Raw genomic sequence first — 576,716 nt, 5'->3', positions numbered from 1 at the left:
AGAAGTTGAAAGATACCAAGCCAGTGCAGAAATACTGAACACATGGTTCCCAACCAGTGCGCAGCCTCAACAAAAGTTGTTCCCTAGAGCCCCTATTTCCAGATGGGCTAGTCCACAGGATAAAAGGTCCAGCCAGCAAGAATCCCCAGTCGAAAGCACATTGTATAAACTGAGAACTTGTTACAAGTGTGGGGAAAGTAAGATACATTTCATGGCAATGCAATCAGACAGATGAGCCTATGCCGACGGCTGAGTCTTCAAGTGGCTTGAAAATAACCCTTTTGCTGCCTTATTGGGAAACTCTGTGTTCCAAGCTATGACATGCCCTCTATCAGTCAATAGTCAAGATGTAGAGGCATTACAAGTCCTTGGTCAACCCAAAGCAAATCTCACTAGAAAACCCAGTTCTACCAGAAAGACGCAGGAGGCAAAATAATGTAACAAGTATGCATTTATTAACAGTCCAGCAAGCAAGTATTATGATATAAAGTTCTTTGGCGTAGGTCCCGTCCGTAGCTCGCAATCCGAGGGTACGGAATCTGCATTTCCTGCCTGAAGACGAAGGCAGGGGCGCAGCCGACCCCCTGGGAGGTATGGGAAGGGACCATCCTGGTGGTGGTGGGGAGGATGGAGGGGAAGGGACCATCCTGGTGGTGGTAGGGAGGATGGAGGTGAATGTAGGCGTCAGCATCTGCGAACTCAGACATGTGTAAGTACCGATCTTTTATACTACAAGTATTAGAACACGATTGGATAGATGAGAAGGTAATAAGTGACGTAACAATTGAGTCTTCCCGGCAGAACTTACACTAAAGCTTTCATTTCCAGTTTCGTGTTTGCATGGTGACACCTGTACATACCCCACATCTGCAGTAACACTAGTCACGACTAGAGGGAAGTATGAAATTCAAGCTGGGGTGGTGGGATCCCTGCCGGTACAGGTATTAATTGGCGAGATTGTCCTGTGTTTCATATGTTGTGGCAATACGTACAAGCAAGGAGAAAAAGAGAACCACAGCGGCCCAAGGGTAAAATCAGACAAGTCAAAATGTCCAAAGTCTAACACACCATTGCCTTCCAGTGCAAACACGGATGGATGGAGGAGACAACCTGGAAGGGATAGAGTCGGCCTTAGAACAAGCAGATGAGCCACCCCTACAGCCCATCACTCAAATGAGGGTACATATACAGATGGAACCCAAGGAGCTGGGGTCAACCCAAGTTGTGATAGCGGTCCAGAGGTGCCAGTGCATCAGATGTTAACAGGCCAGTATGGAACAGCCCAAATGAATAAACCTACACTCATTAATGCTTTGAAAAATGTTAAAGTTGTGGAAGGGGTAGATACCAGTAATCTTCCAATAGTGTACCCATATTTTGCAATCAAGAATGGGTTGCTCTACCAAATAAAGAAGGGGAGGAGACTATAGAGCAGCTGCTTGTGCCTCAAACCCATAGGGCCACAGTACTGCAACTAGCCCACACTCATCTGCTTGGGGCACACTCTAATAGTGGGTGTGAGAAACATGGGGAAAGGACATATACTGTACCTCTGTGAAACAAAGAAGATTAAGTTGTCTTGAGCTGAAGAGATTTAAGTTGTAAACCTTTTTGTTTTATTATTAAACACACCTGCATACTGAAGAGACTGCTGAAGCGGTGTTTACTGGGAACTTGCACAAACTAAAGATCCTGAACCTCTCATGCTGTCACAATGTGTATTGCAATTAAAAGCTGTGAAATTAATAATGTGTCATTCCACTAGTCCAGGGGTCTCCAACTTGCATTAAAGTCTTATCCATAAACTCTCTCTCTCCCTTGCATTATTATCAACATACACAGCCAATTACACAAAAACACTTGTTACAACTAACAGTAAACGCATATACAGACCTTTTCAGTGGGTGCTTGATAAACTGGTAAACTTTATATCCGTCAAACAACTCTGAACTGTAATAAAGTGCGTCCTGTCCCTTTCATTACTGCCGTGACCAGTATCGCTCCGGAGACTGTAAGCTGGATCACGAACCCAACAGTTGGTACAGATCCATCCTCGAGTAACAACTTTTTAGCAAAGCCTGCCTTGTACAGACCCTCGTTCATAAAGCAGTCTGGTATAAAATGATTTGCGCAAACATAAACGCATTTAGGTAGATTGGTATGGAATGCATTTTCTGCCAAATTTAAATAAATAAATTAAATGATTAAAATGAAAATTAAAACCAGATTAACGATTTCATTACAGAAAACAGTACGCAAAATATGTGACAAAATTGAGAATGAAATTAAATGATTTCATTTTCACATCATTATCCCTGTCAAATTGAAAAATAAAATGCAATTGGTGATTTCACATTTCATTTTCACTACAGTCTCGAGGCAAGACTGCCAATATTAAAATGAAAAGCCAAACGTGAAAAAGAAACTACAAATACAGTTTTTACAATGCTCTTTAGTAACGCTCACGCAATAATAGTGACACAATTCAAATACAAATGTAAATTTTCGTTTTCATTTTAATTCCTCTTTTATTTCACAGTTTTCATTTTCGTTTTCATTTTCAAAGACAACCTGCATGCAAATTCTATGTTAATGAGTGGGTGTGGCTTATTCCAGTAACGGCGCTAGAGACACGCCTTCTGTAAAGCGAAGTCGTCGACGTCCCGTTTGCATGAGTTGAATGTGTGAAACGAAATTATTTAAATGTGATTATATTGTAATCGAGACGACGAGAAATGGCGAAATCTGTTAGTGAGCTTTTGCGGGAAGCTGCCGCAACATTAGAACATGGACACAACCAGCCTGACCATGTTAGTTATGATGTTAGACTCAGACTAGACCATAATCGATGAGGTTCATTCATGTATTAGGCTGTTTTGGAAATTCAACTATTTGGGTGTACAGAAGTCTTAGTAACACAATTTCTACAACAATTATAGCCAGACATTAATACCCACTAGCTTTAACCGAGAACCTCGGACAATGTTTCATATTCGCGTCGTGCCTAACGCCTTTCAGCCGTGACTTATTCAGATACAGCACTAGCCTACCTTATTGATTTTATAAAACGGTTACCACGCAATACAAATATTAATCCCGAAACATATGTATCTATGCAACTATCATGAAGTAAAATGAATCACTAAAAGCCAATTCCTTCCGCTGGAAAAAAAAAAATAGTCCCTGACCATAAAGCAACAGAAGAAGTTACATTATTTCTCCATTAGATGGAGACAAAGACTGTCTTAATGAGTGAGTCAGTCAGTCAGTAGAGAAGACTTTTGAAATGACTCAAACTTGTGATCACGGAGAAGAAAGACGCAACTGACATGACTATAGGCACGGACAACCCCTATTAACTGTTAAAAGTACAAGATATCACACCGGACATTCAAACGGATTTTTTATTATGAATATAGATTATGAATTATATATGCTGACCTGAAGGAAAATGCTATATCTAGCCTACTGTAAATGCAGGTACACTCGCTTTCTCGATCTCATCCAGAAGTTGTTACTGGAAATGAAAATCAGCATTGCGATTCTTTTTGTACACAAACTTAAAATAACCAAAAGACACGTAACAGTTAAACAGTGGACAGATACAGGCTAGTGCTGTATCTGAATAAGTCACGGCTGAAAGGCGTTGTTAGGCACGACGCGAATATGAAACATTGGCCGAGGTCCTCAGTTAAAGCTAGCGGGTATTAATGTCTGGCTATAATTGTTGTAGAAATTGTGTTACTAAGACTTCTGTACACCCAAATAGTTGAATTTCCAAAACAGCCTAATACATGAATGAACCTCATCGTCGATTATGGTCTAGTCTGAGTCTAACATCATAACTAACATGGTCAGTGTTATATATGTAGCTATGTTGTGCTATATGAAGGTGACCACTAGGTCGCAGTAGTGTTCTGTAATTGACGGAGTTCTCGGTTGTAATAAAAACAGTTCAGAAGAAGTGTGAGTGAACCAGCCAAACGTGTATGAGTGTTTTCCTCTATGTGCAAATATCGAATTGTCTATATAAATACATTAGGAGGAAACATAATATAAATTGGCGACGAGTTGTGTAGTCTTGAAGACTTTTCATGGCATCGGCGAATGAACAGCCGGTGTTTGTCAAGTTTGGACGTAAAAGAACAACCACGCTGAAAATATCTAGCTAGTGAGCTAGTGTAGTGATGAGTCGGTCTGCTTCCGAAGAGTCTAACGTTATAGTGCAAGCCACCAGAAGCAGACACATCATGGCTGGAATAATCGGACATATGGATCCCTTTGAGGAGACCGGTGAGCAATGGGCAACGTATATTGAACGTTTCGAACATTACATCCTGGCCAAAGAGATTAGTGACACAAAGAAAGTGCCGGTGCTGCTTAGTGTGCTAGGATCAAAAACATATGGACTACTAAGAAGTCTGGTTGCTCCTGACAAGCCTGGAGATATGGATTATGATGATATTGTGAGAGCGTTGCAGGCTCATTTTTCTCCAAAGCCGCTCGTGATCGCGGAGAGATTCCGATTTCACAAGAGAAATCAGGGGGAAGGGGAAACAGTTGCACAGTATGTTGCGGTACTAAAAAAACTTTCGGAACATTGCGAGTTTGGTGCTTACTTGGAAGACGCACTTAGGGACAGATTTGTTTGTGGACTTAAAAGTGAAACTGTGCAGAAGCGCCTGTTAACGGAGAAAGATCTCACATTTCAGAAAGCAGTCGATTACGCTGTATCTGCAGAGACGGCAGCGCGCGACGTGCAGCAGTTAAGTGGCTCGCTCAAAGTGAACGCGGTGTTTTCCCATAAATGCCGCCGTTGCGGGAAAATAAATCATACTGATGAGGACTGCTGGTACAAAGAGCGTGATTGTCACCAGTGTGGAAAAAAAGGCCACACAAAGCACATGTGTAAGAGCAAAGCCAAAAGCAGCCATGGCAGAGAATGGAAACAGAAAGTGGAAAAACCTGAACAGAAAGGTAATGCATTCAAGCGCAATGTAAAAGATAGAAACAAGAGAATTTCTCATGTTGATGCAAGAGGAGATGAAAATGAAAGTGAGGAAAATAAATCTGACACTGACTGTGAGTTGGGACTGTATTCCATGTCGCAAAAAGGGAAATATTCACGAATCTCAGTGCTGCCTGTAGTAAATGGAAAGAAAATGGAGATGGAATTGGATACTGGGGCTGCTGTGTCGTTGATTCCTTGGGAACAGTACAAAAGCACGCTGGGTCAACTGCCATTGCAACCTACTGATGTTATGCTCAAGACATATACTGGTGAGCCTTTGGCGCCAGAAGGGGTCATTAAGGTGCAAGTAAAGTTAAATAAGCAATGTGCTGATTTGCCCTTGTATGTAGTTAAAGTGGATGCACCCGCACTCTTTGGTAGAGAGTGGCTGAGAGTGATTAAACTGAACTGGAAAGACTTAAAGACTGTGCATGCAATTGAGCAAAGTGAGAAAGATAACTTGGAGGCAGTGTTAAAAAGACACTCAGCTGTGTTCTCTGAAAATCTAGGCACAATGAAGTCAATTAAGGCCACATTGACTATTAAACCTAACAGTGTACCCAAATTCTGTCCACCACGTAATGTGCCATATGCTCTTAGACCTCGAGTTGAGGCTGAACTAAAACGACTGACTGAGCTTGGGGTGATCTCACCAGTGGAGCATAGTGACTGGGCCACGCCCGTGGTGCCTGTCAGCAAAAAGGATGGCACTGTGAGACTTTGTGGAGATTTCAAGGTCACTCTCAACCCAGCTCTGTGCGTGGATAAGTATCCAATTCCACGTATTGAGGACCTTTTTGCCTCTCTAGCAGGAGGCCAACGCTTTAGTAAACTAGACTTATCAAACGCCTATCTACAGATGGAGGTAGAAGAGAAGTCTAGGGAGCTGTTGACTATCTCCACACAAAAAGGGCTGTTTCGTTTCAACCGGTTACCATTTGGAGTAGCCTCATCACCTGCCTTATTTCAGAAGGCAATGGACCAAGTGCTTCTCGGACTGCCGTACACGCACTGTTATCTGGATGACATCCTTATCAGTGGTCCTGACGAACAGACTCACCTAAAAACTCTGGATGCAGTTCTGGGCAGGCTAGAGGAACAAGGCCTGCATCTCAAGTCGGAGAAGTGTCTGTTTTTCCAGGAGTCTGTGGAATACTTGGGCCATATCATTGACGCAGCTGGACTCCACAAGTCACCAGAGAAGGTGCGTGCTATTGTGGACGCACCAGCGCCAGGCGATGTCAGTCAGCTACGTTCGTTCCTTGGAATGCTAAACTATTACGGACGTTTCATTCCCGACTTAGCCACTGTCATGAAACCACTGAATGAACTGCTAAATAAAGGGAAGAAATGGCAGTGGACGTCAGCCTGTGAGTCAGCGTTCCAGACATCTAAAGCGCTACTAGTATCGCAGGAAGTATTGACCCATTACAACCCTAAGCTGCCCCTCCGCCTCGCTTGTGATGCGTCGCCGTATGGGGTCGGAGCTGTGCTCTCGCACGTCATGCCTGATGGTGAGGAAAGACCAATAGCCTATGCATCTCGAACTCTCAGCAAGGCGGAACAAAACTACGCTCAGATCGAGAAGGAGGCGCTAGCGATAGTTTTCGGAGTACGCAAGTTCCACCAGTACCTCTATGGTAATAAGTTCACCTTACTCACTGACCATCGTCCACTGACCTCCATTCTGAGCCCATTGAAAAGTACCCCGTCAATGGCTGCAGCCCGAATGCAGCGTTGGTCGCTCCTTTTGTCAGCGCATGATTACACCATTCAATACCGGAAAGGTGCATTACACGCAAATGCTGATGGACTTTCACGTTTACCACTCTCCTACACTCATAAAGAGAAGTTGGGCGCAGTAGAGGTATTCTACACATCGCAGTTGGACACATTACCAGTCAGTAGCACCGAGATCAGACGGGACACCTTGTCTGACCCCACTTTGTCACGTGTCTTAGAGATGGTCTCAACTGGTCGGTTTCCAGCTGCGCAGGGCGCAGGTGAAGAACTGTCACCCTACCTGCTGCGTAAGCTTGATCTCACAATACAGCAGGGATGCCTCATGTGGGGTGTGAGAGTGGTCGTGCCACCAAAACTGCGCCCCCGAGTTCTGGAAGAGCTTCACTCCGCACATCCAGGCGTAGTGAGGATGAAGAGCTTGGCCCGTAGTTATGTTTGGTGGCCCGGCATAGACTCTCAAGTTGAGCTCCAAGCTAAATCTTGCCACTCCTGTCAGAATGTACAAAAAGAGCCTGGGCTAGCACCTCTACACCCTTGGATGTGGCCCTCTAGTCCATGGGAAAGGATACATGTGGACTTTGCGGGTCCATTTGAAGGACATATGTACCTGGTCGTTGTGGATGCACATTCTAAGTGGCCGGAGGTGCATATTATGGACAGCACAACGGCCAGCATGACCATTCAAGTGCTCAGGGGCCTTTTTAGTCACTATGGCGTTCCACATATCCTTGTGAGCGACAATGGACCGCAATTCTGTGCTGAAGAATTCAGTGCATTTCTGAAGGCCAATGGAGTCAAACACATCCGCTCAGCGCCATACCATCCTGCCACCAATGGCTTGGCCGAACGGTTTGTGCAGACGTTCAAGCATGCCTTAAAAGCGTCCAAAGGCACGGCACGTGTGCGTCAGAGACTTGATGCGTTTCTTCTGACATACCGAAACACCCCTCATGCAACAACGAAAGAAACGCCGGCTATGTTGTTCCTCGGACGCAGACTGCGCTCTCGATTGGATTGTCTGAAACCCAGTGTTGCTGGAGCAGTACACCAGTCACAGGATGCCCAACAACAGCGACGCCAACGCCACTCTAGGGCCAGACAGTTTGATGTTGGGGAGTCAGTTCTGGTGCGTGATTATAGGAAAGGGGAGGAAAAGTGGGCACAAGGTGTTGTTATGGAAAAGACAGGACCGGTGTCGTACAAGGTAAAGGTGGGATCACCAGGGGTTTGGAAACGCCATGTGGACCAGATGCTGACACGGCCAGATTCAGAGCCTCAGCAGATTGAAGTGAACCTTCCTGTAAGTCCGCAGGTGGTACTACCTCATAGTGATAGTTGCACCACACTGCACCTTAATACACCGCCACATGGAAAGAATGATAATCAAATTCCTGAGATTTCCGAATCATCAAAAACACACCCGTCCATTGAACTACCCCCTACGGAATATGCACAGGCAACAGAGACTGTGAAACGTTATCCTGAGAGATTCAGAAAACCACCAGTACGTTTCCGTGATGAGTAAACAGTGATTAGTTCACAGAATGTGGTAGTACAGTCTGAGTTGTGGGTCATATTGTTTTCAACATGCAAGTATACAGAAATAGATAACTCCTGAGTTTTATTTTGATGTAAAAAAAAAAAAAAAACTGTACAAATGTATCTATATTGTTGTGCACGGAAAAATTTGTAATTTAAGTTGTGTTAAAGAATATATATATATATATATTGTGTTAAAGGCACATTCTATCTTAGTGGGGAGGAAATGTTATATATGTAGCTATGTTGTGCTATATGAAGGTGACCACTAGGTCGCAGTAGTGTTCTGTAATTGACGGAGTTCTCGGTTGTAATAAAAACAGTTCAGAAGAAGTGTGAGTGAACCAGCCAAACGTGTATGAGTGTTTTCCTCTATGTGCAAATATCGAATTGTCTATATAAATACATTAGGAGGAAACATAATAGTCAGGCTGGTTGTTTCCCTGTTCTAATGCTGCGGCAGCTTCCCGCAAAAGCTCACTAACAGATTTCGCCATATCTCGTCGTCTCGATTACAATATAATCACATTTAAATAATTTCGTTTCACACATTCAACTCATGCAAACGGGACGTCGACGACTTCGCTTTACAGAAGGCGTGTCTCTAGCGCCGTTACTGGAATAAGCCACACCCACTCATTAACATAGAATTTGCATGCAGGTTGTCTTTGAAAATGAAAACGAAAATGAAAACTGTGAAATAAAAGAGGAATTAAAATGAAAACGAAAATTTACATTTGTATTTGAATTGTGTCACTATTATTGCGTGAGCGTTATTAAAGAGCATTGTAAAAACTGTATTTGTAGTTTCTTTTTCACGTTTGGCTTTTCATTTTAATATTGGCAGTCTTGCCTCGAGACTGTAGTGAAAATGAAATGTGAAATCACCAATTGCATTTTATTTTTCAATTTGACAGGGATAATGATGTGAAAATGAAATCATTTAATTTCATTCTCAATTTTGTCACATATTTTGCGTACTGTTTTCTGTAATGAAATTGTTAATCTGGTTTTAATTTTAATTTTAATCATTTAATTAATTTATTTAAATTTGGCAGAAAATGCCTTCCATAGATTGGGGGCGCATTCCCTTCATAAACAAAAGTAATCCACTGCGTCTTCAGCGGCTCAGATTTGTACGTCAGTAAAGATCAGTAAATGACGACTGCTGTGTTCATTCTTACATCCAACAACAAAACACCTAAATCACTTAGAAGACATTCTTGTCTACAACTGCTCCAGCATCGAAACAATGGTGGACTGTGTACAGCTCACTCAGGGCGGGTCTATGCTAATACGGCAGTGTTAGTCAAAAGTCATGGGCTTGTGCAAATCTACGTCACTTTGCCCAGAATCTTAGCCTGGGAAAACCCAGACAACTTCCGGCAAATTTAGATTTGCTCTGCAAGTAGTCTGGCAAAGAGCCCATTCAAGCCCATTTCTAATCCGTCGAAATCGCGGCACCAAGCAGAAACGTTGGGGCGGGCTTTACACAATGACGATCGCTCTGATTGGTTTTAGGTCTATCCAATTGTGCCCAGAGGCATTTGAGCGACGTCCGTTGGTGAAGCGCAGCAACATTTAAATGCATTATTATATTAAAATTGCAAACACATGAGGACAGTCTCCACGAAAGACCCACTGGCAGATGAACGTGCTACTATATTTCTCTCCAAAACGGTAGGAAATGAAATTAGATTTAATAGAGGATTTTAACTGTGACAAGATGATTGACAGGGCAGTTTAAGTGACAGGATGCACGCGACAGATCCGTCCGATAAAGATGACGAAGTAGTATGTCCCAAAGCTTGCCTACTTTTTTGCTACACATTCAAAAGTAAATACCTTTTCTTCACAAAAAGAGTACATACTTTTATGGCGTAGTGTAACTTAGGCGAATTGGGACGCAGCATATGGCTTTACACGATGACGATCGCGATCGCTCTGATTGGTTTTAGGTCTATCCAATTGTGCCCAGAGGCATTTGAGCGACGTCCGTTGGTGACGCCCCTTTGGAAATTAGTTATTAATGGAGCTTTGCCAGACCATAACTCAGTTACTACTGAGAATGGTCTGGTTTTAACCAGGCTACCAGAATCTGAAAACGGCGTGTTCTGAGACACTGCTTATGATTCATGGGGATTTTTTTTTAAAAAGCACTGGGTGGATTTTTATCATTATAGTGTGGTTGTGTACACACACTGCCAACACACATTTATGTTCAAACACCATGCAAAAGTGAATTTATAGGTGCCCTTTAAATAACAGTGTGATCATAATGCTTACCAAATAAAGAGGGAAAAACAGAAAGTGAAAAAAATGCTGCATTAATTGTGTTTCTTTTTAACATATTATACAGCCTTATTTTAACAACTTCATAATAACTTTATAAAGGACATATTATAAATTATTTATCTATTATAAATATTTATCCTATATACACACACTAAGTTCATCATGAAGGGCCACCAACAAATTTGTCTTATATATCACTTGCTGTTGTGTTTTCTGCCCCACTACTAGTTTCAGTAAAGCAACATTACTATAATCTATCAAACCTCTCTGTCTCCAATACTCCACACGAGAGTGGGTGGTTGTTTCCCACTCCTATCTGTTTGTCCTTTCCCTTGGGGCCACTTTGGCATTTGTGTCACTGGAGTCACTCCATCACTCTATAGTGATGTGCATGGCACATCTGTCCAGACTGCAGGGGAACAATATATACAGATGAGCAACTGAAGAGCGCTTTGTGCTTCACAATGTTCTTTTTCTAGAAACTAAGGTTAAATGCAAGCATATGAAAAACAAACACTGAAATACTTTGCACTTAATAACACAGAGGTCTTGCCTCCATTGTGAGTGCGGTTTGTTTGGGAAGAGCATAACGTGCATTATGCATTGCGGAATTGGATTGACTTTGCCTTTACAGTGAGAATGAATAGACGAAAGTCAACATGAGTGCTAGTCACAATAGCCATGACTCACTAAAATGAATAAGCCACTCAGCGTGTCTTTATTGCAAAGCTACAAAAGCTGGCAACATTGTGCAAACAAGGTGTGTGACCTTAGAGTTAAGCCACTCCAGGACTGTGTGTTCAGGAAAAAAAAAATGTGTAACTCTTTAGAACAGTGGTTTTATGAATATATGTAAAAATGTAGAATTAAATATAATAATTCAATATATAATGAAATAACGAAGAAAAAAATTAACTGTCTGTTACTGTATTCCCTATTAAAGCTCACTGGTTGGTTGTGTGAAGAATAAACCAAAAATTCATCTACTTTTGCTGCATACAGTTACTTTAGGCTACAACAGATTTAAACATGGATAACTGGTTATCAACATGGTCGCTAAAAAGGACAAATGCAGATGTTTCTTTATCTACCAGTAAGGATAAATCTTCAGCAAAGCATGAAATCAATTAGACTAAAAATAAAACTAAACAAAGAAAATACAGTATTGACTACCTTTATCGCTAGTCTACACATGTGTGGGAGGGGAGAACAAGAAGCTATGTTCTGTGTTGCTGAGATGAAGCTTTACATTTCTTAGCTTATTTTAGCTTTACTTTACATTATTCAGCTTTACACATCATTTTGCTGGAATAAGTTTCACGTCAAGCCTGATCTTCGATTGCAACTTTCTTCTCTTCAGCCCGACATACAGTGCTTAGTAAATGTTAAACAACACCAACCTTTGCATTATTAGGTGAGTCACAAAGATTTTAGTTTATAAGGTCTAATTGTCTAATTGTTATGCGTCACAGTCTCTTCAGGCTTGGTCAGGCCCAGGCAAAAGAGCACCCTCACTATAATAGGATATAATAGGCGAAACACTATAATAGGCGAAACAGATTTGGCAAACTGCACACTGGGGAGTGTCAAATTATTCTATTTACAACTTGCTTTTGCAGTGTTGAGCAATGTAATCACTGTGATAACTATCTCCATTTCAAAGTCCTTGTTAACCAAATTTTTGCAGTGGGCTGCGGAAACAAATGTGTTTGGTTGTGTGGGCTGCGAGTTGGAAAAGGTTGGGATCCACTGCTTTCATTCAACTGAGCACTATTACTTAATAATTTATTAATCAGAGTTTCTTGTTAGTTAATAGCAGTTACTAAAATGTTGATATTATGTTACTCATTTGTTCCTATGTAGTTATTCATTAATGACGGAACAGTATTCTGAAGTGTTACCTTTTTAAGTACACATTTACATGCTGTTCCAGATTTTAATGTGACCCTACAATGGCTGTTGTCTCTTGTACAATCTTGTATTAAACTCATGTCTAGAAAAGGTCACATTTCATGGACAGGAAATGTGCAAACGACTGTTGATTCAGACAATTGATCTTCCTGTGCCAACTGGAAAGAGGGTACGCTGTTTGTCCGATAACTGCGAGACTAGCCATTGGGCATTTAAAAGAGAACTTCACAACTGTTCAGGTGGAAAATTACATGTTGAAAGAACAAACATTTATGGGAAAGGCTATCGATCATCGTTTCAGTGCAATAAAGTTTTGTTTCTTCTCATAATTAGTGATCAATATTCATCAGCTCCTATTTTGTGGATTGAGATCATTTTTTTAATGATTGTTCTATATAGCAAATGTTACCGTTTAATGCGTTTCATTTTCTTCTTTTGGTGCATAGCAGAGAGTGAAAGATAGAAAGAATGAAAGAAAGGATGGAGAAAATGCCCTGGAGCCAATCAGTTGGGTCCTCAAAGGTGTTACTGTGTGAATTGTGGACAGTCCAGCCTGCTAAATTGTGTCCCTTCTGCCATGAAAAACTGTTCAGAAACACTCACAGGGAACCCATTTATTGTAGCTGAGAATGGGATTACAGTACAACAAATATTTGAGCCCCAAGCCAAAAAGTATGAGATGTATAATTTCCTTCAGAAGTAATACATTTGGATTAGATTTTTGGATTCAGCTTAACCAGAATCACATTATTGCTCATGAGAAAGCCAAAGTGTTTACAAATGTTCTCTTAAATTAAAATTAGACGTCATCCAAAAAGTAAAGAGTTGTCCCTGTCTCTAGCTTTGCCTGCACTCATGGTTTATTTTACTTATTCTTCCAGTCCGTCCGCCCAACTGTCTGTCTGTCTGTCTATCTATCTATCTATCTATCTATCTATCTATCTATCTATCTATCTATCTATCTATCTATCTATCTATCTATCTATCTATCTATCTATCTATCTATCTATCTATCTATCTATCTATCTATCTATCTATCTATCTATCTTTATTGAAGAATGGTAGGGGTCCACCACAACATATTAATCCTCTCTTAAATGGAACAACAACACACCATATACTATCCAGATGTCCAAAAGCTTGTGTTCCGATTCAGATTTTTCAGCACATAAGGGAAAGGATGTCAAAAGTTGAACAGAAAGACAAGGGAAGAGAGTGCAAGATAGATGTCTTCATCCACAAAGAATGGGATTAGACAGATTGCAAAATGTCAGAGGAAGCTGAAATTTCCCTTTTGGTCCTGTTTTGATGTGGATTATATATCCTCTGACTATATCCTCTTTTTTCATTCCACATTATGGAATGCTAATGGAGAAAAATAGCTACGTGCAACATTAACACAAGACAGATTGAAATTTAAGCCTTTATTCATTGTTAAATGCTTACACAGAAAACATCAAATATGGATCTAAAAAAAATCTCTAAAACCTCACTGGTTCTCACATCCAATGTGGCCAAATGTCATGATGTTGGGAGAACCACGTACTGTATGTTTTGTGTTCATGGGTGTTTCTCGATCAGCTCTTTAGTTCAGTAGTCATGGCACTGATAAGGCAGTCGGCCGATTTAAGAGCTGTCTCAATCGTGTAATGAAGTGTTCACTCCCTAAAAAGTCCCACAATGCAATGTGAAAATCTGGGAGTATCGTTGCTCACAATGTTCCCTTAACGGCAGTTCTGAAGCACAAAATATAAATCACGTTATAATGATATGTGATAGATGTTTCATAAAAACAAATGGTTATTTAGTGATATATATTTCAGCAAAACATACAGTACATCTAGACAGGTACTGAACATAATCTGGCTAACTTTTATAATTTTATTTATGGCTGAAATGTTGCAGGTATACAAGTACTAATCAAAGTATTTATCGTAATATACTTTAAAGGTGCATTGTGTAATATTTAGGAGGATCTGTTGACAAAAATGTAATATCTTATACATAACTATGTTTTGAGTGGTGTATAAAGACCTTACATAATGAACCATTATGTTTTTATTTCCTTAGAACAAGCCATTTCTATCCCCCTTACATTTTGCGCTGACACGTTTCTACAGTAGCCCTAAACGGACAAACTACTACAGAGCGCGTTTCGTCACTATGTTGTTCTTCGTGCAAAGAAGCTAGCTAAAGTCAGCGAATAAAACACTGACACAATGATGAACAAATAACAATAATATTCGCAATAACATTTGCGAATGTCGGCCACCATAACTTCTGTTGATTGCAATTCGTAACCTCATCACTAGATGCCGCTAAAAATCACACACTGCACCAAACAACATTAAAAAATATGTATTTCTGTTGTTGTTTATAAATACCAGTAGTGACGTTGTATGCAGCGAGGACATTGTCATATCACAATCAGTGTCCCAATTTGTATAGTGAGTCAGGTTCCTGCAGTCCTTACCAATGCCCGAATTTTTTAACATGATATACTGATTCACAACTTAGAGTTCTAGGGATTTGATTTAGACACACCCCATGTCTCTATAGCTGATGTATGTGTGTGTTTTGATTTTGTTTTAAGCTCAATTAGGCTTTTAGGCTTAATATTTGATCTGTTCATCATACAAAATGATTGTGTTGTTTCAGAAGAATATAGCAGTCATGTCGCACTGATTAATTTCACACTACCTTTATGTTCTTGAAAGTTTTGGGCAACACTGACTTCAATATGAAAAAGGACAACTGAAACATTTATTCAAATTATCTTATTTTTTGTTCTGCAGAAGCAAAAAAAAAAGAAGCCAATTGAAACTGAAACAACAGGGTGAATAAATGATGACAAAAATTCTATTTTTAACTATCATGGAACAGATCAACATCATGAATGTTTTGCCATTTTTGCTTGAATCAACCCGAACATACTGAATTTGAAAACAAGTTGTAGGTATTACAATTTCAAGGATATAATTTCAGGGGGTTGTAAAAGAGACCCGGTGCTCTCACGGTGAGATCGATACAGTGTTTCTGCACTTTTAGCATCATCTCGGGCTGATAATAACTGCAACTCATGCTTCCTGTTGCTTCAGCAGCTTCTACTGTCTTCATTTGCTTAACATTGTTAGACTCATTGTTGTCCATTCCCAGAAACATTACAGAAGCCACAACAGTAATGCATTCTATTCACAGTAATTCTATTCATGTGCTGTTATGTGTCTAATGGCTGTTTGTGTGTTACAAAATCAATGTCATAGAAGCAATTACTTGCAACTGCAAGTGTAACTTCACAGATTTTGTGTCGTGAATGAATTACGTGACACAAAATATAGTATTTTACTACACCTGAATATATTTCTTACACAGAAAGACAAACAGCAACTGCATTTTGTCAACTGAAAAGTTAAATGTAATGTTTATGTCAGCACTTCATTTACACACCAGCTCATTCCATTTTGTTCACATAAAGGGAAATGTACTTTATTATTTTTGGGATGACACACTGTTCATAGACAAAATGCACTCAGCATGCCACAACTGCATTTCATCTGCAAAATGCTCACTTTTTGAATTACATATCCATTTCATCCACAGAGGGGGCTGTGTTTTGTCAAGATGTTTATTGTCCATTTAATTTAGTTATTCAGAATTTCATAAAATGTATTTTTTTCCGCAAAAGTCATTTTGTAAGATTCTGAATCCACCTTTTTTGTCAATGTGGAGGTAAGCTGTTTCCTGTGAATGTGACTTCCAATTAATTTGCAACTAGAAAAATAACAATGTACAATGTGATGGTGAGTGGCAAGAATCACTCACAATTTGGTTGCAACTTATATAAATTTTAGAGTATATAGAATCAATTAACTGCTTTCTAAGAACAAATTTATGATATTCTTAAAGGATTAGTTCACTTCAGAATTAAAATTTCCTGATAATTTACTCATCCCCACATCATCCAAGATGTTATAACTAAATATAAATATTATAATAACTATATTAGCGCCAAATATATAACTATATTAACAACAAACGATAACGTTCAGTTTATTATAAGCATGCGCTGCAGTAATATCATCTGCCACTTTAAATGCTTGAGCTCTTTAAAGCAATATGGATTTTGTTTGCCTGTCAATGATTGTATCGTTCATTAAAAAAAACTTTTTGAAAGCGATTCCAACAATATTGTTCCCCTGTGTAGTTATCATTATAGTTTTTGTGGACTTAATTTATCTTATAGAATTAGAAAAGGCATTTAGAATTATATTGTGGTAATTTTTTTTAGCATTCTGACTGTTCCGACAATCATCTGCTAGTCTTGTTTACACTGTTGATTAATCAGTCATGTCCTCACTATCATCATTAGAACCTTCTGGTGTCCTTCCATGGCCATGAAGATCTAGTCTTCCTGATAGCCCTCATACTTTGCCCATTGACATGCACCCAGAAGCCTCTGAGGGATCCCTGTGGCAAGAGGGCGGGTGGTGACAATGAGGCCGCAGTTTCTCTGACTCACACACTCAAAGTAATTGCTACTCTCACACGCCAGCGTCCTCATACCCACTCCAAATGATGGACTCTGCCACTGGATTATTTAATGAATCATGTTGCCCTGTTTTCGCGGAGATTGTTTTGGAGTGTTGAACGCTGGTTGCTCTGTAGGACTGAAGCTCATTGCTATTCATTATGCAGTTGTTGTTCTGTTGAAAAGCTGAGAGGAGATGCTTTAGAGGCCTGCAACCTTGACCACAGGTTAACCAAAGCCAAGAGGCAATTATCAGAAAGACAATAGCTCTTTTGCACTGTGTGAGAAGTGTGTGAATCATTTTATGAAGAAAACTTATTTAGTATTTAGAGGTTAAAGGTTTGGAACAAAGTTATATAAATGTGTAATATAAATATAATAGACAGTATAACACTCTGTCAATTTAAATCTAGATTAAAATCTTATCTCTTTACACATAACAATCTAGGGCAATTCCTCGCAAAACTGTCACATCCATAACGCCAACTAAATACCATGGCATTGTGTTTGCGTTATGGATGTGACAGTTTTCCGTGGAATTGTCCTCTATCACATTTCAATAATTCAGATCTCTTAAAGGATTGTTAAGCTGTATAAATTAGGTCAACCGGAACCTGGGAACACTTCCCATAACATCCGATGTACTTGATACAACGTAAGAGGAATGGCATCAACATTCTTATCCTGAGGTTACCGTAGGCAGCCGAATCTGGTCCATATCCACACCAGATTGGACATGGAGATGACCACAACAGCGCAGAATGTCAGCGCCGGAGAACATGACGAGCCCTAGAGACAGATCCCCTGTGAAGACCTCTTCAAGTAGACAGCCATCAGCACAGATCCTCAGTGAAGACCACGAGAACCAGACAAGTCCTCTGCACACCTAATGGCCAGCTTCAACTTCCCTCCCACCAAATGTTGCCGTAATATATCCCGATCATCAAGCAGAAGGAACTAGATGAAATATTCTGAATTATATCAATCCACAATCTGACTTGTGATGCAGCCTGGAATTAAACCACACCATGTTCATTTGTCTGGCCAGAAAAGACCTGTACCCCCTGACTTGCCTGGTTTCTCCCAAGGTTTTTTACTCCATTTCTGTCACAGATGGAGTTTGGGATCTTTGCCACTGTCGCCTTTTGGTTTGATTATTGGGGACACTTACTATTCGACAATATTATTGATTTGCCTGCTCTGACACTATTGGATGAGAACTGAACTGAGCTGGATGATGACATCACTGTTTTCTCCAGAGCAGCTTTATAGACGAATTGAAATCATTCCATAATTGATTAACTTTATAGTCATGGAACCGAACTGAATCAACACTGAACTGATTTCAACTGAATAATGACTGTTTACTATTGTCTTTTTAGAGCTGCTTCACAGCAGAATTTAATTCTGTTTGCATCACTGAATGATTTATTTTCTGTTTATCACTGTAAAGCTGTTTTTAAACAATCTGTATTGTACAAAGCGCTAAATAAATAAAGGTGACTTGACTATATGGCTAATGATAGTAGAAAATTATTATTATAACTATAATGTCAGTTATCTTGTGCATTTGGTGTCAGGTTATGGAGATGATCCTAACTACACATACACATAATTTCAGGGTATAGGAAACAATACAATAGCCTTTAAAGCTGATCGTTTTAAATGGAACGTGTTGAAAAACTGCAATAAAAGTATACAACAATCAATAGTAAATTAATAAACCACATTGTGCAAAAGATTTTCTGAGAGTTTATTTCTTCCCAGACAGCATGTGTACAGCTGTGAGAATAAGACTGTGTAAATGTCAATCAATGATTTAAATACGATTTTCTTTTTCATTCCTACAGACAAATTAAAACATTAACAGTGAATGTTGGAAGTTATTCTGATGCTCAGCGCAGTTTGCCTGACATCTGGGCTGCAGAATGTTTGTTCTTTGCAGAAGATGGCTTCAGTGCGAACATTATTGGATCAGAAAATTAATTCAGTGTTGTACCCACCTGGAAGATTTAAAACACACCAACCATCTATCTCTGAACCAACTCTCAGTGAATTGTAAGATATATTTTAGACATGAGTCCAGTTTCCTTGGTATTAGTACTAAAATCAACTTGTAATTTAAATCCACCCATAACTTCAAAAAGAATAGTCTGTTATGATGTTATACATTTGTTCTAATAATCCCTCAAGAGAAAACCATTATAACTGATCATTATAAATCATTGTTCATTTGCTTTGTAGAGTCTAGACTCTCAAACACAAGTGGATGTTTATATACACACCATTTTGAGGAGTAGGTAATCAAGTCCCCATCAAACCACGATGAAAACACACAGAACTGCACTTTAAAAAGAGACACACAGCCTCATTGAGACTTGAAACGTAGCATCCTTTCCATTTTATGACTCACGATTACATGCGTCATTCACTGACAATAAATAGGTTAACCAAATATTTCTGAGCAAAGTATCAGACGTGGAGTTTGTAGCTAATAAAACTAAATGCTAATATTTTGAAATACTGAAAACAAAACGGTAACACTTTATAATAAGTATAGAGTAATAAAGTACTTACAAATAATTTGCAAACTATTAGTTTATAGTTAATTAATAGTTTATAAACCTTAGTTGATACATTAATAGACTACAAATAGTGAGTTTTTTTTTTTTTGCCTAATACATTGCTAAGTTGAAATATATATATAAAGTGAGTATAAACTATTTGGACTGTGATATTATTATTACTCAACCAGTTGAAATAGCGCTGTTAAACATCTGTCAGGCAGAAGTAATTCCTAAGCTCACAGAAGATATAAGCTTGAGCCTGAACCAGGCTATACTGCATTTACCTGCATCCCCACGATGGAGTCAGTCCTCTCGAAGACAGACTGAGTGGTTGCCTGAAGTCTTGTGGAGAATTGTGCCTTATTTTCTCATAGCCGGGTGTTCAGTGGGTGTTCTGCATTCAAAGAGCAAAGGATCGGCAGAGTCGGACAAATTCCATAAACTTAACAACTACCTTACTAACTATTAATAAGCAGTAATTACGTGTTATTTGAGGCAAAATTCTTGGTTAATAGTTAGTTAATAGTGAGAATTGGACCCTAATCTAAAGTGTGACCAAATATTTTTGGTAACACTAGTTTAGGGTCCAGTTCTCACTATTATCCATTTGCTTATTGTGCATTTTATGATACTGGCTGTTTCAGTACTTATAAAGCACATATTAATACCTCATTCTGCATGTCCATATTATACATCCCTTAATCCTACAGAATACCTATAGCAACTACCCATTAATAATCAGTAATTAAGAGTTTAAAGAGGCAAAAGTCAGTTAGTGAGATTTGGACACTAAACCAAAGTGTGACCATCAAATAATTGATTCATTATGATTTATTAATTTAAGGCCTTTTTGTTTGCCTTTGTATGATAAAGATTGTTTGTACTGTGATGGGTTTTCACTTGCATGTCCTATTTAAAATCTGGTTACTGAGGTAAAAATAGCTAAGAGTCACTGGAATAAGTGTCAAACACAGTGCAGTGCACAATAAAGACATCAGTATCCATAACATCAAAATGTGCATCCTATGGTCCATGGTCAAAGAGGGATGGACTCTAATGGGTATAGGGAGGAGGAAACTCAGTTGTTCTGGAGGTGTATGCATATGTGTAATTAGGATGGTGACCTCTGGAGATCCCTCGGTCCCCTTGAGTGACAATGTCACAATCTGTATCCTGTGAGAATACCTTGTTGCTCTCGGATCTGCGTCAAGCTTGCGCAAATACACAACCTCATTCATATACACAGACAGCGGGATTGCGCCTGTCACTACGTGGGTCAAACAGAGCCAGCCCACTCAGAGCGCTATTTAAGGGCCTCTCTTGCACAGTGCAGCGAAGTTGTGCAAGCACACTTGTTCTGCAGTCAGCGTGTGTTCTCCATCTCTCTCTCTCTCCTCCTCCTCTCTGCCAGAGTTTCACCTGAAGGTACAATCTCAGTTTTTTTTCTTAGTTTTGAATGTAAAGTGTTGCATGCTTACACCAGCTGTTGCATTTATCGTGTGAAATCATTTCTTTTTTTTTTTATACGTCATTGTGTGAAATATATTGTGAAATATTTCAAATGTGTGCTCATGTGGCATGTCCTAAAATTTTGACATTTAATTTGTAGATTTTAATGAAAACTAAGAAGATGTGAAGTGAGTGAATGAGATTCACTAGTGATGCAGTTTCTATCTTGTTATAATAATTGAGAAATTGGATCCATTTAAAATTCCTATTGCTGTTACATCTTGGCTTGAATCCAGTTAGGTTAATTTTTTCCTCAACCACAATTTTTCCAGTCTGAACCACTTCATCGTTTGACAATGATGGATGAAAAAAAAAATGTGGTTAAGTAAAATTGTGCATCCCAGAAAGCAAATAAGACGGACATCTTGGGGAAATGGGTTTTATTCGAACCACATGTACTAAACAGAAAAACAAAGAGTTTAGATCTACCCCGATTACAAATTGCATTTAGTCCATCTATCAGATGTTTAATACAAATGTATTTACTTTTGTTTGGTCCATAAATGTGTTGGATTTAGTATTTTGGGGTTGAGGCAGGAATTTTATTTTAGCAATCATTACTAATTAGTTTAGTGGTGGATTTTAATGTTTGATTTTTTGATCATTTAAAAAGCAGCTCACTCGCCTTAACATAAAAATGTATAGATTTAAAAAGCAATATCAAAGCTCTAACATGTGCGTGTGTGTTTCAGCTATGAACACTGGAATCTGTGTGTGCGTGCTGCTGGCTGCCCTCTCCACCAGCAGTTGCCTTTCTCTCCCGACACATTCAGAAGATGGACTTCAGTCTGATCTGGGTACCATAGCGAAACACACACGCCACACCCGTGCAGCGCCGTCCAGTGGACAACTGAGCTTTCTGTCGAAACAAGAGGATGATGAAGAACCCCGCAGCAGCTTGACTGACTTACTGGCCAGAATCATCTCCACCAAAGGTAGAACTTTTTTTATCAATCGTGTTTCCTGCATATTATGTTATACTGTATAAACAATGATCGTGCGAACCCACACGCATAAATTATAGTCATTCATATTGTCCTTTTCCTTCCATGCAGGTACATACCGCAGAAGTCCCTCTCCGAATAGCAGGTCCATGGGCTCCACTCACAGAATAAAGGACAGAGATTACCTGGGATGGATGGATTTTGGCCGACGGAGCGCAGAAGAGTACGAATACTCCTCATAAGACCCATTCAACCACTGACATGAATCAACCTGATTAGCCAGTCATCTGTACAGAGTCACTCAATGTCAATCAATCACAGTCTGAGCTCGGTCTGATGTAAATTTGTTTGTACAATGGAGATGATGCAATATATCAATACGCGTGTCCATCTATATCCATTTATTTTGCAGAAAAAAAACAGAGTGAGAATGTAGTCTCTACTGCTTTTATTCTCATAACTCATGTATATATGATTTTGTCCTCAGACATATCACAGATGTCTATGAATAAATCATTGCCTTAACTCACTCATCCGAACTCTCACGGCTCTTGTAATTTATTGTGTGGTGTAAACAATTAAAATGCAGATTTATTTTCTTTAAAAAATTTTGAGGCAGAGAAATTGCATTAAAAATGCATTTTTGGAATATTAAACAACAGCAACATAAAAATACAGAAAAACAACAAGAAAATTGTTGGGTAAAGAAATACTAAATCAGCAGCTGAGGCCATTTGTCCATTGAAATGTTTCTTGATCCAGTAAAGAATCAGTGTATCACTACATCCATATTAGCTTTTATTAGTATGTAGCTTTGAATCACCATCTCAGCTGAATCCACAACAGCTCAGTGAAGCCATTTGTGTGGTGTTGAGGGACCAAGCTAACGGATTACTGTTAATGATCTTATTATGAAAGCTTTCTCTTATTTGAAAGCTGAATGGCTATTGCATTACATCACTAGTGCCACAAGTAACCTTCAAATCCAATTCTCTTCCCATTGCTCGAGGGACAGATTAGAGTTCAGGCAATAATACCCGATTCTGCTGTAGAAGAGAACAGGGTGAGAAATGGAGAGAAAAACATGCAAGATGGGGATACAACGCTCCATGGTTTATTGCGCAAAACACTTGAGTTAGCACATAATGGATGAATCGTAGGCTGATGATTGCGAGCAAATGAAGAGCTACACCAAACAAAAAGAGCCATTATGCCACAGGTGTGCCTTAGTGAAAGAGATTTCATTCTGTTAGACAATATAAAGTGAACCAATAAATGCTCGCTTACACACACAGTGCCAAACATGAAAAGGTTTGCAACCAGGGCAATTAAATGTGTTCTGGCAATGCAGATACATTGTCTGAGCCAACTAGCCAATTCTCTTATTTTCCTCTCGCTCATACATAGACATTTGCATCTTTGAAGTCTTTTCACTGACTGAACTAGTATCAGCTGAGTGATACTAAAGAGTTTGGCTTTGCCTTATTGATCACAGGTAAGGTAACCGGAAAATTATCTTGGTGAATAAAACAAGGCCTGAACAGTATATGCTTAGCAATTAGACTGGTACTGAAATGGCACTTACTGTATCTGCTATGTCTTGTCCATCATCTTCAAAATTCCTTTATAATATAACAGCATATTAGATATAACTAAGGAAAGACCTTATGTAATTAACTTACAATTCACTTACTCTTTTGACCCAATGACTTAATTTAGTTTAATAAATTACCATGTATGATGTATTATGATGACTGAATGCAACAAATTGACAGATTATTCGGCAGAAATTATGACGTATGAGTTGTACACTGAGATTTAGTTCTTAGGGTTCTGGGGTATGTTCAAATCCCTAATCCAAAGTATGAGTATATGTTTTTGAGTAATTGTTGTCAATATGTCCATTTCGTATGTTTCAGTGCCTATCCAAACACACAAATATGGAAAATCTGTGGCATTAATTTACTGTCTAATTTTGCACATTATTCATTGGCTAAATAAAATATATGTAAACATGTTGTGAAATATCCAGATGATCCTTAATTACTTATTTTTGGTGTTCCTACCATGGAAATTTGGAAACCAGTTCTTTAGTTTCTCATGAAACAGAGAACAACTGCTTTCAACGTCCCTTCCAATGTTATCCATCGCTTGATCAGTTGGGGTAATAAAAACCACTATTAATGTATTTGACTTTATCCTCAAATATCAACTCTATAGCAATTTTCTTTTAGCTTTCAATCAACTCCTAACACGCTACACAGAATAACAGTTTTCCACCACTTTTATACAAAGTTGTGCTACAATTACATCATAATGTCTATGAACATTCCACAGAATCCTGCCACAAGGCATAGGTGCCACCATTTCTCACAAACCTTTATGCACATTTACATAATTCAAAGCGTAGGCTACATAACTTGTCAACCAATATCAAACTATCTAGTGCCCCCCACCTCCACATACTCTATATAATAATAATAATAATAATTCATTACATTTTATATAGCGCTTTTCTCGGCACTCAAAGCGCTTTACATAGAAGGGGGGAATCTCCTCAACCACCACCAATGTGCAGCATCCACTTGGATGATGCGACGGCAGCCATATTGCGCCAGAACGCCCACCACACACCAGCTTACTGGTGGAGAGGAGACAGAGTGATGAAGTCAATCAGTATATGAGGATGATTAGGAGGCCATGATGGACAGAGGCCACTGGGCAAATGTGGCCAGGATGCCGGGGTTACACCCCTACTCTTTCGAAAGACATCCTGGGATTTTGAGTTTAGCCACAGAGAGTCAGGACCTCGGTTTTACGTCTCATCCGAAGGACGGTATATATACAAGGGACAGAGACCTTCCATTGACTTCTTCTTCTGTCCCATAAACCTAACCCCCTAAAAAAGTTAACTTAGACAACTCTATGAGGAATACGTGCATTTTGCATAGGACTGGAAGGAGAGAGTTAGGCTGAATCCGAAATCGACCCCTTATACCCTCAAATAGGGCATTACTTGAGGGGACAGCAATTTGTAGTGGTGTCCGAAACCATAGTGGGACGTTATTGAGTGCACTCATTCAATCCCACATTGCATCGCAATAACGAGTGTACAACTGATGTACGCTCAACTGCTGTCCGAATTCGCTTACTTGTTTTCATTCACTCCTGCAAGTGAACTGTAATACTGGACAAACGTAGGGAATTGTGATTGAGGGTTTAGGGGCCATTTTGGATTCAGCCTTAATCTTGAGTGGTCTGCTATGTGGATGGGTGGTTGTTATCAGACCACTAAAGTATTCTAGAGAGCTGTGTAATATATGCTGTAGGATGCAGGTGGTATTTTAATTTAGTGGATAATCATCCATTTCCATCTCAACCAATTTACAATTGGAAAACTGAACAAAACGTGCAGTAGAACAGCCAAAAACTCATGCTTGTTTATTTCACTCACTCAGCAACGGTGAATATTTTTATAATGTAGGCGGTGCTTTCAGATTTTAAAGAGAAATTGCACTGAAAATTAAGTACGGTTTCTTTGCAGAAAAGGGCATTTTCCTTTCAGTGGGCAACAATTATATAAATAAAAATAAATTAAGTTGAAATGATGCAGACTGATGGCTTCAGCATAAACATATACCATCCTTGGAGCTAACAGTAGGTCTGTGATTTCAAATTAATGTTTGTAAAAAAACAGTTCCTCCATGGAAAAAAATGAGATATGTATGCGTCTGAATGTGCACCTTCACGGAGTGGATCAATATACAATTTTTAACAACTTAAAATTCCACTTATGTTCTAACTACAAAAATATCAATGTACTTTTATTTGCCTGTTAAAGTTTTTACCGTTGAAAATTGGTTAGGTTTGGTGTTTGGATTAAGAGGTCTGAATTTAAATAGTAAAAATGTAACTATACTATGAATATATAAAGAATGTATACATTTTACATTTCTACAGCTGTGCAATACAGCTCCATAATATCAAATTGTATCTTAAGTTTATGAAGAAAAATATTAGGCCACTCAGAACAATCTTGCAAGAACAGTCTTGAATTTGTGAGTTCACAATAACTTGCAGTGTTTCTATGGAAACCCTCTTCAGCTGGAGAATGTCATCTGAATATCATCACATTGTTAGTAAATAGCCGGTGCTCTTCAACACTAAGTGGCCTGTTGATCAGTCAGCTGTGGTCTGGTCACAAGCATCTACTCCATGCAAATTTGCAAGACAAGGGCCCTAAAGGGTTTCGGTCAGCACAAGATCAAACAATGACAAATTTAGAAACATGAACTGGCATATTTTGGACTTTGGACCTACACAATATGGATATGTTTGCAGGGACTAGTATTTATAACTGAATCAGCTATGCTACTGAATCCAGGTGATAGGGACAATTTAATTGATTTGGTGTTGCAAACACAAATGTAGAGCTGTTCTGCATGCTCAATGTTGGTGAAACACTCCCTCTTGTGCTCAACAAGGCTAGTGCATCTCATGCTTTCTAAAGAATGTTTAGAATGGATATTTGTGGATATACTTGAACAAAGACCTGATAGCATCAAAATAAGACAACCGACACAAAATTATCGCAACTGGTTTTATTGTTCCTGCAAAAGGGAGCTTCTAAAATTCATGAACAAAAACTCCACTTTTCACCAGTGTCAAGTTGTCATTGCTTTTCCATTTTCCATTTTTTTTCCCCTTCAAGTTTAGTTTTTTTTGTGGCTTTTTTATATATAAAAAGTTAGCATGTTTAAATTCTTTGCATATTTACCATTTACAATATACAAATAAAATATCCTTTCTAATGAAATAAACACCATTGAAATCAATGATCAGTCATGGCAGATACCTCTGAAACACATTCAACAAAGGTCATGCTATGATTAAATGCGCACACACAAATACGCACACATTTTCACCTAACAAATTTGATTTGCCCGAACTAAAAGAAAAATACCTTTTCTTTAGACCGACTCATGCACTTTCAACTGTATATGCATCCTCGACAATGCATCAAATATAATATATCTTTCAAAAATCTGCATTGTCAGGTAAAAACAACTGTTAAATCAATACATCACACATAGTTACAGTATTTATGCCAGTGCATACTGTGGCAGGTGAAGCCATTATGATTCAGTCTGTCAAAAAAAAAAAAAAAAAAAAAAAAAAAAAAAATCAGGCACTATGAATGACTTCCTATTGCACCCTTGAAATCTTTAAAGCTCACAATACATACTTCACTTGCTTTACATACGACACATATTAGTCAGTAGGTTCCAAAACCACAGCAGATGTACAGTATTTTTTTTCTTCGGTTTAACATGACATCCTTTTGACCAATGAAATGTTTTGTGCAATTTTCCCATCAAGTCTTCGATACTGTAATTCCACACGCCATGTACATCCATACACATACACTTATAAATAATATTGGTCTTCAACAAAAGGACATTAAAAGATGACAACATGAACATGATTGTGTTTCAAGTTTGAACCTGCTGCAATTTCTTTATGCAGCCCCTTCACAGCCCTGTGGTCTCGGTTTCTCTCTGAAGTATTTCAGTCAGTCAACTCTTGAGGATGTATAAAGCAGAGAGTTTGTGCTAATGTGCAAATTATCACCAATTCATGCCAACAGCGCCCTCTACCAAGAGTCGTATTACTGAACTGTGTTATTACACTGTAATTACTATAATATTATGCATTAATAAGCCATTTTAGACAATGAACATTACGCTGTAGTTATTTAATTGCCTGGAATAGATGGAAAGGCTTCTGTGAAGGTATTTGTACTTGGTAAAAGCAGATTTTCGGCACACTATAGGGGCTTGATAAAAAGCTGTATGTCATGGCCATTAAAAAGTGCCAAATCAGACCAAATAAGAAATAAGAAATTACAATACTTCATTGATCACCAATGTCTGGGTTACCATTAGCATTAAGGTGCTATCAGTGCTCTTGCTAGCATCACAAAACTAACAAATCTTGAAATGTCACAAGGGAAGACCAGATTCAGAAAAAAAATAAATAAATAAAAAATAATAATAGAGTAGTTTTTAAATTCAAACTGGAAATCATTTTGGGGCATGATTTTTCTGCTCTGTTTGTATGCTACATTTTCTCACAGCCAGCAAATTGCAAATTGTCACACGACGACAAAAGCTTGGAATATGCCAAGCTATGTGACAATGCTGAATGAATTGTATTGTATATGTTGGTCAGACGGAGAGAAGTAGACAAAAAAGAGTTTGTTATATCAACTGTTATAACAAAATAATCTATACAAATATCATCTTAATAACAGGCACTCGAGTTGTCGCAAGGATGATATAATGTATCAATGCAAATTTAAACAAATAAAAGGCAAAAGGGGACGACAGAGAGGCAACATTCACTTTTCATTGAGGCTAGTTTGTCTTGGCGGTCCATGGGCCAATAGCAGGTCCTCACTGGGAGGCCCTGCGCCCTTCATAGCCATACTAGCCCCAACCATAGCTGGGTAACTGCGGTTTCTTCTCATCCCTGAGTTCAGCACTGGTAGTCCCCCGATAGGGGAGGTCACAACAGCGTGGGCTCCGAATGGCGGTCCTGGGGCCAATGTTCTAGGAGCCAGGCTAAACTTCTTAACCTTGTCCACAAGTCTCAGGTTCTGCACACTGACTTCAGTCTGACACTGCGTATCTGTTTGAGCCCTTTCGTCCGCCTCCCGCACTTCCTTTAGAATCGAGCTGGCTGGCCGTGAAGCCAGGAAGGTTTCGTAGGGGGGGTCTGAGGGGCTGTAGTCCACAGGGAGCACAGGTCTGGTGGGTTTGGACTTGCTGGGGGAGTTTGGAGGGGTGGAAGGGAGCGTGTCTGGACAGGTGTGTAAGGGGTGGGCAGTGTGTGATGAGTAGGGGTCTGGTGGAGGGGCTCGATCCGCCCGGTCCCAACTGAGAGGGTTATAGACAGCAGCAGATATACCTCTCTCCTGCAGGAGGCGCACAAGGCCCAAAGAAGTACTGGTGGTCTTGGTTGAGTCGCGGAGGTTGGTGAAACTCTCCGCCAGGCTGAGGCGACGAGGCGTGCAGGGGGTGGACACAGGGGTTGAGCGCAGACTGCTGCTGGACATCACGCAGGTAGTCAGTGATGGACCAGACACAAGACTGAGAAAGAAACACTCGGTTAGTTTGCATTATCTGGCTATATAAGCCACAAGCCAAACCATGCAATGGTAACTCTGTGAACACGATTAATCAAACTGAAATATTCAAACCAATTCAGGAACATTTTACTCACAAGAAAAAATTGGTTAGTGTTTGCAACATAACTGGGACATATACGTTTTGGATTGTGAGAGTTTAGATTTTCTTTTGTATAGAATACAGTAATGTGGCCCCAAAACTAAAAGCCACAATACTAAATTAATTAAGGCTGCATGATTTAGGCAGGATTTCATTAAAGCAGAATTTCCTACGAATCGAGCCGAGCAGCTCATGTGTAAGAACACCATGTCGTGCTTCACTTTGAAACATGCAGTGCATACATTTACTTGATTAAATTGTGGTCTTTGCGGTTTGATTTTTGCACGAAGCCATATCACGATTTGAGTTTTATTTTAAATAATTATGCAGCCCCAATATGAATTTCAGTGCATAAAAGGACTTTACAATAATATTAAACCAATTGGCATCTTCAAATAAATTATGCCTTGTTTCAGAAAGCAACTTATCCAAAGCAACTTGCATTACTTCCAAAGTATACATTTTTATCAGTTCTTGCATTCCCTGAAAATGGAACCCATGAACTTGGCATTAAAGGGATAGTTCACCCAAAAATGAAAATTCTGTCATCATTTACTCACCCTCAAGTTGTTTCAAACCTGTATGAATTTCTTTTTTCTGCTGAACACAAAAGAAGATATTTTGAAAAATGTCGGTAACCAAACAGTTGATGGACCCCATTGACTTCCATAGTATTTTAAAGAAATTCATACAGGTTTGAAACAACTTGAGGGTGAGTAAATGATGACAGAATTTTCATTTTTGGGTGAACTATCCCTTTAATAGCACCTTGTTCTACTCTTTGAGCTACAGGAACGCCATTGATTTATTTTAATATCTAATGCAATGGCATTCAGACATTATAATTTTGAAGGCTAATTCTTTTGATTATAGATTAACATCAAGTTAACATTTTGTCCTCTCATGCACTCTGTACTTTACCATTGATTTACAGTACACACACACACATAGATACAACCATAGATTTATACACAGTCTGTATTATCGGTCACGTCATACTGCATTTAGTCTCCCACAAAAAAGGTTCAGGTGTTAGTTGAGAAACATTCTATAGGTCAGTTTAGGACATTAGATTGGTTTGTGTTTGGTTAGAGAACAGCATACTCCCATGACATAAGTTTTAATTAGGACTAGGCAGGTCATGCTATTCATCCTCACCCCCAGGGGGTGCTGCTCAGTGAGTGTGCTCTAAGCCCGTCACCAGAACAACATGAAAGAGAGCCGCCTCATCATCCTCGTCATATGACCTGCAGTAGAAGCCAATCACACAGCTGTACAGTATGGCTGCTATAGAGACAAGCTATTTGTCAGGTGCCTTTTCTCTGGCACCCTCAATACAGATTGCAGGTTACACTGTTGAAGATTTTGTATGCTGGATTTATACTGAATCTTTTATGGAAAACCTGAATGATTTCAACAAATTTAAACTTAATTGACACAAGTCCCAAATTTTATTAAAAGAGTTGCAATTAGGGGTGGGTATTGACACAAATTTCACAATTAGATTTGATTTGATCCGAATTCGATTCACAAGTGATTGATTTGATTCGATTATTATCCCCAACTGGTTTGATCCCACATCGATTCATTTGTGTATGTATATCAGGTACAGTACATGACAATTTTTTGTCATGTAAAAAAAACTAAACAAAAAAAACCCACTAAAGCTGTAAACTATACAGGGAATCCTGTCAGTTGGTACATTACTATAATATTAAAGGTTAAAATTAACAACAACATGTAAAAGGTTTTAAAGATCAAAGTGTACGACAAATAAAGTTTTTGTCTCCTAAAACAAAAAATCGAATCTGAACTGCCGAAACATCAGCAAATCCAGTCTCACTTCCTGTTACATTCCTACATAGGTTTGTAACAAATTTGCATAATGGCAGCCTATGGTCTTCATTGGATGCTCGTGAACAACATCTACTTTGACACTCAAACACTGTAGTTTTAAATGAGACCTGGAAGAGTTTGGTTTGTGTTGTCGACATGTCGAGAATTTCAGTGCTGCGAATCCACTTTGAATGCAATTCCAAAGGATGAGGACTCGGGCTGGAATTGATACAGTAAAACCTACGTTTGCGCCGCAGTTCAGAGAATCGGATCTGTCGGCTTTACAACACGCAAATTCATCCACTTCCGAAATACATAAAAGTAAGTGGCCGGTGAAGTGGAAGAAGAACAGAGTAAACGTTATAGTTACCTACACAATGTGCATCTGATATGAATAAAACAGTGTAAATTTATAATTAAATGTATTGTTATTATTACCGCTTCCATATACATCAGTGTATATTTTACAAACTATAAATGTATTGTTTTGCAAGTACTTTTGTGTATTTAAATGTCTGAAACCTAAATTAAACCTTATGTAGTTGAAAACACAGAATAGTTGAATAGAGCGTCCGTCTCCGGCTAAGCGCCAGCCAATCACATGATGCACTGACCGTTCTAATCACACCGGTGTGATCGTACGCTCCAGGGACCAGCCTAGACTGATCGCACCAGTGTGATTGTACACAATGACTAGTCGATTTTTAACTTCACATAAATGTTGACTTAAAAAAATCTGAAATCGTTCAACCCCTATTGTGTATAAAAGTGCTAAGGAATCTCTGGAGCTGAAATTCAATTATGGTAATAGACGCTTCGACACGCGCTGCAAGCGGTCGACCAATTACAACAGGCTGGGCCATCTGACCAATCAGAGCAGAGTAGGCTCACGGAAAGGAGGGGTTTAGAGAGACTGGATCCTCAAACGAACCGTTTTCAGACTCTTTGAGGAACTGAGGTGATGTGGAATGTATATTATGAGAAAATTGGATGCATGTACACCTATTGTAGGAGACCTCCAAAACAAAATCAGGAACCTTTAAAATAGCATAATAGGGGCACATTAAGGGTACTGCCCAGTGACACGCTGTTGTAACCCAAAAGGTAAAAATTTTGCACATATTTATGGCAGTGTATTTGTTAAAAGTGTCTGATATTATCTATGAACCAATAGTTGCTAGGAGGGTATTATGAAAAGACCACACTATATTTACCTGGCTGTGACTCTGGTGAGTTCATCTGAAGGGTGCAGAATCCTGCAGGTGGTGAAGGTGTACGTGGAGCTGGTGTTTGACATACATTTACCAGGAAAATGCACTGGGGAGAGCAAGAGAGGAGAGACAAACATCAGTACACAACACCACAAACAAACACAGAGATGGAATTAAAACTGCTTCAGGATCTGAGGAGACCTAACGCAATCTAATGTGGTATACTGCAAAAATGTGACAGCAGAATTTGATTTGTTAAATTTTCTTACAAATCATCAGTTTGTGGTGGTATGATTCATCCTGATGCAGTTTTAAATAGATTCACACAGCAGGAGAGAAAAGTGGGAAAGAGGAACAATCAAATGGTGAAGTCCATTATTATCAGCTGGCATTATGTTTCAATGATTCTCTGCAGAAAGAAACATTAATTGTCATTAAAGGGAAAGTTCACCCTAAATAAAAAAACAAAAACAAAACTAAATCACAAAACAAAACAAAACAAAACCAATATGCACAGCATGTATGTATGTGAGCACAGTGTATAATTATCCAGATAAACTGGGACGTATGTGTGTGTGCGTCTGACAAGCTTGACTCTGAAAGCATGTGGAGTGTGTTTGTGTAGCTACATGTGGTGTCAATGTGACCTCTGTCCAGTGTCCAGAGTCTGTTCACTCACATGACTGCGACTCACACCTCCCCGTTTTTAATAGAACTCTGTAACATTATCCTTTAAAAGACACTCAGAACTCTAGCTGGATGTTACATGCTGGGGCTCCTGTTGGGACTGTGTGATGTGTGCTAAAGGCATGTGTATGTGTTCTGCAGTTAAGTATTAAACATCACACTCTGTGCCCTCGGGCTGGACGCCTGCCTAAATCTCACATACAGGTTTACTAGGGGACAAGTGGACTTGCATGTGTGTGTGTGTGTGGAGAGAGTGAATAAATAAATGTTGTTTGCCCAACACCAGGCATTCAACTTTGACACAGCGTTCTGGTAATGCAGGTTAGAAAAGAGATTTAGCTGAGAAGAGTTTTTAAGATACTGGAAATTTAACGAGTGCTGAAAATGAGAATCAAGTCTAGAAGCACACACTTATCACTTATTATTAGACTCATATTCAGAAGTAGACCTATTCTTTTTTATTAATTTTAATAATTAGGGCTGTCAAATCTATTACAAAAAGTTTGCATATATATATATATATATATATATATAAAAAATATATATGTATATATTACACATACACATATTTACAAACTTCTATGTTAGATGCGATTAATCACGATAAGTCAATTTGACAGCACTAATACTACTGATAATAATAATTATAATAGTGTCTAGACAGGATGAGAATCTAATGAGAATCACTCTTTGAACAATGAGCATTTCAAACTTAAATATTGACATTACTATTAATACTATTATTATTATTACATTACAGTAATAATAATGGGGGTAGGGATATTTTAATAGTAATCAAATGTCACAATAATAAAAAAAGGTTCTAAAATGTTTTCACTTTTGAATTAGGGGTAAATATGACCCACACAGAAAGGTAACCCCTGGCATGCAGGTGATAAAGAAATTTGGTACTGCTGGTGGTACTTTATTATTTATCATAGATACTTTAATATTTAAAGTATTTCAACTAATACTTGAAGTATTCCAGAGTTTCCATAGACTGATTTCTCATTTTTCAGCGCAAGGATCAAGAGAGATGACAGGCAGAACGATAGTAAAATGTTTTAAAAAATTGACTATACTCAAAAGAACATGGCAGCTGTCTTCATGGGTGAGGTAGTGGTTGGTGTGCAGTGGGTGTGTGGAGAGAACCAGCTCATCCTATAGACCCTCACAGGCAAAATACAACTGGGGCTTATGGGTACTCCACTGGGGCTTCGGTCTGTTTTATAGAGATCTTTTTGATCCCACCCCCCTAAGCCTGTCCGGAGGGTTAGTGAGGTTATGAGTGTCCCTCACCAGATGAGACCTCTTCCTCTCCAGCCTCCATTCGGTCTTGCCCCACTCCAGGGGTCCCTCCATTTTCTCTGAGCAGCTCTTCTTGGTTGTCAGGATTGTTGGCACGAGGTCGTCGCAAAGCAGGCGAGCAAGGCATAGAGCCCAGGCAAGAGGTAGAGACGGCGGATTGGGAATGCTGTCCTGACTCATCTTCCTCCAGGTCGGTGAATTGGTACACCTCCTCCAGGTCCAGCTCCAGCGTTCGGAAGCCCTTGGTCACGACGCCGGGCCGTGTGTCCAGGATGCCGCCCAGGTGTGGCTGCGCGAGCTGCTGCCATGCGTGCAGAGTGGCCGAACCTGAGGAACGGAGGAAACAAGAGCACAGATCAGAGACTAATTACAACAAATGCCACATAACACACAAAATATATATTGAGATCATGAACGCAAGGTGACATTCATGAAGTGTGACATGAGATACATAAGAGCGATTGGACAATAATTTCAGATCGGTCTGATTGATTTAAAATTAGCATCCATTGTAGTCCAAGAGACAAGAGGCAGCATGAGATTGCTTGCCTCAGGAATGCATAACGAAATAAGAAAGTAAAATTGGATGATCATTGAGCATGTGTCATATATAAATAAGCTGATTAAATGGCAAGTCCAAGAAAGTTTTAAGCAAACCTCTGTGATACCAAGTGTGAAACCCAATTGGTTTCAATGCTGAGAACTAATCTGTTCATTTTTATGTAGAATTTGTCTGTGTTCCAATACATTTTAAAATGGATATATTGTAGAGGCAACCAGATGTGGAGATATACTGTATATTTAACAGCAGTCGTGATCACAGTTATATATTCTTTCATAAGTTTTAATTGTTGAGTAATTTTAATTACTTTCTGATTATAGTTACTCGTATTAAGTTACACTACATATGCTATTTCTTTACTCAATTTAATATGTGTCCTGTAAAACAGCTCTTAAGGTTTACACAGAGCTACATTTCATGACATGCTAACTATGGACAGCCTAAAGCAAGAAAAGAAAGAGAAAAAGAAGGAGGGGGAAATTAAAGTTGTGTTTATTGGAAAGGTATAAACACATTAAAAGACAAAAAGGTAAGAAAAGGAATTCAAACATCCAAACTGAAAACTGACAAGAGACAGTAGGGGTAAACAATGGTGAACACAATGGGGAAAACAGGGGCTCAAGTCAAATAATATTCCTCAGGAGCTAATCTGTCAGTTTGCTTGTTAGTACCTTTGAAACATGTTTAAATATGTTAAGCAAATCAGAGGAATCACTCAAGAAAATGCTTTAGAGTTTTCTGTAATTCCTAAGCTTTACTTTTGGGCAGGCAATGTCAGACGGCTTAGCTCTATTATCTATAACCAGCAGGGGGCGCTAGAGATGTCATTATAAGATCACCACAGTAGCTGTAATCATGCTGTGATTAAGTTTAAATAACATGACAAACTACAATCAGCTGTAGATCTGTTATATACAACTAAATGAATTCAATCCCCTCTTTGTTGGCATAAAACTGAAAAGATCCACAGAAAACGAGAAGGGAAAGATATACAATCAACTTTGTTTTTGGCTTTCTTTGTAAACGAGCAACACCAATTTAAAATGTGTCTCTTAAAATATGTACCATAAAGTGCATTGTGGGTAGTTTTTCAGTTTGCTGACTCAGTATTCACTCTCTCTATATAATGGTAAGTGGGATGTGTCTAAGGCCTTGACACGCTGGCTCAGGAGTGACAACTGCATTTACAAACGGGAGCAAATCTATTTTTTACAGTCTATGAAGCAAATCCTCTAATTGATCCATGTGTGTACTGAACACGACTCCCTCCCGAAATTGCAATGATTGACACCGCGGTAACCATAGCAACGCATTCGGCATCAACGTTATTATGTTCTACAAGTGTTGACATGTCCACTTATTATAAGCGTTTTGGGGCTTGGCTCATAAAGCTATCAAATTTATGGATTTATTAAACTGGGAAGGTGCAAAATGAATGGTTAATTATATTTTCAATTTGAAGGATTTTGATTTATTTTGGCTTACAATGTGCTTGTTCTTGTTTGCTGTTATTTCTAACAAGATCTGGCAACACAAATTAGTTATGGCTCATACCTATTTTCCTGGTTTTTTGTTGTTGTTTTTTGCTCCATACATGCAGAAGAGAGTCTTACGTGCGTTTAAATACATCATTAACAACTAGTTGTTCAGTTCAGCATAATGCATAGCATTTTAGTAAGTGGGTCATTCCTACAGTGGATTTTGGACTGAGCAGGTTTGTTGAAAACATTTTTAATATTCAATTATTTTTCAGTCTTGTCAGAGGGAGAAAATGTCTGTCTATCATTAAAAAAAAACGCACTGGGGTCAATCTTAGGCTAGTATAACCTAATAACCCAGATCAAATATTTACGTTTCACATTCTATGGAACTTGTTCAGCCCGTTACATTACATATTTACAACACAATGTGTAACAGGGTGGACGTTTTAAGCTAATAAAGGCCATTACTCGCCAAGAAAGAGCATGCAAGCAGAAGATATTTATAATATAATATAATATAATATAATATAAATCTATTAAAAAAAAGTGTTTCATGTCCAGTATAAATTGACACAGAGTGGACATGCTATGTTTTATGCTATTAGATAAGTCAGCTAAGAATTAGGAAAAAAGTGAAAAGTTTATGACCGATTCGTACTTTTTCTTGGAGTTGCTTTCCCTCCAAGTAATGATGTCACTTCTAGCAACAGAGCTTAAAGATATGCATCACAATAAATTATATTGTATGTCAAAGAGTATAAGTGCACAAAAAGTTGAGAAAACATGTTTGGGGAGATGGGAATGCAGTATATAAAATTATTTGAATTATTCTTTGGTACTAATCATTATGAAGTTGTGTTAATTGGGGTACATCTATGCATGAAAAACCATGTGGTGTTTAAGTTAATTAATATTTTGTGTAAAATATGCCGTATTGTTTCATGGGAACATAAAATCCACCAAACTGTAGGAATGACCCAAATTGTAACAACTTGTAGACATTCTTGCTTGCCACTCCCATAAATGACTGAACTCAGAACAATACAGAACAGGATAAAGCACTAAAAGGTGAACTGACAACCAAATTGAACTGTAGTGTGTGCGTGGCCTATATCTCAAACCAGCAGCGGGGCTGTGTGTGTCTGAAAAAGAAGGAGTGTTGTGTAGACAGATCCTCAGCACTGTGGTGCATTAATGCCCACAGAGCATCAAACAGTGAGAGGGTGAAAGGCCTGGATTTGGCTCGGTCACCTTCCAGAGGCTTGACGATCTGGAGTTTCTCGGGCAGGTAGGATCGGGCGCTGTAGATGGAGTAAACCGAGTGCAGGGTGCCCAGAGACATGATGCTTTCTGCAGGAGTAAGAGGACCGCCGTCTTCACTGCCACTACCAACATCTCTGTCCTCGTACAATTCGCTTTTCTCTACTGCCAGGGCGTTGAGTTTACGCTCTCGCTCCTCCTCAAAGAAACGCCGCTCGCTAAGGTAGTTGTCCCGTCGAAGGGAAAGGCGACGCAGTGCCGCCTCCAGGTCCTGGGAGCCGGGTGTGCCAGGCGTGCCAGGCTTTCTGTTGGAGTCATTAGAGCTGGAACAAATATTACAGGAAAAATAACCTCAATACAATGTGGTCCAATGTCAACTAATCTCATAAAAAAATAAAGGTTCCAAAGGTTGTTTTTTTTGTGGTTTTAGCCATAGAAGAATCATTTTGGTATCCCCTAATGAACCTTTTTTCCCACACTTAAAAACCTTTTGTGCAATGAAAATATTCGATAAATGTTAAAAGTTCTTCATGGAACCATAGAAGCCAATAAGGAACCTTTATTTTTAAGAGTGTAATGAAAAACCTCCACACACACATTATTATTTACCTAAATGTAACAACTTCTATTGTTTTAATATAAATAGAATCAATCTTTTTAAAAAAATTTTTTTATCAACACAGCCGATAATTATTTTCAAGTTACAGTATAATGGCAATGTATAATGTAAATTACATTTATAATTTAATATAATTATATTTTGACACTATTTAATACTTTTTTTAAATAGGAAACTTAAGTTACACTAAAGTCAACTTTTAAGTGCTAAAAGTGAATTTTGGGGTCACAATATTATAACCTACAGTATATAAAAAAATATATTTATTTTAAGATTTACAAAAAATTACATTGAACAGTGTTATTCAATTATTAGTGTTTTCAAAGATGAATCAATAACCAACATATTAGTTATAGTTACTAGAGACACCCATAGACTAACCTAAACCTTAAATTAAAAGTAACTTATGAAAACAACAAAATACAGTAAAAACAGTAAAAATTTTGAAATATTATCAGCATCATTTCTCCAGTCTTTAGTGTAACATGATCCTTCAGAAATCAATCTAATCTGCTGATCTGGTGCTCAGTTATTATCAATTATTAAATCTGAACTATTCCAAACTTTACAGGTATTGTATATACTCAACAAAATGTCAAAAGTTTGGGGTCAGTACGTTTTTGTTTTTTTTTAGGAAGTTAATATTTTTATTTATCAAGGACGCAGTAAATTGATAAAAAGGACTTCTAAGATTTTATTTCACATACATTAAATGCTGTTCTTACATTTGTAATATTTCTCAATATTTCTGCTTTTACTATATTTTCGATCAAATAAATGCAGCACTGATGAGCATAAGACACTTCTTTTTAATCTTACTGACAGATTTTGCTAGATTTCGCTCACATATGGGGACAAATTTGTCCCCAAACTATAGTTAAGTAAACATGCACAACACATTTCTATCATATGCTTCAAAAACGTATGGTGGAAAATCGTGTTTGATGCTCTTACCCATCTTGAGGTGAGTGGGTTTCCAGAAGCATACTGTTAGTGCGGTTGTCCATTTCAACCCCGTCCCCTCCGTACATGCTCGATCGGGGCGTGCTCAGACAACTAGAACGCCTGGAGTTTATACAGGACGTCATATTGGACCCTGGGATGTTCATAGGGGACGGGCCCATGGAGCGTTGCCGAACCGTCTGGTTGATGTTACGCACCGTCTCGAAGACACGTTTTGGGTGCAACCTGAAAAAAAGTGAAGACAATCACTTTTTCCCATTTAAGCAGATTAGACGGATTACAATGTCACCCTTGGAGGACTTGAAACTACAAACTAAGCTGATGAAAATGTTACAGGAAAACATTTTAAACATGCAGTACTATGATTTGTATTTTAAATATACACATATATATATTATATTAATCTAAATTTGACTCTGCATGCAAATTCATAACTTAATATGAGACATACAGGCAGGACACAGGAAATGACACAAACATACCTTTGTTCCTCTACGTCTGGATCAGACATCTCAATCTCTTTCCTCATGGTGCCTTCAATTTCAGCAGCTAAAGAGTCCTGTTACACACAGCACAAACACACCGTTAGCCAGGGGAATAAAAGTGATAGTGTATGTATTTATCTATCATTATTTGTGTATTTATTTTTTAGAATGTTCACATATTTGTAGTCAGACAAAGACTCACAAACGCATACTAGTGTCCTGCTTACTGTGTAGGACACACTGTATACTGACAACTATTTCATGAAAACTATTTTCATTCGGGGATGTAACATGACCTAATCTTGGAAATAAAAATGATTATTTGTATTTTTATGTGTATTTTTATGTGTATATATATATATATATATATAGTAAGCAGGACACTAGTATGCGTTTGTGAGTCTTTGTCTGACTACAATTAGGTGAATATACATATATATATTATATATATATATATAATGGCTGTCAATAGGTTAAATTGTTTAATAAATGGTTTATGCTTAATTTCATGATAAGTGTGCAACACGTTTAAAACATTTATTTTGTCATAATTTGTTATATCCAGCAAAGTGAACCAGGTGATTCTCACAAAACAATTTTTTGCAAGCCTTTCAAGGTAAATTTAGGTCTTTTTAAAAATGGATATATAAGGATTCCATATAATTTACAAATTTGCGCACACCAAAGCACCCATAAAAAAAACCTTACTGGTAAAAACGTTTTAGAATTCACACTGTATAGTATGTGTACAGTGCAACAGCAAAGAGCCTCTTTATAGTTTAGACAAGTCAAGCTGCAATCCCGAACCAGCTGCAAACCTAAACCAACTGCCTTGATATGTCTGGATCCACTAAGAATTACTAAACAAAGCGACATACACATGACGAATCAAAACATTATCCTGAATGTGTGTGGAAACAAAGTTAATGTATTGAAATGTGTCTGTGCATAAATACAATGTTCGATCAGTGCGTCGAGAGAGCACATACACGGTTTGTTTACGCATCAATATAATGGACTCACACGTGCTTACTGTACAAGTCCTGTACGTCAACGCAATCATCTTTACCTTAATTACAATCCTCATCCATCAAAACTTTACTAGCGAGACGCTGGTTTGCTTTATCCAGCCGAGAAACGAAGTTTGCCTATCATCTGGCCATGCAGGGATGTTTTGACGTTCCGTTCAGTCTGTATTTCACACAGTGTGATGCGTGAGGACTCGCGCTTCAGAAACAATCACAGAATATGACAGAGCTCGGGTTAAAGGGTTAGAATAGAAATTTCCACCAATCAGGGTTACAGGTGCTTGAGCCACTGTAGATGCTCAGTGTGATAAACTCCTGACTTCTAAGATCATCTAACTGCGTGACGTAAATGACGTTAATGATGCAATTTCACATGCTTCAGTAATTTATTTGCGTTAAATTATTTTAACGCGTTAAGGATTTTGAATGAATTGCATCCGTTAACGTTGACACATAAATATGTGAGCAGCAGTAGATTAGGCTGCTGTCACTTTAAGACCTGACGTGAGGATTCATTATACTGTTACACATGCGTCTTTCTCAACTGTATACATTCACTTAAAACATATCTGACTGTGTTTACGTGAATACTCGCCAAGACCGGCATTTTGACATTTTATTTTGTGTGTGTTTAATAATAATAATAATAATAATAATTCGTTACATTTATATAGCGTAGCTATTTGGTATATTTGCTGGCTGTTTGACTGTTTAAGCGAAATAAGCAGCGAAATAAGCAGCGAAAAAGAACTCAAGGCAACTTTAACCGAGCACAAAATCAGCAGGAAAATTATGCACAATACGTGGAATCCCAAGCCGAAATTCAAGCTCTGTAACACCAACGAAGTGTAACACAAACGAGTGAGTGAGGGGAGGTGGGTTTGTGCATGATCAACTCGCTGTCAGAGAGATGGGAGAGCGAGAAAGCGCAGCTGGTATCGTGTATCTATTCTGCGAGAAACGAGTATTGGAAGCGTTTCAGGTATTTCAGTATCGATATGTTTCGAAAAATCGATATACGAAAGAATACAAATTTTAATAAAATAACAATGTTCTTTTTTCTTGTTTTCTGTTTCTCACCATGGGGAACAGGCCGAGTGAGTGGAATCGTCGCGGTGTACTGAGAGGCAGCGTTTTATTTCTGAAGTTCTTCAGTTCCTCCTGAGCTTCATGAAGCATCTCCATACACTCAGCATACTTATCCTCCAGCTCCCTCAGCTAGAGAAAGAAACCGATAAAGACTGAGATAAAGAGACTTATAGCAGGTAAAAATAGCAGTAAAAATAATTTAATCAGTCATATATCATGGATTCAATTCAAATAAAATAATTCACATCTATTTTTTTTTATTATTATTAATTGTTAAATGGTACTGTTTAAGTTGAATTACAGTTTGCGAATATGCTGGTAGAGATGTGGTACATTGGTACACATTGTGTGTGTGCATGTTACCTCTGCTGTTAGTGCTCTTTGGGCGTCTTTAGCAGCTCCCAGGTGCTGTGTGAGCTCTTCATTTTCTACTGCATACTGAAAAATAACCAACATTTCACATGAATAAGTGTGCTGCTTATAACTGACAGTACAAGCTAAATGAAATGAGATCCAATTAGAAAACTTTTATAGAAAACAAGATTGCATTTCATGAACACATTTCATATTATGTATAAACACAGAACACAACAGCTTTAATTCAGCTTATTTTTAAAATAATTGTGTTTAACATTGAAATTTCTGGTGAAAAACTACATTACCCATGATGCTGTTGGTGCAGAAAATTACACTAATCAGAAAGTAAAAAAAAAAAAAACCAAGCTCTAAAATAGCTCTTTAGCTCTGCCCACTCCTAAGAAGCACTGTGAATGATGTAATCGAGTTGATCTGATTATATATGAAGAGTTCAGATGCAAAAACCTCTGAGTCCGTCTGACATGTTTTCTTTTAAATGAGCATTTTATCAGGCTCCTAGGTTTAGTAATTTCACTTTAATGGCAATGAAAATGTTATTAGTCAGTTATTAAAATGCCTTTAATCAAATTAATTATGCAAGGGGATTTACCAAGGTTTGCTCTAGTCAATTTACTGGTATTTGCGCCATTATTTACGCCTAAAAAAAAAGTCTTAAAACCATGGTCATATGGAAATATCCAGCTGTGTCTGTGGTCTTTAATTTGCGGGTCGTCAGTAGATCATGAACAGAACTTTCTGTGCTTTTTTGGAATTGTGCTCTCACGCTAATTTGCCCTGTCCTGTTTGCCCTTTTTGCCCTTAAAACCATTAAGAATACAGTCTTGTACCTTTGTCTTTTTCTTGTTTTTAAAAACATTTTTGCTTCAATTCAAAGTTTGTAGTGTCGTGATCCACCTCCTAGACTATTTTTAAATCCCTATGGGAAAGATTTATGAAAAAAAAAAACTTCGGGAACCAGCGCCGCTGAAAAAGGGGGAGGGCACTGTTGCATTCTATAGAACTTTACCATGCTGTATAGTTGACCACTGTGTTCCTAATCTAGAAATGTGAAAAGGGTGCCTGCAGGATGCAGCAACTGAACAATCAGAAGCAAGTATTCCAGGAAACCATGTATTAATCATGTATACTGGCTATAGTGAGGAGAACTCACAGATTTGGCCTTTTTCTGCAGGTCCACGATCTGAGAGAGGAGGTGTGTGATTTCCTCTTGCTGGCGAGAGGCATCCTCTGTTTTCTTAGCCAGCTCTTCCGCAATGCTGGAGAGCTGTATGTTAGCATCTCCTAAGGGTGAAGAGATACACTTCATGTGTAAGACGCCACATTCAAATACACCTTTGGTAAACACAAAACGTCCCTAATCCCCATTAAAGGCAAGTTATACAGTAGACTAACCCAATGGTATCTGCAGTCCATGATTTTAATAACCGCACTGTGATACTACAAGAGTGGAACAATAAGGTAATGTATAGCATACATGAATTTAACTAGTACAGGATGGGTTGTAATATCAGTTTACACTGGTAGGGAATGTGATCTTTGATGGTGTAACAGATGGATCTACTCACTGAGCTCTTTAACACAATCATTTACAAGCTGTTGTTCTTTTTCTTCATACGAGATGGTCTCTGTCTCCAAGTGATTTGCCTATAAACAAACACACAATAAACAACGATCTGAATAAACAATGGAGGTATCATTTTACATGGCTGCTCTTTTGTTTTAAGGTACTTGTCAGAGGAACAGGTCTTAAGTGCCCATATTGTAGATACAATCTAGGAAGAATATAATCTACAGCAACAGGCAAAGCTATGGAGTTGCCATCTAACTCTGTTACACAAGCTTTTTGTTTTCATGTCACGGTCCAGTTTAATGGGGATCACATACACTGCGAAATGTTATACAGTGATGTCTTCAGATTTGGGTTCACTTTCTAAAATGTTTGGGTGTGAATAGGTCTTGTGTGGGTGTGGATGTAGATTTCATAGTCAGTGAGGCGTGGAATTCCACCTGTCTACTGGGGTCAGATGCCCGACACACGTCACTGCAGATATACAGTTACAGTGAGGGGGGGAATACAGTGAGAAAGAGCTACAAGGTGGGTGATAAAAGGTGATACGACCAAAATTTTATTTCAAGATAACGACATGCTGCGTATTATGATATAGTACTGCATTTATACTATATATGATAATTTTTTTGAATATACACTACACGGCCCCAAAAAAAGTTGATGTTTGGATTTATTGCATTGATTATTATTTTTCTAGCATGCAATTCGTTTGGCAACGGTTCTTCTAACCCTAATTGATGCAGTGTGTGAATTTCGTTTGAATTTACTTTATAATTCTATAATCTAAAGCTGTTTTTTAATATAATTATTATACAATTATTATGACCACATATTAACTGAAAGACAAGACAGCATGAAATATTTTCCTTTTAAATATATATATATATATATATTAAAGATGTACTTTTCCTTTCCCTTTCTCACATATCTAAGTGGATGTTAGTATAGAGTTTATTATAAAGGTATTGCAGTTCTTATTTTACTAAAGCACACAGATAACACTCAAATGTCTTTATCTGAGAATGAAGTTGGGTACATACAGTATTGTGTTTGTCTTGGAAATGTGATATGCCTAGAACCCTGAAAAGTTTGATTGGAGGCTGTTTTTAATAATATAATGCAAAACACTGATATGAGCGGTGCAAGAATGTGAATACTGAGGTCACTCTCTCACCTCTGATCGCAGGCTGATGTTCTCTTCCTCCAGGTCCTTGAGTTTCTTCTGCAGTGAATCCAGAGGGAGGTAATCTGGGAGCGTGAAAGACGAGTCATTTCTGCGAATACTGCAAAGAAAAACCACAGACTGATGTGCCTCCTTCAGTACACAGAAATATCCTCACTGACAAAAATATACTTAGCTAGATTTGTACATTTGTCAGGCAAAAATAGAAAATAATAGTATCCATATAATTTGAGGTATCAATCATACCCATGGCACAAGTATCAAGTTAATAGGTTGTCTAATATATGGACTCACGGTGTGGTAGAAGCAGACTCTCCATCACTCTCCTCAGCAGCATTTGTGTAGAACTGCAGGAGTTCATCCTTCATTGAGAGATCATGACGCAGCTGAGACACCTGCATGCACACATACAAACTCGCTGTATGCTCGCAACAACAACTGTGGACTCAAATCAAGTCTGTCATTTTGTTCTGCAGTATAAGATGTTTTAGATCAAATACATTTTATACAGCACTATTAAAAAAAGATGGTCTTTAAAAGGTTCTTTGCACATAGTAACAGTTCTCTTTCAAAAACTTTTATCTTGAAGAACCATTTTATGTTGACATGATTTGTGTTACACTGTGTCCTAACCAGACGCGATGCGATAAGATTCCAGCGACAAGCAATTTGTCCGTCCAGACCAGATGCGACATGACTACGAGACACTACAAAATCAATCAATCACAGCCAGTAAGAAAAGAGAGTAGGCGGGCTCTCTCTGCAAGCGCACTGCACTCGAAACAAATGAGTAAGTACATAATCAAATTCATAAATAGTACACCCTTTTAACATTAAAAATAGGTACTGAGTGGCTGAAACAATTTCTGACATGGGTTACACTTGTTTGTTCACACTGGGTCCACAGTTTGAACATTTTTGCTTCCTTTAAAGGGTTAGTTCACCCAAAAATGAAAATTCTGTCAGTAATTACTCACCCTCAAGTTGTTCCAACCCCGTAAGACTTTCGTTCATCTTCAGAACACAAATTAAGATATTTTGGATTAAATCTGAGAGCTGTCTCACTCCTTAATAGGCTGCAAGGTAATTGCATCTGCCGGCCCAGAAAAGTTAGTAAAGACATCGTTAAAATAGTCCAAGTGACTACAGTGACTACGTTTACAAGCTGTCAATATTCGGGTTATGGTCGGGTTAAGGTCACTATTTGGGTTTCTGAAACATTCGGAATAACCCGTTTACATGCGTGAGCAGAGAGAGTTACTCCTGTATACATGGAATTTGTAATCAATTGGCAATATCCCGATGTAAACGGCGATGCACGGTTAGCGTCTGGACGTACGGACAACCTTAAGACGCAATATGCGTCATTTCCGATTCTTCTTCCTGTATCCAGAGACAACAACAACAGCAGCAGCAGCACGCGGATAATGAATAGTTCGGGGCAGATAGCGATCGCCTTTGTTTGCGCTTTCCTCCTCGCTCCAAAAGTGTGGTGCTGTGCTGCGTCTCGCCATGTTTATTTCTACTTCTTGTTTACTTCCGGTATACTGCACGTGGGTTTTTGTATGCGCCGTCTCTACTCAAAAGACCAAGATTCCTTGCGAATAGAACATGCGCAGAACACAAATCAATGTTCCTTTTGATGGGGATATGCCGATATGCGTTTACATGACCAAATATTCGGGTTAGAAAAGGGGTACCCCAGGGATCATATTCGGTAGGGGTGCACGATTCAGAAAATTTCACGATTCGATACCGATTTTTAGTCTCAAGATTCGATTCAAAAACGATTTTCGATTCAAAAACGATTCTCGATTCAAAAAACGATTCACAGTATGTAAATGTAGTTGACTTTTTCCTTTGTGATTGCAGTAGACATACAATTTAAAAGAAAATAAATAACAAATTAAATGAAGTTTGAACTTTGTCTTCATAAAAACTTTGCAACTAAACAGTGCAAAGTGCCAAGCTTTGGCCAGCTTTCGAATACATTTAATTCAAGTTTAAATTAAAACTTTTTTTTTTTTTTTTTTACATTTAGCTTTAAAGTGCTGTAGTCAGATCAAACAAAAAATACTGCTAAATGTAGTTTAAGGAGTAAGCTATTGACGGCAAAATAGGCTACAGAATTATTTCGTTCTGTATTGACAGGTGCCATTTTTGAAAATCGATAAAAAAATACAATAAGCCTACATTATATCTGCATTTATGTCAAAACCTAGACTTTCAAACATCAAAATGTCATTTATTAATATTAATATGAATATTCGTGTCAGCTAAATGTAAATGTAATTGTCAAAATGACATATAAACATTCTATTTTTTCTGAAAACGCTTCCAACACGCTTGTGTGTCGCGAGAAAAATTAGCGTCGGTTCTATTCTAGCATGCACGCGTTTTCCGCACGACTCGGGCCACACCTGAGACACGCGTGTCACGCAGGCTGTGTGCAAGCTCTAACCTGTTAACATGGGAGCCGAAATAAAAACAGACACGCCACACAGCCAGCCAGCCAGCCAGCCAGCCAGCCAGCCAGCCAGCCAGACTTCCTTCTGCTCCGCTTCTGCTCATAGACAGTATAAGAAAGAAGCTTCTGCTGCACTTCTTCTTTTGGCTATGACAAGAGTGTGCAGGCGTAAGTGTGAATTCGATGCAGCGCCATCTATGGGAATGGCAAGCTAAACTCATTTCAGGACAATACAAAAAAATATATATTTAAAAAAATAAAAATAAAAAAAATAAAAAAACAAGAATCGATTTTTGGAATTCTATGAATCGATTTTGAATCGCGATTCATATGTGAATCGATTTTTTTGCCCACCCCTAATATTCGGGTTTTTAAAAACCGGGATATGAGCATATTCGGGTTTTTGCCGGTGTTTACATGGCCATGCGCGACCGGGTTATTGCTAATATTCCGGTTTTGAACGGGTTATTGGCTGCATGTAAACGTAGTCAGTGGCCATAAGTTTAAGCGATGAGAATACTTTTTGTGTGCAAAAAAAGCTAAAATAACGACTTTATTGAACTATTTATTTTCTTCTGTGGGCCTGAGTGAATTCACGTAGTGTAACAGCGCAGCGCTTCTGTGTTGTACGTCACCCGGTAGGCTCACGCATCACACACGACCAGCGTCGGCCAATAGTGAGCCTACATGGTGACATACAATACAGAAGCGCTGCGCTGTTACTAGGGATGGGAACGACACGGGATTTGGGAAATCGACTGTCGAGGCCCATGTGTCGACTTTTTGTCGGATTGTCTGCCTTTTTTTTCTTTCTTTTTTTAAAGAGCAGCAGCAATGCGGAGGGTGGAAAATATTCTACATTGTTGTACTAGTTTATTCTAGTCTCAAAAACATGGCTCTAGTGTCAAATTTTGACCATTGAAGCGGTAATAATAAAAACGAGAGAGAGAGTAGGCTAATTTAAAATGTTTATTCAACAGCCTTACAAACACATAAGACGTAGGCTACTTTTTGCCGTTCGGAATTTACAGAAATAAAACGGCCTGTCCATTAGTTAATTAGCTCTGTGCATGATGTAGCCTAAACAAGATAGTTTTCCGAATGAAAAAAATAACACTCTATATTATCATTATATAACATTAACATGCTTATCAAACGTGAAAATAAGCAACAATTAAAATTGAAAACAGCGTGCCCATTTTTTTTTAAACCACAGAAAAGGAGGCAGCATAATAGGGGTGCACGATTCAGAAAATTTCACGATTCGATTCGATACCGATTTTTAGTCTCAAGATTCGATTCAAAATCGATTTTCGATTCAAAAACGATTCTCGATTCAAAAAACGATTCACAGTATGTAAATGTAGTTGACTTTTTCCTGTGTGATTGCAGTAGACATACAATTTAAAAGAAAATAAATAACAAATTAAATGAAGTTTGATATTACTTTGTCTTCATAAAAACTTTTGCAACTAAACAGTGCAAAGTGCCAAGCTTTCGAATACATTTAATTCAAGTTTAAATTAAAACTTAAATTTTTTTTTTTTTTTTTTTTACATTTAGCTTTAAAGTGCTGTAGTCAGATTAAACAAACAACACTGCTAAATGTAGTTTAAGGAGTAGGCTATTGACGGCAAAATAGGCTACAGAATATTTCGTTCTGTATTGACAGGTGCAATTTAAAAAAAAAAAAAAAAAAAAAAAATACAATAAGCCTACATTATATCTGCATTTATGTCAAAACCTAGACTTTCAAACATCAAAATGTCATTTATTAATATGAATATTCGTGTCAAAATGACATATAAACATTCTATTTTGCCTGGAAACGCTTCCAACACGCTTGCGTGTCGCGAGAAAAATAGGCGTTGGTTCTATTTCTAGCATGTACACGTTTTCCGCACGACTCGGGCCACACCTGAGACGCGCGTGTCACGCAGGCTGTGTGCAAGCTCTAACCTGTTAACATGGGAGCCGAAATAAAAACAGACACGCCACAAAGCCAGCCAGCCAGCCTTCCTTCTGCTCCGCTTCGCTTCTGCTGCACTTCTTCTTTTGGCTATGACAAGAGTGTGCAGGCGTAAGTGTGAATTCGATGCAGCGCCATCTATGGGAATGGCAAGCTAAACTCATTTCAGGACAATACCAAAAAATGTATATTTAAAAAAAAAAAAAAAAAAAAAAAAAAAAAAAAACAAGAATCGATTTTTGGAATTCTATGAATCGATTTTAAATCGGTAACGTTTGAATCGCGATTCATATGTGAATCGATTTTTTTGCCCACCCCTACAGCATAATACCATCAACTCCACATAACAAATCAGCAGTGAAAATAAAATATACCAATAGGTATCTTACCATTTAGGCCTAATTTTTGTTTAAGAACAGAAGCATATCCACATGTTTGGGTAGAAGGCGACTGCGGAGTCTACTCACGACCAGTCCCGCGGCTGAAAACACTCTTTCCGCTGGCATCCCTGACGTGGATGTGTGGAACGCATAATCTTTGCCGCACAATTTGCACCTCACTATCTTATCATTAATTTTGCTAAAACTCCCCCACACCTTGCTCCTGTTATTTGCCGCTGCCGCCATGTAGACTCTGTCGCCTGTCACTCTCACACACACACACACACACACACACACACACACACACACACACACACACACACACACACACACACACACACACACACACACACACACACACACACACACACACACACACACACACACACACACACACACGGTCAACGGTCAAGTGGCGATCCCATTTCGAAAAAAATGTATTGTTTTATTTAAAATGTTTTATTTCATTATGGGAAAAGTGGCACTTTATGATGTGTATTTGAATAGGAAATGTAATAAATTAAAAGCCAAAAAAAAAAAAAATGTAATTTGGAAATCCCATAAGCCCCGCCCCCTCGACATGTCGACACTCTATTTTTTTTGTCGAGTGGAGCATGTGTCGAATGTCGGTCGTTTTGTCGAGAAAAAGTCCCATCCCTAGCTGTTACACTACGTAAATTCTATTTTAACGATGTCTTTACTAACTTTTCTGGGCCGGCAAGTTTCGATCCCATAGAAGCCTATGAGGAGAGATCCAGCTCTCAGATTTCATCAAAAATATCTTAATTTGTGTTCTGAAGATGAACGAAAGTCTTACGGGGTTGGAACAACATGAGGGTGAGTAATTACTGACAGAATTTTCATTTTTGGGTGAACTAACCCTTTAATTTATTTTCAAGATCTGAGGTGAATTAGGATTGTAGGGCAGTCATGGCCTAATGGTTAGAGAGTCGAGAGTTGCAGGAATAGAAACAGTTTCTAAAATAGAGTCCGCTGTCACTCTCCACGTATCGTCATAGCGGCTAGTTAGGAAAAAACTCTGATTAACATGAAAAAGATACCTTTTATCACATGACATTGTGTCTGGTTAGGACAGTTCTTTTTTAGGACAATGTTTTTAGGTGAAATCTATTTTAGACTGCACTATTAAAGAAGATGGTAATTTAAATATTTATATATATATATATATATATATATATATATAATATTTACATTAAAGACATTAAACCATTATTTAACAGTTTTTTATAACACCATTAACGTTTTATAAAGCATTTTCAAAGCATGATTCTTTATGGAACCTTTTAAAAATTGTTCTATTTAACACCACAAAGGGTTCTGCTATTAGCTGAAAACCCCTAATCTGGTACTGATGGAACAATTTTTCTTGTGTAATTTCTGCACCACAAGTGGCACTAAATTTCCATAGTTCAGATAGGATGAAGCATTTTAACAACGAGACAATACACACATTCGTTTTAAATTCATGGTTATGTTCATTTAAAACAGGTGCAGTCATCTTCAAACAGCAAAAACAAACAAAGAAAAAAAAAAGGTTGACATTAGCCAGCAGGCTTGTTTCACCTTTCCATTTTCTCATCTTACCTCTTCTCGTATGTGATCCACCTGCTCCTCCAGAAAGGTATTCCTCTCACTGAGGGTTTTGTTCTTTTTCAGCAGAGACTGTCCAATACGTGCCGCCAACTCCAAATCACGCTCTTTCTGAAATGACATATAGAGTGATGGCATAAGTTTCTGTTTAATTCACATTCACTTTACACTATTAAACGCTTTCCTAATGTGCAGTCACATTAGCAAAATGTATGCAACATTTTGCAGGCAAAATACGTCCACTGTCAAAAGTGTAGCGATGTATGGATTAAAATATAGTTCCTTAATATCCCATATATTACATCTAGCTCACAATAATTATAATGTCACAAAAACATATGGAAATGTCACCCAGTGCAGGAACGCAAGATTTGCATCATACTTATGTAATCATTGACTATTTTGGTACATTGTAAGACCTACATCACATGTGAGACATGCTTTTTAAAAAAACTCTCCACCCTATTTAAAAAAAAATATGTTTACTCCCACTTCACACAGCTTACCTCCTCCAGGAGACGTGTAACAGCATCTATGTCATTATATGTCTTAGTCATCTGGCCCACTCGATCAGCACATAGAACTGTGGAAACAGAGAAATGAAAAATGACAAACTCAAAGTAAACATTTCTAAGTTAAAGCTACATTGTATTTAAAACACAAAAGTATCATTATGTAACATACGAGGTGCCTACATGCTTTTTACATACATGCTCCCTTGTGAAAAAGTATACTTGAGCATACTTAGAAAAAAATGGGGGCTCGTCCGGCATCATAATAGAGCCCTGTATTTATTTTGATATTTTGTGTGTGTGTGTGTGTGTGTGTGTGTGTGTAAGTTAGACAACACATCAAAATAAGTGTACTTCTTTGAAGTTCAATAAAATATTAATACATTATTTAAAATGTACTTAATAAAAATATTGATTTGACATTTTTGCTGAACAGTTTTTTAAAAGTGTACTTAAATGTGTTAAGAAACAGTCATGGAATATACTTAAAGTACACTTAAGTGGCCTTTTATTTCATTCATGTTTTCTGCAAGTACACTACAAGTGCACATTCAATACAATTAAGTACACTTCTTTTACACAGTGGATGACACACGATTCTGATTCTCTTTGCATTGATTCCAAAATCAGTGATATAAAAAAGTGATATAAAATGATAAAATAATGGTTTATAATTTGATGTACCTCAATATGCTCTGAGACTAACATTAAACAGATGTTTTTGTTCTTTTACAGTTCATATAGTTTACATGGTCTAACTAATTTTCTTCCAGAATCAAATTTTTGCTGCAATAGATCTCTTCTCCAGGAAAACATCTCCAATCCCAGATAAAACACAACTATTATCACCATCATATTTTCTCACTATCAACAGGTCAGCATATTTCAGCTTATAAATAAGCTCAGTGGATTTATTGTAGTCACATCCAGCAGATCCTCTCTGCCTGTCTGTTTGAAGCAAAGCATAATTACCACAATATAATATTCTTACACCCTATTAAATCTTATCATGCAATATATACAGTGTATCAGGTCCAATGACGAAATAACCAATTTTACAGATAACACTGAGCAATATAAATCGTTTTAAAACAAATATATGCGTAATGGAACCATAGTTTTTTTTCATTATATCAACATTTTAAAGCTGCAGTGTCTCATTTCTGTTCCACTATAACAAAAATAAATAAATAATAATTATAATAATAATAAAAAAATTATTATAAAAAATGTATCCACAAACAGTGTGTCTAAACTCTAAACTCACGCAAATGGATGGGGAAAAAAGGCCACAGAGTTTACACTTTTAGGGGAATGGCTGAATTTATAGTATATTAATCATTTATAATATTTAAGCTGTAATAGAAGAAGGTTTTTAACAATGAAACACTTTCATTAGCACGATAAACACTACATTTCCATAATTGCTGTACTGCTGGTGGGAAGGCCATCTATGGCACTAGAAGAAGGTTTTTAACAATGAAACACTTTCATTAGCACGATAAACACTACATTTCCATAATTGCTGTACTGCTGGTGGGAAGGCCATCTATGGCACTAGACAGCATGATAATGCTTCCAACGGTTCAGAAGCGACACAACTACTCTTCGAGTTAAGTGTGATGTTAAAGAATCAAATGCAAAGCAGACATTTCCATCTGCGTCACACACAGCAGAGAGAGAGCACAGACTCTACCAGCAGCTGTATCCAACACACAGATATTGACCTGCCAGCAACACCTAGCTATAAAACCACAGAAACATTCAAATATATCAGCTCTGTACTGTTTTTCTTCTCCTGAAACAATCAACTCTATATAACAGAGAACATTCAGTGTCATTATTTGATCATGGTTAACAATATTTATTTAGGACCTACACAAGCTTTCAGTACTGTAGGTTAAACTTAGAACTGTGAGTCACACGACAACAATGGCTAATAGGATACGGCCCAATGGTAAACCTAACAAACCCACCCAATCTTGTTGCTGGAGTGATATTATTCTCAGATTAACTTGAGAACCACTGTTGTCCTGGTCACAAATAATACAGAACAAAGTCCTAAACAGATCGGCATTTAATAAATGTTCAACCACCAAAATCAATAATAAAAAAACCTAACGTTAAAAATCATTCATCTATCTTCCTTAACAGAAGCTTTAACTGCATTAAATACCAGATAAGAAGGAAGAACAATGGATTTTTATACCCTACCACTTAAAAGTTGACAAGTTGGACTAAATTTGTGTTTTTTTCTGATTTTAGATACCTTTTGATCTAAAGGTTTTAAGCTTAAATGTTTGGAAGTAGTTAAATAAAACATAAATGTTAGCAATAAAATATACACTACACACAAAATTTGTTAATAAGATTTTTTTTTGTCAGAAGTAAAAATACAGTGCTGCTGTAATAAATTACATTTTAAAGTAACTCTTAAAGTTTTAAAATGTAATTTATTCCTGTGATGGCAAAACTGAATTTTCAGCTGCTAATTTGGTGCTCATTAAACGTGTATTTTTAATATTAATGTTCAAAACAGTTGTGCGGCATAACACATAAAAAAATTGTTCGACAATTTAAACGCCAATGAATTTCTTTACAAAAATTATATTTATTTTCATCAATACTTTTTAAATGTTGGCTTTTTTGAAGAAAGCGATGTAATAAAAAATAACCATAGTCTAAATTATGCAAAATTAGTCATAATTAAGAATGAGCAGGGGTGTTCAATCTTTTGACTGACAATGTATATGGGCTATGGCATGTTGTTGTTATTACTAAAAAGTTATACATCTCAACACCTCACTGAACAAAATATATAGCCTAAATAATATAATTACATAATAATAGATCCCATATATCTCACGCAACATTTGAAGGAGATCACATTATGTACCTTTCACGGTTCAATGGTCATCACAAGGAATGAATCTGCTTAGCAAGGTTTATTTACACTCATCTAAGATCAAGTTAGACTATTCACAGTGCTGGTCTAAGCTCCCAGGACAGTGTGTTTCAAACTAATTTTTCCATTCACCAGCATGTAGAGATTTACTTCAATTACCCCGGTACCATGACGCTCAACACCAGACAGAACAACAAACTCAGACCAACCGTACACAATGACCTGCCATCAGATCAACTCCCAATGCACAGAGACAATTATTCCCATAGTGTAAACTGGACACAAAGAACACAGCCAGGCATTAAAATCTCCTGAACATCTTGTTTAGTGTGTTAATAAAAGGTGACTTTCTTTGTCCTGAAATAACCTCCAATAAAAGTCAGTTTGCACTCGTGAACATACAGAAATATAATTTTATTTTTAATTGCAACTGTATATATAATGCATTATAAATGTAGTGTTAGTTAGAGAGTTATAAATGCATTTGCTTTTCCTGTGTGTGTGTGTGTGTGTGTGTGTGTGTGTGTGTGTGTGTGTGTGTATGTATGTATGTGTGCATGCATGTATGCATGTATGTATGCATGTATGCATGCATGCATACAAGAATTCAATTATTGTAATTATTATTAGGGTGTCTGTGTACAGTACACCAGCCTCAGGTTGATCTGGGGTGACTGTAAAATGTAACACTGCCTATAATTACATGTATAGATACATATAAATAAAATAGAAAAAAATTACTGACAAAATAGCAATAAAATAGCAGAATAACATAGGAATTCCTGAAATTTTAAAATGTCAAGTCTTTCATAAATAAATGTATTATTTATAAATAGTACATTTATTTACACTTACTACAATTCAGATTGTGCTATTGATATTTATTACTATTGTCAATTACAAATAATCATAATAATTATCATTACCATTATTATTATTTTCAACACCAAAGTAAATTTTCATGACATAAACAGATCAGTTTATGTAGCACAGTAGTACAGTGACAAACAATAAACATACCCTTACACAAGTGTGAGGGAAAAAAAAATTAATATTGACATTTCAAAATCTGAATAAAATGTTGTCTAATGATATTAAAAGCAGGGCAGTCTTAAAGCAAAAAAGTGAAAATGTCAATCATTACAATAGTTATATAATGGCATACAGTACGTGCAGTGCATGCTGGCATGCATGTTGTACCACTATGAGGACAGTCTGTGCAGAGTTGACATGATCAACCTTATGAAAAGCTCTGAGACAGTGCACTTTTATAATAAACCCAAGCAGCATATAACCTTAATTAGTCATAATAAAAGCTTAATCACATTTGAATACTTCTTCCTGAGACTTTATGATTAATACAATGAAGCTACAGTACATGATTCAAACTGAGTAACTCACTGATTTCCTTACAGCACTGACACTAACAAAGATGTTCTAACACAAATGACAGGCTGTGTGTTTACGCTCATGTCAAATAACATGAAATAGGCAACAAATAGTGATTATATCTGGGCAGAGAAAAGAAGAAACCCAATAAGAAGGGGAATCTGATGTGTACATTTTAAAAGTCCTAACTAAGTATGTCATCACCAACCAAGGATGGAAAAACCTGTTTAGATTGTCTTATTCTGAGATCCAAACATTCTTGAAAGCCATTGAGTTACTCTGACAGTCCGTCTCTTTAATAGCACACTGACGTTTAACATTTACAAGGATCAAACTGTCAAAGGGCACAGGTACTGTACCTTGCTCCAGAGTATACGGCTCTGCATCTTCACCACCATCATCATCCTCATCATCAGTAGCAGCCCTGTTTGAGTTTAAGTAAGATGAGGTAGATATTTCCAGTATCTCTGAAGAGGAGTCAAACTCAAAGTACTCCTCATTAGAGCAATCAAAAGGCAATGCCATGCTGTCACTGGGCTAGTTACGCCCAGACTGGCCCAGTCGTCTCAGGTACACAGCCATGAGTGAGACTGGGATGTTGGGCTGGACATATGACCTCAAAGATCAGATACATGGTCTCTGACTGACACACACCTGATACAGGAGACTCAATGCTCGGCGCTACCATTCAGATAAGAAACAGCAGGTGAGGTGTCACTAAAGTAGGAAGAAAAGAACGACTACATTTTTGCAGATCTGCATGCATTCATGTATAGGATTGAAAGGCTTATGAATGAAAACAATTAACAGATTGCATAAGGTTTTATGTCAAGATTATTCAAACTTGAAAGGAAATGCGACTCCCGCCCTCCTTCTGCATAGGACTGAATGGTACTTTCCACTGACGCACCTTCGCAACTTATCAAGGCGTGACTGAGTTGTGTTTGACTACACCTGTTGTGTGGGCGGGGCCTGTTCATATTCCCTGATGAAAAGATTTCACATCGCCATAGAGAAGGCAAACAGGACATTTGACACAACAGGAAACAAAGTAAAAACACCAGGGACAAAATGACACACCTGTTACTAATATTATATATATATACACACACACACACACACACACACACACACACACACACACACACACACACACACACACACACACACACACACACACACACACACACACACACACACACACACACACACACACACACACACACACACACACACACACACACACACACACACACACACACACACACACACACACACACACACACACACACACACACACACACACACACACACAAATTTCTTTCTTTTGAATTTGGTATAAATTGTGACCATGTTTTGTTAGATTTACTCAATTACCAATCCTACAACTATTTAAATGTAAATCTCACTCATGAGTATTCATAAGTATTTTATGTAAACTGTGATTCTGCCACACTTACATTGACTTTCTTTGTATAGACACTAAAATGTGCAATACTGATGTATAGGCATCTTCTAAAACTAAAACCATTTACATACAGTATGAACAACTTAACAGACGCACAAGTGTTTATGAATCCTTATTCATTACATGAATCTTTAATATACAATACTTATGTATAAACACAGACCAAGCTGATTATTCTTAGTTAATTTGCCTCATAAAACTAAGCTAAATAACATTTCTTAGGAACGTGCTAAATCATTTTAGTTCATGATAGCGTTATATGGTGATAGACTTTAAACTCCAACAACTGGAGTGTGAAGACATGAGATGTTTGATAGCAGCTGCACTTCTACACTTGTGCAACTCCACCTAGTCTAGCAATGCCACATGAATCACACAATAATAATTCAGTATGCCTTGGTGTGTTGTGTTATCACAAATTTTTCTTGTTACATTGACAGAATGCAAATTGCTTATAATTGCAATACAATCTCTGCTAGAAATTCCTGCAAATGTGGGCCTTCTGACGGACTTCATTCCAATGGAAACACAATAGCGTGACAGGAATTGTGTGATGGTACAATGGCTGTGGCCGTGAAGGAGGCGGGTTTCTCTTTAGAGTGAACTTAAGCCTTTGTGCTTCAACTCCTCTGAAGGGGAAAATGGAAAAGCAAGAAAAGAGCCAGAAAATGGTGAAGGGGTGGGAAAACTTTAGAGGGGAGGTGAAAGAGAGAATGGGACTGGGTGGGAAATGCAAAGGAGGTCAGACGGGAATGAAAAAGAATGTGTGCGTGTGTGTGTGTGACAGTGTGTGTGTATGTGTGAATTCTGCTCCCCCTGCTAAAGTAATCAATATGCTGTGCGAGAGTGATAGAGAACCAAATGTGGGTCAACAAAAAGTAAAGTCCTGAGTATACTGTATCACCAGCTGTACATTTTAAACACAAACATATCATATCATCACATACACTGAGAATTACATACAAACAAAGCTTATATTCTACATATTCTTTCAAGCCACACATATTTCCACAAAACAAACTGCAAGATCCGGGCACTTGTGATCCACACTCAACAACCGCTGCAGTTTTTATATTAGTAAAAACAGCAGAGCATTCTGAAGCACTTATGATAAACGCTTAAACTGGCTTAATGTACATAAGAGACCGTGATATTAAAAGATCAAATTCAGTATACACATTATTGATGATTCATATTATAAATACAAGCAGATGAACACAGAAAATGATCGCAACATGCTAAATTTCACATTAAGTGTTATCTATCTGGGTGGTGGTGGCGCAATGGATAAGACACATGCCTTTGGTGTGAGAGACCCGGGTTCAAATCCACTGTGAGACACCAATGTGTCCCTGAGCAAGACACTTAACCCCTAGTTGCTCCAGAGGCGTGCGACCTCTGACATATATAGCAATTGTAAGTCGCTTTGGATAAAAGCGTCAGCTAAATGAATAAATGTAAATGTAAATCTTATAATGGTTTTCAATGGGAAAATGCTTAACGTGAAACTTTTGTGCATTTCGTTAATTTGCTTGCCTGTATATGGTATGTTTTATTAAATTCATCTTTCTTGTAGCTTAAAGGGACAATGTGTAGCTTTTTAGGTATTTTATTATCTAAAATCTATATTTTTATTCATAAATATGCCCTCAATGGTGTACAAATACCTATGCCAATGTTCAGACTAATCCTCGTAAACGAAGAATTTATTATCTTTATATACATGGGACGGGTAAGTCCACGGAGGCTTCCATGTAGTTCCGCCATCTTGAAAAACTATAATAGCAGAGAGGGACAAAAAGTACTAGGCCAACGCGTTTCCACAACGCGTTTCGTTCAGAGCCAGCGTCACGTGACTGAAGCCAGCAGAAGCGGAGGAGCAGAGCAGTGAGAGGCGCTTGTCACTGCCGCGGCAAGTTTAAAAGGCTGCACTGCACAGTTATTTATACACCGTTCATTCATACATACATATGAGTCACAGGATAAGGAGTCCTCGTCGTCGAAAAAGTCCAAAATAGATCGTAAAAGGAAACGTGACCGGAGATTACAAAAACAAGGGTTACTGTCAGGATAGCTAATGCAGGAGAAAGCTTTCAAAAGAGACCCTGAAGTTGCCTGCTTTCTTCTCGACAGGTAAGTCAATGTTACAGTCTTAATTACAAGCTTTTTTTTCATTGCTTGGTTGTGTACTTTATTATATAGACAGTCGAACATTTATAGTTAAAAGTTAAACAGGCTCTTTGATGAATAGCAGCTATTGAGTAAAGTAACGTTAGAGAAGGCTCTGATGATGATGATGATATCTAACAATGCACATACTTCAAAAAATATAACGAGTAAAGAAGGCATTACTACTAATTACCATAGTTAATGTTTTTGACAGTCAGTAGTTCATACTGTAACATTCTTTTTTTCGTTGTTTCAAGTTTCAGTTTGTTTTAAATAACAAACATGTTCACCCGAAGAAAAACTCGAAGTGCTATTATAAGACATCCTGTCATAGCTTTTAGGTACATAACGGCTACCGTAGATGCAACGCGCATTTGAAAAAGTGAGGCGCTGGAGAGCATTATTCATTTGAATGCAAAATACAATTTCACCACTAGATGGGAGAAATTCCTACACAATGTCCCTTTAAACAGCATGGCGTAGTAACGGCACAGTCATGGGTTTGATTCCCAGGGAAAGAAAGAACTGTTAAAAAAATAAGGTGAATACTGAATTTGGGGTAGCACTTTATTTTACAGTCCTGTTCCCCATGTACATACTATGTACTTATTATAGTAGTTACAATAACTGGGTAATAAATAGGTACTAACCCTGAACCTACCCCTAACCCAACCTTAACCCATGTAGTTACCTTATATTAACCAGTACTTTCTTAGTATTAAAGGGATAGTTCACCCAAAAATGAAAATTTGCTGTTAATTTACTCACCCTCAGGTCATCCAAGATGTAGGTGTCTTTTTTTCTTCAGTTTGCCGGAAAAGAAGATTTTTAGCTGAAACCTTGGAGCTTGGTGATTTGTATAATGCAAGTCAATGGCTACCGTCACTACTTGGAGAGTAAAAAAAACTAACTTTGATGAACAATAAAACATGCAAGTCTCTGTTGTAAACAAAGCGTCAGCTCACGTATGAGTTTGCTCCTGCACATATGTCCAGACTGCCATGAACGCACTTAACACCGCTTGCCAAGGCTGTGGATTACAGGTAATAATGTTGTAAATAATATTCAGTTTCTTGCACAGACTGATTGTTTTGCTTCATAAGACCTCAATGAATCGTCAGGAGCCATGGGTATTAATTCTGTCAACCCACAGGCCTATATGTTGTTTTGACTCTCAAAGTGACAGTAGCCATTCACTTGCATTATAATAAATCACCAAGGACCAGGGTTTCAGCTAAAAATCCTCTTTACTGGTCAACTGAAGAAAAAAAGACTCCTACATCTTGGATGGCCTGAGGGCTTAACTATCCTTTTATATCACATTAAACGTTTTAGAAGTTCAAAACCCGCTTGGAGTGCTCTTTTGGTCTTTTAATATCACTGTCTTAGTGCCTACAACAGTCAGTGTGTTTGAAAACACGTACACATCCATCTAGCACTTCTGGACTGTTTATCACTGTCTTTACACTAGATTAAAGGGATCCATCTCTGTGGTTGGTTGATGGCAATGTGTTAAAATCAAGACTGAAAGCTATCCATAAAATCCATCACAGACCAGAAAACCAAATAAACTGCATATATGCACAACTTGACACCAGAACTTGCATAATACGCTGCATGGAGACACAACATAACAGTAAATGTCTGGGATCAAAACAGAGCAGTTTTATGCACAGGATTACGTAACCATTCCAATTCTAAGGAGAAGTATTATAAGGAAGGAAGGATAAGGCGGCCATCAGTCAACAGAGACCAATAAAACATGCAGAAAATCTAGATCAGAGTGCAGTGCTGTGATATAACCAGCTGCTTGTGAAACAGACTTCATAATGTCAACGCATCATCGATGGCTGATCTCAGATTAGCGAGAGACAGTGTTGATTAAAAAGAGCAGAGCATGACTAAATGTCTGTGTGAAAAGAATCATTTCCCTGCTTGGAAATAAGGTGCACAGTGATATTAAAAAGGGTTTTGAAAGAACAACAGACAAATGAGATATGATGTCTATGAATATTCAGATATAACTGACTAGGGTGTGAATGTGGTTTAAACCTGAATACAGACAGTCATAAACTTATGTGTTTCTGCTTTCAGACTGAGACAAGTGAATAAATGTTATTGGCCAGTTCTGCTGAAAAGAAACACTTTTCAATAAACTTTGTGGGTAAAACTTGGACGGACGGACAGACGGACGAACGAACGGATGGATGGACAAGTGGATGGATGGACGGACGGACGGACGGACGGACGGACGGATAAACTGATGGATGGATGGACGGTCACGTGGCTAAACAAATGGATGGATGGATGGACAAATGGCTAAAATGGATGGATGGATGGAAAATGGCTAAACAAATGGATGGAACTGGGTTGATGAATGGAACTGGGTGGATGGATGGATGGAACTGGATGGGTGGCTGGAACTGGGTGGATGGATGGAACTGGATGGATGGAACTGGATGGATGGAACTGGATGGATGGATGGATGGAACTGGGTGGATGGATGGATGGATGGAACTGGATGGATGGCTGGAACTGGGTGGATGGCTGGAACTGGATGGATGGAACTGGGTGGATGGAACTGGGTGGATGGATGGAACTGGGTGGATGGATGGATGGAACTGGGTGGATGATGGAACTGGGTGGATGGATGGAACTGATGGATGGATGGGTGGATGGATATACAGATAGCTAACTGAATTGATAGATAACGGATGTATTGATTTGATGTCTTGCTGTTTTTATTTATCCATCTTTATGGATGGATGAATGGATGGATGTATCATATGCATCTATGGTTGGAAGAAACTGGATGGATGAGTGGGTGGATGGATGGATTGATGTGTGAGTAGATAGGTAGATAAGATGCTATTTTGGATCTTTCTCAGAAAAATATTGCTGGATAACATTCATCAGGTGGAACACATTTGTGAATTTCATGTCCGCTTGAGTGGTGCTGTCTTTCAAGCAAAAGATATTTTGTTCATTTTTCAAATAAACTTTTCACTCAAATTGAAACAACAACAACAACAAAAATCGGACTTGAACCCCACTGTATAAACTTTTTTAGTCATTGCATATGCACTTATCTTTTCAGCATTATATAAAGATTGTGACTTATTCATGCAAGTCATTTTAAAGCTTTACCCAGGTGCTGAGTCTGATGCAACACAGGAGCTGAGAGGCCAGCTATACTTAGTCACCCTCAATGTTTCCTCCACCATTCTTACAGTACGTCTCAGGCCAAATCGGATTTCCATATTCTTTCACAGTCTCGTCCATGGCACACCATGTTACCAACCAACTTTTCTGAAAGTGTTTAATTCACATGGGTGATTCTCCCCACCCCTTTCTCCCCCTCAGTGGCAGCGGACATCTTACCGTCAGCGCACTCTTCATAATACCAGTCCAGCTCGTAGTAATCCGCCTCCACAAACCTCTGCATGCTCAGTCTCCTTCAGTCGCGAGCTGGAGCCTCTCATGTCCGGAGTCTGAGGTCACACACACATACATGTACCCACGGCCGCCCATTCTCCCAACAGCTCGGTAGCCAGATCCACCACTAACTAATCACAATGCGTTCCACACACACACACACACACACACACACACACACAAGGTCAGAGAACAAGAGATGATGGAGAGAAAAATGCAGTGCCCCTAAAAGCCAGCAGTGTTGCACAAGAAACTGCACTGCTATAGTCAAGGTTGTATCACACTCCAGAGGGCGGGGCTTACCCAAAGCCAGCCAATCAGAGCACACTTCATCAGAGCTGCTCTCATCATCTCTAAGCATTCGTCACAGCCCAACCCCGTCTCCTCATCTCTCTAGTTTCCAAGGCGCCTCCCTTTGGAGAGGTTGCCATGGCAACTGGCTCTGACTCCAGGCTGTGTTGGTGTCTGCACGTGCTCTGTTGCTTAACTTTCCCTTTGTTTTTTCCTCCTGCACTCTTCCATTGCTCTTTTCTGCCACACATATAGCAGCAGTAGTGCTGCATGCATGGGATATTTCATTTTGCTGCTCAGCTCAAGTGTAAGTGGCTGGTACAGTGATGGCAGGCTTCTGCTGTCTGCTTGCCAAAAGAAGCAGCTGACTCTCTACCACTCACTGTGCCAAGAACCGATACAAATAGGCTGGTAAAAAAAAAAAAAAAAAACGGGAAAAAAAGCCTTGGTTATTTATTCTTTACAAAGGTTTATTCTTTGCTAAACTAAACACTATTGATTTAATTTGATACCATTGGTTGTTTGACTCTTCTGAACACCACAAACTATTCCTGAACGGTATGAATCATCCAATCACAAGCTTGCGTTCAGCTGTGATGTCATTTTCCTGTGCCGTGGACCTGCTATTGATGACTTTCCAGTTGCCACCTCATCGGCTGATACCAGCAGCAGGCTCATACCGATGACATCATGCTGGTTGGATAATGGATTTATGGAGTTGTATGATATGAGGAATGATTGGATGAGGATGACAAAGGTGAAAATCATGTCTATAATTACCATGGGTGACCTCTGATTTAATTTTATAAATCGATTTATTTTTTTCAGGACTATGAAAATTGTTCATAGTTGTTCAAAATTGCAAAAAAAAAATTGCAGCAATTTAGTCGTTTTTAACGATGCAGCAATAAAAAATAAAAAAAATCAGCAATTTAGCAAAAAACACCAGCAATTTAAGAATAAATCCAAATCAGTATCTTACAAATGTATTTTACATTTGAAATAAAACAAATAAAAATAAAATAATTTGCATTAACGAGACATTTTTTCATATTATGTAAAGATACAGATAAATGGGAGGTACGTGCCAAATCATCATGGAAATAATGTCAAAATGCAAAATAGGAGCTAAAAATATGCTTTATTCAATCTGTATACAAATATTATTTTTTTATTTAGTGAGTACATCGCTGCGAGATCTAGTGAGAAACATGCACATTTCTCTGTTATTAACGGATCAAACAACGCTGACGTGGAAACCAGGAAGAAACATCGTGCCATGAATGAACTGGCCGGTGTCCACAGATCAGCAACATTCACCGTGGAATGGATTTGCTGTAGTAACACTAACTGCAAGGTATGGAAGTTTGTCAGGAATAGTGGGCTATAATGCTTTCAAGTAACATTACGTCTGTTTTATTTTGACATTATGAATACAATTGCTGCCCTCAAATGTTAATCTGAACTAAAATAAACCTTTGTTTATAACTAGCCTACTACTACAATATTACATTTCATTTTGTCCAAGGAGCTGTTTTGTTTTATATGCTCATAAGAAGAGTCAAGTATAGCTCCATTATTGCTCAGTAAAAAAAGCAACACATTTTTTTTTTATTAAAAAAACAAACTTTATGATGTTAGTTTCATTAAATAAAATAATAATAATAAAAAAATTAATTCAAGGAAATTTCTCTGGCATTTATTTATTTTTGCTGTTGCCTATGGAACACGTACCGAACCGAACCGTACCGAACCGTGACACAAGTGTATCGTATCGAACCGAACCGTGAATTTTGTGAACCGTTACACCCCTAATATATATATATATATATATATATATATATATATATATATGATGAATCGTATGACCTGTCTATACCTGTCACTTTATTTGTCAAATTAAATGGTGGGATAATGTAGCACAGCTTTACGTGAGTCTTTTTGCTTAAAACAAAGTTCCAAACAAACCCACAATCAACTATTGTGTTAGCCTGATGTCGTCATACTCAGATTCAAGTCAGAATATGAGTCTGATACTGCTCCATTGGGCTGTGATTAAGGGGCGTGTTTCAACCGAACCAGGAAAGAAAATGCCTCTGCACTCAATTGGATAGACCTACAACCAATCAGAGCAACGGAGTAAGTGACGTATGTTCTTCATTCATCTTTCCGATCGACAAATGCCTTGATCGCGGTTCTCTGTTCCTCTTTTAAATTAATGCGCTGTCGATATCTTCTATAACAGACGCGATGGCAGAATCTACACATGATGTTTCATAAACAAAGTTCGAGAGGAGCACGTTCAAATAATCAATCCAATCAACTTGTCATCAAACAATTACCATGTCTACCCTATCAGCATGAGAGGAAACATATATTCACTCTGTCAACTCACCTAACATTCCTTGACAGTTTTCAGCATCCCTCCACTCACTCTCGGCTTGTTCTTCCACAGCATGGAATACGGGGGGAATACTTTGGGTTCGGGCCGAATACCGATCCCGGAGCCTCTCCTCGGACAGCACGCCAAATATGCATTTATTCTATCTGACTTATTTGTAAGTGTGAACTCGTGAAATCTCAATTCTCCAGCGGCAGTCATCTTTGTTGTAAACGAATTCAACCCAAGCGCTCTTTGGTGACATGGATGATTACGTTACTGTTGATCATCTGTCCATCATCATATAAAGCCCGCCCTGACAATCTGATTGGTCCGAACAGCTCTGGTTCGAGCATAATTGCTCCACAACGGATCAAGTCCAGATCGAACTTCCCGACCTAAAAATGTTGTGGGCGGGGCTAAGTTCAGCTGGCATCCAGGCAACTATTGTGCATCTCTAAGCAACAAACAGTAGTGGCGTCCGTTTCTGAATGAGTTGGTTTTTAACAAAAAATAACTTTTGCATATATTACATAACATGCACTGAGAAAAAATTGGTTAAAATCATGTTAGCCACAGTCCCTCTCCAACTCAGAGTTGGGCCTCAGTTTGAGCTATTTTTAGCTAATATGTGAAAGAGCTGTATGACAGCTCATAAGATCCAGGGCATCAAATCCAGGGCATCAGCTCCTAATGAACCAGTGTTGATCTGTGATCTACAATGTCTGATTGTACACTGTACACTGAAGGACAATAATCAAAACCAGTATTTTTAATGTCTGAAGGCATTTCTCCACTCTACTTAAAGCACTGGGCATTTTGGAACACATTTACATAGGCCTATCCATGTAAAACAATTTTCCAGGGAAGCTAAAAACTCTACATTGTTGGCTGCAATTATTTTACTATTTCAACACAGTGGTTAAAAAGATTGAGAATGTAAGGTCGACTGCAAATCTTCCTGTTAAACACTGAATATTTTTTTTTTTGCATGTGGTCAAATGGTAATGACCCAAGTGTTCAATCTCAAACTCAAGGACAGATCATGGCAAAGGAACTGATCTCATAGAGCTATCAGACCTATAAACACTGGTGCTGTGTGAGTGACAGCCGACTCAGCCAATGACCAGCAGTGTAGGGCAGTTGCCAAGCAATGAGACCCAGTGTTGTGGCAACCAAAAACAGCTGTCACATGGCAACAATTGCACATGTATTAGCCAAGTTATATCTCAAGTATCTCAAGTTTTCACGTAATGAAGCATTTAAAATCTTTCAGCCATACTATCATGAAGATTTGAATGGTTCTATACTTTATTCTAGACTTGTTGAAATAAATTAGGCAACAATAAAAAAATTGTTTCAACTTCAACTTCAAATAGTAAGTATTCATACTACCTTAAAAGTTTAGTAAACTTAAAATGTGAAGTTGTACTAAGTGACAACTTGGATATTTCAGTTGACTAAACTTTGTCAGCACAAAGACTAACTTTTTTGTTTTTGTTTTAAGTTGAAACAACAATTTTACAGTGAAATGCTCACTGGTAACCCTTATGTAAAAGCATTGTTAAAGTATGAATGGTGGAAAGCATGCATGTATGTGTGTCAGTGCATGTGTGAGATATTTGTTGTTACTATTTTGAGTAAAACAGTGTCAATGGAAAAAGACAACTTCATCATGGGTGACAGAGAAAGAGACAGGAAAAACAGTGGATGTAAGAGAGAAAAATAGAGGAACCGGATGAGAGAGTGATTCTGTGCTTACGGAAATATTTGAGGGTCTCCTCGATCTGTTCTGTGGTCAGGTCGAGGTTGACGTCGGGTGAGATGAGCGGAGTGTGGAGCCAGTCGTCGTGGTCATAGCCGTATATCGTGTCAGCTCTCAGCTTATAATGAGGCAACTGCTCCTCAAGCAAACTGATGATTTCCACCTCAGGAAGATCAGTGCTGTTACACACATCTGACAAGGAGAGAGAGAGAGAGAGAAAGATGAGAACAATCAGGTGCCAGGGAATGGAGACATTTGCTCAATGAATCTGACTAGAAGAAGAAGAAAAAAAACTATGCTAAAAATAACCATGTTTTACATGGTACAACCATGTTTTCTGGTACTATGGTAGTCTTTGAAGTCAGTGCATTTGCGACAACATGTGACAGTTTATTTTCATTTTTTTCCCCCCACATAATTGAAATAAAATTAGGTTTTAAATTATATAACAACAAATAAATTGTTCAAAATGAAGTCAAAAATACAAACACTGTTTGGTAGTTAAATATGGGTGGTGGTTACTCTTCTAAGATATCTGTGTGAACAATAACACTTTACAATAAGGTTAATTTGTTAAAATTAGTTAATGCATTAACAATACATTTGTTACAGTATTTATTAATCTTTGTTAATGTTATTTAAAAATTTTATTTAATAAAAATACTGTCGTTCATTGTTTGTTCACAGTGCATTGACTAATCAAATACAACATTTGATTTTAATAACGTATAAGTAAATGTTGAAATTAATATTAACTAAGATTAATAAATGCTGTAGAAGTGTTGTTCATTCTTAGTTCATGTTAACTAATGTAGTTAACTAATGTTAGCTTATGAAACCGTATTGTAAAGTGTTACTGTGTGAACTTCATACAGTCACTTAGATATACAGAAAAGACTTCACTAAACAAAAAATACATTCACTAAAAACAAGCTTGGGGTGGACAGCGTTCAATTTATTGCAAAAATAGCCCAGAAACACCCATACACAGTGCATAAAGTATTCAAATACATTTTGGGCTCGAAATATATAAAAAGTATTGTGTGATAAGAGTGTAAAAACACAACAACAATTTACTAGATATGACATCAAAGACACATGCTTGGGGTCAAACTAAATGCGTATACATGAAAATACATTAAGTGTGAGTCTAGGCTGACCTCTAGTGGTCTGATGAAGAACTATACAACTAAGTTTACATTTTCCTGACAAAACCTTTTGAGTTTCTCATGAACACGCATATAAATGGAAATACTTTTAAAACGACAAGCCAGATCAATAGATAAAACAATGATAAAACCCACAGATGGTGAAAAAATACTGAAGTTCAACTTTTTGTTTAAGCACAGCAAATCTCATTTGAATTCATAAGCACACAAACATTACGTCATTACATTACTGCTAATTATCAAGCGGCCACAGTCTCAACAGAATATTTTATTCTGCCCATCCTCCCTTCAGACAACATGCTGTTGTTCAACACTGCAGCCTCTCCTCCGTCAGACAACCAGCCCTTATTCCATTATAACTCTCTTCTGTGTAGGAACGACTAAATTGCTGCAAGCAGAAATGTAGGACTGAAATATATGTGGCAAATAAGAGACTCAACCTACATGTGATGGAGGCCGCATGCTTGTGTTTAACCAAGCACAGGGGTTTAAATCTCTAGAATGGGACAGGCCTTGTGGCTACATTACTGAGAGCACACAGAAACAATGCAAACCCGTTACACCGGTAATGCCAAAGAGATAAACCACTGTCGGTCAGCCGAGAGAGAGAGAGCGAGTGAGAGAGCGAGAGAGAGAGAGAGCGCGAGTGAGTGAGTGAGTGAGTGAGTGAGTGAGAGAGAGAGAGAGAGAGAGAGACTGGCATGTAGCACAGTGCTGACTCCTTGACCCAAGATAAAAGCAGTGTTCACCTTTAGACAAGGTCACCAGGTTTGTGCCACAAATATAATGCAACCTGACAATGAACTTTGCATGATTTTAAAGCTGCTGTTTGTAATTTTCCATTAAAATACTACTTTAAAGAGAGGAAACATTTGGTACAGCAGTAGAAAGCGTTTGTCAGTCTTTCATTTAAGTGCTTATTACAGGTATGCTCACACATAGTTCCAAAACAGGTTAACTGGAAAAATGTGCCAACCTACATTTATGCAAAACTAAAAACACAAACAAAAATTGTGCTTTTTATTGTTTTTGAAAGTCGCATAACATGTTCACCAAGGCTGCATTTATTTGTAACAGTAAAAACAGTAATATGGTGAATTATTATTACAATGTAATGGCTTGTCATTTTATTACACTGTAAAAAATTTCTAGCCCTCCCAAATCAAAAATTTCAAGTGACCGATAACATCTAAATTTTTCAATTGGCCCAAGTGAAATTCTTGTTGCAATAGTCTGTTAACATTGGCTCAATGAGAAATAATACGTCAGACTAACTGAAAAATGTAGATGTTATCGGTCACTTGAAATTTTTGACTTGGGGATGTAATTTTTTTTTACAGTGAATGTTGAAAACAATGTTGTTTTGCTGCTTAATATATATATATATATATATATATATATATATATATATATATATATATATATATATATATATATATATATATATATAAAAAAGCCATGATACAATATCTCAAGGATTCTCTGATGCATAGAATGTTCAAAAGAACAGCATATTTTTTTATTTTATTTTGTAACATTATAAATGTCTGTATTTTTACGTCAATTTAATGCATCCTTGCTGAACAATGGTGTTAATTTGTATTTTTTCTCCTTTTGTGCCGTGATACATACAACAACCAATGCAATAAAACGCTCCCAGATTCATGTTCATCTGTTTCAGAGAAAATTCGAAATGCTTTTAGCACCACTCACTGAACATTTCACTTGGAAAATGTCAAAATGTGCAAGAAGCGATGTAATATTTTGCAGAAATCCAACAGACAGACTGGGTAGCATTGTTCAGAACTGAACTTACTCATGCACATTTTCAGGACTAACACCAGCATTTTCGGCGATTCCCTATGAGAATGGAACTATTCTGGAAAGGTTTCACTGTTCTGGATGTCATCATCATCGATTTGTACTTTAGTCACTGACCCTTTTGGATACCCACAGCAAATAAAAAGGGGATTGACTTTGGTTAATTCATGCAGCAAAGATGTTGTTTGAACAGGACAGTTTGAGATTCAGATTATAAAACATGGTCAACAATCCCACTGACTGTGTAAATGTAGCCAACTGTTCAAGAAACAGTAATTATTTAAGCATTATCTCAGCATAATAAAAAAATAGGGGGAAAAACCAAACATAATAGGGTTTAACCTCCCTCCTGTTCTGTAGCGCTGTGCTGAGATAGAACTGTATGGTTCAGACAGTCTCTGGAAAGCATGGGGCCCATGAGAGGGAAACTTACTCTGTATTGCACAGAACACATATCTGCCATATAAACAGACTGAGAATGGAAATAACATCTGTACAAGTGCAATGAAAACATGGATTTTTTTTCCAGATTGATGAAAAGAAAATCTGTGCACAGGATGAAGGTTTCGTTCTGTTAAAATCAGACTAAAGAGTAGTCTTTTTGTTTATAAAGCCAACTGTCAAAAAAACTAAACAAAACCAAAACCTGTCAAGACTTTGCTGAAATGAGAAAAAAATAAAGAGCAGCACACACTCTAGCATTACCGTACATGGATCACAACATTAAACTAATAAACAGACCTAAATTCTAAGATTTATGACAACAATCAACAGCCTATAATGGTTTACTGGAGACAGATGTGTGTTGAAATATAGTGTCCTTTTGCCATGGAAAGCGAAGCATGTTTGAGTGTGTGTGCTGGATGTGGATGACCAGTGATTATTTCAGGCTTGTATTTTTACAGCAACAGCACTAGTGAAAGCATGCTGTCCTTCCAGTCTCCTTCACCATTGAAGAACATTACCTACAGGCATTTACGGTAAGGTCCAATTTGTAAATTATCGATTTTATCATCAATTTTATAAGGATAGAATATGTTATCAAAACACTTTCAGCGACAAGTTGAAATTATATATATAGTTGTACCAAATACTATGAAATTCTCGCACACATCAGCACATTTGGTTTGTAAAGCTGCAAGCTGTTTCAAAAAGGCATGAACTCTACAAGTTTGTGTAAAACCTTTTAATAATATTATTCAACATGATTCGAAACATATCCAGATCTTGTGCTTCAATGGAAACATGAACGTTTGACCTTTTGCACAAAGTACGCAACATTGTCAACATTGCTTATTTCAGAAATACTGCCCAGAACATACAATGTCCTTATCTATATTTTACATCATTTTTATGGTTGTTAAATTCCAGGGTTTAATGTAGATTTAGATTTTAAATCACAGATTTTCAATGTGAAGCCAGACTTTTAAATCCCACTTTATGTGTATTACAGACAGATAGATAGACAGATAGATAGATAGACAGATAGACGGATAGACGGACAGATAGATAGACAGATAGATAGATGGATAGACAGACAGATAGAGACATATAGACATATAGATAGACTGATAGTTAGAAAGATAGACAGATAAATAGATAGATATACAGATAGATAAAATAAAAATAATTAAAAACTACACTAAAATCCCTAAAAGTAACACAAAGAATCTGACAGAAAATTTCCAATCCAAGATTTCTGTTTGAAGGCATAGTACAAACTGCCAACTTACAAAGTCACAGTTCAACGAACCCTAAAGACCAACAACTTGGCCTTAACCCTGAATCAAAGAAAGAAATCTACACAAAATCTGTCTACAGTGAGACACCAGAGACAAATGTGGCAGAGCAAAAGTCCAGTGAGAGGAGAAGCAGTAACGTTACTCACTCATGGTGCTGCAGCCACGGGCACTCCGTTCACTAGCCCAAACTTACATTTTCCACTCCTTCAAGATCGGACACAGCGTCGAGAGAACGAGTGATTATGAGAGGAAGAGAGGGAGAGTGGAAAGACGAGGGAGGAGGCAGTGAGCAAACGCGGACACAGCCCAGCCATGTCTGGCATGCTGATGACACCAGTCACATGGCCCTCACTAAACATAGACTGAAGCGCTCTCGGGCCAGTTGACTTCAGCGCTCATTGTTCCTGTCCTCCTGACCCTGGATCAGTTTTCTCTTTTCGTGAAAAAACACGTGTGACTTACAGTTCTTTGCGCTGAACGGGCTGCAGATCAGGGGGTTTTGGGGGCGTGTGTTAGGCAGGAAGTTAGACAGCCACAGGGGAACTGCCTCAGAGATAAATCTAGTAGTTTAACAGCTGTTCAGTGTGTTAGTAAGTATAAGGGGTAAAGAAAGAGAAGAAACCTCAACAAAACATAGTACATGCATGAATACACACAACAGTTAACAGAACAATAAATACATTGGGGTCCACAATGGAAGCCTAGGATTCAAAATGAAATTTAAAACTAAAATCTAAAATAAATTGAATATATAATACCTTGATAATAATAATAAACAATTTAAACAGAAAAATAAATAAATAAATAGCATACATACAATTATGCAGACTCGCAGAATATATAAATAATATTTAAACTAATATTTAAACATGGAAATTATTATAATTTTTAAATTCATCATTTCTACTCATTGTCATGCTGATAATATAAATGCAAATATTATTATTAATTATAAAAAAGCAAAACAGCTTTTTAAAAAAAATGATTATATGAAATAAACACACACACACACACACACACACACACGCACGTTTACTTAGCTATCTAAATGGGGACATTCCACATACGTAATGGTTTTTATACTTTTAAAACCTTACTATTTTTCATACCAGATTTACAAATGAGGATGTCCCCAATGTGAGGTTTTTGGAGATTTTGTTCACTTCTGGGTACAAATTTGTCCTCAAAATATACTTAAGTAGGTAGGTACACACAGACACACAAAGTTGGATTTTCATGTTGAATGGGGACATTCCATAGACATAATGGTTTTTATACTGTACAAACTGTCAATTGTATCCCCTTACACTAACCCAACCCATCACAGAAAACTTTCTGCATTTTAGTATTTTCAAAAAACATCACTTAGTATGATTAAGAAGCTGTTTTCCTCATGGGGACCAAAACATTTCCACCAGGACGGACACACACACACAAAATGATGATCTGTGACAAAGTCTTACAGCAATAACTTACTGTAACTAGAATGTCTCTCTCTCTCTGTACAAGCACAAGTCAAACAGAGAATGTCAAGGTGGTTTAATGTCACAGACTGCTACTTTAGTTTGACATGAGCTGGAGTTCAGAACAGGGTGAAACTTTTGGCCACATGCTGCAGACTACTCTATAAAACACACACACACACACACACACACACACACACACACACACACACACACACACACACACACACACACACACACACACACACACACACACACACACACACACACACACACACACACACACACACACACACACACACACACACACACACACACACACACACACACACACACACACACACACACACACACACACACACACACTTTATAGTAAAAGTACAGAATTTAGTAGACACTCTTATCCAGTGTGACTTCAAAAGTGCTTTAGTTTCACACGTGACACTGATATGGTTAACAGATGGTAAACACACAATACAGAGAGTTATCTGATACAAAACACTACTCATTAAGCGAAAGGAATTACGTTACTACCTTATTACCTGCACACCTAAAGCTCTAACTCCAAAGAAAGGACAGCATTTACAAACTAATATAGATGAACAAAGTCAAAACAGGATTTTAATACAGCATATCAATTATATTGACTATTATAGACTGTATTAAAAATCCTGTTATTACTAAGTCTATTAAAAGTGGTGATTCCACACCTGGTTATTAAAGCCTAATGCGTTCTCTATTTATTTAAGAACACAAAAGGTTTTCATGACTCCGCAGTAAGAACATGAGAGGACATGTGGGAAACGCAAACGTGCATCGCAACACATCCAGACGACTGCCATAAGGAGATGAATGGGAATCTTTGGGAAAGAGCCAATCAGATGTAAAGGCATCTTACTCTAAGTCTCTAATACATTTGAAAGATTTGCCAGTAAAATGGCCAGTTACTATCAGAGTCGTGGCACAAAAGTATTTGCTCTCAACAGATGAGCTGTCAAATTTCTCATTCCCACTCTTTCCTCTCTATATCTGTAAATTAAGGCTAAAAAGCAGAATAATATAAAATAGAAAAAAAAAAACAATACAATAAAAAATTATATAATAATATAATATAATATAATAATACAAATAAATAAATAAGACAGACAACCAATATGATATATTGAGCTTACTTATAATATTTGACCAGCCTGGCCAAACCACACATTAGTGGTACATTACCACGGCAACGGCAGTCAAACAGTATTTCTGTTTTGGGAATTCTGACATAATCTTTGCTGTGACTCAGGACAGGCAGTGTGACCTTGGCAACTGTGCCAAAACAATACTAAAACCCTTAAACACATGTGTACACAACCTTGACCCTGAATGAGTGTGAGTGTTGACTTGACCAGTTTCTGAAGACAATAGAATTCAGAGCCTAATGTAATTTAACAAGTAAACAAGCTAAATGAAAATAAGAATGTGGCCAGAGGAAGAATAAGTGGTGTCTGACATGTAACGTGTTTAATTGCAACACTAATGATGGTGTTACTAGAGCAAAGTACAGACAGCTTGACAGGTTCATTTGATATCGCAACATCTTTTTGTACATCATGTGACACAAACTTCACGCATGATTTTTAAACACTGCATGTTGATTTTTGCTACCATGAAAAGGGTACAAAACAGACGCGAAAACTCTAACAAACGTTTACTTTTACTTTACCAACCAAATAATTATATAGTATTTTATTGTGTAGGCTATTGTTTCAACTGGTAATCAACCATTTGAATTTCCATTAAGTTACTCAGTTTTTTGTAATATCCATTTAAATAGCAAAAGCCATATATATATATATATATATATATATATATATATATATATATATATATATATAATATAATATAATATTATATTATATTAATATATATATATATATATATATATATATACAATTTTTTCTTTTCTTTTCTTTCTAATTCATGTTGATTGGGAAACTTTTTGCCTGAGATGAAAAAAGTGTCCCCACTAAACCTAAATTCACCAACACACATAAATAATGATTTATTATATAAACATATGATTGATACATTATGAAAAATATATGATGTAATCCAAATTTCAAAAGATGGTTAAAAATACAAAAACTGAAAGTTGAAGCTAACACATCACTCTCAAATCCTTCACTTTATCCATTTATGTTCAGTCCTGTTAGGCATCCTGTTAAATAATCAAGCTTTAATTAATAACGTTTAAATGTCTGAGCTTCCCAGAGCATATTTCTGCAAATCTGACACATTCACATTACAACACAAGCATATTGTTTACAGGCATTTGATGCAAATGCAATTTTATGTCAAAGTCCGTAGCAAATGGACTGAATTAAAAAAAGACAAAACATGTAACAGAACTATTTAAACTCATTTAATGCATATGGGTCAAAGGTCAAAGATGAAAGCCAGCTCAGAGATAATATACGCGTCTGCTCTTCAGACAAGTTTGACTGCGGCATCTCAAACCCTCATTAAACAGAACAAGTAAACATAGGTTATACTGCTCGGCTCAAAGCCGTTTGACCTGCTGTAAAAAACAAAACAAAAAAACACTTGAAAGTGGGACATAACGGCCGTCACATTAACCCTGGACATCCACTAGATGGCAGTGTGCCGTGATATTGTGTCCAGAGTAAAGAAAAGTAGGTTAAATGACCTAAAGCTTTCCATATGCTAATGAGCTGCCTGTGGCTTTACAACACTCTAACCAACGTATCTTATCACAAACTAAAGCCAAACACTGAAAACACAATGCCGTGAGCGGGGTGGAGCGATGATCTCACTCATTCACCGTCTGTCCTGTCCTTCAGTGGAGGAAGGGCTGGTCACAAAACCCAACCACATTTCCTTTAAGCAATGTATCAAGCTGACTGAAGACATTATTACCTATGGAGTACAGAGAGCCCTAACCTGGGATCAGGGTTATTGCCGTTAACTAAAATTAAAACCATGATAATGTATTATTTTTCATTACTTGAAATAAAATAAGCATTAACTAAAATATTTTTTTTTTTTTTTTTTTTTTAAGAATTATATTTCATCTAGTTGCCAAGGAAACATTTCTCACTTTTGTTTAGTTTAAAGGCACAATATGTAAGATTTTTGGGTTTAAAATATCCAAAAACCACTCAAAACAATGTTATATATTTTGTTGACTTGTGTACTTGCATTATCCCAAATTTTTCCAACAATGTTTAAATCCAGAGAAATCCGTAATTTTAACCAGTGTAACGGCCCGTGTATCAGTGCTTCGCCTGCCAATGACGTCATGTCCCCGTTACCCTCGATTTCCTGTTTTACTTCCGTAGAAACCATAGAAAACATCAAAGACAATTTAATACATTATGTGTCTTATTAGACAGGTATGCAACTGTTTGGATACCTTTATCAACAGAAAACAAGTCATTGTTATATAGCTCAACACGGTTAGTCTTATTGTTTGAATATCTTGTTTTCTTGATTAACAAGTGGCTAACATAGAAAAATCTGACTTTATTTGTAGTAACAATACACAATTTTCTCCACCATACACTACATTTTAAAATAAACTGCATACCATTTAGCAACACAAGTCATCCAGCTTTTATTAATATGATATTCACCGAGTAACGTTATTACAACTTTCAACACACTCAAACATATTTTAGAATGCACCCATATTAGGAACTTCAAAGAATGTCAAAATCTAGCTATGATTCCTGTAGTAACAGTACTATAGACTATAAAAATAAATTTTTTACTTGTCAGGAGCAGGAGGAAATGGCAGCACAGAATTTGCATTATTCAAATTCAGCCAACTGAGAATCTGTGATATTAGCAGAAGAAATCTCACAAAGGGTCTTGAATGGATTATATCATAGTCAGTGATTCCCGTTAAAGTATTCACCCTAGACAAAACCAATCCATCACCCTCAATTCATTTAATACCCACAATCAATTATTTATTTTCCCTCAAGTTATTCTAGGTGTATATGACCTTCATCTTTCAGCCGACCACAAACAAAATTAAAATAAAAAATATCCTGTCTTTTTCCAGCTTAGTAATGGCATTGCATAGAGTTTTTTAAGCTCCAAAAAGCGCATCCAGCATCATAAAAGTAATCCATACGACTCCAGTGGGTTAATAAATGCCTTCTGAAGCGGAACGATGGTTTTTGAAAGTTTAAAACTTTAGAAACTATAATCACTGGCCTCCGGTAACAGCTGTACACACTTTCACAAGAGAGTCGAGATCCGGCGGAAGGGTGACCTCTGACCTATGACGTAGCTCCTCTTCTTTTATAGGGGTGAATTCAGGGTGATTGGGACACTTTTTGCCATTGAGATGACTTGGAAAAAGTGTCACAATCAACCTGAATTCCCTATCGAAATCCAAATTTTTCTTTAAAACTTCTCGTTTTAGACTTCTAATTCGTGACCGGCGTTTTGTTTTGCTCTATCCTCTGCGCTTCCATGCGTAAATTCTCACCTTAGCTTACGCTACATCTATGTCATACGTCCTACATCGCACATCGCATCAGAGGTCACCCTTCCGCCAGCATATACATATACGACATATACGTCATATAAGTCATATACACCTGGGATGGCTCGAGTAAATTATGGGATAATTTTCACTTTTGGCTCAACTATTCCTTTAAAATTAAGGCTGATACTGATAAGCTGATAATTATTTTACTTTACTAGCAAATGGCCAGCATTACATTTTGTGTCTAAATAAATAAATAAATACATTTAATCCAAACTCATTTTAAATGCTATAAGTGAATTTAGGCATCAAAACATTTTATTTATATATATATATATATATATATATATATATACAAATACATATATATATATATATATACACACTATATGTATATATATATATATATATATATATATATATATATATATATATATATATGACTGGTTACAACCATGACAAAAAATAGTCGAGTAAAAAAAAGAAAGAAAGAAGCTCATCCGAGATCTCTTTCCCATCCTCCCCTTTTCTCTGGGGACATTGTAAGGAAGTGACCAAAAACGTTCATCTTCAGTTTGAATTCTAATCACACATAAACATAATAGGGTTACACAACTACAGACCCTTAAAGACGAGCAGAGAAAATTCATGAGAGCCTTTTTGTCAAAGCCTCACACAATGTGTCTCCAGGAGACAACAGGAAAAACTACGACAGCCAAAAACTGGTGCCAAAAATTCAGTTACACTTGCCAGTTACGTTAATTTGGTGTAAGGCATTTATATCCAATGAATGGAATGAAAGCATTTGAATGTGCAGTCCTATTCAAACACACTGCTATCCACAATATCTCTCTCTCACACACACACACACACACACACACACACACACACACACACACACACACACACACACACACACACACACACACACACACACACACACACACACACACACACACACACACACACACACACACACACGAAGACATTCAACAGGCGTAATGGTTTTTATACTGTACAAACTGTGTATTCCATCCCCTACCCATCAAAGAAAACTTCTGTTACAATATTTTTTTTAAAACATTTTTAATGTTTAGTATGGCCCTGTCCCAAATGGCACCCTAAGCACTTGCGGTCTACCTACGAGTTCGCACTTTCGTGACGTAATGCCTCTTTGTCGGGAAGAAGTCTGCTGTGGAGCTTACATCAGTGCGGGCTTGGCAAAAGTGCACATATCAACCGCAAAGGGGGCGCTCGCTAGCACCCTTCTGAAACCTAAAATGACAAATGGGACACCTTATGATCTCACGGACTTAACGGACACGCGGCGGCCGCAACACCCGAAAGTGTGCCATTTGGGACAGGGCCTATGTTTTTAAGCCATTTTAATTATGAGGACTCAGGAAATGTCCTAATAAACCACATTCATGTTGTAATACCAGTGTAATTCCCATGCCATTATAAAAAAAAATGATATCCTCATAAATCATATAAAACACACACACACACACACACACACACACACACACACACACACACACACACACACACACACACACACACACACACACACACACACACACACACACACACACACACACACACACACACACACACACACACACACACACACACACACACACACACACACACACACACACACACACACACACACACACACACACACACAGGAATGAGATGCTTTTACCTGATGAAAATGTATTCTTCTATAATGAAAATGAATGAGTACTCCATAATGCAAACCAGACAGTGAACACTGAGCAGTCCATGCTAGTCATTAACGTTGATGCATGATGAGATCTTTGAACTTCAAAAGCTTGGATCAGGCCAGATTAGATTAGACCACCAGTGGAGGGACTTTCCTTTCAAAACCATAATACAAACTCAGCTCAGACACTAAAAGCAAATCCAACATGATTAATTAATTGCAGGTCACGTTTTTTAATACACTATAAATGTCCCTAGAATTTGACAGATATGACACATGAGCACTGGCTCAACCAATGACATGAATCTGGGGCACCTGCATTAGTGTTGTCAAAATACCAACATTTCTGTAGTTGGTATACCAACACCAAGCTGGGTTGACAATGCTGATTAATCCATTTTAATCGATCTTCATTTTATTTGACCTGATAGTGATTCTTAAATCTCAGATCACTCTTTTAGTCTAGGCTGTTTTCAGTTAATGCTTGAACAAAACTTCACTAAACATTATTTGTAGCATGTTTCTGAACCAACAATCGCAATAAGATTTGTGCTTTGTTACTTTTGAAATGAAACAATGTCTCAGCTTTCAAACTCTGTCAGCTTTGATACAGCCGCCATAGTTCAAGCCAAAGCGTTACCCGATCATTATTTCCTCTTTACTAGTTATAGTCCCTGAGTTTGCACTAAAAAAGTGGCCGTTTTAAGCAGTATTTAATTAATTCTTCTGACTAATTTAAAAACCTCAGATTGGCCACTGCATTCATGCACTCAATCGGCTAGAATACTCAATGCTTCAGAAAATACTTTGTAAAGAGAAACCTTTGACGCTTTTAACACAGCATACATACAAATACGCACGAGAATGCGTGAAAGTAGCCGCCTAGCGGGTACCAGACTGATTCTGTACTATACTCTTACTGCTAAAAAAAGCTGGTATTGTAAAAATTATTTTATTTTAGTACAAACTTGGTACCAAAGTACAAGTACTTTTGACAACACAAGAACTTATTTATACCCCAGATGTCTGCATATCATCACTGAAGTCTAAATACTAGACCTGAGCACCTCTACAACACTGGAACAAAGAGCCACAATACCAGCTAGACAACAGCTATTTTTAACACTATGAGTGGAAAGAGAGAGAGAGCGAGAGAGATAGATAGAGAGTGTGAGAGAGAGAGAGTGGGTCAGCTCTTTCCCAACGTATTACCAAGAGGAAAAATGGTTTGTTTCAGTCTTAAGAGAAATTATTTACAAGTCTTTTACTGCTGACCCAAGATCAGTTGAATGTGTGACATAATAATAATAATAACAATCATTCATCATCTTTAAGATTATGATGACAGAATCCAGGACTAAAGCTGAAGAAACATGAGACCAATGACAGCACAGGTCAGGCACCAGTGTTGGCGCATGGCAGGTAATAAACTTTATGCCTCTTGAAGTGGCCTAGTTTCATAAATAATGAGTCCAAACGGCCCTGTGTGTGTTTGTGTTTGTGTGTGTAGGCTGTCCATGTAGCATTACTCATGCTGAAAAACTGAAGGGAGTTACTACACTTAGTTCAGTCTCATAGTTCACTTAGTTCAGAAAGGCTTATTAAAAGCAGACGGTTTCTTTTCAATAAGCAGACATTTATAATTTCTCACTTCTCACATACCGGTTCACTGTATGAATGTGCCAATTTATGCAAGAATGGTTTTACAGTTAACCATCCATAAACAGGCCCAAAAGGGAAATCACTGTAGAAAAATCTTCCCAAATTGTGACAATAATGACACTTGGCAGATTAACAGAGGTGTCACATACATTTTTCTGTTCAATTATGAGTACTAGGCAAGTATAAAATGTATAAAAGTGGTCATTTTCATGCTTTTGTAACCTCTTCACTATTATCAGTTAAAGGACACCTATTATGCCCCTTTTTACAAGATGTAATATTGGTCTTGGGTGTCCCCAGAATGCATTTGTGAAGTTTCAGCACAAAATACCCCACAGTTAATTTATTATAACCATTTGAAAATGTCATTTTTGGGGCCTGTTTTAAAAAGAGCTGTTTTGGAGTGTACCACCTTAAATGTTAATGAGCTGCATATCCCCGCCCTGCTGCTGGACCCAGATGATGAAGAGACACGAATGAGAATGGACTAAACGTCTCGGAATGGTTATTTTATACATTTATGTACTTACAAAGTTTTAATCGCGTCCCCTTTGCAATTATGGATGTGCAACACACACACACAAACTGTGATAACGTTCGCGCAATTTTTTGAAACTACACACACACACACACACACACACACACACACACACACAGTGATAACGTTTGCTAAGTACAAACGATTTATACATTTTTTTCTTAAGGGGAGGGAGATAGACGTCACGTTTATATACTGTCTATGGAGATAGAGCAGACCTTAATTTATTTACATTTGTAATTGCTGCAAAAATGATAGCCTACGTGACATAAAACTGTCTGACGTTGTTTGTTGAGACATCTATGACGACGACAATAAATAGCTTTAGACGCATTTGTTGTTGAACTGGCTGACATCGATTGAAATGACTATTTGCTCAAAAATCATAAAATACACTTACTTCTGGAGGTGACGTTGAATAGCGAACTGTAGGCAATGATCCACACTTGATTAACTTTGACCCTCGTTCACTAAACAGTCAGTCAGAAAATGAAGGAAGTTTAAGTGGCGCCGTTTCTTCATAAATAAAATCCATCCGCTGCGTTTTCAGTGGCTCTGATGTCAGTGAAGACTACTATGTCCATTCTTAAATTCCACAACAGAACACCTAAGTTACACTTCTTATGAGACATTACACACCGGCTGTCGTTGAAACAATGGAGGATGCAGATCACAGAGGGCTGGGTCTATGCCAAAACCAGACTGTCAATCAAACCGCGTCGGTGGGGCTTAGCGCATTTCTACGTCACAGTGAGGGAAATCTAGAACAGGTCGTTCTGAGACAGTGCTTGTGATTTATTGAGATAGTAAAAAAACTACTGGGTGGATTTTTATCATTCTAGGGTGGTTTTGCTCACACACTGCCAACACACATTTATGTTCAAACACCCTTTAAATTACACCAAGTCTACATTAAAGTCCCCAAGTGGTGAAAATCAAGATTTTAAAATGTTGTTTATATGCTTATGTGGTGTTTTTAATATGGTTTAAGTCAAACCATTTCAACACCATAGCGGAGTATTTTCTCCTTAAAACTGCAGTGAACCAAAGACACTCAAAAACGCGCTTTGTTTCGCTGGTGTTTCTGACGTCACAAACTATCTTGTAACCAATCATGTCAATCCAAGGTGTGATCACCAACAAGTTGGTGTGAGTGAGTGGAGGCAGGGCTAATTTGCATATTCATGGAGCATATTATTGACCACAAAGGAGGCGCTCTCGAGCAGCCTACATTGACAAAATGGGACACCCTATGGTCTCATGGACTTCACGATAACGCGCACACATCAGTCGTCCACAAGATCGTAAATGCATATGAAGTGTGCCATTTGGAACAGGGCCAATCCCCAAACTTTGTACACTGACCTGTGATGGTTCCTGCATCTCTGCAAATCCTGGAGGCATCATTGGCAGTGGTCTCGCTTACATACAGCTCCTCCTGGTGGTCTGGAGCAGTGGTGGGTGGGTTCCAGAGGCACTGATGAGGGTTCCGGGGGGAGAGCGGGACGGGCGGGGCTGAGGCTGTGGCAGTGGGGGGCGATACCACGGTGTCCAGCTTGACTGCTTTTCACAGGTCAACCCCAGGAGCCATAGGAAACAGCAGACACGTGCTAACTCGCTGTCAGAGAATCAAGAGCATCTCTGATGGGACGGATCTGGAGAGGAAGAGGAAGGTAATGTAAAGCCAACAGTCGCTCAAGTCACAGGATGGAGGTTTGTCTATAGGAATAATAGGTTTGACAGATTTTGAAAGGAGTCTCAGCATCAATATCCTTCTGCTTGTCAAAAATGTCAGAAGAAAACAACTGTCCTGATATCATATTCAAGAAACAATCCTCATTGAAAGGATGGAATTCTTGAAAATAAAACTGTATTACTTACTAATAAAAGGCATAATCTTTTATTATATTTCTTAAAAACAAAACACCAGAATGTTTATAAATATTTGATAAATATTTATTATTAATTCACTTTTCTTTCTTTTTTCGGAAAGGAATTACAAGAAAAGGTTATGCCTTTTTTTAAATGTTTAAAAACTTTGGTCAAATCAAAGTAATGTGGCATGACCAACAAAATTATGTTGTGCAGCAATTCCTGAGGTGTGTAAAATATTGTTAACTTTGAAAAATATATTTAAAAATGTCATAAAAAAAAACTATGATTATGATCTGTTTACTCATGTTTTACCTGACTGTTATAACAAACAACATTTGAGCAGTTAAAGATTTTTGTTGTAAATGGCATAAAGCTTTTTTATTTTTAAATGTGAAACATGAACTTTAGAACAAAGAACTTAGCACAAGCATTTTATATTAGATTTTTAAAAGTTTTTTCTTGTCCTTTGCCACGTTGGTTTGGGTTTTGTTTTCACTTTCACATTTCATGTCTTTTATTTTGTAATTTAGTCACAGTCATGGTTTCCTGGTTTGTCATGTGCTTCCCTAGTCTCTTGTGTATGTTCTGATTGGTTCCCTTGTTTCATTGTCACGTTCTCATTGGTTAACTGTTCATTGCTTTCAGGTACCATTAGTCTTTGTGTATAAATAGCCCTCATGTTTCCATTGTCTCTTGTCGAGTATTGTCAGTGTAACCGCTGTTGGTGAGTTCTGTTCATGTTTAAGAAGTTAAGTCAAGTCTTTGTTTAGTTTGTTATTTTGTTCACTTGGGTTTGTCTACATTCGCCTCCAGTGGATCTGTTACATACTTATCTTAAATGGATTATTATAAATGGATAAACAAATCTACCATATGTGATGCATAGCAAACGCCACAAAGAATCTCAGAAAAGCCCTACAAATCAATACAATTCATTTAGCTGAAATCAGCCTGCGTTCCATTCAGTCAGTGAATTACTGGGATGTACTGGGATCAGCAGTTAACCCTAAATCGACCAGACAAAGCCATTAGGACTGCCATGTCTGCCAGAGCTGTGCTGTATGTTACAGCAATCAATCCCAGTCTTGGTCAACCAAGGCCACAACACAGTAGAATTCATTGTTAAAGCAGTACTGTGCTAACAAAGACTATTGCCAATAAATATGCGGTTGAGCTTGCTGAATGGATTTGCTAGTGAGAAAAGTAATGTGTGTAGTAATAGACATTAAAGCACAATGCGGTTTGTTGCATCATTCATTGAATGGTCTAGAATGATCAGGCACTGGTGGGCCAACACACACACACACATAGACAAATTACACAGACACACACACAAGCTGGCTTTAAAAGCTGGCAATGATTTACTGTGAATAGTTGGTGAGAGATCCTTTTTTTTAAGGTGCTGTAGATTTAATTTAACTTGTTTTAAACTAACATTTATTCATTAAAGGAATTATTTATCTTCCTAAAATATATAACTTCTCTTATAATTTACTTATCCTCATGTTGTTTTAAACCTGTATGACTTTATTTCTTATGTGGAACATAAAATAAGATATTTTGAGTGTTGTTTGGATGAGTCAGTAATGACAAAACTGTTAACAACATTCTTCAAAATATCTTCATGAGGGTTAGTAAATGATGATAAAAAGAACTATCCCTTTTAAAGCAATTGCACATCAGAAGACTCACAAACACTCAGAAAACTTCTGTATCTAAAGTTTTAAAATACTTCTGACAAAGTAAACATTAACAATTCCATAGGCTTAACAACAACAACAAAAAAAGTGGAACTGCTTTAAAATAAAGTTTCACTTCAGGCTAGACTGGAAGAATTAAAATGTGGCTCATAAATCTAATTTCTAGCAGTAAACACCCATAAGAACAGATTTTTCCATTCAGAAAGCACTGGTGTCCATTCTCACTCCTTTTTATTTATCACTAAGAATGAGCTCATGTAATATGAAGCCATGAAGAGCATGACCATGACGTGGGTATTCTCTCAAGCTTACCATCTGACAGATCTGGCAGCCTTTCCTAATGATACTCAATAGTAGAGCTGCATGATTCTGGATAAATTGAGAATGACGATTTTTTTTATTTTAATGATAACTGCTCTGCCTGGGTCAGCGCCAACTCAGATTTTAATGTTCCGGTGGGATTTTGTCAAAGTTTAATAGACATAGCCGAATCGTTGTCATTTAGGAATGAGATCATGTGGGTGTTTGAATCGAGATCGCAATCTCTACTCAATAGTGCATCGTTCTGTGGAAACTCTCTCTTGAAACATGGCTTTTCCAATGGTGCACCAGCATTCTGAATCCAAACTGAGTGCTTTTAAGGTTCTGTGAATCAACAGTATGACTCTTGATGAGGTGGTCAAACTTAGTACAAAGGTCAAGCACATGATTAACAGGTTATTGAATAAATGAGGGCAGTAAAACCTTGAAATGCTAGTTCTCCCTCACTCCAAAGCATCACACTCATCAGTGTAACAAATAACGTAATCCATGTACACAAATGGGAAGGTCAGATCAGAGGGAATACAACTAAGGGTTTGAAAAAGTCTGCCAAAGCACTTTTTCTAATGTTTTAAGTGTAAAGTCATTAGAATTGTGTAAATTAATAGGTGTGTGAGAGAGCTGACAGTTATGCCAGACGATCTTGGTCGTCATGTTCTTTACGGTCATAAAAAATGATAAGGAATATTTGTGTACAACACAATAACCAAATATGCACTAACCAAAGCTGTTACTGAACTTCAGCATTACACGTTTGTGAGATGTTCAAGGGTGATTATTTTATTTACATAACATGCATTAGTGTGTTTCTATTTCAAATAAGTAATAAAAAAGGCGAGGAGTTTTTCTGATCTATATGTGAGACTGTGTTTGGAATCTCAGAGGGTTTCTGTTACGCTATTAGTCTGTAAGAGCCTTTCAGTTTGGCGACCGAATCAAGTGCTGCTTCCATGACGTCCACACATAGCAGAAGAGATCTGGACGAATAGCTCCTGTCACACACACTTAAAAAAAAAATAATAATAAAAAAATACTTCTCATTATAATTAAAATAAAACAATCATGATTCATTTGTGCCTTTGGTTGTGTTAACACACATTCTTTATTTCCCCTCTAAACCATCAACTGGTAGTGAAGGAATTAGCTGAAATTTATTGACTTTGAAAGTGTCTTCATTGTTTTCATCCATGGTACATTCATGGTCAACTGTGGATTTAGGTGTGATACAATGTAAAATCGAATTAGTTGGACTTAAAGCATGCAAACCGATTGCCTTAAAAAAAAAACAAGTAAAGTGAAATAGGAATAGTATGTGGTACTGACAAATGCTTAGTTAGTATAGTTCACTTACACAAGAGTACTAGTAACTAAAAAAGAACTGTAGAGAGTTCTTGTTAATTTACTTTAAATAAAATATAATTGTTACCATTGTTGTGTTTTGCAGGCTGAATGTTGAAGTTTGTGTGACTCAAGTATGATCAATTGCATCAACTGATTATAACAAATTTCAACATTCAAGATGACTTTGGGAAATGAGTGAATGCAAACAGAGAAAAATAATTGCAGCAGTGGAGGAAATGAGTGAAAGCTGCCGTCGGCAAGTCTGGCAGATTGGGTCGATTAGCCAAAATTTTGAATGTTTACAACTCTCATGCCCCTCCCCACTACCAGCGAGCACCCTCCCATCGAGGTCGTGCTCGTCAGTGCGTCACTGTGCGTGTGTACCTGATTTTCTGTGAACGCGTCCGTCTCTTCAGCATCATCAACACCATGGACTCGGAGGTAGGCTGCCCTGGCTAATCTATCCATAGATAGCAATAACCGAGGAATTGGAAGCTTGTTAGTAGATTTTCTCTCCGCCATCACGCTTCATGCAATCTCCAGGCGAACTTCAGGCGTGGCGTGTGCATGTGATATTAAAGCCACAGTATAGCATTTTTCTCCACTAGGGGTCGCTAACTTATTTACAATAACAAAGGCGTAGTTTGATGACGCAACATTTGCTAAGAATTATGGATGTTGTCGTCAACGTCAAGCCGACCGATCTAATAATGTTTATGGATGACTGAATACATCGATGCTTTTATCATGACTGTGATATGAAGCAGTTCGGGGTTGCTAAGAGACAGCTATCAGCTCCAAACGCGATGCGAGTCCCGCGGATATAAAAGGAATATGGACATTCCATTCTACCGAACTACACGCAGAATTACTACTCACAGGTCAGTTTATTAGACAAATTAAACTTGTGAGGTAATGCAGCGCTGTTTCACTTGGTCTAACATTACACTATCACACTAAACTGCATTTGAATGTGTTGAAATTTATGTGTTAGTTTGTCTGTTTGAGACTAGCAGTAAGCTAGATCAACATTAGAATAACATACAGATCATATTCTAACATTTTATCATTGTTGAACTATATAAAATTGATTAGTTTTATGTAAATGTGCTCACCTGTTTAATAAAGTACATGTAGAAGCGGTCGAAGTCTCGGACGTGGAGCTCTCGTTTATATACTGTCTATGGCAGCTCTCGGCATCTCGAAAACACCACGCTGATATTGATTCTCGTTTTAGTTCTCCTTTTTTATCCAAAGTCTGCTTGCCATGGTCCATAATGTTTGAACGAAACAACAACAGCGTTCAGATAGACATTGCGAACTCCACAGTTGTCTGCGTCTGTCGCTTTGGCTAATCAGAGGGCTCTGCTCATAGCTCTGGTTACCATGGCAGTACAGGCGGAAACCAGGCACAACGCGGATATGACGCCATTGACTGCGACATAACGGAAATAAAGACACGGCCCGTGTCTTCGAATTAAAATATTAATTTCTCTGGATTTAGAAGTTAATTGGAACTGTCGGGATAATGTAAATACACAACTTTAAAAAATATATAACATAGATATAGTGTTTTTTTATATTTTTAAAGCAAAAAAAATACATATTGTGCCTTTAACGTGCGCGAGTGAGGGGGGATCTGTGGCGTGTGCACGACCTGTGATTGACAGTCAGATCTCACACCCCCCTGCGCTGATTGGACCTGATGAAGCGGGAGCGCTGGATTTTTGCAAAACAAATAACACGCTCCAGGTGGAGTTAGAAGCTCGGGTTTTTTTCTAAAACCACCTTATTTATGTTGTTCTGTCGGATTATAGTGTCGATTACACTGAATATGATCAAAAAAATGTTGCCGACGGCAGCTTGAAAAGTCCATTAAGATTTTCCCCGCCTCAAAAAACCACACTCAAACCAATCAATTAATCTTAACTTGGGTTTTCTGAGTAAACAAAGCATAGTATGTGAATAGTAAAGATTACTAGATTTTTACAATTAAGTTAAGACATTAAGTAAAGTTAACTAAAAAGTGTTAGTTAGAATCACTGTTGGATTTTACAGTGAATAAACTTAAAGCAACTGGCTACTACTTCTGTGTATCTGACACTAGTTTAACTGAATGAAACTGTAAAATGCTACTCTTAGAGTAGCTCTTAAGATAAAGTTCATGTGGAGTAGGGCTGCACGATATATCGTTTTAGCATCGATATCGCGATGTGCGCATCTGTGATAGTCACATCACATAATGTGCGATGTCAAGTATAGGGATCGTAGTGGATACTGTGATCTGTACAGACCAGGCAACTGGGTTGGAAAAGCACACAATTCTAGATTTATTGCAAAGTTTAACCATCATAGAGTGAAAGTTTATCATTTACACGTGTTTTAGGTCCTGTCAGTTAAGGCCTGGGACACACTAGACGATTTTCAAATCTTAACCGATTTTAAAACTGTGAGAGACCACAGACATAATGTAGTTTCAACCCATATTTTAACTGATACCGAATGCACACGCTAGAAGATTCGTCCGGACTGCGAGACCACCTGTCGATTGTAGTAACATTTTCACAGCGAGACGAGATCTCACAGAGACTCGCAAGATTAAACGTGACTTGAGAAGAGCGATCGACGTCGTCAGCTGGTTCTCCTGGCGTGAGTTTTGTTTTACGGGAAGAAAGACAAAGGAGAAAAAAAGAATATGGATGATCTTATTTCTTAATACTCCACTTTCGTGACATGTTTGTGCCTGCCAAGTTTCAGCTATAGAAGCACGCAACATATGGTTGGTGAATCGCAGGTATCACATGAGAGGCAGCCCGATCAAGAGTCGTAAATATCAAACGTATTATATTTGCGATTTGGGATCGTGTTGGATTAACTCTTTCCAAATAGAGCTATTCATCTTGTGAAACTGTTTTTATATTGCAATACATTTCACATAAAAAAAAATATATATCGCAATGTTAGTTTTTTCCAATATTGTGCAGCCCTAATGTGTAGTGTTGTCATACAGTGAGATGACAGATGCTGAGTTTGAGTACGTGTAGTAGACAAAACTGTGCCGCTCATTCACACAGAGACACGCAGGATTCATATTTAAATTTTTAATTTAATAAACTAAATTAAAATTTTATTTCCGGTTTAATTTCACAGTCATTCAGACACTAGTCCATATTGTGATTTGATTAAGTGTAGAGCCCTACTTTTGAGTTGAAAAATTGTATGACTGAATTTATGCATTTTCTGCACCGTGAAAATCATAGGTATCAAAGGCATGCATAATTCTAAAATAATTATGTACAAAACCTAATCAACTGCTCAGTTTCTGCAAAACATGAGAAAACAATGGTACTTTTGACCTCCAAATTTTAGGTCTGTTCAAAGGTAAATTCATATGAACATTTTATAGTGAAGAAAAGACTATCGTAAACTTGCAACCTTGTTTCATGTTGACTTAAAAGAGTCATCCATGTGTCAGGAGAATTCTCATGACATCATCAGCCCGGGGCAGGTCTTGTGTTGTGGCCACGTGAATGCAATCTGCTATAAAAACAAACCTGCCTTAACATGAGCACATTGCATTCACCTTAAAATTCAAACATTTAGCAAGAACAGACACAGGATTGCAAAACTATTTGTGTTTTGTGCCTAAAGCAACAAGATTCAGCATGTTCATATCAAAGTCAATTCTACCCTGTACAGACCATAAAATGTCTGTCTCCGAGCGATTACACTTTTACAAAGAGGTATTGCCTAATCATTCTGACAGCAATTATTTCAAAGAACCGCACACAAATCCAAGAAACTGTGAATGGGACCATCATGACATCATAACCAGCTGCCATGGGCAAATATTTGACAAAAAACTTTGTGCAAACTAATCACCTTATTATACTATAATACAAACAAAAAGAGTATTATAAAGAGTAAAAAGAGCCTACTTTAACAGCAATGCTGCAAATGTAGTGTTTGGAAATTCGGAATGTTTTTCCTATTTAGTCATAATGAGGAATGATCCTTCACTGCACCTCCCTAGATTTCTTAATCAGATTTACTGTTGTATTTTGCACTAAACAATGGCCTGGACCACCTGTGTTTCAGCTGATTACACCATTCAGAGCAGCTCCTACTGTAGAACGGCAGCATGGGAATAGGACACAACACTGCAGAGGAGGGGACTTCCTGTATGCTGGAGTGTGTAGCTGATTGTTCACAATGCACATGTTGTACTTTTACACACACACACACACACACACACACACACACACACACACACACACACACACACACACACACACACACACACACACACACACACACACACACACACACACACACACACACACACACACACACACACACACACACACACACACACACACACACACACACACACACACACACACACTGAAAGAGCACATATCCTATTATGTGCTTGCCTTAATTTATCAACATCAAATTGGAGGCAAATTTAAACAACATTGGGAATATTGCTATTTTAATTTGAATCATTCACAATCACAACAAGTACCCTTGCAAGTGTGACAGCACTAAGAAAGTGATGTTTGAATGTCTTTGATTTAAACTTCAAAACTTGATAAATTTCAGGTGGTAAATTCATTTGGCAAATTCAGCTCATTTATTTGAATCAATTCAAAGTCCCAGAGTGACATTTTTATAGCAATCATTTTATATAAATGTTGTAGATATTGGGTAAATTGTACTTATTTTGTATGAATAAGTAGTTTCTATAGGGTAATAACAAATCAGACAGATCAAAAGTGACAGATGTTGTTACAAAATATTTCTATTTGAAATCTTTTCACTTTCTATTCATCAAAGAATCCTGATACAATTCACAGTTCACACAAAAGCACACCTGTTCTTAACATTAATAATAATACAAAAAAAGTTTCTTGAGCACAAAATTAACATATTTGAATGATTTCTGAAGGATCATGTGACACTACAGACTGGAGTAATGGTTACTGGTTAACATGCGATTAATTCAAAATTTGTCTTAAAGTCTCCAAGTGTCCTTTTTTTGGAAAGACACCTACATCAAAAAATACAGTTTTGTGAGAATCAGCTGGTTTACTTTGCTAGATATACAGCAAATGACGACAAAATTAACCTGTTAAACGAGCTAAATGGTTTATTCTTAATTTCACGATAAGTGCGTGGTTAATCTACTGCCAGCCCATATATTACTGATTTACTGTATTTTTAAGCCGTGGTGAGCATACAATACTAATTTCAAAAACATTTTAAAAATCGTACTGTTATGTGGTGGTGATTTAAATTGCTGAATGTTAATTGTTCTATCTGAGATCGCAGGTGCAGTCATGAATGACGTCATGGGAAACCCCGTATTTAAGCCGGTCCGGAATTGAGGCTGGTCTCTCTCTCGGTTCTCTCTGTTTTAACGAGCCAAATTAGATAAAGGGCCGTAACATATGTGGGGGCTCGTCCGGGATTGAATTTTGTGTGGCTTTGTTTGATCTTTTGATCTGCTCACACTTTGTATTTGTTACTTGAGTAACTTCAGTAACTTTGTTGAATCACAGTCGATTGGTGTGTGTATATTTTCTTGGGTAGTGCTCGTTAAAAAAAAAAAATAATCGAGTTTTCGAATTCCTTATAATAACACCAGACGTTAATTTTAATCATGTTTGAATTAGCGAACTTCATTGCGAAACCGACGCAAGCTGAGCTGTTTCAAATTAATAGAGTGGATCTTACGAAGATTGCTGCTTATTTTAAGGTCAGTTTTCGTAAGACTTCAACTAAACATGAGCTTCAGATTCTGCTTGTTGACTCATTGCATGAACAAGGCGTTTTTGGTGATGAGGAAAAGATGACGGATTATCCTGATGTTGAATTTGAAGGTAGTTCCGAAGATCTTGCGATGCAGATTAAAAAATTGCAGTTGCAAGCTAAGGAGCACGATATAGTTTTGTTGAGAGAGAGAGAAGAGTGGGAGCGTGAGAGAGAGAGAACTAGAGATCGTGAGAGACATGAACTTGAACTGAAAAAGCTCGAAATGGAGCAAGCGTGCCGTCTAAAAGAGATTGAGTTAAGCGCTCGTGAAAGGGGTTTATCTGACACTTCTGATTTCGACGTGAGTCGTAATATTCGTATTGTTCCTCCTTTTCGAGAACAAGAAGTTGATAAATTTTTTGCTCTTTTTGAACGCGTCGCTGTCAATATGAAATGGCCGAAGACTTTTTGGCCCATGTTGTTACAGTGTGTTTTTGTGGGTAAAGCCCAGGAAGTTTTTTCCTCTTTATCAGTCGAAGACTCTCTTAATTATGAGCAAGTGAAGACATCCGTTCTCAGAGTGAATGAACTAGTCCCCGAGGCTTATCGTCAGAAATTTCGTAATTTACGGAAAACTGATGAGGCTTATGTTGAGTTCGTTCGGGAGAAAGAATCACTGTTTGATCGTTGGTGTGCTTCCATGAAAGTGACCACTTTTGAAGGGCTTCGTGAACTGATTATTTTAGAGGAATTTAAAAACTGCTTACCAGAACGCGTTGTAATCTATCTTAATGAGCAAAAAGCTTCTAAATGTTCTGTTGCTGCGACATTGGCTGAAGAATATGTGCTCACACATAAGAACATGTTTAGTATTGCACCGAAGTTTTCTTCAGCTAACAGCACTCGGTCTTCTCAGCGTAATTTTGAACGCCCCCTGCCTGTTGATAAAGCGGCGCTAAGTTCTGATAAGTCTGTGTTCTCACCCGTTTGTTTCTATTGTAAGAAACGCGGACATATTATTTCTGAGTGCAGTGTGCTCAAAAAGAAAAACCGTGTTCCTAAACCGGTAGGGTTATTGATGACGTCCATGCCACAAGTGGAAGGACTTGAGTTGTTAGCTTCGGAAGCTGACATGTGTGAAAATGAGGGATATGTGCCGTTTTTGATGGACGGATTGGTATCTTTGTCAGGTAGTGCTTCGCGCAAACCAGTCAAGATACTTCGTGATACAGGTGCTGCTCAGAGTTTTATTCTGGAAGGAATATTGCCGTTGTCTGATGAGAGCTCTGTTGGTTCAAGTGTCTTAGTACAAGGATTTGAGATGGGCTTCGTTAAGGTACCTTTGCACGAGATCGAAATTGAATCTTCCCTTGTGTCTGGCCGCGTTGTTGTTGGAGTGCGACCATGTCTTCCTGTTCGAGATGTTACATTTATCTTAGGGAATGACTTAGCGGGAGGAAAAGTTTTTGCTAGCCCTGAGGTAACTGATGATCCTTTTTTGTGTCTTACTGTTGCTGATGCCTTAGCTCAGGAATATCCTGAGGTTTTTCCCTCATGTGCTATTACTCGCGCTATGACTCAGAGACTAAAAGAGAAAAGCCTTAGTGAATCAGAAAATGAGTGTAATTTTGATTTGAGTGATACATTCTTTTCTAATTCTGATTTTTGTGAAGTGAAATGTTCAAATTTTGTTGACGGTTCAGATAGTGCCGTTAAAGAGTTAGATGAACATTTTATAGGGCCTACTAAATTGTCTCTGTCTCGCGAGCAGCTTATGGTTGAACAGAGGAAAGATGAGAAATTGTCGTCCCTCTTTAAAGCTGTTGTTCCTGCTGAGCAACTCGAACACGTATCGCAAGGATACTTTGTAGAAGATGGAGTGTTGATGAGGAAGTGGAAACCAACTACTGCATCTGCTGATGATGAGTGGCAAATCGTCAAACAGATAATAGTTCCCTCCTCGTACCGCTCTGAAATTTTGAGTCTTGCGCATGATAGCCCGTTTGCCGGTCACTTAGGAGTAAATAAGACGTACGATCGAATACTCCGAAATTTTTTCTGGCCTGGCCTGAAAACTGATGTAGCAAGTTATTGCAGAAGTTGTCATGTGTGCCAAATGACGGGAAAACCGAACCAGAATGTTTTACCTGCTCCGTTGCATCCTATTCCAGCTATCGGTGAACCATTTGAGCGTGTGATGATCGATTGTGTCGGTCCTTTGCCTCGCACGAAGTCGGGAAACCAATATCTGCTCACTATAATGTGCACGTCAACGCGTTTTCCAGAGGCCATTCCTTTGCGTAAAATCACTGCACCAGTGATCGTAAAATCACTTATAAAGTTCTTCTCACTGTTTGGACTTCCACGTACTATTCAGTCGGACCAAGGCAGGAATTTTATGTCCCGTGTGTTCAGGCAAGCTCTAGATCAGCTGCATATCCAACATTGCACCTCAAGTTGTTATCATCCAGAAAGTCAGGGAGTACTTGAGAGGTTCCACCAGACTTTAAAATCAATGCTGCGTGCGTTTTGCCTTGAGTTTCAAAAAGATTGGGACGAAGGAGTACCTATGGTCATGTTCGCAGTGAGAGAAGTAGTGCAGGAGTCGTTAGGTTTTAGTCCGGCCGAGTTAGTGTTCGGGCATACTGTTCGTGGCCCACTGAAGCTGATTCGAGATCATTGGACTAGTGATATAACTCAAAATAACCTACTTGACTATGTCTCAGGCTTTCGTTTTAAGTTGCATCGTGCATGCGAGTTGGCCAAAGAGAATTTAGAGATTGCACAGCAACGAATGAAGAAGCGTTTTGATCGTCGTGCTAAACTTCGTAGCTTTACTCCTGGTGACAAGGTACTTGTGCTGATGCCAGTGCCTGGGTCTGCTTTGCAGGCTCGTTATTATGGTCCCTATCGAGTGAAAGAAAAGGTGAGTGAGCTTGATTATGTTATCTCGACGACAGACAGAAGAAAGAAAACTCGTCTCTGTCACATTAACATGCTCAAGCCGTACTTTGAGAGATCGCCAGATTTGTCTGGAAGAAAGTCGGCTGTGTTAATTGTCTCACCCACAGACTTTCCGGTGGCCGGAGGACAGGCGCTGTCCAGTGCTGATATACCTGACACCGAGGCGTTGTCCAGTCCTGAATCTTCGATCCACCCATTGTGTCCTGCTGTATCGGACAGCGGCGATGTTTCTTCTTTCGAGGAGGATGTAGAGTTTCCTTCTACCGAACTGGTTGCGGGAAGATTGAAAAATTCTGAGATCATTCTAACCTTAGACTCGCACCTTTCTCATTTGACCGTTGCCGAACGAGCTGATGTGACTAATATTATTCGGACGTACAGTAATTTGTTCTCTGATATTCCATCTCGTACTTCGTTAATAGAGCATGACATCGATATTGGTGACTCGTTGCCTATTAAACAGCACGCATATCGGGTAAGTCCTGAAAAGAGAATTTTGTTGCAAAATGAGGTGACCTACATGCTTGAGAATGACATCGCAGAGCAAAGTTTTAGTCCTTGGAGCTCACCCTGTTTGCTCGTAAAAAAATCTGATAGTACATTTCGTTTTTGTACTGATTTTAGACGCGTTAATGCTGTGACCAAACCAGATAGTTATCCATTGCCTCGTATGGAAGATTGCGTGGATCATGTAGGAAATGCTGTGTTTGTTACGAAGATCGATCTGCTTAAAGGATACTGGCAGGTCCCGTTGTCAGATCGTGCGAAAGAAATCAGTGCGTTCGTAACACCAGATAATTTTCTCCATTATACCGTAATGGCTTTCGGTTTACGAAACGCCCCGGCAACCTTTCAGAGACTGGTCAATCGCGTCATCGAAGGCATGCATAACGTTGAAGCATATTTGGATGATTTGGTCCTTTATAGCGCGTCCTGGTCAGAACATGTGGAGCAACTCGATGCGCTTTTCAGTCGTTTGTCTCAAGCTAACCTTACGGTTAATTTAGCGGGGTGCGAATTTGGCCGGGCTACGGTCACTTATTTGGGAAAGATTGTTGGTAGCGGTCAGGTTCGACCCGTTGAGTCTAAGGTAGAGTCCATCACTCATTTTCCCGTGCCTAATACACGTCGTGAGCTTCGTCGATTTTTGGGTATGGTTGGGTACTACAGAAATTTTTGTAAGAATTTTTCTGTAGTTGCTTCGCCCTTAACCGACCTTCTTAGTCCTAAGGTTCCATTTAAATGGTCTGAGATTTGTCAATCGAGTTTCGAGAGAATTAAAGCACTTTTAGTTAATTCTCCTGTTTTGTCTGCTCCTGATTTTACAACTCCGTTTTCTCTTGCTGTTGATGCAAGTGACACCGGTGCTGGAGCTGTTCTCCTTCAATCAGATTACACTGGCGTCGAGCATCCTGTTTGCTATTTTTCACGTAAATTTAATGAACATCAACGACGTTACTCGACTATTGAGAAGGAGGCGCTCGCCCTTGTTCTTGCTATTCAACATTTTGACGTTTATGTTGGTTCTGTTTCGTACCCACTGACTGTTTACACGGATCACAATCCCTTGATTTTTATTGATCGGATGAAAAATAACAATCAACGTTTGATGCGTTGGAGTTTATTCCTACAGCCTTTTGAGTTTGACATTCGTTACATTCGGGGTAAGGATAACGTGGTTGCGGATGCTTTATCTCGCATCTAAATTAATTGCAGTCTCTGAGGTAAGATATGTATTCTTTTCACCCTACAATTAATTATTTAAGGGTGAGGGTGTTATGTGGTGGTGATTTAAATTGCTGAATGTTAATTGTTCTATCTGAGATCGCAGGTGCAGTCATGAATGACGTCATGGGAAACCCCGTATTTAAGCCAGTCCGGAATTGAGGCTGGTCTCTCTCTCGGTTCTCTCTGCTCTCTCGCGATGCTCGCTGCTCTCGTTGCCTCCACCCTTCTGATCAGTGACAGCTGGGGTTACTTGCCTCATGGCGGGTAGTCTACGATCTTTGCCTCGACTGATCCAGATCACGGACTGAGCTTTTATTTGTTATTTTCAAGCCAGGTAGTGGGTATTTTCTTTGATCACTTTTATTATTTAGTTAACACAGCGTAGGAAAGCAGTGGCCCGGAAGACTCACTCTGTTTGTTGTTTTCCTCGGGAGCAGATAAGATCTTGTCTACAGAGTTAGATAGTCAGGTTTTCTGTTTTCCTGTTGCTGCCCTACCTGTGCTATTAGTTTGATTTATTGTTTATTATTGGTGCGCTCTCTCAAATGTTTTATTAAAAGAAACGATTCACACCTTGAAACTTCACCCAGTCGTCTGTGATTCTTAATATGTACGGTCCTTGTCTTACATGTGTTTTAACGAGCCAAATTAGATAAAGGGCCGTAACAGTACCAATATTTACGATTTTTACATATTTACATAGACATGTCTAACACATACAATACTAAGTTCTATATGGTCAAAACCAAACCAAAACTATGTTTTTGGCAATAAACCACATGGTAGAATTCTGCTCAGTGTTCATTATCAGGATGGTGATACTGAGCCAGAATCCCACTCCTATTTAAAAACAAAGAATCCCAATACATCCTGATTACAACCCAAACAAAAGAAGGCCAGCTGTGACATTAAAACTCTTAGCATACTGACCTTAAACCTGACACATTTAGATAGAAACGAGAACACAGATTATGCTTGTATTGTGATCTAAACCTGATTGAACAAAGCCTTCAGTTCAGACAGATAATAAACAAGTTTTGTTCTCACCTCAGACTTACAGCTTACAATACTAAATGATGTCCTGCCCTGCTTGCTTGTGATGCTTCATATCATGCTGCTTTTTGGCCTGTTAACTCATTAGTTTACCTATTGAATACAAGCAGTTCTATTAGGCAATATCATCTTTCAGCAAACGTTTTGGGATCTTTCAGCTATAACATAAGATATTCAGTCAATGTGTGAGTAATGGACTACATTCACCATAACTCCCCAATGGTTTGGTCTCCATTCAACACCATTCTTGCACTCCTGCAGCTCAGAGCCGTCTCATGTTCTAAAGGGATATGCGATGCTTTTAACCTCTTGTCTGTCTATAAAGCTCAGGTATAAAGATCAGATGCAGGCGAATGAAAAACACTTCAAAGAATTATATGCCGTGTGTGTACTCAAAACAAAACACCTGCTGACTCGACAGGACCACACATCAGAAACAATGCCTCATAGGCTGGTGTTATGAGTGGGAATTTTAGTTCCCATGCCAACCAATAGACTGCACAATCTCTTCCATAACTGATCACTGTTTCCTCTAAAATATGTTAGGAGGTAGGTAGGCAGGCCGTTTTTCTCAGGTTTTAGACTTTATCATTTCAGATGCTGATGATGTCATTCAGATCCTAATTCATGAAACATTCCCGGGAGTCACATGTCTGATTTCTAAACATCTGTTGGATTATGGAATATTTTGACTACAGAACAACCTTGCCTGCAACACAATGTTTCCAAGAGCCAAATGCACAGCGATTATATATATATATATATATATATATATATATATATATATATATAAAAATTCATATTTCAAAAATACAAACAAATGCAATAATAAAGTAATTATATATATTTTTTTTTATCCTAGTAACTTCTACAGATTGACAAGTCTGTACAAATTACAAAAGTACAAATTCAGTGAAGTGCCTCAGGGGCATGACAAAATGCTTGGTGTACGGTAGAAAAATACATTATTTTATGATAAAAATTATTTAAATGCAATCATTATTTTTATTCATCATAATTGACATACCAAAGTATTGTGAAAAGCTTTTAACATTTCATTTTGGTGAACCACCACTTTAAAATGTCTGTGGGACTGAAATATTACAGAATCGCAGGAATGCCCCTTTTATAATTTTATCCTATAATTTAAATTACACCAATTTTTAGGATCATCAAGATCTGTTTGAATTGTGACATTATTTACACGATTATAGTAATGTACAATAATGACAATCATTCTGTCTTCTTTGTCACAATGATTTTCTTATTATTAATAAAACTCAATTCAATCAAATAGTTACAGCAATTACAACCATGACAAACAATGTTTATGTGTTATTTTAATATAATTACATTTAAATTAAATTATATTATGAATGATAAATAGCATAATTTACTTGCTTTATCAATGCGAATGACGGTTTTTGTTTTAAATTATAATAATTGGTAGGGATGCCTCATTCAATTGTCCTTGAGAAAAAAATATTTTTTTTTGGTTAAAATATGATTTGGGTGTATTCTTGATAGGTTTCTGAGTTTCACCCTATAACACAACAATATTCAATTTACATAAATTTAACCGAAACTCAAGCAGGAATCAACAATCTTCCTATACAGACAAACTAAAAGGCTGTTTCGGGAATATCATGTGACCTTAAAAACACATTATCGACCAGCCATGTGCAGAAAGATGTTCATAAACTATTAATAAAGTGTATGCTCAGTTCACTTCACAGTAGAATTAATTAGCTTTTCCCTAATTCTATAAAAGCTTCAATGCTCCAACAAAGTTTAAAGAGAGAGAGAGAGAGAGAGAGAGAGAGAGAGAGAGAGAGAGAGAGAGAGAGAGAGAGAGAGAGAGAGAGAGAGAGAGAGAGAGAGAGAGCTCAAACTCGAACCTTACTCAAACTCTGTCTCGGACAAGCAGTTTCCTTCCATTATGTTTCTGGGACTGTCTTTAAATGCAGGGGCCATTCAGGAGGAGGCCACGGGACAGGGGCGAAAGACCTACCCCCCACCACACCCTTACACTTCACACAAAGGAGCACTCTTTAAGATAAAGACATAGGACTCACTGTATCTTATTAACCTTGGTCACATTAATTCCCCTCCTTGCTGCCTTAACTTGTAATTTTGCCACTCACTTTCCCAAGCATGCTGGTTCAACAAGCAAATGATGTGGAAAATATTTGCAAAATCCAGCTCTCCTCCTCAAGCCTTTGTTGGCTTCCACTCAGGCCTTGTATTTCCCAAGCGCTCCGAGAGAGAGAGGCGATGGCATGAACCCTGTTAGGTGATTTCTGTGATTGGGTAAGAATCCAGAGAAGCAAGTTAAACACAAAAGCGGATCTTTGGAAAGCATGAAAAGAGCTCGAAACATCATCTCTTCTAGTCCGTTTAAGGCTGATATGTGCTTATGTCCTTCATTCTCAACAGGACAGACTATCTAAATATGAGGAGGCCCTGCCTTATTACAGAAAAATAGATATTCTGATTGGATTACGGTTGCTTGGAGACCACTGGTGTTGGATACGTGACTAAACAAATTCCTGATTTATTCAGCATATCACTGATCTATTATCATCTGTGAATGTGCCTCTGTTTGAAGTCTCTCTTCAGTTTTATCTGGGTGATTAAAGGAGAAATAGAAAAAAGATAAGTGTTTGTTGTAGATTATATACCCAGAGAGTAACTGATTATAATTCAAAAAATATGTCACATCACCTTAGAGGACATTTACCTGACACTGTTTTCAACTAAAACTGTTTTTGGTCATTCATTTATACAACAACGGCATATTGGGAGCCTGAAAACGTAAACTTTTGAAAACGGGTTTCAAATTGCACATTTTGTAAACGACACCGTTATCGTCTCCGTGTAAACTATACAAACGTGAATTTGTGTAAACGATGTCATGCGCATGCATATTATGTATTCAGTCTATAGATGCATTAATGTGTCTTTACAAAGTGATGTCGCCAACTACTGGCCTGACAGCAGAATACAGCGTTTTTAATTGTTTTCGCAGATCCGTGTGAACAGGGATCGTTTTGACAAAGTTGTCGCCTGTACGCGAAAAACAATGGAAAATTTCAGTTTTTAGTACATTGTTGTCGTGTAAACACTCTTAGAAATCCAAAGACCTTATTAATAGCAATTTTAAAACATAACATCTCATTATCCTGAGATAGATGTAGCCAGGCTTTACATATATGTCTTCTCAACCTCTGACAGAACGTGGCAGAAACCTTCAACTATATATAAAAAATAAGCAGGATGAATCCATGTAGGCTACCGTTCAAGAGTGTAGGATCGATACAATTTTTAAATGTTTTTGAAAGTAAAAGTAAAAACCGTAATATTGTGAAATATTGTACATTTTGAATAACTGTTTTCTATTTTAATATACCTTAAATTGCAATTTATTCCTTTGATGCAAAGCTGAATTTTTAAGCATCATAACTCCAGTCTTCAGTGTCACATGATCCTTCAGAAATCATTCTAATATGCTGATTTGGTGCTCAAGAAACATTTCTGACTATTATCAATGTTGAAAACAGTTGTGCTGCTTAATATTTTTGTGGAAATGCTGATTTTTTTTTTTCAGGATTCTTTTATGAATAGAAAGTTCAAAAGAACCTTATTTATATCAAATAGAAATCTTTAATATTGTAAATTATTTACTGTCACTTTTGATCAATAAAAGTAATAACTTTAAAAAAAGAAATCTTACTGACCCCAAATTTTGAATAGTAGTGCATACAGTATGTGGGTATTCTCTGGTTCTTCGACTAAAACTCTTCCAATTGTCTGAGAAGTGCTAAGAACAAGAAACAGGAAGTAAGCTCTATTAATAGCACGTGGCTGTATTTTTGCAGCTATATGACACTTCCATATTAATCGACTGAGTTTATACATTATTTGATGAAACTGAAATGACATTCCTCCAAACTGAGTTCTGGTGTACGAGTGTGCGGATGTAAATACAATTTTGTATGAGAACTACAATTGGACAAATCTTAATACTGAAATATAAAACAGACCTGAAAATGTGATGCTCAGAAAGCCACAAATATAACAAGATTACACATAACCCAATATCCTGCATCTTATCATATGATGACAACACAGATGGTAGATAGTGGAAGAGGTCTAAACGCACACAGAGGAACTCAGGAGGATCACTTAACTCAGTTCCCCTTGGATTGAGATTACAACCAAAAGAAAGACAACAAAGCGGACCCAGAAAAACTCTTAAAGAAAAATCAATTGAGTGCATTTAAAGGCGGCCTTTAAAGAGTCCTGATCAGACAGGAGCAAGCTATCAGTTACATTGCTTATATTAGTAAAAAGCAACTCATTATTAAAAATGTAGATGTCTATCTACCAAACAGGTTATGGATAATTCTATAATGTCTCGTAATTCGAGAATCATAGACAAGATATAAAAAATACATATGATGTATTTGATGTGCCTGCAATTGGGCAAGCAAATTTATTTGTATCAGTTTTGGCCAGTATTCAATATTTAATTGTACTTAAATATAAATATAGATCACCTTTTCCAACATCTAGCCTAAAGTTACATTTATCTTTAAAATCACTAATATATTTAATTGCACTCTCACATGTAAACTTCAGCAAACCTCAAAATGAATAGTATCGTTTTTTTCACAATGTCATGATGACTAAGGTCACTCGCTCTTTTACATTTTTTTTTTTGTATTTAATGTTTTAATGATTGTTGGTCACAACATAATTTATTGGCTCATCTGAATCAGCAACATTTTAATATTTGCGGATCCCAAATATACATATAATACTCAAGGTACTTTAAAATATATCTAGGGAACTCTAGAACTGTATGTTTCAAATGTGTATAATTGTATTTTGTTTACTGATAAAATATGGTTAATATGCTGTTAAATCCACCTTAAGAAAGCTGTTGATGTGAAGCAATAAGAAAGCAGTAAAGGGATAGTTCACCCAAAATGAACATTTTGTCATCAATTACTCAACCTCATGTCACTCCAAACTCATAACTTTTGTTTGTGCTAGCTTCCATTTACTGAATCTGAGTTCTCTATGTGTGTTTGCTGATCAATGTTTAAATGTGAATAAAAGTAAATAAAATCTGTTCATCATATACATTTATTATGTCTCTTCAGAAGACAGATTAAAATACTTTTATTCATAATATGGATTTCTTTTACAATCTCTTTATGAACGTTTCATTTGAAGCGTCAGAGTTTTGGGGCGAATAGACTGGGGCCGTTTACACAACAGTTTTCAACTAAAAATGTAAAACTTAAGCATTTTGGCCGTTAATTTACACGACAACAGAGTTTTGGGGGCCTGAAAATGCAAACTTTTGAAAACAGGTTTCAAAGTGCAAGTTTTTTGAAAACGATACTGTTAACGCCTCTGTGCAAACTTCAAAAACGTGAAATTGTGAAAATGGTGACGTCATGTGCACACGTATTATGGGTTCCATGCATAGTGTTTCTTTACAACATCGCCAACTACTGGCCTGGCAGAATAATACACTTTTTTTTGTCGTTTTCGTGGATCTGAATGGGGATCATTTTGATAATATATCGTCTGACTCTGTACATGAAAAACACAAAGAAGAAATAATTGATGACAGAATATTCATTACTGGGTGAACTAACCTTTAAGGTATACTTGCGTTTTAAGTTATCTGTACTTAATTAATTCAGTAGGAAGACCACATTAGATTAACTTGATAGAATAAGTATCATGCATATTGATGCATTTAAGTTGACTCAGCTTATTAGGGTTTACAGTGTAGCAATACCATCATCATACAAAAAAAAAAAAAAAAAAAGAAGAAGAAAACAAACATCATAATAAAAGAAGACAAAAGCTAAGAAACCACCATACGAGGAATACAAAAAAGATAAAGACACCTCTTTCTGACAGCCTAATATGAAAAAAGCCAAGCACATGCAGAAATACCACTACCCAGGCAGCTAGTTATTGTTGAACTCAATGAGAGAGGACATATGACTCAACGTAACCCATCTCAGCCGTTATAACATGAACTCAAGCACACGTGCTCATGAAAGCAAACCACACATGCAGAAACAAATAAACCTTGAGGAAAAAAAAGTGTGCTCATGTCTCTCTCTCTCGCTTTGCTTTCTTGGTCTCTAGGGATGACACAGCTGCTGCGAACTATGAAACAGACATTCTTATATTTGGGCATATGATGCTATTATGCAACATGAGGATTGTAAATCGTTGTAGGATTAAAAGTCACACACTTTCTGTTTCACTTCACATTTCTACACAATCCTCCATTGAACACTACGACACCTTACAGGAGCACTGCTGTGAATATGTCATGATCTAGGTTAAATCTGATCAGCAGAATCTGGGACACAGCCAGCTGTGAAAGTAACTTGATGTTCCATGAGACATAGCAGCTAATACAATCACCATGTTTTTATCAATATTCATATTTATGGTAATAACCTACTTGGGGACTCCTGGGGATAGCTAAAGGAGAGTTTCACCTCTTACGTTTCATCATGTTTATTTTTGCCAGTAACCCTGTCCCGATGGGCACAAGACTTGTGTGATATCGTCACTAAAATAGTAGGACCAGGGGTTCAGATGAACTTTATACCATCTGCTTGTAAAGTGTATCACTCTCACTTTTTCCATCTGATGAGGTTAACTTGATTTACTCTCAAGAATCAGCAAATTAAAAAATAAATAGACAAATATTACTTATAGTCAAGTATTGCTGCTTGTCAGTCTTTTACGCTGTAAAGAAAGTTGCTGCCTTACATTTTTATGTACAATCAACTTGGATGTTTAAGTCATTTCAACTTAAATTACATTAAACTGATCTAAAAACTGAGTTGAATCTTGTATAACTTTTTTTTTAAATTGCTTAACTCTAACACGAATCAAATCAAATCTCAAGAGTAGGCCTATTAAAGAAATGAGATTGCTGTAATCGGATTCCATAATCTGCTTTGGTTGTAGTGAGAGCTTATTAAAAGTTGCTTGCTGAAGTTTACTGGACATGAAGTCATAGGATAGATGTTTCTCCACTGAGCCTACAGTGGTTTTCTGGTCTCCTAGCCCGGTTAAGATGGTTTTCAGATGGTCTCCCAGTCTGAAGGTGACCTTAAAATCCGTATAAAACGAGCCAACAGACCAGCCTGGTCCTGGACCAGTAAAACCAGCATCTATGGAAGTGTCTCAAAACTTAAATGATCAACGCGTGCAGCACTTTTGGCATTATGCGCGTTCCAGTTAGCTGTCTAGCTAGGCAGCTCACTAGATTTTGGGACACAGTCAGGTGTAGGATAATAGACAGCATACATACACAATGGCTAAATATATTAAGACGATCAAAGGTGATGATGTAGTGTGTGTGTGTGTGTATCATCTTACCATTCGATGAAGGCTGTCCTTTAGGCAAAAATAATACAAAATAGTCCAGATCAGATGCAGGTTTAACGTTACTTGAAAAGTCGTTGAAGAAAATCCTGTTTTTTTGTTTTGTTTTTTTAGAACCTGCTAACGTTAGTTGTCAAACCAAATTACTCCGTAGGCTATTTAATCGGCACACTTTTTACGACGTAGTGGACATTATTTCGTAATTACCCGAAAACAAAGTGATCCCCGGCCGGCTCCCTTTCAATGGACCTGCTGTATGAAAAGTAGCACAGTGATCTTGCTCAGTTTGGTTTTTCTGTCCTTTAGGAGATCTGAGCATCTGTAATTCCCCTCAATGAAGCTCTCTGGGTGAAAGAAGAACGAATAAATAAGATGTGCTCTTCCCAATAATAAGGACGTTATGATGCCCAGAATCTCACCCGAAAAGCCGGTATCACACGCTGCTACACGCTGCCACACGCTCCCCGCCCCAGACACACAACACTGATCTCTCTCTCTCTCTCTCTCTCTCTCTCTCTCTCTCTCTCTCTCTCTCTCTCTCTCTCTCTCTCTCTCTCTCTCTCTCTGAGAGCGTGACGCCACTCCCCATCCTCCGAGCTTTCACAACTACATGTTAAAGACAGCATGTTTGACTGTTTTTATTCCTTCTCTTTATAATCAAACAGTGCACGTTAAATTTCAGTGTAAAAGTAGTCTGCTTTGATTGTTTTGCATACACACAAAGAGACAGATAAAAGTGTCAGTAATGTTACTTAATACTAACTGCAATATACAACATAAAATAAAATGCAAAGAAATAAAACCAAACTTTCAGTAACAGTTAGGAATAGACTGTTGTACATACACAGGTTACTTCAAGTTCCTCAATAACCTAATTCGAAATACAAAGCGAACATTAATGTATATGGTTACATAATATAATAAACATTGGACACATTTGAATATTAAAATAATAATAATAATAATAATAATAACAACAACAAAAAAATAGAGATGAAGAAGAAGGTGAAATGTAAACGGATTCTGGTGTATTCAACCAATGGCTGGTGCTGTGGATGCGCATGCTCAGTGGAATCTGTTTCCTAAACGCAAAAGTGCGTCCTCTTCTGTATCATAGCAACGAGGGATCTTCCAGTAGTAGGGGTGTAGGAATATTAGAAAGTTGAAAACAGATAGTAAAAAGGCATGCGTTTTTTTTTTTTACATACCTTTTTAAATTTATATTGTTTTATAATGCAATTATATCATATAATTATAATTTAAATTGCAATTTTAAATGCTTTGGTCTTGTGACTGAGATGACTCACCCTCGTGCGAGTTAGTTTTGCTTCTAATTTTGTGTCCGTTTGTCAGTAACCGACTCGCACGTAAGAAAAACTTGTACAAAAGAAAGCTACACCCGTATTTAATCCAAATAAATTGTTAAAATATTACAAGGAGAACCGGGACATGTTTTAAATATGGTGTTAATCGGTCCGTGTGTGTACTATTGAATTTATGTTGTGCCTTTTTGGTCAGGAAGTTGTGTTTGTGGTTAGTACTGTGAACTGCGAGTGAGCTCGAGCTCGCAATCTCACGTGAGTCTCTGCAGGTGTGTTTATGTGATTATTATGCATCTAAACACTGGCTGGTTAGACGGTTGTCCTGGCTTTAATGTTCATGCTTTTTATCGCTGCGTAGATGGAGAACTTTATTTTGTATGAAGAGATTGGGAGAGGTAGCAGATCAGTTGTTTATAAGGGCAGAAGGAAAGGCAGTATACATTTCGTGGCCATCATCTGCAGTGACAAATCCAAGAAACCTGAATTAACAAACCATGTATGCAAACGTAATATTTCTTCAGCTATTTGTTTTAAACAGTGAGTTTGCACATTGTGTGTTTGATAAATGTCACATCATCTCCACAGGTGAGACATGCCCATGACATTAAGCATGAAAATGTGGTATCTTTCTATGAATGGTATGAGACCAGCAACCATCTGTGGCTGGTGGTGGAGATGTGCACAGGTGAGATCCTAAACTTTTACAACTTTTACCAGTGTACTAAGTCTGCTCTAATCCCGTTTCTTGCTTTTCAAGGTTTTAAAAATCTAATGCTTATGTTTTTATCAATTTGCATGACTAAGTTTTTTTTTTTTTTTTTTTTTTTTCTAGGTGGCTCCCTGGCAGCACTGATCGCTCAAGATGAGTGCTTGTCTGAGGATGTAGTGCGAGAGTTTTCCATTGACCTGATAAAAGGTCTTAAATACATCCACGACTCTGGCATTGTTGTCTCGGATCTCACACCTGCGAAGGTATAAGCATCACATACCTGTTAGGCAAGCCATTGTAATGTATGTCCATCCTGAGCTAGAGTATGTGAAGTGTCATATTACACCCTAAACAGAGTTTTACAGTGGGCTGCTTCTAGGTTTTTACTGGTGGTGGTGAAACTTAAAGGGATAGTTCACCCAAAAATAAGAAATGTCATTTAATTGCTCACCCTTATTTAGTTCCAAACCTGTAAGACTTTCGTTCATCTTCGGAACACAAATGAATATATTTTTGATGAAATCTGACAGCTTTCTGTTCCTCCATAGACAGCTACGCAGCTACAACTTTGATGCTTCATAAAAAGATCATAAAACTAATCCATATGAATTGAGCGGTTTAGTCCAAATTTTCTGAATAGACTTGGTCACTTTATATGATGAACAGACTGAATTTAGGCTTTTATTCACATTTAAAAATGTATCAGAGAACATAGACAAGCTCAAATGATCCTGCTTGACGCGCGAGAACAAACCGCTTGCTGAAGCTCAAACGTGCTGCGTAACACGAGAATGAACCTCATTGGTTCTTGCACATCAAGCGAAACATGCTTGAGCTTCTGTTTACTACAACTGATGTGTGAGTTGATGAATGTTTATGTGGATAAAAGACTAAATTCAATCTGTTCATCATACAGTATTAAAGCGATCGTGCCTCTTCAATTTGGACTAAACCGCTCAATTCATATGGATTAGTTTTTAAGATCTCTTTATGAACATTTTGAAGCATCAAAGTGTCAGTTGCGTAGCTGTCAATGGAGGGACAGAAAGATCTCAGATTTCATTTAAAAAAATCTTCATTTGTGTTCCGAAAAAGAACGACCATCTGGAACGACATGAGGATGAGTAATTTTTCATTCAATTAATACAATTTTCATTTTGGGGTGAACTATCCCTTTAACGCTAAGCACTTTAAATTTTTTTTTATTAATGTTCCCTCTCCCGTTCGCAACGACATCTCTTCTCAAATGACGTGTGCAGGACAATAATCGCCCCCCTCCAACCTGTCACTCACATGAGATCACAGCACATAGCAAACAACAACGATTCAATCAAATCAGGTCCCGTGACTCCCGCCCTACATTTTTTCTTGTTCGAGAAGACTCTGCACTCAAATTTACCCCACAATAGCGATATCTGTTTCATGCCGGATTTAATAACATTTTTCTACTCTTTATGATACCAAGCTTTTCTGCTGTTTTATATGATTTCTTTATCCCCTTTAGTATGCACCACATGTGATCATGATGTTTTACTTATCAAAATGTTTGTTTTTAAGTTTTATTTTGTTTTGTTTTCTTAAGTTTGTTTTTCCTACAACCAATATGGAAGTTAAAAAGTGCCAAATAAATAAATAAAATAACTACTCATTTAAACAAACACTAAACCTTTCTTTTTTTTCTTTTTCAAACCTTATCTAATATGTCACCATGTATTCGTGTAGATTTTGTTGGATGGACCAGGAACTCTAAAGTACTCCAATTTCTGCCTGTCCAAAGCTGAAGGAGAAAGTCTGGAGGAGTTTTTCTCTCTTGTGATGGCAGAGGAGACAGGAGCTGGAGACTGTATCTCTCCACAAAACATCAAGAACAGAATTAAAGGTCAGCAGCAGGACTCCTTTCACTGTTCATATACTATACAGTGCTTGTCTGTCTGTCTTATCTTCACTGTTCACTTGTATGATTTATTCTAAGATGTTGCTCTGGCAGGCTCTCCTGTGTATTGCGCTCCAGAGGTGTTGAGAGGAGCAGACTCCAGTGTCTGCAGTGACCTGTGGGCGTTAGGCTGCATCCTTTATGAAATGTTCACAGGTTACACATTTTATCATTTCATCTTAGCCTATGAATTTGCCTAGACATTATTTTGCTATGTAGTTTTTAGTAACACTTTACTTAAAGCTTTTATATACAGCATAATGCATTATAAAAGTATTTTCAATACATTGATTATGCCTATTATGTAATGCACCTTACAATTTTGTGGCACTGTATGATATCATGAATAATTGTAATGTAGAGATGCACTGATTGCAATTTTCTTGGCCAATTCTGTTTTCCGAAGTGTGTCCGGCCGATACCGATTTTTGCTAATTTTGATTTTCTTTCAAAGAACTATAATTGACAGCATAGACCAACAAAAATCTACTTTTCTTCAATGCAACATTTTTCTTTAAAAAAACAAGTAAAAAGACAGTAATAAAATAAGAACAATAAACAAATTTCAAACTACAGCACAAATAAATGCTTTAATCAATGCTTTAAATTACAGATCTATTCATTGTTACACATGACAAACAACACATTTCAGATGTAACATGGAATCTGCAAATATTATAATGCATTTTAACTTTGGTTACAAGTATTTATGAAAATATATGATGCATAACAATGTACATTTTGAACAACTGTAATACATTATACACAAAGGCTTCAAGTAAAGTGTTCTGTCTCATTTTCTCTTTGTTTCCTAGGAAAACCTTCCTTTGTCTCTGAGAGTATGACCGATCTAGTTGATCTAATTTTAAATGAAGACCCTCCACCCCTAAGACAAAAAGGTTTGACACCTCACCTTTAACATATTGTACTTTATAATGTTTTTTTTTTTAAGTGTTCATTTTATGACACATGTAATGACATCTATTTTCTTTTTAAGAACCTGCTTTCTCACAGCCCAGTGTAGAGTTTGAGAGGCTAGTCATGGGTTTACTTCAGAAAGACCCAGTGAAAAGGTACAGTATTTATTTTACTCAATCTCTTCTTGGATAAATGTTACTAATTATTATTATTTTTTATTATTAATCACATTACTAAATACTTATGAATATGAGATGGATACAATGATAGACACCGATTCGTTCTTTCAGTTCTTTAAGGCGAGACACTACAGGTGAATAGGGTACAATTTTTAAATAATAGATATCACCATGAAACTTCCTCAGTCGATTACTTGCACAAGTATATAAAAAAAAATGTATTACAAGTTTTTGAAATTTGTATGTTAAATTATGCAAATTAGGCATTATCTCATTAAATATGCGTGGTTTTGCATATATTTTCGGTTGATAGATCTGAACATATGATAAAGCCAGGTGCAAAATTCTTTTTTCATTTTATTTACACACAGGATAAAAAAATAAAAAAAATACAGAGGTTTTTCAGGATATATGCTTTCATTACCTAGGAAATCAAAATATACTGTCCATAGCCTTAAAAAATCGATTTTTGCCATATTTTTTTTAATTAAAATGTCACATAAATCAAGCCAGGAATGATTTATTAACAAATCCCTCTGAAAATATCTTCAGAATACTGCTAAGTGTATAACAGGAAAGTGTGGTGTACATAGGTGCTACATAGGCTGAGATGTTTGTACTGGAGAATGACAAAACTCATTTTGAAAAAATGGCATTTAAAGATTTAAATAGGGGAATTTAATACATTTCTATTGGAAAAAAAAGCTCAAAAACAGAATAAATGCTCAGGCCCTTAGTGATAATAATATATAATATTTCAAGCTCATGAAAACTGATTATTTAATAACATGGCAGGCATATAAGGCCTACAACTGCAGTAACTAAATTAATTAACATTGGCGTATCATGCACAAAGTTGCAGACAAAAACCCGTCATTAGCTTTAAATCCCCCTTTGGACATTCACGATTGGTTACTGATAGAAAGGAAATGCCCATATTTGGGTTACATAGCGTTGTGCAGGAGACTTACATAGCGTTGTGCAGGAGAGTCAGAGCTTTACAACGATACCGGTCACGACAGACTTCAGTAAACAGACGGAACTCGGTATTTCGCGTTGGAATGCTAACTTAATGCGAATGGTAAATTCGGGAGAAACTTACTGCCGCAAGTAAACAAATTGTAATATAATAAACATCTTAATGTATATTTTCAACGTTTTCTTTATAGCAGCTTGAAAGAACACATATTGAAGGAGTAAACTAGCCCAAAATCTCAAAACTGACCACTGCATGAAAAATCTATGTTTTTGCCTGCCGTGTCTCGCCTTAATTTCAAATAAATAATGCAATTCGTAGTCTTGGACATTTGCATAGAGTACCATGAGTGATATGACCAGGAATAAAAGCATTCACTCTTTCCACACCATCGAACCTGTCACATTACATTAATATTGTAGCTTCAGTGCTCATCTGTGAATTTCCTAAATTACTGTCATCTGTAGGTTAAGCTGGGACCTTTTAGTAGCTCAACCGTTCTGGAGGGAAGTGTTTTCAGAGGCACACATCACTATGGGAAAAGGGCAGGGTGACGTCTCGCTGATATCCAGGTATATTTGACAGTAGTGCCAAATATCTATTGTGGTGCTCTTGACATTGTTCTGTTAAGTATTACGTTCTTTATTAAGCCAATCGAGCAGTTGTTTTTTTTACAATAAACCATAATTAGTGACACCCATTTTACTGTACTAGCCCAAAGCCCTTAAAGTCACATGAAAATTGACGATTCTTTTTTTTTTAATCGAATATCACACTATTTACTATCAATGATTTATCCGTGCACATCATTATAAAAAAAAAAAATCATGTGCCCTTGTAAACTTTAATCAAAATAATTTCCCTTCCCTCATGCAACAACATCTCTTCTATTTTCTGGTAAGGTGTTTACTGGCGTGAGGGAGGGGCAACCTGTCACTCACGTGAGATAGACCAATAGCAAACATCAACGATCCATTCAATTGCCGATGGACAAAATCAAGTCCCGTCCTAAATTTTTTCTTATTTGCGAAGCCCTTTCAATAGGATTTAAGTCACAATAGGGAAAAAAAAGACAATCGCAACTTCCATTTTATGCTGACTTTAAAGAGTCCGGTGTTTGAATATGGCTCTATAGATCATCTTGTGCACAGAAGCTCTCAGTCTAGTATTGATGCAGTGAGTGGGCAAACAGCCCTATGGCACACTTCATACACTGCCTGTGTGTTCAACACAATGCCTTACACAATAAGCCTTTGTCCCATTCTAACTAACACAACAAATGCAGGTTTTATAAAAAAGCTTTTTTCAGAAGTATTGGCGCTTCTTGCTCTGAAAACACACCACATCTGTTTCATTTGTTCCTAAGTCATTTGTTTTATATGAGTCCAGAACAGTTATGTACATATGTTTACGCCATTTTGTTGCTATTAACTATGAAGAATCAGAAGTTATTGGCCAAGTTTAAATATAGGTCAGGTCAGGAAATGAAGACTTCATTTGTGCAGGTAGATGTTTTAAGACGAAGCAGATTGGTGGAAGCATTATAAGCAGGTTATAGCTTATAGGTATAACCAGGTTAAACAGATCTGATGAAGTCTGGAAGTGTGGAGTGGTGCTGACTTCGGGCTGTGATCGTGATCTGAGCTGGTGTCAGCTGCTTTGAGTGGGCCAAAACAAAGACCATTGTGATTCAACCACAAGTCCGCATATGTAATAAGAAATGTTACTTGAGCACCAAATTAGGATATAAGAATGATTTCTGAAGGATCATGTGACACTTCAGTTTTGCCATCACAGTAATTACAATTTTTATAAAATTTTTTACAAATTGAAATCATTTAAAATTTCAATAGTATTCAACATTTTCATGTATTTTTAAACGTACAGTATGGAATTTTTCGCCACTAGGGGTAGCTAACCTATTTACAATAACAAAGGCGTAGTTTGATGACGCAACATTTGCTAAGAATTATGGATCTTGTCGTCAACGTCAAGCCGACCGATCTAATCTATGGATCTAATAATGTTTATGGATGACTGAATACATCGATGCTTTTATCATGACTGTGATATGAAGCAGTTCGGGATTGCTAAGAGACAGCTATCAGCTATCATATAAGGAATATGGACATTTCATTCTACCGAACTAATGTTACACGTGAGTGCAGAATTACTACTCACAGTCACAGGTCAGTTTATTAGACAAATTAAACTTGTGAGGTAACGCAGCGTTGTTTCACTTGGTCTAACATTACACTATCACACTAAACTGCATTTGAATGTGTTGAAATGTATGTGTTAGTTTGTCTGTATGAGACTAGCAGTAAGCTAGATCAACATTAGAATAACATACAGATCATATTCTAACATTTCATCATGTTGAGCTATATAACATTGATTAGTTTTATGTAAATGTGCTCACCTGTTTAATAAAGTACATGTAGAAGCGGTCGAAGTCTCGGACGTGGAGCTCTCGTTTATATACTGTCTATGGGAGCTCTAGGCATCTCGAAAACACCGCGCTGATATTGATTCTCGTTTTAGTTCTCCTTTTGTATCCAAAGTCTGCTTGCCATGGTCCATAATGTTTGAACGAAACAACAACAGCGTGCAAATAGACATTGCGAACTACCGTCAGTCGCTTTGGTTACTATCAGAGGGCTCTGGTTCATAGCTCTGGTTGCCATGGCAGTACGAGCGGAAACCAGGGACAACGCGGATATGACGCCATTGACGGCGACAAAACGGAAACAAAGAAACGGGACGTTTCTAGAATTAAATTACAAATTTCTCCTGGTTTGAAAGTTGTTGGAAACAGTCGGGATAATGTAAGTACACAACTAAAAAAAATATATAACATAGATATAGTGATTTTTGCTATTTTTAAAGCAAAAAAGTTACATATTGTGGCTTTAATCAAATAAATGCAGGGTCATAAGCAAATTATTTCCAAAAATCTTGCCAGCCCAAATCTTTTGATTTATACACACACCAGTGATATTTTTAGTGATGGCCAAATAAATCAAATTACCTTTTGAAAATATACATCTTGGTAGTATTTGTTGCGTTGCATTTAGTGATTTTATTAAAACAAAAATCAAACTATTGTCTCAGGGCAGGATGGCTTTCATTACTGTATTAGGACAGTGAGTAGTCTTTTTTTTTCTTACATAATATTATTGAGAATTATATGATCAGGGACCCTGTGCATCCTTCTCCAGATGTTTTTCAGTGTCAGTGGAAAGGTCTCTTCAAGTTATTGGAACTGTGTCCTTAATTTGCTACCGCATGTAAACTAATATGTATTTATTTATTTTTGGTGGTAAATTATGACCCATCCATTTTTACATTTGTCTATTGTCTTCTCCAATTGATTGGTTGTGTGTGTGTGTGTGTGTGTGTGTGTGTGTTTCAGCCTGCAGTCACAGACAGCATCTGCTGACCCAGCCAGCCCAAACCTCAGCAAGTCCTTCACATTAGGTAATGCAGCGGACATGAGAGTCAGCACGTCCTGCCACACTCTGTGTGCCTGCATAGGTTCTGTGGATTTTATGCCTATGCTCTGTCAATGCATGTGTGGTCGCCAAGCACGTACACATGTGTGATATTTATGTTCAGTATTGAATCACACACACATCTGTTCACTTAAGGATTAGATTACTGCTGGCTTATACCTCCATTGCATATTAACAGAGGGGGCACTACATGACTGAAGAGTGAATTTATGTAAACGTGAATTAATTGAAACTCTTTTTTTTTTTTTTTTTTTTTTACTGTACATTGTTAAAACTTAATCTGCCAAAATGGGCTTCGTTTGAAACAGTAGAGCTGTATTCCAGGAGAGAGAACAAAAAAAAACGTATTCCTGTTTTACAGATCTTTTACAGTGGTAACAAACACTATAATTAAAAAAAATTGCCAAAAAATCATATGGCTGTTGAATAGCCTGCCATACATATGATTTCCTTGGGTCTTAATTTGTTTTTCTAGATTGTTTTACAAGGATTAGAGTTATTTATTTTTATTTTAGGAAGACATTGTTTTCATCATTATTTTTTGTCTGACCTTTTCTTTGTGATGTTTTTGTATCATAGATAATGTGATTGAGTTTAGACCAAAGTCTGCGCTGGACATTGATTCCAAAGAGGCCATTTTCCTCCTCAGGTACCTCAAATCACTCTCCTGTATCTTCATTTATATCTCTCTGAACTCACAATCATTCATAAACACTTTTAACATGTAGATTTGAATACTTCTGTGTTTTTTGGACCTGTTTGTAAACATTAAAATATATTAAAATCAGAATATTTTAGTCTCTTACTTTTAACGTGCAGCTACCAAACATATTAAATAAATAAAAAGTGTTTTATTTGCATTGGGCAAATAAAAATGTATTTCATTATTTAAAAAACAACAACAACAAAAAAAGGTTTCTTTTTTTTAAATGAATACATGTATGCTGGACAATTGTTGGCCGCTTTTCCATATATATATGTATATGTAAGCACAAAATACATTTATCTACAAAACTAATTTCAAACATTTGCATGAAAGCTCATGAGACATTGTGTGTACTTTTGATATTGTGGTATGTCATGAGGGGTGTTCAATGCTAGTATCAGGATATTCCTGTATGTTTCAGTTTTGTATCTCTGATCAAACAGCTCCAGACCAACTCCCAGAACAAGCTCTAGAGAGATGGAAGACAATCGGCCTGGAATTCAAGTGAGTTCACAAGCATAACCACACAGTTGCCAAAAACAAAGTAGTCCCACTGTAATTTATAATGGATGTATGGAGTCAGATCCCCTCAGGTTTATACAAGTGTTCTAGCAGTGTGTAGTCACAGGTTCCACTAGTGTTTGACATCCAGAATGTCCAAGCACTTATTTAAATATTGGCAAACTTATTTTTGTGAAATGTTTTTGTGTCCTCTGTACATGTCCCACAGTCCATACTAAAAACTCTCAACAAAACAAACATCACAGTGGAAAGCTGAGCTATTAGTTTTTTCCTTATGCTTGTTCAACAGTTTACCTCAGGCTTGCATATGAAATGGTTTGTTATACCACAGCACCATCTACTGGATATATTTAACATTACCATTTGCAACTAGCACATTTGCTGTCTCATTTCAAAGCTGTGACTTTTGGAGGCCGCATACATCATTGAGGCTGCCTCATTTCAGAAAAGTAACCATTGAATTCAAAAGTAAGAAAAAACTTACAATAAATTACACCTCACAAGGAATAACAGTCAAATTTAAAATGGTGTCTTTCCTGAAATGGGACAACCATAGGGTGCCTTCAAAATGAGACACAGATATTGGGTGTGTCTCAATCAGCTCCCTAAGTTCAGTTGTCAGGACGATCAGAGAGTCGGACATTTTAAAGGGTTAGTTCACCCAAAAATTAAAATTCTGTCAGTAATTACTCACCCTCATGTTGTTCCAACCCCATAAGACTTTCGTTCATCTTCGAAACACAAATTAAGATATTTTGGATGAGATCTGAGAGCTGTCTCACTCCTTCATAGGCTTCTATGTAATTTCATTCTGCCGGCCCAGAAATGTTAGTAAAGACATTGTTAAAATAGTCCAAGTGACTACAGTGGCTCAACCTCAGTTCTCGCACATGCGTTGTGGCGCTCTCGTGAACTCATGTCAGAGGCCCACACAGAAGAAAATGAATAGTTGAATAAAGTCGTTATTTTGGTTTGTTTTTCGCACAAAAAGTATTCTCGTCGCTTGATAAACGTAAGGTTGAGCCACTGTAGTCACTTGGACTATTTAATTGATGTTTTTACTAACTTTGATGCAGATGCAATTACCTAGCAGCCTATGAAGGAGTGAGCCAGCTCTCAGATTTCATCAAAAATATCTTAATTTGTGTTCCGAAGATGAACGAAAGTCTTACGGGGTTGGAACAACATGAGGGTGAGTTATTACTGATAGAATTTTCATTTTTGGGTGAACTAACCCTTTAAGGGCTGTCTCAATCGCAAAATCCAGTGCACTGAAATGTTTGCTCCCTAAAAAGTCCCACAGTGCACTATGAAAACAAGGGAACATTGATGCTCACTATGTTCTCTTAATAGAAGTTCTAAAGTGTGAAACATAAATTACATGAGCCAACTCACTACACTATGGGGCACGATAGATGTTTTTAAAATACAAACCATTATTGAATTACATGTCGTCATAAACGTACATCACTAGACATGTTATTAACATAATCAAGCTAACATTTATACTTTATTTATGGCTAAAATGTTGCACAAACTGTATATGTAACAAGCAAAGTATTTATCATAATGTACTTAAAATAACATGCAATAATATAGTATAATAATAATAATAATAATAATAATATATATATAAAACAACATACAAAGATATCAGCTCTGCTGTTGTTCATAAATGCCAGTAGTGATGATGTACAATGAGGACTTTGTCATGTCGACAACATCAGTGTTCCAATGTGTAGTGAGCCAGGGTCCTTTCTGTCCTTACCAGTGCCTGAATATGTGTACATGATATACTGGTTCATGACCTAGGAAGCTAGGGAGCTGCTGATTGAGACGCACCCATAGTTATACCCACTTTAGGGGTGTGCAATCCTGCAGAACTTATGCTGCCTTCATGTGTTATCGGAAATTTCCTACTTCCCACTTCTGAAGTCGTGATTATGAGCTTGTTGCATTCATGTTTGTTGTTGGAAAGAACATGACAACAAAGATACGATTGGATAACCTTGCTCTGGATTTTTTTATCGCAGTGGTGCAGGAATATAATTTTACAGTTTAACAGAAGTTATAAGACTTGTGTTAAATATTATTTTTTTATTTTTTTATATAGTACTATTTAAACCGTGTTAAGGAAAGGAGTGTGTTACATGTGTTCTGTAGGAATCCAGTGTTATGGTGGAGGAGCAGAGTGACTTGAACACTTGTATTAAATCACTTTTATACACGGATAATGACCTTGCAGTTACTCCCATCATGGATAACCCAAAGGTAAAGAGACCTTCAGTCCAACAAAATAGACCATGTCTGAGGAACCTGTTTTCTAAACTTTGTATCCCTATTCTAGTGTGAATATGACAATGTTATGTCTAACCAACACTGGTGTTAGTTTCTAATTTTGCTCTATTTTTAGATTTTAAAGACTGCTCCAGTTCGTTTTGACCCCAAAACGCTTTGTTTACCAGCACACTCAGGTAAACAGGAAGATCTAGTGTTTTTTTTTTGACAATCTAAGATGAAAATTGTATTATTTACCCTTCCTCAATGTCATTCCAAGCCTCTATTACACATTCCATAGATTTTTTTTTGTAATTTTTTTTTATTTTTTATGAATTAGTTGGTTTGTTAACATAATTATTTAATGAATCATACTTTGAATCTAGTTTTCAAGTTCAGCTCACTGATTCTATAATCCAGTCATAACGCTCAACAGCTCAGAAGAAGCATTATCAATAATAAGACTTACATTTAGGTTTTGTTAAATGTTTTCAATACTTTTTTCCTCATTTGCAAAGTCATACCTTTGGTATCATAGATGTTTTCTTTTGCTATGAGACCAAATGGGAATTCAAATTATAATTGTTGTAGTTTCCGTTCACCTCTGTGACGAGTTCTGCTTCTAAGAACCCTGGAAATGTGAAAAGGGTGCATTCATTTTTGGTTGTAATATTGCTTGAAGATAACTTTCTGTGGAATTTGTCAAAAAGTCCACACTGTGCAAATATTAAAGGTGTGTGTATATACTAAAATACATTCTCTCAACTCTGATTAATGTACAGAGAGTTTATTCTCAAGTAGTAGATAACTGTAATCAGTTAGATGATAGTTTTTTATTTTGTTTTCATTTTAATTTGAAAGTTTTAGTAATTAGTTTGGCTATATCGTTTTTTATTCATTTTAATCAAAATAAACTAAATAAAAATTAGAAATATTTCCTTAGAAACTAGCTGAAAAAAACACACACACACACACACACACACACACACACACACACACACACACACACACACACACACACACACACACACACACACACACACACACACACACACACACACACACACATATATATATATATATATATATATATATATATATATATATATATATATACATATATATATATACACACACACACACACGTTTTTTCTGTGTTTTTAGTTTTAGGGTGCTTTCAGACTTGGTTCGATTGCTCCCCCTGCCCCCATTGAACTGTGTTCAGTTTGTATTATTTGGGTCCGAACCGCGGTGCGTTTGCATCATCAAAGCAGCCGCTGTTTACCCTGTTGCTTGGTAACAATGACGCAGGAGAAGGCGGCAAAATGCATAGCGTTGCTCGCCTCACTTTTATATTTTTGTTTTTGAACCATTGGCTTTGTTTCCAAAGCTTCAGTATCTAACGGCACTTGTGTCTTAAGCCTGTTTTATGCTTCTGCGTCGAATCGACGGCGTACCCCCGCGGACCCCTCTGCGTCGACGCGAACCTCGACGCGACCCCTCCGCCGTAGCTTGACGTGCACCTCCAAAAAATTGTAACTACGCGTCGCGGTGACGCAGACCGCAGGGGCTGTGATTGGTCAGATTATACATCATTTCCGGAGTAAAATATATTAAAATAGAAAACAGTCATTTTAAATTGTCATAAAATATGTTTTGTTTTATTGTTTTTTATATACTAAACACAGCCTTGGTGAGCAGAAGAGACTTCTTTTAAAAACATTAAAAATCTTACCGATCTAAAACTTTTGACCGGTAGTGTATATGTATATATTTATATATATTCTTTTCTTTTTTTGTTGTTGCTAGAAATAAACTTCAATCAATCAAATCAATGTTTGTTTTGAAAAAAAGTTTGTTGTTTATTTACAATACAATGTTCACGGGTACATCATGGATATCAAGTAATTAACCAAGTCTGCCACGGGACACTACATTATCCTGCCATGGCACCGTGGTCGAACCCATTTTGTAGCCCAACCCGGTGATCTTTGCACCCGAAGATAAAATCTTTAAAGTCACTGCCAGTCTCTGAGCGAGGTCAATAGGCATACTGTGTGTAGTCTGATGCTGTATTAACGGCTTTAAACGATGAACAAGATCGTCAAATCGACCTTTCGACATCCGAAAATACTTAAAGTGCATTTCTTCGTCCAAGTCCCTCAGCGGTCGAACAACCGTAACAAATTCGCCAATCCTTCCCCTGTCTTCGTGCACTGGTCGTACAGACCACCTTCGCTGACGTCTTTTTCTTCTACGATTAAACATTTGCAATAAAATCATTTGTTGTTCAACGTTGATTAGCTCCAGCTGCGACAACACTCTCTCTCTTTCGCTCGCCATTGTCGGAAATGAAAAAGCGGAACCGGCGCATGGAACCAAAACAAACTAGGAAAGAGATTCGCGAACCACACCACCCCCCTAGCGTTCTGGCGGTGAAATGCACCGCGATGCAACGCAACCCGACGCAGAACCATAAAACGGTCACGACGCCGTTGGAGTGACGGCGTAGCTACGCCGTGGAGTTGACGCAGAAGCATAATGAGGGCTTTATCTGCCGCGAACGCACTGCAAATGGTCTAAAAACTAAAGAACGCTGAAGGCAAGCAGATATGAGATATAACGTACAGCTCTCTGTTTGCAGTAACGTTACGCCAGTCACGCTCATCAGGAAAGTGAGTGAAACACACATTTTTACCAAATCATACATCATTAAGAGCGGTTCCCTTCTCCGATTTTGTACGATTGCATTCATATCAGCAGCGAACCGTACCGGAGTTCACATGAACCGTACCCCAGACCCCCCTTTGTAAGCGAACTCTGGTATGGTTTGCGAGTGCGCACGCGAGTTCGGAAAACAGCGTTCACATCATCCAAATGAACTGAACTCTGACGTCAATTGATCCCTGGTTGCTCACCAAAAGTATTTAAAGTCCCTGTAAAGTCAAAATCTTGAAAAAATGAGCAGTGCAGTGGTCTATGCTCTCAAACGCTGGGGGCGTGTCCGCTAGCTGCGCTGAAACCACGCCCACTCGCGGGAAAGTTGACTCGCGGGCACGCACTGCCAATGATGACACCAGTATTGTCGGCGCGACGGGAGGATGAAGGCCGAGGCGGAAGATAGTCGGTTCGGCCCCATTCACCAGTAACAGCGGATTATCAGTGAATCCCTGTTGTCTCCGACGAAAGTTTATAAAACTATCCTGTGTAAAATGATCACTACAGAGGCGGGAGTTGGTGGTGATCCTCAGCTCTCCATCAAGGTGGCTCTTCACAAAATTAATGTGATATGATCGTTGTTCGGAAATTTAAATAAGTACACCGATCTGTTTTGTAAGTGATCGTATCCAGGTAATACGCATATCCGTGACAATGGCCTAGCTTGCTAGCAAACTCTAGGTTGTAGTAAATAGTACTGACAGTAACTCGCGATTGAGTGAACTGAAAGGGGAGGGGGCAGCCTCGGTGGCTCCAGTGCGACATCGACAGTAGGGGCGGGGCCAGGAGCGGCTCCAGTGCCCCAGTGAATCACAAAATCCTGAACACAGCAACGGTGAAAAACTGTTTCACGGTCTAACTCCACAATTCAGTACTTCACAGTTCACAGTCTTTGTAATGTGTTTTAGCAATACATTTCTAACATTTATAATGTGTTTAGATTTTTTTTTTTTGAATTGCCTTTACAGGGACTTAATAATGGTTTGTGGAATAATATATAGTATAGGCCTAGATTCTCTCTCCATCTCTCTCTCTCTCTCTCTCTCAGCTGAACGGTTGTCCTGTCTGAACTCAGAGGACCGGTCTCAGTTCTTACAGCAGGTGTGTGCTGTTCTGGAGTCAGTGGACCGGGCCGGATCAGCCAACACCACAGCACCGCGCACTAAACTCAACCTACTCTGTTACCTCTGCTCTGTCTGTAACCACAGAGAGATGGCCACACACCTTATACACTCCCAGCTGGTAAGACGCATCTGAAACGCATGCTGTTGAAAGGGATAATCTACAGTCACATGGTCATTATCACAAATTAAACCCTGACAGGGTGATCAGGTGTCCCATATCACCCTGATCTTGTATCACCCTAAAGGGGTTTACTTTGGGACAATGAGCAGCTGACTTATGCTGCTTAGTACACAAATTTCAAATTACACAAAGTTTTTTTTATTAAGAGTAATAATGAATCAACATTAAGCATCCGGTTTGTTCCAAGGAAAGGAAAGATCTAACGTTAAAGATACAAATAAGCGCTACAGATTCTGAGCGTCATTGATACATCTTTTCTTAAAATACGCGGTGTAATTGGTAATATAGTGTTGTCACAAGTTTATTAAATTGTGGGAAAATTCGGCACATCCCTAGTGTATAGAACGCCCCTACTTCCTTCGCTACTGGAACCAACCTTTAAAACCACACACTCAACAGCTACTCTCACTGAAACTAAAGAAATGTTTTTACATACCCTCATCATGTTTTCATTTTAAATTAGATTCATGAATAAAAATGAATTTTTAAAATAAAAATAAATTGAATAGGACTTAGTAAACCTTTTAATCGGTAACCATTCCATGTGGTGCAAATCACACTTTTCTTTTGTGATATTATTGAGCGGTTGGAGGTGTAGATCATCTAATGAGGGAAGTTGAACAATAGTGTGTCAGCTGAGGAATGGGTGTCTGCTGTCGTCCTCGCCTCAGTCTGAAAATGAGCTTCCTCTTCCTTTGCTTTCATCAATGTAAGCTGTAATCAGAGGAACTTCATAGATTCTTAATGTATTAGATTTCAGTGGTATCTAAAGGGTTCATTCCATATTTATACTGAAACGTTAAGCCAATGTTAATCAGATAAGCAACATTTCTATTTTGGATTTGATCGGTTTGGTCATTTTTAAGTATAATTTGTTGTCACAGGAGCCTGTGCACCTGTACATTCCTCCTCTGGCCACTAGGTGTCTCACCACCATTAGCGTTTCCATTCATCTAACAGAAATTACTTGAGCACTCCGGATACAGTTTTTTTTTTTTAGAGCCAATCACCATGCCATGTGACCAGTCACTTTGGAGCCACTGAAAATCATTTCTTGTTGCAATGACAGCACTGATTGGCTGATGGTACATAAGCACTCACACAACAATTCTTTAGGGATTGTCCTGAGCTCTGATGTCAAAGGCAGACAAAAATTAAAGTATATTATAAAATTACAGGGAGCATTTTATTTTTTACAGTCCTGTTCCACATGTACAGACTGCGTACTTATTGTAGTAACTAACTGGGTAATAACTAGGTACTAACCCTGTTCTTACCCCTAATCCATGTAGTTACCTTATATTGCCATGTACTTTTCTTAGGTTAAGTACACATAAGTGGATGTACTGTAAAATAAAGTGGAACCAAATTATAATGCTGCAAAATCATGCTGTTAAGAGCACCCTAAAAAAACCTTGCTAGCTCTGATTTAATAAAAGTGAAAATATATTGAGACATCTCAAATTGTGACTTTTTTCCCCCTGGTTTCTTTCTTATACAGTTCCCTGTGCTGGTTCAACAGATGCGACATGCTCCGAACTGGGATATGTAAGTTTCACCTTTCAAATACATTTACCAGTATAAAAAAATTCCTACATACTTTTGCCGGACCACTGTAACTAGTGTAGTATTCTCAGATGACACTATTGGTGACAGCCTTGGAGTGTTTTCTCAGAGAAATGCAATGGCTGTCTTTCTCTTCTCTGTCCCTTTGACTCTGAGTGGAAGGAATGAGAGGCATGTGTCTCACTGGCCCCTCACAGGATTACATCCTCTCTCCACACTACAGTCACCAAGCAACGGACAGAACCACTTTAGTTTTAAATGACACTGAAAACCAGCATTAAACGCTGCTCATTTAAATATGAGATGTGGGGTGTTTACAATCTATACAATACTGTTATATTCAATACCATTCAAACATTTTATATACAATACCGTTCAAAAGTTTGGGGTCGGTATGTTTTTTTTATTTTCATGTTTTTGAAAGAAGTCTCTAATGCTCACCCAGGCTGCATTTATTTGATCCGAACTACAGTAAAAACAGTAATATTGTGAAATAATATTATTACGTATTAAAATAATTAAAATTAATAACTATTTCTATTTGAATTTATTTTAATATTTAATTTATTCCTGTGATGGCAAAAGCTGATTTTCTGGCAGCCATTAAGATATGATAGTGAACACTGATAAAAATCTAAATATTGTTCAGTAGAAAAGATGTATTCATTCCTTTTGTAATCTAGACAGAGTATGATTAGGAATAACATTGCATTCATATCATCAACCTCCAAAAACTAAGTTATAAAACAATGCTGAAAAACAACAATCCTGAAACCATAGTGATGTATCGCTAATTTTGCTATTCTTAAAAAGGCAGGACAGAGCTTAAAGTAAGAAAGATTCCATTTATATATTTAAAAGATGGAAAAAAAAATGTCAGATTTTGATCAAAGTAGAACAGCTATAATGAAACAAACAGCTGGATGAGCCATTTGATTGTTTAAATTTGTGTTTTAGAAGGAGCAAAGTGATGAGAGTGATCGGCCTGCTGGCCTCCCACTGCACAGAGCTCAGAGACGACGTTCCTGTCACAGAGGTGAGACTTGTGTGTCTGTGTGTGTTTGAAGCATGGTGGACATTTTCACATTTAAAATAACAATGGGCAACCAGCAGGTGTCACTGTAGCATTGCTGTATTCTCATCTACTACTCAAGAGGAAACAATAATAACAAAAATCATTTCTCAGCTCTCTATCCAAAGCACTTGAAATCCAGTAAAATCCAGGTGTAATAAGCTTTTTACATCTCTATCCCAGCCTTTTCAAATACAAAGAGGACAGACATCTCATCCAAACAGGTTTAAAAAAGCTTTCACTTATCATCAAAGCGCTGCACAGATGCATTGTGGCTAACCAAAAACAAATTCTTCCACTCCAATCCTTGATTTTACACAGGTTTGTCTTCCGTTCCACTACCAACTTCTCCACCTTTTTGCTCATGGAGAATTTCACGTACCACCCGGGCTCTGGGTAGACAGCGGCACAAAATGGCCGTCCGTCGTAATCTAGCAAGGCTGAGTTTTTTTCCCGTTTTACACAATACAAGCTTAAACTTTGCAGCTCCTCTCTGCGGCTTCTTCTTTCTCGCTTCTCTGGGCTCAGTGGGTCAGTATTGAAGAAGTGCTCAGGGTGATGGACTCTCTCCCCAGTTCTCTACAGGGGGTTTGTGTCTGAGCGGCCGATCCTGTCATGGCGATTTCTTTTAGTGCTTCTCTTTGGTGAGAGAAAAGCAGAGCTGCTTTCTTATGGTTCTTTTGCACTCTAGAGGGCCTTCTTAGATAATGAATTGAACTAAATTCTGAACAGATTTTGCATCATACACTTGCCGATTTTGTAAATGGCTACAGAAAACACAAACTTAAAAATAATTTCCAACACAACCTCATGCACCACATTACTGAGAGATGCATGACAAATAAAAACAATAGATCTTAGTCAGGGTAGATGCCATATTGAATTCAATGTGGATGACAACGAGGCTGTGAGGGATAAACTTACAGCCTTTACAATGGCACGCACTATATAAAAGCCCTAGATCACGTAATTTTCATAACTCACTACATTCAAAACTGTTTTTGTCTGCTGAAGTTTTTTTTTTCCTTTTCGGAAAGACGTTTCATCAGCTGAACAATAGGTATGTTTGAACGCACTGTACTTCTATCCCTCACAGCCTCATTTTCATTCCTGTCAAAAATTAAATATGGAACTACCCTGATAATCAATCAATCAATCAATCAAACTTTATTTATAAAGCACTTTAAAATAACCGAAGTGGACAAAACAGATAAATAATAAATAAATAAATAAATAAACATAAAATACATACTTTATACAAAGCATACAATACTAATACAACAAATCAAGAGACCTAAAACATCAGAAAAATAGCTATACCATAGCAACAATAAAATAAATAAACATTTACATTTACATTTCTGCATTTTGGCAGATGCTTTTATCCAAAGCGACTTACACTGCATTTCAAGGTACACATTTTAAATTCTTATCAGTTCTTGCTTTCCCGGGGAATCAGACCCATGACCTTGGCGTTGCAAGCGTAAACAAAATGTCAATGTCAGGTGTCAAAGGCCAAGGAGAAAAGGTGGGTTTTTAGAAGCGATTTAATATAAAAAATTATCAGCTTTATCAGATTAAGGTCTTTGTGTTCTAAAATTTGCTCAAATTATCAAAGGCTGCGCTTACACTGGCACAAAAAATCTGACGCGTCAGATATTGTTACACCTGTGTAAACGAAAATCAAGATACATTTTTTTGCATGCGTTCTGAGTCAATTCCAAATGTGGTTTTAAATCAGATACATATTCGATATGTGGACATCTGACCTACGTCTAAAAAAAACACCTCAAGATGAGGGCGAAACATTTACCCACAAAGATATCTTTTCTTGTGTTTTATTGAGGTGGACACTTTATAAGTAAGAGCTTGGGCACAGACAGAAACATTCAGGATCATAGAATTGTGTTTTGACCCAATGGGTCTCAATCATTAAGCTTGCGTACGAGTTTGTGTGTGAACTGTGTGTGTACGATGTTATATTTCATCCTGTTGCATTAATATTATATAATCCATATATAAAATCATATAATGAAATTATTAAATAATTAAATTTAATTTCATCTTAAACATTCCATCATATACAGTTAAAGAGTAAGAAAAGCTGCGTTATAGCTTCAGATATTCAGATATACGCGTATGTACAGCTGCTAATTAGGGTGGTCCTTATCAAGTTTTTTTTTGTGCAAAATGTTAGTGTCTTAACCTCTTGAACTGTTCCTTTTAACTTCAAAATTAGAAATATGCAAAAATGTTGACAAAAAAATTATATTTAGAGGTAGCTCAATCATGTGGAAGATTGCCTATGTTAAGCTGTGCGGCGTTATTGTGATATGCAAGTAATATTAAAAGTTGCTGCAAATGAACTACATTTTATTGAAATCAGAGCAACACTGACATGACAACAATCTCAAAAAAAGCACAAAGTTTTCAACAATCCCTCATTTCTGTTGCTCAGCAGCCAGTGTTGACTTTTTGCAGTCTGGATAGATCCGTCGGTGATCTTCCACCACATGAAGGAGAAACTGCAATTGTTCTTCAGAGTGTGTGAGATAGCCATTGTATTCTTGAATCAGAGCCACTCCTCTCTCGGCGTGATCATTGACTACTTTCATTGCATGTATGGTTGCCTGTGCCCCCTGATAATCTGCTTGATTCGGCCAAAGTTCCGGGTCAATTTCAAGGAACGTAATATAATTTTTTAAACCAATAAATGTGCTCTAAACCCAAACAATAACCAAGGTGATCATCAATAGAAATATGTATTGATTCCACCAGGAAAGGTAAATCTGCTAAACCGGGTCATGGATGGATTAATTTGGATTTAGTTTCTACAATAAGTAAACTGAGATATGTATCTAAAATACATATTTAGGAATATATGGTGCATTAGATGCTTTTATGGAGATGTTTTTGGAATTTTACTGTTTTTACAAAAATCATCAAAATCTCAGAAAGTTTAAAGCTATTGAGCTACCAGTAATTATTATGTTACTGCCATAAAAATTGGCATGCTGTATTTTCTTATATAAAGGAACAATTTGAAGGGTTAAGAGCATGACAGTTGGAGACTTTAAAAATAAGGACCACCCTACTGCTAATGAGAGGTCTGTAATCTGGATCTGTATAAAGATGTTTATTGTGAGTAGAGCCCGACCGATATATCGGCAGGCCGATATTAGGCATTTTCCAAACTATCGGTATCGGCATTTATAATGGCCGATAAATGAATATTTAAAAAATAAAATAAAAGCGGACGAAACATCCTGCAACCATGTTATGAGTGTTGGCGCTGCATAGTTTGTCCACCAGAGGGCACTCTACAAGGAAGACTGCTAACATCAATGAGCTTGGAAATCACAACAAACCAAGGTCGGTGACACACTGGATGCATGGGCGTAAGCGTCTCAGCTGCGTGGCGTGTCCGTTTTTTTTTCCGGCTCCCATGTTAACAGGTTAAGCCGCTTGTCCACCAGCATCTCGATTTCTGACGCGACGCCAAAGCCCATTCATTTCCTATGGAACTACGTCGGCAGCAAAAACGCCCCCGCAAAGCATGATGGGTCGCGTCGATTTGGTCAACAGCGGCGCTGCAAAAAAGTATCTCGGTGGATACTTTATGCAAATGAGAGCGTCAAAACGCGGGGCAGCAGCCAATGGAAACTCGGCGGCGAGAATTTGTGTATGGGCGTTGCTATGGTTTCATATTTAAAGTACATGATGTCCGTACAATGTCCAGCCCACAAACCCCGCCCCGAAGCAGCGAAAACGTCACAGGCGTCGTGTCGGAACAAAAATTGATCGGACGCTGGTGGACAAGTGGCTTTAGAGCTTGCACACTGCCTGCGTGGAAAACGCGTGCATGCTAGAAATAGAACCGACGCCTATTTTTCACGCGACACGCAAGCGTCTTGGAAGCGTTTCCAAGCAAAATTGAATATAAAAAGATGTTTATATAATACATATTAATAAATGTCATTTTGATGTTTGAAAGTGTCTAGGGTTTGACATAAATGCAAATTTAAATGCAATTTAAAAAAATATTATCGATTTTCAAATACTGCACCTGTCAATACAGAACGAAATATTCTATAGCCTATATTGCCGTCAACACTGCCGACGTTGTCTTTGCTGCTATAAATAAAGTAATGATTACTGTATTTATAACTAGCATATCTGTAGTTCCAGTCCCTGCATTGTAAAACGTAAGTTAGGCACGCGAGGAGTGAACATTTAGACAGAGAAAGAGTATCAAACATAGCCTGTGCATAAAAGTTAGCTTTTCTTTTACACGTGTGTGAAATCCAAGTGTGCGTTGCTGACTTTGTTTAGCCGCAGCATTAACGAGTCACATAATGTATTTAGTGCATCACTAAGTTGTAGATTTTAGAAGGCAGGCAGCAAATGATGATTGTTTGTTGTAGCTTGATGGAATAGATGGATAGAATTAAAAGAGTGCAGGTAAAGGGATAAGCAAGTTGACATTGTAATTATAAGGTAGCTTATAACATTGACATGTGGCAGACGCTTTTATCAAAAGCGACTTACATTGCATTTCAAGGTACACATTTACAATCTTATCAGTTCTTGCTTTGAACCCATGGCCTTGTCGTTGCAAGCACCAATGCTCTACACACACACACACACACACACACACACACACACACACACACACACACACACACACACACACACACACACACACACACACACACACACACACACACACACACACACAGGGGTGACCTTTGTCTTGTTTAATAATAATACAAATGATGATGATAATAATAATAATATCTTTTTTTAAATTATTACTGTCAATATTAATAATAATAGTTGATTTTTTGTTTGTTCAAAGGACTTTAAGTTTCATATCTTAAGTTTGTATTTTTAATATACATTATATTTATCAGATCTTTAATATATTCTGTTCTGTTGTGACAATAAAACAAACAAGTTTATTTTTAAACTGCATTATCATATTATTTTAGTAAGGCTGAGGACTCTTAAATAACTACAAATAACTAATGTTAGGGAAATCTGTTCATGTTTTGTTACGCGTTTTTTGGATTTAAAAAAAAATATATATATATCGGAATATCGGATTTTTAAATCCCCAAATATTTGTATCGGTATCGGCCTTAAAAATCCTTTATCGGTCGGGCTCTAATTGTGAGATCTGGTGAGATTGACACTAGCATTGCTTGAGGATCAGGCGAAGTGATGAAAGGCTGTAAGGAAAGCCCTTATATGGAGATGTTTGGGCGTGTTTTATGCAAATGACTAACCCTGTGCACGTTGCCGATCATTTAGAATACGCCAAATTCACTAACATCAGAACGATGTAAAGAACAAATTCATGTGCGTACGAATGTGTTGTGAATTAGCTGGAGATTTTTCGTGAGAAGTTCTCCTGTGCGTACAAATACGAAATAATTAACGCAATTATTAGCAATGAGGAGATAACGTCGCTGTTTATGAAATAATTGCACAGGCACCGGTAACTCACTCACTCACTCATCATGGTATAAGTGGGATAAACATCAAAACCCGACTTGAATTATATACATTTATTTTTATATATGGCCATTCAAAACCCGATGGTCAGCAGTGTCGCTGAAAGCGATTAACAATTGAATCAATCTAGTTTGGTGGGGATTAATGAAACACCGATATCGAAATACGAGTCATGTCTTAAGTGAATGTGCCAAAAAAACAACAACGGATATGGCAAGCGATAACAACAAGCTACGTGACAAGCTTTGATTGGATCCTGGATGGAATAATGTGTGCCCATCATACACTGCAAATTTTTTTTTTTCTATGAAATCGTCAACTGCGACTGCCTAAAATCAGCAGACTAGCTATGACTTTCAGCATTGAGCATCGATTCGTCCAGTTTGCAATTCTTTGTGTTGTGTATTCCAGCCATAATTGTAATTTTTTTCTTGAGAAATGTTATAAAAGTGTCACAATATTGATTTCGAGTTGTAATGCTTGTTGTTTGTGGGAGATGGAAGCTTAGCAGTAAGTGGATCCACATGGTTAAGTTTCACTCAAAGGCAGTATCCATCATCTAAAAGAAACTTGGGCTAATTCTTCGTCATGGCAACGATAAAAGCTTCTATAAATAGAAATGTCGCACAGGGGCTTGAAGCAGGAGGAAGGAAATTACAGAATTACAGGTAGAGCAGAAAAGTCTCTTCTCAGGAAAGTTTGCTTTTGGTGTGCTCTCTCTCTACATCCACCCCAAAAACACTTGGTCTTTCTCCCTCTGACGTTCGGTTCGTTCTCTAATCCTCCCTAAAACCCTCTGTGTCTGTGTTCGCCATGAATACTTGAGCACTAGTCTAATGAAGTGGTAAATTAATCATTGTCCTTGGCACCGGCAATCCCCCGTGCCCCTAGCCTAAATTCAGAGTTACTCTCAGAAGAGCCTGACTGTTTCCCCTGACCAATCCCATTACACACTGCTAAGAATTACAGCAGAGCCATCTGAAGGAGGTACCACAGGGATGAGCCAGTTTGGGTTTTTTTCACTACTTTATTTATTTGATGGTAAACCATTTTCTGGAAAGTCATTTTAAAGTTACTTCTTCCATATATATTTCATAGAGAAATGTATTAAAAATCCAGATTCTGTCAGTGCATAAAGGCATCTGCAGCGTCTTGTGCCGGAGGGAGTGAATATTTCAGAGTTGAATTTTAAGTGGCACACAAGAGTATCAGTGCGATTGGAAACCAGTGAGAGAGTATCAAGGGCACTCTGTTTCTCCCTCGCTCTGTCCGCTGGAATTCTAAGACTGCATTTGACATGATTTTGACTGCATTTGTCTGACTGACTCGGGGAATGATATTGATTCTCTGAGCTTCAGTTGATTAGATCTGCATCTCCCAATACGTCCTCCGTGGTAACTTGCCACTTCTCGCGTCCTTTGTCTCACATTGTCGATGGTGTTGTTTGAATCTGAATTTTAAATCTGTTTTTTGGTGTAACACTTTATTTTTTTCCCATTTGGCTTTGCAGAAAATAGTGAAGTTGGAATACTTCCAGACAAACCCCTAATATAAGTTTAAGTGATTTAAATGTTATTTTTTCACTTTTTTTTTTTTTTTTTTGGTAGGGAGAGAATATGCTGGCTGATAAAATTCTCTACTCATCCATTTACTCCTGCATTAATATTTACATGATTATTAGAGAGATTTTAGAAACGTATTAACCTGAGGTATGAATAGCATGAACACTGATATTGTAAGTGGATGTTGATTCAGATTAACTTTGGTAGTTTCTTAATTTGGGTACTTTTACTGATTTAGAGCTACTCGCCAAGGTTATTATAGTTTTGCTTTTTTAAATTAGTTTTTATTTTAATATCGTTTTCAATTTTGCTTTAAATTTAAGTTTAGTTTTAGTTAGTTTCATTAATGGTTTTGTTAGTTTTAGTTTAGTTTTTATTTTGCAAACACATTTCTATTTAGTTTTTATTTTATTTAGTTTCAGTTTTAGTTTTAGTAATTATAGTTTAGCAGAGCAAACAGAACACTTCCAGTGTAGACCAAAGCGAGACACATAATTTAAGCAAAGTTTAATGTTTGCCGAGATTACAGTTAACTCTTAAATCTTAATAATAAAAATAAAAATAATGGTTTGAGATTGAACAAAGCACCAAATAAATGGAACTTAAAAGTATACAAAAAAAAAAAAAAAATTTAAAAATACAAACTAAAGATGAAATCTTATATTAAAGATGAAATCTTGTTAAACATAGTTGACTTTTTTCAGAGTGACACTGGTACATACAACAAAAAAACAGCTAAATTAATCTGACAACCTGCTGTGAAGCCAGTGTGATTAAATAATGAAGTATCTATGCAGTGTGTGAGTGTGTACATTTTTCTATTGTGGTGGGGACTTAAACCTGAATGCACACACACTCATGGGGACTTGTCACTGTGGGCCTAAATTAAATCACACAGAATTAGTTTTTTTTTTAAATGTGTGTGATGGGTCGGTTTAGGGGTTGGGTTAGTGTGTGTGTGTGTGTGTGTGTGTGTGTGTGTGTCCCGGGACATGTCTCCACATGGATAACAATATTATTAGCAGACAATCTTTTGTAAAAACAAAGATAACAACAGCACCTTTCAGCCTGTCAACCTTCATGAAAGCATGACATCACCACATTAAGGTATTTTTGTGCTTGACGGACTTGTTTTGCTGTTGCACCCGCGTCTCGCAAATGAAAGGACATTCTAAAAACGCTTCGCTCAAGTTAAAAGAAGTTCAACTTGCGTCTCATTTAGAGATGCACCGATTGATCGGCTGGTGACCGGAATTGGCCGATTTTCACGTGATCGGCCGTGACCGGCGATCGGCCGGTCAGTCTGACAAATACCGATTTTATGCCGGTCAAATGCACTCGGGCGCCGCATGATTAACATCGCGCAACATCAGCATCACATGTAGGAAACCTCGTGAATTACGTCCGTTCAGACCGCAAACGCGTATTTTTTTTCACCGTGCATGTTAATCATTGAGTGCATTCACAACGGGAGCAGGAGCAGCATGTGAAGCCTTGGTTATACTTTCGCCTGGCTCCGCAGCGCGAGTCTCCGCAGACTGCGCGCACACCTCCGCAAACGGACGAGGCGTTTATACTTGACGCGCTCGCCGTTGTACTATTCCGTGAAACGATAGGGGGCGACTCGAGTAATTGTCCTCTAAACCATCAGGAATCAGCGGTGAGAAGAAGAAAGCTACACACGTGACAAAGTTTATTTTAGTATACCACCACCAATACCACACTACAAAAAGAATCGTGTAAAACCCAGTAAACCCTGAGATTATTACTTGTGACAATAAAACAAAATATATGGATATGAGAATGTGTATACAATATAACTAAATTAACAATCTTTAACATATTTTCTAATTTCACTAAACATTTCATTAAGTTTCGTGAACATTTTTATTAAACATGGACCTTTATGTTCATTAAAAATACTTTTTATGCTATTGAATGCTCATTTTTTAAATGTAAGCAACTAATTTAGACGTGCAAACTGGGTGCCGGTGTGGTGAGAAGTTCGAGCTCGGCCAGATTCGGCTCAAAGTCGTTCATCTTCGGATGCGGCGCCGTGCGTGTTGTTACAAAATCTGCCGTGCACACCGCCAGGCGAAATGGGCCCTTGCTCACCCAACGCGCGCGACCGCCCACACCGCGATGACGTCATTTTTGCCGCGCGCACCTTCGCGCTCGTGCGGACGCGTCGAGTATAAAGCCCAATTTATACTTCTGCGTCGAGTGTACGCCGTAGTGTACGCCGTAGGCTACGCACGTAGGCGACGCCGTCGTGAGCATTTATACTTCTGCGAATGTCTGTGTTGCTCTGCAGTTACACCGCCGAAACGCTAGTTGGCGCGGGTGGGTTTTAATGTTCCACTGTGTTTACATTCCTCGCGGCTGTTTTGAGTTTAGATTTCTACGAGCAATGGCGACTGAAGGAGTCATACAGATGGCTGTATTTCCGCACTTCTTCAAGCAATCTCTCGGTCACTTGGTCTATTTCCATGGCTCTTCACTGATCTTCGGAATTTAAAAATGGCGGGCGGGCGGTGCAGAGTGCAGAAGATCATTCCGGAAATGCGTAGGAGGAAACGCGATGCTATCCAGCCGACCAATCACAGATCTTGCGGTCCGCGTCGCCGCGACGCGTAGTTACATTTTTGAGGAGGTGCGCGTCAGGGTACGGCGAAGGGTACGACGTATGGTACACGTCAATGCGTATGCTACGCCGTACCTTCTACGCGCACCCGACGCAGAAGTATAAATTGGCCTTAAACCAGGCTTGAGCGTCAAGCAGGAGCGTCGCGAGCAGTGAAGCGCGTGTTTCGGCGCCGAGTCTATTTGCTGCACTGCTCACGCTCAATTAAAGGGAAAGCACACTTTTGATGGACAAAATAGCCTTAATAGGGTTTCACAAAAAAAGTGCCCAAAATGCACAGAATTTGCGTGTTTTAACAAGAACTGGAGTAGGCTATGTCAGAAAAGGAAACGAAGACTAATATTTATATAAAATGTACCCATTTAAACTTGTTTTATTATTCAGTTTGTACAAGTGATTGCAATAGGCCTGTGTGTGTGTGCTTTGAGAAATATCTTTATACTGCAAGGCTATATTTATTTTATTTTTTATTTATATATTATTTTATTGTCATTCCCTGTTTTCATAAAGATGTTTAGTTTGCTAAATACATATATAAAAAAAATAACACTGCACTTGTGTGTGAATTACCCACACCTGGAGTAATTTCTATAGTTCTATTTTATAGCGTTTATCTGTTCAAAAAAATATGTACTATGCAAATTGTAAAATGTTCTATTACAGAGAAGATATAAAATAAATATTTGTGTGTGCTGTAAAGTGGTTAGAAAAAATTAAATCGGAATCGGCTAAAATCGGTATCGGCAGGTCAAACTTAATGAAAAATCGGAAATCGGAATCGGCCCAGAAAATTGTAATCGGTGCATCTCTAGTCTCATTACCTTGAGTTATTATTTCCCATTCCACTGCCACAGACGCATCCTTTATGAACAGCCGCTAGTTAGGACTAGCGATGTGTTCGCTGCTCCTTCATTGAGCGCGTCACAGGACAGCGGTTAATCGCCTCGGCAACTTCACGCGTGTGAAGCGCCATTTACAGGCATTTCCCTAAACAGCCACAGGTCAGACTTTCCACCAAAGTAAAGAGCTTATTAAATACGAAAACTATTATTTATTTTTGCTAATTATTATTTTATTTCAGTTAGTTTTTCAGTAACTGTTGTTAGTTTCGTTTCGTTTTAGTTTTTCATTTATTATGAATTTACGAAAATGTTTTTTGACCAATAGTTTTAGTCTTAGTTTCAGTTTTCGTTTACGAAAATAACCTTGCTACTCGCTAGATAAATGGAACTCTGGACAAAGTGATCCAGTATGTGACTTGATAGTTGATCTGACGGTCTTCATGAACTTGCTGTATCAACTTTACATAACTCAGTTATAGATTTAGATTCAAATATAGATTTCTATCAATAGACTTTTCATTTTGTGTCGGTTTTTGTTCTCAGGTTACCATCTTAATATTTTTTTTCCATGCAGAAATTATCCACAATTTAGAATAATAGTGTAAAATATTTCATCAAATGATAAAATAACACAAAAACAAATGAATGAATATGCAAAATACGATGTGATCATTGCAACTGGCCCACCTTTACAGGTACTCTGCCCTGCCCCATCTGTGAGCCAGTGGCATCACTCTCTCTTCTCCTTCTCTCCTCCTTTCAAGCACCGTCCTTATCCCTGGGCCAGCTCAAAGCTTGGCTACATCTCTCAAGAGTTTGGTGGCTACAGCCGGTCGTCAGATGGCCACCCCCCTTCCTTGGTGTTTCGTCGATTTAAGCCCACGACACCTCGGGAGGGTTCGACAGCAGATCCAGCGTTCTGGAACTCTATACCGTTTTTAGTCCTTCAACAGGTTGGCTCTGCCTCCGCACCTCCCGCTGTATCCAAATCCAATTAGATGCTGTTTCCGCCTGTTCGGTGACATTGCCTATCAGCTGTTTCCTGGCCATCCCTTCAATCCCCAACAGTCCAAGGGTTCTCCAGAGTGACTGTCCAGCAAAACCTCTGCAGCCTACCTCTACTGGTAGATTCCAGGCCTTCCATCCGTTTTGCTGGCTCTCAAGGATAAGGCCTTGATATTTTTTGAGCTTGCGCTCATGTGCCTCCTCCATCCTCTCTTCTCAGGGTACTGTTAACTCTATGAGGAACACCTGCTTGGTACCTCTAGACCAGAGGCTAGTGTGTGCTATCTCCTCTGGGAATTTGAGCTGCTTCTTCAGGTCTGCCCGCATCTCCCAGTCTTTTGCTGAGGCCAAGACCCCTCTGCTCATCCGTCCTGCTTCAGTGCTCTCTCCTGTCCTGACGAAATGAATAAAGTGTACCCGTCGGAAAGTTGTTTAAACTTCTTCCTCGCCTGTTCCACACCTTCCGCCAACCGAGACAGGATCTTATAATGACGCCACCTGAATTTCCCGTCTGCCAAGCTTGACTGGCATGCTGAAAGGACATGCTCAAGATTGGCTGGCTTTCCACACAGCATGCAGCTTGGGCTCTCTGCTATCCCCCAAATATGGAGGTTTGATGGAGTAGGCAGGACATCGTAGTAGGGGTGGGCGATATGGCAAAAATATCATATCACGATTTTTTTCAGGAAAATCACGATTCACGATTTTATCACGATTCCTTTTTATGTTGGTTTTATTTCCATATTTTAAAAACAAAGCCTTAGGTAACAAAATATAAAATAAAAAAAAGAATGGCAGACAGGGGCAAAGATAAAAATATTTGTCATTATTTTCTTTGTTATTAAATATTAAACAGTAAATAAATATTATATATTAAATATAAACAGTGCTTTATTTTTTCAGCTACAGTGTGTATTCATTGAAGAAAGTAATTAAATGAACAAATATGAAAATAAAACAAAACATAGACTTCACTGTATAAATTATACATTGATACTTATTAAAGCTACTATTAAAGTTATCAGTCAAGAGCAGTGAGTGATTTTCTCTTTGCATTTTTTTTTTTTAACATTAAAGGGATAGTTCTCCTAAAAATTCAAATTATCATAATTTACTCTCTCAATTTGTTTTAAACTCGAATAAGTTTCTTTCTTCTGTTGAAAATGGAAGAATGTGGGTAACCAAACAGTTGATGTAGGCTACCCCAGTGACTTCCATAGTATATTTTCTCCTATGGAAGTCAATGGGGACCAGCTACTGTTTGGATAGCCACAATCTTCAAAATATTAATATTAGAAAAATATTAGAAAATATTAGAAGGAAATTAATACAGGTTTGGAACAACATTAGAGTGCGTAAATAATGAGATAATTTTTATTTTTGGGTGAACTATCCCTTTAAGGACAAACGGCAGCGTGTTTACTATTACTACAGTCTCTTTAAGAGCTGCGCGCGACGCGTCTAATATACACGCATTTGACAAGCAGATTTTCTCTCAATTTTCTCAAGTTTGCTTTCACTTTAGACATAACCGACTTTGTTTATGTAAACCTTGTGTGTATTTGACAGTATTAGCACAATAAGACTCGAAAGATTACTTAGTCCAGTATCCAGGCGATAGACAGGCTTTTAGTGCATGTGAGCTTCACATGTACGCGCTGAGAAACGCACACGTTAGAACAGCGCATCCGCACGCGAATTAAATGTTTAACCGACAAGGCATTAAAGCACATGCAAATTATGAACTTTTGTGAACTGCAGTGTCCCGTTCCGCTGCATTAACATTTTATTTGAATATACGTCGCGTTGTTCAGTATGTTGGGACAGAGGCGCCAGAACAGCAACTGATAGAATGCACGATACTACGATATTTCTTCAAAAGCAGATCGTGGAGACATTTTAATCGTCCACGATTAAAAATCGCCATATCGCACACCCCTACATCGTAGACAGAACACATCAAGAACCTTATCCGATGTCCTTCCATGGTCCAGATGTCCTGCCACGTCAGGGCCTTTTCTCGTACGCCCTCCCCCTCCCAGCTGCCCTGTTTTTTCATGGCAACAGCCTTGACATGCCGGGTTTCCTCCTCTGCTTTGCGGACCTCCCTCTGCACAATACTGTTCTTTTGGGCCAGCTTTTTTCCAGCTCGTTCTGGTGGTGCAACCCAGTCCCAGAGCTACTGTCCCAACGATATCAGCATGATGCAGTCAATCCTCAGCCTCCGTCAGTGCTCTGCTGGCTGACCAATTACGACCTGTCCTGACGACAATACCTGCTTGGCGTACTCTTTCATCCTTGCTGTCTCGCAGCATCATGGCCTGGCGTGTCTTTATCGCTTTAAACTCTTCGACCACTTAAGTCACTGGCAGCTGCAGCTTGCTGCCTGTGCTATACAAGCCAATGGAGCAGAAGCTTCTTGGGACGCCCAGCCACCACCTCAAATAGGTGTTAATCTTCCTCTCCAATCCCTCAACGATAGAGACAGGTACCTCATAAACGAGCAGAGGCCAGAGCAGCCTAGGGAGTACCCCGTGTTGGTAACCCCAGGCCTTATATTTGCCGGGTTGGCCGCTCTTCTCTAGGGATGTCATCCAGGTATCTGCTTGGATAATCATCTCCCTTACACTCTGCTTATCATTGAGGTCTGCCCTGTACCATTTCCTCAAGCTCTTCACCGGTCTCTCTTGAACCGTTGGGATGATGGTGTCTTTGATCCTGAAGCGGAACCGGTCCTGGATTGCGCCCCTTCCTCAATACCAAGCTTCTGGACTTTTCTGGTATAAAAAAATAAATATATATGAAATATGATAATAATAATAATAATAATAATAATAATAATAATAATAATGTTTCTCAACCAGGGGGGCTATATAAGATATATAAGAAGAAATGTTGGCCCATATTGATAGGATTGCATCTTGCAGTTGATGGAGATTTGTGGGATGCACATCCAGGGCACGAAGCTCCCGTTCCACCACATCCCAAAGATGCTCTATTGGGTTGAGATCTAGTGACTATGGGGCCATTTTTGTACAGTGAACTCATTGTCATGTTCAAGAAACCAATTTGAAATGATTCGAGCTTTGTGATTGTCTTGACCAGGACCACACCCCTAAATGCATTGAAGCAACTGCCATGTGATTGGTTGATTAGATAATTGCATTAATGAGAAATTGAACAGGTGTTCCTAATAATCCTTTAGGTGAGTGTATATATATATATACATATACATATACATATACATATATATACATATACATATATGTACATCAGTGATGCGCGGGTCAATGTATAAACAACCCGCACCCGACCGACGTTTTCAACTAACCCGCCCGCAACTCGGACCGCAAAAAAAAAAAGAAGAAAATATTGTACCCGACCCGCTTCCTGACCCGCATTTTTTAAAAGTAGTAAATGCATAGCAAGAAGTACACATGACAAAGCCAGCACTTTGGTCATCATCTTTCATTATTTCGGCAAATGTCTCCCACACTTTGCTCTTTCTGTTTGTGTATTTGCGGAGCTTCCACTCCCTAGTCTTCACCTTTTCTCTTGCCGCCTCCATCTCTACCTGCAGACTGAGCTCGTGCGTCATCTTCGCGCCAGTTATTCAGCCAATAAAGTGTAGGCCTATGTATTTCATATAAAATTGCATGTGAGCGGAGTGGAGCGGGAGCGATCGGGCGGATCTTGGACAGAGCGCAGAGCGGCATTTTTTAAAAGGATGAAGCGTCGCCCTATTTCCCGCTTCAATTTCGCTCCGCGCACACCACGATTCTGAAGCATGCTCAGTCAAGCCTGACTCAGTCTACTGTTGATGACTGCAAGATGGATTCTATTTTCAGTCAAAACTCGGCTCAGTAATGGAGTTCAAAAAGTAGGTCATACAGGTGTACTATAATATAAAACTAACTATAATGTGGTAGAAGAAAACGAATGTTGAGACATCGTTTCAGTCAGTAAAGATTAATTTTGGAATCTAAAAAGACACATCTCTCGAAAACATGCAGTGTGCTATGTGAACACGCTGGGAAGAAAGCAAAAGGTTAGCAAAATGAATACGGTAACTTGTAACAAAGTGTAAATTAAATATAGCGTAATATTCAAACAATTGATACAAGCCCATTTAAATTTTAATCCTGCGCGCTGCGCAAAAGTTCAGTTATAAGAATGTTGGCCTAATAGTTAATTTAGCCTACTTTTAAAACGTTTATGTATATTTTTTTTATATTTTTGTTTATATAAATTTTATTTATATTATTAGGCCCATTTATTCGTTTTATTTTACAGCAGTTTGTGTGTACAATGGATATAAGCCCATTTAAATTTTAATCGTGCGCGTTGCGCAAAAGTTAACTTATCAAAATTCTGGCCTAATTGTAAATTTACTTTTAACATTTTTATGTAGGCTATATTTTTGTTTATATAATTGTTATTTATATTATTAGGCCCATTTATTCGTTTAATTTTACAGGACTTTGTGTAGGCTATATTCCTTCTTACATAGGCCTAATTTGTAATTTGAAATAAAACATTTCTATTTGAAAAATGTTGTTGTTGCTCATTAGTTCTTTAGGAGGTAAGGCTGTGGTCTAAGCTAACAGTGATATACATGTAGATTTTTTTTCCTTTTTTAGAGCGAGCGGGGGGCGATTTGAGTGGAGCACGGAGCAAACTGCGTTGAGCGCTGAGCGATAATGAGCGGAGCGGCCTGATGTAGCTTTGAGCGGGGGAGCGGAGGGGTGGACCGTTCCGTGAGCGATGAGCGGAGATTCTCACCGCTCCACTCCGCTCATATGCTCTCTAGAGTAGGCTACTATATAAATTACAAAGGTTTAATTGGCATCTTTATTTCAAACGACCCGACCGACCGCGACCCGAATATCATTAAAAATATTTTTGGATGACTCGTAACCGCAGGCACCCGCTCATTTCGGATCAACCCGCGCATCACTGATATACATATATACATATACATATATAAAAAATGTATATGTATATATATGTGTCTGTGTGTGTGTGTGTGTGTGTGTGAGAGTCACTCACATGGGTTGCCAGTTTGAGCACACGCAACAGGAACGAGCGCAATGGACAATGAAAATTGGCAACGTGCAGTATCACAGACCAAAACAATAACAATCATTCCAGTCTGGAAACACACATTTCAAAAGTAAAATAACTGGCTTTAGAAGTGTTTTTCAGAGAAACGAGTATGTGAACTTAGCATGTTTCCTCAATATATGCAAACATATTATGGTATTTTTATGCTTTAGTAGAGTGAAAAAGTTACATACAGCACCTTTAAGAATTCTTTTTTCTTAGATTGCAAAATTCTTTCACATTACAGCTCATATGTATACACTATTTGTCAAAAGTTTGTACATTCTTTGATAACAGTATTTGAGAACCTCTCTCTCTGAGTTTCATTCTACTCCTGAAAAAAAGTAAAATAATGAAGTGTATTAATTAATATGCATGGCACGACAAAGTGACATTAGTGACATCAAACACAAGTGTTTTATTATAGAGTTGATTAGAGCTAATGCAATGCAGATATACACACAGAGGCAGCTGTTCCTTAAATATAGGACCCCATTAAAGTGCAAATCATGACTAGAACAAGGAGATTAAACATAAATCTAAAAGAGAGAGAGTTCTGGATTAGCTTTATTTAAATATTAAGGATAGGATTGCTTTCCGGTGGCACAGTGCAAAAAATATAATTGCTTAATACACATCTTTTGATAATGAGCCAACTAGACCGCAGGTAGGATTCAGCTCAGTCACTTCAGTCTTGAGGTCCTGGATGCTTAGTTAAAAAAATAAAATAAAAACCTGAGAGAAGCCTGCAGTGCTCCAGCATGTGAGAAGTATAATGATGTTTTCTAAAGCAGAATAGCGTGTGTTTATGTGCGTATGGATAATAACCGCATACTCTAGAAGAGAATTTGTGTGTGTGTGTGTGTGTGTGTGTGTGTGTGTGTGTTTGTTGATGATAATGATACGTTCTAGAGCAGGAATTACTTTGCATGCGTGGTGTGCTGAATAAGACAGCTTAGCCCTGTTTATTTCTTCCTGTGTAACAGGAGTCATCGCTGCACGTCTCTCTCTGCCAAGACTCATCAAACACAGCCGCCAACATCTGTTCCCTGCAAAGTCATCACTTATGAGACTTTAACAGTCTCTGGGCCAAATGTGATACACAGGGCATTTGCATAGCACCCCACTGAGAGAACAACTGCAGAGAGAGAAGCATATATACTTACTCATGCGAGCACTCAGAGAGTATGAAGATAATGGAAATAATAGAATGCTAAAGGCCGAGTTCTGTGGATGAGACCATATAGTGGTCTGTTAAAAAATACAGACCTCAAAACAGCAGGGAAATGTTTTAATGACTCATCCTGCACTCATGACATCCAAATGCTCTATAGTAGGAAAATGTCCCTTCCCTAATGCCACCTGTCACCAAATAGAAATAGCAGGTAGCAAATAATCATGATTCACAGCTGTGGTGCAAGCGAAAAGCTTTTGGATATTAAAAATGTCCTGCCCAGTGTTGTGTTTTAATGGGAAATATAGACACATGGAAACAGACTCCGCTTAAAGGTTGTTGTTTTTTTCTCACCCTAAATAAAAATGGTCATAATTGAATCACCCCTATGTCATTCTAAATCCAGACATTTTTCTTTAAACTTTGAAACTCACATGAAGATAAAAAAATTATAATAATAAAACACAAAATGTTCAACCTTTCAGGCATTGTAAAGGTATACCATATGAATTAAGCGGTTACATCCAAGTCTTCTGAAGAGACATAATTGCTTTAAAGGAACACTCCACCGTTTTTTGAAATAGGGCTTATTCACCTTCTTTCCCACATTTAGATAGGTGGGCAAATGCATTTTTGTCTCAGTGCATGCATTGTTTTAGTTTGACAGGGTCGGCGTGAGCTTAGCTTAGCATAATTAATGGAATCCTTTGTTGCCAGCTAGCATGTCCTGAATAAAAGTGATATAAAAATAAAAAAACCCTACCTAATTACTTCTTGTGGCCTGCGTATTCACAACAAGTACAAATAGCGATGCAGATTAACACTAGGCGTTTTCCTAGGCAGATATTGACTTATATATTAAGGACTATATTAGGGGGAAGCACAGGCGAAGCACTGCTACTTGGGCGTGATATCTCTGCGCCCAAGTAGCAGTGCTTCGCCTGTGCTTCCCCCTAATATAGTCCCAAGTCAAAATCTGCATAGGAAATCGCCTAGTGTTAATCTGCATCGCTATTTGTACTTGTTGTGAATACGCAGGCCACAAGAAGTAATTAGGTGGGGTTTTTTTTTTTATCACTTTTACTCAGGACATGCTAGCTGGCAACAAAGGATTCCATTCATTATGCTAAGCTAAGCTAGCGCCAACCCTGTCAAACTAAAACAATGCATGCACTGAGACAAAAATGCATTTGCCCTCCTATCTAAATGTAGGAAAGAAGGTGAATAAGCCCTATTTCAAAAAACGGTGGAGTGTTCCTTTAAGATGAACATATTTAATTTAGGCTTTTATTTACATTTAAACATTGATCAATGCAGATACACAGAGCACATCTAATTTGGTAAACATCAGCTCAAATGTGCTTGCTTGTGAAGATGAATGGAACAACAGGGGTAAATGATGACAGAATGAACATTTTTGGGTGATTCCATAGTGATTTCATTCATAGGTTTTCATTAACTAAATAATTTCATTTATTATATATAAATATAAAATGTTGTGTTTGGCTTGCTCCTCAGGCGGTGGCCATGTTCACAGAACTGATCCGGGAGAACTTCAGGAGCAGCAAATTGAAGCAATGCTTGATTCCACCACTAGGGGAGCTGCTGTATCTCATTGCTACACAGGTAAAAAAAAAAAAAAAAAAGATGTAAATAATAAAATAGCATACGGGCAATTCTTTTTTAAAAAATTTTATTTTATTTTTTTATTCTAGCCAATATATAAATATACTGTTGAAATCAGAATTATTCAACCCGCAGAGACTGAAATAATTGACAAATGTAAGCTTTTCTAAAGATGTTTATTTATTTATCTTTAGCAATTTAGTGGCAAATTAAAGTGATTATATAGTCAAAGTATAATGTAATGCTTATGAGTTAAGCCTTTAGAAACCATAACAAAACTGAATTATCTTGTTCTCTTACACACACATACATTTATCCCATGCATGTGCTGAAGTTGAGTAGCAAATATGGCCAAGTCAAAAGAGCTCTTACTAAAGCTATATAGAGAACTAATTGTTTTATTATGTTAGAAAGTATGGATACCAGAATATTTCCAAAACACTAAAAGATCATAGAGACACAGCTGACAGCCTTATTCATAAGGTTAAAATTTGCTGTACCAGAAAAAACATTAAGGGTTTTTGAAGAAAAAGTTCAATATCATTAAGAGGAATAAAATGTTTGATCAGAGCAACAAAAAACAAACAAAAAAAAACCCCTCATTTTACAAAGACTTGCAAGATGACCTGATGAAAGGAGGAAAAAAACATTTCAATGCAGAGTATAAGAAGAACACTAGACAAGCACAGCCTTCATGTTGGGACATCTTGCCGAATGCCACTCTTGACCAAGAAGAACATAAAGGGCTGACTTGAATATGCTAAAACTCATTTGGATAGACCTGTGGAGTTCTGGAAGAATGTTTTATGGAGTGATATGACCCATGGATCAGCCGTATATCTGGTGAAAACAAGGCAAAGGGGAAGGGGAAATCTTGACTGTATGAAGGATGTCATGAATTCTTTGAAGTTTCAAGCCATTTTGGCAACAAAAGTGACTTATAGTGGACTCTCCAGCAGGACATCCCAAAGTATACATCCAAATCTAGTTAAACTTGGTTCAGGGATCAGTCGTAGAATGTTCTTGAGAGGCCTGACAGTCTGCAGATTTAAAGTGCCCCTATTATGCTATTTTAAAGTTTCCTAATGTTGTTGTGGAGTCTCCTACAACATGTTTACATGCATCAAAGGTAAAAAAAAAACTGTTTAATTTCCTCATAATATACATTTGCACATCATCACATTTTCAATGTGACTCGTCAAATGAATCAATCTCTCTAAATTCATTCTTTATGTGCTTAGGAGTGTGCGAAATTGTCTATGAACTATGATGATATTGTAATCATTGTTTTAATTATGTACGAGGCACTGCGAGTGCAAACTGACATCGCGTTTGTCTCTCATGCTTGCTTTCATTGCGTGATGTGTCAGTGCAGTTATAGATGTCCCCAAATTAGATTTTGTCTTATATTTATATCATATTATGTTGTTATATTAGAATGTCACATGAGCAAGTGTGCCGTTTTCCTGTGCACAATTGCAAATGTGCTATTTATTTTATACAACAGTTAAATTAACAATAAAGTTAACATTGTGAGTTACTTTTTGGACACAAAATTGTCAATTTTCACTTTATATCACCGACGAGAATTTCATAATGAAGCCGTAGTCCAACAGACAGCGATTATTATTATTATTATTTTATTTTTTACTGAAATCCGTGTTTTGAACGAATCATTTTAACGATTCAATGAACAGTCACTTGTTTTTTCTGGATGAATCAGCCGTTTGAACAAATCGGTTGAATAAATGACTCCAACAACTCGCTTATTAAGACAGTGACTTGCCGCCACCTACTGGTGATTTTAGTTTCATATTTAAAGCATCCTTTAATTAAAACGTTAAAATTATAAATCATTTCATATTTAAATATTGAATAGCTTTATTTATGCAATTGTAAATGAAGTGTAAATATAGTAGGCTAATACCAGTTTTGATGCCGCTTCTGTGTCACCTCTGCACTGCAAGGATGGATTTTAATTTAAAGGGGTCATATAATGGTACATGCACTTTTACAAGTTGATTGCACTGAAATGTCTGTTGGCAGTGCCTGTACACAACCATCCTATCATGATTAAAATCCATCCAGTGGTTTTGTTTTAATCTCCTTATATGTTTGACCATCTATGAAATCAAGCCGTTCGATATTGTGACGTCATAAGATCGTACGCCCCTCCCGCGATTGTGATTGACAGCCGTGCTTCAACACAAGACCCGCCCTGAGCAAGCTGTGACAGCCGTCGTCATAGTAGTCCGCCATTGTTGATATGCTGGAGTAGAATGGCGTCTACACGATTGTGGTGTTCTGTTCTTTGATGTAATAAGGAACACAGCAGTCATTTGGATGTTCCTAAATCTGAGCCGTTATAGATGCAGTGGCTGAGTTTTGTTTTTGAAGCGATATGCCCAAAGGATTGACGCGGGGATTCCCTCACGGGGATTCCCGTCCATGCTTTCATGTTTACGCGAATCATTTCACACCAGACAGCTTTACAAACGAGAAAAAACGGATCGGTACCAACGTGTTACTGCTGAACCTCCAGAAGATGTGAGTGTAATGTTTTATTAACCTTTATATTAGTATTTATATTAATCTTTGCGAAATTTGCAAACCTTGCTGCAGGCTTCACGATGAATGCGTCTAAGGTTTACACTCAGGGTACATTACAGCATGTTTTCTATGTACGACGTTCTCAATATAATTCATAATCCCACGTTTATAATGAACAACGCGTGGTTATTGTGTTACAAACGGTGTACGCACAGAACAGAGGGGCGGGGTGAGCAAAGCTCATTATCATTTAAAGACACATGCACTGAAACGGCGTGCTGAAAACAGAGCTGTTTTTGACCAGGTAAAATTAGTGTTTTCTTACAATACTAATGAGAATTTTTAATTAAAGTATATTACAAACTTTTAATTTAGACCCTAAAGAATCATATTAGCTTGTACAAAAATGGCATTATATGACCCCTTTAATGATTTAATTTGACATTGGTACTGATATTCTAATATAATTTAATTTGAATGTTAGAATTTGACATAAAAGGTGATGCATACCTCTAAATACGTTTAGAAACAATGTCCATATATAGGTGAAAATGCCCCTGGAAATCAATTTAAGGTGGCAAATATTACCCCTTAATAAAAATGTTAATTTCGGTCACTACTGTGAACTGACCACTGCATAGAATATAAAAAATATGAATATCTTTGTGAGTCTGCTGTCAACAACAGGCCTAAACCAGCCAGGGTACCAGTAGGCTACAAAAACATAATCTAATAGCCAGTAGGCAAGTCAAATATCATCTAATTATTATCAACAAAACTTTGAAAATATCGAGACATATTTTTGTCAATATTGCGCACCCCTAATGTTTAATTAATTTTGATTTCTTCAGGTCTTAAACAAGGTCTTAAAAAGCCTTAAATTTGACTTTAAAAATTGTACAGATACCCTGACTACTCAGTTTGAGGTACATTATATGAGATGTTGCAACTGTAATTCCTCACCATCAGCATTAACAAGTGCATGTCCATCAACAAACCGATTATTTGTAAAATTTATTTACAGAGTATTTTTCTAATATATTGCGGTGAATACGTGGAAACTGTATCAATAACAGTGCATGTATACATTAGCCGAGCTCTAGAGTCAGGGCCGGAGTGGGGCCACTTTTCAGCCCGGGAGTTTCAGGCCCAAGACCGGCCCACTTTTTCCATGGTGGAATTCCAAATTAGCACTTTTTCTAAATTGGATAAATGAAGCAACAGTTCAGCTATTGTGTAGTTTGTATTAATACCATGGTTCAACAAATAATGTAAAGGTTAAATAATAATTCACTTAGACTTTATAAGAAGCAATTGCGACTTTATCACACAATTCTTACTTTATATTTCGCAATTCTGACTTTATAACGCGACTTTATATCACACAATTCTGACTCTATATCTTGCAATTCTGACTTTATAAGCAACTGCAACTTTATTTCACGCAGTTCTGACTTTATATCTTGCCATTCTGACTTTATAAGAAGCAATTGCGACTTTATTTCACACAATTCTGACTTTATATCTCGCAATTCTGACTTTATAACATACAATTGCGACTTTATATCACAATTCTGACTCTATATCTTGCTGACTTTATAAGCAATTGCGACTTTATTTCACGCAGTTCTGACTTTAGGCTATATCTTGCAATTCTGACTTTATAAGAAGCAATTGCGACTATTTCACACAATTCTGAATTTATATCTCACAATTCTGACTTTATAACACACAATTGCGCCTTTATATCACGCAATTCTGACTCTATCTCGCAATTCTGACTTTATAACACGCAATTGCGACTTTATTTCAGGCAATTCTGACTTTATATCTCGCAATTCTGACTTTATAACACGCAATTGCGACTTTATTTCAGGCAATTCTGACTTTATATCTCGCAATTCTGACTTTATAACACGCAATTGCGACTTTATTTCACACAATTTTGACTTTATATCTCGCAATTCTGAGAAATAAAGTCAGAATTGCGAGCTGTAAACTCGCAATTGTGAGATGAAAAAGTCGCAATTATCTTTTAAAATGTTTTATTCTGTGCAGAAACAAAGCTTCCATACCTCCTGGCCTCTTCCTCCCTGACGCGTACCGTTACGGTAGGGCCGGCCCAGCTATCGGTAGGCGCTGGCGGTGCCGCAGTAGCCTACCTGAGAAAACGTTTTGGAAAAGACGTGTTATGGACCCAACCAACTCTATAGGCGGATCTTTTGTGACGTCATTGTTTATGTTTGTCGCGTTGCATCATGGGAATCGTGTGGCAGGAAACACCGCTAGATACCTCTAGATACCTGTAATTTGATTGTTTTGCACGTTTGGAGGAGGATTTAGAGAAGAGGATGGTTCACTCTTGCTGTGTGGTCGAGTACGGCTCGTTGGGGGCCTGATAAAAAGTTTTTTCGAATTCCCTCCGAAAAGGATCGCGAAAAACGAAAGAAATGGTTGCGTGCAATTAGGCGATTGAACCTGGACGCTCCGAAGAAAGCCTGGATTCCTGCAGCTAACGTTACTGATCGAGTTTGTGAGGCTCATTTTGTTCATGGTAGGCCTAAGTCTTAGTGACTATGTATTTATAGAAGATTGAATAAAAAAAAATAATAAAACTGAGTCAAATCAACCGAGTCATATGTTTTCGCGTTCTGATTCAGGTGTCCCAAACCGCGATCCACAGCACCCAGACTATGTTCCTCACATCAAAATGGGCTATTCTGGATCGCAAAACTTAAAAGCAAAAGAAAAGGCTGTTCTAACCTCTGCTTTTAGCACAATCACTGCTTTCTGTTTGGCAGAAAAGATCGGCCCAACTTTTCGAAAAAACTAAATAATCATAGGCCTCCAGACTTTTGAAAGCCTTTAATCTTTCATGAGTGAAGGGTCCAGGGGTTTCTATTAAATAAGAATAAATGTCTCCCCAGCAGATTGGTGGCCAAGACACGGGCAAGTCGGACCAACGTTTTTTGTCATCCCAGATCTCATATGGGCTTTGAATAACTTCGATTTTGTCACCAATACAAATTTTGAGCTTCTCTCCAAACCTCCTCCGGTCTTCAGATGTTAAAGTGCTTATATATTGTGGATTTCGCCCGCTAACTCTCTTGAAAATGCTCGTCGCGTCTTTACTGCCCGCAATACTGTTTGTTTTGTTGCCACACAACCACTCGCGCATGCGTACAAAGATGTCAACAAAGATCCTCCTATAGGAGGGGAGGGGAGAACTCCCTCACATGGTACAACCCATGCAGAGGCTGCGCGCTGCGGTGTCAGAATGCGGAACGTGTGTAGCCTAATGTAACTAACGTGACATTGAAATGTGAAAAAAAAAAATATATATATATCCTCGACCGGCCCAAAAGTGAAGCGGCCCACCGGGAATTCTCCCGATTCTCCCGATTACCCACTCCGGGCCTGTCTAGAGTGAATGATCTGATGTAACATAAACGTTGGTAAAACAAATATTTCCTCAAAGTAGTGAGAACGACAGACAATCTGCATTAATAGACACAGTTATAGGTAATAGTGGCCCACAACTGATTAGCAGAAGTATTTCAGTAAGACAGTGATAATGTGAGTTAGCCAGTTAGCAGGAGACCTACACAATATTAAACTCAAAACTAAGTATTTTGAACACCGTCTTCTAAGAGCAAGCGGTTTGTGAATCCTGCATTGAACTCTGAGATTTGAGAAGCAGTCGTCAGTGAAATAAAGGGAACACAGCAAAAGTTTAAAGACCCACTCCGATGAAAATCATGTTTTTCTAGGTGTTAACATGTTCTTGTGGCATTTTTCTTATGCTAGAGGACATATCTTGAGAAAAATAAGCTCAAAGTTGTATTTCTGAGTATTTCTGCATTCAAATGGCTGTGAATCAGTAGCAGACGCTAAAATGCCGGCTAAAATAGACTGGAGTTGTGACGTAGTAACTCCACTGGGCGGGGCCACAAGCTCATACTCCCCTCCGCCCCGCCCGCTCAGGTTCTGAGGAGTAGAGAAGACCTATGTGCGGTAGCGGGTTGCAATGCTAAGAGGAGAGATATTGGTATTAGCTTTCATGCTTTACCAAAACATGTTGCTGTGAGAGATGAATGGATTACGTTCCAGGGTTCCAGACTGCGACCATTTTTTGAGAATGTGCGAGTTAAAATTTTATGTGGTCGCATTTGTGCGAGTGCATGGTCATGTACTACTCAGTTAAATTCACGCATGAATTTTCCTGCATTGAACTTGTTTTAGCGCCCGCCAAAGTGAATTTTTGTCTTATTTGATCGGTGAGTAATGTAGATGAACTGCTGCGCTTGTGACAGGACATGTTTATAACTGAAAGAACGAGCAGAGAGAGAGACCCGGACGCGCGCGCGCGCGCGCACTCTCTGTCTTCGGAGCCAGGCGAAAATGTAAACAAGACCTCACCGTCTCCAAACTAAGCGCTGTCTTGCTCTCTCTCCCTCGCACATATTAATCAAAATAAATCGACACGGCGGTAAAAGGTCGGAAGACCAAAGTTTCATGTGGAGCATTCTGAGATTTTTTTTTCTTTTTCTGAATTGCCGCTGGGTGTGAATTGTGCTAAAAAAAGTTGCGGACATTCAGCTGACATAAAACAACACTTTAATTAAACGAAAAAAACTATCCAGTGATGAAATGTTTTCTGTGTTGACAGAAAGAAAGAAAGACAGAAAGAGACTGTTGCTGCCTATGTATCTCGCTTCAGCCAACCGGCTCCGCCCACAACGCAGAGGCGAATTGCTAATGAGCTACTGCCGCTCTGCTGAAGCAAAGTCCCAGAAAACGGCACAGGTTTTGTGATTTTGGCTAAAAACGGCATAATCATCATTTAAAGACCACTGAGAATGTTTAAAAATAGCTCAAAATATGATCGGAGTGGGACTTTAAGATTATACTGCTGTGATATCATGGTAAAGATTAACTTTAACCACTGATTCTTCACATGCTCATCCTTGGGCAGTGAAAAAAAACTGGCTTTGCCTTCGCATTATAGAGCACAGTGCTGTCTTCTCGACATGATGCTCTCCAGTATCCACAGGAATCAGCTGCCGGTTTGAGGTTCAAGTTTTCCCTGGTGTCTGTGCGTGCAATAAGTGGGCGGGCAATATACTAATGTTTCATCTTGACGTCACAACGAAACGGCTTATGCCTATTTAATTGACGGCTTATGAAACTATTCATTTAATTGACTCAGAGTCGACTCTTACTTTTGAAAGACAATAACTTTATATACGGTGCACTTTCAGATTTAAAACTTTGCAGGATGTTTTCATTCACTAAGAGCCATGTTACACACTACATGAAAGGTCATAAAGGTTATAAAGAATAAAAGATTCTGGACAAAATTTGACTTTTGGGGGTTTAAAAATTTTGAACTCGAATGTTTAGAGCCATTTAGATTTTTTTTTATTCAACTTTACTTTCTCAGAATCACTCAAATGTGTATTAATAAACTCTATAATAGTTTACTGATGCCTTTGTTAAATTGTTTTCATACAATTTTGTTCTTGGCAGCAAAATGTCTTGCAGGTCAAGGGGGTTGAATAATTTTGATTGCAACTGTATTAGGAATGGGACGGTATGAAAATTTAATGATCTCATGAAATGGCGTATGTATGACACGCCAATTCGATTTCCATTTTTGGCGTGCTATCAACACGCATAATCGCTTTTCAGCGTGTTTATCAACGCCGTTGACTTAACGTTACATTACTGTATAAATATGACCTACCCCAACTCCGTCCCTAAACCTACCCATCACTGGGGTTAATACCATGAGTCTTCTCCTACCATCCTAGGAAAAAAAATATCGATTCCCCGGTATCACGACAAGACGTGAAATAATCACGTTGGTCCCCTTTGGAAAACGTGTAGATGTCACAGTTTAACGCCCTCAAACGTGAATCATACACGTTTGCCATATCTTGAAGATATCTGTACAATTTCCTATACCATTGTATAGATTATAAATGTAAGATCCCTTAACTCTACTCCCACACCTAAACATACCCATTTTATGGACAATATTAAAATGATAAAACGTAATGGACAGATATGTAGGAAAATGGCATTTTTATGAACAATATGGCATTAAAGGATAGTTTGAGCCACGAATCCTACCCCTAAACCTAACCATAACCATTTCTTAAAACTACCTAGGCAACAATTATAAAGAAAAACAACAGACAGACGAGTATAATCACAATAATTTATTTATGGTTCCTATAGAACCATAATATACTAACCTTACAACACAACATCGATTCACAAAATACACCAATTTTATTAGCTTGATGTAATCCAAACCTTCAGAATCCATATATTATTTGCAAGAAAAAGATCCAAACTCAGCCCTTTATCCAGTAATCGTCATCTTGACCGTAAACGTCAAACCCCGCGCTTGTAATGAATTCAAATTCAAAAATTGCGCCCTCAAGAAGCGTTACGACAGATTACTATGGTTAACCGAACCGAAGACGGATTAACATTTTCATGGATTTGAATTAATAACTTAAATTCTGCTCTGGTACCTCATACAAAACCACTGCCAGAGAGGACTGCGACACATCGTCACGTGAACAACTTTTGGTACCGATTTTGACATTTTCTCATTAAATAAATTATTGTGATTATACTTGTCTGTCTGTTGTTTTTCTTTATAATTGTAGCCTACGTAGTTTTGTAACGTAAACGACTCTGGGTAAATGTGAATTAGCTCAAGGATATAGGGAATTTTGGAAATATTAATAATTATAACTCATGGTCATAATAATTCAGAAATCGCATGTACATTTATTTTATCAATTGTCGAGATTACCTTGTTCTGTAACTGGGTTGGTCATCAGTTATTCGTCCAGCGAATAAATGTAAGATTATCACAGTTAAGAAGGGGGTATCCCTTTACAAACTCCGAGAAAGTTTTATCTTCTGGCCACGAATATCAAACTTTCTGAGTTTATGAATTAAGAACTACTAAATGTAGTTTATATCGAGCTTGTAGCTTAGATCTTTTAGTTTCATTGACTTATGAGGTGGGTTTTCAAACACCGAGACAATTAAAAGTATAAATGGGTTTATTAATAAAATGGCACACACTAGAGATTATATAAACTACAAATATAAACATACGTAAAAATGCAAACAAACAAGCAAACATTTAACCGAACCAAAACATAAAACATAGCGTGATCAGAATGAAATGAAATGAAAGAAAGAAAGATATAGAGAGAAGGAAAAAGCTAGTAATTATTACATACAGAAACCTAAGTTCACGAGACACCTGGAACAGCTTTTATAGGAATCAATATAGCCTACTTGCGAGATTCTGTGCTCTTTCGGGTGAGGCTGGCCGAGGCAGGAAGCGAGGATGGTGTCCTGTTTCTGCTGCGTCTTCCGGTGTCGCGGGAAGCTTAAAAAGGCTCACTGAATGTAACGTTACCGAGAAAGTTCAGATTCATCTCCCGGGCAGGGAGGGGTTGCAAATCTTGGTTGCAAAGGACGCAGCTACGACTCGAACATGTGTTCGTCGATAGAGAAGGCCAGGGCCTCCTTCAGATGTTCCTTGGAGAAGCGCTGCGCCGGGGAGAAGAAGGTCCGAAGAGAGGATGAGTTGAGAGAGTTGAGTTGAGAGGCTTGACTTTAAAGCGTGAAGATGGCACAACCTCTGGAGCTGTGTGAGCCAATGAGAAGATTTCCCTTTGGAGGGAAATTTTTACGACCCATTGTCCCTTTGAACATGCAATTTGATTGGATGTTTAACACGAGAATCTTTACGATGCTTATAATACTAATGCGTCACAAAGTTAGCAGAATGTAATGTAAATGAACAAAACGGGGATGAAGATTGGAGTTTATAGAGACCAAAAATGCCGCACATATAATGTTGGTTAACCATAATATGCAAAGTCTGAAACATTAACCCAATTGAGTTTACAAGAATACAAACACCACATAAAAGGGAAAATCATGAGATGGGAAAAATTAGATACATGTTTACACATTTATCAAGTGGTTATATATAGAATATATATAGGATTAACAGGGTTTTTATTTCTCTTCCTCTGCAAGAGTTTAAGTGAGAGTCGCAGCTCTCAGGACATTCCTTTCGCTCGTAAAATCAGTTTCAGTGTGTGTCCTGTAACAAGACACCGCGTCCTGCCAGTGTGTGTGTGTGTAAAGTCACGCGGTGCTGCGGGAGGATTCAGCACTAGGGAATTAACCCTAAGGCGGTCAAAACAGAAGTTCTTGTCTTCTCCTCTGACAAAAGAGGTTGTGTATGAAAATCATGATTCGCTAATTTCAGAACATCTGAGTTACATACAAAGGACATTTGTGCATTTAGGTGTGGTGACTTCTCAGTCTGGAATGTCGCATAGAGTTTCGTTATCTCTTTGCACATAGAGAGAAATGGGGGCTTGGAATGCAGAAACTTTGCAAGGCTGGGGGATGGGGTGTCATGTGTCTAGTTTACCCTCAAAAGGGCCATAAAGTGTCGCGAAACGACCATTTGTTGCGACTAGCTGGAGCCAATGTGTGATTTGTATTTGTTTGAAGCTCATCGCGTGGTGCGGTTTGTTGATTTTGAGGAGGGGGTTTGTTTGATAACCCCATGATTCACTTGATGCAGAACCCATCTGGGGCTGTGGCAGGATGTCGTGTCATTGTTGCTACAGTTTTAAGAAATGGTTATGATTAGATTTAGGGGTAGGATTAGCAAACGTCCGGGGATAATGGTACGTGTAAGATTCACGTCTGAGGCTGTTAAACTGTAACATCTACACGTTTTCCAAAGGGGACCAACGTGATTATTTCGCGTACATTTTGCTCCGTTTCGCTCTGACATTTAACGGCGTAGACATACACGCGGAAGATGACGGTTCGTTTGATAGCTCAAAATGCGTATAGATAACACGCCACTTTCAAGTCAAAAGTCGCGTATGTTTGCGTATGTTTACGCAAAGTCATGATGTCATGTTGCATATCACGATTATAGTGACCAAAATTATCGCGATTATCAACATTATCACGGTTTCGTTAAAATTAGATGAAAGTTTTTTCAAAAAGAGTTGATGATCACACTGAAGACATTTCAACAAGTTTTATATTTGAAAATCAACAAACAACAAATAAAACAAGCAGCTCTATGCACTTTTTAAAGCAAGATTCTATTATGTGGCATTTCCTTCCTTATATTGACGGTCGTCAATAGCAACGCATTATAACACCGCGCACATCCATTGTAACGACCGCCTAGTGTTAAGTAGTGTTCATGACATGGATGTTGATGTGCCTTTATGATAACTACTTCTATGGCGTACGTTATTGTATGCATGCTGTTTTTATGTGAGCGCGCACGCACAGTGAGAGTGAGAATGCTCGCGCAAAGAGGAAGAAGATGACCGCTCTACTGCTGACCGTTGTTTTATTATAATGTGTTTACTTCCACTTTGATTTGTAGCGTGTTTTAGAGTGTTTTCTTTTCCCTTTTAACATTCGCTCTTCGACATGTATGTGAAGAGTGTGCTTAACTGAGAGAAAAAATCTATAAAAGTCTCGTGGAACTACCAGTTCATTTGCACTGTCTTGTATTCTTCATCTGTGCAGACTCCAAACTCTCTGACAGACGTTACACCATGTAGCCTATCACAATGGACGCGCTCCCTCGTTTCATTCAAATACAACTTGCCGTCTTGCGTCTCCGTTTTTAATTGTATTGAAAATTAAATCAGAGTTGATTTATTGTTTTCAGAGTTTGATAATATTGTTGTGATCATCTTGTCTGAACGATTGTTTTGTACGCTGTACATAATGGATTTATAAACAGGTAAGTTAAGATTTAAAACATTAATCTCAATTCAATATCCCCGTAATTATGTGGTAAAAAAAAAAATCGGTGTAATAAATGTATAATGAATATAAATTATTATCCCTTAAATGTAACTCTTAATAGTCTTGTTTGAACTTGTTCTTTCGTCTTTGGCTCAACCACTTGAGCAGCACTGCGAACTTTTCTTTGCGGAAGCTTCACGTTTATTTCAAGTGATTGACATAATATAGTTCAACTTAAAACAACATTTTATGCCCAATTATTTCCCAGGCGTAGTTTTGGTATTGAGGTCAAAGTTAACTTGCCTTGCGTTCGCTATAGTGGGTAAGATAGTCACACAAGACGACTCGGCTACTTTTTCTTGTGCATGTTAGAGCTGACAGGGTGACCATCCTCGATTAAGTTTCCCTCAGGACTTTTTGTAAAAGCCAACATATAACCACACACCTCAGAATTCCTCAGGTTCTCTTAAAAGGCGGAAAAATCTCCCGAGCACGAGCACTGCCTTCCGCAATTCCTTCTTGAATAATAAAAAAACAACAACATTGTGCGCTGCGCCTGCGTCAGACTGTTGTTGGCTGAACAGGATCTAAAATCGCGATAATCAAACACGGTTTTAATGATAATTAAATTTTAAACGATATTACTAACCGTCAGTACATTTTATCGTGGTTTATAGTGAAACCGGTAATCGTCCCATCCCTAAACTGTATATGTATTTAAGTTGGATAAGTCTTGGAATTGCTATCAAAAATAAGCTTGAACTCAAATAATTTATAATAAATAAAAATGTTATTTCATACAAATAATTTGCAATCGATTGATTGATAAATCCAGATTGGTAATGACACCTAATAAATCTCAAATCATAATGTAAAATTAATAACATTTAAAAAAAATTGTGATGCACTGAAATTTTGGCAACCAAAAATGTATTCTCGGCCAAAACTGTTTTGGAGGGCCAAAATTATTGATTGAACACTGACATTTAATTAGCACTTACCAATGGCGTTCTGTGGATAAGATAAAACAGCTGTGTGGATGCTAGGGCTGGGTTGGCAGTATAATTTTCTCGTTTAAAGCTATTATAATATCTTATTAAAAGGGGTCCTGTTATGCTTTTTATTTTAATTTTTTTTACATATTCAACTTTCTTTAGTGTGTAATGTTTCTTTTTGAGCATGAAAAAGGACTGCACAGCTAAAGCACAAAGTCCATTCCAAAGCGAGGTATTCTCTATATCAGTAAGCGCTGTTTCGCCTTGACTAGTCTTGAGTTTTCTTCTGGGAATGTATACGTCACAATAGCCCTGGATGAGTGTTGAAACTCGCAGTTATGGTAAGGGGCTTGACTTTTGCTCAAAGTTATTGACCAATCAAAACACATTGGTCCAGCCGACTAATCAGAGCGCACTGCACTTTTCGGAAGAACGGGCTTTGTAGAGACAGGAACTAAAGGTGAAAAAGGTTTTTTTTTTTTTTTTTTTTTTTTACATTCATACGTAAAAGCCCCAAAACAAAATCAAGACCCTGAAAAAGGTCATAATTAGTACTCTTTAAAATGATATATGTATGATACTACTATATGATAATATATATAAAAATATCCTGGATCTAATTAAAGAATCATCTATAATTCACATATCATATCAATATTCACATGGGTTCAATTAGAGAGGAAAGAGCTAGACTGTCTATTATATTGAAGTAATTATTGATCAGTGCACAACTTCCACTTTGACTTCTAGGGGGACTAGTCACTCGATTGCTATCCCAAGAATGGATCCGTATGCTCAATGGCTTGAAATTTCATACAGCTCAGTTTGCTTCTCATAAATGTCCTACAGGCAATATTTGCCCTCTGAGTATTCCATGACATTTAAAAAGCTCCCTTATGAGGAGAGTTTCACACAACCTCTCAGACCTCATTAACCTCAACATGGGAACCACCTCATAACCGATGCAGTCTGGTGCATCACGCGTAACCTTTAACATAATTTTAGTACTGTAAAGATCAACGCTGAAAATTGGACACGTTTTATTCGCATTTACCCATGTTACCTCTAGTATTTGCCAGCTATAACACAATGCTTTGATGAAAGTCAGTGTTGGGGGATTTTTAGCATCACACATTTTCAGCAGCTTGTGAATGAGGTCTAAAGGTGTAATAAAGCACAGCCTCTGGAGTCCATAAACGGCTCATCACAGCATCATTTTACCTCATTACAGCTAGTGTGATGAGATGGCCTGTTTTCCCAAAATTTGTCCTGTGTTGTAGACATCTGGTCATCCTAATCTGATCGCTGTATTGATCGCTGTAAGGGACTCGAGGTTAGCTGATAACATGCTTTGTTGGGCTTATTTAGGTGTGTATCTCCTGTACGGTTGTGTTTTTCAGGGTCATGCAGTACAACAGCACACACAGCTTTTATTGATCATGTTAGCTCTGAGCCCAGGGGGAAGGAGAGGGACACTGTGGCCTTGATTGGCTTTATCTAATGACTTTTCTCTACTCCTCAGTTCTAGTGTAATGTGAGCAATTGGTGTGTTGACGCCTTGAATTTCAATAGCAGCCCAGGTGAAAAACTATGGCTGTGCTCTCTATGACATAATGAATGGGAGTGATACTAGATACGCCATGAAAGCATACACGCACTCACTATTTCAGTGTTCTTCAAGGCTCCAAAAATGCAAAAATGTAATGGTGGACTCTCACACAGGTAACGTTTTGAGCATGTAGGCTCTTTGTCAACATTGGAAATAGTCAATAGAGGATTAATTGGCTATTTCTCAGCATAAATGTGAGCTCGCTCTTCTGAGATTGTATTGATGTAGTTTATTACTCTGTTCACAAGCACAAATGAGCAAGTGCTGTAATTTATTTATGGACTTCACCCTTATACCAGCCAGACTTTTGATTAATGTAATCAAATATGCTTGAAATATGCTTAGGACAAAAAATACTTTTACTTGTTTGAAATTAAATCAGGAGTAAGGGTGGGACAATTTTATTTGACCATATGATACGTTTTATTTCACGGTAACTCTACATCACAAAATATTTGTTTTTATTTTTTTGCTTTTAAATTGAGAACAAAGCAAATTACAAACAATACGACTAATACAATAGAACAAAGATACAAAGAACAGAAAATACAAAGAACAGAAAATGAATAATAAAACGTTAAAAAAATACTGCATAGTCTTCACTGTATGAATTAGATAAATATAAATTGATTCTTATTAAATATACAAAAGTTAAGAGCATTGAGTTATTTTTTTTCTTTGTCTTTTGTTTGATTAACATGAATGACAGACTGCAGCAGGTATATTAGGCTGCTGTCACTTTAAGACTGAATGGACAGATCTAATGTACTGAACTGTTAATGTTCACTTAAGACATAGAGACTGTTTATGTGAATACTCTACATGATGGGTATTTTGACATTATTGTGTATTTCACCATTCAAACGCAATAAGCTGCAAAAGAGAACTGAAAGAGTTGCGGCTTTTTTCATGGCTTATTGGGCTTTGTCATTCTTTTTAACACATCCATTTTTAGCACATCCCTCTCTTTATTATATCTTTCATGCATTTTTCTTTATCACTCTAAAGTGTTAATAACTTTTAGTACTGTGCTACGCAGGTGTATTTGTATGCCGGATTATACAGTGGTGGTCAGAATTAATGGCACCCCTGGTAAATAAGATCAAAAATGGCTGTAAAAAATAAACCTGCATTGTTTATCCTTTTGATCTTTCATTCAAAAAATTCGCAAAAATCTAACCTTTCATTGAAGTAAAAGAATTGAAAGTGGGGGGTAAATCACATTATAAAATAAATGTTTTTCTCCAAAACACGCTGGCCATAATTATTGGCACCCTGCTATTAAATACTTTTTGCAACCTCCTTTTGCCAAGATAACTGCTCTGAGTTTTCTTCTATAATGCTTCATGAATTTGGAGAATAACTGACAAGAGATCAGAGACCATTCCTCCATACAGAATCTCTCCAGATCCTTCAGGTTCACAATTTCATGTTGGTGCTTCTTCTCTTCAGTTCACCCCACTCATTTTCTATAGTGTTCAGTTTAGGGGACTGGGACGGTCATGGCAGAAGCTTCATTTTGTGCTCAGTTACCCATTATTGTGTTAATTTTGATGTTTGTTTTGGACAGTTGTCCTGATGGAAGATCCAACCACAGCCCATTATAAGATTTCTAGCAGAAGGCGTCAGGTTTTGATTTTTTTATCTGTTGGTATTTGCTAGAATCCATAATACCATGTATCTGAACAAGATGTCCAGGACCTCCAGCAAAAAAATAGGCCCATTACATATAAGATCCAGCAGTGTATTTAACCGTAGGCATGGGGTACTTTTTATCCCTGTTTGCACCAAACGCATCTGGTGGGTTTTCTGCCAAAAAGTCCTTTTTTTGTTTCATCTTACCACAGAATCCGGTCCCTTTTGAAGTTCCAGTCGTGTCTGACAACTGAGTATGCTGGAGTTTATTTTTGGAGGAGCGAGGAGGATTTTTCTTGAAACCCTCCCAAACAACATTAGGCCGCTGTACGTGAGCTGTATCGTTCAGTTTCGTTCCGACAAACGGGGCACTACTTTTTCTTTTGCTCAATATGTTCAACGTTAATAAAAGGTATCCAAGCAAAAAGTTCTCCACGCATTATCCTGCAGTTAATGAGAAAAGTGTAATTTATTGGCGCACTATATTGACTGCGTATTGAGACATAAAACTGTTGAGCTAGATTTTCAACCAATCAGCATCGAAAATGTAAGTAGGTCAGAGCCGAAATCAAGCCAATATCACTACGCACATGTAAACATGGAGGAGGATGTAAGCAGTGCATCTTCATCTGATAGCGGCGATCAAGCTCGATTAACACCCGTAAAGTGTATTCTTCATGTTGGAAAAGATGGTGGGAAAGGTCCGCAGCCCTTTACTGAAGTCCAATGGGAAAAAATCAAGCAATGTGCGTAGGAATGGCTCAAAACGTCAGACACTACGGAGCTAACGTTAGCTATTGCTAATAAACATGTTGCCCTCCTGGACAAACCGGTCTCTGATGTCCCAACAACTACGGGTTTCACCTGGCCTGCTATCAGCTTTTTATAGACAAAAAACGCTTGACTTGTGTGTATGTGTGTGATGGGTAGGTTTAGGGGTCGGGTTAGTGTGTGTGTGTGTGTGTGTGAGAGAGAGAGATGGGTAGGTTTAGGGGGCGGGTTAGTGTGTGTGTGTGAGTGAGAGAGATTGGTAGGTTTAGGGGTCGGGTTAGTGTGTGTGTGTGTGAGAGAGATGGGTAGGTTTAGGGGTCGGGTTAGTGTGTGTGTGTGTGAGAGAGAGAGATGGGTAGGTAAATAAATAAATCAAAATTAAATCTTGTTTACAATAATCATTCCTGTGAATATGTACATGTAGTGCAGTTACTGCTCGTGTATGCAAATTAACAATTCATCATTAAATGTGTTATTTTTAAAAGTGTTTTTTTTTTTATACTTTTGAGTTTAACTTGGAGTGAGATTTGGGGAGATTAGGGGGGGTTTGCAAAAAAAAGCTTGCATCACAATAAGTGTATTGTGATTGTCAAAACATTTTAGTAACTAAACTGAATTTTATTAGGTTTAGTGACAACATGTTTATATGGTACAATTTCTGGTAAGCTACGTTTTTTTTTTTTTTTTTACAAATTTCTTGAAAGAAATTTCACGATTTCAATTCAATTCTTGTGATTTGATTTAATATTGACTCATTTGGATAAATATTAGGTAGAGAAGATAGGCGTAATTTTTCTCAAGAAAAAAAAAAATACATAGGCTACATACAGACAGCCCTATCAGCTGGTAGTATTATTTAAGGTTAAAAATAACTCAAATTAAATATAATGCGTTTTTTATTATAATAACAACTTTATTTAATGATATAAGTACAAATAGGCTATAATAAATATGTAATATAGTACACATATTTAGCAAAATACTCTCTATAGCTCTTTTTCTAGCCAACTAACGTGCCTATAGTCATTAAATGGCTTTCCTGAGGTAAATGTTATGTGACATAATTGTTCTCCAGCTGTTTTATTGACCCCTTTGTTTGATTGATTGATCGATATTATGTATGAAGAATATACATTTCGGTATGCTGTACTGTTTCTTTCAACATTGTTCATTCGTGTTTATTTACTATTAGCTAGTAGAGATGATCGGGTCACGTGCTGCTAGGGATCTGTCGCGTCACAATTACAAACGCCAGAACGGTATTTATTGTTTGAAGTTCGTAATAAAATTGACAGAATCTGAGAGCTGAGATTTTTTTCATATCATAAGTAACCTGCTCTGTCTAGTCTGTTGATCTCCATGTCCTCTTTGCTTCGCGATTTTTCTGTGCGTGAGAAAATGGATGTGTGGCGTGAGAGCGTGTGAAAATTGTCAATTGCGTGAGTCTCACGGTGAATGCGTGAGAGTTGGCAGCTCTGTTATTATATTTTGGCTTAATTCTTTGTTATTCAGATTTTACCTAAAATATTACCTTTGAATTGGAACAACATAATGAGAAGTAATTGGGATGTTAACCCTCTGAGGTCTGAGCTGTTTTCTGGGCCCTGGAGGTGTTCTGACATGCTCTGACATTTGTGTTTTTTTCTGTTACTTGTGACATTTTCATAGCTAAAGTCTGATTACACTGTATTCAGCACAAACTCTGCTACAATAATATATCAGCAGCATGTATGTAAAAGTTTGTAGTTTTGAGATAATGACATTTATGCGTGGTTTGTGAAAATACAAAAAAAAATTCTCACTGAAATAAGGCCATGAAACCCATACTGATTATTTCTTCACAAGACTTTTGAAAATTGTATGACGTAGCCTAGACTATTTGCTCCAAAACGATGTGAAAATCACCCTGACTGCTCATTCAGATAAGACAATATATTGATTTAAAATTTCTAAGACGTGTTTTGTGTGAAAAAGCCTTATGCGAAAAGGTGTGATCATCTCATGAATATGTAAGCCTTCAACACCTGAGAAAGACAATGACACTCCCCTAACTGCCCTATTAGGAGCGATCAGGCCCTGTCATTCAGAGCAACCTTGCACAAAGAATGAGGAGATTTTAAAAAGAATGGCTTTTAGATTGTTTGGATTTATTTACAACACAACATAATCCAAAAATACACAACAAATGACAAAAGAGCACATTGAAAACAATGATCCAAAGACAGAGACCTTTGTGCCATTCCTAAAAAACATTGTACATACCTTTCATTTCCAAGGTGTTTGATTTTCACTTTACCATGTTCATATACAGAGACTCATGTGAATGTTGAAGTCAGCAGGACTCAGTTGCATCTGGTCCCTGAAACAAAAAGAAAAAAAAGAAAAAACTGTGAACATACTGATATCAAGAGAAACTATAGGGCTGCACGATTTTGGGAATAGATTTTTGATTTTTCTGGTTAAAATTTCTTTTTAAAATTCACAGAATACACACACACACACACACACACACACACACACACACACACACACACACACACACACACACACACACACACACACACACACACACACACGTTTCCAACAATATATAATGAACACCAGGTTTGTTGTGCCTTGTAGGCATAGGCTACGCAGTGCTGCATAAAATAATAATAACAATAAATTAAATCTTCCAAAAGATTTCAAGAACAACTATGCTAGAGAAAAATATATTGATTATCATATGTTACTTCAAATGTTTCTATTCGTTATGATGATATGAAATGAGATAATAGTAAAAACATAAAGCCTAATGTTTGGTGCATTTTTCCTATCAAAGGCAATCGCGCTCCAAAATATGATACATTCAAACGCACAGCGCGCTCCAAAATATGATACATTCAAACCCACAGCGCGCTCCAAAATATGATACATTCAAACGCCATCGCGCTCCAAAATATTAAACATTATGGTTATACATATCTATGTTTGAGCAGATATCCACAAACAGTATTTAACAGTAAACACGGGTCTAAATAGTATAATATTCACCATATATCTAGCAACAGTTCAACTGCAATGTGAAGTTTATGCAACAATACCATAAACTAATAAGTAAGAATTTCTTACCTTACATCTTTCTTGTCTTCAAATCGCGTTCTTCTTCTTCTGGGGGTAAATCCAATGTAAGCTCAGACGTGTCTTCCAAACTCGACGAAAAGCAGAGACTTGTGAAGTGTTTTGGTGTTTTGTGTTTGAGGTAACGAGGGCGTTCGCGTTCCATGTGGAGATTTGCATGTGAATCTCTTTTGCGCGAGTGGGCGTGTCGAATTAAAAAGTAATTAGCAAGCGTTTGAGATTCTGGACATCCTGTTGGTTTTATACAAATTACTTAAACAGAGAATATTTGTTTTCAGTTTGAATCCGATCATTTAAAAGTACACACTTAAATGTGTATAAAGGTATATGGCTCATAAATGTGTTACAAGTATTCGCTGAGTTTTGTTTCAGTTTATAGACGTGCTCAAGAAAAAAAAGTTCACCGCGACGGAGAGGCAGAACGCACACCCTGTTTATTTGCTTTATTTTACAAAAGCACAATGTTTTGATTTGATTGTAAGTGGACACATACAAAAGTAGAAATATCACAGATTATTTTTTTATATTTCTTTTTTCTGTATAACCATAAATGACGGAGTAATTTAAAGTTTATGTTGCTGCTAGATAGATAGAAACTTCAGGTATATCACACATTTCAACCTGGTTTATTTTGTACTTCAAGTCGTAATTCTGCATTTTTGGGTTTATATGATAAACAGGTTTGAAAGTGCAAAATTCCCTATGTTTTCCCTTTTTTTCAAAATGGGCACCTTTAGCATAATTTTTCTCAAAAACTGCAAGGTTGTGTGTGGAGAACTTTTTCCTAAGGAATCTCTATATATTTCTGATGTTAAATATAAAAAAAGTAGGTAGTGCCCCACTTGGTGGAACGAAACCCTATTTCTAGGCCTCTTTTAGGCTACCGACAGCGGCCTACATGTGGGGATGTAGGGGTTGTTTGATAATTTTTTTTTTTTTTAGGCTTTCTGACCCCCAAGACTCAAGTAATCTCTGCAATTCTCCATCTATGATCCTTGGAGAGTCTTTGGCCACTCAATCTTTCCTCCTCACCGTCCATTAAGACAATATAGACACGTCCTCTTCCAGGAGGATTCGTAACATCTTTAGTTGATTGGAACTTCTTAATTATTGCCCTTATGGTCAAAATGGTTATTTTCAATTATTTAGCCATTTTCTTACAGCCACTTTCTATTTTGTGATGCTCAACAATCTTTTGATGCACATCAGAACTATATTCTTTGGTTTTACTCATTGTGATGGATGATTAAGGGAATTTGGCCTTTGTGTTTCCTCATATTTAAACTTCTGTGAAACAAGAAGTCAAAGCTTGACAATTTCATGTTCCTAGTCACCCTGGTATGCTAAATAAATGTAAATATTAATGGGACTGTACTTCAGATATATTTTACTCGTAAAAATTCTAGGGGTGCCAATAATTGTGGCCGACATGTTTTGGAGAAAAACATTTATTTCATAATGTGATTTCCTCCCCACTTTCAATTCTTTTACTTCAATGAAAGGTTCGATTTTTGCGAATTTTTTGAATGAAAGATCAAAAGGATAAACAATGCAGATTTATTTTTTTCCAGCCATTTTTGATCATATTTACCAGGGGTGCCATTAATTCTGTCCACCACTGTAAATGGTATTGCAAAATCCCTTTATATTGTCACCACAATATATATATCGTCATACCGTCCAGCCCTAATTAGGAGGTATAACTACAGCAAATGATGATCGCCTGCTATATTTGAATAGGGCTTTTAGTGTGGTACATATTTTAATATCAGATAACTAAATGGTGGTTTTTGGTAAAATAACTTTTGAATTAGAATTTATTGTAAAGTTATCAATTAGAACTATTTGCAAACATTATTTTTTATTTCAAAATATTCACACATTCCTAATAGTATATGCCTAATTTGCAAAAACGCTCCATTTAAGTTTGTTTGCTCATCACATTCAGTTACGAATTACATGGATGATGGAAACGATAGTATATATTTTCAATTCAAAATGGCGAAATGATATGAATGAAAAAAGTCTATTATTTTGCATCAACTGACATTACTGCCGGTCGTTTAACATTTCAGTTGTCAAACTGTAATATTACATTTAGCTACTTTCTTTTGCAATCTTAAAACCGTTAAAACTGAAGCTTTGTGCTGTAATGTTCGGATTCCGTCAATCATTTTGACATCTTAGACACTCTTAGGCAGACCAGCTTAAAAATGCAACTTTAAAACATTTTGTCATCCTGATAACAAATAAATTGGTGCATAATGGATTGCAGCAGAACAGCATCAGGAATTTCAAATATAGTGGTTATGGCCCTTGGATATTTTATTTTTATTCTTAAGTTTGGCTTATATAATAATAATAATTTATATTTTTATAAAACTGAAAATATATAATATTAATAATAATAAAACATATATATTATTTATCAGAATTCAATGTTAATCTTGTCTTCAGTAACCTGCAGTGTACATAAAGAGGCCAGTGAGTTTGTGCTATTTTTCATGGAATGAAACCTGCCTCCAAATGTATTGTATCAGCCACTGGGGGGTAGAGTTTTCCCCCTTTTCTGCTGCTATCCCATGGCAATCAATTTTAATGGCCCTGGACAAAGTTTTAAAAGTTCTCTGTGAGAACAAGAAGCCCATTGATGTACTCACAATGCTATCAGTTTATTGCATTAGATTTTTCCAAATTTTAAAGGGTGTAAAATCTTATTGACTACAGAAGTGTTAAATTGACTGTAATATGTTTTATTGCACAAACTGCGGCAAAATACCTGGTACTGTAAATGCAGCCTTGAGCTAATGAATGCTTTTTATAATGCAAAATGATTTTAAAAATCTTTAAAAAAAAATTTTTTTTGGACGTTTGAACATACAAAACTAAATTAACTCTTTGACAGTTTTACTTTCTGACTCATATTAATTTAGCTGTTCACATCTAACCACTTACGGTTTACTTAATTGTGCATTTTAATAACCTTCAGTTAATTTATGTGAAAGTTATTTGTTTTGAATTATAAAGCTGTTTACACTCATGAATTTTAATTTGAGAGAGGATAGTTTAGAGGGTTTTTATTTTGTCAAATTTCTACCGTATATAAAATGTAATCTTTTTTTCCTTTCAAATTTATAACAGCCTACTGCACACAGCATGATGCAGCTACATATAAACAGAAATCCAAATCAGGCCTTGACTTGTACGAAGGTCTTGCTCACGAGTTGCTGTTGATGTCGACGATCAGTCTCAGCGCTGTGCTGAATGCAAGCATTAGAAGTTAAATGAGAGCGGGATGTTGCTTCGCAGCATTCTCCGCTTCTCCCTCTAATTGACACGATCATTGCTTCTCACTTGAGCTGTGTTTCCTGTACCTGCCTGAGCCTGGCGTCTTATTTACTGTCGCAGGACTATTTATTTAGCCTCATTATGATGGTGGCTGCATTTTACTGCTTTTAATTGTTCCCCCAATGAGTCTCTGTAATAGTTGTCTCTCTCTCTCTCGCTCACACACACACACATACTCTCTTTCCTTCCCCTGCAGGAAGAGAAGAAAGAGCGCCCAGGAGGATTGTGGGTCGTTCCTGCTGCCGCCTACACCGTGTTAATGAGGTGCCTTCGGGAAGGGGTAAGACTGCTACACTGTCCTCGCAGAGTGTGTGTAAGTGCGCACACTAGTGTGTGCGTGAATATGTGCACATGGGGCGGGGGGATCTGTCTGATAACCAACCTCCCCCAGCCCTTATAGGCATCATTCGCATGCCGCGAGTCAAGGGCGCTCAACGCTTGTTCGTCAGTCAGTCCTGTCACACAAAAACACTCACTCACCTGCAGCAGAAATGCTCACGTAACCGCACCTCCGGTCGTCTCAGTAGCAATTAACCACGCTGGCCTGCATTGTTTGAGAATGGAACCATCTGCGTGGAGACAGACATCAAACTGATCATCTCCAGTCTGAACAGACTGTGTTTATTGTGAGTGCTGAGAGCTTCTCTTCCACAGGGGACCGAGCACCATACAGACTCCCTCATTATTCCTTTATTAGCAGGGGAAGATCTGCCATTAAGAAGACAGTTTAGGAGTTACAGCTTGTGTTGCCGACAACCCCTGGTCTGCAGCACTGAAATAAAGTATCATTCGGAAGGAAAAAGTTGGATAGGGATGCACCGATTGGGAAATTCTGGGCCGATACCGATACCGATGTTTAACATAACAACTTGGCCGATGGCCGATGCCGATGCCGATGTTTTTTCTTTTTGTTATTTATTCCTTCTTTTGTGCCACGGAAACATACAAGTCTTTCGGCTCTTGATCACACTATCCTAGAATGAGCACAAATTCAATCAGACCAATTTATGAAACAAAAAAAAACTTTAATGTCACTTTCTGGTTGACAGTTAACCTTATTTATAAGTTCTTTTTCAGTTGTTATGAAGAGCAATATGAGAGAGAAATTTGGTAATCATTGTCTGACCCAACAAAAAAAACATTATAATATTCATTTTATTTTTCGTGTTCGCATTTATGAGGGAAAAAACACGGGTGAATGTTCATACCAAAATATTAAATTTTAAGCGCGCACGCGCTCTTCTGCGAGAGAGAGAGAGAGAGAGAGAGAGAGAGAGAGAGCCCCGACCGCGCGCGCGCTCTCACTCACTATTCAGAGCGGTCAAGCTTCCCCGTACTTTTTGACAAGAGTCCTTGACAGGGAGGCCAGAGTTTCTTTGCAGCTCAAGTCGGCGGCGGTGTGTACAGTTAACGCTCTATCTGTTGACGGCGCTGAGGGAAAAGCTCCCGCCACTGGAAGAAGCAGTCGCCGCCCATTTTTGTCCTCCTGCGCACCCATCAAAGCCGTGCAGAACGTCTTCAGCACTCGCGGATCGTGCATACTCCGCCGCTTCTTCTGCTACACACCATGGTCGTTCTTTTCTCGAGAAAAGGAGTTTTCTCATAGAAAATAAATAAATAAATGCGTCATTGTACCCAGCACTTCTGAAAATGCACTTCCGAATGCGTCTCTGTCCCCAGCATATCAAACCAAACTGACGCCCATGTGACATCGGCGAATGTCATTTTTATTTCCCGATGGCCGATGGCAGTTAACGAGGCAAATATCGGCCGTTACCGATGTTCAGCCGATGCATCGGTGCATCCCTAGAGTGAAAGTTTCTCTAGCTGTTCTGGCGCTTCTTCAGCTACTGTTGTTTTCTGGCTGGTCAGCTGCCAACGTTTGGCAAAAGTTTTGCCCTCTAGTGAATGTGCCCAATTTTAGCCCTCTTCTCCAACCTGCTTAGGCAGCATTTGAGTTTTTTTTTTTTTTTTGTCTCATCACTTTTTGGTTAAATTTAGATTCTCAGCTGCTTGAAGTAGTTCTTCCTGGAGTTCATCTCATTCCATTGAACTTTCAAGGTCGATTCAGAACTGATGGCCTGTAATGATCAACAGCTGCTGTTTCACTTTCATTAAAAACACCTAGTTTTTGATCCATCAGCAACTTTCTAAACTTCACAAGCAGTTCTTGTTTCTACTTCAGACAGAACACCCCATTGACCATCTGATGTAAATTGTGTGCAAAAATTGTGTTGGTCAAAATGACTGGCTTTACACAATAGCTGATATGTTTTTTTTTTTTTGCCAGCTCACACTGAAGTCGACAAAAGACACTTTGTCGAGTTTTGTCGGATCAGTGTGCTACCCCTGTCAGAGTATGATGGTGTCTGTCGGAGCTTGTTTTTGCAGATTGAACATGCTGAATTGCAATTAGAATTGTCTGATAAGTGACGTGCTATAATCTGGTGACTGTCGCCATTTTGTCTGAGTCTGTTGGTGTAGTGTGAATTGGCCTTTAGTATTAGTAAAGACGTCTGGACACACACGCACGCACGCACGCACGCACGCACGCACGCACGCACGCACGCACGCACGCACGCACGCACGCACGCACACACACACACACACACACAAAAAGGTGCATATATGTATACGTGTGTGTCTGTTTTAGACCACATGCACAAACATTCTTGTAAATACCCAACTCATGATTAAAATTTATTTGATTATGAAATTGTAAAAAAAAAATATATATATAATACACTATTTCAATTTTTACATTTTTGATATATAGTGATATACAGGTGGCAGAATGTATTTAGACACCTAATCCACACCTGAAAATCTCTGCATTATATTACAAAATATCAAACCAAGAAGCATGTATTTTACAGAAACGTGGCATGGCATTTTAAGCAAAATATCAAAAAAGACGCTTATGAAGTTTAGACATTATTGTTCAAAATTAACAAGTTATTTGGACACTTTATGGATCAAACTTTATGGACATTTTTCATAGTTAAGGCCATTGCACACTGAGTCCGAAATTCGCATCCGAAATTTTCGCACGTTAAAAATTTTTTTCGACCTCACGTTATGTCAATGACGCTTGCACACTGTCTACGAAACTTTCGTCCGTAATAAAAAAATTCGGATTGGGTTCGATTTTCTGCGTTTTTCGCATCCACAGCCAGTATTTTGAGAGGTTTTTTAACAATTCAGAGCCACCGTACAAGCGAACGACAAAATCCACAATGGATTGAGCAGCCAATTCGATTACTAATCATGTATTATTTGGGTATAAAATATAACCTGTATACAGCTGTTCTGTCTGCCCAGCGCTTCCGCCGGCCGTTGTTGCAAGTTGCACACTGCGTGTGTGTGTGTGTGTGTGTGTGTGTGTGCCGTGCCCCCATACCTTAGACATACTGCCAGTCTCTGTTCAGGATCGATTGGTTCACGGAAATTGGTGGTGGACTGGTGGTCTTTTTATTAATATGTGGCTCCAGTATCGCTAGCAAAGCATCAAACTGTTCCACTGACATTCTGAGGTAAATTTTGAATCGCTCGGGATAATTTCGCAACTCCTTGATAACGAGGTGAAACTCCTTCCTCTCGGCGCAATCTCAGTATTGGGTGGACCCAATATTTCCTCTTTCTTTTTCTCTTTTTAAGAAGAAAGAGGGCAACAAAATCATCCTCACTGCTTGACGAATCCATTTTGTATTTTTTGCGTTTTTTTCCGCAAAGGTTTAATAAATACGCATCGGACTCAGTGTGCAAGGTTTCTGTGCGTGACGAATTTTAAGGCTGACGAACACGAAAAAACGCATACGAAAATTTCGGACTCAGTGTGCAATGGCCTTTAATTTGATGAACTGTGGTTACTGTGTAAAACTCTAGAATAATTTGTTTGTAGACGCTACTTTGATATTTTGTATCTAATGCAACAGACCACTGTATGCAATTATTTGTATAACAAAGGTTGACAAAACCATTTTAATATTATATGATAATATAATATATGATATTGTCCATTTATCGGCTGTCAAACATAACATGAAAATAGTTGTCAGCATCAATCAGAATTTCAATATCAATGCAACCCCTAACAAACTCAGTGCAAACACTGTTAAACATGCAGAGAAACAAAAGGTGCGTCCCAATTTCGCCTACTTAAGCACTATTCTATGCTGTTTGTAGCGTAAATTGTGCGACAGTGTGTATAAATGGTGTGAATTTTCAGTGTGTTCAAACTGAAACTGTATATAACTGTATACAATTAATTCACTATGTACTTATGCACTATGTACTCAACCGTGTATACGTCTAAGTTCATAGTGTATAGTGTGTAATTTGGGACACAACTAGAGAGAAAAGAAGCCCGGGAGAGAAAGTAAAACGCACCTCTATTCTAGGATACAAAGCTTATAAGCAAGTCTAGTTCCTCGCAGTAATAAGCTCAGTAATCAGAGGGAGAGCTGGCCCCCCAGCACTGTTACTCCCTTGCTCTCTCTCTCCCTCTCTCTTTTTCTTCCCAGCAGCACTGCCACCAGGCTGTGCAGTTGATCACTCTCTCTCAAGCAGGTCTAGACTGACAGCGACACGATTGGAGCCGAGGCAACAGCCAGAAGCCGGTGTGACTTCCCGACGCTGCCTTGCTAATTACACCCCGCAAACATTAACGGCACATCTTTTGGAAAGCCATGAAAGAAACGGGGGTTAATTCAATTCCGCCAATTCCCCAACATTAGCGTCGTGCGAGTACGGTAATAAATCCATGTGTAAGGCTGATGTAGGCAGTAATTGTAATGCCTCGCTGTGCTGACCTGTTTGAGAACCTCTGCTGATTCAGAGAGAGCTGAGCTCAGGAAACAAGACATCAGAGAGAGAGAGAGGGAGAGAGAGAGAGAGAGAGAGAGAGGGGAAGGGATGGGGAATTAGAGGGAGAGAAAGGAGAAAAAAGGCCAGGAGGTGATGATGGTAGAAGGTTGGGGGAGGGTAAGAAGTGCATAACACACACCAAGAAGATGAGAGTAACAGAGCTAGCCAGAGAATATTGTGTGCTCAATCGAGAGTGAGAGTGCTCTTAATTCAGAAAGACAGCCAGAGCAGCATGCAGACAGGTTTTCAGGTCAGACTGCAGCTGGAAGAGCCGTGCGCGATTTTGTGTGTGTGTGTGTGCGCGCGATTCTGTGTGCATGGATGATGAAAGGGTTGTGCTCACTGTAAGTGGCGTGTAGCAGAGCCTTGGGCTGCAACTGGGCATCACACTACTCTTCCATTAAATATTTATTACGCACACACACACATACTGTGCATATTCCATCCCCTCCCTATTAGCTCTGCCTGTAGTGCCTCTCTATAGAGCGCACTGACCCTTCTATGACTCTGAATATCTATGATGCAGTTTATACCAATGTGTTTTTGCCTCTGATCTCCGTCGCTCCGTAATCAAACACACTCAACGGCTCCACGCGCACTCCGTCTTCGCGTTTAGCAAAGATGCTAATCGGTCACGAACAGCCATTCAATATGCATCTCCCTGGGGACCATCATCATGGACTGTGTTGATCATGAAGGTACCTTTGTTACCGAGGGCTTATCAATGTGAAATGTCAGTGGTGTTTGGCCAAGGGACCCAAATTTTCCCAATTTTCCCTTACAAACAAAACAGTAAGTTGGTATGAGCAACCACAGTCATTAAAAATACAGAAAATGGCACACTCTGAAAATAAAGTGGTATTTTGGGTTAAGGTTATGGAAAAACCTTGAAACATGATTATGAACTAACATGAACTGTTAATAAACATGAACACTGATCCTAACGAATAGAATGAACACCTGCATGTAAATCCTTCCCAGCTAACACACTACGTACCAGTTATGCAATTTATTGGTACTTTTTGGTAATTTCATGACTCGCTAATTGACAACGTAACTACAATGTTGCATGCTCGTATCTTCTTTTGCTTTTTATATATAGTAAAGTGAGACACAGCACACACCCCTCAGCATTTGCGCTCACAATTGAAGAGTACGCACCGCGAGCGAAGTATAACATCAGGGCAGGAAAGTGTGTTTTTCTGAAGTGAGAGACTTTTATATTATAACAGGTTATGAAAATAATGTTTGAATAATGAAATTGACTGACATCTCATCTGACAGCAGTTACTGAATCAGGACAAAGCGTTTTTCTCAGGTATGCTTTACTTAAGCTACACCTGACAAGAGTCAACAGCGTTATCACACGTCTTTCAAAATGAGTCTTGCATCAGAAAAAAAACATTTACAATTAGTTTTTGTTGTTGTCGTTTCTTTAACTACACTCTTCGCTATTTGGGTCGCGACCCACCGGCTGAGAAACACTGCTATATGTGATTCAGATTTTTTTTTCTTTTGGAAAAGCTCAGTTTTAGGTCTACATGAAATGAAAATGAACTATATTTACTTTCATAATACACATTGCTGGTCTTATTGTGTACGATTCATTGTGCACATTTTTCCAGTGTTTTCAAATGTTTGTCTTAGTAATCTTTCGGCAGAATATAATGCGCCTCTGAAATGACTTTCTTTTTCAGCTAATGTCGCTTAGGCTGTGCATAACCTGTTAACCAGTAGCTAAATAACTTTTTAACTATTCAAAGATGCTTGATCCCTATTTGTTCAGAGAATCTTTTGTATTTTACAAGTTTTTTTTTCTTCTTTTTTTTCCAAAAGTGTGAAAATTAGAAAAGTACAGAAACCCCAAACTTGGTATGATAGTCTCTTCCACTGTTAAGGGGGACACTTGTCTATTTCATCAGGTGGTGCTATAATAAGTAAACTATAAGGAACCATTTGGAATCAAAATTTTCAATATTTGTCAAAATAGTCAAAAAATATTCCCCTGCATCCCTACTGTTAATGTTATTAAGATTATGGCAATAATGGAAAATAGAGATATATTTGAAGAATAAGCCTCCATTGGAATATGTTCTTTCAGAGTCTTTATATTCCAATCAGAAAGCCTCCTCAGTGGGGATGATTTCAATAGCCATATTTCCATCCACCTATTTTTATGCGCATTATGGGATTTGGGTATTCTAAAAATGCGCATTAACTCAATTGAGAAATACATTTACTAAATAAATTCCTTGCGAATCAAAAAAAGTCATGTGACTCTGTGATGGGACGACGTAACTGGACCAACCAGCGGACCGATCTCGTTGCACAGCATCTGAAATGTTGTTTTGGTTGTTCTGAAATGCCTGAGCAAAGTCTGTCGACAAAGTGGTTCATTATCATGTCCCCCTAGAACTGTCTTACACGACTGCGTTCCCAAACAGCAGCATCCACCTCCGAACGCAAGCTAACATCATTGCGAAATTATTATATACAGTGGCATCTCCTAGTGCAGAAACTTCCATTTTTCTTAGTGATATTTTGCGGCAGTTTATCAGGAAGTGACGATTTTGTTCTCTTCGGCTCACTGGATGGAAACTGCATTTGCTTTATTTGCAAATGTTTTATGCGATATTCCAATTTTGCGCATAGGTTAAATTCACAACTTTGGATGGAAACATGTTAAACATGTAATGTAATTACAAATTGAAAAAAGAGTGTCCACGATAAAGAAAATAAATGCTGGTTTAATGTTTTTTGAAGAAAAAACCAACGACAAACAATTAAACGTACACATCTTAATCATTGTTATTTTGAATTATAAAATTTTTGTTATAAGCAATTATATAATATATTGTATTAAATTAATTATTAATTCATAAATATTACGTTTTTGAGGGGGTATATTTTTACACAATATATTTTACAACCTGTAATGGTTTGTACATACAGTATATTAACCATGACAAAAGTTTACAGAGGTCTTTCTGTGATATAATTTATACATTTGAACAGCACTTCATGAATTTAAAATATTAGTAATCAGTTAAGCATTTTTGTAAAATGATTATATTAACTTTTTTTTTTTTTCTAAGAAAAATTTAATAAAAGTTGTCATTACAGAAGCAATGTGTTGTGAATACTGTTCCATGTCGACTTTGAGCATCTTCCATAGTCTTCCTTGTCTTGACCAGCTCTGGTTTTGGATTTGGAGAGACCACAGTAGCTGGAATAAAAGAATGTTTATGCCTGGGACTGAATGGATTGATGCTGAGAGAGAGAGAAAGAGCTCAAACAGTGAGATCACACTAATGAAAGGCCTGCCTGGCTCAGGCAATTTACATAGTCCTTTATTTAGGACCAGGTGTACTGCTCCTTCAAACAGACCCTCGTGTTGTTAGAAGGAGCCATACAGAGATGACCTCTGTAAGCTTTACGTAATCTCTGTCGCTAACACACACACACACACACACATTGAAATCCAAAATGGGCTTGAATGAGTGTATTTAGCTGTAGAAAACACCTGTACTCCATTATGAAATATGTTCATTATTATTATTTTTTTATAAAATGAGCCCAATCAGCATAATTTTACATAAATGTACTCCTTTAATTGTTTCCCAGATGGTCGCAAAATGCCAGTGACAATAAGGGCTGAGATGACTATAATTGGTGGTGCTTTGCCATGACAATCATCACAATTACGATTGCTTATACTTGCTGTATATTATTTGAACAACCCCCTAACCCTACGTATTAAATTTCAACTTGTCTACACCACTATTTGTTTTAGCGATCAGACCTTTTCACCAATGGGATGATAAAATATTTTTTAAAAATCTTAGTAAGAGAACTAAACTCGGACCCCTTGAAAAAGAACCCAATTCTCTCTGACTTGCCTTGAAAGTGTGCCTTTTTATCTATGCATGTGTACACTTATGTGGAACCCAACCTTCAGTATTACTGCATTCAGTACAGTATTATAATATTGATGATTACTATTATACTGAATATTCGAGGAATTTTTTACACCTTTGCTAATTGGTTTTAATGATAAACAATCATGTGTCCTTGTTCAATAAACTGTCCTTTGCTGAATTCTGGCATCAATAATGCAGATTTACTACAGTACATATTGTTTGATTTCTATATCTTATAATAAAAACAACAACAATTGAAATAGAATAAAATTCAATACCTTTTGTTGTCATTACCAATGAGCCTTCACTTGTGCAGTTATAAGTTTTAGTTCTCTTTAAAGTCTGGTTGTCAAAATTCATGCAAACTGCTCTCGGACCCCTGAAACGAATTTGGCCAGTAAGCAACCACATATCACAACAAATGCATAGCAACTCAGCTACCTTATAGAAACATTCTAGTGTTGTGTAAGTGGGTTTTGCATAACCACCACCACTCCCATTTTCATCAGAACATTAAAAAGAATGTAGTTGTGTTAATGATACATTGTGAGAATCTAAACTCTCCTGTATTTAGGACAGCAAATCTGTTTTAAAGGAATTATGTAATTTCACTGTCTTCAAAGATGTTAAACTTTTTAACACTCCATCTCCAGTTACTGTGTCGGTGTGCATCGACTTTTTCGCGAACGTAGACTAGTTTAGGTTTGACCTCCTGTTACCGCATGGAGTTACTGACTGCTGATGTTGCGAGAGAGAATTTGGGAGAAATACATAAATTCAGTAAAGTTTGGCTTGAGCATGGCCCGAGGCAAGAATCGAGCTGGGAAGCTCAGCAGAGGTGTGTGAGAGAGAATGAGGCAGAGATTGGAGGACAGATCTCTGGTGAGAAGCTGTCCTCACCTCGTAGCCCCTGTAAGTCTGACATTGTGTGGGTTTGGGAGGCAGCTGCAAGTTTATATATAAACATATATTGGAATAAGTCCTATGCGCAACAAATCAGGTTAGTCAGGCAGAACACATGGCATAGATGAGCGGCACGATTTGGGCAGGGTATCTGGCTTACGCCGTGTCCTAACCAGGAGCGACTGCTTTCCAGCGACAAGTTGTATGTCTGTTCACTAGAGGTGTCAGAAGTACTTGTAAAAAGTGAAATAAATAAATAAAATGAAATAAACATTCCAGTTTTTGCTGTTTGGTTGCTAGGGTGTTCTGGATGATTGCTAGGTGGTTGCAGGATGGTTGCTAGGGAATTGCTAGGCATTGCTTTTGTCCAATTAGAAATAAACCAGGAATCGTTCATCTGGTATTGTTTACTTTAGAGTGACCGCATCAGTTTGTAACTAATTTATGCTGAATGCAGCCTCATAGAAAACAGCGTAGTTTATATAACTCAAATCATCATGACCTACTTTATGTAAAATGTCCATTCATCAAACCACAATCTTCTTTACTCAGTGATTCTGTACTTAATTGACTCTTTCCCTGCCAGTGTTTTTTTTTTTTTTTTTTTTTTTTTTGCCACTGGCAGCATTTTTGATCATTTTCACAAAACTCTGCTTAAAAATAAGTGTTTTTCTCAACAAAGGCAACATTTTGAACAAAAAGCTGAGAAAATCATGTTTTTGTCAAATAATACGTCCAGATCGGATTCAGAACGATTGTCAAAACATAGATCGAGTAGATTGAGTCCATCATAACCCCCAAAGCTTGCATAGTACTGCACCTCTTTGTGGGTTTGACATTTCATTTAGGAACATTACCCAGTTTTGATTTATATGCAGTTTAATGTTTGATGATCACGCTAGCTTACATGACTTGTTTCTGCTTTTCCTTTTCTTGATTTTGGATCTGGAGATTCTGTATTATTTCAAAAAATGCATAATAGCTCCCCTTATCACATAACAATGAAAACATGGAAAGCCAGATAATTTCGTCAATAGCTGGGAAAGACTTTAATTTATTTGATTCTTAAATTTCTTAGATTCTTAAGATTCTTATTTTAAAGGGGGGGTGAAACACTCAGTTTCAGTCAATCTCATGTTAATCTTGAGTACCTATAGAGTAGTATTGCATCCTTCATATCTCCAAAAAGTCTTTAGTTTTATTATATTTCTAAAAGAAAGATAGGCTGTACCGAGTCTTTCCGGAAAAAACCGAGCGGCTGGAGGCGTGCCGTGTGGGCGGAGCTAAATAATTACGAGCGCGAATCACACACACACCATACATCGCATGCTCCATAGATACATTAACCCTCTGAGGTCTGAGGGGTTTTTGGGGTCCTTGAGATGTTCTGACATGCCCTGACATTTGTGCTTTTTTCAGTTGCTTATAAACATATTAATGGCAAAGGTGTAATTACACTCTATTTAGCACAAACAGGGCTACCATAATATGTGAGCAACATGCATGTACATGTTTGTATTTTTGAGAGAATAATGTTTATGCATGGTTATTGAAAAAACTAAAAACTAAAGTTTCTGAAATAAGGCCACAAAACACATACTAAATACGTGTCAATAAGACTTGACTAATTGATGTCTTTGCCTAGAGTTTTTTCTTCAAAATGATGTGAAAATCATCCTGCCCTTATCATTCACATAACACAATACATTGATTTAAATCTTGTAAAACACTTTTTGTTTGTAAAGGCAATATGCGCAAGGGGCGTCAACCATTCAACAGCATCATGCATATGTAGTGGTTCACACCTCAGGAGACAATGGGGCCAGCATACTTAATGAGCCATTCATTCAGGTGTGTCACCTATAGCCACAAGAAAGAATGCAAGAGCAATATATATACAGTATATATATATATATATATATATATATATATATATATATATATATATATATATATATATATATATATATATATATTCTACCAAATTGGTTCACAGTTGGAAGCGTCAATTTTTTTTTTTTTTCACAAATTTTGCTTGCAAATTGTATAATATCCAAGGAAAACATGTCTATTAATTGTGCAGTTAATTCTCATACTGTATTTTCAGTTTTGGAATATGTATCCTCTCCCCAAATTTGTCAATAATAAAACAATAAAAATTATTTAAAGAAAATGCTTATATTTACCTTTTAAAATTTGTTTACATCTACCTTGTAAATATATTTTTTTTTATTAAAAAGGTTACAATTACAACAACAATTGAAGTGTAATCTTTCTTTGTAAAAACTAAAGTATACATTTTATCATACATATTTCAAACTTCGAATATAGCCTACATTGACAAAACATACTATATTTAACATATTAGCAAAAATTGGCAAACAAAAGCTTATTTGAGGTGGCAGATATTTTACAGTAAAAATGTGTAATCTATCCAAAACTAATCAACGAAATGTTGACTTTCATATGTCTGTAACATAGGTCTTTCGTTTTTATTATAAGGAATATAAATGTTAATTTGCAGTTTAATACGTTGCTTATACAAATACATTTTATTTCAACATATTTCAATCGATTTTACTCAGTATAGCAAAATAGTTTGCTAAAAGCAGATCATTTATTCACACACAGAAACGCAATTCAAATTTAAACCGTCTTTTTGCGAGTTGTGGTAAACAGCGCATCTCTGCGTTCATTCATTCACACAGAAACGCGATTTACTTGAGAATGAAAAAAAAAAACTTACTACATTATTCCATCCGTTGCTCCTCGAAATACCAGCACTTCTGAGGTAAGTTTTCCATTATTATTATTCCTCACAGCGCTGCGAGACAGTGTAGACAACTACACTTATCTGAATAAACTTGATGTGTTTTCTCTTTCTGTGGCCGATTAAAACGTAATGAGATGAGATGAGCTCGACTGGAATCGCTCTCTTTTAATACAGATTTCACAAGATGAGAATATTTGTTTTTTATATAAATTACTTAATTTAAAAGAAGAGAATTCAAGCTTCATGCCTGTGTGTCTGTATGCCTGTTTGACTGAGTATTCGCTCAGTTATTGTTCATTTTCGGACGCGTTTCAGAATGGACTTCACTGGCAGAGAGTAGGCAGAACTCGCTTCGTGTTTATTTTTCTTTATTTGGCAAAAAGCACAACACTTTGTTTTTATTGTGAGTATACGCAAAAATAATACACATTTAACAGAATCGATTGATGTATGAAACTCCTATGGAAAATCAAAGTCAACAGAGTATTTATGAGTTTCTTTTACATTGATAAAAAAAAAGCGAGCTGGTATCGCCGGCGATACCGTAGACCTCAGGGGGTTAACTATACGTGATCATGTTGTTTACTTGCTGTGCTTACGCGCCGATAGCTAACAACACAGACATTTGAAGCAGTTTTACTCACTGCCTGCGGTTCCAACGCACGACCGTGAACCTTTATCGTTGGGACTGCTCCATCCTTAAGCATTAAACGATCTCCAAATCCGGCGTCGAACTGGGCCTTGTTTATAAAACAATCATCGTCGAAATGCAGGGAACAACCAAGAACACTTGCACAACTCCGTTGATGACTTCCCTAAAGCCGAGCACAGCGCTTTGATGGGCGTACTGCTTTCGCTCTCTCGCTCTGGTCTACGGGTGCGCGCGCGCCCTTCCGGGAGAAGTGCCCTTAGGATCCGTATAAGGAAATTCCGCCCCATCTGACGTCACACAGGCCCATACTCGAAAAAAACTTTCCGAAACTTGTGACAAACCGGAAGGAGTATTTTTGGCACAGAAATACTCCATCAAACTTTGTCCATGTTTAGCATGGGAATCCAACTCTTTAACAGTGTAAAAAAACTCAGTATGCATGTAATAGCGTTTCACCCCCCCTTTAAGTGTCAATTGGCTGTTCACACTAGGAATAGTTAACCCAGGTTAATTCTAAACCCCAGGTAAACGGAATCCATCTTGATTCACGTTTCACACTTCTCACTATTTACCTGGGTTAACAATTAATACTGGGTATTCATATATAAGCTGATGTTTCACATTGTATCATTCAGATGAATTCACATTGCGGTTCCAGTGTCATTGATTGGACATACGCAGCACGCGACCTGCTTACATAAAGACTCTAATGTTGTTTTTCCTGAATTGACTTTTCGGACTATAAAGGTAAGAATGAAACATTTTAGTTGATGTGTTTTCACCTCAAACGCTGAAATACTGTTAATCCAACATACAGTGTTTGTGGGAACTGCTGTGTTCACGCCATGTTGTAATTACTATAATTACGAGATGACAACCTGTGACTCGCTGATGTTCACTTCCTCTGACTCAGAATTTCTGATTCTATGGCAACATTATCAATGGCAAAATTAATTTGCTGTGGTCAGGTGGTGCAACGATCACTTGGTACAAGTCGGAGCTATCAAAAAATTCAGTTTACAAGTTGTAATTACGAGTTGTACAAGAATGTGGACGCTTTTTACATCTCGTAATTACGGTAATTACGGCTTGGAGTAAATGCACATGCACCGTGTCCGAAATTGCATACTGTATACGCTGATTTCTCGCAGCCGTTATTTTGAAATCGAAAGCGAGGCTCCGGTGGGAAGAAAACCGGAAGTGTCGCCTTTCATCACAGGAGAGTCGTGAATGCGATGGCGTATTGTTGTGTTTAATGATGTTGTGTCAATTCTAAAACTGTACATACATTTCTTTCATTCTTTAGACTATATACAGTGAAATTCATTTATAAATAAAATATTTTTTATATATATAATTCAGAAAGTAAAAAAAGAAGCAGGAATGAGATGTATACATATCCTATATTGGATATTAAAGGACAAGTTCGGTATTTTACACTTAAAGCCCTGTTTACAGATCGTATCTGATGAAATAGAACGGTTAAGATTAAAATTTGGACACATGCTCCTGTCCCGAGAATTTGAGGTTTATTTCGCTTTTGTGGACCTATTTTGCCAAACGCGTCACACCCGTGATTCTTCCGTTGAGAGCTTGACTAATAGACACTCCAACCCAGTTGGTGGCGATAATGCACCTTTGCCAATTGCAAGCAAACCACGGGCATTTCATTGAATACACAGAAGAAGCAGAAGAAGAAGCGGCGGAGTAATACCGTAAAGGTGCTGCGGTCTCACAGCGCGTCCTATACAAGTCAATGGAGTTGGACAAAAACTACGATAAAACCTGTTGGAATGCATCTTTTTCAGCGATTTTTGATGGAACATATCAGTGAACACCCCCTGACCACTCGGTGAGTTTCACGTCTTTGTAAACTAAAGTTTAATGTGTTTTTAGGACGGAATCTTCCAGTGCATATAGACAACCATTGTGGGGGTGAGGGGGTGAAGCGAAATAAACCTAAAATTCTCGGGACAGCAGCATGTGTCCAAATTTTAATCTTAACCGTTCTATTTCATCAGATACGATCTGTAAACAGGGCTTTAAGTGTAAAATACCGAACTTGTCCTTTAACATCCAATAGTGTAAATCGCGGCAGCAGCTTCAGGTTGGTAGTCCAAGGCATTGTTGTTTCCGGGGTTCTTACCACCGGAGCCTCACTTTCGATTTCAAAATGGCGGCTGCGTGAAATCAGCGTATAGTAGGCATTACATTTGGTTTGAAATTTACGTTGCGACCAAAAATGGCCAATGGACTTAGTGGCCAAAAGTGACGTCCGGCCTCCGAAAATTTTGTTCTTCACCCTTTATTCAAATGTATTAAAAAAATGTCAACGATTTTTTAAGCATATTGCATAGTAGTTCTTAGAGTCATTTTATATAAATATAGGTAAGCTACAGCTACAGGTTTTATTTTACTATGCAAAAATAAAAAAATGCATACATTTTGCAAAATGCATAAGGAAAAAAGCATACATTGACTACAACATAATCAGATATTAATATTTCGTTGGTTCTCTCTTGTGTTCATTTCTTTGTATGACAGCCTGTCAAATTTTGTCCAAAAATTATGTCCACACAATTTGGCATGTTTCATTGCGTTATGACAAAAATAAATAAATAATAAATAAATAAATACATAAATATATGTATGTGTATATATATATACTTTTTTATTTTATTATTATTATTATTATTATTATTATTATAATTTACTACAAAGAGCCGTAGTTAACCCTCTGGAGTCTGAGGGGTTTTTGGGGCCCTTGAGATGTTCTGACATGCCCTGACATTTGTGCTTTTTTCAGTTGCATATAAACATATTAATGGCAAAGGTGTAAATTCACTCTATATAGCACAAACAGGGCTACCATAATATGTGAGCCACGTGTATGTACATGTTTTCATTTTTGAGAGAATAATGTTTATGCGTGGTTATTGAAAAAACTAAAATTTCTGAAATAAGGCCACAAAACACATAGTAAATATGTGTCAATAAGACTTTTGACTAATGGATGTCCTCGCCTAGAGTTTTTTCTTCAAAATTATGTGAAAATAGTCTTGCTTTATCGTTCACATAAAACCATACATTGATTTAAATTGATGTAAAACAGGTTTTGCTTGGAAAGCCAATATGCGAGGGGGGCGTGAACGAGGAGTGGTTTACACCCTAGAAAACAATGTCCCACCCACTCTGCATAATGATGAGCCATTCACTCAGGTGTGACACTGACTGAGCCACAATGCAAGGACAAAAGATATATTTAGAAGAAGACTTATATTGACCATTTAAGATTTTGCTTACATCTATCTTGTAAATATGTTTTGCTATTTTATTAAAAAGGTTACAATTACAACAATAATTACAATTTCAACAATATTTCAAGTGTACTCTTTCTTTGTAAAATAAAATGATTATAGGCCTACATTTTATCTATGTATTCATTAGTTTGAATATGGTCAACATTGGAACAGCTAACATCTTAGTTGATGACAGTCAACTTAGTTTGACAAAAATAGATATAGAAATTGCTAAACAAAAGCTTATTTGACGTGGCAGTATATTCTACACTAAAAACTGTACCCAAATCTAGTCAACAAGATGTTGTCTTTCATATTTCGCCTGACTGTAACGTTGTTTTCATGAAATATTAGGGCATATTGTTAATTTGCAGTTTAATACGTTGCTTATACAAATAGCCTACATTTTATTTCAACATATTTCAGTCGAATTTTCCTTTCCTCAGTATATCAATACAGTTTGCTAAAACATCATCATTCATTCACACACGCAATTTAAATTTAACTTCTGGCAAAGATGAAGTTGACGATAGGCTATTGACTCGCGATCTTCGCAGTAGGCTAGTGAACGCACCGGAGAAATGCACATTTATTAGGCTACATAGTTTTTTGTTTTGGATGGTTTTGTTTAGAACCAGCTTTCTGTAAATATATTTCACATTTTTTAGACATGTGAGGCGAGTAGGCTACGGTCTGGTTAATGATGATCTCCAGTTCAAGCACCTTATTTGTGATTGCTAGCCTATATTTACTATAAATCCAGGAAATTTGTTAATGAAAAAATTATTAAAATTAAGATACAATTGATACAAAACGAAATTCGTTTTAAAGAAAGGATTTGTAGTTTCTGTTTTGAGGTCTCTGTGAAAGTTTGAAAGTCTTTTAGTGGCTTTCAGAGCGCTCGCGTCCATAATGGAGAACTGTCACGTAATATTGTTTTTTCCTCATAAATGCGAACACGAAAAATAAAAGACAAAAGACTTTTAAGTAAAACTTACTCCGACATTGTGTCCTCGGCGGAATTCGCTCTTCAAAATGCTGCCGTTTGTAGTCTGAGTTACAATCTTCCTCTGAGGAAACAACTTCCTCGCTGTCCAGAATCATCTGAAGGGCGTCTTTACTGGAGAAGCGTGCCATACTCAAAACGCGATGAACTATCAGTAAGTCTGATGAAGAAACTGTGTTTTTATGGCATTGATCGGGGGGCGTATGCGATGCATACTAGATCACCTAAACTATTTACCATTTGAATAGCGCCGGGGGCGGGGCGGCCTCAACTCATTATAGAGATAATGAGGCAGAAGGAAAAACGGTACCTCTCCTTGCTTTCAAACGGATTACATGAGTTGAAAACATTTGTTTTTTATATAAATTACTTAATTTAAAAGAAGAGATTTCAAGCTTCATAAAGACATATCTCACGTGTCTGTGTGAGAAGTATTCGGTGAGTTATTGTTCATTTTCGGACGCGTTTCAGAATGGACTACACTGACAGAGAGAAGGCAGAACTCGCTTCGTGTTTATTTTTCTTTATTTGGCGAAAAGCTCAACACTTTGTTTTTATTATGAGTATACACAAAAATAATACACATTTAACAGAATCGATTGATGTACGAAACTCCTATGAAAAATCAAAGTCAACAGAGTATTTATGAGTTTATTTTACACTGATAAAAAAAAAGCGAGCTGGTATCGCCGGCGATACCGTAGACCTCAGGGGGTTAACCCTCTGAGGTCTGAGCTGTTTTCTGGCCCTGGAGGTGTTCTGACATGCTCTGACATTTGTGCTTATTTCTGTTACTTGTGACATTGTCATGGCTAAAGTCTTATTACACTGTATTTAGCACAAACTCTGCTACAATAATATATCAGCAGCATGTATGTAAAAGTTTGTAGTTTTGAGATAATGACATTTATGCGTGGTTTGTGATAATACCAAAAAAAAATTGTCACTGAAATAAGGCCATGAAACCCATACTGATTATTTTTTCACAAGACTTTTGAAAATTGTATCACGTAGCCTAGAATATTTGCTCCAAAACTATGTGAAAATCACCCTGACTGCTCATTCAGAAAAGACAATATATTGATTTAAAATTTCTAAGATGTGTTTTGTGTGAAGAGCCATATGCGAAGAGGCGTGATCATCTCATGAATATGTAAGCCTTCAACACCTGAGAAAGACAAAGACACTCCCCTAACTGCCCTATTAGGAGCGATCAGGCCCTGTCATTCAGAGCAACCTTGCACAAAGAATGAGGAGATTTAAAAAAGAATGGCTTTTAGATTGTTTGGATTTATTTACAACACAACATAATCCAAAAATACACAACAAATGACAAAAGAGCACATTGAAAACAATGATCCAAAGACAGAGACCTTTGTGCCATTCCTAAAAACATTGTACATACCTTTCATTTCCAAGGTGTTTGATTTTCACTTTACCATGTCCATGTAAAGAGACTCATGTGAATGTTGAAGTCAGCAGGACTCAGTTGCATCTGGTCCCTGAAAGAAAAGAAAAAACGTGAACATACTGGTATCAAGAGAAACTAGGCCTGCACGATTTTGGGAATACATTTTAGATTTTTCTGGTTAAAATTGCTTTTTAAAATTCACAGAATACACACACACACACACACACACACACACACACACACACACACACACACACACACACACACACACACACACACACACACACACACACACATACACGTCTATATTACTAACAGGGGACTATCGCTCTACACTGGCCAAGAGGGGACTAGTGTTTCTGGTAATTTTGAAGGAACAAAAATGACATACAAAATTTTCTTTTAAGCTCTTTTTTCATAATATAACTTCAAATATGCATTTTTTTATTTAAAAAAAAACATGCCAAGTGGGGACCTGAAACTCTGAACGATCTCTATCTATACTAGTGGGGACTTGATAGCCTACAATGGAGCTGTGTGTGTGTGAACAGTGAAGTGAACTGGCAGTGAAGTCTGCCTTCATTATGTAACTCTCTCTCTCTCTCTCTCTCTCTCTCTCTCTCTCTCTCTCTCTCTCTCTCTCTCTATATATATATATATATATATATATATATATATATATATATATATATATATATAACCTATCAGTTATCAAAAAAATTTAAATACGATTTGTTTTAGGAAAGACCATTTAAATCTACAACGGGGTAAAAAATACAGACGGCCCGACGGCAACAGTTCAAAAGCAGAGGCGAGAATATCCTCTTATCATTCATAATATTATTTTTCTTATTTAACGCTCTCTCTTCATAGATACTTTCTATGCTTGGTTATGCAGTCCCTAACAATTTACTTGTTACTACTTTTCTTAATAATTTCTTCTGTACCTCAGTAGCAGTTCCATACCAACAAATAATACAGAATATCATAACACTTTCAATGAAAGCACTATAAAACATCAGAAGCTTTATGTTGTGGACATTACAGCAAAGTTATTGCTTTAAGAAATTCATTCTCTGTTGTGGCCTATTAATTAAAACATAATTTCTACTCTAATAAAATCAATAGACATGTCCTTATTTTTCTGTTTCCTTTGTTTCTAGGATGTTGATGTACAGAGAAAGTCAGTGTTTGAAATATTGCTCAATTTAAATGCAACCAAACATATGTCGGTCGTTACCATCCAACAGTGGACCTTTCTTTAAGATCTAATTCAAAACTTTTGAGTTGACTTGCTGCATCTGGTCATTTTGAAGAAACAAAAATGAAATCTTTTTTTTCATAATATAACTTTAAAAAAAATAAAAAATAAATAAATAAAAATAAATAAACATGCCAAGATTGAATCTCAACTCTGAACGATCTCTACCTATACAACAGTGGACTCACAATAGCCTGCAATGGAACTGTGTGTGTGTGTGTGAATAGTTAAGTATGTCTTTATTTTGTAACTATAAGTTATATATATTTACATATAGGCCTTCATAGATACTTTCTATGCTTGGTTATGCAGTCCCTAACAATTTACTTGCCATTGTTATGTGCCATTGCACTCACACATACATGTCTATATTACTAACAGACCAATGTCACTCTACACTGGCCAAGTGAGGACTCAATGAACGATGTCTATCTATACAAGAGAGGACTTGAACAGTGTGTGTGTGTGTGTGTGTGTGTGTGTGTGAACAGTGAAGTGAACTGGCAGTGAAGTCTGTCTTCATTATGTATATATAGTATATTATATATTATGCCTTTTATCAGTCATAATATTTGTTTATTTTATTTAACACTTATTTTCTCTCTTCATAGATACTTTCTATGTTTGGTTATGCAGTCCCTTTAGGGTTTATAGGATTAATCAAACAGAAATAGCTCTTTAAGGTAACGATTTCAGGTCACTATAGTGACCTATATTTAGTATAGCGTAAAGCATACTTTATACAGTGAATAATGATTTTATTCATCAAAATGAACTTCGCGTCCCCAGTTGGATGGTAAAGAACGATACGTGTTTGGCTGCTTTGTACATTTCTTGCCATCACAAACACACTGTAAAGATTTTGGAGGTCAATCTCAAAATGTTATGTCGAAAAACTAAAGTGCAATAAATAATACACGCTTTAGGGTCTGTTTACACGACATCATTTTCAACTGAAAACTGAAAACGTTTTGGCCGTTCATTTCAACGAAAATGCCATTTTGGGGGCCTGACAATGAAAGCTTTTGAAAACGAGTTTTTGTGAGCTCATCTAAAGTGAGGACTAGTTATGCCTTGTAAAGCTTTTATAAAGGAGATTTAAAGGCTGTTAATATTTCTATGTTCTCTATCGTGTTGTGTTTGTTTCCTTTTTCTGTTTAGAATATAAATGAGTCTTTAAATCTCCTTTATAAATTATTTACAAAGCATAACTAGTCCTCACTTTAGATGAGCTCGCAAAATAGTGAACTGACCACTACTAAATGCTTTATAACTGCCTGAATCTACTACATTTACTCACAATTTCTAAGTGATCTTATTAATCACTGTAAACACCTAAATAACTGATTTGTAAATAATGCTATACTTCATTTAGAAATGATAAATTGATTTAATAAAGTATGAAAAAGCAATTATTAAACACATTATAGATATGCTTCTAACTCAATAATACAGCGTTTAAAGGTGTATTTATAAACTGCTTACTAATGTCTGCTTTATGAATTATGATTTATCTGTTTACCAATGCTTAACTAATGATTAATAGGATGCAGTTTTTATAAAGGGTTACCATATATATTATATTATATTTCTCAAAATATAACTTCAAATTTGCATTTTTTTTTATTAAAAAAAAAGCATGCCAAGAGGGGATCTGCAACTAAATGTTATAATTATAATGTAATTATTATTATATTAAGATATTAATAATGCGACTGATAGTATTGGCTGCCTATTAATTAAAACATAATTTCTACTCTTAAAAAAAATCAATAGACATGTCCTTATTTTTCTGTTTCCTTTGTTTCTAGGATGTTGATGTACAGAGAAAGTCAGTGTTTGAAATATTGCTCAATTTAAATGCAACCAAACATATGTCGTTCGTTACCATCCAACAGTGGACCTTTCTTTAAGATCTAATTCAAAACTTTTGAGTTGACTTGCTGCATCTGGTCATTTTGAAGAAACAAAAATGAAATCATTTTTTTCATAATATAACTTAAAAAAAATCAAAATTAAAAAAATTAAACATGCCAAGATTGAATCTCAACTCTGAATGATCTCTACCTATACAACAGTGGACTCACAATAGCCTGCAATGGAACTGTGTGTGTGTGTGAACAGTTAAGTATGTCTTTATTTTGTAACTATAAGTTATATATATATTATATATAGGCCTTCATAGATACTTTCTATGCTTGGTTATGCAGTCCCTAACAATTTACTTGCCATTGTTATGTGCCATTGCACTCACACATACATGTCTATATTACTAACAGACCAATGTCACTCTACACTGGCCAAGTGAGGACTCTCGGAACGATATCTATCTATACAAGTGAGGACTTGAACAGTGTGTGTGTGTGTGTGTGAACAGTGAAGTGAACTGGCAGTGAAGTCTGTCTTCATTATGTATATATAGTATATTATATAGTATATTATATATTATGCCTTTTATCACTCATTTTGAAAACGATGCCTTTACCATCTGCATGTAAACAACATAAACGTGAATTTGTGAAATTGTTACGTCATTCCAACCCGGTCACACTAAATGCGTCTCTATAGCACACATTGTGTTTATTGTGCAATTTATACGTGCATATGATAGGCATGGGTGGGTTTAGGGTAGGTTTAGTAGTGGTGTGTAATATGTAATATGTATTATATGTTTGGTTAGGATTAGTTTTGTAGGATGTGTGTGTATTACACTCAATAAAGTGCGTATTATATGCAAGTAAAAAAATATATTTTCGCGTAAAAATTGCACGATAAACACAATGCGTGCCATAGAGATGCATTTTCATGAGATCAGGCAGGTCATGCACAAGTATATAACATGGTCACATGCGTACTTATCATCACGTGTTCACATGTTCATGAGTATTTGAGTTTTTTTTTTTTTTTTTTTTTTTTTTGACAAAGTAAGAAAGGTTTGGGGTGTGCTTTTAGATGGGCCTTTAAAATTTGACAAACAAATATCTTCAGTAACTGGATCTAGTTTCTATCAACTCCGTCTTTTGTCTAAAATTAAACACTTCCTAACTGACAAAACACTAGAGATGGCTGTTCATGCTTTTATTACTTCCCATTTAGACAACAGCAACTCATTGTATTGCGGTATTTCCAAGTCACAAATCGCTCGCCTTCAACTGGTCCAAAATGCTGCAGCAAGATTTATTCACAAAAGTAGTAAATATAATCACATGATGATGATGATACATTTTATTTATATTGCGCTTTTCTGCTTTACATATAGCCTCACATTCAAGCTGGGGGCAAGCTGGGGCCAGTTGTACTGTTAGAGGGGCCAGTTTAGACCTTATTGTTGTCATATCATTTTCTGCACTGCACTATAGGCATTAACAGGCAAAATACCATGATTACCAATCATTCAACAATGTATTTGCATTGCCATTATATTTTTTAAATTTGCATTACATATTCAGAATCAGTCACATTAACTGCATTCTACGATTTTTGTGTTTTTTTTGCAAAAAGATCAGCAAATTCATCTAGATTTAAGGCCTTTGCCCTCCTTGACTCAATACTTAGAACACCTAAATTGCTTAATCTGTCATCTGACATTGTGGACCTGAGATAGGTTTTCACCAGCTTTAGTGCATACAATATAATATACAATTAAATTATGCTTATTTTAAATGTATTGTGCAGGCTAGGTATAAAAAATATATAGGAAAAACCATGATAATATGAAACGCTTCAAAACAGAGCGCACAAAGCGCGTATGCGTATCGCGGGTGCAGAATGATGTGCTCAAAGCAACATGGAGTCACAGTGTTCAGCGCTGCACAAGTGCGCATTTAAAAGTTCACGGCACAAAGCGAAGAAATTTCGAGCGCACAAATCCTAGTGTAGCCTATATCTGTCCAACAGTTTATTGATCATTTGTTTCTTCACATAGTGAAGTTTTAAATTCCAGTTATTGTGCGTTTGATGCCGATTCATAGTCCTTGTGGTGTGAACAGGCACACGGTAGCGAGTCGTTTTAAAACAGCAACAAACATAAAATACAAATACACAAAATAAAGTCATTTTATGCAAATCCACAGCCTTTTATCTACAGATCAAGCATTATAATGTGTATATATCATATTGGAGAGAGTTTTACCGTGCATATATATAACATAATATAAATTAACATTACAAAAGTTAATGATAGTACATTTCAAATACCTAAAAATTGACAATTAAGTGATTTTGTTCGAGTCAAAAATATTACTTAACATTAATGAACCAACGGTACACATTTTTTACTTTAGCAATCTTATGGGTTGTGGTCTCTCAGACATTGGCAGTAATAAAAATACAATAAAAACATAGTTTCCCTTTGGACTTAAATTACATATCTTTGTGGTATACGGTAGAAATATTGCACATTTCAGTCTAGCTTAGGTTTTTAAAATAAATAACACAGTCTTGGAAATAATATGTAAGCATGTGCAAATAAGCCTGTATAGTAAATCAAGTTCTGTTGGTCTTTGTGTTTAAGTGAGAAATTAATTCATTTAAATTGAAAGATCTCAATGTTTATAAGATCTTTCAATTATGTTTAACAGTTTTGAGCGTATAAAAGAGTGTATAAAAATGGGCTCTGAGTTTTGGCAGTGGTTGTGTCTAAGTGAAATATGTAGTTTGGAAGATGTAGTCACTGAATGCATTAATACAACATTGAATGACACAGACATTTGCAACACTTCTACAGTAATACCGTAGTAAAATATTTTCAGAATCTAAAAAATTAAATACTATCAAAACAATTAGATGTAGCTGAACACATACAGGTATTAATCTTTCAGTTTCATCACCATCTATAAAAAGGGGAAACTTGGGGGAAATGTGTACTGTACTGTAAACAATGACCATGTGACATAAAATGCTGTGAATTCTGAACAACAGAAAACAGCAGAAATATGTTAGAATTCTACCCGTTATTTGTGTGTTTTTTTATTTAACGTGTGTTTTTGGGGGGTAAAACCTTTTCTAGTGTTCTGGAAGAATGAGTTGATCTGAGAATGAAGTTTCAGTGCATTTTGAATGTGAAATGAACTGCTGTCAAGCTGTAAGTTGGTTTGGAGAAGATATCATGGTCTTTTAACCTGATATCATTTAAGACATCATTTAAGACTGTGGTATAAATGATTGAATGATTTAACCATAACTCATTACTATCCTTGATATTCTAAAATAGGTATTTTTCATGTGTATGTAGACTAGGGTGTGTGATATTGAGTTGTTGCACTTCCCCCCCACACGCAATTTACATATCAATGCAGGAAGGCCTTAAAGGCCAGTGTTTTTCTTAGGTGAGAAAACTGGCCAACAACCCCCAGAGTAGTGTTACCAATATCTGTGCAACTTCTCAAATACACTAGAATAAACTAGAGAAAACGCTGGGATTTACCCTGCCAAATTTATTTTGTAAAGTTTTCTTTTGTAAAAATGTATTTAAAAAATAAATAAAACAAGAATTACACTATCTACTGTTCACTGCAGTTAATGTTACATTATCCACGTTTACAATACTGTACAAAAATATGAAACTGAGATTAACACTTGTATAGGTGTTTAGTTAAATATATATTTTTTTGTTTTTGTTTTTTTTAGATTCATAATTTAAATATTAGGTTTTGAACATCAGTTTTGATTAGAGAATGTAAACATCTGCAAATTGGCCTGTATAGAACATAAATGTCTGTTGGTGTTTGTGTTAAGTTAGAAATAATTTTTTTTTTTGCCAAAGCAATAATAAATGATCCACAGTTTGGCTCACATAAGCTCCGTTCACACAGATATTCCGGAAAATACACCTTGCACAATTCTGAAATCAGTATTATATATTATAATATAATATTTAAATATAAAATCTTGTTTACTTGTTTAGCACTATGTTTACAATGAAACTAAATTAATGATTATTCCAAACACAAATAAAATGTAAGTTTCCCAATTCTAAAGTCACTTTTTCAAAACTCTCTTCACACAGTGATCACACCTTCCGTCTATGTGAGCTAAACTGTGGATCACTGCTTTGAAAGATGTCATTGAATGCATTTTGTTCCATTTACATTAATTATTCTTAAACACAAACACCAACAGAACTTTATGTTCTATACAGGCTAATTTGCACGTTTACATACTCTTTTTAAAACTGTTAATAATAATAGTACTGTTAAACTGTTAAAAATTAATTTCAGTAATATCACATTGAAATAGATATTCTGATTCTAAAATATAATAATATCAAAATAATTAGATGTAAGTGTTAGTCTTTCATTTTCATCACCATCTATACAAAAGGGGAAACTTAGGAATATTTTAGTACAGTAATGTTAAAAAGTTAGTTTGTTAGTATACTTTACTTTATTGTCCTTTTTCAGGAAATTTGTCTTGGACTCAAAGCTGCATTAGTACACAACATATACATACACACACAAACCAAAAAGAGTTTAAAACTACATATATGTATAACTACATCTTGCTATTTAACATATTAATAGATACTCTAACGGTTCCTCTTACTCAGTGGGACTCTATACCGTCTCCATGATGGCGGAAGCTGATACATTGGAAATAAAACATGGCTTGAATCACTCACTATTGTCTGTGCATTTTTTTTTAAATCCACGATTCGTAAATTGATTGAAGTGATGAGTACTCTCTTACACCCATAACTTACATTGCAGTTTTCACAAGACATGCAAGCTGTGATTTTAATTGGACCGAAAGATTGCCATATGAAGTTTGCATCCTATAATTTAAAAGACTACCTAAAACGGCATAATGAAATAATTGCATAATTCTCTGATTTACACCGAACAGCCTAAGTCTTCTTAAAAAAATACAATCGTTGCCGGAATTTTGAACAAAGATAATCAATGTTGGCTTTCCAAGTAAATGAACGATCAATGACCACACCTATATACTTATAGGTATCCACCTGCTCAATATTATCATAGATGATAACTGGGCTGTAATCAAAAAGGATTATGTAACATCAACTGCAGTGAATTATAAACAGTAGATAGTGTCATTCTTGTTTTATGAAAGCATTTTACAAAAGAAAACATTGTGTAATGCTCCTGTTGTTTGTGTTTTTTTGTTTTATGTGTGACAAAGTGTATCACTAAGTGTATGGGTGAAACCTTTTCTAATGTTCTGGAAGAATGAGTTGATCTGAGACATGAAGTTTCAGTGCATTTTGAATGTGAAATGAACTGCTGTCAAGCTGTAAGTTGGTTACTGGTTGTTGGCCAGTTTTCTCACCTAAGAAAAACACTGGCCTTTAAGGCCTTCCTGCATTGATATGTAAATTGCGTGTGGGGGGGAAGTGCAACAACTCAATATCACACACCCTAGTCTACATACACATGAAAAATACCTATTTTAGAATATCAAGGATAGTAATGAGTTATGGTTAAATCATTCAATCATTTATACCACAGTCTTAAATGATGTCTTAAATGATATCAGGTTAAAAGACCATGATATCTTCTCCAAACCAACTTACAGCTTGACAGCAGTTCATTTCACATTCAAAATGCACTGAAACTTCATTCTCAGATCAACTCATTCTTCCAGAACACTAGAAAAGGTTTTACCCCCCAAAAACACACGTTAAATAAAAAAACACACAAATAACGGGTAGAATTCTAACATATTTCTGCTGTTTTCTGTTGTTCAGAATTCACAGCATTTTATGTCACATGGTCATTGTTTACAGTACAGTACACATTTCCCCCAAGTTTCCCCTTTTTATAGATGGTGATGAAACTGAAAGATTAATACCTGTATGTGTTCAGCTACATCTAATTGTTTTGATAGTATTTAATTTTTTAGATTCTGAAAATATTTTACTACGGTATTACTGTAGAAGTGTTGCAAATGTCTGTGTCATTCAATGTTGTATTAATGCATTCAGTGACTACATCTTCCAAACTACATATTTCACTTAGACACAACCACTGCCAAAACTCAGAGCCCATTTTTATACACTCTTTTATACGCTCAAAACTGTTAAACATAATTGAAAGATCTTATAAACATTGAGATCTTTCAATTTAAATGAATTAATTTCTCACTTAAACACAAAGACCAACAGAACTTGATTTACTATACAGGCTTATTTGCACATGCTTACATATTATTTCCAAGACTGTGTTATTTATTTTAAAAACCTAAGCTAGACTGAAATGTGCAATATTTCTACCGTATACCACAAAGATATGTAATTTAAGTCCAAAGGGAAACTATGTTTTTATTGTATTTTTATTACTGCCAATGTCTGAGAGACCACAACCCATAAGATTGCTAAAGTAAAAAATGTGTACCGTTGGTTCATTAATGTTAAGTAATATTTTTGACTCGAAAAAAATCACTTAATTGTCAATTTTTAGGTATTTGAAATGTACTATCATTAACTTTTGTAATGTTAATTTATATTATGTTATATATATGCACGGTAAAACTCTCTCCAATATGATATATACACATTATAATGCTTGATCTGTAGATAAAAGGCTGTGGATTTGCATAAAATGACTTTATTTTGTGTATTTGTATTTTATGTTTGTTGCTGTTTTAAAACGACTCGCTACCGTGTGCCTGTTCACACCACAAGGACTATGAATCGGCATCAAACGCACAATAACTGGAATTTAAAACTTCACTATGTGAAGAAACAAATGATCAATAAACTGTTGGACAGATATAGGCTACACTAGGATTTGTGCGCTCGAAATTTCTTCGCTTTGTGCCGTGAACTTTTAAATGCGCACTTGTGCAGCGCTGAACACTGTGACTCCATGTTGCTTTGAGCACATCATTCTGCACCCGCGATGCGCATACGCGCTTTGTGCGCTCTGTTTTGAAGCGTTTCATATTATCATGGTTTTTCCTATATTTTTTATACCTAGCCTGCACAATACATTTAAAATAAGCATAATTTAATTGTATATTATATTGTATGCACTAAAGCTGGTGAAAACCTATCTCAGGTCCACAATGTCAGATGACAGATTAAGCAATTTAGGTGTTCTAAGTATTGAGTCAAGGAGGGCAAAGGCCTTAAATCTAGATGAATTTGCTGATCTTTTTGCAAAAAAAACACAAAAATCGTAGAATGCAGTTAATGTGACTGATTCTGAATATGTAATGCAAATTTAAAAAATATAATGGCAATGCAAATACATTGTTGAATGATTGGTAATCATGGTATTTTGCCTGTTAATGCCTATAGTGCAGTGCAGAAAATGATATGACAACAATAAGGTCTAAACTGGCCCCTCTAACAGTACAACTGGCCCCAGCTTGCCCCCAGCTTGAATGTGAGGCTATATGTAAAGCAGAAAAGCGCAATATAAATAAAATGTATCATCATCATCATGTGATTATATTTACTACTTTTGTGAATAAATCTTGCTGCAGCATTTTGGACCAGTTGAAGGCGAGCGATTTGTGACTTGGAAATACCGCAATACAATGAGTTGCTGTAGTCTAAATGGGAAGTAATAAAAGCATGAACAGCCATCTCTAGTGTTTTGTCAGTTAGGAAGTGTTTAATTTTAGACAAAAGACGGAGTTGATAGAAACTAGATCCAGTTACTGAAGATATTTGTTTGTCAAAATTTAAAGGCCCATCTAAAAGCACACCCCAAACCTTTCTTACTTTGTCAAAAAAAAAAAAAAAAAAAAAAAAAACTCAAATACTCATGAACATGTGAACACGTGATGATAAGTACGCATGTGACCATGTTATATACTTGTGCATGACCTGCCTGATCTCATGAAAATGCATCTCTATGGCACGCATCTCTATGGCACACTTTATTGAGTGTAATACACACACATCCTACAAAACTAATCCTAACCAAACATATAATACATATTACATATTACACACCACTACTAAACCTACCCTAAACCCACCCATGCCTATCATATGCACGTATAAATTGCACAATAAACACAATGTGTGCTATAGAGACGCATTTAGTGTGACCGGGTTGGAATGACGTAACAATTTCACAAATTCACGTTTATGTTGTTTACATGCAGATGGTAAAGGCATCGTTTTCAAAATGAGTGATAAAAGGCATAATATATAATATACTATATAATATACTATATATACATAATGAAGACAGACTTCACTGCCAGTTCACTTCACTGTTCACACACACACACACACACTGTTCAAGTCCTCACTTGTATAGATAGACATCGTTCATTGAGTCCTCACTTGGCCAGTGTAGAGCGACATTGGTCTGTTAGTAATATAGACATGTATGTGTGAGTGCAATGGCACATAACAATGGCAAGTAAATTGTTAGGGACTGCATAACCAAGCATAGAAAGTATCTATGAAGGCCTATATATAAATATATATAACTTATAGTTACAAAATAAAGACATACTTAACTGTTCACACACACACACACACACACAGTTCCATTGCAGGCTATTGTGAGTCCACTGTTGTATAGGTAGAGATCGTTCAGAGTTGAGATTCAATCTTGGCATGTTTAATTTTTTTAATTTTTTTAATTTTGATTTTTTTTAAGTTATATTATGAAAAAAATGATTTAATTTTTGTTTCTTCAAAATGACCAGATGCAGCAAGTCAACTCAAAAGTTTTGAATTAGATCTTAAAGAAAGGTCCACTGTTGGATGGTAACGAACGACATATGTTTGGTTGCATTTAAATTGAGCAATATTTCAAACACTGACTTTCTCTGTACATCAACATCCTAGAAACAAAGGAAACAGAAAAATAAGGACATGTCTATTGATTTTTTTTAAGAGTAGAAATTATGTTTTAATTAATAGGCAGCCAAAACTATCAGTCGCATTATTAATATCTTAATATAATAATAATTACATTATAATTATAACATTTAGTTGCAGATCCCCTCTTGGCATGCTTTTTTTTTAATAAAAAAAAATGCAAATTTGAAGTTATATTTTGAGAAATATAATATAATATATATGGTAACCCTTTATAATAACTGCATCCTATTAATCATTAGTTAAGCATTGGTAAACAGATAAATCATAATTCAGAAAGCAGACATTAGTAAGCAGTTTATAAATACACCTTTAAACGCTGTATTATTGAGTTAGAAGCATATCTATAATGTGTTTAATAATTGCATTTTCATACTTTATTAAATCAATTTATCATTTCTAAATGAAGTATAGCATTATTTACAAATCAGTTATTTAGGTGTTTACAGTGATTAATAAGATCACTTAGAAATTGTGAGTAAATGTAGTAGATTCAGGCAGTTATAAAGCATTTAGTAGTGGTCAGTTCACTATTTTGCGAGCTCATCTAAAGTGAGGACTAGTTATGCTTTGTAAATAATTTATAAAGGAGATTTAAAGACTCATTTATATTCTAAACAGAAAAAGGAAACAAACACAACACGATAGAGAACATAGAAATATTAACAGCCTTTAAATCTCCTTTATAAAAGCTTTACAAGGCATAACTAGTCCTCACTTTAGATGAGCTCACAAAAACTCGTTTTCAAAAGCTTTCATTGTCAGGCCCCCAAAATGGCATTTTCGTTGAAATGAACGGCCAAAACGTTTTCAGTTTTCAGTTGAAAATGATGTCGTGTAAACAGACCCTAAAGCGTGTATTATTTATTGCACTTTAGTTTTTCGACATAACATTTTGAGATTGACCTCCAAAATCTTTACAGTGTGTTTGTGATGGCAAGAAATGTACAAAGCAGCCAAACACGTATCGTTCTTTACCATCCAACTGGGGACGCGAAGTTCATTTTGATGAATAAAATCATTATTCACTGTATAAAGTATGCTTTACGCTATACTAAATATAGGTCACTATAGTGACCTGAAATCGTTACCTTAAAGAGCTATTTCTGTTTGATTAATCCTATAAACCCTAAAGGGACTGCATAACCAAACATAGAAAGTATCTATGAAGAGAGAAAATAAGTGTTAAATAAAATAAACAAATATTATGACTGATAAAAGGCATAATATATAATATACTATATATACATAATGAAGACAGACTTCACTGCCAGTTCACTTCACTGTTCACACACACACACACACACACACTGTTCAAGTCCTCTCTTGTATAGATAGACATCGTTCATTGAGTCCTCACTTGGCCAGTGTAGAGTGACATTGGTCTGTTAGTAATATAGACATGTATGTGTGAGTGCAATGGCACATAACAATGGCAAGTAAATTGTTAGGGACTGCATAACCAAGCATAGAAAGTATCTATGAAGGCCTATATATAAATATATATATAACTTATAGTTACAAAATAAAGACATACTTAACTATTCACACACACACACAGTTCCATTGCAGGCTATTGTGAGTCCACTGTTGTATAGGTAGAGATCGTTCAGAGTTGAGATTCAATCTTGGCATGTTTATTTTTTTTAATTTTAATTTTTTTTAAAGTTATATTATGAAAAAAATGATTTCATTTTTGTTTCTTCAAAATGACCAGATGCAGCAAGTCAACTCAAAAGTTTTGAATTAGATCTTAAAGAAAGGTCCACTGTTGGATGGTAACGAACGACATATGTTTGGTTGCATTTAAATTGAGCAATATTTCAAACACTGAATATCTCTGTACATCAACATCCTAGAAACAAAGGAAACAGAAAAATAAGGACATGTCTATTGATTTTTTTTGTTTTTTTGTTTTTTGTAGAAATGATGTTTTAATTAATAGGCAGCCAATACTATCTGTCGCATTATTAATACCTTTATAATATAATAATAATTACATTATAATTATAACATTGAGTTGTAGATCCCCTCTTGGCATGTTTTTTTAATTTTATTTTTTATAAAAAAATGCATATTTGAAGTTATATTCTGAAAAATATTATATAATATATATATGGTAACCCTTTATAATAACTGCATTTAATTAATCATTAGTTAAGCATTAGTAAACAGTTAAATCATAATTCATAAAGCAGACATTAATAAGCCGTTTATAAATACAGCTTTAAATGCTGTATTATTGATTTATAAGGATATCTATAATGTGTTTAATAATTGTATTTTCATACTTTATTAATTATCAATTTATAATTTCTAAATGAAGTATAGCATTATTTACAAAGCAGTTATTTAGGAGTTGTCAGTGATTAATAAGATCACTTAGAAAGTGTGAGTAAATGTAGTAGATTCAGGGAGTTATAAAGCATTTAGTAGTGGTCAGTTCACTATTTTGTGAGCAAAAGTGAGGACTAGTTATGCCTAGTAAAGCATTTATAAAGGAGATTTAAAGACTCAGTTATCTTCTAAACAGAAAAAGGAAACAAACACAACACAACACAATGATAGAGAACATAGAAATATTAACAGCCTTTAAATCTCCTACATAACTAGCATAACTAGTCCTCACTTTAGATGAGCTCACAAAAAATTGTGAACTGACCTCTACTAAATGCTTTATAACTACCTGAACTACAGTAGAAATACATGTTAATAAAGCATTTATTAACACACTAAGTAACTATTACTATATGTCTGAATAATAAGTGTATGATGTATGAATGTACATTGAATTAGTTTAATCATTTACTCACACTTTCTAAGGGATCTTATGAACCACTGACAACTCCTAAATAACTGCTTTGTAAATGATGCTATACTTCATTTAGAAATGATAAATTGATCATTAATAAAGTATGAAAATACAATTATTAAACACATTATAGATATGCTTTTAAAACAGGAATAAAGCATTTATAACTGCATTTATATACTGCTTATTAGTGTATATTAATGCTTTATAAATGAATTAACTCTTTACTAATGCTTAACTAATGATTAATAGCGTGCAGTTATTATAAAGTGTTACTGAAGCAGTTAAACAGCAGCTCTACAGTCTCAGAGCCTCTCTAGGACAGCAGCCATTCAGACAATAGAGAAGTGTGAACGACGTGTGTTAATGGGTCACTGCAGTTCCTGCTCCAGCCTACAGGAGCGCTGCTGAGTATGGACTTAAACACACACACACATGTAAGTCCCCACTTGGTCAAAAATGTACAAAATTAACCAGAGCGTGTTTTGGCTGATTTTAACATGTTTTAAAGCATGACCAACAGGGGACTTGAAAAATGTCCCCACTTGGCTCGACGGTCCCCTGTTAGTGAGTGTGTAACGACACCAAGGTCCCCAGTTAGATAGATAGACGAGTACACACACACACACACACACACACACACACACACACACACACACGTTTCCAACAATATTTAATATAATGAACACCATGTTTGTTGTGCCTTGTAGGCATACGCTATGTGCAGTACTGCATAAAATAATTATAACAATAACCTATAGCAGCCTATAAATCTTCCAAAAGATTTCAGTAACAATGCTAGAGAAAAATATATTGATTATCTTATGTTACTTCAAATGTTTCCATTCGTTATGATGATATGAAATGAGATAATAGTAAAAACATAAAGCCTAATGTTTGGTGCATTTTTCCTTTCAAACGCAATCGCCCCAAAATATGATACATTCAAACCCACAGCGCGCTCCAAAATATGATACATTCAAACCCACAGCGCGCTCCAAAATATGATACATTCAAACGCACAGCGCGCTCCAAAATATGATACATTCAAACGCACAGCGCGCTCCAAAATATGATACATTCAAACGCACAGCGCGCTCCAAAATATGATACATTCAAACCCACAGCGCGCTCCAAAATATGATACATTCAAACGCCATTGCGCTCCAAAATATTAAACAACATGGTTATACATATCTATGTTTGAGCAGATATCCACAAACAGTATTTAACAGTAAACACGGGTCTAAATAGTATAATATTCACCATATATCTAGCAACAGTTCAACTGCAATGTGAAGTTTATGCAACAATACCATAAACTAATAAGTAAGAATTTCTTACCTAACATCTTTCTTGTCTTCAAATCGCGTTCTTCTTCTTCTGGGGGTAAATCCAATGTAAGCTCAGACGTGTCTTCCAAACTCGACGAAAAGCAGAGACTTGTGAAGTGTTTAGGTGTTTTGTGTTTGAGGTAATGAGGGCGTTCGCGTCCCATGTGGACAATTTGCATGTGAATCACTTTTGCGCGAGTGGGCGTGGCCGAATTAAAAGTAATTAGCAAGCGTTTGAGATACTGGACATCCTGTTGGTTTTATACAAATTACTTAAACAGAGAATATTTGTTTTCAGTTTGAATCCGATCATTTAAAAGTACACACTTAAATGTGTATAAAGGTATATGGCTCATAAATGTGTGACAAGTATTCGCTGAGTTTTGTTTCAGTTTATAGACGTGCTCAAGAAAAAAAAGTTCACCGCGACGGAGAGGCAGAACGCACACCCTGTTTATTTGCTTTATTTTACAAAAGCACAATGTTTTGATTTGATTGTAAGTGGACACATACAAAAGTAGAAATATCACAGATTCTTTTTTTATATTTCTTTTTTCTGTATAACCATAAATGACGGAGTAATTTAAGTTTATTGTACTACAATGTGAAGAAAATCCTCTTATAAGCGCCGACGCGTTTGCCGACCTCAGAGGGTTAACTGACAAGCTGAGCCATATCGCATCAATATCGCGGACGTAGCGCCAGCGATAATTAATGCGATATGGCTCAGCTTGTCAGTTAACTACGGCTCTTTATGCCGCTCCATCTGAAAGCAGGTGAAGGCGATTTACTACTAATCAAGGAACCGGCTTTACTGATGAGATGCGCCTGTCATGTGATATATCGCCCAGCCCATATATTATATATATATATATATATATATAATTTTTATTTTTATTTATAATTTCTTTTTATATATTTTAAAGGTTTAATCAAACTTGTAGGGTCATTAAAAACAAATTACCAAACCAATCCCCTCCAGACATCACTTTGGTACACTACTGTATGTTCCACATAGTATGAATGTGTGTAGTATTAAAGAAATTCGGACATACTACATCTGGCATGTTATCACTGTTATGTGACCTATGGCATCAGTTGCGTCGCTTTACCTCCATTCACAAATCCTCTCCTGTGACCTCATGGAATAGTAAAGTGCCCATCTAATGCGCACTTCAGAATCTCTGCAAAAGTAGTAGGTCATTTCTGGTATTTTTCACAGAGCAGGGTTTCATAACCCGATTTTAAAGCAATCTGAACCCTACTTCTAAATTGCACGAGTGAAATGTTCCTTTATCCCAGGGTTAAAAGTGGGGTTTAGAATGCCGATAACTCATGAATCATTAGGTGCTTTTCACACTGTGCTTAACCCAGTCATTTTCTTTTAGTTTGGAGCCTTGGCTGGTCAGGTTATGGAGTTGCACTGGATAGTGCTCTGTAGACTTGTCCTGGTCACAAGAAAGCACAAATGTGTTTGTGTGTGCATGCAGACGGATGAGAAATGTGCTCTGGTACGTTTAGTTTCGGGTAATTTCTAGTCCATCTAGTCAGGGCAGCCTACAAAACCCCTTCCCCTCCACCGCAGCCAGATGATCCCTAAAGCATCTTACTCAGACCTCAGTAGAAATAGTGTGTGTATAGTGTGTATTCGAAAAAGCACAAACTCGCCTACAATACGCGTATTTGTCCTGTGGAATTTAAATTCTTATTGAGAAACCTCAGGCTGGTGTTTTTTAGTTTCATTTTCTATGCCTTTTTGACAAGGCCCTGTAGCAGCTGTCAGTCATTTCCCCTGCTCTAGCGAGTGCCAGCTCTAGTTCATTACCTAAAGCCTCCACGAAGCCAGACCACCAGACTCCAGCACAAAGAGTTACGATGGGGGCCAGGGACTCTGGAGGAGCTGCTGTGTTATTAGTGTTGCGTCAGAATATTCTACTTCAGACTTCTTTCTAGTTGTTTTGCCTCCGAGAGACAGTATGTGCATTAATGCACCTCTTCTATGGACGGAGGTGAACTTTCTTTTACTGTAGCTTTGAGACGGGGTCTAGGAACTACATTACAGTGAAGGCATCCATATTGCATAGCAGCAGTGCACAGTGTAACTGCGCCTCTAAGATATGCCCAACCTCTCCGTTTGCTATTTTCCTCACTCGACTCTGCGTGCCTGCCGTTTGTTGAATGCTGTTAAATGTTTAATTTCCACCAGATACGGTTGCAGAGAGACACGCTCAAGGACAGGGGTCCAAATACATAAAAAACACAGCCAGCTAAATCTCTACATATTGCCCCTCGTTATCTGCGAGCGAGATTTGCTGTGGTGTGAAATTTAAGGAAATTATTTCACTCAAGTTTGGAGGGTGTTGAGGGACTATTGGGTCATGATGTAATTGCGTGAAATTCATAAAGGTCTGTGTGTCCCACTTACAAATGGATGTATGAACACATGTCTTTGAGTGTAATACTTAATGCTACAGCTCATTCTTTTGAGTCATGTTTTGTTGTTGTTGTTGTTGTTGTTGTTTTTCAGAGATTGATTGCTTTTAAAGTCCACATGAAACACTGTTAGCAAGCCATTTTATTCTTGTAATCTTATGGGGCTTGATTTTAGCCAATGGGAATTGTTTGGATTGTGAAAAGTGGGTGTTACATAATACAGTAGTATTAAGGTAAAAGTTATTAAAAAGGCAGAGCAACTTATTACATTTTGATTTAAAGATTACAAATACCTTTTATTTTTATTTTTTTGGTAACACAATGTGCTATTTGATGCATGGTCTTATAGGTTTTTTTTTCCTCCAAAGATGTAAATATAACACATATTATTGGAGTATGTTTTTACAAGAAAATACTATTTCAGTCTTTCTACTTAAAAACAAACAAACATTTAATTCAGTGTCACTTGCCATTTGTTTTGTGAAATTGCAATTTCTGAGTGAAAGTCGTTTCAAAGTAAATCCTACACCATTTTTTTCCTGTGTAGTTGATGTTATTTTCAACATTTTACTAATTTTTAAAGTAAAAAAAATGTTTTATCTTATTAAATGAACCTGAGCATACATGAATAAAATTAAGTTTATTTTATTAACTGACATTAACAACGATTAATAAATACTGTAACAAATGTGTTGCTCATTAATTACCCTTTTGTAAATTGTTACCCCACTCCTTCTTTTTTTTTATTATAAATTATGTACTGATGAATTGTTAACAATAAGACCAGCAATGTGTATTAAGTGAATTCAGTTTATTTATTTCTAGTAAGTGTGATATAATGTAACATTTTTCGTTAACACTTTACAATGTTTCATTGGTTAACATTAGTTAAAGGGATAGTTCACTTTGAAATTAATTTTTGGTATGTTTTAGCTTACCTCAAGGGCATCCAAGATGTAGGTGTCTTTTTTTCCGCAGTAGTTTCAATTTTGATATTTTTAGGTCAAACCGTTCTTGTCTGTCAGTCATATAATGCAGGTCTATGGTCACGGTCTCAAAACACAAGCACAGAGTCCAAATTAAAACAATTCCCCGTCGTCCAAATTAAACAATTCCCCATCGTAAGTACACATTGATGGCCTAAGACACGAAACGAGCGGTTTGTGTGAGAAAACGAACAGTATTTATATCGTTTTTACCTCTTATACGCAGACATGTCCGAGTGATCTGATCTGACGTGTACGCAGACTGGTGCATAGATATATACACTAGATGTCGCCTTCGTTCCAATGAACTGCCGTAGACAAGGCGACATCTAGTGTGTATATATCTATGCACCAGTCTGCATACACGTCAGATCAGATCACTCGGACATGTCTGCGTATAAGAGGTAAAAACGATATAAATACTGTTCGTTTTCTCACACAAACCGCTCGTTTCGTGTCTTAGGCCATCAATGTGTACTTACGATGGGGAATTGTTTAATTTGGATGACGGGGAATTGTTTTAATTTGGACTCTGTGCTTGTGTTTTGAGACCGTGACCATAGACCTGCATTATATGACTGACAGACAAGAACGGTTTGACCTAAAAATATCAAAATTGAAACTACTGCGGAAAAAAAGACACCTACATCTTGGATGCCCTTGAGGTAAGCTAAAACATACCAAAAATTAATTTCAAAGTGAACTATCCCTTTAACTACATTAGTTAATATAAACTAATAATGAACTGCTCTTCTACAGCATTTATTAATCTTTGTTAATGTTTATTTCGACATTTACTTATACATTTTTAAAATCAAAAGTTGTATTTGTTAACATTAGTTAATGCACTGTGATCTAACATGAACAAACAATGAACAGCTGTATTTTTATTAGCTAACATTAACAAAGATTAACAAATAGGCTGCAGCAGCAAATGTTTTGCTCATGGTTAGTTCATATCAGTTAATATGTTAAAGGACAAGTTCGGTATTTTACACTTAAAGCCCTGTTTTCAGATCGTTTCTGATGAAATACAATGGTTAAGATTGAAATTTGGACAAATGCTGCTGGCCCGAGAATTTTCGGTTTCTGTGGTAGCACCCCCCCACCTCCACAATGGTTGCATAGGTGCACTGGAATAATCCTTCCTAAAATGCATTAAACTTTCGTTTACAAAGACGTGAAACTCACCGAGTGGTCAGGGGTGTTCACTGATATGCTCACACAAAAATCGCTGCAAAAGATGCTTTCCAACAGGTTTTATCGTAGTTTTTCATCCAAAACAAGTCAATGGAGTTGGACAAAAACTACGATAAAACCTGTTGGAAAGCATCTTTTGCAGCGATTTTTGTGTGAGCATATCAGTGAACACCCCTGACCACTCGGTGAGTTTCACATCTTTGTAAACGAAAGTTTAATGCGTTTTAGGAAGGATTATTCCAGTGCACCTATGCAACCATTGTGGAGGTGGGGGGGGTGCTACCACAGAAGCCAGCAGCATTTGTCCAAATTTCAATCTTATCCGGTGTATTTCATCAGAAACTATCTGAAAACAGGGCTTTAAGTGTAAAATACCGAACTTGTCCTTTAACTAATGTTAGCAAATGAAACCTTATTGTAAAGCGTTACCCATTTTTCTCTCTTTTAGAGCTCATCAGGTGCTTGGTAACACACTGAATGTTGGCAGACTACAGCAACCTTTGTGCATATTGATTTAAACCATAGCTGAATGTTCATGAATTATGGGGGGTTCGTTTTTCTCAGGAGGACTTGGTGGTGAACCACATGGCTGCCAAAACCATAGAGAATGTGTGCAGCCGAGAGTCTCAATACGCCCAGGGATTCATCACTGCAGAGGTGGGACCTGCACTCTGGTTTCTGTTCACACACTCCACAGTGGATGCACTCAGGGTCAGCGCTATATCTGTGAGTATCAAACACATCATTCTCATCACTTTAACAGGGTGTTCAAACGCATACTGCTCAACAGTTCATACTGTTTAATTCATGTTACATTCAAAGAGTTGATTACAAAAGTTTCTCAATGCATCTGAATTTTTCAGCAACAACGTGAGATTGAAAATATTTTGGTTAAATGTGCTTTATTCAAGCTGCACTAAAATATGTCGACCCACTGCAAGGAAATCTGAGCTTGCACAAATGATATGGTCAAAGAAAATAGTGCAGGGAATTTCATGTTAAAGGGATAGTTCACCCAAAAATGAAAATTATTTCATTAATTACTCACCCTCATGTCGTTCCATACCCGTAAATCTTCGGAACACAAATGAAGATATTTTTGATGAAAGCTTTCTGTCCCTCCATAGACATCTACGCAACTACCACTTTGATGCTTCAAAAAGTTTAGTCGAGTGGTAGTCCAAAATTTTCTGAAGAGGGACGATCACCCTATATTATAAACAGATTGAATTTAGGCATTTATTCACATATAAACATTAATCAACTCACACATCAGTTGCGGTAAATGGAAGCTCAAGCATGTTTGAGCTTCCGTTTGTCAAAGGAGGGACAGAAAGCTCTCAGATTTCATTGAAAATACATTTCATTTGTGTTCCGAAGATAAACGAAAGTCTTAAAGGTGCCCTAGAATGTGAAATTGAATTTATCTTGGCATAGTTAAATAACAAGAGTTCAGTACATGGACATGACATACAGTGAGTCTCAAACACCATAGTTTTCTCTTTCTTATTTAAATCTCGTTTTTGAAAAACACCCCTGAAAAACAGGCGAATCTCCACATAACACCAACTGTGACGCAACAGTTGGGATCATTAATATGTACGCCTCCAAAAATTTGCATATGCTAGCCCATGCTCAGTGCCAGGCGAAACTGCGCAGCCGAATCATCAGAAGTTCTGCAGGTGAAGAAACAAGCAGGAGGAGGATCATAGGGAAAATGGCAGATCTATCTATAATCTATCTATATATAATCGGATACCGCTACAGTTTAATTCGAAGTTGTTAGTTGCTCTGCCCATTTCACCGCAGACTTTTTTTCTAACCTGGAACAATATCAAGCAGCCAGGCTTCTCTCGGCGTCTCATACTGACGAAGGGGGCAATTTCAACTAACGTTATATTCCCGCAAGCGGTAAGTAGTGATTTTACTAACGGTAATTTACACTGTGTTATTTAGATCCAGCGCGATATTGTTTTTTTACTCGAGAGACATTGTGGCTTGCAAACGAGCGAACGAAGCATGGCAGTTGCTCAGTGTTTGGATGTACAAATGAACACAAACATATTTTTTAGCTCCTTCATCCGAGCCTCTGGAGAACCAGTGGGTTATGTGAATTTCTGATGTGTAATTGTTCAAATTCAGACAGATAATCTTTCTCTCAAAGTCGTTCAACACTATTTATGCATCAGTAAATCGCGTTGCAGTGATAAGATCTTCATTCACGCAATCAACAGACTGTCATCTGCTCAATGCTCACTGCAACCTTTTATGTGATGGGAATAGATCTAAATACTTAAAAAACTTCTCACGATTTATTAATCCCGATAGCTGTAATAGTAAAAACGTATAAAAGCTGTAATAGTAAAAGTTTTCCTGATAGCTCTACATTTAATGCCAGATATTTCATATGCAAGCATGTCAGCCAATCACAGCAGAGGGCGTTTACACTGAAGTCTCACAGCAGACACGCCCCTTCAAACTGAGTGTTCAAATCAAAGGATAAAATCAGGCTAGGAAATATGCCTTTTATTTCTAAATTATAACAAATTTTGATCTAAAAAACATACTAACATTATAAGGGCACACTAGGAAACATTATAAAATAATAAAATAATCCATTCTAGGGCACCTTTAAGGGTTTGGAACGACATGAGGGTGAGTAATTCATGTCAGAAGTTTTATTTTTGGGTGAGCTATCCCTTTAATTGTACCATTTTCCAGGTACAAATTACATTTTGAATTCCAGATATTAAGTGTTGTTTTAGACTTTGTCACCACTGTATAAAACAGTGTATAAACTTGTGTATACAAATTTTTAACATCAGAGCCACCTTGCATATTGTCATTGATTAGGGGTCCAAGCACAAAAGTTTTTAGATCTTTTAGAAAATTATCTTCTTTATTTGTCCCATTGGGACAACAGCTGTCAACTGTCCTGGGAGTCTTTCACGTTGGATGCTATAATAAGCCTGTGTATGTCTTCTTCATATCTTCACAACCGTATGGTCTAGAATTCAAATGGAATTAACGTCTATTAAATGTTTCTGCCATTTTAAAATGTTTAGAAAATTATCTTTTTTGAGCTTCTCCTAGGTTCTTGGTCTGATTTGCATGAAATTTGGTACGCATTATCTCAAGACCCACGTAATGAAAATTTATCAAAATAATTTTGATTCCTCAAATTGTTGTGAAGATATAAGCCAAGGCAATTTTGAAGAGGAGGTCTTCCATTTTGATTAATTGATTAATTATCTGCCAAACATAAAGAAACTTGATACCTATAGACAAGGGCATTCTGAGATGAATGTGCAATTCTGCTCATTTAAGGCGCTACAACTAACTACAACTAAAAACCTGCCATAAGTTATCAAAACAACTTTGAATCTTTGTTTGTTTAGCAGATAGGCCAATATATAGTTGGGTTTGGACCATAGTGACTAATTGACCTATAACTTGTGAGTGTAACAACCCAGTAAACTTGGAATTCGTTTTTCATTTATTTATTTATTTACTTAAATATTCAGAATGTTCAGCCACTTATTTGTGACCGTGAATGACAGATGAAAGCTGTAATGATGTCTGATATCTTATGGTAGGATAAGGAGTACTTTTAAGTCTATTGTTTTTGCATCATTGTAAATATATTCCTACATGTATGTTCATGCATCTTGTTTTGTGGTTTACACTGCGTACATAATGAACTTTTAAAGGGGTCATGACCTGGATTTTTTTGGATTTTATAATGTTTCTTGTGTTTCACTTAGTGGTGCACGATATATCGGCCGCCGATATAATATCGGCCGATATGGTCATTTTTTTTACACATCGGTATCGTTCCGATGTCAAAATAGCGCCGATAATCATTCCTGTTTATTTGATGTGTGAAGTTGAAGTTGACGATGCTGACTCGCGATCTTCGCAGTAGTGAACGCGCCTGAGAGAAATGCACATTTCATACGGATGACATAAGCAGAGAACAGTCTGTTTTCTTTCGTTTTGAATTGGTCTTTTTAAAAGTACACATTTCAAGCTTTCTATACATGTCTCAGGTCTGTGAGGCAAGTAGGCTACCTTATACGCTGATTTTCGGTTCATTTATGAGACAAGCTCCAGGTTCACGCGCTGGCGCCTCCATGTCGTGATTAAATATTTTCTACTATATTTCTTATTTATTAAATCCAGGCAATTGGTTGATGAAACATTGATTAAAATTAAGATACAATTAATACAAAACGAAATTTAATTTAAAGACAAGCTTTGTGCTTTCTGTTTGAGGTCTCTGTGAAAGTTTTAAAGCAGTCTTTTAGTGCCGCTTTCAGATCTCTCACGTACGTAACGGAGAACTGTCCCGTTCGTAACATTGTTTTTTTTTGTGTGTGAAAAAAATTTCTAAATAAATGCGACTTATAGTCCAGTGCGACTTATGTGTTTTTTTCCTCTTCATGACGCATTTTTTGACTGATCGTTTTTTGACTCGTAGATATTCGAATACATTGCTTGATATTTGATACCCATTCGAATTAGATTTTTCTCAAAAGTGACAGCCCTAGTATCAGGCAGAATGTAGTTGTATGGTCGTAATAGGAATTGCAAAGAACATCAGTCGTCTTGCCAAACAGTCCAGTTTGGCTCAATCCATATATTTGGCGACATAGTAGAAATTAAGCTAACGTCCTTCGGGCTATGCACGTACACATCCAGGCCGGGTCAGTAGCCTATACAGTATCGATCGGCTGCAGCTTGCTTTTACTCTAAAGTCTTGATGTATTGTCACCCTAGTAAAAAAAAAAAACAGCCTATGTGGAGGTGGAAAAATATCTTCCTTGAGTGATAAGAAGAGTTTCGTTTCACCATTGAATGGATGAAAAGCACGCTAACAATTAAAATATCCACTGTAGCTGCAGCCCAACTTTATTCTAGCCTACACGTAGCACGTACACGTAGCAAGTGTTCAGCGTGTGTTGATGTGAACCATGGACATAATCGAAAGTTTATGCACTGGGATTTTGTTGGGATTCACTTAATATATCAGAGATTGCTGAGGGGTGTTTATAAATATCTGGGAAATTTCTGGATGTTTCTTAATGACAGAGGTTAGGTACAGAGCAGCCTACACAATCGTTGAACTAGGCTGGAGGCGTAAATTCAACAGTACAGTTTTTCAGCACTTGTCAATCTCACCATTTAACCCAATGAGCATGTTATACAAAACTCTCAGACATTGACATTGCCTATTCATTGCCTTTTCATCCTTATTCATAGTGTGAATTCAGGACACACTTGTATCCTTTATAAAAATGTATTTCTATATAAATATTTATTTTTTCTTCTGAAAATCTGATGACATATTTTGCACATAGGTAAAGGTGCCCAATATCAGTCATTTCTGAAAATAAATGACAAAAGTAAAAAAAATATATATATATTATGTGTTTTGGAAAATAGCTCTTTATTTGATTATCATAAAAATGAGTTTTCTATACAGAGATATCGACATCGGTAAACATCGGTATCGGCCATAACAGCAATATTAATATCGGTTATCGGTATCGGCCACAATTTTCACATCGGTGCATCACTAGTTTCACTTATAATGTTGAAAACATTATCTACTGTATATAATACTATCATTTAGAGACAAAGCATTATGAAATAATTTACTTATGGTTTGTGATGCAGCTGTGTTAGATCCAATACAGTTGGCCGCCTCAACTTTCAACAACATTTTCTTTGCGAACTCTGCATTACACTGTTCCTCGTTTACAAAACAAAATGTGCTGAACAACATATCTCCGACGCGATCCGGAACGCCATTCAAATAAACCATCCACATGTTTCTGACTCTGGGATCCTTCTGAACTTCCTTCTGTACAGAGACACAAACAAGCTGTTTAAAGTGGACATGTCAAAGCAAGCGATCTTTCATTTGTCCTGTTGTCGACAGACTCAAGTGCCTAGAGTATGTCAGAAACTGAATGTGCATTTGTATACTGTGTCCAGTTTAGACCGTGTCAGTAATTATAATGGGTTATATTTGCTTTTGACCTGACGTGACGCTCACATCCATTGTAGGCAAATGTCAACGTTAAGTAACTGAATGCCAGTAGTATGGCCTTTGTTACGATGATGTATAACTATTCGACAATGTCAATGATTTTTTTTCACATAGCAGAGAAATCGACTTAAAATACTCCATTTATGATCATACAGATAAAAGCAATACATAATTTGTAACTTTTGTGTCCACTTACAATCTAAACAAAACGTGCTTTTGTAAAATAAAGAGAACAAACGGGGGTGTGCTTTCTGTCGTCTCGGTCTCTGTGTACTTTTTTCTGGAGCGCATCACAAAAATAAAACAAAACTCAGCGAATTCTTGTCACACAGACATGAGCAATATATCCATTGTACTTTGATCTAATTCAAAATGATGATAAATATTCTCTGTTTATCTAATCTGTCTGAAAATAGATAGATGTACAGTTGTTTCCATGTGAGCTCATTAACCCCTAATGTGAGCACGCCTATGGACTCCACACGCTATGCATATGGTATTGATCTCAGCAAACAACGGTCACATCAACTCGATAAAACACATAAAGTTTCATCTGATTAATTTACTCTGCATAATTTTGGGATGCGGTGAGGAATAATCCTGGACAAATTTACCTCAGAAGAAGAGCGCACAAGAGCTGTGGTTTCGGATTCATTGTGAGGAGCGACTTGATCCAGCCGATCTACCCTAAAAAAAACCTCAAACCCCAGAGTGTTAAGCTATGAAACTTGCAGGATGTTTTAATGGTTCAAAGACCATCTTTATGTCAAAAGTTCAAGGCAAGTTTGTTTTCTCATGTCATGACCCCTTTAAATATATAGTTCATGATGTTATGGTTAGGTTCATTTTATTTTTTACTCCAGACCTACATGCAAATCAACTGACACGTTCTTCTTTTTTTCCTTTAACTCAACTTGCTGTTATTATACTGGAAGGTTCTTAACCTTTTAATAAGACATTCACATTACATTCCTCCAAATAAATAAATAAATAATATTATGTAACAAAAAAGCAGCAGCATTAGAGATACTGTATTCAGCCCACCTCCACCCACCTGTCTTCTTCCATTTATCTGTCCTTCCAGGCTCTGTGTAAAATAACACGCCAATCTGCTGGGGCCTTCCAGAGTGTGATTGACACAGTGGGATTACCCAGCATCCTCAGCTGCCTGGTGTCAGGCATCAGCCGTGTCCAGCAACACATGCTCACTATGTTCGCTGCCATGTTAGCATCAGGAGCACATTCCCACAGATTGGTACAGGACCGGGTATGTACATACAAGCGCATGCATACATATTTATTAGGGCTGTCAAAGTTAGAGCAATCACTTACTTTACATTTTCAATGCAAAAGTAATTCAATTACAGAAATTCATTATTTAGTTATGCATTTTACCCAACTCTGATCCAGACCAAACATTCTCCAAACAATCATAGCAGGTTTTGGTTTTCTAAAGTAAAAATGTAAACTGTGAGGTACAGTCTTAATAAATAAATAAATACTTTATTGGCCTTGGCAATGTTTAGGAAGAGGTTGTGGGATTTGACGTAGCTGCATAATTCATGGTTATCAGAAATTTCCAAACATGTTTTTATACATTTAAATATGAATAAAGTGGTGGTGTGAAAGAAACATGCACCTTAATGAATGATGTTTTAATTTTCTCTTGGTTTTTTTTTTTTTTTTTTTTTTTTGCATTCAGAAAATATTCACTCTTTCCTCTCACTTTTAATGACAGTATTAAAAATAGTTTCAGTAGGGAAAAAAGAAAAGGACAAGCGTGCTCTGTTGTCCACAATTCAGTTGCACACAGCAATTCTAGCATGTGAAGTCCTATGTGAGATTTCTTTGAGTTAAGTTTGGAGCAAGGGAGAATCCGTGCAATTGTCCTGAGAACATGGTGTTTTGTACTTCCTGTACAAAGAAACCCAAAGGACACTGCTCAGATTTTACACACCTTGTTGCATTCCTAGTGCATTTATGAAAACACTTAAACTTGCACTGCTCTCTGCTCTCTGCTCTCTGCTCTCTCTCTCTCTCTCTCTCTCTCTCTCTCTCTCTCTCTCTCTCTCTCTCTCTCTCTCTCTCATATTCTGATTGTATAGTTCTCACTCTTTTTAATTATTTTGATAAAAAAAAAACAAAAAAACGGAACTATTAATAGACATACAGTACTGAACCATGATAGAGAAAAAGTCATATCACATTTAGTACAAAAAGTCTTTATATATTCCCCGTAATGGTTGATTAAGGCAATTGTAACACTAAAAATTAAATAACCCACTGTGTCTCAAATGAGAGTACATTAAACATTAAAATGGTTGGAAAATACTTTTCACTAAAATATCGGCTAATGATTTATTAATGTTGCAATCATAATATTTTAAAGCAGTGGTTCACCCAAAATTAATATTTTGTCATTAACTCACCCTTATATCGTCCACACCTATTGGTGTGGTACCACACTGTATTACTTGCTTCCTTCTGTGGAACTCAAAATGATCAATCTATTCATTTATTGATGTTTCACTCATTTCAATATAATAAATGTAAACATGGACTAGGGCTTTCAAGATTCAAAATGACACAATATAAAGCAATGGTTCCCAGACCTGTACCTGGTTTGTACATTCAAAGTCTTATAAAGCTTTTATGTGATATCTTTGTGTGATGAACAGACATTATACATTGAAATTCTTGGCATCTTCATACGTTCATAAGAGTAGTAGTAATGTCTGATTTGTGAATGAATCATCATTTTGAGTCAGATCTTTTCAGTGAATGGTTGATCCAGTTCACTAAATGTTGGTCTCTTCATTAAACAAAGCTACAACACTATTTATTAGTCTTCAGAAGACTTGGAACATAGTGCAAGAGTTTTTGAAAAAAGCCCTCTCATTCACTTCCATAATATTGAATAGGCCAGGAAATTCTTTTACAGTGTGTTTGTGTGTGGTTCAGGTATACCCTACATTATAGAGACAAAATGTGATGGTAATATCTGAAATCCTTGTCCTTGAGGGACATTTTATTTTTATTTTTTTTGGTCATCATGAGGAACCAATATATAAATCGTACTAACACCGTGTTTGCACCAGACGCCAGCAGTGTGATGCAACAAATTACAATAGAACTCATTATAATGAGTGATTTTGTCTACACTGGATGCGGCGCGACCAGTGTTGGGCAAGTTACTTAAAAAAAGTAATTAGTTATAGTTACTAGTTACTTCTCACAAAAAGTAACTGCGTTAGTAACTGAATTACATCATTACAAAAGTAACTAATTACCAGGAAAAGTAACTAATGCGTTACTTAAAAAAAACAAAAAAGTTTAAATATAAGAAATTTCTTGGATACACCCAATATGAAATGTTAAATGAATGAAATTGACACTAAATAGAACATCTTATTATTATAAAACATTGTACACTAATCTACACTATTTTAATGTTGCTGTGGGACAATGTGAGAGACACCTATTAACTTAAATATTAAAATATTTTCATTACTATAGTGCAACAATAAAACAATAGATGGTTTAGAACTTTTAATATTTATTGCACAGACCACAACTGGCCAACAAATAAGTCTAAAAATAAATTTTGCTTCTGAAGAAATGTACCAAAAATAAATAAATAGTAGCCTAATAAAAATATACATACACATACACTAGTGCATATAATTAAAATGATAAAACTCTCACACCTTTACAACTGGTAGACATTCTGTATAGCCTACTTGAAGTATTTTCTTCCTCACAATAGTAAGTTTAACAAAAAGTGCTTTCAATATAATACTGAACAATGTATCAACATAAATAATAATAATACAATATAATCTTTTGGGGGTTTATTTTTATAACCTACAGAGAACGTCATCATCAGAGGTTATTTTAGCCAAATTCTAGTCGTGTTTGCCGCACGTGCTCACAACCTTCAAACAAATATGTTTGAACGTTCCCTGCAGGTTATTTTGGAGTTTATGTTATATAAACTAATTAAAACATTGCATATGATACCAATATGCTACAGAGATTATTCAAATGCTGATATGTGTAATTTGTTTATAAATAAAGTATTTATGCTCGGACACATTCGGTCTCTGTCGCGCACTGTCGAGCGCGTTCTCGGACACACCCGGTCTCTCTCGCGCACTGTCGAGCGCGTTCTCGGACACACTCGGTCTCTCTCGCGCACTGTCGAGCGCGTTCTCGGACACACTCGGTCTCTCTCGCGCACTGTCGAGCGCGTTCTCGGACACACTCGGTCTCTCTCGTGCACTGTCGAGCACGCTCGCGACATTCGCCTCGCTTTTGTCGAGTCCCGCGCCTCATAAACACTCACACACCAGAGAAAAAACTTTGCAGCTCCTATGGCTGAGAGAGAGCCTACTCGGATGAAAACCGCTTCAGTGAGCTCAATTAAAGTAACGCCGCATTTTTATTGACAGTAACGGTAACGGCGTTGTAAAGGAGGAAGCAGTAATTAGTTAGATTACTCGTTACTGAAAAAAATAACGCCGTTAGTAACGCCGTTTATTTATAACGCCGTTATTCCCATCACTGGGCGCGACACGAAAAATCCCTGACATTAAACTGATGACTCGTTGTATTTATGACGACTCCAAGCTCTCGTGATACTTCTCATAGGAAGGACAAATGGATTTGCAAAGGTTGCTTTGCAGAGCTGTCCAGTGTAGACAGCTTCTTAGCTGTTGCGGCGCAGCGCCATGCATCACGTCAACTGTTGTGTCCGGTGTAGACACGGTGTAAGGGATGCATAACGCTCTAAAAATGCATAACGTTTTCTGTGATGGGTAGGTTTAGGGGCATGGTTTGGGGATAGAATATGCATTTTGCACAGTATAAAAATCATTCTGTCTATGGAAAGTCCCTGTAAAATTGGGCACCCAACATTTGTGTGTGTGAGTGTGGATTTGTTAAAAGGTCAGTAAATTTTGAAAGAATTCCCTGGCCGAACTCTTTCAAATGTCTTTCCTTTCACTAAAAGATAAATAAAATAACACCTAATTTTAACGTTTATTCTCCTTATCAGTCCTGTGCAAAACATGCTGGAAACTGGAAAACCACTTCCCAATTTTAAAGTTATCTAGACTATTTCATTAGGCTTTTCTTTTTTTTTTTTTTTTACTAAAATTAATGCAGATATTTGATTTTGTTACACACAATATTAAGTTAATTAAATGATCAAAATGATTATGTAAATAGAACTCAAAATAATGTTCGCAACCTAAAATGTTTAAATGGGTGGTTGATTTATGATTTCACTTTTCTAACTTTAGTTAGTGTGTAATGTTGCTGTTTGAGCATAAACAACATATGCAAAGTTACAATTCTGAAAACAAAAAGAAAACGTGTGTGACATCACAAAAGTGACATCACTAACCCTAACATTTACATAAACTGGGAACACGCAGTCCATGTTGAGAAGAGGAAGAGTTGTTGTAGTAGAGCACATTTGTGAGTCTGCTCAAGCTGTCGCATCCGTCTTTTCATGCAATAGAGTACGTAACACAAATGCAATAGCATGTCACTCTGTAGGCATCTTACAACATTTATCACTCAAGCGATTTATAGATTATCATGACAGGATTTGCTAATCAATGACTTGAAGATAGTTAACTCTACATCAGCAACATAAATGAATCAACTAAACATTCTGAAACATCTTGTTGCATTCTACATGTTGTCACTTCTTCTTGAGTCTCTCCATCATTGTCCGACTCCAGTTTAAACATAAAAGGCAGAACAGTTTCTGACATTTTAGTGCCTGTATGTAATCGGAGCTGCTAACACACATGAGCTCTTGAAGCTCCGCCCTCTGTGCGGGGAGCAGCAGCTCATTTGCATTTAAAGGGACACACACACGGAATGACGCGTTTTTACTGACCCTCAAAGAAGGACAACTTTAACATGCTGTACAAAATTATCTGTTGGGTATTTTGAGCTAAAACTTCACATACACACTGTGGGGACAACAGAGACTTATTTTACATATTGTAAAAAGGGGCATTATACCACCCCTTTAATTAAATCAATAAATTAGAATTCCTAACTTGCAACCATGCATTTATTTAAGTTGTTGTAACAGGTCCCCTCCTATTAAAATCCCCTGCTCATGTTTTTATCATGCTGAGAAACTACAGTATTTTAATAAAAAAGTGTCACTGAGTGTGGAGTGTGACTGAAGAAATTTAGAGCGTTACAATTGCCCCCAGTCTCCCCTACTGCACGTGACTTGTGATAGAATGGGCCAGTATGTATAAAACTTAATGGCAGAGTTTGAACTCCTTAGGCATAACGGTTTCGTTCAGTACATACTGACCCCAATTCTGATCATTTTCTTACGTTTGACCATAACCCTCCGAACAGTGCAGCAGTAGTTCAGCACGTCCGATTTGAAGAAAATGCTGCATATAGTGCAGATTTTTTTTTTTTTTTTTTAAACAAGTTCTGCCAATACGTTTTTGATTTCTTTCAGTTTGGCACACACACACTTTGTACATCCTGTGCCATCTCTCTCTGCTTTTCGTTATTGACAGCCTGTATCGCTCTTAGAACTGGCAGCACTTCATCGGTCAACAACTTTAAGATCGGACCATTTTTGTTAGTCTCAGCAACTATACAGTGTTCTGAAGCAGCTGCGTTGACAGGCGCTGTGCCTCACTGCCACTCAGCATTCTTTCTTTTGTTAGTAACACCTGCAGAAAGGTTTTTTTTTTTTTTTTTACTCTCGAGTCTTGACTTCTGGAGGTAGAAGTACTCTGGTCTGTGGTTTTCCAGTTGTTTCAAATTAAATGAGAATTATAGATTTTTTTTTTTCATTACATAGTGTTTACTCATTAGGCTACTATAGTGATTATTGTTTATGTTTTATAATGAAACAAATTTCAAGCTAAAGTATGTCATTTCTGTGCCACTGTTGTTCCCTAAATATTAGAAAAATTCCTTTCTGAAAAAAAAAAAAAAAAAAAAAAAAAAAAAACAACTCTTATAATAACATTATCTGTAGTATATACACTACCATTCAAAAGTTTGGGCAAAACTTTTTTTTTCTGTTTTTTTTTCTTCTATTTTTACATTTATTTATTTATTTATTTTTCAGTGTCACATGATCCTTCAGAAATCATTAATTGTGTCATCCTTCAGTAATATGCTTATTTGTTGCTCATTTCTTACTATTTAAATATGGGAAACAGTTGTGTTACTCGACATTTTTGTGGATACCATGATAAATATTTTTTTATATATATTTGCATATATATTTCCAGTATTTTTTGATTAATAGTTCAAAAGAACCACATTTGCTGTATTTGAAATAAGGATATTTGTCATGTTACAAAAGATTTGTCACTTTTAATGTCACAATTTAATACATCCTTGCTGAATAAAATGAATAATTTCTTCTTTTTTTTTAAACAGCTTTTCTGACCCCAAACCTTTAAATGGTAGTGTAGTTTTAGTTAATCATAATCATTATTTTTGTACATTTATCTCCATGAAACAACCTTAACAGTTATGTCCAGTTTTCATCAGGAATTATTTACAGATATACCAGTTCTTTCCCCACACAATTCTTTTAAATTATAAACTTATAAATTACTTATACATTTCTTAATCCCCAATTCAGAAACTGTCTGCAACTTATGTTTGTCTTGGATTTACCCAGCATGCTACCTGGTGTGTCAGGAGCGAGCAAAACATTGTACTGCTCTGTTTTGCTCTTTATCTGAGGAAGTGATCAATTGGAAAATGGGCTGTAGAAATTGATTTAAATGCCACTGTATACTGCCTTCAAGGCCCTCTCAGATTAACAATGCTAATTTTCTTTGACCTGTATTCATTTGCATGTAAATTTCCAATTTGACTCTACATTTTAGAAAAAAAAAAATATATATTTTGAGTGCCTAAAACTTAGTGGATCACCTCAGGACCAATTATAAACTGCTGTGGATTTCACTGCTTAATTCCCCTGACGAATAGAAGTCCAGAACGTGGCGTGTTTATTCATACATTGACTAGCATAGAATTTAAATTTCAATGAAGCACCGAGCGACTGGGCTAATTGGGTAAGGAAGTGCTGCAATCTCAGAGTGCAGCTTGGAATACTGTTGATGTAATTACGATCCATGCCGAGAGTACAGTAGGTGCGTTTGAAATTAATTAACTCCCCTTCTCGTGCTGTAGTTAATCCTAATGTTTCGGATTGTTTTGCTTTTGACAGTCCCCCACCCCCAATTATGCTGATAGTGAAAGTTAATCAATTCCTCCTGATTTGCTGCCCACTAAATGTTGTGGAACTCATTAGCTTATTAACCTCTGTTTTATATCAAGTGCATTTTGGGGTGCTTTTCCATCCCCTCCAGCACCTCGCTGTGTAAGTGATAGCAACTGTCAAATTACTGTCAGACAATTGGGGCTTATGCCACACTAAATGTCCAGAGACCTCCCGGTCTTTTTAAATGACGCGTGTGCGCTAACAAGACAGTGCTAACAGCTTGAACGCCTCTTTGCAGGACTTTGTTATGAAGATAATCCGCTCTCTGGAGAGTCCGTCTTCAGTCATCCGTGCCAAGGCCTTTCTCGTTCTTCTGCAGGTCCTTATGCACAACAGAGAGATGCTTCTGCTCTGCTGTAACTCCAGGTAAACACTCTACACCAGGGGTGCCCAATCCTGCTCCTGCCAATCGACTGTCCTGCACAATTTATCTCCAACCCTAATCAAACACACCTGCCTTTAATTTTCAAGTGATCCTGAAGACCTTAACTGGTTGCTTCAGGTGTGTTTAATTAGGGTTGGAGATGAACTCTGCAGGACGGTCGATCGGAAGGAGCAGGATTGGGCACCCCTGCTCTACACAATGAAATCCCTTAAACCAACTGTGCAGAATACATTGAGAGAGCACACACGTTATAGATCCAGTGAAATGCTTCTGTTCCTCAATAGCGCTGAGAGCCAAATATACACGGAACGGTAAACAAAGACACAAGCACAAAGGAAAAAACAGGAGAGATGTTCCTCTTGTGCCCCATATCCAAGTACAAACACACTACAAATAATTCCACATATGAATCAGAAAGAGAGAAAGAGACCATCATGGAGATGGAGATAGGGAAACGCATAGACTAAATCAATATCATATATGTTTCATAAATGGTTGGTGGAGAGATGCATGAGAGGATGGAAACTCTAGTGAGTCTGTTGCTCCACTGGACAGTAACTGTTTTAGTTGAAGGTTTTTAAAGATTTCAGTGACTTTCCTCTGTTATGACTGCAAAAGTTCCTCAAAAGTTCTTCCCATCATTCATAATGTTTCAAACATCTCTAAATATCCTTGTATGCATGATTATTACACATTTTGGCAAATATAATTAATGCTTGCTCATACCAATTAAGAAGTGTTTATTTAAGGGTAAAGTATGTACGATTTTGTATGTTTAAATACACTAGTGCAAAGTGCCCGTGCAAAATAAATTTTTGTGTGTGTTTTTAGTAATTGTTGGTTCGCCGTGTTTGAGTGCTCATTCCTCATTGTTACAATTACACAGCAAAAGTTCAGTGACATTTTTATTTGTGCATGGTAGAAAGCAAATACTGATACTGACATAATGACATACAATAAATATGGAAAATTTAACTACACAATTGAGGGAGCAGGCTACACAGTGAACTCAGAGAAAACGCTACGCTTGAGCAAACAGTTTGTGTAGGCCACTACAAATGATGCCTGTGAAAGAGACTGTGAATGCATTGAATAGGATATGTTTAGTTGGTGAATAGCATAGGCTTCTATTACACAGTAGCGATAACGTTAAACGCACCAGAATAAAATATAAAATTCAGAAATAGAAAGTGTAACTGACTTACAGATTCAGTTAACATCCACAAATGAATAAGCGCGATTCAGACGATTCAGGGAGCAGGCTACACAGTGTACTCAGAGAAAACGCTACTTAAGCTCCGCTGCTTTCTTCGACCCTCTCTGTCTCTGGTCTTGCGCTGTGCTCACTCAGTGTCAGTGTGAGAGGGGGAGTGGCCAGCGGCTAGAGCGGCAAAAGTCAATATGTGCCTCTTTGACCGATATATTTCACGATATCTTTTGCATTTCTAATCCAAACAATGTCAAACTTGGCAAGACGCCCGTAGCAAGACACCTGTCAAGTTTGAAATCCATTGGAGTAACGGTTCGAGAGATATGCGAATGACAGACACACAGACAGACACACAGACAGACGTTCCTGTAATTTAGATCCAATTACCCCCAAAAAAGGGATCCAATGACCCAATTTATTGTTCATTGACTACTATTAGTATGCCATTCATTGGTTTTTTCCTCCCACAAGTGTAAAGATTGAGCCTCCCAGACACCATCTAAACATTGAGAGCAGTACCAATAACTGTAGCAGGCTGAGCCAAAGGGTGTTTAGCCACTGTGGGACCATGGTTGATGCGTTACATGGGAAAAGAAATTCAGCTTTGGTTACAGAAGTGCAAGCCAAAATTCACTGCATTTTAGACCTTTAAATATTAAACTGGTCATTAACACGTCTTTTACCATGGTCTGGTCATTAACACGTCTTATAACATACTCAATTCTGATTGGCTGGAAGGTGTGCAATAAAACCGTTTAATGCACAGGTAGTTCCAAGTCAGTTTAATCACAGTTCAATATTAATGCGCTGTTTTCATTGAAGCACACAGATATATACATCATTTGCGCTGTTTTCATTGAAGCACACACACGCATACGTCACTCGCACACGTATGTTAGGAGGTCCCGCTGCACACAAACAGAAAATTCAGAAGCACAGAAACTTTTCAACGCTGCCCGCAACTTCTAGTAATAAAATAGCTTCGCTACTGAATCACTACATTATATTTATCAGCAACGAGGGGGTTACATCGAAGCTGTGAGTTACTTCAAAATAGCGTTGTTAATAGAGAGAAACACTGAACAGACGCAGGTACGCATTTATCATCATCTCTCTCTCTCTCTCTCTCTCTCTCTCTCTCTCTCTCTCTCTCTCTCTCTCTCTCTCTCTCTCTCTCTCTCTCTCTTTCTCTCTCTCTCTCTCTCGATAATTAATGCAAATAAATATAATCTTACACACTACTTTATCTCTGTATTTGATCTAAGCGGCCAGATCTAACGAGCTGTAACTGACAAAAATAAATGTCAGTTTGACCCTTCTGGTCAAAAATTGCGATGCAAACAACAATAACAGCTTTAAGTTGTCAATGCTGGCAAATGACCATGGTATAAGCGGAATAATCCACAGCTAGCAATTGTTTTATGCACAGATAAGACGTGGTTTATCCCTTACAAAGCGAACATTACATTGCAATGCAACAGGCCACAATGGACACTTTTATACAACATCATAAAAAAAAAAAAAATGTTCCAGTTTATAATGTTTGCTGTGATGTGTCCAGTATAGACAGCCTCAAACAGTTGTGGCGCATCATGTTAAAGACAGTGTTTATCTACTTAGTTGCTTTCTCATGACGCATAGCAGCACAGCTAAAATTATTCCTAATATGTTGCCTACTTTTACCCGTTCACAAGCCTTCACACTGTATAATAGACTCTCTTTTTTTTTTTTTTTTTTTTTGCCTGCAAGAATCACTTCTCTGAAATAACAGGATTTGAAATATCATGGACTTTAAGCTATAAGTTTTTGGTTGGTAGAAAGTTAATAATGAAAAGATCTCCTTAAGAAATTAGAGTGTATACATGAATTTCAGAGATGATAGATTATAGATGAGAATTCATCACCCTTCATCTGGATGATGATTGCAGGGGGAGAGCTGCCTCTAGACATGGCATGGGAACTTAAATAGATGGGTTTCATTCTCTCATCCTTCAAATGTCTCTCTGCTCCCAAAGTCATTTCCTCAAATAGGATTAGTCAAAAAGAGATTATTGTTGAAGATAGTTTGATATATATAAAAAAAAAAAAACATTTTATTTTAAGGTGACATCGTTACATATTACTTCATGTACTTTACTATAGTAATAACAGTAAATTATACATAATTACAAGTCACTAACCCTAACCGTAACTCTATAGTAAGTACATGATGTTAATTAATATTCCTCTCTACTTATTTGAGTAAGTACAATGTAACTGTCACCTTTAAAAAATAGGCCCTATCATACACCCGGCACAGTGCGGTGCCAGGTACGACGCAAGTGTTTTTTGCTAGTTTCAGCCTGACATTTTCACATCCTGCACTACGTTGTTTAAATAGCAAATGCATTTGCGCCCATCTGTGCGCCCATGGTCTGAAAACGAGGTGAGTTCAGGAGCCTTGCTATTTTGAGGCAATTGAAATAGACTGCGCCATTGACCAACAAAAACCTGGTCTAAAGTCAACGGCGCAGTATTTTTTTTGTTATTTTGTTATTTAAAGGGCGCATTAGTAATGTGCGCCTATAGGCACACACACAGCAGCACACAAACATGCTAAACATTACAATTAAAAGGATTACGATGTAAAAGATGATTATTATTGTATACATAAAGATATGGTGGAATCCGACTTGTCTCGTAGATGGTCTGCTTGCGTGCTTTAACCTCGCACACGAGCAGATTCGTTTCCTCTCTGGAGAAGCGTTCAGTTTTTCCGCTTGCAAATTCTGTCATGTAAATAGCGAATCCATCATGGCGCGAGCGCAACTGGATTTTAAAGGGAGTGGGAGATGAAACTCTGATTGGTTTATTGCACGTTACGCCCAAAACACACCCATTACTCATTAAGAGAATAGGGACAACCCTTTTAGACCATGTGTCGAGCACGACAACCATTTTTCCCGCCGTTAAACTAGCAAAAGTGTATTCGGACACGCCCTAAGTGCGCTTTAGACCATGCGCTTAGATCATTAAAATAGGGCCCAAAGTAACCAAAAATGTTGCCATTGGAGAGTTGTTTTTCAAACTGGTTTAGGGCTGTTAATGATTAATTGATCATTTTAATAGTTTATTTGATTATTGATTAATCAATTTCAATAGCTATATGTTAAGTATTTTTAAATACAAACTGCTTACAAGCTAAACAAAAGTGCAGGAGAACGTTTCTGTTCACTGCAGATGCTTTGCTAGTGTGTTAAACATGATGTCAAGCATTATGAATGTTCTCCACCATCTCCCTGACAGCGTCTGATGTATCATGTCAGTGTAAATCTTGCTGCGAGACCATTTTGTGGGACTATTTGGGATGGCAAGGGATAAGGGTGTTGTTCTGGATATTTTTATAATTCTTCTTCAATTATTTCTATAGATGTAAAAAAAAACTAAACAAAAAAAAAACTAAACAAAAAAAAAACAGGTTGTGATGTTTTCCATATATTTCATGCACATATTGTCACTTAACAATCTGCTCAATAAACATATACATAAAACAAAAATACAGAGGACTGAAAAAAATTTTTATAGAGTAAAATAACAATACTCTAACAGTATTTTTCATACTGTCCCAGTTTAATATGCAGAGACAACTGTGAGATTTCCCTGAAAAATTTAAACTGAGACTGTTTTACTTTCAAAACATGGCATTAAATGAACAATACAATCAACAGATTTTCCTAGCCCAGCTTTTTTTGGCTTGGCAACGGATTGGCTTGACCTTCGAACTGTGAAACCAAATGACAGATCATTTTTAAACTTACATTTTCCATAATTGAGTCTCTTTCCTTCAGTCTTACATAAGACGAATGAATCTTGAAACTGATCTCATTATTCCTTTTGTATGTACATCTTCAGAATATAACCGGTCATTTTCTTTAATCATGTTCTCCTAATTCATCTATATTTAATTTGAAGCCAGTCTTGAACAGCTGAAGCTCCTAATTGCTCTCATCACTGTCTTACAAACACAGGATGTCTGTCATCACTAGCATTTCCTCTGCCCGGGAACGAGATGTTCTCTCTCTCTCTCTCTCTCTATTCCTCATTTTCTCCTTCTACCTCGAGTTCAAGCAGTGCCGCACTGATGGAGTATGTCAGAACTGACCCAGCGTTCCATCTCCCAGAGTGAGAGCGTTTCCTCGCTGTTCTCATAAACACTTCTCTAATTATCTGTGCAGCGTCTGCTGCATACAGCCCTGTCAGATGAGTGCGTCAGCCCGCCTCAGAAGTGCCAAACCGGACATGTCGTGTCCAGCCCCTCTCAGGTCAGAGCAGACACATTGAGGTCTCCCAGTTTCCAGAAAAGGGGATGTTTGTAACTCAATGAGACTGCAGCAGAGCTCAGAGGTATTGAGGAGATGTGTCTGTTCTAGGATTGGTCCTCTGGAGGTTTCTGATGGAGGAGGGGTTGGAGCTCTACTGGAGGTTTTAATTTGAACATTGAGATAAGAATGTTTCATTTTAGAGACTGCAGAAATGGACTTTGCAGAATATCTGCATTGTTAAAGGTTTTTCTTTTTTTTAACAAAACAGTGGTGATAAATACTAACTGCGACTGCTGTTAACTGATCATTCTAACTCGATTATTCTCTAACAGTGTGTTTGTGGCATTTCCCTAGCATCCATCTGGATTTAAAATTTCATATTTAATGTGCTTCCTTATAGCTTCATAATGGAAGCTTTATGATTTAGATCTGTTTATGGACTGTCTCATTCATGGTGTCAAGTGGTCTAGATCAGTGGCGACTGGTGTTAAAAACAATTTTTTTGGGGGGGGGGGGGGGGGGGGGGGGGGGGGTAGGGGGCGCAAACCATTATGAATTATTAATGCAGGACTGAATGTAGGCTAATTGTTAAATAACCATATAACAGTTATAATGTATCATTAGCCTAATGCTTAGCTAAAAATGGAAAATTCAGCATTTAAAGCATGCCATAAGGTAGGGTTGGGCAATAGCCAAATGCCAAAGAATGGTGATGTGTGGTATAATCTCAGTATTTTTTTTCTTCTATTTGAATACAAATTACTTTATTTTTATTTTTTTTATATCCTGATCAATATTGTCCTACAATGTTCATATTGAAGGCTATGAAAACAAACATAGTGAATGTAAGCTTGCAGTCTATATAAGCACGCTATCCAAAAAAAAGGGGTCAAATCACATTACATTCTAACATTGCAACATTCCAATCTAGAAACAAAATAATTATTTTTAAAGAAGTAGTTACATTTACTAAACTTAAAATGAAAATAAATAAAAACAAAACTGATATCATAAAAATACACTTGTAGGTTTGAAATTCAAACCTACAAGCAAAATGGAAATATTTGCTTGACTTTCTAACATTTACAGATGGAGAATATGTTCGTGGAATGTAAGTTATGCACTGAGGAAATTATTGGATGTCACTTCAGCTTAAAGATTATCCTTTATCCCCCCAATCATGGGGGGTCCATTGTCAATAGTTTAGCAATGCGTGATCTCATTTTCAAACCATGCATATTTCTGTTGGTCAATGCGGTAAATTAGCACGACCAACATACACATGTTTGTGTGGATTCCAATTGAAATGACTAGATTTCACCTGCAAAATTTCACTGAGCAATGATAAATGTGACCGCATTTTAGAGCCCGACCGATAAAGGATAAACCGATACAAATATTTGGTGATTTAAAAATCCGATATATCGGCCGATATATATATATATTTTTTCAAATACAGAAACGCGTAACAAAACATGAACAGATTTCCCTAACATTAGTTATTTGTCGTTATTTAAGAGTCCTCAGCCTTACTAAAATAATATGATAATGCAGTTTAAAAATAAACTTGTTTGTTTTATTGTCACAACAGAACAGAATATATAAAAGTTCTGATAAAATATAATGTATAAAAATACAAACTTAAGATATGAAACTTAAAGTCCTTTGAACAAAAAAAAAGTCAACTATTATTATTAATATTGACAGTAATAAATCAATTATGTAATAATGTGTGTGTGTGTGTGTGTGTGTGTGTGTGTGTGTGTGTGTGTGTGTGTGTGTGTGTGTGTGTGTACCTTGAAATGCAATGTAAGTCGCTTTTGATAAAAGCGTCTGCCAAATGTCAATGTTATAAGCTACCTTATAATTACAATGTCAACTTGCTTATCCCTTTACCTGCACTCTTTTAATTCTATCCATCTATTCCATCAAGCTACAACAAACCATTTTCAATCATCATTTGCTGCCTGCCTTCTAAAATCTACTACTTAGTGATGCACTAAATACATTATGTGACTCGTTAATGCTGCGGCTAAACGAAGTCAGTAACGCACACTTGGATTTCACACACGTGTAAAAGAAAAGCTAACTTTTATGCACAGGCTATGTTTGATACTTTTTCTCTATGTCTAAATGTTCACTCCTCGCGTGCCTAACTTACATTTTACAATGCAGAAACTGGAACTACAGATATGCTAGTTATAAATACAGTAATCATTACTTTATTTAGGCAGAATAAGTTTGTTGTGATTTCCGAGCTCATTAGCCGCGTTTCCACTGTTGGGCCAGTGCGAGCCAGGGCTTTAAATGGGCCGTGCCGGGCTAATAGCCTTGGGCTAATAGCACCGGGCCTGCGTTTCCACTGTCGGGCCAGAAGCTCCACAGCGCTTCACTAAAACACGCCCGTAACATGCCTCTCTGGAACAACATCACACTAACCCATCATTTCACCAACAAATGGAAGTTTTATCAGAAAACTAATCAGAAATCACTGGAAACAGCGTTGAAAACAAACATGATAAAAGCGGCCGTTTGCTGGCATTTTTGTTGTTTACTTGAATATTTAAAACCCAAGCATCGATGTTTTACCACAGGTTTACAATAAAAAGTGATACATTGATCATAATGAATTAATTTATGTCAAAATTGCACATTAGTCACTCAGAAATAAATTACCGTTAGGTCTATTTCACAAAAGAAAGAGGACACACTTACTTCTTCAGTCGCGTCTGTTACTGTTTATCTGGTAGTTACAGGACATATTTACATCACATTTAGAAAGAATGATAATTTCTACAAATAACTTGTATGCCACCAAAAATACGACCTGAGGAGCTTTAGCAGCACTCTCTCGACTCCCATACAGATATTTTCAGTCAGAGAAACAGAGGAAGCTCCCGAAAAAAAAGTTGCTTTATTTTATGATAGTCCGGTATAAAGAGACGAGACGTAGGCTACTGACAAATAAAATAAAAACATGACTGTGATAGCCTTTATGATTGGTCTGATTTCTTCAAGCGTTCACTATGTTTTTACACTATGCGTATCTTCAAGCGTTTACTATGTTTACTATGGTAATGGTTAGCGCGCATAGTCTTTTGCATCACAAACACAAGGCATTCAAACATGAACGCGAGTTAAATTATTTTAAAAGTCTTTAATGCTGACAGAATCATCCGGCGCTGCCGTCTCCCGACTCAGGTGAACTCTGGACTCTGTTCGTAACCACTCCTCTAGCCCGAGCGATCTTCCTTGTAGAGTGCCCTCTGGTGGAGAAACTATGCAGCGCCAACACTCATAACATGGTTGAAGGGTGTTTCGTCCGCTTTTATTTTATTTTTTAAATATTCATTTATCGGCCATTATAAATGCCGATACCGATAGTTTGAAAAATGCCTAATATCGGCCCGCCGATATATCGGTCGGGCTCTACCGCATTTTAAGTCTATTGTTTTTTTTTGTTTGTTTTTTACTCCCTATCAGATTGTTTTAGTGGTAACTTTTAGTTGTCTTACCATAAACTACTAATGGCATTTCCACTAATTTGCTTGTTAAGTGCGAGGCAGATTCTGCTGGCTCAACAAAACAAAAATAAGTTATTTTTGTTGTTGTTGTTTTTATAACATTTCAGTAATAGTAACTTTATTAGGTCCGTAGACAACTGAAAAAAGCAAATATGCAACAAACAATAAACAAGTTGCAAATATGGAATTAACCCCCTGAGGTCGGCTGTATCGCCGGCGATACCAGCTCGCTTTTTTTTTATCAGTGTAAAAGAAACTCATAAATACTCTGTTGACTTTGATTTTCCATAGGAGTTTCATACATCAATCGATTCTGTTAAATGTGTATTATTTTTGTGTATACTCACAATAAAAACAAAGTGTTGTGCTTTTTGCCAAATAAAGAAAAATAAACACAAAGCGAGTTCTGCCTTCTCTCTGCCAGTGAAGTCCATTCTGAAACGCGTCCAAAAATGAACAATAACTCAGCGAATACTCAGTCAAACAGGCATACAGACACACAGGCATGAAGCTTGAATTCTCTTCTTTTAAATGAAGTAATTTATATAAAAAACAAATATTCTCATCTTGTGAAATCTGTATTAAAAGAGAGCGATTCCAGCCGAGCTCATCTCAGCTCATTACGTTTTAATCGGCCCCGCCCACGGAGAGCGCGCGCTATTCAAACGCAAATGACTGAGACGATCCCATACAAACTGTGAACGCCCACATATCAGCTCGAGAAAACACATCAAGTTTATTCAGATAAGTGTACTTGTCTACACTGTCTCGCAGCGCTTAGAGGAATAATAATAATGGAAAATGTACCTCAGAAGTGCTGGTATTTCGAGGAGCAACGGATGGAATACTGTAGTAAGTTTTTTTTCATTCTCAAGTAAATCGCGTTTCTGTGTGAATGAATGAACGGCAGAGATGCGCTGTTTACCACAACTCGCAAAAAGACATTTACATTTACATTTTCATTTATTAATTTAGCTGACGCTTTTTATCCAAAGCGACTTACAATTGCTAATTATGTCAGAGGTCGCACGCCTCTGGAGCAACTAGGGGTTAAGTGTCTTGCTCAGGGACACATTGGTGTCTCACAGTGGATTCGAACCCGGGTCTCTCACACCAAAGGCATGTGTCTTATCCATTGCGCCACCACCACCACCAAGACAAGACAGTTTAAATTTGAATTGCGTTTCTGTGTGTGAATAAATTATCTGCTTTTAGCAAACTATTTTGCTATACTGAGTAAAAAACGACTGAAATATGTTGAAATAAAATGTATTTGTACAAGCAACGTATTAAACTGCAAATTAACATTTATATTCCTTATAATAAAAACGAAAGACCTATGTTACAGACAAATGAAAGACAACATTTCGTTGATTAGTTTTGGATAGATTACACATTTTTGCTGTAAAATATCTGCCACCTCAAATAAGCTTTTGTTTGCCAATTTTTGCTAATATGTTAAATATAGTATGTTTTGTCAATGTAGGCTATATTCGAAGTAATGAATCCTTAACTTTGAAATATGTATGATAAAATGTATACTTTAGTTTTTACAAAGAAAGATTACACTTCAATTGTTGTTGTAATTGTAACCTTTTTAATAAAAAAAAAATATTTACAAGGTAGATGTAAACAAATTTTAAAAGGTAAATATAAGCCTTTTCTTTAAATAATTTTTATTGTGTTTTATTATTGACAAATTTGGGGAGAGGATACATATTCCAAAACTGAAAATGCAGTATGAGAATTAACTGCACAATTACTAGACATGTTTTCCTTGGATATTATACAATTTGCAAGCAAAATTTGTGAAAAAATAAAATAAATTGACATGCTTCCAACTGTGAACCAATTTGGTAGAATATATATATATATATATATATATATATATATATATATATATATATATATATATATATATATATATATTGCTCGTGCATTCTTTCTTGTGGCTATAGGTGACACACCTGAATGAATGGCTCATTAAGTATGCGGGCCCCATTGTCTCCTCAGGTGTGAATCACTACATATGCATGATGCTGTTGAATGGTTGACGCCCCTTGCGCATATTGCCTTTACAAACAAAAAGTGTTTTACAAGATTTAAATCAATGTATTGTGTTATGTGAATGATAAGGGCAGGATGATTTTCACATCATTTTGAAGAAAAAACTCTAGGCAACGACATCCATTAGTCAAAAGTCTTATTGTCACATATTTAGTATGTGTTTTGTGGCCTTATTTCAGAAACTTTAGTTTTTAGTTTTTTCAATAACCATTCATAAACATTATTCTCTCAAAAATACAAACATGTACATGCATGTTGCTCACATATTATGGTAGCCCTGTTTGTGCTAAATAGAGTGTAATTATACCTTTGCCATTAATATGTTTATAAGCAACTGAAAAAAGCACAAATGTCAGGGCATGTCAGAACATCTCAAGGACCCCAAAAACCCCTCAGACCCCAGAGGGTTAATTGTGCAGGGCTTTCACTGTGATGTTGAGTTATTGCCTGAGGGACATAAATCCTCTTCAGAGTTATTTGTGCGTGTGTGTGTGTGTGTGTGAGTGCATGAGTGAGTTAGGAACAACACACAGTGCTTACGTCGACTGTATTTATGTGAATACTCACCAAGGTGGGTGTTTTGGCATATTCCGTTTAGGCGCACAACCGGAGACACTATGCTTGTACGTGTTGCGCTCGAAATGTGCGTGCACAGAAAGCATCCTGTCAATAGTGGATTCAGTTCTCTTTCACGGCTTATTTCTATATATTAATATTTCTTTTTTAGTATCAAGCACATGCCGCTCTTTACTTTTTCATTCATCCATGTTTCTTTATTGAAAACCTTAAATGGTCCCTCTCACTGAAAACTGTAGGGATTATCATACGGACATAAATACAACACATTTATAGGGAGTAAAAAGTCTCTGTGGCTAAAAGTAGCCGGTGAAATGTTTCGAAGTGTCTCTTGGCACAGCAGAGCAGTTTCAATGAAAGGATATGTTGATTGAATCTGAGTGCAGGGTCTCAAGGTACTAAGTGGTTTGTCGTTAATTGCTGTTGTGACAATCGCGAACAGCACTGAACACGCACTATATTATTTTTCTAAACTTTTCATTACCTTTAATAGGCTGTACAACAAAGGAATTGTAATTGGATGGTTTTTCTGCAGGAAACTCAGTGATGTCAGTCTCTAGTGATGTCTAATTTTTTATCGATCATTTGTTGTAAAGAGTGAGTGCCATAGGTTTCTGAACGCTGTCTCATGTCATGACTTAAACGGATAAAAGTTTATATTAATAATGGTGGTTTCTCAAATACTGCATTATACAAAAAATAAATAATAATAATTTAAATATATATATATATAATTATTTTTTTCACCATTCCAAACTGAATTGAATTAAATTGAATTATTTATACATTAATTAATTTGATATATATATATATATATATATATGAATTAATGTATAAATTGAATTATTTATACATTAATTAATTTGATATATATATATATATATATATATATATATATATATATATATATATATATATATATATATATATATATATATATATATATATATATGAATTAATGTATAAATAATTCAATTTAATTCAATTCAGTTTGGAATGGTGAAAATTCTAAATGTCCCAAGACAAATTTATATAGACAGACTTAACTGAAAGTATGGGGAGCCATCCTGAAATTGTCATTGTAAGGTGTTGATAATGGAGTTCTTACAGATCTGCACATCTGGGCCAAAGAGTATAGAAGCCCAAGAGGCGAAACTCAGTTGTGTAACAGTCTGTAGATGGCGCTGCGGAGGCGCGTCCGCCATTATGGACTGAAAGCTGCTGAAATCGTTAGCGCCAGTCAATGGCAAAATCAATGCCTCTTCTCTCACAAAAATAAAAAAATAAAAAAAAACGTCTCATACACAAATGCACACACAATAGATGGTGGTGTCTGATTAATTACTGAGATCCTATGGCACCACTTCCATTTTAGTACTGTTTATAGTTCATGTGTGCACTTGCTAGATTGCACATCTTTTTTGTACCTTTCCGCCTGTAATAGGACATTCATAGATTGTTTTTGTTCTTGCCATTGAAACGTTCACTGTGTGCACTTTCACTGAAGATGTTGAAAAAACAAGTTGTTAATATTTTTGTGATATTCTATGTAAAAGATTAACTGTCTTTAGAAATGTTCATTTATAATTTTATTTATTTATTTATTTGTTTGTTTATTTATTTATTTATTTTTCCAAATCATATATATGGTGATGTTCACTAATTTCAAAATCAACATTTGAATAAATATCTTATTACTGTGTGTCTGCATATATATTATTTCATGAATTTCTGTTATTCATATAACAAGGAAAATGCATAATAGAACATAAATATTGATAGATTAAAGGTTTGCAGTAATTTTATAATTGTATCTTTGCAAACCGTAAGTGGTAGGCTAATGAAGCCGATTCGGTGGGGGACATACCCTTACGAAAAAGTACTATAGGAATCTTATAGTATTTTGGGACAAAATATTATAGTAATCTTATAGGAATACGAGCCGCTATAGTATTTCTATAGTAGTCCTATAGTCCTTCTATAGTAATATTTTGTCCCAAAATACTATTTTCCTAAGGGTAATTAGGCCATGCATAACCAACACATAAACGTAACATTTTCTGTCATTTAACGTCGGTCATCCTCATTAATGTATTTTAAATTGTTTTCATATTTAGATATGACGGCCAGAAAAAATTAAGTTATGTTAAGTTTTTGTTATGTTAAGTTGGTTCGGTGCCATTGACTCCCATTATTTTTCGGCGTTTTCCTTCAGTTTTCAGTCCATAATGGCGGCCGCGCCGTCACGTCATGGGGGCAACTGTTGCTATGGAGCGTTCTATTGAGTTTCGCCTCTTGGGCTTCTATACTCTTTGTCTGGGCCAGATTTATCCTAAGTGACTAAGTGCTAACTCATATTCAATTTTATATGTTTTTTTTTTTTTTATACACTTTCACGCTTTCATGTCTGCACTTCAAGTAAGCTACAGAATCTGAAATGCAATGCTCCTTTTATTATAATATGTGTTAAAATGTATTTATTTAAAATGATGCAAAGCATCAGGAAAAACAAATACAGTGATCACTGATTGGTGCATAGTGACAACGTTTTTTTTTTTTACACAAAACAAATAGATTAATTTGCTTTTATCCCATAATCTTGTTGTACTCTGATCTCTGAATCCAATTAGAGCACCATCCTTGATTTATTATTGCAAATTTGTTTTCTTGAATATAGTTTAAGAGATATTTGCACATAGTGCTTTAAAAAGTGTTTAAAATTGAAAATACTTGAGAATATGACTTTACATATTTATGCACTGAATCTTGTTCGATCTGCAACCAAAACGTAAGAATTCATAAATGTGAACAGTGCCCTTTCTGTGAATAGATTGATTGATTTTCCCCTTAGAGTCTATAACTGCTTACAGCCTCATTAACAGAAATAACTGCAAATAAACACATCCTGCATTCAGACTTTCTCACCACTGTGGAAGAATTTTGTCCCATATCTCTGCACAGAACTGCTTCAGCTCAGTGACATTTTTAGGCTTTTGAACATCGACTGCGTGTTTTAGATTCAGCATTGCTTTTATGCTTTTGAATATTGCCTTGCTGCATTACCCCTACTGTGTATCAGCTTAGGTTCATGGATGGATAGTTTAACATTCTCTGCTACGCAGCAGAATTCATGGTTGCTTCATCTATGACAAAGCATCAAAGGTCCTGATGCATCAAACCATTACCAAAACATTCATGTTCCGATGCATCTGTTCATAAGACGTTGTTCCAGAACTCTTGCGAATCTTTCAGGTGCAAACACGAGACAGGTTTTAGTGTTTTCTTGATTCAATCTTGCTTCTTTGCCGTGGATCGCATTTTTCCTGAGGATAGAGTCATGTACACTGACATTAACCGAGGCCTAAGAATGTTTTGAATGTTCATTGAGGCTTCACAGATAATGGACCTCTTTCACATTTCCTGGGTTCTGGAAAGTCATGAAAGTTGGGTAAATATAATATAGTGGTAAATGAGAATTACAAAAAATACCTATATAATTTTTGCATTCCCATTTGGCCCAATTTCAAAAGAAGAAGTCCACGGTAGTGTTTCTATGACTTTCCAAAAGAGGGGGAAAAAAATTAAAGAGAGAGATTGATTACTTTGATCACTCCCTCATCTGTTCTATTAGAAACAATCAAGCTGCAGCATTAACGGTTTCTGCAATTTAATGCCATGGTAAAAGTTAAAAATAAATATACATATATTTTAATATACATATATAAATATATTTTAAATTTTAAAAAAATGAAAATATATTTTTTTTTGCTAGATTTACATTGTAAATAATTGTGGAAACGTGTCGTCACAGTCTGTGAAAAGAGATTTCGGCAGAATGGCCCAGGCCCCTCATTGAATGAAGTGAACATACTGGCAGAATAATTTTTTTAAAGAAGGTTTGCAATAAAAATTATGGATGGGATGATAGAAATGTGAGGCTCTGGTTGTTGGTTAGTTCACAACCAACCAACCCCCCAATACCCCAATACAATATTGATACTCTTACCAGGTTATTTTATTCATTGGCTCCTGGTAAAGGAAGTTTGAGTGTCCTTGGTTTAGATGGTGCTGTTCTCATGCACCTCCACCTTATAGTTCTGCCCACTCTTTAGATTAGAATCCATTAATCTGGAAATCTGGTTTATTTTCTGCATAGCAAGTAGACCTAAAGCTGCTGCCAGACCCTCATCAGTTTTCAAATGAATTCTGTCTGTGCCCTGACATACCCAATTCATATAATCAAGGGTTTGGGAATTGACTGATAAGTTGAAAATGTCGCCTCAGAGCAGACAAAAACCAAATATGTGACCCCATTCTGTGGGTCTATAAAAAACGTTCACAAATCACTGCATTACAGCTTGAACTGTCAGGATAACAAAGAACCGCTAGGGAATGAAATGTTACCCTGTCACTCCTGTTGTTCCCAGTCATTCAGTCAAGAAACGATCTTGCGTAGGATTCCAATTATAACCATATGCACGTACTGTAGACCCATGAGCGCACAGCAGACCTGGCACCAGTAAATGTAATTTATTGTGAAAGTCACCGTTCCCTTTCTCATTTCTGTTCTTCCTCAGGTAATGTAGCGGCCGGCTCGCCATGTCCGTCTAATAAAGGGCTGCTTGATCCTAACATCTCGGAATAAATGATTTTGTAAATCATGCTCATGTCTCCAGATTTTCATTTTCTCCCTCGTACCTCCTCACCTTCGAGCACTGAGTATCCCTGACATCCGACAACAATTCATTCTGAGAGAGGGAAAATGATAGCCTTTTGGGAGGAGGAAATTTATTATAGGCTAATCCAGTCTGGCAGCAACTCCATTGGTGCACTCGTAAATACCAAGGTTGTCATTATTGCCTCTCTCCTGTCAGTAAGTGGAGGTTGGTTGAAATTTGTGAGGACTCTCAGAGTGCTTGCTTTATTTTAGATTTGTGGCAAAGATTGTTCTTTATTCAAAATATAGAATTAATCAAAGAAAAACCTTGATGGAGAGGTTTCGTTCAGAATACTGGCAAATACTAATTATTGAAGGGATATTTTTACTTAAAAATTAATTTAAAAAAGAATTTATAAATTTAACAAAGTATTATTATAGTTATAATAATAATAATAATAATAATAACACTTTATAACAAGGTATCATTTGTTAACATGAACTAACAGTGAGCGATACATTTTTATTTAATTTTTATTAACTAACATTAACCCTTTGTTTGGGAAAATTGTCATTTTCATGTGAGTTAACACTAGTGCATTAACTAACGTAAACTAATGCTGACTAACTAATAAATGCTGTAGTGTAGTATTGCTAAATGTTATTGCATTTTATCTAATGTAATTAACTAATGTTAACAAATAAACCTTATTATAAAGTGTCACCATAGTAATACTAATAACTAAGCAAACTAAACAATTAAAACATACTTCAATTCATACTTCAATACATACATACATACCAAAATATCCAAAGTGTTCTTTAAATGCAAACTTTTTGGCATCTTTTAAACTGTAGTAATAAAATATAAGCTAATGAAGAATAATATATTGGACTATAATAATACAAAAATATATATATATAAATTGAGGGAAAAAGTGAGTTTTTATTTTATTTTATATATTTGCTTGAATCAACTTGCCAACCAAGTGCCGTTTTTTATTTTCTTTTTTCTTTTATATTCACTTCATCGAAAAGCACAGTGATTAAAGCAATAAGCCTAAAAAGTGCCTAAAACCCCCTTAGGCTATGTTCACACTTAGCGTCTTTTTTCAAACTGCCAGCGTCTGTTCTACATTATAACCCTATGGAGTAAACCGTTTTTTCAAAAAAGTCCTGAGCGCTTTTTTAGACGCCACCACCGGCGTCTTTTTCTGCAGCTCAGAGCGTCTTTTTAAGTTGAAAAAAGTTCAGCTTTTCTGAAAAGAACGCCCTACGTCAAGCGCCTTTTTGACAGCTGACCAATGACAAGCGAGTAGCGAGACCTGTCGTTTCCATAACAACAAGAACAACTGTCTGTCGTGCACCCACAAACGTCTTTGTGAACCGACATTCTCCTCCCCGGCAACTTCAAAAGCCAACGCAAGAGCCAACTTTCTCTTTCTCGACATTTTTTGCATCACACAGCACTAGGCTACTGTTGCAGCTGTTGTTATAGCAACAAAAGACGCGCTCGGCTGCTATTTGTAACCGAACGCTGCCAGCGTTTTTTTTTTGCTAAAAAAACGCCGTTGTCAACTTTTTCTTGTCAAAAAAGACGCTAAGTGTGAACATAGCCTTAGCTGTTCTAAATTCACTGTAAAACAAAGCTTCAAGGGGCTTATTGCTTTTATAAAATGGTTACTCCATAAAAATATACATTTGACTATTTATTTTATTCATAAAATAAACACCAGCAACAAAAAATATAACTTTATAACACATGTATTCCCCCGCCAAGCAATGTAGTTCCAAATGCAGCAGCAAAGAATCACAAACGGCAGTTGCGCAGTAATACTAATGTAATGCAGTCACAGGTGTTTGTTTGTTGAGTTATTTACAACGGCTTCGAACGCGGCTCCACCAATCAGAATCAAGGACCGGAACTATCTGTGTTATAAAACAATTTGCCCCAGCTAGTAAGGAAGAATATTCCCATGCAAGAGAACGTGAAGGCAGCATTACATTTTAACATGCAAGAGGCTACATAATATTTTGTAGAAATTTCACCACAGGCATGTTTTTCCAATAAGCCTGGGTAACATTTAAAGATGGGGTTTCAGTGAAGGGTCACCACTTCACTTTTTAGGAGACCTGTCTGAGTTTGAGTTGAGATGTGTGTGTTTTTTTTACAAAGGCAAAGTACAAGTTCTGACTCCGTTAAAGTTGGGCACATATGGTGTCTAAGAGTTTGCAAAGCCCAGGCTGTGTGGTTTTTATCCCGCCAATTTTATTAACACAGAGAAAGTGTAAGAATCATTCCTTTGAACTCAAAGATTAATCAAATGAATTGCATACCTGAAAATGCTCTCTCTTCAAATTACTCCCAAGATTCTAAGAGATGAGCTTTGCTTTACAGCTTCTGTCAATTATGAGTGTAGCTCTGTTCTGCTTAACCCTGGAAGAAAGACTTGGCTGAAGAGAAAATGAGAACAAGAAGGCTTTGGTAGATAATAGCACAGATGACATTCAAAGCAGTCATTTGCGTTATTTAGTTTTGATGTTCTTTGGGTTTCTTTTTGCTGATGTCACTCATAATGCAATTGTTTTTGTATCCGAGTTTCATAAGTTGTATATTTAGATGATGATGATGCACGCATATGCTTGATAAGGCAATAATCACTATATTGCCCATACTTTGGCAAAAATAAACTTAAAGGGGTGGTATAATGCCCCTTTTTACAAGTATCTTATGTCCCCAGAGTGTGTATGTGAAGTTTTAGCTCAAAATACCCCACAGATATATATATATATATTTTTTTTTTTATAGCCTGTTAAAAGTGTCCCTTTTGGAGGGTGAGCAAAAACGTGTCGTTTTGTGTGGGTCCCTTTAAATGCAAATGAGCTGCTGCTCCCGGCTCCGAGGGCGGAGCTTCAAGAGCTTGTGTGTGTGTTAGCAGCTCCGATTACCTCACACAGACACACACTGAAAATTTCAAAAACTTTTAGCCTTTTATGTTCAAACCGAAGTCAGACAATGATGGAGAGACTCAAGAAGAAGTGACAACATGTAGAATGCAACAGGACATTTCTGAATGATTAGTTGATGAATTTATGTAGCTGATTTGGAGTTAACTATCTTCAAGTCATTGATTAGCATATTCTGTCATGATAATCTATACATTGCTTGTGTGATAAATGTTGTAAGATGTCTACAGAGTGACATGCTATTGTATTTATGTTACGTACTGTATTGCAATACATTTGAAAAGACGGATGCGACAGCTTGAGCAGACTCAAATGTGCTCTACTATAACAACTCTTCCTCTTCTCCTGGGGGCGGGGCCTACAATAAAATGGATGGTTAAATCCTATAAACTTACATTTCAAGAGGGACTAGAATATCAGAGACTTGTAGGTTGCCTCCAGTTAGTCAGAACCTTGCAAACACCCTAGCAACCGCATAACAACCACCTAGAATACACTAAGGTTATAGTGACAAAGTTTTTAAAATATTGCTTTGAATACAGATGCTCATCCTAGTAGTTTTTCAGATGGAGAACAACTAAGATCCAATCATCCTCATATAAAAGAATTGGCCTAAATCTTCTCTGCATAGGTTAGAAGAAATCCAGTTCAGCCATAAGCTCCAATGACTTTATATTTCTCTCTCAAGGGAACAATTCATTGGGCTGTAGCTTTCCAACACATTGAAACACACATCACATAGAATCAATGCTGGTCACCTACACAACCGTCAAGCTCAATCAGACTAATCTAAGAACAAACATTCTCTGCAGATGAGCTCAATGCCAGGTAGGATTGGGAATGTAGCCCACACACTCCATGGCTGCGTTTACACTGGCACAAAAACATCCGATTTTTTACTCGCATCTGACACAGATCGGAATTTGTTGCACACGTGTAAACACAAAAATCTGCACGAGATATGATTTTTTCGCATCAGATCTGAGCCACTTCCAAATGGTGGTTTTAAATCAGATACATATCCGATATCTGGACATCCGACCTATGTTCAAACACGCATATCCGATTCCTCTTTGATTTCCAAGCCACCACAAGGCAAGGACGACACGTTTAATCACAAAGATAGCTTTTTAATGTTGTATTATGAGGCAGACATGCCTGTATGCGCTCACTCACAGCTTTTTATTGAGGTGGGAACTTTATATTTATCTTTGTAAAGAAAATAAATTGCACGAACAAAGAAACATTCAGGTCCTTCCAAAGGATCTCAGAGTTAGGAAACAGTGACTTTATTTATTTTTTTAACAAAATGTATAATTTCAGTCTTGCCTTAGTTTGAGTGACACATTTCAGCACACACCGGTTTGTTGCCGTGATGCAATGTTCAGTAATACAAATTTTCCATTACATTGTAACAGGAAGGGTGGGGCAATGCAAACTATATAGAGTGGATTCTCACTCCACTCTCAAACAACTTGTCTATCTGTATATATTTGAATGTTATTTTACACTCATAGTCAATGAGTCATTTACCTTTTTTTTTTCTTTTTTTTTATGTTTCCGGAACCAAGGCTGCTGTAATAGTATTCTTTTGGACCTGACAGTAAACTTGCAATTTGTGAACAATCGATGTTACTCATTTTGGAAGAGTTAATGCAGAATTCTTAACTGAGTTAATCATTCCGTTAGTCAGTCAATCATTATTTTCTTTTTCTTTTTTTTTTAAAGTAAAAAATGGAAATGGTCATAAAATGCTTTAATTACTTTGCTGGAGAAAACATAAAACATTGACTAACATAAATGGACTTATATTGAAATATAAATGGATATGATTCCTTTTACTGTTTTCATAGAAAATTATTCAATATATTGAATTCACTCTTTGGATTTTGGATATTTTAGCTGTTGCACTGCTATAGATTTTAACGGCCTATCTTCCTCGGCAGTCACGCGTTTCTGTTTACTGGACTATGAGGGGTTTAAAGCTTTTAATTTGGTGCACTTTCTATATCGACTATTCTCAAAAGAGTTTTACCAAGAGTATCCCTGAGCACAGAACTTCTGTGTTAATTTCAGTGCCAATTACAATTCAAAAGAGTTGAGTCACTTAGTCACTATTTCAAAGGGAAGATTAAATCTTACATTATTGAGTTTTAACCATCCAAACAAGCGGTCTTAAATGATTTTAATGCTCATTTTAGCTTGTGTTTTTCTTTGTTTGGTCAGTGCAGGTTTTAATACAGCAGGTATTTGTCAGGTTTGCATCCAGGTCCCAGTTCTCCTCTTTGTCGAATGTGCTAGTTAAGTAGGCGATTGCTGTCTCATTGGAGTTTAATCCAGTGTGTTCCCTCTAGTCCTCTGTTCAAACTTACTTTCAGCCTCTGGTATAATTGCTGGGTGCATTTCCTTCCCACACTGCTGGGCTCTGTGCAATTTTCTCACTGTTTGCTTTTTCATCCGTGTCTAATTTGAGAGACGCGCCTCAGCAGAAATGTGTGTGTGTATGTGTGTTTTTGTGTGTGCCAGTTTGTGTGTTACGAGGGGCTGGGAGGAACTGACTCGCTTACGGGGAAATGTTGAGGCACAGATTGTATAGAAGTGTGCAGTGATGGTTGCAAACAAGTTAATTAACAGTGTTTCTTAATTAGCATGGGCTTGAGGGCAGAGACAGGCTTCCACTGCTGGTGCCGTAGATCTCACCCTCTCACAATCTCATTTCTCTTACTTACAGCAGAGGAGAGGAGAAGTTGCTCTTGACAAGCTATTTTTAAAGACATCTGCACTGTTGGCAGAGCTGCACCTTTTTAGTGTAAGAATTGTAACTGAATGATCTTAGAACATCTTAGGTCCTACAATTAATTTGAGTACTACACCGTGCGTCTGGATAGACTTGATGTCGAGCCAAATGTTTACACTGCTATGTAATCATTGATAACACTTTACAATTAGGCTAGGTCCCATTAGTTAACATTGGTTAATGCATTAACCAGTGATGGAGTACTCGAGTCCTGGACTCGGACTCGAGTCCGACTCGAGTCCCTATTCTCTGGACTCGAGTCCGACTCGAGACTCTATTCTCAGGACTCGTGACTTGACTTGGACTCGCGGACTGATGACTCGTTCTTGGACTCGGACTCGAGGATATAAAATCGGACTTGAGCATTCATCAAATGAATGACGTTGGATGAAGTTTCTGACTAAATAGGATTTAAAATTTGATATAAGATGTTACACTTTTCCTGTTTTGGGCTCCAAGACCGGACGGGATCTCTTTTTTTCCTGCATATATGAACGAGCAGAGAGAAAGCCCCAGCCGCGCGCGCGCTCTCACCGTCTTCAAACAACACGAGCGGTGCTCCCTCCTCACACATATTAATCAAAATCAATTGACACGATAGTAAAAGGTCGGAAGACCGAAGTTTCACGTAGATCATTCAGAGATTTTTTTCTCCTGAATTACCGCGAGGTGTGAATTGTGCTGAAAAAAAAACAAAAAACGTTTGCCTTATCTTCTCTGAAAAGCGTTCCGCACATTCAGCTGACATTAGCCACAATTTCAATAAACGAAAAGACCTATCTAGTGATGAAATGTTTTCTGTGTTGACACAAATCTTGTCCTGTCCTAAACTGCCGAGATAATCACACAAGGCGTGCCGTATAGGCTACACGTCCATTAATGACACGTCCGATTCGCGAACTAATGACTCCTTTGAACGATTCACTTTAATGAATGGTTAAAACAACTGACCATCTGTCCAACAACGAACTCACGAGACGTCTGAATCGGTGTATAACAAATCGGTAACACTTTACAATATGTTCCATTTATTAAACTCTAGTTAACTACATTAGTTAACATTTAGGCTACTATTAATAAACTGCACTTCTACAGCATTGTTAATGTTAATTTCAACATTTAGCCTACTAATAGCCTACATTATTGAAATCAAATTTTTTATTTATATTTATTTATATTGTATTTATTATTTATAATTGTCAACACAGTGGTGTCATTTTTGTTTAATGTAGACCCTCTTTTATAATTATATCAGCTCTTTAAAGGTGCCAGAGTAGAGAAATGTTGGCAGTCTTGAAATATAACACAGACTCAACCTTGATGACTCGACTCGGACTCGAACACTGGGGACTCGAGACTCGACTCGGACTCGAACTCAGGTAATGGTGACTCGACTCGGACTCGACTCGGTCTCTTCTTTGGTGACTCGGACTTGGACTCGGACTCGAACACGGGGACTCGAGACTTGACTCGGACTCGACAATTGGTGACTCGACTACAACACTGGCATTAACTAACAATGAGTAATGCATTTGTAACAGTATTTATTAATCTTTGTTAATGTTAGTTAACTGTTCATTGTTAGTTCATGTTAACTCAGGTCCATTATATAATATTAACGTCCAACTTTTGATTGTAATACTTTATTAGTAAATGTTGAAATTAAAGCTGCAGTCCGTAGCTTTTCCTCTTTGTCGCCATCTCTGTTCGAAATCTGCTATTGCAGTTATTTGGGGAATTATCAAATTCCGCAAATAACTCGGCATGGCACAGCGCGGATCAATCCAATGTTTTGAGGAGAATGTGCGGCTGTCAATCACCGCGCTGGTGGTGTGGATCCTGTCATTCGCGATCACAGATTCTACTTTTTGGAAGTATGACCAACATAAAAATTTTCACCGTAAAATGTCGTCTGAAGAAGTAAGTAACATCCACTTTTGTTCTGACCAACTAAGGGGAAAAAAGCATTGCAGTAAATCGCGCTGATTAAATCTAACGATTGCTTATCATATCATGTCAAACCGTGCAAATTATACTTTGTTCTCAAATTGTTAATGTTAACAACATCAGCATTGCGTGACTACATTTAATGTCCTTCCGATATTTATCCTTGTTTTCGCATGGGCCGGTTGTTTTCTCCAAAGTCTTTCGCGTTTGTTCGGGTGAATCTCCAATTGTCACTGTTGATTGTCGTTTGAAGCTTTCTGGATCCGCCATCAAATTGATACGTTTAATTATATCAAGTGCTGCGAGAAAAGGCTATAAATCTCCACCTCCATCATCCTCACACGCAATATAGCCTACTAGCCGAGACTCCTTCTTTATGTGTACAGATGTGACGTAATGACGCAAAGACATGCTCGAATTTCCCGCAGAAATCCACCAGTACCACTGGAATTAAAAACATTATTACAAGCTTACCATTTTGAATCGAGCTAAGGCAAGCAGATAGTTTTGAACACTGGCTGGTTATGTACTTGCTCACACATTTATTTTGGATAATTTTTTAACCCAAAAAAGCTACGGACTGCAGCTTTAACATTAACTAAAATTGATAAATGCTTTAGAAGTATTTTTCATTGTTAGTTCATGTTAACTAATGAATTAACTAATGTTAACAAATGGAACCTTATCGTAGTGTTACCATAATGTCTATATAATAAAAGGGTCTCTCGAGTGACTGACACATACAAATAATAATACAAAAATAAAAATCATAAAAGCCTATGTGACTTAAGTTGCGGTCACATTTACCTTTGCTCTGTACAATTCATATCAATAGGATTCTGCGCAATCTGCAGTTTCGCATGAGGACAAACAAGTTCCTGATGCAGATTTCGCTTAAATTGGTAACAGAAAGCTGCTTGGTTCGAAAGTGATGTCTTTGTGAGCAGAGCTTCATAAATTACTTTTAAAAAATGTTGGGGGTCGCTGAAATTTTGTCAATGTGACCGCATCTTTATGCACGATATTCCAAATCTTGTAAAGCCATACGATTGCTCTGTATGAGGAACAGATCTAAATTTAAGTCATTATTCACCAAAAATCTTGCCATAACTCTCAAATGTCATAGTTATACTTGGTGTGTAAAGACATGGCATGTTTAACATTGGAAATGCCATTTGCTGCTGATTCTCATATATCTTGTAATTAATCACAGTGCAGTGAGTTTAAGGCACAAATTAAATTTAAAAGGTATGAAAAAGAAAAGGTTTTTAGTGAATAATTACTATTTGGTCCTTCGGGTTTGTAAAAACGCGATGATGAGTAAATTACAGAAATTATTATATATATTTTTTTTGCCTCACTCTTTCTTTAATTTGTACTGTATAAATCAGAATAGACACTACAATGAGCAGCAATTTATTGAGAATGACCTTATATTCTGCATGAGTTTTATCATCTATTTTCTTATTCGTATTATTTACTGTGTCCATGACATAAATTACTATATCATGAATATTACATGTTAGCTACTTCTCTCATGAGACACATCTGTTGTTTTTAGTGAATTGATTAGTTTGAGATACTAGAGGTGAGGCTGAATCAATAGTGTTGTGTTGCAATACTCTTTTGTCATTAACACTCTAATGCCAAGTGTTACGTATTAATTTATGATATTTGCTAAGGCAAGCATCACTATTACTGTTGCTTATTCTTAAAGGTGAAGTATGTAAGATGTTTTATGTTAAAATACATTCTCTTGACCCAGTTTATTGTTCATTGACTACTATTAGAATGTCATTCATTGGTTTTTCTCCGCCAAAAGTGTAAAGATTGAGCCTCCCAGGCACCATCTAAACATTGAGAGCGGTTCACTCAGATCTGTCAATCTTTTTCCAGCTCGACCAATAGCGTGAGTTTGAGGCGTGGCTACTGTAGCAGGCTGAGCCAGAGGGTGTTTTGCCACTCTGGGACCATGGTTGATGTGTTACATGGGAAAAGAAATTCAGCTTGGGGTACAGGAGCGCAAGCACAATTTCACTGCATTTAGACCTTCAAATATGAAACAGGTCATGAACACGTCAAAGTGAATAGTGTGTTGGATGCAACATGCTACTATGCAACCATTCGGAAAGTCAAATGTTCCAGTTTATAGTGTTTACTTTGATGTGTCCGGTGTAGACAGCCTCAAAAGTTTAGACTGTCAGTCCAAATCCGCTTTTTTTATGCAAATCCGATTGGAATCCGATCAGATTTAGATAGTGTGAACGCTTAAAAATCACATGAAACCCGATCGTTTATGTGACTTTCTCACGCCACGTAAAACATAAACGTCAGACGTTGTTATAGGAAACATGTTGAAAGTCGCTGCCGAAACAATGCGGTGTTGTTGCAAAGTGCCGGATGAGCAGAAAATGAAAATATAGCCTAACGGAGACATATTTTCAAACCGGAGAGGACAGCGAAAAAAAAAGCCCTACATATCTGCCTCAGAAGACGCATAGTCCAACGCGACGGCATTGCCATAGAAACCAATGCAGATATTACGGAAAACAGAAGAGCTGCATGTACACGAAAATCGGATCTACACAGTGTGGACATCAATCATTTTAGATCAGATTCCAATTGGAGACACAAATCGGATTTGGACTGACAGTCTGAACGAGGCCATAGCAACACAGCTAAAAGTATTCCTAATATGTTGGAACTGTTATTGACAATAGCCCACTTTTACCTGTTGAGCCTTCACATGCACTTGTAAGAGCTGTATTTGTGATGTTTGAGGTGGGGGAGGTGAGACATGCGAAAGGGGCGTTTGCAAAATATGCTGTATTTATGGAATTCTTTGGAATTATTGCATTCTTATTGTATCAGATTGAATTATTTTACCCTTGTCAAAGACCCAGACTTCCAATCTTAAAATATGATAATCCATTCTAAAGTACGTACTTAAATTATTAATTAGTATTAAACGTTTCAGACTATGGTAATCTAAACAAAGAATGGAATATACATAAACCAATTTGACAAACTGATTTTTTTTTTCAACCAAAATCATTAGTTAAGATTGGTTTGTATTTTCATTTCCATTAAGGTGGTACATTTTATCACATTGTGCATAAAATAAAATAATATTAATAATAACAATTACAATTAATTAACAATAAATAAAAGTACAAATAACAAAAATAAAAATACAATAATGATTGTGTGTTATGTATATATGAGATGTATATTTCATTGTATATATTAATGTAAAAACATATCAAATTAACTTTAGCAAAAAGTGTTTAAATACAATACATGATTTCAGATGTAGTTGAAATGACACTGTTGAGAAGAAGAAAATAATTGATAGTCTATAAATATAAACTGCTGGACATTTTTGGTGGAAAAAAAATTATGTGTGAAATAATGTTTTATGTTTTTTATTTTTATTTTATTTTTTTTTTTTACGAAAGTTGTTATTATTATTATTATTATTATTATTATTGAGACCAAACACCCATAGAAATAAAAGAAAAATTCCACCCCAAAAATGGGGCTGGTATCATAATTTTAGATCCAAGGCAATTCCCAGAATCCCAGGAGATGTCATCCATGCTTTTACTAAGATTGTTCTTCGTACTCCGACCACATTAATCAATCCTAATATGTCGGTTTGCATGTTTGAATCAAGTCACATTCATTCATCTCTAATTCAGCCGCCAATTTGTGTACCTTATACACTTCAAATTCAATTCCATTCCAGATGCATCTTGTTTTTCTCTGGTCCTTTCAGTCAGGCAGACAGACCTCATTCCCTTCCTGATATTGTTTCAGGATCAACACCATTTCATCTCCATTCTGTCACCCCTCCAGCTGTTGAGTGTAATTGATTAAAAAACCTCTATCCTCTCCCCACTGTGTTTCAGCTCTCTCTCTCTCCTTCTGTTTGGTCTGGGTGTCTGCAGATGAATAATAATGTTTTGCCAACCCTTCTCTCAGGCTGGTGATGTACATTGAAAGAGACGTCCGAAAGGCCACGCCAGGAAAGGAGCAACAAAGCGGCAATGAATACCTGTCAAAATGCCTGACCCTCTTCATCCGTCACACCGTGCACGAACTGCCAGCCATCCTGGGTAAATCAATCACAATACACCCAAAAAAAGAGGGAAAAGGGAACGCAAAGAATTCACCCGAGATGGAACAGAGTGAAATGGGCAAAACAAAGAAGGGGCAATAAGATTGAACATCCAATTTGATTGGCCTCTCTTTAATTACCTTTCTGATTGAATACGTGAGTAGGCTCTCAGTTATCGATCTGTTCCTCCTTTTTCATTTGTGAATCAGTGCCGCTACACACCACCGCACCCCTATTAAACCGGTCCAAACAGGTTTAGTTCTTTATGCGGGTTTCGTCCCAACACTGAGACGCACCTGCTCACGCCCCTGACCACCTACCCGGACTAAATAGGATGGTTTGTTTGTGATTGGCTGATTTCTCACTGTCTCTGTTTATGTGGGCTCTCTGTAGATGACATCCTGTCCGTGTTATGCAACATTGTGGGAAGGAAGCACCCCTCTCCTACACAGTCCCGTCAGCTGAAGCAGAACCTCCCCATGATGGCTGTGGTGCTGCATCTGCTCACATCACAGGTGTGTGTCTGTGTCAGGTCTTACTATATTTACCTATTTGCTAATTATTTTGGGTTTTCGATCTCCTGAAGGACAGGACAACCTTAAAAAAAAACTGTAGAGACCTACCTTGTGGTGCAATAGATAATACCTTATTTCACATATAAACGCGTTTAATGTCATTGTTAGATTTTTGCTCAGAGGTTCACAATCTGTTAAGGCCAAGTACCCCTTTGGTTAGATCAGAACATCCTAGAACAGGGGTGTTCAAACTCTGTCCTGGAGGGCCACTGTCCTGCAGAGTTTAGCTCCAACTTGCCTCTACACTCCTGCCTGGAAGTTTCTAGTATGCCTAGTGAGACCTTGATTAGCTGGTTCAGGTGTGTTTAATTGGGATTGGAGCTGAATTCTGCAGGACAGTGACCCTCCAGGAGCTGGATTTGACACCCCTGTGCTAGAACATCTTAGCCCAGTTTCCTCTGTCTTGTGTGATTTCTGGGCCACTTGTGTTTTTTTCAAAATTTCAAAATGAATGAAAACAGGTTTCTCAAATACTTCCCATCTGGCATTGGCCAAACAAACTGGTTGTCCCACCCAAAATTAGTACTATTGTTTGAGCAATGTGTTGCTATGTTAAACTGATCAAAATACTCAAACGTGTAAAGCAATTTTTGACAGCATATATACAATATTAAAGGTGCAGTAAGCAGAATTTTTTTTTTTTTTTTTTTTTTTTAAGTGTGTCGTACTGAGCATCACAACACACTTGTAGCCAATCAGCAGTAGGGGACATGTACACTCAGTGGAGAGGAGAGAGAGTGAGCAAGAGGGATATTTGAAGAAAGACTAGAAAGAGAGATGGCCGAGAGACATTATAAAAGAGAAATGATCAGAGGAATATCACTGGGAAATAAAGTGTTACAATCAGGCAAGAGCTTTAGGGCCCACGTTAATATTAGAAAAGCTTTCCAGCGCTGGAGAGACCTAAGTGGGAAGACCTGAAAACGGACGCTGATTTTGCGTTGTTTCTGCTCCATACACGAGTTACATTGGTTTTGCTATGTTTCACAGAATCAGGATATGCTGTTGTTGTAATATTGAGTGTCTTTGTTTGTCTGGAGTTGGTGTGCTGCTGGCGACTAACAACCAACTCTTAATTTTTTTTGTTCTTCTTTGTCGTTCGCTTGTCATCTTCGCTTTATTTTTCGCAAAGCATTATTTTGCTTTACTTCATCTGTAATAAAGATGTTTGTGCATTTTGGGGGCAGAGCATTTATTTTGGTTAATTATCAACAGTGTTTCTCAGAAGTCACTTACTGCACCTTTAAATACAATATCTATCTATCTATAAATTACAGAAACGTCTGTCTGTCTGTGTGTCTTTCTGTCTGTCTGTCTGTCTGTGTGTCTGTTATTCGCATATCTCTCGAACCGTTTGTCCGATGGATTTCAAACTTGACAGGTGTCTTGCTACGGGCACGCGTAAGTGCAGTGCCAAGTTTGACGTTGTTTGGATTAGAAATGCAAAAGATATCGGTAAATATATCGGTAAAAGAAGCACTTAGAAGGTTGTGGTTTAAAAATAAACATTCTGATATTAGAGGGTTGTGGTTTAAAAATAAACATTCTGACATAAACACTGTCAGCTAAACATTAAAGGTACAATATGTAAGAATTTTGCATTAAAATATCCCAAAATCTCAAGGCCAGTGTTATATATTTTGTTAAGTTGATTACTTACAATATCCCAAATGTTTCCAACTATTTTTAAATCGTGAGAAAATTGCGATTTTAACCAAGGAAACGGGGCGTTAGAGCAGGGGTGAGCTGGGAGTCGCCAGTCAATTGCGTCATATCCGCGTCACCCTCGGTTTCCGCTCGTACTGCGTGGAGTCCTGGACAAATGCGAAAGTTGTAGTTGTAGCGTCTATCAAGCTACAAACTTTAGCTTGTTTCTTGCAGTCGTTATGGGACACAATTATTCTTTACCGATTGCAGCTGGTTCTGTCGACAAAGCATGCTTAATTTTATATTTTCCAAATGTAGCATTCGGTAATAGTTATATTTATGTAAGGAAAGTATTATTGCTTTAGATTTGTGTTTAGTTTATTGACATTGTTTATCACGTCTGGTGTTTATGGCCATGTAAATAAACATAGCATGTGTTATACATAAAGATTAATCAGTATTTTGGCAAATGATGTGGGCATGTTCGAATGTACTTTTACAACAATTGTTTAGAACATGTAAAACTGCGCAGCGTTATCACAACAATGAATTCAACAAATACAGTAACATCTATGAAGTATTAAACCTTACTTTTCTTGCGGTTAATTCATTTTAATGAAATAAAAGTGTGATGAGGTTTAAGAGTCAGGAAGGAAGAAGACGCGTCGTCGTGACTGGGACTCGTACTTTATTAAAATAAAGCAAAACAAACAAAAGCCGCGCACAACGCGCATTCACTGTGGCAACCGCGACGGCACAAAACAGTTCAAAAATGGGAGCTTGGATCCACCGGTTTTCTTCCTCTGCGTCCAATTTTCTCTCCAGTCTCTCTCTCGTTCCAGCGCGGCTTATAAGCGGTCTCTCCACGCCGATCACTGCAATAAGACACAGGTGCATTTGCACTTGACCTACTTGCTCGTCTCTTTTCTCTCCCATCACAGACCGCGCTGAACCACGCCCCCCTCGCCACAAAAAGCATGTCATTAAACGCAACATTTATAAAAATAGAACTTAGCCTCATCCATGAACATGATTTTTCGATTCCCGTCTGACTGATTTACATCCACGGTGGAGTTTAAAACGACAGTTCCCATCATTCCACGCTCCTTCACATCGTCATCAAGCTACGCCGTTGTTGTTGTTTGGAATGTAGCGCCCTCTAGCGGCAAAAATTCTTGCATATTGTACCTTTAAGTCAGCTACACTGTTTACTTCTGAATATTATATTTATTCACGGCCATCATTTGTAGTAGCCTATTCACAAACTGTTTGCTCAAGTGTAGCGTTTTCTCTGAGTTCACTGTGTAGCCTGCTCCCTGAAGCATCGCGCTTCTTCATTTGTGGATGTTAACTGAATCTCTAGGTCAGCTACACTGTTTATTTCTGAATATTATATTTTATTCTAGTGCGCTTAACGTTATCGCTACTGTGTAATAGTAGCCTATGCTATTCACCAACTAAACATATCCTATTCAATGCGTTCACAGTCTCTTTCACGGCCATCATTTGTAGTAGCCTATTCACAAACTGTTTGCTCAGGCGTAGCGTTTTCTCAGAGTTCACTGTGTAGCCTGCTCCCTCAATCGTGTAGTTCAGTTTTCCATATGTATTGTATGTCATTATGTCAGTATCAGTATTTTGCTTTCTACCATGCACAAATAGAAATGTCACTGAACTTTTTCTGTGTAATTGTAACAATGAGCACTCAAACACACCGAACCAACAATTACCAAAAACACACACAAAAACGTCTCCGGTTACTATCGTAACCTCGGTTCCCTGAGAGGCGGGAACGAGACATTACGTCACTGACGTATATGGGAACTCCCTTCCTTCTCCGTTTTCACTGAAATCTTATAGGCTAACGCCAGCTGGAGACAGTTGGCCAATTGACGCGAAACATGCAAATGCTGACTGGACCGCGGGCAGTATAAATAGCATGGGCGCGACAATTACGTCAGAATCAAGACTGAACGCTAGCACAGCTGATCAAACGGCGAGCACGGCGGCTGACGTAATGTCTCGTTCCCGCCTCTCAGGGAACCGAGGTTACGATAGTAACCGGAGACGTTCCCTTTCAAGGCGGTCACTTCGACATTACGTCACTGACGTATATGGGAACTGTATAGAATCCCGCCGTGAGCGCAGTGAAGATAAGCCCAGAACGGGGTCAAGCTACACTCCCACGAGAGACAACAGTTCTAAGCCAGCAGCGCCGCTAGGAGCACTCGAAACTGATAGGCGAAACTAGACCAAGAACGTCTGCTCCGACCTTACCAAGTTGCATATCCAATGCAATGAAGCGAAGACTGCACTGGAGAGGGCAGCACAACACCATAAGCACTCGAGCACAAGAGTTAACACAGTGTCGACGGCAATAGCGGTGACAGCTGCATAACCTTATAGCCATACACAGAGTTAACAGGAATTGAAAACTACTGCGTAATGCGGAAACAGCTATGTAACATTATAGTCATAACACAGAGTTAGCAGCAATGGTAACTCTGCATAATGCAGACTACTGCACAGCTGGTGGTAACAGTTCATGAGTACATTAATAAAACTCACCGAACCCACGACGCTATAGGCAGTGCATCAAACTTGAAACCCTGGCGAACGTGTTCTGAGAAGACAGCCAGCATACCTAAATCCCATAGGCATAGCCAACATTGAAAGCGTCGAATTCAGTGAGAAAGTCTCAGTATAACAGCACGTCCCTAGTACCATCCATCAAGCACACAAACAGCTGGTCAGACTGCTGCCTAGTGATCCACGTACATCCGCAAAGCCCTTACAGGGCCAACAGCACTCTGAGCATCGGCATCATGCGAGGCTGACGGCTCAGCAGATAAGGCGGGCAGGGATCAATCTGTGCTCTGAACGGTGTAAGCGACTTCGGAACGCAGCTTGGTATCGGACGGAGAGTGACGCTGCAGTCACCAGGTCCGAGACAATGCAACATCATTCGCTTAGAATGAGCGTAGGTCTCCAACGTGCTTCACTGGGGCGAGAGCAGGTGAATTAAGGCCATCTCAAGAGAGCTCCCAACACTTGATAGTGTAAGTGTCTTGCTCAACTATGGACCCAGCAGCGGACACACAAGAAGGTTTCACAGCTTGGGGATGATAGGCTAGTAAGGGGGTCACGAGGAACTGACACTCCCTTGTAGAACATAGCCAATGTTCTAAGCCGATGCACAGAAGTGCAAACCAACACATAACTGAATGTACATAAACACAGTGCTAGTGGCCGTAGCGACAACAACTGTGAATATACGCAGTTAGATAATATCCCCATAATAGCATAGCACCTCAGTAAGTACACAAACACAGTCGTAGCCGTAGCTACAACTGTGAGTAAACGAGTTAACACACAATAGCCAGTTGCACTGAAGGAAACAGGGCAACATAACAGCGTAGCCCATGTACGTAACAGCATCGGTCGCTGTAGCGCGTCCATGTATGTACATAAACGCAGCGTAAGTCGCCGTAGCGACCGAAACTGTGTAGAGACAGAACTGAGATGTACAGTTAGATCAGGATGGCTAGCTGCAACAAGGAAATGGGGCAGCATTACAGCATAACACATCCGTGTACGTACCTACATCCAGAAACTGTGAACATGCACGGTTAGATTAGGATAGCTAGTTTTGCACTGAAGGAAACAGGGCAACAAATAGCAAAAACACGTCCTTGTACGTACATAAGTGCAGTGTAGTCGCCGTAGCGACAGAACTGTGAATATGCACAGTAGATAGGATAGCTGGTTGTTGCACTGAAGGATAGAGGGCAACATAACAGCATAACACATCAGAGTGCACATTTTAAACATCTGTGTGTATAATGCAGCGCAAGTCGCTGAAGCGACCGAAACTGCATGAATATGCTCAGTTCAACACAATGGTCAGTTACGTTGAAGGGCAACATAACAGCATAACGCTTCCGTGTGTACACAGATGCAGCGCAAGTCGCCGTAGCGACGACTGAGACTATGCATAAGCATAGTTACATTTTGTGTACAAAAACCACAGCGTCAGAGGCATAGCGACATCGACTGTGAATACGTAGTTATCAGAATAGCCGGTTGCACTGAGGATACAGGGCAATATATAACGGCATACATCATAGACACGTATATCAATGTACATAACACAGCGTCAGTGGCATCGCACAACAACTGTGAATACACAGTAATCAGGGTAGCCAGTTGCACTGAAGGATACAGGGCAATATATAGCGGCGTAATCGTAACACATATCAGTGCGTAGTGTGTGCACAGCGTCAGTTGCATCGCACGACAACTGTGAATACGCACTGCGTAGTAATCAGAATAGCCATTTGCACTGAATGACACAGGGCAATATATAATGGCATAAATCATTACACATAACAGAGTACGTAACACAGCGTTAGTTGCATCGCACAACAACTGTGAATACGTAGTAATCAGAATAGCCATTTGCACTGAAGGATACAGGGCAATATACAACGGCAAAATTCATACACATAACAGTGTGTAGTGTGTACGTAAACACAGCGTCAGTTGCGTCGCACGACAACTGTGAATACGTACTGCGTAGTAATCAGAATAGCCATTTGCACTGAAGGATACAGGGCAATATACAACGGCAAAATTCATACACATATCAGTGTGTAGTGTGTACGTAACGCAGCGTCAGTTGCATCGCACGACAACTGTGAATACGCACTGCGTAGTAATCAGAATAGCCATTTGCACTGAATGACACAGGGCAATATATAATGGCATAAATCATTACACATAACAGAGTGCGGAGTGTACATAACACAGCGTCAGTTGCATCGCGCAACAACTGTGAATACGTAGTAATCAGAATAGCCATTTGCACTGAAGGATACAGGGCAATATACAACGGCAAAATTCATACACATATCAGTGTGTAGTGTGTACGTAACACAGCGCAAGTTGCATCGCGCAGCAACTGTGAATACGTACTGCGTAGTAATCAGAATAGCCATTTGCACTGAAATACAGGGCAATATAAGTGGCATAAATCATACACATAACAGTGTGTAGTGTGTACGTAACGCAGCGTCAGTTGCATCGCGCAACAACTGTGAATACGTAGTAATCAGAATAGCCAGTTGCACTGCAGGAAACAGGGCAATATCGTGGCATAAGCATAATACACACAATCAGGTACATAAACACAGCGTCAGTGGCATCGCACAACAACTGTGAATACGTGGTAATCAGAATAGCCATTTGCACTGAAGGAAACAGGGCAATATAACGGCACAAATCATAGCACATATCAGTGTGCAGTGTGTACATAAACACAGCGTCAGTGGCGTAGCGACAACAACTGTGAATACGTAGTTAAATCAGAATGGCCAGTTGCACTGAAGGATACAGGGCAATATAACGGCACAAATCATAGCACATATCAGTGTGCAGTGTGCACATAAACACAGCGTCAGCGTCACAGCGTCAGCGACAACAACTGTGAATACGTAGTTAAATCAGAATGGCCAGTTGCACTGAAGGATACAGGGCAATATAACGGCACAAATCATAGCACATATCAGTGTGCAGTGTGTACATAAACACAGCGTCAGTGGCGTAGCGACAACAACTGTGAATACGTAGTTAAATCAGAATGGCCAGTTGCACTGAAGGATACAGGGCAATATAACGGCACAAATCATAGCACATATCAGTGTGCAGTGTGCACATAAACACAGCGTCAGCGTCACAGCGTCAGCGACAACAACTGTGAATACGTAGTTAAATCAGAATGGCCAGTTGCACTGAAGGATACAGGGCAACATAACGGCACAAATCATAGCACATATCGGTGTGCAGTGTGTACATAAACATAGCGTCAGTGGCGTAGCGACAACAACTGTGAATACGTAGTTAAATCAGAATGGCCAGTTGCACTGAAGGATACAGGGCAATATAACGGCACAAATCATAGCACATATCAGTGTGCAATGTGTACATAAACACAGCTTCAGTGGCGTAGCGACAACAACTGTGAATACGTAGTTAAATCAGAATGGCCAGTTGCACTGAAGGATACAGGGCAGCCTGACAACATAAGCTGTAAGCACATCAATATGTAATGTTACGTAGGCCCAGCGTCAACAGCATAAGCGGTAACGACTGCGCAACCCCGTAGTCAAAACTGACTAACGTTAGAAGGGGTAAACACTCACCGAATTGCGGTTGTGCACTTTTGTCAGATTGGGGCGTCAAGAGACTCATAGCATCCGCACTTTGCGCCTTTTAGACACGGAGCCATGGCCTGTGCCTCATCCCTCTAGACGCGCGTCTTTGCGCATGACTATCCATAGGACGTCGTGGAAGACGGAGTCTTTCTTGAAGTAGCCTGGCTGAGATACCGGGCTAAGTATCCTCCACAGAGCCTATCGCGTCGAGTCCTTCTAGCGAGCACGCGAAAAGGACCGGAGTGGCGACGGGCAGCGCTAACTCGTCTTTGGGCAGGAGAGGGCCCACCAGCGGCCTGCTGGCGGCAGTGGGCCTCATCCCCGCTGATGCCCGGGTTTATTCCCCTGAGGGCACGCACTGTCCGGCACATTGCCTGTCGTCCGCGAGTGCGGCCTCAGTTGATCCTTGTTAGGGTAGAGCGAGTCAATAGGACCCGCACATATCTGGCATGTAGCAGCCATCGGATGCGGGGAGGAAACATGGTGAGTAACCTCTATTGCAACTTCCACGATGACTTCAGATAAGACTTCTAGCGTGAAGAAAGAGATTCTGACGTAATTGTCGCGCCCATGCTATTTATACTGCCCGCGGTCCAGTCAGCATTTGCATGTTTCGCGTCAATTGGCCAACTGTCTCCAGCTGGCGTTAGCCTATAAGATTTCAGTGAAAACGGAGAAGGAAGGGAGTTCCCATATACGTCAGTGACGTAATGTCGAAGTGACCGCCTTGAAAGGGAACTGATTTTGCACAGGCTCTTTGCACTACCGTATTTTCCGCACTATAAGGCGCACTTAAAAGCCTTTAATTTTTTCAAAAAACGACAGTGCGCCTTATAATCCGGAGCGCCTTATATATGGATCTGGCGCCTTATATTAATGTCTGTAAAACAACCGCTGACTTAAACCTTGTTTATACTTTCGCCTGGCACCGGAGCGCGAGCCTCCGCTGACTGCGCGCGCACCTCCCCAAACAGACGAGGCATTTATACTTGACGCAACTGTTTTGTTTTAGACTGAACACCAGACCATACAACTGATTTAGACGCGCAAACTGGGTGCCGGTGTGATGAGATGTACTAATATCCGTCTGCTCGGGCAGATTCGGCTCAAAGTCGTGCATCTTCGGATGCGGAGGCGCGCGCGCTGTCACAATGACGTCATTTTGCCGCGCGCGCGCCTCCGCATCCGAAGATGCACGACTTTGAGCTGAATCTGCCCGAGCAGACGGATATTAGTTTTGTATTACCTTCGCGCTCATGCGGACGCGTCGAGTATAAACAAGGTTTTACAGCTCAGCCACTTGTTTTTTCATATTTTTTTGCAAGTGGTAGATCTTGGTTTACATTTGGACTTTGGATGTGATCTTAGGCTTGAAAATTTTTTTTATAAAAATGCAACTAAGGATTCCTCTGGCTGCAACTGAAATCACGTAATCTCTGCATAGGTAAATATATTGTGAATGTGAAATGATATATGTATGTAGCATTGTGTAGGCAGTCAGCACTGTTGACCCATGAAATCTTTAGAATCTGCTGTGGGGAGGAGTTTGCACTGAACTGGTTCTGAAAAAAAAAAGAAATTCATGCATTCACAAGTCCTCTCCCTTGGCTTGATAGGATAATAAAGTGTCCATAGGATGTGCACTTCAGAATCTTGCCGAAAGTAGTCATCAGGGTAGTTTTTGCCTACTGTTTTATGAATTGGAAAAGCTGGACCAGCATTGGCTTGTATGTCAAGAAGTAACATTTTGAATAAGTGCTGTATCGTAGAGTATAGTATAGTATAGTCAAGAGCCAATTTTCCACCATCAGGCTAAACCGTTCTCTTTGCTTAACCGTTCCATTCTGTGCCGATCCAGGCCAGCCAGCACGGATATGTTTTAATTTTCCACTGTGGGATAACGGAGCTTTTTGGAATGTAATGTAATGCGCAGTCGTTGTCTTGGTAACGCAACTGTTTACAGACGATATGAGATGTAAAATCGAACATGTTTTGGAATATGATCGTATATTTTACTATACTTTACTATACTTTTAATTTATTATTATTAATTTGTGTTTATATCGGTCAAATAGTGTGCTTAGCCAGCTACTGAGAAACTGGTAGCCAGGCAACAGACAAGTGACAAATCCTGAGTTGCAACGACAATTACACGCATTCTACCAGCACTGTTTATCACGGTTAGCCAACCGGGCTGAGAATTTCAGGCCGAAAATGATTTGTAATTGTCCCGTGCCCTACCAGGAAATACAACTAGAACCGTTCCTTACCATTCTTAGAACCGTTCGGCCCGACGGTGGAAAAGCTGCTAAAGTCGCTTTAAGGCAAGTCATTTCACTCGGCGGCCATCTTTGAAATGCCTCTCGGGCAGCTATTTCAGTCATGCAAGTGCGAGCTCCTATCTCTTTGAATGGGGTACCATTAAATTCTCCAAAGCTGTTCACTAAGCTTACGATTAAATTTCATATTTGAAATCACCAATGAAATCTGACAACAACGGTCTCAACTCATGTTAAAAACGCTCAAATCATGATAAAAAAAACTGCATTTTTCAGGTTGGACCAGCCAATGCGCATTCGGAGTCCCAACACGGACTGTTTCTATAGCTTCTTACGGCAGCTGCAGTCACACAATGACTTTATTAATCAGTGATTGGCTCTTTTATTTAGAAGGTGGGACTTATTCCACCATATTGCGTGTTGCACTTTCCCCCATTTATAGTAATATGAGTGCACTGTCTTTATATATATAAAGTCTAGAGTAGCGAGCGTAGAGTAGCGTAGAGCAAAATGGCATAGTATGATATGGTATGGTATAGGTATAGTCTGAATAGAGTAAATTTGTGAATCATTTTGTGACTTTTAAACTAACTACAAAATAAACTTTCCAGACTCTTTTACTCACTTTATTAAACGTCTTCATCTGCACAGAAAATAAAGGAAGGATGTGCTGTACCTGCCTGTCACGCGCTGTGTGTAATCACTGTCTGTGTCAGAATGATCTATTAAATAGCTTTTCGGTGCAGCTTTAATGCACACATTCACCCACACGCACACACACATATACATACACAAGATTATTACCAGTTGTCACACAGTGCAAAATTGGATTTACTTCTGACACACTCAGTCACGCCAAAATTAATATGAAGGGATCTGGTGTTCACAGAGAAAGATGTTTGTCAGTGTGCAGAGTTGATGAGTCTCTCTGCTGATTAAATAGACTTTTACATTTGGCCAGGATTTGCCATGGAGACTCAGTGGCAGATTGAGTCGTCTCATTTGAAGGGGTCGGAGCTGATAGAGCTGTCTGTCTGATAGTTCCACTGTCATTAACTCATCTGAGGAGGATACACTGATGTCCATTAACACAGAGCTGCAGTGGGCTGTTAGAGTGGTAATAGGCAGTTACCAGTGTCTGTCTGCTTTAATGGTCCTCACAGTGAGTTGTGTTGGTGTAGTGCCAGCCTCAGAGAGCACATCCACAAATTGACCGCTCACTGGCCATCTAATGCTTATTGTACTCAAATATGGCAAATATTTGTCCAAATTGTCAGCCTCAATCTTACTGGCTGTGGCTGACAATTTCTGGGAGATGTGTTTTTTTTCTTTTTTTTCTGCTTCTTCTTCTTCTTGGTTTTTATTTTTTATTTTTATTTTTTTACCTGCTATGAAACAGTTGCCAGGCTGCTCCAGTGAGCGCTTCCATGGAAGAACTACACACTGGATTGTCTTTTTTTCCCCTTTTTTTTTCATAAAAATTAACTTTGGTCCAGTTTATATATATATATATTAGTGGTGCAACGGATCATCATTGATCCGTGATCCGTTCGGATCAATATCTTCGGTTCGGCACACACGTGATCCGCGGATTAATTTATGAAAAAAAAAAAAAGTTGTGCGCATGTTCAGTCCACACACAGCGTGGTCATGGCGAGCGGAGGAACGGAGGAGCTTGAACGCCCCGCGTCATATAAATCCCCTGTATGGGAGCATTTTGGCTTCCCTGGAACACGCGTCTATTTCGCTTCAAACGCTCGCTTTATCATTATACGCGCGCGGCGCGTCCTATTCGCTTTGGACGCGCGAAAGGATTCAAGCTGTTCAAGCATCGAACTAGACGCGAATTTGACTCTCTATTCGCGTATGGTGTGAACCATAGACTGTAAAAAATATGAACGCGGCAAAATGAACAGGCTGCGATGTATGCTGGAATGTGTGTGTGTGTGTGTGTGTCAGACAGAGAGAGAGAGAGAGAGAGAGAGAGAGAAAAAGAGAGAGAGAGAGAGAGAGAGAGAGAGAGAGAGAGAGAGAGAGAGAGAGAGAGAAAGAGAGAGAGGCACGGGCGCGATCGAACAATCACACACACACACACACACACACACGCTGTTTAAAAGCAAAAATTATCTCATCTTTTGGACATTATATTGCATTGGTTTTCATTTCTTGTCCTCAAACAGAGTAATCTGTTTATTTTGAAGTTACACATTCTACATTGATTAAAAAAGAAAATCAAATGTGTTTTTAATGGTAGTATCATTTTATACAGAAATAAATGATTTATAATTCAGATGAGAATAACGTTAAAGTTAATTAAAATTTTAAGGAAACAAATATATTGATCTGAAATATAGCAAATTAATTTTAAATTCATTCAGGTAGCCTACAATTACCAAACATATCTCAAGGTCATTTGAATAAAGGGTGACAGTCTTTCATTATCAACTGTTGTTGTGGACTATATACTGGAGAAGTATTTGTTCTCCATTTGAGTGAGATGTTTTTATGTGGCTAATTGAGCAAAGTGCTTCCATATATTTTATTATTAGTAGTATTAGTTCAAGAATAAAATAAAAATATCGGATTGATATCGGTATCGGCAAATAGCCGATATGCTGCGGCATCGGTATCGTATCGGAAGTGAAAAAGTAGTATCGGGACATCCGTGGAAACACATCAAGCATGGCCACGCATTTGAAGCGACATCACCTCAGTGTTTCACTGACAGGAGCTCAACGTTGCACAATCAGACCGGGCTAAAGCCATCACAAACGCTATCAGTGTGTTTATAGTCACGCTTCATGGAATGAACCCGTCGCACACCCACTGTTGATTTTATATATTTTAATTTAATATTTTAAAAATGTTAATAAACAAAAAGACAAAACTTGTGTTTATTTGTCTTGTCTTTTTTTTTTTTTTTGATCCGAAAAATGATCCGATCCGTGACTCTGATCCGAGAAACGATCCGAACCGTGAGTTTTTTGATCCGTTGCACCCCTATATATATATATATATATATATATATATATATATATATATATATATATATATATATATATATATATATATATATATATTAGTGATGCACCGATGTGAAAATTGTGGCCGATACCGATATTAATATTGCTGTTATGGCCGATACCGATATTTACCGATGTCGATATCTCTGTATTCATGGGTTTCATCAGGTCCCTTTCCACAGGTGTATAAAATCAAGCATCTAGATTATGAATGCAGACTGCATTGTGCTTGATTAATACACCTGTGGAAAGGGACCTGATGAAACCCATGAATAGAAAACTCATTTTTATGATAATCAAATAAAGAGCTATTTTCCAAAGCTATTTTTATTTTTTTTTATTTTAGAAATGACTGATATTGGGCACTTTTACCTGTGTGCAAAATATGTCATCAGATTTTCAGAAGAAAAAATTAATATTTATATAAAAATACATTTTTATAAAGGATAGTGTGACCTGAATTCCTGGGGACGACACACATGCATTATATTGCATTGCATATAATGTGTGCTGGTCAACTTGTCTAAAATTAAGAAACCCCTAGAAAACAGTAAAAAAAATAAAAAAAAATAGGAACATTGTGTACAAATAAGATAGGCTACTTAATTTATTATTCCAATATCCAAATATGATACTAAATACCACAGGGAAAAGGGCTTCTATTTGTGACGTGCTGTCTTTGTGTTTGAACATTGCACATTTTAAACAGGACACACATTAGCTGAATAAATATTAGCCAATCAGTGGCGGCGCCAGGGAGGAGCTAGGTGGTGCTGTAGCTCCCCATATAATAGCCATAGCACCTGCCCAGCACCCCCAAGAAATGTCTGTAATTTTTTTATATTTATATTTTAATGTCATGTTTGAATAGTCTTTTTCATGTTGTTAAAAATAGGAATTAAATAATAATTTAAAAATCGCGAGCGGACGCGCGCAGGCGGGCGCGGGCGCCGTGAGCGCTGAGCGAGCAGGAACGAGTAACGTTAGTGAGTTGTCGTCGAAAAAGATGGATATAGAAAAAAAGCTGTCGGGGACTAAAAATAGAAAAAGAAAGAGGGAAAAGGAGATGACATGTCACTTGATGCGACAGCAGCTAAATAAGTGGATGGTGAAAGGCAACAGGTTGGTAGGATTTAAAGTGTGACGTCCAGGCATGTAGGCTACTGGCCATCGGGACTACCGGGAGATTCCCGGTGGGCCGACGTGCTTTTTGGGCCGATACATCTCATACTTTTTTTTTGTCTTAACGGCCCATAAAACTCGTTCATCGGTGGCCCATTCGTTTTGTTTAATTGGCGTCGCATGGGTTACTAGTGCCGGTGTAATGCATTGGTCAAAAAAAGTCAGCGTTAGTTTTTTTCTGACACCCCATGAAACACGTAGATCAGCGGCCCATTGGTTCTTTTCTTGATTGACACTGGGCTGGCCCAATCACATCTTTAATGTGAAGTATATTTCTATTTCTATTTCAAGTATAGAAATTAGTACAAAACTAATTATGAATTCGTTTCCTTTATTTTTCAGTGCATTTGTTTTACAATATATGGCTATTACTATCATGGGATTAATATTATAACTATTATTATTATGTAGTGTAATGTAGACTGACAACTAAAAGAGTTTTGAATTTTTCTTTGTTTCTTTGAGCTTTTAACCCTCTGAGGTCTGAGCTGTTTTCTGGGCCCTGGAGGTGTTCTGACATGCTCTGACATTTGTGTTTTTTTCTGTTACTAGTGACATTTTCATGGCTAAAGTCTAATTACACTGTATTCAGCACAAACTCTGCTACAATAATATATCAGCAGCATGTATGTAAAAGTTTGTAGTTTTGAGATAATGACATTTATGCGTGGTTTGTGAAAATACAAAAAAAAATTCTCACTGAAATAAGGCCATGAAACCCATACTGATTATTTCTTCACAAGACTTTTGAAAATTGTATGACATAGCCTAGAATATTTGCTCCAAAACTATGTGAAAATCACCCTGACTGCTCATTCAGATAAGACAATATATTGATTTAAATTTTCTAAGACGTGTTTTGTGTGAAGAGCCATATGCGAAGAGGCGTGATCATTTCTTGAATATGTAAGCATTCAACACCTGAGAAAGACAAAGACACTCCCCTAACTGCCCTATTAGGAGCGATCAGGCCCTGTCATTCAGAGCAACCTTGCACAAAGAATGAGGAGATTTAAAAAAGAATGGCTTTTAGATTGTTTGGATTTATTCACAACACAATCCAAAAATACAAATGACAAAAGAGCACATTGAAAACAATGATCCAAAGACAGAGACCTTTGTGCCATTCCTAAAAACATTGTACATACCTTTCATTTCCAAGGTGTTTGATTTTCACTTTACCATGTTCATGTACAGAGACTCATGTGAATTTTGAAGTCAGCAGGACTCAGTTGCATCTGGTCCCTGAAAGAAAAAAAAAAAAAGAAAAAACTGTGAACATACTGATATCAAGAGAAACTATAGGGCTGCACGATTTTGGGAATAGATTTTAGATTTTTCTGGTTAAAATTTCTTTTTAAAATTCACAGAATACACACACACACACACGTTTCCAACAATATATAATGAACACCAGGTTTGTTGTGCCTTGTAGGCATAGGCTACGCAGTGCTGCATAATATAATAATAACAATAAATTAAATCTTCCAAAAGATTTCAAGAACAACTACGCTAGAGAAAAATATATTGATTATCATATGTTACTTCAAATGTTTCCATTCGTTATGATGATATGAAATGAGATAATAGTAAAAACATAAAGCCTAATGTTTGGTGCATTTTTCCTTTCAAACGCAATCGCGCTCCAAAATATGATACATTAAAACCCACAGCGCGCTCCAAAATATGACACATTCAAACCCACAGCGCGCTCCAAAATATGATACATTCAAACGCCATCGCGCTCCAAAATATTAAACATTATGGTTATACATATCTATGTTTGAGCAGATATCCACAAACAGTATTTAACAGTAAACACGGGTCTAAATAGTATAATATTCACCATATATCTAGCAACAGTTCAACTGCAATGTGAAGTTTATGCAACAATACCATAAACGAATAAGTAAGAATTTCTTACGTTACATCTTTCTTGTCTTCAAATCGCGTTCTTCTTCTTCTGGGGGTAAATCCAATGTAAGCTCAGACGTGTCTTCCAAACTCGACGAAAAGCAGAGACTTGTGAAGTTTTTTGGTGTTTTGTGTTTGAGGTAACGAGGGCGTTCGCGTCCCATGTGGAGATTTGCATGTGAATCTCTTTTGCGCGAGTGGGCGTGTCGAATTAAAAAGTAATTAGCAAGCGTTTGAGATACTGGACATCCTGTTGGTTTTATACAAATGACTTAAACAGAGAATATTTGTTTTCAGTTTGAATCCGATCATTTAAAAGTACACACTTAAATGTGTATAAAGGTATATGGCTCATAAATGTGTGAGAAGTATTCGCTGAGTTTTGTTTCAGTTTATAGACGTGCTCAAGAAAAAAAGTTCACCGCGACGGAGAGGCAGAACGCACACCCTGTTTATTTTCTTTATTTTACAAAAGCACAATGTTTTGATTTGATTGTAAGTGGACACATACAAAAGTAGAAATATCACAGATTATTTTTTTATATTTCTTTTTTCTGTATAACCATAAATGACGGAGTAATTTAAGTTTATGTTGCTGCTATGTGAAAAAAATCCAGCAAAACGCGTCGGCGCGTTTCTCGACCTCAGAGGGTTAATTTTTAACTCTCAAAGTGCACCAGATTGATGATTGCCAAAACTGTTGCTGCATACCCCTCTGACACTGGGTAGTTGCGTCCCTGTCTATAGCCCTTGCGTTGAATACTTTTACATATATATACAGTATATGCTTATAGTCGCGGAACGAGTATAGTTAATGCGGGCGTGTACGCATGTTTATACTTTCATGGTGTTGTTCATGATGACGTTTCATTATGGTGGTCCGATGCGACCTCCATAATGAAACGCCCCAAAATTCAAAGCACCTTCTCTTAAGTGTTGAGCATCCCCATAGCACCTGCAACAGAAAATCTCTGGAGCCGCCACTGTAGCCAAATATTTATAGAAAACAGTTGACAATGAATAGACAGGAGTCCAATAATAGCATAACGAATCACTTATTCTAAAAATAATATCAAGTATAAGTTAGAGGAATCCGACATATAATGAGGGCTGTGTTAACAGTAAAACGTCCGTCATTTAACGAATTTTAAAAACAAGGATGGATAATACAAAATGCTTTCTGACATTTTGACAGAAAAAAACAAACAAGCAAGAACAAAATTTAAACTTAGCCCGTCAATTTTCATTTTACAATTATCTTCTCTCTCTGTGTCCGCGCGTCCGTGTTTGTGAGAGAGAGCTCTCAGCACTGATACAACGGTACTTTTTAATCCATAAGTAACGAACGCGCTAGTTTTCATACAAAATAAATATGTAACACAATTAAGTAGGCTACTTTCGTTATTATTAACACAATAACGTAACACATGAAGGCTATACGTTTCTCAACACTGAGAATGAATATATAAACGCCTGTTTCTCCACTCGCGCTTATCAGTAATCCACAAATCACACGTGCTGTCACTTTTGGGAAAAATCTAATTCGAACGGGTATCAAATATCAAGCAATATATTAGAATATCTACGAGTCAAAAAACGATCAGTCAAAAAATGTGTCATGAAGAGGAAAAAAACATAGCATATAAGTCGCATTTATTTAGAAATAAATTTCACACACACAAAAAACAATGTTACAGACGGACAGTTCTCCATTACGGACGTGAGTGCTCTGAAAGCGGCTCTAAAAGACTACTTTAAAACTTTCACAGAGACCTCAAACAGAAAGCACAAAGCCTGTCTTTAAATTTAATTTCGTTTTGTATTAATTGTATCTTAATTTTGATCAATGTTTCATTAACCAATTACCTAGATTTAATAAATAAGAAGTAAATATAGTAGAAAATATTTAATCACGACACGGAGGCAACGGCGCGTGAATCTGGAGCTCATCTCATAAATGAACCGAAACTCAGCGTATAGCCTGCTTGCCTCACAGACCTGAGACATAATATAGAAAGCTATACAGAGCAATTCAAAACGAAAGAAAACAGACTGTTCTCTGCTAATGTCATCCTTATGAAATGTGCATTTCTCTCAGGCGTGTTCATTTCTCTCAGGCGTGTTCATACTGCAGAGATCGCGATGTCAACTTCATCTTCAACTTTACACGTCAAATACACAGGAATGATTATTCACATCGGCCCTGTTTTGATATCGGAACGATACCGATGTGTAAAAAAATGACCATATCGGCGGCCGATATATCGTGCATCACTAATATATATATATATATATATATATATATATATATATATATATATATATATATATATATATATATACATGCATAAATTATTATTTTAAATTGCTTTAAAATGGCTGTAAAGACCTTTGCACTCTATTAAATATATGTTGTTGTTTTGTTTTTTACTTTCTCTTCATCAAAGAATACTGAAAAATGTATCATGGTTTCCACAAAAATATCAGGCAGCACAACTGTTTTCAAAATGTATAATGTTTAGCATATCATAATGATTTCTGAAGGATCGTGTGACACTTAAGTCTGGGGTAATGGCTGCTGAAATTTTAGCTTTGCCATCATCCTCAAAATATATTAAAATAGAAAACAGTTCTTTTGAATTGTAATAATATTAATTTTTTTTACAGTTTTTACTGTATTTCTGATCAAATATATTCAGCCTTGGTGAGCATAAAATACTTTTCAAAAATACACACAAAAAAACACACCAACCCCTTTTTAGGGCAGATATAGGCTGAATCCCAATTCTCTGTCTTACCCCTTCCCCTTACCCCTTCCCCTTAGTTTTGCTCGTTCACGTGAGAGTAAGGGCTATCCCAATTCTCATTTTGATCAAGGGGTAGGGCTAAGGGGAAGGGGTAGATACCCCTTAAAACCAAGAATTTTCGCGAGCTTACTTGAAACCAAGGGGTACCCAGAATGCACTGCGCAACCGGCAACAAAGGCGGGCATACCATCAAGAAAGTCTCATTTTCGGCTTAAATGATTGATTGAAAAATTATGACAGTCGTGTTTTGTACTCTACACAGTCATGTACATATATATTTGCAACCATGTTGTTAACTGAAACGTTTTTAAACGTTTTTAAAAATCGCTGGTCTGCTACGCTAGGCTATGCTAACGATACATTGCTGGTTTGCACAATCAGTCCCGCATTTCTCTGACTAATGTCCGGGATTCGGCTTTTGTTTTCTACAGTCGCCATTCATTATGTGTAACGTTTCATTATTTGACACTGACACGTATGTGCCAGCTTTGCAGGTCATGTATTCAGCTTCAAACGGATCCCGACTGATACGAAAACACAGGAATTTAAGCAATGCTAAAACGCACATAAACCGATCACTTGTTTAGCGTTCATGTACGTTAAACACTACATTCAGATTCAACGGTTTGAATGAATTCAGTCCGGTTGAAACAACACTCTCTGTGCATAATGAATAGCGACGGCAGAAAGCAAAAGCCGAATCCCGGACATTTTTGGGTGATCCCGAAATCCAGGCGACATGTCCGGGAAAAAGATACGTGCTTAACATATTGTAACGCGTTGTGTTAGGAGGGAAACAAAATAAGGATAGCTCGCAGCTGAAGTATTAGGCCAGACAGACTCACGGAGGCGATTATTCACTCGCAATTTATTGACAAATCAAACTCCTGCAACTGTCTGCCACACGCTCCACCTTGACTTCCACAGCGTCACTCAATAAAACAAAGCAAGAATAATGAGCATCAACACAGAAATGACCCACATACATGGGGTTGTTCGAGTCGCACGGCACAATACCATTACAGCCTGTTCAACAGAGAGCGCGCAGCTCTTAAAGGGGCCATACTTATTTCCACTCGTTACAATATACTGTCCTGTATCACACAGGGACGCCGGAGTATGATGTATGATGACGTAACCAAGTGGCGTCTCATTTCATAGGGGTATGTTTTCAACCCTAGCGCTTACCACTCGGTTTCGAGGGACAAGGGCTAGGGGTAAGACGAAGGGGTAGGGGTAGGGGAAGGGGTAAGACAGAGAATTGGGATTCAGCCTTACACTCTAAAATATATTAATAATTCTAATAAAACTAACTGTTGTTAATATAATATTGCTATTGCAGTATATGGAAACTTCTTCAATACAGTTTAAAAAGGAAGTTCCTCACAAAGTTGGCTGAGAAAATAGACAGTTTAGACAAAGGTTGGCTACTTTGAAGAAGCTAAAATGTGAGATTTTATTTTGATTTAATTTAGCATTTTTGTATCTAAATAATTCACATTCTTCCATTTGTGTTATTCACAATGTTGAAAATAGTAAAAAAACAACAACAAAAAACAACCTTGTCCTAACTTTTGCCAGTCTTTCGACCCCTTCCTGCCTAAGTAGGCGGTTCTTGGCTAGAATAAGCTGCAGTGTGGGCTAGACTTCATGCCTATAGTCAAAAGTCTGGCCACACAAAAACCAGTGTGTGTGTGTGTGTGTGTGTGTTCTGATATTAAGAAAAAGGCTGCAGGGCATAGCTGGTTGTCTTCCCAGTAGCAGGTTGGTCTGCATCTTTGAGACTTCACTGGCCTCTTTATGCCCTTGAGCCCCGTATGCGTGATCTCTTCAGCTGCTATGTGGTTCTGAGAGGCGTCGTGCTCTTGTAATGTGAGAGCATGCCTGTGTTTGTGCATCCATACATACATTCATACGATGAGCCCTCTCTGTGGTCTCATCTGTCTCTGGCCTGTTGCTTCACTGACAGCAACACACTACGCTGACACTCCACCACTCATCAGTCACGGGGGTCAGTGCTGAGGTCAGATCCAGTGTGTTTCTCAGAGACCAGCGTGGATAAGAGCTCAATACCTCACAGTCCAGGTCTATGACCTCTGACCTCGCATCATTATGGTCCTATAGCACAAAGATGAACCCCCTCATTCTCACACCAGCGCTGAAGTCCTCCAGAGAGGAGGATCACATCCTAATTTGACGTTTTAAATGGAACACACCACATCTCAGGGCTCGACAGTGCAAGCATTTTACTCACATTTGCTTCTAAAATGAGATATTTGTGAACTGTATTTAGGAGCACATATGTGAATAAAAAAAGTCCTCAGTTTTAGGAAATGTAGGGTCATAAATATTCTTCATTATCTTAAATGGTACAACAAATGTTTTCAAAAAACAAACAGGAATTGCGATACAGCCTAATGTGATTATTAAACTTAAAAAGAGTATGATTTAATAAAATAAATATCAGCACTGAAAGTAGCAACACGGTGGTGTTGAGTATTCTATTGGCTTGCGGTTTCAGAGCTGTTCGCAATCAATGAATACCGTGCATTTATTACAATAAATTATGATAAACTGTTGATGAATTAATGGTGTTTACATTGTAATGTGCTGTAGATCAGTGTCGAACCCCCTGAGGCAATTATCATCGCTCTGCATCTTTGGCTAATTCACGCCTGCACGCTAGGTGACGCTGACTGACGATACATTTTTCCTCATACATGTATCTCGTAGGCAGTGGTGGACGAAGTACACATACCATGTACTTGAGTTAAAGTAAAGATACTCAAGGTAAAATATTACTCAAGTAAAAGTAGAAGTGCTGCCTTTAAACATTCACTTGAGTAAAAGTACAAAAGTATTTGCCTTCAAATGTACTTAAGTATCCAAGTACTATGATTTTTTTTATGGCTATAATGTCCTATTATAATTTTTGTCACAAGACTCTTGCTTAACTCAGTCTACGTGAAGACTCTAATGTCACTCCTGGCACATAATAAAATGACATTAATTAGTCTATATATATATTTATTATTTATTTTTATTGAATTGAATTGAATATTTTTTGTGTGTTTAATTTTGGACGGAAGGGGACTGTTTCCATAAGGTATAATACATTTACAGTATTTACTGTATATATTTTTCACGAGCGTCTATGGTCATAATTATAAACATCCTAATGTTATGATACATTCACATAAACCTGCACAATGCCATTAAATAAATACACACACACACACACACATTATATTCTACGTTATGGGAGCAGCCAATTTCCCTCCCAAATTAAACACCAAAACGTATTAATGCAGTGTTTCTGCTACTCCCCAGAAAAAAAATGCTATTATATGCAAGTAATTTTAGTGTCAACGTAATAAGCAATGTTCATTATGCGTCAATATTTACCGATAATTGCTGCAATAATAGCTGCTGCTCTCTGCCCCGCTTAAAATCATTGGCAACACGATTTGTTTGGAACTATTGATAGCTACACGAATCACATGACCGCGCGGCGGTGAGATCACAGTAGGCTTGTTCGACTTGAACTGGCGCTGCACACTGCACAGACCAATCGGTGAATGACATTAAAATACAGAAGAGCGATTAGAGAGTAGACGGCTCTGTAAGCTTTTCAAACGCTCTCGCGATTTCGCTCTATACTTTGATGTCATAAACTGATTGATCTGTGCAGCGCCGGTTCAAGTCGAACAAGCCTAGTGTGTCGCAACCTCATACTGTCTGGTTGCAACTCTCATATTTAACGGCTCGCGCTTAGTAGATACAGCCAAGGCAAGTTCAAAACAAAGCGCGCACGTTGTAGGCTACTGTGATTGGTGGCTCGTTTGACCAGTTACGTTTTTATCCACTCATAAATAAAAAGGAACGACTGATTTTGAAAATGTAGTAGAGTAAAAAGTAAGATATTTGACTTTGAAATGTAGTGGAGTTAAAGTAAAAGTCTTCCCAAATTTAAATACTTCAGTAAAGTACAGATACGCAAAAAAGCTACTTAAGTACAGTAACGAATTACATTTACTTCGTTACTGTCCACCACTGCTCGTAGGTTTTTCTGTTTGCCTTTAACATCGTCTGCTGCACAAGATTCAGAATTAAATTAAGATAAAGTTTGGTACTACACCAGAAACACAAAATATCTAAAATGCTTACAAGAATACATCATAAAATAATTAGCAGATCTAGAGCGAACGTGCTCTCTGACTCACATGTAAGAAAACGGACATTGCTCTTAAGATCGTATCATGAATAGAAGTGATATTCTGTATATAGAAATATCCAAGTAAATGTGAGAATAAATCTGTTCTCAGGTACCAATGATAACAAGAGCTCAACATCCATTTTCTTCTCTCTTCCGGAATACTTTTCTTATTTACCGGTGTTTACACTGGTTTTCAAAACAGTGCCACCACTCTCAACCTTTTGTGCAACAGCGGTGGTTCGGGTAAGCTCAAATCTAATTGGATGGCTCGTTTCATCGCGGGGCGATGGGGGAAAAAATCGGCACACTGGTCGGAAAACAAATCTCGCTTTGTCGCACCGCGATTGATCGCGCCCGGTGTGAATAGAGCCATAGAGATCTATTGTTTTGATTCAAGAGTGCCATCGCAAACGAACATTCACACCAAATTATTGCTTTCAGTGTGAAAGGGCCTTTAGACTACAGTCACACCTTTCCATGAAGGGACAATATTTTCCCATTTAAATTGATTTTTAAGTGCATTTTTTACCTTTATAAAGGCCAAGTTTTTCTAACCATATTAAAATTGTCATGTTTATGTAATATTCTTAAAATTCCATTAAAGCCACAATATGTAACTTTTTTGCTTTAAAAATAGCAAAAATCACTATATCTATGTTATATATATTTTTTTAGTTGTGTACTTACATTATCCCGACTGTTTCCAACAACTTTCAAACCAGGAGAAATTTGTCATTTAATTCGAGAAACGTCCCGTTTCTTTATTTCCGTTTTGTCGCCGTCAATGGCGTCATATCCGCGTTGTCCCTGGTTTCCGCTCGTACTGCCATGGCAACCAGAGCTATGAACCAGAGCCCTCTGATAGTAACCAAAGCGACTGACGGTAGTTCGCAATGTCTATTTGCACGCTGTTGTTGTTTCGTTCAAACATTATGGACCATGGCAAGCAGACTTTGGATACAAAAGGAGAACTAAAACGAGAATCAATATCAGCGCGGTGTTTTCGAGATGCCTAGAGCTCCCATAGACAGTATATAAACGAGAGCTCCACGTCCGAGACTTCGACCGCTTCTACATGTACTTTATTAAACAGGTGAGCACATTTACATAAAACTAATCAATGTTATATAGCTCAACATGATGAAATGTTAGAATATGATCTGTATGTTATTCTAATGTTGATCTAGCTTACTGCTAGTCTCATACAGACAAACTAACACATACATTTCAACACATTCAAATGCAGTTTAGTGTGATAGTGTAATGTTAGACCAAGTGAAACAACGCTGCGTTACCTCCATGGGCGTAGGTTTAGGGGGGGACGCTAGGTACTAGTCCCAATCAATATTTTGAGATGACAAATTTGTCCCCACCAATATTTAGCAAGCTCCTTTGAACTGCTATTTGGATCTTTGCGCTGCTATTTGGATCGATTCCAACGGCCAAAACAACGACAGTACAAGAAACGCCGTAATTTGATTGGCGGCGGTGTATCTGACAGGCTACACGCGCGGGCCGGGACTACTTTTGTGCTTGCACTGGCAGCGAGCGGGTGGTGTGTGTGTGTGTGTGCGCGCAAAAGGCCAGAGTAAAACATTTTAATATTCCGTTTTTTGCCACTTTTTGTACTTTGTAGATAGATCAGTTATGCCACCCAAGAAGAAGAAAGGGGACATACGAAGCTTTTTCATAAAGCAGAGTGTAAGTAGGCAAAATAACTAGCCACACAAATAAACTAGCAGTAGTAGTGACTGACCAGGCTTTCAAATGCAGATTCTACTGTGGAAAATAGTTTTGATTGGTGATAGTATGTGTTACCATGTTGTTACAGTTAAACCTAGCAGCAGCAATCTTTCAACTAAGGTTAAGAGTATTGATTAGGCTGTGCAGCACTGATAGACTCATAGAAGTCACGCTATCATGATAGAATGCTACGTTAGCAAGTCACTGAATGTTAATTAGCTGACCTTAACTTAGAATCTTGCAGTCAACATAAACAGTGGATCTGAGACATTTTTCGTTTCTACATTCTATTTATGTAATGTATTTGTGAGTGAGTGTAGCCTAAGAATTTAATATTTAAGAATAGAATATATCAATAGAATTTGATATAGAATAGTAGATACAATTTTAGTATTAATGGAATACTGTAATCATGGATAATAATAATAATAGATAATAATAATGGATTTGTTGTGTTGAATGCATACTATGATACGTGTGTATTTTATTCATTTGTTCATTATTTAATTACATATAGAAAACTCATTCCAGGGGGAGGGGGAGGGGGATGTCCCCACCAAAGCTGAGGCCAAACCTACGCCCTTGGTTACCTCACAAGTTTAATTTGTCTAATAAACTGACCTGTGACTGTGAGTAGTAATTCTGCACTCGCGTGTAACGTTAGTTTGGTAGAATGAAATGTCCATATTCCTTAGCATGCGGGACTCGCGTCGCGTGTGGAGCTGATAGCCGTCTCTTAGCAATCCCGAACTGCTTCATATCACAGTCATGATAAAAGCATCGATGTATTCAGTCATCCATAAACATTATTAGATCCATAGATTAGATCGGTCGGCTTGACGTTGACGACAAGATCCATAATTCTTAGCAAATGTTGCGTCATCAAACTACGCCTTTGTTATTGTAAATAGGTAAGCGACCCCTGTGGCGAAAAATTCCATACTGTACGTTTAATTGAATTATTAATATTAAATAAAGCAATCATTTAAACATCAGTATCAACAAAAGCCATCCTTGCACATCAGTGGCACAAGCTGCATCTAGATGCATTTACAAACTGTTTAGTGCTGATCAGAGGTAGCATGAATTCAATTACAATGTCACAAATAGGCTAATGTTATGAGATAATGTTTTAAATTAAAATAAAAAAGTTCTACAGAGAAATATGAAATGTTAAAAACGAAGTAATCCTTTTAAATATTAAACTAAAACCACCAGTAGGTGGTGGCAAGTCTCTGTCTAAATGAGTGAGCTATCGATATATGATTCTTTCATTCATTCATTCATTCATTCATTCATTCATTCATTCATTCATTCATGACACAAGTGGCTGTATCTATGAAGGGGTCATTAAATCATTGACTCTCCCGATTTATTCAAAGTCGCAGAGTCATTTACTAACGAAACGCCACTGCGTGTTACTTAAGGCCAATTCACACCGCACAGACAGACGCCAACAAACACAGACAGATCCGTTCGTCGAGGTTTGTCGGATCAGTGTGTTACCCCTGTCTTAGTTTTTTGGTGTTGGTCAGGGTTTGTTTTCATCTGACTGAAAATGTTCAATCACCGTTTGTCGGGTCTTGGAATGTCTGAGCAGTGTGATATGATTTTACAACAAACGCCAGAAAACTCGGACATACTCTAATGTAAACATCCTTTATAGATATAAAAATACCCCAAACCTAATGGAAATCACATACTATCGTAATCGTGTGTTCATTAGCTTCATGATTTATGTGTAGAAACATTTATCTGGGAAGTGAAAACACAGCGCAGGAAGCCCCTAATGATCATCAGATTGCAGAAATAAGTGGATAATGAATAGAAATGATGATTCTGTCTAATAAATATAACAATAAGCTTCTGTGAATATCAATATTTCTCCAAGTATGTGCACTTTTGGACTAAAAGCCCTAATGGACGCAACTATTCAGTAGGGCTGGGTATCGATTCAGATGTTACAATTCGATTCGATTTCGATTCGCAAGCTCAAATTCGATTCGATTCTCGATTCGATTTTCAATTTCGATTCTCGATTCGATTTTTCCAATTTCGATTCTAAATTAATTTCGATTCGACTCACTCAATGAATATTAAATACAAATCCTATATTTATTAAAAAAAGAAAAAGAAAAGAAAAAAAGTGAACAAGTTTTCAAGTGTTTAATTAATAAAAAGAAATTAAGAGCTACAAACCTGTATATTAAACTCTTTTTATTTTAGGTACACTTGGGTACATTAAAACAGAACCCAACTCTATATTTCAAATGCATACAATGAATAGACAGGATTTTGATGCAAGATGAAAAATTGATGCTGAAAATTGGACAAGTCAGAACAGTCGCATGTCTTGATCAAACAGGTTAACAATCCTCACATAAACCCACATATAAAAACGTTGCATATAATATAATATGTGCCCTTCCTGTCTAACAGCTAGGCCATACAGAAATTGAATAAAATGATCAAACAGTCTGTGTTGCATTAATTATTAATTATATATTGACTAATCAAAGTTACAAAAGTTCTTTATTCAAGAGCAGTGAGTGTTTTTCTCTGTTCTCTTTGTTCTTTGATTAACTTAAATGACAGAGATAATTAGTGGCTACAGTGTACTGTCCCTTTAAGACCAGCCGCTGTTGACAGAGACGCGGAACTCACACGCGGACTCATTCTCTCACGAGGCACAACTCTTCACGTTCGTCATAAGACTGCTCTTATGTTATAAAGATACTCGACAAAAATACATTTTGGCATAATTGTGTGTGTTCTTCGTTCAAGCGCGAAAGATAATTCTATTCTGTGCTGTCTTGTGCGCACGCACGGTATCATCGCAAGTTTTTCTGTCACAGTCACGACAGCATTTTGGCAGCATTTTGGTCATATAGCCTAATTGCGTATAGGCTTGTCATAGCGATTGCGATATGATTAAACGTGCAGCACTAATTGAGGTTATTTTATGATTTAGATAAAACTACTATAAAATCTCACAGCATTAGCTATAAAATTGAGTTTGCAAGCCTATGAACAGTGGAGGAAAACTAATACATAAAGATGGAAAAAAATCGATTCTTGGCGTTTGAGAATCGATTTTGAATCGACCACATTTAAAAAAACGATTAATCGAAAAATCGATTTTTTTGCCCAGCCCTACTATTCAGTGCAACTATTTGAACACAAATAAACTTCAGCAGACGTGACTGAACATGAATGCGTGTTGTTATTCTATTAAAAATATCATAAGCTACCGATTGATTATTTTGCACTCCTGACATGCAACCGAATTTGATCATAAACAGTGGACACATAGTCCAGATCAACTGCAGTTGTTTCACGTCACAGCAGCCACAGCTTCACCCACAATCTCTTTCGTTTTGTTCACCATCTTTTCAGGCAAAAGATGACACCTAAAGACATTCTGACTTGAGGTTTGTCGGTGTCTGTTGGGGCAGTGTGAACATGAGAGCTATTTTTCATGAAATTCTAAATCCAGTGTCAACTTGATTGCCAGTGTGTGTTGGTGTATGTCTGTGCGGAGTGAATTTAGAAATGCACAACTGTTCTGTTGTGGCTTTCGTTGGAACTATTATTTCGTTTTCAAAATAGAGCATACAATGCTGGCAATACTGTTTTTACAATGTACATCATTTAATATTACATTTTTGTTTGTTGAACTGTTGTATGAAATGGTAACACTTTATTTAAATTGTCCACTTTAGACATTCTATAAGTATTAACTAGCATTAACTATAAGTAACTTTGCAACTACGTCAACTAGCTCTGTTTGCTTAATATATGCTCACACTTTATTTTGATGGTCCGCCAGCAGACATTCTACTGACTATAAGTAACTTTGCAACTACTCTACATTAACTTATTCTACTAACCCCAACCCTAACACCTAACCCTTACCTAACAGTCTACTACAGTCTATTAATACTCTACTGAGGTTTAGGTTTAATGTAGTTGAAAAGGTCCTTTTTGGAGAATGTCTAAAGTGGACCATCAAAATAAAGTCTCGAAGAGACTTTTTGAGTTTTAAAACAATCTCTTTGCTATGCAATCTTTATGCATAGCCTGTGATATTTGTTTGTCATGCTACTGTATAAATGCTAAAGCCCCACTTTTACATTGTGGAGAACGACAGTAATGTAGCGTGATTTGCTATGGCAGTATATTCTGCAAGTAACCTATCATATGCACACTGCTTGTGTGGATGTAGTCAGTTTTGAGCGCAAAAGATTGGATTAATGTATTTGACATTTTATGGCACTACCATTTTCCTGTTTTTACATTAGAGGCCTGTTTTACATTTTGCCTGTTAGAAATGCATGCTCGATTCTTATGTTATTTTAAGGTGAGGCAGAATTAAATGAATGCAAAACTCAGCATTTTTATTTTTTTCATACCCCCTCTGTCACCTCACAAACCCCCAGGGGTAAGCGTAACCCAGTTTGGGAACCACTGCTGTAGATGGTTGTAAGAGTGCATATTTTATCTCGATTATCTTTTTAAATAGCAACCGGCAATAGTAAAGCATATACATTTCAAAATAAGAGTCCCAGTGTATTTCTGGCTTGTTTATTAGTAAAAAGTCAACATTATACATAAGGTTTTATTTATTTTTTTATTTTATTTTTTACCTGGTTATTATTGGTATTTTGGTACACAATAAACTGTTTCTGGCATTTAATTCAACATAAGCTCTTGTAGCTTTTGTCTGGGTTGACCCGTCAGAAGAAGAAAAGACAAAGAATGTTTTTTTTTTTATATTGTTTATATATATATATGAAATAGCATGAAATGAAATAGTAACAGAAGATGCAGGGCTTGACGCTTACTTTTTTTTTTTTTTTTTTTTTTTACAAATGGAGCAACATTACAAGTTGAAAAATTTAGGAGCACACAAAAAAAATAACCTGTGGAATGAAAATATATCAAATAATGTGTGTTTCCTTAATAAATGGATAGAAATAGACTTTTAAAAGCCAAATTAATTAATTACAAAAAGTACACTAGTTTTTTTTATTTATATTTTTTATTCAAACTGTATTTAATAATTATGTAATTATTTATAGGCCTACTTTAAACTCTCTAAAAAATATTTAAAAAAAACTAGTGTACTTTTTGTAATTAATTAATTTGGCTTTTAAAAGTCTATTTCTATCCATTTATTAAGGAAACACACATTATTTGATATATTTTCATTCCACAGGTTTTTTTTTTTGTGTGCTCCTAAATTTTTCAACTTGTGCTCCTTGGGAGAAAAAAAAAAGTAAGCGTCAAGCCCTGCATCTTCTGTTGCTATTTCATTTCATGCTATTTCACGAAATAGTGCATGATGGGAAAAATGTCCTCTGACAGAACAGTAGAGCTTTATAACATTTTCTCTTAAACCGGCTGAATATTTTGCGGTTTCTGCTGTCCTCCACTATCATTGCTTGTCAGATTTTACAGTACAATGTGTCCCGCATGAGATCTTGGGTAAAGCCCACGGCAGACTTTGACGGTGACATTCCTCAGTGACATTAACGTTCTTATGTCAGACTGTACGATGCGCATCGTAGCTGGGATTTAAGTCACAATTGACAGTGTTGAGCGTTGAGCGTTGCAGGAGCAGTTAGATTGCAGCAAAGCGGCCCGGAAATTCTGAACCTGCCAGAAGATTCATTGCAAAGGCAATTTATCGGCCGTCGGTGAGCATGAAGCATTAATAGATCCAAGACTGCCGATTTTGCTGTACGATGAAATAAATCTACAGCGCGCATTCGGCTGTGTTCAAGACAACTGTAAGACTTCATAGCAGCTAAAGCTCAAGTGAAGACTGACAGTTTTTGGTGGCACTCAAAGGAAATAAGACTCAACGGGACTGAATAGCAATGTTGTACAGTGTTGTGTTAGCTTCTTAGACTAAATCGCTTCATGACTTTGCCTGTTTGTTTTGACAGATCTTCCGACCCCAGGTGGTGACTGAGGCCTTTCTTATCAAATTTGGGAAACTGCTGGTGAGTGTCTCAGTTTAGTGATAATTATTAAAATTATTAATGTTTTTTGTAATGTATATTATACATGTTTTCAGGATTCTGCTTTTATATTCAATAGAAATTGTTTACAAATTTGTAAATATCTTTACTGTGACTTTTTAGTTAACTTTTCAATTTAATGCGTCCTTGCTGAATAAAAGCTTTCATTTATTTCTTACTGGCCCCAAGCTTTTGAATTGTAGCCTATATAATGTTACTGTATATTGTTTCCAAATATTTTTTTTTTTACATCTTTCAATTAATAACATTAGACATATTGGCCATCCTGATTTACACGTTTTAGTATCTGTATTCCCATTGGCCATTTAAAAATCTAAATGCACTAATTACCATTTTACATGTCCAAAATATGATATTGCCACGTTATCGTTTATGATATCTGTGAATATTAAGTGAATAAATATAAAAAATATATTCGAATGTGTCATTTTAATATCTCTTTTCTCTTTCATTGTGGAAAGAATCACATAACCTCTATTGACTCTAATGAGACGAGTTTGGGAAGTGCTATAGGTAGGTTTTTATTTTTTTGCAATTTTAGTGATCTAAGATTTTCAAGACTTTCTCTCTCTCTTTCTCTGTTGTTTACTTCAAACCTGTCTTGCATGAACTACATTCTCTAATGTAATTTAGCTCCAATTTACCAGACATGCTGTATGTCAGGAGATCAAATGTAGGAAAATGATTGAAATCTTCCAGTGTTTTTTTTTTTCTCTCCAGCCATTCAAATGAATTGTTTACAAGTACTATTGTTTTGTGCCTACATTTATGCTTTCTATGATTATTTCGGTAACACTTTATAATAACTGCACGCTATTAATCATTAGTTAAGCATTAGTAAACAGTTAATTCATCATTTATAAAGCATTAATATACATTAATAAGCAGTTTATAAATACAGTTATAAATGCTGTATTCTTGATTTATAAGCATGTCTATAATGTGTTTAATAATTGTATTTTCTTAATTTATTAATGATCACTTTATCATTTTTAAATGAAGTATTGCATTATTTACAAACCGGTTATTTAGGAGTTGTCAGTGGCTAATAAGATCACTTAGAAAGTGTAAGTAAATGTAGTAGATTCAGGTAGTTATAAAGCATTTAGTAGTGGTCAGTTAACTATGTTTGTGAGCTAATCTAAAGTGAGGACTAGTTATGCTTTGTAAAGCATTTATAAAGGAGATTTAAAGACTCAGTTTTCTTCTAAACAGAAAAAGTAAACAAATACAACACAGCGATACAGAACATAAAAATATTAACAGCCTTTAAATCTTCTTTATAAACGCTTTACAAAGCATAACTAGTCCTCACTTTAGATTAGCTCACAAACATAGTGAACTGACCACTACTAAATGCTTTATAACTACCCGAATTAACCCTGAATTACAGTAGAATTACATGTTAATAAACCATTTATTAACACACTAAGTAACTATTACTATATGTCTGAATAATAATATGTATTTAAACAGTTTATTAATAATTTACTTACACTTTCTAAGTGATCTTATGAACCACTGACAACTCCTAAATAACCGGTTTGTAAATAATGAAATACTTCATTTAGAAATGATAAATTGATCATTAATTAAGTATGAAAACACAATTATTAAACACATTATAGATATGCTTATAAATTAAGAATACTGCATTTATAACTGTATTTATAAACTGCTTGTTAATGTCTATTAATGCTTTATAAATGATGAATTAACTGTTTACTAATGCTTAACTAATGATTAATAGCGTGCAGTTATTATAAAGTGTTACCATAATTTCTTCAACAAATTAACAGGTCAAGCAGCATCTGAGGAGCTGATCAGAAACACTCTATCTGCAGTGGAGGCCATTTCCCAGCATCCCGTTCTTCTCTGCCTCTATCACTGCACTGTGAGTATATGCACCACTCTTTGATGTTCTGCAATTTTGTGTTTTTCCCAATTATTTATAAATTATTTAAGCACATACTTCACAACCCTGTTTGCCTCCTCTCAAGAGTGTGTGCATTGCAAGGTGTTGATGAAAATGTTCCAACAAAGTTAGTATCTAAACTCTCCATTTTGCCCCATGCAGCCTGTAAAACTTTCCATCTTTAAGGACAGGCTCACAAAAACAATATAGCAAGCTGTGTATGAGAGCAGCAAGGGCCACATTCACGTCTAACTTGAGATCTCACATCCTCACGCCTAATGGAGCTACAACTGAGATCACGGCTCCCCTCTGCCCAGCACTATTATTCTCACAAACCTCTCGGCAACAGGAAATCACTCAGGAGTGAATGGAGTTTGTATTTCTCTGTGTGTGAGGCTTTTGTAATGAGTATTGACGTGTGTTCTGTAGGACTGATGCATCAGGAAGCTTTGAGAGGACACAGGTTCTCTGATACTCTATAATAGGAGAAGGCATCTTAATTACAGTTTGCCAGGAGTCATTAGATCACATTCTCCACTCTCAACACACACACACACACACACACACACACACACTCCATATAGTAGGTGAATGACCATAGCTTATTAAAACTTATATTCGTGAGGGTATAGACAGAAAGGCTGTGTATTCAAAAATGCTGTCTCGCTTGGCAGCTAAGTTCAGTTTGACCTCCAAAAATGCTCTATAGCAGTGTTTCGCAAGAGTCATGGAGTGTGTAGTCAAAAAGAAACGCGTACAACAGGGGTGTCCCATCCTGCTCCTGCCGATCGACTGTCCAGCACAGTTCATCTCCAACCCTAATCAAACCCACCTGAAGCAACCAGTTAAGGTCTTCAGGATCACTTTTAAAATTCAGCATTAACTTTAAAATTAAAGGCAGGTGTGTTTGATTAGGGTTGGAGATGAACTGTGCAGGACAGTTGATCGGCAGGAGCAGGATTGGGCACCCCTGGCGTACAAAGACGTAATCGTTTTTTCTCTTTCTTTTTTTTTGATGCAAGACTTTTATTTTAACAGATCTATGTGAAAGCTGTTGATTCTTCGGTCAGACGCAGTTTAAGTCTGAGAAAAATGTGATTCAGGATCTGCTGTCAGGCTATATGTCAGTGTCATTATTCTAATGTTATTTTTGTAACTAAATAAAAAGTCTCACACCTCAGAAAACGGAAGTTTCCTGTCCTGTCAAATACTGTGCCTGCGGCACACACTCTTCAATTGCACTTGCAAATGTTGAGCCGCGTGCTGTATATAACTTAATATTAGGGGTGTAACGATACCCTCATGTCACGATTTGATACATATCACGATACTGAACTCACGATACGATATTATTGCGATACTCCAAGACATATGATAAAAGGTTAACAATAAATGTTCTGCTGATTAAAATGGTAAATTTGGTGTTACATTGGGTGTGTAATTGAATAGGCTTGGACTTGGTGCTGGAACCCTAATGCACAGGGCAATAGAGACACCAGAATAAAAATATTCATGATTCTGAAGCTGAAAATACAGAATTAATTTAGACGAATATGCTTGCACTCTGTCACTGACTAGATATATTTAAAATAATGTAGGCCACATTTTACTGGTGACATCAGACATTTGGCATTATCTGGACCCACAAATATTCCCCCATTGCATTATTATACATTATATTCAACATTATATACTATATAGTAGTTTAATGTAACCATTTTTGCGAAATACATTTTCTTGTCTAGTGGCTTTATGACCATGGGAAAATATGGTCCCATGTCCAAACCAGTTGAGAAACACTGCTCTATAGGTAGGCAGAGATTCTAAATTTTGAACTTTCTAACACCCAATAGATAGCCAACAATGATCTAGTCTATATAATTCATACATAGTTATATCTTCTATGATGAACATATTTTAAACCCCTGAGTTCAATTTCATATGAAGGGGGGTGATGCAAGTATCCTACATAATGAAGAAAAAAACTTCATTAAAGCAATGTCACAGCAGTCAAACAGAGTGGCTGCAGAGTGTGACAGTGAAGGGAGGGCATCCTTTCCCCTTTATAGTCTTGACTCCCAGAATGTTATCTTTCTAGGCCAATGATGGTATTTGCAACCATATGTGGAACATTCTTATCCTTGAGTGGAGGCCCTCCTGTCACCTACCAACACTCTTTACCATTCCAATACAATAAAGTTTGTGTGTGCTCTTTTACTGTCATATGATGGTCACACACATCTTAAAGATAAAATGTCTTCAACAGTGCAAAACTGCTTATTAATATTCAAAAATATGCAAAATCAAAGTCATGTGGTTAAGCCAAGAGTCATGAGGTCACAATCAAATGTTTTTTTGTTTTGTTACATCATGACATTTTCAACTTTTGTTGAAAGCAGTATACCCTTTTTTTTTTTAAAACCATAAGAAACCAACATGAATACAAAGAGTGTATTACTAAGAACTCAGCGTGTGTTTTATATATATATATATTTTTTTAATATATATATATATTTTTTTTTTTTATATATTTTTTTTATATCAAGGACACTTTTATTCGTCATTGACCCATATAATGACTGTCTAGGTAGACAACTCACTAAGTTTGATTCTAATGTTCAAACATACCTCAACTAAGCTCAAGAAAGAATTACCATTATAATGACATTCACGACAATCCTCTCATAAGGAGCGGGCAAGAGATCAAAGATGTGCCGTGGGTTTAGTGTAGCACCTATGTGCAGCTCGGTGAAAAAACTGTCTTACAATAGAGAAAGAAAAAGAAAAATACATAGATAACCTTTACAATATGCTTCTTTGGTGTTCTTTTCACTTGCAGTCACCGAGAATAAAATCCTTTGTTTGAGAGATGCCCACAGCCATCCACATTAAGACACCTGTGTGTAACATTTGCTGCCGTGCGGCTGATTGTAGTTGGTAATAATTGTAAAACCTGATTCTAATTTTCAAAAGAGCTGGCGTAAGGCCTTTTGTTGGAACACACTTTCTATGATCAAAGGGCAGAGCTGACATCACATTTCCATGCAAATTGGAGCTGTTCAGAGCACTCTCTCAGTCTTCCGCTTCCAGCTGTTTCACTTTCACTCACACCATGCAAGTGTGTGTGGTCTGGTGAGACTAAGAGCATATATGTGAGATTTCTCACTTTTAGAATAATGCACTTCTCTCTTTGTTTCCCTAAGGTTGTGGATTTGATTGTACCGCCACTGGCGTCTCTGGCCTTCAGTAAGAACGGTGAGAACACACTTCAAAGGCAAATAAGCAAAGACAATTATACACTACAAGTCACACCTACTCATTCTTTTTTATTACTAGTCTACATTTTAGAATAATAGAAAAGCCATCAAAACTATGAAATGACACATTTGGAAGTATGACAAATGGTTGTTTCTTGGGCCCTGTGGACTTACGCTCTTGTAGAATTCATTTTCACACTCTCACTAGTTTGTCATTTGTCAAATAAAAATGTCCAACAGTTGATATACATTAGGAGAATTCTGTATTATTATTATCATTATTATGTAAGAAAATTATGTGATGTAGAAATTGCGTTGATGGAAACTACATTTTGAACATTATTGGAATAAAATGATCGACTCCTTTATCTCACTATATAACATGTCAAGGACACTCATATTTCATGCATGTTCTTCATTGGTGGTGGAAATTAGAAATATTGAAAAATGTTCGCACAGTAAGCATTCAAATGAAAGGTTTATGATTGTTTCACTGTTTGGCCCTGTTTACACCTGGTATTAAGATGCATTTTGGTCAATCGAATCACAAGTGGACGACACTAAATACATGACACGTAATAGTAACATAACAGTGGAAAAAGTAGTAGTGACCAAAATTGTTGTCTGTTTTTCCTTTCCATTGAATGTTTTTTTTTTTCTAATTTCTTCTCAAATGTATTTATTTTATAGGTAAATAAATGTAATGATAGGCAGTAGGCTCACACAAATCGTAAGCCTTTAATGCTAAAGGTTTTTAAGATCATGAACATCACTTTTCCATTGAATATGAGCTATGAATATGTTGATTTATAATTGTGCATATGAGTAAGTATTACATGTAACCCTTTTGCTCTGTGTGTGTGTATATGTCCCAGTGGAATGGCGTATTGTGAGTTTGCGTGTGCTGTCAGAGATCACGCTGCTGCTGCTGCTGAGCCAAGACGAGGTGGAGGAGAGAGAGAGAGATGGAGGGAGAGAACGAGAGGGAGAGTGGGAAGGTGAAGGCATCTCCTCCAACACTCGCTTGCTAACGCTCATCTCTGAGGCCCTGCTGCCACAGTAAGACTCACCACTCGCTTACCTATATTCTGCTCTCTCTGTTTACTCCTCCGTCCTCTCTATTTATTGAAACTAAGATTCTGTCCGAACCATTATTATTTTGCTGGGGTTATGACAATATTCTGCTAAATTAAAAAAATAAATTGAAAATGAACAGCGATATTGCAAGACAGTGATATTACAACAATAAAAAAATGATACAATTGTTAAATTGTCATAAAATGAATTGGTAATTTAAAATATTGAACATGCACATTATTTAATCAGCAACAGTATACTTACTGTTACTAATACTAGTAATTACATAAAGAAAATCACTTTTTGTAGCTTTTACAAAGATGCATTATATTTAATTTATACAGTGAAGACTATGAAGTGCTGTTACATTTGATCATTCAATTGCTGTACCTGAATACAGTTAGACTTTCCTGAAAAACAGGCTAAAAATATTGCAATGTCAGTTGTTTTTTACCGTGGCCGAGAGAGCTCAACACGCTGCAACTGAAGAAAACACACACACACACACGCAAATTAAGAAAACATCTACATCAGTTTCACTACACGTGTGCTCCAAATACTCACAACAAACCAAATACAAAAACTCGCTTCAAAAGTTCACAACACAACCAAATACCGAAACGCTCTGCAAATAACACAGACCACAACGGAAATGTTTCCAGGGGACCCCAATAAGTGACGAACCTGGCTGGGACATGCTTGCAGCTCAAAGTCTATTTTATTTTATTTTATTTTATTTTATTTTATTTTATTTTATTTTATTTTATTTTATTTTATTTTACTGTATGTTCAATGTCATCAGAATACAGCACGTTTCTGTTTTTGGTCAATATCGTTATTTTTTTCAATATCGTCTAAGCCCTAATCTTTAATGATTTTTGTTATGAATTAACTTGTATCCAATTGTACAGACATTGCATAGCTTGTTTAATGCAGATCTCTTTGCAGGTATGTGACTCTGCTCCTGGAGCCAGATCCTGTACCAGTATATGCTCTTAAACTGCTGGTGTCCCTCACTGAGCACAGCTTAACCGTCAGCAGGTAACCAACGGCACAGAAAACATTCTACACACTCTGGTGGATTATTTATTTATTTAGTGAACACATTTTAGGAGGGCCTTAATTTGACAGTTTGCACGGGTACACCAAATCCCCTTCCTATCTGTATAACCCTCAAGATGAGCCCCCACACAATTCTATTGCATATTAGCCATCGCACTGTTCCATTTTTTTCTCTGGTGAGCAATGGTCTACGATCTGGTTTACTGTAAATCCAGTTCTCTAACCACAAGAAAACAGCTTGTCCTTTAATTAATAATAACTAATAATGTATTCTTACAGAACAGTATACTAAGAATATTTACAGGAGAAGTTTTGGACAAAAACACTCCTAATAGTCCCAGAGATACCAGGCAGAAGATTGTCTTGAGGCTTTTCTTTCCTGTGTGTTGCTGAACTCAACCTTATTAGATTATTGATCCTTCAAAAGTAGGTCACGTTGAGAAGAACTAAACTTCAGAGATGCCACATATAGTTTCTAACTGCATCCACAGACGCAGCTTTGTGCTGCAAAGCCAAAAAAAGCTCAAATAAAGCTGAACATGAGTTGTATAATTGTATTATTCTATAAATTTACCAAGTATTTATAAATCTATAATGAGATCATTTGTGAAAATGCTCTAAAGGCTCTAAATCTGTCAGCACAACTCTTGTGGATCTTAGCTTTGTTTGGACTAGTAGCTCACATGCTGACACCCACACACACACACACAAAATGTCATCTCTTTTGTCTTTTTAATTGTTTTCCCTGTTCTTACCACCTCTCTCTGTGGGCTGAGTGTCTGGGTGCACAGGTGAGTGTGTGTGTGTGTGTGTGTGTGTGTGTGTGTGTGTGTGTGTGTGTGTGTGTGTGTGTGTGTGTGTGTGTGTGTGTGTGTGTGTGTGTGTGTGTGTGTTTTTCTTATCTCATCCTCATCCCCCCGCTGTTTCTCTAATGGCTCCTGCTGGCCTCCTGCACATTGTCTTTCTTGGTGCTGATAGAGCTGCAGCCACACAGTTGAACTATTCAAATTGATGTCACCTATCGGAAAATGCTCGTCTGTTGCAGAGCCAACCCCCCCCCCCCCCCCCCCCCCCCCCCGTCTGCGAAGAGCTATTTCCACTCACAATAGTGAAATTAAATTGCGTTGCCTGCGCTTGATAAAGTCCTAAAAACGCAGACCTTCTCTTGATGGGTTCCAGGCGAAATGAGATTGCAAATGAGGGACATTAGCTGGTTCTGTGCCAGCACTGGTGTTCTTTTATTATCGGTTGTGATAGTAGTTCAAACTTTCCAATTATCGAGAACCTTTGGCCACTCTTGGGTTTAATAGAGACTAAAGAAAATATATGTGCTCTTAAGAGAGTTGTGCTGAACGGCTTCTCTAAAGTGTTAATTTTATCAGTACTAAGAATTTATGTCTAGTACATTAGCCATTGCTTAGACAGGGGATAATGAACTAGTTTCTAACCAGTATGTTTAGTTAAAACTCTGAGTGGGCTATGACTCATTGGCTTTTGGCTTTGGTCTGATTGACTAAAACTAAATTGAGTATTTAGTCCTTGCTAGGAGTGAGGGAGCTGTGACAAACTGATCAGACCACTGAAACTTCACAGAATCTGTTTTATTTATTTAATTTTACTTTGACAGAAAGAGCCTTTTCTGCTCTTTATTTCATCGATAGTGGAGAGCTGACAATAAACAATAGGGAAGAGTGGAAGAATGAATTCATGTGCATTACCTGGCAGGCCACACTTCCTACCTAGTCAAAAGGTTTAATGTGAATGGAATTGATTTCTAGATATCCCACAGTCAGTGTTGTGCCTGAACGCGTTCATTGAACGATAGTTCATGAACTCGTTCATATTTTGGGCGAACGTGAACTGAACGTACTCTATTACTGCCTGATGAACGTTACTGTGAACTAGTTCATTCTGGTGGCTGTGAACGGCACGCTCTCTCAGTTTAACTTCGTTCATAAGGGTGCAAGATTTCTATAGAAATGTATTTGTCCCGTTCGGAACCTCCGTTGTCCCGTTTATTGACGCTGATCTAACCACTGATGTATGACTGAATCTGATACAACAGCAACACTTGATCACGACACCGGTCATCATCCAATCACAGTCCACACTCACGCGCATCAGACCATACGAATATCAAACTCTAAATTGAGAATTAATTATTATTTTGGGACAAATAATTGTTTGATTTGCGCACAGAATCCTCCGCTGTCTGGTCGCTTCGATCCGGACTCGCGCTACCGGCAAATCCCTTTCACTGTACGACTGGGTTTTGATTTCGGCAAATCAGTTTTGACGAATTCAAACAACGTGATTATTGTGAGTCCAACATACATCCAGCCACGCAAGAAAGCATGAAATCGTCCTGAGGGAATAATATACTGATGTGATTTGCTGGCCAAGAAACATTTCTGATTATTATTAATAAAAAAATAAAAAATCAGGATTCTTTGATGAATAAAAGGTTCAAAGTAAATTTATCCGAAATAAAAAAAACGTAACATTATAAATGTACTTGCTGAATAAAAGTAGGCCATTCATTTCTTTAATTTCTTTAAAAGTAGTGTATAATTACAAAAGCTTTCTATTTCAGATTGAAATGCTATTATTTTGAACTATGGTTTGTGTGTAATATGACTTTAATCAAAACAAATGTGTTGTCTGAAAACCTTTTAAACGCATACGAACCTGAAATGACATATAGGCCTACTGTGTTATGTTGGCCTAGCCTATAGCCTACAAATATTTTGAGTGTCCCTCATTTTCCTGTAAAGAGCCATGCACGATTGTCCCGCATTTGTTTAGTTGGCAACCCTACCCTCAATGCTATGTAAACCCTGGTTGGATAAGGATTTTAAAATTGGATATAAAGATGAAATCTGACGCATAGTTTCAGTGTTAAAACTGATAACATAATTGCTGTCTGTGGTTTTGCATGGGCTGTGGCAATAATTTTGAAAAATAATAGCTTGCAGCAACATATGGAAAAAAAGAACTGAACTAGTTCATTTTTTGGAACTGTGAACTTTAGTTCAAAATTTTGAAGTTTGAACTATGAACTGAACTAGTTCATTTTAAAATTTGTGAACTGAACTTACTTTCCCAACACTGCCCACAGTCACAAATGCGTTCGAACAACCACAAAAGACTGCGCCTGCTTTCTGCCTAGTGACTTGCGTAGACATTATGGCAAGTGCGCTAGCCAAACAGAATATAAACTTTGTCACCTGAAGACCCAAGTTTGGTTTGAAGACGAAAAACGGACCAAGCACAATTAATGTTCTCTCACCATTCCTGATTTCTAATATGTACTCAAAGCATTCGGTGTGGTCTTGCAGCTGTCAGAGCTGAAACTAAAGCTGATGCTCTCCGTAAGTTTTTCCGTCGTCTCAGTGCCCGTTCATGTGTAAATTGCGCAAGCTTATTTTGTCTATTAGATTGTAAGATCTGAAAAAGCCCATACATTTACCCACCCATAGACCCTCCCCTCAAAGTAATCAGGACAGAATGGGTTAAAAGTGGACAAAAGAGACAGATTAAAACATCTGGTGTAGACAGGCCACAGTTGCTCAATGAAATTTCGTGAGCAAAATCCAGTAATTTCAATAATAATCCATGCAAATCAGGAATTACACACTTGGCCAAAACATTTCCAGATGCAGATTTCACTTTGTGTTAATTTTTTCACTCAAATTCAGCACATCGACCAACAGAATGCTGCTTGGTTTGAAAGTGACTCGCAATAGTGAAATTGAAGAGGTGCTGAAAGCAGACCAGCTCTTGATTGGTTCCAGTTGAATGCATTTATACATACTAGTGCAAAGTACCCGTGCAAAATCAGTTTTTGTGTGTGTTTTTAGTAATTGTTGGTTCGGTGTGTTTTAGTGCTCATTGTTACAATTACACAGCATAAGTTCAGTGACATTTTTATTTGTGCATGGTAGAAATCAATAAATATGGAAAATTGAACTACACGATTGAGGGAGCAGGCTACACAGTGAACTCCGAGAAAACGCTACGCTTGAGCAAATAGTTTGTGTATAGGCCAGTACAAATGATGGCCGTGAAAGAGACTGTGAACGCATTGAATAGGATATGTTTAGTTGGTGAATAGCATAGGCTACCATTACACAGTAGCGATAACATTAAGCGCACCAGAATAAAATATAATATTCAGAAATAAACAGTGTAGCTGACTTACAGATTCAGTTAACATCCACAAATGAATAAGCGCGACGATTCAGGGAGAACTCAGAGAACTACATAGGGAACTCAGAGAAAACGCTACTTAAGCACCGCTGCTTTCTTCGACCCTCTCTGTCTCTGGTCTTGCGCTGTGCTCACTCAGTGTCAGTGTGAGAGGGGGAGTGGCCAGTGGCTAGAGTGGCAAAAGTCAATGTGTGCTTCTTTTACTGATATTTAACGATATCTTTTGCATTTCTAATCCAAACAACGGCAAACTTGGCACTGCACTTACTCGTGCCCGTAGCAAGACACCTGTCAAGTTTGAAATCCATCGGAGTAACGGTTCGAGAGATATGCGAATAACAGACACACACACACAGACAGAAAGACGTTCCTGTAATTTATAGATGGATATAATATTCAGAAGTAAACAGCGTAGCTGACTTACAGATTCAGTTAACATCCACAAATGAAGAAGCGCTACGCTTGAGCAAACAGTTTGTGAATAGGCAACTACAAATGATGCCCGTGAAAGAGACTGTGGACACAATTGAATAGAATATGTTTAGTTGGTGAATAGCATAGGCTACTATTACACAGTAGTGATAACGTTAAGCGCACCAGAATGAAATATAATATTCAGAAGTAAACAGCATAGCTGACTTACAGATTCAGTTAACATCCACAAATGAATAAGCGCGTCGATTCAGGGAGCAGTGCAAAGTGCCCGTGCAAAATCAGTTTTTGTGAGCTGATCGCCGTCAAAAAAGTTCAGGAGATATTTCTTAGTGATGGCTGATTTCAACAGTTTCAATATGATAGCATTTTGAAAAAAAGTGTCATGAATTTATTGCATTTTTGGGGAAAAATAATCCGTTTTTATAATAGATCTTTGAAAATCCAAATCTGGATTTGATTTTTTTATGTTATTATAACCTAAAGATGCTATGTGAAAGTTTGAAACAGAAAATAGTGGTTTTCATCTTGCCACTTTCTTGGTAAAGAAAACACATTTTTACTCAAATTAATCAAAATGGATTTATCACGTTCTGGAACCAAACTATAATATTCAGAAGTAAACAGTGTAGCTGACTGAGTGTTTATGTCAGAATGTTTATTTTTAAACCACAACCTTCTTGGGGCTTCTTTGCAACCCTCTAATGTCAGAATGTTTATTTTTAAACCACAACCTTTTAAAAATGATATATTTAACGATATCTTTAGCATTTCTCTTCCAAACAACGTCAAACTTGGCACTGCACTTACTCGTGACGTAGCGAGACACCTGTCAAGTTTGAAATCCATCGGACTAACGGTTCGAGAGATATGTGGTTAACAGACACACACACAGACAGACACACACACAGACAGACGTTTCTGTAATTTATAGATAGATATTTAACGATATATTTTGCATTTCTAATCCAAACAACGTCAAACTTGGCACTGCACTTACTCGTGCCCGTAGCAAGACACCTGTCAAGTTTGAAATCCATCGGAGTAACGGTTCGAGAGATATGCGAATAACACTTTTGTTGCCAGCTATTTTGACAATAATGGCTGTATGTTGAGTTATTTTCAGAGGACAGTAAATATATACTGCTATACAAGCAGCACATTGATTACTCTAAAATATGTCCAAGTTTAATTTCTATAGTATTGTCCCTTGAGAATATATACTAAAATGTTTGCTGAAATTTGAAGGGTGTATTCACTTCCGTGAGATACTGTATAATAGTTTTGTGAAGTTACCAATAACATACAACAGATACAAGAACAATTTAAAGTTAATATTAATTAAATACATGTTAAATGGTGGTAATTTTATTATTATTATTATTATTATTATAATGTATGTGCTGGTGTAGATGAGGTGATGTCTTTCAACACCAATGGTAGTGTCTTTATTGCTGCTGTGAAGGATGACACCCTCTGCTAGCGGTATATTGGACAGGACGTGCGGTGTGTGGGAGCTGTCTGTGTCCATGGTGCTCAGGCATGTGGAAGTGTCACGATTTGTTTGTATGTGTGACTGGCTATTATTCTCTCAGCACTGTTTATGTGGGCAGCTCTCGACTGAAAGGATGTGTGGGCATAGCAGTTGCTCTGGCTACAAACGCTGGCCCCTGACAACATTGTACATCCACTGAACGAACGAGACAGAGATGGACGGATGGATGGTTGCTGTGTTTGGAATCTATGTAATGGATCTATTTGTTAGTACACTAGAACAACAGAAATCTCAGAGGTCTACCAGGGAGAAATCACAACCTATGACGGCTCTGATAGTGTCTTGGCCCCAGGAGGGCCGATGGTGCCAGTAAATGTCGGGTGCCGTTCCAAAAGAGTGAAGGGGGAGTGAGGACCGCATAGCAGAAGCTCTCTTCACTGACTGATTGGAGATCGGATGCAAAGGTTGCCTGCAAGCGTAAAGATTATGTGCATACGTTCTCTTATTAAATGCTTTAGTGTCTTTGGCTGACATTTACCTGTGTAAATGCCAATCTCGGCACTACCTGTTTCCGTGAAAATGCTACTTTGCACCGTTAAAATCACTCTTAGATACAAACGAAAAGTTGAGGCATTCATTATTTTCTGAGTTAAGACCTAGCGGCCTCGTTTTAGAGACAGGGAAAGACAAGATGTAGGATTGAGATTTGAGATGCCTGTAATGGCTGGACTGAACCTTATCTCTGCTGATGGGATGTTGATTTTGTCACAAATTTGTCAACATCACCAATTACATCAGCTTCATTGTTAGTGTGGATGATATCTGTCCTGAATTGACAGACCACACTGGCTGGTTAACTCTCTACAGTCCAGAGCATGTGAATGATATTCCACTCTATGCCAGTGTGCTCCACTCAATCGTTCACAGCCCACGCTTACGCTCACCGGTAAAATGAAGTCTCTCAAATCCCGCTCCGACATTGAAGGGGTCCTGTTATGCTTTTCCACTTTTTTAACTTTAGTTAGTGTGTAATGTTGCTGTTTGAGCGTAAAAAAAGATCTGCAAGGTTACAAAGCTCAAAGTCCACTCCAAAGAGAGATATTTTATTTAACTTTTCAAGATCCTTTTCAAGAACTACAACGAATGGTTCATTTGGATTACAACATGATTCTTCCGAATCTTATGAAGTCACAATGTTCCTCATTTAAATAATCTGTGTCCATGGAATAAGCAAGAAAGGTGTGAGGCCTGGTTGAGCTGCATTAGAGAAGACAGTGTTGTGGCTATATCAAAGAGACACTGTTTTTTTGTTTTTGTTTTTTTTTTACAGCGTTTCCAAAACTCCTTTGTTTGACCTTCCTAGGCTGACAAACTTAGAGTGGTTAAAATTTCTTTTAAACACTGTTCCTGAACATTTTAACACCAACGTTTATCTGTGCGCTGCACATTTTATGGAGAACAGCTTGTTTTCTGTTGCTTTGTAAGCTCTTGCTTTTGTAAGACGGTTCACCGCTCCTTAATAATAATAATAATAATTCATTACATTTATATAGCGCTTTTCTCTGCACTCAAATCGCTTTACATAGAAGGGGGAATCTCCTCAATCACCACCAATGTGCCGCATCCACTTGGATGATGCGACGGCAGCCATATTGCGCCAGAACGCCCACCACACACCAGCTTACTGGTGGAGAGGAGACAGTGATGAAGCCAATCAGTGTATGGGGATGATTAGGAGGCCATGATGGACAGAGGCCACTGGGCAAATTTGGCCAGGATGCCGGGGTTACACCCCTACTCTTTCGAAAGACATCTGGGATTTTTAATGACCACAGAGAGTCAGGACCTCGGTTTAACATATCATCCGAAGGACGGTGCTCTTCGACAGTATAGTGTCCCCGTCACTATACTGGGGCATTAGGACCCACACAGACCACAGGGTGAGCACCCCCTGCTGGCCTCACTAACACCTCTTCCAGCAGCAACCTGGTTTTCTCAGGAGGTCTCCCATCCAGGTACTAACCAGGCTCAGCCCTGCTTAGCTTCACTGGGCAACCAGTCTTGGGCTACAGGCTGACATGGCTGCTTCCCCATTTTCCTAAGGAAGCTGACATGGCTTCCTTAGGAAAATTAACCATGGTTTTGTGATCGATAACTATTTGTATTCCCTTAGTTTTCCATCAAATATCATGATTAAATGGTGGATAACATTGTATCTATAATGTATAAGAAAACACCAAAAAACATACCACTCTGTAACGTCCTGTGAATTCCGTGCTTGCAAAGTTTAACTTGGAGGCAAAGGTGTAAATAGAAAAGTATACTTGAGATGAAATGAGAGGTGACAAAACTAAATATAAATCAAGGTAAATATCACACCTGTACTAAATATTTTTAGTGTGCTTCATGTCTGATAAAGATGTGATTTTGTCAAATAATTAAAAAAAATTGTGTCAATATAATTTATTGGTGTTTAAATAATACATAAAATGCAAACTATGAAATTGGCAAGAGTCATTTAATTTTGACATTTTATTACAAAAATGTTCAGAATGTCAGTTCTTTCACTGTCATAACACAAAATCCTGTCAAACACAACATATTCTTTGAGATGTTGTTAAAATGCCATTTTGGTGGGATCTTTCATGACTTTTAGAAAATTAAAGATAAATCTGACCTTGTCTGCCATATGGGAATGTGTTTAATTGTCACAATGCCCTTAAAATTGTCCAAAAAATAGCTTTATTTTCTTTAAGCAAAATATGACTTATCATTCCTTCAGATTTTGGGGTGATGGATGACCCAAACATTGCATGACATTCATCCGTAACCTGACACACAGTCCATCTCTTATGTGGGCCACGATCACTTTATCCAGGTATGGGTTTTGCAGTGAAAAACTGTTTCTCTGGATACCTAGGATAGGAATGTGTAAGTGGACCAATAACCTGGTTGGTCTGAAAGCTGTGTAAGTGAAAAGCTCAGTATTTTTTGTCACCCACTCTGTTGACCTCATTTACCTCTGCAAACGCCTGTCATTCAGAAAGATGGATGAGTGATCCTAGTCACTGGGCTGCTTGCCTATTAAAGACCTAATGGAGCACATACCGGGCACAAATAAGCCTTCGCTGAGAAAAGGCCACAATTCCTCTCCCTTTCTCTGGTGTGTCATGATAAAATGGCCCTATTCATTATGCCTGCTTACTCTGTTGTGCCCAGAGTGTGTGTGTGTGTGTGTGTGTGTGTGTGTGTGTTTTGAATTGGCTTTTGTGTTTTGTTGGTAATTGTAGGGGTAATGATGTTTGTTGGAAGTAGAGCGCAGACAGATGAGAGATCATTGACTGTTCTGAATAAACATACTGGAGAAAGTGCACGACAGTGAACACTTGACTGTACTGATTGCTCGATGTGCATCACTGTTCTGTCAATGGACTCCATGTACCGTGAGTGACGGTGAATGAATTGATGTTTGCTGCAGATAATCTATTCTTGGTATGTTGAATAGTTTCTTTGGTGCATATTAACTGTGTTTGAGCTGTGGCCTAGTGGTTTATGCAAATTGTTAGACACGTTGAGCTGGAGCTCTTGTGGAAGATGCAAATTCTAGTTCAGCTTTTCTGTTTTTACTGTATACGAGCGGTATTCAAATGGCGGACGTGGTCCGGTTCTGGACCCCGGCTTGTTTCCATTTGGAGCGTATGAATAATTGCGCCATTTTACCGTTTCTACAGATAAAAAGTGAGCAGCGGTTCACATCACAACCGCTCAGGGCCATTTACGGTAATGATCTTTCGTCACTACATCCTTTAATATTTTTAATCTAGAGCCAAATGTGCTTCATTCAAGCCTTTTCCGCTACATTCGCATTGATGATGCAGTTACAGGGAGAGTTCACCTAAAAATTTAAATTGACATTACTTGTCCTCAAGTTGTTTCAAATCTGTATGAGATTATTTTTTCTGTTGAACACAAAAGAAGTTATTTTAAAGATTAAGAGTAGGAAAAAACAAACTATTTTGTGTTCAACAGAAGAAAGAAACTCATACAGAGGATGAGTAAATGATGACAGAATTTTTCATTGTTGGGTTAACTATCCCTTTAACAACAGTAGCAGAAACACGATGAGCAGCAAAATAGACATGTTTGCTAAAATGCTGCAGAAAACAAGAATGCAGCAAATATAATTATTTTTATCTGTCATAACCGACCATTAACCCTCTGGGGTCTAAGGTGTTTTTGGGGTCCTTGAGATGTTCTGACATGCCCTGACATTTGTGCTTTTTTCAGTTGCTTATAAACATATTAATGGCAAAGGTGTAATTACACTCTATTTAGCACAAACAGGGCTATCATAATATGTGAGCAACATGTATGTACATGTTTGTATTTTTGAGAGAATAATGTTTATGCATGGTTATGTTGTCGCCTAGAGTTTTTCTTCAAAATGATGTGAAAATCATCCTACCTAATCATTCACATAAAACAATACATTGATTTAAATTTTGCAAGACACTTTATGTTTGGAAAGGCCATATGCGAGTGGGCGTCAACGATCATGCATATTTAGTGGTTCACACCTGAGGAGACAATGGGGCCCGCATACTTAATGAGCCATTCATTCAGGTGTGTCACTGAGCCACAAGAAAAAATACAAGAGCTATATATATATATATATATATATATATATATATTCTATATATATATTCTATTCACAGTTGGAAGCATCTCATTTTATTTTTTATATATATATATATATATTCTACCAAATTGGTTCACAGTTGGAAGCATCTCATTTTATTTTTCCATGTCTAGTAATTGTGCAGTTAATTCTCATACTGTATTTTCAGTTTTGGAATATGTATCCTCTCCCCAAATTTGTCACTAATAAAACACAATAAAAATTATTTAAAGAAAAGTTTACATCTACCTTGTAAATATATTTTTTATTAAAAAGGTTACAATTACAACAACAATTCAAGTGCAATCTTTCAAATCTAAAGTATACATTTTATATCATACATATTTCAAAGTTAAGGATTCATTACTTTGAATATAGCCTAGGCTACATTGGGAAAAACACTAATAACATATTATTTGATTACTTTATTTTTGACAAAACATACTATATTTAACATATGAGCAAAAATTGGCAAACAAAAGCTTATTTGAGGTGGCAAATATTTTACAGTAAAAATTTATAATCTATCCAAAACTAGTCAACGAAATGTTGTCTTTCATATGTCTGTAACATAGGTCTTTCGTTTATATAAGAAATATAAATGTTAATTTGCAGTTTAATACGTTGCTTATACAAATACATTTTATTTCAACATATTTCGACATATTTGCGAGCGCGCATCTCTGCCATTCATTCATTCACACACAGAAAACGCGATTCACTTGAGAATGAAAAAAAACTTACCACAGTATTCTCAGGATCCGTTGCTCCTCGAAATACCAGCACTTCTGAGGTACATTTTCCATTATTCCTCACAGCGCCGCGAGACAGTGTAAACAAGTACAATGATCTGAATAAACTTGATGTGTTTTCTCGAGCTGATATGTGGGCGTTCACAGTTTGTATGGGATCGCCTCAGTCATTTGCGTTTGAATAGCGCGCGCTCTCCGTGGGCGGAGTCACATTAAAAATAATTAGCTGAGAAGAGAACGACTGACATCTCTCTCTTTTCATACAGATTACATAAACTGAGAATATTTGTTTTTTATAAAGATTACTTCATTTAAAAGGAGAGAATTCAAGCTTCATGCCTGTATGTCTGTATGCCTGTTTGACTGAGTATTCGCTGAGTTACAGTTCATTTTCGGACACGTTTCAGAATTGACTTCACTGACAGAGAGGAGGCAGAACTCGCATCATGTTTATTTTTCTTTATTTGGCGAAAAGCACAACACTTTGTTTTTATTATGAGTATACACAAAAAAAAATACACACTTAACAGGATCGATTGATGTATAACACAAGCATGTAAGCTAAAAATTTATATTTTTTATTTATTTATTTTTTGCATTGATAAGGAAAAAAACGAGCCTATCGTGCCGGCCTCAGGGCGTTAACTAAACCAGGTTTGTAACAAGTTAACGCACCTTTTCACTTTTTTTCTTTTTTCTTTTCATATATTGAATATTATTAATCAGCATATTAAGAGCATTTCATAATAAACAATGTAATACTTTGGAAAAAAATATTTAGAGATGGCAAGGGAAGACAAAACATTTTTTATTATTGAAATTGCTAGTTATTTTCTAGTTTTGTTTTGTGCTCATGATGAAAGTATTTATTATTAGATCATGGACTTTGTTTGTTTTTAGTAGTTTATTACTTTGAGCAAAACATAAAAATGGTCCATACTTTTCTTTAAAAGTAAACCCTGCACCCCTAGCATGTTTTCTCAGTCCCAAGGCCTTCTATGTGCCATACACACAAGTGTCTAAATGTAAAAAAAAAAAATGTAGCCTGATAAAACATCTTAGCGTACCTTTTTGTATTCATATCCAGTTGGGAGAGGAAAAAAATAAATACATTTTTAACGGTACTACAGCTGTTCCGATTGGAAACGTATAACTGTCTATGTATAGTTGTCCAGACCTCCAGTGGGAAGGAAATATAGAGACCGGACCTCTTGGAACTTTAATTGAATATCCCTGCTGTATATTATATCTGCAAGAATAGCAAAAAGGCCTAAATGTTTTCCACAGAATACATAATAAGTGTAGTTTAGCTTGTCCTAAATTCCTGTTGTAACAGGATATAACTATCTATAAATTACAGAAATGTCTGTCTGTCTGTCTGTCAGTCAGTGTGTCTGTATGTCTGTTATTCGCATATCTCTCGAACCGTTAGTCCGATGGATTTCAAACTTGACAGGTGTCTCGCTACAGGCACGAGTAAGTGCAGTGCCAAGTTTGAAGTTGTTTGGATTAGAAATGCAAAATATATCGTTAAATATATCAGTAAAAGAAGCACTTGGAAGGTTGTGGTTTAAAAATAAACATTCTGACATTAGAGGGTTGTATCGGTCAAAGAAGCCCCAAGAAGGTTGTGGTTTAAAAATAAACATTCTACATAAACACTCTGTCAGCTACACTGTTTACGTCTGAATATTATTTTTTATTCACGCCCATCATTTGTAGTAACCTATTCACAAACTGTTTGCTCAAGCGTAGCATTTTTTCGGAGTTCACTGTGTAGCCTGCTCCCTGAATCGTCGAGTTCACGGTTCAGTTCAATTTTATTTATATAGCACATTAAAAACAATCATAATTGACCAAAGTGCTTCACAAGATCCAACAAAGAAACAAAAACAAATTATTATACAGACAATATCACACAAAGTACAAACAAAATAACCAACAGGTCAAGATATCAAAGCTCAACTAGAATTGAAAGCCAAAGCATAGTAATGCGTCTTAAGCAAGGACTTGAATATTTCAATAGTCTGAGCTTTCCTTACATAAACTGGTAGACTATTCCAGATATTAGGAGCAGCCACTGCAAACGCTCTGTCACCTTTGTTTTTTAGCCTAGATCTGGGCACATCGAGGAGCATCTGGTCGGAAGACCTCAGTACTTTGACAGGTGTGTGGACATGTAGAAGCTCCAACCCAAGGCGACAACCCACTTAAGATTTAAAAAAATCACTGTGTAGCCTGCTCCCTGAATCGTCGCGCTTATTCATTTGTGGATGTTAACCTGTTAAGCTGCAACGCCACTTTTGAAAAATCCCCAGAAATGACATACCCAAACTGAAACAGATACAGTTCATGAACCCTTTGCACTAAAAGCACAAGTATGATCTCATTTGAAAGCTGACACCTGGTAGTTTATTGTAAATGTAGAATTAATTATTGTCATTATGAAAAAACATTTTTTAAATAGCTTCAAAGTTTTGTAAAGTTATTAGAAATTTATTTTTATGAAACATCTTCATGAAAATAAAATTGAAGTGAGCACTGTAGCAATCTAGAAATGCAGTGCAGCTAAAGCCATATGTGTGACCATGGTATATTTAAAATCTGAAAATGATAAGTCTAAAACTCTGTATTAAGTTAAATGTTTTTCAAGATCATGTCAAATTACTTTATTTTGATTAGACTCTAAAAATGCTACTGATGTTTAGTCATCATCTGAGTCATCTATTCAGTCTATTGTCTCTATTGTTTTGTGGTGCAAACGAGCCCCATTCAGTCTCAGTCTCCCCCTGCACACATTCACACACCTCCAGCCTGGTTATGGCTCTAAATATGCATATCTTTTGTCTGCATTATAGTTACTAACGACTGGCTATTCACAGGCTATTCATAGGGTTTCAATCCCTAATTTATTTTATCAAAGTTCTCACTTACATTTGAAACTGTATCAAATGCACTAAACATTTCAGTAAGCATTACTCTTTAGAAAAAAAAAATCATAAAAGAATAACTTCTAGGTGGCAGGTGCACCTGAGCTAGCTAGCATGTTAGCTTAGCACACCATCAATACACGACCATTTATGAGATTAAAACCATGTTTGTGCTCCAAACTTACTTTATAACGCAAGTCGAGTGTTTTAAATAATCTTCTGTGATCTAATTTGGCTTCAGATAAAAAAAAATCAGACAGAAAATATATTATTTATAGTATATATGAACGATGATAGTCTATATCGATTAGCATTACATTATAAATATAATCTATTATTATAAAAAATACCTGGCATTGCTTGAAGAACACAGGCAAATCAAATATCATTGCAATCCTGTTTATTGTCTTCAAAACGTCTGTATCTGCATATTACAGCGATCTCTGTGTTAGCTTTGTGTGTAGCTGCTATCAGTGACGTCCTGGAATGTCACATGATTATGTCTCTTCTTCATGTTCCATATATGGAGTATTATTGTGCGTATAGCACCCTCAGGCTATTGGTATGAATTGAAAACACAGCACATCTCAGTAAGAAGCGCTCATAATGATTACATCGACGCATTTGGGTATAAATTCAATAAATATTATTCATGTCTATAGAAATATGATGTGAATCTATGAGAATATCAATATTTCTCCAAGTCTGCACATTTTTTTAGCTAAAAGCCCTGAGGGACGTTGTTTTGTGAAGCACTGTCATGACGACAGCACAGAGTTTTTTTTATGAATGGACCAGCTGACACTCGTAATAGGGGTTATGCGCAACATACTTCCGGGTTCTACAAAACAGATATAACTACTTCCGGTCGTCAGCTACTGAGGTAAACACAGCGTAGGAATGGCGACCTTTTATAGCCGGTGTTTACAGGAGCTAAGTTACCCATTCTATCCATTTCAGATGTACATCGTATTGCCAAACGGACTTCCAGACCCCCCGAGTACTCCGTTAGATAAAGGATTCAAGTTTTACGCCTCCTCATTTATTCATAATTATGAAGGTATGTAAGTTAGTATGTAGCTTTTGCTAATGGCACCCGATGTAGAGTTAGCTAACTATCAGTAAGTTAGTTTAGACTTGTATGCTATCACAGTAGTTTAACCTTTTATATTTGCTTGCAGACGATTAAAACAATCAAATGAAGACTGCATTTTATTTTTTATATATAAAAAAAATTCTGATACTTAAGCATTCGTGACATTTTAATTAAAACAGAAATAAGAATTGTTTTCTAATAAAGCGAAAAATAAGTTACCTCAGAGATCACCTACTGCTGCAGATGCGTACGGTAGTGCAAACCGGAAATGCTTATACCTGTTTTCCGGTTCGAACGTTGGGCGTTCCGCATAACCCCTATTCATATTAAAGGGATCGACGCATTTTTTCATTTCATAACTCCTGACACAAATTAAGACATAACTGTCACTATAAGTTTCTCAGAATACAATAGTTGTCAAACACTGAAACTTGAGTCTTATATATTTTTAATGATGTATAGTTTGTCAAGATATAACATTAAATCTGATAGTAACTTTGAACTAAATAAATAAAAAAACGCTTCAGTGCGCCGACGCACTGGTGAAGCTTAACAGGTTAACTGAATCTGTAAGTGACCTACGCTGTTTACTTCTGTATATTATATCTATCTATAAATTACGGGAACGTCTTTCTGTCTGTGTGTGTCTGTGTCTGTGTTTGTGTGTGTGTGTTTGTGTGTGTTATTATCATATCTCGAACTGTTACTGTGCGTTCACACCGGACGCGAATAGCTCGTCAAATTCCCGCCTGCCATGTCTAGTTATATGCTTGACCATTTTGTGTCCATTCGCGCGTCAAGAGCGAAATTGACGCGTGTAAAAACAAAAGTTTGAAGCGAAATTTACGCGCGTCTCACGTAAATTCAGAGGCAAAAGTTTTGAAACCCGTTGGCGGCCATCTTTTTACAAGATGTCTGATGTTGATCGATCATTTATCGACAGAGTCCACTCTGTATTTGCTCTGGAGAGCAGAACAGCGGCGTAAGGATCATCGTCGCCGTATTTGGGTCCACCAGACCCTTCGGAGGCGAACCCATTTTGGCGAGTTTCACCATTTGCTCCAGGAGCTGCGCCTGGATGATGGCTGCTATCAGCGGTGCTTCCGCCTGTCCCGCGCCCAGTTTGATGACCTGTTGTCCCGCATCGGTCCCACATAATCTGTAATTTATTTTTGTATTGATGATAAATGGAGCCATCCTCCAAAAGTAATTCATCTGTCCTGTGATTTTTTTCTCACACAACACTGTCCAGACACGAACTGTTCTTATACACTAAAATTGGTTGTCTTTACATTAGAATAATAATGTTTCATATAATCTGGATTTAGATATGGAATAAATAGCATTCAATACAAAATGAATATGTCTCATATATTGAAATCAAGTTTTTATGTGAAGATTTACTTTGTTTTTACTTCACCACGTGACAGCAGCAAGAAGGCCCCTGATTAAAAGCGCGTAATGCGAATTGACGCAGAAATTCAGATTTTTCAACTCGGGCGGCAGACGCGAATTCGCGTCAAACGCGTGAATGCACAAAAAGCACTACATAAAATAATTTGCGCTTAACCCGCCAGAAGCTCAATTCGCGTGAACTTGACACGCGAATGAGGCGTATTCGCGTCTACCGCGCCGAGCTCTACGCCTCATTCGCGCCGCAGAAATTTTTAAGCGCGTAATGCGTCTTTGCATTGACTTAACATTGAAAGCACTTGCGCCTGACGCGCTATTAGTCCGATGGATTTCAAACTTGACAGGTGTCTTGCTACTGGCACAAGTAAGTGCAGTGCCAAGTTTGACGTTGTTTGGATTAGAAATGCAAAAGATATCGTTAAATATATATCGGTAAAAGAAGCACACACTGGCTTTTGCCGCTCTAGCCACTGGCCACTCCCCCTCTCACACTGCACACTGAGTGAGCACAGCCAAGGACCAGAGACAGAGAGGGTCGAAGAAAGCAGCGGAGCTTAAGTAGCGTTTTCTCGGAGTTCACTGTATAGTCTGCTCCCTGAATCGTGTAGTTAAATGTTCCATATTTATTGCATGTCATTATGTCAGTATCAGTATTTGCTTTTTACCATGCACAAATAAAAATGTCACTGAACTTTTGTTGTGTAGTTGTAACAATGAGCACTCAAATACACCAAACCAACAATTACTAAAAACACACACAAAAACTGATTTTGCACAGGCACTTTGCACTGCTCCCTGAATCGACGCGCTTATTCATTTGTTGATGTTAACTGAATCTGTAAGTCAGCTATGCTGTTTACTTCTGAATATTATATTTCATTCTGGTGCGCTTAACGTTATCGCTACTGTGTAATAGTAGCCTATGCTATTCACCAACTAAACATATCCTATTCAATGCGTTCACAGTCTTTTCACGGGCATCATTTGTAGTTGCCTATTCACAAACTGTATTCTCAAGCATAGCGTTTTCGCAGAGTTCACTGTGTGCTTTCTACCATGCACAAATAAAAATGTCACTGAACTGTTGCTGTGTAATAGTAACAATGAGCACTCAAACACACCAAACCAACAATTACTAAAAACACACACAAAAACGGATTTTGCACGGGCATTTTGCACTAGTAAAATATAAAATCAAATATTTTATATATCCTGTTACAACAGGAATTTAGGACAAAATATGTCCAGGCTTGTCAGCAGCCAATAACTATTATGTCATAGCTCATGAGCTCATGGTTCAAATTCAAGCCTGTACAGAGAAGCAGATATTTAATGTTATTGTCAATAATTATATTATAATGATATGATATAATATAATTTATTTTAATATAATATATATATATATATATTTTTTTTTTTTATATTCAGCGAGGAATCCTGACCTGAAACGTTTAAACGGCAGTGTATATGGACTCAACGCTAACAGACACTAACTAAAAAGCTACAAAACTAGTTTCATGGGGTCTCTGACTTACTAATAGTACTCTAGTCTGACGAACAAAATGACATTGCATTTTTTTTTTACCCAACTCCATCAAAATACACAATTATTTTGGCACAGTAAAGCTTGTTTTGACCCTAAAAATCCCTAAATCCCAGGTTTTGAGCCGTGCTGACTTCTAGTAGACTTTCAGGCACAAAGAAGATATTTCTCTCTCTACCTTTGGCTTTGGTTCATATACCAAGAATTCAGCAAGTTAGGGGGAGATTTACTCATATAGACCTCTGCATTCACCTTATCTCAGGTTTCCTGGGCAGCTCTCTTTCTCACTAAAAGAAACCATATCCTCCGTAGAGGACACTCTCAGGGGAGAATGGTCAAATAAGCTATGTCTTATATCTCTGCATTGACTGGGGAGGGCACCGTAGGTATTTCAAATGTGACCCTTCTACTAATTTCATTTGATCTGTCTGTCCTTTTCTCAGATTATTGTGGCGTTCTGCTCTATGCACCTTTTGCATACTGTAATTGGCTGTGAATCAAAGACCTTAATCAATAAGAGAGCATGGCGAGTCATTTTCAATAAAGGCTTCCATTACTCCTCTGAGCCTGGCCGTCTGGAGCATTACCTTGCTGTGTTCCTTGTGAGCTGCCTACCTAGACAGCATTTTCGGGCATCATATGTGCGTTCGTATTTTCCATTCAGACCAAGTGGACTGTTTACCAAGACGTTTTTGAAAGTTCAAGTCAAACGATATGAATCTAGTGAGTAGCCAACATAGTCAGCAGTTTTGGACATCATAATTACATACGAACCTAGTGTCCGCAATTTTTTGCATCATATGGACATTTTATTAAAATGATTTAAACCTTGTGAACTGCCTACCTAGTCAGCAATTTTAGACATCATATAAGCACATTTGAATATTTTACTCAAGCTAAATGAGCGCCCTATCTAGATGGCATTTTAGCAACAATACACGTTCAAACATTTGATTCAAATGAGTTCATTACCTAGACAGCATTTTTGGCTATTATAGTCATGTTTGAACAATCAGTTTAAACAATTTGATTTGAGCATCATAGTTCAAGCCTTCCTTGAGAGCCTTTTTAGACATCGTAGACACATCATACAATCGATTCAAATGAATTGAACATAGGAAGCTGCCTACCTGTACAGCTACTTTTGGCAGTCATGGTCACATTTGAATGTTCATTTTAAAATCTGAGCTGTCTACATATGCACATTTTTGGGCACCATAGATGCATTTACTGTATATATTAGAACCAAATAGTCTTAACTTAGTGGAGCTTCCTTCTTGATAGCATAGTTTTGAGCATAATAGTCTTCTTCTATGCATTTGATTCAGTCCTAGTGAACTTTCTACCTTTGTGAACTTTTTGGACATTGGACAGATTCAAACTTTTAGTTCAAATTATTCAATTTTGAATGTTCAATTCAAACGGTTCAAGCATATTGAGTTGCCTACAGTGTAAAGATGTAAAAATGTAAAAACGCTGCAGTAAAATCTGGTTAACTGTAAGTTATTGTAACTGTAAGTAACTGCAAATTAAACAATTCCCCATCGTAAGTACACATTGATGGCCTAAGACACGAAACGAGTGGTTTGTGTGAGAAAACGAACAGTATTTATATAGTTTTTACCTCTTATACACAGCCATGTCGAAGTGATCTGATCTGACGTGTACGCAGACTGGTGCATGGATATATACACACTAGATGTCGCCTTGTCTACGGCAGTTCATTGGAACGAATGTCTTTAAGGCGACATCTACTGTATATATCTATGCACCAGTCTGCGTACACGTCAGATCAGATCACTTCGACATGGCTGTGTATAAGAGGTAAAAACTATATAAATACTGTTCGTTTTCTCACACAAACCGCTCGTTTCGTGTCTTAGGCCATCAGTGTGTACTTACGATGGGGAATTGTTTAATTTGGACGACGGGGAATTGTTTTAATTTGGACTCTGTGCATGCTCTTTGAGGTGGTGACCATAGACCTGCATTATATGACTGACAGACAAGAACGGTTTGACCTAAAAATATCAAAATTGAAACTACTGCGGAAAAAAAGACACCTACATCTTGGATGCCCTTGAGGTAAGCTAAAACATACCAAAAATTAATTTCAAAGTGAACTATCCCTTTAACATTGCATTGTGTAATTCTACTGTAAAATACTGTCAGATTTATGTTTTTCCACATGTAAGACTATTATACTGTATGATATTTGGTGAAAAACAATAGTACACTCCCTGTGGCACATTATAATTAAGTTGGCTTGGAAAAGCCAACTTACTGATATTGTACTTAAACTTATTATTATTAAGTTGGCTTGAGAAAGCCAACTTACTGATATTGTACTGTGAAAAACTGTTGACTCAAACTCGTCCTAGAGCTTTAACTCTACATTCTCCAAACTCGGCTCAGACACTCAAACTGATCTGAAGTTAGTTGCTATATCTTTTCAGACTGATCAGACTTACGGTTTTCCTACAAATGACGATCAAAACTCGGAAAAACTCCCATTGACTTAACATTGGGCATTCTAAAAAAATTCAAACTCACCAAACGACAAAAATTCTAATCTAAACACCTTGAAGACTAAACCAAACTGCCGTTCTATATACTATATTAGCCAATGAGACTCATTTAAATGAATAAACTCTTAACTCATATACTTCTAAACTAATTAACTTAAATGTAATAACTAATTAACTAATAAACTCATGAATTCATAGACTTATGAACTTTTAAACTCATAAATTAATAAACTCTGAACTCTAAACTCATTTAAACTTATAAACTCTAAACTCAAAAACTCAAACACTTATAAACTCATCAATTTAAACACTTATAAACTCTAAACTCATAAACTCTTGAGTGTGCATGTGTGTGTCTGAGTGAGTGTGTGAGCGAGTTTGTGTGTGTGTGTGTGTGTGTGTGTGTGTGTGTGTGTGTGTGTGTGTGTGTGTGTGTGTGTGTGTGTGTGTGTGTGTGTGCGTGCGTGCGTGTGTCTGTATGTGTGAGTGAGCGTGTCTGTGTGTGAGTGAGCGTGTCTGTGTGTGTTAGTGTGTGTGTGATCGAGTGTCTGTGCGTGTGTGTGATCGAATTAGTGTGTGTGAGAGTTAGTGAGCGTGTCTGTGTGTGTGTGATCGAGTTAGTGTGTGTGATCGAGTTAGTGAGCGTGTGTGTGTTAGTGAGCGTGTGAGAGAGTTAGTGAGCGTGTCTGCATGTCTACTTGTTTGTGTGTGTTTAAACTTATAAACTCTAAACTCATAAACTCTTGAGTGTGCGTGTGTGTGTGTCTGAGTGTGTGAGCTATTGTGTGTGTGTGTGTGTGTGTGTGTGTGTGTGTGTGTGTGTGTGTGTGTGTGTGTGTGTGTGTGTGTGTGTGTGTGTGTGTGTGTGTGTATCTATCTAACTTATTTATCTATCTATCTGTCATAAACTCCAAACCACCCAAAACACCTTAGCAACCACCCAAAATACCCTAGCAACCGCCTAGCAACCACCCAAAATATCCTAGCAACTGCCTAGCAACCACCCAGAATACCCTAGCAACCACCCAAAACAGCCTAGCAACCACCCAGAATACCCTAGCAACCGCCTAGCAACCACCCAGAATACCTTAGCAACCACCTAGCAACACCATGGCAACCACCCAGAACACCCTAGCAACCACCCAGAATGCCCTAGCAACTCCCTAGCAACCACCCTAGTAACCACCCAAAATACCCTAGCAACCACCCAAAATATCCTAGCAACCGCCTAGCAACCACACAAAATACCCTAGCAACCACCCAGAATACCCTAGCAACCGCCTAGCAACCACACAAAAGACCCTAGCAACCACCTAGCAACCACCCAAAAGACCCTAGCAACCACCCAAAATATCCTAGCAACCGCCTAGCAACCACCCAGAATACCCTAGCAACCACCCAAAAGACCCTAGCAACCACCCAGAACACCCTAGCAACCGCCTTGCAACCACCCAAAAGACCCTAGCAACCACCCAAAATATCCTAGCAACCGCCTACAACCACCCAGAATACCCTAGCAACCACCCAGAACACCCTAGCAACCACCCAGAATACCCTAGCAACAACACAGAACACCCTAGTGAATACCCTAGCAACCACCCAAAACAGCCTAGCAACCACCCAGAATACCCTAGCAACCGCCTAGCAACCACCCAGAATACCTTAGCAACCACCTAGCAACACCATGGCAACCACCCAGAACACCCTAGCAACCACCCAGAATGCCCTAGCAACTCCCTAGCAACCACCCTAGTAACCACCCAAAATACCCTAGCAACCACCCAAAATATCCTAGCAACCGCCTAGCAACCACACAAAATACCCTAGCAACCACCCAGAATACCCTAGCAACCGCCTAGCAACCACACAAAAGACCCTAGCAACCACCCAAAAGACCCTAGCAACCACCCAAAATATCCTAGCAACCGCCTAGCAACCACCCAAAAGACCCTAGCAACCACCCAGAACACCCTAGCAACCGCCTTGCAACCACCCAAAAGACCCTAGCAACCACCCAAAATATCCTAGCAACCGCCTACAACCACCCAGAATACCCTAGCAACCACCCAGAACACCCTAGCAACCACCCAGAATACCCTAGCAACAACACAGAACACCCTAGTAACCACCCAGAATACCTTAGCAACCGCCTAGCAACACTATAGCAACCACCCAGAACACCCTAGCAACCACCCAGAATACCCTAGCAACCGCCTAGCAACCACCCAAAAGACCCTAGCAACCGCCTAGCAACCACCCAAAACACCCTAGCAACCACCCAAAACACCCTAGCAACCACCCAAAATACCCTAGCAACACCATAGCAACCACCCAAAATATCCTAGCAACACCCTAGCAACCACCCAAAACATCCTAGTAACCACCCATAACACCCTAGCAACCGCATAGCAACCTCCCAGAACACCCTAGCAACCACCCAAAATACCCTAGCAACCGCCTAGCAACCACCCAGAATACCCTAGAAACCACCTAGCAACACCCTAGCAACCACCCAAAACAGCCTAGCAACCACCCATAACACCTTAGCAACTGCCTAGCAACCACCCAGAACACCCTAGCAACCACCCAAAAAACCCTAGCAACACCCTAGCAACCACCCAAAACATCCTAGTAACCACCCATAACACCCTAGCAACCGCCTAGCAACCACCCAGAACACCCTAGCAACCACCCAAAACACCCTTGCAACCACCCAAAACACCCTAGCAACCACCCAAAAGACCCTAGCAACCACCCAAAATATCCTAGCAACCACCCAGAACACCCTAGCAACACCATAGCAACCACACAAAACATCCTAGTAACCACCCATAACACCCTAGCAACCGCCTAGCAACCACCCAGAACACCCTAGCAACCACCTAGCAACCACCCAGAAAACCCTAGCAACCTCCCAAAATACCCTAGCAACACCATAGCAACCACCCATAACATCCTAGCAACCGCCTAGCAAAAAACTTTCTGGTCCAAACTTTCTCAAGCCAACTTAAAGTTTGTCTCGACGAACTTTCGCATCTAGTTAAGTTGGCTTGAGAAAGCCAACATATTGAAACTTATTATTAAGTTGGCTTGAGAAAGCCAACTTACTGATATTGTACTGTGAAAAACTGTTGACTCAAACTCGTCCTAGAGCTTTAACTCTACATACTCCAAACGCGGCTCAGACACTCAAACTGATCTGAAGTTAGTTGCTATATCTTTTCAGACTGATCGGACTTACGGTTTTCCTACAAATGACGATCAAAACTCGGAAAAACTCCCATTGACTTAACATTGGGTATTCTAAAAAAATTCAAACTCACCAACCGACAAAAATTCAAATCTAAATCCCTTGAAGACTAAACCAAACTGCCGTTCTATATACTATATTAGCCAATGAGACTCATTTAAATGAATAAACTCTAAACTCATATACTTCTAAACTAATTAACTTAAATTTAATAACTAATAAACTCATGAATTCATAGACTTATGAACTCTTAAACTCAAAAATTAATAAACTCTGAACTCTTAAACTCATTTAAACTTATAAACTCTAAACTCAAAAGCTCGTACACTTATAAACTCATCAATTTATACACTTAAAAACTCTAAATTCATAAACTCTGAGTGTGTGTGTGTGTGTGTGTGTGTCTGAGTGTGTGTGTGTGTGTGTGTGTGTGTGTGTGTGTGTGTGTGTGTGTGTGTGTGTCTGAGTGAGTGTGTGAGCGAGGTAGTCTGAGTGAGTGTGTGTGTGTGTGTGTGTGTGTGTGTGTGTGTGTGTGTGTGTGTGTGTGTGTGTGTGTGTGTGTGTGTGTGTGTGTGTGTGTGTGTGTGTCTAACTTATTTATCTATCTATCATAAACTTCAAACTACTTTAAACTACTTTAAACTTCAAACCACTTTAAACTTCTTAAGTTTAATGCTTCCAGCTCCCAAGCAACTCCATAGCAACCAAACTTGAGTATCCTTGCAACCGTTTTGCAAGACCTATATCTCTGTATCAGAACATCGTATAGAGATGAGGTTTGGCTCTTTTGACTCATGCTAGCAAACAGCACTTTCAACATGCTACACATGCTAGCAGTGAATAGCTACATGCTAAAAGCGATTAGTTAAGTAAGAACTCTATAAAAACTCCATAGTAACCATCTGTGACAACTACCAACCACCTAGTAACACCATATCAACCGCTCTGAATACCATAGCAACCACCCAGAACACCCTAGCAACCACCTAGTAACCACCCAGAACACCCTAGCAACCACCCAAAAGACCCTAGCAACCACCCAGAATACCATAGCAACCACCCAAAATACCCTAGCAACTACCTAGCAACCACCCAAAAGACCCTAGCAACCACCCAGAATACCCTAGCAACCACCCAAAATACCCTAGCAACTGCCTAGCAACCACCCAAAAGACCCTAGCAACCACCCTAAATATCCTAGCAACCGCATAGCAACCACCCAGAATACCCTAGCAACCACCCAGAACACCCTAGCAACCGCCTAGCAACCACCCAAAAGACCCTAGCAACCACCCAAAAGACCCTAGCAACCACCTAGCAACCACCCAGAATACCCTAGCAACCACCCAGAACACCCTAGCAACCGCCTAGCAACCACCCAAAAGACCCTAGCAACCGCCTAGCAACCACCCAAAAGACCCTAGCAACCACCCAGAACACCCTAGCAACCACCCAAAAGACCCTAGCAACCACCCAAAAGACCCAAGCAACCACCTAGCAACCACTCAGAATACCCTAGCAACCACCCAAAATACCCTAGCAACACCATAGCAACCACACAAAACATCCTAGCAACCACCCATAACACCCTAGACACCACCTAGCAACCACCCAGAACACCCTAGCAACCACCCAAAACACCCTAGCAACCACCCAAAATATCCTAGCAACCGCCTAGCAACCACCCAGAATACCCTAGCAACCACCCAGAACACCCTAGCAACCGCATAGCAACCACCCAGAATACCTTAGCAACCACCTAGCAACACCATAGCAACCACCCAGAACACCCTAGCAACCGCCTAGCAACCACCCAGAATACCCTAGCAACTGCCTAGCAACCACCCAAAATACCTTAGCAACCGCCTAGCAACCCCATAGCGACCACCCATAACATCCTAGCAACCGCCTAGCACAAAACGTTCTGGTCCAGACTTTCTCAAGCCAACTTAAAGTTTGTCTCTACGAACTTTCGCATCTAGTTAAGTTGGCTTGAGAAAGCCAACATATTGAAATCCTATTTAAACTTATTATTATTCTTCTTACTAAAACTGTTGACTCAAACTCGCCCTAGAGCTTTAACTCTACATACTCCAAACTCGGCTCAGACACTCAAACTGATCTGAAGTTATATGCTATATCTTTTCAGACTGATCGGACTTACGGTTTTCCTACAAATGATGATCAAAACTCGGAAAAACTCCCATTGACTTAACATTGGGCATTCTAAAAAAATTCAAACTCACCAACCGACAAAAATTCAAATCTAAATCCCTTGAAGACTAATTCAAACTGCCATTCTATATATATTAGCCAATGAAACTCATTTAAACTAATAAACTCTAATCTCATACACTTATAAACTAATTAACTTAAATTTAATAACTAATTAACTAATAAACTCATGAATTCATAGACTTATGAACTCTTAGGCCCTGTCCCATTTCTCCCCCCTTAAAACTTCCACTTGGTTTTGAGTGCCCTCGAAAGTAAAGTCCCCTCAACGAGGGAAGTGGAGTTGAAGATCTTTCCCTATGAAATGGGACACCACTACTATGTGAATACATGCACATAACTATCCCAGTTATGATCAGGATATAAGTATCCATAATAATATACTAGAAATCTAATAAAGTAATCAAATGTAAAATATCACAGCATAGTTTATTATAGATAGATTAATGCTTATTAAAGCTAAAGTTATTCATTCAAGAGCTGGGATTAATTTTCTCTTTGCCTTTAGTTGTTTTATTCACATTAAAGGTGTAATCATTAGCAGGTTTATTAGACGCTGCCACTTTAAGACCGAATGCAGATCTAATAATACACATTTATTCCACAACTAACTCCCATTTAAGACATAAACTGTGTTAAAGTGAATCTCCAAACCGGTCATTTAGCCATATTTTTGTCTGTATTTGATCGTTTAAACGCGCACATGAAACCCAAAGTATAGTTTGCTTGTCTCGTTGCAGTCCGTTTCCGAACGCGCGCGCGCCGCCATGGGAACAGGGTCAACGTCTCTTGCACGGATCATTGTGCTTATAAAAGCTCTTTTTACAATCAAACACCTCCTGCAATTTAGAATCAGCAGACACTGCATTTAACAACAATCACTGATTGTGCTCAGTGCTGTTTGGGTTTAACGTTAGGGAGAAGTGACAGCGCGCTGTAAAGAAAAAAAGATGAAGCACTAGACGAACACGGCTAGTTTTTAATCGTTTTACCTCACATCTTCTTTTTATAATCCTTGGAAGCCAAAATCGAAAATAAAATTAGATGAACTACCCAGATCTGATGTATATTTGATGGGCAGACTCTCTCGAAGCACTCAGCAGATATCATGAACATCGTCAGATAGATAGCTTCGTGAAATATTTTCTAACATTGGTGTTCAAAACGTAACAGTCCATTGGATGTGCATCAAACTAACATATTCCAACATATTTAGAAATTTTAACATGCTTATTTGCGAAAATATACTTAAAATTAAATTTTTCCTTTCCAGCGGTATCCGCCATCTTGTTTAAAAAAAATTACCGGCTTGCTGAGTCCGCAAGGTATTCTGTGTAATTTCATCTTCCACTTCGTTTTAAGCCTGCATCGGACCGCACTATGTTTTGAGGGTTGATTTTAAGGGGAGAATAGCACTCCCCCTTGCTCTTTAGAGTATTGGGACACCCTACCCCTACACAGGCCCTTAAACTCATAAATTAATAAACTCTGAACTCTAAACTCATTTAAACTTATAAACTCTAAACTCAAAAACTTGTACACTTATAAACTCATCAATGTATACACTTATAAACTCTAAACTCATAAACTCTGAGTGTGTGTGTGTGTGTGTGTGTGTGTGTGTCTGAGTATCTGAGTGAGTGTGTGAACGAGGTAGTCTGTTTGAGTGTGTGTGTGTGTGTGTGTGTGTGTGTGTGTGTGTGTGTGTGTGTGTGTGTGTGTGTGTGTGTGTGTGTGTGTGTGTGTGTATCTATCTAACTTATTTATCTATCTATCTCTCTGTCATAAACTTCAAACTACTTTAAACTTTAAACCAATTTAAACTTCTTAAGTTTAAAACTCCCAAGCAACTCCATAGCAACCAAACTTGAGTATCCTAGCAACCGTTTTGCAAGACCTATATCTCTGTATCAGAACATCGTATAGAGATGAGGTTTGGCTCTTTTGACTCATGCTAGCAAACAGCACTTTCAACATGCTACACATGCTAGCAGTGAATAGCTACATGCTAATAGCGATTAGTTAACCCTCTGAGGTCTAAGGTGTTTTTGGGGTCCTTGAGATGTTCTGACATGCCCTGACATTTGTGCTTTTTTCAGTTGCTTATAAACATATTAATGGCAAAAAAAAATTACACACTATTTAGCACAAACAGGGCTACCATAATATGTGAGCAACAAGAATGTACATGTCTGCATTTTTGAGAGAATAATGTTTATGCGTGGTTATTGAAAAAACTAAAAACTAAAGTTTCTGAAATAAGGCCATAAAACACATACTAAATATGTGCCAATAAGACTTTTGTCTAATAGATGTCATTGCCTAGTGTTTTTTCTTCAAAATGATGTGAAAATCACCCTGCCCTTATCATTCACATAACACAATACATTGATTTGAATTTTGCAAAGCACTTTCTGTTTGGAAAGGCAATATGCGGAGTGGGCGTCACAGATCATGCATATTTAGTGGTTCACACCTTAGGAGACAATGGGGCCTGCATATTTAATTAGCCATTCATTCAGGTGAGTCACTGAGCCACAAGAATGCAAGAGCAACAGTTGGAAGCATCTCAATTCTTTTTTATTTTTCCACATATTGTGCTTGCAATTTGGCCTATAATATCCAAGGAAAACATGTCTAGTAATTGTGCAGTTAATTCTCATACTGTATTTTCAGGTTTGGAATATTTATCCTCTCCCCAAATTTGTCACTAATAAAACACAATAAAAATTATTTAAAGAAAAGGCTTATATTTACCTTTTAATAGTTTGTTTACATCTACCTTGTAAATATATTTTTTTATTAAAAAGGTTACAATTACAACAACAATTCAAGTGTAATCTTTCTTTGTAAAAACTAAAGTATACATTTTATCATACATATTTCAAAGTTAAAAAGGTTACAACAACAATAATTACAATTTCAACAATATTTCAAGTGTACTCTTTCTTTGTAAAAAAAAAGATTATAGGCCTACATTTTATCTATGTATTCATTACTTTGAATATAGCCAACATTGGAACAGCTAACATCTTAGTTGATGACTTTATTTTTGACAAAAATAGTAGGCTATTTTATATATAGAAATTGCTACACAAAAGCTTATTTGATGTGGCAGTATATTCTACAGTAAAAACTGTACCCAAATCTACTAAACAAAATGTTGTCTTTCATATTTCGCCTGACTGTAACGTTGTGAACGCACCGGAGAAATGCACATTTATTAGGCTACATAGTTTTTTTGTTTTGGATGGTTTTGTTTAGAACCAGCTTTCTGTAAATATATTACATTTTTTTTAGACATGTGAGGCGAGTAGGCTACGGGTTCATGATGATCTCCAGTTCAGACCTTATGTTGTGATTGCTAGCCTATATTTACTTTAAATCCAGGAAATTTGTTAATGAAAAAATTATTAAAATTAAGAGACAATTGATACAAAACGAAATTCGTTTTAAAGAAAGGATTTGTACTTTCTGTTTTGAGGTCTCTGTGAATGTTTGAAAGTATTTTAGTGCTTAGAGCGCTCGCGTCCATAATGGAGAACTGTCACGTAATATTGTTTTTTTCCTCATAAATGCGAACACGAAAAATAAAAGACAAAAGACTTTTAAGTAAAACTTACTCCGAAATTGTGTCCTCGGCGGAATTCGCTCTTCAATATGCTGCCGTTCGTCGTCTGTTACAATCTTCCTCTGAGGAAACAACCCGGTATCGTGCATTCTTCCTCGCTGTCCAGAATCATCTGAAGGGCGTCTTTACTGGAGAAGCGTGCCATACTCAAAACGCGATGAACTATCAGTAAGTCTGATAGAAACTGTGTTTTTATGGCATTGATCGGGGGGCGTATACTAGATCACCTAAACTATTTACATGTGAATCGCGCCGGGGGCGGGGCGCCCGCAGCTGATTATAAAGATAATGAGGCAGAAGGAAAAACGGTACCTCTCCTTGCTTTCAAACGGATTACATGAGTTGAAAACATTTGTGTTTTATATAAATTACTTCATTTAAAAGAAGAGATTTCAAGCTTCATAAAGACATAACTCACATGCCTGTGTGAGAAGTATTCGCTGAGTTATGATTCATTTTCGGACGCGTTTCGGAATGGACTACACGGACAGAGAGAAGGCAGAACCTAGCTTCGTGTTTATTTTTCTTTATTTGGCAAAAAGCACCACACTTTGTTTTTATTGTGAGTATACACAAAAATAATACACATTTAACAGAATCGATTGATGTATGAAACTTGCTTGTAATATCAAAGTCAACAGAGCAAAATTAATTTCTTTTGAACTGAACTGAAAAAAATCCAGCAAAACGCGTGGGCGCGTTTCTCGACCTCAGAGGGTTAAGTAAGAACTCTATAAAAACTCCATAGTAACCATCTGTGACAACTACAAACCACCTAGTAACACCATATCAACCGCTCTGAATACCATAGCAACCACCCAGAACACCCTAGCAACCACCTAGCAACCACCCAGAACACCCTAGCAACCACCCAAAACACCCTAGCAACCACCCAAAGTATCATAGCAACCGCCTAGCAACCACCCAGAATACCATAGCAACCACCCAAAACACCCTAGCAACCACCCAGAACACCCTAGCAACCGCCTAGCAACCACCCAAAAGACCCTAGCAACCATCCAGAATACCATAGCAACCACCCAAAATACCCTAGCAACCGCCTAGCAACCACCCAAAAGACCCTAGCAACCACCCAAAATAGCCTAGCAACCACCCAAAATACCCTAGCAACCACCCAGAATACCCTAGCAACCACCCAAAATACCCTAGCAACCGCCTAGCAACCACCCAAAAGACCCTAGCAACCAGCCTAAATATCCTAACAACCGCATAGCAACCACCCAGAATACCCTAGCAACCACCCAAAAGACCCTAGCAACCACCCAGAACACCCTAGCAACCGCCTAGCAACCACCCAAAAGACCCTAGCAACCACCCAAAATATCCTAACAACCGCCTAGCAACCACCTAGAATACCCTAGCAACCACCCAAAACACCCTAGCAACCACCCAGAACACCCTAGCAACCACCCAAAAGACCCTAGCAACCACCCAAAATAGCCTAGCAACCACCCAAAATACCCTAGCAACCACCCAGAATACCCTAGCAACCACCCAAAATACCCTAGCAACCGCCTAGCAACCACCCAAAAGACCCTAGCAACCACCCTAAATATCCTAGCAACCGCATAGCAACCACCCAGCATACCCTAGCAACCACCCAAAACACCCTAGCAACCACCCAGAACCGCCTAGAAACCACCCAAAAGACCCTAGCAACCACCCAAAATATCTTAGCAACCGCCTAGCAACCACCCAAAACACCCTAGCAACCACCCAGAACACCCTAGCAACCGCCTAGCAACCACCCAAAAGACCATAGCAACCACCCAAAAGACCCTAGCAACCACCCAGGACACCCTAGCAACCACCTAGCAACCACCCAGAACACACTAGCAACCTCCCAAAATACCCTAGCAACACCATAGCAACATCCTAGCAACCGCCTAGCAAAAAACTTTCTGCTCCAAACTTTCTCAAGCCAACTTAAAGTTTGTCTCGACGAAATTTCGCATCCAAATTTTAGACTGTATCTCCTCCTAGACCGTTAAAGCTACGACCACCAAACTCGGGTCAGACCTTCAGACTGTTCTGACTTGAGTTGCTATATCTTTTCAGACTGATTTGAGTTTCAGTTTTCTTAAAAATGTATATTAAAAATCATAAAAATCCCATAGACTTTCATTGCAGACTGTTCAAATTGAGCCAAGACTACGGTGGCCCATTAGTGTACCAGCCAAAAACTCAAATCTAAACTCCCTGAAGCCCTAGACTCAATTAAACTACTATTCTATGTACTTATAAATGTATCTATCTATCTATCTATCTATCTATCTATCTATCTATCTATCTATTTATCATCTATCTATCTATCTATCTATCTATCTATCTATCTATCTATCTATCTTCAAACCTTATCTATTATCTATCTATCCATCTATCTATCTTCAAACCTTATCTATCTATCTATCTATCTTCAAACCTTTATCTATCTATCTATAAATCTATCTTCAAACCTTATCTATCTATCTATCTATCTATCTATCTATCTATCTATCTATCTATCTTCAAAACCTTTCCATCTATCTATCTATCTATCTTTCTATCTATCCTTTATAACCAACGAATCTTTCTTTCTAACTAATCCATCCATCTTTCTTTCTAAATAATCCATCTTTCTTTGTTTCTTTTTTATTTCTTTATTTATTTCCAACGAATCTTTCTTTCTAACTAATTCATCTTTCTTTCTTTCTAGCTAATCCATCTTTCTTTCTTTCTTTCTAACTAATCTATCTTTCTTTTCTTTCTTTCTAACTAATCTATCTATCTATCTAACTCATATATCTTTCTTTCTGTTCTTTCTTTCTTTCTAACTAATCTATCGATCAATCTTTCTTTCTTTCTTTCTTTCTAACTAATACATCTTTCTTTCTTTCTAACTAATATATCTTTCTTTCTTTGTAACTAATCTATCTTTCTTTATTTCTAACTAATCTATCTATCTTTCTTTCTAACTAATCTATCTATGTTTCTTTCTAACTAATCTATCTTTCTTTCTAACTAATCTATCTTTCTCACTAATCTTTATTTCTAACTAATCTATCTATCATTCTTTCTAACTAATCTTTCTTTCTAACTAACTAATCTATCTATCATTCTAACTAATCTATCTATCATTCTTTCTTTCTAACTAATCTATCATTCTTTCTAACTAATCTATCTTTCTTTCTAACTAAACTATCTATAATTCATTCTAACTAATCTTCGTTCTAACTAATCTATCTTTCTTTCTTTCTAACTGATCTATCTATCTTTCTTTCTAAATCTCTTTTTTCTTTCTAACTAACTAATCTTTCTTTCTTTCTAACTACTCTTTCCTTCTTTTTTCTTTCTCTTTTTTCTTTCTCTCCTTTTTCTCTCTCTCCTTTCTCTCTCTCTCTCTCTCTCTCTCTCTCTCTCTCTCTCTCTCTTTCTTTCTTTCTTTCTTTCTTTCTAACCTTTCTTTCTTTCTACCTAATCTTTCTTTTTTCTGTCTTTCTTTCTTTCTTTCTTTCCTTATTTCTTTCTCTTTTTTCTTTATTTCTGTTCTTTCTTACTAATCTATCTATCATTCTTTCTTTCTTTCTAACTAATCAATCAATCTATCTATCATTCTTTCTAACTAATCTATCTTTCTTTCTAACTAAACTATCTATAATTCGTTCTAACTAATCTTCTTTCTAACTAATCTATCTATCTTTCTTTCTAACTAATCTATCTTTCTTTCTTTCTAACTGATCTATCGATCTTCCTTTCTAAATAATCTCTTTTTTTCTTTCTAACTAATCTTTCTTTCTTTCTAACTACTCTTTTCTTCTTTTTTTTCTCTTTTTTCTTTCTCTCCTTTTTCTCTCTCTCCTTTTTCTCTCTCTTTCTTTCTTTCTAACCTATCTTTCTGTTTCTTTCTTTCTTTCTACCTTTTCTTTCTTTCTAACTAATCTTTCTTTTTTCTTTCTAACTAATCTTTCTTTCTTCCTACTCTTTCCTTCTTATTTCTTTCTCTCTTTTTTCTTTCTTTGTCTATCCTTTCTTTCTTTAGTTCTTTCTTTTTGTCTTTCTTTCTTTCTTTCTACCTAATCTTTCTTTCTTTTTTCTTTCTTTCTAACTAATCTTTCTTTTTTCTTACTAATATGTCTTTCTCTTTCTTTCTAAATAATCTTTCTTTCTCTTTCTTTCTTTCTTTCTTTCTAACTAATCTTTCTTTCTCTTTCTTTCTTTCTTTCTAACTAATCTTTCTTTCTACCTACTCTTTCCTTCTTATTTCTTTCTCTCTTTATTTCTGTCTATGCTTTCTTTCTTTCTTTCTTTCTTTCTATCTAATCTTTCTTTCTTTCTACCTACTCTTTCCTTCTCATTTCTTTCTCTCTTTTTTCTTTATTTCTGTCTATCCTTTCTTTCTTTCTTTCTTTCTTTCTTTCTAACTAATCTTTCTTTCTTTCTACCTACTCTTTCCTTCTTATTTCTTTCTCTCTTTTTTCTTTATTTCTGTCTATTCTTCCTTTCTTCCTTTCTACCTACTTTTTCCTTATTTCTATCTATTTTTCTTTATTTCTGTCTCCTTTCTTTCTAATCTTTCTTTCTTTCTCTTTCTTTCTAACTAATCTTTCTTTTTTCTTTCTTTCTAACTAATCTTTCTTTTTTCTTTCTTTCTAGCTAATCTTTTTTTCTTTCTTTCTATCTATCTTTCTTTCTTTCAAACTAATCTTTCTTTCTTTCAAACGAATCTTTCTTTCTCTTTCTTTCTTTCTTTCTTTCTACCTAATCTCTTTCTTTCTTTCTTTCTTTCTTTCTTTCTTTCTTTCTTTCTTTCTTTCTTTCTACCTAATCTTTTTTTTCTTTCTTTCTTTCTTTCATTCTTTCTTTCTTTATACCTAATCTTTCTTTCTTTCTAACTAATCAGTCTTTCTTTCTTTCATTCTACCTAATCTATTTTTCTTTCTTTCATTATTTCTTACTTTCTACATAACCCTTTCTTTCTTTCTTTCTTTCTTTCTTTCTTTCTTTCTTTATACCTAATCTTTTTCTTTCTTTCTACCTAATCTTTTTCTTTCTTTCTACCTAATCTTGTTCTTTCTTTCTCTCTACCTAATCTTTCTTTCTTTTTTCTTTCATTCTTTCTTTCTAACTAATCTTTCTTTTTTCTTTCTTTCTTTCTTTCTTTCTTTCTTTCTTTCTTTCTTTCTTTCTTTCTTTCTTTCTAACTAATCTTGATCTATCCATCCAACCATCCATGGTCATGTTAAAACATGGTAAATCATGCTAGCAATGTGGTAAACCAAACTAGAAACATGGTAAATCATGGTAAACCATGCTAGAACAGTTTAAAACTTTTTCAAACTTTCTGGCTAGGCTTTTTCAAGCCAACTTAAAGTTTGTCTACGAACTTTACCATCTAGTTTATATTAATCCTTTTTGTTTCTTATTTTCGTTATTTGTACATTAGGGTGTTTTGTGTACCATTTTCTGTTATCCAGTTCTTGTTTATTGCAATATTTTAGTGTACCCTGGTGGTATTTTTACCATCCAGTCCATTTACGATGAACTCTGATTCATCATGTGGCTTTCTATTTTCCCACCTGTATTGTTATGGTTTTTAGCAGTACATTTTAAAGTAAAAAGCCAGTAAGAATCTAGGTAGGAAGCTCATAGGTTTTGATATATAGCCCCTCTATTTCCATCGGACTTTCTTCCGCCATCACTCTTTCATCTTTTCAGTGGCATACTTTCTCTCTCTTTTTCACTCGTCACTGGATTAGTCAAAGGTCATTTTCCCAGCTGACTGATCTTGGCACGACAGAGCGTTCACACCTCAGTGGTCCTGTTCAGTGCCAAAACCAAAACGTGTGCACAAGTGTCACACTAATGAAGATGGAACGTGGGCCTAGTGCCATGAAGTAAATGTGTGTGCCGCAAGCTAAATGTGTGTATACTTATGTGTGTGTGTGTGTGTGTGTTTTCCCCCAACAGGCTTGTTAGAGAGAGCCGTCTCCTGCCTGCTATCTTTCAAGTCATAGAGGTAAGTGCGCTTCAGAGCTTTCTGGTTTCCTCTGTTTGCTTGATTCGTTTATTGCGTTGGGTTTTCTGCTCTGACTTCGGGAAGCAGTGAAGTTACCAGAAAATCAAAAGCTTTATGTAAATCTGAAAACACTATATTGGAGAAATTGGCCATGTTGCAGAAATGCATCAAAGTATTTTAGAAAGAAATAGTGGTAGTACTTGACCTGTCCTAGACGAACCTGTGCTATATTGGTAATTTAAAGGCATAGTTCACTTAAATAATGAACTTCTGTCACTATTTACTGATTCCCAGTTCATTCCAATTCCATTCAGTGTTATTGTTTTGTTTATTTTTATTTATTTATTTGTTGTTGTGGGGGTTTTTTTGTGTTTTTTTTTTTTTGTGTGGTTTTTTTTTTTTTTTTTTGTGGAACACAAAAGGAGAAATTTGGAAGAATCTTCTTTTCCTTCAAAGTGACCATGGCTTTCATGTGGAAGCTAGTTTCTGTCACAGACTTTTTATCTCACGATTGCTAGTTTGTCTCACAATTCGGACTTTATAACTTGCAATAACTGGCAATATCTTGCAATTTTTACTTCATTTCTCTCAATTCAGAGTTTATAACTCGCAATTCTGATTTTTTTTTCTCCTTTTTGAGATATAAGCTTGCAATTGTGTCAAAGACTTTTTTTCTCACAATTGTGTTTATATCTCAAATTTCTGACTTATTGCTTGCAGTTGCAGGTTATAAACAAGTTATAAAAAGGTATAAATTGCGAGACTTTTTTTCCCCTCCTATTTGTTAGATAAAAAGTCGCAAATACCTTTTTTATTTTCTATTCCGTGGAGGAAATAAGCTAAAAACAAACTTTAAAAAAAAAACTACATAAACGTTGTACATATTTCTTTTCTGTGTGTGCTGTAATCTAAGTCCTCTGAAACCATGATTTTTGTGAGAAATAGAAATAGAATTAAATCTTTGTTCACTGAAAATCTTCACTGCATCCCCTTCACTGAAGCTCTCTTTTCTTCATTCTATATATTTTAACTGGCATCATGACACGTTAATGTATGACATGCATAAAAAAAGAAAGATGTTTTTTAGTCAGTGGTGTGAAACCAGAAAAGGCATTTAAGAATCTGAATGCTAATGAGATTTCAGAGCTTCAATGGAGGGGGAAATTATCGGAAAATCACAAAATGAATGACAACGAGTTCCACTTAAAAATAAAACAAATGAAATTATTATCTGTTTATTAATTCCAAAATAATGATAATAACATTCCAAAATGTTAATAAATCACCTTTTAAATGACGTGTCATTTTAGAATCTGAACGCTAATGAGATTACAGAGCTTTGATGGAGAGGAAAATGATCGGAAAATTATGACTTTATTTCTGTCTGACACAAAATATACGACAAGGAGTTCCATTTAAAAATAAAACAAAGGAATCAATTATCACTCTATTCATTTCAAATGAAAAATGTTAATAAATTAAAATGTATCAAATTTATATTTTCAAATTGAGAAATAAATAGAAGTGTCTGAAACTAATTCACTTTTACAAATGTAATTAAATGTAACAATACAAATTCAAATAAAGTAATCTTTTTCCAAACTGACAAATAAAACTACTATTCAAAGTTTTGGGGTCGATTAGATGTTTTATTGTATTTGAAAGAAGACTCTTAAGCTCACCCAGACTGTATTTTTATTAAAAAAGTACAGTAAAAACAGTAATATTTATTACAATTGAAAATAACGATTTTAACCCTCTGAGGTCTGAGCTGTTTTCTGGGCCTGGAGGTGGTCTGACATGCTCTGACATTTGTGTTTTTTTCTGTTACTAGTGACATTTTCATGGCTAAAGTCTAATTACACTGTATTTAGCACAAACTCTGCTACAATAATATATCAGCAGCATGTATGTAAAAGTTTGTAGTTTTGAGATAATGACATTTATGCGTGGTTTGTGAAAATACAAAAAAAAATTCTCACTGAAATAAGACCATGAAACCCATACTGATTATTTCTTCACAAGACTTTTGAAAATTGTATGACATAGCCTAGAATATTTGCTCCAAAACTATGTGAAAATCACCCTGACTGCTCATTCAGATAAGACAATATATTGATTTAAAATTTCTAAGACGTGTTTTGTGTGACAAAGCCATATGCGAAGGGGCGTGATCATCTCATGAATATGTAAGCTTTTACACCTGAGAAAGACAAAGAAACTCCCCTAACTGCCCTATTAGGAGCGATCAGGCCCTGTCATTCAGAGCAACCTTGCACAAAGAATGAGGAGATTTAAAAAAGAATGGCTTTTAGATTGTTTGGATTTATTTACAACACAACACAATCCAAAAATACAAATGACAAAAGAGCACATTGAAAACAATGATCCAAAGACAGAGACCTTTGTGCCATTCCTAAAAACATACCTTTCATTTCCAAGGTGTTTGATTTTCACTTTACCATGTTCATGTACAGAGACTCATGTGAATGTTGAAGTCAGCAGGACTCAGTTGCATCTGGTCCCTGAAAGAAAGAAAAAAAGAAAAAAACTGTGAACATACTGATATCAAGAGAAACTATAGGGCTGCACGATTTTGGGAATAGATTTTAGATTTTTCTGGTTAAAATTTCTTTTTAAAATTCACAGAATACACACACACACACACGTTTCCAACAATATATAATGAACACCAGGTTTGTTGTGCCTTGTAGGCATAGGCTACGCAGTGCTGCATAAAATAATAATAACAATAAATTAAATCTTCCAAAAGATTTCAAGAACAACTACGCTAGAGAAAAATATATTGATTATCATATGTTACTTCAAATGTTTCCATTCGTTATGATGATATGAAATGAGATAATAGTAAAAACATAAAGCCTAATGTTTGGTGCATTTTTCCTTTCAAACGCAATCGCGCTCCAAAATATGATACATCCAAACCCACAGCGCGCTCCAAAATATGATACTCAAACCCACAGCGCGCTCCAAAATATGATAGCCTACATTCAAACGCGATCGCGCTCCAAAATATTAAACATTATGGTTATACATATCTATGTTTGAGCAGATATCCACAAACAGTATTTAACAGTAAACACGGGTCTAAATAGTATAATATTCACCATATATCTAGCAACAGTTCAACTGCAATGTGAAGTTTATGCAACAATACCATAAACTAATAAGTAAGAATTTCTTACCTTACATCTTTCTTGTCTTCAAATCGCGTTCTTCTTCTTCTGATGTAAATCCAATGTAAGCTCAGACGTGTCTTCCAAACTCGACGAAAAGCAGAGACTTGTGAAGTGTTTTGGTGTTTTGTGTTTGAGGTAACGAGGGCGTTCGCGTTCCATGTGGAGATTTGCATGTGAATCTCTTTTGCGCGAGTGGGCGTGTCGAATTAAAAAATAATTAGCAAGCGTTTGAAATACTGGACATCCTGTTGGTTTTATACAAATTACTTAAACAGAGAATATTTGTTTTCAGTTTGAATCCGATCATTTAAAAGTACACACTTAAATGTGTATAAAGGTATATGGCTCATAAATGTGTGAGAAGTATTCGCTGAGTTATGTTTCAGTTTATAGACGTGCTCAAGAAAAAAAAGTTCACCGCGACGGAGAGGCAGAACGCACACCCTGTTTATTTTCTTTATTTTACAAAAGCACAATGTTTTGATTTGATTGTAAGTGGACACATACAAAAGTAGAAATATCACAGATTCTTTTTTTATATTTCTTTTTTCTGTATAACCATAAATGACGGAGTAATTTAAGTTTATGTTGCTGCTATGTGAAAAAAATCCAGCAAAACGCGTCGGCGCGTTTCTCGACCTCAGAGGGTTAATACTTATTTTAAAATATATTTAATTCTATTTTAATACTTATTTTAAATTACATTTAAGATACATTTCAAAATTGTATTTATCCCTGTGATGGCAAAGATGAGTTTTCAGCAGCCATTTAGTCCTTTAACCCTCTGAGGTCTGAGCTGTTTTCTGGGCCTGGAGGTGTTCTGACATGCTCTGACATTTGTGTTTTTTTCTGTTACTAGTGACATTTTCATGGCTAAAGTCTAATTACACTGTATTCAGCACAAACTCTGCTACAATAATATATCAGCAGCATGTATGTAAAAGTTTGTAGTTTTGAGATAATGACATTTATGCGTGGTTTGTGAAAATACAAAAAAAAAATTCTCACTGAAATAAGGCCATGAAACCCATACTGATTATTTCTTCACAAGACTTTTGAAAATTGTATGACGTAGCCTAGAATATTTGCTCCAAAACTATGTGAAAATCACCCTGACTGCTCATTCAGATAAGACAATATATTGATTTAAAATTTCTAAGACGTGTTTTGTGTGACAAAGCCATATTCGAAGAGGCGTGATCATCTCATGAATATGTAAGCTTTTAACACCTGAGAAAGACAAAGACACTCCCCTAACTGCCCTATTAGGAGCGATCAGGCCCTGTCATTCAGAGCAACCTTGCACAAAGAATGAGGAGATTTAAAAAAGAATGGCTTTTAGATTGTTTGGATTTATTTACAACACAACATAATCCAAAAATACACAACAAATGACAAAAGAGCACATTGAAAACAATGATCCAAAGACAGAGACCTTTGTGCCATTCCTAAAAACATTGTACATACCATTTCCAAGGTGTTTGATTTTCACTTTACCATGTTCATGTACAGAGACTCATGTGAATGTTGAAGTCAGCAGGACTCAGTTGCATCTGGTCCCTGAAAGAAAAGAAAAAAGTGAACATACTGGTATCAAGAGAAACTAGGCCTGCACGATTTTGGGAATACATTTGAGATTTTTCTGGTTAAAATTGCTTTTTAAAATTCACATAATACACACACACACACACACACACACACACACAAATGTTTCCAACAATATATAATATAAAGAACACCATATTTGTTGTGCCTTGTAGGCATAAGCTATGTGCAGTACTGCATAAAATAATTTTATTTTACAAAGCAGCCTATAAATCTTCCAAAAGATTTCAGTAACAATGCTAGAGAAAAATATATTGATTATCTTATGTTACTTCAAATGTTTCCATTCGTTATGATGCTATGAAATGAGATAATAGTAAAAACATAAAGCCTAATGTTTGGTGCATTTTTCCTTTCAAACGCAATCGCGCTCCAAAATATGATACATTCAAACCCACAGCGCGCTCCAAAATATGATACATTCAAACGCCATCGCGCTCCAAAATATTAAACATTATGGTTATACATATCTATGTTTGAGCAGATATCCACAAACAGTATTTAACAGTAAACACGGGTCTAAATAGTATAATGTTCACCATATATCTAGCAACAGTTCAACTGCAATGTGAAGTTTATGCAACAATACCATAAACTAATAAGTAAGAATTTCTTACCTTACATCTTTCTTGTCTTCAAATCGCGTTCTTCTTCTTCTGATGTAAATCCAATGTAAGCTCACAGCGCGTCTTCCAAACTCAACGAAAAGCAGAGACTTGTGAAGTGTTTTGGTGTTTTGTGTTTGAGGTAACGAGGGCGTTCGCGTTCCATGTGGAGATTTGCATGTGAATCTCTTTTGCGCGAGTGGGCGTGGCCGAATTAAAAGTAATTAGCAAGCGTTTGAGATACTGGACATCCTGTTGGTTTTATACAAATTACTTAAACAGAGAATATTTGTTTTCAGTTTGAATCCGATCATTTAAAAGTACACACTTAAATGTGTATAAAGGTATATGGCTCATAAATGTGTGAGAAGTATTCGCTGAGTTTTGTTTCAGTTTATAGACGTGCTCAAGAAAAAAAAGTTCACCGCGACGGAGAGGCAGAACACACACCCTGTTTATTTTCTTTATTTTACAAAAGCACAATGTTTTGATTTGATTGTAAGTGGACACATACAAAAGTAGAAATATCACAGATTCTTTTTTATATTTCTTTTTTCTGTATAACCATAAATGACGGAGTAATTTAAGTTTATTGTACTACAATGTGAAGAAAATCCAGCAAAACGCGGGGGCGCGTTTTCCGACCTCAGAGGGTTAACATCAAGGGCCCTATTTTAACGATCTAAGCGCATGGTCTAAAGTGAAAGTGCACTTAGGGCGTGTCCGAATCCACTTTCGCTAGTTTAATGACGGGGAAAAATGTCGGTGCACCCGGCATATGGTCTAAAAGGGTTGTCCCTATTCTCTTAATGAGTAATGGGTGTGTTTTGGGCGTAACGTGCAATAAACCAATCAGAGTCTCATCTCCCACTCCCTTTAAAAGCCAGTTGCGCTCGCACCATGACGTATTCGCTATTTACATGACAGAATTTGCCAGCGGAAAAACTGAACACTTCTCTAGCAAGGAAACGAATCTGCTCGTGCGCAAGGTTAAAGCACGCGAACAGCCCATCTACGAGACAAGCCGGATTCCACCATATCTTTATGTACACAATATTAATCTTTTACATTGTAATCCTTTTATTTTTTTTATATTTGGCATGTTTGTGTGCTGCTGCGCGAGTGTGTAATGAGCAGTGTATGCGCGTTGTAGACCCGCCTATAGGCGCACATTACTAACGCATCAATGCTCCTGAACACACCTTGTTTTCAGACCAGAACACCCATGGACAAACAAATGGGCACAAATGCATTTGCTATATAAACAATGTGGCGCAGGACGTGAAAATGATAACTGCTTGGGGCTGAAAAACTAGCAAAAAACACTTGCGTCGCGCTTGGCGCTGCAGTTTGCCGGGTGTCTGATAGGGCCCCTAGTCTTCAGCTTCACATGAACCTTCATAAATCATTCTAATATGCTGATTTGCTGCTCAAAAACATTTCTTATCGATGTTGAAAACAGTCGCTTTCTATTTTTTTTATTTCTTTTTTTATTATTATTATTCTAAACAGTTGTTTGTTTTTATCAGTTTTTGAACAGTCGAATGCATCCTTGCAGAATACATTTCTTATGTTCTTAAAAACATTTCAAATGTTTATTGAATTAATGTTTAAAATCTTAGTTAATTGTAACAATATAGTATTAATGGCAAAGCATAACTTGGTAAAGTATTTATAGGCATTTATATAAAGGCAAATTAGCAATATAAATGTGTGCGTTTGTGTTCCCTCTGAGCATGTTCCCATTACAGTATCTGTTGAGTTATTATGTAAATGAGCCAGTAGGGGTCTGACCTATCAGAGTGCAATGTGTAATTGGGTTGCAGAGTTAATGGAGTGTGGATGTGAGGCCTTTTCAACAGCAGGTTACATTCTCATTAGAGTGGACCCTACATCGACTGTTAACAGTCAACACCACCCCCACCCATCGAAAACATAAAAACACACACACATACTTATTTCAAGAAGGCCACAGTGAACTGCAGTCTAACATATCATCGCTGTCGGGCGGAAACCTCACATCTCCAAAACCCCTACTTTTCGGGAAATGGAAAATAAACACTGTATTTTTTTAATAATTAAACACTGTGTTGTCAAAGGTGATATTGTGGTTTCATGTATGGTCAGACACTTGCATGAGTCATTATATTATTAACATTTTACCCAAATCAAGCTCAAATTGAGGTTTCTGTCCACATTGTAAACCTGATTAAGTTGGCAAAACTGAAAAAATTACACTCGTTATCATGATAGTAACCCCAGTTATGAGGTTTTACAGACAGTTTGCGGATCCAATGGAGTTCTGAGGTTTAGTCACTAGCTCTTTTAATACTTTCCATTGGTAAAATGTTTCAGATGTTAAGGATGACCAATAGTAATGATTTATTTTAAAAAAAGACAAAATATGGAGACAAATATCAATATCTGAAGAGCTTGGCAAAAAAAATGCTTCAGATTTTTTATTTTTTTATTTTTATTTTACTTTCTGATAAATGGTCATTGTTGAGCTGCCCAGCAGCAATTCAGAGCCAGCAGATTTCCAAGAAGTATCTGATGATTGAGCCTTTGACGTTCCCATTACCTGAAGTGACAAATTGCCATCGCATTAAAAGACCTGTTCAAGGTTAATGTTAGCCATAATTCCAGAGAGTTTCATGCACTGTAATTTCATTTTCCAAAGGATATACATTTCCATCAGCCAAACCAACCAAATAAAAATCAAGTATTCAATCAAAGTATTACATTTTTTGGCCATTTTAATGCAAAAAAATATGGTAACATTTTAAAATAAGGCCCCATTAGTTAACTTAATGCGTTAATTAACAATGAGCAATACGTTTGTTACAATGTTTATTAATTTTTGATAACGTTAGTTAATGAACAATAGTAAAGATTAAGAAATGCAGTTTTAGTTCATGTTGACTTATGTAGTTAACTAATGTGAACAAATGGAACTTTATTGAAAAGTGTTACCAATATTATTAACACAATGTCAACAAGTAATCTTGAAGTCAGCAATGCATTAATACAACAGAATATTACATCTGAATGTCAAAATCAGTGGCAGTTACTTCCTCACCATGCAATGAGCTGACTGCACACACCTGTTGTCTTCATTTACCCGATTTCTCTCACTTATGCACTGACCTGTGGTCTGTAATCACATTTGCTGCTGATTTTAACACTGTGCCAGTAAGGTGGGCTCATCTCAGACCTGTAACATCCATCTGTGTTTGTCTTTTTTATTTTATTTTTTCACAGATAGCGTTTGTTTTGGAAATTCTCCAGCAGTATAGCAAAGCAGTTAAGCTCCACTTTATTGAGTCAGTTGCTGTTGTCTGGCTGGAGATTAAATCAAACAGCGGTTTTGGTTTTCAAAGTGTGCTCATTTTCATATTGATAAATTCATTAAACTTTAGCTCTGCCTCAGTAGATAATTCCTGAACTATTTGGTAAGGATACACCGATAAAATATTCTGGCCAGTATCGATTACAAAGTAATTATTCGTGCTTACTAAGTCATACTTGGATTTGTTTTTATCTCAACATTTTCTTTTCTAAGCATTCTATCTTGCGTTCTTGCTTCTATTTTGCCTGAGGGGGCAATTAAAATAAATTCAAAGTTTCGTAGATTTCATTTGAATGAGTAATATCTAGAGATAGATAATGAGTCATATTTAGAGATTATGATAATCATTGGTTTGTCCTATTATGCTTTTTTGAATATTACCTTTCATGCAGTGTGTAATATAGCTGCTTGTGAATGTTAAAGGTCTGCAAAGTTTTAAAGATCAAAGTGCATGACAAATAACATTATTGTCTCCTAAAAGAAAGAATTGATTCTGAACTGCTGAAACGCGTCATTAGTAATTCCAGTTTCACTGTTACATACCTACGTAAAAATGTTAAATTTGCATAATTGCAGCCTATGGTCTTCATTGGCTGCTCACAAACAATGTCTACTTTGCCCCGCCCTCAAACACTGTAGTTGTAGCTGAGGCCTGGAAGAGTTTGGTTTATGTTGTCGATATGTCAAGAAGACGCTGTTTTCTACGCTACTTAAGCAAATTCACTTTGCATCAACTTCAAAAGGATGAGGACTCGCACTAGAATTGATACGAAATTTTTTTTTTCATAAATACTGTGAGTATCACTGTGTAACAAGCAATGAGGAAGCCTCCAGAGCTAAAATTCAGATATGATAATGGTCGTTTCGTTTCCGACACGTGCTGTAAGAGGTAGACCAATCACAACAGACTCTGCCATCGGACCAATCAGAGTAGAGTCGTCTCGAGGAAAGGAGGGGTTTAGAGAGACTGAATCTTCAAACTAACCGTTTTCAGACTCTTTGAGAAATTAGTTTATGTGCTATGTATATTATGAGTTGTTGTTGTTTTTTAGCTTTGATACATGTAAATCTATTGTAGGAAACCTCCAAAACAAAATGAGGATACTTTAAAATAGCATAATAAGGGCACTTTTTCTCTGTTTAGAAAATGTCTCACAAAAAATGAGAGAGGATGTTATGGAATGAACAACTCTTGGGATAAATGAGATGTAGACTATTACACTTAAATAGTTCCATTTGGAAGGCCATGATTTATTTTTGATAGTCACAGCTAAAAGTCAATGTAGGCAAGATGCACAGCATCTCTAAACAAGCTCTGTTGTTGCACTTTACACACACTGTACACTGATTTCTGAATTCAGTTTTTTTATTTATTTTTTTATGTGTGGTTTGGTGTGGACTTCTTGTATCATTTGGTTATTAGGTGTCCTTTTGGATTCTTCAGGTGTCCTTTTTCCAAAAGACGCCTACATTTACCTTGAAAAAAGCTGGCAGAAAATACAGTTTTGTGAGAATCATCCTTCAATCTGATAGTTTACTTTGCTGGATATAGGAAATGATGACAAAATAAACGCATTAAACAAGATAAATGATGTATGCTTAAAGGGAGAGTTCACCCTAAAATTTTATCACATGATATACTTTCCCTCAAGTCATAGGTGTATATGACTATCTTCTTTCAGAAGAACACAATTAGAGTTATATTAAAAAATGCCCTAGCTCTTATAGCTTTATAATGGCAGTGAATGGGGGACAAGATTTTGAAGCCCAAAAAAGTGCATCCATCCATCATAAAAGTAATCCATACAACTCTAGGGGGTTAATAAAGGCCTTCTGAAGCAAAGCGATGGGTTTTTGTAAAAAAAAAAAAAAAAAAAAAAAAAAATCCATATTTAAAACTAAAATAGACTAATTAGACTAAAATAACTAGCTTCCAGTAGACGGCCTACACAAGTTGACTTACTCCAAAAGAGTAACCCCTGCCACGATGTTGGAGTAGCATGAGCTTTGACACCTCTCGCGGTCCAAACAAATTGAGCTAGGCAACAAACTCCAGCTCCTCTTCTTTTATTTCGAAATCCTCCGAAATTTCTCTTTAAAAATTCAAATTTTAGACTTCGTGACCAGTGTTTTGTTTTGCTCTATCCTCTGCGCTTCTGCGTTCGTCAATACATCATGTGTCAGGTCAGGGGTTACTCTTTCGCCATAAATCGATGCCTACGGCCGTCTGTCGGAAGCTGGTTATTTTAGTTTATAAAGTTTTAAATATGGATATTTTTCTTACACAAACGCATCGCTTAAGAAGGCCTTTATTAACCCCCCGGAGCCGTATGGATTACTTAGATGCACTTTTTTGAGCTTCAAAATCTTCACTGCCATTTATAAAGCTTGGAGACATTTTTTTTTATATATCTTTGATTGTATTCATCTGAAAGAAGAAAGTCATGATCGTGAAAGTCGTGAAAGTCATCACCTAGGATGATAAATCATGGGGTAATTTTCATTTTTTTTGTGAACTATACCTATAATTTCACAATAAGTATGCGATTAATCACAATGAACAATTATGGTAACACTTTACAATAAGGTCTCATTTGTTAACATTGGTTAATGTATTAACTAACATGAACTAACAATGAGCAATACATTTGTTACAGTATTTGTTAATCTTTGTTAATATTAGTTAATAAAATTCCAGCTGTTCATTGATTGTCCATGTTAGTTTACAGTGCATTAACTAATGTTAACAAATACAGCATTTGATTTTAATGATATATTAGTAAATGTTGAAATTAACATTAACTAAGATTAATAAAGACCGTAGAAGTATTGTTAATTCTTAGTTTGCTGTAACTAAAGTAGTTACTAACGTTAACTAATGAAACCTTATTGTGAAGTGTGACCATAGCCATGATTCTTGACTTGTGGTCCTTTCCTGATCGCCTCTCCTATCGCTTACTGTCATTGCTTCAACGTCAATAATATCAATAATAAATGCAAAAAGGCCATAATAGCCTTTGAAGTCTCTGAAGTAACATTCCTCGGTATGAAGTTATAGTCCTTGATGTAACGACAAAAAATAAAAATAATAATGCCATTATTACTACCCAGTGAACAGAAAATTCAATACTACCCTATATCTCAGAAAAATCAGGAGCAAAGCGATCCTTTTTATCAATTAAACTTACCACCCTTCTCTGAGTCTACTGTCTCGTTATTAAACTTTCTTTGGAGGCCAGACTAAACTGGAGTCTCAGTATAATTCAGATGCGGTCCATTCATCCTCATGAGCCCTGAGAGGACATGAAAGGAAGCCATGGACTCTAATGAACAAGAAATCGCTAATGAACAAGGAGAGAGAGGTTTGTGTGACGACTTTGGCCATCTCAGCAAGCTGGTGAGCCGTAAGAGATGTTAGCTACAGCCTCACATCCCCTTTAATCCCAATCCCTCAATACTGCTGCCCTTCCAGTTCACAATCTGCCCTCCACACAGAGGTTTGGGCCTGTTTGCTGTAACAAGCGAAGGGATTACCGCTTACCGAACATTTGAATTGTGTAAATGTGCTGAGGCGAGTGAATCCCAAATCCCAAAGCGCCTTATTGGTCGAAACTTTTATCAGAAAAAAGACTAATACTGATGACAAAGGATGAGTTGTTTAACGTATATTCCAGCCTATTCAGCTCTATGAAGATTATTTTAGGAATCAGTCTGTTTTGGACATACAACTCACGTGTCATCCAGAGAGCTGGTCAAAAGTTTTAATGTGGTTGAAAAAGTCTATTATGCTCACCAAGTCTGCATTTATTTGATGAAAAATACAGTAAAAACAGTAATATTGTGAAATATTATTACAATTTTAAAAGAACATTTCTATTTTAGTATATATATATATATATTTTTTTTTTTTTTTTTTTTTTTTTTTTTTTTTTTTTTATCAGCATTAATTACTCCAGTCTTCAGTCACATGATCCTTCAGAAATCATTCTAATATGATTTGGTGCTTAAGATATATTTCTTATTATCATCAGTGTTGAAGACCGTGATACACTTCCATTCAAAAGTTTGGGGTAAGTAAGATTTAAAAAGTCATAATAATGAATTAATTTAAGAGTACTTTTATTCGGCAAGGACACAATAAATTCATCTAAAGTGGCAGTATAGACATTTATAATGTTACTATAGACTTAAAAAAAAAATTGTCCTTTGAACTTTCTATTCATCAAAGAATCCTGAAAAAGTGGTTTCCACAAAAATATTAAACTGCAAAGACTCTTTTCAACATTGGTAATAATAAGAACGAAAGGATGCATGAAAATCCTGTGATTTATTTTACTTTCTTAAATTCTTTACTCTAGTTAGTTAAAGATCAAGGTAACCACAAACTACTTAAAGAAAGAAAGAGTTCTTTTCAGGCTGTATCATTGTAGTGTCATTGTATAGTATCAGAGAGGGGAAACTTTAATGAATTACTCCAACACTGCTTCCTTCACTGCCAAGGCTTTCTGTTGAATGTGACCCGTCACTATAGATTGGACAGAAAAAAACAAAACATGAATGTTCTTGAGAGCTGAGATGTACTCGCAGCCACACTTTCTGAACAAGAAAAGTGCACTTAAAGCTTTTAGCTGTTCTTGTCAATAAAATAAAAAATAAAAGGAGGCTGTTTTTAAGGTAGTAATAGATGGAAGTGTAAGACAGTGTTCTGAATATTTCCTCTTTAATATAGCGTATCACAACAGGGGAATATAAAAACCATTAGTCATATATATATATATATATATATATATATATATATATATATATATATATATATATATATAATAGACATTTCTATTTAATGTATTATATGGGATTAGTGGGTCAAACACTGGTTTTTCTAGTTTCTAGTAAGAAACTTTTCTGAGGGGCATCTGCCATGGTAACGCATGTATAACTGTACCGAAGTACTCAAATCAAGTACTTTAGTAAAAGTACAGATACCCTAATAAAATAATACTTATTTTGCGATTTTATTTACTCCATCCTTCTGCTCAAAATATGTGGGGCATATGATGTACTAGACTCAGTCTGACATCATTATTCATTTCGATTCAATTCACATTTATTTGTATTGCGCTTTTCACAATACACATCGTTTTTAAAGCAGCTTTGTGGAAAATGCTTGTGTCTACATTGTAATGTAGAGTAATCTGTTATCAGAGGTGACTGTGTCCAAGTAATGCGTTTCCAAAAACTCATTAGTCGTCTAGAAAAATTTACTTAAAGGTATAGCGGAGGATGTTTTACTTCCTGGTGGGTAACCTATACTATTGGTCCTCCTAATTGTCAATCATTCTGGTGAATCAATCAAACTTTTCAAAAAGTGGAGAGGGCGGGTCTTATCTAAAATTTGGAAAGATCCTCCGCTATACCTTTAATGCACAGTGCATATATTTAGCAAAATGCTCAGCATTTACTACCAACCAGCCATACTGCACAGACAAACTACGCATAAAATAATCGCAGCCTTTGCCAAATCGCGCGCGGTTTCATTACGATTAATCGTGCAGCCATAAATAATTTATCAATGAACTACTCAATTATCAGTGTCGGCTGCAAAGATGAAGTTGACAACTCTGATTGTCATCTCCGCAGTATAGTGGATGCGCCTATAGAGAGAAATGCAAGTTAAGTTAAACGTCATGTAGTGCTGTACTAATTTATCTTCCACACAAACACTTGGGTATGTGCCTAATAATAGTGCACATTTATCTAGGTTAATGATAATGTTAGAGCGAGAGGCCATGTGGTGGCTAACGTTAGGCTGCTACTTACATGTTTCAAATGATAAGCCATGTTTGAAGTCGATAAATGATGTGCAAACATTTGGATTTCCGGCACGACATACTGTAATTACCACAAGAACCAGCCATGTTTATGATCGGTCCCTCACGGACTGCTTTACTTCGCCACTTCCTGTGTTTGTTTGTTTTTTTTCTCCTGTGACTAACCAACTAATTACAGTTTGGTTGACGAAGCATTTTCTCATCAACTAACATTTACTTGACTATTAGCGGATAGACCTAGTTTATTATTCAGCTCAATTAGTTCAATGTTGATTCTATTTAATGTGGATGTTGCAAAGTTAATTAATTATGAAGCAAACTCAGTTTAACATTAAATAAGGTTTACAGTAACACTGCAAAGTTCATTATATTATGAATCAAGCTTAATTCAGCTACAAGAAGCTCTACAGAAGGCAATAGTGTTATTATTAAGCTCAAGTCCATTCACTGTTGATTCAATTCATTATCCAGCGCAATTTAGTAAGTCCAGTCCAAGTTTCATTGTTATCCAATAGTGTCAGTACTCAATATTATTGAATTTGAAGTGTCTATTATAACGTATATCTGACTGAAATGGCTTCTCGAACAGGAGAAAAAATGGCAAGGCATTTGTCCATCTGGAGTTGATTGGATCGTTGTTGTTATTTTCTAATTTTCTAATTAACATAAATATAATAAAAGCTCACTGAGGTGATACAGAGAGCAGACACAAAGAAGTTATCACGCTATTCATATTTTATGAGCAAAATATCTCACCACTTACTGGTCCATCCAGGTCGCTTTCAATCGCAATCCCATGTATGGTACACAACTGACCACTTTTGATGCAAGACAGCAGTTTCCTGTCATCTTTGCAGGAATGTAATATGAAGATTGTACAAAGTCATATTTATCTTAACCAACACTGTGCAAGTGAATAGCACATAGCTGACACATGCTGGTATAACCATAGATATCTTTAGGTACAATATACATCGCATGACTAAACGCGTCATCATCTTTGAATACCTTTATTGTCACAGTCCACACTACAATCACAATGAGAAAACGGCATTTTCAAATGTATCCGGATTAATGTAGATGTAGCCTGTGACATCAAGATGAACTGTTTTTGTTAAACAGGCTATTTTCAGCACACTCCCAATATTAAACGTTTCCTCATTGTCTCTCCTGCAGTTTGTGTGTGTGTACTATATTTATGTATGGACTGAAGGTTCCTGATGAATGCACGACCCCTCCACTCCTCTCCCGAGGCTCCGTGCGGAAATAAAGTGGAAAAAGTAATGATTCCAGGCCTTGAAAATTCTTGCACAGCCTGTGGAGAGGCTCGGAGATTCCCCTGAGACAGACATACCCTTCTCTAGCTTTCTGTCAGCCAGTAGAGTTGGCCAGACCCCTCTTTCTCTCTCTTTATCTCCCTTTCTCGCTCTCTCTTTCCCTCCCAAGCCTCGCTCAGACCTCTAATTAAAACCCCCATCGATTTTTCCCCTCCTTCTTCTGCCTTCTTTCTGCTCTTCTTTGTCTGTTTATCATGTTTTTAATCGGCCCCTGGACCTGAGCTCGCTGTAGGATTAGACAGTGTCTTTGACCCTAGAGTGGAAAGACCTAGACAACACCGTCCCTACACCTCCGGCCTTAGCCAGCTCCCCCTGTTGGCCTCACCCAGCCTCGGGTGTCCACCCTGGGGGAGAGATGAGAAGGGCAGAGCCTTGTCTCTCTCTATCTGGCAGCACCTCTGCCCTCTCTGGTTAGATTCACTCTCCACTCCTGAAAATAGCAGACGCTTACACAAGAGTGGAAGTACTTTTTCCTATTACTCGTTTTATAGCAGACTTTTTGTCTCATTGGAAGTGCTATATAGTCTTGGATTAAAGCGATGAGCAAGGCTTATGTTTCAGTGATTTTATCATGGTTTTGGGAATGAAATGCCAAAATTACTATGCTAAAATCATTGGACTGCATTGTACTGCATAGTCTTATTTTGTTTACAAAATGGTGGCAACAGCAATACAAATAACCAATGATACATAAGTAAATAAAACTAGAATAAATAGTTGGCACAGAAGTGCCTCTGAAACTGGTATTTACTGTATACCATAAATGTAAATGTAAAAAACATAAATGTATTTAAATGGTATACTTTTAGGGGCTAAGGTGGGCATAATTAAGTCGCTAATTTAATGGCTTTTATGCATTATTATTTCACAGAATTGTGAGCAGGCACAGAGCCGCCTTACATCATCTGTGTAAAGATGCCTTTTGATAAGTAACTCTTAAAAAGTAATCCACTTCATTTGATTAACTGTTACTGATCACTAAATACTTTAAAACACATTTTTAAAATAGCATTAATGATATTAGTATTTTAGAAATATAATAATATTATTATTATTATTATTATTAATAATAATAATACAAATTATGTTACTCATTACATTATTGAAAATGTGATCAGATTTCAAATTACTTTCATGTTACTTTCTAAAACCTACAAACACTTTCAAACCAGAGGGCAAATTGCTTGAAACCAGTGTATGTGTGCAGATATGTCTGCTTGTGTACCTCAGCATTGTGAGTCTCATTCTATGATAAATTCCAGATCACTGTTGAGCTTACAGTGGTTGAACGTTCTTTAATGAAGAACTTGCATTTCACAGAAAACGTTTACATTTTTCCACTCAACATATTGCACTTAGCCTTGCATTCCTCTGTCGCACTAGAGATGTATGGTCGTAATTCATGTTTTAAATGAATTTTATAAAATAATACTTTCAAAATGTGTGTAAACCATTTAATATGTAATTAGTACTTGGAATGTAATTAATAGTCAGTGTCTGTATCCTTTTAGACTACTTAAAAATACAGTATAATTAGATTACAGTCACTAAATACTGTACGTTGTATTCCATAACACCCTTCATTTCCCCCCAAGTCATATGTCATTCAGGTCAATATATGATTCCTTCTTCAATGTGAATCTATGGATTTTTGTTGTTGTTGTTGCCGTATTTACTGTATCATCCACCCAGCCTGATCATTTAAAACAGTGGCTCAACTTTTTTCACTCCAAGGCCCCCTTGGTCTGAGACAATATTTAAGCTAATATGTACCCACTGGTACATCTTTTGTATTAAAACAAATAAGCTCAAAAATATTTAGTCATTTTAATAGTTCACCCCAAAATGAAAATTTGCTGTTAATTTACTCACCCTCAGGTCATCCAAGATGTAGGTGACTTTTTTTCTTCTTCAGTTGACCAGTAAAGAGGATTTTTATCTGAAACCATGGTTCTTGGTGATTTTGTATAATGCAAGTCAATGGCTACTGTCACTTAAAAAAAAAAAAAAAAAAAACCCATACAGTGACAACAAAATTAATACCCATGGCTCCTAACGATACGTTAAGATCTTATGTAGAGACACGATCAGTCTGTGCAAGAAACTGAACATTATTTACAACATTATTACCTGTAATTGCGCACTAATGGCAGCCTGGAGCGAGAGCTTCCTGTCGCATAATGACGTATCTAGTAAGATCCAGCAAGATTCAGCAAGATCCACTACTAAACATTTCAAACTGTGTAGAATTCAGGTTATACGTGGTCACAGTTAAATCCACTAATTTACACAGAGCTTTGATTCATTCAAAACGTCTTCATCCAAACTGATTGTAACATTTTATAACAAAAATGTTTTTTTTTTTATATAATTTTTATTTTTTTTCAGATATTTGGAGATTGTAATAAGATGTTCTCTTTTTTTTAGGAGCACCAGAATAACACAGTTGGCGGCATGATGCAGAACGCCATGGCTCTCCTCAGCAATTTGATTGGACAGAAGGGCACGGACCTCCGACCGTTCTACCAGCAAGGTGCAGTGCATCTGAACGTCACTTGCTTTGATATATCGGCCCTGCGGTTTCTAGCCTTCTCTGAACCAGAAAGCACAAACCCACACAGTCTTTTCACCCAGACACTGCCACACACATGAAAAGGGCCTGCATTCAGAGAGCTGCCCTTGTTTTGTTTTGGAGTGTTTTCATTCCATTACCAGACCCTTATTGCTCTCATCTCGCTGTCTGACTCTCGCGTGTGACTCTGATGGAGGGGGAGGGTGTTCAGCTGCCTTTTTAAAGGGCTTTCACCAGATACTGCTGCTTTTATCAGCATGGACTCTTGTGTGGTGGCCCTGTAGCCCACATCTACTTAGTGTCCCACCCCTCTAGCCCTCATATCACCCACCATCCAGGCTTGGGCATCTTAAAAAGCCGCCTCTCTCTTTCTGTTTTCATCTGGTGCTATCTAGCCTCTACTCATTCTCTCATCTGCACAAGTTGCTGTGTGTTGTCTCTCTGTTCATGACCATGCAAGGCTGTTTTTTTTGTATTCCCCCCAGCCTGCCGTGTGAATGCCCAGTCTCACCCTGACGCTATCAGCTCCCTGTGCTGAATTATTGAATAATGGATTCCTATAGCCTTACTTATGTTGACAGTTTTGGACCTGCATGCCTGTCTTCGCCGCACGCTAAGGCGAGATGGACGCTGAAGTGTGCGGGGGTGTGTGTTTGTGTGTGTCGTGTTTGTGTTTTTTCAAAAGGAGATGAGTCAGATTCACACACACACTTCACATTCAACATGGTTTGAAGAGGGGGCACCTTGGTAAAAAAAAAAAAAAAAGTGTGTCGGTTCACACTTACGTGCTCATGTGGTTCTAGAGAAGATGAGATTCACGTTGACTACGTTAAGTAACACGTTCTTAGCACTCACCTCAGAAAGAGAGCTGTAGCTGGGACGGGTGACCATGAGTTTACCAAGCAAATTATGTCACCGGTTCTACATCCTTGTTGTTCCTTTAATAAAATTATTTTCAACCAAATCAGATTTTATGGTTATAATTCGGACTATAACTTCAGGATTTGGTCCAAATATCATATTGCGAATATTTTGAAAATTTGGATCTCATTGCTGCTACTTAGAAACTTTTTGCCACAAGTGCAGGTCTTGGTGGCAATTTTGTATGTCTTTAAGGGCCTGATATACTTATGATGAAGTTCTTTCTTTTATACTTTTTTTTTTCGTTCTTTGCTTAGAAGTAAAAAGAAGTTTGAAATATGTGAACAGCGATATACTGTTAGGGGCTGTTTACACAAGGCCACTTCATGCGTTTTCTGTGATCGGATAGCTATCCGATCGTGAAAAGACCAGGTGCACATGCCCTCCGAAACGCTTTTGAGACGGATTTAAATCCGATCGCTCAAACCACTTCAGGAGGTGGTCTGTATTACAGACGAAACTGGGCAAGTGTAAATGCATCTGGTTTTTTAAACCACATATGGCAATTTTACTCCTCCCAACAATGCTAAAAAATAAACGTATGAGAGTGTGTTATAGGCTATATGTCATTTTATAGCCAGATATTACGACGCTACTGCAACACGCATCGCCGCAGATGAGCAGCTGAGCATCTATTCATCAAGCCAACGTGCAAACTATCGCGAATCAAAGTGAAAGTAAGTTGCAGACGCTTAACACACAATCAGCTTCATTAAAAGTAAAGAACGAAATGATCTTACCAGTACTGTTGCCGCTCTCTCTTATTGCGGTCTTTGATTTTGAAATTAGCTGATGAGCAATAAAATGCTGCTCATATCTGTTGCTTTCAGTGACGTGAACTCCATTAAATATGCTTATATCGTGGGAATTGAAGATTGGATTTACATAACACATTTATGTAACCAGGTGTAAATGGAATCGTTTTGATAAATCTGATAGCTATCCGATCTGAGAAAATGCATGAAGTGGCCAGGTGTAAACAGCCCCTTAAGCCTGGCTCACACTACAGGAGTTTTAAAATCCTTACCGATTTTGAAATCTGGTTGCAGCACACACTTAAGGAGAATCTTTGCAGATTTTCGTCCCTCAAATCTTAAACATGCTCACACTACAAGGTTTGAAAATCGCGGTGCACCACACACTACAAAATGTTATTAAGATTATCGTGCCAGAGGAAGCGCCTCACGTGATCTCACGCAGCAGATCTGAAGTGGAAACATATGGGACATGCATTGCCATGAGACACACACACACACACACACACGCACACACATACACACGCACAGAGACTTTGAACCTACCGGTACTTTGAGTTAAGAGCTTAAATTGGGCCCAAAAAATCAAGCCCGACCCTACCCGAGCCCATACTATTACAAAAATTGGCCACTTAATATTTAATATTCAATTATTTTAATTGTCACAATTAAAGTATTAATTTTATTAAATTGACCAAGCACAACATTCAGCATTCAATCAAATATTGATTAAAGATTTATTATTATTAGGCTAATAATGTTATTTCAACATAATATCTCGTTATTTCGACAACAAGCGTGCAACAAGCTAGATGTGCATTTGTAAATCCGGTGACGCGTGCATTGATTTTATTAATAAACTAGTGTTTTCTGTCGGCTGCAAAGATGAAGTTGACGATCGCCATCTCCGTAGTGAACGCGCCTATATAGAGAGAAATGCACATGGATTACATAATCAGAGAGTAGCCTATTTATTTTCGTTTTGAATTGTTTCGTTTAAGGCGAGACACTACAGGTGAATAGGGTAAAATTTTAAAATAATAGATATCACCATGAAACTTCCTCAGTTCATTACTTACACAAGTTCATAAAAAATTTTTTTTACAAGTTTTTGAAATTTGTATGTTTAATTATGCAAATTAGGTATTATCCCATTAAATATGTGCAATTTTGCATATTTTTTCAGTAGATATATCTGAAAATATGATAAAGCCAGACGCAAAATTATTTTTTCATTTTGATTACACACAAGATGAAAAAAGATGTTCAGAGGGATTTCAGGATATATGCTTTCATTACCTAGGAAATCAAAATATACTGTCCATAGCCTTAAAATATCGATTTTCGAAAAAAAAATGTAATTAAAATGTCACATAAATCAGGCCAGGAATGATTTATTAACAAATCCCTCTGAACAGATCTTTAGAATAATGCTAAGTGTATAACTGGAAAGTTTGGTGTACATAGGTGCTACATAGGCTGAGATGTTTCTACTGGAGAATGACAAAAAAACGCAAAAAAATTATTTTGAGAAAACGGCAGTTAAAGATTTAATAGTTCTAAATGAGATTTCGTCGTTAGCTTTAAATCCCCCTTTGGACATTCACGATTGGTTACTGATAGAAAGGAAATGCCCATATTTGGTTTACATAGCGTTGTGCATGAGAATCAGAGCTTTACAACGATCCCGGTCATGACAGACTTCAGTGAACAGACGGAGACGGCGTGTCGTGTTGGAATACTAACTTCCTGGTAAATTCGGGAGAAACTTACTGCCGCAAGTAAACAAAATGTAATAAAATAAACATCGTAATATATATTTTCAGCGTTTTCTTTATAGCAGCTTGAAAGAATACATATTGAAGGAGTAAACTCGGCCAAAATCTCAAAACTGACCACTGCATGAAAAATCAATGTTTTTGCCTGCCGTGTCTCGCCTTATGGCCGGTTCAGATTACACGTTTTTAGCCCGATTTTGCCACGATCCGTTTGACTTAGAGTGTCGTGGGAATTCGTATACGACAACGGGCGTCGGGACGCAAGATTCGATCGTTTCATCTCGTATAGTGTGTCATAGCGGGCGACAGCCTACGTTGCGTCTGCGATGCTTCACGACACCACGACAAAAAGACTAGCATGTTTAAATTTTTTTCCCGGTCCTCCACGACGGGTTCTATCACATGTGACATTGACCAATAGGAGCACAGACGCATTTCCATACACAGCTTTCAAAAATGCCGAAACGAAATAGAGACGATGGTGTTGCTAAGTGGAATTACGAAATGGAGGAAAGGTTCGTGGAGCTGTGGCAACAGTACTCCTGCCTGTATGATGTTTCATCGAGAGAGTACCATGACAGAATTAAAAAAGAAAAATGCTGGCGAAAAATAGCAGAAGTAGCAACCCGGTGAGTAACTGACTGGAATTAGCATTAAGCTAACTAATCATTCATTAAATTGTACTTCGCTATAGAGAAACTTGTTTGTGTGAGTGTGATTATGTATGTGTGTTACAAGTGAGAATGCGTGAGTGTGTGTGAATGAGCGAGAGAGTGTGTGTGAATGAGCGAGCGAGCGAGTGTGTGTGAAACATATTTTACCTCAAGTTCTCTTTGAAGGATTGACAGTCCATACTGTCCTCTTCGTGCAATCCAAGAACGTGTCCATTGTCGGGTTTTCTTTCTTTTTTTTATCTTTTTCTGAACACAAGACAGCCAATAGGAAAATCGCCGCTTCATCCATTGTTTGTTTACGTTCGTTTCCGGAAGTCAGGCGCTACTAGTTTCGCCTTCACGCGCGTCTTCATAGACGACACGCGATGACTGGTCTGGAAGAAACGTGTAGTCTGACATGGTTCTTGTCCACGACACGACACGATTTTAGGAGTCAAAATCGTGTAATCTGACACAGTGACTATCGCATAAGATAAAAAAAACGTGTAATCTGAACCGGCCATTAAAGACATTTCAAGATTCGATGTATTTCTCATGTCTGTGAGGCATACACTGAGTTTCGGTTAATTTATGATGAGATGCGCTCCAGTTCACGAGCAATGCAAGTGACAGCGCAGGCGCCTCTGTCATGTTGCATGATTATTGTCTGCTATATTTGCTTCCTATTTATTATATATAGTTTTTTTAATAATTTTATGATATTTTTTTTTTTATATAAATTAAGAAACAATTTATACAAAACGAAATTCACTTTAAAGAAAGGCTTTCTACAAAGCAAAACGTAATGAAGTGGTCAAAATCATGTCTGACCCACTCTATGTCTCCCGATACATTGCACATCATATCTTACTCGTGCTGTTCACTTTTCATAATCAACATAGCCTAAATGGAAAAAAATTACATTATAATATTTTAACAAATAGCACAAAAAAACACAAGCATTTTTGGGGGCGGGCACAGCCCCCTGGCCGCCCAAAACGACGGGTGTGCCTTCATATCAAGTCAAATGCGAAATCTTTCAAAAATCATCCTTTTAAGGATATTTCTCATGAATGGCGTCAGCGCTTGTCAATACAATAAATCAATGCCGGCGTTGATCATGGAGTGACGCATCAGCTTCATCGTTGTCCTGCTCAGAGTCTTGTAAAGTGGAGCTCAAAGTTTAAATTAAATATTAAATAATTAACAGCTTGTTTCATTACATCTAGCACCTATCTGTGAATGCATCCGCATTTTTACATTTCCGTTGAATGAACAGTTTAATGACTGAGTGACCGTCTCTAATGCGCAGAGACTTTCAATGTCAATACTGGTAAAAATATCAGCAGAAAGCCTCTCGTAAAGTGAGATTCAAGGTCTAACAAGCTCATTGTCATGTTTATGTTGTGTTTATTATATTATGTGGACCCCCGACCCTTATTTTGACGTGTTGTATCTTCATTTTAATCCACTTCGTTTTTAACGCGCTTTTTAGTTTCGGTTTCATTACTGAACATGTACTCGTCTTTGTGCCTGCTGACCACAGTGTAACACTCATTTATTTAGTAATAAATAAATGGAGATAAAAACGCATATCGAGTTGAGTCACTCAAAAGTATCTCAAGGGAAATTCCTTCAGCACGACAGCCCTACTTGTTTCCTGGCTATTTTGACAGCACTGACGTAATCACAGACTTGCTCATCCCGATTTAAAATCTTAAATATCAAACATGTTTGATATGATCGGGGCGAGCCCGATTTGTGTGAGAGCAGATCGGGAGGTGCAAGATTCGATCTGTGAACTCACATTACCAGATAATCTGCGCCGAACATCGGAACCGATCAAGGTCCTCGACAAGATTTTTTCTCCGATTCTCGGGAGGGGGAAATCGGGCATAAATCGGGCATAAATCGGCCTAAAACTCCTGTAGTGTGAGCCAGGCATTAGTGAACATCCTGATGGTGAATCAAATTTAGTTTGTACATAATTTGGTTGCACAACAGCATTTTCTCTGGCCAAAATTTTGACATCGATACCATGGGAAAAAACAGCCATATAGATATTTTTTATTTTATCTCATAATTTGCTGCTGTCACTTTAAGACCGGATGCACGGATCCATTACTGTTACACTTGCGTTTTCTTTCTCAACTGTTAATGTTCATTTAAAACATAACTGACTATGTTTACTTGAATTCACATTATTTTGTGTGTATTTGAGTGTTTAAGCGCAATACGCTGCAAAAAGAACTCAATTTAGTACTGAGAGGTGGTTTTATGTGCGTGCACTTTGGGTGTGAGCGGGAATCTGCGGGAATAAGTAAAATTGTGCGCAATGCGTGCAATGGCATGTCGAAATTCAAGCCCTGTAACACCAACTATATTTATCCAGAGCAAAAGAAACGAGTGAGTGAGGGGAGGTGGGTTTGTGTGTCAACTCGCTGTCTGAGAGATGAGAGAGAGAAAAGGCGCAGCTGGTATCGTGTATCTATTCTGCGGAAAATTAGTATTTGAAGCGTTTCAGATATTTCCGTATCGATGTGTAGCCTTTTTAAAAGACTACAACTGAAAAATGTATATATTATAAAATTCAACCCGCCAAAGCGGCTAGTGGGAGTGACTACATTACACTCTTTGGCGTTTGGTTTGGCGGATGTTAATGTCTAGCCCTGGTTGTAAGCACGCTGTAGCCTGTATAAAATGTAATTTAATTTATTTTTTTTTATCTAATGAGCAGAGTTCAAAATTGTAAACAGTCATGCATTAAGTCATGCATTTTATTTTGTCTGGTCACAGTTAGTTTTTATTTTTTTTTTTTTTTTTATTACAGAACTTTCAACAGAAATATGAATTCAAATTCTGTTGAAGTGCCTTATATAATGCAATAAAATAATTAGTCTATTTAAATATATAGATAATACATTTTCAGGAATAATATCTAAGGAAGTGTGACAATATCAGTTTCATTGGTTCAGGGAAAGGAGGAGTCAGGGTCCGAAATTTGGCACAAGCGCTCTTTCCAACATCAACTCAAAACACTTGCTCATCAGCAGTTTCAACTCAGTCCAGCACAGCTCGCTCTCGTGGCAGGTTCTCTCTCTCTCTCTCTCTCTCTCTCTCTCTCTCTCTCTCTCTCTCTCTCTCTCTCTCTCTCTCTCTCTCTCTCTCTCTCTCTCTCTCTCTCTCTCTCTCTCTCTCTCTCTCTCTCTCTCTCTCTCTCTCTCTCTCTCTCTCTCTCTCTCTCTCTCTCTCTCTCTCTGCAGCCAGACATCAGGCTTTTTATCCCGTCTCTTGACTCACTGCAAAATGATAACACCGGTTAGATCTTATAAACCGGAGGCGTCCCTTACCTCACGTCTCCCGATCTCACTCTCCATCTGCAGCAAACGCTAAACCACGCCCCCTTGCCACAAAAAGCAATATACTAATATAGCGAACACTGAAAATTTGACATTTATGTATTTTAAATGATAGTTTGTGTGTACCTGTAAAGTACAAGTTGACCATTCAGATCGGTTTCATGCTAGTAAGCCATTAATAACTTAAGCTATTTGCATAACGTTCTATCTCTAAAAATATAAACGAACACAAATGTTTAAAGGAATGAAGTCTACCATGCAAAACGTCAGCCCTTGATGAGTTTTGTTATGGGGGAAGGTGCATATTCTGTTTTTCACAGGTTAGTTCCTATCTGTCACCTGCAGTGAGGCTGACCGTAAGCACTCACATACGCACACACATCCCAAGCCTTCCAGATAAGTACAGGCCTGTAATGGCTTTTTTTCTGGTAGATCTATGCACAGCATGCTTCCCCATATCACAACAACCCCTCATGGACCTCTTCTTGTGTCTAAGCGAACCAGGCTGCTGCAGGCTGGGATCAGACGCAACAAACCCTGGCCTCCACACCTGTTTTGTTTTTTTTACAGCACAAGGGTCATCTACAAGCCATCTCATGCAGCCACCATTGTTATCAGCACTCCTCCTCTCGGAAAGCTCTGACCCAGCACTAAATATAACCCCTACAATTAGCGCTATCTTGCTAATGCCAGCCACCTCGGTCCTGCTCCGCTCTAGAAGGGGGGGGGGGGGGGGGGGGGGCGTAATTGGTTCTTTTAGGTGTGAGCAAGAGAGCATGGGCACGGGACGCAGATACAAGAAGTGGAGGAGGGAGTTAGAGAGATGAAGAAAGAACAAGAAAATGTGAGGAAAATAAAGAGAGCTGCGCCGGGGGTTGAGGGTTGATTGAGACGAGGAAAGAGTGAGAAAGACGAGATGAGTTTTATAATTGGTGAGATTTGTCGGGGTGAAAGATAACAGACGGAGAAGGAATAAGCAAGAAGAAGAAAACCAGACTGTGGAAGTGTCAGGATTATGTTGTGTTTTGTGTTCATTTCATTCCGGTGTGCTTCAGTTTAGTTTAGTCTTAAAGGGATAGTTCACCCAAAAATGAAAATTATGTCAGTAATTACTCACCCTCATGTTGTTCCAACCCCGTAAGACTTTCGTTCATCTTCAGAACACAGTTTAAGATATTTTTGATGAAATCTGAGAGCTGTCTCACTCCTCCATAGGCTTCTATGGGATCGAAACTTGCCGGCCCATAAAAGTTATTAAATACATCGTTAAAATAGTCCAAGTGACTACAGTGGCTCAACCATAAGTTTATCAAGCGACGAGAATACTTTGTGCGCACAAAAAAACAACAAAAATAACAACTTTATTAAACTTTTTGCGCACAAAAAGTATTCTTGTCGCTTGATAAACTTATGGTTGAGCCACTGTAGTCACTTGGACTATTTTAACGATGTCTTTACTAACTTTTTGGGTTTGCAAGTTTCGATCCCATAGAAGCCTATGGAGCAGTGATCCAGCTCTCAGATTTCATCAAAAATATCTTAATTTGTGTTCCGAAGATGAACGAAAGTCTTATGGGTTTGGAACAACATGAGGGTGAGTAATTGCTGACAGAATTTTCATTTTTGGGTGAACTAACCCTTTAAGTTAGTCTCCTGGGTTACTAATTACGTTCAGCTGTCTGTCATTAAGTTTCCCTGTGTATTTATACTCCCTGGTGGTTTCTCAATACCAAGTAAGCAAAGTTCTGAGTGCCCGGTGATCGCCTGGATCTCACAACTCCGAAAACGTCAGATTAAATTTAGGCGCCATCTTTCTACATACACCACAGATTTGAGCTTTAAACAACTACATTCTCGCCTGAAAAACTCCTAAAACTACATTTCATGACATAATAACAGTAGTATTTTTAAATTACGCAGGTTTTCTCCTCTGCTATTGACACTTGCTGGTTGGTGCGAGATGCATTCTGGGATACCTGGCTGTCTCAAGTCCGCACAAGTCACCTCTCGATGCACAACCGATAAAAGGGGCGGATCAAGAACACATCCAGGGATTTGAACTAGACTTGGCTAGATGTGAACTTTGAATTGGAACAGTACTTGGGCAGCGACTAATGACATTTCACAAGTCCACAAGAACACAAGTACAGACAAGAACACATATTGAGAAACGGCCCGTCTCATTCAGTTCATTGTCGGTTCTCGTCTCTGTGTGAGTAGTTTGTTATGGGCTATATGCCTTCATCTATATATTTTCTTCGTGTTCATTAAATAAGTTTATATTTGATCCTCGTTGTCTTCCTTGCGTGAACTACCACAACAGTTTGTGACAGGAAGACACAACAGAGTTCAGTGTTCCGGAAACTACTTTGAGACTGTAGCTTGCTTGGTTACTCAAAATTTAAAGTAGTTTAACTAGTCAAGCTAACCTTATGAAAAAGTAGAAATTTACACTTTACGCTACTAATAAAACGTAGCAGGCAACACCGAAGCTAATTAAAGGGATAATCAATTTCTATTTTCTGCTGACCTCAAAATAAGATTTCTGCATAGCATACAGCATTCGAATAGCATTCGAATAGCATACAGTTTGGATTGATGGAATGGTTCTGTTCTGGGCGAGAACTCCCTGTGCATCCATGCAGCCTAGCATGGGTAAGAGCAGGGAGAACGTCTCGGTTACGTATGTAACCCTCGTTCACTGAGTAGGGAACGGAGACGTTACGTCAGTGACGACGAAATGGGGGTTTCGCTTAGAAGCCTATCACCTTCGAGTATTACGAAACGAGCCAATGGCAGTGGAAATGCCATGGGTCTGCGGAATTTGGATGCGTAACTCCGCCCTACGTCGTGGGTATATAAGGAAGTACGCCGCAACATGCAGACATGTTTCCTACTGAGGAGCCGAGACTGAACTCTGGCGTTTCGAGCGGTACAGCGGAAGTGGCAGGAAGACGTAACGTCTCCGTTCCCTACTCAGGGAACGAGGGTTACATACGTAACCGAGACGTTCCCTTTCGTGGTCACTACGAGTTACGTCAGTGACGACAAAATGGGGGTTCCAGTCTAATCACGCCACCTTCTCGGCTGTCTTCCAGCTCCCTGAGTCTGAGCTCCCTGTCGTGAGACTGGCACGGACGAGGAGTCCTACTTATCACAGGAATACCAAGGTACACTGGGAAGCATATCTCAGTGGAAATATGCAACACAATGCCCGCCCGAATGGAGGTCTTAGAATACACATATGACCCGGAGGGGCTGCATATGGAATATCACTGGGGTGTCCAGCCGCAGGTGGAATTTTAAACCCCAGGGGTGGCAAGGTGGCTTGCCAATGGAAAGACACATGCTCAAGGAGGCTTACAGTGGAAATACACATGTGGGGGTCGCCTAACGGGGGAACCATGCACATGGAGGCACCTAGCCAACCGCGAAAGCTGCCGGAGGCAAAACTCTGGCGATGGCGTCAGCAGTGCTAGAGGAATTCAGGGTTTCTCGGGGAAACTCACCTGAGGAGAATATCACACTGATCCAGTCCGTGGAGTGGAATGGCGAGCAAGCGAAGACACCTGAGCGGATCCAAGTTACCGGCTAGTTGAAGCGAGGACACGAGAGGATACTGGCTCCACTCGGAGATTATAGAATCTCGCGAATGTGTTAGGTGTCGCCCAGCCTGCAGCTCTACAGATGTCTGCTAGCGAGGCGCCATGCGCTAGAGCCCAAGAAGAGGCCACACTCTGGGTAGAGTGGGCTCTCACACCAAGGGGGCACGGTCGGCCTTGCTGCTGGTATGCCAGAGCAATGGCGTCCACTATCCAGTGAGACAACCTTTGCTTGGAGAGAGCCTTTCCCTTCAGCTTCCCACCATAACAGACAAAGAGCTGGTCTGAGGTCCTGAAACACTGCGTTCTGTCTACGTAGGCACGGAGGGCGCGTACTGGACAGAGCAGTGCCAAGGCTGGGTCTGCCTCCTCCGAGGGCAGCGCTTGCAGGTTCACCACCTGATCTCGAAAGGGGGTTGTAGGAACCTTGGGCACAAATCCAGGCCGGGGTCTCAGGATCATGTGAGAGTTCGCCGGCCCGAATTCCAGGCATGCTTCGTCAACGGAAAATGCCTGCAGGTCCCCTACCCTCTTGATGGAGGCCAGTGCAAGCAGGAGCACTGTCTTCATTGACAGGAACTTAACCCTCTGGAGTCTGAGCGTTTTTTTGGGCCCTGGGGGTGTTCTGACATGCCCTGACATTTGTGCTTTTTTCAGTTGCTTATAAACATATTAATGGCAAAGGTGTAAATTCACTCTATATAGCACAAACAGGACTACAATAATATGTGAGCCACATGTATGTACATGTTTTCATTTTTGAGAGAATAATGTTTATGCGTGGTTATCGAAAAAACTAAAAATAAAATTTTTTGAAATAAGACCACAAAACACATACTAAATATGTGGCAATAAGACTTTTGACTTATGGATGTCGTCGCCTATAGTTTTTTCTTCAAAATTATGTGAAAATAGTCTTGCTTTATCGTTCACATAAAACCATACATTGATTTAAATTGATGTAAAACAGGTTTTGCTTGGAAAGCCAATATGCGAGGGGGCGTGAACGAGGAGTGGTTTACACCTTAGAATACACCCACTCTGCATAATTAGCCATTCACTCAGGTGTGACACTGACTGAGCCACAATGAAAGGACAAAAGATATATTTAGAAGAAGACTTATATTGACCATTTAAGATTTTGCTTACATCTATCTTGTAAATATGTTTTGCTATTTTATTAAAATGGTTACAATTACAACAATAATTACAAGTAAAACTGTACCCAAATCTACTAAACAAAATGTTGTCTTTCATATTTCGTCTGACTGTAACGTTGTTTTCATGAAATATTAGGGCATATTGTTAATTTGCAGTTTAATACGTTGCTTATACAAATAGCCTACATTTTATTTCAACATTCAGTCGATGTTTACTTATCTCAGTATAGCAATACAGTTTGCTAAAACATCATCATTCATTCACACACGCGATTTAAATTTAAACTGTCTTTGCCAGCTGTGGTAAACAGCGCGCATCTGTGCCGTTTATTCATTCATAAACAGAAACCCACGTGAAGAAATTCACGTGAGAAGGAAAAAACTTACTTGTATTCCTCAGCTCGCTCCTCGATATACCCGCACTTCTGAGGGACATTTTCGATTAGTATTATTCCTCACAGCGCTGCAAGACGGTGTAAACAATGATCTAAATAAACGTGTGTGTTTTCTCGAGCTGATGGGGGCGTTCACAGGATTGCCTCAGCCATTTGCGTTTGAATAGCGCGCGCTCTCCGTGGGCGGGGCCGATTATAACGTAATGAGATGAGATGAGCTCGACTGGAATCGCTCTCTTTTAATACAGATTTCACAAGATGAGAATAATTGTTTTTTTATATAAATGACTTCATTTAAAAGAAGAGAATTCAAGCTTCATGCCTGTCTGTCTGTATGTCTGTTTGACTGAGTATTCGCTGAGTTATTGTTAATTTTCGGACGCGTTTCAGAATGGACTTCACTGGCAGAGAGAAGGCAGAACTCGCTTCGTGTTTATTTTTCTTTATTTGGCAAAAAGCACAACACTTTGTTTTTATTGTGAGTATACACAAAAATAATACACATTTAACAGAATCGATTGATGTATGAAACTCCTATGGAAAATCAAAGTCAACAGAGTATTTATGAGTTTCTTTTACACTAATAAAAAAAAAGCGAGCTGGTATCGCCGGCGATACAGCCGACCTCAGGGGGTTAAGCTCCACAGCTTGCAAAGGCTCAAAGGGAGCACTCCGCAGGGCAGTTAAAACCACTGAGAGGTCCCAAGAGGGCACGAGAGGAGGGCGAGGAGGATTCAGTCTCCTCGCTCCTCTCAGGAACCTGATGACCAGGTCGTGCTTTCCAATGGACTTACCCTTAACTGCATCATGATGTGCGGCGATAGCGGCAACATATACTTTAAGGGTGGAGGGAGACAGCCTTCTCTCCAACCCTTCTTGCAGGAAGGAAAGCACGACACTGATCGGGTCTTTACTGGGGTCTTCTCGGCGAGAAGAGCACCAGGTGACGAAGAGGTTCCACTTCAACGCATAGGCATGTCTCGTGGACGATGCTCTAGCGGAAGTGATGGTAGCCACCACCGCTGGTGGTAGGGTACTCAAACCTGCCTCGACCCGTCCAGGAGCCACACGTGGAGGTTCCAAAGATCGGGACGAGGGTGCCATAGGGTGCCCCGTCTCTGAGTAAGGAGCTGTCACAAGGAGCATGAGTTCTGAGAACCAAGTCCGGGTGGGCCAATGGAGTCGCCATTCTTCAGGGAGGGGCTGAAGCCGAGAGAGCTAATCGGCTGCAGAGTTCAGGTCTCCGGGAATATACATGGCTCGAAGCGACCTCAGATGCTTCTGACTCCATAAGCGGAGGTGGCGCGCGAGTTGCGACATACGGCGGGAGCGTAGACCACCTTGACGGTTGATGTACGCTACAGTCGTGGTATTGTCTGATCGGACTAGTACGTGCTGGTTCTTGAGCAACGCATGGAAGCGGTGCAGAGCGAGACGTACAGCCAGCAACTCGAGGCAATTGACATGCCAAAGGCGCTGGGGTCCTGTCCAGGAGCCCGCGGCAGCATGTCCATTGCACATGGCACCCCAACCCGTGGTGGAGGCATCTGTTGAGACAACAACATGCCTGGAAACTTGTTCTAAGGGCACTCCGACCCGTAGAAAGCTGAGGTCCGTCCACGGGGTGAAGGTCTGACGACAGGTCGGAGTAACTGGTAGTCGGAGAAGGGTTCTTTAGATGTTTAAAATGTTCTTTACACTCAGAAAAAAATGGTTGCTTTAAGAACTGTTAACCTAAAGGTTCTTTGAGAAACCGAATGTTCTGTGGCATCGCTGTGAAAACTCCTTTTTAGAAACTTTGTTTAAGATTGTACTGTACTTTCTCACAGTTTGAAAAGTTTGAATTTCTTATGTATGTCATAAGAAAGCATGTGGTTGTGAATAATTAAGTGTCTTCTGAATTGATAAGGGCATGCAGTCTCATGAATAATTATGAGTCGTCATCATACTATAGTGTATCCTGTGACGTTAACGTAATGTGTATTAAACCTGGAAGATGAAAAAAAATAGAGCAAAAAGACTCAAAATAAACCAGTTACCTCCTTAAAATCAATGAATGCTCACATTTTCAGAGCTTGTCACCGTCCATTCTGGAATTGCCTTATCCATGATATATGTGATGCTGCCTTGAATGTTTGACTAAAAGTGGGTATCTTAGAAGATAGCATAGTTACGCTGCCTAAATTTTGGAATGGTCTTTGTGTTGGGAGTACAATACTGCATTTGATTTTTATAAGAAATCAGATGTCCTATTGCCTCCTGAGGTATTTTGACACATAAATGTGTGCCATAAACATCAGGTATATTCCCTTGCTTTTGTGGCACATATCTGCTTTCTGACTGTCTTATGAAGGAGAGAAAGAGGTATTTCCTCATAAAACGTGAACTGCTGACTTGTTTGTTTTTTGCTTTGCTCGTGGAGGCGGAAAAACATCCATATCCTAAAGTTGTATTTGCATGACTCATTTTACTGGAAGTAATAGCAATAAATTTGGAACCAAACGAAAGTAAGTTACATAAATTTAACTGTACAGCTGTAAGCATAAATATTCAGAGTCTGGCAAGTAGCTCTTTGTGTTTGAGACAGCGCTGAAATACTGCTCACAGCTCTGTTAAGACCTACGTATGCATTTCAGTTCAATACATTTGCATACAAATTTCAGAAGTAATTTTTGCACCGTGTGCATTTATGATAATTCACCTAAATTGCGAACGTTCCAGGCTGCAGTTCCCGTTTCATCTGTATTTTCCCTGTATTAAAGGTGACAGCCTTGGCTGTATTTTCTTCGTTCAGCAGTGGATTTGTATTGTTGATGGCACTGCCGCTGTATTCATCTTGCATAATTTGTCAAGCGGCGAATTTCATGCGTGGGTCCTTCACCTCAGATAACTGCTGTACTAATCTCAGATAAACAGCGTGATAGCCTCAGGTCTTACTCAACTCCTCCTGATTATTACTGCTGGGACTGGAAGATAGCTTAACACACACACTTGCTTTCACATGCCATCCCAATACACTGGAAATAGTCTATGTACCAAGTGGCCACTTCACCCTTTGGTGTTTTTTGTGTTGAGTTTGTAGTCCCCAGGGTGCACCTATGCAGGAAATTGATAGTACCCTCTATATTTAGTGTGTAGTGTTGTGCTTTCCTCTGTATGTGTAGAGTCATAGGTCCTTCTGTGTGTGGTTGAATGTATTGATCATCTGGTACGTGTGTTTCTGTGGTGTATCGTCAGTTTCAATCCCACTTACTTTAGTATGAATCATGCTTAAAAAAAAAAAAAAAAAAAAAAATGTATATATATATATATACTATGTGTATATATATATACTATGTATATATATATATATATATATACAGTGTATATATATACAGTATATATACTGTATATATATATGAAGAGTTCAGATGCAAAAGCCCTAAGTGCCATCTGAAATGTTCTTCTAGAATGATCATTTTTATAAAGCTTGTATATTTAAGTTCAGTAATTGAACTTAAATGACAATTAATAGGTAATTTGCATTGCCATTTAAGTGAAATTATTGAACTTAAATATACGAGCTTGATAAAAATGATCATTCTAGAAGAAAATTTCAGATGGCACTTAGAGGCTTTTGACAGATATCACTGAAATATGTCTTGCAACAAAACCTAGGTTCTGTAAACAGGAAAAATGTATGTATTCCTTTTTCTTCCCATTTCCTCTAGTCTGATCATTAGTTAGTTGCTATAGTTACCAATTATGTTGCGTACCTGTTTCTTGTTTAGTTTGTCATTTATCCTATGTTTATGAGCCCTCAGTTTGTTCAGTCCTTTGTTTTGGTATTGTCTTTTCATATTTTGTGTGTGAAGCTGTTGCGTTGAGACTCACCCTTGTTGGTTTTATTTTGGTTTATAAAGTTAAAAGCTGCAATTAGATCTGCCTTTCATCTTCCTTTGTCTGTCCAGTTAATGACACCTTCCCTTCTTTTTGACATACTATGGCTTGGGACAGATAGTATGTGAACTGTGATTTAACCTCATTCCCATTGCAACTTGTCGGAGTCTCCTTTTCATCTGTTGGCATGTCTGTCTCATTGCATCATCATAAATCATATCGACTGTCACATTTCTACAGCCCTCGTGCAAAGATTTATTTATTTAAAAATAAATGCATTTAAAGGGCCAGATTTACTAAACAGGGCAAATAACGCGAGAGAATTTAGAAAATGTATGACTCAATGCACTGGAGAAATTCGGCTTATCTAATGCTTTCTAGAGCGAGAATACTCTCCTCCCTACATTTTAAATACCACATGCACCAACATGAAATAATAGATTTTCAAAATACACATCTTCACTATTACTAAAATTGATCATGCATGGTTTTAAATGGTATTATAAAGAAAATGTCCTATTAAATCTAATATGGCAAATCAGTTTCATTTTTATTTATTTATTATCTATTATTACATTACAAATGACATTATTTTCAAAGGGAAATACATCAACTCACAGAGGCAAACTGCTCATCAAACCAATTCATGAGGATTTTCACTCACATCTTAATCGTACAGTCTTCTCAGAGTACAAGTCAACTCACTTTGGATGCTTATTTTAGCTTTATAACGGGAAAAGGCAAAAATGTGAGCCACCTGTAGTAGCAATAGCAGTATTAAAAACGGTGTTTGTCCACTTCCCAGTCTATATCTTATAAGCACAGTGTTCTGGGTAAAAGATCATACCATGTTGAGAGCTTAGCAAGGAAAGGAGAGATGAACACATAATTCATTAAATCTTAATATTTCAACAATACTGAGAAAGAAAGCCACAATAAGGTGGAAGGGAAGGCAAGGGTTCTGTCTGCTTTTGTGGAAGATCATGTATTGCATGTGTCATCAATAGTGAGGAAAAAATTTACTTTTTATGATTTGTATCCCAGAATAATACTGTAAAAGAATGTTCAGAATATATTCTAAAGGGACAAGTAATTGTTTGTGCTTTGCAATAATGTAACTGTTTGTGAGGCCTGCCATTCATGCTGCTCCCCTGAACGAATTAAAAGATCTTCTGGCTGGAAATTTTATTTTTGTTCAACTCCACTTTACTGTGCAGAGTTAATGTCTAAATGTTATTTTCCATTTCCTTTTTTGGGATCCTTGAAGTTAAATAATGGGTGAAGGTTTAAATTAGAAGACTTCTGTGCATCTCTTTACTTCTGGTCTTTGGAAGTCACATTGAATGTATCACACTGTAGATTAGGTTGGACTGCATTTTTCATTTGAAAGTTCATTTGGACCTGAATCATGTGGTTTTGGGCATGAAGCAGAACTCAGGGTGCTTTCACATCTGTAGTTCGGTTCATTTGGTCCGGACCAAGGGCGAAAAATGATACTTTGTAGCATTCAGCTTTCAGGCGTTTTGGTTCCTTTTCACACCACACTGATCGCTCTGGTCCTAATCAGATTATGAGTTGATAAAATGCAGTCACGTGACAACATCCACATCACTAGTTGGCCAGATGTGTCTTGAACGCATTCCCATAACTGCATTTCGTTTGGTCAAAATGAACCCTCTGGGGTCTGAGGGGTTTTTGGGGTCCTTGAGATGTTCTGACATGCCCTGACATTTGTGCTTTTTTCAGTTGCTTATAAACATATTAATGGCAAAGGTATAATTACACTCTATTTAGCACAAACAGGGCTACCATAATATGTGAGCAACATGCATGTAGCCTACATGTTTGTATTTTTGAGAGAATAATGTTTATGCATGGTTATTGAAAAAACTAAAAACTAAAGTTTCTGAAATAAGGCCACAAAACACATACTAAATATGTGACAATAAGACTTTTGACTAATTGATGTCATTGCCTAGAGTTTTTTCTTCAAAATGTTGTGAAAATCATCCTGCCCTTATCATTCACATAACACAATACATTGATTTAAATCTTGTAAAACACTTTTTGTTTGTAAAGACAATATGCGCAAGGGGCGTCAACCATTCAACAGCATCATGCATATGTAGTGATTCACACCTGAGGAGACAATGGGGCCCGCATACTTAATGAGCCATTCATTCAGGTGTGTCACCTATAGCCACAAGAAAGAATGCAAGAGCAATATGTATATATATATATATATATATATATATATATATACATTCTACCAAATTGGTTCACAGTTGGAAGCATTTCAAATTATTTTTATTTTTTTTGCACAAATTTTTCTTGCAAATTGTATAATATCCAAGGAAAACATGTCTAGTAATTGTGCAGTTAATTCTCATACTGTATTTTCAGTTTTGGAATATGTATCCTCTCCCCAAATTTGTCAATAATAAAACACAATAAAAATTATTTAAAGAAAAGGCTTATATTTACCTTTTAAAATTTGTTTACATCTACCTTGTAAATATATTTTTTTATTAAAAAGGTTACAATTACAACAACAATTGAAGTGTAATCTTTCTTTGTAAAAACTAAAGTATACATTTTATCATATATATTTCAAAGTTAAGGATTCATTACTTCGAATACAGCCTACATTGACAAAACATACTATATTTAACATATTAGCAAAAATTGGCAAACAAAAGCTTATTTGAGGTGGCAGATATTTTACAGTAAAAATGTGTAATCAATCCAAAACTAATCAACGAAATGTTGTCTTTCATATGTCTGTAACATCGGTCTTTCGTTTTTATTATAAGGAATATAAATGTTAATTTGCAATTTAATACGTTGCTTATACAAATACATTTTATTTCAACACATTTCAGTTGTGGTAAACAGCGCATCGCTGCCGTTCATTCATTCACACAGAAACGCGATATACTTGAGAATGAAAAAAAAATTACTACAGTATTCCATGTTGCTCCTCGAAATACCAGCACTTCTGAGGTACGTTTTCCATTAGTATTATTCCTCACAGCGCTGCGAGACAGTGTAGACAACTACACTTATCATCTGAATAAACTTGATGTGTTTTCTCGAGCTGATATGTGGGCGTTCACAGTTTGTATGGGATCGTCTCAGTCATTTGCGTTTGAATAGCGCGCGCTCTCCGTGGGCGGGGCCGATTAAAACGTAATGAGCTGAGATGAGCTCGACTGGAATCGCTCTCTTTTAATACAGATTTCACAAGATGAGAATATTTGTTTTTTATATAAATTACTTCATTTAAAAGGAGAGAATTCAAGCTTCATGCCTGTGTGTCTGTATGCCTGTTTGACTGAGTATTCGCTCAGTTATTGTTCATTTTCGGACGCGTTTCAGAATGGACTTCACTGGCAGAGAGAAGGCAGAACTCGCTTCGTGTTTATTTTTCTTTATTTGGCAAAAAGCACAACACTTTGTTTTTATTGTGAGTATACACAAAAATAATACACATTTAACAGAATCGATTGATGTATGAAACTCCTATGGAAAATCAAAGTCAACTGAGTATTTATGAGTTTCTTTTACACTGATTAAAAAAAAGCGAGCTGGTATCGCCGGCGATACCTCCGACCTCAGGGGGTTAACGTGCGGGAAAATTCCAACAGAACTCCCGGAAGTAAACAAAGAGGTGGAAAATCCGGCAGACAACACGCCGCTGTTTTAGACAAACAATAATATTTGATAATGAAGCGAGGATGCGGCTCGAAAATAATGTTAATAATTTATATCAGGCTCCGCACCTCCTCACAACTACGGCAACTGATTTAGTCCAAAAATGTGCAGTTCTTTGGCAGTTGGTTCTGTTCGAGGTCAGATCACGTTCTCACCACAAACGAACCGCTCCAGAGTTCGTTTGAAAGCGTACCGAGACCACCTCTTCGAGGAGGTCTCGGTACGCTTGTTTGGTCCGCTTTTGGTGTGCACCCGAGTGCGAGTTAGTAAGGTAGTTGCTAAATTTAGGTATTGTGTAAGATTAAGGGATGTAATGCAGAATAAGGCATTATGCTAATAAGTAATAAGTAACTTGTTAATAGTGAGAATTGGACCCTAAACTATTGTTACCAAAAAAAGTTTATATTTATGTATGTACTGTTCTAGTAAGATCTATTCTATAAAGTACTGGGATCAGTAAGATTTATTAAAGATGTTTTTGAAAGAAGTTTCTTATGGTCACCAAAGCTGCATTTGATTGATAAAAAATAGAGCAATAACAGTAATATTGTGCAATATTATAAAAATGTATAATTTTTTATAATTATAAATAATTTTTTCAAATGAAATGTATTTATGTGACAGCAAAGCTGAATTTTCAGCAGCCATTACTCCAGTCTTCGGTGTCACAGGATTCTTCGGAAATCATACTGATTAATATACTGATTTGGTGGTCAAGAAACATTGCTTGTTATTATCAATATTGAAAACTGTTGTGCTGCTTGATTTTTATTTTTATTTTTTATTATTATTATTTTTATTTTTTTGTGGAAAACGTGATACCTTTTTTTTTCAGATTCTTTTTATAAATAGAAAGTTCAAAAGCACAGAATTTATTTTGTATCATTCTAGAAGTTTTTACTGTCACTTCAGGTCAATTCAGTGCATCCTTACTGGGAAAAAAAAGTACTCATTTCTGTCAACAACAAAAAAATCTTACCAACCCCAAACTATATAAATACGCTACAACTGTATATTGTTTGTATACAACATATTTTTTTCAACCCCTTCGTAAAATTACGTCAGATTATATATGTCATTTTTTATGGTTTTGAATGTTTACCATAAACTGAGAATATTGATATACTCTCTGCTTACTTATGTTACTGTGACTACTTCAAACAGTTAGTATATTAAGTGTAATGTATTATGTGACAGACAGTTGTTTAATTAAATTGCTGGTATCTTATGCTAGATGTGTTTGTGTCTATCAGATGGACAGTCAGAGCAGATGCATGTATAGAAGAGTGACTCTACTGTGTTTTTGTTTATCTCTCTTCTCAGGTGTAATTGAGGTGGTGAGTAATGTCTTTGTGGAAGTCGCTGGCGTATATCTGGAGAGAGAAATGCACTCAGGGATGAAGAGCTGTTCTTCTCCGCTCCTGTGTCTGCTGGACATCATCCACTGCCTACTCAAAAACCTTTCATCTGTAGTCCGACTGGCCCTTCGGGTAACATTCTCTCTCTATTTCAGTTTAGATTTATTGGCATGACAAGTAATTCAACTTAATTGTTTGTTGTTTGATTAACGTGAATGACAGACAGCATGAATTAGGCTGCTGTCACTTTAAGAGCTGCCCAAATCCAATATACTGTTACACATGCATTTCCTTTCTCAGCTGTTTGCATTCACTTAAGGCATAAATGACTGTATTTACTAGGATACTTGCAAAGACAGGCATTTTGACACATACATGTGTGTGTATTTAACTGTTCAAGGCCAATAAAGCGGCTTCACGTGAGCGCGTCTCTAAGACAGCCACCCATATAGCGAAATGAGTTCTGGTTTGTTTCCTATTGTGCTTCAGCAGTCTAAAATCACTTGTTTTTATACCACAATGCTTAAAAACACATGTAGACGATGAGCTTTCGCGACCACCACGCACGCAGCACAGCAATGCCATGTGAGTGTAACCGCGATAGAGGCGATAGTCTAAAATCTCTACCGGTTGACAAATCTCTACCGGTTAATCATGTCTACCGGTATATCCCCCACCCCTACTATCGGGTATGGTTAGGGTTTAGTGTAGGTGGTACGTTATTTTCAAATACAAAGGTTAAAAGCATTACCTTTTAGTGCCTCTCACTGGACATTTTATTTCTAAACTGCTATGCTACATAAAACAACTAAAATAATAAAACGTTGCAAAATTCACGTTAATCTGTTTCGGATAAAACTGAACGCACTTTCAGCGCCACTAATTGGACATTTCTCTTTGAAAGTGTCACAAATTTTCTGAATTTTGTCACCACAGGCACGTTTTTCCAATAAGCGTGGGTTGTTCTTTCCTCTTAGTATTGCAGGGTTTTAATATGATATCAGAAGATTCCAGAATAGCAGATCTTTATACTCTATTTATTTATTTATTTATTTATTAAATCCTGTTGTTTAACAGCTGTGGTTGCCTGAATGATTCTGTAAAAACGCAGGAAAAATGTAAACATATTTACAGAACAACATAAATTTTATTTAGATCTGTAATCTATAAAAATGTGTCAAACCGGTAAATCCAACAGCCGTTACATAACATATACATATTAACATATATTTAATGTATGTATAACATACATTAACATATACTTTCAACCACCATAATAGCACTGGTGGTAAAGAGATGTCTTGTAGCTTTTCCACAGCTGTCAGGAATATAATTGACAAATTACCAGGCTTTTTGTTTGTTTTTGTTTTACTGCAGCATTCTTTTATAGTTAAAATTGCAATATTTTTTTACAGTGTAATTATGGAATATTTTCTGAATTCTGTAATGCATGCTGTATTTGTTGTGTTTTGGTGTATTAGTTGGATATTTTACATAATTTGGCTTACAATTACACGTTTGTCCCATTTTCATATTCTAGTTTTTTAAGTGGACCCCACATCCCATTGGTATAAAGGGCAATGGGCTCAATTGCAGATTCTAATATTTCCAGCCAAATCCTAACAGGAGTTTCTAAAGGGCATTGTCGTTTTATGGCATACAAGGCCCTGCGGCCATTATCTCCCAGTTCATTTACTGCAGGGTTATAGTTTCCTGTGGAATTGCTTTTAGTGCTAGATAATAGTAGTGTGATGAGCTTATGTGGTGTGAATATGTGTTGTGTTGTGTTTTCTGGGATGTAGATCTTTTGTAGAAGGTCATGATTGTGTATTTATTTGGGTTGACTGGCAGTATTACTCCAGCAGTTCCAGGTTTAGTTGTAAACACTGTGTAGTGTAAGACAGCAGAACCACTCATCTGTGCAGAGCAGGTGTTTGATTTCTGTGTTGAGTGAAGTGAGACTAGGGGCAGAAGGTTATTCCACACAGATTCCACCTTGTTCATTGATTGTACATGTTGAAGTACATTTTGAACAATGTTGGGCTAAATCAGCAACATTCATTCCACTGTCCTGAGAAATGTGTTCTCTTTTGTTGCTATTTTTTTTATTTATTATGCATTGACTTTTAGTGTACATTGATTTAATAAGGTTGTAGGTTTTACATCCTACACTTTGTATGAAGTGTGCATTCGATGGACACTTTACTATCCCATGAGGCCACAGGAGAGGATTTATGAATGGAAGTGAAGCGACACAACTGACACTGGTGGGTCATGTGACAGTGACAGTAACAATATGGCGGATATACCGGTAGTACGTCCAAATTTCATTCATACTGCCCATATTCATACTATATAGAGCTTTTTTTTTACAATTTTGAAGTAAATTCAAATGTTGCACCTACTCTGACAATATGTGATTTCGGACGCAGCGACAGTCTTTCCCATTCTCATTGACAATATGGTCATGGTTATTTCTGTGGAAAGGCAAAATGTTGTTATTTATAGAGGACATCTTATTAATATTTTTACTTTCCTGTGTCCGTGAAGTCAAGCTGTAATCCTGTTTTTGCATTCAGATCCCCACAAACAAGCACATTTCCCTGAGCCTGGATAGGGCATGTCTCTTTTTCCAGTGTATGAAACATATCTTCTCTGCAGGAGGGGTTATGGCAGTGGAATGTAAATGCCATGTAGGAAGATGTCTTGTTGTGACAGGAAGTTCTTTGTGGAGTTTCAGCTAGATATGGTATTTGCCCATTTTCTTGGTGTCAATGTAGTGGGGAAATATATTCTGCCTTGGCACACTTTGCTAAGTTTTTGAGAGGTTAAAATGATTTCTCAGTAATTGGGAGGACAGTCTTTCCCTCTCGTTTTCTTTATTGGCCTCTATCCTTCTCACTCTGTATTTCTTCTATGATTTCAATTTTGTTTAAATTTATGAATATGGATATACGTGAATAAGCATATTAAACAGTAGTCTCAGCTTCAGATGTGCCTCCTTTTACTGACCACACAAAAATGAAAATTGTCTAAGATCATAGGGTTTGAATCTGTTGACTATTTTTTAGAGAGAAAGAGAACTCTTTGAAAGAGGCATTTGTTTGATACACTTAGTAGAAAATTCTCTCAATCTCTTGATAAATATCTATTTTATTTGCCTCTGTTTTTTCTGCTTCTGTCTAATTTCAGATTCATCTGTAAAATAAAAATGTCACTGTACATCTCAGACCGGGTGTCTGTAGGAGTGTGACAGTAGCACAGCTGTTTTCAAAACCATACAAATTTTCTTCCTGTTTTGCCTCTAACCATTCCTATTGCATAAGTTATGGATGGATTTGGATGGTCTACTAGTCATCTAGCAACCAACTAGTTGGATATTGAGATTGACTAGAGAGGTTTTTTCTTTAAAAGTGACAAGATTTTTGACATGGTACATTATGGCTACTCTGTACCACAACAGAAAATTGTCAACCGTTTCTTGTATTCTTTTCTTTAATGTTCCCTCTTTAATTTAGGGCTGGAACAAAGAAATTCAAAAACAAATAATAATAAAAAATGTAAAAAAAAAAATATATATATTTTTTTTTCTTCTTGTTTCTCATGTCACAGACTGCTCTGTAAATTCCTTTCTTTCTCTTTTTCTCGTTCCAAAGGTATCCATCCTTATTTTGTTTTCCCTCTCTCACCCTTGCCGTCCCATCCTCTTGTTTGTAACACTTCTCACTCTGTCGCCCTCATTTCTTGAGCTGCTCTCCTCGTTTCTCTCTCTCTCTCTCTCTCTCTCTCTCTCTCTCTCTCTCTCTCTCTCGCTCTCTCTCTCTCTCTCTCTCTCTCCTCCTTTCCCTACACCCCCCAGCCCCCCGTCCTCAGGGAGCGCTTGCCTGCTACTGTCGCCGTAGGCATGCTTTTAGGGGGTTCATGTCTGGATCCTCTCCTCACTGATGATTAGATTGTTATGCAATGACAACTGCTATGCAGATACCAGCAGGATACATCCAGCCACTCACTCCGAGTGGATCCACCACACCTTTTACCCATAATTACTCGCAGCGGACATCTTTGTCAGAGCTACCGAGTGTGTGCTCACACGAGCGTTCGTGTTCAATTTCCGGTACTTTGACGTCTAATAGTTCCCAGTGCTATTTTTACCGGTATGCTTCAGCAGACCCGTGGTAAACAGTGCTTTAAAGTCGGATATGTGGCACACAGGACTCACAGGAAGTCGCTCCCCTGTCAGTTCCTCCTCAACCCTCATTATCCACCCAAGGCCTTTGTCTTTCCCTCAGCGTCCTTCCATACATATTCATGCACGGACATCGCCAAAATGGAGCCTGTAATGGAATTCAGTACTCTGAGAGAGAGAGAGAGAAAAAAGCGACAGAAGAGAGAAAGGAAAGCTTATTAAAAAAAAGTGTCCACACAACCCAAATTCGTTTGGGTGATAATGATGAGGGAGACATTCCCGAACACTTTTCCCCACTGCGCCGACTGTCCTTCCCTCTCACGTTTCTCTCACGATGTCAGCCAGAGCTCCGTCATTAATATTTTAAATGAGTGAAGGGAGTTTAAATGTGAAAAAACTGCAGTCCTATTAAGCGAAGGCTTGCTGTAATCTCATTGCTCCGGTCTGTCAATCTGCTTGAGGATCCCAGACACTCACATTCAATGAAATATTAGCCAGAATAAGACAGCTAGAGACAGCGGCATGAACTTTTGAACCAGACCCACTGCACGGCTGCTCTCGCTGATGACTGATGGGTAACAAACTTTGCATTTCTTATGCATTCTTGCTGCTGTTGTCTATTTTTATCTATCTGTCTGTCTCTCTCTCTCTCTCTCTCTCTCTCTCTCTTTCTCTCTCTCTCTCTCTCTCTCTCTCTCTCTCTCTCTCTCTCTCTCTCTCTCTCTCTCTCTCTCTCTCTCTCTCTCTCTCTCTCTCTCTCTATATATATATATATATATATATATATATATATATATATATATATATATATGACAGCTGTTACTAAAGAGTAAGATGTTGTGGCTGATGGTAGACAGCGAGCTGTACACATTGTTCCGTTCCGGCAGCAGAGCTGGGCAGTGTTCAGAGACCCCAGCACCTCTGAGGAGCGTCTCTGTTAAAAATAGCACCAGCTTCAAGCTACTGTACTTCCTGTGATGATTACATGAGCAGGAATCTCTCAGACTCTCAATCCTCTGTTGCGTTGGCTCTTGAGTTCTCTTCTCTAAGCATCCCCCCAATGACTGACTGTCCTCATTTTCTTCCTTTCGCTTCCCCTTTATTCTCCCTCTCTTTTTTCTTCTTGGCCTAATAATGCTCTCTCTGCTTCTTTTTTTTTGTAGAGATCAGACAGCAATGAAAACACTGAGGCTGCAGAGGAACTGCTGCTCATCAACAAGCCACTGACAGACCTAAACAACCTCCTCATTCAACTGGTCAGTGTGTGTGTGTGTGCGTGCGTGCGTGTGTGTTTCATGCAAACTTTACATCTGTTTTGCCTAACCATTTCTTTTGCATAAATTATGCATGGATCATTATGGTCTACTAGTCATCCAATAATTTACTTTTTGGAAACCGTGCCATACGGAAACTCTACCACAACAGAAAATTGTAAAAATATAAATTATATATATATAACGAAAGTAATCCCATGAAGTGATCACATCTTAACAGGTTATGATCAGGGGAGTGAATGTTACCTGTTAACACAGGGTCTGTGCTTTTGTTTTTCTTTATTATCATTTGTAGTTTAGCAATTTAAACAGTCCATTGTTTAAAAAAATAAAATAAAAAGTAATCAAAAATAATAAAATATGGTTTTTTTTACCCGATTAATCCAATAATCGAAGAAATAATCACCCAATTAATCGATTGTCAAACAATCGTTAGATGCAGATTTATCATATATGTATCCATTTGTAATTAGATTCTTACGAACTCTAGTTGTGAAACCATAATCACAGTATTTTCTTAATTAACAAACCAAAAAATACAGATGTAGAATTAAATTTACAGTAATGCGTTTAATAGCACAACTCTTCCGTATGTCTCCCCTATATGGGTGACCCCAGGAAAAGCTTGGAGAGAAAATCAGGTGTCATGTGACTTAAAAACAGCATATTATTGTTTTGTTCATTTGTTTAAGAATCCCCTTTTAATTCCTAGAATTCAATTTGTTTTTGTTTCATTAAAATAATGAGAAAATTATGCAAAATGATATATCAGTGTAGCAAAGATAGTTCATTTGATTAAATGTAGTAACTCTCAGAAAGTGTTTTAGCATTAAAGGGTTAGTTCACCCCAAAATTGTAATTCTGTCATTACTCACTCTTATGTCGTTCCAAACCCGTAAGACTTTGTCCCTCCGTTGACAGCTACGCAATTAAACTACAATTGTGACGCTTCAAAAAGTTCATAAAGAAATTGTAAAACTAATCCATATGAATTGAGTGGTTTAGTCCAAATTTTCTGAAGAGACGCGATCGCTTTATATTATGAACAATTTAATTTAGGCATTTATTCACATATAAACATTCATCAGTTCACACATCAGTTGTGGTAAACAGAAGCTCAAGCATGTTCGCCTGACGTGCGAGAACCAATGAGGTTCATTCTCGTGTTACGCAGCACCTTTGAGCTTCTGCAAGAACCAATGAGGTTCATTCTTGTGTTACGCAGCACATTTGAGCTTCTGCAAGAACCAATGAGGTTCATTCTCGTGTTACATAGCACGTTTGAGCTTCTGAAAGAACCAATGAGGTTCATTCTCGTGTTACGCCGCACGTTTGAGCTTCAGCAAGAACCAATGAGCTTCATTCTCGTGTTACGCCGCACGTTTGAGCTTCTGCAAGAACCAATGAGGTTCATTCTCGTGTTACGCAGCACGTTTGAGCTTCTGCAAGAACCAATGAGGTTCATTCTCGTGTTACGCAGCACGTTTGAGCTTCTGCAAGAACCAATGAGGTTCATTCTCGTGTTACGCAGCACGTTTGAGCTTCTGCAAGAACCAATGAGGTTCATTCTCGTGTTACGCAGCACGTTTGAGCTTCTGCAAGAACCAATGAGGTTCATTCTCGTGTTACGCTGCACGTTTGAGCTTCTGCAAGAACCAATGAGCTTCATTCTTGTGTTACGCAACACATTTGAGCTTCAGCAAGAACCAATGAGGTTCATTCTCGTGTTACGCAGCACGTTTGAGCTTCTGCAAGAACCAATGAGGTTCATTCTTGTGTTACGCAGCACGTTTGAGCTTCTGAAAGAACCAATGAGGTTCATTCTCGTGTTACGCCGCACGTTTGAGCTTCAGCAAGAACCAATGAGCTTCATTCTCGTGTTACGCCGCACGTTTGAGCTTCTGCAAGAACCAATGAGGTTCATTCTCGTGTTACGCAGCACGTTTGAGCTTCTGCAAGAACCAATGAGGTTCATTCTCGTGTTACGCAGCACGTTTGAGCTTCTGCAAGAACCAATGAGGTTCATTCTCGTGTTACGCAGCACGTTTGAGCTTCTGCAAGAACCAATGAGGTTCATTCTCGTGTTACGCAGCACGTTTGAGCTTCTGCAAGAACCAATGAGGTTCATTCTCGTGTTACGCTGCACGTTTGAGCTTTTGCAAGAACCAATGAGCTTCATTCTTGTGTTACGCAACACATTTGAGCTTCAGCAAGAACCAATGAGGTTCATTCTCGTGTTACGCAGCACGTTTGAGCTTCTGCAAGAACCAATGAGGTTCATTCTTGTGTTACGCAGCACGTTTGAGCTTCTGAAAGAACCAATGAGGTTCATTCTCGTGTTACATAGCACGTTTGAGCTTCAGCAAGACCACTGAGCTTCATTCTCGTGTTACGCCGCACGTTTGAGCTTCTGCAAGAACCAATGAGGTTCATTCTCGTGTTACGCAGCACGTTTGAGCTTCTGCAAGAACCAATGAGGTTCATTCTCGTGTTACGCAGCACGTTTGAGCTTCTGCAAGAACCAATGAGGTTAATTCTTGTGTTACGCTGCACGTTTGAGCTTCTGCAAGAACCAATGAGCTTCATTCTCGTGTTACGCAGCACGTTTGATTCTGCAAGAACCAATGAGGTTCGTTCTCGTGTTACGCAGCACGTTTGAGCTTCAGCAAGAACCAATGAGCACCATTCTCGTGTTACGCAGCACGTTTGATTCTGCAAGAACCAATGAGGTTCGTTCTCGTGTTACGCAGCACTTTTGAGCTTCCGGAAGAACCAATGAGGTTTGTTCTCACGCGTCCAAGCAGGATCGGTTGAGTTTCTTTTCATGTTTGTTGATCAATGTTTAAATGTGAATAAAAGTCTAAATTAAATCAGTTCATCATATAAAGAGATCGAGTATCTTCAGAAAATGTGGACTAGGCCACTCAATTCATTTGGATTAGTTTTCTGATCTCTTAATGAAAAAAAGAAAAGAAAAGATATTTGTGTTCCGAAGATGAACGAAAGTATCATGGGTTGGAACGACATGAGGGTGAGTAATTAATGACAGAATTTTCATTTTTTGGGTGAACTATTTGTTTAACTATGAATAATCTGGTGGTCTATAATAGCTTTGTGCAATAAAAGGTTATGTAGCCTAATTTGGATATATGTCAGTTAATGTATTGATAGACTGATTATTATCCAGATATTACTCAGAAACACATCAAATACTCGATTTTGAAAATGTCATTTTTCACATTCCTAACAAAAAAACTGTCAAATAAATCTGGTTCTCAATGTTCTTGTCCTTAACTCTGGGACTTTATAAGACCATAGTGTTCAACATTTATGAATCTTAGGGCCCAAAAATGTTCCCACTGTTCTCTGACCTGCACACTGGAGTTTACAGAATAATCTGGAGGAACTGAAATGAAATATTGATTGGAATCATTATCCATTGATCCACCAAAGCAGATTCACTTAAAAAAAAAAAATCAAGACTGTTTTCAGCAAGTATGGGATGCATTTTTGTGATCTTATCACAAGTGGTCAATGACATGTAGAAATGGAGTCTAAAACATGTTATTATCAGTTCACTGAAACCCAACCCAAGCTCATTAGAAATACATGACCCTGCCTACATTTTCTGAAACACTGCAAAAACGTGCCTATACATGTTTCAATGCAGTTTATATCTGAAATGACGCTAGTGGCAGTAAAAAAGCAACAACTTTTATTATTTTATTTTCTATTTATTTATGTATTTATTTATGTATGCTTTGTTAACAGTATCGGTTGGGTTTAATGTAGGTTCTCCTATATTTGTGAGAGAGCATTAACCTTTAAGCACCACTCTCCAGACGTTTCATTTCCCGACTGCCATGACACATACAAGAACCAACGTAATAATAATACGTTGCCATAGTTCGCGTTTGAATGTTTCAGTTAGCTGTGAACTGTAGCACCAATCACTGGATTTTGAAAGTGCTGTAAAACGTGCTACAAGCAAAGCAATATCATTTTGCAAAAATGTACCCATGAACACTGGGCTTTTTTAATAAACCCACATCTGCAATGGAGAATAACATGATATGATTATAGTACCTCTTGTGGACGTGTCACCTGAAAAGTGCAGCAAAATGTACCTGGAGCAACGTATTTCAGGTTATAGAAATGTAGGCAGGGTAACTTATTTCCAATGGGTTGCCAAAACCACATACAGAGGTAGTTGCATCAAAACAAGTTGTCAAACTTTGTTGTCTTGTACCAAAATACACTGATTACGATGGAAATTACTGATACCTTCCTTATACTTTTCATTTGGTTCTTTTTCTATTCACTTGTAAGCTGTGTAACACAGTTTGCCCTTCAGTCGCATTAGTGCATGACACTCAGCGCTCCCGCTAAAGTGAAGTAGAGTGTAAAGGAAACGAGGGGAGGGTCTCGACTAAATCCGAACAAGTGGTCATGAGAGATGCATTTGAAAATGTTAATACCGGGTGGTAACGTAATGCATGCTGACCACTTGTTGTTACATCATGGATAACGCATCTTAATACCAGGTGGAAACAGGGCAATTTTTGCTATATAGGAGTTTTGCTTTGGTTATATGATGTTTCAGTTTTGGTTCCTCATAAAGGGTATCCTATGCCACAACATTACTACACAACACTAGATCGCATCCTGCACTGGTGCTTTGCAATGTGCCTTCAGTTGACTCATACCTTGTCTGTATCTTCAGACTGAAATATTACTTGCATATATTGTTTGTGAATTCATTGCTATGCAGTTTATAATTAATATACATATAAGTTCTGAACATTATATGAAAGCCAGCTTGTTCATGGTATCTGGTCTAATTTAATCATATTTTGTTACATGATGCCAAATTAGAATCTTAAACTATATCTTAAGTTGTTGTTGTTTTTATTCTAAAAATCAGTTTTCATACTAGATGTCTACATGTAAAATTTCGGTAAAATATGAAGTGAGGTACGTTATTCTCCCATGTCACTGTTGCTGAGCTCTAGTCCTGTGCTAACAGCTGATTGGTCCATGGTTGGCCTCAAAGGTTCCAGGGTAGATAAAGTGTCATACTGAAAAAACACTTTTGGCTCTAATTGGAATTTTTATTTTTAGAGTGCTGATGATGTGTGGACAATACTGTAGTTTGCAGTAAAGAAATACAAAGATATCAAATCATACCTGATGACCATTCTACAAATAAGAATGTAATTTTAATATCAATTTGCATCAAAATGATTCCACTGTCTCCAACAATAATTTCATGAAATATAATAAAGTGTTCTTCATGTGAAATCCATTATTAGATTATAGTAAGTGCATATGAGCCGTTTTTACACACCCTCTGCTCTCAGTCACATTTTCACGTGTCATTAACCGATCACTATAATGAATAATGGAGCATCCATTTCGAATATAATCAATCCAGACAAGTGAGACATTCATAATTGAAAAGAGATATTTACTTCTCATTCGTTTCATGGAAAGCCGCAAATTGACAAAGATAGATTGAATTTCATCGCCAATGAATGTTGTGTGTTTGCCAAGGGTTTTGTATCTTTCTCATGAAAGCATATTAGATCAGCCAGTCATAGAAGACTCAATACAGCCTTTGAAAAGAGGGTCTGGTTGTTTGTGGGAGATGCAATGAACTGAAATGCTGTTCAGTATTAGTTTGTGTGGAAGGCTTTGTTGTATTTCATATTCCATTGTGAGTTTCATATATTGCACATTGTATATGACTCATGTCTAATAGAGGCTTTCAGCAGACACAGGATGACATCTAGATGAGACTATGAGAATCCCATCTATTGAAGATAGAGAGAGAGTGAAATGAAAGTGGTTGGCATAGTGATGCACTGTGGCATAATATTCCCACAGATGGCAGAAAGACCAGAGACCAGCTTCCCACCAACACACTCCACTCAACTCTGTAACCCTCAGACGTACATCCAGCTTGTGTATGTGTGTTTAAGTGGCAAGCTGTACCCACATGACCCTCAAAGCAGATTCCAAGCTGCCCACTGTGCCAGGAAAAACTGGCAGACTCATTCTTGGGGCCGGTTCCCTCAAAACGTCTTTTTGCTGTTAAAAACGCATGACGCAGGACAGTAGAACAAAAAACAAAACAAAAGTCTAGAGCAGTGTTTCCCAACCCTGTTCCTGGAGGCACACCAACAGTGCACATTTAGAATGTCTCCCTTATCTGACCCATATATTTCTGGTCTTGGAGTCTCTACTCACAAGCTGATGAGTTGGATCAGGTGTGTTTGATTAGGAAGAGTTTGAACGTGTAGTGTTGACGTTCCTCCAGGAAAAGGGTTGGAAAACACCGGTCTAGAGACATGTTATTTAAAAGTTGGACGACTTTTAACTTGGGCACTGCGTTTTTAGAATACAGCATTGCAAGATGCGAGAACAAAAGTTAAAGACGCCCATCTAGCGTGTTTACATTAAAAAACAATGGAAAAGTAGCGTAATGAAATGGAAAATCACATTCTTACACACTAAAACTAACACACAATGCTGCTGTGAAAAACATTTTCAAACCCTGGATTTTCTTGTGCATTATCTTAAATCTGACATCCAGTCATTCTCTTGCAAAGACACTCAGGACACTGTTTTTTAAGTGTTTTCTGTGGTCGGATCACAGCTGATCACATTAAAAGGCAGGTGTTAATGCACCCAAGATTGTGATCGAATCATGATCGGATCGCCGAAAACACATTTGAAGGTCTGGGATGGATTCTTATCACATTTGATGAAAGTTTAAATGCTAATGCGTTTTTATTATGCATATTCTGTTAAGTAATGTGTAGTTACTATGTAATAAGCATGTAATTAAGTAATAAGAAAATGCTCTTGCGATTTACTCACCCGATTTGATCTACAGTATCCAATTATCAAATTAGTTAGACTTGGAATCTTGTTTCTCTAGTTTATCTCCCCAAAGCACTTAAAAACTGTTTATCCTCTTTTTCGTCACTTAAAATCCCTATTAACACCTTTTAATGGGGGGTTTGTACTGACAGAAAACACACTGGAGATGAAGGAAGTCAATGCAGTCAGTCAAAAAAAAAAAAATCCAGATTTAAAAAAACAGCATTTGCCAGAAATAAATGTGGCTTGTGGCTCTGTGGCAATATAAAAACTATGTTAGAGCACCCGCCTGGCCTAAAACCAACACTGGCTCAACAGGACTGCCTGTTTTGTTTGTTTTTTGACTAATGATAGATGGGCAGAGTGTTTGGGAAAATATCTAAATATAAATGTTTTACAGTGTCATATACTTTCTGGAATAGCTTCTTTTTTTAAAGAGTCAATGTCATTGTTGAAAAACCATGAATATGTTTCTATCTACTTTCTAGTTCAGTTCATACACTGCTTAGTGAGTCAGACATTTTCAGTACTGTGCACTGAAACATCCACTCCCAATGAATTACATACTGGACAGTTAAGAAAGAAAAAAAAGCACACATTGGCTGCTCAGTATACTTAAAGTACCAGAAATCTCATCATGGCTTATTTCATTATGCCACTATACTTTTTAACAAGCACAGTGAAGATGTATGTTAAACAAAATGGAAGATACCAGCATGTCATCTCATCATATGATGCTGTTGGTTAATTAATGCCAGCTGTGTTTTTAATGAACAACATCATAACTGTGTCGCAGGCAATTGAATCATCAGTGTCCCACTGTTTTCTGGATCAAGATTTTAGAAGAAAATATAAATGCATATATAAAATCACAATTTTAAGGTTCTGTATTGCATACTGTGTATTAGATTTTAGCTTTTATGCGGTTCACATAAAAGGTTAGTTCGCCCAAAAATGAACGTTCTGTCATCATTCATCATGTCGTTCCAAACCCATACGATTTTTGTTCATCTTCGGGACACAAATTAAGATATTTTTAATGAAATCTTAGAGATTTCTGTCCCTCCATTGAAAGTCATTTTCAAAATTGCAAAACGTTCATAAAAAGATTGTAAAAGAAATCCATTTGAATCGAGCAGTTTAATCCAAGTCTTCTGAATAGACACGGATCAGTTTATATAATCAAAAGATTTAACTAATAGGCTTTTTATTCCACATATATGTATTGAGGTTCATTCTCGTGTTACGCCAGCATGTTTGAGCTTCAGAAGAACATGTGTTTGTTCTTGTGCATCAAGCAAGGTTGAGCTTCAGTTGACCATATTTGATGATCAATGTTAATGTGAATAAAAGTCTAAATTCAATCTGTTCATCATATAGCCGTGTCTCTTCAGAAGATTTGCACTCAAACACTTCATTCATTTGGATTTATTTTGCAATGTCTTTATGAAAGTTTGTGAGTTTTGGGTGAATGGACTTTCAATGGAGGGACAGAAATCTCTCAGATTTCACAAAAAATATCTTTATTTGTGTTTTGCTGATGAATAAAAGTCTTATGGGTTTGGAACGACATGAGAGTGAGTAATTTTTAAATAATGTTGCATTGTGAATAATAAACAATGCAAGTTTTAAAGTAAGTTTTAAAAAAGCATGTTTTTTTAAAATAGTTTCAAATCAAGTACATCATGTAACATTGCAGGACACTGCTGTCACTGCTTGAAATTGAATGTCAACTACCCGCCTGCAGAATTCTGCAGAAAGATATCCACAGAATTTCATCATTCGCCAGAACACCTGTTATTCACATTCTACACATTCACTAGTCCTTGCATTTAGTTTATTTATTATTTCGGCTAATAATGGCTTAATAATTCTATCAATAAGACTGTGCACAGAAAATGGTTACTTTTTTTATAAAAAATCATTATGTCCATGGAATGTCCACATAAAATATGGAAACCCATGTGCATGGTTCTGAACCGGTTCATGGAATGAAAGCAAAAACCGAAAACAAACTATTTTTACAGGAACAAAAACGAAAACAAATTTAAATGCTCTGAACAGAAACGCTTATTTGAAAAAATCATTAACCGGTTAATAACGTTATTTTATCGTTCTGTTTAAGATTTTAATTTGGCAGTCAACCAATCATGAATTCAAATACGGCCTATGCAAATGTGACGTTGATGCATCCAGCATAAGTGAAATGCCCGCGCTCAGCTGTCAAGTCATCCAATGTAAGTCTCAAGACAATGTGCTGGCATTAGCTGTTGGATCGCAGGAGTTTATCCGTTGATATGTTACCATGGCACGTTATATCCAGCAGGGTGTTTAGAAACCAGTAAAAATTGCAGGTTAGTTTAGTACTGCTACTATTCAGGAAACGTAAAAAAAAAAGTTTTAGAAAAAGTATATTTTAAATGATTAAACACCTTGTTGTCAAAGTTAGTATTGTGGCTTTATGTATGGTGATACACTTGCGTGTGTCGTTATATTATTCATATTTTTCCAAAGTCAAGCTCAAATGGAGCTCAACTTACATGTGACAAAGGTTATTATAGCTATGTGGGTGCTCAGTTTTTACTGTCGTTTAGATTTGGCAAAAAGTTTGCGTTACAAAAGACACACACTGGATTGGCTATGACTATACCAGACTAAGACACTCTTCTCCGCTCCTTAAATACATAAAACATTAACCTTTACACACATTGTGTTTTGAAGAACGAAAACGCTGTACTTATTCAAAGAACTAGATTTGTATTTACCATTGAGCAGCAAACAAGCAGAGATGGTGTCCACAATGAGTGCAGGACTTCATTCACGATTGAGGCGGGTGGAGCTACTATATGAGGCTTTGATTTTGAGGATCCACTCGAGTTATGAGGTTTAGTCACAAGCTCTTTGTATAAAGTTCTATTCAAGTTCTAGTATAAAGTATAGGCAAATAAATAAATAAATCCAAAAAAAAAAAAAAAAATCATTATTAACTGTTTTTTTTGTTTGTTTTTTAATAAAAAATAAATAAAAAAAAAGCCCTGCTGTGTGTGCACAGTATAAAAATAATTTTGTCTTGGGAATGACCCCATAATGTGTGTGTGTGTGTGTGTGTGTGTGTGTGTGTGTGTGTGTGTGTGTGTGTGTGTGTGTGTGTGTGTGTGTGTGTGTGTGTGTGTGTGTGTGTGTGTGTGTGTGTGTGCGTGTGTGCACATAAATACATATGCATATAAGTGGAAGCAGGGCAGCAGGATGGGGCACTGTGTGAGAATGTTTTCAAGGGCAAATGGTGCCCAAGGATCAAGTGAACAGATTGTCTATGTGTGCTAGGGACATACTGCATTTTAAATAGTTCATCCGAAAAGGAAATGTGTCACCTCAAAGTCTCCACTCAGTATAAAAGCCTTTTCATGTGTTCACTCCATACGCTTTTCATTTTTGGTGGTAAACATTCCGAGTTTGCCCACAAACAATCACACATGATCTTCCCTGCAGTCTGTTTACGCAGCGACTGAGGTCACAGTTTGAAGCAACACATGGTTTGAAAAATGTAATTTGCAGCGTTGTTTCTTCCAAAGGAGGCGGTGGGAAATATCGATCGCTTCAAATGCACAGGCCCAGTTTTGTGCCTGAGTACATGCGGAGGTCATGAGAGGCCTGCGCGTTACACGTCCCCATAGGCTTCGGGTTCTCCTCCTCTTCTCATTCTTTCTTTCTCTCCTCCAATCATCCATTCACAGCCCACAGTGGCATTAACACTCCCTAATCTCCCTGATTCCTGTGTGCTTTTCAGCCCACAGTCCCATTAGACTCCTCGGCCTGATTTCCCCGATGCATCTACAAGCCCTGCTAAGTAAACAGGGTGGATTTGGGAGGCCGTATAAGCAGGTTTTAACTCTTGTTCTGCTGTGACTCCGCGTTGGCATGTGAACAATACCGGAGCTGCGGAGCCTGTGGACGCACACCAAAGGCCTTTCAGCGCCAGGGGATCTCCCTCCGGTCAGCCTCTCTATGGGCCGGGGAGGGGGCGGCGGTCTTTGGGGTTATTGTGTGGCCTCCTAAAGCACTGCACTCCATTCTGGAGTGGCCGGCGACATCATAAAGAGGGGCGGGATTAGGCGCGGCTGGCCCTTGCCCCAGAGTCTCTTGGGATTATGCCTTTATGGCAGAGGGCAGCAACAGATCAGCGCCAAAAGAGGCTAGAATCCCTGAGCCGACCACACAGGGCTTTGAGGGCCGAAATGAGCGGCAGAGAAAATCCCCACGGCCCTTGTGTGTCGCTTTTTGTCTTTATCTCAGTCTCAGGCTGAGTGGGGATTGTTGGTCTGGGTTGAGAACTCATACTCCATGCTGCTCCCCTGATGGACGTGTTAAGCCTGTAACTGCTGTCTCTACAGTCTCTGAGGATGAGAACATAACTTTTCAGCTCTCCTACCCAGAGCCAATATATCTCTGCCAATATATATTTTTCTGCGTGGTATTCAGTTGATCACAATTCCAGCTGGTTTGGGGGTAGGGATGGCAGTCGTAATGAAATTGTTGATTTTGATTCTAATGCACGATCGCTTCTGCATTGCTTCTGTAGTGACCACAGCAACTTCCTGTGCAGCGCAGTGAATGGAAATGGTGTGAAAATTAAACACAAAATTACATCTCGAAAAGGTGTTACAGGGCAATATTGATACGATTCATCTTCACGCTAAAGATATTTAAAACTTCTGGAACTCATTACAAAAATGTGTTTAATATAATATACAAAAATTGTATCTTTACTATAATTAATAATATGTATAATATTCTTTGTTATAATTATTTGTGATCATCCCATGGAGTCCATTTCATTGACAAATAATGAGATCATTTTAATAATAAACACTTTTAAAATAATTCTTGCAAAAGGTGTTTACACAGACTTTTTAATGTCTTTTTAGCCATAAATCCAAAACAATAATTGGTCTTAACTGTGTATTAAACAGCAATACAAAACAAAAATGTGGGCACATTTTATTCATTTTATAAAATTCTACTGACAAATGTTGTGCCCAGAGATTATTTTCTCTTTCAGAAGATGCGTAAAAGCACCCCCTACCTTATAACATAGATTGCCGGAAAATTCTGTCAATGGTGGGGAAAAGAGTTAACTGTCATTTTATGAAAAACAGTTTGCAATGAAAAAGAATGGTGACAGGCTGTGAGTTCATAACATACTGCCTAATATCGTCTTATGTTCCACATAAGGTTATACAGGTTTGAAACAACATTAATGGATAATGACAAATCTTTCATTTTTTCGTGAACTATCCCTTTAAGAATCACAGATGTTTGAGTTTTGTGGCATCGCACTCCATTTTCAGTGTGGACAGACAGATTTTTTGTTTCTGGAAATTCCGAATTTTGTATTACAGAACTTTATTGTTGTACCCTTAATAATTCTATATCTGAATGTCAAAGCCATGATTTCTGAACGACATTTGTAGCAGAGTTGTCCCTTATGTGTATGACCTTGTCTATGCCTGCATTATTCATCAAACTCTTGGTTCATGGGTTTGATTACCAGGGATATACTCTTACACTTATCAAATGTATACCTTGAATTCAATCACTTTGGATAAAAGTATCTGCCAAATGTAAATTTTAAAAAAGCTAGAAAAAAATCCTGTTTTTCATATTATGTGTCCCTAAAAGTCTGAGAGAAACACCTAATGAGAAGTTCTAAAATAAATATATAAGACAGATTATCTAAACCACTGTTATTGACCGTACATGGACAAACAGATTTGTAGTGCTGAGACTGATGAAGGATATAGTTTGATATTTCCCAAAAGCAACAGAAGAGCAATATAAAAGTCTGAGAAACATTTGCGTGAAGGGAGAGTTTGGCTGCAGCTCAGCTGTTCAATAATTCAGCCTGTTCTTTCGAACTGCTATATAGTTGCATGTACAGTTGTGGTCAGAATTATTGGCATCCCTGGTAAATATGATCAAAGATGGCTGTAAAAATAAATCTGCATTGTTTATCCTTTTGATCTTTCATTCAAAAATTTCACAAAACCCTAACCTTTCATTAAAGTAGAAGAATTGAAAGTGGGGTGAAAATCACATTATGAAATAAATGTTTTTTCTCCAAAACACGTTGGCCACAATTATTGCCACCCCTAGAACAGAGTAAAATATCTCTGAAGTATATTTTCATGAATATTTACATTTTTATCACACCAGGGTGACTAAACAGGAAATTGTCTAGCTATGACTTGTTTGTTTCACAGGAGTTTAAATATGAGGAAACTCAAGGCCAAATTCCCTTAATCATCCATCACTATGAGTAAAACCAAAGAATATAGTTCTAATGTGCAGCAAAAGATTGTTGAGCTTCACAAAAGTGGCTGTAGGAAAATAGCTAAAGCATTGAAAATCCCCATTTCCATCATCAGGGTAAAAATGAAGAAGTTCCAATTAACTAAAGATGTTTTGAATCTGCCTGGAAGAGGCCACGTCTATATTGTCTTAATGCACCTTGAGGAGGAGAGTTTGAGTGGCCAAAGACTCTCCAAGGATCCCAAATGGAGAATTGCAGAGATTAGTTGAGCCTTGGGGTCAAAAAGCCGTAGAAAAAAATCGAACAACCCCTACATCACCACGTGTTGTTTGGGAGGGTTTCAAGAGAAATCCTCCTCGCTCATTCAAAAACAAACTCCAGCAGTTGTCAGACACGACTGGAACTACAAATGGGATGAGGTTCTATGGTCAGATAAAAAAAAAAAAAAAAGAGCTTTTGGCAGCAAAGCCACCAGATGGGTTTGGTGCTAACAGGGATAACAAGTACCCCATGCCCACGGTTAAATATACTGCTGGATCTTTAATGTTGTGGGCCTATTTTTTTGCTGGAGGTCCTGGACATCTTATTCAGATGCATGGTATCATGGATTCTAGCAAATACCAACAGATAAAAACCTGATGGCCTTTGCTAGAAATCTTATAATGGGCCATGGTTGGATCTTCCATCAGGACTACAATCCAAAACAAACATCAAAATCAACACAAAAATGTGTCACTGAGCACAAAAGGAAGCTTCAGCCATGACCGTACCAGTCCCCTAAACTGAACCCTTTAGAAAATGAGTGGGCTGAACTGAAGAGAAGAAACACCAACATGGATCTGGGAATCTGAAGGATCTGGAGAGATTCTGTATGGAGGAATGCAGGGGATTCTAATCTCTCAAATGATCTCTTTTCAGTTGTTCTCCAAACTCATTCAATTCAATTCAAATTTATTTGTATAGCGCTTTTCACAATACATATTGTCTCAAAGCAGCTTTACAGAAAGTGCATTTCAGAAATGTACATAGAAAAATACAGTTAGTTAATCATGCATTAATTTAGGGCATAACATATCGCTGGCGTCGAGTCGTCTCCTCACGGGCGTGGGGTCGTCTCCTCACGGGCGTGGGGTCGTCTCCTCACGGGCGTGGTGTCGTCTCCTCACGGGCGTGGTGTCGTCTCCTCACGGGTTTCGAGTCGTCTCCTCACGGGTTTCGAGTCGTCTCCTCACGGGTTTCGAGTCGTCTCCTCACGGGTTTCGAGTCGTCTCTGCACGGGTGTTGGGGCATCTGAAGTTTCCATGAGAGGCTGGATACAAACTGGAGCTGAAGAACTCTATTTACCTCGGGACTAGCATCCCGAGATAACGACAGAAAAGCAGATGGGAAATAATTAGCGTAGCTGCTGTTCATAATATTAATGCATTCAATCTGATTCAACTGTAGTATAAAAGGTAAGTATTATGTGAATGCTTGGCTAAAGAGATGCGTCTTTAATCTAGTTTTAAACTGGGACAGCGAATCTGGGCCTCGAACAATATCAGGAAGGCCATTCCAGAGTTTAGGAGCTAAATGTGAAAACGCCCTCCCTCCTTTAGTGGTCTTAGATATCCTAGGAATGACCAGAAGCCTCGAATTTAGTGATCTTAAAGAGCGCGATGGATTGTAGGGCGATAGAAGTTCCGTTAAATACCCAGGAGCTAAACCATTTAGGGCTTTATAGGTCATTAGTAATACTTTGTAATTGATACGGAACTTAATAAGTAACCAGTGTAGAGATGATAGAATTGGTGTTATATGATCATATTTTCTTGACCTAGTAAGAACTCTAGCAGCTGCATTTTGGACTAACTGTAGCTTGTTTATTGAGGATGCAGGACAACCAGCTAATAAAGCATTACAGTAATCTAGTCTCGAGGTCATGAATGCATGAACTAACTTTTCAGCATCAGAGACAGATAGCATATTACGTAGCTTAGCAATGTTTCTAAGGTGGAAAAAGGCTGTTCTTGTAACATATGAAATATGATTTTCGAAAGACAAGTTGCGATCTAGTATAACCCCCAGGTCTTTTACTGTAGTGGATAAAGTAACAGGACATTCTTCTAAATTGAAGTTGCATTGTAAGAGGTTTTGTGGGCAGTTTTTTTGGACCCATAAGTAAAACCTCTGTTTTATCTGAATTTAATAGCAGAAAATTACACGTCATCCAGTATTTTATATCTTTAACACACTCTGTCAATTTAGATAATTTATTGTTTTCATCTGGTCGTGATGAAATATATAATTGAGTGTCATCAGCATAACAGTGGAAATTAATTCCATGTTTTCTTATAATATTACCAGTGGCAGCATATATATTGAGAATAGCAGAGGGCCTAACACAGATCCCTGCGGTACTCCATAGTTTACTGACGTTATCTTCGATTTTTCTCCATTTAAACAGACAAAATGGTAGCGGTCTGATAAGTACGATCTAAACCAGCTTAATGCCTGTCCATAGCCGCGTTTCCACTGTCGGGCCAGGGCCGGGCTTTAAACGGGCCGTGCCGGGCTAATAGCCTCGGGCTAATAGCACCGGGCCTGCATTTCCACTGTCGGGCCAGAAGCTCCACAGTGCTTCACTAAAACACGCCCGTAACACGCCTCTCTGGAACAACGTCACACTAACCCATCATTTCACCAACAAATGGAAGTTTTATCAGAAAACTAATCAGAAATCACTGGAAACAGCGTTGAAAACAAACATGATAAAAGCGGCCGTTTGCTGGCATTTTTGTTGTTTACTTGAATATTTAAAACCCAAGCATCGATTTTTTACCACAGGTTTACAATAAAAAGTGATACATTGATCATAATGAATTAATTTATGTCAAAATTGCACATTAGTCACTCAGAAATAAATTACCGTTAGGTCTATTTCACAAAAGAAAGAGGACACACTTACTTCTTCAGTCGCGTCTGTTACTGTTTATCTGGTAGTTACAGGACATATTTACATCACATTTAGAAAGAATGATCATTTCTACAAATATATGCCACCAAAAATACGACCTGAGGAGCTTTAGCACTCTCTCGACTCCCATTCAGATATTTTCCGTCAGAGAAACAGAGGAAGCTCCCAAAAAAAAAGTTGCTTTATTTTATGATAGTCCATAAAGAGACGAGACGTAGGCTACTGACAGATACAATAAAAACATGATTGTGATAGCCTTTATGATTGGTCTGATTTCTTCAAGCGTTCACTATGTTTTTTTACTATGCGTATCTTCAAGCGTTTACTATGGTAATGGTTAGCGCGCATAGTCTTTTGCATCACAAACACAAGGCATTCAAACATGAACGCGAGTTAAATTATTTTAAAAGTCTTTAATGCTGACAGAATCATCCGGCGCTGCCGTCTCCCGACTCAGGTGAACTCCGCCTCTGTTCGTAACCACTCCTCTAGCCCGAGCTCGCCCGCTCTGGCCCAAGGTATTCGACGGGCCAGAAATCCTGGCCGTTGGCCCAGAGTGAGCCCCGATCAAGCCCCGGAAGTGACAGTGGAAACGCGACTGGCCCTGGCACGCACTAGCCCGGCCCTGGCCCGACAGTGGAAACGCGGCTCATGAACACCAGTGTAGCTTTGTAGTCGATCTAAGAGTATTTTGTGATCTATAGTGTCGAACGCAGCGCTAAGATCGAGTAAAACTAGTATTGAGATACAGCCTTGGTCAGAAGCTAGAAGTAAATCATTTGTAATTTTAACGAGCGCAGTTTCTGTGCTATGGTGCGGCCTGAATCCTGACTGAAATTTTTCATAGATATCATTTTCTTGCAAGAAAGAGCACAATTGAGCGGACATAACTTTTTCTAGTATTTTAGACATAAATGGTAGATTTGAAATGGGTCTATAATTTGCTAGGTTATTATGATCTAATTGTGGTTTCTTAATAAGAGGTTTTATAACTGCCAGTTTAAATATTCTTGGAACATGACCTAAAGATAAAGATGAGTTAATAATATTGAGAAGAGGCTCTTCCACTACAGGTAACACTTCTTTCAGTAGTTTAGTGGGTATTGGATCTAATAAACATGTTGTTGGTTTAGATGCAATGATAAGTTTATTTAGCTCTTCCTGTCCTATAGTTGTAAAGCGGTGTAGTTGTTCTTGAGGGGCGATAATTGAGGCTGAATCATAAGACACCATTAAAGATTGTACATTTACAATTGTGTTTCTGATGCTTTCTATTTTCTCAGTGAAGAAATTCATAAAATCATTACTACTAAACTGTAACGGTATATTTTGCTCAGGTGATGTCTGTTTATTTGTTAGTCTAGCCACGGTGTTAAATAAAAACCTCGGATTATTTTGGTTATTTTCTATTAGTTTGCGGAGATGCTCAGCCCTGGCCGCTTTTAGGGCCTTTTTATAATGTGATATACTGTCTTTCCACGCGATTCTAAAGACCTCTAAATTAGTTTGTTTCCATTTACGCTCTAAATTACGAGTTTCTCTCTTGATAACATGAGAGAAACTGTTGGTATCACATGGTATCACTGTTATACCATGGCGCTTTAGTTTTCTCTCTAACCTTTTTTAATCTAATTGGTGCAACGATGTCTAATGTACTAGAGAAAACGGTGCTCACATAGTGCTAGTCATTTCCTCTAGTTCATCTGTTTGTTTGGGTTCACTGAGCAGCTGAAATAGATCAGGTAAGCTATTTGAGAATCTATCTATAGTGGTTGGAAGGATTGTTCTGCCTGGTCGATAACGTGGCGCAACATGACAAATTTCAGCAGTACGTAGTATGCAAGTTACCATGTAATGGTCAGTGACATCATCACTTTGCGGTATAATATCTATATCGGTTGGATTGGTTCCATGTGATATAATTAAATCTAGCGTATGATTAAGACGATGAGTGGGACCAGTGACGTTTTGCTTGACCCCAAAGGAGTTTAATAAATCTGTAAACGCAGCCCCTAATGCATCATTTGTGTTATCTACGTGTATGTTAAAATCTCCAACAATTAATGCTTTATCGACGTTGACCAATAGATCTGAGAGAAAGTCTGCAAACTCTTTTAGGAAATCAGCGTAAGGCCCTGGAGGTCTATATACAGTAGCCAAGGCTAGAGATAATAGGGATTTATTTCTTACATCTAAGAGTGTAACATTTAGCACAAGTACTTCAAACGAATTAAACCTATAACCTGTTTTTTGAGTAACATTAAGAATATCTCTATAGATTGTTGCAACACCGCCGCCACGACCAATCAGACGGGGCTCATGCTTATAACAGTATCCAGGAGGAGTAGACTCATTAATACCGAAATAATCATTTGGTTTAAGCCAGGTTTCAGTAAGGCAAAGTACATCGAAACTATTATCTGTGACCATTTCATTTACAATAACTGCCTTAGGTGTGAGTGATCTAATGTTTAGAAGACCTAGCTTTATAAATGTTTTTTGTTCACTAATATTGAGGTTTTCTGGTTTAATCACAATTAGATTTTTCCTAGATCCTACAGTAGATTTAATGTTTGACCTCACTAAACGTGGAATAGACACAGTTTCAATATAATGTTCTACATTGGTACTTATATCAAGTAAGTTTATAAATGGTTTTTGTTCACTAATATTGAGGTTTTCTGGTTTAATCACAATTAGATTTTTCCTAGATCCTACAGTAGATTTAATGTTTGACCTCACTAAACGTGGAATAGACACAGTTTCAATATAATGTTCTACATTGGTACTTATATCAAGTAAGTTTGGACAGCAAAGAGTGTTATTTGGACTTTGACTTACTAGTCATATGGTGTGCAACGCCTTGGAGATGTTGTCCGACAGAAGAGCCGCTCCGATTCTGTTGGGGTGAAGTCCATCAGCACGGAAGAGCCTAGGTCGCTTCCAGAACAGATTCCAATTATTTACAAAGAGCAGTCTCTGTTCATTACACCATGACATAAATCATTCATTTAGAGCAAATAATCTACTGAACCTTTCATGTCCTAGTCGGTACGTGGGAAGCGGTCCAGACACGATGATCGTTGTTTCAGGCGATGTGCTGCCTACCGTCTCGATCAGGCTCCTGTAGTCCTTCTTCAGAACCTCTGTCTGCCGCAGCCTGATGTCGTTCGTTCCCGCGTGCAGCACGACAGCTCCGACGCGCTCGTCACCATTCAGGATCTCGGGGACCTGCGCAGCCACATCGAGAACACGAGCACCAGGAAAGCAGTGAGTGCGCACCTTACCTTTACCTGAGGTAGCGTGTACATGCCGGACGATGGAAGTGCCGATGATCACAGCGTCGCGTCCCGTCTTGCGAAGAGGGGAGAAGCGGTTCCGGGTGGAGATCTCGAAGGCCGGGAGGGGCGGAGAGGTTCTTGCTCTGGTCCTGGTTCTTGCTCGCGTCCGCTGTGGAATCACCCAGGGTCCGTGGTGTTGTGTCGGTGCCGGAGTGAATGAAACCAGGGATGATCGCGTCCTGGTTGCTCGCGTCCTGTGCAGAGAAACACACGGAGTAGACGAGGTCGGAGTCAAAAGGTTACTAACCACTGACTTGTGAGCATCGGCGCGTGATGTTTCAAGCGCTGATCACCGATCTCGCAGCTCGGCTTGTCTCTCTAGTAGGTCGCGGATCTGCTATTCCACCGAGTCCAACTCTAACTGCACAGAATGCAGCTCGAACATGTCCTCACCTGCACTCAAAGGTAACGTTAGACACACATCCGATATATTCGCCATTATAGCAGATGTGCTATAATGGCGAATTATAGCTTTAAGTGATACAGGTGTAAAAAAGACGATCGATAGGCGCGACCACGCGTGTAATGCTAGCGGGCTAAGGCTAGTAGCGGAAGTTCGGAAAGTTGGATATAAGTAGCGAGATCAAAGCAATCCGATTGTTTTTTAAATAGAATAGTATTCCAGATATGTTCACACGCTGTAAAAATGAAAGTGTTCGTTTGTAAAAGAGTGTAAAGAAGAAAATCACGGTTTATGAATTAATTTGACGGAGCTCCAAACACAACAACGCACTCAGTCTCATATCAATGTGTTGTATCAAACTCATCAGGCATGATAGGAGAAAACTCAGAATTGTTATCTTGGCAAAAGGAGGTTGCAAAAAGGCAATAATTAATAAAAGGGCACCAATAATTATGGCCAATGTGTTTTGGAGAAAAACATTTATTTCATAATGTGATTTTACCCCCACTTTCAAAAGGATAAACAATGCAGATTTATTTTTACAGTCATCTTTGATCATATTTACCAGGGGTGCTAATAATTCTGACCACAACTGTATATTGAACATTTGAAAAGGTTTTCTTATTAACTCTGCTATTTGTAGACCAGTCTGTAACTGTTTCAATGTAAAAATAGTTTGTGTGTAATTTACACTCCCCGGCCAGAAGAAAAGGTCTCTGTTTGGATTTAAATTGGCAAATGCTTAAGAGTCTATTATTGAATTATTATTGCAGTGATTATAATGTTTCTAGCATGTTATTCATTTGGCAACAGTTCTTCTAACCCTAATTGATGGTGTATGTAGCTTTTCATTTCTTAAACAACTATGTAGGAAGACAAATTCCAGGATGACAATGTCAAGATTCATTAGGCTCAAATTGTGAAAGAATGGTTGGGAGGGAGCATGAAGAATCATTTTCACACATGAATTGGCACCTCTGAGTCCAAACCATACATTCATTGAAAGTTTTTGGGATGTGCTGGAGGAGACTTTACAGAGTGTTTGACTCTTGCACTATCAATACAAGATCTTGACCAAAAAAATGTATGCATCATTTGATGGAAATAACATCACATTTATTTCCATCAAGAGGTACATCATTTTTTGGTGCTGGTATATACATTATCATAGTGTGTTTTATGTGAAGTGTTGAGATATCCGTGTTTCTCTCCCACAGCTGGCGTGTAATGACAGTGAGGTGTATGAGGAGGCCAGTCACAGTGTGTCTCTGCTGGCTCAGCTGTATGGAGGAGAGGGTGTGGAGCGCCTGCAGTCGGAGGAGATGCTCAGCCTGGCACACGCACTGCAGATGCACACTGAGCCCAGACAGCAGAAATTACTGCTCCGCCTGCTGAAACGATTGGTGAGTGTGTGCAAAAACTGATCTGAGACCAGCTGAGCTGTACTCATGAATGCTATGTGAATGATTCATAACGTGTTGCAGTAAAAGTGAACAGTACATTTTTGCTCTGTATGGTGAATATGGGCAAAGTGGGACATTGGATATGTGTATTTTAAGTAGCTAAATATATACACATACATATTTATCTGGCTTTTATTTTCTGATTTGATTTTACCTATTATGCTCTTTTTGATTTTACCTTTCCTTTAGTGTGTAATATAGCTGTTTGTGCATGTAAACAATCTGCTGAGTTACAAAGCGGCCCAGGGGCGGATTGGCCATCTGGAGCACAGAGAGTTTTCCATATATAAAGAATAAATGATAGTAAATTCGTGTAGCCTATCCTTCCTTCAGTACGCTCTAAGCGGTAGACCTGTCACAACACAGCAGGGCAGGATAAACAATAAATCATGTAAGCAATTCTAGTAGACCCCCTGAACAAAATTATTTACTGGTAAATGAGCATGGTAGTGAGGGCCCTTTTAGTAGCTAAATGTTAACACTAAGCAGAGGGAAAATAAAGAAAGACTACAAAATAAATTAAAGTTCAAATTAATTTTCTATTTTTTTTTTTTTTAATACACCATTTCGTCTCTAAACAGTAATAAGAATGGTAATAAAGAGTAGCAGGAGATCACATATGAAGGAAATTTAGTTTTGAGCTTAGTTTTCTGTGACTCTGGAGGAGGAACAAGCAGGGAGTTTTTTTATTATTTAATTTTTTTTATTTCAAATTCTGGTGCTGTCAGAGTCAGTGTGTTGGCTCAATATGTGATGTGTCTGTGTGTGGCAGGTCGATCCCTCTCTTTAATATTGTATGTTTGTGTGGTGAGAGGGCATGAACTGTGCTCGCTGTGCAGTGTGGCCTTCTGGGTCGTTGAGAGGTTGGTTACAACCATACAGAACGAGGCACCCAGACCCTCATGACTGTTGATGTCTTCTTTCTTTCTTTCTTTCTTTCTTTCTTTCTGTTTCTACATGTGAATATATTAGCCGATCATTACTGAGGTCATTTATATATTGATGTCTTAAATGTACAGTAGCACGTTTAAATCCGCTCTCTCTCTCTCTTTCTTGATCCTCTCATCTGCATATATTTGTTGATTAGGGGACTGTCCAATATCAGCAAGGACGAATTATAAATCATCAGTCTGGATGAAAATAACACAGCAGGGATGTTTACATTCATCACACTATCATCGGCTGTGTGAAAGTCAGCGTGTCATTGATCATTCTTATTTATGATGGGCGAGACCATGAGGATGACTGATTTTTCAATCAGGATTAATCCCAGGAGCCCTTTCGTTATCCATGTTTTCAACAATTTGCCTCGATTAACTATAAACATTTATTTTATAATTTGCAAGGCAGAGAAGATTTGCATAATCATGCCAAGATGTGATTATTTCATTTGTACTATGCAGTCGGTCAACATTTAATAAAAATTGACTCTATTTTACTAAGTGTTCCTGATTTTATCATGAATGGAAAAACGCTCCCCCGTGGAAACTCGCGGTAAAATTCAACCACTTGCTTCACCTCTGAAATTTCCGTTACTATGCACACTTAATTTTCAGCACCTCTTGTCCAATTTCCTGTCATATTGAGCAATTATTCTTGAGCTTTTTGACCCCCATTATCCACAACAATATTCAAAGGCCCAATGATTTCATGATTTACTGGATTATTTTATTTATTTATTTATTTTCACACTAAAATATATATTTTTTACTTGGAAAAGTGTATTTTCATTATGAAAAAAATGGCCATTGAATTTTAAGATTTTATTTATTTACATGACTTTTCCTTGTCTAGAAATCACACTTTTAAAATCAGTATACCTCATTTTTTCCTAGGTCATAGGAACATGGTTCTTCAAAGAAAAAAGAAAGTCTTGAGGTCCCCCTTGAAAGTTTAATGAGGCCCCTAGTTGAGAACCACTGATATAAAAACCAATCAAATACCAATGGATAAAATAAAACTAGTGTTATGGTCACTCTCCAAGATCCAGGAAAGGTCCTCCTTTCTTATTGCGGGAGAGTTAAGTCAAGTCACCTTTATTTATATAGTGCTTTATAAGTGTCCCCAACTAAACAAGCCAAAAGTCAAAGGTGACGGTGGCAAGGAATGGGAGTCTGTTGTGTGTGCGTGCGTGGTTTGGAAAACATGTTGTTAAACTTGTGGATTTGTTATTGTGTGTGAATATATGGGTATCCTCTGCTCATGGGAATGTGTGTTTGTTTATAGTATGCGCCCCTTGCCTGTGGTTGAGTCATCAGTGTTCTGATGACTTCATCTGCGCTGAAACACTGCAGATATTTGGATAGGAGCTGTTGGCTTTGGCAGACTCCAGAGAGAAGAGAGTGACCTCATCCAAACAAATCACTCACACACTGCCCAGCCACAAACTCAGACTGACACTTCAGGGACACTCAAGCACTGAAAAATAAACTCAGATTCCTATGAGCTTCTGTGGATAAAATTGCTCTGCAAATTTTTTTTGCTGAAATGGCACCACTGTCCAATTAAGGAAAAGTTAATTAAGGCAATCAGGGTTCCTACAGTCATGGACAACCTTGGAAATTCAGGGAATTTAATTAATTTCAAAATTATCTGTAAAGAATGACTTCATCAATCGACTTTGATTGGTTCCAGTTAGTTCTTAGAAATCATACTGGAAAATATTAATAATAATAATATTAATAACAGTAATAAACATAGCTGCAGGTAGCAATTATCGAGGCCAAACACGACATTGGCAAAATGGGAAGCTAAGAAAGCATGACAGGTAGTATCAGACCAAGTGCAAAAATGTATACTTAAAGGTAGTGTTGCACCTGAATGGAAATTCTGGCCAGAAACCAAAAATTCAGGATGTACTTTTTTTTTAGATGTCTTGGTGGGTGGCGTCGGAACCTTTAGGGACTATGCCGACGCAGGAGAGATATAATTGGCTAGTGTCTCTTTAATCCTGAGCATCTCTCCATACCTGTGTTCATTTAGTCCCACAATCGATGAATAGTTTGATAGTGAGGGACTCAAGACATGGGCAGAAACAGGCTTAGTCCAGGATCTCGACACCTCAGTGTGGATATCCGGAAAGATAGGTAGACTCCGATGTGAAGGTTGTGACTTTTACTCGGCAGGAAGCACTCATCTAGTTTGCTCTTGCAATGTGTTTCCTGCTTTTCGCTTGGCCATTCAATATTTGACCATTAACCAACTGAAACCTGGTCTTTTTTTCTTTCTTTTTTTGTTATTTAAAGATCGCATTTAGTAATATGCGATATAGGCCGGTGCACAACACGCGTACACTCTGCTTTTTACACACACAGTCACACAAACATGCCAAGTATTAAAAAATAAAAAGATTACAATGTAAAAGTTTATTATTGTGTACATAAAGAAATGGTGGAATCTGGCTTGTCCCGTGGATGATCTGCTTGTGTGCTTTAACCTCGCGCACGAGCAGATCCGTTTCCTCGCTAGAGAAGCGTTCATTCATTCCGCTTGCAAATTCCGCAATGTAAGTAGCAATCCGTCATGGCGCGAGCGCAACTGGCTTTTAAAGGGAATAGGAGATGAGACTCTGATTGGTTTATTGCATGTTACGCCCAAAACACACCTATTACTCATTAAGAGAATAGGGACAACCCTTTTAGATCATGCGTCGAGCGCGACAACCTTTTTTCCCGCCGTTAAACTAGCAAAAGTGGATTCGGACACGCCCTGAGTGCACTTGCGCCATGCGCTTAGATCGTTAAAATAGGGCCCATATCCTCACATACATTTGGGCATGCTCTTCTGTGAATTTGTTCACAAGTTATTTAAAAATGGTTGGACTAATCTATCTAACGTCTGTCTGTCTGTCTCTGTGTCTGTTATTCGCATATATCTCGAACCGTTTGTCCGATGGATTTCAAACTTGGCAGGTGTCTTGCTACGGGCACGAGTAAGCACAGTGCCAAGTTTGATGTTGTTTGGATTAGAAATGCAAAAGATATCATTAAATATATCTGTAAAAGAAGCACTTAGAAGGTTGTGGTTTAAAAATAAACATTCTGACATAAACCTTATTCATTTGTGGATGTTAACTGAATCTGTAGCCTAAAGGCGGCCGCACACCGGACGCGCAGCTCAGCGCCGCGCCGCGCCACGTCTAGGACAACTGTCACCTGAAAATCCGATAACATCAGCAATTTTCTGATTTCTGTAAATAAATATAAAACTAAATGTATATTGCAGCACAGGGTGAGGTCCGTATATACATTAACTACGATTTGAGACACACACATGTAAATTTTATATAAAACTATGTAAATGGCGCCCTGTGGCGCGGCAGGATTTTGAACACGGTCCTGAGCCGCCGCGGACAGACGCCGAAAGGCGCCGCCGGTGTGTGTACTCTCATAGAGAATAGTGTGTTCGAATTTAAAAGACGTGGCGCTGCGTGGCGCGCCGCCGAGCTGCGCGTCCGGTGTGCGACCCCCTTAAGTCAGCTACGTTGTTTACTTCTGAATATTATATCTATCTATAAATTACAGAAATGTCTGTCTGTCTGTCTGTCTGTTATTCGCATATCTCTCAAACCGTTAGTCCGATGGATTTCAAACTTGACAGATGTCTTGCTACAGGCACGAGTAAGTGCAGTGCCACGTTTGGTGGTGTTTGGATTAGAAATGCAAAATATATCATTAAATATATCTGTAAAAGAAGCACACATTGGCTTTTGCCGCTCTAGCCACTGGCCACTCCCCCTCTCACACACACACTGAGTGAACTTAGTGCAGGACCAGAGACAGAGAGGGTTGAAGAAAGCAGGGGAGCTTATGTAGCGTTTTCTCATTTGTGGATGTTAACCGAATCTGTAAGTCAGCTACACTGTTTATTTCTGAATATTATATTTTATTTTGGTGCACTTAACGTTATCGCTACTGTGTAATAGTAGCCTATGCTATTCACCAACTAAACATATCCTATTCAGTGCGTTCAGAGTCTCTTTCACAGCCATCATTTGTAGTGGCCTATTCACAAACTGTTTGCTCAAGCGTAGCGTTTTCTCGGAGTTCATTGTGTAGCCTGCTCCCTCAATCGTGTAGTTCACTTTTATTGTATGTCATTATGTCAGTATTAGTATTTGCTTTCTACCATGCACAAATAAAAAAGGTCACTGAACTTTTGCTGTGTAATTGTAACATTGAGCACTCAAACACACCGAACCAACAATTACTAAAACCACTCACAAAAACTGATTTTGCACGGGCACTTTGCACTAGTCAACGTGAATTGCCTTGGACTGTGGTCCAAGAATTATCCAATTAAATTTTTGTGAAAATTGGAGCAGTATTCTAGGAGGAGCTAAAAAAATGAACTATACTTTTTCTTTTAGGTTTTTCAGAAAATTCTAAATTGCAGACAAAAATGCATTAAGAAAAATAACAAAGAAGAAAAACGAATGTATACAGTAGGTGCTTGTTCACCTTATTCACCTGTGTTGAACAAGTTTAAACAAATGTTATGGAAATTAATTGGTCAAAATGTGTGGAAACCCTGACATCAGAAATTTTGCAGAAATATGTTTGTCTGTCATGTTGGTATGCCTTCATTGATTGCATCAGTTTTTCCCCTCCTGATAAGAACTGAATCAGTTCCTCTGAATGCAAACAAATCTCGAACTGCTCTGAGCTTCAGACGTGGAATACTGTCTAGACAGAGAGAGAAATATTTTCAGTTAATGTTATGTTACTAGTCTCTGGAATGACGGTGTCAGAAAGACCAGCACAGCATCTTGCTCTCACACAATTACACAGTTTTACAGGAAGATGAACTCCATGACAGCAATTAAAACATGATTTCTGCTTTCATTACATCTGCTGCCAGTAAAATTGTTTTTGTAGACATTAAAGGGGTCATGAACTGGATTATTTTATTATTTTATAAAGTTTCCTGGGGTGCCCCTATAATGTTAGTATGATTTTTACATCAAAAATGGTCATAATTTAGAAATAAAAGGTATTTTTCCAAGCCTGATTTTAGCCTCTGATTTGAACACTCTGTTTGAAGGGGCGGGTCTGCTGTGTAAACGCCCACTGCTGTGATTGGCTGACATGTTTGCATATGAAATAGTCAGCATTACATGTGGAAATCTCTCAAATACTTTTACAAAGTTTTTACTATTACAGCTATCGAGATTAACAAATTGTGAAAAGTATTGATTAAAGCATTATATTTAGATCAATTCCATCACATGAAAGGTTGCAGTGATGAAATACTGCAGATGACAGACAGTCTGTTGGTCGCTTGAATGAAGTGATCACATCATCAATTTCTGCACTCTCACGAATGCTTTCACCAAATAACAATGCAAACACAATGTAAATACAGTAAGAGCTTCGTTGTGCAGTGTAACAGCGTCATTATTTTATAACGAGTGTTGGCAAGTGTCCAGATAAACTCGCGTTGTGTTATTGACAGCTTGGGCGATTGGAAAGGGAGCGTTCTTTGATCGCTTTCTGTATATAATTTAATCACAGTTTAAATAAGATTAATTTCATCCTACTAAGAGAAACGATGTGAAGTTGATCATTTATTCACTCACTAGCTTGATTTACTGATGCATAAACAGTATTGAACGATATTGAGAGAAAGATTATCTGTCTGAACTTGATTACACAGAAATCACTGATCACAGATCAGGCATTAGAATGAACATGGTTACTATCGAAATTACGACTGATTCACCAAATAATCCATAGTGAAATGGACCGGATACAGACAAATAATGCACTGCTGAGACATTCACATTGTTGACTTTTTTTTATTTTTTATTCACTTTCCTAGCATAAGGATCGTTTGGAGGGTAATGGTATTGATCCTGTGTGATCTTTTCTCGTTCTCATGTCACTATTCACTAACGCGCCAGTGGGCAGGGCCAAAGATGCAGTGATGTAGACATAGCCGCTGATATTCTTCTGCAAAGGCGGTCTTTCGCTGCCCTGTGACGTCACAAGTCTCCACTTTTGAGATCCTGTCGTTTTCTGGCCTTGGTTTCATTTAAAAGCAGTTTTTGGAATAACAAGGAAGTTTTGGGTTTTGAAAAAATACCTTAGAGGGTATTTTTATAGTATAACGAACTCTTAACTGTCAAAAGATCAAGGAAAATTTGAATTCTCAGTTCATGACCCCTTTGACAAAAATGATTTTTATATTAGAGCAGTGGCCCAGGGCTGATATCTCATCAACACATTTCTCTCACACATTCAAGTACGAATCTACTGAAGTCACACACCTTGAATGAGAAGTGTGTAATATTCAGGGAAATAAAATATATCTGGCTAATATAAAGTCAGTGTACACTAAAGTTCAAACGTTTGGGTTTGGTAAGATCACCAAGGCTACATGTATTTTTATCAAAATGTTGAAAGAATTGTGAAATATAATTACAATTTAAAATAACTGTTTTCTATTTTAATATATTTAAAAATGTTATTTATTTCTGTGATGCAAAGCTGAAGTTTTAGCATCATTACTGCAGTCTTCAGTGTCACACGATCCTTCGGAAATCATTATAATATGCTGATTTGATGCTCAAGTAACATTTCTCATTATTTTCAGTGATGAAAACAGTTGTGCTGCTTAATATTTTTGTGGAATCCATAATACTTTTTACAGGATTCTTTGATAAATAGAATCAAATTGTTTTTATAAATGTGTAAAAATTTTTATGTCTTTACTGTCACATCAATTTAATGAATTGTAACTGGCTCAAGTTGGTCATGCAAATTTGCCGCATTAACTAACGTGCTATACCAATCTGTCACACCTTCCTACTTTTTCCCATCTTTCTCTCGCTTTCTCTCTCTTTTTGTGTAATCACCAAACACTTTTTTTAGTCACTGTAATGTGTGCAGTATAATCTATTTCGCAGTGTAATATGTGCTTCAGTGTTTTATATGCTTGTGTGGAAGCCTCTCTCTCTCTCTCTCTCTCTCTCTCTCTCTCTCTCTCTCTCTCTCTCTCTCTCTCTCTCTCTCTCTCTCTCTCTGTTGATCATCCACCCCCGTTTCTGCCCCCCTAGGATCTTCTCCCTCCATCAAGAGCTATTATAGGCCTCATTAGTGTCATCGAGCCAGATCACAACACTTCTGTTGTTTTAGCACTGTCTCTCCTTTTATCTGTCTGTTTATTACTGTCTCCACCTGTCTCTGTGTCTCTCATCCTGGATTTAGAGGAAGATGTAAATAATGGCTTTCTTTTGTTTAGGTGTAGTAGAGAGGACTGTGTGTTTGTAAGCACTTAAACATATGTGTCCATATATTATATATATATATATATATATATATATATATATATATATTGTGTGCCATTTGTGTTTAACAAAGCATGCGATTGACTGGTGCTTCTTTATTGATCATAGAATACACTCAGTAAAGGCGCTGTCTGCTTCATTCTCACCCTTAGCAGAACATATGGCTATAGATGTGATTGTTGGTCATTTTGGACTGATCGAATACTCAACAAATTAAAGAATTGCTGATTTTGTGGACTTTGGGATGGCGGTTGATAGAACTAGTTCCATCCAAGCAAATTTTTTGACTGTGTACAAATATGTCAGATTGTCATCTTTGACTATGCATTGCATCTTCATGTGCTGTCACCTCTCACCATCTGTATCACATTTATAAGTGGGAAAAAATAGCTAAAAGTGTAAAATGGTTGTAAAATCTCAACATGCATTCTATTGCAGTCAATTTAGTTGTGCTTCGTCTAGCTGATTTTTTTTGTTTTTTTCACAAAAAACGGGTATAACCAAACTAATAGTCACTGTATACAGTATCTCTATAGTTTCTATCCCAACACTAATAAATCAGACTGCAAGGAACAGCGCAAACACCATCATTAATCACAATATCAAAAAATGTTGAACTAAAGTCACACAATAATTCTCATGTTTTGCCATGATCGATCATTTGATGGCACCTCAGAGTACTTATGTCCATCTCTGATTGTGTGTGGTTTTTTGGGGGGGGTTTTATGCACTAAAGCATGTCTGTTGTTTTTGTGTTTTAAATTGTCCTCTTTGATTTATGACTTGCTGTCCCTGTCCTAATTACACACGGGCTCTGTCACTGCAGTGCTAATGGAATGAAATGACCTGGTCACATTACTGCACTCATCTGCTGTCTGTCTTCCAAGACTTCTTGAGATAAATCACCCCGTCGGGCGTTTCTTACACACACACACACACACACACACACACACACACACACATACACTCTCTTGGCATCCCTCTGATGTGTTGCTGTATGCATGGTATTTTATTGTCATGTCTGATTCCACCTAATGATTCAGTCTCTAGAGAATACTGCTCTGCTCTAATCCACATTGAGCATGAGTAATTAGCTTCCTTCTCACAGGCAAATAACACTGTTTGTTCCTTCATAACCTTCTGCTTTTTGATATAGCTGCTTTATTTGTGAATCTGTAGAAGTTTGACTCTTTTTGTTTAAACTTTCCCTGACTTCCTATATTACAGCCAATTAGTTGCATTAAGCACAAAGTTCTGATTGGTGGTAATTGGTAAGGCAGGCATCATTACTACTGTATCGCTTATGATACTGCTACGAGTAATAACTCAATTGTTGAGAAGAGGACAATTCCTCTGGAGGACAATAAAAGCCATATCTATGGACCAGATACCTGCTGCATTTTAAATAAGTTTCTCACCTTTGCTGTAACCTAGGGGTTAGGTCGCATGCTCCATCATATTGGACCATGGTTCTCCTGTGCCCAGCAAGCTTTCAAATCTGCATCATTTGCAGATTCTGTTTCTTGTCCTCTGCCCACTCTGCCGTGCAAAGGCAAAAGACCGTAACTTCGTTTTTGGTCGAAAATGAGTTATTGATATTTTTGGCACATTCAAGACCTCCTTTATCGTGTGGATGAGTATCTTGAGTCAATTCCCTTGTTTTTTTCTAGAAAATAATGAGTTGTCTTAACAGTAACTTCAAAAAACCCATGAGAAACCAAGGCAGAACACCATAACACCAGTTACCGCTCTTTGGCTTTGTTTTGGAACGCTCAAATTGAGTTACGGTACTCTGCCTTTGTTTAGCCGCGCGTCAATATGAAGTTACTGTGCCGGTGTTCTATCAAATAATGCTACCTATAAGATTGTACGGTTATCTGCCTTTGTTTTACTGTCCATTAAAAATGAAATGACGGTGTAGTCTGCATACTTTGTACAGCTGCCATCAGTCCCTGTAACTTCTGATGTCCTCAGAGCTTTGTCCTGCACAAACGCGGTCAGAACATTTAGTACATTTACATTTATTCATTTAGCTGACGCTTTTATCCAAAGCGACTTACAATTGCTATATATGTCAGAGGTCGCACGCCTCTGGAGCAACTAGGGGTTAAGTGTCTTGCTCAGGGACACATTGGTGTCTCACAGTGGATTCGAACCCGGGTCTCTCACACCAAAGGCATGTGTCTTATCCATTGCGCCACACCACCCCGTGTGTATGGTATGGTCTGAACCCGCTCCATCGACAAACGTGCAATATCAATCGCGAAGGATACATGCAGAGTTGACAGAAAATTGTTACACATGCCGTAGCAGATGAATACAACAAAGAACTAAAGCCCTGCCTCACCCAGTTCGGGTACCGGACCTGGTTGAAACACTCATGCATCTAGCTGGCAGAGTGCCAAAACTTCGCCGGCGCCTTCAGCACCGCCCTAAACACGGTCGAGCCAACGCTGGACTAATATATCTATTGAGGTATTTTGTCATGTCAAATGTATTAATAATGCCATCAGAATGCAACCAAAGCACAGGATAGCAATAAGTAGATGGCTATAAGTAATTGTAAATCATACAAAATAAATGCCATGATGACTAGATTTTATACAGGTGTTAACTATAATGATTTTGTTAATGGTGATCAGCAACCAAATATTGATAATGTGGAAGTTACTGCCTTTTGTCGTGGCATGACTTCTCACTTTTTGCTGACAACAAAAGCCCAAAAACATGATTCTCATCATTATGATTTCCGTCTCCCCTGCTGTGACGAGCCCTGGACCACAAGGACACGAGTGTGGCTGCTGTTCTACATTCTCAATCAGTTCACCGAGTTGTTGGTGAGAACGAAAGGGGCGAACGAGGAGACAGCTAGAGACAGAGAAGGGACGGACGTAGGGAGACATTCCCTGAGATACACATCACACAATGCTCTCAGGGTAACAGAATGTGGCAGTGTGTATCGAGTGCATGAATAATGCAGAGGAAGGAGCAGGACAGTGGTGCTAGCAGACGCTCGCTCACACACAAACACATGCACACACTTTTGCACGGCAAGCTCCCACTCCTGGGACTCAGAGGCGTGCTCATTAGCTCTGCTGTGGCCACCCCTGCAGACTGGAGCCCCTCACAGCGTGACAGTAGCAACAATGGCCTCGTCGCTCAGCCCAGCTGCAGCATGAAAGAGTATTGACCCAGGTACGGTGCCTCGGGCCACCGGCCTCCGCTCACAAACACACATTTGCACACTCCTCCATGGGCAAAACTTGTTTTCGAAAGATGAACCGTCAGGGCTGGATACCACACTGCTGTGTCGAAGGTGTGAGCTGAATTGTCGATGAGGTTGGGAACAGGAAGGAGGAGTGACTTTGCTGTGATTGACAATTTTCCTGTGCAGATATTGGTGATCATCTTTCCTGCATTTGTTACTTGTGGGAGGTAGTTATCCCCTTCATATTTATGTTAAAACTGCCCTACCCAACAGGCAGATCTTTCAAGGTTTCCTGGAGGTGAAGGGTATCTAAGTTTCATCACCTAACCACCGGGGTGCCTCAGGGTTCAGTGTAGCCCCTCCTCTTCTCGAAATACACTGCTTCACTTGGCACACTTGGTTTCTACCATCACTTGTGCCCGTACAATATTAGGACAGTCAGACCTATCTGAATATACTTTGCAGCTCCTGGTCCAGGTGTTTGTCAATTCAAAATTGACAAACTTGTAAGCTGGATTTCCTAATCAAACAATGGCTAGCCAATGAAATAATCCCCATGATCATGGCAGCATGTCTAGTCTTCACTAGGGGTCCATGTATGTCTAGTCTTCGAGGGTCCATGTCACACTCCATTGGCTATCCACATAAAGCTGCCTGCATCAAATTCAAGACTGCAGTTTACAGCTGAACTTTGTGCTATTCTGGTATACATTGGATACAATTCCCTACTAAATCAATGTAATACTGATTAATCTAGCAGATCTTACTCCACTATAATATTAATGTTACTAGCCCTAACAATTGTACTGTTGTTCCTCACTGACCTTGTCCTAGTTTGACTTTGTAGGGTTCAGCATTGTCAATGTCATGTTCCATTTCCACCACCACCACAGCAAAGGCAAAACTGTATTGTTTCTCCATTTCTCCCTGCTCTCTCCATCCATTTTTATCTGTCCTCTATCCCATCTGTGCTATCTGCTCTGCATGGTGTCTGCAGTAAAAACAATGCTCTCCAGCTTTCTATTATCAGCATAGATCTGCATTATCTCACACAATTATCAGCTCCAGAAACAGCACACGCATTGTGATTTGAGTGTTGGTACGCTGCGTGCTGCACAGTTGCATAAAAAGTTTTTAATGCCTGAGGTTTCATTCCAGCTCAGGTGCGTGAGCTGAGTCTGAGGTGGTATTAGTCTCTACAGTAGATACAGTACAAATAGCTAATATTTTTGATTAATCGCCAGGACCTGTAGACCTCATCTTAATTTGGGTGAAAGCCTCTGATTGGACAGGTTATCACATCAAGAGCAATGTCAAATTCAGTGTAATATCATGAAACCACCGTATATCCAGGATGTTTCCCTACCTTCTGCCCGATACTCTGGGATAGGCTGCTGCATCCCTACATAGGTTGCTTTGGAGAATGGAAGAATGGACTATGAAGCCTAACATGTAGTCTACCCTAGTCAGACCTTTGTCTAACAACATAAGCTGTGGTCTAAAGTGCAGTTTGTTCCAGCTAAGTCCAACTTAGACTGAAAAAGACTGGTTTACTGATATGCAATGCGACCAACCACAGGTTGATTTGTTTTTATATCTTGTTTATGAATAGGTTTATCTGAAGTCAGTTATATTCAAACAATGATGTGGCAGTATCAGAAAAAAAAGAAAAAAACACTGGGTAATCATTCAATACTGTGGTATATAGAAGTACACTGGATAAGTAGCTGTACCGTAGTACTACCACAATACTTTTTTTGTAAGGGAATAATGAACCTGCACTTTACAAGCTGGAGGAACCAGTGTCTGTCTCTGTCTAAAATGTCTTTAAAAGTAATAAGTACATAATTTCATAAATATAACTTGAACACCATACACCGTTATGCATATATTTCCTAATACTTAGCATCTCAAACAAAACTAAGTTTATCTGTCAGAGATTTTATGCTAATAACCTAATTCCACTAACTTTAGTAAATCCAAATATTTGTTCTTCCTCAAAAGTGTGCATAATATCAACTTGGTACGTTAAACGCAACAAAGTGCTTTGAAGTTTTTTGTACAATGTGCATCAGGCGGTCAGTGAAGGTAATGGGGGTGGTGTGTGGATGTGCCATCTGAGGCTGAGACTACCTAATGTGTTAAATGTGGTAGAAGAGGCTAATCTGTCGTACTAAAAACTCTACAAACTGTCGTCTTTACAAAATTCTCTCTTTGAATTTGTCAAATCGAAATTGGATTGACCTAGATCCGGTAACATTATTATATAAAAGGCTCTAGCACACTAGTTCCGTTAAGAGGTGCAAGGCTCCAAATAAATTACACATTCTACACATATCCTTTCAAACATCACTCTTTCCTTCCGCTTCCCGCACCATACAGCAAGACAGGTCGACACTCTGCTGTCTTCGGAACATTCAGTAGGATGAAAGAGTGATGAACCGAAGCCGGTTTGACGTAAACCTGTGCGAGCATGGATTATTCAATCGTACAAACTTGTGAGTGATGGTTGGATGTTTTATGAATCCGACTGCTTTCACCACCTATGCAAAAAAGCTTTATATTTATGCAAATGATGCAAATTAATTTACATTGTTCTCTTTTTTTCGGAGTGACAGAGAGCACTTATTCACACGCGAGTGGGCAAGTGACAAAGGGTTTCAATTAAAGCAAGAAAAACCAAGCTCACTCATCCATCTCTCACCCCAGCCATCAACAAAGGCCTTTTAATTAGTATTCATTAATTGCAGTGCTGTAAAATCTATGCATGCTCATTTTTATCAAGCCATCAAAGACCTCACTAATTGCCTCTATAATATCAGAAATAGATCCAGCACATGATGAAGGGATTTTCAAAGAACAGTACAAAGGCTAAAGAGGAAGAGGGCTCCATTTCATGCCCGGGCCACTCAAAAAATTGGGTCAGAATAGGAACAGTATATGTTCTGAGTAACCAGAGTGCTGTGTTTAAAAAGAAGAGTCAGTGCATGCTGTTTATGAGCCAGCAAAGACCACTGCAGATCAACATATTCCGAGGATGGGTAATGTTAGAGTTTTAATGAGAAAGTTGATGAATAAGAGTTAGGACCAAAAGATCTCAAGAAGTTTAAAGACTATAATCAGAATTAGAGGTTTGTTTCTTTTAGTCCATTTGCTTACAGGTAAAATTGACCAAATTTGCATATACACGTTTAAAATTTAGTCTTTGCCTTTTGGGAAAACAAACCAAAAACATAACTCACCCTGCACTTTACAACTTTTTGTCCAGTCAAATGCTAATTGCAAAGTATAGTAAATCATGACTGTTATGTAAATGAATATTGGCTATTAAATAAATGGACAAGCCCCTTGGTATGTCCCTCCCAAACTGTTTCATTTGGTAGATGTTAACTCAGGGCTGAAAAAATGTTCTTCAAGTGCTGTCTGTAGACTGCTGATAAACTAGGAAGCTTCTTGCTTACGTTTTTGCCATTTTCTACAAGGTTTATATAAGGATCTTTAATAAACATGCAGGTTAACATGAAGACTTCCAAAGTTTAATGTGGCTCCAAAGTACAACCTTCAGCCTTAGACATCAACAATACTTGAAATGTAATCTAGTTCATTAAATGTCTTGAAGCAATCTAGTATGGTTTTTGTTTTGTTCATTTTATTTTTTATTACACATTTATTGTGGGACTTTCACCGTGTGGCACCAACAGTGATGGGAATAACGGCGTTATAAATAAACGGCGTTACTAACGGCGTTATTTTTTTCAGTAACGAGTAATCTAACTAATTACTGCTTCCTCCATTACAACGCCGTTACCGTTACTGTCAATAAAAATGCGGCGTTACTTTAATTGAGCTCACTGAAGCGGTTTTCATCCGAGTAGGCTCTCTCTCAGCCATAGGAGCTGCAAAGTTTTTTCTCTGGTGTGTGAGTGTTTATGAGGCGCGGGACTCGACAAAAGCGAGGCGAATGCCGCGAGCGTGCTCGACAGTGCACGAGAGAGACCGAGTGTGTCCGAGAACGCGCTCGACAGTGCGCGAGAGAGACCGAGTGTGTCCGAGAACGCGCTCGACAGTGCGCGAGAGAGACCGAATGTGTCCGAGCATAAATACTTTATTTATAAATAAATTACACATATCAGCATTTGAATAATCTCTGTAGCATAATTTATATAACATAAACTCCAAAATAACCTGCAGGGAACGTTCAAACATATTTGTTTGAAGGTTGTGAGCACGTGCGGCAAACACGACTAGAATTTGGCTAAAATAACCTCTGATAATGACGTTCTCTGTAGGTTATAAAAATAAACCCCCAAAAGATTATATTGTATTATTATTATTTATGTTGATACATTGTTCAGTATGATATTGAAAGCACTTTTTGTTAAACTTACTATTGTGAGGAAGAAAATACTTCAAGTAGGCTATACAGAATGTCTACCAGTTGTAAAGGTGTGTGAGTTTTATCATTTTAATTATATGCACTAGTAATTATATGCACTAGTGTATGTGTATGTATATTTTTATTAGGCTACTATTTATTTATTTTTGGTACATTTCTTAAGAAGCATAATTTATTTTTAGACTTATTTGTTGGCCAGTTGTGGTCTGTGCAATAAATATTAAAAGTTCTAAACCATCTATTGTTTTATTGTTGCACTATAGTAATGATACTATTTTAATATTTAAGTTAATAGGTGTCTCTCACATTGTCCCACAGCAACATTAAAATAGTGTAGATTAGTGTACAATGTTTTATAATAATAAGATGTTCTATTTAGTGTCAATTTCATTCATTTAACATTTCATATTGGGGGTATCCAAGAAATTTCTTATATTTAAACTTTTTTTTTTCTTTTTTTTAAGTAACGCAATAGTTACTTTCCCTGGTAATTAGTTACTTTTGTAATGATGTAATTCAGTTACTAACGCAGTTACTTTTTGTGAGAAGAAACTAGTAACTATAACTAATTACTTTTTTTAAGTAACTTGCCCAACACTGGGCACCAATAAATCATCCTTAAAACTTACCTAGTGGTTTTCTTGTCGCTTCTGGCCTCCATCCGCCGGTGCAATCTTAACTGAAAAGTTTGGAAAAACAAGTTCAAGGTTGTTGAACTCTTTGTTCTGAACCACTCCATGAGCAACTGCATCTCTGTCTTAGTTCGTACTTTGCCAAACAGTTTTGGAACTTGTTTTGGTGTTTGTCTCCAACTCATGTTCTGCTAAATAAATACATGTAAATGTAATGGAAAAAGCTATAGAATATATACAAAAGTATCTTGATACGGACATTGTACTGTGGTAAAACATTGTTTTGTGGATACACACATTACCATTCTTGCAGACATCTTTTGTCCTACTCCTTTACTTGCAGACAAGTAAATTGAAGTACCATGTAAATAACATGATGAATGTTATGTTCAATACTGTGGTATATAGAAGTACACTGTATAGTAGCTGTACTGTTGTATTACCACAATACTTTTTTTGTAAGGGAATAATGAACCTGCACTTTACAAGCTGGAGGAAACAACATTTACCCCCTGCCTCAGAGCACAGCTATACATTCAGAATGCTCTTTTGGCAGATGATACCCATCCTGCTTACACACGCATCATTCAAATCTGCCTCAAACTGTTTATCTTCTCATAGTCACCAATATTTTTCCACTCAGGTCTGACGAGAGGTATTGTCTGAAGACAATGTGCATAAGTGTCTTAAAGCTCTTGTTTTCTTCTCACGTGATTATGCAGCCGCTGATGAAAGTGTGTGTTTGTGTGTGTGTGGGGCACGTGTTTGTGGGTTGTGGATTGATTGGGTTCATCTCCACATCCTCTCATCTTGTCCTCTTAACAGAATGGCGGGTCGTGCACTTGAGTGAGCGAGTGAAGGAACATTGGAGTCTCCCTTAAGACCCCATCTGAGAATCTGTTATACTAATATGCTAATAGGCATGTTAATTCAGTTGGTAATTACAAGGACTTGGGTGTACTGTTCCATGTCAGCCTTTGAAGTGGGGAAACTAGGAAACTGCTTGCATATTAAATGCGCAACAGAGCTTGTTTAGGTTCGGAGGAGGGAGTTGAAGAGAAAACGTTTGTTTTTCGTGATGTTTTCATATCAGTGTTAAAAATCTCTTTGTCAGAAGGCTCATCCTAAGTTCAGGGTTGGTAGCGACTAGATCATTTTAGGGTGTGTTCACACCTGGGCTTAAAAACAGGGGAAAAATCAATCGGTTCACTCAGAGCAGAATCAATATTTTAATGTTTCTGTTCTGCGTTTATTCTATAACATTACAGTTCCGAAAACAGTTTGATTAAAAAAAAAACAGGAGCTGAGAAGAGTTTCAGCCTGGTATTTGCCCTCTAATCGTCAATACAGCCTGTGCATAACACTTCGGGTTTTTTACACAAGATTTTAGCCAAATGTATTAAACGACAGGAAAAAAACTAAGCGCTCACATAGCTACAATAAACTTTGTAACCTATAAGTTGATGAAAATGTGATGCTGAACTTGCTGCCTCAGATGCAACCGTTAAAGACTTACAAAGCACAAATCTCCGACATTCACTGTTGGAATTTAGCTTGATTTGGGGGATATTTTACTCATATAACTGCACACGCAAGTGCCACGATACTAACTTTGTCAACCTGGTGTTTAATTATAAAAATAAATAAAAAAATTAAATCCTGAATAGTAGCGGTTCTACATAAACTTGCAATTTTCTCTAGTTTCAAAACACACACCACGCTGGATATAACCTGCCATTCATTTTCATAATACTTTAACGGTTGTTGAGATATCCTCGGAAAAAACCCTGAGATCCTCAGCTAATGCCAGTGACTTACCTATGATGACTTGACAGCTGAGCGCGGGCATTTCACTCATGTTGGATGGGTCAACGTCCCATTTGCATAGGCTGTACTATTTGAATTCATGATTGGTTGACTGCCAAATAAAAATATTAAACAGAACGATAAAATATCGTTATTAACTGGTTAATGGTCATTTAAAATAAGCGTTTCTGTTCAGAATGCTAGATTTCGTTTTTGTTTGTTCCTGTTAAAATTTTGTTTGTTTACGGTTTTTGTTAGGAGCCCTGGTTTACACTGACTGCACGTGTGTATTGTTGCAGAGTTGAGCGGCAAGCTTGCAATGTTCACCTATGTACGCTTGTGTCGTTTGTAAGGTAGTTGGAGCTGGTAGGTTGTTCCAAGCATCTTGGAAAAGTTGCCACAGTAGTTCTATGGATTGCTTCTGTCTCCTCTTGCAATCCCACACTGACTTAGTGATGTCAGAATCAGAGCTCCATGGAGGCTACACCATCTGTTGTAGGACTTCACATGCATACAAAGATCTCAATGGATTGTTACTCTTCTTTCAAAGGGAATGTGTGGAAATTGATGTGTCCTACTGCTACACTAAAGAGAGAAATAACCATCTTAACTAACGTTTTATTTGTTTGCATTTAATGCTTTACTTAACCCTAAAAGAAGAGTGCAAGAGTTATCCAAAGGATATGTTGCCCTATTAGCCAAAGTCATCAATATTTCTATCATTTATTTGATGCAAAAAAAATATTTAATATGCAAAATATGCTGCGTGTATGACATGTCTAAGTGTCCTAAAGGTGATGATACACAGGGCAACTTTTTGAGCAATGTTGCTGGGCAATCTTGCCGGTCGATTGTTGCTTGGGCACTTTCCCATTGAAAATGGGCAATACATTTCTATCTGGATAATTTAGATCGGTCATGGGCCCTGTGTCTCATCTGGTTGCTCGTTGACGGCAACATTGCCCAGCAATATTGCTCAAAAAGTTGCCCGGTGTATCATCACCTTAAAATTGAGGCATGTACATTTCTAGTATTTTTACACTGCTGAACTGTCTTGTCTTCAACCTCAGGGGTGGGCAATTCCAGTCCTTGAGGTCCACTGTCCTGCAGGGTTTAGCTCCATCCCTAATCAATCTGCTAAAAAAAAAAAATCATTTGTGGAAAAATGTTGATTAGCATACAAAAAATCCCCCAATTAAAAATAAAAATCAAGGTTATGGTGAGGCACATATAATAGAAGTGATTGGGCCAGATTTTTTGAGGGTATTAAAGCTCAAATGTAAAGCTCATGATTTTATGATTTATGATTTTAAAGTACTTATATTAGCTCTTTTGTTCAAACGTGTGTTGTTTTGAGCTGTTTAAATCATCACAGAAAAGGTGAGTAACATGACTTTTCCTCACTAAAATCATGTTAACATGCATATTGTTCATGTCTTGTGGCTATACTTTTGAGTGTTTCAACATTTATAGATTAGCCCCATTCACTAAATGTTCATTGTAATCCAGTGTTGTTGTTTTTTTGTGGAAAAGTGGACAAGTGGAAATTAATTTATTGTGGTAATTGACATTTCTACCACTAATGCTGTCTTTTGAGCTTAACTTATATTATTTTAAATGGCCAATTGTCATTAAATTAATGACTTTTAATTATTTCACGCTGCAAATTGCTGTCAGTTTGAATGCTACAGTACTTTAGACCAGACTGACTGTCTGCAACTGATCAACTGTCATAAAAAGCCGAAGTGATTCAAGCTATCAGCAGAGTTTAGCTCTCACACATGCATATAACATTTCTTTCTCGTTATATTTTTCCTCTGCCCTTGTCTCGATTACTCTTTCACTCACTGTATTTTGTCAGCTTCCATTGTTCATGTCACACTGCAACCTTTGCATCTGATATGCAAGATTCTGTGTCCAACTCTGAGGATTAGGCCAACAGCGTCTTGCATTGAGTCAGACTGCTTCAGGTGTGTTGGGCACAGTGAATTACACAGAGGGGCTGTGAGTCTATCAGCTGCTGAGAAACCATTTCAGACGCTATTTAAAGCGGTTTCTTCTAGGTGACTGTTCCTAAACATTCTCCTCATCTGCTATCTGGTGGACATTTGAGGGCGTTCCAGGGAGAGCTTGTTTGTGAGTCATATGGCTTCTCTCGAATTATTTCCTGGCAAAAGGAAGGAGATTTTCTCAGAACAAAGCTTAATTTCCTGCCTGTCTATACTATGTTTATATATAGTATATATACTAACCCTAATATATATATCTTGTAATTAAACAGTAAAGCATTGAAGATAATGGTATAAAACCTGGCTTGGAGGAGGAAAAAATATCTGTGGTATAAAGAAGGAATATTAAGAATCAAGAAGAAAAGTCATAATATTGTACCTAAAAGGTTTGAAAGTAATTTTAAAGCGACATTCGATTATGAGCTTAATTCAAAGCTTTACACACTGTGGAAACATTTGACAAGTTCTGGGGCCGAATTCACAAAATAATCTTAATGAAAGAAGAAATTTCGTAAGATACATTTTAAGTTTGTAAGATGCAATACAATTTATACAATATTTTCTTCACAAATATTTTCTGAAAAACATCTTTTTTTCTTAAAAAGTGAATAGCAGGCGTTCGCTGATAAAGTCAGTTAAAAAAAGGAATAACCTCAATGGCTGTGTTTTTGCACCGCCAGAAGAAAATTCAAGTAATAATCATAATCACTATTTTCGCCACAACAGGCTTGACAGGAGTTAATGTGCTGTGTATTTTAAGTAGTTTATGTTGTTATTGTCTTGTTTTATCTGGTGTCAAACATCATATGAAAACATGTGGCCATCTTCATGGTCATGACCAACCAAAGGTAATTAGTTTTAATATTAAAGTGTGTAATATAACTGTTTGTAAATGTAAAAGATCTGCAAAGTTTTAAAGTTCACAATAAATAAAGTTATTGTTTCCCAAATGAAAGAACTGATTCTGAAGTGCTGAAATGAGTCGTTAGTAATTCCAGTCTCACTTCCTGCCCAAATCTACATAGGTTTGTAACAAATTTGCATAATGGCAGCCTAAAAAATCATGTACATTTTGCATATACAAAAATTGCATACAAATCGTTACCGTTCGTATCAGTGTATCAAGCGCTTAGGAAGCCTCTGGAACTGAAATTCAGATATGGTAATGGGGTTTCGTTTTGTTTAGTTTGCTGTAAGCAATAGACCAATCACAACAGACTGAACCATCTGACCAATCAGAGCAGAGGAAGCTCTCGTTTAGAGAGACTAAATCCTTTATCGAACCATTTCAGGCACTGTGACAAAAGAGCTGATGCTGCAATCATGTATATTATGAGAAAGTAATCCTTTAAAATAGCATAATAGGGGCACTTTAAGAGCAAATAAAACTTATGCGACGCATAAACACAACGCTGAGTGTTGAACTGCTTCCTGTCTACTTGAGAAATTGTTGGCCAGAATAAGCTACAATGTGCACTAGACATTACAATCATCTGGTTGAATGAATGATCTTTTTATAATATAGTTTTAAAAATTATATTTACTTAACCCTTTATGACCTACCATAGAACAGTTCTGCCAGAGTATATCTTTGTATTTTTACATGCTGTGCTGTCATTCTTTTGAGCATTTTCATATGCCATACATCAAAATAATCCTTACTTTCCCAATTTGAAGGCTATATTTGTAATAAATCAATAGTAACTAGATAAATATCTCAAAAGTGCAATAAACAAAACAACAACAAAAAATCATTATTTTTTTTTTCTACATGTTTTATTCAATACAGAAATTTGATAAATGCCAACCTCAAACTTGTCAATGTGAAAAACGTGCACAAAACGATTTTAAACTATACAGAATTGATTTGAACTGTTTACATAAATTAGTTTCTAAGATACACTCATTTATAGGTCTGTACAAATTGCGTAATATGCGTTTACAAATACAAAAGAAAAACAAACAAACAAACAAAAAACACAAAAATGCATTGCACATCATTTCTTTCTTTGGCTGCACACCTGGCTTTCTTCCTGATAAAACTATACAGAATTTATTTGAACTGTTTACATAAATTAGTTTCTAAGATACACTCATTTGAGTCTGTACAAATTGCGTAATATGCGTTTACAAAAACAAAAGAAAAACAAAGGAAAAAAACACAAAAATGCACTGCACGTCATTTCTTTCTTTGGCTGCACACCTGGCTTTCTTCCTGGGACGGATCTATTCCTTCAAGAAAGTCGGCTTCGTCCTTGAAACGGAATCTGGAGCCGATGAGCAGATGGAGAGTTCATCTTCATCGGACGTAATTAGTATTGCCAAAACATCCGCGTCCATGTACTTTCGTTTAGACAATGTTACGTGCGCGCCTGTGTGTGTGTGTGTGTGTGTGTGTGTGTGAATGTGCTTGCATTTGTAAAAGTGTATTTGTGAGTGTGTAAAGGAGAAATAAATGATCAAATGAAGCAATGATAAAAAGACAATAACGAAAAGAAAGAAACATACCAGTACAGCAAATGGGAGTCAAACGCATGGTCAAATGACGCAGCGTGTGACGTCACAACATGTGACAACCTTTGGAGTCATAGTGCACAGAACGTGATACGTCAATGAGCATCGGAAGATGTAACTATCAATCGCAGATCTACAGAACATGTGTGCAAAGACGTGCAATGCATTTTTGTGTGTTTTTTTTTTTGTAAACGCATATTACGCAATTTGTACAGACTCATTAGAGGGTGAAAACAACGCAACAGGAGCATGTTGGAGGCTTGATCTGAACATGTTACATCTCTGGTTTTGTATGGAAAAAGAGTTATTGAGCTAGCGATTTGGTTTCAGTTTCTATAGGCTCTTAAAGGGTTAATATATACTTATACCTCTGTCAGCCCCATGGAAGAGCTGCATCTGTCAGTTAGCAACAGTTGGAGTTGTTAACCAAATGGTAAACCTAAATGGTATTCGTCCATTCTAAATGGGTGAATTGGAGGTGCCTTGTGTATTGGGGAGCAGGGAAATCCAGGAAATAAAGACAAAATGACATGTTCAGCTGGGTAGATAACCCTGTTGCCTAGTAACGGGTGCATATTGAGGTGGGCATGCGGGCTGGGGTGATGACATCAGAGATAAAGAGCACAGGCGTGTGAGACATCAGACTCTTCCGAAACGTAATAAAGCTTCCACCACCTTTCTTATCACTGACGACTCTTCATGCTCAGGGGTGTTACCCTATTCCTCCATCAAGGCTTCTTCGAAATGTACAACAAAAACAAACAAAAAATGGCATATTTGTCCCTTAATGTCACAGGAGCTGTTTCAGATAGTATTAGTTCTTCACAGACGGCTTTTGTGCACAAGCTGTCCCCCTGTTGTGTTTTTCCCGGTTGTTTTGGAAGTAAAGGGAGCATTCTCTGAACGAGTCATCACAATCTGTGGGCTCTCTTGCTTAGATGTGGCTCAGCATGAAAGAGTGTGTGAAACATAAACACCCCAGACAAACTTCTGAAGTGCCAGTTGATCCCAGTCTGTTCGGTAACTTCAGCGAAGAGTCCGAACATGATAGTCTCAGTTTCACATCAGCTCTCTGTACTTCTAGGCGAATCTGTATAGTCTCTTCCTAGCAGCTTTTGTGGCTGGCTTACAGATTCCAAAATTAACTTTTTGCCAATGGTGATTAATTTGTTGTCCTTTATTTTTTCATTTTAGTTGGTACATATTTACAGTAGGTGTTTAATTCCAACAATATACCAATTTGGCAATATTTGCCACAAAATGTGATTTTCGTGTGTGTGTGGTCCTGGTAAACCCTACATTATGTGGACCAAATGTTCCCACAAATACAGTAATACCAGTAAATTTGGACCTTGTTTGTAAAAAAAAAATTTGGTTACCATGAGAAAAACAGATTATAAACAATGCAAATTCTTTTTTTGTATGAATTTTCTGTAATGAGTAAGGTTAGGGTTAAGGTATAGAATTTACAGTTTGTACAGTATAAAAATAATTATGTCTATGGAAAGTCCCCATAAAACATGGAAAACGTGTGTGTGTCTGAGTGTGCAAGCGAGCCCTGCGATGGACTGGCCATCCATTCAGGGCGTTTCCCAGCCTGTGGTCTGAGACGCTGGGAGAGGCTCCAGCTCCCAGTGACAATAGTAAAGGATAAAGCATCTGACTTTGCACATATGTGTTTCTTATAACAAAAGATGGCAGGTAGATTTGTAGTAGTATGTGAGTTATGAAAGAAAAAGTTAAAAACAGCCTTCCTTATATCTCGTCCAAATGGTGTTCACTAGGGCTGCGTATTGACACAAATTTCACAATTCGATTCGATTTTGATTCACAAGCTTGCAATTCGATTCGATTTGACATATTGATTATTTTGGATATACTATGCTGCATTGCTGTAAACTATGGGAGTCAGTTGTAGCCTATAGGCTTCATTAGCCTACTATAATATTGAAGGTAAAAATGAACTGATTTGTATACAAACACTTAAATTACACTTTTATTTATTTTTATAATAATAAAGTTATATGAAATATAAACATTTAAATGGTGGCTGTCATAAAAACCTGCCTGGTTTATTCAAACATGCATTAAAAATTGAAGAACATTAAAAATTATAATGAATATGTAATATGGTGCATATATTTAGCAAAATGCTCCTCTCTAGAGTTCATTTTTCTAGCTGACTAACAAGTTTATGGTCACTGGATATGGTTTTTCTGAGGTAAATGTGACGTTACATGACATTGTTTACAAGCTGATTTACTGACGTCTTTCCACGGTTGAAACACTGATTGAGCGATTCCATGTCACATGATACGGATTTCGATAAGTTGTACTCTACCTTTTAACATACTTTCAGATGCTCATTCATGTTTATTTCGCACTGTAACTGGTATTATTAAGGCAGAAGAGAAGATCATGTGCGCGCTGCTGCCTCTCTTGAGCTGAGCTGTGCCAGAGCGATCTCACGCCACAGCGCCAAAACGGTATATGTTTTTGAATTTTGTAAGAAAATGGACGTAATTTGAAATCTGAGACTTTGTTTCAAAGATTATTGTGATTTATTGGATGGGATGCGCGCTACATGTTACATTCATTCATCAGCTGAAAACAGGATGACTAATCGATTCTTGGGATTTAAAAATCGATATCGATTCGTAAAAATGAGAATCGATTAAAATCAATATTTTTTACCCAGCCCTAGTGCTCACTGCAGAGCCAAATGACATCCAGCTCCACCTCTCTGGACATGATGGGTGGAGATTGACCTAGTTCAGCTATTGGGTGGAGTTATGATTAACGATAGGGTCATGTGTTACGGTAGGATGATGGTGTGGTTTGACCGTCTAGCTGGACATCAAGCTCCACCCATTGTCTCTGCAGTGAGCAGCATCTCTACGTCTGTCAGCATGAGGAGCAGGATTCACTGAGAGCTCTTACAGAGATGAAGTGTGTCCTGTGCTGTTTATCTGAGGGGGCTTTCACTGACCCTCATTCACTCAGATGAAGCATCTCATCTGTGAGACGCCACAGAGATGACACGCTGAAGAGCGAGTGCCGCTAATTCTAAAAACAGACATGTCAAATCAGCGGCAAACTACTCGAGTGTCGTACGGGTTACCATTCATGCTATTTTCAGTCTGTTATGATAGAACGGAGCTTGCGGAGCACGTTAACTGACTAAATAGGTTTCATGCAGCTTCTGTTTGACACTATATGAGACTGTGCCATCTGTGAGCCTGTTTCCTAAGGTACATTTTATCTTCTTCCTGTACAGATGAGTGCAGTTGGCAGCTCCTGTTGGGGTTCTTCGGAAGGGCAGATCCTGGTTCACGTGCTGCAGAAACTGGCTCTGTCTACTGGGTGAGTAACCCGACACCAGATCCCTGTCAGCCCCTCATCCAGCAGCACACGGGCCCCCGGTCGAGTCTCTTAGTGTGACCCTCATCTTTGATCCATTCATGTCAGGGCCGAGGCGTAGGCCTCTGATGAGAGCTTCCCTGAGCTCAGGCTTCACCCACAGATTGATACAGGACTATTGTGACCCCCCCTCCTCTTCTTCTGCTGAAATGAGAAGGCATCCCTTTGAAGCTGGCCAGCCAAGCTTGGGAGGCAAAGCTTCAGCAATATTGGGTTCTTGGCAAAGCAGAGAATTTTTTTTGAAAACAATACGTTACTGAATGACGACATCACCAAAATGCGTTCCGCTCAAGGGAGCTCTATGAATATAGTTGAATTTAACTTTAAGGCAATATTGTAGGTATGATTCAAGGTTAGTTCAATCAACAGCACTTGCAGCATAATGTTGGTTACTGCAAAGATAATTTCCTTTAAAGAAAGCAAAAATCTGGGTTACAGTAAAGCCCAAAGTATACGTTAGCTTTGATGCGAACGGTTGGTGCAGGGCTTGATGCTTACTTTTCTTTCCAAGGAGCAGATGTTCTCTTAAGTTAAGGATTAATAATACTACTCCTAAGTATTAATAATGTAATTATTTATAGGCCTACTTTATATATATATATATATTAGTGCTGTCAAATTATCGTCAACTTTTTTTCAGTTTAACGCGTTAAAATATTTAACGCAGCATCCGGTTTTTATTTTTCTGTCATTCTTTGACTATAGCGTTACATCATATGATCACGCTCTTATTCATGAAAATGCTTTTAAATCATTCAAGCGTGACAAGACAAACGAGAACGTGCTGTCTGTGAATGTCCTGTCTATGACACACAACGCACAGAAAGACGCGCGCCAGTATCGTGTGCACAGACAGCGTGCCAGAATCGAGTTCTCTTTCACGCTTCAACTTAACACACAAAATTATGCCAAAATGCCCGTTTTGTTGAGTATTCTCATAAGAGCAGTCTTAGTTAAATAACGTCTCAAACGAACTTAGAGTTGTGAGAAAATGAGATGCGCATCAGGGGCCGGTTGCATAAACCTCTAAGACTAGTCTTATAAGTTAGACATCAATTTATTTTCTTTAAGATGGTTCATAGCTTTTTTTTAAATCAGTTACATAAAAAAGTAGATAAGCCTACTTTGATAACACTGACTGCCCCTGACTAACTGCTAGTAGGTCATACTAGAACTTAAGACAATGTCTTAACATTATGGCTATGTTTATGCAACTGGCCGCAGATCTGCGTCATGTCATTACAGCTGCAGATCTTAAAGTGAAAAATCTATTTCATAGAGACATCAGTACCAGTATTAGTTTCAGTGATACTGACCTTCATTAAAAAAAATAAAGAAAAGCCATTACACAAGTATTTAAAATATACTGTCTTTAAGTTGTTTCTACATTCATTTGAAGAGTAACTGTGAAATTATTGCAATATAAAAATATTAAAAACTAGAAAAATGTGTGATCAAAGTTTTTAATCGAGTGACAGCACTAATATATATATATGGATATAAATATAGTTGTGATCAGAATTATTCAACCCCCGGAGGGAGACTCTAATTTAAATGTAAGCTTTGTAAGATATGGGGGGTTTTAACAGTTTAGTGGCAAATTAAAAGTGATAATGTCATTATATAATGTAATGCTTTTGAGTTATAGGATTTTTTTTATGTCATAATTATTCAACTTGCAGCCAACGCTGCTGTTTTTAAGTCACTTATTTGTATAGTATGGTACAAACTAATGTTAAAACACAATTAACCATTTAGAAACCATAACAAAACTGAATTATCTTGTGCTCTTACACACACATACATTTATCCCATGCATGTGCTGAAGTTGAGTAGCAAATATGGCCAAGTCAAAAGAGCTCTTACTAAAGCTATAGAGAACTAATTGTTTAATATGTTAGAAAGTATGGATACCAGAATATTTCCAAAACACTAAAAGATCATAGAGACACAGCTGACAGCCTTATTCATAAGGTTAAAATTTGCTGTACCAGAAAAACATTAAGGGTTTTGAAGAAAAAGCACAATATCATTAAAGGAATAGTTCACTTTGAAATAAAATTTTGGTATGTTTTAGCTTACCTCAAGGGCATCCAAGATGTAGGTGTCTTTTTTTCCGCAGTAGTTTCAATTTTGATATTTTTACTGCGAAACCGTAGCCAATGCGACATCTAGTGTATATATCTATACCCGCCCGCGCTCTCAGATCACTTGGACGTGGCTGTGTTCAAGAGGTAAAAACGATATAAATACTGTTAGTTTTCTCACACAAACCGCTCGTTTCGTGTCTTGGGCCATCAATGTGTACTTACGATGGGGAATTGTTTAATTTGGACGATGGGGAATTGTTTTAATTTGGACTCTGTGCATGCTCTTTGAGACAGTGACCATCGACCTGCATTATATGACTGACAGACAAGAACAGTTTGACCTAAAAATATCAAAATTGAAACTACTGCGGAAAAAAAGACACCTACATCTTGGATGCCCTTGAGGTAAGCTAAAACATACCAAAATTTCATTTCAAAGTGAACTATCCCTTTAAGAGGAATAAAATGTTTGATCAGAGCAACTGAAAAATGAAAAAACAAAATTTACAAAGACTTGCCAGATGACCTGATGAAAGGAGAACACTAGACAAGCACAGCCTTCATGTTGGGACATCTTGCCGAATGCCACTCTTGACCAAGAAGAACATAAAGGGCTGACTTGAATATGCTAAAACTCATTTGGATAGACCTGTTGAGTTCTGGAAGAATGTTTTATGGAGTGATATGACCCATGGATCAGCCGTATATCTGGTGAAAACAAGGCAAAGCTTATAAGCAGAAGAACATCATCTCTATGGTCACATTGAGGCGGTCCAGTCTTGTTATGGGGAAGGGGAAATCTTGACAGTATGAAGGATATCATGAATTCTTTGAAGTTTCAAGCCATTTTGGCAACAAAAGTGACTTATAGTGGACTCTCCTGCAGGACATCCCAAAGTATACATCCAAATCTAGTTAAACTTGGTTCAGGGATCAGTCGTAGAATGTTCTTGAGAGGCCTGACAGTCTGCAGATTTAAATGTCATTGAAAATATTTGGTGGAATTTGAAGAAAGCATTGGTAACGTGAAAACCAGAGATTATTAGTGATCTGTAAGCTTTTTCAAGTGAAGAATGGGCCAAGATTGCAGTAGAGAGGAGACAGAAGCTTCTAAGCACTTACTCTATGCATTTATTTGAGGTTGACTTTTGGGGGTTGAATAATTTTGTACATGAATGTTTAGAGGCAATTTTATTTATTATTTAATTTTTTTCATCAACTTAACGTTCTTATAATCACTCAAACGTGTATTCATAAAAGTTCTATAATAGTTTACTGATTTTGTTGTCATAAAATGTTGTTCTCGGCAGCAAAATGTCTTGCAGGTCAAGGGGTTTATTCAAATTTTGATTGCAACTGTATGCCAGTACTCTTTTGAAATGTTTATTGACTGCTCAATCAAAAACACAGAGGTTAAATATGCACTATTACAGCCATATGCAACAAATAACAATTGTGGTAGATTTTTCCCCTACGCGCCTAACTTAGGTTGAACAGTGTCCTTGACACCTGAAAATATTATACTCAGTTGAGTTCACCTGAACGCGCGGGTTGACGCCTAAGCGTAGCTATTCTTACCGCATAAATAAAATGCCTAAGAATTATAGTTATCTGACCGCAATCTAACCCCGCCTAAGAGTCGAACGACGTCTCGCCCCCTTTCGACACCCATCACTCGGGAATAAGGTCTTTAGTGTCTCACTAACCTGTAACCTGTAACTTGTTCCACTAACTAACTTGCTGCGCAGCAATAATAACCAACTTCAGACAATGCCTTCGAATATGCTTTAATCACGGCCGGAGGATCTCAGACAAATTTCAGAGAGAATCCCACCAGCAAAAAGAATACAACAGTTTTATAGAATAGGAGCATGGCCAAAATGACATGATATATACATAATTTCCCTACAATTTGATTGGTTCTTCATATGCAAACCCTTCTGTTACTAGGTAGAAGCAAATTTAGATCTCAAATCATTAAAAAAATGGAAAAGGTTAGAAGTTCAGTTTATTACTCAATATGTCATGAGACTATTCTAGACTGTTATATTTTTGATATTGTCTAGCCAGCATCTCAGAATTTTCCACTGGTTTCAACACAATCTTCAGAGTACGTTTTGTTCAAGTGAATGTTAGGCCTAAAGGAGAAGTAAGGTTAGATGTTAGAATTATGATTAGTTTGATATACAGTTTACTATTTTATTAATTAAAAAATCCATCACACAATATAAACATCTTAAAGTAAACATTGCTTATGATCTACTGCTGATGAATTATGACAATCACTTGGTATACAGATGTGATATTAATTTTGAAATGTTCTGAAAGCACCAATCTGTAGAACGTGCAGCAGCGCTTTTACCTTAAATTTCATAAGCCAGAATGTTTTAGAATTTTGAAGGACCTGCAAGGTACTTTTTATAAAAAAACAATTATACTCTCCAGAAGTTATGAGCATTAAAAAAAAAAAGTGTTCCACTTGTAGACAAACTAATTAGCGCAAAAAAAAATAAAGGCTGTATTTGCGAGCTGAGAATACAGTGTATGCGCGGTTAGAAAAATGTGCGTACAGTATGCGTACTATGGTAATGATGAAAATGATGCATACCCTAGATAATGTCAAAACTGAAACATACTTACAATGGAAGTGAACGGTGTCATTCCGTAAATGTTAAAATAATGGACATGTTAACATGATTTTCGTGTAAATAAAATTACTTGCTAAATTTTCCAGTAGTTATGTCCTTTTTTTTTTTTTTTTTTTCATTACAACAGAATGCCATAAACCTTAAAACAACCGTAAAAATGAATTAATTAATTAATGAATTAATTAAGCATTTATAAAATACGTTTTTAAAAGAATTAATGCAATTAATGCTTCTTATAAAATAAAAAAATTGGTCATAAACAATATGATAAATGCTGTTGATTGACCTTAAAGTATTAGTTCACCCAAAAATGCACATTCTTTTATCATTTACTTAACTTTTTTCGTTAAATTTTGGAACACAAATGAATTTATGAAATCTGAGAGATTTCTGTCCGCCCATTGAAAGTTTATCCATTCCAGCAAGTACGCTTGAGCTTGTGTTTATCATATTTAATGTGCTTTGAATGTGCATTTGTCAATGTGAATAAAAGCCTAAATTAAATCTGTTGCTCATGTAATCTGATTGTGTCTCTTCAGAAGACTTGGATTAAACAGCTTGATTCATATGGATTTCTTTTATGATGTCTTTACTTTTTGAAGCATGAACATTTTGGTTGAGTGGACTTTCAATGGAGGGACTGAAACATCTTAGGTTTCATTAAAAAATATCTTCATTTGTGTTTTGAAGTTGAACGAAAGACAACATTACAACATGAGGGTGTGTAAATGATGCCAGATGTTTCATTACTGGGTGAACTAACCCTTTGTGTTGAACCAGGAATATTCCTTTAATGTGTTAGTGTTAAACTAAGTGCTTTAGTTACAGTAGCTATGTTACTTTCCATCCAAAATTGCAAACTTAACTTGTGCGCAAAATTGGAATATCGCATAAAACATTTGAGAATTAAAGCACCGTTTCCATCCAGTGAGCCGAAGAGAACTAAATCATCACTTCTGATAAACTGCCGCTAAATATCACTAAGAAAAATGAAAGTGTCTGCAGTATATAATAATTCTGTATATAATAAATTACGAAACGCAATGATGTTAGCTTGCGTTCGGAGGTGGATGCTGCTGTTTGGGAACACAGTCGTGCAAGACAGTTCTAGGGGGACATGATAATGAACCACTTTGTCGACAGACTTTGTTCAGGCATTTCAGATGCTGTGCAACGAGATCGGTCCGCTGGTTGGTCCAGTTATGTCGTCCCATCACAGAGTCACACTTTTTTTCGGTTCGCATTAAGGAATTTATTTGGTAAATGTGTTTCCATCGTAGTTTATATGCACGTGTTCATAAACTACATACAAAGTTCATAAAAAGTTTGACTCAATTGAGGGCACAAGTTTTTTATGCACATTTTGGCGTTTCCATACGATTTTTTTTTTTATGCGATGTCACAAAATGCTCATAAGAATTGGTGGATGGAAACAGTTGCAGAGCCTTTAAAGTAGAGACACTGTTGGTCTTGTGCTTGATTCATCGTTGCATGTTATACGCTTTGTAATCTTTAATCAAAATGTAACAAGCAGCAGGTAGAGGCTCCGAGAAATATAGGGCCTGGTTTCTGGGACAAAGTGTTGATCTCCACAGTATATTGCAAACTCTCATTCAGATCTGGCTCCCTTTCTGATGCAGAACACTTCATGATCCAGGCAATTTCCAACCGAAATGCTTGTCTCTCGAAAATATGTGCATTAAGCTTTTCTGAACATTATGTTGGTAAAAGGGCTTGTGAGTGGGTTTCATGTTTAGTAGACCTTTATTAGTTTCAACAGAACTGTCGTATTCTTATATTAAAGGGACATTTCAGCAGAACATTTAAATTCTGTCATTTACTTAAGTCAAGTTAAGTAACTTTACTTAAGTTGTTCCAAACCTGTATAAGTTTTTCTTCTGTTGAACACAAAGAAAGATATTTTAAAGACTATTGGTAACCAGACAGTTGACAGTAGCCATTGACTTCCATAGTTTTTTAGTTTTTTATTTATATTTGAAGAGTTTAGATGCAAAAGCCTCTAAATGCCATCTGAAATGTTCTTATAGAATGATCATTTTTATCAAGCTCGTATATTTAAATTCAATAATTTCACTCAAATGGCAATGAAGATTACCTATTAATTGTCATTTAAGTGAAATTACTGAACTTAAATATACAAGCTTGATAAAAATGATCATTCTATAAGAAAATTTCAGATGGCATTTAGAGGCTTTTGCATCTGAACTCTTCATTTATTCTTTCAATGGCTGCCATCAACTGTCTGGTTACCAACATTTTATTAAATATCTTCCTTTATGTTCAACAGAAGAAAGTAAGTTATACAGGTTTGGAACAACTTGAGGGAGAGCAAAAATGACAGAATTTTTGGGTGAACTGTCCCTTTAAAGTATACAGAGGCAAACAATGATGAATACAACTCCGAAAAATACCTACTTGACTTTTAAATAATTTACGCTCAATAGTGGTATTTAAATTAATTGAATTAGCTCAGGTCCAGGTTACATCATCTCGGGTTTTAATTTGGAGAAAAGTGAACGTTTTTAAATTAGTAATTCATTTAGGGTGAAATTCCCAGTGTCTGCATCAATAATACATGTGGACAGCGCTGTTATCTTATTTAAGCAGGTCTGCATTTGGCACTGCTCTCTAATTATCATATTCATGAAGTAAACAACCATTGTGAATAACTTTTGACTATAAACTAATGCACTACATGCCTAATGCATTTACGTACCATGAATAATCCAGTTCAATTCTGGTACAAAATCTAATATATATTAGGGATAAGTATCAACTCCCAATCATAAGATGTAATTCATCACGATGTCCTTCAGCTCATAGTAAGTCTACTGAAGCCAGATGCACACTAGAAGATTGTCAGTAACAGGTTATTTTTTTTACAATATCCACACAAAAAATCACCACATGGATGAGTGTGCTTTTTTGCCCCTGCTTCTCAGTGTCACGCTTACGCTCATCAGCAGAGTGTGCACACCAGATAAGTGACTGATGGACTCTCTGGAGCTTCTGGTTGCCGACTTAAAAGCAATAAGCTTGAATCTTGTATTGTACACTTGCTGTATGTGAATGGATCTCTCACATATTGACTGACCTGTTTGGACAACTGCATTAATGAAATTTAACACTATTTTTTTGTTGAGTTTTGGAAAGCATGTGTAGGATACTGCAATCACTTGTTTCTCTTTTCCAGGTCTCAGTCAGACATGACGGTGGAATCAGTGGCTGCAGAGATTCTGAAGTCCATTGGGTCCCAGGCAGAATTGAGCTCCACAGAACAGAGTTTCTCTCCAGCTATTTAATGCATGTATATATTTGCACTTATTTTGTAAGCTACGTGTGAAAAATAGACTACTGAACACTTGTGAGAGTGGTTTGTAAAGTTTACTATGTAATTCTACAATGAAATGTAACTTTAAATTTAGAATATTCCAGAAATTTTACAAAAATAAAAATGTTCACAAAATTAAATTTAGTCCATTTTATTGTTTAGCCAGGTCATAACCAAGTCTCCAACCAACAATTGCAGGCTACAATAATTAGGGGTTCTTTTCAAAACCTTTCTAAAGCTACCATCAAAAAATAGATCAAGACAAGAAAGAAAAAAAAGAAAAAAGAAAAAAACTGGCCCCAACTGATTACAAACCCTTTGGAACATTTGCGATTTCATTAAAGCAAGAGAACTGATATTTGGACTTCTCCAATTCTTGGTTTTATACAAAAGCTACACAATGTTACATTTGATAAGAATACAATTGAACTGATTAATTAGTGTTCTACACCATAAACTCGATAAAATCTTGGATGGATCATTACCACTATAACTCAACACTATGAGAGAGAAAGACAGTTGAAAGGAATACAAAGTTCTGCAAAATAAAAGACGAATATCATAAAGCAAGCTAGATAAGTACCATTACAGACTGAAATATCCTTTGAAAAATAAAAAGTAATAAAAAGTACAGGCAAGGCTAAGGTTGACAATTCCATCTTAGGATTTGCTTTTTGGGCTTTTCTTCTGTCAATCACACCAAATTCTGACCGACTAAGACCAGAACAAAAGTTTTACTTTCATGTGTTCCCATAGGAAACTCAGCTTGTATTAGTGTGTCAGGCACTTTCAGAGAAACTAGCCCACTCTCTTGAGCCCGCTCAGCAACTCTACAGGCCAAAATCACAATGCAGGTTCATTCAGATCAGACGACACAGCTGCAGCAGAGAGAAAAGAGGGGACAAACAGATTAGAATCCCATTAAACGCACACATACAGGACTGTAATCAATTCAGACGCAGCTCAGATTAGTTCTGCTACCGGCGTGCTTTACTCCAGCCACACACAGTGCGGTCAGCACAGATCAAACACAATCGGCCGCCTTGGTGCCTCACCTAAAAAGTCATTGTATTTACAGATCGGTATCGAACCAGGCCAGCTGATTGCTGTCGCCCGGCGGGAGGCCGTCGATCAGGTCCTGGGCGTGGCCGAGGTCGGGAAGGCCGTCAACGGGGTAATCTGGGCCGGGGTGGTGCCCGCCCATCTCGTGCTCCATCATGGGATCCATGCCCATGGCATCCTGCCCGTAACCTCCGGAATGGAAGGAGCGGTAGCTTGGGTCTGGAGGACGAGTGGATGGGAAGTGGAGGGAGGGAGCACACACACACACAAACGTTAGAGGAAGCATATTAAACAGGCAGCTTACAATAGCACAACCTCAGACCCACAAGACCAGACTCAACTGGAAACTGGCATTCTCCATGAATACTGTCCACACAGAGCTTCGAGGACTATTAGATGTTTGGTTATCTATAAAGGAAAGGACTTGGCATGGTGATTTTGTCTTGCCCAGCCTCAATCCAATTGTATCCAATCAAATTGTACTGTCAATTCTGAAAGCTGAATTTAAGTCAGTGTAGTATTTTTATTATTACTGTTTTTATTTATTACTGATCATTTGTTGAAACCACATGTGGGGTGAATATTTCCAAAATAAAAGTCAATTTAGTCAGCCTCAAGTTGTTCCAAACTTATATGAATGACTTTCTTCCATAAACCACAAAAGAAATGTTAGCCTAAATGACTAGTCATTTCTAACATTATGCCTAACATCTCATATTGTGAGGTGTTCACGGGTGTGGAACATGAGGCGGTCCTCCTTTTTTTTCTTTTTTTTTTTTTAAGAGTTCCAGGTCTCATTTCGTACCCTCTTCATGGAAAGTGCCAGGTGTGTTGGACTCTAGGTTTGGTGGGTGAAGGCTGATGAAGCAGTGGATTAGTGCGTATCACACCCAGATGCTGAGAGCTGATCTCATTTCTGAGAATGATGAACCTACCGTCCTGTCTGTAGCCTAGAGGCTCTCCCTGTGCACCGATGTCCAGCCCTAGATCTCCAGTCTGCAAACAGACACGCAACAAACAGGATCCATGAGAGAAACTCACTTCAGCCTCTAATTCTGCATATATCAGGACTGAATCAGTTCCACAAATGCTTGAGGCTCATGAAAACAATAATGCTTTGTTAGAATCACCTGCCCAGTAAATTCACAAATATAACACCCACATCTGTCATAACAGATTCTGTAATGCACTGGGAATTGATAGGCTTAATCTCCAGCAGGGCTCTGTGCCAGCGTTGATTGCAGGATTTAGCAGAGATGAGCCCCCTTACCTCGTTCCAGGTCATGGGCTCAGTTCTGAACAGAGAGCTGGTGAGCTCCACAGACAGTCGTTTCTTGTAGTCCTGGGGCTTATCCTCAGACATGCGGAACAGAACTGCAGCAGCGTACGTGGCTGTGGGCGAGAGATAGCAACGTTAGTGTGACCGAGAAAACATTCGAGCCAGCCCTGCTCACCTCAGCCACTGCCTCCAGTGGAAAGCAGTGCCGAGCTGGGAAAACAAATCTGCATAGTGTTTCGTATTCACACTAGCTCCTCTTTTTATTCTGTGGAAGTTTAACTTGTTTCTGCAAACTTTATCTTGAGACATCAGTTGGCAGTGACACTGTGTTGCCATTATTATATTTATTTGACGTCTTTCTGCTTTATTCTGTGTGCGGGCGCACTCACCGACGCCCTCGTTTCTGGAGTGGAGGAGCTCTGTGAGGGGAGCGGTGGCTCCTTCTGCCTCGATGGCCTCGGCTGCCTCCTTATCCTGAGCCAGCTCACACAGCACGCCTGCAGCCACACGCTGGATGTTCTCGATAGGAGAATACAGCAACTGCACAGACAGACACACGTCAGAAACTGGTTCAGGAGATGGAAATATAACTTATTGGCAGGAAACGAGGGTCACCCAAAATGTTCTTAATTCACTAAAATAGAACCATACATAAGAGTGATAGTTTGATAAAACAATAGAATAATAGAGGTAGAATGAATGTGCGAATGATCTAGGCAGAACCATAGATTGACTGATAGACTGAACAAATGAGCAAACAAACAAAAGAGCAATAGATCAATAGACAGATGGAATGAACAAGCTGTAGATTGAATGACAGAATGATAGAATAAACAAGTGAACGAATAAAACAGTTAAAGTCAATAGAAAGGCAGAACAATACAGATAGAATAAACTATATAATTAATATATATATATATATATATATATATATATATATATATATATATATATATATATATATATATATATATAGAACCAACAAACATGACGAATGATGGAAAAAGCAAAAAGATCGACCAACGATAGGTAGATCAGTAGAAAGTAAAACAATAGACAGAACAAACGACAAGACGACAGACAGATAGAGTGAGCTCTCAGTGACTGACCTGAACAAAGAGTGGAATAGTGTTGAGTCCTCTGATGACAATTCTGTTGTGAATGTCTCTGGCTAGAATGTGCAGCGCTCCAGTACAGCCCTCCACAATCTCCTCCATCCGCACACCCTCCTGAAACACAACACACATGAACCTCATTCATCATGTCCTTCTGCAAGAAATATTCCAAGTGTGTACTTTAACTTCTACACTTATGTATAAATGGATTACAACAAATTGGTCTGAAAGGTTTCATTTCAGAACAATGACATTACACAATTCAGCTGCCTAAAAAACTGCTGATCATGTGACCTTGACTCACCACAAACTGCTGCTGTGTTCCACCCATGGAGGTGCGTCTCTGAGTGTCCTGATGGGCCCTGACCAGAAGCTGCACCAGGCGGGGAATGGCACCCTGCTCTCTGAGCGGGGAGTGGTTGGCAGGGCACAGTGCCAGGTTACGGATCAGCCCGACGGTGGCCTGGGAGAGAATATAGGGAGTGTTCAGTGTTAAAATAAACACTGCACTCCAGTTCAGGCACAATGAAACCCACTAAAAGTGATGACCTCAAGTCACTTTCATACCTTAATGAGAGGCCAATGTGAGGGAGGGTGGAGTAATTTGACCACCACAGGCAGCCCATAGTGCAGCCGCACTGCATTCTGGGCCATCTCTGCATCCTGGTGTCTGGATGTAAGGTGGCGGAGAGCACAGATAGCCGGCTCCGTTATGTCCTCTCTGTCCCCGGCTCGAAGAACAGTGCGCACGAGGGCCTCGATGCCACCCACTTGGCAGACCATCATCTTGTTCTTGTAGTTGTTGCAGGTGAGGTTGGACAGGATTCCAGCAGCACACGTCACCACATTGATGTCATCTGAACCGAGCAACTGGACCAGGGTGCCCAAGAGCCCCTCCATGCCCTCCTGTAGATCAGAAGGATCCAGAGTTGAGATGCAGATCTTTCTTTAACCCAGAATATGCATCCATGACAAACTCAGTCCACGATTTGTTTAGTCCCGCACACGACCAGCCACAGCCATTCGTAACATTTTACAACACGTTACATGAGGTTGTAAGCCTACCATGAGTGGGTAAACGGTTAAATACACAAAATCATTCCAGAAATGTTTTGATAATTCAAGAATTCTGACGTCACAACAACAGCTGGGTGAAATGTACACATAGCGCAGGCATTACAACCAAATGTAGCATCCGTTCATGCTCCATCGACACCGTTCTTTTACAATTTGATGTCCTAACTGTGTGGGGTCAGAGCTGGCTGCAGCCCACAACCCCCATCACAGATAAAGGCAGGAATGACTGTTACCTGCACATCTACTTCTGCTAAAGACGTCTTCTCCATGGAAACAATGGGGAGACAGAAAGAGAGGGCTCATGTAGGAAGAACAGAAGACAGCGTAAAAGAGCTGAGGGAGAGAGACAGAGACGGATCGGTACCTGTTTGGTGGCGGCATCTGAAAGATTCCTCAAAGTCCACAAGCAGTTCTGTACCAGTCGCTGACTGGGGTCTGTGAGATGGAGGCCGAGTGCTTGCATGCCACCTGAAAACAGACACAAAGCTTATTCAAACACAAACCATTCAAACCATCCGAAATCCTCAACCTTCCGCTATAATATACTGGACTAAACTGAAGACAAATGGTCTCACCGGCCTCAACGATGGCAGGTTTGTTACTGGAGCACACAGACAGCACTTTGAGCACTCGACTGGTGGTCCACAATAGTTTCTCATAGGTGTAGGTCCTCATGATGTTGACCAGAGCCTGTGGGCCTCCGCTGGCCAGAATGATAAGCTGAAAAGAAAAGAAAATTGAATGAGTTTACTCCGTTTACCCAAGTTAACATTTTACAGTCCATACTGCACAGTTCAAACAAGTGTAACTTTGTTAATAAATGACCAAAGATGCACAAAAAGAGGAAAATCACCAGAACAGAAATAAAGTACTACAAGTAATATAGTAGCGCTGCACAATTAATCAAAACAAACCCGTAATCGCAATGCAACAACTGTGATATAATTAAATATGTGCTGCATGTTTCAGAGGGAAGTGCGTCAATGTGCTCATTTACACGCAACCTCATGATCTAGTGTTTTCAGTGTCTCAGAATGGCTCGGTTCAAAGTAAAAGCTGCACCTCACAAACTCCGTTCTACATGTGCTCTGAGTTTGAGTCGCTTGTAATGTGCATTTGGGAACACAACCATCTTTTCAACTTGCAATGAAAAACAGGCTGACAACAAGCGGTTTTCCACCTAAATAAAAGCTGGTAACACTATTTTACAATATGAGTGTGTAATGTGCAAGTACATGTTAAATGTTACATGTACTTGCCATAGTAATAACAATAAATTATGCATAATTACATGCAACTAACCCTCAACCAAATCCTAATCCTACCCTAACCCTATAGTAAGTACATTTAGTTGCTTATTACTTAAATATATAATTACATTGTAACAATGACACCTTAAAAGTGTAACCTAAAAGCTCAATGGGTTAATGCTTGAAAAAGAAATTAAGACAGCCATAAATATTAGTACTGTAATTGAGCAAATTGTGCAGCCCAACAAACAAGCACAGCAAACCTGGAGCATTTTTTCCCAAATTGTGTGGCCCTATAATGTAGTCAGACATTGAGTGCCAAGGCGGCCAACATCAAGGTGCAAATAAAGAACAGTTCAAATCTAAAAATAGCAGAGGAATTTTGTTGCAGTGCTAGAATGACGAGTGATGTAAGAGAAAAAAACACTCCGTAAAAAAGTGAAGTTGGCCAAGCACCCTGCTGTGATGTGCCTAGCTTTGAGAAGTTTTTGCTGCTTACTTTGCTTTCCTGATTTCCGTATGCCAGAATCTGAAGGCAGTCTGTCGTGATGGCGAGGAATTTCACATTTGTTTTGTTTAACAAGGCCACCATTTTCTGCAGGCCTCCGGCCAGACGGACGGCCATCTTGGCTCCTTCCTGGTGCAGTAGCAGGTTGTGTAGAGTTGTAATGGCATAAAACAGTACAGAGTCCACCGGGGAGCTGAAGAGACCAGAGCAAAATTAATTAGCACCAAACTACAGATAAATAATGGGATTCAAGCTTAAGCAACCAGAGCAGGTCTCAGTATGACTCAGCCTGCTGGTCTTTGAACTCCAACACACTACAACTTCCCGGATTCAAAAGATTCATAGGATATACATCCGCATTGTGGTTGATATATGTCTGCTTAAAAATAGAGCATGAAGGAGAACCAACCCAAGCATTTTGACGAGGGCAGGGATGCCTCCCGATTTGAAGATGGCGAGCAGGCCTTCTCTGTGGTGGGAAAGGTTGTGTAGGGTTCCGGAGGTGCAGCGGGCCGTTTCTACATCACTAGTGTTCTGCATGGTCCTCACAATGGCTGACACCATCTGTGGGGATCTCATGATGGCGTGACGAGAGGCCTCCTTCTTAGAGAGCTGATGCACCATAACAGCTGCCTTATTAACCACCACCTGATGGAAAAATAAGAAAAAAGCCATTAGCACACTCACAGTGTCACAGCACTGGCTGTTTTTGACAATCTATCTGGCTTCCAACCTGATCCTCATCATTCAGTAGTTTGGTGAGCTCTGGAATGGCGCGGGTGGCCAGCTCTGCATCGTCCTGGTAGTTGATGAGGTTGACCACGGCGTGTTTGAGCATTTGTGAGGGCTCGGCCAGGCGCTGGACGTTGGTGGGGTGAGCAGTGTCGAACTGTGTGGAAGGTATCTGCATGCCCTCATCTAGAGTCTCTGGGAACATGGCCGCCCGGACTCTCTGGGCTCTGGTCATGGCGTACTGACCATCAATGTCTACAGAGAAGCAAAGTACTACATTAAGCAACTGACTTGTGCACAGTTAATCAAAATGACTTCAAAGATCTATTATGTCTATGAATATAATCGAGTGATTGTTAATTCCACATTGAAAAGATACAAACAAGCCAGTACAATAAGCAATTGTCTCAGTGCCATGTCTTACAATAACCCTTTTGAGTGCAGTTCATAGTTTAAATAAGTGAACTGTGCATTTTCCATTCCAACATTCAAGGGATTTTTTGACTGTATATTAAACCCTTTTTTTTTTTTTAAACATCATTCCATTCTTTCCATCATTTCTCAGATATTTCTAAAAATTAAAACGAGACAATAGAATCAACACATACCTGCTACCTGGTCCTGGTTGAAGGACTGGTTAAAGCCCTGCTCCCACTCATATAGCACCTGATTGTCCACATCTTCATCCTCTGGGTTGCCCTTGCCGCTCAGGGACGGGGCAGTGGTTGTGGCGCCAGAGTGGATACCTGAGTCCAGGTAAGACTGCTGCTGCCAATGGCTGACCGCAGCCTTGCGATCCGGCTCCATGGCCATGTCCAGCTCCATCAAGTCAGCTGCACATGAAACATTACACAATGAGTTATAGTATATACTATAGTAAATAGTATTTAGGCAAAAAAGTATTTTAACTCTTCAACATGTTTCTATAGTAAAATATTTTTGGCGTAACAAGTTGTGATGCAGAAATGTTAGAAGAACTTACATTGGGTAGCCATGATTCTCTCACAGCCAAGGACAGCTTCCTAATCTGAAATAAACACAGCAACATGGTTAATTTCACAATCGCAGTGCCAACTCTCTCTCTCTCATATAGTCAAACACATTCCAGAGAAGTCCAGCATGCAGCACACACAAGCCCCTGTGTTCGGACTGAATGCTCTCTGTCTCCTAACCTGACTGCAGCTGGGATGAAAGAGTGAGGCAGGATATGCCGCACTACACACACAGCTACTCTTATTATCTGCAGGTCTCTCACGATACTCCCCGGAAAGACATGAACAATAAACACTGCTACAGAAAATCAAAGGTCTTGGTGATCATTTAGGAATTTAGGGGTTATTGTAGCAGTTTCTTCATTTATCCTTCAAAACTGTGCATTTATCAGCCACTAAAAAAAAAAATGTGGTCAAGACGTTGTAACTAAGTTATTACGTGACGTATATAAAACAATATAAATCACATCAAGGTAACATTATCTACTGAGCTGACAACTGAGGTTTTGTTGATAGTGACAATTTTAAAATGTTGAGAAAAAATGCCATCTTTTTTTAATCAGCAAAAAGGTCGAATTTATAGCTGTGTAATTTCCTGCCATCACTGCAGATATTGCAAATTAAACCATTATTTTTGCATTGAAGATGGTTCAAAGAAATTGTTTTTCTATATATTTCAAAACAAAATGTCATTTTCCACTCACAATGACATTTCTGGCAAAAAAATACCCATATATAGGGCTGGGTATCGTTCAAAAAATTTCGATACCAATACCTTGATTTCGATACCGGTTCCTGAATGATACTTTTTTCGATACCAATTTTATGAAATCCATTTGAACAAGATTACATAACACATTACCTCAGAAAAACTTTGGTTTTATTTTTTCAGTTTGACTCATGCTCCTTAGTCAGTCCAGAAAGGAACAAAAAAAGCACAAAGGAACAAAATATTTTTTTATAAAGAGCTCATGCTCACCAAACCTGAATTTGTTTGATCAAAAATACAGTAAAACTTGTAATATTGTGGAATAGTATTACAATTTAAAATAGTATTTGAATATATTTCAAAATGTAATTTATTCCTGTGTTGTCAAAGATGAATTTTCAAAATCATTACTTCAGTGTCACATGATCCTTCAGAAATATGAAAACAGTTTTTGGAAACTATCATTTTTTCATGATTCTTTGATGAATAAAAAAATTCAAAAGAACAGCATTTATTTGAAACAGAAATCTTTAGTAACATTACACGTTTTAAGGTCATTTTTGATAACTTTAATGTATCCTTACTGAAAAAAAATTCTGACCAACACATTTTTGAACGGCAGTGTACATTCAGTAGGTCATTATTGCAATATAAACACTGTCAGTCAGAGTGATCAACAGGTATCTCTTCAGTTACCAGTCGAAGACGGAGCAACTTTCTGCTCTTATGTTTACTCCGTGCACTGCCAAGGGCTTCATCATATCTGTCGCGGTACCGTCTTTGCAGCAATTATTTTACCGCAAATACTGCATCGCACGCTTGGCATCGAGAATGGAGAAATGTAGCCACACTTTTGATCGGCTTTTCCACATCTTTAAGGTATTGTGAGTGTGTGTGCTCGCGTCTCATTGAGTATGTGCGCGTGCTCGCGTCTCATATGAGAATGTGTGCGTGGACAGTTTGTGTGCACGCACGCGCACGTCTCATATGAGTATGTGCGCAGAGTTCCACGCGTCTCGTGTGTGTAGAGTTTGCGTGTATGTGCGTGAGCGACTTTAGGTGTGTCGTTGTGCATTTCATATGTATTTGTTTGAGCACTGACGTTGACGAGTTAACCCCTTAGGTATCGAAATCTGGTACCGAAAAACAAGTCATTTTTCGATACTCGATAGTATCGAGGCAATTCGGTCGGTACCTAAAAGGTACCTAAAAAGTATCGAACTCGGTACCCAGCCCTACCCATATACAAATCCATATTTGGCATTTTACAAAGTCATTCCATCACAAGCATGATAATAAAGCTTGAACTATTAGTGTCACTCCAAACATCCACCTCCATCTCCTCCTCTAAGCAATTCACTAGCAAAAGAGGTGCTAAAAGTTTATATGACCTTCAATAATGTGCTCAGCCAGAAACCCCACCGTCAAAACAGCGTCAATATGCACATGACATTCTTTGCTGATTGCCCATCAACGCCGGCAGTTAACACCTACTGAAACGATACTGAATTCAGTGTCTCAGTCCAGGGGGCCCCAGTCTCCTTCCCTTTTGTGAGGCCTCCTCCTGAATTACCATAACACAAGCCCAGAGCCCACCTCCTTTATTCAGATGTACAACACCCCTCTCAAAGTCAGCAGGCAGAACGCAACCCCTCTCAGAGACATCCAACATTCACATGTAGCCTTGAGACTGAAACTGGCTGCCCATGCCTCTCCATTGTGTTGGTTAGCAAAACATACTGTTCCTCTCAGTAAAACAACTCCTACAAAAACACGAACATGTTGCAGCATGTGAAAAGCTCACTCAGAAGAACGTTTCAGCAAGCTCTCATCAACATTTTGCTGTTCTTGTTCAAGAGCTGTTAGTATATGTCGAACAACACCGCAGGAGGTTTGGCTTTATGACGCAGCAAGGACGTGGCAATTATTCAGAGAAAAACAACTTTCCTGTGCATTCGGCTCTATAGTCTCGCACACATTCACTATTGTCAGGATTTGGCTCTCGAAAGTAGCCTCAAAGTTCAGGAGCTGAATTAGGTCAAGTAAAGAAAAGCTAGACTGGAATACAGAAGTGTTTGGTGTTGCACAGTCTATTATATGGATATATATAACTATTCAGAAATAATGGGGCTTTAAGTTATAACAACAGATTGAACACTAAGGCAACAAAATAGTGATGCAGCGGACTTTCATGAGCATATTTTGTCTATTTTGTGCACAAAACAAGAATACAACAGGTAAGGCAACTACAGCATGTTAGATGAATATCAGTTTTCAAATTTAATTGTCATTTTTATCAAATTCACACAATAAATGTGGTTTTGGAACTCTTTAATGTGGTGTGACATATCTAGAGGTGCAAATCCTCACTTGCCTCATGATTACAATTCAGAGGGTAATGTTTTGAGTATAAAACTATTCTCAATGCATCAGGATGCACCTGTTCTTCCAAATCTTTTATTAAATTACAACATAAATATTTTTTTATCTTGATTAAAAATAAAAACAAAGATGCAAATAAACAGTAGAACAAATACAATAAGAAAAAAATTAAAATTTACATTATTTAAGTTATTCAGGGAAGAAATAACACATATATAAATCTCAGTATATATCTATATCTCAATGTATAGTTGAGCCTTGCTAATTAAAATATTCAAGTGCAAGACGACGTGAAAGAACTCAATTCAGTACTCGTGCACTGTGTGATAAGTTGTGTGCGCAGAACACACATCCGAAGCACGCGCACAGAAAGCCGCCTCTCAGACTGATGAATTGAGTTCTTTCACTTCTTGTGGACATTCCCACAAAATTGTCAATGCCTGTGTTGGCAAGTATTCTTGAAAACAGTCTGTTATGTCTAAAGTGAACGCAAGCAGTTGAGAAATAAAAAGCATGTGTACAGTATCAGTATATTGGATCCTTGCATTATTTCTTAAAGTGACAGCAGCCTAATATTCCTGCTGCTGTCTGTATTATTAATGTTAACCAAACAACTATGGGTGACGAAAAATCACTCACTGACCTTGACTGAATAACTTTTGTAAATTAAGAAAAAAATCCTTAGCATTGAGCCAGGTTACAAATAAAATGATTCTTATTAAAGCTGCAAAAGTTTAGTCAAGAGCAGCGAGTGATTCTCTACTCTTTTTTTTGCACCTTGATTAACATTAATGAGACAGCTGCAGGTTTATTATATTAAGACCATGCAAAGATCTAACAGAATGTTACAAATTCGATTTTTACCCCAACTGTTTACGATTAACTTAAGACATAACCGACAATGTTTACGTGAACACTTGCCAAGACAGATATTTTAAATTAATTCTGTTCATCTGACCGTTAGAGCGCAAATTGCTGCTAAAGAGAACAGAAATTAAGATTGCATGCTGTCTGAGAGAGGCGTCTTTGTGTGCATGCTTCGGGTGTGTGTCAGCGCAAGTAACGCATTGAGATATTTTTCGTGGCTTATTGCACTTAATTCTGTTTAAATTCAAGCATGTCCTGCACCTTTTCACATTCATGCATGTAATTTTCGTAAAAACCGAAACAAACACAATGCAACTTTTATTAATATCTAACAAGAGTAGCCTACTTTATTTACAATAAAACAGCACATTAATATGTATTATAGTCCTATTTAATTTTTTTTAATTGATTCTTTTGTTTTTATGCATCGATGCAGAATCAATCACATCAGCATCATGATGCATTGTATAAATTATTATATTCCACCGCTCTAGACAAATCGCTCTAGCTCAAATCACAAATGAACATTAGAAGGCAAATTGAAAGAAACAGTATGACTTACTTAACCTGTTAGTGATTGAAGAAATATTTCATAAGTTATTACAGCCACAGTTTCAACAATGAATTGGAATAGAACAATTATATTAAAAGGTTGTTATAAAAACAGGCAAATGATCAATAAAATGTTTGTATACAACTAATTATTTAATTTATAAAATGATTAAACTATTTTAGGTATCCATTTTGCATCACAATAGCAATCAAACTGTAGCGCAGCTCAACAGTAAAACCAAAAGCAGGCCGTGTTGTGAATGCTTTAGTTTTATGAATGGAAATCTCACCTGGACCAACACAGGGGTGCCAAAACAAACCCCTGGCCCATGAGAAAAATGGAATTGACACCAAAGAAAACAAAAATCTCTCAATCCTGTGCAGCTCCACGTCGAACCGAGTCAAAATGACAGGGTCAGCTCATGTTATATGTATGTGGCAATAACGAGGACAGTTCCTCTAGGAGGCAGCTTTCAGTATTCTGAATGCAGAGCATGGAAAGCGTGTTTGATAAGGGGATGTGTAAAACAGTGCTGCTGTGGCACTCCGCCTGGGGCTGCTGAGAGTTTCACAGCAGTCAGCCAGTCGCTTGGTCTGTGGCTCAAAACATCTGGAGTCAATTGGAGAGATAAACCCAGCAGCATTCAGGCTTTAACCCCCCTGCGGTATTACAGCTCGCTTTCGCACGCAACGTGAGGTGCCAACTGAGCCTCAGCCTCCAAGAAATCCCACACACAAGCTACACTTAATCAGTCCTCTCGCTCGCAAGCAAATGAGATGTATGGAAATAACTCCTAACAAACCACTACAGGTTAGTCTGTGTCACTGATGAGGTCATGCTGGATATATTTAGATGATCAAACTGACTCAACTCTTTAAAGAACTCAATTGCTGGGTTATACAATCATGTGAATGGGCAGTGTGATAATACAATGACGAAGAGAAAAGCATCTGGGTGAGCTCTTCTGAATTTGACTATAGCTGAACTTCACTAGTTTCTTTATTACAATACATAGATAGACTGGCTTGGGTATGAAGAATCCCAACCATAATAACCACACTCGTGTGATTTTCACTGCCGGGCCAACGTGCACATCTGAAACCAATCTGAATGTTTTGGTACCTCTACTGGGTGGAACATGGGTGGACTTGGCCACATGGAAAAATGTGAGGGGGGAGGAGGAAAGATGCACAGTCCACATAGAGATCTACCAGAGAGGCTACTAACAATGAGCAACAAATAAGCACTCATTACTCAAAGCTTGAATTTGACTTAGAACCTGGCACACAAATCTATGTTACGCATACATCGAATTTCAGAGTCAGCATCGTGAGGAAAAGCTAACGTCTGCATCATAAGACAATAGCCTGGACCAAACTCTGTTATTTTGCCATTAGTTACTTCATCCCCAAGCAAGTCTACAAAAAACTTTGCATTGAAATAAGTGTGAAGCCAAAACCAGAATGCAGTTTATGTTTTTTTTATTGTTTTTTAAGAGTTCATTTAAAATGCACTAATGTAATACATTACAGTGCACCTGGTCTTTGCATCTATAGTGAAAGTATCTGGCATATGGTACTAAAACAGATCAGCAACAAAAAAAGGCAAAACAAACAGCAAAAGTTCTCCCAAACCCCGTGCCCATTCCACACTCCACCATGGGCTTCTCCAAAGAAACATGAGGAGGCTTGAGAAGACTGGGGCATTTGTTTGTAATCCTTGGCATTCAAGCAGCATGTGAATTTAAATACCCCCCAAATGGCTTGAGCCAAGTGCCCGTTGTGACCAGGGGCATCCAGCTTAGATAGCGATTTCAACACATGCATTCGATTTCAGAAATCTGCCTATTGTGTGCAGCATTTCAAAAGATGCTAGCTCCCAGAAACATCCTATACTACACATCTGCTCCCAATGTGTCAACGGTGATGAGAGATGCTGTATCAGCCTGAGCACATGAATACAGCTTGGCTCAATGTATTCTGAATTAAGTCAAAAACACACTATAGCCTCTCTGTACAACCTAAAGGACTAGCCCAGACACTTCTATTTGGAGAGTTCAGGGATAAAGACTCAAAGAAAACAGTGGGAGAACATTGTGTCTATCAGACAAACACTTAGTCTACAGATAAAGGAAAAGGTCTTAAACACAAATCAGAAAAACTAAAACTTTAAAGTATTTTAAAAGTGCTAGCATGCTTGATAATGCGCATGACTGCCATGCTGAATAGGCGGTGATATATGAGAACTATCCCGGGCATTTTATTAACTCAGATAGGATCAAATTAATATCGATTTACTGTGGTAAAAAAAAGCAGGTAAAAATGACTAATGCTTTCTTTTGAATGTTTTTGCACGATTTTCCACAGGTAAAAATCTACGTAAAATAGTTTAATATTTCTCAATTTTTTAGGAAAGTGTTTACACAAATCTTAATTTCAGACAGATTTCAACAGATGTTTGTCACTGCACTGACATTAGCACAGCTATGCTCAATGAATGAAGCAACAAACACCACAGTCAATCACACAAACATCCTAAAACCCGGTTGCCACACTAACTTCAATAACAGATACTCTAAATATAACTGATATTAAATACTTTGCCTTTACTCAGTGCATAAAATAACACTTGGGCCGAATTTCAACATTTCCTCTCCAAATTCAGTCTTATGCAAAGCATGGGAAATAAAAATCTACCCATGCATTAAGTTAAAACAACCAAAAATGAGCCATGTAGTCCCAACACAAATTAAGTAACCTTAAAATTTTACATATTTAAGTGGACTACACACAATTAAATTACGTTTAAAAAAACATTCAGCAATTGTGTTGCTTTTGCTCATTTTAATTAAGTAAATTGAACAAGCAGTAAAAAATATTTTTCCCAGTGAATTCTCAGAACCTACCAAACCACCACAAAGTGTCATGGGGAAAAAAACATGGATTAGTTCCTACAAGCAGGAATAAACAAAAAAATGTAAAGAAGACTTGAATGCCTAATGTTTATGTTAAAGTAAGGAAGCTATGCATTCTGCCTAAAGTTAGCAGAAGTGGAGGAAAAGCCACATTTGTTTGGTTTTCGTTTTAAGCCACGTGAATCATTAACAAATGTACTGCCAGTTGTGGTTTCAGGGGCGGCTACGGTATCATATGTTGTGCTAAATAATAAACCCTTTAAATCTAAATAAATAAATATAAATCCACGCCTTTGCAGGAAAGAATGCGATAATTTCACACACTGAACATAGTAAAGCTGGAGTCAGACGAGTGTAATGTGAAGTGATGTACGGGTCCGCAGAGCCCGATGATCCCCCACCCCCATCAGCACGAGCTCCAGCAGAGTCAGGTTTCACTCAAGCTCCTCCTCGACTTCCTCTCAACGGACAAACACTTTAAATGCCTTTGTTTGTTTCTTACTGAGAAACTTGGATATGGGTCATGTTTACTACCGCGTGATTTTGCTAAAATCATAAACGTTTATAACTCAAGGTGATACAGTTGGCCACGCATTTGAGCTGAAAATGTTACTAAAAACTTACTGTCCTCCAGATTTGACGAAGTCACAAAAAAGTAATCATCTCGGGTTCAGTAAATCCGCAAACACGAGCTTGAAAAGTCAACAAAAAAGACAGCTAGTTTAGATTAGTTAACCAAAGCCTAACTTTTAACCTAACACCTAACGTTACCACATCCCCGACTTTAAACAAACACAGAATTTCTATTGCAGTCAAAACAAACCAACTTTTGTTGTTGCATTTTACTGTGAGAATTCGCAGAGAAGTTAATAATTCGTGTAAAAAGGAGAGTAATATCCAGTTGAGTTGTCGGAGGATTTTACATGGTCTCCACAAAACACTTTCCCAGCCCTAAAATGCTAACCAAGCTAGCACCAAATACACTAATGTCTTTACTCTGAGCTTCAAATACACCTTTTCTGATACATGAAAACGCCTACAGAATAACAGTCGGACAAATCCGCGTTTATACGAGTCAATGCAACGTTAGGTGGAATTTGGTCGTGATTTTGCAGCAAATCTATCCAGTGGCTGATGATCTCCTCCTCATTCCCCACAGCTGCAGAGAGACATTCCCTCCAAACATTCCATACAATAACCAACAACACGTTTTATTGGCGAACACTTACCTGTATCAAAAGCTGTATATTCCCTTTTCGCGTTTCAGTATTTAAACACGAATAATGGCGACAATCCGTTGAGAAATTTTGAGTGAATGACCCGCAGCTCCTGCTGAGAGTGAATGTGTGCGCGAGGACTCCGCGCTCGCGCAGCAGCAGCACACTGGGAAAGATGGCGTCACTCCATGTGTGCGCGAGCCATTATAAAAACTCCTACCCATACCATATCCTGCCGCCTTCCGGAAAACTAGATCCCGTGCCGCCGGATCTTTATCGTAAAGAAACCAAAAGCGGTTTCCATACCCAAAAACGACATACAGATATAAAAATTAGTAGTGTTGGATATGGCTGCGCGCTGACCGACCGAAATGTGAGATCATTTTTAGGGAGTATGTAAAATAAGGATTCGTGCGTAGGAATACACTAGCTACACGGCTGTGGTGCGGCAAGGGGGCGCACCTATTCATTAAGTTTTATGACTCTCGCATTAAAGAGAGTGTGTAGTGTTGACGGGAAGCAACGCGACAAGACGACTAACCTAATATCATGAATTTAAAAAAAAGAAAAAAATATTTGTGGAAATAAATGTCTGTAAATCTTCCTAGCAAACGGGAGCAAAAATGTGCTCGACGGTTTAGGTTTTAGAGACGGAGGAAGTTTTTCCATCTCTCTTCCCATAGAACAATGCAGCGAGGATCGGAAAACTACTGGATTAAACCACTGAGACATTTTACTTATATATGCTAAAATATCCATCCGTTTAATTATATATTTACCATAATTCACAACTAGAAAAGCTCCGAGGACATATTTTCGGCTGCAGCAGATTGTTGGTTTCACGAAAGGAAATATTCGATGTATGACGTTTAAACCCCTGAAAATGACTATAAACATTTGAAATGACCGTACATATCTAATACATGGCCTTCCAACGTGCATATTTTGCATGTTTACGAAACACAATTCGTGTCGTGACTGTGTGAAGCTGTCATGTTGAGACTGGTTCTTACCTCAACTCTTCCCTGAGTTCCCATGGAAAAATAGAGAGGAGGGGCTGAGGAAACACAACAGCGCCAAAACACACTTGGACCATATTATGGCTTAATACAATCATCTTTAATTGTCACAGTAACACAACAGTGCCAAAACACACTTGGACCATATTATGGCTTAATACAATAATTTTCAATTGTCACAGTATTGACATTAATTATGGTATTTTGTATACCTTGTTATGACAACATTGTCATTGGTTGCCCCCTTGTTTGGACCCCTGTGCTCCGTTCACTTATTGAAATCTTATTGAGGAAAGAAGTCATCACCATTAAAAATCTTAACTAACAGTATGTAACACAGCCTATATGTCAACAGCAAACAAGATATGTGGGTTTCAAGGTTTACTATTGTCTATAAATTATATTTGATATCTTTAATACTAAATTTTTTTTTTTTTTAAACAAAACATTTCCCCTCAGTCTATGACATTAAAAGCAGAACAGGCTAAAGCTTATTTTGATATGCATGCAATATTGTGTACCGGATTCAAAATGCTACAATTCAGTTGTAGTTCAATACTCACATTCACCCTTTCATATTAAATAAACATTAACCCCCATCAAGATTTTTTTTTACATTTAATTCCATAAAATTATATTTGAATGCTTTTTACATTTTACAATGTTTATTAATTGCAGCCCAGATATTTTTAATCCTATAGAATTAACGTCTAATGTTATCCTCTCTTCTTATCTCTTTTAAACAGCCAAGCTATCTAGATTTAGCTTTTAAATAGCTAAATAGAAATATATCTAAAGTTTGAAATTAAATGTAATACTATATATTTAAATTGTGGATGCTAAGAAAGCTAATATAAATAATAATAATAATTAAATTGAAAATATCATAATTGATACTAGAATATATTTTATAGGCTATATTATGGTATGAAAACAGTATATGAGCAATTTTTTCAGTGCATTTGACAGTTTTTCCAGTTAACTTAATTCTCTCTCTCTCTCTCTCTCTCTCTCTCTCTCTCTCTCAACAGAATATGGAAATTTGTTCATACTGAACTAACAATAAACATGTTTTGCATGCATAGAAGCACAGCTTGAATTTGACTTTAACATTGCAGTCACAACTAATTAATGAAGGTTAATATACTGTATATTATAATATAATTCAACATACATTTGTAATATTCAACAACAACATTCAACAATACAATGACAATTAGCTACAATATACATTTACATTTACATTTATTCATTTAGCTGACGCTTCTATCCAAAGCGACTTACAATTGCTATATATGTCAGAGGTCGCACGCCTCTGTAGCAACTAGGGGTTAAGTGTCTTGCTCAGGGACAAATTGGTGTCTCACAGTGGATTCGAACCCGGGTCTCTCACATATACTCTTCTTCATGACATAACTTCATATAACATAACTTTTGCTATGTCTTCTTTTAGCCTCGTCACATGATGTAACCGTAGTGAAATAGGCTGTTAATATATACATATCATGAACGAGTTATTATTGTTTATAAACTTGAATTGTATGTAACCCTTGCTCCAGCCTCCATCAGAAAGATTGACTTTGTTCTGTTAAAACATATTTAAATTTTTATTTAAAAAAAAGAGTAAAAAATGAAAAAGTGAACCTCGGCTATTTGCACTTTGCTCCTTTACATATTAACATCAACATGTAATAAATAAGGGCAAAAAAAAAAAAAAGAACAAAAGAACTGAGTCCTTCTCTCTCACACATAAGCACACATCAGGATTACATATGCATCTCCCAGCAGGATCAAGCTGAGAAAAGAAGTCACAGGTCTTGCCTATAGCCAGGAGTGCCGGTTTACCTAAAGGAGAGCCGAGGTCACGTCCTGCAAAGCTTTGCTCTCCTACTGGAGTGTGTGTGTATATGTGTGTGTGAGAGAGAGGGTGAAAGAGAGAAAGATATAGTGGGTTTATTTAGAGAAAGGCAGTATTTTCCCTCGGGAAGCCGGAGGAATTGAAGCTGTGTGCTGAGGGGAGGGGAACCTTTCTCTGCACGTGAATGAAAGGGGTGCGCTAAAACCCACTTGTGTGCTGCCATGATTGTCTACCATGACCCCGACTTCACCAAAGGTCCTGAACCCACATCCTGGCTGTCACAACAGAGTCAGCCACATCCTGTCCGGGTCCACCGTACCAACACGGAAAAGAGCAAAAAAAGTCTTTACATTCACTCACGTGACTGAAAAACGTTGCTTTTAGGTAAATAAATATAATAATGGCATTATTAACATGACACTGATGTTAAAGGACTCTGTAAACCCAACAGCACAGAAGATGAAGGTGCATCTTGTTGAGACAATCTTATTAAATTGTGTTAAACTCTATTCTAAATGTTATATATTTTATCATTAGTGTTATATCAAACCAAATGATTTATGTGTCTTAGCAATCATTTTATTTGGTTGTATGATTTTTGAACTTCCCATGGAAGAGCAGGTTTATAGGCATTAGTTTGATCATTTAATTGCTTTTGGCTTCATTAAATTTATTGTTAAGAGTTTTATATTTGAATCCATGGCACTGTATTATTGTTGTAGAAATGATAAATTCTGCAAATTACAAAATTATGTTTAGGACCAGATTTTAATCATATAGAACTGAAAAACAAAATGATATCCCGCACACTATCAATACTTGCAAAAAAAGTATCCAAAAATATATATTAGCAACGTTTCGGTCTCATGACCTTCATCAGGCATATACTAATATAGAACTGAAAACACTGTCAGCAAAATGAAGACAAAGAAAAATAATTATTTTTAAGAACACAAATTGTTGTAATGGCTGAATAAAAATCTAAATAAACTAACAGGAAAAAAATAACAAATAGTAGCTTATTATTAGTAATTAATGTTCAGCAATAGTTGTTGGTTTGCCCAGTTTGAAAGAAGCATTACACATAAAAAAGGCATTGCCTATAACACAGAACATACCTCACATGTAAAAAAAAAAAAATCACCATGATTATTTTAAAATATGTTCTTTGATATTGTAAACATTGTGGAGGAATTGTATTAAATAAACATACTCACACGATTTTCTTTATAAATATTTACATTCAATAATTTAAAGGAGAGAGTTTTTAAAATAATAGAACCTTTTTAGAAAACCAAAGAGAGAAAATTCACATTTAATATTAAATACAACATCTACAAAACATGTTTAAGATTTAGGACTGGAATTTAGAAAGAACCTAAAACAATTTCAAGCGATATTCTTTGTGGTGAAAGGTCAAATAAAAACACTGACCCATCTACTACGCTTGTCAGATCGTTTTAATTGCAAAATACCATATTTGATGCTCAAACAATGAATATAATTTGAGAATTTGAAAGCATTTACATAAATTCTTCCAGCACATTCACAATCACAACAGTCAATCTCAGTGAAAAGAAAGAGAGAAAAAAATTACATGCACGAACATCAGTCTTTTTATTTAATAAAATTGAAATGCAAACATACAAAAATAGCAATGTCAAATAGCATAAAAACCTCCCTCAGTATATGTTCTGATTAAATTGCAACTTTTTCATCTTAACTGTTTAACTGTTAATTCACAGAACTCCAAATATCCAACTAGCCTCAGACATCTCAGTGTAATCTCATGCACGTAAACAAATACAAAGCTTCTTTTCAGCGCGCCGACTCCAAATTCTCTTCAAAGGCTCTCCGCTTTGTAAGGTTGCACAGGCAACAATATCTGTGTGCGGACCAGCCCCTTTTGTGTCCTGGTTCATTGTGAGGTTCAAAAACACAGACTAAGGACTTGGTTTGCCACCCCCATTACATTCAGCCCTCCACTTTTATTCCAACTGGTGCTATTGAAATCTCTAATACCGAATAAAGTTTGGGATCCCCAGATCAATGCGGTGTAGTGCATTGTGATTTTAAAATGGAAAGCTCCTCGTGAACACAGCATTAGAACTTGCAGAATTTGAGCCAGGCACTTTGAATAAATACCTCTGCATACAAAAATGTGAAAATGTCAGGGAAAAGAAGAAAATGAAATGAGTTCAAGAAAGCAAAGGAATGAAGATCATTTTAAGTTCTTTCTGAATAGATGTGTCTTCATTAATACAATTATTATTATAGTCCAATTGTTTACTTGTTTTATTAGTCAAATATCAAGACATTTGATTAATGCAACATAAAATAATTTAATCCCAATTTAGCTTTTTTATTTTACCCTCAGTGTCAACATCTTTATTATAAGCTTCTTACTATGTTGTTAATTATCTGTGTTTAGTGGCAAATAGCTGTGGCAAATTAAGCCTTCGGTTAAACGCACAAAAATAATAACAATACCTTAATATTTAATATTTTTTTAGTTGGTGCCTATTGTCACTGTGTAATATTTTAAAGGACAACACAAAAACAATAATTTCAATCAATACAGGTATGCTTTCAAATTTCACCTATTTTATTAACCTGTTATTATCTCTGCTATTATTAATTGTTGATGATGATGATAATAATAATAATAATGATGATGCTCTGTCAATTGTTTTTGCTATTTCTCACCAACATTTATTAGTACTGACTGTTCCCCCCCCCCCCATTAATCTCCCCTGAAGCAAAAGAAAAACAAATCAAAGAACGGTTAAAAGATGAAGAGTGTAATGACATCAATAAACACCAACTAAAAACCGTATAATACACATCAGAGCGTTGAACACATCTCCATCAATTTTCTCTTTTCTTCCTGCTCTTGCTTATGCAGAGATCAGCCTTTTATCCTTTCTTTGTTTGCAGAAGTTAGAAAGGGGGGGAATACGTCTTTGAAGATATATCAGAATATAGGCAAGTGACTGTGCAGTTTGTTTTAGATAAATAGAGGATTCAGTCATGATGCAGATTTGTAGACGATGGTGAAGACTATGTCTAAAGTCTTGGTGGCATAAGCTTTATTAAACCTCATGATGATACAGAAATGGCTGCTGCTCGAATGTTAAACCATCCATGAGCTTGTAGACAGCATATCATATAAAAATGAAGCTATGATGCACAAATGATTAAAAACGCTTTGAATTGCACCGGATGAAATCTAAACTGATCTGAATTATGATATTTGTAGATAACATACTTATACATATATAATATGTAAAAACAACAGCCACATTAAAAAGATGCACAGTATTATTTCTGCAGCATCATGAATCTAGAATTTCAGGCAAAATGTATATTAAAGGTGAATGTCACAATTAGATTTAATTCATTTTTTTTAAAGGGTGCTATTTTTTTAATTAATTACAATTCTTTCTTTTTTTTTGCTCTATTTATTTTAGAGTAACGAATTAGTGCTTAAATACTGACCATCAGACACGTTGATTTGAAAACACAACAAGCCCCATCGTCTGCAAGGAAACTAAAACATGCAACACATCAATTCAGAGGAAAACACTGAAAACAGCTGAATTGAAGCCAGCTTAAAAAAACATAATAGTGTGCTTTGAGGGAGGGTGAGAGAAAGAAAGGAAAGAGAGAGAAACGGGCGGAATATAATCTCATCATGCAGCGTCCATGGTACCTATTTACATCGAATGCAAAGAGTCTGCCTGCGCATCCCTGCTGCGTGGACTGAAAAGCAGGAACAAATCAAAGACACAGCTCATCTGTGTTTATATTTTCAGACAATGAAAAACCTACTCTTTGTATAAATACCCCCCCCCCTTCTTCTTTATTATTGTATAAAAGCCCCCCCACCCTACACAACCCTTTCAACAAATCCATCTATCCTCTATCTAGAAGCATGGATAATTAACATCGCTTGCTTATTTTTTTTTTACTTAGAAGGCTTATAATAATCAGCCGATTTTCGATGTGACTCTGTTGCTGGTTTGGTTTACAACAGATATGCTTCCTTATTGTCTTCCCAGACAATCACAGATCCTGCAAGGGTCACATCAAAAACGGTCTTCACATCACACCTGTCAGTTGATATTCTGGATTATACCTGTCTATACATGTCTTCTGCAAAGAACTGTGATACACGGGAGCACAATGACTCTTTGCACAAACACACACACACACACACACACACACAGACATACACAGACATACTTGCATCACTCAGTCTGACCCCCCCCCCATCTCTCCTCTGCAACATGCACAATGCTTCCTTCGTTCCCCACGCCAAACTCAGCTCAAGCTCGAAGTTTACAGCATCTCTAAAACAATGATTTGCATTCTGCCCACTGGAATTGCGCCTGGATATCCTGAATTTTTCAGCTGTGCGTCGCATGCATTTTTCAGATGGACTGACAGAATACAGACATCACTGGTGGAATGACTGGTGCTTGACTGGTGCTTGTGTGTGTACAGTGTTGTGTGTGTATGCATTTTTGAGAAAAGATGGCGTATGTGTGTTGCAAGAAGGCTGCTCCTTATAGACGCATTGTTCTGAATCGTCACCTTTGCAACACCAGCTGTATGATTCTGCCGACACACACACACACACACACACACACACACACACACACACACACACACACACACACACACACACACACACACACACACACACACACACACACACACACACACACACACACACACACACACACACACACAGACCAGCTGACTCTGCTCAGAAAATGCTTGCACACATCATTTTTGGAACAATACATGATATAGTCTTGTTAGCATTGCAAATGCTGACTGTTTTGTTGACACTTCAACTTTGAGGAAGCTCGCAACATGCTCAAAGGTATTGAGCGAAAAACACAATATTTACACCTTCTGACCTTTTGAAACTCAAGTCAAATGAGCTCTGATCACGATATTCTAAACTACATGACAACAAGGATGACAAGGAACACAATGCTCACCTTTCTTAGCTTGCTCAAGACCACTAGCATGTCACATCCATCGGCCAATGTATGCAACGGCACCGATTTCTCCAAAAGTCCATTAGATCCTGCTCTATAAAACATTGTACTAGCAAACCCAAAGAGGAACAAGCCTCAACCTATTTCATCTTAGATCTACTGTGAGCGAGGACTGATGCGACCACTGCTCCTCGTGAGCTCAACTTTCATGTAAGCCGGCGACAGATGCAGCTTTTGGGTCTCTTTTGGGGGGCCTCTCCCCAATATTTTAAGCCCAATTTTCTATGGTTTGATTTAGGGACGATGGGCTTGATGCCGGGAGTGAGACAGCAGGCTCAGCGGGGGCCATTAGCCATGGTGTGGTGGCCGACATAAAAAGAGTTCAAGCTCCCGCAAGCGAAAGGAGGAGGGAAAACCCCCAAGTCTTCCTTTCCCACCTTCTCCTCTTCAGTAACCTGATGATGGTGTTCATAGCAATGATAATCTTTACCCTCCATCAACACACTTCTTAGGGAGCATGAATGGATCAGTGTTTTTGAACTATAGAGTGTCAAAGTTTGCCTGACAAGCATCCACCATTCTTTATTTTTGATGTTGTGTAATATGAAGGGTGTCAGATTACAGTTTTTCTTGATTGCTAACATTCTATAACTGTTTCAGTTCTTTAAACGAAGACACGTTTTTACAAAACATTTAACACATTTCACCTGATTTCAGACACGTTCCAATTTTCTCAATGTTTTCTGCAAAACAGAAATGTCCACATTTTGCACAGGTTTAACCATGTTCTCATTCAGAAAACACAATATAATTAACTGAAGTGTCACACTGTGTACTCAAATTGCACACATTTATCCATGTGTAAACATTAAGTAGCAAAACTGATGACACACCAATCAGAATCTCAGGATAATATAAATAGGGCCATGGGGGAATATGTGCTTTGGAAAATGAACCCTAATGGTGGGAGACAAAGAGGAAGAGGAGGGGAAAAGAAAGAAAAATTAAAGGGAGCAGTGTAAAAATAAATTTTTTCTGATGAAATAAAAAGTATTGTTGACGCGATGTTCTTGTGCATGGAATGACCATGAGGGAAGTTGGCCTAGAGGGTAATCTTTCATACTATACTTACACATACATTATAATTACAGTAGTGGCAGTACTTTAGATGAGAGACCTTTCACTATTCTATGTACAGTAAATATCGTAGCACACGTTGTACATCTTCAAACTCATAATTGTCAAATTGATTTGTAGCCAATAACTTTTAACATGTTTGTATCTTTGTAGAACTGAGACTAGGGGTGGTAGAAAAAATCTTTTGTCAGAAGACTAAGAAACTGTTATTAAATGGCAAATATGGTCATTAACAATACTGTAATGCAATTTGGCAGAGATGCTGAATTTATTTATTTATTTTACCATACTGTAATTGATATTATACTGTATTGTATTGCTTTCCTAGATACAACTGTTTTCGAGTGCTTTTGATTTACTGCAAGATCTCTTTACAGATGTGTAATGAAAATAAACTTTTCTTAAAGCTTATTGTTGAATTTCATTGTCTGCACTCCTCTGTTTACTGTAATAGACATTAAGCTGTAAAATGATTCCTGGTTGCCAAACAGTGTTATTGATCTCACTAGTGTTCTCTAGGCAGTGGAGGTTGAAGTTTGTTTCTGACAAAAGAGAATGTGTTCTTGAATAAAATATTTGAATTTAAAGTGGAAGTTTGAGATTTGTTAAAGATGGTGTGTAGTTTTGAGATTTGTGTGTTAGCAATCAAGAAAAACTGTAATAAAGCAGAACCTTCACATAATTGATTTAGTTTATTTCGTTCAAAAAGCACAAGATGAATAACATTAGAGTGAATTACTGTAAATTATTTGTGTTTGGAATTCTTTTTGAAATATATTGCACCTACAATATGACTAGCTACTGAGAATCTTCTATTAGACTATTTTCTGTCCAAAAATTCATGCATGCTGGGTAAATTTCTTACGAATTCTGTAATTCAACAGCAACATGATGCAGACATCACAGCAATTTACTGCTCTTGTTTTACTGTGAATTCACATTACAAAGTTGTATTTAACCATGCCACTGTAAGGAATTAAATTGTTTAGTACTGTAATTGTTTTGAAGTCACCATAATGGTGACAGTGTTCCATTAGCTTGGGATCTTGGACCTTGTATATTCATGTTCAAATTTCTGATATAGCCAAGTCATAAGTGTGACGAATGAAAACATTTGTTAAAACAATGACAAGCTGCTAGAATATAAAAGAAGCCAATCGGCTGATTTTAAGTTAGTCAAACTATACTATTATCAGTGTTATTTCAGCATAAAGATTTACCAATATCTTATTTCAAATTCATAACTGTTTGTAGATGGATATTTCACAATAGCAAAGCAGCTGCTGAGATTTATCTTAGAAAGGTGTGACATCATCTTGCAAAACAAGATTTTTGTTTCATGTATCACCCAATGATGCACAGACATCAATACTCGACACAAAACACAACAATGGTGACACTCAACAAATAATAATAATAACTGTGCGGTAACAATAACTTTTAACTTACAGTAAGATGGTTTAAATGTTTTTGAAAGAAGTCTCTTTGTGCTTCCATTTATTGGACCAATAACACAGTAAAAATGGAAATATTTTAAAATCTTATTACAATTTGAAATAACTGTTTTCTATTTTAATCTTTTAAATAAATAAAAATATATATATATATGCATGTGATGTCCAGAAATCATTTAAATATGCTGATTTGGTGCTCAAGAAACATTTCTTTTTATTATCAATGGTGAAAACAGTTGTGCTGCTTAATATTTTTCTGGAAACTGATACTTCAGTATTCTTTGACAAATAGAAAGTACAATAGAAATCTTTTTTGCAACATTATACATTTCTTTACTGTCACTTTTGATCAGTTTAATCTGTCCTTGTTGAATAAACGTATTCATTTATTTATTTCAAAAAGTCACACTGATTCCAAACTTTTGAACAGTAGTGTTCATTTTCCCCTTATGGATCCACATTAAAGTTAAAGTCTTGACGTTGGTTAAAAAAAAATGTTTATGCATCAGTTGTAGTTCCTATCTATGTGTTCTGTCTGATAATTATTAGAAATCTGTAATTCACTTCACACCTGGTTGATCCATTTTACGAATAATACCCATATGTTAAATGGCTTCTAAAATACCCAGCTTTTTCGCTTTTTGATAGAAGTGTTATGAATTTTTAATTAAATACTACAGTAAAGCCTAAGAAATGACCTGAGATGTATGGAGGCTTTAAATGTATTACTTTAGTGAGGGGAAGGAAATCTTTGATTAAACTTCAGCCTTTGAGATTCTGAAGTCTGAACAGATAGTGAAGACCAGGATTCCATTAAAGAACACAGATTTTTTCACAGATGCGGATTCAACACCACCTATTATAGCCAGGACTGATTCAAACAAAATGCACCACAGTAAAAAATAAAATAAAATCCCCTGTCAGTTGATAAGTATCCCTTATACTTTTTAATGATGCCAAGTAACTTGTTTCAGCAGGTTTAGCCAAACACTCTGTTAATTCTTCATAATGATAGTTTCTGTCACACTGAAGAGTTTGAAGCGCAATATGTCTGATTATATGTTGGTTTAGACCTTGTTCTCTGCCCAGCCTCAATCTCAGCAGGGTGCCTCCAATTACGCCACTGATTAAGACACTCTTGTGCGAAAAACCTAATTGGCTTCGTGCTGCGGAGAGCTTCTGTTTTTTTTCCGCTGTGGACATAAAACAAGAGGCACTGAGAGTGAAAAACAAGACCCTCTCTCTCCTTCACTTCATATTTTCCCCAGTGGCCAAGGTTATTTTGAAGAATCCCTAACCGAGAACAGCTTTGCAGAATGCCACTTTGTACCTGTTGCCACCATCTTGTTTTCCGATAACAAGCTGGCACTAATACGGGAGAGATTTTACTTCTCAGTAAACATAACAGCAGCATCTTCTCTCATGGCCTTCAAATTAAATTGAAAATCTAGAATTATCTACTCAACAGCTGTCAAGAAAAGCATATGCTCCCCTCGGGTTGCATTTGTTTTTTTTCTCCCTGCTCCCTAAGCCCTGATAAGAGTGTTTGTGAAGGCTATTTGTGTGTGTCAACGTCTAGGAGGATGGGAAGGCTAGTTGGTTGGGGGGTTTGAGAACTGGTGACATTTGTTCCTGGGTTCTGTCGAGGACTCCCTGCTGTGTTTCGCTGGGCTAGAGCTTCTGAAGCTGGCCAGCCAGGACTCCACGAGCTCTAAACTAAGCCCCCTTCCCCCATACGCACACACAAAGCATATATACACACACATAGACACATGAGCACTTTCACATGTCCGTTCAGTCACACACAAATCTGCAATGTCAAATTAGAAGCAAGTGGCATATTGCATAAACTAGCAAACATCCATGCACAGATGCAGAGTTTAAGTGATTCATGCGAGCAAAACTATACACTGCATGATTCCTAATGATGGGCTTTTTTTTCTTTTCCTTCTGCAGGCATTGCAGTGTGATATAAAAAAAGGAAAGAAAAAAACCCACCACACTCTGATTAATTCACTGCAGATTTTGAAGTCGCTGAGCTAATTTTGGTAATTGCATTATACATGTATAGTGATCCACTCAAAGGTTACAAAAAGCAAAGATCAGCTTTACAGCTTAAATAGCCTTAATATACACAGGTTTTGACAGATTAATATACTACCGTTCCAAATTTTGAAGTCAGTATAGATTTTTATTATTCAGCAAGGATGCAGTAAATTGATCAAAAGTGAGAGTACAAACATTTATAATTTTACCTAAGATTTCTATTTCAAATAAATACTTATCATTTTTTTTATTTTTTTTATTAAGCAGCACAACTGTTTTCAACATTAATAATAAGAAATGATTTCGGAAAGATCACGTGACACCAAAGAAAAAATTCTGTTTTGCCATCACAGGAATAAATTGAGATAATTTTAACATAGCCTTAAACATAGGCATTTTAACATAATTTTAAAATAAAACAGTACATTTTTATAATATTTCATATTATATTATATTATTTTATATTGTATGGACGATTAGGATGAAGCAAATACATATTTATTTATCTGCAAGTAAGAAAATAACGTTTTATCATATTACCAAAACTTCAAACAGTCACATCAAAACATTAAATAGGCTATTAAAATATAAATGTTGGTTACTGATACTCTACTTGATGTGTGCAAACAAATTAACAAACAAAGAATATAAAAACAGACGTCACATAGGGATAAATGCACAATATTTTAAGAAGAACACCATGCAAATATACAAGCTATATCAAATTTGAAGGGGGGAAGATGCATAGACATTAATTTGCATTATTTTAATGTTATGTTTACCTAAAACCTGCTGATGTGAACATATAGGCCTAGCCTAAGTATTCATGCATTACAGCAGGGCTGCCTTAAACTTGCCCATTTACAGACGATTTTGTTCACAAACAACATACAGTTGTGACCTAAATATTATTTTAATTTATAATAATCAATCCTAAAATTCGCCATTTGTAACTTACTTTTCGCGACTCGATCAAGTTCCGAGGGTCTCTCGGTTCTTGGCTAATTTTCAGTCAGACTTGTGAATTCAGTCAACTCGAGACTCGTTTTGAACGGATAATTCGGTTGTTGACTCGAAAACAGCTGCAAGAATCGTTTGAAAAGAAGGCTCATTAGCTATGTTTCCATCCACCTATTTGTATGTGCTGTAAAACGCCAAGATGTGCATACATTCTAAAAATGCACATAAAAACGTATGCGCCACGTGTAAACCACAATGGTACACATTTACCGAATAAATTCCTCGATGCGCAAAAAAAAAAAAAAAAGAAAAAAAAAGAAAGAAAAAAAAGTCACGTGACTTAGCGCGATGGGATTGCATATCTGGACCAACCAGCGGATCAATCTCGTTGCAAAGCATCTGAAATGCTGTTCTAGTCATTCTGAAATGCCTGAACAAAGTCTGTCATCAAAGTGGTTTGGTATAATTACCTGCCAGAACAGTCTTACACCACTTCGTTCCCAAACAGCAGGTAGGCCTATCCGAAAGCAAGATAACATGATCGCGTTTATTGCGTTTTGTCAGCGCGCTCCAAGGTACAAGTAATTTATTATATACGAAAATTATTATATATAGTGGTTTCTCCTAGTGCAGCAACTTCCCTTTTCTTATTGATATTTAGCACCAGTTTATCAGGAATTGTCGATTTTGTTTCGAAACGGTGCTATTGAAAACAATCGTGCTTGGAGCACGTGACAATTTCTTCAGTTCAATAGGCCTATAACAAGAAACGAGATGTTTTTAGGGAATTGTAGTGGAGTAAAAAGTACAATATTATGCTTTTAGAATGTAGTGAAGCAGGGCCGTAACCACCATCGACATTGAGGGGGACAAGTCTCCAATGAGCTTTAGTTTTAGCAGTGAAAGATGTAAGTAGCTAAACATTTAATATTTGACAAAAAAATTTTTTAACGATACGATAAAAACGTTCAGCGACTTAAAGTAATATCCAGTGATGCAAAGTATATATTTTTATGATGCAAAGTATTTTATGATGCAAAGTATATATTTTTATGAAAGTTTTAATTGAAAATATTCCATTATTGACATGATTAATGTAAATCATATCTGAATTTGACATGACAAGAAACTTTTTTTTGGTGCATTTTTACATATTAGACATACAAATACGAAGTGAATGTGTGCATATTTTAAATATTTATTATTTGCAAATAGTATACTTCATAACTAGACCTGGAACTTTTAACGTTCTTATTTATTTTTCTTTATTTCCTTAAATCCCTTTTAAGCCTATTAAACCAATAAGTTTTAATATAAATTTGCTTTTTATTTTTTTTAAATGAATTTGTTGTGGTTATCAACATTATGCTGTTGATTGAGCTTAGCTTTTTGAACACAAAATGTTATATTCCAAAGCTAAACATATACAGAAATATACAGAAAAAAAAGAAGACATTAAATACAAAACTGAAGTGTCCCATCTGACTAATTCTCTCACTTAACCTGTGTTCCCTTATGTGTAGTACCATGGTACTTGTAGATTACAATTTTTATGACTCAAACTAATCAATCTTAGACATCTTCTTTCCTCATTTATTATGGTTCTGTTGAATAATTGGTAACATGCACATGCTCGTGCACCTCAACTTCATCCTCATAGATGAGTGCCCTATGACTGCTATCATGCAAATCATCTCAATATCGTTATTAAATGGTGGTATCAGCAATTCCAGTTCACTGAAGATTCTTCAGATATAATAACATGAACGCAAAGATGCATTGTAAATGAATATGACCGTGATGATAAAGATTTCAATGCATTTGCTCATATGGATACATCATCGAGGAAGTGGGAAATCTGTATTTTAATCTCTCATTCAAATAAGAGGCCTGTTTGAACACGATTCTCATTTAGATTGGTTATCTGCACAACTTGTGATGCGACAGTAAAACAAAAATGAATTACTGTGAATTGATTGTGTCTGGGTCTGCTTTCTGAGTCTTTAATACACATATACTTTAATATACTTTTGATTTTTCAATACCTGGTCATTTGAACTATAATATGAGTGGCAAATGAGAATCTTCCACAAGCCTATTATGAAAAGCTTTATGAATATATTAAACATATTCAGATAATTGTAACTATAACTCCAAATTCAGTCCATTAAAAAGAGACTTCGATGTTACATCTCAAGGGGTTTCCTCTTAATAAATTTGAAATTTGAAATGTACAAAGTTCTAATCCATGCAACTTCTTAAAGATCACAGGCCACAAAGTAGGATCCTTTTAGCCTCAAGGGCCGAATTTCTTTTTAATTGTAATAATTTGTTTGTATTAATAAGGCAACATTTTATATGCTATGTCTGACTGTGTAAATCTTGGGAATCTTGAATTTCCCTCTCTTTTGCAGCTTTTTCTGACTGGTGTGTTTTCAGGCTGGTTCAGTGTTTTAGGTCCGCGCGATACCTGAAGTAATTATATGTATGAAAGCTGAGACACCAATTTATCAATAGTTTAAAGTGAACGTGATAACGCAAACATCAATAACCGGGAGCAATGAAACAGAAAATTAAAATTCAGAGTAAACAAGCACAGTATGACATTATTGCTGTATTAGACCGAGAGCTGCAGGCCAATTTAGTGAGCTAGATTAACAGCAGCCCCAAATGGGATTTGATTTGTTCCTGCATCTGCGTGTGTGTGTGTGTGTGTGCACGAGAAAGGGAGAAAGCGAGAGAGAGAAAGAGCGAGTGACTTTGTACTGCAGGTGAGTGAATATCTCATGCTCTCAGCCCCTGGACCCCCTGCTGTTTTCAATCAATACCATTAGAATGCCAGAGTCCGGTCACCCTGACTGTAATCTGCTATGTGTGTGTGTGTATGTGTGCGTGTGTGTGTGTGTGTGTGTGCGTGTGTGCGTGTGTGTGTGTGTGTGTGTGTGTGTGTGTGTGTGTGTGTGTGTGTGTGTGTGTGTGTGTGTTTCTCCGCCAGCCCCCTCCCTGCTACTATCAGTTCGATAAGCTTTGGCACAATTTAACACAGATTTGGGCTACGGTTCATTTTTAGGTTTTTCATTTTTTGATTATCAGGAAAAATAAGGAAAACAGCAGATGGTCAGGAATCAGGGTCGAAACGCAAGACTGCAACTGCCTGATCATGGTTATTGGAGGATGTGAGTGAACTTTAATACATATCCTTCCCATATGAAGCTCAAGTACTTTTTTAAAACAGCATGTCTCTCAAAATCTTATTTGGAAAGGGTCCTATTTATTAATTCTTTTTAAGCGAGTAAATAAATAAATATAATTTATTGCACATCATTGTGCTTATTTGTCTTTCTCAAATTAAAAAGAGTAAATCATTTTGTGATTTATTGCAACATTTTAAATGGTTTGCCAAAGTATGTTTATGTTAAAGAATTTATATAAATTACTTTTTATAACATACACATTCTCAAACATTATAAATGCTCATTAGTGACTGAAAGATGTTCAAAAACACATTTTTTAAATAATTTTTCCGAACATATTGGTAAAGAAATGATAGCTTCTGCACTATTATGCAGTATGATCTACACAGCAAGAACATTATGTATCTGCCCAGTGGATATATGCAAATTTAGATGTAATTAATCTTTCACCCTCAGTTGTAAACAGCTGCATTGACTTTGCACATGGTACAAGAGAAACAATTACATGCTTTTATCATTGTGTTTAAAACACTGTATTACTATGGTAATTACAGTTTTATTATACCATAATTATACAGTAAGTATAGTCATTACAACAAATATATATTTTCGTGGTATATACTTGTGGTAAACATTGACTACTGTGTCTAATGTGTTCACACAAAAGGTCCTTGTTATCAGTTAGAATTTTTTGACAGTTTTAGTAATTTTATATTTGCCTACCTGATTTGTTTTTCAGCATCTGTTTTTGAGGTAAAATTAGTAAGACATTAGTAAGAACGTAATTTACTAAAATTTGAATTAATTCTAATATTAATATTAAATATAAATATATTTTGAAATCCAAAGGGAATAATTTTATACAAGGAAAAAAGTGGATTACATATTAAGCAAAGAGCACAAACGCTTGACCAACTTCCTTATTCACATCCATTTATTGTTTAAAATGCAATATTTCTAACATTTATTCCTATTTTAAAACAGGCACTTTGCCAGGTGTTCTCTAAATCAATGATACAGACAGAGTTTTTTTTTTTTTGAAAACTGCATCTTGAAAAGCATTTTAAACTTAACTGCAGATTACAGCTTCAACTTTAATGGGCAATTCACATTAGCAAGTAGGAATACTCCAGCATTTATGTGTGATTGCTGTGACAAATTAAGCCTATTTCAGGAAAAAAATAAGGTTTATGTGTAATATGGTGAGAGCCAAACAGCAAGATTGAACTACTAGCCTCATCATTGAAAGTGTGAATAAAGCACTTTGGATGAATGGACAATCAAGTACTGCTTTAATTGGATGGTTGCGGGGTGTCAAACTGAGGTTAAACGTATTTGCTGTGTACACAAATATGAAGCTGGAAATTTGATCTATTCTAAAAGTGAGAAATGCCTCTGAGTTAGAGAATTTAAAATGACTCTGTCTGCTTTTTTTTCAGTTGACAGTATTTTGTTATGCAGAAAACAGATTCTTATTTTATTTTATTTTTTTATTTTATATTGTTTTTATTGATTATATTCTTATTTGTCTGTAAAGCCTGACATATAATAAATATCATTTTAATGTAGTTTTTTTTTTAAATTCCTTTTCCTTCCAGATAATGCCAGATAATCTTTGGCACTGTTTCTTTTTTTCAGGACTCAGATTCTGATGGCATTTTCTTTATGACAGGACCCGGTTTCGGCCTCTTTTGCGGGAGATGTTATTTTTTACGCCTTTTAGTGTTTAGTGGGGAAATGAACACCTGGGATGCTTTACAAGCAATACGTTCAGTAGTATATGACAAATAACCATACAATGAATTTAAATGCTGGTGATAGACAATAGATTATGTAAGATGTCTGAAATGTTTTACCAAGTTCTGGTTTTTACATGTAATAAACCATAAACTATGAATTCAGTTTTATTTCAATTATATTTATTATATTTTGGTACAATAATTTATAAACATGTATACAAATCATTCTGAAGCCAGTATAAAAAAATAAAAAAAAAATAAAAAAATATATATATACATTTTTATACCACTAATAATTTGTTGTGACCACTTAATTTTACAGTGTCCTTGTTACATAAGTTACATGTACTTTCTGTAGTAATAACAGTAAATTTGGGATAATTACATGCATCTAACCAAACTCTTTTCCTAACCCTAACCAAGTACATGTATTTAATTAATATTACTCAGTGTAATAAATTTGTATAAATTTGGTTACACTTTATTTTAAGGTGTCATTGTTACAGTGTAAATGTTAGGATTAGGTTTGGTTTAGGGATATGAAAGTAATTATGCATAATTTACTGTTATTACTATGGTAAGTACATGTTACATTTGTAACAAGGACACTGTAAAACAAAGTGTTATGCAAATGTCTATATAAATACAATATCTGCTTGAATTTAATGAATTTTAAATTGCTTGTCGTATGTAGTCACACTTTATTTCAATGTGCCCTTGTTACAGTGTAACTACACAATTAAATACTGAGTAATATAATTAAATACATGTACTTAGTATAGGTTTAGGGTTATGTTTAGGTTTAGGTCATATGCACTACGTTATTACTATGATAAGTACAAATAGCATGTGTAACAAGGACACATTCAAATAAAATGTTACCATATATGTGTGTGTACAGCTTCTGTAATAGTAAACAGTGTATTGTAAGCATAAACATGCTGACAGCTGACATACAAAAGTTTTTTTTCATACACTACCAGTCACTGAACTGATATGACAGAGGTTTATAACGCACTTGATTAGGATTCAGCGCAGTCAATACCAAGTAAACCTTGATGCAAAAAAAAAAAGAAACTTTTTTGGAGGGGGGTTGTTGGGGAAATAATGAGGTACCATTAGCATTAGCTAGCGTGTCACCTTGGCAGGTAAAATATAATTGGGTGCTGGAGTGTCTCTGTATGATCAGCCCATCGTGCAGTGCATGCACATACTGCATTATTTAGCAGCGCAAGGCACAGCGCAGCTAGGTAGCAATCTCCTTTCACAGCCCATTAGCCAGCACTGATCCTGCGCTGGCAACGAGCTGCCCCATTCACAGCACACTAATTATTTTACATCAGTCACAGTATTTTTCCCCCAACAAATGTGACCAGTGATGCATAATTATGAGCGGTGGGCTTCGGAGAATGCTGAGGGCGCTGGGGACTAAACTGTAGCTATTTTAGAGAAAGCACAGATGTAAGCTGAGAGAACAATCAGATCTCCACCTAACTCTGCTAGATACATCAATAATGTCTGAAAATGCAAAACCCAGCTGAGTACGTGGTGCAGTTAAAAGTCCGAAATTTTCTGTGCTAACTTTTTTTTAGACAAAAGTTATTCCTTAAAGATTGGTAAGTATAGCAATTTTAGCTAAAGTTATTTAAGTAGCTACTTTTACGTTTGTTTTTAAATCTCGGAAAAAAAAAGGAAGTAAAAACATCACACTCTGTTCATGAAGACCTTCAGCATCTCTCTAAATGCAAGTCATCGCTTTCTTTTCCACTCACAAAGACCTAATAACAAACCCAAACAGTCATTAAAGCTTGTATGCTAATTCTATTAGCTTTAGCACAATATCTCTTCTCATCAGACAAAGACTACTGAAGTATCACAAGACAGCATTTTCACCCAACATACCTAGAGCTGACTTAATGTCGAAGAGGACAAAACAAGCATCATACGAAGGCCATGGCTCGGTCAAAAAAGTCCACTTTTAATCTCATCCAGAGAAGAAAAACACATCCAAATCTTCAGTTTAAATGATGCAGGTGAAACGCATCATTCTTCTTAAGATGGAGAGGAAAATTTAGGTTTTCTACTTGCTTGCCTTGTGATATTTCTGAGCCGTCAGCAACGTAGAAGCTGCTTTTCTCTCCCCTAATTCTGTGGACTTGGAGCTTTGAAGCCCCCCAACTGTGCACAGTATGGTCTTTGAAGCGGGGAAGAAATTCAGAGATTTAAAAAAATGGATAAAAAGCAGGGGGAACATGCTTCTCCTCACACATACCATTGTCTATATTTATCTGTTTTTTTGGGTGCCATGTTCGCTTTTGGACACAGGAAGCTTGATTTGAACGGATTTATGACTGGTACAACAGCAAAATGTGGAACAATATAGAGCTGCACATTTGTGCAGTTAATTTCTAAATATATAAAATATAAATACACTATTCTCTATATAATATATAATATTTACAAAATGCATGTCACCTGTTCATCAAAAGAACGTAGGTTATGATAATTACATTAGCAATTTTGTTTCCTGTACAAATGTAACCTTTGACAGTTTACCTTCAGATCTTATTACTATAAATAATTCTATAATATATATTAATATTCAAACTGCAATTTGAAGAATAACAATTTATTTTGTGAAATTCCTTTAATTTGGTACTTTGGCTTTAATTTAACTTGAATGAATAAATATTAAACTGTACTTTTTTAAATGAAAGACAAAAACAAAACAAAACAAAAAAAACAGAAGAAATTGGGAAATGTTTAGGATAAGGGTTATGAATCATCAGATGCTATGAGGTATAAAGGACATAAACCAACAAGGATTGACATTTTGGTGCTTTTTTTCCCCCCAGTGAATGCTTGCAAAGCTCCACGAGATCTTGTGAGAACATAAACCAATACGGCCATAATGCTCATTGTTAGGAAGGCGTAATGTTATGCAAATGGCTTTTAGCTGAGGGGCCGTCTTCAGTACTTCTGAGCTTGTGGCTTTGATAACCTCCATTACTATAGGATTAGATGAATGCTGATGTTTTGTCAGTCTCCTTGGACACTAGTCCTCAACTCAGGACTAATCCTGTAATTCTGATTGTCTGAATAGAAGGACCCAAGTATCTTGTCGATGACATTCAGCAAGACACAACGACATTTATACTTTAGATGAATCTGTTGATATTATACAGCCCAAAAAAACATACGGTTTAATAAACCAATCGGTTATCAACGGGCAGCTCTGACAAGGAAGGTTTTGATGGCTTGATTCAAAGAAATTCTCTTTTATCGTCAATGTTTTTTAACGATATAGATTTAGTTTATCTCTTTTTTCCACCCTCTGACCCTCTGTTGTTTTCTTTCTTTGAGCTTCTCTGAGACATCTCCAGATTTTTTTTGAGGTGATGGTCTGTCTGCTCTCTGGCTGTTATGTTTATTTATTTGCTCATTGATTTTTCAACATGTATGTACACACGTTTCTCGGCTGACAGATCGATTTATTTTGCAGTGCCAGAAATCCGTTCTGCATTTAGCCGTGTCCTGTGATCATATTCCATTTTAACCACTTCAGATGCACTTCGGGCCTTTCTGATCGCGGAGAATTGACTGAAGGAAACTAGGGTGTTTTGCCAAGGTTTTTTTTTTTTTTTTACTCTAGCAGGAAAGTGGACAGCTAGTGGACACAGATTAATACATATTTGATTTGTGATTTATGCACATAATTTGCAATGCACTGATTAATAAGCCTCTGAAACCACAATTAATAATAGTAAATATATTTACTGGATCTTTCACAACCTATACTTTCCATTTCACTGGATGGATGAATGGATGAATGGATGGATGGATGGATGGATGGATAGACAGACAGACAGACGTGGGTGGATGGATGGATGGATGGATGGATGGATGGATGGATGGATAGATAGATAGATAGATAGATAGATAGATAGATAGATAGATAGATAGATAGATAGATAGATAGATAGATAGATAGATAGATAGATAGATAGATAGATAGATAGAGACATTTTGTAGAAAATAATAGACATTTTAGTGTCGTGTTTGAAATCAACATATTAATCCACTGCTGAAAACAAAAATATGAACCTTACAGTATAAATTTTATATGAGATATAGCCCTGTATCCAGTATTCATCATTTGCTGTTTCAGCTATATGATTGAACTCAAATCTATTATAAGGGTCTGTCTATAATGATTAAATTTGGTATTGTGTCCAATTTAACCCAATTTTCACTCCACTTTGACCACAACCTTTGGCAAAATAGGCATTAAGAGTCATTGTTGGACTCCAGCAGGACTCTCTGGACTCAATAATTTGATCAGTGAGTTCTCTCCGGGGGCTTTCAGTGCTGCAGTCAGCACTTAGGACCCCTTGTATACCTGAGACTTCTTTTCTGCATTAAAAGAACACTCCACCGTTTTTTGAAATACGGCTTATTCACCATTTTTTCCTACATTTAGATAGGTGGACAAATGCATTGGTAACACTTTACAATAAGGTTCGTTAGTTAACTACATTAGTTAACATTAACTAATAATGAACTGGACTTATACAGCATTTGTTCATCTTTGTTAATGTTAATTTCAACATTTACTAATACTTTATTAACATTAGTTAGTGCACTGTGAACTAACAATGAACATCTATATTTTTATTAACTAACATTAACAAAGATGAACAAAAACAGTAACAAATGGATTGCTCATGGTTAGTTCATGTTAGTTAATACATTAACTAATGTTTAACAAATGAACCTTATTGTAAAGTGTTACCAATGCATTTTTGTCTCAGTGCATGGATTGTTTTAGTTTGACAGGGTCAGTGCGAGCTTAGCTTAGCATAATGAATGGAATCCTTTGTTGCCAGCTAGCATGTCCTGAGTAAAAGTGATAAAAATAAAATAAAATAGCAATGCAGATTAACACTAGGCGATTTCCTAGCCAGATATTGACTTGGGACTATATTAGGGGGAAGCACAGGCGAAGCACTGCTACTTGGGCGCAGAGATATCACGCAACACATGAAATCCCACAACTTCCGTCAACATACCGCCGTTTTTATCACTTTTACTCAGGACATGCTAGCTGGCAACAAAGGATTCCATTCATTATGCTAAGCTAAGCTTGCGCCGACCCTGTCAAACTAAAACAATGCATGCACTGAGACAAAAATGCATTTACCCACCTATCTTAATGTAGGAAAGAAGGTGAATAAGCCCTATTTAAAAAAACGGTGGAGTGTTCCTTTAACAGTATCCCAGACTATCCAGACAAACACACCTCAGAAACCATATGAGGACTGCTCTGTTACACAATACATCCCCATATTTGAAAGAAAGAAACAAATTTATACATATTGTTACCTTTATGTAACTTGAAATATTATATTGTGGAAAAATCCTTATACAAAATATTCCTTGAAATATTTATGCATAAAAACCATGTGTGGCATTATGCTAGAATAAGAGGATTCTTAATTAATGTATATTATTCCAAAGTAGAAAAACATAGTAAATATCATTAGCCTGGTTTCCATTACAGATTTGCGCAAAACTTTTGCAACATTTTCTAAATGTCGATTAAAAAACATATTGCGAAATGACAACGTTTCCATTAACCGATGGTATGAGACTAAAAAAATGTCCTCTCGCAACAAGTCATTCCAAAAATCATGGCAACAGATGTTGTAGGTTTATGTATATCGCAGCCACCGCACCAAAAAAAAAAAAAAAACTCAAACAATCAGTTTATATACCTATGACTGCTTTATTACTCAAATCATTGTGTATGCCAGAGCTGTAGTATGAAATGTTTCATACATTTGGGGTTATTATGGCAGTGTCTTGTTTTATATGCTGGTTTATCTGTCCTTGTTACAGTTTTTATTTGCGGCCTTATTTATTGATTGTTTTAATTTCTGAAAACAACTGTACTACAGATACTGGCAAGGCAATTTGCAATTACACTGCAGCTACAGGCCATTAAGACTTTTAAGTAGGACAATCAAATGTCCAAGCCATACATAAATCCTAGCAAAAGATTGAATGAATTTAATTATACTGTTTTCATGAGGATTTACTGCCACAATCACATTCAGACAAGGATGAATAAATAAATGAGACTGTGGCAGGGTTCTTTTCAAATTTGCAATCAAATAATTTACTGACAGTGTTCGTGTTTTATGACAGATTTATTCCATGTACCGTCAAGCTAAAATGGCCCACTAATTATAAACTACAGCAGTAATTCTACTGCTAAAAATGCACCTATTCATTATTTAGGACATTGATTTATTTTTCCTATTTTATGTTAAAGCAAGCAGATCGCATTGATCTGCATTCATGTTTTAATGGTCTGGATCACTGGATGTTGCGATGTCCTCCGGTTGCTGACAAACTCTTGACCTGTGGATCGGGAAATGCTCAAGGCACTGCTTAGAATCCCTTAAAGCTGCTGTACGGCATGTTGGCATGTCTGGATCTGGTGTTTGTGGTTTGGCAGGGACTAGGATAATGATAGACTGCTGTGGTCTGGACAGCTGGAGTGTAGTTCCCAAAAGTGCCAGTCCTAATTTTCAATTACTACTGTCCGAAGTACAAGTAACAGTTAGTAATGGCTTTATTTTCTAAACCGTCATGGTCTGAGAGCCTCTGTTTCTTTTTAGTTGGCAGTCGAGGAACAGACTGAAAGAAGCTGCTGACAACCTAACAGCCATTTAAAAAATACATACCTTCATCTGTGTTAAGGTCAGAGGGACTGTTAGTCATCAGCTACACCATTCCTATTCTGAGGATCTCTTGGACTTTTTCGGTGTATCATATCAGCCAGCTGAGTAGATAGAACCCTGCCAACATTCCATAGGCAAAGGCCACTTTGACTGCCGTAATTGTAGTGATGCTGATGATGGCATTAGATCGATTACAAACATTTACCATGACGCTAACAGGGAGCTTTTGTTATCAGAGCTAAAACTTTCTGTGACACTTTATATTAGGTGTCTTTAACTATGTACTTACATTTTAAGGGCCCTATCTTGCACCCAGCGCAAGTGACTTTGTACACCGACGCATGTATCATTCCTATTTTGCACCCGTGCAAAGCGGACTTTTCCCTCCACAGAAGCACGTCGGTAAGTTAGGAAATGCACTTGCGCTCCCGGGGGGCGGTTCAGCGCAAAGAGGAGGCGTGTTCCGGCGCAAACGTTCCTTCTTGCTATTTTGCAGGTTTAGAAAACAATTGCGCCACTAACCAGGAAAAAATAGTTTAAAGTCAGTGGCGCGTTGCGCATGTTATTCATATGCTATTTTAAGGGCGCATGCTTGGCCATAATCAATGTAGCGTGTGCACAACGCGCATACACTTTGATTCTCTCATCTACACAGAAGCAGCAGTTTTCATTTTTGCAAATCATACATTATTACGATAGATAGATAGATAGATAGATAGATAGATAGATAGATAGATAGATAGATAGATAGATAGATAGACAATTTATTATAAAAGCATACATCTAGCTTACACATTTACCCAAATTATCATACGCCTGTTTAACCGAAGTTAATTTGGGTGGGTTTCTCCATTTCAATGTAACTTCTCTCTTTTACGGCCGTGACGAGAGCGTTGCTCTCCTCGGCTGTGAACCGCGCGCCTGGCAAATCCGCCGTTACAATAGCAATCCGCTACGGAAAAAGCGCGTCTGCTCTTAAAGGGAATGTGAGATGACGCTCTGATTGGTTTATTTCTCGTTACGCCCAAACCACACCTATGAATAATGAAGCTACTTCAGACCAACCCATTTTAGATTTGCGCCTGGCGCAAGAGTAATTTATCCCGCCGGGAAAATAGCAACAGCGCCGAGACCCGCCCACAAAGTTACTTGCGCTTTGCGCTTGACACTTGCGTTTCAGATCGTTAAAATAGGGCCCCATATGTAGATACAAGTGTGCAAAACACTTTTGCTGCTGTTGAGGTGGGATATGGGTAAGGTTAGGGTCAACAGTGTAGTTATAGATGTAATTACAGAAATTAATAAGAGCTGTAAATTCATGGTTTTTGGAAGTACAATGTATGCACACAAGGGGCCCTATTTTAACGATCTGAAACGCAAGTGTCAAAGCGCAAAGCGCAAGTAACTTTGTGGGCGGGTCTCGGCGCTGTTGCTATTTTCCCGGCGGGATAAATGACTCTTGCGCCAGGCGCAAATCTAAAATGGGTTGGTCTGAAGTAGCTTCATTATTCATAGGTGTGGTTTGGGCGTAACGTGAAATAAACCAATCAGAGCGTCATCTCACATTCCCTTTAAGAGCAGATGCGCTTTTTCCATAGCGGATTGCTATTGTAACGGCGGATTTGCCAGGCGCGCGCCAGCAGCGGTTCACAGCCAAGGAGAGCAACGCTCTCGTCACGGCCGTAAAAGAGAGAAGTTACATTGAAATGGAGAAACCCACCCAAATTAACTTCGGTTAATTTGGGTAAATGTGTAAGCTAGATGTATGCTTTTATAATAAATTGTTTATCTATCTATCTATCTATCTATCTATCTATCTATCTATCTATCTATCTATCTATCTATCTATCTATCTATCTATCTATCTATCTATCTATCTATCTATCTATCTATCTATCGTAATAATGTATGATTTGCAAAAATGAAAACTGCTGCTTCTGTGTAGATGAGAGAATCAAAGTGCGCGTTGTGCACACGCTACATTGATTATGGCCAAGCATGCGCCCTTAAAATAGCCTATGAATAACATGCGCAACGCGCCACTGACTTTAAACTATTTTTTCCTGGTTAGTGGCGCAATTGTTTTCTAAACCTGCAAAATAGCAAGAAGGAACGTTTGCGCCGGAACACGCCTCCTCTTTGCGCTGAACCGCCCCCGGGAGCGCAAGTGTATTTCTTAGTTAACCGACGTGCTTCTGTGGAGGGAAAAGTCCGCTTTGCGCGGGTGCAAAATAGGAATGATACATGTGTCGGTGTACAAAGTCACTTGCGCTGGGTGCAAGATAGGGCCCAATAAGTGCATTGTATTAAATGATTCATTAAAATGTTAGTACATAGTAGTGTGATGGATTTTTAATAGATAAGTAAACTGTATTTTAAACTAACCATGTCTAACATCTAAACCTTACTTCTCCTTTAGGCCTAACGGTCTAACACTTGAACAAAATGTTCTCTGAATATTGTGTCCATGGAAAATTCTGAAATGCTGACCAGACAATATCAAAAATATACTGTCTAGAATAGTCTCATGACATATTGAGAGTAATCAACTGAACTTCAAACCAATTTTTTTTTCTGATGATTTGAGATAATTTCGCTCATGCCAGTAACAGAGGGTGAAGGGGGGCTTGTTTTTGCACAGATTGAACCAATTTTACTGTTGTGTCTGTCTTTATCCTTTAAAACCTGATGTATTCTTCTTTTTGGGAGAGATTCTCTGAGAAATGCTCGAGAACTCTCCCGGCCGTGATTAAAGCATTTAGCTTTAGGACATTTGCTGAAGTCTGTCTGATTATTATTGCTGCGCAGCAAGATAGTTAGGGGAACAAGTTAGGGATTGCGAACTCGAAGCCAGTTGTCGACTGTAGACGCAGAGCTAGAGTATAAAGATATTATTAAGTGTCGACTGTAGGTGTCGATTGGAGACGTCCCAGATATAGTGTGGGTGTCGATTGGAGACTTCCCAGATATAGAATTTAAGTGTCGACTGTAGACGCTTGGGTGTCGATTGGAGACGCCCCAGGTAAAATTATTATTAAGTGTTGACTGCAGACGCTTGGGTGTCGATTAGAGACGCCCCAGGTAATTAGGAGTCAGGTACGTAAGAAAAATCTACCACAGTAGTTACACTTAATATTGTCAGGTTCATGGTTTTGTTCAGTGTGTTTTGATTCTGCCTAGCTCAAAGTTTTTGTTTCCCCGCTGGTCCCGCCCAGCTTAGAGTTTTCTATGTCTCCAGAGTTCTCGCCCTGCCTCCCTCTCCCACCTCCTCTTCCCAAATCAGCCAGTTCCTCAGCCCCTACATCGCTGGTTTCCTTCATCCCCTCGACATCTCCTTTTACGCCTCTCTGTGAGGATCTACCTCGGCTCTTCAGGTCAACTCTGCCTTGGCTCCTCCCTCCCTCAGCTCCACCACAAACCATCATCCCTGCAGCCCATCCTGGCTCCCTTGTCCCTCCATTTCCACCTTGGTTGGACATCGTCCTGCCTGCGTCTTCGGCTCCGTCCAGCTCTGGCTTCCCTCCGCACTCTGCGTCTTCGTTCCCACCGGCTCCGCCTCAGTCCTCTGGCTCCCTTATAGTCCAATGTCTTTGTGAAAATGGGTCTATTACATTACAATTACAAGTTTCTACGATAATGAAAGGGGAAAAAATCCTTAGAAAATCTTGCTTGAAACACATGTGGAAGGTTCTTGGGAATCTACTGTTTGTCATGTAGGTTTCGTCTGATTTAGAAAAGTTTTGAAACCATTGTCAAGAAAAAATGAATTTATTGGTTCCAATATGTAATTTGGGGTTACCATCAAGTAAAAGGTAACATGTTTTGCTTGCCATTGAGTGACCGTGCATGTGAGTGTCCACAATTTAAGCATTGTATATGTATATTTCATTGTCTTGGAATCATTGTATATATAATTAATATTAAAATCAATTAAAAACTTTATTAAATACAAAATTTGTTTTTAGATTAGATAGTCTGATGTTTTAAAAGACTAATTAACCTTCATGAGGGTCTCAAAAAGTTTGTTTGTTTTAAATTCACTTTGTTTATGTGTTGTTCATGTTTGTTCGTGTTCATGCACTCATTCATCATCATTACAGCTGCCACTGAAAATCACTCATCACCCACGCACCATACAAGCAGTTACTCTTCAGTTCTGCTCTCGCCGTTCCTACCAAGAACCACCAACCCGAACACCTGAGAAACTCACCTGTGCAACTTCAGTCTCCAGTCTTCATACTTTAGTCATCCGTCCTCTCACTCCGTCCTCCAGTCTGCTATCATCTTCACCCACAGCAGATAAGATCTGTCTGATCTGGGGAGTACTGTCACAATCCTCAGTCACCAGCCCAGTCACCACAGAACTTCATTTCCCAGCATCCCTTCTAGTCCCCACCTGCACTCAGTCAGTGCCACTGATAATTTTACAGTAGGAACACTTGCATGTAGTTACATTGTACTTAAAGTGCCTCTATTATGCTATTTTAAAATCTCCTAATTTTGTTTTGGAGGTCTCCTACAACAGGTTTACATGCATTCAAGGTCAAAAAACGGTTTAATTTTCTCAAAATATACATTGCACATCACCACATTTTTCAATGATTCTCAAACGACTCGATGGATGAATCAATCTCTCTAAATCCCCCCTTTCCGCGAGCTACTCTGCTCTGATTGGCCAGATAACTCAGTCTGTTGTGATTGGTCTACCGCATCCAGCGCGTGTCGTAAACACAAACTTCCATTGCCATAACTGAACAGCAGCTCCATCCGGAGGCTTCCTACAGCTCAGCGATTGTACACCGTAAACTAAAGACAGTAACGAATGATGACATCGATTTTACCATATCAATCTCAGCGCGAGTCCGATTTTGAAACATTTGAAGATGTTATTCAACCCGAACCTCCATTGCAAGGACGACTTGAGTAGGACGTTTCTCGGTGATACACTACTTAGTTTGAGGTACATTATGAGATGTTGCAACTGTAATTCCTCACCATGTGTTTGTACATCAACAAACCGATGTGTTTATTTCTAATTTATTGCGGTGAACATGCGGGAACTGTATCAATAACGGTGCATACGTTAGCCGGGCACGAACGTGAATGACTGATGTAACATAAACGTTGGTAAAACAAATCTTGCTCCATCTTTTATATTTGCTCAAAGTAGTAAGAACGACAGACAATCTGCATTAATAGACAGTTTTGGTAATACAGCTGATTAGTATTTCAGTAAGACAGGAATAACGTGAGATAGCAGGAGACCTACACAATATAAAACAAAACTAAGTATTTTGAACACCCGGTAGAAAATATATACATTGATAATTAGTCATACTTATTGGTTGTGATTCTGAGGAGCAAGTTGTTCCAATTAAACTGGGTACTAACCCATCTTTCAAGAGCAAGCGTTTTGCGAATCCCTCGTTGAACTCCTAGATTTGAGAAGTAGTCGTCAGTAAAATGAAGGAAACACAGCAAAAGTTTGGGATTATACTGCTGTGCTATCGTGGTAAAGATCACAGCCTCATCCTTTGGAAGTGAAAATAAACTGAATTTACTTTCACAGTGGAGAGCACAGCGTCTTGACGACATGATATCCACACGAACGAGCTACAGCAAGATGTCCTGTCCATGCAGAAAGTAGGCGGGCATTATGCAAATGTAGTAAGTCATGACTTGTGAACTTCACAAAAATAGATTTGAAATCCAAACAACTTATTTTGAGCGGTTCAGAGTCGAAATAAAGTATAAAATAACTTAATAAAATAACTTTATTTATGATGCACTTTCAGCTTTACAACTTTGCAGACTGTTTACATTCACATACAGATAAATTACACACTGCATGAAAGGTAAAAAAAAAAAAAATCCATAATAGGGGCACTTTAAAAAAGAACTGGTTAATATAAGGTAACTACATGGGTTAAGGTTAGGTTTAGGGGTAGGTTCAGGGTTAGTACTTAATTATTAACTATAATAAGTACATAGTATGTACACAGGAAACAGGACTGTAAAATAAAGTGCTACAGAGTTTTGAATAAAAAAAAAAACATGTATCATAATCAGGTGGATTTTATTCAAATTTTGTCATTAAAAGAAGACAAACTGTTTTTCTAAACTTAAAATATTCTCCGTTCATTCACAGTTTGATGTACACTGAAGGCAGTCAAATCTTGCTGTAGCATGCAGTATAAAATATGGAAAAGATATTGAAAAGCACAGTGCTTCCCACCACAGGGACCAATTTGAAGCCTGCGCAACATCCACTTCCACATGCACGCACAGATATGCCAAAGCTCATCCCTGACAGGTGCGACTCTGACTGCTGGCTCTCTCATGGGACCAGCACAAGTGTCTGCCTCCATACCTCACACACACAGCCAGAATATGACTCTGACAGTCTCTGATACTGAGCTGCGGCTCTGGGAAAAAGTGGCCTTCATTAGTTCGACTGTACTGAAAGTTCTGATGGCATCCTTTAAAATGAGCCTATGCTGTTTATGTTATTGTTAGCTTATGTGCTGTATTTGGAGTCACACTATTCCTTCCATTTAAGGGATGTAAGAGTACGAGTTGTGCCAGTTGTAGGTCAGTGTTGGAAAATAGTTTTCTTCTCTTTGTAAAGTCCTCCAGAAAATGAATTACTTTGAGTGAAAGTACTGGAAAAGTTAAATTGTTGTTAGTGAAGTTCACAAAGTTTTGAGGAAGGCAGAATATTTGTTTCAAGCACTCAAAGTAAATACATACGGATTAAGGTCGGGATGAAATAATTTTCTAAACGTAGAAAATCTATTTTCTAAATGCATCATAATGATCTTATTGTGAACAATTTATTTATGCATTTTTTTAATTTTTTTTTAATTTTTTAAAAATCTATCTTCTGATGACGTATGCTGGACTGGATCATTTAGTCCGCTTAAGGGGATCCCTTGCTTACAATCGAGTGCAAGCTCTCATTCAGATGTGCCTCAATCCAATCAACAACTGATGGAAAGACCCAAGCCTCGGCCCTACATTATTTTCTTTTTAAATCTGAAACATTAAATCTGTTTCATTCAAATATACATTACAATACGAAATAAAAAAATATTTTACCACTTACATTTCAGTGCAACTTGACCTTGGGAATCTCACAGCTAAACGCATATGTGAATTCAACAAATTTCAACTAAGAAACTTTTTTTTACCTCAGTATATTTTATGGACGTTTTATAAAGAATCTGATTGGATGACTCATGCTTAAAACTGTTGTAAAATATCTGATATATGGATACCTGTGATGGCATTTGGTTATTTCTATGTTAACAGTCCATTAAAACCATTTAAAAAAGAGCAAGAACACCTCACAAACACAAGGAATGTTAACACAGAACAAATATCTAAGAAAAAGAGGGCTTCCATACCCAGAGGAAGATCGTTAAAAAAAACAGAGAACAGGTGTACATTAATCAGAAACCATGACAACAAATCGATGAACTAGAACACAGGCAAAACAGTGACAGGGAAAACCATGGAAATGGAACTAAACTTGACAATGACATTAAACCCTCCAACCGAGGCAGGAGGGAGGGGCTTCTGGAGGAGGATGAGGATCATCTTATGGCGTAATCGATGGAGGGAAGAGTCAAGGTGGATCCAGGATCCGGACTGAGTGAAGCGGAACCAAGAAGCTGAAGACCCACAATGACACTGAAGGCCTGGAGGACCATTGAGCCACAGGCACGCATGACTGAGGTGGAGAAGTTGGACTGGCAGACCTGGGTGAAGTATGTGCGCCTGACTACAAGGATGAGACCGGCGTAGCCAGAGGGGTGGACTGTCAAGGCACAGCTGAAGACCCAGCACTTTTGGAACTGGGCTGAACCAGTGGGGGACCCAGCTCATTGCATGATCCTCAGCTGAGTTTAGGCGGGGCTCCACTCTATTTCCTCAAACTCCACTAAGATGCCCTCGTGACGGATATTGTTGCAGGCTCATGCACATGTTCAAACTCCACGATGGGCTTGGGCTCCGGTACAAACGTGACCTCTGGCAATCGCTCTGGCTTATGCTGTTGGCGGGCTCGGGCTCAGAGTCTGCGGTGGGCTCTGACGAAAAGTCAGTGGGAGGCGTGGCGGACGGCAGGCTGAGCTTTGGGGCTGGAGTGGGGCTGGCGTTCTTGATCAACGAGTCAGATGGTATATAGGGACTCACATCTAACCAGCACCCACTCCACATATTCAGCGATGCTCCCTCGAGGACCTTATATGCAGGCATGCTTTCGACCGCTCGTTGAGGCTTGTGTTGTAAAATATGCAGAGCGAGCGGTAGGGATAGTGTGTGTGGCATGCTGGATAGCAGGAGCAGGCGGACAGCAGGTATAGCCATGTATAGGAAACAGAGGGAGGAAGAACAGGTGGCACTAATCAGAAACCATGACAACAAATGGATGAACGAGAACACAGGCAAAACAGTGACAATGAAAACCATGGAAACAAAACTAAGCATAACATGACAATGAAACTATAAAACTTAACAAGACATAATAAAACAAAATATGAGCGTGACACCCACTTTATATTAGATTAACTACTGCATCAAAAAATATTGTTTGGTACACTACTTATTGTAGGCCTACTTATTGTGTTCATGTCAAATTGCAAAACACTTTTGCTGCTATTGAGGTGGGGTATGGGTAAGTTTAGCGAGGACTTTAATTATTTCTTCCATTAATACCTGAGTCTTGGATACTGAGTACAGATAGCTCCACAGCAGGGTGTCCAAAGAGAGAGAGTGAGAACGCCTTGTCAGCTATTTGTCATGCACAGTATACGACCATCAAGACAATTCAATCTCGCTCATCTCACAGTTCCTAAATCACTCAATGACCCTGAAGCAGTGAACACCTCTGTAATAGTCAGCCAGTGAAGTGTGATGAGCTCTGAAGCTTGATCCTCCTGAGCCAGCCTGTGATTATTTCAATGGGATTCAGCCTCATCCTGCAGTTTCATGATTTGCAGTGCAATCAGCGAGGTGTTATGGTGTATTCATTAGCACCTGTCCATACAGAACCTTACATGCATTAATTTGCAATTCTGTACAAATTCCTTATTATAAAAGGATATTTAAGGCCTGTACTCAGGGAACTGTTGTAAAATTATTATTGATTCACTTGAAAAGGTGAATATTGTCTGCTGAAAATGTTCACCACCTCAGAACCAAAATACCATGTCAGTAATAATCACAGACTGATTAATGGGTGCAAATTGTATGGCTTTATCGATTGTATAGCTTCAGCTTTGCTGTATGTGAATTTTCTTGTTAATAATTAATAATAAAGTATTGACATGACATATGAGCATATATGAATATATGGGTATATTGGAAAATGACTACATGATCCATATACTCAACATACATTTTTGCAAAATGTGAAATGTGAAACAAATTGCTGCAGTTTCCTGGTGAAATGACCATTGGCAATAAAAGTGTTACAACTGTTATTTGACATGAAGATTTCATTATAATCTATTTGATTATAAGCAAATAACATGTTTTTAGTATGTTCCACACACAAAGCCATCAAATTGCAAATTGCTTATCATTTTTTTTATATGCATTACTAAAATCAGCATTAAGGTATGGGATAACAAAAAAGGTTTTATTTAGTTGTGACATCATTTCAAGGGACATATCATACCATATTTCGACAAAAGTATTGGGGAAAATGGTAAGGAGGGCACTTTAAAATAATTTTAACTTGTAGAGAGACACTAGCAAAGCCAGAGATGTTTTTTCCACTTTTTAAAGCATCTTTCACGTGTTCTCATTGCACATTACAAGTCTTTCTATTATAGTAATAAAATAGTTTGCTGCAGACATAGGCACATTATCTGGTGCAATTTGTTTTGTTTTTTATTGTGTTGTTTTTTCAAGAGAGCAATATTAATTGGGATTTTACATCAGATAAGAGGGCTTTTCTTATCAGACACTTTTATTGCCAGTATATGTAAATTATAGTGTGCAAATGAGGTCACCAGTTTGACCTCCACTTTGCAGTTGTCCTGATTCAACCTCTATCACCCTCATAATGTGTAAATATATAATAATGTATATAAATAAAATCTATAATAAATGAATACAAAAATATATAATAATGTATAAATATATATGTTGTATAGTTCTAGTATACAACAGGCTAAGTGACCCTTTTCATTTTATTTGATTTATTACCTGGTATCACTTTATTTCAATGCTCCCCAACAGACATTCTACCGACTATAAAGTAACTTTGCAACTACAGGTCATCTTATTCTACATTCCCGAACCCTAAAACCTAATCCTAACCTAACCGTCATCTAACAGTCTAGTACAGTCTACTAATACTCTAATGACAGTTAGTTGATGTATAGTTGCAAAGCCACTTATAGTTTAAGTAGAATGTCTAAAAGGGACCATTGAAATAAAGTGTAACTCATTATCCTAAACACTTGTTTGTTGCTATGCACTGTGAAAGTTTCTGATTATGAGATCATTGCATGTCATGACCAAAAAAAATAATTATATATATATATATATATATAAAAAAAACATTTAATTCTAAATGCAATTCCTGCATAAAAATGCCATATGGTACACTGTGTTTTGTTAGACATTTTATTGTTAAATGTTTTTATGAAGTCACTATTGATGTGATTCTTTTTGGTTAGGTTTGTTCAGTTGAACATATTCAGCTACCAAGTTTATTCGGCCTCTTTATTTAAAGGGACATTGTGTAGGATTTTCTCCCATCTAGCGGTGAAATTGTATTTTGCATTCAAACAAATAGTCCTCTCCAGCGCCTCGCTTTTTCAAATGCGTGTTGCATCTACGGTAGCCGTTATGTACCAAAAAGCTATGACAGGATGTCTTATAATAGCACTTCATCGAGTTTTCCTACGGGTGAACTGGTTTGTTATTTCAAACAAACTGCAACTTGACACAACGAACAAACGAATGTTACAGTTTTGAACAAACAAAACTTACAACCTTGTTTTTAGGGCCTTCTCTACTTTACTCAGTAGCAGCTATTCATCAAAGAGCCTTTTTAACTTTTAACTATAAATGTTCTACTGTCTAATAAAGTACACAACCAAGCAATGAAAAAAAGCTTGTAATTAAGATTTAATAACATTGACTTACCTGTCGAGAAGAAAGCAGGCAACTTCAGCGTCTCTTTTGAAAGCTTTCTCCTGCATTAGCTATCCTGACATTAACCCTTGTTTTTTGTAATATCCGGTCACGTTTCCTTTTACGGTCTATTTTGGACTTTTTTGACGATAAGGACTCCTTATCCTGTGACTCAGCATATGTATGGTCCTCCATTATAAATAACCGTACAGTGCAGCCTTTTAAACTTGCCGGGGAAGTGACAAGCGCCTCTCACTGCTCTGCTCCTCCGCTTCTGCTGGTTTCAGTCACGTGACGCTGGCTCTGAACGAAAACGCGTTGTGGAAAAGCGTTGGCCTAGTACTTTTTGTCCCTCTCTGCTATTATAGTTTTAAAGATGGCAGAACTACATGGAAGCCTCCGTGGACCTACCTGTCTCATGTAGTGATAAAGGCGGAGACTTTGGTGGAGGGCGTGGAGCTGGTGACGGATGGTGATGAGGAGGAGTTGGTGGAGTTGTCGACCATGGTGGAGCTGAAGGTGGGAGGAACCAGGGTGGAGTCCTGGGACCAATCGGCGGAGGTGGAACCATGGTGAGTGGCGGAGGAACCGGTGGTGCAGAGAGGCTGATGGACCAGCGCGACATCACAGGCTCGGAAGGCTGACGCTGAGCCGCTGACTCGCAGGACTGAGGCGGTCACAAGGATTTGGATGACCGGGGTGATGCTGGAGCGAGTGAGGACGACGGGGAGGTAGGAGGAAGGGAGGAGTATGATGAAGCTGTAGGGGTGCAGGGTGTAGGCGCAGCCGGAATCCCAGAAGTCTGATGCGGAAGCTGCGGGAGCTTCCGGGCAGACTGGCCGCGGAGGCGATGAGGGAGCGGTGAGCCGAGGCGATGGTAGCGGGCTGACAGGCAGAGGTGGAGATATGGGTCTGGAGGCCCGAGGTGCAGCCGAGGATTCTGCCTCACGCCAAGCTAATGGAGGGGAAGCCCTAGGCGAGGAGGATGAGCCGCACGGAGTGAGAAATGGGGGCAGAGCCAAGGAGCTGGACCACACAAGTGGTGCCGACGGATCCAGGGGACTGGCCGTGACCAGCGATGGAGCCGGGACTTGGAACTCAGGCAGGGATACAGGCTGAAGAAGATTATTTCCGGACTGGGCCGGTGAGGAAGATGAAGACTCGAGGTTGGGGACTTAGGAGGGAATTGGATCCATGGACCACAGATCTATCAGGGCCAGGTCCGCTCCTTGCTCTGAGATGGATTGATCCGCATGCATCGACTCTGGGGCTTTGATGTTCTCCGGCTCTGGTTCCTTGACAATCTCAGTGGGCTCCTCGGGCTCACTAGCTGTGAGGGAGAGGCTTCCGTTCTGGAGCATCCAGGCCAGGTACCCCAGCCACTTACAGTTCTCTGGGAGGAGAAGGAGTCACAGCGCTGGTGAGTCCATTTTCCTTTTCTCTCGTTTTTGAGAGGTCGGCTTCTGTAACATACTGGTGGTTGTGGAAATCACACGATGAAGGTAAGGGTGAAACGCAGTCTTTACTTATTAGATTCAGGCAGAACAGAAACCACGTATAAACTGTCATGATCCTAGGTCTTCCTTTTTACTCTGTCTCCCCCCTCTGGTCACACACACACACACACACACACACACACACACACACACACACACACACACACACACACACACACACACACACACACACACACACACACACACACACCTCTGATTACCCCATTGGTCATAACGCACATTCATCTCTCGCATTATCTTCAGCTGTTTTCCATTCATTACTTGTTAACCTCATCTTCCTTCCCACACCTGTTATCTCTTTCCCTAATTGTCACTGCAATCCCTTTCAGGCGGCCGTCGAACTCCAGGGAGCGATGCTGGGGCAACATCAGGAAGAGCTCTCCGCTGCGAGACAGGCTGTCGAGTCCCTGTCTTCTCAAGTTTCCGATCTTTCCACTCGGTTCCATCATTTGCGTCACGAAGCACCCGTTACCCTGGATCACCGCGAGACGCCAGAACCACGGATTAACAACCCACCGTGTTATTCCGGTGAGTCCACTCAATGTCGCGCCTTCCTGACGCAATGTGAAGTTGTCTTCTCTCTGCAGCCCTCGACCTATGCTACCGATCGTGCCCGAGTCGCCTTCGTAATCTCTCTCCTTGCTGGACGAGCCCGCGAATGGGGAGCTGCTAACTGGGAGGTCGACGCGGACTGTGTGTTTAATTCTCCCCAGTTTAAGGCCGAAATGATCAGAGTTTTCGATCGCTCGGCTTATGGAGAGGAGGCTTCACGGTTACTTTCCTCCCTTCGCCAGGGAAGGCGCTCCGCAGCGGACTTCTCTATCGAGTTTCGCACTCTAGCTACCACTAGTGGCTGGAATGAACCAGCTTTGGTGGCTCGTTTCCTGGAGGGGCTCAATCCGGATATCAAAGACGAGATTTTCGCTCGGGAGGTACCTGCTCGTCTTGACTCACTAATCGACCTGGCTATTCGCATAGAGAGGCGCTTTGAACTACGCCACCGGGTGCGCCGCTTGGAATCATCTCTGCTTTCCGCTCCGCCTGTCGTCTCTTCTTCGCCCTCTGCTGGTCTGGAGCCGGAGGCGATGCAGCTCGGAGGGCTACGCATCTCTGCAAGGGAACGAGAGTGCAGAATTACTAATTGCCTCTGCGTGTACTGTGCCGCGCCTAACCATTTTGTCAGTGCTTGCCCGTTAAAAGCCAGGGCTCGCCAGTAAGCGGAGGGCTACTGGCGAGCGCTTCCTCCAAGGACTCTCCATCAAGATCTTGTACCACCCTTCCCATTTCTCTCCACTGGCCTGACTCTTCAGTCGCCTGCACTGCCCTGATAGACTCTGGCGCGGAGGGAAATTTCCTTGACGTGACGTGGGCTCAAGAGCAAGGTATTCCCCTCATAGACTTAAGAGACTCCACCCCCCTTTTCACCTTAGATGGCAGTTCACTTCCTAGGATACAGAGGAGGACCATCCCTCTCTCTCTCACAGTCTCGGGGAACCATAAGGAGACTATTTCTTTTTTAATTTTCTCTTCCCCTTTTAGTCCGGTGGTTTTAGGACACCCCTGGCTGGTCAAACATAATCCCCTTATTAATTGGTCTAATAATTCGATTTTATCATGGAAGTTGTCTTGTCATGTTGATTGTTTAACCTCTGCCATCCCTCCTGTCTCTTCTGTCTCTTTTTCACAGGTCGAACCAGGTGATTTGTCTGGAGTCCCGGAGGAGTATCTCGATCTGCGGGAGGTTTTCAGTCGGTCCCAGGCAACCTCTCTCCCTCCTCATCGGCCGTACGACTGTAGCATAGACCTCCTCCCGGGTACCACTCCTCCGCGCGGCAGACTCTATTCCTTGTCAGCCCCAGAACGTGAGGCACTCGAGAATTATCTCTCTGAATCTTTAAATGCGGGTACTATTGTTCCGTCCTCGTCTCCAGCCGGCGCTGGTTTTTTCTTTGTTAAAAAGAAGGACGGTTCTTTGCGTCCCTGCATTGACTATCGAGGGCTGAATGACATCACTGTTAAGAATCGCTATCCCTTACCACTGATGTCATCTGCCTTTGAATTATTGCAGGGAGCAAAGATTTTTACTAAGCTCGATCTCCGTAACGCCTACCATCTCGTGCGCATCAAAGAGGGTGACGAGTGGAAGACCGCTTTTAATACACCCCTCAGTCACTTTGAATACCGGGTTCTTCCGTTCGGTCTGGTCAACGCTCCTGCCGTGTTTCAAGCCCTCGTAAACGATGTCCTCCGGGGCATGCTTAATATTTTCGTCTTTGTCTATCTCAACGACATACTGATCTTTTCTCCCTCTCTCCAAGTGCACGTGCAACACGTTCGACGAGTCCTCCAGCGCTTACTGGAGAATCGACTCTTTGTTAAAGCAGAAAAGTGCTCGTTTCACGTCTCCTCTGTTTCATTTCTCGGTTCGGTTATTTCTGCTGAGGGCTTCAGTATGGATCCTAACAAGGTCCTGGCGGTTACCGATTGGCCTGTCCCCGATTCTCGTGTCGCGCTCCAACGGTTTCTTGGTTTCGCAAATTTTTACCGCCGCTTTATACGCAACTTTAGCCAGGTGGCCGCTCCTCTCACCGCATTGACCTCTATTAAGTCTAAATTCGAGTGGTCCAATTCCGCTCAACGCTCCTTCGATCGCCTTAAGACTTTATTCACTACGGCACCCATTTTACTCACTCCGGACATCTCGAGACAATTTATCGTCGAGGTCGACGCCTCGGAGGTGGGGGTCGGGGCTGTCCTTTCTCAGCGCTCACCTGCTGATGAAAAGGTACACCCCTGTGCTTTTTTTTCTCACCGCCTCACTCCCGCTGAGCGCAATTATGACGTCGGTAACCGCGAGCTACTCGCCATTCGTTTGGCACTGGGTGAGTGGCGTGCAACGTTTTATCGCTTCCTGTGTGGTTTGTGCCCAGACTAAGTCCGGTAACTCGCCCCCAGCCGGTCTACTTCGCCCGTTACCGGTTCCTTCGCGTCCGTGGTCCCATATTGGACTCGATTTTATCACCGGTCTTCCTCCTTCCGCGGGGAACACGGTCATCCTAACGGTCGTCGATCGTTTTTCTAAGTCCGCTCACTTTATTAAGCTCCCGAAGCTCCCCTCCGCAAAGGAGACGGCTCAGATCATGGTTGATCATGTTTTTAAATTGCACGGTCTGCCCACTGACATTGTCTCTGATAGGGGACCACAGTTTGCCTCGCAATTCTGGAGGGAATTCTGTCGCCTCATTGGAGCTTCCGCTAGCCTTTCATCCGGGTTTCACCCACAGACTAACGGTCAGGCCGAACGGGCCAATCAAATTGTCGTCCGCATTCTCCGCAGTCTGGCTCATCGTAATCCATCGTCATGGTCAGAGCAACTCGCCTGGGCTGAATACGCTCACAACTCGCTCCCCTCGTCTGCCACAGGTCTCTCTCCTTTTTCCTGCTGCCTGGGTTATCAACCTCCATTATTTTCCTCGCAGGATTCGGAGTCTAATGTTCCGTCCGTACAGGCGTTTATCGATCGCTGCAAGCGCACTTGGAGAACGGTTAAATCGGCTCTTTGTCGCTCGAGGAGACGCATGAGCGCCACTGCCAACAAGCGTCGCGTGAAAAGCCCCCGCTACGTTTGCGGCCAGAGGGTTTGGCTTTCTTCGTCTAATTTGCCACTCCACTCTGAGTCTCGTAAATTGGTCCCTCGCTTCATCGGACCATTCCGCATTTGTAAAGTCATTAATCCAGTCGTAGTCAAGCTGTCGCTTCCTCCAAATCTTCGTCGCATACACCCCGTTTTCCATGTCTCTTGCATTAAACCGTCGATTCGTGTGCCCTCTCGCCCATCTATTCCTTCTATTCGCGTCGAGGGGTCTCCGGTGTACAGGGTCCGCCGACTCTTAGACATGCGCCGCCGAGGTCGTGGGCATCAATTCTTAGTGGACTGGGAGGGGTACGGTCCTGAGGAGAGGAGTTGGGTATCTGCCCGGGACATCCTGGACCCCTCGCTGGTCGATGATTGATCCTGGTTCTTCCTTTTTACTCTGTCTCCCCCCTCTGGTCACACACACACACACACACACACACACATACCTCTGATTACCCCATTGGTCATAACGCACATTCATCTCTCGCATTATCTTCAGCTATTTTCCATTCATTACTTGTTAACCTCATCTTCCTTCCCACACCTGTTATCTCTTTCCCTAATTGTCACTGCTTCTTCTAGTCCTGCTTTGCCTTGTCTCTTTGCCAGATTATTTCGAAGCCATGCGTGTGAATTCTCTGAGTAATATCCTCTCGTGTATTGTCTTGTCCTGTCCTGTCCTGAACACGTAAGGAGATTGTGCTACCAGTGTTTTGCTACTAAGCTGTGCTAATTACAGAGTACCTGTGACCGCGCTCGTTGTTTACTGATCTCCTGGAGGTCCCGGAGCTGGCTGGCTTCCGTAACGGTACCCACGACTACCAGAGACACTCCGCTGCCTACACGGAGGATTTATGTTATTTACCCGGCTGCTGTTTCACCGGAAGATTTTCGTTGTCATTATAGTATACTGAAGAATTCTGTTCTTACCTCTGGACTTCTTTTCTGTTCATTAAAGACTGTATTGCTGCATTTCGCTCCTGGGTCATCTTTCTCTCCACGCATTACATAAACATCAACGAGAACTGACAAGGGACTGAACATAACAGGGAGTTTAAATACACAGGATGAAATGAGGAAACTAGGCACAGGTGGAGGAAGATGAACAAATCAGGGACTAATGAGAACAGGTGCAGACATGACAGAACATTATTGTGACAGTGGGGAAGGTTGATTTAACTTAAAATATTAGTTTAGGTGAACTAACAATTAAATGAAAGCTCTAACGTAAATTCTGCCAGGAAGACTCAATTGTTACGCCACTTATCACCTTCACATTAACTAATCGTTTTCAAACGCCCCTTCCTTCGTCTTCAGGCTGGAAATGCAGATAACGTTACCCTCTGATTGTGAGCTACGGATGGGATTTTTCCCTAAACCTAACTATCTGGGGCGTCTCCAAATCGACACCCAATTGATCTTACTATCCGAGGCGTCCCCTTTATCTGGGGCGTCTACAAATCGACACCCAATTCCTTAAACTGGGGTGTCTACTATCGACACCCAATACCTTTATACTCTAGCTCTTGCGTCTTCAGTCGACAACTGGCCGAGTTTCTTACTCTAACTAACTTGCTTCCCTAAACTATCTTCCTTCCTAAACTAGCTTCCTAAACTAGCTTCCTGCGCATGAATAATCGACAAACAGACTCAAACAAATGTCCTTTAAATGCTTTAATCACGGCCAGGAGATCTTCCCGAGCAGTTCTCAGGGAATCTCTCCCAACAAGCAAGGCCGGAGGATCTCAGACAAATTCCATTGAGAATCCCACCGTAAAACACGGATACAACAGTTTTTATAGAATCGAGAAAACAAATAAGACTAACATGTCACCTTCAATATGATTGGTTCAATTGGTTCAAAAGCCCCAACCTTTTTCCTCTGTCACTGGCACAAGCAAACTCTGATTTTGTGATTACTTATCACAAGGTTTGAGAACTAGTCATCTGTCTAGTTTCACTTCCCTTAATTGTTATTTTTACACACACACACACACACACACACACACACACACACACACACACACACACACACACACACACACACACACACACACACACACACACACACACTCAAAGTAACAAGTTTTCCCCAAAGAGTTTGGAAACATTTAAAAGCATATGAATGTTGTTCCTGCAAGAAAAACAAATGTTAGTTGATTAATTAAAGTTGATTAATTAAAATCCATCACAGGGCCTATGCCAGAACCTCATAACATAATGCTTGCTTGCTGGCCTGTTAATAAATAAATGCATTTTGCCTACTAGAACGATACTGAAGTTGAGAAAACGTACTCGGTTACTAACGTAACCTCGGTTCTCTCTAGAGAGGAAACGAGTACTGCGTAATATCTTACGCTAGGGGAAATCTCTTTTCCGCGAGATACTGAAGCCAAAAAATTATCCTTAATTTTGAAATAATGTAAAACGCGTTGCGGCAGCATGCAGACATAGGCGAGACAGCTCGCGCGCCTATTGGCTGCCCTGCGGCAACTGCAGCAGCCTATCGATAAGGCCCTATCGTGACGTCATCACCAATGGGGGCGCTTCGCGCCCCATACGTCACGTCCCGCCGAAACGGGCGTGGCCTGGGGCTATAAATATAGCATCGAAAGGCTAGCTTACCGGTTTTTCATCGCCGGAGAGAACCGGAGCGTGCGCAGGCACGGCAAGATACGCAGTACTCGTTTCCTCTCTAGAGAGAACCGAGGTTACGTTAGTAACCGAGTACGTTCTCTTACGAGAGGTACTCTCGTACTGCGTAATATCTTACGCTAGGGGAAACAGTGTAAAACGCCGTGCATGCTATGATCCAGCACCAAAGTCCCAAGGGCAGGTGCCCGGGCTCATGTAGTACATGATCATAAGTGACTCACAGAGAGCCCAGGAAGAGTGGCTAGAATAGCATCATTCCTGTAATGCAGCATCCTATAAGAACAGTTATAGTGATGGTATTTACTCAGTCAGGGCGACCCCGGCCTGGACTGATGAATATAGTGGGTCTTACACATTGCCCATAGAGCTGCGCGATCTAAACGAGCGTTGCTCGCGCTATTTTGGTATTCTGGGCCGGACGTACTCGGGGCAGACAGTACCGATTTCTAGACTGAAAGCAGCTTAGCTTGCAGAGCGGGAACCTCTAGGTTATAAAACCTTATAAATGTAGACGGGGAGGCCCAGCCTGCCGCCATACAGATATCTTGCAAGGCAATCCCACTAGACCAAGCCCACGACGAGGCCACGCCTCTCGTGGAGTGCGCTCTGACACCCAATGGGCACTGCAAGCCCTTAGAGGTGTAAGCCAGCGCTATAGCATCGACTATCCATCTGGATAGGCTCTGTTTCGAAACGGCGAGTCCCTTAGAACGTCCGTAGAGTGAAACAAAGAGCTGCTCCGTCTGTCTGAAAACAGACGTGCGGGACACATAAGCCCTTAGCGCCCTGACTGGGCAAAGGAAGCTGGCGTCCTTCTCCTCGTTAGAGACCGGCAGGGCAGACAGGGAAATTACCTGGGCCCTGAACGGTGTATTGAGGGATTTAGGGACGTACCCGTGCCTTGGTTTGAGTATGACTTTCGAGTCATTTGGCCCAAACTCCATACACGTCGGTGCTCACTGAGAGCGCTTGTAAGTCCCCTATGCGCTTCACTGAAGCGAGAGCCAGAAGAAACACCGTTTTGAAAGACAAGTGTTTGATATCTACTGACTGGATAGGCTCAAATGGGGCACCCTTCATGGCCTCCAAGACCGTAGAAAGGTCCCATATGGGGACTGAGGGAGGTCTGGGAGGATTTAACCTCTTAGCTCCTCTAAGGAACCGAATGACCAGATCGTTCCTTCCTAGTGACTGACCAAGCGTTGGTTTGGAAAACGCTGCTATAGCCGCCACATAGACTTTGAGCGTGGATGGGGCTCTGCCTTCATCCAGTAGCTCTTGTAGGAAGGAGAGAACCTCCGTCACTCCACAGTCCAGGGGTGAAAAGCCGCGTGCTGTGCACCAGCTGGAGAACACTGACCATTTTGAGGAATAGAGCCGTCTCGTAGAGGGAGCTCTAGCCTGCATGATCGTGTTTAACACTCCCTCTGGGATATCAGAGGGTACCCGTTGATGGCCCACGCATGTAGGGACCAAAGCTCCGGGCGAGGATGCCAGATCGAGCCCCTGGCTTGAGAGAGGAGGTCTCTCCTCACTGGTATTGGCCATGGGGCAGTGCTCGTCAGCTGCATAAGAACTGGGAACCAAGCCTGGTTCTTCCAGAACGGAGCAACCAGTAACACTGAGCATCTGCTTTCCCTGATCCGCTCTAATACCTGAGGTAGGAGCGTGATGGGGGGAAAGGCATAGAGCGGGCAGCGGGGCCAGACGTGGGCCAGCGCATCCCTGCTCTTTGAGAAAAATTCCAGGCAGTGAGCGTTTTCTTGAGACGCAAACAGGTCTATCTTTGCTCTGCCGAATGTCTGCCACAGCAGTTGGACTGTCTGCGGATGCAGTGACCATTCTCCTGCTGGAACATTGTTCCTGGACAGTCTGTCTGGTCCCACATTCAGGTGGCCAGGCACATGCGCTGCTCTGAGCGAGCGCAAATTGTGCTGAGCCCATACCAGGAGGCGTTTCGCTAACCTGTATAGGTTTCGGGATGTGATGCCTCCCTGGCGATTTATGTAGGCTACCACTGACATGTTGTCCGAGCGGACCAAGACGTGGTGTCCTGCTATTTGGGGACGAAAGCGCCTCAGCGCGTTGTCGACTGCCATCATTTCCAGGCAGTTTATGTGCAGAAGCTTTTCCCGTTCTGACCACTGGCCAAAAAACGGTCTGCCCTCGAGCAGTGCTCCCCATCCCGAGGTGGAGGCGTCCGTGGACACCACCTTCACACTCGAGGAAGTCCCCAGGCTTACACCTGACTGGTACCAGTCGGTCGCTCTCCAGGGTATCAGTGCTGAGACGCATTCCTGATCGACCTTGAGACGAAAGAGACCTGAAGTCCATGCTCGACGCGGTACTTGCGCTTGTAGCCAGAACTGCAGTGGGCGCATGCGAAGCAGACCCAGCTGGAGAACTGTGGATGCTGCTGCCATGAGACCGAGCATCCTTTGAAACTTCTTTAGCGGGACTATAGTGCCGCGGCGGAAGGTTTCTGTCATGCGCTGAATAGTCAATCTGCGCTGTAGCGATATTTGAGCTGTCATTGACAGCGAGTCCAGTTCTGTGCCCAGGAAAGATATTCTCTGACTGGGAGACAGTGAACTTTTCGCCCAGTTGACTTTGAGACCCAGATTCTCGAGATGTTCGAGTAAAATGGTTCTGTGTTCTATGAGCTCCGTATGTGACTGAGCTAGAACCAGCCAATCGTCCAAGTAGTTCAAAACTCGCATTCCCCGAAGTTTCAGGGGAGCGAGGGCTGCGTCCATGCACTTCGTGAATGTACGGGGTGCTAGGGACAGGCCAAACGGTAGGACTGTGTATTGATAAGCCTGGCCCTCGAAGGCGAATCTCAAAAATCGCCTGTGACGTGACGCTATTTGTATTTGGAAATACGCGTCTTTCAGATCTATTGACACAAACCAGTCCCCGTGGCGAATTTGCGCGAGGATTTTCTTGGTTGTGAGCATTCTGAACCTGCGTTTTGAAAGCGCTACGTTCAGTTGTCTTAGATCTAGAATGGGTCTGAGACCCCCGTCTTTTTTCGGAACCAGAAAATATCTGCTGTATAGCCCCCCTTCGCTCTGAGCTTGAGATAAAGGCTCTATTGCCCCTTTGCTCAACAGTTTCGCAATTTCGATACGAAGTACACTTGCTACTTCCTTTTCTACCGTGGTTTCGACTCGCACCGCACAACGGCGGGGACGTCGAGCGAACTGTAGCGAATAGCCTCTTTTTATAATGTTCAGCACCCATTCTGATACACCGGGAAGCTTTGCCCACGCATGTGCGTGCATAGCTAAGGGTTGAATGAGATTGGAGCTCTGGTCGTGACATAGTGGCGACCGGGGAGCTTCGGTATGCTGTATTATAGACACCGCATTTGCAGCGCTCGAGGCGGGGAGTGTTTTGATCACAGCGGGCGGTTCGCCCGCGCTCGGCTCTCTCACGGCAGGTAGCTGAGAGACGGCGAGCGTGGGGGAAACCGAGGGATTCGTCATGTCTGTGATTGAATGTGGGCGCAGGACAGCGGGCACATTTGCACTGAAAACACCATCGACCTGAGTCGGTTGTATGTGTGTTGGTTTCGTTTTTACAGAAACCAAGAGACATGCAGCGTGTAGTGTTTGTGGGCACTGGGACGTGGGCACGTTCACTACATTCTGTGCGCAATCGACATGAGTCGATTTTATGTGCGCGAGCCCTGTGGGGCGGGCTGTGTCTGTGTGTAGGAATGGGCACTGGGCAGTGGGCATTTTTACTACACTCATAACACCGTCGGCCGTGGCCGGAATACCAGAAAATACGCTCTTTACAGGATTTATCTGGGTCGCCGTGAAAACGGCGTTTGTGTACAGGCAAGCGGGTAATGCAACCGACTTGTTTACTGCAGAGTACACTGGAACAGTCGCATGTAATGGAACTGGACGAGCGGGAAGTTTTGGTGGAAACCCGGCCGCAGCGGGGCTTGAACACCGTCGTTTTCCTAAGCTGGCTAGGAAGACTTTGAGGCCTCGGGCTTCATCTCAACCTTCGGCCGAGTCCCACGCTGTGGGGGGCGGCGGCCGGCAGAGCGAGAGCGTGGTCTCTGGTCCCGGGCCTGTCGACGCTGTGAAGCGGCGGCGGGGGGCGGTGGCTGCGAGCTGCGAGCAGACGGCTGTTTAGAGCGGCCTGATGCGGAGCTAGAGCGCTTTGGCAAAAAGTGCTTCATGGCCTGCGACGTCTTTTGTACCTCAGCGAATCTGTCCGCGAAATCTTTGACGGACGATCCAAAGAGGCCAGTAGCAGAAACGGGGGCGTCGAGGAACACAGAGCGCTCCGAGTCCGGCATTTCTGAAAGCGTCAGCCAGAGGTGTCTCTCAGCAACGGTGAGAGAGGCCATGTTCCGCCCTATGGCCTGTGCAGCGGATTTCGTAGCGCGGAGTGCGAGGTCCGTAGCGCTCCTTAAATCCGCCACGTTGATTGCTTCCGTGCCTTCCTCGTCCAGCTTTCGGAGAAGGTTAGCTTGGAAGATCTGGAGAGTGGCCATAGTGTGTAGCGCTGATGCAGCCTGCCCAGCGGCGGTGTAAGCGCGACTGTGCAGGGTGGAAGTAGCGCGGCAGGCTTTTGAAGGTAGCGCCGTCTTAGTCCGCCGTCCAGCAGAGGGCGGGCAAAGATGGGCTGCTACCGCCTCCTCCACTAGAGGGAGAGCGAGGTATCCTCTGTCTTTGGCACCGTCCACCACGGAGAATGCCGCCGAAGCAGAGGAACGTAGCCTGGCTGAAAAAGGGGCGCTCCAAGACTTTGCCAGTTCTTCATGAAGCTCAGGAAGAAACGGGGCGGGTCTTGAGGGCGTGGAAACGCGGTCCCCTTGCAGAAAACAGCCGTCCAGACGGTTGCGTGTAGGCTCGGCGGGCGCGGACCACTCGAGGCCGAGGCTCTCTGTGGCCTGTGTGAGCAGACGCATCAGCTCAGCTTCAATGCTGGCCCGTTTTCCTGACGACTCGCGGGCAGAAGAAGGGGCGAGGTCCACAGAGCTCGCCCAATCCTCGCTGTCCGAAGCCAGGATAGAGCAGTTGTCCTCCTCGAAAACTGCCGCTTCTTCCTTGTCATCTCCGGCGGAAGCGGCGGCCAGCGGCGGCCACTGTCCGGGAGTGAGAGACTCGAGAGAAGCAGACGGCGAAGCTGGCAGGCGCACCGGCGAGCTTTTCTCGGTGGGAGGCTCAGGGATCCGCTGAGCACGGCGCTTTTTACGGCGCGGCGTCGAAGCGGGGGGTGCAGGCTCGTGGAAAGTTGCCATGCGAGTCCTCAGAGTCGCCATAGGCATAAGCTCGCAGTGAGGGCATCCGCCGTCAGCGAGCGCTAGAGCCGCATGTCCTTCACCCAGGCAGGAAACGCAGATGACATGGCGGTCCCCGTCGCTGAGTGGGGCTCGGCACGAGCCACAGGATGGACGAGACATCTTGAAAAAGACGCTCTGCTCTTTTAGAAAGGGAGTGTGAGTCGCGGCGGCGAACACACACAATGCAATGAAAGGATATAACGCCGGATAGCGTAGCAGGAACGGTGGTTGAAGGCGGCGCGGCCAGCGACTCCAGGTACCGAACTCGTCCCGCTGAAATGCTGTTTCCACGGCGCGGCTTCTTCTCTCTGGATCCAGCGATGCGTGAGCTCCGCTGAAGAGATGAAAAATCGGTAAGCTAGCCTTTCGATGCTATATTTATAGCCCCAGGCCACGCCCGTTTCGGCGGGACGTGACGTATGGGGCGCGAAGCGCCCCCATTGGTGATGACGTCACGATAGGGCCTTATCGATAGGCTGCTGCAGTTGCCGCAGGGCAGCCAATAGGCGCGCGAGCTGTCTCGCCTATGTCTGCATGCTGCCGCAACGCGTTTTACATTATTTCAAAATTAAGGATAATTTTTTGGCTTCAGTATCTCGCGGAAAAGAGATTTCCCCTAGCGTAAGATATTACGCAGTACGAGAGTACCTCTCGTAAGAGAACTTGAAAATGCTTTGCAGTTGGTTTGCTTTATTTATTTTTTAGGTTAACTCAACTTATTTTAACTTATTTTACACAGAACTAAAGAAAAACGAAATGCCGATGTCGACTTTTGTGCCATTTCATGTCTAGGATGGCAGAAATGCACGAAAACCCAAATGATAAAGATGATTAAACTTAAGTGTCCCACTTTAACTGTATTCACCATAGTTTTTAATCAAACCAAGCATACTGTATGATTACGTTGCTTCATACGGTATGTTTTCTATTATTATATACAGTATTTTGGGACCAAATTTTTTTCCATAGGTGCAGTTGCTTGGAATCTTCACAGAAAAGGACACTTTAATTAGGAATCTAATTTATGAGACCATTGTTTTCTTGTCTGTTTGTGAAAATGGCCAATTAATCAGGGACAAATGGGGCAGTGGTTATTAATTAAATAGTGGTTCAGAACTGGAACAAAGAAAACTTCAGCAGAGTAAAACAATTTTTTTAATGTGTTCTTGGCCAAATGTGAAGAATCATGCAGTAAAGGGCTGAAGATGGTAGGTGAATCTACCCACTGCAAGACAAAAAGCATAAGGCGTGTGCAGCACTTTCTTGTGAATGCAATGTGGAAAAGTATCTTGAAATAAATTATGTCACCCCCTTAATCTACAAAACCACAGTGTCCACAGTGTTTGTCATGCAACCATTATATTTAGAAAGGGGCCATCAAGTAAAGAAATACTATTACACTAGTCTGAATGGACAATTTTACATTGAGGACAAATTTATTTAAAAGTCTAAGGTGGCTTGGGCAAATAAAAATGACCTTTCAAATAAATCAATCAAGGATTTGTTCCATGAAGTTTATGAATTGAAGTATGCTATCTGATTTTTAGGAACCAACTAAGTAGGGTTTTATTCTGTTCAGTATTTTTTATTTAATTTTTTCAGTCAATTTAAGATTTTTTGAAAAACCTTTAAAAAAATTATTTTATATAAATTTAATATTTTTTATAGTTTTTATAGCCCTTTCCTGGTTGATTTGTGTATCTTTAAAAGAAGGGAACAACGTGCAACAATACAAAGAGCCATTTTTAAAACTTCTCAGAAAAAGCAGCGAGGTGCAGTGCAACTGTCACACTTGTATAGAAAAACTGCATAGTGGAACACACACACACACACACACACACACACACACACACACACACACACACACACACACACACACATTCTGTGTGAAACGGCCATAAGACTTGGAATGGGATAATTATTGCATTGTTTTTGTAAAAAAAAAAAAGTTGTTTGTTGAGAAGTCACATTTGTAGGCCCTTTTGTTATAGAATAGAATAGAATGAATAGAATGAGGCATTTATATAGCGCTTTCATATGTACTACTGTACACCCAAAGCGCTTTACAATCATATCTGGGGATCTCTCCTCAACCACCACCAGTGTGCAGCATCCACTTGGATGATGCGACGGCAGCCACAGTACAACGGCGCCAGTGCGCTCACCACACACCAGCTATAGGTGGAGAGAGGAGAGAGAGTGATAGAGCCAATTCAATGTAAGGGGATTATTAGGAGGCCATGATTGGTAAGGGCCAATGGGTAGAATGTGGCCAGGACACCGGGGTTACACCCCTACTCTTTACGAGAAATGCCATGGGATTTTTAATGACCACAGAGAGTCAGGACCTCGGTTTTACGTCTCATCCTAAGGACGTTATAGATGCTGTCTTCTAATTTCAGTTAATTTCAAATGTCCTGAAATATGCCTAATTAGGAATAAGTCTCCTTTCTCAATTCCTACATAACAATAGGTAAACATTGGCACCTCTTACCCCCTTCTCCCTTACCACAATTCCTCTGAAGTATATGTTTGGCTTTAATAAAGTTGAAGGAAACCTGTAAAGTTAATGACAACAAAGGAAATAACTAACATTTGTGTTCTACTTTTTTTATTATTTAGTGAAAGTTAAGGCTCCAGCAGTGTTATTCAAGGATTCAAAAAAAAAAAGTATTTAAAACTAAGTGGATGAATTACAAACAAAACGTGTCTATATGCCAGCAGTCTGCCATGCAGCAGACAGCAAGTTCAGTCTCTATCTCTAATCCCCTTTTAAGTACATGACACACTGGAGCCAGTCGGGTGCAGTGTCAAGTCGCAGGGCTGCCACATTCTTCCCTTTGTTCCAATCTTTAGAGCTCAGACACTTAGGTGACTTTTTAAGGAGATCTCATGTTTGAAACATTGAATTATTATCATCGCATAATAGGGATGGAATTCTCTGCAACTTTCCCTTCTCTATAATGATGCGGGCTCCTCTGCAAAGCCTCGCCTTGTGCATTAGAAAGAAGTCTTCATTTGTATTCTTGAGATGTTGGAAAAATGGAATACAAATTGAACATCAGCTGGGATGAAGGATGTTTGCAGGTTGGGGAGCAGACAATGCTAATTTAAGTCAAGTAGTGCAGTGCACTCATTACCCATGACCATCACAAAAGAAATCAATATAACAAAACCCTTCAGACATTCAGAGGGATTCAAAACTTTTTACATCTTTTGCATGTTACAGAGATGACTACGACTTTTGAAAAAGTTTAATCTATGTCATTGATTGAAACTTTTTTTGCAGGATTATCTTGCCCTGAGGCTCCTGGACCTTTTAGCAAAAACTCTGCTCTTGAGGGTCAAAAGAGGGAAGGACTTCTTCAAATCCCATAAACGCTAACTGAATCTAATCTTAAAAAAACTCTCCTCCGTGTGCATGGTGCACGCAAAATCCAAATGGCAGTAGATTGGGGCTACACATGCCACTTTTTTCCTGGTGGTTCTTCTGCAGCTCCATCTGCGCTTCGATTTCCCAGAAAGCCAGGTGGGGTCCTGTAATTATGTGGTCCTGTAATTATGTGAGCCTGGTTAGCCACATACCATCCGTCACTGCCACGGCTCTTCACAAACCCATAATTTACTGCACGTCCACATGCAGATGCAGGAACCGCAACTCTGCAGCAGCAGGGACACAGATGTCAGGGTTGGTGAGGGCCAGGGCCCAGGTGATGGTGCTCCAGTTGGGGTGGACCATACAGTAGTCCTGCTGGAGCTCCGTTTGGCAGTTAGCCTGTTGGACAACAGGCTTCTCTCGAACTTTGTGTGGAAAAATAAAAAGGGGACCCCAAGAGTCCATCGGAAAACCTGAACAGCACTGACAATAGCAGGAGAGCAATGCTTTACTTGGTCAAAGCTGAGCAACACAAGCGAACAGTTTTAATGTAGAAAGCATGCTAATTTCTTTCCACATTTTGTTGCTTTCAGACAGAAACCTTGTATGTCAAAAAAAAAAAAAAAGGAAAACGTATTTTTAAAAAACTTAAACACTGTGTCGTCGAAGTTGATATTTTGACATTACATATGGTCAGACACTTGCATGCGTCATTATATTACATATAACATTTTATCAAAATAAAGCTCAAATGACCAGTGAATATTGGACATACTGTATGTGTTTTGTCCGCCATTAGAACAGCTGCATCTGAGGCAGAAAGTACATCAAAGTTTACTGTAGGTATATGGGCCCTTAGTTTTTTCTGTCATTTGGCCAGAATCTCATGTTATAAAAGATGAAGTGCTTCACACAGGCACTTCAGACAGTATTGACAATGGCGCAATGACAAATGCTAGACTAAGACACTATTCTCCACTCCTCAAATACATAAAACATTAGCATTTACATATATATCAGGAGTTCACACTTACAAATAATCAGATGCGTATGCGTATATGGCGTGCTGTCCGAGGGGAGGGCTCCGAACTCGGAATTTGGCCCGAACCCAGAGTACTCCCCCCATATCTTTGGTTAGGATAGTAACCAGGGCCGGGTTTTTCACGATAACGATGTATCTTAGCTCTTAAGAGCGCTTTCTACGTGCAAGATTACGAACGCTCGCAGCAATTCCACGAGCATTTCCCAAAAATGCACTTAACATGAATGCGCGAGAACGCGCTATACGTGCTACTTAAGAGTCGCTGTCCATTCGCGAAGTGCTGAAATATAACCTTATATGGAATCGTATTCTGAACGTTTAACCTAATAATTGTCATCTGTTGTGGATTAGCAATCAAGACAAGTCTATATAAAGCACCTACAGGCGGAGGCACTGACAAAATGGCAAAAAAAAAAAGAAAAAAAAAAAAAGAAAAGATACCTTTCAAAAAGATGAAATTAATGTCCTTTTAGAGGAGATAGAGCGAAACAAAGATGTCATTTTTAACAGATTTAAAAGATTTCTTTTATTAATTTTTTGTTCATTCATTTAATTTTGATTAAAATTATTAGATTAAATTATTTCTATTTTTTTGTTTTGTTTTCTGACCTTTTGAATTATTTAATTTATACATTATTTAACCAACAACAAAAAAAGAGTAATAAAGTGTACAATAAAGTACAATCAAAACCTTAAATTATAATCACATTGCATTTGAATAAAGTTAAAGGTGTAATCTGCCGGTTGTCCTGCAGGTGTCCTCATAAATCTGTCTTCTTACGATGCACTTGGGGATGTACGATTACTCCAGAGCACTCGTAGTTCCACGAAGATTTTCAAGTGCTACTTAAGCTACGATGCTTTTGGGAAACAGACCATAATATTAAGATCAGTCGTACGATCGTTTTTACGATCAACTTAGGCTTACGATGCTTTTGGGAAACGCAGCCCAGGCGAATGTAAGGATACAGGGTGGTGGAGGGATGCAGAAAACTGTCGAGAAACATAGGTGAGGCGGCTGTGTATATATATGCCTCCTCTTGTTATAAGCATGGCTGTTTGACCGGGAGGGCTCTCACAGCATCCAACAGGAGTTCAATACTCACGGTGATCAAACAGGTAAGCCCCCGATTGCAGAAAGTGCTTGGCCGTTTTCGATTGGGAGGGCTCTCGCAGCATCCAACGGGAGTTCAATGCTCACAGCGATTTGACGGGTAAGCCCTGCCAGCCGTTCGAGGGGGTATAGAGTTAGGCCATTTTGACTGGGAGGGCTCTCATGGCATACGACGGAAGTTCAATACTCACGGCAATCGGACGGGTAAGCTCCGCTGGCAGTCGGTCAATTAGATTTTGGTTGTTTCGACCAAGAAAGCTCTCGCAGCATTTTATGGGAGTTCAATACTAGCGGCGATCAGAAGAGTAAGCCTTCGTTGATGGTCTTGCGTGGAAAGCAATTGACCATTTCTGACTGGAGGGCTCTTGCGGCATCCGATGGGAGAAGCCCCCGCCAGAAGTCGAGCAGATATGGATTTTGACAGGGAAGTCTCTTGCAGAGTCCGAAGGGAGTTCAATACTCACGGCATTGAATGGATAAGGCTCGCTGGTAGTCACATGGGGATAGATTTGGTCGTTTGACCGAGAGGGCTTTCGCAGCATCCAACGGGAGTTCGAGACTCAACGGCATGGAACGAAATAAGCCCTGCTGGCAATTAAATGAGGATGGTCACGTATAGGGGTGAACAAGGGGTAAATGCTGCTGTGGTGGTGAGAAAGGGGCTAGACGTAGAGGCAGGGCTCCTGCGGGCGCGGAGAAAAAGACGCTGCTGCTGTAGTGGAAAGAGCGAGCTCTTGTGGGAGCAGAGGTGACATCACTGTTGCGGCACTGGACAAAATTTTGCTAGAGAACTGAGCTCCTGCGGGAGCAGAAGGGACTGCTGCGGAGGGTGGAGAAGGTTAGCCAGAGGAATTGAGCTCCTGAGATGACACTACTGCGGCCGTGAAGGCATGGTTAGCCAGAGACGGAGCTCCTACGGGAGTGGAGGAGATAACACTGCTGCGGCAGTGTAAGAACGAAGTGGGCTCCTGTTGGAGTGGACGGGAAGACACTTCTGCAGCAGTGAAGTAGAATATTTTCACTATTTTAGTGGATTGATGGTGTTAATTGAGGTGGATAGGGTGAGCTTGTAGGTTTGAGTGGGAGAACAAGCTGGAGCTGAAGAATTTAGCTGATAAGGGTTTATTGAGCTTCTTTAATGTGGAAGCAATTGGACAGGATATAGTTCTTAAAAGCCTCTGATGACCAGTAACCCAGTGTTTGAATCTGCTCTTATTCGGAAGTAATGACTGTAAAAGTGATCTGCTGGGATGCCAGACTGAATCAAAATGGATTTAAGGTGTTTTTGGAACCAAAAACATGTGAAGGGGGGATTGGAGTCATCTACGAAGAGTGGGTCAGATGGGAGGCTAAAGTGGTTTGGTACGGATGAATTGGTGATGGGAGATTAAAAATGTAAATTAAATGGATGATGAAATGAGATGGTGTCGCCATCTAGCACTGATAAATCTGTAATTGTCGGATGGATTTTTGGGTTAAAGCTGGACGTGATGGCAAGTTCTGAGGCAGGCTCACGCTAAGGTCCGCAGTTGGAGCTATAAGCCAAGGACAAAAAAGGAGATTTTGAGACTGATGACTGGACCTGCGCCGCTAGTGGAGGCATTCCCACGCTAGGGTCTGCTGAAGGAGCTGTAGCCACTGGTAGGGGAAAAGATTAGAGGCAGCAGGAGGAGAAGGAAGTGTTATCTGGGCCTGCGTCGCTAGCAGAGGCAGCCTCTTAGAGCTGCAGGCCACGGACAATGGGGAGGGTTAGAGACTGCGGAATGAAATAGCTGAGACGGCTGAACTTGCTCCACTAGCTTAGGCAACCTCACACTAGGGCGAAGAAATTCGTAGACATTGTTTGTCTTCTAGCGAGTGAATCAAAGACGTGAGGGAGAGGAGGTGTGAGATGAAAGAGCGACCTTGCAGAATTATGCGCATCGTAAAGTTTAATTGGTCGAGCAAAGATAGTAGTTCGTGTTTAGGACAGTTTAGACTGTCTAGGAAGGTGGACACAACCAGACATATCCTATCGATTTTTCTTTGTGCAGTGAGGCCTGGAAATGAACTATCCAAGTTAATGCCCAGAATTCAATGGATGTGGCTGGACCCATGGTTTTATCCTGGGCGATTGCAATCCCATGCTCAGTGGAAATCGTGCGGGTCTGAGAGATTAATTATTATTATTATTTATTGTTTTTTTTCTCCATTGGTTTTCTCGAAGTGATAACATGCGCTTACATGATGAGAAGCCTGCTTTATAACCTGCGTATATATTCACTTCTGACACGTCGGTCTGATACTGTAATCGTTGTTTGATGTTGGATGATCATCAAACAGCAAAGTACAGTCTTATTTAGATGATCGTTTGTTCCTTTATCTGTTGCTGGTTTGAGTGGCACACGCGCATTCATTTAGTGAAGTTCAAAAGAGACTCACTTATGGTAAAAGACAAAGAGCTTTGCATAAAAATGTGTGCCTTTAATTTATTCAATTGTGTTCGACAATCACTAAAGGATCACTAAACTTTGCCACGAAAAAAAACACTGCTCGTATAATACATTTGTTTATTGAAATCCTTCATTTTTATTTTCATTTTTCTTCATTTAATTCTTTTTCTTTTTCCATACTTATCCCGACCTGGAAATTACTCAAATCAAAATTCCATATTTTTCAAAACTGCATAGGAAATCTAAACATAACAGTTTATATTCATCCGTTATCTGTTTATTGGTCATTTCATTACTTACCGATTCTGTTCGTTCTAAATCAGATACAGATGAAGTGGAACGGTAAGATTACGTTTATTTGAACGCATTAGTGAGAACGATTGTGTGTATGAATTTGTCCTACCAGTCTGTGTGGCGTCTCTTTACCAGTAGTGAAGCTGTGGGTTTAAATTAGCCTACTTCAAAACAGAAAAACGTATATGCTAAAAAAAACGAACTCAGTTTCGAAGCGATTTTGTTGATAAGTCGAAGGACAGCATTGACAATAAGTTCTTAATGATTCTGTGTGCGATCTATACGTTATGTGCGAGCATACTGTTTTTACGTGTGTAAAAACTGTTGAGGAACTTAGGTGAGTAGGCTGTGTATATAGCCTATATACCTCCTCTTGTACTGACTGAATAGGCAATTTGTGTTCCTCACAAACTTTTTAAATAAATCATTATAGTGTTTCTTGAGTAAATAAAATGTCCAACAACCAGCTCTTTATTTACCCTTGTATTGCAAACAAGCAGAGATGGTCCAAAAAACGTGTGCGGCACATCATTCAAGCTTGAGGCGTGGTGGAGTTATGAGGATTTACTGACAGTTTGAGGAGCCAATGGAGTTACGAGGTTTAGTCACAAGCTCTTTTGAATGCTTTTCATTGATTAAATATTTTCAAAAAGCCACAGACAGATGTAAAGTGTGACCAATAGTAATGATTTATGAAAAAAACGAAATATGGAGATGAAACGAAACCGAAACGAAATATGGAGATATGAGGTTTCTGCCCAACAGCGATGACATCATAGGGTTTCATTTTAACACTTATAATATCTCTTCGGAAATAACTGAAAGTAATACAAACCACATATTAGTTTTTTTTGCTGACAGTCAATTCTACAGATTTTTTGGTGGAAGGAAGTTCCCATCTGTCTGTTATTCAGAGAAAAAAGTGACAGCGTATTGGCATTGTAACTCTGAATACTATTTTATTGATGGGATGCATGCAGCCCATAAACTAGATTCAGTGCCAGGGGACTTCATTCATTTTCTTGGATCCTACATGATATAGTGGACTTGTGCCAAAGAGGAAATCCTTTGGGAGGAAAATTAAATTTGTGTTTACAGTGGTGGGATTTACACTAACCACTCAAATGAGCAAAAGCCCTGTAGAAGAGATAATTATAAGATTATTATACTGTGAGAATTTTAATTAACATTCAGCCACAGGACACTGAAAACCTTTTACTCTTTTTTCTGCCTTAAAATTATGAGGCCAACTGTCAATGGCAGCCATTATTAGATGATAACTAAAAATGTCAAGACAATTCTTATTTTTCTTTTTAGTTAATGAGCATAAATATGCTCAAATTTATGGTAACACCCCCCCACCCCCCCCCCCCCACCCCCACCCCCCCGCCCCTAAAAACAGCGGCTGTGTAAAAAATACTGTTAGTAATATGATTTTAACATGTTAAGTTTATAATATGCCATTCACTAAAATCTGTTTCTTACCTTTATAATGTACTGATATCAACTTTAAAAACACAGGTGGTACAGAGAAAGCCTATGCATTATGATGAATCAAAGTTCATCACAAGCTTTTCCACAAACTGGGGTAAATAAATACTAATATACAATCAGTGTTATAAACACAAATACAAAATACCATTATGGTAAAACAAATGATACTAAAACTATGCAATAAAAATGTAATTTAACAACATCAAATCCTGATGTCCATAACTGGTAAAAATATTTATTTCAACGAAAAATTATCAAATGAGAGCTGTCAAACAAAGAATTCTGGGAATGTCAGTTTTATTTTTTTTTCACTGTAAATTACAAGATCCTGCATTGTGCAAAACTGTACATTTAACAGTATTTTACACTAAAATTACATTAAATGCCCCATTAGATTTATTAAAATTTTCTCCTTATAGATTAAGGGAAATTTACCATTAACTAATTAACAGGATTTTACCATAAGATTTGACTGTTGAAATGATGTTCATCTTTTATTTGTCCATTGTTCAATGTTTATTTCTTATTTGAAAACAACAACAACTTTGATTTAGTCTTAAGAGAATATTTTATATAAGCTTATCATAAGTTTTTTTCTGTATTCACATGTTTGTGTGTGTGATTGTATGGATCAAGAAGGAGGGCCAGGTGGCAGCAACATGTTGGCCCCAATACACCACGCCCGCATTGAGGGACATGCCCAGTCATTTTAGCAGATGGGTGTAAAGCCGGACTTGTTTAGCTAACACATGGGTTCTGACAGCACCTCAGGCCCATGTCTGTCCCTCATCTGCAACTAGTTGAGCCAGATCAACTAATGGAGGCTGGTCGCTCCAGCCAGGCCCTTCCTTGCTTGCCCCTAGGTGAGGGGGAAATATCTAAATCAGTGCCAACGCTGCAGTGTCTCAGCTGCGTCAGATTCCTGTTTGGGGGAAAGCTATATGATCAATGAAAGCAAAGGATAAGGGAAACAGGGAGGAGGATCATGCATGGGAAATAGTCAGGTGTGTTTCGGTAAAAATGTGGCATTCGGTTGGGCTCAGGTGATCGGAGTGGATTAGAGGAGCCTCTTAGGAGAGCCTAACTAGGACAGTGGTTGTTTTTGAGGGGGGGGGGGGGGGGGGGGGGGGATCCTTTTGAATATTTGTATTAATGCACCAAAAATGTATAACATGCGCTATAAATAAAACGTGAGAACTCAGAACTTATGTTTATGTAGAAACATCTTCATAAAGATGTTGATTATATCTTATCTCATATCAGCCTGAGAAAACGGGATCTTTATGGAAAGGTTCTCAAGAACTTAATGCTGTATGGAACTGATACTAGGAGCTGCAGGATGTTATCAGTGTCTCAGTGTGACTCACATGGACGTCAATGCTGCAGATAATGCTAGTCAAAGATGCGGGGTGAACATTGTTTCTACAGACACTCATCAAAGTTTTATCCTCTTTATTTCATAGATCTTCACCTTTAAAGGGGTCCTATTGTGCCCTTTTACGAAGTCTTGATATTGTTTTTGGGGTGTACTAGAATATGTTTTCATGCTTGATTGTAAAAAAAAAAAAAAACTCCTTCCGAAATACGAAATGTGCTGTGATTGGTTAGCTGGCTCAGTGTGTTGTGATTGGAAGAGTTTATCCCGGCAAATGTCACGCCCCTTCATAACCATGAGCTCTACTCAGATGTAAATATTAACAATGGCGTCCATTTCAGTCCATTTCCTTTGACCCTGACAATGTTAACGAAAAAGAGGATTGTGCTGAAAGGATTTCAAGCACGGACTTTGCAAGCACGGATTTCACTGAACGTTTCAGAATTGTATGTTTTGTTTGTAATTTTCTTATAGATACGATGTTATCCACCATTTAATCATATTTGTCTGAAAACTATGGTAATACAAACAGTAATCGATCACAAAATCATGGATCATTTTCCTAAGGGGCGGTGAACAGTCTTACAAAAGCAAGAGCTTACAAAAACTAAAGTAAACTACATCAATACTGTAAAGTTAGTTAGCAGGCTAATTAGGACACACAACTACATAATAGGACATACTTACAAGTTGTGATCCATAAACAACAGAGTGTCCTGACAAAATGGGCCTTAGCCACGTCTTTCAGGAGAAGCTTTTGTGCATTATACTCTCTTCTTGAAGCTGTTCTCCGTAAAATGTGCAGCACACAGACAAACGTTAATGTTATAATGTTCAGGAACAGTGTTACAAATACATTTTAACCTCTCTAAGTTCGTCGGCCTTAGGACAAAATTTTTCCGGGGTGCACAAAACAGCAACAGCATCTCTTCCTCTTCTCTAAACCAGCACAACATGGCCTCACCCCCTTTGTTGCGTGTTCCCGGGGGCCGGGTTAATGTAAATTTTAGGGTTTGTGATGTCACCAACCCGGGAAGAAGCACGTTGTAGTCCCTACCATTTGTTGTAGTTCTTGAAAAACGATTTCTGTACAAGAAAATATCTAATTTCACCATTTCATGTTTTATTAAACAAGAACTAGGCCAAAATGGAGAAGCCATTGGTGACAAACTAAGGGGCTATTCACACGACACCGTTTTCAACTGTCAAATTTTTTACGTTTTTGAAAACGGTCTCCGTGTAAAAAAACGTGAATATCTGTCATTAACATGCGTATTACGTGTTCAATCTATAACGTTTCATCGCCATCTAATGGCTGGCAGCAGAATACAGTGTGTTTAGTCATTTTCGCGGATCCGTGTGAATGGGGATCATATGGGGATTTTCGCGGATCCTTTTAAATGGTGTCATCTGAATGCGCAAATCTCAAAGGAAAAACGTCTCCATTTTAAGCATATCGTTGTCGTGTAAACGTATCCTAAGTACACCCTTACTGCTTCCATTGGAACTAAGAGGGTAAGTTGCAGCCAGGCGCTGCTAATCGAATGTCTTTGATTAATTTATCATCAGCAAGCGTCACCAACTCTATAAAAGCAGAAGTTTGGGCAGTTTGCTGGTCTGGAGCATTCAGTTGTGGGTTAACACAATGCCAAGGAGGAAAGACATCAGCAATGATCTTAGAGAAGCAATTGTTGCTGCCCATTAATCTAGGAAGGGTTACAAGGCCATTTCCAAACAATTTAAAAATCCATCATTCTACAGTAAGGAAGATTATTCACATTAAAGACAGTAACCAATCCTCCCAGGAATGGACGTCCCAGCAAATTTTCCCCAAGATCAGACCGTGCACTGCTCAGAGAAACTGCAAAAAACCCAAGAGCTACATCTCAGACTCTACAGGCCTCAGTTAACATGTTAAATGTTAAAGTTCATGACAGTACACTTAGAAAAATACTGAACAAGTATGGCTTGTTTGGAAGGGTTATCATGAGAAAGCCTCTTCTCTCTAAAGAAACATGGCAGCACGGTTTAGGTTTGCAAAGTTGCATCTGAACAAATCACAAGACTTCTGGAACAATGTTCTTTGGACAGATGAGACCAAAGTGGAGATGTTTGCCCATAATGCACAGTGCCACATTTGGCGAAAACCAAACACAACATTTCAGCATAACACCTACCAACTGTCAAGCACGGGGGTGGAGGGGTGATGATTTGTTTTTGTTTTGAAGCCACAGTACCTGGGCACCTTGCAGTCTTTGAGTCGACCATGAAATTCTCTGTGTACCAAAGTATTATAGAGTCAAATGTGAGGCCATCTGTCTGACAGGTAAAGCTTCGTGGAAATTGGGTCATGCAACATCACAATGATCCAGCACACCAGCAACTCTACACCAGAACGGCTGAAAAAGACAAGAATCTAGGTGTTGTACTGGCCCTGCAGTCAAAGTCCAGAAATCAACCTGATTGAAATGCTGTGGTAGGACCTTAAGTAAGCTGTGCAAAAACAAATGCCCACAAACCTAAATGAACTGAAGCAATGTTGCTAAGAAGAGCAGGCCAAAATTCCTCCACATAGATGTGAGAGACTGATAAAGTCGTATAGAAAATGATTACTTCAAGTTATTGCTGCTAAAGGTGGTTCTACAAGCAATTCAATCAGAGGGTGTACTTAGTTTGTCACACATGGCTTCTCCATTTTGGCTTAATTTTTGTATAATGACACAGTGTAATATGCATTGTGTTGTTGTTCATCTGAGGTTGTGTTTACCTAATTACCTGCTAAGGACCAGATGTTTTTTTATTTTGTCCTGATACATAAACCATAGAATTCAAAAGGGTGTAGTTTATTTTTTCACATGACAGGGAACTGTACCCTTTAATGGTGTTCACTTGATCACTCGAATGATCATATATAATATACTTACAGGTGCAAAAAAAAAAAAAAAAAAAAAAAAAATACTTAAAGGGTCATCCTGGAACAACATTCCTGTCCGAAAATTTAGTCCTAACCCTATCCCTACCATTAAACTTATACCTAAAATCAAAGGGAAATGGTAGGTGAATGACACTGATGTAGAAGCACCTAACGCTGGTTGTAAGCCTAACTTGACAAAAACTACTTGACATAAACTTTTCCTCAAATCTGATTTGGTTGATTGGAATGTTGTTCCAGGTTTAACAAAGACGTTGATCCAGGAACATGTTGTACTTGGTGAAATCAAGTTCACACAATGTCATCTTCATGCAAATCATTTTCAGATAAATGTCCATGATAACTAGCGACCCAGACTTTTGTGGAAGTCAGCAGGATGGAAATCACTGTTATTCTTTCTCTGGTTGCTTGGGTTGCACGCAAACCTGCAGCTCAGGTTTTCAGAGGGCCAGATTGAGAGGCCTGATAAACTCACAACACTGACAACATCTATCAACAATACGCTAATTCTATGTGAACAAGCTTTTCTCTTAGAATCTGATTATGTAAAACATAAGTTTCTTAATTAAAAAAAAAAAACAACAACAACAATGTAACAGATGTTATTTTTTTAATTGGCCTTATTTTTCAAGCTAGCCAAAAATGAGTTGACAAATATTAATGGTGTATTGTTTTCCTAATGAATTTCAGTGTAAAATGTTGAAAATAAATGTCAATTCAGTTACACAATTTGAAGGTGTCATTACAGTGTAATTATACATCTAAGTACTGAGTAATACAAATTAACTACATGTTCTTAGGAATAGGTTAGGAATAGGGCTTGGTTTAGGGTTAGTTGCATGTAATTATGCAATTTATTGTTATTACTATAGTAACTACATGTAGCGTATAACAAGAATACTTTAAAATAAAGTTTTACCGTCAATTCATTAAAAATGTATGAATTAATTACACAAAATGCTGATTAATTAAATTAACTGCAACTAATTGCATATGTCAGCTACATAATTTGCTGTTAAATGTCCCCAAAATAAGACAAGTCAAAGACTCATTGATATAAAGGTCATTGATATGCTAGTGCATATACACATTTAAAGTCTTTCTTTTTTAGTCTTTATCTTCAAAATAAATAAATAAATAAATACAAATTAAATATTTATCATTCATGTTCCACAGTGTTCTCTAGAATGAAAATACCCCTTAAATTCACCACATCATACACAATATAATTATGTAATTGACATGTCTTCGTGGGAATGAAATTCTTGCAGCTAAAACAGCAGAGCACGGCAATAGCAATGCAGAGATCATTGATTTGATTACCATATGGAATGCATAAACTGATCAAATGTATCTTAAATCAAATGCAATGTAAGTAACTTTTGATCTACCAAATGCATGAATGTAAATTATGATTCATTGTGACATAATTAAAGCCTATTGGTTATTTTTTTTTAAAGAACAAGCCCTTTGTTATATCCTGCCATATAGGCAGTACCACACAGGACAGAAAACCGTGTGGCAGTTTTTTGTGTAATCACATTATTATTGCATTTTATTATATTTTGCATATTTTATTGTTCTAAATTAATGAGTAAAACTGACAGTTGAAAAACACTTATCGTTGACACTGATTTTCCTTAGTATTTTTTTTTCCAACAATTGTATTTAAATCATGTAATCATATAATCTGCTGGCATTCTAGCAGTTCAAAACATATTAATAGACTGCCATTTATGTTTGTTTGATGCAAAGGCTGTTAAGGGTCTCAGTAGCAGTTGTTATTGGTGATAATAGTATCTTGATATTTGTCCATTCAAAATATTCCAGGGCATTAAATGTTTAGATGGTATCTGAAAACTTGTTCTGTTCCCTTAGAGCATGTTATCAGAGAAAATCATTGCTTGCAGGTATTTTCAGACCGTGTAAATTCATTAAGCTCGCTCAATAAGGTCACCATTAATCCCCTGTGCTGTCTGTATCCTTCTTCATGACGTCCTGTGAATGATAATGCACCATCAGAAATGATCAGGAAGAGATGAATGCTCATACACACACACACACATACACACTGGAGCTGCTTTCAGTCCCTGTGGGTCAATGTGACTGAGGATTATCACAAAGTCATTTCATTCCTCTTGTCTACGGAACGATCAAGATTGTAGAGGAAAAAACTGAGTTGACAATCAGAAGCGCACAGCTCTTCTGACAAGCAAGTGCTGTGAGATTTTGATTGTTGTATCTTGAATCTTGTATCTTGACCTAATAATTGATTTAAGTATTCGCCCAAACATCAAGAAAAAGAAAAGATCAGTTTTTCCACAGCAGTCATGCCTAAAAAATAAAATAAATAAAAAAGTGTTACCTGACCTTTAGATATTGTATGTACATGTGATTATGTGATGTCTTTTTATTTTGGCCTTACAAAATATTATATTAATTGAAACTTTAAAGAACAGTTCACTTAAAATAAGCATTCCGTCATGTATCTAATGTCATTGCAAACACGTTTAGCTTATTTAACTCCATTCAATGAAAGCATATAGTGACCAGGGACCATCAAGTTCCCATAGAGCCACATGTATTTATATTAGGTGTCTTTAAATACTATACTTATGTCAAAATAAAAAAAAATGTTTTATAAATAAATAAATATAGGTATTTATTGGCTTATTGTGTTCATGTGTGTATTTTTTGTTGCTATTGAGGTGGGATACGGATGGGGACAGTTTTTGTAGTATGGTTAGGTTTAAAAGGATAGTTCACCCAAAAATGCAAATTCAGGCATCATTTCCAAACCTGTAAAAATGGCTTTCTTCTGCTGAACACAAAAGAAGATATTTTGAAGAGTGTCAGTAACCAAACAGTTAATGGGCCCCATTGACTTCCATAGTATTATTATTTAAAAAAAATTCTCTCCATACTATGGAATTCACTTCTATAATTCTCACTCCAAGCTAAAAGCAACCCTACTTTTGTTGTAAAATATTAATTTATTATGATAAAAATATTTGACAGTAATTTCTTAATTTTTGTCAGGAAAAAGCATCTCTATTATTTGCATATGTTTACTTACATTTTTTTCAGAGAGAAGTGCGGTGGACAGCACAATCCAGGGCATCTCTCTCACAATGATCCATCCAAATATATTCAGAACTATGTTTGGAAACCTTAAAACCGATGCAAAATACACACATCCATTTCATACTTATTCAGAAAAATAAGTATTCTCAGTAGTGCATCTTCTTATACAAATTCAGCTGTTAATGTACAAATGAGTGAATGCCAGCAGTCAATCGCAATACTGGAATGGAGAAGCACCAAATTGCCATCTCCTCCTCATCAGAAAGGGATAAAGGGACCCTTTCAACTGAGACTACTTGTTCTGAATCTCCCATAATTTGAGACATAACAGATACAACCTCGTTCTGAGTCTGTCCTGTAAGGGGAGAAACAGAAATAGATCAACAAAATTCTGGGTCTCAGTCTTGTAAGGGAAGAGACTGTATCAGATACACTGCACGGTTCTGAGCTTCCAAAATCCAAAAGCGAATTGACCAAGTTCTGAGTGTCTGGCCCAAAGATGCAGAAGACAAACTGACATTTATAACAAGGTTAAGCTCAGGAGAACAAACCTTCACTTCAACGTACATTCATCGGCATGTTCCAAATTGTCAAGGACCTTCTGCATCTACTTCAGGGCCTCATCTGCATGTTCCAGATTTTAGGAACCCTTTGGTGCTCCAGGAGATCAGCATCCCACAGAGCTTTGTGTTCAAGGCATCTGATGTACTCATAACCACACCCAAAAATCAGCATTGAACCAATCACTACAGAAGTATTATTTTTTATTATTTTTACCCAAAATAGGGGGATGTGGGAGCATTAGTGAGTACACACATTTAATGTAATGTCGGTTTCATTCATACTCGTAGCCGGAGGGCGCCCTCCGCGAAGAAAGTCCCCAAATGAAACTCGTAGAAATCATGAAACTTTTGACATTCCAGGAAATCTCTTATATGGACAAACGCATTTAGATATCGCTGTAGCAGTATAAAATACAGATAGAGACATTTTGACATGAAGACAATAAACATATATGGCTTATCTGTGTTCTTCTTAACATCTCGGGTATTTTCATTATAAAGTATATTTATAATGTAATTCTAATCGATCTGGGCTGCGTTTCCCAAAAGCATCGTAAGCCTAAGAAGTTTGTAAAAATGATCATATGACTGATCTTAAAGGAGCCGTATGTAAGATTGTGGCCAAAACTGGTACTGCAATCACTTTCAAATTACTGTAGAGCGGTGTATCCCCTCCCCCTCCCCCCTGACTCGAGGTTGCCAGATAGACTGCAGGATCCAGCAGGAACGTAGGCTGCTACGTAGCTGTGGTAACTAGAGCAGAGCTGGCAACCCCGATGCCGAAACACTACTGACTTCGTGATTGGTAGATAGGTGGAGGGTGGCGCTTCAGGCCAAAACACAAGATGACAACATCAACATCAGTTGAGGGCTGCAACTTCACTTTTTAAATGACAAAATCCTGGCCGGACTACTGTTGTCAGTGATATAAGTATTTGAAATGAACATGATTTCTTAATGTCTAGTGACATAGTAGGGCAATTTTAGGATTAATTGAAATACATTTCTTACATACAGCTCCTTTAATATTATGGTCTGTTTCCAAAAAGCATCATAACTTAAGTAGCACTTGAAATTCATCGTAGATCTCCTCCTCCTCCACCACCTCTTCATCTTCCTCCCTGTTAAGTAAGGACACTTTTAAACGTCCTGACTACAACTACAAACATTCTCAAACTGCTGAGGTGTTGTGGCTGCAGTCTGGACAACTGAAGATGGAGGCTGAGGCCTGGGAGGGTTGTTTGGAGGACTAGGAGATGGTAGATGAAACTGATAGTTCCTCTGAGCATGAAGGACCTGACTCAGGCTCAGGTTGAGTTACCCCTACTCCTCCATGGATGTCAATACCACTACAAATGCCATCGGAAGCACTTGTGCCAAGTATTGACAAGGCCTTTTTTTCCTCTGCTGTGAGAAGGGGGGACTCATTGGTCCCACCACCTGTTTTTTCCTCTGCAGTGCCCTCTTCCTTTTTGCCAGGCTTGCAAAATCCTGCAACTTCTTGCGGACCTCCTTGCCTGATCTTTGAACACCCCTGGTTGAAGTTAATTTGGTAGCAATGTCCTCCCAGATGTTTTGTTTTTCCTAATTTGTATGGTGTCCTTTAAATCTGTTGAAAATAAAAAAATTTGTTTTGCTGTTTCTCCTCAAGAAGGACATGAATTTCATCTTTTTGAAAGGTATCTTTTCTTGTGTTTTTTTTGTTCAGCCATTTTGTTAGTGCCTCCGCCTGTAGGTAGGTGCTTTATATCGACTTGTTTGGGTTAGGGTTAGGGTTAGACTTGATTGCTAATCCACATCCGATGACGATTATTAGGTTAAACCAAGCGTGCCGCACAAGCCCTGAAAAGTGAAGCCAAAACGTCTCGATCGCCCCCTGGTGACTGGTCCTAGTATAGGTCATAAGTCCCGCCTCCCCGTGTTATTCAACGGGACGTGAGAACAACTAAACAATTAAATTACACTTCAAATATCATTTTTCCAAAGGTGGTTTCTTTCATTTGCTGTCGTTTTTATCACGCTCATGTAAGTTCAAGTGTCTGTTTCAAAAATAAGTTGGTTTTTAGTTAGTTATGCGATGCGGTGGTGTAACGTCATGATTGACAGCTGTGATTGACAGGTTCTCTGAGCGAAGTAGTCACTGAAGCACCAACGGACATTTTTTTCGGGATCTTCGGAGGACTGAGGAGATTGTATTTACTTTATTTTAACAAGCCTCTTGTCGTACTGCAATCAATTTTTAAAAAAGTGTGCAGAATCCACTCTCCCTGAGTGCATTCTGCGAGAGAGAGGGCGGAGCGTTGATTTCGCGGCTCTACTTCCAGCTCACGACTGCGCAGGTCTGGTCCCGAGATCGCTACTGCGCAGACTCAAGTTCCAATATGTCAGCGCCATATCGGCACACTGGCGGCTTCAGTTCTCATCAATGGAAGAGAGCGAAGGGGCGTCGTCCATCTTTTTTTACAGTCTATGGGTTAAACGTTCAGGATACGATTCCATATAAGGCTGTATTTCAGCACGTCGCAAATGGACAGCGACTCTTAAGTAGCGTAGAACACGTTCTTGTGCGTTAATGTTAAGTGCATTTTTGGGAATCGCGGCGATCGTTCATAACCTTGCACATAGAGAGCGCTCTTAAGAGCTAAGATACATTCCCAGACAGCAACATAGTATCAGCCCAGATCTGGCCCAAATCTGGTTCATGTGGATTTCACACGGGGCCGACACTATGTTGCTGTCTGGGTTGTTATCGGGAAACCCGGTCCTGGCCTTTATCACTTTATATAATACTATACCTAATATTATTTCTGCCTCATTTTATGACATGAAGCCACATCAGATCACAAAAGGAAGTTATTTAAACACTCGAGTGTCATTAATGTTCTCTTTTGTTGGACAAACAAAACCTGTCCTGTTCCTCATACAAATCTATTGTATAATTTCAGAACATTTGGAGGTAACACTTTATTTTGATAGTCCACTTTAGACATTCTGCTAACTATAAGTAACTTTGCAACTACATGTCAACTAGACCAGTCATTAGAGTATTAGACTGTCTGCTTAATGTCTGCTTACATTTCATTTTGATGTTCCCCCAACAGACATTCTACTGACTATAAGTTACTTTACCCTAACCCAAACCTACGCTAACCAAAACAGTCTACCAACACTCTAAGAATTAGTTAACACGTATTTGCAAAGTTACTTATAGTTAGCAGAATGTCTAAAGTGGACAATCGAAATAAGTTGAACCATTTTGGTATATAGTTCAAAAATCATTTAGACTACTTGCAGTATTATTTTTGGAGTTGGATAAGTTACACTGTATGGAAAAGAGCAGCATGGGCATTGTCAAACATATTAGAAACGACATGTAGTTGGATAACATTCTAATTAACATTCTAATGAAAATAAATCTCTGCTGTCCTACTTTACCACTGTTCTACATTTTCTATCTGTTGACAGGAGTGAGTTAATGTGCTTAATTTGAGGAGATTGCATAGTGTTTCCATGGGGGTTGTCTATAAATCTTGTGTTGTGGAAGAATTGGATGAGTGACAGCTCGGAGGTAAAGGGGAGGTTTCGGCTGGAGCTTCATTCCCAGTCACAGGTGTGTGTCAGAGCCAGAGAGCCTGGAGCCTGGCGCTGAGGGAGGGAGCACAGGTGGCGGAGAGCAGGGAGAGGAGCTGGGGTAGCAGGCTAGCATGTGGCACTGATCCAGCCTCTGCTCAAACATATGCCGGGGTGTGAAGAGAGCAAGGCGCAGACAACGTGACCTAGAGCGTGGGGAGAGAGGACGAGAGTGCATGACTATCTGTCTCTGTGGGAATGACAAAGAACATTTTCAGTTAAGGAGCTTTAAGTCGCTGAGAGAAAGAAAAAAAATATATACCAATTAGTGTCTTGTTCTTTTATTGCATCACACAGCAATATTATAATGTTATGCATAATTAATAACAACGGTAACTAGATTAGCATTTCCTGAAGGCAATACTAGAGCTTGTATGGATGCAAAAAAATAGTGATAAAGTCTTAGGTAAGCTTGGGTTTTAGACATTATGGGTTACACTTTATTTTAAGATGCCCTTGTTACAGTGTAATTATACAAATAAGTATATAGAGTAGTATTAATTAACAACACGTACTTACTATATAATTAGGGTTAGGGTTTGGTTTAGGGTTAGTTGTTTGTTATTATACATAATTTACTGTTATTACTGTAGTAAGTTCATGTAAGATGTGTTACACTTTACACAGGGACACTGTAAAATAAAGTGTTACAAAATATTGCATTAGATCCACTTTGCCCTTTGTTTTCACATTAACTCAATGCAGTGCAAAGGTGGATGCAATTTTTAGATGTATGCTAGAAAGATAAGACCAATAACAATTCAGTATGCAAATAGGCGTGTATGACAGAAGACCAATAAAAAAAACTCATGTATCATATAAATTGCACTTCTCCTATTATACTTATAATGAATCAATACATCATCAATACATCTGTTTCTATTTGCACTGTACATAATCTTTCACACTGTGACAATCATCTACTGTTTCTACCTCCTTCACAACCAGAGCATCTTATAGGTGAAAACGACGTACTGTTGAATGTATTAAAAATGCATTAAAGTATATTTTTATTATACTAAAAATATACTCAAGTACATTTTTTATACATTAAGTCGTACGTCTTTTTCACCTGGATAAGCTGTTACTTATTTGCACTGACTGGTCTACCATCTGCATCTTAAATGCACTTTAACACAAATTCAATAATACTTTTGTGTGTGTGTGTGTGTATATATATATATATATATATATATATATATATATATATATATATATATATATATATATATATATATATATATATTGCTATTTGCACTTCTGATACTTCTGTATTTCAATGGCTTTGCACTGTACTCTGCATAATGACAATAAAGTTTAATCTAATCTAATAATTAAGTTGACATCATCCAGTTTTGGGGAAAGTTACTTTTAAAAGTAATGCATTACAAAATTAAAGGTAAGTAAATAATGCGTTACGTTTCTTTTGCGTTACTTTTTCTCACCTGGCCAGGGATTGCCTGTTTGTTTTTTAATAAAAGTTCTAATTTTGGCAAATGTAAAGGCCACCAAAAGTGAAATGAATAAGCCTCAGGCTGAAGGACATGCAAATTCATGCCTGTACATTAGAGCTTAAACAAACCTTCCAGCTATGCTGACATTCTGGATCGCAGGAGAAGAGAGTTCAACTCTCTGGGTGCTTCTCAATACTCAAATTGATTCTTCCTTGTTTCCTCACTACTTGGTCCTTCACCCTGTGAACTGGAATCTGATCAAACTCAGCCATCTTGAAGGACATCTCAATTCTCTAACTGCACCGTGAGGAGGCGAGGAATGAGGGGTGAGGAATCTTCCTGAGGAGTCATGAGCGAGGATACACAGGTGAATCCTTCCCTCGCATCCTAAGGGGGTGGTCCTAAAGCTAAGACTTGAGGAAAGAAAGCAAGGAAAGGAAACGAGAAGCACCCTCTTATTCTGCAATAAAAACAGCAACAACAAAAAGTGAAACACAAATGTGACGTTTATCCAAAGTCATTTTTTCTGATTCATATGGTTGAATTGGATCATGTGAGGTCAGCAGCAAAGACATTGGCTAACAAAGTGAGATTAATACATAAAGTATAGTTGTGTTATTTACATATTTTATTATTGCAGGTTTGCATAATATTCTGAGTTTGCATTTCACTGTTTTTATTTATTTTGAGGAATACTGAATCTGTTTTTGTGCAAGTGAGATGAGTAAATGCCTGCTTACATTTAGTCCACAGTAACCATCATGTTTAAACAGCGCACTGTACTTACTCCCAGTTCCTCTCAACATGGGGACAGGAGAGGTGTATAGTCCCAATAAATGGGACTCTTCCATTACTTATTTGATAAAGTAACAAAGATATTTTGTTTTAAATTTAAAAGTAATCACTTTACTAGTTACTTGAAAAAAAATCAATCTGATTACATAACTCACATTACTTGTAATGCCTCAACACTGATGGCATCACTGAGTTTTGAATACTGAACATTTTGTATATCTATGAATCAAAGGGACCCAGACTTTAATCGTAAGTTTGAATGGCATCTGTACATTAAGTGATTTAAGCGGAATTAATTCAGGATGGTTCAGAATAAACCAATAACCAGAAGGAATATCAATCAAATACAGCAATGCTAACAAAACACATTTACAGGTAGCATTACGAAATAAGTTAACACTTCATTTTGGTTTATTATTTAGTATACTTACTAAAGTAAAAAATATTAGGTTACACTTTATTTTAAGGTGTCATTGTTACAGTGTAATTATATATTTGGCACTGAGTAATATTAAGCAACTACATGTACTTACTATTGGTTTAGGGTAGGATTAGGATTTGGCTGAGGGTTAGTTACATGTAATTATGCATAATTTACTGTTATTACTATGGTAAGTACATGTAACATATGTAACAAGGACACTGTAAAATAAAGTATTACCTAATATTATTTAATGCATAATTACAAGCAACTAACTCTAAACCAAACCCTAATTGTAACCCTAACTGTAAGTACATGTTGTATATTAATATTAAAATAAAGTGTGACCAAAAATAATAATGTTGCATTTAGGAATGTTATGCATTATTTAGGAACCTTTTTGAAGAAGAAAAAAGAAATGATAAATGCAATTTGGTTTAGAGTGGTTTTACAGAGTAGTTATACATAAATACATATGACAATGACTGTATATAAGAACATGGTATATACACACCAAAAACTTCATTTTTTTTATATTTGTATTGGTTTACTTTTGTTTAGGCTCAGGGTGCCTTACAGCAGTACGTTAAATATTCATGATACTAACCACACAAAGGCAACCAGGCCACCACTGGCGATGCCACTGTGGTCTTTAGAGGAATGTCAATCCACAAACAAGACCTCCCAAAAAACTCTGCTCCAGGCTTCAATCTCTGACTCTCTCTCTCTCATCCTCTCTCTCCGTTTCTCTCTGCCACACATCCTAAGGCTCACCCAGGCCCGGCTCCTTGGTAGCTGCTCCAGCCTGCCAAGCCAACGCCAGCTTGCATTATTATCATATTTCATCAATTATGTAAACGATGTCCTGCTGAGTGTGCCTGCAACAGAGCACCATCAGGTCCCGCCCCTAAACGCATGCAAATGAGCTTGCCTGCAGGCGTGAACTGACCTCCGCCTCTCCCCGTCTCCGCAGCTTACCGTGATTCGCTCTCCTGCGTGTCAAGCAGCCCGGAACCCTGGACCCATGAAACCTCGAGCGGCGAGCCCCATGGGCCGGCTCTGCCGATGCTTGTATACCCGCAAATGTTTCTGAGCGAGTTGTTCATCTTTGCAGTGTTTTGAAAAATTTAAATTTCTTGACTTGAACTTGATCCAGTAGTCAGTGAGCCAAGGCCATTGCATAGCCTCTGTACAAATTTTATGAGCTTGAGCTTGTTTAACAAATATTTATTTTAAATGAGGGGGAGGACTAGAGTCGGTGCTATAGAGCAGTGATTCTCGACTGGTTTCGCTTCAGGACTCAGATTTTACAAGTATCAAAATTATTTATTTTATGAAAGTAAAAATTGTTTATGAAACAAAACTTCGAAATTTAATTTAAATAAATGAATTAAAATACTATTAATCTCTGCCACCAATAATTCACCACATTATGGTCATCACAAGTCAGTGTTGTTTAATGTAGTCTGGGTCTTTATTTATTTATTTAGTCTTGTGTAGCCCATGTTCGCTTAATTTGGCTATATTTTGTCAAGTGACAGAAGAAAAACAGCAAAATACTGTAGAATTTAATTTGATGCATTTGTTGCTGTCCACTCTTCGAATAAACCTGCAACTCATTTTGGGGTTATGAGTCACGATCCACCATGTTTTTTCACCCCTGGTGTAGACCATGTAGCTCTCATGTCCTTTTGTCCATTTATTTTTTATTTTTTATGGAACCACCTTTAATCCAACTAAACAGTTTGCCTTACTTTTACGTCTGTTGCAAGGTGCCTATTTTACCCATATTCACAGAATTGTTTAATCACCTCTAGCACAATAGGAACAGAATTTCACTCTTTTTTTATTCTGTCTTTCACAAGTTGTCGCCAAAAATGTTACTCAATGATAACTCTTATCATTGTGTGGGAAATGGTTCTTTGTCTATAATCGGCAAGCCCACTCAATTTTCAATGTCAAAGGCAAGGACGCGCACTGGCCTCCAGGACTGAACGGAAACTCATTGAGTTTGAGCTACACATATCTGAGCTTCATTAAGCAGAAACTATAGAGCACTGAAAGGAAGAGAAGAGTCAGGACTTTCACTCAATGGAATCTCATATCTGCCTAATCCGCTCCCTCTCTGCTGTTTTACTGATATATATCTACTCTAGATAAGATGACTGATGCTGCTGAAAAGCAGTTCTCCCCAATAATTGAATAAATGAAAAAATGAATAAATTTACAAATTTACGATCCCCAACTGAAGTTTTGATTGGGGAAATGGTGTTTGTGTATTTTTAACTGGATCAATGTGTCTAAGATGACCATTTAAATAATACATTACTACTACATTACTGACAGATAGATAGATTTTTTTTTGTGTGCAAATTATTAGTTAAATTCTAATTCAGAGTTTGGCAATATATTTGTTTTTCTCAGAGTGCAATGCAATATATCTCTTATTGGTTTAGGCTGTCACAGAGCACAAAGAACAAGAAGTTTATACTGAGGGTGTCGCTGGAATCAGAATGAGGCTAATTGCTTTCATAGTGAGAAGTGACCCCAGTGACGTTTGATATTTGCACTGCAGTCAGCCTGAGCAGTCAGATGAAGACAGCTCTATCAGAGTGACGGTTATCTATGCAAAACAAAACAGGTGATTTCCCTTCCTCTGTCACTCCACTGTTGTGCATGTCAGACAGTTATTCAGATATCAGTGCAACAGAAGAACAGAGCTGCTATAGGCTGTCCTCTCTCAGTAGGGAAGCTTCTCTGGCTGTCTGATATAGTCTGAAAATTACTCCAAATTACACTTAACTTTTGTAAACACCTCACTGGTGCCTCACACTGGAAGAATTTCCAGTATAGATTAATTTATTTTAATTAATATATAGCAAGTTTGTAGAATGCAGCAAGATATATACTAGGTTATGAAACCCCAAGGGTAATATATAATTATTTATAGTAAAGCCTTTTCGATTTTTTTCTTTTTCTTTTCTTGATGAAATATTCCAGGCTAAATACAATTTAATCTCTCTAGAAAGATTCTGTGGCATGTTATCAATTATGGCTGAAAAATTATTTTGACTTGGCCTTCAAATGAAAAACACTTTACTTGCACTTGCGCTTACAGTGGATCCCTAGCAGACAATCATACAGCAAAACATATTTTTTTTTACACATTATAATTTGTTCTGATAAATTATTCTGACCATTGAACATACTAACATACTTTTAAAATCGTTACTAAAGTCGTTTCCAAGTATATTCCATACTGAAATAAATGAAGTACGATAAATGTAGTAAAACAGTTCTGAACATTTAATGAGGTGAGAAAAGATGTTGACAAGGTGGTGATTGTTTTGTCCTGGCCCTGGCATGTTGATAAATTCACTGTAAAAGTACACATATTGATTGTAGCAATCAAAAGCACCCTGTCCTAAAACTCAAAGATGGTACAATTAAATTCGTCAGACCATCCCAATTGGAAATCAATGCTAGCTAGCCTTTGATGGAGCCTGAGCTGTTAGCTATGTTGAGACAATCTGGAGGAAATGGGCACTGAAGGTGATTGTGACTGCCATTTCGGCCCCAACAATCCAAATCCTGCTTTCCCCCTCCTACTTTATTGAAGCTAACTATATAGACTGTCAGATTGGCTCTATCTCTAGCCTGTCAGCGGCTAGAGAACTCTCTGCCTTGACAGCCCAACCTGACTCACTCTGATCAATACAGAAAAGCAGTGCTACTCTTCCATTATGTCCTTTTGTGGAAAGAGACAAGAGAGAGAAAGAGAGAGACTGATAGAGAAAGGGAACCGATGGGAAGATCAAACCATGAGATATTTAGAATAAGATTTATATAGACTTGGTATCAAAACTGGCAGTTGTGGGGATAATGCTGGAGTTTGATTTGATTTTGGCTGTGCTTGCTTACAGTCTGTCAAGACCAGGTGTTCTAGCAGAAGAAAATTCATTCTGAAGTCTATCTGCCACACTGACCAGGGATATTTGAGCCGTACATGTTTGACATGGTAGGTGGTGTATTGTTTTAGAGAAGGAGTTGTAATATTTATTGTAAATATAATTCATAAATTAGATACAGCAATGAAATCACTATGATACATGACCACAATCCTGAATCAAATTTTTGTAATTATTATAATTTGGTTTGCAATGCATGTTAAATAACACAATCTCTTGATTCAATTGATATATTATTTACATAAAAAAAAAAAAAATGTAATGTAACACTACTTTTGTACATTTCCTGCACTCACAAAACCTCAACAAAATGCAACATTTGACTAAACTGTGAAAGTGAGTCACACACACTGTTTTTCAAAATTTTCAATGCCCATGTTTCCTGTTTTATTCCGCTATTTTCTTTCACCTCTGTGATTTATAAAAGGTTTTCTTTTTAAAAATCTTTTAATTAACATGCATAAAATGATATGGTCTCATGGCTAGAGTTTATTAGGCATTGGTAAAATAACAATTAACACTTGACATGTGATTAAGTAGAAATAAATGTATAACATTTTAAATGTCCATGTTTTCTAATAGTGTTACAACTCATCCTGGTAGTGGGGTTACACTCTTAAAAATAAAGGGGTAACACTTAGTTCAGGGTCTAATTCTCACTATTAACTAATTGCTTATTAGCATGCATATTACTAGGATATTGGCTGTTTATTAGTACTTATAAAGCAAATATTAATGCCTTATTCTGCATGACCATATTCTACAACCCTTACTCCTACCCAATGCGTAACAATTGCCTTACTAACTATTAATAAGCAGTAATTAGGAGTTTATTGAGTCAATAGCTGTAGTTAATAGTTAGTTAATACTGTTAATTGTACCATAATCCAAAGGTTTTTCTGTAGCATTGCTGAAAAATAAAATCAAATAAACCTTTTGGAACTATGATTTTTAAAAGTGTAGGTTGCAGCAATGGCACTTGTTGTACATAACATTAATTTACACTGTTTCGGGATAGGTTGTAGATTTCAAAGCAGCTTTTTTGTGTTAAATGAATTCCAGATCTGTTAAAAGTGTTGCAGTCATTCCTGGTACAATCATTTGTCTTACATCATTTGCTCAAAAACAATTAAGATCAGTGTTGGGATGTGACTAACACTTTTAGCTCCTATTTAAAAACAAACAAACATAAAAAGCTAGTAGCATAAAACAACTGTGGAGAGTAGCATATGAATTATGGTGTTTTCTATTTATTTATTTATTTTTATTCAGAATTTCTTTAGATCACAATAGCTTCAACAGCTCCTTTTGGTTAGTAACACTTTTTAGGGTAGCATGAAGATCAGTTCTTCAGTGAAACATCATCTGTTTTCTGAAGCAAACATGACATAGCTAATAAATAAATGCTGGCATTTCATTTATACATTTTGTCACATATTTCTTGGGAATGCAATCTTTGTGTGGCATCAGTAGCACTGAATTGCATTGACATGTTTTCTGTTAAATCAATGGTAAAAAATAATTTGTGTCAGGTGACTCTGGCTCTGTATTTGCAATCCTGGTCGTTTCTCTGCATATATTGAGTGCAATGACACAAAGGGACATGATTTTGACCAGAGCACCACCCGCTCCTTTTGATCCGGTCCTGGGAGCCCTGTGTGATGTCCTAGTGTGGGACAAACCACCCCCCAACCCCCCCACAATCCCTTTGGCTTTTACGCTGAAAAGAACACAACAGGCATTGTTCAGAGGATGACTGTCCTCTGTCATTGTTCTCTTTGTCAAAAATCATTATGCAGAACGACAAACAGGTGTTCGGTAGCTTGCGAAGGTCAGTGTCAAATTCATGAGCTTCAGCATCCAACAGTCCCATTGAATTTTATTTGTTGAATAAGTAAAAGCAAGCAGACATTGTCAAGTTTAGTGTAATTAGATTTGAGTATCAGAATATGTAATCTGAAGTTTTATAGCTCATTGTATTTAAAAGCCTGAATATAGACCAAAAATAAACTCTTCACTTTTTAAATGAGGATTTCCAATATGTCTATAAATATTTTAAACAGGTGACAGAGAACTGTCAAAACTGGAGCAAGTTTGACTGAATATCATTAAGGAGAGGGACTTTTCATTTTTTTGTGATATAGAAATCAATATGGCAGAATGTGGAATTGAGACCAAGAGTGTGTTGTAAATGCAGGCAAGTCCCAATGGGTCAATATGGCATGATGAGATTTCTTCCTAGCCACACACACACACACACACACACACACACACACACACACACACACACACACACACACACACACACACACACACACACACACACACACACACACACACACACACACACACACACACACACACACACACACACACACACACACACACTTCTTTCAGACAATCTCAGCTGGCACTTACACTTGACATTTTTTTGGTGGTGAAAGGTCTAGTTTCTGACAGACACTGCCATTGCATTAGTCTGACATTCAGCTGGAGGATATGGGCAAATCAAAATGTGCACATGAATTACCACAGTATCATTGTCTCACTTGCTTTGTGTGTTATAATAAAGTATGAGAAGTCAAATGTTGCTTTATATTTATGTTTTTTTTTTTGTGTATGTGTGATATGAGCTGAGATTCTAACAAAGCATTAATAACCAGTCTGTGTGTAACTAAAGCACAGTAAGTTGAAGTGTATTTTTCAAGTGTGCCATTAGCATCACCAAGTGGACTTGCAGAAATAATGATTGTTATTACAGTAAACAAATTTTCCAAACATTCCCTTGTCTACCATTGATTAGAAAACAGACAGTTCCACCACCAGCTCATGCCATTGGCTGAAACGTTTCTGTCAAAGAAATAGATTTAATAGCGTCGCTCCAGAATAACAGCACTTTTTTTCATTTTTTTTTTTACAGCTTTTAAAACATAGAATCACCCTTTGAATTATATATTTCGCAAATTTTCTTTTAATAATTTTAACTTGACTAGAATTTACATTGCTTTCGTGAAAAAGAAGTACACTTGCATCGTGTAGGCTACTTCTACTTTTCTGCTAAAATAAAATAAAATATATAAATATATACTTCAAAAGAATATACTGAATGACAGTGCAAGCTGAATTTAATGTGCTCGGGCACTTAATTGCATGTTATTTACAATTATATTGAAAATTATAGTTTAAATTTATATTAAATGCAAGCAGGACTTAAGTACATCTTTATATGTAATTTCATAATTACTTTTATTGTCATTGAAATATGATTAAATACTTATACTGACAAGCATTTATGGTAAACTAAAACATTTAATGCTATTGAAACCTGATGTATTAAGATATATATAATCACACATTTGTAATGATGAAGTAGCAATTTAGTTAATTAGGAATACAGTATACTTTAAATATAATCAAATAACACACTACAGTTAAAATTACAATCAAGTACTTTACATGTGCTTTAGTATGTTTTAAATGAGTGTACTTTTTGTATTATTATTGTTTTATTAAATGATACAATTTTATTAAAACTTGTAAATTTGACATTATTACAAAGTGCACTTTTTAAACTGTACTTAAGTGTGCTAAGAATCATAGTCATGAAAGTGTACTCTCTTAAAATACACTTAAGTGGTCTTTTGAGTCATTCATATTATATTATCTGCATCTATATATATAATTAAAAACATTGACACACTAAAGTGCACATTCAATACAATTAAGCACACTTCATTTTCACAATAGGTAAGAGACATTCACAAACACAAACTTGCAAGGGTTCACAAACATTCACAAAAGAACAAATGGAACGTATTTAAAAGGGGTATTATACCCCAACATTTAAATTTTTTAATTTCTTTCACCCTAATGTCATTTTTTTCATGATTTTCTTTCTTATGTGGAACATAAAAGAAGATAGTGTTTTTCGTCCACATGGAAGTCAATGGTCACCAAAACTGACATTCTTCAAGAAATCTTCTTTTGAGTTCTGCAGACAACAGAAAGGCATTCAGGTTTGGGACGACATAAGTAAATAATAACAGAATTTCATTTTTGGGTGAAGCTCAATTTCCTGAGCTCCTGGTTTGGGGCACATTGGTCCTTTGTCGTTTTGAAAACTCTTATCAGTAGCAGGCAGGTCGAGCTGCCCCGGTGACAGAACAGCCCATTAGGGCCCTAAAACATTGAGGAAGGATTCCACCATCACCTTAGTTCCCTAGGGGCTGTAAATACTAGTGGAGCAGAGCAGCCGCCCCGTCATTCAATCCTAATGCTTGCACCTTCACTGTGTACCCTAATGTGATTCTAAACACATCTAAATGACATTTCCTCTCACTGAGATAGTGTCGATGGCTCTATTAGAAGTTGATAATGGCAGATATAAGTGCTGCAGGAGAGGATATGGAAGATCCGTATCTTAAGTGGCTCTCTTTCTTTCATGTCTCACTCCATCACTAAGGTTCCTGAGCTCACTCTAACACACTGGCAATGTGCCTAAGGTGATATGTGCCCAAAACAACCACATAGTTCATATGTGTGCATTAACACACACACACACACACACACACACACACACACACACACACACACACACACACACACACACACACACACACACACACACACACACACACACACACACACACACACACACACACACACACACAATTAGGCAAGTGGGCATGTCTGATATGCCAAAGCAACCATGCAATGAAATATAGAAATATAATACTGTGGGATGTGGGGCAGCAAGAAGTGGTTGAGTCTTATTTTACAGTTCAATCTTGGCCATTTAATGCATTTCCCATGTTTTTGAAAAAAGAAGACATTCAATTTTTGGATTATTATTGTTATGCTCACTAGCTAATAAATGGACTTATCAGGAGTCAGCATGCTTTTCCAAAAGATGGCTCAATAATACAGTGCTTAGCATCCAATCCAGAATAATATTGGTTTTTGGCCCCTAAAGTATTGGAAGACAGGCAATAATAACAGTGTCTGAGCAACAGTGATGTTTTACCTCTTAATGAGACTTTCCATTTAGAAGGTTTTTGTTGTTTTTTTCTCAGCTATGTGACACTGACATGGAATTCTGGTTTGCAGCCTTTCATTTTTTACAGCATAAGTCACCAGCCCTTTTTAAACAGAACCATTCAATTATATGCTGTAATAAATAGGCCTGGCAGTTTTGCTCGGAATAACAATATTTGCAGGCATGGGAATTTGCACGCTTCTGAGCTAAAGTTAACAATATGGAAATGTCTTTGAGCTTACCTGCCAGACTTCTCCGAAAACACACTACTTGCAAATTGATAGCAGTGCTGAAAACAGCTGATTAGAAACAGGTAGACGGCGTCTGGATCAAGCGCCATCCCCTAAAGACATTAGTTGTGCTCAAAATAGCTGTATGGTACATTTGCAGATGAATAACCTATGTATAAACCTAAACCCTCCCATATCAATGATCATTCATTTATGAGCTGAACACTTTTACATGCGTGTTACTTCAAATTTTGGTATGAAAACTAAATGTCTTTATTAGTTGCACATAATCATATTTTTTATGTATTCACACATTCATCCATTTGCTCATGATTTCTTTATATTTTATGTATATATCTGATTAATATATATATATATATATATATATATATATATATATATATATATATATATATATAAGATTAATAAATACTGTAACAAATGTTTTGTTCATTGTTAGTTCATGTTAGTTAATACATTAACTAATGTTAACTAATCAACCTTATTTAAAAGTGTTACCATTTAATTTAAAATGTCAATACTTTGAGAAGTATAGGCACAGTAGTTGCTCATATTTATGAGTGTTGATGAGATGTCAATAATAATAATAATAACAATAATTGAATATGTATTTAAACTTAAAAATGTCAATGCTTTAGGCATGTAGTTGCTCATATTTATGAGAGGACGTTGTTTTAGATTTTTATGTGATAATAATAACAACAACGACAACAATAATAATATGTATTATTATTACTATTATTATTTTTAATTTATAATAATTCTTTAATTTTTTTTATCTTGGTTTATTCGTTAAATAAATATGAATAATACTAGGTTTATTTAGTTTATTTTTTTTATTTTTTTATTTCCAGGACTTTTAATATATAAGCTTTGTTGTTAGGACTCTTAACACACATTAAAATATTAAAACCCTAAATGATAACACTGGCCACGTTTGAATTGACAATGTAAACAACATTAATTCCACGGGCGAGATAATATTAATCATTAAAACAAAGTTGGATCGCATTTTTGTTTTTCTTTTGCATCCTAATTTAGCTCCCACGTCTGCACTTGTATTGAGATGTAGAACACGGCCACATCCTCAGATCCCCCTCGATTAAAAATCTACAGCTAAGCTCAAGTCTGTTCTACAGGAGTCAAAACATTTCCTTCACCCTCTTCTTAAGGGTGGGATTTGACTGAAACCGAAGCCTAATTAATGTGAACGACTGAAACAAACTGGCAAATACTGTGTGTCCCCAGCGGTGGAAGAGAGGTAAACATATGAAGATTTCCAGATTTATCACATCTGCTGCCATGGATAATCACTTCCGAGGAAGTAAAGAAACAAGAAATTGTATTTACACATCTACTTTCAATTTGGTATTCAGGTACCAGTTCACGAAGCTGGAGGAATTCCGGGGATGCAGCTCGGCTAGTTCGCATGCAGCCTGGGCTTCTCGTCCACGCAGCGTATCGACTGAACCGACAGGAAAAGAGAGAAAGAGAGAGAAAGGGAGGGCGAAAGCTGCTGAAAAATTCATGCCTCTGCCAGCTCTGTCTATTCGCTGCTCAGCAGGGGCCCGCCTTTGATACTTCACACTTGCGGAAAAAAAAATGCAAATGATTTTTTCGCTGCATAACACAGAGAGAATGTATCGCCAGTAAGTTATAGGAATATCCTGCCAAAACATAATGAAATTTAGCCACCTCTCTCTCTCTATCGCTCGTGAGTTTTCCTCGTTTCTATGTCGGTGTGTGAATCTAACCTTTCGCCACATTCTGGAATATCCCATTCCAGCTTTTGTTTTTACCAAATTCAGAGATCATACCGCATGCTACAAACTAGGACCCATACTTCCAATCTATCCAAAATGTCCACATCAACAATAAGCTGAGGTCATCTTCTATTTCACAACCAAATCAAAATGGAGAGAAATCAAGATAAACTTCTATCCAATTACAACTGGCAAACATATTAAGCAAGTACTTGAGTTTGTTGGGAGGAATGATGGGTAATATATGAAAGGAGGTAAATGTGGTCTTGTTGTGGGGAGCTGAAGGGGAAATATTGGCTTTGACAGGTAGCACAGCAGGGGGGCCGCCGTACTAAGACTGGGATCTATTTTCTCACCCCGCCTCGGTTTTAGGAATGCTGATTAGATATGCTTTCTCTGTGTCAGGGAGAAATCCACCAATGCAACCACGGACAAGACCTGCTCCCCATTTCCCACAACTACCTCCGCCATTTTTATTTCCTCGCCCCAGCTTTGTTTTTGCTCGGATTGAATCGAATTCGGCTTGATTATTGCTCTCTCACGGTGATGTTTGGCAGCGATACATGCTGAAATAATTGCCGGTGTGAGACGGTTATTATTTATTGTAGCGTAGGAAGCTTGTTTGGGTTTGGGTAGGGAAGAAGATTCTGGGATGTGGGGTGGGGTGCAACGGCGTCTGCTGTGTGTGCGTGTAATAATGTCTTCGCCTTTGTGGGTGCCCACATCAGCCAATTATGAGGCGACATCTGGTTTAGCTGACAAGTGACTGCGGAGGAGGGCGGAAAGTGTGTGTGTGTGTGTGTGTGTGTGTGTGTGCTGGCAGCAAGGAGTCATTTAGTAGAATAGATTTGAGCTCTGAATGCTCAGCAGGGCAGGGGTTGCGCAGAGGGCGGTGTCAAAAACATATATTAATCTATAATTATTAGGCATTATTAGACATATGAACACCATACAAAACCATGAGATATATTTAACACCTGTGCGCACAAAAATATCTTGCAGAATGTTTTAATAACACTTTGCGTGTGAATAATATATAACGAATGTTGTCAATCAGAACTTCACTTCAATATTTCATTCTGCTGTTCATTCTCATGTACTCATGTTTGACGGTAGGGCTGCAAACTGCTCCAGTGTTTGTTTAAAATTATAAATATATTTATGAAGCATCCTTTTCCCCAATAAACACCTGAAGTCAAATCAGTGTGGAGTTATAATGTAGCTTTGGTATATTATTGAAAGTGGTAGTTTGACCTGACAGACTGTGGTTTTCCAGCGTGATTGTAACGTTCTGAGAAGGTCCCCAGTATCAGGCCAGTATAAATGAGGCAGCTGACATGGATTACCTGCGGCGATGTGGATCATACTGAGCTGGGTGAAATACATTAGCACTGTGAAATGGGCCCCAGCCGAGGGCCCTGACTTCTACACAGGCACATCACTGACACTCAAATCAGAGAGATTCCAAATTATTTTATTTTTTTTATTTGTACCATGAAAAAAAAATATACATAAAATGGATGAATCTATATTTTATGATCTCTGTGAATTGACTGTTTTAGCAAAACAAATTTGTGTGCGTGTGAAATGTTTCATAATTGCACCATTTTAATAATTTCACACACAATATATATTATATACCATTGGATTATATATATATATATATATATATATATATTTCAAAATTGCTAAATGTTGTTTCTTTTATTATTACAAAATAATAATTAATAATACATAAATTGGTAATTAATAATACTAATTTTGTAATGTTGTAATTAAATGTGAATTCTTTATTTATTTATTTCAATTTTTTATTGAAAGGCAGTCTGACTGTTTTTGGTATTTCATCTGAAAAAAAAATCTATAAATAAAAAAGAATGAAATGGTTCTCATTTGCACCACAGAAAAAAAATTCAGTTATTTACTAGATAAAAGCAGATTAGATGTTCAGCAAACATAGCTCTGTTGTATTGTATTTATGACATTCTATTTACAGATATCTGTATTTAATTGACTTTATAGAAATAAAGTTGATCTTGTGCAGTGGCTCTGCTATAATGGTTCTTTACAACTGCTAAGTCCTTTTCAAGCTAAGTTGAAAGAGCTTTGCAAATATGGGTGAGTCAGACATGGATTCTTTTGTTTGCCTGAACAGGTTAGAGCCACTTTGATTGAACTATATAAGTCTCAGATCACCTGTCTTTTCATGGTCAGTTTGTGGTCAGAATGGATTTCTTTACTCTTTTTGCTCTTCATATGAATGGAAGCATTGATTATATCCGGCAGTTCCAAGGTTGAGCAGATGTAAACTAACCATGAGCATATCGCAGTGTCTGTTCCCATGGTCCTCTGCTCCTCTTTTGGACTCCGATTGAAATGTTTGCGTGTATGTTGTTCTCATACAGAGGTGAGGGGATTTGCCTGTGTCTCTGAGTGGTTTGGTAAATCCGGCCCGGTCCTAGACACCGAAATAATTAATCCCTTCGGTGTTGGCTCCTCGTTCACCCTTTCAATGATTCTCCGAGCGGCTTACCACCGCATTGGAGCCTGGGTGAAGAGGAAATAAAATAAAAGGGAAGCAGGGAGATTCATCAGGGATGAGAATGTCTCATTCTCAGACGTCTCAGACCCACCATCCCCCTCTTCCTTCAAACACATTCCCTTCTTGCTCCAGAGACCATGAAAGACCCATCATTCATGATTTAAAAAAAAGATAATTCAGCCGGTTTAATTTCCTTTTTCAATTTTGCTTCAAGGATTTTACAGTGGCACGATAACCATTTTCATGGCTGAAAAGTGCAAAAGGAGAGATCTGATTTTCATCTACTTCTAGGACTCCATCTTGAATGTGACCATCCTCAGGAGTCATCATTAGGTTTGAGGTAATGGAGAGACTGAGCATTAAAGGACACTTAGCTGCTTTTACCCTATCAATTCTTGATGAAGGACTTTCTTTTCCCGAGACTCTTTTGAAAAAGTTCTACTTTAAATTGGTTGATGGTGTTGCAATTGTTAGCTAAAGTTGCAGAGAGTTTGCATTCTCATATTTGATTGCAACAGTGTCACGACTATCACAGCCCCCTTTTAACCTTTGACCCTTCTTGACCCTGGCTCAATGGTGAAAGCACAGCCCTTTGACTTGGAATTAAGGGATAAAACTCAAAGTGAATGGGCACTGAAATGGACGTTGTAGTCAGTTCCCGTGATAGAACACCATCAAATAGAATATCTGATTGTTTTGAGCTTGTTTGGATGTGAGTCTAGTATGTCATCATGATTGGGTCTAGTACATATATTTATATAGCCTAACTGTGTTTGATTGTGAATGAGATTATCTATCTCTCGCTCTCTGATGTGCATTTATGCTGAGAAACTCCCAGAACCTACTCATCTTTTTAAAGGATTAGGAGATCATAATCTGATCTAGATCTTTTTAATACGCAGAGACTCCACAGATCTGGTAATTAGAGGGTGATGCATGGGTTCAGCATCAGGGTTTAGTATTGACTACTGTACTTTTGTAATATAAACAAATCCCACAGGTTAAGACAGTTCTGTTGATTTAAAGACTCATAAATGTCAGTCCTATTGACTGTCTTGGCTATTATCTCAGCAACAATCCCTGCATTATGAGGCTCATTTATCATTATACGATCCCTGAAGTATTCATAGACAAAGCTGAAGACTTTCTTTTTTAAATAAAAGAACAATCAGCCCTTCTAGTGCCTCTGACTATCAATAATACAATAACTCAGAAGACTTTTGTTGTTATTATCACCAACATTTCCATCGTTACTAAATGTGAACTTTGCACAAGCACAAATATCATCATTAGTAAATATAAATTTAAATATGGTTAGTACATTTATAAAAAAAGATGAAAAACATCTCATAAATATAACTGTGCATTAGTTTCCTCATCTTAATTAATCATATTTTTTTTTACAAAACAATAATGCAGATCCAATTCTCAATACTGTGAATTTTCTTTCAATTTGAGGGGAGCATATTTACTATATTCTGATAATGATACCCCGAATTACATGAGAACGATCAATTAATGATCTTTTCTGTATGCGCACATCCTGACTTTGCCATTAGCTACAATTAAAGTACAAAGCAAAAGTATGTGACATTCAACTTTTAACCTTGCCACTCTCATGGAGGCTGTCTCAGAATATAGAACATGATACAAACATGAACCAGCCCTAGACTCTCAAATTAAGACAGATGACAGCTAAAAAAAAATCTAATTTAATGCTGTCTGCTGTCTAATTTTTGTAAATGTATTGTAATATAATAAATAAAATAAAAAGGTTAAACTTTATTTTAAAGTGTCCGTTACAGTGCAATTATAAATGTAAGTACCGAGTAATGATTAACTATGCACTTACTATAGGATTAGTGTTAGGATTAGGGTTTGGTTTAGGTTAGGTACATGATGGACAATTTATAGTAATAACTATAGTAACTAGATGTAATGTGTAACAAGGACACTGTCAAATAAAGTGTTACCCACAAAAATACAATGTAATTTAATGGATAGGTATTAGGTAATATTTATTATATAATCTGTGTGGCCTGTTTATTTCATTACATTTACAATAACTAGACTTTCATTTCATTTCGGTTAGACTGTTGAAAAAACTCATGCGTCTTAAACATGGCTGCCACTGAAGCATTACCCCAGCCTGAGTCTCACAGCACGTCTCCTCCTGAGATGACTTAATTACATTCTGTGGAACTGTGCATTTATCGAAAGCATAACCTTTACAACAGACTACATGGCAACCGCTGTGAACAACAATTAATAATTAGAGGTTACTGAGACGAACAGGCCACACGCAGGGTGCTGGGCAATGGACATCTTATTTTGCCATTATTTTCCACCAGTATTGGCAATTTCAAGAACTAAAACTATAGATTTTGATTAAAATATGACATATAATAATACATACAACTGGATTTAATCTAGCATCAAATTAAGTGGATTATGGATTGATCGACTAATTTTATTTCTAATCAAATATTGATTTAAAAAAAAAACTTAATTGAATCAATTCTATTGGATTCTCTTTTTTTTCTTTTCCAGGATTTTAATACTGCATGTGCTGTTTTCTGTACAGAGTATTAACAATAGCTGTATTCTGAGTCTCAAATAAAATATTTTAATTCAATAGCTAGATCCCGTTCACTGATATTGCCTGTAACAAACTGTATTAGTCGGGTACAGCAACACAGCTGGGCCAGATGCTTTCATGGCATTTTCAGGTTTGTTTAGTCATAAATAAAAAATCAGATCAACAAAGTGAAAGCAAACCTTTGATGTAGAGAGCTGGCAGAAAGGATGAGGTCTACCAGCCATCAAATAATAGGTTTATAGCGTCTGTGTAATATAAACATTATAACAGAAAATAGACATTTGACTGGTTGCTCCCCATATGATTTGAATTTGATGTACCATAGCGACGTCATGTAATGACTGTCTTGCTAATGTTGCTCTTTAGATTAAATAATATTTTACTATTCTAGTAATGAGACAAAATAGTGTGTGAAATCAAGATAGCACAAATAAAACAATTAACTGTAGGCCTATAGTCACATTTTTTAATTACTGAAAATTTGGTATTTTCTGCAAAATAGCCTACTGGATATAGAGACAATAATACAGCTATAGATGAAGCTCTCAGTACTAGTTTGACAAGCAACTTCTTTGGATTTGCTGCCCCCTTGTGACATAGGCCTAGCTGAATTATTAGAGGACGGGGAATTATTTCCAATAATTCTGGTGATTTGTGCTGGTTTTCACTAATAAAAATGTTTTGCTGTCTCAGTTGCCTTCACATTTAAAATCACAGATGACCACACGATGATCAGGATGTCAGGTTAAATGCACCTGATGAAGTCTGCTTGTCATGAGGCGTTGGGTTCTCTTCCACCAAAAGCAAAATGATTATGCCAAAACCTCTTTAATGTTAATTAGGTCATGACAGAGCTACTTTCAGATGACAAAATGACTGGCTTGCGAATATTAATTTTGCCACGTTTTAACGTTGATTGGTAACTCAGCGATAATAGCTAGCATATATGCTGAGAACCGGAACATACAGACATAACTGGAACATTTTCATTCATTCATTCATAACTACATAACTTTCCAATAGCGAAAGCTATATTTAGCATACGTGGTTATAGCTGTGGCTAGCTAAGACCGTTGTCACACTTGGGTCCTCTTGAAAAGAACCGAATTCAGATTCATGATAAGGACCAAGTGTGAAAACACCCTAAAACACACATATTTGCTGTTTATTGCAGGTTATGCCTTTGTGTCAATTCGTTTAATATGAAATAATATGCTACAGCAATTCGCGAATAAATCACTCTTTTTAGTCGGTTACAAATGAATTACTCAAACTAGTTAAAAGAATCGTTTCCGTTTGCATTAGTTTGTCATTCAGTACAAATATCTTGCTATTAGAACACAAAGAGCAAAAAAGGGCGCTGTTTGAAGTTAATATTTACCAATAAATAGCCTTAATGATTAAATAAATAAAAAAAAAAAAAAAATTTATTAAACCAAACATTCAAAACCATAGTTTGCCGAAGAAAAAAAAAAGGGTAGGCCTATACCTGCATTCACAGCTAAACGGCTGCAGGTAGGCTAACCAAAGCGTATAGAATTGGTTTCGATCACTCCTCTCTCTCTGTTTTCGGTTCATTACGAGAGACTGTCTTATTTGACATGGGTTATAGGTCTAGTAGTCTTATCCAAGAGACGTGATGGTAGGGAAGTTTTATTGGCTCGAGAACCGGTCCTGTCCGTTAATGAACGAATCGTTCAGAGCTGCGTTTCCAGATAACGATGGATCGAGCATTTTAGCAGCCTTACGATGCTTTTGGGAAACGCAGCCCAGATTGATTTTTAAACCGGTTCAACAGATTAAAAGATCCGACTCAAAAGAACAATTCTTTCACGAATGGATTAAACCTTCACCATAGTAGGCTAGCCTATGCTTCCTTTCCTTGGGAGTAGTGAGGATCATTTCGTTGCTCATTCGGGGAGTTTGTTTTACAGTAATTCCGTTAGAATGGAGGTCGACTCCGAGTCCCGCATCGACAGCAGCAGCACTGACAGAACAAGTAAAAGCTCAAATATAGAGAGTTTAGGCTTGTTACACTCCAAGTTGGCTTATGATGGGAACTTTATTCGTTCTGCCTGTGGCATGTTAATGGCTGGAGAAATCGTAAGTATGCCGTGAATGTGCTACCTCAATAGTTCATTAAATCTGAAGTTATTTAGATAGGTTTATCCTATAGCTAATAGCCTATTTTAAGTCACTTGATGAAACAGACATATTTCAGTAATATGAATTAGAATGAAAGAAATCTAGATTGGTTAGCCTACTATTTAGGTCTGTTGATATAGTAAAAGTGAAACTGGTCCTGATTTAAAATATTTTATTTCTATGTTACAATCTTTTATAACATAAACTATCACTTGTGAAACACACACTTTAAAATAGGCTACTTTTAAAAAGAGCACTTATTTCAGAAATAATATATAGGCTATTTTAAAATAATATGCCTATATTTGAGTGCAAACTGTGTAATTAAATGAAAATGTGGCCTACTAAATAGCCTATTAAATTTATAGTGTAGATTGCAGTTTATATCAAATTCAATTAGCTGAACTTAAGAGTGCTTAAGTAGGACTTTATATGTAATATCTTTATTTATAATTTCTTAATTATTTCTTTTGTCTTTGAAATATGGTCAAAGTGTAGGCCTACTGCCGAATGTACTTACATAGGCTACTTTAATGTAATTTCTATTGCAAATTGAATGTCATGTATTTCAATATATTTGTAATTACACATTTGTAATGATGAAGTTGCAATTGAATATATTTAAAATATATTAACTTAATTTAAAGTACTTTGTGCTTGTATGTTAGTCAACACATCAAAATAAGTGTACATGACACAAGTTTATTAAAACATAATGATTTAAAATGTACTTTAAGATAAAATGTTTAGTTTGACATTACAAAGTGCACTTGAGTGTGTTAAGAAACATAGTGATGAAAGTGTACTCTTTTTATACACTTCAGTTGCCCTTTATGTAATTAAAATTATATTTTCCACAAGTACAGTTTTTAAATGTACTTTAAAGATTTGAAGTGTACCACATACATTCAATACAATCAAACATTTATTTTTCACAAGGGATTGCTTGAGTATAGTGAATAGGCACAACAAAATGTAAGACTTTTTGTTGGTTATGAAGATGCTTACTCACTATGGAAAGAGAGGAAGAGGACCAACCAAAACAGTTGGGAAACAAACTCTTCCTTTCAGCTTGTATTGTTCTTCTTCCTTCCACCACATGCTCTGAGTCAAATTCAATCATTCCCTTTCCTGCTGTAATCTACAGCCAGCTCTGTCTTCTAAACCCAAAATAATTTTTCCTGTAATATCATGCACAGTGAGAAATTCTTTGGCTGTATCTAACAGGAAGGGAGGGTGGGAGATCTCTGGAGAATAACATGGTGTTAAAAAAGGGGGTGGGGGTGGGGGGGGGGGGGGGGGGGTGTAAAGGCCCTATTCTGCTGCATAGAGAACATAATTGTCATTGTTTTTTGTTTTTTTGTTTTCTCAAAAAGTTTTTTTACAGCTCAATCCAAAAGTTTTTTGTTTTTTTTCAGGTTCTAAAATATGATTTAAACTTATACATTTGGCAGAGGCTTTTATCCATGCATTAAAGTTATACATTTTATCAATGAATGCATTCCCTCAGAAACCGTGATACTGTTATCTGCTTTCTTATAGTTGGTTTTAGATCACTTTCATGTGTTTCACTTGATCAAAAGAACAGTGCTGTTTCAGTCCTATAAGTCTGTGCTCCATCTTCAATCTCAGGTGTTTGGGCTTCTGGTGTGGACTCTGATTGGTGGGACGGAGTACCTCCATGTTCCTGCACTGGGGTGGGTAATGTTTGTGTCAGTCTTTTGTTGGGTGCTTACTGTCATTCTCTTCCTCTTTTACCTGACCATGGCCCACACCAGGATTCCCCAGATCCCATGGAAAATTCTGGTGAGTAAATTAGAACTACACAAATTAGTGTTAAAAAAGTTTGTTTTGTTTTTTTAACCAAACTTTCATTAAAATGAAGGCTTCTTAATTCACAGGGAATATGTTTTACTGGCAGCGCCTCTGTATTGTACCTGACAGCAGCTGTGATTAATGCTGTATCTTCGAATGTGGCCATTAGGGGGCGCTACTACTTCATCAGCTGGGTGGCATCAACGGTATGACAAGCAACTTCTCTCTCTGATTAGTTTATCAATACTCTTGTTTTCTTATGAACAACAAACATAGCACCTGTGCAGCAAATATCTTTCCATCCATAACTGATTATTTTATTGGACTGAATTAATTTGTTGACATTAACTAAACAGACATTACTGTACTGAGTTTTGTATGTGTGTGTAATAATTACATTAATTTTTTTATTCATTTGAATGATAAATTCCTGTGTTCTTTTTCCTTTTCAGATATTTGCCTCACTAGCTACGGTGTGTTATGCAGGAAATACAGTTGTGAATTACAAATCTTGGAGATCAAAATGTGAAGATACATAAGCAAAACAAATTAAAACTATCCCTAAGGTACAATTTATGCAAATTTAAAGAATCACATAACAAGACAATTTTGCTGTGGTTGAAGCTAAATGCTAATATATAGCATAGCATTTTTCTTATGAGTAAAATTTTAACCTACACTATATTTCTCATTTGAGTTTTTCTTTAGAAATTATTTATTGAGGATCCATATCACAAAAAGTATGTGTAAAAAGTTTCGTTAAGTCACCAAGGCAAGCTCACGGTAATTACTGATATTCAGAGCTGTCAGATTCAATTGGATGAGAAGTTTTAGGGTTTTGTTATTTATCCTTCCTTGTTTGCATTAAACAAAGAAAATTAGGCCCAACTTTGACACTACAAATGATTCAAATGAGTCGGTTCATTTTAGTGAATCAATCACAACTAACTAATCAGGGCTGCCTTTCCCAAAAGCAACGTAAGCCTAAGTTGATATATCATTGGCAATTGTTCTACGATCAATTTAGGCTTACGATGCTTTTTGGAAAGGCAGTCCAGTGTAGTTACTGACTGGTTGTTCTTTTAACAATGTATAGTCAAAGATGCACATCCTTTTTTTTTTTAGCATTGTTGTTTAATATTGGATTGCATTTATGTTGCCTCTAAAAAAGACTGAAGTCACTAAAAAGTCTGTAAACACAGATGCTTTAAAAAAATTCTTTAATATTCTTCTAAGTAGCCTAAATTAAATTTTTTTTTTCAACCCAAACAAATTTCAAGCTTAACCCAAAATTCTGTAGAGTACATTTATGCATTTCCATATAATTATTATTGTGTATATATCCAAAAAGCTTTTTTGTATTAAATGTTTGATTTCATAAATGTATTGCTTTTACAATTTTTTTCCTCCTGAACAAAGTCCACATGATGTAGGTTCTTTAAAGTATGTGGGTTTTCCTCATACTGCCTATAACACACTTAAAGTATATTCTGTATATTGTAATCTATTTATTGAAATGTGGCATGAATCAATGCAGAGGATGGCATAAATTATTTTGATTTAAGCACACTTTTGTCAGTTACTTCTTAATCTAAGGATTTCAAACAGCCGTTCAGTTTAAAATATTACTTGTTGTTGTTGTTGTTGTTTTTTAAGCCTAAGTTGAAGGAACACCTCAGGTGGGTTCCCTGAGAGGGGAACAAGACGCTGGGTCAAGGCGTTAACTATGGGAACATTTCCGCATGTACAGGCCAGGGGCGTTTCCTCTGAGGAGACAAGGGAGGCAGTGTCTCTTCAAAAAAACTGGTTGAGAAATAATCTATATTACAAAAAAATAAAAACAACACAAATATTACAAAATGTGACATTAAAACATGCATACCGGTAAATCACTTGTTTTTATAAAGTAACACTGCCCAACAGCGACACCCGCAGGTAAAGTTACAGCACACTCTTTCCTTAAAGGAGAACTCCGGTGAATTTTTAAGTTAATCTTGATCGTTTTACCTTTGTGACTGTGAGTACTGTCTATAGAAAAAAAAAACGAACCGGATCGGTGCTTGCAACGCGAAGCTGTCTAAATAGTGTCTTTGTGCCTCTTAACAGACACAAAATGCAATTAAAATGTCTGTCCAACATGAACAGGGCCCTTACATGACAACAAGATGCGTTTAGCAACTTAGCCATTGTTTAAACTCACCTAAATAGACTTTTAGACGGCTAGCTGTAGTCTCGCGCTGAAGTCCCGTGGGAACTCAGTTGTAGCCGGAAAAAGTGCGCGTGATTTTTTTTTCCCCAAACCACTTCAGCGGAAAACCCGCCCTGCAGCTGATTCTAAGGTTTTCATTGGTCATGTCAATCGTCACTGTAACCTAAACCAATTAAATCAGCTGCAGGGCGGGATTTCCGCTGAAGTGGTTTGGGAAAAAAAAAATCACGCGCATAGTGCAGGTGGGAGGAGCGTCGTGTTCCGGCTACTACTGAGTTCCCACGGGACTTCAGCGCGAGACTACAGCTAGCCGTCTAAAACACTATTTAGGTGAGTTTAAACAATGGCTAAGTTGCTAAACGCATCTTGTTGTCATGTAAGGGCCCTGTTCATGTTGGACAGACATTTTAATTGCATTTTGTGTCTGTAAAGAGGCACAAAGACACTATTTAGGTTAATGCCCCCATAACTGCCGTTTTAGCTGAATGGGAGCTCTGGGCATTAACTGTAACAGCTCCGCGTTGCAAGCACCGATCCGGTTAGTTTTTTTTTCTATAGACAGTACTCACAAAGGTAAAACGATCAAGATTAACTTAAAAATTCACCGGAGTTCTCCTTTAAGGCCTCATTATACTTCTGCGTCGGACCTACGCCGGAGCCTATATGCCGTAGGCAACGTGTTGGTTTTAATTTATACTTCTGCGTTGTTGTCGGCGTTGACGCGCACCTAGGGAGCATGTGAAACCCCGAGGGAGGGGTTCTGGCAGACCAATCACATCGCTTGCGCCCGCGTAGAATTGACGCGTTGTTAAATTTTTGGAGAGGTGCACGTACGCCGAAGGGTACGCGTGCTACACACAGCCTACGACGTAGCTACGGCGGCAGTTCGACGCAGAAGTATAAATAGGCCTTAACACTCATTGCACACTCATTGACTAAAAACAGACACCCTAATCTAATGCATGTGGTGGGTTTAGGTTTGGGGGTAATTGAGAATGAATAGGGGAAAGTTGCATGAGAGGAGTAGACGGTGGGCCGAGGGGAGATTTCGTGTTTTCAGACGATCTGTGGTGATGGATAACCCAGTTTTTTATATGTAACCGCTACGCTTTTCAACAAAGCAAATAAAAATTGTTGCCACTCACATACTTTGTCCATTACTATAATGTCGGTAACTTTCTCCAGGTGATTTTCCCGGCGAATAGAGCAGGCAGCTACGTGTGCAAAAGTGAGTCAAATCTGCATCTCCCCCATGTTGAAATGCCCAACTTTACAGCAGAAAAAAACATGTTTACAGCCTGGAGCAAAAAGTGGCTTTGGTCTATACAGCTAATTTTGCCATTCATGACAACTGTGAGGGGGGTTAATTTTTTTATAACTCATCCATTTAAATTATATTAAGCCTCAAATTTCTGCATAAGTAAGGGTGTCCATTTTTGAGTGACAGGTGGATTCCCGCTGCTGTGGTCATTATTCATCATTAGCCGTTTGTCTGCTGTCTGTTAGCCGTCACGTTACCTCAGCTAATTGTCTGACTGTAAAAATAAATAAATTCGGGAGTGACCATAGACAGTAAAAGAAATGGACACAGCGACCCCATTGGATTCAACAGAGAAAAGTGAAGTCAATTAGAAGCACTCACTTCCTGATGGCTGAGCGTACTGCGCAGACTCAAACTGAGCTTGACGACGTAGATGTGACGTGAGCAAACTGTCTGTCTTCTAGTAGCTGTGCCAAGAGAAATCTGAATAATTCCCTTCCGAAACTTCAGAGACGGAGAGTGTGAGTAGGAGGTGTCCATGAGCTAGGAGCAGGAGAAACTTTTGCTAAGTATTCTGATTAGTTATTTTGTCATTTTGCCTCCACGTCCCCCCGATTGCCCGCAAGCTTCTCCTCCTGTCCATACGGTAATTTCTCTACTGTGCGACAGAGTCGTGTGGTTATGACGCAATCGTTAGCCTATTATTACAAAAACTGCGGGGCCATAACATAAGATACAAGGTAATGGAGCCTTTTATACATTTTCGTGTTTCTTTAGAAATAAATAATGGACAAATGGAGTCTTTAAACGCCTCAGATGTGAAGTTATTCGCTGTCAAAGTGACGCCAAAATGAATGGGAGTCAATGGAATGCTAACAGCAGGTGATGGTCTGCTAATCAATGGCACCCCCGGGGAAGCTTCAGTTTTTTCTGAAAGATTACCCCCTTGGGAGTGACGCGCTGCCATGATGGTGACGGTCGGCTTCAAAAACGGTCTTCAGAAACCTACGGGTGACGTCACGGACGACTACGTCCATATTTTTTTTACAGTCTATGGGTCTGACAAGTATTTGTTGCCTTCATCCAATAGCGTGGGTGGGAAAGTGTCGGTGTTGGCTACGCGTTTGTCAACACACTGGCCCAGGAAAGATTTAACTTGTTAACTCATTTTACCCCCATGCTACATATTCAGTTTGACACAAAATGTGAATGTAGAGGTAACGTTATCCACTCTTACTGTTTTTATTTAATGTAACCATATTTTGTCATACGACGTCCTGTCATTTAGTTGTAATCTTTAATAAATACACCGTTCTGATTTCAAACATTTGATCTGTATTGCTTGGAAACACAACGTCGTAAAAACGAGCCAGACAATACTCTTTTTCCCATTACATGTTTACTGGGAAGAAATGGCAAAATATGAAGTGCTGCATGCATACAGTATATTTGAGGGAAGTGGACCCACCATTCCCTTCACAGACACAAGTTGGGACAAATTCATTAAATCAGTGTTTCTGTGTAAAGACCTTGAGTGCAGAGAAACTATTATAGCAGAAGAGGCACTACAGGCATACAAGTTACAAAGCCAGGAACCTACAAACCAGTTAGTCAAACCAGCTAACACTGGCTACCACAGGGAGTGCTACAGCCTTTTCACAAATATCACGAAGATAAAACGATCACAAAGGAGAGGAGAGAAGGCAGTATTAGTTGAAGAAACTGCAAAGGAAGGTTGGTATTATATTGTATAGACAGGCGGTGCAGTATAAGACATACAGTGCAGTGTAGACAGTAGTATACAGTTAAGATAGTATGGTTTGCAGTAATATAAATTAAATATAAATGTGCAATGTATTAGCAGTAGCCTTATAAGAGTAGTACAAATAATAAGAGTAGTACAAATAATATAGATAATATACAGTGTATTAACAGCTATATAATAAAAACACCCTGCAAAAATGTACCCTTCCAATTATGGCATAATTAACATCAACAAGGCCAGACACCTGAACGCTGTGAAACTGGTCTATTACCCATGTTAAGGGAACAGGTGGAACCAATATATGGAGCATGAGTTTTCCCCTGCTGAAAGTTACAAACCATTTTTCCTTAATCAGTGATGTGGGGAAGGGTGCAGAACCTAGATCTATTGTTTTGCACTTTTTTTAGTGGTAGAGGCCGAGGATGGTGAGGCGACTCCAGTAAAAACACGGGCTCTGAGGTCTTGCGCCCATGATCTCTACACGTCCAGCTCCAAAGGCCATACTGGAACTTGAGCACTGCTCGTGTAAAAAAACAAATTGTGTTAAGGGTAGATGCACATGTAAACTTGTGGCGGTACGGGAAAAACGTAAGTTGCGTGACTGCATGGAGGAGGGAAATCAATTATCCGGAAGTGAGGAAATGAGTATATAAGGTGGAGTTGTAAGAGAGGGAGGGAAAAGAGAAAAAAAGGAGCGGGTTACCTGAGACGAATCCACAGTCAGTGAGACGCGAGACGCTGTGTTTGGGCTGTACGTGGATCTAGAGTGAGCGTGAGTTGCCTAGCGATTGACACTGAGGGTGCGCTGCACCTCTGGACACCGGCTGCACAGCGAAGCTTGTCTTTGAGGCTGACGAGTGAGCAAGTTCTCCAGGTTATTCCCTGTTTTACCCTCACTTCGGAAACTTTCCTTCCTGCCATTTTCGGCCAACGCTCTTTCACACACACACACACACACACACACGCCCGCACGCACACGCATGCACCGTCTTCAAGCCAACCAAACATTCACGCAACCACTTTCACCACGTATTTCGTAGGGGTGGCACGGTTCACAAAACCCACGGTTCGGTTCGTATCACGGTTTTAGGGTCACGGTTTTCGGTTCTGTACGGTTCTTGTTGTTGTTTTTTCTTTTAATCTTTAACACTCCAAAAATTTACTTCAGCATATGATATATAGCTGAATTATCTAATTATTAATTAATTTATTTCATAAATGGGGTGTGTTTGCAAAACGCAGCTTCTCATTTCCCGTGGGCTGTGTCGGACAGTTATTTGTCACCACTTTTTGCCAGGGTTGATATTATGTCCCAGCACGGATGTACCAATACAAATAAATAAAACATTTCCAGTTAACTAGCAAAGTATTCGTTTCGTTCGTTTGTTAAATAAGAAGCAATCTAGCGCTGAAATGTGTTTTTTTTAATCAAGTGATCAAAGTGCTCGTTGCCGTTGCGATCAGTGGCGCTGATACAGTGTTCTCGTGGCTCGCGCACACACCGCAGCGGCCGCACATTCTTCACTCAGACGCGCGCTTCAGTCCGTTGAGGAGACTCTAGGCTACTCTATTCGTTCCGATGAAATCACAAAACAAAATTCATACAAATCTGTCCCTGCTTGATATACAACCGCTGATAAACATAATCGGTTTTGATGAAAAAGAAAAATATATACGAGTGCAGATTAGAACTCAGAACCTTTGACACGCTTGGCAAGTTCTGCCACTGGACCATTAAAGTACATACCGGTACGTGGAACAGTCGATCTATGTAGCCTATTTATTCACGTGAAAAAAACAACATATAGCCTAGTGGAGTTGATCTCATTAAATGTCTAAGTAAACCCAGTGTACTATTTAAATCGATTGCTGGACATTGTAATGTTATTCTACATTTGTCTGATTTATGATTTAGCATTGTATTAGCAGTAGCACGGGCACAAGGCTACATTGCGCATGCGTCGAACCGTGCGAACCGCGCGACGCACACACGCACCGAACCGAGACAAGCGAACCGAACGGTTCGGATGTTTTTTCATGTACCGTGCCACCCCTAGTATTTCGTATCTGTATAATACAGTGAAGTGTTTCGTTATGTTTAAACGGTTGATTTCATTGTTAGTTTGATTTAATGTTTTTTTTTACCAATTCAAAAACAGTGGTGTAAAGACTGTAGGATTTTGAACTTGAACCAAAGTTATTTGGTGTGTGTTTAGTTTGTTTTGATTCTTTGCTTATGGTGAAACTGAGATTTTGTCTGATTTCTTTGAAAACTATGAAAATATAACTGTGAAACTGAACTTTCTTTGTGTGATTTCTGATTCATGTTTATTCGTAACCGGTGACTTAAAGAGCTTTTCTGAGGAAAAATATTTGACAAGATTAAGCTTGTCTGGCGCCCGAACTAATTGTTTTTTTTATACATACATCTTTCATTTGTTGATTTACATTTTGTTTGGGGCCTGCCACCGTTACAGAAGTGGCGCCCGAACAGGGACCTGAACTGAACTCTTTAAGAAAAAGAAAAGACACCTGAACTGAACTCTTTAAGAAAAAGAAAAGACACTTGAACTGAACTCTTTAAGAAAAAAGAAAAGACATTTGATTGGTACTCTGTAAAAAAAAAAAAAAAAAAAAAACTTATCAAACTGTCAATTTTGTTATTTTTTGGGAAAAGTGTTTGTGTATATCTTGGCATTTTTTTTTAATTTACTTGTTACAGTAATTGAGGGTTAGCTTCAATGTAACGATTAATTAAGATGATTGAAGTGTGGTTTTGCATTTGAATACTTGTTAGGACAGGAATTGTAACTGTGGGTTAAACTTCTTTATTGAACATCAATACAACATTGTATTTTGTTATTTTATTCATTTCCTGTTTGCTTTTCGCAGTTACTAACAATCATTACATTTTACATGACATTTTATACACTTCATTGAACTACTCCATTTCATTGAACTACTGCAACTACTCCATTGAAACATGACCACAACACCATCTCCTCTGTCCACGTGTGTGGATATTGAAGCTCCAGATGTTGCAACCCCGATTTGGCCAATTGCATCACAGCCTCGGGTTACCCCGGGACCTCCTTCACCTCATGTCTTCCATGTCCCATACACCCAAAACGCTTTCCAATACCATCTATCCAGGAGCCCAAGTGCGGTTTGCTTCAGCACTGGCTGGCAGTACTCCAGTGCAAACCCTTACCTGGGACCAGGGACCAGGCCCTATGCAGCTATGCACATCACCTGAACTCTCTACTCTCTCTTCTGTGGCACAGCAGGATTTGCCCGGTGTACTTCCCACTCCTGGTAGAGAAATGCAACATCTTACCTCACGAGTCCAAGGTAATTGGGATACACTGCTGGATTTCATAAAGAAACAGGAGAAAGCGGTCTCTGAACTTACTCAGGGGCTGAAAGCAACTTCTTCCCAGCACTGTGACCAGATTACCAACCTTGCTACTAAAATGAAGGACAACCAGCAGCAAGTTCTCACACTAGTTGTTTCGAACAAAAAACAGGATGAGGATGAGACTGATCAACTAACCAAAGCCATTAAACTCATGATTACAGGTGAACTTAAAAAAGTTGAATCAACCTTTGTCTCTGAGGTGCGCTTCATGGTGGATCAGCTTCAGCTGGAACTTCAACAGGACCTCAAAACCATGCAACAGAACTTTCAAAAAAGCCACGACCGGCTTACGGCAGAAATGCATCAGTGCTCCGTCCAAACTGCTAGCCTTTGTACAGACTTTAAAAAGTTCCAAACTGAAATGGTGGAACGAAGCAAAATGCAAGAAAAGAAATTAGTGGATCTTAAGGAGAGTATACCAACACCACCTGGCACTACCTCCATCTCTTCACCACCAGCCACAGTGACTGCTCCTGCAACTCCTCCCACTACTGCAGTAGTAAGAAGTGATCACCTTAAGATAACATTTCCCACCTTTGGAAGGCCATCAGATGACCCAGACCCTTTACTATATTTGACACGCTGCCAAGATTTTCTAGCATTACATCCCTTGGTTGATGCAGACCTGCTGGCCACTTTCCGAACTGTACTCTATGGAACTGCCCGTGACTGGTGGGAGGTTGCCAGATCCTCTGTAACAACATGGGATGAGTTTGAATCAGCCTTTCTTTCTGCCTTCCTATCTGAGGATTACGAAGATGAGCTGGCTGATCGGATCAGAACGAGGACCCAGGGAGAGAAGGAATCCATCAGGGATTTTGCATTCTCATATCGAGCTCTCTGCAAAAGGTGGAAGCCTTCCTTAACAGAAAGTGACATGGTAAAAATGATCCTTAAAAATATCAAGCCCTATCTCGCCAGCCAGTTACGCAGCAGGGTAAGCACTGTCGAGGAGCTAGTAAAGCTGGGCCATCAGCTGGAGAAGGATTATGTGCAACAAGTACAATATGAGGGACGCAAGGATTTTAAACCCCCACCTACAATGCCACAAAGACCAGTCTCTAGCCAACCTGTGGAGAAGCCTCAAGTACAGTGCTGGCAGTGTAAAGGTTCCCATTCACCTGGAAATTGCCCTCACTTTATGTCCGCTTCCAACCAGCCATCTGTTCAGTAGCGTCCCACGAATAACAAGCGTTTCTTCCAACCTATGAAGTCTGGGGGTCCGCCTCGCCAGCCAGCTACTCCTTCCAGCAACGCGGTATCTGCAACCTTGGAAGAAATCACCTCCACTGGTTCCAAGGCCCTGTCCCAAATGGCGCACTTCATGCGGACTTTCGGTCTCGTGGACTTGAATTGCGCGTGCTCGCTGAGTCTACGAGTCCGTAGGCCGTCCCATTCAGCATTTTACCGCTCTGAAGTGTGCTCAGCAGCGCCCCCTTTGTACCCTTGAAGCGGTCTTCCACGAAGCCCGCATAGATGCAGGCTCCACGCACTTTAACTACCCAGGAATCCTTGCGAAAGGCCAATCAGACAACAGATGGGAGGAGATTTCACTCACGGATAATTGTTGACATGGCTGTGAAGAAAATATTACTGTTTTTATGACCTAAATGTACATTTTACCAGTTGTTACCTACAGTTTATACAAACATTATGGTCATCGACCAGTGGTTGATGTCTCAAACATAATAATAGCGTGTTTAATAATACGATCGCATTATGATTCATTAAATAAATAGAACCGAATGGCAGGGCTTTACTGAGTCATATGTAAACATAGTATGAATATTGAAACCTGTAAATTGAAAAAAATATGTTTAAATTATGTTTTAAAATTGTAATCTTAGTTCAAATGGAACATTATGTATTATTATGTACAACTGTATACATCATTTAAATAAGCATGATTTATCTATTGTCTAATGCCCAGGTGATATGCATAATATCAAAATATAGAACTGTAAAATTAGGCTGTGTAGTGGACATGCAGATAAGACGTCGGAGCGCAAAAATGTGATTTCTCCTGTCCAACAACAACCAGACCGTTATTTCCGGCATGCCGATCGAGTCTGTCCCAAAAATACCTCTCAATGCGCCCTCGTGGACTCGCGCCAAGGGCCCTATAGGTCTGCACTACATGACGTCACCAAAGTGTGGACTCTGAGGAAGTCCACAAGTCCGGAGTGTGCCATTTGGGACAGGGCCCAATACTTCAAATCAGCTAATGGCTGCTGTACCACAACAATTAGTGGTGCCCATCAGTATTGGCCCCTGGAGAGGAAAGGCCATTGTGGATACAGGCGCAGGTTACACCCTTATCCATGAGAGCCTTTGGACAGAACTTAACCCACATGACAACCTTCAGCCCTGGACCCTTGGTCCTTTTTATTTAGCTAATGGTGAGGCAGAAGTTCCATTAGGATGGATAAACCTACCGATTATGCTTCATAATAAGACTTTCCCAGTACAGGTTGCTGTCCTCTCCTACACAGCCCTCGCTTATGCAGTGATCCTGGGATTAGATTTCATCTTCTTCAGTGGACTGCAGATTGATGTGACTGACAGAAATTATTCTTTCAAGTCTGCCCCTGATGAACACTATCCTTTCCAACCAGGCCAGGCCAGTGTACCTGTGGTGAAACCACCACACCTAAAAAAGAGACAACACCTGAAGAGTGTTAATCAAAGCCTCTCCCTACTCAGTTCCATTCCTCCACTCCAACACCCATTGCTATCACGACCACTTGATAGCCTGGATGAACAAGCATTAATGAACCTTGCTGTGAATGGTGCTCACTTACCACCTGACGGGAAACGACAACTACGGCAAATCTTGGAGTCCAACTCTCAGGTGTGTACCCTCCAACCTGGACGAACTGATGTTCTCCAACACCACCTCTATATCACACATCCAGTGCCCCTCAAACAGCGACCCTATCGCATGAGTCCTTCTAAACAAGCTGTTGTGAGAGAGCAACTGGAGGAAATGTTAAAGGCAGGTATCGTGGAACCATCTCACTCGGCATGGGCATCCCCTGTTGTCCTAGTTCCAAAAAAAGATGGTAAAATGAGATTTTGTGTGGATTACCGGAAGGTCAACGCCATAACAGAGAGTGATGCATACCCCCTCCCTAACATTACAGAGATTCTTGAATCCCTCTCTGGTGCATCGATCTTTTCTACAATCGACCTCAACAGTGGCTACTGGCAGGTGACAATGGGTCCAGATAGCAAACCCATGACTGCCTTTATCACTCCATCGGGGTTGTATCAGTTTACAGTCATGCCTTTTGGGTTAAAAAATGCCCCAGCGACTTTTCAAAGACTGATGGAGACGGTTTTGGGGGAATTACGAGGTAACATATGCTTCGTTTACATTGATGATATTATAATCTACTCACCATCCATGGACCAGCACTTCCTCGATCTCCAAACTGTTCTCCATCGATTGCAGACAGCGGGTTTGACTATCAACCTAAAGAAGAGCAAGCTTTGTCTTCAGGAGTTAACATTCCTTGGACATGTGGTGAACATTCATGGTATTTCCACAGACCTGAGTAAGGTAGAAGCCATATGTGCATACCCTGTACCTCGTAACATCAAAGAGGTTCAGCGCTTCCTTGGACTCGCCGGGTGGTACCACCGGTTCGTCCCAAATTTCTCGAGGATTGCTGAGCCCATCAATTCCTTGAAAAAAAAGGGTCGTGCATTTCATTGGTCACCCCAATGTCAACAAGCTTTTGAACAGCTAAAAGCCTACCTTACCTCACCTCCCATTCTTGGTCATCCCAACCTTGAACTTCCATTTATTGTATACACGGATGCCAGTGACATCGGACTAGGTGCGGTGTTGACGCAGCGGAAGGACCAGGGATCAGAGTAGGTGATTGCGTACGCCAGTAGATTTATATTTATATTATATTTGTATATTTGTGCATTTGGCAGACGCTTTTATCCAAAGCGACTTACATTGCATTATCCTATTCATTTATACATAGGTATGTGCAATCCCCTGGGATCGAACCCACAACCTTGCGTTGTTAACGCAATGCTCTTACCACTGAGCTACAGGAAAGCTCGCTTACCACTGAGCTACAGGAAAGCAGTAGATCCCTGAGCAAAGCCGAAACCAACTACTCTGCGACAGAGAAAGAATGCCTTGCCGTCATATGGGCTCTGGAAAGATGGCAACATTACCTAGAGCCTAAATTATTCACGGTTGTGACTGATCACTCAGCCCTGCAATGGGTAATGAGCTCTACAAAAACCACCAGTCGTCTCATTAGATGGGTTCTTCGATTGCAGAAGTTTGATTTTGTAATTGAGTATCGTAAAGGAAGGCTGAATGTAGCACCAGATGCTCTTTCTCGGATCCACACCCAACCTGGTTGTAGCTTATATGTCAGGCAAACGGAGGAGTCAGACCTTCCCATCACTGCCGCTGCCATCTGGGAGGAGCAGCACAAGGACCCTGTAATTATAAAACTATTCCAAACACTGGCAGGAGATGATCAGCTGAAAAATCAGTACGAGGTAGTAGAGGATAAATTGTACCACACAACTCAGCTGAAGAGTGGCCAACGCCATTATCGGGTGTACCTTCCCAACAGTCTGATTTCAGCCGTTCTCCACCACTACCATTCAAATCCTTTAAGTGGCCACATGGGTATTTACAAGACTTACCAGAGGCTGCATGATATTGCATTTTGGCCTGGGATGTGGACGGATGTGAAGAATCATGTCAAAAGATGTGTTAAATGCCAAACACTCAAAGGGGAAAATCGTAAACCTGCGGGAAAAATACAACAAGTCAGTACAGCACATCCCAACGAAATGCTAGGGGTAGACATCATGGGACCAATGCCCCGCAGTACCCATCAGAATGAGTACCTTCTTGTCTTTGTGGACTATTTTACCCGCTGGGTGGAGCTGTTTCCTATGCGGAATGCCCATGCAGAGACTGTTGCAGCACTTTTCAGGAGAGAGATTCTGACTCGATGGGGGGTTCCTGACTTTATCCTGTCTGATAGAGGTTCTCAGTTCCTTTCTGCTGTATTCAAGGAGATATGTGGTAAATGCGGTGTCACACAGAAACTCACTACTGCTTACCACCCACAAACGAATATGACAGAGAGAGTAAATCGTAACCTAAAGTACATGATGGCGGCTTATGTAGAAGATAACCACAAGAAATGGGATCAGTACTTGCCTGAACTACGATTTGCAGTCAATTCAGCTCTCCAGGAGTCCATCGGCATGACCCCAGCAGAGCTTCACCTGGGGAGGAAATTGCAAGGTCCCATGGACAAACTGTTGCGTGGCAAGAACATCTCTCCCGATTTACCTTCCTATGATGTGGTCAGTCATCTAGTTCAACTTCAAGCTAAAGCGAAAGAGTGCTGCCAAAAGGCACAGAAAAGACAACTACGGATCTACAATAAGAACCGACGTGATGCCTCCTTTAAAGAAAATGACCGTGTGTGGCTAAGGAATTTCCCCCAATCTAGTGCCCAACACCATTTCAGTGCAAAACTTGCGCAACGATGGAAGGGTCCTTATCGGATAATAAAGCAGCAGGGACCAATAAATTATCAAGTGGCATTGGAGTCCTCTGGGGAAGATGTGCGTAATGTGCATGTGAGTAATTTAAAAGCATGCTTCCCCACAGCCGAGGAGTTGGAAATCCAGGAGAGGAAAAGACATTATATTCCAAGAGAAAAGAGAAAATATTCCAAGAATCGTCAGAGGAAGGTGAAGAGTTCTTGGGATTTTAATCCACACTTTCTATCCTACAACCTTGGGTTGCTTTCTCCAGGGGGGGAGAGTGTGGCGGTACGGGAAAAACGTAAGTTGCGTGACTGCATGGAGGAGGGAAATCAATTATCCGGAAGTGAGGAAATGAGTATATAAGGTGGAGTTGTAAGAGAGGGAGGGAAAAGAGAAAAAAAGGAGCGGGTTACCTGAGACGAATCCACAGTCAGTGAGACGCGAGACGCTGTGTTTGGGCTGTACGTGGATCTAGAGTGAGCGTGAGTTGCCTAGCGATTGACACTGAGGGTGCGCTGCACCTCTGGACACCGGCTGCACAGCGAAGCTTGTCTTTGAGGCTGACGAGTGAGCAAGTTCTCCAGGTTATTCCCTGTTTTACCCTCACTTCGGAAACTTTCCTTCCTGCCATTTTCGGCCAACGCTCTTTCACACACACACACACACACACACACACACACACACACACACACACGCCCGCACGCACACGCATGCACCGTCTTCAAGCCAACCAAACATTCACGCAACCACTTTCACCACGTATTTCGTATCTGTATAATACAGTGAAGTGTTTCGTTATGTTTAAATGGTTGATTTCATTGTTAGTTTGATTTAATGTTTTTTTTTACCAATTCAAAAACAGTGGTGTAAAGACTGTAGGATTTTTAACTTGAACCAAAGTTATTTGGTGTGTGTTTAGTTTGTTTTGATTCTTTGCTTATGGTGAAACTGAGATTTTGTCTGATTTCTTTGAAAATTATGAAAATATAACTGTGAAACTGAACTTTCTTTGTGTGATTTCTGATTCATGTTTATTCGTAACCGGTGACTTAAAGAGCTTTTCTGAGGAAAAATATTTGACAAGATTAAGCTTGTCTGGCGCCCGAACTAATTGTTTTTTTTATACATACATCTTTCATTTGTTGATTTACATTTCGTTTGGGGCCTGCCACCGTTACAAACTGCATGAGCTGCCATGTACAAACCTCTGTCAGTGTGTAAACTGTGACAATAAGTCACTTGAAGATGACTAGGGCACATGTGTGCATGTATGAACACATGTGTGGAGTGGTGTGTGTGTGTGTGTGTGTGTGTGTGTGTGTGTGTGTGTGTGTGTGTGTGTGTGTGTGTGTGTGTGTGTGTGTGTGTGTTGGCTACTCCTGCAGAAGTAAATCTGTATGACATGTTTATGTACATTATAACTCTGCTCTGTTTGATAGCCTATGTTCTCTGATAGTTATACTTATAATCTTGTTTCTATTACATGCAGTTCTAACTTGAGCTCTTAGCTCTCCGGTTAGAATATTGGCTGCTTACTCTTTAAGAAACACAAAACTCACTCTTGCACTCACACTTATACACAATCTCTCTCTCACACGCACACACACACACACACACACACACACACACACACACACACACACACACACACACACACACACACACACACACACACACACACACACTTGTACACACACACACACACACACACAACTCACTCACTCACTCACTCACTCACTCAGATATGTGGTTTACGGGGACTCTCCATAGGCGTAATGGTTTTTCTAATGTACAAAATGTATAATCTATCCCCCTACCTAACCCTACTTCTAAACCTACCAATCACAGAAAACTTTTGGCATTTTTTGAATAAAAAAACCCCACCATTTAGTATGTTTTTTAAGCCGTTTGGTTTATAAGGACACAGATGTCCTCATAAACCATGTTTACGTTGTAATACCCATGTCATTATCAAGCGGCAACCTCCCCGTCTCTCTCTTGAAACCAACACGGAAGTGAGTTAAACTGCAATTCATTGACTGACCGCTTGAGGCTGGTGTCAAAAGTGAGTCAAATCTGTATCTCCCCCATGTTAAAATGCCAAATTTTACGGCAGAAAAAAACGTGTTTACAGCCTGGTGTCTGTATGTGGCTTTGGTTTATACAGCTAATTTTGCCCTTCATAACAACTGTGAGGGGGGTGAATTTTTTTATAACTCATCCGTTTAGTTGATTAATATTTAAAGTTCTGCATAATTAAGGGTGTGTCCACTAGAGTGACAGGTGGATTCCCGCTGATGTCAATGCTAGCCGTTTGTCTGCTGTTACTAGCCGTCACTTCACCTCAGCATATGTTAGCTGCTTAATTTGCCATCTCTGCAGTGTTTGTGCTTTTTTTCGGGATTATTTCATACAATTTAAAACGCCCATTACTTTAATACACCCATTACTTCGGATTCCGTCGTTGTCGTCGAGTATCGTTCGAGAGAGCAACCAGCGCTGTATTTCAGTTGTTTTCCTCTGTGAATATGCACCAATGGATGTCTGACAATTTCGTTGCTTTTTGGAGTTTTCAGATTTAAAAACGTCAATAAAGGCTCGTTCGTTCTGCTCTCACGGAACAGATAGATTATAATATGCTTATGTACCGTCAGATGAAATCCTGCAGGTGTCGGCGCTTTCTCCGTCCATGCAATAAATGCACATAAATCACTGTCACACACACTCTCTCAGAGTAATATTTAGTTACTGCATATACATTTTCAACTAGCAGAATAGTACAGAATCACGATACACAGTCTCACTTGTTGCCATGTCTTTTAACTATTATAATATTTCGAAGGGCAAAAACAGGAACTTTTAATTGGCTTTACATCATCAACTGTCACTTTAGCGCGAGGCCCTGTGCAGTCACAGACTTGGTACTGTCAGTAGCATATAGCATAGCATTACCTCCCCACCCGACCCGCCTCTTTGCCCATTTTCTGTTATCCGGGAGTGACGCGAGGCCAAGATGGCGACGGCCGGCTCCGCCCACTTTAGGCTTCAAAAATGCTCTTCAGAAACCTACGGGTGACGTCACGGACACTACGTCCATATTTTTTTACAGTCTATGGTCATTATACACATTTGTGTCCTCATAAACCATATACAAGAACACACACACACACACACACACACACACACACACACACACACACACACACACACACACACACACAATAACAGTAGGCCATGACAGGAGGAGGACAGAGTAAAGGAACACAGGACCTACAATTTCCACACTTTTATTAGCCCCGGGTCCAGTGGACCCGAACAGCCTGTGTGTAATATAAATGTGTAGGGGGGGGTGTACAGTGTGTGGTCATTGAATATGTGTTCAGATATATATTCTTCACAGAAAATGAGCCAAGGCCAATGAGTCTGAGTTTGAAAAAATAATTAATCGTACAATTTTTCTATTGATAAAAAATGAACACCATACAAACACAGTGTACAAAACAAACATTTTATATATGTAGCAGGAAGGGTTATGACCCCTTCTACTCGTTATGGTTTTGGCCAATGGCCTGGCGTCCGGTGCGTATAAAAGCATGGATTTCCGGTTCCTTAGTGTGCGTCACAATCCGGGGCCGTGACGTCACCCAGGCGCCCTGCTGCTTTTTGCTGGAGTGCAGTGTCAGGTATTCACTGTCGGTGCTGTTTGTCAAGTCAAGTCAAGTCAAGTTTATTTGTATAGCGCTTTTCACAATACAGATTGTATCAAAGCAGCTTCACAGTATTAAATTTAAATAATACAACAAAGTTTGTTTCAAGAGGAATTTATTGATTGATAAAATTAAATTAAATATCCCCAAAATATCCCCAACTGAGCAAGCCAAAGGGAACAGTGGCAAGGAACCGAAAAACTCCATCAAGTGACCTAATGGTGTCCTAAAACTCCATCAGGTGACCTAATGGAGAAAAAAAACCTTGGGAGAACCCAGGCTGTTTGTCAGTCTGTGTGCTTTCTGGAGAGTTCAGTATGGACATTTGAGACAGGTAAGGGAAGCTTGTAAATGAAGTTTTGCTTTGGCTGAGCGGGTAATCTGAGTAATCTGTATGCTTAACGTAGTGTAAGATCGATCTGCGCTTTCTGCCAACGAGTTTTGTCGGAGACATCTGGCTCCATCCATCGTATAGTAATCCCGTGACAGCATGTTTTGTTGTGAGTATACTGCTCGAGCGTGAAGCCAAGGGAAAAGGAATTGCAGTGTAACACCTTTTCGTTTTGTTTTTAGGCACGCGATAAGGACAGTAGCGGCGTCCTGCACGAGAATTATCAGCCCTGTGCTTCATCGTAAAGTGCTGTTTGCTCTGCTCCTCATCGGCTGCTGTTCTGTTTTAACTCTTTCAACTGTTCTGTTTTAAGTGAACTCTTTCAAGTGAACTGACCCGAGTGTTCTGTTTCGAGTGAACTGTTTTGAGTGTCTCGAGGGAACCGTCTCGAGGGAACCGTCTTGAGTGAACTGTCTCGAGTGAATCGTCTTGAGTGAACTGTCTCGAGTGGACTGTTCCAGTGCACTGTTTCCAGTAAATTCTGTTCTCAGTGATATGTTTTGAGGTTTTTTGTTTGTCTTCTGTTTATTTCTTTAATTGATTTATCTTTTTGAATGTGTATGTTTATTTTGGTTTGATTATTGTATTGGTGATTTATGGTTATATCATTTTGTTCTTTTTGCATATCACTGGTTGATGATGTCTCTTTTTCTTTTGTTTGTTTGCAGGGCCTGGGCACCCGGGGGCAGGCGAGTGACCATTTAGGTGGTGACGTCTTCACTGTGTGTCGTGGTCTTCTCTGACATGAGTCGTTGAGTGTGTGTTAGTGTGTGTGTGCACTGTGAATAGAATAATTTTCATAAGGGTGATATCTTGAGACTGCCCCTGTGGGTAAGCCCAGGTTTCTCTGCTGCCAACGATATTATTAAGCAAATAGATGAGAGTGATTGCTGGTCAACACCTTTTTATAAAAGAAAACTGTCTTTTAACCATTAATAAAATATATATGTTTTCAATTACCTATGTCTCTGACTCCAACTGTGATTAGAACCTGTGTGTGCCTGTGTTTAGAGGTTATATTATTCTTGGGGTGAAATTCCCCAGGTGGCGTAGTCGGAAATTATATCAATTTGAGTCAACCACGCCCGCTCCGCTACATATAGATATCATATTCTAAAAAATGCAGCTGCAAGGCGCGAGGCCGGTGGCGTGATTACTGAGACGCACCGGTCTCGTAGGCTATCTCTCACGGAGGAGCAGGAATTTTCTTAGCAATGTTAAAACACACATCAACCGATCACTTGTTTAGCGTTCATGTAAACACTACATTCAGATTCAGCAATCGGAATGAATTCAGTTAGATTGAAACAAAAGGTGTGCATGTAAACAATGAATGGCGACTGCAGAAAGCAAAAGCTGAATCCCGGACATTTTGGACGATCTCGACATGTCCGGGAAAAAGAGGATGGTAACCCCTACTACTCAGCTTTCTCCTACTACTCAGCTTTCTCCACAGAACAAGAGCCTGCTAGCTTAGCTTCCAAAGAAAGACGGGTGACACTGTGTACATTCTGTGAGTGAGATCCCACCCTCTATGGGCGGGTTGGAAACATGCGGAACAGCTCCTCCAACTGGCTGTAGTCTTTAGCCTCTGGCCAAAAAATCCTCCGATGACGCAAAATGACGATTTTTGCGTCATCGGAGGATTTTTTCCAGACAAAAAATACATAAATCGCTCGTCTCAGGGGGATATGAGGGTGGAAAGCACGGTAATTCGAAAATATTACAGGTTTTCTAATAATACAAAGCTTAATGCTAAATCCTGAAGTATCCCTTTAAGATCTGCAGACAAGGCTCTATTATATATTCCCCGCTCCCGTTTAAAAACTAAGGGAGATAGAGCTTTCTCAGTTGCCGCCCCCCATCTATGGAATCAATTGCCTCTGGACATTCTCCTTGCACCTTCCATTAACATTTTTAAATCAAAATTGAAAACATAGGCTAACTCTACTCTCTGGCGTTTTGATATAATATAATATCCTTGTCTTACCGTTTGTTTTGTGTGGTTCTACGTTACTGTGCTTTTATTTATTTTATTTTTCTTTACTATGTCCAGCACTTTGGATAGCTCTGCTATGTTGAAATGTGCTTTATAAATAAAATGTACTTACTAATTAAATGAATACTTACAATCACAGAAAGAGTGTCCTTGGCGATGGTCAATAAAACAACCATCCCAACTTTACAAATCCAGGTTCTCCCTCCATGGGGATCATCCATTTCGAAAAGTAAGCAGATACGGACCCTCGTCCCACCGTCTAGACTAGAGGCAGTGCCCCCCTACTGTCTATGGTGCCCCCTCGCACTATGATTGGATATGAGATTGGTTCGTGTGATAAATCCCGCCTCTTGTTTTCCTTCGCGTTCTTGAATCGGCCCGAATGAAGATAATGATGGCGTTGATGGGAAGACTAATTAAAAGTAAGTAAACATATATGCCTTTAAGATATCACCGCTTTATGTCACGTCAAAATCAAACTTGAAATGGCCTGAAAACATGTTAACTATGGGGATTTTTAGCTTGGAGAAATTAAAGATACTGCAGTAAAATAACTATTTAATTTATTTGTGTTTTCTGAAAACACAGACGCTTTAAAAAAAAATATTTAATATTCTTCTTCTATTAAGTAAATATTCAACAGATGTGTGTCAATAACACGTAAGAAAAATGTCAGGAACAGTTTATTATGTATTAGAGAAACTCACCTGAAAGCAGTGAAAACAACAGCAAGAGAGGGAGTTTGCTGTCAGTTGTGTTGTGCGCCGTTTCCATGGCAACTCTGCGCCGCTCCAGGGTTTGAAAGCTACTCGAATGTTCAACGCACACGCAGTCAAGCACATTGGCATTTTCATAAATAAACATCTAGAATTAACACATTACGCTAAATGAATAAAAATCTCATTACTTTAAAACTCATTTTGAAGTTCCCTTTCAAGGGAACTCGCGTTGCGTCGAAATTGACGCTATGGGGAACGCTTTGCGTGATGACGTCTTGAAGCACATGTAAAATCAGTCCAATGGTGTGGCGGAACGTCAGAGGCGGGTGACGTCACGTACCAGGAAGCTATAAAAGCCAGCCCGAAACAGAAAACGAAAGCTTTCTGAGTCTTCAGTTGCGCTCTGTGTGAAATCTGTCCCTGTTATTTGGTGTTGTCTGTCTATATTATATTATTATATTTATATATTCAGTATGGCGAGTAAGCAGCAGCAGTTTAGAGTGTGTGTTCACCCCTGCCCGCGTTATTTAACGAGTGGGGACACTCACACTCTTTGTGTTGTCTGTTTGGGTGAAGAGCATGCCCAGTCAGCACTCGAGGGTGCTGGCTGTGAGCATTGCGATGCGCTTCCTATGCGTACGCTCAGATCCCGCCTGGCTTTATTTAACCAGGATCGCGTTCCCCAGGGCTCTGGTCCCGCCGCTGCCGAGGCACGGCGTCGATCACAGACCTAGGGTTCGCAAATGGATCTATCAGTGGATGTTGAGACGGGCTCTGCCTTATCTCAGCCTCTTTCTGATAGATCCAGTGCCTATCATCGGGGTGTGGAAGCACGCGTTGCGGTTTCTTCCCCCCCGATGGAGGCACCAATACTGCAATTGTCCAGCTCTGAGGAGTTGGACGTTGTTAGTATTGACGCTGAGTCTGAGGATTCGCCACCTCAGTCTCATGCGTTTGAAGAATTGCTCGATGTTGTTACGAGAGCTGTCGAGCGATTATCTGTTGAGTGGCCAGAGGATCGGCAGGACGCTCGTTCGAAAAGCAAACTCGACGAGCGTTTCCTGCCATCTCGTGCACAGCCTCAGCACAGAAGCCTTCCGTTTTTCCCCCGATCTCCACACCGAGGTGTCGAGATCGTGGGGGAAACCAGTGTCATATAGAGTGTATACTGCACAAACATCACACTATTCTTCCATTCACAATTATAAAGTGCATGGTTATGGGGAGATGCCGAGGGTGGAAGAGACGCTCGCGAGCTATCTCTCTCCAGCAACGGCATCTTCTCTGAAGGCTCCTGCACTACCATCCAAGCCAGTAAAATTCACATCTTCCCTGGTTCATAAGGCTTATGCCGCCGCTGGCCAAGCTGCAGTGTGTTTACACACAATGTCACTAATGCAAGCGTACCAGGCTGAATTATTGGGTGATTCTGAAGAGGGCGGGGGTATTGGTTCCGAAACTGTCTCTGAATTGCGTAGAGCCACAGATTTGTCTCTCAGGGCCACCAAGGAGACGGCTAAATCCATCGGCCGTTCTATGGCAGCCCTGGTGGCCACTGAGAGGCATCTGTGGCTTAATTTAAGTGATATAAAGGACAAAGAGAAACATGTTCTTTTAGATGCACCGGTTTCCACTGAAGGTTTATTTGGAGATGCAGTTAATAGTGCTGTAGCTAAAGCTCAAGAAGCTTCAAAACAAGCAGCTGCACTTCAGAAACTTCTCCCCCGCCGTTCTTTCATTGAGGCTGCTGAGCGGGAGCAGCCTCACTCATCTAAAAAGAGCGCTGAGCACCGTGCCACTCAGAAACAGAGCGTTTCCTCCCGTGCTCCCCCACAAAAATCTCGGGGACACGGAGGGCGCTCTCAAACCCAGCAGTCTTCGAGGGGTAAAACGGATCTGCGGACCGTTATTACCGCCAAGAAGGCTGATGGGAAAAAGTCCTGATGTCTGAGGGCTCAGGACAAATGAGGGTAGTCCCCCCCCGAAGTAGAGCGGCCAACACCTCTTTTTACGGTGCCCGTCTCTCTTCGGTGCCCTCAGGGGACCGGTCTGCCAACCCTGCCGCCTCCGGTGTTTCAGGGCGCAGCGGTCTCCGGCGAGCACATATCTCAAGGACCACCCGGAAACGTAGTGGCCTCGGGATGCCCGCCCCCTCTGAGGAGGGTGTTAGAGCAGTCTGTTCAGTCGTTCCCTGCCGGTGCGCCGTTACAGGGCGACGAACCGACTACTCAACAACAGGAGAAAAATACGGTGCCGTCTCTCTTCGGTGCCCTCAGGGGACCGGTCTGCCAACCCTGCCGCCTCCGGTGTTTCAGGGCGCAGCGGTCTCCGGCGAGCACATATCTCAAGGACCACCCGGAAACGTAGTGGCCTCGGGATGCCCGCCCCCTCTGAGGAGGGTGTTAGAGCAGTCTGTTCAGTCGTTCCCTGCCGGTGCGCCGTTACAGGGCGACGAACCGACTACTCAACAGCAACACAATCCAGAAACCAGTCTCGAGAGGCTGGTACCTCTAGTAGAATCTTTGACAACGTGGAAGCTACTGTCAAATGTTTCTCGTTGGGTCCTGCCGACCGTGGAAAAAGGGTATCAGATACAATTCTAGAAACGCCCACCTCGGTTTATGGGGGTCCTGCCCACAGTGGTGGGCCCCGAGCAGGTTCTGGTTATGGAACAGGAAGTAAAAACTCTGTTAGAGAAAGGGGCCATAGAATATGTACCTCCCTCCAACAGGGAAACCGGGTTTTACAGCCGGTACTTCATAGTTCCAAAGAAGGACGGGGGATTGCGTCCCATTTTAGATCTTCGAGTTCTGAATGAGTCAGTCATGCAGCTCAAGTTCAAAATGTTAACATTGAGACAATCGTGCCACAGATCAGGTCCGAGGACTGGTTTGTCACGATAGACCTCAAGGACGCATATTTCCATCCGTCCGTGTCATTGGAAGTTCCTGAGGTTTGCTTTCGGGGGCAAAGCATACCAATGTCGAGTTCTTCCATTCGGCCTGGCTTTATCACCCCGCACTTTCACCAAATGCGTGGATGCAGCTCTGGCGCCTCTGCGCCTCCAGGGTATTTGCATCACGAACTACATCGACGATTGGTTGATTTTAGCTCAGTCGCATCAGTTGGCGGTTCAACATCGAGATGTTGTTCTCGCCCATATGAAAGAGTTGGGGTTACGGCTGAACGCCAAGAAGAGTGTGCTTTCTCCATTTTAGAGGACCACTTTTTTAGGCGTGGTTTGGGATTCAGTGTCAATGCAGGCGCGCCTGTCACCGCCACGCATAGATTCCATCCTGGCAGCTGTGAAAAGTGTAAAGCTAGGCCAGCTACTCACTGTCAAACAGTTCCAGAGACTGTTGGGTCTCATGGCAGCAGCTTCCAACGGGATACCTTTTGGACTGCTGCACATGAGGCCCCTGCAGTGGTGGCTCAGGACCAGGGGGTTTCCCCGAGGGGCAACCCATTTCGCACAATCAAGGTCACGTGGCGATGCTTACGTGCCCTGGTTATGTGGAAGAAGCCTTGGTTCCTGTCCCAGGGCCCATTGTTGGGAGCTCCTTGTCGTCGCAAACTGCTAACGACGGATGCTTCCCTCACGGGTTGGGGAGCGATCCTGGAGGGTCGCTCATCTCAAGGTCTGTGGGAAGACCATCATCGTTCCTGGCATATCAATCGCCTAGAGATGTTAGCTGTCTTCCGGGCTCTGAGGAGCTTTATCACAGATCTCAGGGGACACCATGTGTTAGTGCATACGGACAACACGTCGGTAGTCGCCTATATAAATCACCAAGGGGGTTTGCGCTCACGCCCATTATGCTATCTGGCACGCCATATCCTCTTGTGGTCCCAGGGGAAGTTGCTGTCTCTCAGGGCAGCTTACATCCCCGGGGTCCAGAATGTAGGAGCAGACACTCTGTCGAGACAGGGGCTGAGGCCCGGGGAATGGAGGCTCCACCCCAAGGTGGTGGAGCTGATATGGAGGGAGTTTGGCCAAGCGCAAGTGGATCTGTTTGCGTCTCGAGAGACGTCTCACTGTCCACTTTGGTTCTCCCTCACGCATCCAGCTCCTCTGGGACTGGATGCTATGGTGCAGACGTGGCCGAGGCTACGTCTGTACGCTTTTCCCCCAGTTGCTCCTTATAGCCCCGCGCTGGCCGGGCAGAGTATGGTTTCCCGATCTTGTGTCGCTCCTCTACGGGCCTCCTCTGGAGCTACCCGTCAGGAGGGACCTTCTGTCCCAGGCAGAGGGCTCGATATTTCACCCTCGGCCAGAACTGTGGAACCTGTGGGCTTGGCCTCTGAGGGGGCCCAGCTCATAGAGTCAGGTCTCTCAACTGAGGTTGTTGAGACCATTCTACAGTCCAGAGCTCCCTCCACGAGGAAACTTTATGCCCTGAACTGGAGAGTATTCACTTCTTTGCGTAGTGACCGTCGGTTGGATCCAGTCAACTGCCCAATTGGTACAGTTCTGGAGTTCCTGCAGGACCGGCTCACTGCAGGTCTGACCCCGTCCACTTTAAAGGTTTATGTGGCGGCCGTAGGTGCTTACCACAGTCCTTTGGGTGGAATGTCTGTGGGGAAAGACCCTTTGGTATCTCGTTTCCCTCGTGGCACTTGGAGGTCCTCCTCCCTTTCGAAATCGGACCAGGAGGCGAATAATTTGCTTTGCCCTGTTCGGGCGTTAGACGCTTATGTCCACAGAGCTGCCCTGTGGCGGAAAAGCGATCAATTATTTGTATGCTTTGGGTCCCCTAACAAGGGAGGTCCAGTGTCTAAGCAAAGGATGAGCAAGTGGGTGGTTGAGACTATCTCACTTGCTTATGAGGCGGCTGGGCAGCCTTCTCCTTAGGCTGTTCGGTCGCACTCTACTAGGAGTATGGCGGCCTCTAAGGCCCTTATATCAGGAGTATCTTTGCAGGACGTTTGTGATGCGGCAGGCTGGTCCTCACCGCACACCTTCGTCAGGTGCTACTCTTTAGACCTAGACTCTTCTCCAGGGTCTCAGGTTTTGTCTTCCTAGTGCTGCTCACTTGATTTCACACAGGACAGACATTTGTAGCTATGGTGGCGTTGGTATAGACGTTCCCCATAGCGTCAATTTCGACGCAACGCGAGTTCCCTTGAAAGGGAACGCCTCGGTTACGACTGTAACCTCGGTTCCCTGAAGAGGGAACGAGCGTTGCGTCGCCTTGCCATTTCTCCTTCATGCCTGTCAGCACGACTTCAGACTCTACGAAGCTTTCGTTTTCTGTTTCGGGCTGGCTTTTATAGCTTCCTGGTACGTGACGTCACCCGCCTCTGACGTTCCGCCACACCATTGGACTGATTTTACATGTGCTTCAAGACGTCATCACGCAAAGCGTTCCCCATAGCGTCAATTTCGACGCAACGCTCGTTCCCTCTTCAGGGAACCGAGGTTACAGTCGTAACCGAGGCGTTCTTCGACCTGCTCATATGTGCAAAAATGCCACTCCTCCAGGTGAAGTGGCACTTTTATAATTAAAAATTTCCTGTTGTTTAACACTAAACCTCCTTAATTATATATATATAAACGTTGTATAGGCCTATATAATGTTTATATTACGTTGTGAGGACGTCTGGTAAAAAACGTCTGGTAAAAAACGTTCCAGAAATGTAGTGGGCATGTCCTCAAAACTGGTCACCAGATAACTTTATAAAATCTTTGATGAATTAAGTAAATGTTCCATATAATATCCAAATGGCATATATCACTAGAATAATACTTGTAATGCAATTTTCTTAAAAGTTATCTGGATGTAATTTTTACATGAATTTGTAAAGTTTGATTGAAAGTCTGAGTCATAGGTAAAGGATAAAGCCTATACATATAAGGCATATGAAAATAGAAAATAAATGATAAAGGCATGGTAAACATTTTAATAAGTACATTTTATTGTGATCTTCATACAATGGAAAAAAATATATCATGTGCTTTAATAAGTTTGAATAAAAATCAACTTTAATAGAATCATTGATAGCCTTTAGGAATTGTTGTGTAAAGAAGCACTTAACCCAGCATGATTAAGAATAAAATAAGTTTACACCAGTCTCCTTAGTGTTGAATTTAGTAATTAGTACATTCATTTTTACTTAGAAAGTTACTTTTTAACTGGCATTTTCCTCACATAAACACATAATTCTTAGCCAGTGAGATATTTCTGACTTTATGGTGTAGTGGACTGGTTGTACAACACAGCCCAGTGAGCCCCAATGGAGGTAATGGCAAATCCATTATGTCGACCGCTGAGGAAGCGTAGTGCACTTCCATCATGGGTCGGGTAGAGGTTAAATGAAAGTCCACTAGGCTGCCCCACTTTGAAAGAGCGACCCTCATTGGTGACAAACATAAGCTCAGTGATGTAACCAGAGTAATACTTTCCAGAGACCTGAACGAAATATTCGTTGTCGAAGAGTGTCATCGTCTTTTCATTTCCATAACCATTCATGCCAACCAGTTCTGTCCAGTTACCATCATACTGCAACTGGAGCCTAAACAGATAGGGAATGTGCCATTATTGTTTAAATAATTCACAGCAAAATACCATATAACTAACATAAAAGCAATACAGAGTAAACAATTAACAGAAAGCAGATTGTATATGAAGTGTATCATTTGTTGCAAAATGGATTTACGTGCAGGTAACATTTTTAACACAATTATGACAGATCAGGTTTTTTTGGAATTGATAAAATGTTGCCTAAATCAAAATGTGTAAATATCTAGCAGTGCTTGGGGAAACTTACCCATTGAGGTAGTTGTTGTAGTAGTATCCAGAGTAGGGATATTCATAAACTCTGATTCCAGTGATGCGACCCTCTTGTGAAGTGGTAAATTCAGTTCCACTGCCGTCCCCAACAGCAGGGGAGTACGAGTAATAATCAGGTACAGCTGGAAAGGTAATTAACAGCTATTGGTCTCTAAAATCAATGTTTTTTTTCAATTATGATTAAAACCCTTGTTTATTGGACCTTTATTTAGGCTTTTTTAGTTATACACAGGTCAAACCCTGGCAATTTATTGCTATTCTACTTTTAAAATGTCCTCTAATGCCTAACACTTGATGCATATTCAATTAGTCAACACTGATTTATGTATTGAAATTCTGACTTTAAAAAAACTTGAGTTAGTGATACTCACGCATGGTCATGCTCATGGCATAAAGGCAAGAGAGTACCAAAAAATAATGCAGCATTTTGGAATGCTTAGTTGTTCACTGCTCTCTGAGAATCTAGATCAAACCAAACACAAGTGTTGAGTTATTAAACAGTGAATTCTTTAAGAATGTTTTAGCAATATGCAGATGACAATAGTTTAAGACATAATAAATTATAAATTATAAAAAACAAGCAACACAATTTTTACCATATACACACAAAAAAGAATAGACTAATAGATAAATGAAAATATTTAAGAGTATTTATTCATGATGTAGAGTATTGTTAATTGATGTTGTTACCTGTAGTTAAGCCTGAGTGGATGCTCCTTGAGGAATACAGCTAACCAAACCATCATTTATATGCTCTTGCTGGTCCACCCTCTTTGTTTTTCTTGTTGTTTTTTTTCATTTTTTTTTTTTATGCTTGTTTCTGGAAGGAAAATATTTTTAGACAGAAGTTCCTTGTTCTTGATCATTAGTCACCTGATACATTTCTGGAACACATATTTCTTATTTTAAATGAATATATGATATCAGATAATTATCATAACCAGTTTTAAGTAATGTAAAAACTTTTTAATGTCAGTAAACCTTTTCCAGTAAAAAAACGTTTGCACATCTGATCATTACAAACCTTTGCAGGCCATTGAAAACTCAAAAGAACAAATTATATATTATATATTATATACTATATATATACAGGTACAGGATGTAAAACACAGCATCTTGAGAGGTAACTCATGACATCTGGTGTGAACCATTATATGGGTAGCCTTTGAACTGGAGAGTCACTGATAGAACTTATCACCTATGGGCCCTTTAGTAAAACAACTAAGGGAAATATTCCTGCAAATATCCTCTTATTTGGGGATAATTCTTAATCTGTGTAAATTATTAAAGTACAAAGGTTTGTTTGTAAAAACCAAAAAAACTGGCTGTGAACTATGGCAGTGATGGGTTGTAACACTATTAGAAACATGCACATCAGTTTAAAATTTGCATTTTATTTTATTACACATACTTTTTCTACCAACCGAAGTTTTTGAAATTTTGGCATTTCCTCAGTCAATTAGATTAGATGCTGCATGAAAGAAAATAGCTGTTGGGTTATGTTCCCAAGATGGCCATAGAGTGAACTGACTTGCCTGCGATGGGACTTTGTCACCTCTTACTTGTTTATTCATTATATTACATTTAGTAAAAAAGAAAGTTGTATTCAGTATGTTAATAGTCCTATATGTGCTATTGCTAGTTAGTCAGCTTGTGCTTAACTTCAGTTAACTGAAAGAAATGAATTTGTTTAAACAAGCCAAACAAATTCAAATATTTTATTAAACTTTATTGAAAGGTTTGTCCAACTTGCAGTGCTATGTTACAGTGGTGCCTCCCCAAAAAAATGTGGCCAAACCACTACCTTTAAAGGTATGACAGCTTGTCACTGAGGCAGTACCCTTAAAGAGACAACCTGTAAAAAACCCTAAAAGGTGCATATAGAGTAGTAATAAGTACCCTCAAGTTATAACTATGAACCATTTAAGTGTAAATAAGGTGTCCCTTTGAGGGTACTGCTGTTACAAGGTTGTACATCTAAAGCAGGGCTGGACAACTCTGGCCCAGGAGATCCACTTTCCGGCCGTTTAGCTTCAACCCTCAAATGCACTTGCCTCTGCCTTTCTAGTGATTCTGAATTCATTGATTAGCTTGAATTCAGGTGTTTTATTATGGTTGAAGCTAAATTCTGCAGTAAAGCAGATCTTGAGGGCCAGAGTTGCCCACCCCTGCTCAAAAAGTACAGTTGTCCACTTTTTTTTTCTTTTGTTCTTTTTTGAGAGTATGGGTAGTATAAATGTATTTAAGCATGAATTACAATTGCTGGAAATTATTTTAGGGTTAGGGTTATGTACTGTTATATACTATACAATAATGTTCCATCTCAGGTTTGTGTATTGTATAGTACATTATTGCACTTTGAATTGGAACAGCATTTTAGAAAGTTAGGTAAATATACAAAAAATATAATTATGTAAAATTTCACATTTCACTTTCATTTAACACCTTACAGACATTGGAAATATATAGTATCAGGCAGTGCTGTTGAGCAATGTGATACCCTGTGTAGTCAAATAAACCAGTTAAGAATGAAGAAAAACAAACATCTCATTCTCCTTCATTTTCTTTCTTCATCAAGAAAGCACATGCAGTTGTGAAGAAATATGTTCTTTTTGAAAAATTAAGTCAACAAACAATGCTAAAATAGGCACTTGAAAGTCTAGAAATACCAGTCAAGAACTGTGGAAAAGTGAAAGATTTCCTCATAGCGGAGGAAATTTTTTATTCTTAACATGAAATTCATCTTGAAACATGATGCTGGGTAGATTATCCTTATTGTCCTAAATACAATAACAGGACTGCATCATTAACATATCCTGTCAATCATAACTTAAATACACAAAACTTGCTTTATTTAAATAGACAAAAGTCACTGAAAGTAATTGTATATCTTATTCATTAAATACTCTGGTCGATAAACTGAATTCATTTAGTGAATTATTCATCAGAACGCTTCAATTGTTAACTTCAATCTTTTTATTATTTTTTTTTTTTTTTTTTTTATTCTTTATTGATCTAAGTAACTTTTTTACCTTAACTGAACAGCTTCGGAGTCATTGGAATGGTTATATTACTTATTTCGGGTTGAATGGTGGTCGTTTCGCACCCCCCTGGTGCCCGTGAGCGGAAAATACGCACTTGCAACTTTGAGCCGGCCGGCCGCCGTGTCAGGAAGTATCGCGTGATATTAGGTCTCGCGATGTAAACAATTGCTTTACGGCCAAAAGAAATCTGCTAAAATGCTGTAATTATTGCGCAAAAGCCGAATCCCGGACATTTTGGGCGATCTCGAAATCCAGGGCAAACTCATCAAGGAAACTCGCTAGTAGCTTAGCTTTGTTGTTGTCAACTGCCCTCTCTTACCGGTAGGCGTGGCTTGGGAGTGGCCTCCTAGGGCAGTGAAGCAAGTCCATTCTGGGAGTTGTTGTCTTTCATCCACATAAGCCAAAAATACATTTTCTGGCTTTTCTAAGTCTGAAAGCTCCAAATTCAAAAATAAGTTCACATTTCTTCTACATAAATGACCTATTTTAAATACACATTCATCTTTCCAGAGGTAGTCTCACGTAGCCAGACCTTCAGACTGACAGCAGAAGGTCTGGACTCTATCGCAGCATTTCTTGGCCAAGGACCGCCCAAGAGGACGTTTGACTGACATGTAACACAACCAATCACAGTTTGTTTTGTACCGCGTCATATTTAGGGGCGTGACAATATAATGTTGATGTCCCTACAATAACAGACCGGCGTGCATCTAATAAATTATTCATTCAAGAACCTTGTGCAAGTTTACTGCATCAATGGAGCCGCGAACTTCACATACTTTTGAAAATACAGCGTTTAGTTGATCGTGGTAAGCGCTCATTGTCTCAGTTGTAAAAACAACGGCTTTCTTCTTCCACGAGGGTTTTTGGCGTCATGACATTTGTTTCCCGGCGGACCGAAAATAAACGCGACACTCGCGCCCCCCGGAAATCCGATAAAATTCAACCAATCAGATGACGACTTCGACATTCCTGAAGTGTTTCCAGTTAAGTGTACCATATGCATCAGACGTTTAGCCAACGTTCCGTGGGCGTGACGTCTGAGGCTGAGACTATTCCAGAGGTAAAGTGTCCATTTAAGGGTAATAATTTAATTTATGTTCAACAAATAAAAAATAGATACAGTATAATACAGGTGAACAAATAATAAAGCTTGGGTTGCTGAATATTCAATCCCTTACTTCAAAAGCTCTTATTGTTAATGATATGATTACAGATTATAACCTAGATGTGCTGTGTTTGACAGAAACCTGGCTAAAACCAAACGATTACATTACTTTAAAGTTCATGAGAGTTCATCTAAATCTGAGCAGCTTGAAAAAACAAAAAGAGTTGCTCAAGTTCTTTTTATTTTGCAAACGGTAGAATAAAACGAAAAACATTTTGAAAATATTTTGGATTTGAAAATATATATTATCATATATGGAATAGTCAAGTCAAGTCAAGTCATCTTCATTTCACGAGTTCACATATTAATGAAATCTGATGTAATATTATAATGCGTATTTGGCTTGCTGTCTGGGGGGAGGGCTCCGAGCTTGGAATTCGGCCCGACCCCAGAGTACTCCCCCCTATGAATGTATAGCTCGTAGGTATCTATGAGTAGACCCAGCCGAAAGTGAGGTGATGGGGAGGCGGCGGGATGCTGAGAAATGAGATCATGAGACGGGAGGTAAGGGAAGGCTTTATTTATACTGGCTTCTTCTTGTGCTGATTGGATGATTACCTGAACATGCTCCTCCCGAACTTTGTTACATAAAACTTCATTTATATAGCGCTTTTAACAATGTAGATTGTTCCAAAGAAGCTTTACAGTGATAATAGGAAATTAAAGTAACAGAGATTGTTTTGGCTTTATATCAGCTCTAGAATAAAGTTATTGTCCAGCTAAAGTTAGTTTGATTGATTCACTTTCGTCGCAACGATCATTAGTTATTAACTTAGGGGCCACTAACACGACACCGTTTTAACAGAAAACTCTTAAGTTCTTTCTGCGCAAATTCAAAAACGCGAACCAGTGAGAATGCCGATGGTGTGCACATGCACATTACGAGTTCAGTCTATAGGTATGCGCGTTTGAGTATATGTGTGCAGGGCCGCAGGCGTGTAGTCCTTCCCTACAAATCAACCCTCAACATACTACTTGTCTGGCCTTAATTTATAATACAGAATTTATCGCTTCCGCGTAGCCACGCAAACCGGAATTATCCCGACAACGCTTTATTTGTAGAGAGGTAAAGGGAGGGGAGGGAGGCCTTCACAGGGGAGATACTAGTTGACACTTCAGGACTGCGTTGTCGTCACGTCCAGGCGCAGGTCCTTCATCAGATCTGGATACGGTCTGGATCCGGCGGACTGCAGTAAACTTCGGGATAAACAGAGAGACTAATATTAGCGTAGACGCCATTCTCCTGATACAAATACATCAGGATTTATGGGAAGTGTTCCCAGTTCCGGCTGACCTAATCTACGCAGCCTAACATTGAATTATAAAAGTCTATGTGTTATGTGTATGCTAGGTCAAAGAAATGTGTTTTTAGTCTAGCTTTGAACTGACAGAGTGTGTCTGCTTCCCGGACAATGTTAGGAAGACTGTTCCAAAGTTTTGGTGCTAAATAGGAAAAGGATCTACCACCAGCAGTTGATTTTGATATTCTAGGTATTATCAACTGGCCGGAATTTTGAGAACGCAATAGACGTGAAGGACCATAATGCGTTAAGAGCTCGCTCAAGTACTGGGGAGCTAAACCATTTAGTGCTTTGTAAGTAATCAGCAATATTTTAAAATGTATACGATGTTTAATAGGGAGCCAATGCAGTGTTGACAGAACTGGGCTAATATAGTCATATTTCCTGGTTCTGGTAAGAACTCTAGCTGCTGCGTTTTGGACCAGCTGTAATTTGGTTATTAAGCGTGCAGGGCAACCACCCATAATAGCATTACAATAATCTAGCCTTGATGTCATGAACGCATGGACTAATTGTTCCGCATTTGTCAATGAGAGCATATGTGTCACGGAATGGTAAAAATAGTGAAGCGATGATTCATGTGCGGGAAAGAAGGAATTTTAATAAGTGATCAAAAATAAAACAAAACTACAACAAAAACTCCACATAGGGGAAAACAAGACAGGCATCTGGCATAACTGTAAACACAAGGGAACATGGAACATAGAACAACGAACCAGCACAGGACTGCAAACACAGGGAGACTAAATAGGGAAGCAAACAAAAGAGGGTAACGAGAAAGGCAGGTGTCAATGAGTCAGGGTGTGACATTTGGAACGAAAAATTGTTACCGCTGGGGACGCTGCTGTTGCAGCTGATGAGTATATCTTACTTCATAAGAGCAGTTTCAGGGAGCGTCATGGAGCTTCTGACTTTGGTGCACGACGTAGTGGTTTTGATCGGTCATATGAAACCTGATGGTAAAACAGGTCGTATATTTGATGATAATGATGTTTGTTTCTATTGTCATGAACAGGGTCATTGGAAGGTGGATTGTGCTGTATTAAAGGCTAAGACAAAGGGAATGAAAACAAAATATAACTGTGGCGAGCAGGACGAGGCCGAGGGCCGTGAGAGAGCGGCATGAGGCCGGTGGCGTGATTACTCTGATGAGCGACACCTGCGAGACGCACCGGTCTCGAATCTCTCACGGAGGAGCGGAAGCATAAAGGAGGAGCGACGACAGTGAAGAGGGAGAGAGGACAGGCCTGATTTTATGTTGTGTTTTGTTTCTGTTTTGTGTGGCCAGCAGTCGTCCGTGAGGGGCTGCTGGCTTTTACTTTCATTTTGTATTTGGTTTATTTTTGTCATTAAAATATATTGAATGTTCGCCGGTTCCCGCCTCCTTCTTCCCATAACTATTGAACCTCATTACAATAACAAAACAAAGGTGTGGTGCTGCTGCTAGCAGGAGTGGAACCGAATCAGAGAGAGCGCGAAATCAAAAGAGCCAGAGTATTTATCCTTCCCACAGCATCTAGCGCAGGTGTTCCCAATCTGGCTCTAGTGCAGGTGCTGCCAATCTGGATTACGGGCACTGATACCTTCAGAGACAAAAGGAGACTGTAAACTGCCCAACACCACACAGTTAAACACCTAACCCTGCATGACCGTCACAACATCAACCGACAAAGTGGTCTACGTTCCCACCGTATGTCGCAACTCACCCGCCATCTCCTCCTATGGAGTCAGAAGCATCTGAGGTCGCTTCGAGCCATTCACATCCCAGGAGAGCTGAACCATGCAGCCGACGAGCTCTCACGGTTTCAGCCACTTCCTGGTGAATGGAGACTCCATCCCCAGACGGTTCAGCTGATTTGGGAACAGTTTGGCGACGCACAGGTAGATCTGTTTGCCTCCCTAGACTCCCCATTGCCGCTTGTTTTATTCCCTGACCGAGGGGACCCCGGTACGGATGCACTAGCGCACCCTCCGCAAGTATGCGTTTCCCCCAGGGAGCCTTCTTGCACAGGTCCTGTGCAAGATCAGGGAGGACAAGGAGCAGGTCCTTTTGGTTGTGCCTCATTGGCCCAACCGGACTTGGTTCTCCGAACTGGTGCTCCTCGCGACAGCCCCTCCCTGGCCAATTCCTCTGAGGAAGGACCTCTTTTCTCAGAGACGGGGCACCCTCTGGCACCCACGTCCTGATCTATGGAACCTGCATGTGTGGGTTCTGGACGGGACGCAGCAGGTTTGAGTACCCTACCACCTCAGGTGGTGGCTACCATCACTTCCGCTAGGGCCCTGTCTACGAGACACGCCTATGCGTTGAAGTGGAACCTCTTCGTCACCTGGTGTTCTTCTCGCCAAGAAGACCCCAGAAAATACCCGATCGGGTACGTGCTCTCCTTCCTCCAAGAAGGTTTACGTGGCTGCCATCTCCGCACACCACGACCTTGTGGAGTTAAAAACGGTGGGACAGCATGACCTGGTCGTCAGGTTCCTGAGGGGGACGAGGAAACTAAATCCTCCTCGCTCTCCTCTTATACCCTCTTGGGACCTCGCAGTGGTCTTATCAGCCCTACAGAGAGCTCCCTTTGAGCCATTGCGATCAGTAGAGCTTAAGTTCCTGTCAATGAAGACAGCGCTACTGGTCACTTTGGCCTCCATCTAGAGGGTAGGGGACCTGCAGGCATTTTCGGTTGACGAAGCGTGCCTGGAATTCGGGCCGGCTAACTCTCATGTGATCCTGAGACCCCGATTACGGTGAGAAGCTGAAGGGAAAGGCTCTCTCCAAAGTTTGTCTCACTGGATAGTGGATGCCATTGTCTTGGCTTACCAGACGCAAGGTCGACCATGCTTCCTATGGGTGAAGGCACACTCCACCAGTAGTGTGGCTTCCTCCTGGGCTCTAGCGCATGGCGCCTCGCTAACAGACATCTGTAGAGCTGCAGGTTGGGCGACACCCAACACTTTCGCGAGATTCTGTAATCTCCGCGTTGAGCCAGTGTCCTCTCATGTACTCGCTTCCACTAGCCGGTAACAGGCTCAGATATTTCACTCAGATGAGTTCTCCTTAGACCCTGAGTTCCTCCGGCACTGTTGATGCCGTCATCTGAGTGCATGCCCGGTTGGTCAGCCCTCTTGATTGGCTAGGTACTCCATTTGCATGGTTCCCCCGTTGGGCAACCCCCACATGTGTATTTCCACGGTAAGCCTCCTCTGAGCATGTGTTTTCCCTCGGCAAGACCCCTCTTGCCATCTCGAGGTTGAAATATTCCACCCTGCGGGCTGGATACCTCTGAGTTTTCCATATGCATCCCGCTCTCGGGTCAAATGTGTATTTTAAGTCCTCCCTATGGGTAGGCGCTGTGTTACATATTCCACCTGGGATATGCCACCCAGTGTACTTTGGTATTCTTGCGTTAAGCCTAGCCCTTCGTCCGTGCTAGTTTCACGACAGGGAGCTCAGTCTTGCGCAGGGCACCGGAAGACAGTCGCTGTGGCGTGATTGAATTGGGACCCCCATTTCGTCATTCACTGACGTAACTCGTAGTGACTGAACGAAAGGGAACGTCTCGGTTACGTATGTAACCCTCGTTCCCTGAGGAGGGAACAGAGACCCTCTGCCACAACCGCTGTACCGCTGGAACGGCCTGGAGTTCAGTCTTGGCTCCTCAGTGGAAAACATGATGCGAGATTGCCAACGTCCTCCTTTTATACCCAGTTGCGCTATGCAAATTCCGCAGACCCATGGCATTTCCATTTCGTCATTCACTGGCGTTACGTCTCCGTTCCCTCCTCAGGGAACGAAGGTTACATACTGTACGTAACCGAGACGTTTTGTTTTCTTCAAGTTGCGCTCCATTTTTCTGCCTGCTCTCTTAAGGGCCTGAATGTGCTCGTTGTACCACGCCGTTGGACTATTTCCTTTAATCTTCTTTAAGCGCAAAGGAGAAACTGTGTCTAAAGTGCTGAAAAAGATAAAGTTAAAAGTTTCTGTCGCAATATCGAGTTCTTCTAAGCTATCTGGGATGCTGAGATGATGAAACTGATCAGGAAGATTATTAATAAAGCAATCTTTAGTGGCAGAAGTGATAGATCTAACATATTTGTAACACAGAGTCGGCTTTGCAGCCTTGGCTAAATGAAGTATACACAAGACTAGATAATGATCTGAGATGTCATCGCTCTGCTGCAGAATTTTAACGGCATCAACATTGATTCCATGTGACACTATTAGATCTAGAGAATGATTACGACAATGAGTAGGTTCTGACACATGTTGTCTAACTCCAATAGAGTTCAGAATGTCTTTAAATGCCAATCCCAATGCATCTTTTTCGTTATCTACATGGATATTAAAATCACCAACAATTAGGACTTTATCTGCAGCCAGTACTAACTCTGACAGAAAGTCAGCAAATTCTTTGATAAAGTCTGTATGGTGCCCTGGTGGCCTGTATACAGTAGCCAGCACAAATCTCAAACGTGATTTATCATTTACACTAGATAGTGTTACATTAAAGTGCATTAAAGAGTCCACCCCCCAAGATTACTGTTATAAACATGAACCTCGTCTGAAAGGCAAAGGGGGAGGTGTTGCTGTAATTTATAG

General features: G+C 38.3%; 6 protein-coding genes and 2 long non-coding RNA genes across 14 annotated transcripts; 4 read left to right on the top strand and 4 right to left on the bottom strand.

Annotated features, from left to right (window-relative positions):
- The first annotated feature begins 20,913 nt into the window (after positions 1-20,913).
- ccka (cholecystokinin a) lies at positions 20,914-22,578 on the top strand. Its single transcript, XM_082150953.1, has 3 exons — positions 20,914-21,019; positions 21,796-22,038; positions 22,159-22,578. Exons 2-3 carry the CDS (start codon positions 21,798-21,800, stop codon positions 22,287-22,289), a joined length of 372 nt encoding a protein of 123 aa, XP_082007079.1. The 5' UTR covers positions 20,914-21,019; positions 21,796-21,797; the 3' UTR covers positions 22,290-22,578.
- A 4,055-nt stretch (positions 22,579-26,633) lies between these two features.
- Positions 26,634-83,929, bottom strand: trak1a (trafficking protein, kinesin binding 1a). 5 transcript variants are annotated; one of them, XM_082150283.1, is made up of 17 exons: positions 72,616-72,951; positions 67,735-67,929; positions 51,930-52,006; positions 51,418-51,534; positions 45,291-45,391; positions 44,988-45,096; positions 43,809-43,887; positions 43,394-43,524; positions 42,229-42,303; positions 41,857-41,994; positions 39,746-39,822; positions 39,255-39,488; positions 37,673-38,004; positions 34,370-34,705; positions 32,387-32,489; positions 30,495-30,583; positions 29,058-29,198 (listed from the first exon to the last, which is right to left on the bottom strand). In XM_082150283.1, the coding sequence occupies exons 1-16, from the start codon at positions 72,617-72,619 to the stop codon at positions 30,511-30,513; spliced, it is 2,181 nt and encodes a 726-aa protein (XP_082006409.1). In that variant the 5' UTR covers positions 72,620-72,951; the 3' UTR covers positions 29,058-29,198; positions 30,495-30,510. The 5 variants fall into 5 exon arrangements, with proteins under 5 accessions (XP_082006408.1, XP_082006405.1, XP_082006407.1 ...); XM_082150282.1 differs by lacking the exons at positions 30,495-30,583; positions 72,616-72,951 and adding an exon at positions 83,731-83,929 and having other exon boundaries at positions 26,634-29,198; XM_082150279.1 differs by lacking the exon at positions 30,495-30,583 and having other exon boundaries at positions 26,634-29,198; positions 72,616-72,948.
- A 23,950-nt stretch (positions 83,930-107,879) lies between these two features.
- ulk4 (unc-51 like kinase 4) lies at positions 107,880-429,465 on the top strand. Its single transcript, XM_082150256.1, has 37 exons — positions 107,880-108,118; positions 108,222-108,359; positions 108,449-108,548; positions 108,696-108,835; positions 110,295-110,451; positions 110,545-110,661; positions 111,321-111,404; positions 111,503-111,578; positions 113,046-113,150; positions 115,994-116,058; positions 116,673-116,742; positions 117,243-117,303; positions 119,485-119,592; positions 119,735-119,795; positions 123,365-123,558; positions 125,123-125,169; positions 126,145-126,223; positions 145,625-145,732; positions 169,800-169,883; positions 209,831-209,992; positions 216,406-216,588; positions 223,859-223,986; positions 252,036-252,169; positions 252,565-252,686; positions 283,721-283,777; positions 284,278-284,329; positions 285,616-285,710; positions 288,935-288,986; positions 289,864-290,047; positions 291,014-291,106; positions 327,287-327,335; positions 345,687-345,792; positions 367,371-367,537; positions 372,755-372,847; positions 393,978-394,163; positions 420,353-420,438; positions 428,448-429,465. The coding sequence occupies exons 2-37, from the start codon at positions 108,222-108,224 to the stop codon at positions 428,554-428,556; spliced, it is 3,852 nt and encodes a 1,283-aa protein (XP_082006382.1). The 5' UTR covers positions 107,880-108,118; the 3' UTR covers positions 428,557-429,465.
- On the top strand, positions 239,678-243,602 carry LOC309484271. Its single transcript, XR_014200806.1, has 3 exons — positions 239,678-241,426; positions 241,963-243,084; positions 243,120-243,602. It is a non-coding gene; the product is annotated as an uncharacterized lncRNA (long non-coding RNA).
- LOC309484302 lies at positions 274,859-278,455 on the bottom strand. The gene is made up of 2 exons (XR_014200838.1): positions 278,360-278,455; positions 274,859-277,321 (listed from the first exon to the last, which is right to left on the bottom strand). It is a non-coding gene; the product is annotated as an uncharacterized lncRNA (long non-coding RNA).
- ctnnb1 (catenin (cadherin-associated protein), beta 1) lies at positions 428,721-445,427 on the bottom strand. The gene is made up of 16 exons (XM_082150297.1): positions 445,255-445,427; positions 436,591-436,635; positions 436,217-436,441; positions 435,610-435,863; positions 435,286-435,524; positions 434,868-435,069; positions 433,694-433,838; positions 433,483-433,586; positions 432,609-432,947; positions 432,346-432,504; positions 432,036-432,155; positions 431,316-431,466; positions 430,918-431,039; positions 430,583-430,643; positions 429,641-429,866; positions 428,721-429,463 (listed from the first exon to the last, which is right to left on the bottom strand). The coding sequence occupies exons 2-15, from the start codon at positions 436,601-436,603 to the stop codon at positions 429,658-429,660; spliced, it is 2,343 nt and encodes a 780-aa protein (XP_082006423.1). The 5' UTR covers positions 436,604-436,635; positions 445,255-445,427; the 3' UTR covers positions 428,721-429,463; positions 429,641-429,657.
- A 90,941-nt stretch (positions 445,428-536,368) lies between these two features.
- Positions 536,369-557,298, top strand: cmtm8b (CKLF-like MARVEL transmembrane domain containing 8b). Of its 3 annotated transcripts, none has more exons than XM_082150492.1 (5): positions 536,369-536,942; positions 538,617-538,790; positions 538,886-539,005; positions 539,252-539,365; positions 557,280-557,298. In XM_082150492.1, the coding sequence occupies exons 1-4, from the start codon at positions 536,709-536,711 to the stop codon at positions 539,336-539,338; spliced, it is 615 nt and encodes a 204-aa protein (XP_082006618.1). In that variant the 5' UTR covers positions 536,369-536,708; the 3' UTR covers positions 539,339-539,365; positions 557,280-557,298. The 3 variants fall into 3 exon arrangements, with proteins under 3 accessions (XP_082006618.1, XP_082006617.1, XP_082006616.1); XM_082150491.1 differs by lacking the exon at positions 557,280-557,298 and adding an exon at positions 540,456-540,769; XM_082150490.1 differs by lacking the exon at positions 557,280-557,298 and having other exon boundaries at positions 536,372-536,942; positions 539,252-540,366.
- Positions 557,299-565,709: 8,411 nt separating this feature from the next.
- LOC309483168 (zymogen granule membrane protein 16-like) lies at positions 565,710-567,361 on the bottom strand. Its single transcript, XM_082148836.1, has 4 exons — positions 567,297-567,361; positions 566,978-567,068; positions 566,584-566,728; positions 565,710-566,328 (listed from the first exon to the last, which is right to left on the bottom strand). The coding sequence occupies exons 2-4, from the start codon at positions 567,030-567,032 to the stop codon at positions 566,004-566,006; spliced, it is 525 nt and encodes a 174-aa protein (XP_082004962.1). The 5' UTR covers positions 567,033-567,068; positions 567,297-567,361; the 3' UTR covers positions 565,710-566,003.
- Positions 567,362-576,716: the final 9,355 nt, after the last annotated feature.

The sequence above is a fragment of the Leuciscus leuciscus genome (genome assembly GCF_965113295.1).
Source record: "Leuciscus leuciscus genome assembly, chromosome: 20".
Lineage (NCBI taxonomy): Eukaryota > Metazoa > Chordata > Actinopteri > Cypriniformes > Leuciscidae > Leuciscus > Leuciscus leuciscus.
This window is presented reverse-complemented; position numbering and strand designations above follow the sequence as displayed.

Bases quoted from the DNA above. Each gene is read 5' to 3' on its own strand.
- LOC309483168 (XM_082148836.1), bottom strand. From the start codon at position 567,032: ATGCTGCATTATTTTTTGGTACTCTCTTGCCTTTATGCCATGAGCATG. The intron at 566,729-566,977 runs GTGAGTATCACT...TTACCTTTCCAG, and splicing joins TGCCATGAGCATGACCATGC to CTGTACCTGATTATTACTCG. The intron at 566,329-566,583 runs GTAAGTTTCCCC...CTATCTGTTTAG, and splicing joins TACAACAACTACCTCAATGG to GCTCCAGTTGCAGTATGATG.
- trak1a (XM_082150279.1), bottom strand. The intron at 52,007-67,734 runs GTAAGCACAGAA...CTGTTTCCACAG, and splicing joins GGAGACCCTCAAATATTTCC to TTCTATGTGCTGATCGAGTG. The intron at 42,304-43,393 runs GTGAGTTCTCCT...GTTATTTTTCAG, and splicing joins TGCAGAAAAAGGCCAAATCT to TATGCAGTAGAAAATGAAGA.
- cmtm8b (XM_082150492.1), top strand. From the start codon at position 536,709: ATGCTTCCTTTCCTTGGGAGTAGTGAGGATCATTTCGTTGCTCATTCG. The intron at 536,943-538,616 runs GTAAGTATGCCG...CTTCAATCTCAG, and splicing joins TGTTAATGGCTGGAGAAATC to GTGTTTGGGCTTCTGGTGTG. The intron at 539,006-539,251 runs GTATGACAAGCA...TTTCCTTTTCAG, and splicing joins TCAGCTGGGTGGCATCAACG to ATATTTGCCTCACTAGCTAC.
- ulk4 (XM_082150256.1), top strand. From the start codon at position 108,222: ATGGAGAACTTTATTTTGTATGAAGAGATTGGGAGAGGTAGCAGATCA. The intron at 123,559-125,122 runs GTAAGACGCATC...TTTCTTATACAG, and splicing joins ACCTTATACACTCCCAGCTG to TTCCCTGTGCTGGTTCAACA. The intron at 327,336-345,686 runs GTAAGTGCGCTT...TCTTTTTTTTAG, and splicing joins CTATCTTTCAAGTCATAGAG to GAGCACCAGAATAACACAGT.
- ctnnb1 (XM_082150297.1), bottom strand. The intron at 432,505-432,608 runs GTATGAAAGTGA...ATTCTCTCCCAG, and splicing joins CACATTGGCCTCTCATTAAG to GCCACCGTCGGGCTGATCCG. The intron at 429,867-430,582 runs GTAGGTTCATCA...CTCGTCCTCCAG, and splicing joins TCTAGGCTACAGACAGGACG to ACCCAAGCTACCGCTCCTTC.
- ccka (XM_082150953.1), top strand. From the start codon at position 21,798: ATGAACACTGGAATCTGTGTGTGCGTGCTGCTGGCTGCCCTCTCCACC. The intron at 22,039-22,158 runs GTAGAACTTTTT...CCTTCCATGCAG, and splicing joins CAGAATCATCTCCACCAAAG to GTACATACCGCAGAAGTCCC.